The following is a 576,716-nucleotide window of genomic DNA, read 5'->3' as shown; positions in this document are numbered from 1 at the left end:
AGTGTTTGATACGACAAAAAAGAACCTTACATTAGTTAACGTGTTGAGAAAACGAACGCCACGATAAGAAATCGCCAGCATAATGTCAGGGGTGATTCTAGGTTCTCGAAAGGTCTTCTTCAGCTTCTGTATTGACTTTTTCGTCGACTCGGTGCCGCGTAATTCCTTGACGACGGTGGAGCCCAGATACTGTATTATTTATAAACAGAAAGAGCTTTTTTTCCCAAGAAAGACAACAAATGATTTGGGCGAAGTTTTTAGGGATCACGCGGTTTACAAGAGTGTTCTGCAATTACTATTTAAATATTCTGAATACAATTCTGCATATAAATGGATTCTCTCTTGGATTGGAATATTCCGATGGATTAATAGACAGGACAATTTTCTGCACGAAGCCTCTATTACCGCATCCTACGAATTAACTATAATCACGGTCGGCCTTGAAGCGATTTAACGAGTGTCATAATTCACTCGTCATACATAATTAACAGAATAAGACAATAGGCAAGTTCAAGAGAACCTTATAAAGACATAAAATTATAGAAACTTACAATATCTTACTTGTTTAAAAAAATGCTGATGGTAGTTTAATATAATATCTTTTAAATAAAACATTTTTCGTGCACAATCCACAGTTTCATACGTCAAACTATATCATAGCAAAAGACAAAAGATACGATATATACAAAAGTTTCTCGTATGCAATAGTTGCGGAAGAAAATTTGCCATTCAAATAGTTTTAACGATTGGTCGATCTGGCATATCGGAAGTGAATGCTACTCGTTACGTTTAGAAAATAAATAGCGAAATGTATTTCTTCTTTTCTTTTCAGCAATATACCGATGATAGAAAGGCAACGTATAAAAGCGGGAGGCAAAACTTACGTTAGCGACGTACGTGACGCAGCCGGTGACCAGAGCCTTCGCCTGATGCCTCCATTGTGTCTTGAGAGTGGAGGGCACCCCGAAGAGCAGCTCGGACGGAGCCCTGATCTCGAGCTGTTCCGGCGCCGAAATCGCCCCATTATGCGAACTGGGTCGCTGGGGTGGTTGAGGCGCCGGCCTGTTTTTGCGGTGCCTTAATGTGCCCGTGGCCGTCGAATTCGTGCCACTGGTTATCGACGTGCCTCCGTTACCCTCCGCCGTTGCTTCCGGCAATTTCTCCCGTATCTCCTCCTTCAGCTGCTGTATGTTCGTCTTCTACGGAAATAACATCGCGCAACCGGATTTGAGAGAGCCGATCCTCGCATCATCCGAACGGATCATCCGGCCGACGATCCTGAATTTGTTCGGGGGGTTGACGCGTGGTTTAGATCGTTTGTTCGCGAAATACGTAATCTTTTGTGCTTTAAATGTGAACTGCGACGCAATAACTATATATAAAACAGATAATAATAAATTTTCGTCTGTGTTATTTATAACAAGTGCAGATATGTATGTTTCGACAAATTTTTTATTATTGCAGAAAAATATTCAAATTGTTTGAATTTACCGTCTCTCTCGTGCAATCATTGCAAAAAATTGCATACCAAAGCAGAGTTTTTTACATTCCCTCTTACAGATAAATACCAATTTCCGTGCAATTCCGAATAGAGACTGCCATGTCTGCCCCGAGGTTGCAATTTCTCTGGCAGATATTTTTTTATAGCTTTATCATGACAAGAATCTGCTGGACCGACTGGCTTTAACGAAACGCTAGGCTATGTGCAATGTAAAAAAAAAAAGGAAAAAATATTGTGCCATCCAACTTTTACACGCGGCCATATTACCAAGTCCCGAAATTCGTCCCGAGTTTCCTTTGTGCAACGTGTAATTACCTTCGTAAACGCATTGTGTTGTAAACCATTACACCAGAAAGAAACCTTTTACCGGCTGTGCCAAAATACGCCGCATCATGTGGCATCGATAGTCGCGATATTTCAGCTATTGCAAACAAATTGGATTCGAGTCGGGCGGGTGCGACACTCGAATTCGGATTACAACCCGAATCGTTCGCTCCATCTGGCCCCTGCATATAATTCCGGGTATTGCTATTGCGACAAATTGCAGAAGACTCGAGCGAAAGGGAGGTGAAATGAAAACGCGAGAGTGATAGAGTGATAGAGAAAGAGAAAGAGTGGGAGAGAACATGTGAAATTCGAATGTTGGAGAGCGTATGGACTGCACGAAAATCCGCGGGCGTTACCAACGAGAGTGTCGGAGTCAAACTATGGTTCGTCGGGTTCGATAGCTGTGAAAAATCACGGGAGAGGAAGAGACCGGCAGAAAAGGCAGAGGAGAGACCAATTTGTCGGGATTATCGAGGATATGCGAGGATGACGCGAACGAATCCAGTTGCCGGACACGTTTACGAGATTTAATGAACTAATTAAGAGAATACTAGTGGGGGAGATGCGGGTGAACAGCGAGATGTGCTTATCGACGCCTGACACGGTGAAGGCACCCGAACAAAAAGCATTGAGAGGCGCTCGAACGATCGTCTCGGAGAAAATACACATGTATACGCATGCATCACAATACCGAGCCTCCAATTAGCCACGATATTTACATTATGACGCGATCGAGCTTGCCACATCACCGCCCGCTCTCGACTCCGCTGCGTCCTACCCTCGCCGGCGAAGTGTACGCTCTTGTCAGACACACCCGTTGAACGTATTATCTTCGTTCACCGATCCTGTCAATGTATCGATTCGCAAGACGACTAAACATTTTGCTACTTAATTTATCGATAGAAAAATTTATTTTCTGCGTTGTATATACGCTTTATGCTATTTCTCGATATTTTGTAATAAATAAGCGTACTTAACTTTTTGTAATTTTGATTTGTGCTGATCTCTATCGATTATTTGTATCAAAGGTGCGCAGATTGTTTTAAAGGAGCACGGAATATTTTTAAGAGCGTTTTATTGACAGAAAAAGGAATTAATTTTGCATCACGATAATATCAGAAGCAAATAAATCTGTCACTTACCAGGGTGTTGAGGTCCTTATTCAAGTCTTCCAAGTTCGCGCCCGTGCCGTTTCGTGTTTGCGCGCGTGCACTATTCGGACCACTCACGGATGCAAGGATGCGTTTGCGATGCGCCGGCTTCTGGATCTCGAGGACTGCCGCCAGCTCGACCTCCCAGATCCGTTTAACCCGATCCATATCGGTGTACAGGTGCTTCCTGAACGTCTCCGCATAATTTTCCATGCGAATGCTCTTTAGCCACTCCTCCACCGATTGGCCGTGACCGCCGCCGCTACGCTTTTCCACTCGTTTGTTCAGCAAACCGGCCGCGTCCATGATCAGAGCCCGTTCCTGATCACTGCTGATCCCCATGTCGCACAAATCCGACTCGTCCAACACCCCGTTCTGCAATCGCGCGCAATTAAACGATTTCCCGCATGTCTCTCGATCGCAATCGCACAATGCGTGACGCATTGTCTATACTCACTATGAACTCGAGATCGTCGTAGCCGTAGTTAATAAAGAGAGACTCGTAATCCGCGAAACCCAAGCTGGACAGCCACTGGCCCACAGTTGTGGAAACGATGGGACTGCTGCTGTCTGAACTTAAACCTAAGATACAGGAAATGAAGAAATATTTTTCTATAACTTCATCGTGACGCTAATCTGTCAGATCAATCGCTTTAAAGATATATTAAAATACGTTAAAATATGCGCGCTGTTAAAAGAAGTATATTTTAGTTACGTAAAAAATAAAGTAAAATAATTTTTCTAAAATAATAATTCCTCGAAAAAATATGCGAGTATACACTATACACGTTACATGAACTTGAGTTCGAGAAATCGTTCAAGATCAATGCCTTTGCTGGCGAAATCAAAAGCAGAGCGTGCATGGCGATAAGATTACCTAGCCTCGTTTGGAATTCTTTCTCGAGCTCGCTGACAAACACCGACTCTCGTACAAGACCAGTTCCGAATGACGCCATGATCTCCGAGATCTTAGCCCATTCCTCCTGCTCGTCGAACGGGCTCATTATGCTGAGAGACTTCTCGTCCCTGTCGCGATCCCGGTCACCGGTAAGCCGAAAGGCGACCTCGCCGTCCTCGAGACGATCTCCACCCCCGCCGTCGCCGCCGGTTCCCATCCCGCATGCGGTCTGACCGTAGACGTTCCGCAAGCGGCGCAAAGTACGCGGCCGTTCAGCCGTGACGGAGCCCTTTAACAAACCTATCAGCACGCCGATTACTACCTCGCAATCCCTCTTCTTTCCCATGCTCCGATATATCGTCCGTTCATACGTACGAACTTCATACAGTGTTTTTAAATACGAATTTTAAGTCGCACACTTGTGTTCGAAAAAAAAATGAATAAAATTAAAGTTGCTTAATTTCCATAATTGTATGAAACATTTGAATGTTGTGGCCAATCTTTTATTTGTCACAAGGAACACGGCATTAAAATACTTGAAAAATAGCGGCAGTAGGAGATTATCTTTGTACAAATGCAAATGTCCTATTCTCTAGCTACGATTTCTACGAAAATCTTGAATCGATTTAGCAAACTTCATACATTACGCCAATTGGTCGTTTTGCATTGTGCGATTTCAACAGCTTCCAAGTCCTCGCGGACATGTCAATTATTATTGTCTACCGAGTCTTGATAATGCATATGCAGCACAAACCAGTGAATTTACAGACACGTTGAATATTCATTGTATAGATGTATCATTGTCTCGACGAGAGAATTAGCCGGAGGCTAATCAAGACTGTCTTGTGCCATCACGATCGTTAAACAATTATGTCGACGAGAAGCTTTAGCGATTTCGCATTTGTGAAACGACCATATATACGTTGTCATTTATGTAAACAAAAAATTAAACGAATTATTTCAATTAAAAAGGCTCTAAGCGTAAAAAGACATTAAAAATTTAGACTTCATATGCTCATTCAAATGTAGTTTCTGATAAATCGCGTTACAGAGAGGAACTTCTCTGAATGGGAGAAAAATTATTTGCGTCCTTATACGGATACCACACATACTTTCTCTCCGCGCAGTGAAACGATATATTCAACGTGCGATCTCGCCTCATAATTTCCCCTCAAGCACTCAGGAACTTGCATTCCTTCACATCACACAGGTGCAAATAATTTCCCAATTTCCCTCTTCTCATTCCTTTCTACGGTCCTTCGCTCATTTATCACAGCACCCCACGCATCCCGCGCAAAAGAGGTGCTTGTTACAACAAGCTCGCTCGTTGTGGCGTTTCTACAAGGACGATTCGTTATTTGTCGTCGACAATCGACGACCTACAAAAGCGCGCGATAGAAATTCCTTCATACGAATTCCGTAAATGAGGATTCGCCAACCGGACGGGAGGAGGGAAGAAAAAGGACCCAATTTAAGCCACGGTTGCTCTTTCAAAGACATCCTCCGCTCCTCCCGAGAATACGCTGCGTACGACACAAGTGGCATGCTCAGGCACACGCGCACGCATACACGCGCGCCCTTAATGAAAAGCTCATAAAAATATAAAATAGAAGCGAGGAGAAGGCGAGAGAGTAACGTGTGCACGTTCCGAGAGGCAAACGTACGTAATTTTAATTAAAACTCCATCGCGGAGGGCGTCGTCCGCTTACCGCTGTCGCTCTCCCGTCTCAGCCACGTTATATTATGTAGGTAGTTATTCAAGTCATATACACAAATTATACTACATAAATTCTCGCCTTTTCCATCTCCTCCGTTGCTCCTCCCTGTTAACCACTATCTAAAGAACTGATTTGTTCATTTGGCTTTGCAGAAAAGATACAACGACCGAACATTCTTCGAATCTAGGCATCAAATTCTTTTGCAAATTTCCACGTCTTATGTAAAAATCTAAAAGTATTTAAGCTCGCAGTTTTCGTATTTTTGAAAATTTTCTAAATTTATCCTTGGGCTACTATTTAACAAATTACATAAAAGTAAATGTAAATTTAAATGTCATTATACAATTTTATGATGAGCAATTAGAAGTTTAACAATATCGTATAGACAACTAGCAGAATAATCAAGATAATCAGTTCTCTCATTTGTAACTTAATAACATTTTAATATGTATAAATTCTTAATTGTGTCTTAATTCCGATCATTAATCTCGCCCTTGTAACAGAAACTCGCCCTTCCGCTTGTCGTAATGCTCTTTTTTCGCCACGGAAATTTTCGTGCGGTCCATTAAAGCGAAGGAAAAATCTGCGGACAATTCTCATCGACTATAAACATTAAAGTAATTCTTGCGTAAATAAGTGCGCGTGTGCTGGGTCTTCAGAAGGAAAGAGAGGGATTTCAGGAGATATTAAAAATGTATGACTGTTAAAGAAACTCGTAAACATTATGCCATTATACTTTTTAAATCCGTACTCCTGCCCGCGCGCTATTAGATCGATCAGGAAAGTTATTAAAATCCGCAATAAACCCGTTCAATCTTATATTGCGAATCGCCGGATAGAGGATTATAAAAATCGAAGTTCTCTCGGTAGATAGATGCCAACAGGTCATGGACAGCATCCGCAAAGAACCGTGAAACGGCACAAATTAGTTTCAATGTTACAGCAATTTATCAAGAATCGATTTTAATTTCCCGCGGTATTATTCAGCTGCTTTAGTTAATAAAAATCATTCCTTTTATTTACTAAATTATCTGAACTTAATATATTATATATTTTAGTCTGTATTTTTCTGTAAATAACGCAGATGTGTTTTTGATATTTCTTTGTAGATGGAAACTAATTCATATTAAAGTAAACTTTGAATACGCAAGTTTCTCAACGTTGCTTGATCACGAACGAAATTCTGCGGATCATAGGCGCCGCGCGCGATCATCCATAAATTACTTCGGCCCTCATCCAATTCTCGGCAGCATTATTATCTCCCACCAGCTCATTTATCTTATTAAGTAACAAAGACTTCCTAATATTACTATTATTCCCTCGATTATGAGACCACATAGACGCCGAGAAACGATTAACGCATTAATATACGTGTTATTGCCATATACCACAGAGTATTATTACCATTTAGATGAATTAAATCCACGTACAATCAATTAAACTCAATTAGCCGTAGGTGCGATGTGAATTCTTGGATAAATTACAACTCCGGTGAAATCGCGGCTTGCAATGAAACCAACGATTTACGCCAGCGATAGCACGGTTGCAGCAGATAATTACTGACCTTGCGTATCGTCCGAGCGCAATGTAAGTTTCGTGTATATGAACTTGTAGCGGAAATTATTATTTCGGAATTCCGTGTACCTATTTTGCGACATTCTCTTACGCTTAATCAAAAGTGCATTTATCTAATATATTCAACTAATACTTTATATGTATAAGTAAATGGAAAAATATTTAATTATTAATTTTCTTAAAAAAAGAAGCCCCTCTTCAAAAATATTAAAAATTAAACGTTATCTCTCTCGCGCGAAATATATTTTCTCGTCCTATGGTTATTATTTATGAAGTAACCGTATACACGTCAGTAATCGTGAATCGTGAGATTCTTTGTCTGACCCGTTGCATGGATTATCTTTCGGAGATAATCGTTATCTACATCAAACAAGAGGCGTGCCGCAACGCAAGCGATTGCTGTATATCGCGGTTTTCTATGTGTTAACCGCCGATTACACGGTAATCGCTAATTAGTTACTCGAACTTTTCAGTCAACGTGTTGTCGTATTCGATCGCTATTGACAATGAGACGAACGTAGCGCGCAAAATCGTTTCGTGAAAGGCCGTCGTCGACTCGTCATAGGAAGCGCTAATGCTAAAGCGAACGAGAACCGAATGAGAATGATGCCCGCGATTGATGTGAATTCAACTGAAAACCTTCGACGGTTTCCGCCTTCATATCGCCTATACTCAATTATTCATGATGGAAATTTTGCGAGAATAGACGATCCAAACAAGCAATTTACTGCTTAAATGTATTTAGATATTCGATGCAAATTTCTGTTACACATTGGCGTTGAAAATAAAAATGAGCGAATGCCAGAACGCGTTGTCTATTTTTAATATAAAACACTGACTCGAAGCGTATTTATACACTCTCAGATATTTAAGTCAGTGATTTATCGGAGTTCGTTATTTCAATGTGCTGTGATTTCAGGTAGCGGACACGAGACTCACTTTTATTCATTGTCGCGGCGTATTCAACTTTTAATTTTACATGCATCCTTTATACGCAGCACGCGCAGCAGCATATTATTTTACATCATACTCATTAAGCAATGAAAGCAGATTTTTGAAACAATAACTCTTGCTACATATGCGACTGGCAAAATATTTTTCCACCAATGTGAAAACACGCAGAACGATATTGTTTCACCGAAATATCGCGAGCTGAAATTTTTACCAGTGACTACGTAATGAGTCACAGTTAGTGAAAAATAGGACGCCTTATATTTCTGCGGTGTGTGACATAATGGGTTTGTTCTTAATATCACGTTTATCTAGTACTCGTAAGTTGGGATTATAACGTAACACTTATGGCAAGACGTGTGCCAGAACTAAAGATAGAATGCCGCCCAAGAATAACAGAATCGCGAGTCTGAAATAAACGGGGCGAATAACACTCGGCGAGAAAGTCCCTTGTTGTACAGTGTTGATTGTTAAAGTTAAATCATTAATGGAAATACAACTTCTCTTTTAGCTTATATTTTATAGATATACATAAACTGTGTTAAAAGTTAAGAGCGATACGCAAATTGTTTGTGCAAAGAGCTAAATTTACTTAATTTCGCCAGTAAATTTAAATCAAGTCTTGATGTGTGTTTTTACTATAAATATTTTTCTGCATCATAAATAAGAACGAATTAAGAGAACCTGTTTCATTAACGGACATAAACGGATTTCTTTTTGTCTAGCTTTCTCTTTTTTTTTTATCTACCTGCGCTTTCCATATGCGGAGCACAAATGAGCGTGCTTAGATTTCTTAATAGAATTTATCGTAGTGAAATCGAATCGTACACACATGATTTGAAAGATTATTAAATTAAAAAAAAAACACCGATAAGATAAAACAGCTTTGTTACTCGTGTAAACTCCTCGTTTAAATTCCTCTTTTCGAGCCGGCCTTTTCCTGACGCACACAATCGCCGAGGACAAACTATTATAACATCAAGCAGCGTAACGAGCAACAAGTATCGTGCTTTTTGCGAGGCACGCCAGGAACTTTGAACACATAATGTTTCTGCGGAGTGCACGTGGCATGACAACAAACACACAGAGACACACGCATACTTCGCACAAACACACGGAGGAGGGGGCCACGTACCCACGGACGCAAAAGTCCACTATCCCCCCCTACTATCGATGCTCTTCGATGTGCGTTCTCCGTACCTCGTCTCTCAATGTCGTCTGTATCCTCCGTTCTCTTTCGCACCGAATGGACCTCGAATGCACGTCCCTTTCTCACGCGAGGGACACGTACGCCCCTCGGAAACGCGCTCTCGCTCCGATCAACGGACGAACGGACTACCGGCCGGCAACAGTTTTTCTGACCGATGGCGGCACGCCCCGCGCGCACGATCCACGATCCACCTCGATCCACCTGTCCGATCGATCGGCGCGACACTGAAGAAACCGATCGCGCCGCTCGATCGTCGATCGTGAGCAATCACGATAGTTCCCCACCACTACCTCGCGCGAACTCGTGCTCGTGAGCCAGAGCGTATCACTTCATCGGCGCGACGAATTCCAGCCGGGCTTCCTCAGGATTCCAACCGAAAACTCTTCATCAGTTCAAAATTCACGGTAACGAACGAGCCCGAAGTTAATTGCTCGGAGAGTCGTCGACGATATCTTCCACCTCGGAACGCATGTCAGAGATCTCGTTTCAGTTCGCTGTTCTCTTTAACCGCGGCATTTGCGATAAACGTGGGAATTCTGCTTCGGACTGACGCCCGGGATTGAAAGTGCCGGCGCAGGTATATGATTTAATTCACCAGAAGTCGACTACGATCGACACGACTGGACACGACTGACCTACTCAAGGCCGTTCCATGGTCGTTGCACCAGCATAGTTGGCAATTCATTACACATCGATGACATCGAGAGAAACAGTGAACTTTCTCGGTTGTCCCGCGCTATCGGAAAAAAACGTTGAAGACCAAACGCGCGCTCGGAACTGCACGATTTTCGGACGCTCGTGACTTCGTGTCGCTTGTAGCAAATCAGTCAGGCGATACGTACGCGCCGGGATCTTCGTTGCGCCACGAGTCTGGTTAACGAGACGACTAATTCGAACGTGTTAGGTCCACGAGGAGGAGGTGGTCGTGACGGCAAAGCGGCGGTGGTGGTGGCGGAGTAAAAGACGGCGGGGGGGAAAGGGGCGAGAACGGACCTCGGTCCTCTCTCGCCACCCGCACTCCCGATCGACAATAATACGCGAGAGAGAGACACCGCAGGAGGAACCCGGAAAGGAGAGAGAGAGAGAGAAAGAGAGCGAGGGCCGAGAGTGGGACCATCGTGCGACGGTCGTGTTGGTGCAGGGGCCCGGCGTGTTCGTAGCGTGGAAAGATGACCTCAGAGATGGGACTATCATTCTCCGGGACCCCGAGCCGAAATTACGGCTTGCTGCACTTGCTGGTGGTGGGAACGAGGATCTCTTGCCTTTCATCTCGCTACCACCGCACTCGATCATCCACCTTTCGCCTTTATTATTGATACTAACGCGCAACAAACGAAATTGCTTGGGGTATTCATTTTCGTGCGCTGATACACCAGGAGAAGTACGAACTCTCGAGAGGCATTTTTTTCATACGTCTGGTTATTCCGATGTTTATCGAGGTGTTTCAGAACCGTGCGGAGTACTTATTAATTAAAAATCACTAATTTTAATATTATATCGCTTCTATTATAGTGAACCGATAAATTCGTAATTTGTGATACCGAAACGCGGTCACTTATTTCCTCCAATCGGCATTTTTATACGTTCGTAGGGAGGTACGATAGAGTTCTGCCATAAATTCGCAAATAAAAATAGATCTCTTTGAGCAGCTTACGTAAAACTGGCTGCACGACTGTCACGGTTTGAAGCGTCGAAAAGGGTACCTCTCGGTCCTCGGTCGGGGGATTTCTATCGACCGTCGGCCCACGAACCGCCTTGCCGAAGTACATTTACTACGCGGACGTGACACGTCGAGTCGAACTCAATTGTGCAATTAATCGCGACTGTACCTTCGTTATTTTAAAAAAGAATTTGTGTTCATTTTGAGTAAAGGCGACCATTTCTTGCCGAGGTCACGTTGCGATTATAAAATCTCTTTGTATGCGTAACTGATACTGAACGTCAATAAAAATGACGGTCCACATCCGTTCGCGCTTTCACGCCGACGAATCGTTCGTCATCTAAATGTCTTAGGTAAAACCTGCGGAATAACATATATGTATACGTAAGTCGAAAATGCCTATTCGTATTCTACTTAGGTTCACATTCTCCGACCGGTGATATTCAGCAGACGTATGAATTTCGTTAAACGCGTTATTTCGGGCTTTAGGGGCCACGAAAACCTTGACACGAACCTGACAAGAGGATGACATAGACGGCGCAATGAATACTGACGCGCCGAGCATACACTTGCAGATGGAAGGAGTCGAGTCTCGCCGTATCTTGACTAGACTCGATCATTGTCATGTTAATAAACAGAAAATAGATATTGATCCAGGTGAGATAAGACTGTTAGATATAATTCCACGTTTCCACGCACGTAATTAATTCGTATCCACTGTCACACTGTCGGTGTGTAGCTTTATACGTTACCCGAAATTATAATATGCAAATTGAAATTACCCGAAATTATAATATGCATTTTATTTTCTATTTTAATGCTTGATTCACATTTTATAGAAGTAAAGGTACATAATTTTGATATCAAGGCGTGTTTTAAGTAATATGTGTCTCATAATGAAGCGTTATCTGACGTAGGCGACAAGCTGGTGCCGCGCAGTCGACAAATTCATTACTCCGCTTTTCTAGGAGACTTCTTGGAGGTCATGACTAATGCAGGCCTCGGTAATGCCTGAACTCGGTGAAACGGTATAACACGCATCAAAACGCTGCGCATTGCGCGCGCGCGCGCACACACACATGTACGGCGAAACTTTTCCCACCGCAATTGGGTTTCAGACGAATACTCATCTTGTCAACAACACCAATCACATGTCTCAGAAAGAGAGAGTCACACAAACCGGATAAGTAATTACCCCTAAGTTTACTTTTTATGCAACGAGACAAATGCGTACGTGCGCGCACATATGTACACAGCTACACATATACTTTTCAGAATTACAATTCAGAGGAAACTGTACGCGAATGACAGGAAATTTCACACAACGAGGAAGCTAATTACCGATTGACTAATCACTGATTAAGGCCACGAGATAACCTTTCCCGTGTCCCAACACTTCGTTCGTTGACTACGGCACGAATCGCTTATCACTGTATTATAAGTATTATAATTATGAGTACAGGATTAATCGAGTTCTTGACGCGACGAATGATCGTTTCGAACCGAAGCGTTGCCGCCAAAAGAACGAAGCGACTTGATATCGCGTGAGTCACATCCCACGGTCCACACATTCCTGCGTGATGTCATAATATGGCTCTCACGCACACATGGCTCTCTCGCGCAGTGGTCAAACGGCCGCCGAGAGAGAAGTAAACCGGCCAAAGTATTTCATTTTCCTGAATGCGAGTCACCGTTACTGCTAAACGTGCGATGTGGTTGACACGTTAACGATAGCCGCGAAACAGACCTTCGATTTTTGTTGGCGTTGCCTCTCAAAGTGGCTCTATTAACTCCAGAGATCGTGACGATAAGCCAATACATTTCTCGAAAAAAATACTGTTGACTCTTCAAATAAAAATCTACATATTTTTTATTAAATTTTCATGAATTTTAATAATAAGCAAAGAAAATATATGAGATGTTAATTGCATAAATTTATTTTTTACGTTTCAGTTTTATATGATTTTATTCCCCGAATCTTTTTTTCGGATTATATTTTTATCTCTATATCTTTTTTTTATAAATACGGAAATGTGTCTTTCAAAAATGAAAGGTTTTAAAGATATTTAATTATATTAATCTTAAAGAGTTAAAAATAATTCAATTAATTTATCTGGAAATATTATTATTACGTATAAGCTTCCTTTCAAAGTTAAATGCCTAATTGCCAAATTCTGTCCATCGCTTTGAAACACACAATTTAAATTAATTGTTAAGTATAGACGCACAATTTTGTACAGTCAATGCAAATCAATCATCGGTTCAGTGATCAAGACATTCATTGCCGAATGGAAAGCGTCGCTAATGGCAAAGTGCGCAGCGCTCATAATTTATGGAATTACCAATGACGAGCGAACATAACTAATGAAGAATGACCTTTCGTAACGTCCAGTGAAACGTAATTTGTTACGTACGCGTGATTCATTATACCGGCATAATTTTTCATCGCGGACAAAAAAAGATTTGACCCTAATAATCGCGTGTTCCTTCACGTCGCGACGAGAACTGCGAGAAGCGGGACAGACATAGAACGTTATCGAATGCATCGCGTACTATCGCCGCGGCAAACAGGGTCGCAAACGGGAGGTCAGTTATCCCAGAACAATGGTAGTTTATTTTCGCAGCGCTAAATCCATAATCGCGAAAGGGGGGAGGGGGGGTCTTATAATTTCGTCCATAGAGTTTACTGTTCTTCCTGACGACGACAAAGGCAGCCACATACTTTCCGTTACGGTCATAAACGGAGCACAATGAGCGGGGTTAACTAGCTGCCCGAAAGTGCATTCCGGTTATGTCTCTTCCGACGAGATTGTTAAAGCCACGAGCCGATTTTTGTACCGTAAGACAGAGTGCAATAACCATGCGTTGATATTCACTTCTATATACAAAGTAGAAGGTCCAGTTGCTTCATCTTCCAGTAGGATTGAAGTAGTTTAGATTGTTATTGAAGTAATTCAGACGTCTTAACACAGAACACACCGAATATATTTCAAGGTAGAAAGTTGCGAGATAGCGGTGATCAAAATTGAGCATCTTACTGATTTTCAATGAGTTTAAAACTAAAAAACAAAGAATTAGAAAGGCGTTTCTTTAAAATGCAACTTGTAAATCACGGATAAGTCATAAGAAGCGAAACATGAGTAATAGAAATTATTAATGTTAAATTAATTTCTCGCGACATTTATCGGTTAGAATTGCCATGCGAAACGATCGTATGCGTATGTCTATGTGCAATTGCCGTATCTTATTACGAGTTAACGCGGTTGGGAACGCACGGTCAACATGTATTCGCTTGTAACACGTATCCCACCGGATGTCATAATATCGTTCGTCTTACTGCAAGCAACATATTAATCGTCCACTTACCAGCTATCAAGTGTAATGCGATTCGTCTTAAAACACACTTAGTAATTGTTAATGAAATAGGATCATAGAGATTTCGGAGACGATATTATTAATCATTATAATTTCAATAAATTTCTTGATATGCATTTTGTCGTAATAATAAACTATTGTGATAATATAAATATTGTAATAATATGGCATAAGTAAATATATAGACAAAAAATAAAAACTGGATAAATAGTCTATCAATTAATCTCGCCATGTAACCTAGGGCAACTAATTTACTTGATAAAGTATGAATTTTGCCTTTATCTTGAGAAAAGTTGCATGGATAACACTTATGATATTGATAAAGAGTTCATTTAAAATCCGACAAAGCCTTGTCATTAAATATCATTGTCTTATCATTAAATATCCATTTTAAGTTTCTGCACACTCACCACGAAACGTGAGGGGCATACGTTGCGTAATCGTGTCATGTCGCTTTTATATAGATTTTGAAAAATGCACATTTCACGTACATTATATGAACAAAAAAATTGTTTTGCACTTGCGACGAGAAGAAAAGATATAACTTTGTAACGTAAGTTGCATAATTTGTCATTATGTATATACGGGTGACAAAGATAGACCAGCAAAGTGTGTCCGATAAAACAATGTGTTATTCATGGAGACTCACCTTGCTCCACTTTTATCTTTCGTTACAATACACACTGCAGTATCCTTTTTTGCATACGAGTTTTAATCGCACGCTTTATACTCACGCTGAACATAACAAATATACACGATATATATAAGACTATATCACGCAGTTGATCACTAAAAATCACGTATAATATTCAGAGTATGCAGCCACAGAAGTTAAACAAATTGCAAAACATGCACATATAAAATATAAACGCAGCGCGATTCCTTACAATATCGTAAATAAAGTTTTGCCAAACATTAAATACGTTTTTCCCTTAACTTATTTAGTTAAGTTGTTATTCCCATATTTACACATTTGGGGATTAATCCGAAAATATTATTGCAATCTGGATTAATTAGAAATATACCGAAAAATGATACTTAAAATATACTGCCATAAATTGTGCTAGGATTTATCATCAAAATGTGACATGTTTTTTATAATTGCGTAATTTGGAATATATACAAGATAGCAACAGGACAAATTCTCATTATCGAAGAAATAAAATACTCAAAATTCTTTCAAATAGACTTCACTAGAAATATAATTAGAAAAATTTATCTTGTTGAAAATCTTGTATATATCCTATCATATTTGGGACGGGATTTTTGGAAAAGAAATAAGTATTAAACTGTGATCACATGACCGGTCTATTATTACGGAATAACAAAGATTATAATAAAAAGGATGATGAATCTGCAAACTACAATGGCATTATAACGGATAAAAAAATTTTGCGAAAGCTCAGAGGAGAGACATAAGCGACAAAATGACTCAAGACATCGCATACAATAGCAGCATAACGTTTATTAGCACATGAAGGATATTATAATTGCTTAAATTTAAAATGTAAATATATCGCGCATATTTGTATAATTTTATATACGTATACACAGAGGTTGGCCATTATAATATTTGGACGAAGCATTTGACGCAAAATAAAATATTAAATCAGTCGTAAAATAAGGTATAATATTATCAGACCTAATTCAATGTATCAGATGACACCGTCTCTTATTTTAGCGTCTCATAAATGTTCTAAGTATATTTGAATCAAAAAATCACAGAATTGATCACAATTTAAGGTTTATTAATTCATAATTAATCCGCAATTATTACGCTTGGAGTGAATAAATATATAACCATGTATGCTGCATGCATATCAATTAATATGTATATAATAAAGATAAAAATTATGTAATTGTTGATATTTAGTATTAATGTTATTATCGTAAGATATGCCATTTAATTGTGTGGGAAGAAGACATTACTATTCAGTTCAGTATTATAGCAATGTATAGACATTAATACATTCTGGATATATTTAAATATCATATACTTAATATTTAAAAAAAAGAAATATCAAAATCAGATATATCTCTAATATCTATATGACTCAATAAAAATACATGGTAATCCGAACCTACAATATATATAAACAATTTACTATATATAAATATCTATAGAATATCTTTTTTTTAAATATATATTTATATAATTTTAATTAGAAAACATAACAAAAAACTCTCTTCTCTGCGATATAATTTCCAGTCTTTTGAATCCTTAATCTCAGTTTCTCTCTCAAGCATTTATAGCCTTTCTTACAATTACCTTGCTGCATTAAATTGCACATTCGACATGCAAATGTTGTATATCTCATATAAATATTAAATATCGTGAAATATCAACTACCAGGCGCATTATATACAAAATAAAACGTTATAAAATAATTTAATTTCATTAAATTCTAATAACGCGAGATAAATGTACAAGGTCGTACATAATGTTATTTTGTGCATGTAATTAATTATTGGAATTATATTAAATATTTCCAGAGAAAGATTTTATTTATGCGGACGATTCTCTAATAGACTAGCTATGTATTTACTACCTATATCAAGTAATATATAACGCAATCGAAATCTGATTTGTCCCGCATACATTATTGACATATTGAGGCGAAGATAAAAGTGAAGATATGTAATAAAGCGACTATCGATATGTATACATCGCAATGCTATTTGTAATAAGTATACAATCTAAGGAACTATTTATGTCTCTCTAATCGTAACATGCGTAAAATTCCTAATATTTCTAACATTTCTATACGATGAACACTCTGTTTTCGAGATTTCTATCATTCGCTACGAAGGACTTCGCCTAATCCATTAGATTAACCGGGAATAACTATCGATAACAGGGAGCACCGAGCTAGCCCGAATAACGAACTCGGATCGTTAGCTTTTTGTTACAACGATTGTGCTTGCGCGGCACGTCTTTCGCTTTGCGTCGGCAAAGATTGAAATCCAGAACCGACAGATTTTATTACCGTAGGAAAACCGGGGCCGCGTTTCGGGGAACATAGATGCGCCGATCCGTATTCCATATCGACGCCGCCCAAAATCAAAGAAAGATATAGGGCGAATTTCGATTAAAACGGACCACTACGTAGAACTACTTCCGAACTGCCGAAACACGACCGACGAAAATTCGGACTTCTTTTTCGGTGTTCCTGACGCTAAAGTACGTCCGGCTCGATCAAGCCAAAGAAGATCTACGTCGCACACTGTACAGAACGTTTTCTTTTGTGGGGGGAGAGGGGGGGGGAGAAAACCACCCCGTGTGATTTATCTGTTCTTTCGGGAGCAGACTCGGAAGGTTCGTTTTGTGGTACGGCATTACAAAAGGGCGAGTGTACGATAGAATACTCCTTAAAATGGGTAATGAAAATATAAATATCACTTGTATTGGATTAAATATCGCGTGTAGGTACACAAATCACTTTAATACTCTTTATAGTTTGTGCATAATATCCAAAGTACGTCTTTTACGAAGTCCTCTTTATCTCAATTTCTCCGACGATGCAAGACAATCTTATTTGCGAACTTTTAGGTAATCAGTTACATGTACCAAGTTATTATTGAAATAAATTTTAATTGCAAACAATGTGTATATACATATATACACACACACACAATTACTTTAAAATATATCTTCTAGATACTGTTACGCAGACCAGCTGCTCCTAACGTATATTTTATTAGTTTATTACACGAGTAAGAATAAGATCTGTGTTGCAATGCTCCAAAATCTCTCTCTCTCTCTTTTATATCTATGTACCGATAAGGAAATGGAAGCAAAAATAGTGAAAAGGATAAAAATAGTACCGATTTATGTCTTCATGCCGTTATTACATCCATTTGTCAAACCTTCCGGGTCGTGATATAAATATATACTGTGCTGTTACACGAACGCCACAAATATGTAAATATTAATGTCGATAACAGACGGGGGATGAAAGTAATTTAATACATGAAATTGAATACATAAAATTATTTCAGCATCAACACCATCACCTTTAGGTGACACTATACATATGTACAACTCGCCTCGTAGCTTCCTGCCCCGTTTTCACCAATGCAGTACGAGTTCAACAATACATTGCGTACTTAAACGGGAAAAGAGTCGAGAGACTTGCTTTTAGAGTGCATGTCCCAAGAAACGTCCCCAATCGTCGCGTTAGCGGTGTTTCAGACAGACGGTAAAAAGACAGAAACGTAACACAACGGTTATGCATGTACACGTGGGCAGAAAGAAGCGTCATGCGGTGCAGCCAAGCGTGCGTTGCTGTTTACCTGCAAACGGCACGTCGCCGAAGTATTCCTCGACATTGTCCGTGGACATGCTCTTGTCGGACAGCGATACGCTGGACAGCGAACCGCTTGACGCGTTGAGTGATCCACCGGTGGGAAATTGCAGCAGATCTTCGTCCGTTTCCGTTTCCATGTCGCGGGATCTTCGCTTGTACACCTATTGACAAATCAGCGCCATTTGAAGAAGAAGCGAGATTCCCTCCCGCCTAAAGTACACGCTACAAATATTGCAGGGAAATACTGCGGGAAAGGGCACATTTTCGACGCTTCGATTTCCAAGCCTTCAATATCTGCCGTGAAAAACTCGGATACTGATCATGTTGTTGGATTTATGGCAGTTGCGTTTTACAATTTGCCCGCGACCACTATTACTCTGGACATATATCGCCGTTATCACGAAATTGTCAACATTCGTATTTTATACACGGATATTTACAGTCGATATAAAAATTCCCCCGTGAGCCGCGTCGCGTTGCGTCGCGTCGCGTCGAGCCGCGGCAAATCACACGATGGAAAAATGAAGCCAATCCTATCGCGATGAAAATTTATTGAAACGAAACGTTTGCGTGCAGGCACGCGAGAAATATGCCATGTAAATCGGAGGGAAAATAAATACGCGTGGTCAACCTAAAGCATATTTATTTATTCGAATAAAAATCTATACCTTTTGACATTAATTCTTTCGATTCCGCTGACGGCGAGTCATAAATGACAAATATAATACGATTTTTCCAGCATTCTTGAATTTTATGATCCGCAAAGAATTATTGCTGCAAATATTGCGATGTAGTTCACATAGGAATTATTTTATATCTACATCAAAAATTATTTTTATTCTAAAAAATGAAAGATGAATAACTGAGGATGTGTGTGAATAACCTTAATACTGATAATAATTAAAGTTACAACTTAGTATAGTTTGTACAGATTTACGTTTAATTACATATGTGTATTTTTATATGTATTTTTACATATTACGTTATATTAATAATAAGCTATAACCAACGCGGTCAACGTAACGTCATTTATGTTTAACAGCGAGGCGTATTAAACCACCGAAAATTGCGTTACGCCACTCAAAGAGACCTCGCGTTTTGATTTACTAAGTGCAAACTGCACGAAACGGCGAGCTGCTATTTCATCGCGCGTTCTAGAAAGGCTCTAACGCAATTAAAATTTGACGTCAGAGGCCCGACAAACGCTCCGCGGTATCATCTGTAAAACGCCGAGAGCGTCTCGAGGAGACGGCCGGAAACCGTCGCTACAAATTCGTGAATTTCTCTCTCTCCTAACGGCAACGGAGAACGAGCGTTCGCGAGGCGAAGTCAGACAGGCATAGAAGCCGAGGGCTTCATTATTCAAAGGGTGTCGGCGTCTTGCATTCTGCCGCTCTACTGGATTCGCGGAAGTTGACGGGTGAGAAGCAACCATCCATAGAGGGTTCTCCCATCTCTTCGTCCTTCCTCCGACAGGTTCGCGGAGACCCTCTGCCTCCGTGTGCCGAGCACGCTGTCTTCGGCTGCCGTAACGGCGTTCGATCTCCATCATCGAATCATATCAGCTGCTCAACGAATTGAGAATACGCTACTCGGATACTATCGCGAGTCGACCGACGAACGTTGCGGTATTAGTCGTGTAAATTGTGCGATATTACCGATATCAAGTTAACCCTCAATAGCTTCCTCGAGATATCTCGTTGATTGGAATTTCCAATACGTATACTTGTTTGATCTCGTGACTCGGATCTTTGGATCTTATTTAAATTTCGAATCCGGAAATGTGTAGGAATCGCCTGATAGTCCAATGGGGAGTGAAGGGATTTATAACTCATCGAATACCAGAAAGGATATATGCAGCATGTTACGAGAAGAAGGTATCCATGTCTATCAAATAGACGATTTGCATGATGAAGACATCGATCATCTCCCAAGCAAGCGATGTTACACGGTACCACCGGCTGTACACATGAGTTCGCCGTCTTCGCCGCATTCACCGACTCCTTTCTGGATATATTCACTGTGTGATATTTCGTCAAGCGTGTATAGCCGACTGAAAGACACGGATTGCGAATGCATATAGGAAACGGTAGAGAGAAGCTGGGGTGGATGGCAGAGAGATACCGTGGAAAGAGCAAAGAGAGAGAGAGAGAGAGAGAGAGAGAGAGAGAGAGAGAGAGAGAGAGAGAGAGAGAGAGAGAAAGTGGAAGAGAGAAGAAGGGGGAGGGGGAGGCAGGAGTGCGCTGGAACCTGCGTCATGTGCTATGGATATCCATTCGCGGTGGATGGGAATTGAACGTAGTCGGTCTCACAGCAGAACGATCATAGGGCGACGCGCAAACGGCAGCAAACGAGCGAGGCAGGCCGAAAGCAGCGACGGCGGCTGCGAGCGAGGCAGAGGGACGAATCCTTGTAAATCGCATCACAGATCAAACACAGCTTGTATATTAAACGTAACCTGGTAAGACGTCGACTGCTTATCTACTGTCCAAGGCACCAGGTCAAGTGAGAGCGTTAATGGCAACCCTTAACGAGCGCACGTTGCCAAGTTCTTACGTCACGAGCGCGGCTTAAAGGATCGGTAGTTTCGCGTAAACCATCGGCGCGGCGGCGCTCTAAACTCCCCCGCGTTCTCCGCGCGGAGTCTCCACGATCTAACACGTCTTTAGCGGGACTATATCTCGGTATTCCTCGAGACGTATGAGACGGATGTACATACAACATACGTATAAACGTCTACTGATTGCCGTACTTCCAAGCAGCAGCCGAGGATGCAAAATTGAACCGCCGTTGCACGCTTCGCCGAGTGCCGCGCGACAAATCGCGGAAACGCTCCCATTTGAAATTGCTACTGCGTTTGAAACGAACCGCGGAATTCTCACGGGAAATCGAGAATCTTGCATGCACGCACGTACGAGTTAATGCGGGGATAGGAAATTATGTTAGTCGCTTTAAGAGAACCATCCGTTGATTCACAACTTGTCAATATGATTTTCTAAAGCAGCTTTATTTTACAAGAATGGTACCGATTTTTATATATGAAAAAGATAATCATCGCGTTTCTTTCGATAGTCTAATAAACACGCCTGAAACTTGCGTTGTTGCGGAAGCTCGTAATAAGATATTAAGGTAAATGTACCAATGTCTGGACACGTACCTATGTCTGGACATTTATCATTTTTATCATTTTAGTTCTTAAATAAGTTATAACGTGAATTAAAAATCAAAGAATTTAAAGATAAAAATATTTTTCTTGTATTATATTTTTATCTTTGATTTTAATTCGTGTTATACTTATTAAAAAAAAAACTAAAATGATAAAGATGTCTAGACATAGGTCTTAAGTGTCCCGGCATTGGTACATTTACCTTATCACGTATCATCAGCCACTAGCACGTTGCTAATGACCTTTTATTAACTGCCCGCTATCTTTTAGGCATTACACATCCGTCAACCCGGTGCCTCTGCGTGGAGTAATAGCCGCTGATAGCACTTACCTGGCTGAGCGGACGAATACGCTCGTGGATGGACTTTTCCGCTTGCATGGCGGACGGCGGCGGATGATCAGGGGTAGGCGGTTGAACGTAATGCGTAGGGCTGGTCGGCAGCATCATTTGCACGCGTTTGAGACGTTTGTCAGTGGCCTCGCGACTCTCGGACGCGGATTGCACGTCCGCTATCTCACGCCTCTCATCGAGGAGACTCTCCTGGGAAGACCTCAGGGTGAGAAACGCGCTCGATACGAACGTTTGCTCCTGGATCACCGCGTCGCCGTCGCTGCAGGGTGATTTGTCGGTGCACGAGCTGTTCTCCGGCTCGTAGTTCTCGTACGCGTGTCTACGTAATTTCCTACGCGGATTCAGCATCTTGACCGGCCGGTTCTCGTAGATGGACGTTATGGCTACCGGCTCCACCCCGGACTCGCGGCCTTTCTCATCGGCCCCGACCAGCCGCGATTTCATCTCCACGTACTGATCCACGCTTCGCGTAACGTGTCGCAGCTGATCGCGCCGTTTCTGCAGCTGCTCAAGATCGATGTGACTTCGCGCACCGCTGCGCGCCAAGAACAAGTACTCGTAATTGCTCGGCCCTACCGAACTGTCGGCTGATAAAGACATCTGCGTTTGCAGGTGCGTCGGGGATACCGAGAGATTTCGTCTAGGCGGCTTCTTGGGCGGTGTCGGCTGCGGAAGAAGAAGCGAATATTTCTTCACGTTCGCGGATTATCTCACGCGTCCGAATTGTCGTCACATTCACAAATATTCCCAAAAAATTTAATTCGCGATTAATTCGAGAAAGGGCGCAAGGCAATTTTATCTCTTTAATTTTAATCGAAAACATATATTCATGTCATCGAATATATCTTCATAACTTAGATAAACCGGGGACCTTACCGAGACTTTATTGTTGGAAGCGGGGCTGTGTAGCGAGCTGGACAGGGGTGCCATTGGCAAGTAAATCCCGGTGCTGGAATCGTTGGGCAAACAACGACGGTCCCGTGGGCTCGGTCCGCCGACGCTCGAGGATGACGATACGCTCAATTGGTCGGACTCTCTGCCCCCGTATCCCGTGGGCAATGTCAAGGACAGGTCCTCTGATACGAAGCTACCCTCCATTGTGCCGCGTGGCACGGGTGGAGTTTGGTACAGTCCGCTGTCGGAGCCCCTGTGCAACCAAAACTCGGGGTTTCAGCGGAACCAATCGGCTATCTATTATTGGTCGATGATAAATCGACTCGATAGATCGAGAATGTCGGAAACGTACGCTTCCGCTCGATTAATCAGCAAGAAATACAAATATTTCTCACGTCTACACGCCGTTACATTTTGCGCGCTAACAGCATATCTTGAAATTGTATTTGTCTCAAGTATTAGGCGGTATTCTTTAGCAGCAACATCAAAATACGCGTGAATAATTTTCAAAATGTTCTACAGCCGAGTACATGCATGTAAGCTACTCTAATCAAGACTACCTTCGAAAACGTTGATTCGATATTATGAAGTATTCATGTTGTTTCTAATGCAACTATGTGATGCAAAATGCTTGCGTGTCATTACCGTGTAGTGTCGAATGGTAATGGTGTTCTTTTGGTAGTGTTTTGTGGTATATCTTCAGGAGTTTGGTCGGAACTTTCGAGAGTATTTATAGAGTTGAGAGTGTCGGATAGGGACATAAAGACGCTGTCGAAGACGGAACTGGGGTCGGAGTCCTCTGTCTGCTGGAGGGCCCTCCGTACTCCGTTCACCGAGTCCCCGTACTGCTCGTCTTCACTGAAACGCGCACCCCGGTACGTCAACCGTTATCGATTACCAACAATTAACCGCACATCCAAAGCCAAGCAACATATAATCTCGTATATCGTTCAAGCTAGAATAACTGCTATATTCAGCTATGCTTTACTCAATGAAATTTAATTTAATGTTTAGACGGAGTTTTATTGTTCTATCTTATTACGCTAATGTTATTTAATATTTAAATCGTATCGCTCCGCGAATAACGGAAATGCTTAAATTAAAATATTCGCAAAAGCAAAGAGTAAGGATCGCATTATATGTATAAGGATGTAAATGTAAATCGTATGCGCGCTATAGAAAAGACAGCTGCTCCCATTGACAAAATATGGTTCAGTTAAAGACATTCACAGGCAAGTGCCGACTATTTAATGAGGCCACGTCGACGAGGACGGAACACGACGATCGCGGAAAATAGAAGCGAAAAAGGAGTTCGCGGCCCCGAGGGGGTCGGCGGAGGCCACGCGCTCGTACCACGAGGGAGAGAGCAATGGTTATTAGTTTTATGCTGAGACGGGCTAACATTTACATTGTTTAACGTGATAGATTCATTTCGAGGCGGCCAAGCCGGGGCTACCGACGTCAAACATTGATGGTAGAAGTGCGGGAACATCAACGGGAGCTCCCACGCGTTCTCTCGCTCCCTTCTCCCTCTTCCACACGTACATATTGCGTGTCCCTCTTTCTCCTTCGTTCGCTCCCTTACTCTCCGAGTTTTCCTTCATCGTCTCTCTATCACTCTATGTCTTCGTCTTTCTCTCTCTCGCTCGCTGTACCCCACGAGCCAACCAGTCGGGCTTAGCAGCTAGAGCGGTAGCACTGGCACAGAGTACCAATGGGGTGATGCAACGGGGGTGACCTAGGGGCGAACGAGGCGGTCGGACCCACCATCTCGCCTGCCTACATCAGGAAAATTAAACCAAGCCAAGCGGTGCTTAACGCGCTGGGGCTACACGCGGCCGTGCCACCTCCTCCAACCTCTTCCTCCACCTTCGCGTTTCACCCCCCCCTGGCGCCGCCCCATATCCAGGTTCCCTTTTCGGTTCGAGAACCTCTACCTACAACCTTCTCCACCTCCTACGGATACCAACGGTAGCAGCAGCGCCAGCACCAGCCGTCATCATCCCTGGTGCTTGGCCGGCACTCACTCATTCACTCCGCGCTCCGTCCACGTCTACGCTTTTGTTTGTCCAACATCTTCTATATTAAAGCACAGCCGCAGCCGCTGTGCGCGCACGAAGCCTTTTTGCAAAATATTACGAGCCTCCGCGCTTACCCGATCCAATCGCGCTTTCTATTTTTTTTCCGAGGGAGCTCTATAAAGATGGTTTGAGTGATAGAGGGATACGTTTTCACTATATTTTACGTGCAAAGTTTCAATCCTCTCGAATAATTATATGTGAGAATATATGTATGTGAACATTTGATATATATTAAAATTTGCGTTAAGTGTAATAAATGAATGTAATTTATTTGTTAATAGTTTTGATTATTACACGTACGTTGCTAGATATTATTGAATACGTTCTAATAAATATTTATACGTCGAAATATTTAAATAGTACGTTTTATGCTATCTTATCAATTATATATGTGTATAATTTTCTCATAATATTTCGCTGATGGTGTAAATTATTTGGTTACTGCCGAATTAATATCTTACTAATATCACACGAACACATATATTAGTTATACTAGATGTTCTGTACAAACATGTATCATTATCTATCACGACATCGTAGTAGGAAGAAATCAATGAGGGGAAATAGGGGAAAGATTTGATATATACGCTATAAAAAATTATTGCAACGCACAACATGCAATAAATGTGAAGAAAAATACTCACAAGGACATGACGGAAGTGCCGGAAACGCGACGATCGTCGTCCCGAGGCTTATGATAGAACTGCCATTGAGTAGGCGACGTTCCTTCCGCGGGGGAGAGATCATCCTCCGGACGAACATTTTCGTAGGGGCTGCCCAACGAGTCGCCACCCTGCACCGGAATTGGCGGCAAGTTCTCGCTATCGGCGTCGCTTTCCACACCGGAGGAAGACCGATGCCCTGTTTCAAAATCGAAATTCTAATTGTACACAATAATCATCCGTATAGAAATACTTATAAATATTTTCAGACAAAACTAACGAAATTGCAGCGTTGTAGCTGCAGAGCAGCGAATGAGAAGGAAATAAAATAGCGAAAATACGAAATTAATTTTTTAAATACTTCTAATATGTAGCAATTTAAAAAGTAAGAATTGTCATGATCATTGTTATTGTACGATGTAAGTTGTAACGATAAAAATTGTAAACGTGTTGTTTCATTATTCGCACGTAATGTGTGCAGAAACAGATTTCGGGATTAATCCCATGTGCTTAATATAACGTTATGCAAATACACGCAAATCTTTATATGTGGCTAAGAGCGATTTAATTAAACGCTGCAGTAAACTAGAAACGTACGTTCTCTCAACAGAAATTCCACTAATTACATATGTGTATATACACACACACACATATGTATATTCCGATACATAAGCATATATATATGTAAATCGATATATACACACATACATATATATATATATATATATATATATATATATATATATATATATATCGATCGTGATGCTACGAAAATAAATTGCATGCGAATGCAGCCGTACTTTTTATCACCGCTGTGATATCTTGAGTAACATGCGGCGGAAACTGTCCCAGAAGATCAAGCACCGTGTTTTGCCGAGAATCCCTAATGCCCAAATCCACTCCGCGATCTAAAAGCGCCCGTACCACTTCCATCTTGCCACAGAGCGCGGCCTCGTGCATCGCGGTCCCTGCTGATGTTCTCGTATTGACATCAACTCCAGCGGCAAGGAGGACCTCCACGACCGCTCTGCAACAAAATTAAACGAACATTTCATTGCATTTTATTTTACGTTTCAAATAACAAATGTAACGGGCTCGTAAAATTTGCAATTATTCAAAGTTGCTACGTGTACCACGTTTATGTAAAGAGAGATTGCGTTTTGAGTAGCTTCGCATTTTGTTATGCTTTTTACGCAAAAAATAAGAAAATAAAGTCCAGCTTAAAAAGTATTAGGAAAAAAATAACAAAAATCGTCGACTATAACATGTGGATTTCACAATAAATCTCGAGCGGGAAACCAGAGCTTCGGGGATTTAAGCGACCTGGAAGCTTCTCCCGCGACTGCCATCCATCGACAGGCCATTAAGACTATCAGAGATGCATTTGCCATCGGCGCCTAATCGAAACACAGATTTTACCTTCCTTCTATCGGATGGGCCGTGTACCGACTGCGGTGACCGCAGCCGTCCGTCGCATATAGGATTGGCGGCTGAAGATCGGATTCGCATGCACCTATGTTGTTATTACCGTAGCATAGGGGTATTTGTATACTGGCTTACCGAGAGCATCGATATTGAATCCGATAATAGACATTACTCTCCGCGTCCGCCTCCCCCAAGCTGATCCCTCTCTGCCATCACACAGTCCCTTCCCCCCCATCCCCCTCCTGTTCTAGCCCCATATAGCCACACTGGTAGATCCACTAAATATCATGGTGCGCGCGTGAAACGCGTGCGTGAGCTCGACCGTCGCAATGTACGCAACCCCTCTCCCGTGTACGTGCTCGCGTGCGCGCGTACATCTACCTCAGAGACTCTCAAACTTTGCGATATCGAAATCTTCTAACACATTCAACAGATTGATCCAAAGTGAACAGAGGGAATTTAAATAGTGAAAAAAAAGAACATATTAGTCGTGTAAAGTTACGCCGTGTAAAATATAGCAAGAATACGAGACATAAGAATATGACTTTATTATACACTACCTACTTTAACATTATTGATATTTGATGATTTCATAGATATACGTATATAAATTCAATATTCACGCAATCCGCGATCCATTGTGGACGTAAATAGATGTACATGGACTTTTATTGATGCATTGATACTTTTCTCATCCCTCGTGGCGTTTTTTTTTTGTAGCTGCAGTTTGAGAAACGCTGATCTAGCCCAAACGCCCAAACAGCTCGTGCGTACGCGTTCGCACTCGTATACAGGCGCAAACGTCTCGCGCGCCGTTATTTAACCAAAATTCGAGCGATAAAATGTCACGTTCCGCACGCTCTCTCTCTCACGCCCACCCCACACCAACAGCACCCCCCCGGCCAATTCTGCTGCACCCTCGCGCGCTGGCATCGACGGAAAATGCAGCCGCCGGACTGTATATCGCGATACGATCGCATTATAAGCGGCAAACGCCGGTTAAAGCGATTACCGGCTGCGAGGCTGCACAGAAAAACCGGCGTTATACCCGATTACAATGTGACTGCCGTTTCGCGGCGATTCACGATTCGATTCGACTGCCAACCGGACTGTTACGATCATGCATCTCCTCGCTGTCCACCGCTCTCGTCTCCGTGGCGTCGATTATACAAAAAGCTCACAGCGGGATTACGGACTAGCATCGCGCCCTGTTAAACGAGAACGTATATCGCTCGACACCAAAATTTAAATGCGAAACGACCAGGTAACGGAGATGTTACAGCGTGTGATACCGAAATGATATTTGCTGTCGCGATTCTAAGAGACCAAAGGATTTTTCACGATTATCGAAGAAATATAGCAGTTATAGTTTTTCGCCATCTGATCATGTGGGTTCGACGTAATCGATTATCCGCTCCTTTCTTTGTCACCCCATTACGCGGTTCAGTTAATTGAATAATATTACACAAGATACATGGTTATGATTATGACATTATTTATTCCACATAGAAGGTTTTTCCACTCCAATTTAATATCGATGACTTATTAGTCATTGTATCATTATGTATATGCAATGATATGATATCTCGATATAATAAACAGCGTAATGCGAGAAACCAACATATTTTTGAGACGCAAAGGAATAGTATTTTGCCGTTGCCGCCATCACGATTAATATAGGTCGATACGTTTCGGCGGCAGTGATTAATACGATTCTCGTAATCGGGAGGCGGTCAGCAATCCGCACGGATGGACAGAGCGGCTGCCGGTGTGATGCGATCGGACGCATTCGCGTGGCTCGAGGAGGGACGAGAGGGCAATCGACGGGACGGTAATATGGGACGTGTAACCAGTAGAGGGTTGGATCGGATCATGCCAGTCGTAGGACGCATATATCGCATTCGACGGGATTACGCAACGCGGTGCTCTCTGATTGGCTCTAATGGCCAGCACTGCAAATGGCTCGACATCGTTATGGTTAGCTCGAACGAATCCATTGTTGTACTCGAACACAATACACGTTGCGCATTATCCAATAATTAGCGTGACCATTTCGCGGGAAGAAGTGATATGCGGTCCTTAGATAAACAAAAATACCCGCACTTGTGATGGTAAATTGGCATTGTACGTGCTTCATCGGAATATAATTAAAACCGCTAAATCGATTCGTACGAGATAAAAAGGGAAAATAAGGCAACTACATTTTCAAAATACATGATATCTCAGTATCATTAAATAATTAATTTTTATCACTTTCTAGCGATTATGAATTACTTATGAATTACTCTAGCGATTATAAATTACTCTTTTTCATATACGCCAAGTAAATTAACTCTTACCTGTGGCCATTGCGTGAAGCTAAATGCAATGGTGTATGCGGGAAGATCAGAGATGAGGAAGAATTACGAAGCGATTCGATTAATTCAGGATGCGTTCGCACGAGTAACTCCACAGTTTCCAATCTGTAAGAAACGCCACGATTACTTTACATCGGTGATATATTATAGCCTGCTCCGAGATCGAAGCGACAATATCGATTGCAAAATTTAATATCCGCAAATATCATGAAGTGTGTACGAAAAAATATGTGGTTGAGTCGCTGAAAAAGATATATTCGTATGTGCGCGATTTACCTGCCATATTGCGCAGCGAGGTCGAGCGCGGATTCTCCGCGGCTGTTGCGGATACTAGGGTCGCATCCGTATTGCAACAGCTGTGCCACCACTTCCGTGTGCCCGTACTGCGCGGCACAATGCAATGCAGTCTCGTTATCCTTTGTCTGTAACCAAATGATATTTAGAGTTTTTTTTTTAAACTAAATATTGCATATTGATTTGCGACATTTATCGAAGCTATTTCCACTTAACGGAGTAACTATTACTTTTGACATTCGTAAAATAAATTTCTTACATTATTTCAATGAGAAGATACTTTAAAACATATTCTGAGTGCCACAAAATCTTGAAATGCATCCTAAAGTCATTTTACGCGTTTGTATTGTCACAGAATTTTCATAAAATCAACATTATGCTACTAACCGCAAGATTCACTTTTGGTACCGATGGGCCTTGATTGAGAATTAATCGTACAATTTCCGCGTCCCCAGCCCAAGCTGCCAAATGAAGCGGCGAGGAACCTTTAGCGTCGATGACATTGGTGGAAGCCTCATATTGGAGCAGCAATCTGACCACGTCTCTGCAAATAAATGTTTTAGGAAATGTTAGAGAAGATATGGTTATTTTTAAATTCGATAAAGGGAAGAACATGAAAATTTTAACAAAGTAAAAATACTAAAGCATTTTTAAAAAGTATTTAAACGCATATTTTACCTATGCCCATTCAGGGCTGCATGGTGAAGAGCTGAATATCCACTGGCGTCTTGCACATTAGCACCTGGCCCTCGACGTAAACTGTAAATAAAATAATCGTTCAATCGTACGACAGAACATCGATAAATTAAAATTTTTACAATAAATATAAATTGTGCTGGATTATTTAAATTTTGTTTTATAGGTGTTGAATGCTAAGTCACAAGAATTAACTTGAGCAAAGAAATGCCAGATAGGATCGAAAATAAAATACTTCAACTCTCTCTACGCGATAATCTTATAGGACAATTCGCTAAGTTTGATTTGCCAAGAATTAAATTTTTGTATCATTTTTAACTCAAAAGCTATTGATGACTCGATGTCGAATCAAACGCTGTATTTCTTGGTTCTATTTTTAATATTCGTGATTCGAAGAAAGTGCACGACTGGCGGCGTCGACTCGCGGCGTATCTCGGTACATCCGCGCATCGCAGACGGTTAGATGACATAATGCGCCGCGTGAAAAGGAACAGACTCGCTAATGAAGCTTCCTGCATCCAACACATGTTCTCATTATGTGCCTTTGTTGCGCTCGCGCGGAGATAAATGTCGCGCCCCCGCAAACACCGTGTAAACGACGGCACCCTCGGGGAAAAGCGAAAGAGAGGAGAGCGCGCTATATAGCGTTGCTCCTCTTCGGCGACTTATGACTCCCGCCCTCGCCACCTTTCTGCTTCCTTTTATTGAATCGGATATCCAGATATTCCTGCAACGCTTTGCCCCGATAGAGGAATTTCTCGTTATCCCGTCTCTCTCCAAGTGGATTTGATTGGAGGAACGAAGGGGGAGGAAAGCCGGCGGCTATTCAACCGTCCTCGAAGCGTCGAGTATCCGCGTTCAAAGGCGCTTGAATTGACTGGATTTCGAGAATATTCGAAAAAGGATTCGAATAAAGTTTGTATAAAAGTGAATTCTTTTTTTATTTTTTATTTTTGCGAAATGCACGAGGGCAGGCGAGACTAAGTCGCCGTGAAAAAAAAAATTAAGCGCATAATCGAGATCAAATTCTTTTGAAAGTCCGTAATGAGGAATCTATTGGCGACATGAACCCGAGCATTTACGCGCGGTAATGGATCAACATGAAAAGCCGCAATTAATGTTTTCATTTCACAGTAATAAAGTTCCGACAATTGTACGTGCTGTAAGTGCGATATTATTGCCTAACCGACATAGTCATCCCCGACGTAGTGTTGTTGTAATGCTGGACACGTAACAGTAAGTTTATTGCCAACACCTAATTAACCTAGTAAATACATTGCTCATTATATTCTCATCGCGTTCGTAGGTAACGATTAAAACATCATAAGCGTTAGAAGCGTCAGTTCAAGAAGTGATTGCGAGAAAAAGGGTAATACTTCGGTGATTGACATATGTATTTGATAATATTGCGACGTGGCATATCTTGAGAAAATAAAATAATTCACAATCTGTACAATGCATGATCGACTCTTTTTATAGTATACTATGCATGTATATTCGCATCGAAGTACATCTTAATGAGAAATGTTATTAGACAGCATAATATTGACATTAGGCGACTAATAAATGCCACAAACTCGAGCACGATATTTGCGCAGCTCTTATATATCTTCGATATGAGGATTGAAGCGCACAAATATATATGTACATTGCATCCTCTATCATCTAGAAGATAAATCGGATATCAGAATTTATGTGAATGACCTTTAATGCATAATAGATGCTATAATGCACATACATATAGCAAAATATATTCATTCGATTTACGTGAGACAATTAAGTTCCGCAGAGAACGAGCGAGCAACCGATTCGAGTGAGATATTTCGATTCAAAAGACAACTTATAATTAAATCACTGATTATATACGATCGTATTAGTTCCAAGCAATCTAAATCGCTTGGAATCCATTATCGATCACAAACTCGCGCGAGGAAATGCCAGGAACTTTTCCCTCGTTAAAAAAAAAAAGAGCGTATATACACACATTTTAATCCCACGCCCACGTGACGTTCCCGTCAAAGCATCGCGCTCAGTTTACAAAACAATTACGTAAGCGGGAGACTTTTTTCCAGTATACGAGCGGCACATCAAAGCACGCCGTCATTAACTAACGTCGTCATTAACCCCTCGGATACACGCACTCTAAATCGCTGACTTTCCGTAGGCGGCACGCGACGATCGGCGTAAAGCTCCGAGCACACTCCCCTTCGCCTCCTCGAGGAACTCTTATGCCATTGTAACAGAGATCAAAAAGAACATTGTATCGCATAAGAGCGATATTACAGGGGCATGGCAAAACGTATGCACCACTCAAACAAAAATGGAAATCGTGTGGTATGAAAACAAGTGTTAACGAGCATCGTCGGTGTTAAAAAAAGTGATAGCTTTCAAGCTTCTCGCAAAATAAATTTTTAATGGTCGATTTTACTAACGACGTATTTTTCTTTCTTTTATTTTTTTCTTTTTCTTGCGCTTACGGTGTAATTTGTAAGCTTTAGACTTCGTATGCTCGATCGCGCTCGACAACTTGTCTTCCTCTTTATCTTTCTCTCTCTCTTTCTGTCTTCCCATAACGACGTCTTTCTTTATTTTGCCTTCTCTTTCGATCGTCGAGCCAGGGATGGGTGTTTGTTTTCCACGTCCCGACTCCCGACTACAACGAGGGTGGTGCACACAATTCTTAAAGCCGTGTACACGAACGCGTTGTGCAGTCATGCGTGCGCGTTTCCGCACACGTGCACGCGCAAAGTGCACATATACCATGGAATGACCCAAGAGAAGCGTTCGCGTGCTACGATCCTGGTTAGTAAAGAACATTTTGACTCTCTTTTTCTACCCCTCCACCCCTCTCTGTTCTCCCAGCGTCGCCCTTTCACTTTTCGTCCGCCCCATTCATTGAGTTCATCCGCTCTTCCAAGTTCCTTAATTAAACCCTGAAGATTGTCTGCAAAAAGGACATCGTCCGGTACCCCCGTCGTCGCTGAACATTACGAATGAGATGAGGGGGCAAGAGAGAGATACAGAGGGGAGGACGATCATTGGTGGAAGGGCCGTCTGTTGGACACCGTATAATGGTAATTTCTTGTTGATTTTAATCAAGAAGTTGCGCGATCGAAATGGCCATCGTGGGTCAGCTTCCAGCAGCGTTAATAATCGTAGCTATTGTTCCTTTCCAATTCCGAAAAAAAAAGGAAAATATAGGCTTGGCTAAACAGGGTAACTATGATATTGATGAGCAACATCTTCAGCTAGTTAATCGTTCAGGATAAAGATTGAATAAATAATGAAAAATATTGAATAAGTTAAAAATTATAAACTTGAATAAGTAATGCAGATAAGTGAATAAGTAATTTTGAGTGCATTAAAAACACTTGATGCAAACATAAAATTACATAAACTATATATATATGAAAGAAATGTAATACTGTTTTAAAATAAATCAAAAAATGATTTCATGAATCTTAATGTTTTGTTATCGCTATAAATATTTAGAAAGGATCGGAAATAATATTTATGTAATGAATGAATGAATGATACGACGAGGGACATACTCGCGCTCTACCATAATATTAATGGAACTTCCGTAAACATCTTAAGGGTAGGATTAGAAATATAAAACGTGGATGGATAAACGGAGCTTGGTAGAGCTCTTTTCGACTGCATGAACGTGAGTGCCTAGCGCGCGAACGCACCCTTATGCCGGAGGCAAAGCGTAGAGGAAAACTAGGCTGAGAGGGAGAAGGAGCAAAAGAGAAAGCGATGAAGAGGAGAGAGGCAGAGAGGGCTGAAATGGGAAAGAGAGGGAGAGGGAGCGAGCGTGCGAGAGAGAGGAGCTGAAAGCTGTGAGGGTGTATACATGTGAGGGGTGCTGGGGCATCAATCGATAGTTTCCTCCGGCAAAGAAGAGAGGTACGATACACGCTGACCTAGCCAAATGTCCTTCTTCGGAAATATTTGACGACAGGTGCGGTGAAGAAAAAAAAGAAACACTTGCATTTAGTACAAATTATGCCAAGTGTCCTAAAAGTAGTAATAACAATAAACTTCGATCTTTAAGAAATATATATATTCTATATATATATATATATATATATATATATATAGACATAATTTTTCCTCGATAAATATAAATGAAAAAATAAATAAATTATATATTACGCGCACGTAATATATATTTATTTAACTTTAAACATATTTCAATTGTTCCAAATATTGCGAAACAAATTAGCACAAGCAAATCAACCGACTACAATTTATCGGATTCTGATTATTACGCATTTACAATTGGTCCACAAAATTACTTCCGACAAATTTCAACTTACTATATATCACGCGTGAAGTACGAATATTTTTACTCTATAGATATTACATAATTCACGTTACAGTATCGATTTTCTTACGTTCTGTGTGTGTCCCGTGAGATTATTTTCCTAGCTTTGTCTTTCAACGAAGCTGTGATTAAAATTATCACACCTACATACAAAGTAAAAAAAAAAGAAGACCGAACGACGAACAAAGGATAAACACGCATTCGCGGGCGCTCGTACACGAAAAGTGGTGCGTCCACTTCGCGATTAGCATCGCAAAATATTCTCAGCTCCCTCGCCGGGCTACAGTGTTGAGGAGCTCGGGGACGACGCTCTCTCAGGGCGGTCGCGTTTTATATTGCTTTTCTGTGATCTTTCGACGAGGAGGGCAAAAAGGCAAGCGCGTGTCGGGCGGTGAAGAGGTCGCGGAATAACGAGAGAAGAAGAAATCGCGCGGGCAAACTTGCCGCGGGCTGGCTTTGTAGTTACGGACAAGTTGCGCGTTGCCGTCGACAGGCACGAGAGAGACAATTCGTTGGAGAAGCGCGCGTTCGTTACGATACATTTAGGAATCACCGACGGCGAATCGTCGCCCTCTTCCAGCCCTTAGATAGAGGGAGAACGATATAGAGGAAAATTGCAAGGCTCTTCAGTTGCGACAGTTGCTTTTATCGTAAAATCTGCTTTTTACGTAAATGCGTATAATGAAAAACTTATACATTTTTTATGCCACTAATTGAGTTGTTAAAATTTGATAGCATTTTGTTTTCTACACGGAGATAATTTTCTCTTAAAATTTACCCTGAAATCATGGTAATTGTGGGATAACATGTACCACCAAGAATTTTATGTGAGCTATTCTGATATCTTAATATCCACCATAATAAAAAATATTAATATCTATTACATTAAAATATAAAATGTTTGATTAATTTTACTAAAATATATCTAGGAAATTTCAATAATTTTTCAAAATTTACCAATCTGCTTGGTAATTTTTATCACGTTGTTTGTAAAATGTCTTTTGTATATTTTAAAAATTCCTTGGTTGCCAAGTTGTCCCAAGTTTGTAGTGAATTTAAGAGTAAAATATAACAAAAAATTCTCTCCGTGTAATATTAAGTATTTTGTATCAAAATTTAATCTCAATATTTGATGCAGAATAACAGTCGAGCGATATTATAATCGAAAATTTTTTGCTCGTTATTTTTACTTATATAACTCATCATTCCTCCTATTTCGAATTTTGATTTCTATTATGGTCTAAGGGAAAAAAATAATCCAGAATAGTGTATATTTGCCAATAACGTGTATAATATTTATGTACACTTGTTCTGGCAGAGCTCATCCCTGAATAACAAACAGATTTTTCCCTCGCTCTCTCTCACTCTCGATGTCTTTTACCTCTTTGCACCGTCGCACGGTGCAGTCATTCTTAAAATGCGTGAATGCGCTCGTAGCACGTGCGCCCGCACTCACGCACGCACGCAAGCATGTACGCACGCATGCACGCACGAGTCCCTCGAAAAACAAACCGTGAGCTTCTTGCGCCGTCGTCGTAGCATGACTTAATTAATGGGAAGGAGCAAGTAGCGTCGACAAAGTCCGTCTCTGTCGAGGAGTTCGCGACACTGGGTCAATAAAGAGCGCTCGCCGAGTAGACGACGGTGTTTCACTAATTATGCGAGCGTCACTCGTTCGGAACGACACCATCGGCGATCACCGGTATAATTGAATGAGGCGAGAACGCGGCGCGATAATAAATTCATTCGCGTTCAATCGACTCGCTCTACACGTCCGGTAACTAATCGTCTGTTTGAATACGCTTGTACAAGGCATTAAAGCTCCTTTATACTACGTGACTTTTACGATGATCTCTCTTGAATGGACTCGTATTGACATTTGTCTGCTGCTCTTAATACAAAATAGCCTTAAGAATTCTGAAGACTATTTTTTTCTATTTTTAAATTAGAATAAAATTGATTTAAAAATTGTCTTTATTGATCAAGCGAAATGTACTCCTATCATAAAACGTGCAACGAGCATCTCGAATAAGAAATAAAGCGATTTATTTCTAGATGTTTTTCACGACGATCGGAAGAGGAATCTATGCTTTCTATCATGTCCAAAATAACTAGACACGCGATGATATCGTGTCAAAAATAGAGCAGTGTAGTTAGGGCTTTATCGTCGCGCGAATCGATGCGAGTATCGCATTGCTCGACGGGCGTACGACAGCTTGACAGATGAATGAACAATTGTTTTACTCTGATTTTGACCATAATGACGACACTGCGTACACACACCGGTCGTTAATTTATTTCCGCGTGGAACTTTTTCGTCGGGACGAAACACGCGCCCGGTCGCGCCTATCCGATTATTCGTCAGCGCGTTCTCGCGAATAAATGTGGAAAATTAACGGGACATTCCCACGGTAATGTATGTGTTCGCGAGATCGTTTGCAATTAGCGTTAATTCGTTCACGAAGGATTTAAATGTCTCCAACGTGTGGGAAGATAAAACTGGACTCTCTCTCGATCATGGACCTCCGTTCCTTCGCGGTGGCCTATTGCGTTCCCCGCGTTATCGATGACCCTTGAAAAATGTATATAGCCTGCACTCGCCAAATAGGTCCCTCTATCTATCGCCGCAAATAGAAAGTAGAGTGACTCGATAAGTGCGTTGCGGATGAAGCGCTCGAAAATAGAGGCAAAATATATCTTCATGTTTTAATGAGGCCTCATATTTTTTTGCCTTATACGTATTTCCGTGGCTCCGCTGCATATTCCTCGTAGCATGACAAAAGATATAAGTGCTAAACGATACTAATTGTTTCATGTTAACGAGCTTAGAAAAAGGCGTTACAGGAAACATTGCGTACGGCTCTAGATAATTGACAACAAAGTCCTTGCTCGGTATCGACACATCTGCATGCAACGTCATTGGGTGTACGTGTTCGATATGATTCATGGTCACGGTAAAATCATGAGTTGTTCGAATGGACAAAATTGTCGAATAGAACGCTGCTATCAGTGCACTGTAATAGCACGGTTATGCTATCTAAGAATAGGACAAAACTCAACCATTATATTGATTTTGTCTTTAATTAATAGAATAATTAGATACTAAGATAATTCAATTACACAATCATATAGAAAGATCTTGATGAAACAAAATTACTATGTCAAAGAGAGAGAAAGAGAGAGGGGGGGAGGAGAGAGATATTGAACTACTTATATTATATTAAATACCATTACGTCAAAACGTTATTTAATCGACCTGCGAAATTGAAATGGAAATCTCGATAACGCGAACGTGTTCGGCGGTCGGAATAAAGGTGGAAACGCGAGCAATGATTCGTATAATTAACGGTAGAACTAACGGCAGAAATCCTGGCGAGCGGTCAATCGGCGACAACCACCGGATTAATCGAATAACGACACGGCACGTTCGATCGAGCGTGAAGGAATTATCGTAAGAAGCGTCATCGTGACATAAAAAAAAAAGGGAAATGAAAAGAAAAGAACGTCGCTGTTCATTCATCGTGGGAGTTCATTTAACCCGGTTCGTGGTGAGTTTCCTCATCAGCCGCCGCGGGGGGAAAATTGCGAAATCGGACAAGCCCGTCGAAGAACTCCTCGGCGGCGACCCGGCAACCTTATCGGCGAGATCGCGAATCGGAGTATGCCGAAATGAGCACGGCGTGTGCGGTGGCGGTTCGATAATGGAATGCGCGAGAGACGACGTCGTGCCCCGGTGTCAACGGACTCGGGGGCGGGGGGGGGGAGGGGGACGGAGACGTCGTCGGTCGTTAAATCATCAAACGGAGGGTCGGCAACGGCGGGCCGGGAACTGGGAATGAGGAAATGACCTCGGCAACGAGGGAAGGCGACGGCGAGAGGCAGAAGTTGTGTCAAGTCTAGGCTAGGCACGGTGACACCCACCTTGCCAGTGGACCACTCCTCTTGGCACGCTGGCCGAGGATCTTCTCGACCACGGTGACGTTGCCGCTCCTTGCTGCCTCGAGCAGCTCCTGGTCCTTGCCCATGGTCCATTTACACCGCGATCAAGCCCGCAGTGTTCGCCCGCACACTTGTCAATTTGTGTTTTCACTACGATTACTCGCGTTTCATTGATCCAACGTGGCCATCTTGGGGCGAACTGACGCGCCGCCAGCCGGCGGCCTCGCGAGTCGCCGGAGACTGGGAAATACTCTGCTAAAATACGTAACTTAGGGCGAGCGAGACGGCGATGCGGCGAACCCCGGCTCATGAATGGAGCGAGCGAGACGGAGCGCGAGTCGTGCGTACCGCCACTACCGCCGCCGTATACGAGCGCCACGAACGAGCGCGAGCTCCGGTACATACACAGCCGAGTGTCAAATGACAGCTGTTGCTGGCGTCTGCGTCGCGACCCCGCCTCGCGCTTGGACAGCAATTTGGACGAGTAAATATACGTGGTGCGGGATGCACGCTAACGTGAAACGAGCTGTTATCCTTCTATTGGTTTTGTCGTTGTTCATTGGTAACGCGACGGCGATGTTAGAAAACACGAAACCCATATCTGGTAAGCATACATAACCTCAATGTTCAGCAAGCTTCTCACGAAATTGTAAGTAATATCTTCTGGGTGAATCTTAGAGCCTATTGGCTACGTTTACACCCTGAATTTAGGCCGCGGCCTATACCTCAAATTCAACCTAAATTATTTAGGCCGCCTGCTGTAAACACTTGATAGGCGACCGGACGACCTGGCTTCAGCTAGGTCGGTGACCCGACTTGAAATAGGCCGTTGTCATTTGCGATGTAAACGCGCGATCACGCGCGGACGCGTCCTAAAAGCTTTATTTGCTTGTTCGGATTCGCTGCAATTCAGGGCGATCCCAAATATGATCCCGTCAATTTTTAGGTCTCTTTCGGTGTAAACGAATGATGACTAGACCTACTTCGGGTCACAATATAGGTCAGGCCGCGATCAGGTCGCTGGGTGTAAACGTAGCCAATGATATTCAGGTATTCGAATACCTGCTCGCTATTCGAGATACTTGCTCATTGTTTAAATTGTTTAAAATGTGCGGATAATACCTGCGTATTTACCTCTGCTACTCAAAATATTTGAATATCAGAATATTCGGTCGTTATGAAAAATGAGCGAGTAATTGAAGAGTAGTTGAATACTCACACATTTTCTAAGAAATACAAGTAATACCTGGGACACTTGAACACTCGTTTACATTATTATAGTTAAGTTTTCGAGTAACAGCTGTTTAACACCTACTTGAAACGTGCGTGTCAAATGTGTATATTTATTACTCGCACGAATAATTGAATACTCATGTATTTCTTAAAAACAATGCCCGAATACCTGAATATTTATATTATTCAAAATGTATGATTAATATTCCGGTACTTGTTGTTAGTATTGAACACCTGATAACTACTTAAAATATACGAATATTAAATGTACATATTTAAGATTTACGCGAATAATTGAATTTTCACGCATTTTATTCACGAATATTTTACTCATATTGAATAATATGAATGAGTATTTAGGTGTCTATTGCTTGCATTTTTCAGGAAATACGTAAGTATTTAATTGTATATAAAATATAATTTAATACTCGCATATTTTTTCAAAACGTGCAAGAAATTCCCGGATATCTGTATACGCGTTTGCTGTTCACAATATATACGTAATATTCAAAGATAAATGATATCCGAATACTTGCTTGCTATCTCAACTATACGAGTAATATATACGGGCATTTGTATATGCATTTTTCGAAATGTGCGAGTAGTAACTAGACGAATATAAATAGCAAATCGACAATTGCAAATTTTTATTTTTCTTGTGTAAATATTAAAAAGTTCTTGATCCTTATACTTGGTTTATTATTTTATTTTTTCCCACCTGTGGCACGGAGGGTTAAATAAGCCTTCAAACCCGGTGCATTGAACACCAGCAAATTCCAATTATAAACATGTTTGTACCTCCGATGCACAAGCGCTCGAATGGGCCGTATCGCCAAGCGCACTATCAGACTTGACCATGAAGAACAACGGTATGGTTGAGCAAAAATCAACCATACCGTTGGAAAGAGCGTACTTCAACTAGTAAAATCGCATACTCGGTTTGGCTGCCTGATTTTTTTTCGAAAACACTTTCAATACGTGTAAGTAAATTATTATACCTATTTAGCGTACCTAATGATTAAATATTTCAAAACTTATTTTACGGATAAGCAAATCTTTATTATTTTTACAATACAAATAACGAATAGTAAATAATACAAATACCTTATAATAATATGGATAATACAAGTAATACCGTTTGGGTATTCGGATATTCGCTTATTATTTATGTTTCGAATAATGAGTATCTGGATCCTCGGGTAATTTATTCATTAGTTTAAATTATCAGCTCTAATATATTCCTACATTATATGTCAACGATTTCGGTCGATAAATGTGAATTAATCTATTGTTTTTCGAAAAATAGATCTGATGTTTCAAATTAGATTTAATACTAGTTAGTGATTTAAATGAGATTTATACTAGTTGATTAATTACTCTTCATTGAATTGCTTCCATTGTGGAATTCTTTATTTAAAACTTTATTGCAAAATATGATACAAATGTTCTGTCGTATATTTTTTTTGTATACTGATTTATATTTAGAACAGGGTTATCTATAATTAATTTGCTCGTGTCGTGTCGCAAATTAGATAAATAGTTCTAAAGATATAAAAATATAACAGAATCGTTTAATTTCTAATAATAAAGTAGCACGTAATTATCGTAATTATTTTCATTAATATCAACGTTTGATGTATTGTATTGCAGACAGCGTCGGGCTAGTCGCATCTTTGTCGAATCATAGTGAGAATGACACATTTCAACAACGAATAAATTTAGCCCCATTTAATCGCTTGAAAATCACTGTGACAGATGTTCCATCAGATATTTGGTTTATTATTTTACAAATTCATACATTCCAATATGATGCCACGTTATCTTACGACAAACAGCTACTTGATAAAGTGTCGAACGGAAGTTTATTCGGATCGAACATTGGTCTGTACTTAAAAACGCACAATGCAACAGCTCCAATACAAGTATTCTTAAAGCATGACAACGTGAACGATCTCGATGCGTTGCTCGTGATTGTCACATACGGTCAAAATGGTAAGTACAAATAATATTAATAATATATACCTCTGTCTTCGTCACACTTTCCTTTTCGAGAGTAACATTTATTTAATGGAATTAAATCTGGCGGCGGCGGCACAACGCTTGCCCATTAATGTAACATAAAATTAATGACCATATTATATGTGTATAAGGACAATCGCAAGAGTACAATATTTGCGTGATAAAGACCGAAAAATTATATGCTGTATTAAATTAAATGGCCGTGTTACGTTGATCGCGATAGCACAAATAAATCGCAAATCATACCAAGATGTGCATTCGATTAAATTGCGGCGCAATCTCTATTATCTGTCGCGCGTAAATGGGTTGAATAGCTAACCGTTTTCGACGGTGGGCGCGATGGTAAAATTGGTTGAGTATCGAGAGAATCCATCTGCGTCGTTCATTGGCCGATTGTTGTTCTCCGCAGCGCCGATACCGGGTGGATGTAACATGGAATTCGATATCGAGGTATCGCCGTATCAAAAGCTCCAGAATTATACAGAAAACGATATAGTAACAGTAGACGCGCAGCCAGCCTCGGTTCTCGCCCCTGACGGTTCACCGATTTCCTGCGAAAAAAGCGAGGTGCAATACAAGTTGTACCGTCTTTATCTGCGTGGGCAGAACTTTACTCCTGATACATATTTCGACGCGATCGCGAGTATGCTGACCACGCAAGACATTGCGCGGAACGGCGACGAGGTATCGCGTAATATTATACATACAGATAAAATGTCAATCTCGATAAAGTACCGATAAACCAGAGCTGATAGCGCCATCATTATTTTCACTGATTATTCTATTTATTCAATTATTCTGATACATGCATTCTGATATATATGTAATTCAGTAATTATAGCTATCTGCAAGGCTTCACTGACAGAAGTTGCTGATACTCGTTTACTCTTCAAAATATATTTGATAATTCATGATTAAAGAGAATTAACGTATGATTAAGAATATTTCTTGCTAGATACCATCATCTACACTGACGGGTGCTCCGGCACGTGCCGACGGCATCGGCACCGGCATAGGATCCATTTATGCCTTAGTTGCTATTTATGAAAATTACTCCTCAGCTTATGTCCCGATCTTTACGTACGCTTGCAACCCTCTGCTCTACTGGGAAAGTCATCAAGTTTTAAGTATGACTTACCTTTTTTTAAATCACTATTCTGTTGCAACATAATGATAACAAATAATCTTTGAATTATATTTGAAAAATTATATATTTTTTCACAACACCTCCACGGAAAGTCCGACTTTCCATGCCTGTAGAGAGGGGCGAAAGTGGCCAATTTCACGCTAGGGAGGAAAGTTGTTACTTTCCGCCCGCTAAACAGGGAGGAAAGTGGTTACTTTCCGCCCTAGGGAGGAAAATTGGTACTTTCTGCCCCGTATACCGGGCAGAAAGTAAAGTAACGGGCAAATCTTAGAACACATATAGGGAGCTTTCCAGCAAGTGACACACACACACACACACACACACACAAGTCGACACAAGTGTCGATTTTTGTTTTTGTTACTCATTGCTAAAAAAGAAAAATAAAACGACGTTTGTGTCGACTTGTGTCACTTGCTGGAAAGCTCCCATAAATGGAAGGGGAATTGAGCATCGAGTCCAACATCGTGCGAGAGAAAAATGTACATTGTGCGAGAGAGAAAGGTAGTGGATCTCAATCGCCCGCAATGCGCTTGCGCATATATCGTCGTGGTTACTTACTGTTTGGAAAGAGAACACAAGAGAAGTTACTTACCATTTGAAAAGAGAAAATAAGAGGATTTCGAGCAAAAAATGGTTTCGAGTGATAGCAGTGATAGCAGTAATGATGTGTTTCTTGTGTTTGGCACACCAGATGAAATCTCGGAAGCAGCCAAAAATGCAGAACAATGTTTATTACCGACAAAATCTAAAAACCGGTACGAAACCACGTACCTAATCTTCATGACCAATCAGATTTAGTGCAATAATTAAAATTATTTATATATATTTTTTTTAATTTTATTGTTATTTTAATTTTGTATTATGTGGGGAGCTTTGCCCCTGGACCCTGCATCACTCTCTTTTTCTCTTTCTATTTAACTACACGCGCGTACAAACTGTACGAATAGAACATCAAACGCATACACTCTACAGACATCCAAAAGTGGAACATTTCCGTAAAAAGGTGTTGTGAAAAATATTATGTGCGCCTCGGGTCGAAAGCTTTTTCAGACTCGTGTGATTTGCCGCCCTCGCCTTCGGCTCGGGCGACAAACTTCACACGCGTCTGAAAAACGCTACTCTCGCCCCTTGGTGCACAATATACTATTTTGCGAAATGTACTACGTTTCACGATAATAGAATTATGCCTTTGTTTTAATCAGATAGTATTGTGAGATGCAAATTATTTTTTATTTTTCTCTATCTTTCCAAACCCGGAAATATTTCTCAAACATTGCAACTTTGCAAAATTACTGTTACATTACATGTCTCATGTTTCTCTCATTATGTGTGTCACGTGTTCATATTATTCATCATTTTTTCAGATGACATACTCACAAAGTGTTTGGCACTGTTCCTGATCTTAATATGTCTGTCAATTATTATAGAGCATAAATACGGTCGCATAAGTCTTTTAACCCATTGTGTGCTATATGGTACCTGTGGGTACGCTTTAGCAAGAATCACTGATTTCAGCCATGGAAGTAATCATACTCAAGTTTTTTATCAAAATATTTTAATGAAACAATATATATTTAATACAACTTATCTCTTATAACTTACCTCTCGAGAAGACACGCGCGATCTCTAATGACATTTGTCTCTTTCAGTCAGCATCCTGATAGGTTTGATACTTATTGTATCTAATATGATTACCACGTCACGCTTAAGTGTTGGCACATTAAAGAAGGACTTATCGCGATGTACCCGATGTACTGTGATATGGTTACGCAATACGACAATGGCCTTGATGGCCGCATGCATCACATATATTTACGTTCCAGGTACGTATTATGTCTCAACCGCGTTTTAGATTACTGCATAGCTTGCAACGATATTGCAATGAGGAATATATTAACAGTTAATTCCTTTTTTCAAAAAAACACTTTTCGTACTTTTTTCCCCGCAAATAGTTAATTTACATTCTAACTATCACGTCCAGTGCCACAAGTGCTAAAACGCGTCGCGAAATGCAACACAGAATACACTCGACGCGTGAGGATAGGGAAACGAAGGCAGAAATCGTAGGTAGCCTTCAAAAAGTGTCCCGTAGAGTTGACCTCTACCTCGTTCCCTCTTTGTCTGTACGCACTGGATAGAAAAAGACAGCTTGACCTCTACCAGTCGCTATCTCTTTTCTTCCACCGGTGTGAGTCGCCGGTCATATTTTTCTATACCTGTGCGCAGTCCATACTATATGTCGATGGTAGCCTCTCCACGCCGCGGTGCTCGCGAAGGGCTGTTACGAATTATAGGAAAATAATGAAAGCCAGGCTTAAAAGCGGAGGGATAGAACCGTGCTGCGCCGCCACCCCGAAGTTAGTTCGAGTTTGGCGAAGGGATGAGAGGCGCACAGTCAGTTTCTCCCCGTAGCTTCTATCAATGCTGGCCGCTCATGTGGAAACCTCGCCCGCTGAATCCCCCATGCAGAAGCGGCATGGCGCGCATTCACGTTGCCTCCCACCTTACTCACCATAACGCCGCGACTACCGGCGTAGTCACTACCCTTCGTCTACCCTTGCCTGGGCACAAACGCAAAAATATGTGCCCGTCGCCGCCGCGCCGCGCGCGTGATACGCGCGTGCACTCACACGCGCGCGCGATGCTGATCTATCCTGTCGGCGCGACTCCCACGTTACGGTGTAACCAGCTTGGAAGATTCGCATTTACCTAATTGTGTCCCCGTTTATTTATTCTGCGCCAGGGCCTATTTAGATTACGCGATGCATGCATGCGCAACTGCACCGGAGCGACGAATCGGGGCCCAATTCTATCCCGTCGACAGATGATCGTGATCGCTGTTTACTCTAGGCCGACCGCTTTCACTCCGCACGCCAGCATAAAATGGATGATTATGTTGTATCTGAGCGTCTGTTAATTGGACTATCGAAATTTTCGTGCGCGATAGCGACATATGTTGAAATTACTAGACAAATGTGTGTGTACACTAATGCATAATTTATTATCACTTTCTTATAGCAAGTCATTATATGATCACATTCCTGGGAAATCGTTGGTTGTTCTGGGTTATGTGTATAAGCTTTATACTTTTAATAATAATCATAGTTCCGGTGGCACTGACCTATGTGGAACTATCTTATGACCATATCATATCTGATGCCCTTGAGAGTAATCTGGTTACATGGGTGCCCCTCGGATGTTATCTCTTAATGGCCGCGTACAATTACTGGCTCGAAAGTAGTAATACTACTATCATAATCAGGAGGGTAACCATACCTGGATATCATTTAGCCTGCATGTATCCATATCCAGTTTCACGTATGTCTTTGTTATTTTATTTCATGTAAATATAACTCGATATTACACTTTATTGACCAAATCTGTTTTCAGATGTAACTTTGATATTGCTCTGCTTTGGTCCGACAATAATGCAATTGACTAAACGGTGTGCTTCTTCTTTGCTGCCTACCAATCATAATGATGACCGTTTTTCACCTAAGAAGAACAAGCTCAAATGTCAAGTTATAAACAGCGTCAAGGTTACTTAAGTCTTTAAGATTCATTAGTTTACAGTTTCCAGAATAATTATATAATTCTGTTTGTTAAAGATTGATTCAAGTCGAAGAATTTCAGTTGATAACGTATTTGTATAAGTATCCCTTATATAAAGAAGCGGTGTTAAATCCATATTTATCCATCCATTCCATCCGTATCTAAAAACGGCATGTAAAGTCAATACTCGAATCTATCGAAGTTTATTGTTGTCGCTTTTCCGCGATGTCGATTGGTTCTCTCGCTACGCTTACTTCATAAGCAGCTGTCTGTCATCATATATTTTGATAGACAGCTTTTGTGTGTATCAAGAAATTAATAGTGTAATAGTAATAGTATAATGTTAAATCTAAATAGCGCGCGCAAAACGCGCGTGTGTAATGTCTAGTCTTTCTAAAAAAGGTATGGAAAGTTTATTGTTGTGTCTTCCGCGATGGCAAGTAAATCCATTTTGAATGTAATGTGCTATTTAATCAGAGTGCGCGCGGTAGCGCGCGCCTATAGAGTTCTAGTAGATATAAAAATATTATACAAACCTGTTTTCCTTGTCGTGTTGCTCTAAATATTAAAATAAAATGTGATATTTTCTTTAAACAAGATATAAACGCCTAATAATGACGCATAACATTTATATTATATCCTTAATATGTAATTTTTTTACATAAAAATTTTATTTTTGTTTAATAACCGCGATGTTCGTTTTCTAATTTTCTTTTTACGGAAATGAATTAAAGTATTATAATTAATAGTCGTGAATTACATAAAGTTGCGCAGCATTATTAAATATTTAATTATGTATTGTATGTGATTATATGTATGTTTTTCTAATATTTTTTTAGTATTGTGCAATGTAGTATGTATTATGATCTATTATATATAAGAGCTTACATAACGTTAGTGGAATATAATATTATAAATGTGGAATATAATATTATAAATGTGGAATATAATATTATAAATGTGGAATATAATATTATAAATGTGAAATATAATATTATAAATGTGGAATATAATATTATAAATGTGGAATATAATATTATAAATGTGGAATATAATATTATAAATAAAGAATTATGATTTGGCATTAAAATGAAATAACATTTATTGAATCGAGACAGTGACACCTAACAGTGGTTCTCTATTTCCTACTACTTACAATCTTAAAGTTAATCACAGCAACAATATTATCTCATTTATTCACAACACTTACATAGATTACTGTCGCAATAATATATTATTCTCATTAATAAATTTGTTAATACTCATATATTGTAGTTGTTATTAGTAGTATCATTACAGATAATAAGAAAGTCGCGTAACCACTTCCGCGTAATGTTGGTTGTAACGATTAAAGCATAATTTCGCCGAAACGCATTTTACATGCATAAAATTGCGGTAACGTTCAATTCGCAAAAGTTCTATTCAAACGCAGATTTACAAAGGTAACGTAATAAATGAGAAGTACTTTAATCTACTATTCGCGAAATGCACAGCCTGTTGCAAGTGCAGCGCCTGTTTGCGGAGGATCTTCGTGCAGACGTATATAATACGCAACCATTTAGTGGATGCGTATTCAATTCATCCTGGAATATTTCTTCGAGTAGAGCAGTAATAACAGCGATAAACGTAACAAATGTAATAATTTATTTTTTCGATTTTATGTCATTTTTGTTAAGTACTGAAGAATTGCATGTGCCACGTTCAGAATTTTGATAGATTAATTCGTTCTTTAATTAAAAAAAGAAGAATTAATTAATGTATAAACGCATAAATAGTGTAATAATTTGAAAAATTTAATTAACAAAATGTCCAAATTTATTCACAAAAAGATGTCAGATATTCCAGTCTACTTCGGATCCCTGTGAATTCTTTGAATTCTGGGCGCTTTATAGCTTTCTTGTGTGTTTATCTCTTCCTCTATTTTACTTTTGAAATTACATATATATGCGCATATGTATATATATATAAGATGGTAATATTTATACAGATAACAAAATTATAAAACATTTTATAAATCTAACACAAGGAAAGAGGGAAAGATTCTTTGTATATAAAAGAATTGTATATGTTTAATTTAACGTTGGAAGAAGTTCTTTAAGGATTCTTTTCACGCTGAATGAAATTTCTATAACAAGGAAGTGGTATTGGCTGATTCAAATAAAAGTTGTCTCGAACTGGAGTTTATCGTCGCGAGATCGATTTTACATCAGTGCTACGTTCAAATGGCACCGAAGAATTTCCAGCGTTTTTCAATTCACGCTGCTTTTATTTTCGTTTTCTTCCAAAAATATAAATTTACTAATGTACACAGTACACTCTCCATTAAGTGCTCTTCACGTATAAACGTTCAACAAGTTTACACGAGCTCTACGTGACCGTGTAAATGCCGACGAGAAACGAGCGACGCGCGACGCTGCTCCGACTGCGGCGTAATTTTACACATACTTCACACGTTACTGTTTAACACAATATATATCGTCCACGGTTATCTATTGGCTGCTGATTAATTGTAGAGAGTTCGTCACCTACATTTATTACGACACGCGTTGTCGATAAAACGATCGTTACGCGTTACGAGAAAAAAAAGGGGAAAAACGCATGCAAATATTCACATCGCGACAGAAAATATCGGCATACACACAATGCTGATGCCTCCTGAAAAAACCCGCCGTCGAGTTCTGGAACGATAAAATTCGAAAATATCGAGTCGCTGTTTTCACGCCGTTTTTTCCACACCTACGAATCAGTGACTAATTATTCGACGCGATCGTGCGGCGCGACTCAATTACTAAAAAAACGTGCTACTCTCCCGTTAGGTGGTGATCGAAATGCATCGATTAAATGGATCACACGTATACACGTCCATTGAAATCACACTAAGGCCGCCGCACAGGTGGTTGACATTTTCTCCTTGCAATTTTTTTTCAAGTTTTCAAGTTATACCATCTAGTTTTATGAATAATAGAATTGCCAAATTTTTATCTTTACGATTACTGAAATTGTTATTGTGGGAAACTCCACAATGCAAAGTAATAATATATCGCTCGTAAAAAGCTTTAAAATAGCAATAAACGCAACCGCTTTATTCGCAGGATTACTCTTTTAAATAATACGTATGAAATATTATGCGAAATTCCTGTGTTTTTTTCGCATTCTTGTCGGTGATTAATTTTACACTGTATCTTGTTTATTGGGATCCGTTCCAAAACTCGTCTTCGAACGAAAAGCTTATGCGTTCGATACGTCTCGCGAAATGAATAGGTGAATAAATGTAGGCTCAGATCATTTAATTTTATTCAAGTTCTGCTGCTGCACGGTGTAAGTAACGGAGTGTCATCATTTCGGTGAGGGAAAACATTGAATACACGGATAAGATGTTGCGTTAGTTTATAAGGTGTGATACGATTCGAACGTAACTGGAGAATTCGTCTAACTTATTTACGTATATATACAGTGATAATTATTTCTAATTTACAGTTTACTGGTTTAAAGAGAGTAACAAATGCTATCTTACAATTATCTTTATACAGCATAATCGACAAGAATGTGCTTCGATCGTGTGCGCGGTGACGATCAACGAGTTCGATGCCAATAAGATTTTCTCGTTTACTGCGAGCACCAATATTCGCGATTCGCTCGGAAGGACGAATCCGCCTCCTCGGTCCATTTAGCTCAGCGATACGTTTACATTAATAGCAATAAATACCGACGCAAACGTCCATGCTACTTGCCTCCTTCGGGCATTACTGTGACACTTACCGGAATCCTCCCTATGATTACGTCGGTTTATTCCTCACGACCTCACACGTCACTGTGCCTTCATTATGGTAATAACGATGGTACAAGCTACGGATTGGATTGTCTTAATCTAGAATCGTGTATCTTGGACCGGAATGAACATTGTGGGAGAGACGTGTAAATGAAAACTTTTTCAATCGAACATTTCGGCCTGCTATCATTGCTCGCAAATGTGTTGAGTGTAGTTTACGCGAAATTGAAAAAAGTGCTATTCGCGTTTATTACGTTAAAAGGGGATCTGAAACTGTAATATTGCTATTCTCGATAAATCTTGCACACTGATCTCGATGAGGTTTAAATCTAGCATAATTTGAAATACACGCGGCGATCTTTATTGCGTGCTCCGGTTGCATTTGCAAAGCGCGACGAACCCGCGCGTGAAGAACCACTCGCATTAATAATAATATAATAACAATATATTCTTATCAGATACAACAAGCAAAAAGAACGACAGAAAAAAAATATAAAAAATTGCAAGTTTTATCTCAGAAAAAATTTTTTTATTTAAAAACATAAATAAGAAATAAAAATATATATTATAAATAAATATAAATATATATTAACAAATTGTTTCCTTTATATATCTCTGGAATATTTTCCACGAATAAGTTGTCGATCGATAGACTCTGTTACACAAACGGACACAGACTGGGGCCGCAACATCCTTTCGAGAGAGCGGTGTCTTCCGACGCCATATCTGCCGACAGACACGATGGCCGGCCTCGCTGAAAAAAGCCGCCCTCCAGGCAGCTATCAACCCCCGCAACACCGTTCCCTCCCGCAACGAAATCAGCCTCATCGGGAGACCTACCACCCTAAACTCTCGCGAGAATATATTTCGGCGGGAGCCGCCTACGTGTCTGCGGCTCCCTTTCAATTTCCACGCGGTTCGCGGCCGCCCTTACACGAAGGAAAATATTTGCCGGAAACCGATACAACGTGCGGCAAACAATATGCGCCCGGCGCTATCCAATAAATCCGGTAATAAAGCTCCCCGATACCGAAAAACGAGAGCGCCGCTGTAAATTTAATGAATGCTCTTGACATCGATCGACTTCGGGAAACTAAAAGGGAGAATTCGCACACGTTGGACAAAGTGAAAAATAACTTTCCCGGCACATTATCATGCTTGTTAAAAAGATTCTTTTTCAGCAGCAAAGCTATCGGCAGATGCGTGCGAGAGATCATTTTTAAATTATGTAACAAATGTCTTAAGGAAATTCCGTTTTTATACAAACGTGATGATAATATGTGGTTCTTCACGCGAAAATCCTCGATGTAATGACAATGGTAGCGTAACGTAAATCATTTACACATACTATCGTGAATAGGTAATTACCCTGCGTGACCCGGGGTCATGCGTATACATCTACGAAATCTAGATCAGACATGAAGTGGAAGATGGGTAAAAGTCCATTTGTTCCAGCTCGAATTATAAAACTTATTGCGCTGCCTAGTTTCCGCTCTATGTAATCAGATCGCGTTGGTAAAAAATCTTTTCGTTCAATTTCAAAGAGGATTTAATTACGACGAGCTGCTGCTCCATTACGATCGCCGATGCGGGCGTTGGCAAATTTACAAATTGTTCAAGAAGGGAGGGGAAGCCTATCCTATCTCCTAATTCTAATCGAATAGTTTCGTAGATAGGTATTGCCATTCAGAAAATTGACGGTCGTAAACATTCGAGGACGCGAGTTATTAATCCGGCATGCGAGGAAATTACACGATTAATAATATTAACTCTACGAACAATTAAATAATTGTTCGATCAATCGGAACGTTATAAGATAATTGCAACTGCCATTTATCAAACATGCTCTCAGCTATGTTTCTTGATAAAAAGACTGCCTTTGTCAGCTTGCTCACTTATGGATAAAGAACGTCCGTTAATAAATAAATAATCGCGAAAATAAACTAACGAAATTCTTCAACTTACTAGACAACGGAGAAAATTTTCGGACACTCGCATCGTCATCATCAGAAATTGTGTTCGTTCCACGCACAACCGACACTAACTGCGCGTCTTCGATGCGATCGGCGTCACGCTGTCGCGCGAACTATCGAGAGGACGAGCTTTCCTCGTAACGTCTCTATCCTCGCATCTGCCAACGTGGCGTCGCGACAGCAATCGTCACCGTCGGCAGCCAAACGCGAGGAAACACCGCGAGCGGCCTCGGGGACGAGGGATCCACTCGCGACGGTGTCACGGGTCACCGGGAAATTCAGTCGTTTCACTCACTGGTGTCGGAGTTGTGCACGGGGGTGGTCGCCGGTGTGCTGGGGGCCTGATGCTGCGTCGACTGCGTCGGTATCCCGAGGGAAGCGAGGAGCGGTCGTGGCACCGCGCCCGGGGTGGCGCTCGGCGGCGGCGGGCTCTCCTGGCCTACGAGCAAGCTCGCGGGCGGGAACCCGAAGAGCTGGGATCACTGGAGCCTCGGCCAATAGTTGCCCGCCAGGTCCGGGGTCTGCGAGGGAATCTGCACCGGCACCGAGACGCCGGCTGATATCACGCCTGGAACAGTTCGAAGATGTCGGGGGGATTGAGCGCATTTGCGACGACGGCACGAGAGCTGTCGAAGCTCTGGAAAAACGGAACGAGAAGATAAAAAGTAATTCTGAACGGGTGAAGCGGTACGAATGGTACGAACGATGTGCTGAACTATAACGTACGAGAAACAGAAATCTCATTTTCTAGGAGTATTATTCGACGGTTTCAAAGCTCTGATGGGTTATATTCAGAACAAAAATGTAATTGTCTTTGTTGCTTAAAATATCACTCCTATTTCGTCCCATTATTATTTAATGATTTATTTCACCACTTTGTAAGCTTGTACGCTTCGTTCATTATCATCTTGATTAAGGAAATACAGAGTTCCAGCGACTCTCGACAGTCGTGGCGCGAGCACAGAACGCGTCATTAATCGCGTGAAACGCAGCGGGACTAACTCGCTAAAAACAACCGAGGACGTATTTACGTGAAACGACATGAAACGCACTCGCGAGTGTCGCCCGCGGCGACGGTTGCATAAATAGGATTCGGTTATGATAGCACGCGGCGGCTTCGCACACTTCTGCAATTTGAATTAAACACCTTAACGAGCTACGTCTAATCCAATATAAACTTCCGCGAAAACATTTACGCTCTATGGGGCCCCGCGTCGTAACTTCGTTCCTCGCATGAGCTATAATTATGGCATAAATGCAAGATGGGTAATTTGGCGAGCGTCACAACGAGGACGCGTGCCATAATTACGTTAACCGTGGAACCTACCTTTATTCGGCTGAAACTTAACGATATTTAGAATATCGATACGAGAATTGACGAACAGTACGAACGTATGAAAAAAAAGCGCGGAATTATCACATTTGCGCTTTTGAAATCTATAATTCAATCATATCGAATCATCTTTAATTCAAAGGCAATCGATGTCGTAAAACAATTTCTCGGCCACGCGACTTCTTAGATTCTGACATTCAATTGCATCTTGGTAATCTCCCGAACTCCATCTTCGACTTCATATCCGAGAAACGCTGTCACCTCGATGGCGAGGGGGATTAATCGAATATCCGTGACTTTCTCGCGTTTACCACGTCCGCCAACTGCGAGGCAAACTCGCGCGGTTACGCTCGTTTCCGCGGTCGAACCCCGCGCGCTAACTCCAGGGGGGGCGGCTACTTAACTATGAAAACGGCGCCGTTTGAGCCGGCAGGACAGGCGCGGCGTTAACGAGCGCGGTGAAAGTCCTTACGGCGCTCGTGCACGTAAAGCGATTATGATGGATAACCCGCGGCTCGTTCCGCACGTAAGGAGCAGGACCACGCGGAGAGAGAGAGAGCAGGAGGAGTGGCGGGAAAACGAGAAGGAGGAGGAGGAGGAGGAGGAGGGGGGGGGCGAAAGAGCGGAAAGGAAGAAAGACGATCGCGAGAAGAGTGTGCGGGACGGCGAGAGGAACAGCGGGGTGGGACACACAGTGCGCGCGTGTTCCGCAGTATTCCACCATTCCGGCTTGTGCTCCGCTCCGTTCCTGTAGGTACGCCGCGCACCCCCGTATTTCCTCCCCTTTGGGTTCGCACGTTATTGAGCGCTCGCCCAGCCGAGGCGAGACCCAACCCATCCACATCCTCTGTTCACCCCTGTATATCCTCAGGAGGGAGAGGAAGCGAGAGAGAGAGAGAGAGAGAGAGAGAAAGAGAAAGAGAGACGCGGAGAAAGAGGCGAAAGGGAGCCTGGCGCGGAGGGCGACGAGAGGGACGGATAGATGGATAGACACGAAGGAGCGAGCGCAACCCCCCGAGGGTGGAAGGGTATAGGAGGCGAAGGGGACGAGAGAAAGGGAGAGAAGAGGCGACGGAGACTGTGAGAGGAGGCGCAACCCTCCGTGGCTTTCGCTAAACGGAAGATGAGGGGGTGAGATGTGGAGATAGACGGAGAAAAGGGATAATAGAGGAAGAGAGTTGGGAGAGAAAAGAAAGAGCCGAACAGAGGAGCCAACCGGCACGTAAAAAGAGAGAGTGAGAGAGAAGTTGAGTCGAGAAAATGGAAAATTCACCAGCTACATCGGTGGGGTTGGAAAACCGCCGAACATCCCATTCTTCGATTCAGCCCAGCGGCGCCATGCGAGATTTGTTTTAAAATCCTTTTACAATTCCGTGGGCGAGCGTGGAGCCGCGACCGCGTCGTTGCCCGCTCGCTCTTTCTCTCCCCCCCCCCCTCTCTCTCTCTCTCTCTCGCTCTTTCACTCTCTCTGTTAGCAGGACTATGTAGATTGCGTGTGAAGAGGCTCCCAGGTAATTCTCGACGCTTTATTTCGCGCTTTGAGCCGGCTAGAACACGAGGAAGAAACGGCGATCGCACGCTGGGTGAAAATTGGAAACGAAAACCTCTACTGGTTTTTGGCGAGGATTCGTTCGTTTTATCATTACACTCTCGTATTTCTATATACGTGTGTATTTCTGTACATTTCGTATCGATGAATGCATGGAACTTTAAAAATATAATCTAAAGATCTCTAAACAATTGGAAAGTTAGGATATAATTTTATAGCTGCAGATATGAGGTACATGTGAGGTACATATATATTAGGTATAACGCTTATGATATTTTTGCTAGACAATAATTATAATATAAAATTTTTGCTCTTGAAATAATTAAGAACTATAATAACCGATTGCAATGTTAAATGCATTTAATCGGAGGAAAATTAAGAAAGAATCTTTCGAGAGAGAATATTTTGTTTTCAGTGAATGTGTTTCGGAAGACGCATGTACATTTCTTAAGCGACATCGTTGTTGATGATTGCTTCCGGCAAACATTAATTATTCCTAATACTACCTAAATTATTCTTGAGTGACCTTGAAAGCACGAGACGCAGGGAACACAGCAAATTAGTCGTGGCGAGAACTCACCGGTTGCGGTCGAGGTCGTCGGCTGGTAAGGTGCTCCACCTGGTCCGGTGGGCTGTCCCCCTGGCGTTGTGGGGGTGCCACCGTGAGACGTCGGGATGCCCCGATGCGGTTGCGAGTGCGCGGCCGCGGCCGCGCTGTGCGCGTGAGAGTAAGACTGCGTGAGCGAGTGGAGAGGCTCGTGAAACACGTACGCCGGGTATCCCTCGGCGCGTTGCTGAAGACAGCTTCCACCCATTGACCCGCCCAGGCTGCTTGACATCGAGCTGCGAATGAGAAAAGCATCCATATCGAAAAGCGACCAACAACTCCTCGACAAACGCATATGCATTAACATGCACGAAATGAACTCTAATTATGGTAATGTGTAATGACATTTGAAAACGCGGAATTTCAGGATTTAAAAGGGAAGTTATTAGAATATTTACATTGAAATGTTGAGATTTGTGTGAAAAGGATTTAACAAAATGTCAGCAGAATTATTTCAATTTTCACAACAATGAATATTGCCGTTATCAAACCGAGATTTATTCTTCTCGCACATAAATTTTGCGTTTGAGAGACAATGCGTATTGCTTTAACGTAAAAAAAAAAAATGTTTCTTACCTGTATGTGTCAGGCATAGTGGCAATCGGTTGCGGTATCGACGAGTACATGGCGTTGAATCCGGCGTTTAAGGGCAACCGTGGCGTGGCAGGGGTGGCCGCGGGAGGCGCGACGCCGCTGCTACCCCCGCTGCCACCGGCGACCACCTGATCGACGGCGGCCCTCCTCTGGTTCCGTAATTTCTCCTCTCGACGCCACTTCGCCCTGCGATTACTGAACCACACCTGCAACCGACACAATGACGGTGCCTTTGTCACGATAAGTGTGCGGCCGCACACTTGGCGCCGCCGCGCCGGCACGGTATTTCGCATCATCCGCACTCGTTCGCATTCGCACTCGTTCGCGCTCGACGACTCTCTTTTGCTTCCTCTCCGGAGAGAACGCCCTCACCCTCCCCGAACCACCCTGTTGTCTCGCTCTCTTTCTCTCTCTCTCTCTCTTTTCCTATCCCCCTTTTTTCTGCCTCTGATCCGATCCGAGGTAGCGCGAAATCTAGCGCCCAGACACTCTTTTCGCATCTCGTGCGAACAGACGCGCGAGTTTGCACGAGGCGCTCCAATTTGTTAATTACGATTGAGCAGTTGTCAGACGGGAAATTGAGTTACTCTTGCTCGCTTGGCCCTTCGCCCCGGTCCCTTGTGCATCCTCTTTACATGTTTTTACCTGCCGCCCCTTCGCACATTCATACGCGTCCCTTTTCAAGCTTCTGATAGTACTACAAATTGCATCGAGCCCGATATCCGAGAAAGAGCGTACCGGTAGGTAATTAATACATTGTTACAATCGCGTCAATCTCGCATTAATAGTATCGGGACGGGCCGAAGGTCTGCGATTATTTCTATCTGCGATGCTATTAGATTTTTAAAACGTCGATTAACTTTAACCTTTATACGCATATATTCAATCGATTCCTTGTTTCTTTGCAGAACTATAATTAGAAGAAGATAAAGAGTATACGTCAGAATTATATAAAACTGTGAGTGTAATGAAACAGTGGCAGTGTAAATGAAAATACTAAAGTATTAATAGCGGCTTCAATGTCCTTTCACTGTACCAAGGCGATATCCCAAATGGAGAGACTCGTATAATAAAAATCGGGACTTTATCGTTCCCTATGCTACGTCTGCACGGATTTCCTGATTTTTGTGATTCCTTTCGGCGATAAGAGGATTCGTCCCCTTCGATATATCGGTTTTCCCTCGCCGGCACTTAGAGCAATCCATGAACCGTGCATTTAGCTTTCACCTCTCTTTTCTATATGTTGTGATACTGTTCAGTAGCGTCAATTTTACATAGACATACAATTATATGAATTTTGTTGCATTCTTCAATTGTTTTCATGTATAAAAAAGTATTTTAATGCTATTCTATACGATTAAACTGTATTGTTATCGAACATTATGATTATAAATTTGTCCCATAATTCAAGATATTGCATGTAAATGTCAATTGACGAATGTCGCACGATTCTTATTGACGCAGTCAAACGAATCGATCGTTAATCGAGAGAGGAGATCCAAACCTAATAAATTATATTTAATACAGCTGATAATCGTGCGATTACAGCGCAAGCTTTGAAAGAGTAATCCGCACGTTTTCGCATACTAGTGCGCACAGAGATGAAAATAGAGAATAAAGCAATAACGACAATTTCCATTTCTGTCCGATTTCGGAGTAACGAATTATCGCGTGCGCGATATATACAGGAAAAAAAGAGGGATGTTTTTCGCAGCGGAAAGAAATGTCATCAACGTAGAAATACAAGCCTTCCGCAATCTCAACGTATAACGTCGCGCTACGAGTATGACGGGGGTCCTCGATTGAATCAAAAAATAAATTCTATCCTCCTGTCCTCCCATTGGCGCAGCAAATCGTGTTCGGCCACCCCACCGTCAAATATCTGCCATTCGCCCGCAGCGGGCTTCTTCCGCCCAATACTATCGTCCCTCGTAAACTCGTCCTCCCTCGTCCCAAAAACTCGTCCGAATCGATCCACGGGGAAGTCCGTGATCCGAACACGTTCGGTCCTTAGTGTTACCTACTCAAAGAACACAGTCCTCTCAGCCGTCGTCAACGGCCGAAACGCGCCGCGGAGACCGGTTTCCGACACTGGTTTCCGACCTTGAAACTTTCGACCTTCATTCACGATGTGCCGACTGGAAGAAGCGTAAGAAATTCGCTCGTTTACACGCTTCGCCGGTACTTTCTGGGACTAATGAAGCGTGCGAACGCTGTCACGCTGCGAAATCTCCCATTTTTACCGATGAAAAGAGATGTAAACGAGAGGAAAATAAACGTCTTTATTCGCAAAAATTGCCTGGCGATATTAATATTGATCACGGCAAATCTCGCGGATATCTAATATATCCAGCTTTATGATTTATTATTAGCACTCGTTTTATTCGGCGGTATTCCTGGGGGAGGGGGGGGGGGTAAAAATCCCGCTTTAATCCTCGTAGCGTATCAGCCATCGCGCTCGCACGAGTCGACTTAGGGAATGCCGCGGATGATAATCGGCCGGCGACGTGACGGTAGTACGGCGTGGCGAATCTCGTGGCCATGGCCGAGGTATATAGGTGGAAAAGCGAGGGATGGGCCAATCGGAGGGCGACCTCCCTGGGGACACGACCATGGTTGCCATGGTTGCGTCCGAGAACCCTCTTAGGCCTTTTGCACGATCCCTCGCGGTTCGGGCGGGCCGCGTTTACATGCCGCGCCATGCCGCGCCGCGCCGCGCCGCGCCGTTCCGTGCCGTGCCGTGCCGCGCTGCGGCGTGCCGCGTAATGTGTTCCGTGTTCCATTAGAATTCCCGGCACTTCATTCTTCGTCTTTCACATACTTCGCCGTTCAACGATCGTCCGGCAATCGGTCCAACTCGGCGATCTCCGCGATTCCCTCTTTCGTCCTCTCCAGCACAAGCTCTACTATCTTTTTCTCCTCCATTCTCTTTCGGTTTCGCCCCGTCTCGCTCGGTCTTCCTTTCTGTCTTTCTCTCCCTCTCCCTCTCTCTCTCTCTCTCTCTTCCTCGTCGAACTTCTCCTTTTCCCTCCCACGCCGGAACTCCCGGTTTCCTGCACTTAGCAAGATCAATACCAGCCAACGAGGCTTGAAAACATGCGTCAACATGGTCTTGCACTGTTTGTACGTCCACATAACGCTCAGCGCGCCCGGTACTACCACCACACCGAACCCCGCCGGCCACTTCGTCGACCCTTCCGTCTCTTCATACCGCGGCGATGCAGGTGAGAGGCGGTAGGAGGTGGAGAGTAAACACGGCCAAACAATGTTCGATAAGGCTACGTATTAGTGGTTCGACGTTGATATTAATTATAATTATACAACATGGCATTTTGCACCCCTTGTACGATTAAAAAGTAAGAGGGTATTATCGAAATAGGAGAGTTGCTAAACAACATCAACATGTATTATGGACGTGGTTACATACGTAACAAGAACTTAATCGTATTGAAAATAACATGTCCATGTTGCTAATAATTGTTAGAACAGATTACTATGGCAATGAGACGAAAATTTAATTGTAACTAGCATTGTAATGCAATTGTCGAGTTATTTATAATAAAATGCAGAATCCATTGATTCTAGATAGGATTTAAACAATACAAACATTTAGAGCATAAAAATAAAGAAATAAAAATAAAATAAATGCGTTATGACAATTTAGATATTCAGATGTTAAAAAGTTTTTAACTTTTTAAAAAGTTAAAAACTTTTAAGCTATTTAATTTTCTAATTATCGTGGAAGTTAATATCTACGTTTCTTTTACTTTGATTATCGTAATTTCTCTACCAGTTGCAGCCTTCATCATGTCACATGAAGAATATAAACTTGCTTTGCAGGAAAGCGATGGCGAGCAGAGAGTTCCCGGAAACTTTATAAGGAAACGAACAACGACATTACTCACTTTAAATGCGAGATTTTGTGAGTTTTCCTGATCTTATAATTTAAATGATTCTTGCTCCGTCGAGATTTCTGTCTCTCGTTTTCCATGATTCTTAGCTTTGTCGATGCAATCAAAGATTCTTCGAATTTGTAGAATTTCCAAGTCCTTCAGAAAGGATTCAGTCGGAATTCAATTATCGTTTCGCAATGTTCAATCTAATAAAACATTCAGACATTTGTATAACTGTGTTCTCTTCCTTCTGCATTCTTATTGTTTATCAAAATGTGTCTCATCTAATAAATCTTGGAATCTTGTACGATGAGAGTAAGATGTGACATATAAAATTTTCAATACGATTAATGCATTATTATCGGAGAAATGTAGTATGGTCTAGTGCGCGTTTTTAAATTCTAACAAATAAATAAATCATGGCATCTGCCCGTGTCGCAAACTGAACGGGAAAAGTCCCATGCGCGCACATAAGAATACGTAAATGGCGACGAAGCAGTCGGACGAAAGAGGTGACAAAATCTCATTGGAAGTCTCGCGGGCGGCATCAAGCTTTCAACCGGTCGGAGGTGTTTAATGTTCCCCACGTACGACCACGTGGCCGCACGTTAAAAGCGTTTAATGAAAGGGCGTCGTCGCACTTACGCCGTTCGACCCTCCCGGGAGGGACGGGCGGAATAAGAAGAGAGAAAGACGCGCCCGGGGAAAGCGCTGCGTGGGCGAGGGGGGCCGAAGAGAGGAGGACAAGTGGGTGGAGCGAATGTCGGTAGAGGAAGCGCACACACGCCGCATTCGCACATTCACACTCACCTGGATACGTGCCTCAGGTAATCCGATCTTCTCGGCGAGACGCTCCCGTGCAAACACGTCCGGGTAATGTGTCCGCTCGAATTCTGAAACGAAACCAGTTTGCAACAAGTGCTCGTTATTTAGCCGCGTCGTCGGCATTAATTATCGCGATATACACGAAGCTTGCCCGGCCATCGCGTATTTTCATTTTTCGCGACCGAGCGGATGCCGGAGACCAAATGGAGGAAGAATTTCGATATATCGGAATATGTACAAAGAGTTATATACCTATATAGCTTTTTTTTATATCACAAACGAGTATACAAAAAGTTTTAATTTGAAGCTCAAGTACCAATAAAAAAAAACTATAAACGAACAAGCATTATGTCCAATTAAATTTAAAAAAGGGGCCCACAATGAAAAAAGAATCCAGGTCGAAGGACGTAATTTCTGAAGTCGCAAATATCAGAATTGATTATCGAGATTGATAACTTTTTCGGATTTTCTACTGACCTTTCTCGAGGCTGTCTATCTGCTCGTTAGAGAAGGAAGTTCGGTTGCGCTGCAATTTCCTCTTCAGCCTCAGCCGCACTTGCGAGTCCTCGTCGCCGGAGGAGTTGTGCTCCGAATTACCGTCCGAAGTTGTCTCCTGCTGATGCGACAATAGAGATCCGGTGTCTGGAACAAGAATTAATTATCTTTCCTTCAAATGTATTGTTTCAGCCATCTTAAGCATATCTTTCATATTTACGATTACACAATGAGATTTCGTGTTTTAATTGAAGTACAATCATATATCTTATACATAGCAACTGTCATTCTGTTTTCTGAACTATGTCAAACGTTAATCATTTTTCCATCGCCTAAAACTTAAATAATAAAGATTAATTGTTCAAAAACTTGGGCAATCTTTCTCTCACGTTGTGAGAAGCGTCGCGATCTAATTAAAAAAAGCCTGCTGTTCCGCAGCACATCAATTGGTCGATCCCGTAACGCGATCCGCCGTTCTCGAGATTCCTAGACACCGCCGCGCGTTCAGGCGTGCGCGACCGGTCTTCGGGGTCGCGTCTCGTGTTGGTGCGTCGGTTCGTACGCGCGCAAGGGTAGCCCCTCGTCAAGCCCCGTGGGCCGCGATTACTTTCCGCCTCCGCGCACCACACCCTCGTCTCTTTCCATTCCTCCCGGTGCCTTCCCTGCGTCCCTCCGTGCCTCCGCTCTATCCGTGTCCGTCCCTCCATACGGCAGCGGAGAGATGTACATATATACGTTCACCCTTACGCTCGCGCGTACATAGGTATGTACATATGTATTACATGTCTGTGTAATATATATTGCATATATGTATATATGTAATACCTATATAATATATATGTATATATGTAATACATCTATATATATATATATATATATATATATATATATATATATATATATGTACACCGTTCGTTCGTCAGCTGCTCGCTTTCTCGTTCGCTCATCTCAACCCCCGCGCAACCCCCAATTGGACTCGACCCTGCGAAACCCCCTCGACTAGAAATACCGGCACCCCAAACACGCCTCTTTCTTTCCCTCCGGTTCTTCCCGCCTGCCTCATCGTTCTACCCATCAGCTCTCCCGTTCTTCTCCTTCCCGCGGAATCCACCCCCAAGCCTCCTCGCGTATACCCCTGCGCGTAACGACCAGACCGGGAAACGATCCTCAGCGGTCCGCTGCAGACGGATCGTTGGCTTTAATTTTCTAGGTGACGACGCACGCCCGGCCGAAGAAAAGAGAAGAGATTAGCCCGATGCTCTCTGCAATCCGGCCGCTTAATACGCCCGCTGTGGCCAAAGTGGCCGCGATCGACCGTTCGATGCATTCTTGTGCATCCAAGTGCACTATAAGCGGCACTTTGACGTATTCAGTAAGGCATATAAACCACTACCTTCTAAGTGGCGACGCGATTTAAGATACACCTGAACACAACTTTTTGAAAAATTGTTTACAGTCTTGTTTATATTTAACTTATTAGCGTTAGCGTTATTATCGTCATATGAAGTTATTTAGTACGCAAAGATATACTTTGAGATATTTTAATACAGATATATTAGAATATTTATTCCGTCAAGATAATCAGATTGACATATATAATTGAAAGACGGTCCGCGAAATAAATTCCAAGACTGCGGAAAAGCATCGACGATGATGTTTCGAAATCCGCGGAGAATACACTGCCAGTGAAAGCACTTTTCTACCTGTCACTTTATCACGATTCACGTAATCTGCCTATTGAGGGCGGCCGCATCTGGGTTCGTCATTCGTGGACTGTATCTAGTTAAGAACCGAGCCGTAGGCCCGATTTTCGTGATCCTATTAGACTTATAGCGCTGCAGGATGGACCCTTTTTCCCTACTCGACCGCGTATGTGCGCGTACATGCATTGTACAAGGCGTCGAGGATCCGGAATCGCACAATGCAACGTACATTTCTCGCGAATCGAGGGAGATGATACGAGACAGGGTGCAATCGTTCGAAGATATTTCTTCGAAAGCAAGATCGTATAAATTTTAGTCCGCAAAGACAAATATTCGTTCGTCGAAGTTTTAATCAATCTGAACTTTAATGTTAAAATTATAGGAATTATTTTTTTTTTTTTTGAAAGAAAGATCATTATAATCCGTATTCACGACATAAAATTATTTTCTGTTTTAATATAGATTTTATTTTTTGTTATTTAAGAGATAAACTTGATTTAGATTAAAAGATAAAGCACCAGGAAGGTAAATAAATATTGATCTGCATGATCTTTAAAATGTTAATTAAGATACGACATCAACCAACACCGAATCCACCTAATATTTCTACAAGTACTTACCGCTTCGCTTCAGCAAAGAATCGTCACGCCCGTGAAGCTGACTACTGGGCAGAAGAGTTTGACCGGATCCAGGAGTCGCCGCGGTTGGAATTCCCGTGGCCAGGGGATGATGGGGAGGTGTTGCCGAATACCACGCTGGCGGCCAGCCTGCTGCCTGCCCGTTAAACATTCTCAGCTTGTCGTAGACGCTCTCGGCACCCTGATGCGCTTGCACCGCAGCCGCCTGTTGCTCCTTCTGCGAGGCCAGGTTCCTGAGTACCCTGTTAATGGACGACACCTACGAAATTTTCAATTAGAATCAATTTGAATCGCCTATTAATTCAATCCTATTGAATATTAAAAAAGTGCTATAAAAGATATTGCTAATTATCTGTGTTTTTTTTTGTCCAAATTGCTGGCAACGATTTTTATAAAAATTATAAATACGTAACTATCATAAATTTGTTTCTAAGTGTCTTAAAAATGTAGTATACAAATTATTATTATGCAAATTATATCTGTCTTTGTTATAAATTCAAAATTATTTTAAGAAATGTAGCATTTTAATGGTCAGATAACAGAATTTTTAATTAATAATAAGTGAAACTTTGACCGATAAATGATTCTCCCAAATTCACACAAAAATATTAAGCTACAAAGATGCAGCTCGATCGAATATGACATCTCTACACTGTTGAAAACAGAGGTCCCGTGTGTTAAAAAAAGTCCTTGTTGAAATTTTTGTGTAAAATAATCAACACATACGTGTGTAGATTTAACATATGCCTGCTATGTTAATTGAATTTTACAAAATCAAATTGTAAAATAATTAAAATAACTTGAAAAATATGTTAAAGTAACACAATTTGAACGTATTTATTAAATGTGTTAAAATTTACAGAAAAAGAATGTTGATTTTACTCTATAAAAGAAGTAGGAATAAAAATTTACAGAAATAGAGTGTTGATTTTATCTTACAATCTCAACTTCAACATAAAAGTTATGTTAATTGTACACATAATTAACTTCAAATTACGATCAGAATTACATTTCCTTTCTGTTGAAATATTTTAACATAATATCAGTGTTACCACTTAACACATCCATATTATGTTAAATTAACACAAAAATTTGAGTGGACCGTTTTGGACATGTGATTTATGTTATATTTAACACAAATTTTCCAACAGTGTATTAAGAGAATCTTAAATATTGAACATCTCTAAATATAATTTAGTTAATAATCTGCGTTATTTGAAACTTGACTCTCTAATATTAATTAATCTTTAATAATTAATTTATATTAATTAATCTTTAATTAATCTTTAATAATAATTCATAATTCAAAAACTGTTGAAACAATTAACATTTTTTCTAATTTCGCTTCTAATATTCGTAGCTTAGAGAAAAAAAACCGAGTGATTCAGAGAAAATGTTGCGTCGCTTTTCGGCACTAATGATACGCGATGTATCCCTGTGGACAAGATACCTCCATCGTCCATTCCTGATCAAGGGAAAGGAAGATAGAGGCAAAAGAGACCGGCGCGACGGATCGGGGCGAGGCTCTTTGTAAAATTTCGCAACCGCAGCCACTCGTTGTCGCACAAGAATCATTTCCGTCGTCGTAGCCGCGCACTGATTGTCCGTCCCTTGCCGTCGCCCCTTGCGCGGGATCTTTCCTCCTCTTTTTCGTCCTCCCGCAGTCGCAGAATGCGAAGGGGGTCATACCCAGATGAAAGGACACCGCCATCCAATTATTATTACATAAAACGGTTCTCTACGGCTCTTCGTTCCCCCTCCAATCCGGGGGACGGTCGCCGCCGTCATCGTTGTCGTCTTCACCTTACGCCCGCAACCGAGCCACTGGCTAACTCCAAAGTTATAACGAGCCAGCCGTATAGCACAGGGATCCAAGCATCGCGCTCTCAACTTGTACATAATGGTCCTCGGCGCGCTCCATACACGCGCCAACCCCATCCCCCACACACCCTTCTGTAATCGACGCCGAGCTTGATGCAGCAGCCGGATATACATGGCCGTTAATGCAGCGCGGACGTCGGATATCGAGCGGAGCTTCTTAATTACGAGGTCGACAAGCTTCGACGAGAACGGCATGAGTGCGCAAAGCCGATCCTTCTCGCATAGTTTGAGTCAAAACCGACGGAATAATGGCCGGGTGACGCCGAGAGAACGTCGCTGTTAGAATAGCGCGCGTTGCACCAGTCGTCCATTAGAGCTGAATTAAAGACGAGGAACTCTGACTTCGATCATATTCGGGTACATTCGAGTGAATATTGATGCACTTCGCTGTAATACCGGAGCTTCATAAATAAACGATTTCTACGCAAAGACAGTCGCAGCATGATGAGAATAATTAGAAGATACGAAAAAAAAGTAGAATCTTGTTTAAGTCCAATCTTCCGCGATGGCATATTAGAATATAGGGAAATGTCGATTTTCATCGATCACATTCGCCACGTCCGGAGCTCATCGAGCGTACGTAACTTCCACCGTCTCGACTCGTTCCAACGCTATGAGACAGTAACAGGCGAATAGCGGAAGCGACGTTTCGAGACGAGTTAGCCCCGGCTAACCCGGACCAGGCTCTCCGTCATCAAACCGTCTATCCAGCCTGGATGCCGGGAGAGAGAGAGAGAGCGACCGCTCTACTCTCACCGCACAACAGCCGCAGCGTCGATGCAGGCCATTACACGCGCGACCGGACACGAATAATTGTGCAACACGCTTAACTGATCCCATTCACCCTGATTCTACCCGCTCCCGTCCGCTCTCGCCGCCGACTAACCCCGCGCGCACCCCCGACACCAACCCCCGACGCCATGTGTACCAGCCGCAATAGCCAACGTCACCGCCAATGCTACCAGCGATCCACCAGTAGCCGAGAAAAGATCGAAACGATCGAAACAACGATCTGTCGATCAAATAACGTCTCTTCTCTTGATTCCGACTTGAAATTATTCTCGAAAAGAATTCTAGATTGATTTTTGGTTCACTGATTTCAAGAAATTCGAATATTTACTCTCTTTCTCTCTATAGTTTCTATATTTTACTATTTCATTATTTTAAGGAAATTTTACAAATACGTTGTCGTTAATAGAACAATGCTTGTCACTTCAGAAAAAATGATAATTAGTAAATATATTGAAAAGAGTGAGATATATTTCCTTATCATTAATAGAGTGATGTTTGTCACTTGAGAAAAAATATATGATAAATATTAAATACATTAAGAGATGAGATATATATATTATAGAGCGATGCTCTCGAATGTAATCTCGCAACTGTTCGGCGCATTACACGCTTGATGACAAGAGCGCGTGCTAGACGTTCTGATTGATCATCCTGGAACCCCCAACATTTCCTATCAACCTTCTTCATTCGGTTCCTAGGAGCACACCGACAAGAGCGAGTTTGTTCCGCAAGCCGATGGATAACGACTTGTACGCGTGCCATCCCCCTCGGTATTCCTGACGAGCAGTCGATAGGGGGGGGGGGAGATGCTGCCAGGAGAGAGAGCGTCCTCAGAGGAGCCAGACGAGGACGATCGACCTTTGAGGATATTTCGCGCGGTTGAGAAGGGAGGTTGGGTGGGCAGGATGTTTGGTAGATGGACGGACGTACAACCGGAGAGGATTCTTCGGGTTTTCGGAGAAGGGCGATCAGCGCCCGGGAGAGGGTGGACAATGCCGAGGTCCGCGTAATGGACCGATTACCCCACCCAGCCGATCGTATTGACGAGACTTTGATTAGGGTCGAGTAGCCGGATCCGACGGGTAAGTACACTCGACCGGCTGCGCGCCACGATAAGTCGACGGCGGATTACGCGTAAACTTATACCGTATCCAATCAATGGTATGGCGCCAACGCAGCGGGAAATTTATTCGCACGTCGCGAATTTATGCGCGAGACAAGAGAGAATCGTGCGTGCAACCTTGAGGAATTTGCGTAATCTGCTCACCTAAACTCGCTTCATTCTAGTCTACAATATCTTGCGAAGTACAATCAATCAAAATGTTTGATTTCAAATATTAATCACCTGACAGTCGGCATGTTCCTAAATTAAATATACCTTACAACTGACTTGTTACTTACGCTGGGAATATTGTCGTTATTGCAAACGCCCTCTTGCAAAAGTCGATCGCGAATCTCCCAGGCGAAGATCGAGGGACATTCTCGTTTGTAGTCGGCGATTTTGTTGACCACAGGCGTCGTCGCCACTCGTGGCTTGCTACCGCCAATCGCCCGCGGCTTGATCGAGCCAGTCTCGTAATACCTGCGAAAAGGACAATTATTATTTTCGCTTAATGCGTATTACATCGTAGCGGGTCTTTTAAGCATAGTATAGTTATCGAAAAAAAAAATGCGAGTCTTTAAACGGGAAATCAGTGGATGAAAGCTAGCTTGATCAATACTCCGCAATTTGCAGGAACTATGTTATATTCACGAAGATATTGCTGTATGAAAAATGGAAATATAACGTAACATTCGTTTATTATTATATATCCAATTATTTTTAAATCTGTAACGTCAACGAATCGCTAAAAATAGGAGAAAATCCTGTGAATTCTGTCGCAAATTTATCGATTGGCCGCTAATTGCATCGAGGAGATACAAGCAGTTGTGTCTTGTGACCATTGAACCTGATTTATCGAATCAGCTAGTAGACAATAGCATATCAAATTCCGTTGCTGCTCAAGTATCGCAGAACGGTTTAATTTCCTGAACGCGTTCGTCCACGGTTTCGAAGGGAGATCGACATCCGCGGCGCGGTACTTACCTGCCGAGGATCTTGGAGACGCATCCATTGCTGACCTGCAGTATGCGCGATATGTCGCACGGTCTGGCCCCGCTGTGGGCCAGCTCGACGATCTTCTGCCTCGTGGAGTCAGGCAGCGGTCGGCCGTTGACGTAAACGCCGCCGAGCTGGTTAACCCCGCTGTGTCCTGCAGCCGAGCACCCAAATATTGAGTTCTGTCCGACCATAGAACCCCCGCCAATACCGCCACCCCCGTGCATCAGGTCCTCCTCTGTGAATCAAAACGCGCGCAAACGTATACGTCACCTCGCCAGAACATCTGATTGGTAAACAGCGGGATAGTACACCGCGCCGGTATACGCGTTCTTATTAGTCTAATTAGCGCTCGCGCCCGTCGCACGGATCCGGAAGCGTCAGATTGAACGCCAAGGGAGATGTTTGCGTCGCGATCACACGGTCCGCCGCCCTGCGGATGTCACGTAACGAAGATCAGTTTGACCCTTGCGCGCCGATTAATTCGCGCTGCCGTGTACCTTATTACGGTTAACATCTGCGTACGATCTGTGTAACGTGCGCGCGGAGGAGTCGCCGAAACGGAAATCTATCGCGTAGATATACGTGCGACGTGTTGACGACGACGGTAATTGCGACGCGAGTGGACAATGGCAGGTCTAACGAATAGATATACGGCACGGTATCGTGCAATTCGATCATTACGTGGGAGGCTTCAGAAATTGTACCGTTGCGATACAACTTACAATGCAGACGCATATATATGTACATGTATATCTATATATATGAACGAAAATGCATTCGATTTGCCCAGAGAGTACAGTGTCAATGACAAAAACAATTTAAAAGACCCTGGATCTCTCATGGTGAACAAAACGGCTTTTCACATACATGTCCTAATGTGGGCAAAAATTTCAGCTTGTCTCATCACTGTTAAATTCCCGCGGTGCGTCGTCGCCGACGCGAGGAAAAAGATGCAACGAGAGAGTGTCGTGACGGCGCGCGCGCGCGCGCGAATGACGGGAGACTCGAGAGGCGCCGGCGTTACTAAATGCATCTTGCAATTAACAAATTTAATTAATCCCCGCTTTTACGCCGCGCAAAACGACAAGAAATAGTTGGAATGTAATCTTGGATGGCTCGCTCCGCCTTTGTCGCTGTGCGAAATCCACTTCGTATAACGACACGAAGTGGTTTTCTCGCTCTCGCTGTGTCTCGCCGCCTGTCCCTTCCTCTCGTTTTACCTCCTTCTGTCCTTACGCCATTTCTGTCGTACCTCATTTTCACCGATGCGAAAGGATCGAAGATCGCCGCATCTTACGATCAATCGACGTTGTAAAAATGTGAAAGGACGGAAGGTCCTTCGACAGAAAATCATGACGACTTTTCAGAAGATAATAATTCTTCATGATTGCTATCATTGAATCAGACTGAGTTAATTCGAGAAGTTTTTATATTGTAATACATGTAAAATAATTGTGTTTTATATGTAAATGCGGTATAGGAGTAATACTTGTACAGTTTTTAAAATTCTAAAAATTAATACTAAATGTTTTAAAATTATTTTATGGGACTTTTATAATTGACAATCCGAATATTGTGTTTTATTAATTTCTATATTGATTCGCCTCTGGCGGATGGCTTTTTTTATCCGTAACTATCTCTGTTGGCAATAGATCCGTTCTACAATTCTCTACTTATTGCGGAAGGTTTCCTGGCTTCAGTCGTCCCTGCATTATAACCAGAGCTTTTTAAGCGAGCTTCAAGCATGCTGAAAGGAATGGAATATGGTGATGAAGAACGAGAAGCGAGAAATTGGAGTCGAGAGTCTTGTTACAAATAATTCCGCAGCGAGGCAACGCGGAAATTTTCGAGAGGATGCTTCTTACCCCTCCATTTTATCCTATCCCCTGCATCCGGATGCTGCGATTCGCAAATGTAAGAAGAGAGAAATAACGTCATCTTTTTTAGGACACGATATTATAACTGCATTTAATTTCGCGATCCCCTTACGCGACAAAATAATGGTAAAAGTTTTGAAATATATTGAGAAGTATTTTGCAAAGTTTTCAAGGAATCTAGGAAAAGCTCGAATGGATTGGATCGGTACACGACGACCGATTAAGAATGTCAGAATATAATATCAGTGATTTTGCAGAGATGGAATTGATCTTCGTTATCGACTTGTCGGTCGTAGTCGTCACCCCGCTTTCCGCGAACTTTGTGCCTCGGTGAGTTTTATAAAGTTCCTTTGATTACGCACACGGCGGAAAGTAGATGATAGCGATAAGAGCGAGACATTTTCCTCAAACCAATTAGAGCGACACTCTCCGCAATTTCTTTTACGATGAGCTAATGAATATTCATCCTTTGCTCGAATTAATAAAACCGTATAGATCCGCGGATACGTGCAGCTGTCACGTTTATAGAGCACTATACCATCGCGAATTAATATAATATTCCGTCATGATATAACATACCAAAGAGCCTCTTGCTAAATAATTCATTAATTTATTTCGTGTATTGCGATTTTCAGATTATAATTGGTAAAGTACTATTCAGATATAGACAAGTATTATCCGAAGACACTTGGTCTCGTACTCTTCTGAATCACTTCATCCTTTCGACAGAGTAATTTGTGTTAAAAATAAGCGACGGTGAAAGCGAGGACGCGTCGCGTCGGGTCGCGCCGCGTCTCGCCTTTGAAGGGACGGCGCACAAGTCTGTGCTGTTTTTCACAAGTTTAATTCGTTACAAAGGGGACAAGTGTGCGCGACTTAGCTGTAGCACGTATACGCGCGCGAGATTCACCCTTTCGCTCATCGTCTTTTGCCTCACGCTCTCCTCCCCAGAGCGGGGGGGGGAGGGAGGGGCGGCCACCCCCGACAGAGGGGGATGATGTCGGCGAGAGGGCTCGAATATCGCCCGAGCCCGACGCCGTCGACCCGTGCACACACCCGCCGCGCCGGCCGCACACATTCTTTATATATAATTTCGCGTTAATCTACGCGGCGGTGCGGCGCAAAAGCGAGTCGCGCCGCAAAGTGAGGCAAAAAGGTTCCGCTTGGCTGAGCGTGAAACGGGACACAGATTAAATCCCATCCTGTGCAACCCCGGCGCACGACGTCGCGGCACCCTCGTCCTCCCCGAACCACCCCGCGTAAGTTCGCTCGGTCGAGCCACCCCTTGCCACCCTCGCCAAACACATCCCCCTCCCCTCCTCGATCTCCGCGCCGGGCGAGAGGCGGTCTTTAAGCGCGAAAACGATCGCCGGGTATTTAAAATGCGCGAATAGACGCCGGCGAATCGATGTAACACCTCACGCGAGTCGATTTTGCAATTGGGTCCTCGATGGAATTTTCGCCAGGTCTGCTTGACAGCGGAAGTTAACTGAAAGATTTATTTGCCTGGAGATCTTGGATTTCCAAGTGCGTTTCTAAAAAGTCGCAAAAAGTCGCGAAAGTACGCACGGCACGGTCCGAAATTCTCGAAACACTTGATCAATTTCGTGAGTCATTGTGTACGTACTCGTAGACGAACAAACATTAAACCCGTTGGAAAGGAACGATTGATCGTTACCCGATAATAGAAACAAAACAGCTCAACGGAGCGGCTAATGCGCCACTCCAATTTCCAACGATGACGGAAAGTTTGCAGCGGAATAGTTGTTTAATGGGATGTAATAATAGTTTGCGGGTAATTAGTCCCGCGCTGCGACTCGAAACCGGCCGAACGTAATCAGTTACTAGAGTGTGCCGGTCCGAATTCATTTAACGAACTGCTGTTTATCCGTCGACATCCATAAAAAATATCGCTTTCGCGGCCAAATTGCTTTTGCCTCTCGTCGTTGCGTCGCGCATACGCTAAATAATATAATTATGCCCGCCGACCGCATTAATTAGACACATAAATCGTCCAACTCTCTGAGCTTGATATAATAGGAGCGATTACAAAACAGATATTTCGGTTGGCGGTAATACAAAACGTATTATTAGACTCTGCCAGTGAAAAATAAAAAGAGAACATGTGGAGTCTGCCGGTTTTGACGGCATTATAAAAGCGCGTACAATCGGGAATTAACGAACATTCACCGTGGCTCAATTATCCAATCATTTACATTGGAAATTAAGATAAACGTGTCGGCAAATAACTAATAATTTGATAAATAATTTATAACGGAAGTTATTTTAGTTCACTTTAAAAAATTTACTCCAAAGCTGTCATCGCGCGTTAACGTGCTCGCTGAAACATTTACAAGATCTAGGCGCGCTTATTTCCGGTGATAGCCCGGAGTCTGTTATGCGGCATAACGTCGGGGGCGGTCTGAAGTCGACGCGTTTGTCGAGTGTCGACCGGCTAAACGTTATTATCACGTCGGTAGAGATGAGCAAACCGGGGGGGGGGGGAGGGGACGCAGTCGGAGCACAGCCTCCGAGCGTTTCATGATAAACTCGCCGAGTACTACGGAGTGAGAGAACTTCATCTCATGCGTCTTTCAACGACATCAAAGATGGCGTGCCAGGCATACGCTCTCTAATGAGTTGAATCGCGGTAAGAGCGCCCGCGCCCGCTTCCCGAGCGACGACGAATTCATTACGGACGGTGTTAAGAGGCGACGGCGCAGTATTAGCAGCCGCCATCCCCCCGGTAGCGCATACTCATTACCGCGCCCGTTATTATTGACACCAAGTGTGTAAGGCAGTCACGCAAGTGTGTGTCGTCTTCCCCGTAGCTTTTCGCGGGTAAATACCGAACTCATGGCCGCGGGGTTAGTAATCGTACGTGCGCCTTCGTTACTATTCACAGATAACAAGATGCCTCACGCGGGAATACGTGAGATAACGCGATAATCTTGACGCCCGTTTGCGCAACGGTTAAATGAGTTTTGCGCCCGGTAAACGGGATAACGGACCATGAAATCCCAGCTCGATAAACGCGCACTGCGAAAGGAGCTATTGTCGTAACGAGCAAAGGCGACAGCAATCCTTAATATCATCGAAGTAATTGGCCTGTCGTTCGTTTGTAGTCCGTCACATATTACTTTTAAGCCTTTCACATTCGTGAACTAGTTGGCTTCATTGTTCTCCAATCGCGAATGAAAAATGTCGTGAATGTCTTGCAAAAGATTTAATAGCTTAATTAATGGCCTTTAATGAATCTTTAAGATTTAATGATTGATTAATAGCTTTTCGTACACAAAGTGTGTCCCAGAATTCGCGTGCAATCATTTTTAAATTAACGGAATGTCTCGTATACCGTATCTTCCGCTAGAATGTACCACGCAGATCAAAGAGCCAAACTGGCGTGTTCGAAGTTCCCCTACATATACCTATACGGGCTAAAAGTTATCGGCGTGCCTCGCGGACGTATTGCGGAGCCGTGGTCTCTATTGATTGGTCGCGGGGATAATCCCGCGCCGCCGACATTTATTACCCCCTTGGAAGCAGCGGAGGCAGGTAATCTCCGCAGCCTCTCGCTGTGCCCTGGCACGCGTGAGATCCGATCCCAGAGCCCGTAACCAACGCGCGGGGCCCATAACCATTAACAAATCTCGTGTAGCAACGAGAACGAAATAAAGCGCTCTTGAATCGGCCGTTTGATTCCAATAGCTACCGGGGTTTTTATGGAGAACCGAAGTAAGAGGAAACGCGCGCGTTTCTCTCTCTCTCTCTCTCTTTCTCTCTCTCTTTCCCTGATATATATATTACGTAGGAGAAAAAGAGAGAATGCGAGAGGAGGCAGACTGGTGGTTGGACGAATGAAAGAGGGGCGCGCTCGTGCCACGCGAGCATTGTCCGCCTCTGAAGCTATACACGAATGCGAGGAGGGGACATTATAGGAAGAGAAAGCGGGGGAAGGGGGGAAGCACTTACCCTCCTACAAGTCCCATTATGATCTCGCGTGGGCCATAGTCGCGTAACGCGATCCCGCGTCTCCGCGTTCTCGAGCGAAGTGTGGGTAACTCCTCGACCGGAGAAAGATTACGTTGCGTCGAGACAAATTGGCGGTGTAAGCGACCCCCCGCTTATTGTCGGGGGGTACGAAGGAAGGAAGGTTCGTGCCAGCCTAACCGATTGTTGCCGGGTGTGGTGCGCGCGTTTGGGGGTCGCGAGGACGAATCTCTCGAGGTGCAAGAGGGCCTCCACCCTTCGCCGCGCCGGAGTCGCTGGCGAAGGGGCCGCTGGCCCGACAGAAGCCGACCAAAGGCGTGTCAAGTTACCAACTAACCCCCGGGGGTAACCGCGAGCTCACCTAAGCTCATAAGCGGACGCGTATTTACTCGTCCCTTCTCGTCCGTATAACTCATCACGAGTTCGCTGGAAGGGCTGCGAACTTATCGAAACCATCTACCTTAAGAAAACTTTGATCCGCGTATGTTACGACTTCCTTGTCGCCATTAGATTAAGGGTAATGTGAAGGGTAATACGATGAACACACACGGAGCAACTCGCGTTCAAGTATCTACCTGGTCGAGTATCGTCCCGCGAATGATAGCACGACGCGGCAATAACACAATATGCGCTACCCGCCGCAAAAACAAACATCAAAGTCATGTACTAGTTGATTTGCTGTCGCCCCAAAATGTTACTTTAACATTAATTACTAAAATACTTTATTCTGATACTTGAGATCGTACGAAAACCATGAAGGACATCAAACTTAACATCATATTTAAGCGTGACATTAGTACCTTTAATATTTGTTAAATAATGTGTAATTCTTAAAACTTTCGGTAAGGTATATTTTTAGAGAAATCTTATATTATCTAAGTTCTCTCTTAGAGTTAGTGAGAGTTAATTCGATTGATTCTTAGCTACTTAATTAGGTCTGCAAGATGCGCATACTTGTGAGTTAATGAACTTAGATTGATTACTGCAATCGCTTCTTACTCTATTTAACTTGCCAAGTGACAGTCGGATTGCTTCGCAAGAAGCCGCTAGAATTGAAGATCTTGTGAAGACGCGCGACAATCTGGGAATTCTATTTCATAAAAAGAATCAAATTTTTCTTTGTCATGCGTCATTCAGCTCGACGCAATATTAAATGAGTGGATCAAATTTCATAAAAATTTGCTCATTTATCTGTTTATCTTATTTCTCATGCTTCACTGGGGGGTTATTACTTCTCTGATTAAGATTAAAAAATTATTCTTACATCACCCTTGTAATTCCTATAGTGCCATAAGTTTTCCATGTTTATCTGACTCACTTAAACAAAGTGTTCGGCAATTGATAATGTTTTCTCGCAGAACAAATCAACTATGGGTCTCACAAATGGACTCCACTGACAAGAGTTGCTGCCGGCAAAGCTCATTTGCTGACCGAATTTAGAAAATCGACTATTTGTTTGTCGATTATCGACTACCAGCCGTGTCAATACTATTCCCGGTCAATCGCCAAACACCTCGTTTTCTCGCGCTCATTCGCGAGCAAATTAAAGTAAATTGATTCGACCGACCTTTATGCGGCATCTTCCAAAAGGGCGGCTCGGGGGTGGGCGAGCAAGGGTTAGCCACCCCCGCGCCCAACAGGGTCCTTGCCGCGTGCAGCGCCGCCGCCGCCGCCTCCCTGCTCCGCGCTGCCGCAGCGCTCGGCTGGTATTCCGGAGCGCTGTCACTTTCGGCGATGCCGCCGCCACCGCTACCTCCGCAAGGACGAAGGTGCAGGCTCAGCCGACCGCCGCCACTGCCGCCTCCGCCGCCACTGCCGCCGCCGCCGCCGTCTCCACCGCCGCCACCTCCGGCCACGCTAACACAGTGCTAAAATCATTCGAAATGGCTCGGTTAGGTTTCTCCCGCTGCAATCGGCTCTTATTGTTAATTAGACGCTCTTGCGCCTAATCCGCTCGGAAAGAGAGAGGAAAAACATCGTACATGAAGTGAAAGAGTATTGATTAAATAATACCAACGTATTTGCTTTAGAATAAATGCACTTGTGCTACTTGATATGACAAAAATGAAGATACATCTGATAAGCGGTGTACTTATGTCAATAAACCTGTTCAATATGCACATTATGCTTTTTGTAGAATCTTTCTTACAAAGTTTTTGCTCTTTTAACTTTCTCAAAAGTAAACGCACTCTTATTCCTATTAGAATAATATCCTTATGATTGTACACACAGGTAATATCTTCTAAAAGATCGAATTTTAAGAGAAAAGAGGAAATACTAATAACTCGTTTTCTTCCCTCTCTCTCTCTCTCTCTCTCTCTCTCTCTCTCTCTCTCTCTGCGCTTTATTTAGAACAAAAAAAATATAAAAAATCCACCGTCGTTTTCCCAAAAACGACATGTTGATCGAAAACACGTTAAAATTCGTATAACATGTTATAACGCGGATACCATATTATCGGAGCCTGGATAATATCGCCGATAATGCCGTAACTCTCACGGGGAATATATCGCTGCGCGATGATTATTTAGTGCGGAGCGCGATCAAAAACCAATTTCGGGCATAACGATGTAACGTATCGGGAGCATGGATTATTAACAGACGCGAGCGCATTTCGATTTACAATTTCGCGTCGTTCTTAATCACATTGCGAAATTTTTACTTGGCGATACGCGAGAAAAAAGGCGTTACGCTAAAAAATAAAAAAAACTCAGCCAACGACGGCGGGTCGCGTAGCCGACGGCGAACGGCTAGCTGGTGTTAACGATTAATAACGAACGCTGGCGCGCAACGGCCGAAATAATTTTACATACGTTCACAATAATTTTATAAATTCACGGCAATTTACGAAAATTCAATTGATCCTTATACCTTTCCGCAGTGCTGATGCGACGCGGCGCGGCGCGTCGCGATGCGATGCGACGCGACACGATGCGCTGCACACGCGTAAATAACGCGGCTTCAAAGAACATAATTCGGGGGATTATCGCCCGCGAAGCGCGGCAAATATTGGCGCCGTCGAAACTGGTTCGCCAAAAGCAAATTTCAAAGTGCGCCAAAAAATAAATAACGCCCGGGCAAATAATAAACATTGCCGTGTCGGCGGTAAATTTCCGAATTTTTCCAAGGCTGATTACGTGCCGCATAAATTTGTTCGTATTACTTTGTGCGCCACAACAACGAATCGAAAATTATATGCATAACGCGAAAGAAATGCCGCGAGAAAAATTTGTGTTGCGTTATTATAAAATTGATGCAATTAAGATCGTTGTAATCTAAAAATTGTGAAATCGAAAATTGAATTTTAATCCGATTTCTTTCCGAAAACGCGTAGTTCGGATTTGCGATGTTGTTACAGAAGTGATTCAATAAGCGTGAATAAATTTTAGATATTGATACGTTGCATAATATTTCATATTCTGTAACAATAAATCACTGTATTCGTAAACGCAACAGTGTTATTACTTTCTGAGACTATACGTTGACTTTGAAATAAAGCATCCTTATCAGTGGTTATTCTATTTTTAAAACCGCACAAACCGCGGAAGATTATATATGTACATAAAAAATGAGCATCATTCCTAACGATATATCCCTATCTTCTATTTATCAAAGCTTCACGATAATTAACATGGAACGACATTCTTCATAAACAAAAATAATTAACGTGTGCGTGCAAATAAATCAATGATAGAGTTATTTTCAGAATGAAATCGTCGAAATCAGTATATGCAAGACGAGAAATCATCTAATCACCGTCGCACTATCGAACACCTGCCGTAACGCCTTTTCGATCCTGACGATCGAGAAATCCGACGTGTGCGCGCGAAGCTGCCGCGAGCGCAGCGCGTCTATGCGCATTCCGGCGTGCCCCTCATCTCATCACGGTTAATCATCGCACGCCGGCGCGCGTCGGGACGAGCGTTAATTGTCATTCGGCGAGACTCGTAGATCATTAGCTCCTTTCAAGCCCGGTCGCGGTAACGTCACGACGGCCGACGGCAAAGCGGGGGACATCAATACCCGCGCGCCCGGCCGGATCGAAAAGTGCAAGCTGTAAAGCGGCGAGCCAAGGGTCGTTAAACGTGGTCGACCGCGAGATCATTCCGCGTCTCGTCGCGACTCACTCCCGAGACTCTGCTTCTCCAAGCGATAGCATGAGGGAGAGTGAGAGGGAAAGAGAGAGCTCGTACTCTCCACCTATACCGAGATCTCGATTGGATCTACACTGTCAAAACGCGATTTCGCGCGACTGGCAGAGGGATAAATAATTTAGTCGTTGATACTTAATGTCCTGCAACTCTTGACATTACAGAAACGTTTCCCCGCGGTGGCGATCTACGTCACTTATTAGCGGTAGAATGAAAACAGATAGATTTGCATAAGTATTTCGCGGACGAATACGAATACGCCCTGCAAACTATATTTATTTTATACGATATTGAATAATTTATTTAAGTGGACTTCGCGCAAGCTTTGATTAATATTTATCGCACGAGCGTCGCGTTTAATGATACCGCGTGTAAACGTTGTAGTAACAAAATTATTTTAGTTCTTTTACATTGACGAAATTTTCTGCCGGCAACGACGATTGATTGCGATTATAATAATTGCGCGACTCAATGAATAAAAAGCTCGAGGAGACATGAAAATGGTAGACTACTTTACGCGAGCACTTGAGGATTTTCAGGTAGCAGAGCGTGGAATGAAATACCAACGAAATTTACTGCCTCAGAGCTATCCGGACAACCGAGGCGGCGCGGCGTGCAGAACGCGACGGGGATCTGAGGAACGAGCTGCGTTTAGTCTCGTTGAAACGATGCGACTCCGCGCGCTACCTTCTCGGCACACAAAAGCGGAATATCTCACAGGCGACCTGCATCCCGTCGAGCGCGAAAGGCGGAAGTTTAAGCACGATGCATTAATTTGCGCCAATTAGGACACCGGCAGTAAACTGCGAGCGCGTACTCGCTACGTCGCGCTAATTCGAATCGGATACGCGAGTTAATCGTTTTTAATTCCCCGACACACTCTGTCGTGCTCCGACGAGTAACACCGCTGAATCAGATTTCCATGCGCGTATTAAACAATATAATTTGATTTTTTTTCCGCGTAAATTTGAAACTTCAATTATTCTGTTGCCTCAGAGCGAGACTACTTATTGAAGCTAATTTATATTGAACGATATTTTATTGTTTCAAATTTAATTGATTAGACAAGGCTTGCGCAAAACACAAAACGTGAATCAATTTAACAGAATAGCCACAAGAGAAGGGACGCAGAATTAGTAAATAATTGAGGCTAAGATTTTCCTCCGCCCTGTCCTTTTTTTCCCGTTCACCGCCGACGCTTCAGGCACGACAAAGGGCTTTTCACGAAATCTCCGAGGTACGCTTTCTTTGTTAAGCACTCGAGGAGACATCTGTTATTTTCCGAGATTGTATCACTTTCAATGAGCGAAGCGCGTTCGTTTCTCCCTTCGTCTAAAAATAATGGCGACTATCTAGTATGCTTCTCGAATAAACATGCAAGCTGAAACGGTGCGGTGCAGAGAAGTTCAAACATTGTAAAATATGATTCCTGCAACTATATAAAAGCATTTTTGATGAAAAGTAATTTAGCGTGTCTTTCATAATGTCCTTTTAAAAGTTACTGCTCACGAACGAGACAATAAGAACGTTGCAATATACACATGCACTTCTTATTTCTCTTTATCTATCTCGTTGAAATTGGAATATTAATATTACGAGCGCACGAAACAGAAGAAATATTAAAACTATAATGTTGAAACTTAAGTAAAATAGTAACATCTATCTAACTGCGAATATTTAGTTATACAATAAAAATGTAGAATGTAATCACAATTATGGAAAAGAAGTTCACTGAGAGCCTCTCTCGTCTTTCACTTCATCTAAAATGTAGTCATCGCACAACTTTCATCATCAAGTTATACAAATCAAATAGAACGAGATTGAAACGTGAATAGGATATCTGTTGCGCATTAGAGAATCGAAGTTGCAATAAAAGGCGTCGCGGTAATGCTTCGCGCACTTTCGTTAAACAAGCCCGACGCATTCCGCTTGTGATCGACAGCTTTTTTCGCGATCATAATGAGGTACTCGGGCGTTAACAACGCCATTGTGCCACGCGCAATTTGTAGCTAACCTTCGCCCGCCGTGCTGCCTGTCCAAGTTATTACATCTATTTCGGTTTATTACAGTTTTCTATAGATAATAAAAGATGGTTCTCGCAGAGAAAATTCGCTTCTCTGTCAGTTCCAGATGAGATATTTCTGCTCTTATTAGATAAAAGGGAGGAGAATCTCGTAATCTGATAAATTAGAATGAAATGCTTAAATCGACGACAGAAGGCTTAAACTCACAAAATATATTGCATGAAAATTAATAATTCTTCATCAGAAGCGTATTCTAATTGCAAGAATACATAATTTATTAAATTCATTATGTTCTTAAATACTCTCAAAACATTATATATTATTTGAAATTAATGATAGTTTAATTCTTTTTCTTAAAAAAAAATATTGTTTTCATACTGATCAATTATTAAATATCAAGAATGAAAGGCTATTCGCATCATTTGTATTGTTCCGAAAATGAGAAAAGATACAATTCATTCATTAGAAACAGGAATACAATTTAGGCAAAAAATATTGTGAAAGTCAATTCTCCTCTCTACGGTAATAACACAAACACTACGGTATATTATGAAAATATCACAACAGGCAATATACTAATCCCTCGATTTTTCGGAGTAAACACGATGATTAGTTAACTAAAGATAAACTTAAGCTTTAAAGAGCCCTGTAAACTCTAGTAGTTCTAAACTCCAAACGAAACAGTGACTTAGCAGTAACGTAAGCTGTTGTAGCTTTATTCTTAATGCTTTACATGTGTTTAGAAAGGGCTCGTGTTTGTATAAGCAAGATTCTCGAACTCGTAGTGCCGAATAAATGTGTCAGACGTCCCGTTGGGCGAATCGTCTTTTCATCGCGAAACTGAATGCGAACGTACCGTGTCGAGAATGGCCGTGGTCAGGCCGGATCCAGCCACCAGCTGAAAGCACAATCCGCGACGGCGTTGCTCCGTTCACAGCACTTTCTTGGCGCGGCTTCCGTTGATCGGAGCCTCCACGCTCCTCAGTTCGCCGGTTGAGGAACCTCAAGAAATCAGCTGCCGACGAGGAGTGAGTACGCCGCGACTCAACTGCCGCGATCTCACTGACACACTGTATGATTAAATATAATCGCACAGTTTAACGAGAGTACATCGAACCTCGCCACTTCGGGGAATCCACACTATTTGGCAATTAATTTAACGCGGATTGATGCGCTGTCAACTTTCTTCGGTTTAGCGCGATATACCGCGTTGATGTCGACGGATCCGAGACCGGGACACGGATCCTCGGATGACGGAAGACCGGGTCAGCGTCAGGAATGCTCGCGAGATTATCTGTCAGGTTGCGACGAGGTTGCGCGAACGACGTTATCAATATGCCGTACACCGCGTTACAAAGGAGGCAAGAATATCCAGGAGGAGCTGTGCGGTGTCTCTCACAGCGGTGTCTCTCGGCACGAGCGTGGATGCGCGGCTTCTCGCGGTTTATCGGCGTTTATCGCGCCTGGCTGGCTGCGGATGAGCTCTGCCTGCGAGCAACCGGAATGCAGTTGAACGCGCGGCGTCGGTGGAGAGGAAAGAAGCACGTGCCCGACTCCCAAAACAGGGGTGCAGTGACGCGTCGCTGCTGCGGTGCGCGGCGCCCGATTGACCACCAGAGTCTGCCTTCCCGCATGCGGAGATCCCTGCCGCACGATTTTGGCGTGCCCCCACCCCTAAGCGCGTTCCCTACACATCGTATACACCATCTCCCTTCGGTTGGCGTTGCCCCCTGCTCTCCCCTGCCGCTCCTCTCACGCCGTCTCCGTTCCTCATTCTTTTCTCCCCCCGTTCTCGCTCTTGCTCACTCCTTCGGCCGGCGCGAGCGGAGTCGACCAGGCAGTTGCCTTGCCTCCGGGCAACGTTGCCCCTGACGAGGCTTCTCGGCCAGGACCAGTGCGGCATAGTGTGTATCTGGGTGGAGCCATGCCGGCGATGGCGTGGCGGTGGCCCGTCGCGCTCGCCGACCGTCGACGGTGGGGATAAACCGCAATTGTGCCGCGCGGAGCGGCATCGCGCAACTCCGCGCGGCGCCCCGAAGAAGGCTTCGCGGCCTCGCCACCTCGCCACCGATCGCTGTTGCCGGACGGGGGCGGCGCTTGCCGTGGGCGGTGTTCCGTGCCCCGTTCGGATCGGAGAACCCCGACGACGCCATTGTTTTCGGCGCGCGACGCGGAAGGCACGGCGCGCGTGCGAGATCCACGCCGACGCCCGGCGTCGCGACGCCACTCTCGCACGCAACACCGTCGCCGACGCCGTCGTCGTTCGCCCGTCGTCGTCCAACGAGACTCGTCTCTTTCCCTGTCTCTGGCCGCCGCCGAGCTGCTCCCCGCGGATCTTTTCACGTCGCCGAGGTAAGTTTGTCACTGTGTGCACGCGTGAGTGTGTGAAAAAAATGCAAAATTGCGACACTGGCTGAGTCTCGCGTGGATTTTCTCTCTTTCCGCGCCTTCGATTCAGTAGTCCTTCTCTACCCACTTTTCTTCCGTCAGAATAATTCTTCATAACGCGACAGTAACGTGAAGCAATTCCTCGAAGTCTTTTAATAAGAACTAGAGCCAATTAGACCCCAAAGGATCCTTGTAATTCATTAATCAGTCCTAATTAAAACATATTGATCGGCATAGTTTACTGTATCGTAGTTTACTCTAGTCCTTATTGAATGTCGTTTATTATATCTAATAAAAATTTATTTCTTTGCTGGTTCTCTAATTGTGCATCATTCTCTACCCACTCTACTGTTATTAAATCAATGATCAATTGTTACTGGCCTTTTTAGTAAAGATTTACGTGTGAAATCAGTTTTTCTATCTTCATAGTGTCAATCTTCGTCCCTTCACTTCTTTGGCATTATAAGATAATAGGATAGGTTTTAATTTATCGGTTACGCGTAATTTTCTTTACGAGCTTCCATGCGTATAGTATAGTTTGCACGGCGGACGAGAACGGTCCGACACGGATGGACGTAGAGTTTGACATCCCGACGTCGCTTTCACACACAGTGTCCATCACGACCGTCGTAATCCACCTTTCGATTTATCTGCCTTCGACAACCCATCAATTTTATTTTATTTGATTTTTTTCCTCGAGTCCGTCTGCATGCGCAATCGCATACATGCGCGAGCAGCGTGTCGGTACATTTTGTCCAACCCTTCTTTGTCGCACCCCTTTTCTCGAATCCCCCCCCCCTGCCTTTATTTTATCTTTCACGTTTTCTCGGCCCACACACATGAGCGCGGGTTGACATAAGAGGGACGCCACGGGATTCCGCTAAAAGAGCCCACTCTAATGAGAGATAATGGCGGCCGCGAGTAAAAACCGGCGTTTGCTCTTTCTTTGAGAATTAGCGAGCGTTTTAAGCGTTTTAAAGCGATTACTTCGCATACAAAGCAAGTCGCACGAAACGGCGTATTAACGTGGAATTAGAGCGAATGCATTTTCAAAATATGTATCTGACAAATGACGTTTGCTGATGGTTGCTGACGCTAAAAAAGATGGTGTTTCCTTTATAACTTATTTTGTGGTGTTTATTGTGCAATTTACAGTACTGTAAGAATTATAGTTTGCAGTTGAAACACATTTGTAAAAGATAAAGTTGCAGAAATTAAAAGGATTATATGGAAGAAATGCTTCGCTCAATGTAATCCTTTTTAACGGTCCAGTTTTGATAAATGGAATTTATCAAATTAAACGCATTTTTTGGCGCAGAACGATTTTTATAAAGGATTAAAAGAGAAACATCTTTATGAAATCCGTAATTCGTCGTTAAGGGAATTGACACAAGTGCTAAGTAATCGAGAGGCCAACCCCTTCGCTTAAAATAAATAGCGTAAGAGAGTCGAGATTCCTTTGCCCGGCCGGATGGAACAGGTGGGTCCAATTAAGCGCCAATTACCTGCGTACCTAGCCTCTTTCTCGCTGGTGCCGGCAATCGGCGCGATTAACGACGCGCTCGGGGGAAATAACGCAGCAAAAAAAAAACGCAACATAGATACAATGTGAGCCGTCGAGAAAGTTGCGCGGACGCATCCAGCCGACGCGGACGCGTAAATTATTTCGATCATTCGTCGCAGCGTATGAAGTCCGTCGCCCGCGAAAAACTCGTCGGCTACCAATTATTTTTATATTCGAAAAGCGCATATGCCTGTCAATTATTCGCACCAATCATAACTTCGCGTTAGCGGTATTGTACGATGAGAAATTGATTTTACAATACGATTTGTTCCACGCTGTTCCCTGCCATTAGTAATGTGCGAGTGAAAAATAGAAAACTGTGTCGGCTTGACATAATTGTCGTAATAACAGAATTAGAAATAATACAAAATATTTTTTCCTTTAATGCGCAATTGTTTTCTACTTAAAAAAAGACTCGAAATATAACTTCGTGGATTTCTTCTTTTTCCGCATAAATGACATGGCGAGAATAAAACTTGAAGTCAATTCATTTGTAAAACCAGCTAGACTTCAGTGTATTGTATCAAGTAATGAATGTTCGATTAAAGCGAACATTCGCGTGACTTCATCGCGAGTATGTACACAAGGAGTGTCAAGAGGCATCTAAGTATCCACAAAGTACAAATGATCTCTCGCTATCGACACTAAATATGTGCATCCGATCGATACGCAATTAATCGGCCAGACGTGCTTAGAAGACGAAAATCGACGAACACGCCGAACACGTCGACGCGCGCGGATTGTTTGACGAAAATTTGATGAGACTTGTGAATGGTCTTCGGAACATCCGAAAGGGAGAGGATTATAGTTAACAGAGGATAATAATAGAGTCGATTTGGCGAAAAGTTACGAAATGGAAGTGCAGGAATTGAAATAAGCGGACGATTGGCAGATTGTCAGATTAACGCGGAAGAAATGAGATCATTAGAGAAAAGAAAAATGATCAAACTCTCCGGCGAGGAAGATTCTCTTCTTATTGGTTGGTCAATCTTGCCTCCTCGCGCGTCTGTTTTTATTTTGAAACTGGCGCAAGCCAAATCCCGAAGACTCAAGTTGCGAAGATTCTTAGCTTTGCTACCGCCGAATTAGCTTATCCGCTTGTACCAATATTTTGCTTAAATTCGTTATACTTGAAAACTTGATTCGCACCGTTTACAAGATAAATACATTACGTTTCAGCGGGAAGCGGGATTTCTCGAGATATCTCTTCAACGCTGATACACACGCTCTCTTCCGAGCCGCCTCGCGGAGTTTCAGAAACGGTGCCGCATTCGGCGAGTGAATGCGGCGAGTGAACGAGAGCCGTCAGGATAATAACGTCTTTATGCGCTGCAGCCTCCGCGCTAATATTGCCCTCCAGCTAGGCAGCGCTCTCGGCTGATAGCCGTGAAACACGCGGCAGCAAGTTGCTGTCCAAGTTCGGTAGCGCGTCTTTCGACACGGCCTTCGTGTACCTTTCGGCTTTAGCCGACGCGTACAATTGGATTTATCAAGTCGGCGTCGAAACCCGACGAATCCCATATGCCGCGCTTGTCCGCGATACGTTGACATTTCGGATTAATTATCTCGGCGCAGAACTAAATTAATCAATAGCTACATAGGTTTTCTTATTGGAACATCGTACCGCTTACTCGCCATATCTCTTTCGCATTATCGATTTTTCGCAGTATCGTTCGCAAACTTGTACACTTCGCTTATAGTTCGACCTATTATTGTATCGAATATTCCGCAAAACAACCCGACGCTTAGTGGTATTTTTAATCGAACCGATTTCATGCGCAACGGTGTTATTCGAACGTTTAACACGAATAGAATACTATCGGGGCCGCATTGTTGGCAGCATTTTCATCCGAAGCATTTGCAATTCCTCTTTATTGCCTTTCGGCTTATCCGGATTGCGCCTCGCGCATTTACGAGTTGTATTTCATCCTGATAATCGCCATTAAGTTAACGAACTGCAATACGGGCATTTGAACGCATGGAACACGCGGATTAACGTACATTAATAAAATTATCCGTGTGAACAATGGATTATGCGCTCGCGGGCTTTAAATGTCTCGTTCCGCGACAAAAAGAGACCGGCGCAATGTGATTATCGGAACAAAAAAAAAATAACGCGGGACAAAGATACGCCGCGGAGAATAATAATTACAATTTGCGAGTAATTGATTTAGCCATGTACGTATAATAACAACGGGGAGGGTAGCAATCGAGCGATTTGCTATAAATGCGATATCGGCTTCTGCTGCACTCATCATTTCAAAAAAAAAAAATATATATATATTGGGGATATATAAACTACAATACATGTAAATTGCACATATTCAGCAACATTTCCTCTAAAACGGAAGCGAATAAGCAGGGCATTTGAATATCCCAGCAGTGTCCACTGGCTATTCGTGTCCCACATGTGCACGAGAAGGAGTATAAAGCGCGTCTCGATATATCGGCACTCTTTAAAGGGCCAACTTTGTCGAAACATAGTTACCCTCGCGAAACTTGCGCCGTAACGTATCGGATTACTCCTCGCATTTGCCCTTTTTCTGCGAGCTGCGCCTCGCTACGCGGAAGCGCGTCCGGGGGCGCCCGTATCCCGTAAACGGCGTTAGGTGAATTTTATTATTCTCTGATTTCAGGCTTCGGCGCCCGGCGACGAAGGACGACGCGGGCGCGGCAGCAAGTGCATCTCTTTTGCGGCGAATGCGTTGCCCGACATCGCGGTGTAATCAGACACCGGTACGAGGGGGATGGAGCGCGGGAGGGAGAGACGCAGAGACTGAGAGACGTAAACGTAATTGGAAACATCCGAGAGGGAGATTCGCCACACGCTTCTGATCCGCGCCGCGCGGTTCGCCTGTTTCCATTCTCCCTTCGGGCCGTTCGCCGCAACGCAACGCAAGCGCCATATCTCCGCTTTTTCTCGCGTCCTATCTGCTAACTTTCGCGTCTCTCGGCCGGACAACGGACAATTCACGGGAATGTATCATTTCCCTGGGAAAAATATTATCTCACGATGCTATCGACTATTTGAAAAAAAGATCCTTGATGATAAAAATCCTAAATGCTGGAAAATCGCGTTCGACATTATCGCCGGTTAAAAACGATCGCAATTAATCCTAAAAGCGGGACACGGAATACGCGCTATAATTACGCGGTTTTCCGGTTATAATTAATGTGTTTATCTTTTTTATGCGACTTCAAAGATATTTTATATTTACGCGAGAGACCATCTTACGAAACGTGGCTGCGGAGAGAAAAGCGCGCTTTCTTTGTGACGACGTTTACAATTACGTACGTGCGGCTTTGTAAATGGCAGGGCGCGCGCGCCACGCATGATTAAGCAGAGCCCGGCGATAATGCGCTGCGTGCGGCTCTCCGGCGTAAAGAAGGTGTAAATACCTCCCGATGATTCCTCGTAGGATCGAAGCGGATCGCGCAAAGGGAGCCGACACGGAGGCGGCTCCTTTCTCGTCGATAGTTTCAATGGAGAGTTTTTCTCATAGAGCCAGTCGCCCCCCTACTCTACCTCTCTCTTTCTCTCTCTTTCTCTCTCTCTCTCTCTCTTTTGCTCTCGCTCTTTTCTGCCGTTCCCCTTCATGCCGATGTACGCGTGTACACGGAGAACGATAAAAAAGACGAGATCTCAAAAGGTACGCGGAGCACCGCCTCTGATGAATGCCGCAACCAGTTGGCCACCATGTTTTCCCTCCGCCGGTGTGTGTACGCCCTACTCTCCGAAACATCCCCTGTGCCGCGTCCCTCCGTGTGCCGACTTTCCAACCCCTCGTAAAACCGCGATTGAACCCTTGTACATCCAGCGCGTATACTGCGTACTGCGGCGTCCAGAGGTGATTTTACGTGCGCTTTGTGAGCGGCGGGATGGGTAACTTTTACAGTTATCGAGCAACGCTACAGAAAATGTACACTGACAAATTGGATTGCCGTCAATGATTTTAAAGCGGGGACGAAAGATCAGCAGCGTGCATCGTGAAAAGCTGCATTTGTATATGTGATATAAGTATAACACGTGATTGATAAAAATTAAAATTTTCCAATAGAAGAAAGAAGATATAAATTGATCATCATCCGAAAAAAAGAGAAAAAGAAGAAAAATGAAAATCGAAAAGTAATATTTTAAATAAATGCTTTGAATGATAATACTTGAAATGAAAATGATCCGGACAATAAGATAACAGTCAGTATTCTTCAAGTGATGACTTCGATCACAAAATAACAATATTATATTATCGCGTCTAATTGAAACAAAAAATTCTGTCTGCAAAAAAAAGCGCTCTTCGATTCCATTGGTTCATAATACGTCGTGGTGAATCCGGCGCGTACACGTAGAAGAAGGCAAGGATGAAAGAAGAGAAGCCGAAGACGAAGGAAGAAAAAAAAAGGATAACGCGGGCAGAGCAAGAAAGAGAAAGCTGGCCGATAAACAAACTGCCAAGGATCGCGGCACTTTAATCTTCCTTTGAAGGCATCGGCCGCTCTTTGCGGCATTGAATGAAAAGAGAACAGGAGCGGGAGAGGGGACCCGAACCCACCCCATCTCTCCCTCTTCCGCGCATTCTACCCCGCGACTCATTATGGCAACATGCGGTAAGTATGCTCGTGCTTAAGTCTCCGGCGTACCCTTCGGGCGAGGGTTGCCCCAAACAGCATCGGTATTAGTTACATGTATATAGAGCGCGTATACAGAGCGCCGGTCGCAAAAAGCGGTGGTCGAGGGCCCCGGTACGCGACGGAGGTACCGCGTTACGGCACTGTCGAAAACCGTCGGTGGCCGGGGACAGGGTGGAGGAGAGAGAGCATCCCTTATTTCGCGGCGGCTCGTTGCACGGATCGGCGCATCCGAATAGTCTCTCCACTCCCTTGATCCGGGGGTTCCAGGTGGTTCCTTTGCCCCCCTCCCGCCTTCCGGACATACTCTTAAAAATTAGGTATCGTGGATACCAAAGCCGATGGTACGCGTTTCACAGCTGCAACGGGATAGAAACGGCCAGCAAGCCGCGCGTGTCTCCACCTTTGTTCTTCTTTTGCTTTAGTCGTTGTATTCATTGTATTTTCTTAATTCTGGCAGTTTAGCTATGAATCTAAAGCGTAGAAATGTATTTAAGATTATGTTCAACTCGATTCAATATATATCTAAATTGACTTTTTATAAAACACAATCTAAAGGAATTAATGAATAGTAAATTATTTACGTAATTATAGCTTATAGAAACTTTAAAAAGATTTTTAAAAAGTATCGCATAAAATACCACAAGCAGTTCATAAAAAGAATCGCATAAACCCGAAGTCGGATTATATTTTCGTTTATTACTGACTTTACAAAAACGAAACATAAACGAGAGAGCTTTCGCAAGCTCAGCCTTTTGCAGTTGGAATATGTTGACGAAAGCCCATAACTTTTTCTGCAGAACTTTCGTCGAACTTGCAGTTCCGCAACTCGAAATAAATCTTTGTACATCTCAATATCTTTATAACCGAATAATTCCTGCGGAAAAATACTTGTTCGTGAAACATTTCTACTAAACAAACTGAATTTTAAACCGAACGGGGTCGCATTTAGGCACAAAAATGTAGGATGCGTGTGAATTCCATTCTGTCGGTCTCGCTACTTCGAGTAACAATTTAGCGCTTAAGTTCTCAGAGAGTGCGATCAGGTAAGGGAAGAAGAAGAGCCGCAGAGCAGCGTGGTACCAGGACCCGAAGATAATCCCGACGGTGATGGCGACCGGTGCCGACGTGATGGGACTTACCCCACCCCTCGCGCGGAGTGCCAACCCCTCGAGTAAGAGGCAACGATACCGCCGAGGTCTGAAAGGCCGCTGCGAATAACGCGCTTACGCGCGATCATCCGACCGCGAGTCTCGATGCCCGTGACAGATCGTGCCGCGGCCGGCGTCCTTGTGAATATCGCGGGGACTAAAGCCCGTACTAAAGAGCGAAAAGGGGCGGAGGGAGGGCACTAAGTCTTTCGTGGATGGCCGGGCGCGCGCACACCGCCGGCGCGACAATACGGTGTAGATTACTTTTCAGAATGGGCGGCGTGACGTAAACACGCTCCGGCGGTTTTTTCTTCGCGAACAATGCCTGTGTTTGCCGACACAATTTGTCTCGGATTTAGGTGCATCGGCAGAAATGCGTGCGCCTAGATGCCTAGATGTTGAGCGATGCGCATCAAGCTTCGAAAATCTGCACTCACGGTCGCTTATATTGGCGAACGTTACACTTTTTCCTGACGCATTGTTGATTGAAATAAATAACGCGTAAAAATAATTAGCATTGTGTTGATTACCCATTGTTGTTGATTAAAGAATTCAACGACCTAGATAACATCCGCAATTATTTTTCGCTGTGGAATATATAAAAAATTATCTGGCTGTTGTGTATAATGTATATTTTTTAATTCTTTTTAGTTTCATCGTTTCTAGGTACTAAGCTATATTCTACTATAGCATAGCCTCTTAGAAATGCAGCCGTAGTTGAGCCGGTTTGGTAGCTAAGAGAGCTCATTATACTATGAGTAATATTACCTCACGCGGTATAATATTAACGGGGGCGTCTCAAGAACTTGGAAAAGGGTCGAGCAACGCGTCGCGATCGAGATTGATTTGATCTACCGCCGACAGGGTGGCAGGCGAAATGATACGCCCTGAATATTGGGGTCTGATGAAGGCTTCTCAAATGTCGTGTTGGACTTGGACAGCGAGCAACCAGAAAGGAAGAAAAAGAGGGAAAAAGAAACAAAGAAGGTAAAAAAGAGAGAGAGAGAGAGAGAGAGAGAGAGAGAGAGAGAGAGAGAGAGAGAGAGAAAGATAGAGACTTGATTGAAATAGAATAGGAGACTAAGCGAGAAGGACGCATTCCTAGACGGCTTACCGGGATAGACACACCGCGTCGGCCGTCGCACGTTTTCTCATACCCAAAGGTAGCGGATTTGTTTCTTCTTCTTATCCGATCTCTTGGAGCAAGAGTTCCTTGCTTGCAGATTGCGACCCTGCCGTACAAAGGCACTCCGAAGACGCAACGTCTCTAGTGTCATCTTCGAAGAACTCGGAATTACGTGATACTGTTGCTTCTTTCTTTCCAATGAACTTGCCAGGCAGCTAAAATATAACTATACAAAAAAATGAATCGATCAACAATTAATAATTCTTGTGTACTTTTTATATTCTTACGTTAAATACTCCTAGCATGATAAATATTTTATTGTTATTTGTAGAAATGTGCAATACCAATAAAAATCTCATTTTTGAGACACAGGTAATTCTTTATGATTTATGCGTAAGAAATAACGATCCCGAATGTTCATTGTCGAATAATTATCTCTTTTATTGTCCGTTAAAATGATCGGAGTGACGCGCCTATAAAACATAACACTTATCCGAATTCTTAACGTTAAGTGGGTGAGTACGCCGATATTTATGGAGTACTGATTACGTCGTATAATAGCAAGTCGAATCACTGGGCGCGCTCCCCCAATGCATAGATCCCTCTTCCATTATAGGGAGCCAGCCGAGTGTGAAGTATTATCATACAAATATAATCCTCCCTCGACTCCGTCCGGAGAGAAATAATATTTGTCTCGATCGTACGACCAATTATCTCAACTTGTGCGATATGCCAACGCGCATATATGCATACATAGGGTGTACCCGTATTCTTCCTCCTTCGTTACGATTCTCGATATGTACAGGCGAATAAACATCTTTGTTCCTTTATACGCACAGATGTATTCAGCCTCTATGCTCTTATTAAGGATCCTAATTTTATTACAGTGTATATGCGTGTTTTATACAAAATGTTAAGATCGAAGTGGATTATGCCTTTTCGAAATAAATAGTAGAGAATACTTTTGCAATATAAAGTTTGAAATTTTTATTAAAATTTCGAATATTATTTTTAAAGAAAGAGAGAGAGCATCAGTATGTATATTTTTTTACATATTTTATTTATAAAAAAAAGGTGTTAATTTGAATTCATAAAAGGAAAAAGATATTTTGTGATATTGGTCCGATTATAAAACTGTGCAAAATTCTATATTAGATTTTATTTATTCCCTATGATGAAATATTTTCCACATGATGAAGATAAACGATAACCAAATAAAGGGCGACTTGAAAGTAGAAAGAATCTCACAGAGCGCACACACTTGATCGCAGTGTATGACTGACGACAACAGTGCGGCCGTTTGTGCTTTCCCAACCCTCCGCGAAACAGTTGGACTTCTGATCGGTCATTACGGGATCGTGACGTTTGTAATACATGCTACGAAATTAATCCGACAACGATTCGCCTTTTCCGTAACTCCACGATTGATGAAGCCGCTCGTGAGAATCTTCCGTATCAATCTCTGTGCGGTCGTCCCGTTTATCGAGCCGCGTCCCTTAATCTCACTAGATTTTGGGTAGTAACGAATGTCCGAGGCAGAATCGATGACCCCGGGATTTCTTCCTTCGTAGACATCTGTCTCGGGATTTGTTTTCGTAACGGAATCTCAGCTTAATATCCCTCCCGTAATTTCCTCTATCAGCTATTGTTATCGTAAAATAATACTTCGAAGTAAAATTAAAATAATTGAACTGAAAGGTTTATAATGTTATTTTTTTTTATTTCAATTGGCAAAAATGTTGTAAAGTTTCTATCAAAATAAAATATACAATTTGATATTGTAATGTTGAGGAATAATTTATCTTTCAATTATTTTAGCTAAAAATTTTATTTTTTTCGCGATAAATACAAATCTGAATTTTATCTGAATTTTATTGAAATGACGCGATGTCAGGCTGTTATATTATATTATATAATATCTAAACACAAAGCATCCTCGTTCGATTTGCTCACAAACCGCCGCAGTAAGTTGGCGCAGTTTCATCCACATTATAATCATTGTGCGGCAGCGACTAATATAGTAGCATTCAAATTAGATGCCTCGTTTCCTCTTGCGGGGGCTTCTCTCCCGCCGTGACAGATATATCGAGAATTAACATCATCGAAAATGGAAAAAAGAGCGTGGGATATGGTAGCAGGAGGCAAGGACCTCGTTCCCGACTCTCGGCATCGGGCAAAGCATTCCTCATGTCAGAGCATCGCTGTGCATCTAATCCTCGGCGCGGAGGGAGTCGGACGTGGTCAGCGGGGCGCTTCGACGAGAGGCTACTGGTTTCTTGGCCCCGCGCTTCGTGCATCCTCTCTATCCGGACCGTTTGTCCGTGCCCTCGTCAAACTCGGGAGCTCGTGCGCTCGTCCACGGGACGACGTCTCAGCGTGAACTCCATGTCCGTCTTCAACGTCCGCACGAATTTCAGCGGTGACTTCGCGGGTCGTAGGGAGAGCGCGGAGAGCGACGGAGAGAAAGAGAGGATCTACTTTTTTTCTGACATCACGATAAAAGGTATTAGCTGGATGTGGAATGAGACAGGTCATTTTAAGACCTAAATTGGTATAAAGAAAACCGACCCACAGTTAGCCAATAGTTATCATTCGGTTCAAAGGTATTAAATTGTAATATAAAGTCAAGGAAAATTTAATCTTTGTTTTTTAATCACTTGTAATGCAAATTTTAGAAGGAAAAGAAGAGCTGAAGACGATCGAAATGCATGGATGTAAAGTTAAACTTTCAAACGACCTATCTCACTGAAACATTCGTAGGTATAGGTCTCGATTCCGCGAATGGTGGCGAGATCGATTCCTATCCACGAATGATATCGCGCGAGTCGACGCGGGCAAAGTCCGCGAAAACGTTACCTCGAAGGTCTCCCGACGAGATATCGGCAAGCGAGATCGTACGACTATAAAAAGCGAGTCCTTTTTATAGTCGCATTCACCGAACAACGAGATCGCTCAGTCCGGTGACAGGGGTGCGTCCGGCCGCGCTCCGGCGTATGACGCGACGTATGCGAGGGAATACGACGACGGAATGGACGAGGAAGCGGGCAGAGGGAGAGGAGGACACACGTTCGAGAGGCAGAAAGGGAAAAGACGGACACGGGAGTAGCGGTGGACAAACGGACCACCCCGCCTGCGAGCGATCATGTCCCGATCACGTAAACTAGCCGCCCCCTCATCCATCATGCCTTCGTCATGCGCTATCACGTGTTCGTTCACCGCCGGTCCCCGCCGGGGCTTCTCTTGTCTACTAGGTTTTTTTTTTCTGCCGCGTCTTCTTTCTCGCGACGTCGCAAATTGGTGCTGGAGAACGCGCGGAACTGGTTGCGCCAACCAGTCACTATTCTCAGACACACAACTTTTGTGGAATAAAGCGTATATTTATCACCTGCTCCTGGGCGCCTAGGAAGATTATACGCAAAATTATTTCTGGTTCTTCCAGTAAGTGAAGGAGCAAGTGCTTCGTTGGCTGTATTAAATATATTTAATAATCAGTTTATAATGTTTGAAAATATAAATAATCCATATAAATAATGTCTAGCTAAAGAATTGAAAAATATTCACAGGAAATCACCATTTTTTTAGTAGGAAAAAATTGATACGCTTTTCTGTATTCGTAATTTCGCAATCGGATTTTACAAATTAAGGCCGCGAGCACCGACGTTTGATTAGAAATTGTAATGATACGGTTAACGCGCCTTATTCAGATTGTACGATTCATAATTCTATGTTGTATGCCCGAAGCGGTCTTTCATGCCGCGGATAGCAGCGGTCCGGCGTCCTCTGCTGGACAGTGGATCGCTAATTGCTGATTGATCGTTTCTGAATAACGCAATTAACCGAGCGAGAAGCCTGTGCGATTGCACGAGAATATCAGGCGGATTGCGAAAAGGGTGCTTTAAGCCGACGACTCGAGACAGGAGGCTGCCGCAATAGCCGGCAATAATCAATTCCTATGCATAATCCTCATACGTATATGTCGATAGTTTCGTCACTTTCACACTTATGCAGGCTATCCGTAAATCCATCGTTGGAATTGCGTTACGAATAATCGATACCCATAAAAAAATATACGACGAAACCTTTGAAATCGATGCGGCGATATAAGGAGTAAACTTATCGAGTTTCCTACATGTTTAATAAATAAACAAATACATATATATATTATTTATATAAGAGATTATATTTAAAACTATTATATATTTAGATTAAATGCACATTATATGATATATATGAGAATTCAAGATCTCTAACGCCCGAATGTTGGAATATTCGGAAATGAATCGGGACTCGATAGAGCGCTCTCAGCTGGGGGCGTGAGAGGGTGAGAAACGAAGGGCAGAAAATGAATAAAAGAGGTTCCGGCGGCACGTGCGAGGGCTACCGACCGCAAAAGAGGCGGCTTATATTATTATAACGTGGGCAGGTGGGCGAGACCATCTATTGGTGGCGCTAACGAGGGATCGGTAATTATTACCCACGACTTAACTCCTAGCTGCTCGTGCAAAGACCTTTTATTGTGGCGACTCACCCTTCTTCGTACGAATTGATCTGGCACGCGGGGGTTTCGTAACACGCCCACGACTATATATTTAATAACCATTATGACAACCGACCACAAATTGCACTGCTTGATTGTCATGATTCTTACGCTTAAGATTCAAATTTTTAAAAATTATTCGAAAGAATTGAATAAATGTGACATATTTTTTTAAATACACATTTAAATTTTTTAATGAAATATTTTAATCATGTTTCATATTTTCATTTTTTGTTAGGTCTGCAACATGCCTTTTAGTTTTATTTTAACTATTTATTTTCACATTTATTGAGAAGAGTATGTACGTTATACAGTCGATATTCACTTTCTACGTTGTTTATATCGCTTACACACAATTATGATAGTATATTATACGACTCCGAGATTTGATGGAGTTGTTGACCCTTGTTAGTGTACCCGCGTGCTACAACGATTATACACTTTCAGTGCATTAGTGTGAAAGCACATTTATCCGTCCGGTCAAGGTAGACGATCCATCATCGTGTCAACGGACCATTATAATGTACGAAACATTTCGTATGTTCTCGTATCTCGAATTCCCTTAAATTCGGCTACAAAACGACGGATAATATCCATGAAACGTAGAAAAATACCTATGCATCAAATAAGAGAGTTCATAAAAATTAAATAAATGAATACGTGTAATGGACCATTTCTTCTTAACATGATAATATTAATTTTTTATAAGAGAAGAGATACTGAACTGGATATCATACTGAATATCACATCAGAACTATTTTAGAGCATGTGGAGCATATATAGACCAATAAGCATGTATAAATCAAAGAGATTGTTATTAATTCTATCGATTTTATTAAAATACTTTAGAAAGAGAAAACTCATAAACAATGCGACAGAATGACCTGATATAGAATTCGGTAAAAATCTTGAAATACTTATTATTTGTATGATATTAAAAGTATGATAGTCAATATGAAAGTTTAAGATGTGTTCTATATATACTTAATGATAAGTATCGCAAGATTTTTGCCGAATTGTATGTGTATATCAGGTCATTCTGTCGCATCGTTCTGTATTGTATATCAGGTTATGTTTTGTATACATATACAATGTACAAACGCCTAAAAGATTTTCATACTTTAGAAAGAACCGAGCCAAAAGCGAACAAGGTTATTTTTTCTTCAGACTTCTTTAGAACCTTTAAATTGAGGTGATAATCCTTTCTGTATAATGAATCCCTTTTCCGATAAACTTAATAGAGCGGTTCGTTTTATAGAACCATTTTAACCATAATTTTCGGAAGCGCTTTTCAGATATGTAGGTACCGACAGCGAACTGAAAGGGAACCGAAGCTAATATTACAATGCAGGTACACCCTTCAGTCTCGTTATTAGCCGAGATTTGGATATTTGGATACGCATAATCCTCTTTTTTTTCTACCTAAGTCTAATCCACCTGACTGAAAAATAATATTATGTGTCTTGTGGCTGTCGAGTCTTCCTCAAAGCTATTGCTATCTGATTTTGAAAAATTTCACCACGTCAGATGATCTACGACAACAAAAGCCGTTTGATTTCCTCTGTTCGGTGGGAAATGTCGGTCCGCTAAAATTACCACGATGCTACCTAGGGCTAAACTTAGGGCGAAACACAGTGTGTTTCTACCGCAACTTGTATATGCAATGTTCCGACAAAAGGATCCAGCAAACAAAGCTATATGTGAACAATTGTCTCGGTGTTGTGTTTTAAAGTTCTGTCCGAGATTTTCTGCTTCGCAGACTTTACATCGAAATAGAAAAGAGCTACTTGATCAAGAGGTATCGGTTTCTGAAAAGAGAAAAAGAGACACACGCGCAGAATATAAGTTAAAGCATAATCTCGTCGGAGTTTCTAGCGTAAGTTGTTACAAATCTTGAAATTACAGAAGATATGTGACGGATGTCGGTGAACGTTGTCGCCGTACGAGCATAATGCCGGTCTTTGACGCGATAAGAATCGCAAAGAGGGATCTCCGACGAACGTGGATTAAAGAATACGCGGGACACGAGAGTACGGGAAATCTAGAAATAAACGAAAGAGAGAGAAAGGGAGAGTGTGTGCCGGTATGCGCCGTGGCGGCCTATCGCGCACTTTCACGTTTCCCGCTCTCTCGTGCTTCGTTATTGAAATGAATGCCCGATACATACGCGGCGCGGTGGTGGGTTCCACCGAGACGTGCGTCGGTTGAGACGAGAAGCGAGATAAACGAGGGCGGACGCGGGGGAGACGCGAAGAAAGAGAGAGAACCAAGCTTCGCGGATCGGAGAATGAAAGAGAGAGAGAGAGAGAGAGAGAGAGAGAGAGAGAGAGAGAGAGAGAGAGAGAGAGAGGGTGGCGGTCTTCTGAAAGATGTCGGTCGCTTTGATGTTCGCCGACCGTCATCTTGCGCGTTACCTCACCGCGGCTGCGAGAACGAACGAATGGCAATGCACCCTCCCGACCTGCAGCGTATGTGGGAGCGCGCGCGTACGCAATCGAGACGCACACGTACACACATGTGCCATCGCACGAAGATCGTACGCGGAGGGTGGAGTTGCATGCCGCGGCACCCCTAGCTCTATCGTACTCGACTGCTCGCATCGATACTCGTCACGATAGCGCGGACCCCCCTTGAAAACACCCCCTCTAGCCCGCGCCCTTCGACCTCCCGCCGGCGATACAGTTTGCAAACAGCGTAAAAATGCCACTCGATTATTCTCCCCCGCGATACGAATCGCTGTCGGCCGGAGGCGGCAAAGTCGATTGGCAATAGAAAAGGTGATGAAGCGGGATGAACGTTCTTGGTTGATGCTTAGTCGATGAACGCCGGTGAGACGAGATAGAGCCTGTGTGCTCCGGAGACTTCTTTAACGAGCAGTAGAGATAGTTTGATTTAAATTTTTCACGATGAGATCATACACATAAGAAAGAAGAAAATAAGAAAAATGATATTGATCTAATAAAATACTGCACAAATCTATTGAAAGCATAGTGATACGATAAATTAAACGTTAAATTCTGTGAACGTGCCTAGGTGCAACCGACTGCAATATATATACTCATAACATGGAAGATATTAAAATCAAACGTATAATATTGTTTCCCTCGCGAGCGATATGGCACAGTTAATTGCACCGACTAGCCAGCGATCGAATCGGGCGAAGAAATCACTATGTCGCAAGAGATCCATCGGTCGCGATATCACGATGACCGGTCCGGATCGGCGCTCCAACATCAATACTCATTAATGTTTATCACATCGGCGATCGGATCGCGCGGTGGACAAAGATTTCACTGGGGCCGACCCACGAGCGGTAACCATAACGAATGACCCGCCGGTGAGCGTGCAGGTCTCTACTTACTGGATGTGTCCGGGCCGAAAAACCACCGGACTGGCGTCCACGAGCCGGCTATTGCCCCTGAAAGATCAACGGACATGACAATGATCTGGCTCAAGGTGGCTCGTTGCACCCGGCAGCTCTCGCAGGGAAACTCAGCAGGTTACCTTGCCTTAAGTCTTTTCAGAAGCTCCCTGATGGTTAGCTTCTCGTCCCTTAAGAAAAGAAACAAATAATTAGAGGCTTTAAGTTTTTGGTGAATTGCAAAAAGAAAGAAAAAAATATTTGAGGCTTAAAATTCGGTTATCGTGAACACTGCAGACATGCTTTATAAGCTTCGTAATCGATAATCTTTATTCTTGTTACACGATCAACGAGCGAACCGTTAAAAATTATTTGCGACAATGTTCTCTGATATTAATAAATTAATTAACAGTGAAATTACAAATAAATTTCAAATAAACAAACTTTTTCAGTGAAATTTCTTGCTTATCCCGAGTAAGACAAGTAAGTTTAATCCTAGCTCGCCACACTCCGGTCTAGTGGACCGCCGAACGTTTTTCTATAGTTTTCACATAATAACATAACTTTTTAGTTTCCTTATAATAAGTTCAGTTTAAATTCAAATAATTTTTTGACCTGATATTATCATAAACACCTTATTCAAAGTCTATATTTCCAATTTCTACAGTACAAGTTTTAAAATATTAATTAGAATGAAAATAATAATCCGACAAAGTTAAGCGGTCTCACGGACCGGAGTGTGGCGAATTAAGGACTCGAAAATAACTGTGGCTAGCTAGGGTTAAGATAATCTGTATAAGATATTTCCTCTTATATAAATATACAACAAGTGATTGACCTTTCGAAAGTTAAAACACGAATGTATCAAAATAAATAGACACATCGTGCAATTCTATGGAACCTAAGAGAGTATATCTTCTTTTGAGAAATGAAGTGCTCATCGATACAGACTTGACAAATGCTCTTTTTGTCAAGCGACAGTATAGGTTCGAGTTTACAATTATCGATTGTCGTCCATTGGGCACAAAATGAAAAGATCTATGCGGTCGTCCCACACAGGACTGCGTTCTCTCCGAACTGTCCGGCTGAATGCTATAAGGGTACTTTTTCAGAAACCTTACCTATTCGTCACCATCAAGAAATTGCCCCCAATAAAGAGGTACGACATCTCTATGAACTGATTCACCTGTAACACTCACGAAATTATTGTACTATATAATAATGTCGAATTCGGTCGGACGGTAGCGATTTCATTGAATCCCTTTTTCGTTGAATTTCGCCCGAAAATGTGAAAATCGCATAGTCAGGGTGAATCATCTCCGCACTTTTGAAAAGGTTTCCATGAATGAGCATACGGCGTTATAATACTTCTCGCAAGGATATTTTCCGACGGTTTCGTGATCTCCGGCATCTCCGCACAGAATTACGCACTCTCGAGACTCGAGACGACAATTCTTCCAGGTCCTTTCGCCAATGCTTACACGCACGCTTGCGACGAGCGAGTGAGCTATTTGCCGAACGAACACGTGAATATTTCGGTCATGGAAAGTGGCATCTGCGGAACGATTGATCATAGCAGACTGCAATTTATTGCAGCATGATCATCGAAATGGTTCTTTATGTTCTTACGAGAGTGGAAATATGTAATATCTTAAGTAGAAATTAATCACACAAGATATAATTTAATCTTCTCTTTCTTTTACAATTGTTATAACTATTTTAATATTGTTTAAGACGAAGAAATAGAGATAAGCACGAAAATCTTGCGTTGGCTCTCAGAGGTCCTTATTTGACATTTGAATTTGAATCTTCTGAGCCATTATATTCGGTTTGTATTTTAATATTGTTTGCCGATTTAATAATAATATTGCCGATGCTGGTCAGATAATATTCATAATTGTCAGTAACAATACGAAACGTTTCCTAAAACGTTGCGGAAAGTAACAAAGTTTATCCTTCAAAGCAGCTTACGCACGCCGATGCTAACAATGTACCGATTGTCCCCAAGCTTCGTACCGATGTAATCAGGGAATAGGGGAGGCTGCAACTAATTGTAATCGCGTAACGGACCCGCGCAGAATGGCGAGAGGCGTCACAAAGAATTGATTCTGCCAATTGTAATCTTGTAGGGAAATTCGGCGCGGTATCTCATCATCCGGATTGTGCCCCTCAAATACGAAATGTATGAAACGTATGTTTCTGTCTCACCAAACAAACTGAATAAACCAGAATATATATTTGTTGACGCAATACATTTTTTTAAATCTATTTTTCATCTATTTTTTCTTTTTCCCTTTCCCTCTCTTTCTCTCCCTCTCTCTTGTGCTAGCATTTCTTTCATGGAGAAAATGTTGCCATTTATTTTTGCAAGAGCGAGAAGAAATTTTTAGAAATGAATCTAAACAACGTTTGCGTGAAAAGTCAAGAATAATTAGATAATATAATTTTTTTTTCAAATACAGTGTTTAAAATGTATTTAGTGCTAAGATATTAATATTAGCTGTGCTGATCCCAAAATTTCGAAATTTTCGGCACGAAATTCCTCCACGTTGTATGTCTGCGCATAGCATTGCTGGATGAGCGGAATCAAAGGCAGCGATGAGTTCGTACAAGTGGCCAACATCGTCCGTATCAAAAGGCATCGGCTTCCCTTTCACCAGCGCACAAAACGAGCGGCCGCCACGCCGCGCCGCGCCGCCGTCGACGATGCGAGAGGAGAGGCTGCCGGGCGGTCGTCGCGTAATCAATCAGTATCGTGGGAGCACCAAAGCCCCGCGTTGATGCTCTCGCATGGCACCCGCAAAAAAAACTATAAGCGCCTATCATCGCGCGCGATTTACGAATATTCGTTAATGCCGTCTCCAGAGTCTGTAAATCTCGCGCAATATTTCTTTTGCGAGAAGAAATCCTCCCTATTGTGTCACCAACTATTCCTGTAGCATTTCATAGGAAGTATTTCAACTCCTGTAGTTTTTCAATAGAAAGTTTGTCTCGTTATTTCCACACTTTTGTACTGCTGCAGATTTTACATTTCTTTTTTATATTTTTATATTCATTTTAATTTTTCACACGATCATACTAAATATTGAAAAAGAGTTGAAGACAAGTAGCGATAATACGCGGATTTTGTTTTCGATATGAACGCATGCAGAAAGGTGAAACGGGCAAAGCAATATGTTTGTACATCGAAGTCGTTTTCTCCGCCTGATACCCATCATAGTTTTCAGAAGTATTTGCTACTGCTAAGTTTGCTCTCCTGGCGATCTAACGCAACAGCAGTACGCCCACACTCTCACCGTACAACGTAACGCAATGCAAGCCGGTTGCGCCACTGACGAGTGTATTGTGCAGCCGTGGTGAGTAAACGAGTCACGCTGCGTCACGCTTCGGCCCGCCGCGCTGCCGCCGCCGCCGCCGTCGCCGTACCGTCACCGTCACGCGGCGGCAGTAGCCCTTCTTCTCCTGTGCAAACACCCCCCGTCACGTCATGCGTACACGGGGTGAATTGCGTTACGTCGCCTCCGGTTTGCATCGCGGGGCCCGCACTTGCGCCGGCTAATAACGATCACCAGGGACGCGGTGAGCATAATGAGGTTGACAAGTCGTCGACGATGATGATGGACTGCGCCGCGATAAAAGCGAGGGGGTTGAAAACAGTCGTGGCCCGTCGTGGCCCTCGCCGCCAAGGAGATTCGACACGGCCAGCTGGAGCGGCGCGCTGTTCCGCCTTCGTTTTCTTTCGCTGTATTTCCGGGGGATAAGTCTTCCGATCATACATGGGCGTTCGCCACGGGGGGCAATAACACATTGCAACATTTTAAATGCATTAAGCATTTATTCCGTTCTATTCTACGTTTACGTATGGATTTAGATATCGGGACAAAAGCAAAATTTTTTTCTAATTTCTTATGAATTAAACAATTTTTTAAAAAACAATAACACGTTTGCAAGAATGAGCATATATATTAGCGTTCAAGAATAACTTTATTTACTTCTATACGTTATTAAATTTAGTATATTTTTATTGAATTACGCTTAATATTGTATCTGTCAATAAATATTTTGAATAATGCTAGATAGTTCAATTTTTACTTAACTGTTACGATTTTCTGTAACACTACGCGAAAGAAACACGTACAGACGCCTATGCTCGCGTTGCGTTGATGATGAGCGTATAGAGTCGATCATCGTGCATATACATGTTTTATATGGATGACTTTCGTGTTTCACATTGGGCACACCGTGAACCCTCCTCGTCGAACTCAAGTGGCCGAGCCGCGAGAATCTCTTTATTATGCGAAAGCTGAATTTTTATTCATGAGGGTTGGCCACGGTCGTACGGTTTTGGGGATGGAGACATTTCGGAGATTGATCTTCAAACACATTTTGCACACTTCATTTCTACCGCAATAAATATTAGTATAATTTAGAGTACACGCAAATCAATCTTATAAATTTTGAAACAAAAATTTATTTCAAAATCTTGGTTGATGTTACATTAGGATAAGCGATAATACATTTTCTGTAAATATCAAACGTGGACAACATGAATACTGATATTTACTGCATGTGGTGCATGGAGATGAAATATATGTACGACTCAGCAGATAACTGTTCGAGATGAGAACAGAGGTTCTCGGTATCTCCAGCTTTTAACCGCTCGCTGATAAAGAAAGAATCTCTAACTCCGAATATGTGGCAAGATCACACAAGAAGATGCAACTGGAGACTATAGATAGTTGCCGATAAATGAAATCTTTAATCATAATTAATATTTTCATAATTAAGTTTAAAAATATAAAAGTTTTTGAAATTTCTTAAGAAGAAAATTTTATTATTTTTACTTCAGCCTCTCTGAATTATAAATATTTCTATTGCTTAACACTCGAGATAAATTTGTTACACCGAAGAGAAAGCAAAATATGTTAGATAAATTTTTATGTAGCGCCACGCAAGTTCTTACACGGCATTGTGGAAAAGGAAGGAGCCATAGGCTAACATAGTGTAAGGATATACGAAACGTTACTTTATCTTGAAATTGATTACTCTGTTATTTGATGATATTTTGATATTTATTCGAGAACACCATTTAGACGTGATGTTGATACCATTATATACCTCGGAAACACGCCTAATCGAACACGGACTTTCGATTTATTACGAAATGGACTTCTGTTTGTAATAACAGCACGCCGTCATGAATATATCGAAGGAGCTATGGACTAGCACATAATGTGGTCAGATACTACACTTATGATAACGCCCGTTTTCAAGGCTGCATGTAATACTCACACAATCTCGACCGTGCAACCGGTTCCATTAGGTTCCTCCATAATCTGGTAAATTGGTGTGCACTTGGCTGCACACCATAATATTCTTATGGAATTAGCAATCTCCTAATCTAAATTATTAAATTTTATGAGGATTGATTAAATTAAATATTTAATATTTAAATTGGCTAATTTATCAATTATATCTTATATTGTCTTAATGAATTGCTTTATACCGTGTAGGCAATATATTAACAATTCTTGCTGCAATTATCTAAAAATTAAACATCTTAGCTTCAAGGAATTTATTTTCCCACTATAATGCGTGAGAAACAGATACTTAAATAGTTTGGTAATAGCCGCTAATTATGTTGAAAAGGTTTTCTGTGAAGGCAAAGTCTTCGAAAATTATTACCCGAGGGATACAATTACACAATTTTATCGGTCCCGTGCGCTTCTCAGGTTGCTTAGGATGTAAAGATACGCCGCGAAGAAAAGAATTTCACGCAGAATGCGCTCTTCCCGTCCAGTCCGTTATACACGACCTCTTCACGCTCATTTTCTCGCCATTGTGCCCGGTAATTACCGCATCATTTTGCAGCGGTCGCAGCTGCGAAATCTTGCGCGCACTTATCTCGCGCGGACGCAAGAAAGCCGAGTGGTAGTTTATTGCGGGTTTAACGCAGCATCCTTAAAAGTAAACAAAAAATAAAATCCGAAAAAGATTAAGATAGAACATCATAATTTAATCTACTAAAATCTTAATTATTCACCATCTTAATGTATTTTTAACATTTAATTTACAATATCTTTGCAACTAACATATAAATTTAAAAAATCGGGCAAATTGAAACTAACTTGGAATTAAATGTGTAATTAAACCTAATTGATTCGATCATCTATATTGATAAAAATGATTAAAAGTTTTTTAATTGCTTACAATTCTGTTTGCTATTAACGATAAATAAATCATTATAAAATCATTAATGAAATTATTTTCTTTGATAGAGAGAAGTCAGTTCAAATTTAGTACAAAATTCTAATGATATAAGATATTTTATAAGAAAAAAAGGATGATGAACTCTGCTCACGTTATTACAGAGCCTTACGTCTTGTCCAGGATCTTAAGTAAGGTACGGACGCACGTTCAGTAACGTGTACACGTTCACGTGTACACTTGATATCCGTGGCTGGCCTGACCTTCATCCTTGCCTGGTCATTTCTCTCCTAATGGCCACCGAACGTCTTGAGCTGGTAATCCAGCCGGTCTACGTGTCGAGAACCTCTCTCAGAGACGTAAGAAAGGTGTAAAGGACCGCTGGAACAAGGAACGACACGCTGCGGTAGACGCGGCTTTTGCGGTTCGGCTTGTGTGTAAGACAGAAAATAGCGGCGACCGCAATCTCGGTTGAAGATCATGCGGCATTAAGGACGGAGTTGCGTGTTAAATTATTAACTCCGGAGATACCAATTCCTTTCTTGTTGGTCACATATATTCTCTTCCTGGGATAGAAAATGCGGGTTCGTTTTTAAGGCGCAATACGTATGTCATATTTATCGCAACCGGTTCGTCCGCGCCTGGATGAGTTTAATCAAGTTCTTTTATATTAATGTGTGACACTTCCTGTAACCTGAAGTTATGTTAAGAAGACTGCTTAGATTAAACTACCATCGCAATATAATTATATATGATTACCTATGCTATCCGTTATTCGCGAGCGAAACGGACCTAGACTGAATTTGTAGAACGCTTTAGTGATATGCTTTAGTAAGAGCGTCCTTAAGACTGGATCATCCCGTGGTGGTACGAAATGAAACATTGACACAGTTGCGCGTCCTGCAAGGTACCTTGACGTGGGTTAAATTTAAATGCCTTTCACCGACGGCACTCGCGATCATGTAACACCTCACGTAACGCGTAATAACCGGACCCGGAATCGCTCCGGTGAAGACGGTCGTAAAAAATCATCTCGCTCTTTTGGCGAACAAACTTTTAAAATACCCTTCCGCCCGATCGCGCTAGCGAAGGTGCTAGGGAGAAAAGACAATTGAATCTATTTGCTGGCGAATGAACGTGAGAACGGAAATGGACGCTAGAGGTGGCGCAAATTAAGCTTTATTGTTAAGGAACGGCAGGAAGAGGCATTATCGTAAGAAGGAAGTTAGCGGGTAATGAAACGGCGCAAACCAGCCCGAAAATTACGAAACGGCTTACCATTATCGAGCCTTTTGCGAAATGTCCGTTGAATCCGAGCGAAACGATTATTATTACGCGCGCTATCTATTATAACTCATGCCGCGTTAAAGAATTAATTAGCTCAGGATTACAGATAACTGAATATTCGTGTGCAATTAGTGGAGCGGATAATCAATACGTCCTACTTATTGGTCTTATTTTGCTATAGGTTTTTCTATCTTTTCTTCGTTACATTTTTCCATCTTCTTTATATACAATTTTTTATTTTACGAGAAAATTATTATTTCATTGTAACACTGCTTCACATTCATGGACCGGCAAGCCGGGGCATTTAAGCGCAGTCTTTCCAGATGAAGATAACAGACACAGCCGAGTTATACTTAAGCGAAAATGGAAAATGACATGTAAATCAGATCCAAGAACGGCGCCTTCGCTCGCATACATGCACCGGGATATAATTGACATCGCTCTCCTACTTGCTCAGCGAAGGCCGTCCGAAATGGTCTACGCACAAAGAGATTGGAATAAGACATTATGAAACATATTCCAACGTATATTCTCGCATAGTGTTAGTGAATTATAGAATATTACTAATTCCTTTTGATGAAAGATATAGTAAAGATATACAAGTGATAAGACAATTGTCACATAAATGAATATTCAAAAAATGATACCCCGTATAATACTCCATTATCCTCTCCAGTAATTATATCAATTTCGCGTACAAATATACAAATTGTTAAAAATTATCAGTATCAACCAAATCTTGGAAGATAATCGCGGTCGGCGCGGGGAAGATGATCCGGGAGACTGCGGAGGTCCGCAGAAAGAGCGAGGTCCTTACCTGATTTGTCACCCACAGCGAAACAAAATATACCGCCCCTCTCTTGCCGATCGCGCGTGACTACACACGTGCACACATTTAACGTACACGCACGTATCCTACATGTGTATCCAGTGCAATAAGCCCTGCTTACACGGACGGGCTGTGCGCTCTCTCGCGGTCGCTCGTTCGCCAGCTCGTTCGCTCGCTCGCTCGTTCGCTCGCCGCGAGTGGATTCGAGATTTCAGTCGTAGACGTGAGGTGCCCACGGTCAGATCGGGGGCCCGGCGCGCGAGAGAGAGCCCGCGTCAAGATCGCGCTCGAGATCGATCGATCGCCTAGCATCGGCGAAATCGCCGAAGTGTCCCCCACCTCGTTTGGATCGGGAAAACCCCCTTCGACGAGGTGCGCGCACACGTGCCCGCACAAATCCGTGGACGGAGACACGGTTTCGTTATCCGCCGATCGATCGATCGATCGAATCGCGATCCAGCGCGTCGCCGCGATCAAACCCCCACAGCATCCCCCGCGAGAAGGGGAGAACAAGTATCGGACATCGAGACGGGTGACGGAGACGAGGACGTGGACGGAAACACGGTGCCCGGTTTATTATCGATCGTCCGAGAGCCGACAGGTTCTCGGGAGATGGATGCAGCCGCAAAAGATCGCCGACGAGATTTCGTTCCGGCATAGATCGATCGGTGTACGATCATACGCGATGATCGGCTGTGTGTGAACACTGCAACATGGTAGCCGGATGATCCAGAATTCATCATACAAAACGATCGAGGTTGCGTTGCGAGGTTTGGCCGATTTCGGAGTTCGGTGACCCTTTCGTTAGATGTTTGTAAGTGCCAAATCGTGACAAAGATCGTAAGAAGAAGCCACTTGACTTGAGGGTACTTGAAGAGCCAGTAGCGATGATCATTAATGCTCCGAATTATATCGTATGACGTTTGACTGCTGCAAAGGATAAAGTAACGAAGATGGGGAAACCTTAAAGTATTTAGGTAAGATTTTATCTCATGATTCGAATAATTATTGAGACTAATTAAGATTAAATGGAAAACGCTACCTTGTAATATCGCAATTGCACTTTTAATTTGTAGAGCACATTTATTCGGTTTTATCGTTAATATTGATAATAAATTTAATTACGATAACGATTATATCTAAAACCTCGAATCTAATAAGAATTAAGGAATGAGATAATCGATTAAAAATATGCAGTTACAGATGTTTTTTTTTATGAGACATTGATGCTGACATAATCATCAACAATGCCAACAATGTCAACGTGATACAACTATCTTTACATGATACATGTATCATGTAAAGATAGTCGAAAGATAACTTTCCTTATATACGTAAGAATGTTCTTTATCCTGTGTAAAGATTGGCTTTCATTTTCCTCTCACATTTTTCTCTCGATAATGCCGAATCTCAAGACCGTATCTGATCAATTTATGTCTGGTATTTCCGGTCCGATTGTTTCTTATGCGAGATTTCAGGTTTCTAATAGAAACAAATATCTGCAACAGATTAAAGTTAAAAGCATATCAGAACAATTTCTTTATTTTAATTGCTTCCAAATTTTTTTTATGCGAAAAAGCAAGGAACTTTTTCGGTTTTTTAAAAATATTTGTTTTTATTTCCATTGTGTAACTGAAACGTATTGGTAGAAGCCGACCGGATTTTATGACATTCGTTAAGCACCCACGAAAGGCATAGTAATTAGGACAAACGTTCTTTACGACGTTTCGTCAACATTGCGAAATGTCTCTAATTTGGCATTTATAGCGATCGGTCGCCAATACACAGTAAAAAATCGTGTGTACATAGCGGTCCATATGTTAAAATTTTCTTGTATTACCAAGATTTGATTATTTCAATGTAAAATTAACATACAGCAGCTAGGTATGTTATTATTTTCTTAACATTTTCATGTGTTACATTTATGTCAACGTGATAACTTAACACTTTATGTATGTCATTTAGAAATCAAATATTATTTTGATTTCTTTTAAGACAATTATTTTAAAAAATCAACACGTCTTAAAGTTATTTTAATACATAAACAAAAGTTAAAGTAAATTCTCAAATAATCGTAAACTTTGACATACAAAATAATTAAATTTACTAAAATTAAATATTTCTATTACACATAATTCAATTAAAATCTGTAAAATAATTAATATCATGTTTTAATATAACTTGAAAAATAAAGTCAAGAGAACAAATATAAATGTAAAGTATAGTGTCAATTAATTAACATTTCTAATTTGTCAAAAATTAACGCACGATGAATGAGTCATTTTAACTTAAAATTTAGAGTGGACTTTTTGCAGGGACATGTAAAAAATGTTAAAATTACGTTTTATTTTTGTGTAACCGGCAATTGAGAGACAGGCCTGATCTGTCGCTGTCGCGAACTGGTATGATAAACTAGGCCTCCTTTCAGGAAGAAAACTAATCGCGTCGAAAATAAATACGTGTGCATGTATGAACTCGCGCTGCTTCCAATATTGCATATTACCCAACGCCGTTATTTAACATCGTTCCCCGAACGCTGGCGTCGCGTTCCATTGCATGGAATCGATCGAAATTCTATCCGGATTAGTTGCGCTAATCGCGATTCAGTGTGCTTCGTTTATTTCACCGTTCGACGAATATAGGATATATTTGTAATTATGCAATCGCAAATCACCTAAATCTAATGAAAATCACAACGGATGACCTCTCTACCTAAAATTTATTTGTAATGTAAAATCTAGAAATCGAGGTAATATATTAAAAAATAAAAATGCAGAGGTATATATCACTTGCACAGTTATAGAAAAGAGGGTACAAGATAATGACAATGCAAATTATCGTATTTGAAAGATTCTACTTTGCTATATATTATGGCTTTCCGTTTTAGAATTAATGGGGATTTAATAAAGATAAATTGAGTGCGTTGCAATGTTTGAGGGACTTCACGATGCAGTAAATTACAATTTAAAATGATGATGATCGTCCATATATGTTTGGACTATCGTGTAGTAAGTGTCATATAGATTAAGGTCGACAAAACAAAAAGTATGCTTACCTCGCGTTAAATTTGTCTCATTAAATATATCTCATCGGGACACGTAACACGCAAATGATTGACAGTAAGAATCTTAATGATAATGACCGAATTATGTAACGTACTTTATTTATTTGTATTTTGAATGTATGACATTCAGATAAAATATCTACTGATACACCGGGCTTTTATGGACATCTTCATAAATAATATTATTTAATGGTGACAAGAGTGCATAAGATATTGCACCTATTTTATCGCGAGATATGGTACGTAGGAGGAGAAATAAAGCACAAAATATTTAGCAATCAGTGGTAGGCCGAAGAGGGCAGGCAGCTTCAACAGAAAGTTAGATTGCGGCATATCAGCCTTGGACTCATTGTACTTAGGGAGCCGAAGAAGTTTGTCCTAGTCATCCGCAATGACTTGCCGCGATCTCAAAAGAATTTTAATGCACGATATCCGCGCCGTGAAAACATTAACCTTCGGTCGCTATCGTCGAGTCGCTTATTTTTGCCGAATAATCTGAAATAACAGAGATACGTATTGTACTGGTATCGTTATGCGGTAGCCTTGTCAGACTCGTTCTGGGAAAGCTTATAGAGAGCCGAAGGATCAGACGCAGAAATTAAGGAGCGAATAGAAATGTTGTGAATACGCGCGCGTCTCCATCTAATTACGAATGCAACCTTCGACGGGTGAAAGCAGCATGCCGGCCGTCCGTCTACAACGTGCTAGCACGCATTTATGCGTCAGACTAATAAAACGGTCCAGACAGGATCACCGAGAGCGATTTATTTATAAACTCGCGCAAAAAGCTACGCGCCACAGATTTTTATTACGATCAATTACTACCGAAGGGATATCCCCTTCATCGCCCGGCGGTTGCACATGCCGAACACGTGAATGCTCGGATTCTGATTTCTGGCGCGGCGCATGCGAGCGCGTTCACTCGTACGTGGATTCGTTTCTCGCTTGCGCATCAGTGCGTATAATTAACCGCGTATGATTTAATAGCCTCTTCTTCTGAAAGAGTACTTAATATTTCGTTACATAAGCCATGGCATTTTGGCTCGTACTCTTACCACGTTTAAACGTTAACGCTAAACGCAGTTAACGTGAATTACGTACGTGATAGGTAAATTGAATTAGTTTCATATTATTACAGTTTGACATACGCGAATTGTGTTTCTATCAGTATTACGTGACAATCAAACAATCACTTTCAACGTTATGTCTATATTCTTGACGGTCGTCTCATTCCGCGATCTACGTAACGATACGAAAGAACTGTGTGAAAAAGATGCATTTGTTGCACCTGATTTGCTCCAGAAATTGCTGAACTACTTTCGAAGCGAGTGGTTCGTTTACCCGCGGCACAGTGAACGTCGGCGAGTGAATTGCGTATTAACAGCTGATTTGCCACGTGGTTTTCTACGTTACTTTATTATGTAAATTCGATAGGAGTGTCTACTTTATTCGAGCGATTCTCCTTGAATAATAAACGAGCATCGTTGATGTCGCTGGACCGCAAGTTCAATGCGATAGTTTACACTCTGTGGCAATCGGATCGGTGTTTCACCATCGCGTTGCTCGCACATGTTAAATTTGTGATAATATAATCAGTATTAATATTATATACTTGAATAATAATATTCTATCGTTGTACAAAATGTGAATACTTTTAAATATGTAATCCTCGAGTTATTTTTACGTTTTTTATTATTCTTCTATTTAGTTTCACTGAATTTGATTAAATTCGTAGAAATATTTATTGAAATGTTTTGTGTAATATTTTTCAGGAGATTTAACAAATATTAATTGCTTAAATATCTTCTTAATAGTTTGTGACACATAGTAGGACAATCGTTTTTATATTATGTAAGTGTTAAAGAAATATTTAGGTCATGGTATTGATGCTGCTCACCTGATTACAGTTAATTAACGACGGCCCGCCGCGTCCTTGATGAAAACCTTCAGACATAAGGATATATGTTGTTCACAAAAAGCACATGAATTATTACTAAATTATAGAGACGCTAGACTTACTTTGATCATTGTTTAACACAAGTATCTCTTTATGTGTTTTCTTCTACTTTTAAGTAGTAAAAGAATATTGCAAAACTATATGAGTAATGAATATTGCAATGTAGATTTAATAAATTTACTGATGTAACTAAAAATATGTTGAAACTTATATTTCTTAATATTTCTCTCAAAATATATATATTTTATCAAAATAAAAATTAACTTTTATTAATTAAATTAACGCCGATATATTGTACGTTTTATGTACCGACGTTTGCAATTATATGTGCGTTGCATTTTACTTGCAATCTCTCGTCGTCATAGTCCGCTGAATATAATGTGAAAACTATAGATCTATATCAGATTAATAGTGAGATAGTTAACGATAGGATGTGTACATTCGTACTCTTTTATTTCCCATTGGCTTTATCCTGTTTTTTTTTATTCCTGTTGCGAACTACGATTGCACGTCATTATTGAAATCATGTACTTGCGTTCACTTGTTAGAACCAGGATGTATTTTATTATTTGCGCGAGGATTTCGTCGATAACTTCTATCCGCGTGTACAATCGCGCTGTCGTACATGCTATGATCATCGTTAATAATAAACTCTACTCAATATTAACAGAGCTACAAACATATTTGACGAATTTATAATCGATGCAAATTAGGATGTTAAAGAAAAACGATTATCTCTACGCTTAGCTTCAAAGGTCATCAGTTAAGATTAGTCAGCCTTCTAAGTATTGTAGTAAGAGATCTAGCTTTCGAAACCCTTATTGTCCGTACGGATCTAATCTTCGGCTGCAACAAAGTGTCGGGTGACGAGACTGACTCAGCTTTTGCTATTCGCGAGTTCATTACGAGCAACTTATTACTCATAGATCTAATCGATTGTCTCGCAGGTGCGGGGAATGGTATTCCGCGCACGGGCACAAAGCGCCCCGACTATCGCCATTTAAGAGTTTACCCGTCGGTTTTCACCACATCTATCACCCGCATCATGCACGCACTTTCACACTCTACCGTGCGATACCGTGCCGCGCACGCGACACCATACCGCGCCGTGGATATCTCACGCCAGCCAGCACCCGGAATAAATGGCGAGAGACTCGCGGACTCGGTAGGTCCGTTCGCGTATATCATAACACACGTGCGCGCGAACGCGCTGCTGACCGTCCTTATGCCAGTTACCTACATTTTCAACCAGGAACAAGGCTTGTAGTACTATACGCGTTTACGCGGCTTCGCGACCAGGATACCTGGCCGCGTGTGCACTTTCGAGTTATTGAAGCAGATCATTCGATAGATTACACTTACTTCGCTGACCTCAGCGCGCGCGGCTCGCCTTCGTCTGTCCCCACGTTATCATTATTTTAATTATTCCGTGCGTACGTGGGCACGCGATTCCTCCGCATTGATAACGGTTATGGACCGTCAAGGCGTACGAGTCGCTGATTACATTAAAAAATATTAAAAAGCCCCGTCAAGGAAATAAATACGTTTGTTTTTACGCAATGTGGCATCAAAGGCAAATCTGCATGGAAATTATGATTAAGCTTTCAGATTATATCAAGCAGCCTGAGAAGGATAAAAAAATGATTCGTTTTAAGCACCGCTGAGACATAAGTATTATCGCATTTGTATGGCGTCGATGGTCACACGTTACTCCGCTATTATGTAAATGTTAACGCGACGGTAATGTGCCGTTGCATGGGAAACGCAAAATAGCGCCTATCGCGGCAAACACGCTACCTACTGTCCACCAGGAAATCACAAATCAGGTTGCAGGCTGTATATCTTATTCATTAATCACGAGCGCAACGGGGGATAACGCGAGAATTGTCGCGATGCTAAAGTTAAAGCCTCACGCTACGTGTGCATTACATTTTTGACACTGGTTGACCGCGAGATAACGAAATATTAATGAACGTGGTAATCATATTTATGACGTTTCTATTTGCGAGTTACTCAAGGTGGAAACTAATGCCACGAGGGAGACGGAAATAATATTATCTAAAAATATCTTGAAAGAGTTTTTAGCATTGAGATCTGTTTTACAAACAATTATGTTATCGTGTTTTCTTATCGTGCGGCTGCAGAGTCTCTTAGAATCGTGTCGGAACAAAACTCAAGCATAAATAGAGATATTGACTTTGACATGTTGCTTGTGATACGTGATTTATATTGATCATATTAATTATATGCCATCAACAACTTGTATTATAGTGAACTTTAACATGATGCGACGGGTTGGAACGATTTACAATTTTGATAAGAATTAGATCGATACGTGAGGACACGTGAAATCGAGCATTTCCCGTGAAACACGAGTCGTTACTTTCCGACAAAACTACTCGATTTTCTGTCAATATATCGTATATCGTATCGGAACGTCAAACCGCAGCGTTTCTTGCGCAAGCAGAATTTCGATCTATCTAAGCGAAATTCTGAGACTTGCCTCATCGAGAGTACTTGTCGGTTCATGCCCGAACGCTTCGCATTTTGCATCGTCAGCGATCACGGCTGGGGGAATCATGACCGAGTCGAAGAATTGTGCCTCGTGACTTACCTAGAGTTAATGCCTCAAAGATATTTTTGTTCTCGAGTTTTATATTAAAAAAGGAATTTATTCCCTACTAACACTGACAGTTTAATAAGTCTACGGACGTGACGAGATTGCATGCAAAAATATTTTTCTTTCAGTAAATTGTCAACTTGTCAACCATTTTTATGTATTTGCGCATAATTAGTGCGATAAATAATACTTTTATTTATATGAATCGATCCCCTTTCGAGGATTAAATACTATTTACGAAATTGTCTTACACATTCTTAACAAAAACGTGACTATCGACAAGATCTTCGCGAATATATAGGCTTCCTATGTTGCACAGGGTTTCTTCGTGTCGCAACCAGAACGACCAAGTCGAGAAGATGCATTCCACCGACTGGTAGAGCATCGCTTCGCGAAGATACGGTCGCCACTTCAGGCGTAAATGTCACGGGGAATTCTATGTAAGGTATATTGGCACGCCATAAAATCGTGATATTCTCCTTTTGAGTTAATAATAGACGGAGAGGATCCTTAGAGAAACATTTGTAATCAGCCATAATGTCGCGGACGTTATATTACCTAATAGACAATGTAAATGGACACGTAAAATGCAGTACGGTTAAGAAAAATAAGAAACAGAAAGACATAAAAAATGGACACTTGGATAAAAATAAAAAATATCCTACATTTATTTGTAATGTTTGATCAATTTTAGGCTTAAATTAATTTAAACCTAAATTTCGAAATACTTATTTTCTTGGTATAATAAAAAAAGATAAAAAATATTTAATTGAAGAAAAGGGATATAAATTGATTCGTAGAAATGCATGCAGGTGTAAAGAAATGTCAAAAGTGTTACTTTAGTTTGGTGGAAAATTAGGTGATACCAATTGCTCTGTAACATGCAATGACAACAGAACAGGAGGATAATAATAGTGCGACTAAGGGAGCAGACTTATATAAGAAATATGATCCAAATATACATATCAATCACTTTTACGTAATAACTGGAATGTCGCGTGTTTCGAACCTATTTATAGACTTTAATCTGCATATTCTCGATACGTGCCAAAAATTGATGGATTTTTATCGGAGCTATTAGCAGATTCAGTTTGTTATTTGCATTTATTGTTTGATACTCAAGTTCTGCATTCAAAGAGCGATGCAGTTTTATGCGATTAACAATAAGTGTATATTAAATAGAATTTTAGTTCATGCTTTGCATATCCTGCACAGCTATATATATATATATATATAATGTCGCATATGCATCTGCGGGAATATAATGCTCTTTATACATATATGTATATATAACATTCTAAGTGCAAACGGGCATTCCATTTAACATACTTATGCAAATGTCAGCAGGAACCTTCGCGGACATAAAAGAAAGGCTTTTTCGCGCATCCGATAGGATAATAACACTTTAGCGACGAGAAATAACAACCCTCGATCGCGCAATTTCGCAAAAATCTGGTTTTACTCGTTTGGCGAGACAAAGGGAATGCAGGTTGAATGGGGAGAAGAGCCTTGGCTGAATCCTTTAACGACATACGTTTTGTACGTAGGAATTTATTTAGGATTAAAAAATCTGTTCAGCTCCGGCTTCTCATGAATAATTTCGATGCCATACAATTCTTTTTTTTTAACGAACGAGACGTTTATAAAATTTAAAGTACTTTAACGTACTGCTCTTTTTTTTGCATATTCTCATATTCTCTATATTGTTGTTCTCAATAAATCCCAAGATACCAGAAATCACCAACAAATGTGCTCACATTTTTTTAAGAGCACGTCTTTATTAAATCATGTTGTTTAAACCGAGTCTGCTAATATCTCCTTCTCGGGGCAGATTGGTGAGATCACTTCGTATTGTATTTCTTAATGCACTTTTAAAAATAAACTCTTGCTTTGCAGGACCGTACGCGACAACGAGATTAATTTACATTCGTGCGTCAGTCGAGTGAATGACCTCGATCGCGACGCATACGGAATTGGTTTTACGCGAAAAAGAAGGCTAAGCGCTTGTCAGAAGTCTAACTCGCTCAAAAGTCGCAGATTGTCGTCCGTCAGATTGTAATCGACTGCATCCGCGATTCAATGATTACATTACGCAATACGCATCGATGATACAGCAACGATATATCGCTGATGTTACTTGTTACTACAGCGAGGCAATTTCCGATGCCTCTCCGGAAATTTTACTGTTTCTTAATCGTAAGAAGGCGTGTTAGTCAGTGATTATTCCTGATTACTTTTGATTGAAATTAAAATATCGTTGTTCTCGTGACATCATGTTTTAAACGTTAGCAAGATACGAGTTAAACCAGTTTACACATTCACACACTATCACGTATTATCCAAAATAGCCATCTCTCTAGATTTGTGATTTTTATATTGGTGTATTATCCAGTGTAATTAACCATGACACGTGCGGTTATTGTTTTTATTACTACATCCGGCGGTGTTACACAAGATAACATCTATTAATGCAAATTAACATGATCATACTAGTAGAACAACGTCGATAAACATTTACGACAATTTACCTGTATATTTTTTCTAGAAATACCAATAATCAGAAACGCAATTTAATTCAATCTTCCTCCGCGCGTTCCCAGAATATCCTCATCCAAATGAGTTGCAGATTACGAAATCAGCCACGACAGCTAAATTGTTTTTTGCGATATAGCCGCTCACGAAAAAATACTTATCGATATCACGCAGCGGCGAGAAATCGTACATCGAATTAAATTTACATTGTAAACATGGCAAAATTTTAGATTCGAAGAAATGTTGTATTTTGCTCGATAACGGAATATGTTATCGACAAGTTGCGGACTATGTATTCGCGTATTATCATACGCAAATACACGTTGTATTAAATACTGCATCCGTTTTTTGAAGTTTTTACACGAAGGTAATCCGAAAATCGTAAAAAATTATTGAGCTCAGTTTTAATTTATAACACACGATACAATTCACGAATGAAGAGAAGATGTGATTACGCGAGAAATTGGAATTAATTGAGACGGAAAAATTTAGTGCAACAAGTGCACAGTTGATTGGAACGGTAACGTTGGAAAGTCGAGTTATCTTTTAGTGTCTTGCAACAAGCGTACAGTCAGTGACCCATAACAATTAGCATCACGGGGAGGGAGGCATTGCTGTACGAAGGGGAAAGCCAATCAACGGAAATGGAGTAAACTTGTGTGATCCGGTAGGGTAAGCCGTTCGTATTTTTTTTTATTTTCCCAGAATAAGAACTTTTAAGAGCTCATTCTTCTGCTCTTTTAATCTTTACACATTTATATATTTTAATATGATCTCTGGACATATTTTGATAAATTTTTTACGCTTGATTTCTATATTGAGTGTATCAAATACACCAAATTGCAACCCAAATTAATTCTTAAATGTAGTACAAATTCTGAGAATAAATTCGAATTATTTACGTTAACAAGCAATTAATGAAAAATGTGAACGTCTTGCACATTGTGATTTAAAATTATTCCGATAATCTTCATACGGATTATTGATCATGATATGTTTTTATGTCACATTCCTATATGCAAATGATAGCGCTTAACAGACTTGACGACAACGGCTTGGCATTTGAAATATGATACGGAATGTATATATGAAACTGCAGCTAAATTACTCAAAAATATCCGAGTGCACGTGCAGTAAATCAAGACGCTGATGAGGCATCGCAGTCTTTCACTTTCCACGCACATGTTCTGCACATTGGACATAAATTTTATCTTAAACAGAATTAACGGCCTAGTTTAGTTTCCGCATTAAAAATTATGCGCGCGTTGTTTGTAATAAGCAATTAGTTAAAAGCGTTGATTCTGCTCAATGTATTTTAAACATTCCATTGTTTAATCAAGCAGATTTTGCACAAATAAATCTCCAATGTCCATATTCTTATAGAAATATACAAGGATATCTAAAAATATCTACAATAAAGAAATTTAAGAATATCTACAAAAAAAGATATCTAAGAATATGTAGAACAAAAGAGGAAAAAATTTTTTAAACATTTTTCAAAATTGTTATCTTGCTCAGAATAAAATATTCTATACGTCATTTAATATTTTATGTCAATCATTTTACGAGTAGCATGAAATTTCTGCAAGATCATAAATTGAAACTGTAAATAGAATGAGAACTTTCTTGATTTATTTAGCAAAGAAAGAGGGAGAAAGAGAGAAAGAGTCCGCTTCTGTCCGCTTATACCACACTTCGCAACCGCGTATCTCGATCTCGTTAGTATTTTATTTGAAAATATTGTTTCTACCTCAAAACAGCATAGAACTGGTTTTGCTAACGAGCGAAACGTACATACACCTACCTCGGTGCACCTGTAGTTTTCCGTAACCAGTGCCTATATTTTTTCCATGACAGCGGCACAAAATTAAATTCAACTGTCGAGTTTTACAATCAATTTCGATTGCTTCGAAATTTTCGCTGCGTTAACCGCGGGGCTGGTTAGTCCTGCTTAGTTGGACCTACCTCAATTAGATCTAAAGCGGTTGTTTGGATCATTCGACGCTGCGTGATCGCGTTTCCTGCGTCTAATGGGACAACGCAGTATGTGCCCCTTTCAATAGTTACAACCGCGAGGCTACTTAAATAATTCTTCTCCATTGGCTTCTGCGCCGCTGTATATCACCGCAACAAGCGAATCGCAACCGGCCATACGCTCAATTATTATCCTTCGACCGAGATTTTTTTTTCTTTTACGTCACGGCAATTCACTACGATCGTAATGGTAGAAATACGCTAATAGGAAGTTGAGGCAAGTGAACCTTCCAGTTCCCTATCGACTTATCGTATCCTTCAGCTTGCATCTTACGTTCTATCGATTTCTCAAAAAGGTACCGCAGCAGAAATCTTTTACAACAGCTTTTATTCTTTGCGAGGTTTATATAACCTCCTCGTTATATTACAGCTGAATTTATCTTTCCCTGTTTGCAATGTAAATGCGACGTATATTTTGTTATTCTCTCGATCGTTAGTAATGTTGATAGGTATACTGCTAAACACACAATTAGACGTACATATACATGTACGGACGCAAATAGACATGGATATTTAACATTTAAAAATACTCTCTGCTGCGTAAATTTTTCTTGACAGTTAGGAAATTATTCAACAGAAATCGCTGATAATATCAGTTTGATTTGTTGTTCATTGATGCAAATAAGAAGAATGCAAAATTTGCAATTTTTTGTATATCTTATTATGGATCTTATAACGTGTTGCTAAGCTCTTCAAATTACTTTATAATGATATTTTCGTATTGCGATTACCAACTTTATTTATACTAATTATTTCACGTCTTGCGATTTTTTATTTATTTTATTTCGAATAAATTTTATTTCAAATAAATCAAATCTTTTAAGAAATCGCTTGAGATTTGTTCAGTTTTTTTAAGAGACACGTGTGGGATATTATTCATCCGGTATCTTGCAGATGCTCATGCGTACATATTACACAATTTTATTTATCGTTCGATGCACCAGCAATCAGGCGTACAGAAACGTGCCGGTTTACGCTCGTGAACCAACGTTAAATTTCACGTAACTTTCTACTTTACACTCGGTAAGTGTTGGTCACTGCGAAAGTGTCTGTCATTTAAAAAATCTTGTGCATAAGCATTGAATAAACAATTATCATGTCGTAAAAAAAAGTTACGTCGTCGACTACTTATACTTTCAAGACTACCGTTTGGAATTTACAGATTAATTTATTAGATAAAATGATTTCGAACTGAAAGTAAGAACGCAATGTTAACACGTCACGTCGACGACAGGAATGTTCGTAAAATCCTAATCACGCAAGTTGGAAAACCACTCTCGCATGCTCGAAAGCAACGGCGAAAGCGGAACTCGTTCCTTCCGTTTTACTAATTTGGTGACTTAGCTTTTCTCAATGTCTCGCTATTACCGCCTTTTTCAAGTGCGCTAGTTGAAGGTTTAAAATACTATGTAGTATACAATACAAATGCATAGTATAAAGTCCGAATACGAATTCTAAACATAGTAGTACTGCAAGTGATTTTAATAAAATATGCTGAGAGTACTTATCAAAAAGGATTATTACGGAATTAATAAGTTGATAGAATAAAAATTGCATTTTGCGTTGTACATATGTTGCATCAAAATAACTAATCACAAGTAGATTCCATTTAAATAAGCGCTTTTGTAAAATATTTTGTTACATAGGCGGCAAACGCGAATAGTCGCTGTTGTTGAGATAGATCAGTCTTGAAAAACCAGCGTCTTTGACGCAATCATCGACGGGCGAAGCGATAGTAAGCGAAACAATCGAGACGTTCTCCGTCTCGACGCTCTTGTCGTAATCTCATGAATATGCATGGATACTTTCCTTCGTGGCTGGTAACGCCGAATCTGGGTATATGGAGCGATCTTTCTTTTGAGATAAATCGATAAACGACTTCCTATTACTCTGATGAATTACCGGAGATTCGTAGGTGTCGCCGGGCCAAACGACGACGGCGCGATGTCGTTTAGAGCCGAAGGCGAAACTTCGTCTATCGTTGCGGAAACAGCGCACAGACACAGCGATAATAAATTTCACATTCACCACATTGGGTATCGCGTCGCGCCAATAATGGAACACAAAACATATGCGCTAAATAACTCACACGTGTGACTCACCTTCACTGCGTTGACCCAGTGGTGAGGTTTAGTCATGTAGAAGGTAGTTATGAAAAAATGGTGCGGCTTAAGCTGACGGCTGATATATCGAGCGCTGTTAGATCTCGCACATAAACCGAGACTTACTCTCGGTTATTTTGAGTGAGAACGTAACGTATTTAAATTTCTACCTGTTGACATTCAACGAAACAATTTATTAACGCGTACGGTGCTAATACATCAAAATCAAGAAATATTAAAAAAAAAAAGAATATTCACCGAATGTCTTATAAAATTAACGAAGCAATTAATCTTACCATATCCGCGGAGCTATTCTTCTATGCGCGAAAATAAAAATCGACCGAGCCGTGTTACATAATTATAACTTGGCGCTAATCGCTTCGTGGTATTCTCATAGGCTGCAAAGGCCACTGGGGCAAAGAAGACAGGAGCGTACAGGAATGTCAAAGTTTACCCCAGAGTATCCGCGATTGAGCAGTCCGGCAAACTGTAAAGCGAACGCGCGACGGAAATGCGATCCGTTTGGCCGTTGGGGATATTAATTTAAATCGATTCGCCGAGAGAGCGGCGAAACGATGCAAGCCAGTTCAATTCTCTGGTAACAACGAGGAAGACGAATTGGGGCGTGTACGCGTCGTTCGAGAGATAAAAATCGCGGCCCGCGGTTCAATCGGGCTATCGCGCACTCGTTATGTCAGTTAAACGTCGATGCAATGCGCGTTCAATTGCACGTGCTCTCGTGTAACGCACGATAAACGTCATTTAACTTTCCGGTCTCTCCGTTAATTATTACCGATGGCCGATTTAATTATTATCCGCTCCCACGAAGCTTCATTAAACGTTAAATTAATTTCTATCACGATCATCTATTATATCTACTGTATGTACTGCGTTTCACGGTCCGTTACGAATGCATTATTCACAGATACGTATCTATAAATGAAACTCGTTGTCAGAAAGGTTGAATAATTCTCATCGCGAGTAAATTATTTATAAATATGTTATTTGTAAAGAAAAAATAGAAATATCGCGTGTTTACCCTTTGTCGTCTGAAAAGAAAAATACTCAAATGATACTTTAAACGATTGTTTGATAGATAGAAAGAATGGTCGGGCTGACTTCGTTGTTCTCGCCAAACTTAATTCATCGAATCTGTTCCCCCTTTGCGAGGACGAGTAATTTCATCTTTTCGATTGGACGACAGAAAACTTAATTACTACCTCGCTCGTCGGCGTACCTCTGCGGGCAAAGCAAGAGTTTTGTTACGAAAAGCTGATGGCCATTCTTGATGAAATTTCCAAAGCGGGTTACGCTCTTATCGAATCGCATCATTCTCTTCTTCCATTTCGTTGAACATCGATGCTGCCTCACGCAACGTACACGTATTTCCTCGTGTACTCCGCTTTTAACGTCGTCTTAATGACCTCTGCAAGCATCATGCGTCTGTCATAATCTTATAAGTCTCTTTTTCGCGGCTGTACATACACACGAGGGGGAAGTGGCAGTTTAATTTCACTTTCACTTCGGACTTGCACCTCGGACCTTTGGCGATTCTGGTGACAGAGAGTGCAGAGTGCGGGTACGCATCGATGTCTCTGATACGTTACATACGGGCGGATGTGCTTAATTGAGTGAAAACATTAAGAGACGTGGATTAATCATCTCTCGTGAGAGGCGCACAGGAGAAAACCGTTTCGCCGTTCTAACGGCCTCTTACCCTTTTATCTGGTGTAATCCAGCTCCTCTTATAATTGTAATATATTGCCCTGTCTTCTCGAAAAAGGCATTATAGTTGCGGAATCGCTGTACTTCGAAGCGTTGATACTTTATGAATTATGCACGTGGCTCGTGACTCTTTTTTGAACAGCGTGAAAAAGTGAAAGAAAAAAGAAGTGATATAATTTCTGATATTTTCTAAAACCCCATTATGTCTTTGTTTATATAACGACGGGGAGGGATAGCTCGTGCAGTTTTTTATATCGACTAAAAATTATTGCCTGAAAATGTAACTTTCTCTGCTCTGTTTCACGCAGACCCGAAGTTTCGCCAAATTGCATTCAAACTGGCTGAGATTCACCAGTGGGTAAAAGTGCGATCTTGCAAAATTCAAAGTGCTTCGCAATGCCGAGTTGCTAATTATTACCGTCAGCTCGTTTTTACATTCCTCGAGGAGTAGTCTAGGAAAAATTATGTACATTAATAAACCACTTGTAACTGCGCTCTCCGTTCAAATTCAAATTGTAGAGTAAGCAGTAACTCCTCACCCAAATTTCAATCGTGCCAAATGAACCACGTCATCAGTTATGATAAACATCATCTGGTATCCACAAGATGTGCACGCTGTCATACAGTTGTCCTTTTGACCGTCCTGTTTCTCTGCTCATTCCAAAAGCATAATTCGAGTTAATGATCGTCAAAGCAGCTTGGATAATTATGACAATCGTCTGCGTTATTATGATGTCCGTGCAAGGTGTCCGCCTCCGTATCGAGACGCGACGAAGCGAAACGTATGCGGGACGGCCAGGGCTGGTCGGTCGCCCACTCGCTGTCTGCTGTCTGGAGGAAGATGTGCGCTCGCCGTCCTTCCTGATCGGCGAGAAGGAGTGAATTATCGAATCGAGATGCACGTAGAGAGGGAGAGAAGGTTCAGAACACCGGTAGATCAAGGTGCTCGTCTGGTGCAAATCAGGTGGGGATGAAGGCCGCTGGCTTCGCTCGTGCAAACACCTCGACGGCCGCACACCTAGACCCACATAACGAGATACGTTACAACGCGGTAACGACGACTTCGTGCACGGAGATGTGCACGTGCGGTCGGAGACCGGTAGTTGCGACGACGACGACGAGCTTCCTCGCGCAAATCGAGATAGGCTTCTCAGTATCCCAACGTTCGCAAGATGCGAATGTTGTTTCACGGTGCGAAATTGAATGGGACAAAAGAAATATCTCTCTCGCATCTACTCTCGCGCGGTGAAATAACAGTGGATATTATCGCAAGAAAGCATTTTAATTTATGGAGATACCGGAGATACGCTTGCACAGGGTGAGCCTAGCAGGATTAATTCAGTCTTTAGATCTGGAACATTGCGTCAAGACTGTCAGATTATCTTAAATACTTTAGGAGATAAATGAGCTTCATAGTTCATTCATCGTTTGCTTATTTTTGTTTATATTTGATTTTCGTGTTTTGATTCGCGATTTGTGTTTCAGACATCACTGATCCAGGTAGCCGCCCAGAGATGTGGTCACGCACGCGGCTCTTCCTCCTGGCATCGATGCTCGCGTTGCTGATCGGCACCCGCGTTACCAGGTCGCAGCGTCCGCGACTCGGCGGCGCCGTGAACGTCTTCAGCCGTTACGGTTACCTGAGCATCAGCATGCGAGTGGTGCCGCGCAACGATACGGAGACCTGGATATTCCGCGAGCCCACCCTCGACGTCTTCAAGAATTCCACGCCGTTACCGCCCAAGCTACGCCAACCGGGCAAAAGCGGCATCGCCGTCTTCGACGGCGACTTCCACATGGAGTTTTGCGACAATATCAGGCATGTGACTATATACATACGCGATGTCTCTGTAAAAAACCAAATTCAATAGATTCTATATGGCCCAAACTGATTTTAAACTTTTCATGCCATCTATTGTCGCAATCTAAATGCGAGTTTGATGTAGAAAAATCATTCAGTTTATTATCTGTTAATTGTGAGTAAAAGCTTGAGAGAAGACGGTATATTCAGCGATGATAAATCATGACGTGATTTCTCTATATTCGCACAATTTATATTTACAGACAGCTGCTACAGGCCTATTTCCGTGACTTCACTTTCGAGAAGCTCGAGAGGCCATGGCGTGCCTTCACCGGCAGTTGGTCGAAGACGGCCATAGCCAGGCACCTCGGCATAAACTCGTCCTTCATCACGGGCGACCACTGTTACGTCCTAGTGCGCGTCGCTAGATTCCGCGATAATCAACGACTCGCCGGCACCGCCGAGACTCTCGTCCTCGACGATTCCGTGTTGCGACAAACCGAGAACGTCTCGGTCAACGATACCGCGAGCGTGGTGCGATTCATTAGGAACTTCGGTTCGCACTACATCGCTTCTTATGTCACGGGAAATTCGCTCTATCAAGTAAGCGATCGAAGTATTTAATTTTAAGATAACAGTCAGATTGTGAGAGCAAGGCATCGATATATTGCTAATGATAAAAACTAGAATAATTCTAATAAAAATAATCGTCAATTCGAGATATAGAATATGCGCCAATATTGCAATAATTCATTAATTAATGAGATTTATTCTAACAAAAAGAGAAAATGGGTTAATATTTTCATGGTTAGAAGATTGTTTCTTCTGATAGAAAAAGATTGCACCGTATGTTATGCACGCGCACTTACATAATATTGCGATCAACCAGTTCAATGCCGTAACGATGATAAAAATAGGCATGAAATTCATTTCTTTGCATCGGCGCATCCTCCTTAATTACGCGATTTGTTGATCGTTATCGCGATCGGCTCGCCGTGAAAAGAATACAGTCTCAATGTAGTCTCTCGGCTAGATAAAAGTGAAACAGAGCTCATTTATCATACACTTCCTCGCTTAACGAATGCGTGGCGTCTTTAGCTTCGTTTATAAACTGCACAGAAACTCTTTATTATACCGAATCTAGTTCTCGCTAATAGTTTACATCATCGCGCCAATGTCAGTAAAAGTGAAATCGCGTAACTGTCTGCTTGAAACACACGATGCCGCAATCTAGAGGTCTCAATCTCTGCTCTTCGTTAATTGGGCATGGTCATCTCAGCGAGCGTCTGGTCGTCCCAAACACACAGATCGGACGTCGTTTGATAAACGCGTGACGAAATATTCGGAATGTTTTTTTTTCTTTCCAGGTATTCGTGTACTCTCCTCAGGTATACTCGCGAATAAAGGAACGGTTGAAGACACAAGGAGTCTCGGAGCTGTCGGCCGTCGAGCTGAGCAATTACTTTTCGCCGTGGTACGCGGAGCATATGGGTTCCATACAATCGGCGAGCGGCAATCGTAGCGTGGAGGCATGGGCCGTGCAACGTCTTCGGGTGCAATACTACATCTTCACTTACGCCAGTTTGCTAAAGTTGCACGGCGACACGGCGTTGCTCAAGCAACTGGACAGCCTGTTGGGCGATGAAGCGTTACTGCAATTACAATTACGAACATTGGCGCCCGCTTTCAAGGATCCGAAAAGACGTCAGTGGTTTCTGGAAGTGATCGACAACTATTTCAAGCTCTGGGAGGTGAACATGTGATGGCGTAACGCGCGTTGGTTGCAGACGGACTGAAAGCATTTAAGAATATCGTTGCTCACGCGCTTGACGTCGTCGAACGACAAGTACGTACATATATCAGTGTGAGAATGTATAAGTGACACTGATAATTTTCGGCGTGGTGTGGAGATCCACGGGAATGTCCCTGGGAATGATCGCGACGATCCAGCGCCTGTCGTGACTCATCGACGCCTAACTATAAAGGTTCCTCGGACGGATATATCCTTCTGCCACATATATACAATAATGCACAAATGCTGTTATTGTTATAAATAAGTATTTATTATTGTAATCATTAGAGAACTTCTTTATACAAAATATTTTTAATATATCACAAGCATTATTCGTATGATCTGACTGAAGAACGTGGTATCGCAGTACCGTAAGTTCTTTACTCGAAATCGATCCATTGACGTACAAAAGAGATAGTGACATATATATTTTATATATGGAAAAAGATTTGTGCGCTTTGTTTATTTAACCCGATATGCATTGTACATGCAGATCGGGTCAATGGATCATTATTTCGCTTCAAATGCGAATTTATATGTAGGTAATGTAACTATAATAAGTCCTGTTGTTTTTTGTATAACCAGAGAATGTTTTCTCTTATACATTTCTTCATACAAATTGTTAAAAGATGATGTATTCATAGATGAATTTATATTGCAACTATGAATCAATATTATAAGAAATTTTATATTAAGTACTCAACAAATCGATTTTGGTATTGCAAAACAGTTTGACTGGGTACAAACAACTTTTTCTCTCTTTCTCTCCTTTGCCTCCTTCTTGCAAAATGATTATGATAGCGTCCGCGACAATCCTTGCCCTGTTTTAATATTTTGATTTGCAGGTGTTTGGAATAAACAGTATAACATCGTGATATAATACATAATAGAAGATACCGATATTATGACAAATATATAACATCATATGCAAACTGGATTTTCCAACATATTAATTAATATTGATGAAAATTATACACAACTATAAAGTAACAAAATTATTTTTGCATCCTATACTTTACTATTCTTTTAAAAATAATATGGTTTTGTAAGGTAAATACATATATCGCGTTCTCTATATTTTCCGAGTACCGGCTGTTTTTGCCATCGAAGTCTTTCGTGTATATACTTTATTTAGCTAATCTAGGCGAAATCAAGAGGCCTCAATGACCAAAGCTCATCATAATAGATTATTTTCACGATAATAAAACAAGAGTCCACAGGACTCGTTGATCTGCAAATCACAAATCGCGGTCCCTTTGTTTGTTTCTTAGTAACGAATCATACCTTTTTTGGTAGCTTCTAATTTTTTTGCCTTTTATTTTGAAGCTTCTTGTTTGCATCAAAACTCGCAGAAATGCTCGAGACCAATAAGAACATTGCAGAATGTTTTATATCTGATAATAGAGAATTAAAATTAAAATATGTTTTTACAATTTAAAACATAAATAAAATACTATATTTCTACTTTAGTCATAAATTTCAATAAAAGATACAATCAAAGTCTTGTGATTTTATAAATTGGCAGATATATTATTTGCTGCTTTTGCGAACCATGCGCATAATTACTATCGCACAATTAAAGAAAAATATATATTAACATCTTTTCTTTTACAAATTTTATAAAATGCGGCAGCTTAGATGTGCACGTTAATATTTTCTCATACATTATTATAAAATACGAAATTTACGTAACGTAGTATATATTTTAGCTTATTTTTTTGATTATTGCCAATATGTATTGGCGCATATAACGTTTTAAAATATATTTGTTTTAAATTCGTGTATCGCACAAAGCCTTAAATATACTGATGAGTATTATAAAAATAATACATACTGTTATTAAAAAATAAGGGTAAGATTGAAAATTATTTGCAACTGAGGATAACCGAGGACATGATCCAATGATTGATCAACGTATTACTCATCAGATTTAATCTGTCTTCTTAAAAGTATGCAAATTTGCGCTGGCTTGTTGTTCTCGACCTAACTTTCTTCCATTGACCACAAGTACAATTGGGGTTTCAACCCGAATAGATTTGTAATCAAAATCCTAAAAAAGAACGAAAGAGAAACGTATTATTATATGTTCGATAAAATTTAATTTATATTGTAACGTGCACACAACACTAACATTATTCATATAAGAGAATTTCTGATGTGTAACAAAAGGTTCTGGTATACCAACAGAATCCCCGACCGTAACTCCTCGGCCTTTAGCTAGATTATATACAGTGACAACAATACATGTCTTCTGTTCGTCCACGAGACAAAAAGCACTGAATAAGAAAAAAACGAGTAATTATACGGCTTTAAATAGATAAATGACGCAAAAAAATAATTTGTGCAATATAAAAAGTAAATACTTACAATGGGACGCAATCCGAATCTTGAATCCAACAAACTACTTTTCCAAATACAACTTTTTCTGTATTCAATCCAATAGCTAATTCCCGTAACGGAATTAAATCTAACTTTACAGACTTTCCTCCATATGTGTATGCTCCATCTTTGTATGGTCCTAAGTGTTTAACATCCAATGCCTACATTTAATCATAAACCTATAAGTATGTATATTGTGCCAAAATCACATGTTATATTATCACATACATTAAAATAACATGTATCAATGTATCTAGCTGTTAATTATTTATTATTATTAATTTCTATGATATAAATACCCGTATCAATTGATATAGTCGTTTTGGTTTCACATATCCGTTATTATTAATTGAATTTTGTATATCTTTAAGATATTTTAGTAATTCATCTCGTTTGCCGCGCGGCGTTTCCCATAATGGATCAAGCGCCATTGCACTTTTGAACGATTGTAACGCCAAGTTATATTCTTCTTGATATTTCAGAGCCTATAAATTTTCAGGTTAAAAGGAATTTCAAGCAGAAGTAGAAATATCAAAATAAAGATGACAGGTGTCTAAATAACTTACTATTGCTTTATTATAAAATAAATCAGGATTACTTCTTGCGATGATATCTTTTTCCTAAAAAAAAAATATGGTTTTATTTATATAAAATCTACTATAAATCTATGTAATACATGCGTAGGTATAATGTACACATAATGAACAAATATTTTTCATCCATCATCTTACCGCTTGCATGTATGCCGACATGCATAAACGTAACATACTCGGACTTTGCGCCACTGTAAAGAAGGAAGACAGGTAAGCAGTCCCTAATACGGCCCAGGAGTATCCATCAGTTGTGTCAAGGCTTACTGCCTCTTTAGCATATTCCACACCTTGCTGAATATTTTTTATCCGCTCTTCGTCGGATGAAGTTTGCTCCTGTCTAAATACCATCGACAAATTTCGCAAAGATGCTTTATTCCTATCCTATAAAAAAAAAAGATAAATATGTATACATAATACAATATAATAATTCATTGTTTTATCACAGCTGATCCTTAAATCCTAATGAAAACTGCATTGGGTGAGACAGGAAAGAAACGTACATGTTGCAGAGCGCCAACGAAACAATTTTTGGCTTGTTTTATGTCGTCATTCTTCCAATAATATTCTCCCAGCTCGTTCCAAGCTTCTATAAATTTAGGTTCCAATTTCACTGCTTTACTCAAAAGTTCTTCCGCCTGCGGAATGACGTGGTCCACCACGTTCAGAGCCTTTCCCTTTAAATAATAATACTTGGCACGTGAGCCATCAATCTCGTAACCTTTACACTCGTCGAACTTGCTCAGCGTGTCTTTCATCTCCTTCTCCACGTCGGTGCTTTTTTTTATCGCTTCATCAATAGAATGTGTCTCAAAATAGCGATCTCGGAAGAGATACAGAGCTTTCACTCTTTCCTAAAATTGATTGCTAATCGGTAAGTGAGAACGACAATACATACATCAATCAGCATTAAACGGAAATGTAATAAAAACCAAAAAATATAGGGCATAGAAAAAAAATCTCATCTATTTTACATACCGTTAACGCCACAATCGGGTCTTCCTTGACAGTATTTGAACTCTTCGCACCCGCGACAACCTTGTCATCGATAATCGCGGACATTCTTTACAAGTTATATTACAATGTGCAACAAATAAACATTTACTTTACTGTGCGTTACACGCCTTCCGGGGAGGGCAATCTCACTCATAATTCGATCGCGATCGTACAAGCTCGCTCGTAACGCGGGAGTGTCATTTGCGAGCTGTCAAAACAAAAGCGTATAGGTTATGGAATTTATGAATGGAGCTTGTAGTTTGGAGTAGTACTATACACAAGGACGTTTTCAAGGCCATTTCGAGATGGTGACGATGACGCCACTTGCGGCAAGTGGTCGCATTAAATCGTTATAAGCTCCTCGTAATGGCGGTTTGAAACGCACGTCAGAGATCTAGAGAAGGCTGCTCTCTGGCCGGGATGGCCTCTCTCAGGCTTCTCTCTGTTTATGCTAGTCGTATACAACATGGCGGAGTAATTTTCAAACATTTTAAACAATTTAAACGAACGCTCGCATGGAGCATATGACGCGTTTTAACCAGTCAGAGAAGCTTGGAGAATCAGCTGATTTCATTCTTGAATCACGTATGATGCAGGTACACGTCTTAATGTAAAATATATTAAATATATTAAATATATTAAAAGTATATTAAATAATATTTACTAATTTTTATATTAAATCATTTTTAACATAAAAATTATTTTATATAAAAATTAGTAGATATATATTATTTAAGTTGTTATACATTTAAGTTGTCATTATTAAAAATATAATAATAATAAATAATTATATTTATTATTATTATATTAAGTATAATACTTTTATTTTATCTTCAATTTTTTCTACCGAATTATATCCCCTTGTCCCTGCCTACCCGAATCCCTACCTACCTACCCGTATACCTATACCTACCCGTATTCCAATCTATAGTCCTACCTATCCATTTTCCTACCTATAATACCCATGTTATAATCTATTATACAAAGTTTTTTAATTAAGACCACGACACGATTTATAAGGGGTCTAATTTACTGGTTAATTCAGCGGGATATCTGAACGGGATGTCTCAAAGTGACACGATCACTTGAGATGTGGGAAATGTGGAATTGGGGGCTTTAACACGCGCGCGATTGAGATTTAATTGCGGTTTTTCCAATTTCGCACGTATGCGAGAAAATATAAAGAAAAAAGAAAATAGCCCTTTGGGACAAATAAAGAGATATATTAAACTATTTTATGTTACCTTATTTTACCATAGTGGTCAGTGTTGACCACTCACCTTTATCGGATCGTATCCAATCTTCTTTCTTCGGGCCAGATTGGACTTACCTCTGTCGCTCCTGGCCATATACAATCCGGTCGCATTTCGACCAGATTAAAGGGAAGGAGAAAAATTCCTTCCATTTTCAGATCATTATCATCGCCGAAAGATAATATTACGTTCGATTCGAATTACGCGCGAGCATCGATTGTATCAAAAAATGTACAACAAGAAGTTAATTTAAAAAAATATGTATATATATTAATTTATAAAAACTAACTGTAACAACATTGAAAAATGTTTCTATCACTAATTCCGTTATTTATTTAAGAATATTGAATAACCGTTTCTTTGTGACCCGTTCTTTCAATTTGGAATCGTAATCAAGCACAAACAAAATTTTACTTCGCGTTATATGAATATCTTAATTATAACCCGCGAAAAATTAAAATTTTGTAATGTAGACGAAATTAAAAAATTAATATAATTAAAAATTTCTTGATGCAAAAACCGACCGCGAAAATCGACCGCGAAAATATGAAGATGCGTGATTGTGCATGTTGTTCGTGCGGTACGCATCTTGAAAATGTATCAAGGCAAAATAAATGAGGTGAGATCCGGAAAAAAAATTCCCGCACAATTGACATTATAATTGGATATTAACTTAACAATTTTATTCAAAAGTTATTTATTAAAAAACGCGGCAGTTCGTCAACATAACTCGATGAACTCTTTGCGAGCTCCGTGCATGCGAAGTGTGCGAGTTTTCCTCAAGCACAATCGCACAATATATCGATAAATAAGTGATACCAAGATTAAATATATGCCATAATCAATTTTAACCCATCCATTTTAAGGCAACGGATCTACGAGATGTAATAATATTTTCATACTATAAATTATTGTAATTCGACATGTACCGAGATATATTTTTGCTCTATATTTAATTATTCGTAGATTCGTTACCTCAATAAAAAAATTTCTCATTGACTCACCAATTTGATGCGCAACGGGCGGAGTTATGCAGCCACGTAACTACGGTGATACTGTAACATACAAACATAAGATTTAAATTTAAAAAACGCTCAAAATTATTAACATTTGAAAAGTTAATTCTTACGCGTCTCTAATTCGTCTTTCAATAAAATATTTAGCAATACAATTATCTGTTTATCGAAAAAGATCTTTACAAGAATAAAATTTTAGATAACTTCTCTTTCTTTAATTACTTTTAACTTATCGAAATTAAAATTAAACAATTCGAATAAATAGAAACAAATTATTAATTTTATGTAGCTAAGAGATGATACTTACCCAAGGTTGCTCCGCCGGGGCCCGATGTCTCTCCCAGACCTTCTCCTCCTCTCAGGACATCAGGCCTCCTCCTTCTTCTCCTCGATCCTTTTCCTCCCACTGCACAGGACACTCGCGAGAAACACTCGCGAATAATGAACTACAATCGCGCGCGGACTAATTTCAGTAAAAGTCTTTCTCGCGCGATACTGTACGGCACTCCCGTTTAAAAAAGTCCTTTAGTCCGATTACTTGAACGGCACTCCCGAAGCAAACGCGACGAACCGGCTGCGGTTCGTTCATTCAATTAAATCGGCGGACGAGGGGTACGTTAGCTTCCCCGTCTTTGGATTTTTATCCAAGCAGAACAAGAGTTTTGCTTGGGTAACATCCTCGGGGTACTGGGCCTTCCCACCTCGCCAAGGTCGTACCCCAGGGGAAGGAAGTACTTTACTGTGAAATATAAAAGCTGGTAATATATAAAATCAAGTTATCGATTTTTTACCATAGATTTTTCGTACAAATTTGAAAGAGTTGCGACGCCGATTGCCTCGATTCGTTCCGCGTTTATCACTCGTGCGTTGCGTGTTGCGTTAATGACGACGAAATGTTCGAAGATCTTGAGTCTTGACGCGAGATACTACGCGAATCTAGTGGACGGTTAGTAACACGCAGTTGATTAAACAAAAACACAATTAAAATTAAATATCGCACGCACAGTACGGTATCGAGCACGTAAATCTCGCGAATGTAAAACTGTACTATTAATACTTTGCACAACGAGGAGTCGCGACTGTGGGCCGTCAACTCTTACGCTTACGCGGCACGAAATATACGAAAATATACGAAATATTAATGAACGATCGCGTTGTATCACAGCGTGCTATTACTTGAATCACTTACTTGAATCACGATACGATTTCACGCTGTCACTCGGCCTTCCTCCCGCTCTTCGAAAAGAATCGGAGATAATCGCACGACAATTCCGGCACAGCGTTCAAAGCACGACACGAGAATCACGAGATATGCCGCGTAAATGAACGCCACATTCGAGAGTCCAGAGTCCAGACATATGGCGGGCCGGGACGAGCGATTATCGCCCGCGAATATCACGACGAAACTGTAAATCACTGACAATTGCCGTACCTTCGCAATCTTCGCATCGACGTCTCCTTCTCGAGCGAGCGATTCACGCGACACATTCATTCACGACACTTGATACACTTGCGAAATTATTGAGCACGTCGTTGATATTATTCCCGCGGAACGAGGAGCAGGAGTGCCAATCGCACGAACGAGCGCGTTCCGAATAACAGCACCCAGTGCACCCACCAACACGCACAGCACGGAGCACGGCGACGCGCGCGGAGCACAAACACTTCACACCCGTTCGAAATTTATCGGGAGACTGACGTAGGTGACGGCACTCCGAGCGTCGACGAAAACAAGTATCAAGGCCGTCTCGCCGATAGAAACAACCGTCCGCGCCCCGACGTTGAACGTACGCTGCTCCGAAATTGACGGAGACGGGGATTTATTCAACGGGCGCGCGCCTAGGACGACTGGGTCGACTGGTAACGCCGCGGCGTCGCGGCTACTGCGCCGGCAGCGGCGGCGGCGGCGGCAGCGGCGAGAATGGCCGAACGTGATTGGCCGGATTCGGGGGCTCGACTCGCGAGCCAATCGCGTTGTATCAGCTCGACGGACGGCTCGGCGCTCGCCTGACTGTGCGGCGAAGTAATACGTTACTCGTTCAACGTCGGTGTGAGACGTTGTCGGTCGTGTAATTCCTTTCTCGTGAACGAAAAGAAATTCGGTTGCGGGGTGTTGCAAGCTGAACGTACGCCGAATATTCCGTTCCCTCTTCGTGCCTACCGAAACGAGTGAGATGCCGTCGCTAGACGAAATGAACGTCGAATGCCGTGCTGGACGCCGTACATATCACCCTGTCGGCTGTGATTTGGCGGGTCTCTTGCAGTGCGCCGTGATTGAATAGTGAGTGAATTGTATGTACATATAATATGTGAGAAATAAATGATTCGAAGCGCGATACATCCGAATCTTAATGGAATCGTTGTTCCGCGTGTCGCAGTGAAATGCGATAATCTCGAAATTCACGTCTCCTGTCTCCGTTTCGATTTTGTCGAATGAGTGAATCGCGCGGGAAGACGCTTCAATGAATAGCTTGAACCTCTCGTTAAGTGCGGGAATTAATAATTAATTAAATGATTGAAGAGAACGATCGCGCGTTTGACGTTTCGCACTTTGCTTGTCGCGATCGCAAACGATCGCGAACGAGGGAGCGAGTGTTATACATATAATACTATACATTTGCAGATGTAGCACGGACGCGCACCAAAATGATGTTTTATCGGCAGTGTCGGAAAATAAACGTGGCTACGTAGTACCAATTTCGAAAATGTACTGGCGGTAGTGTACAGAGGCTTTCGACGCCTTCGACGGTCCCACCGTCCCACGTCCCACGAAAAAGGCCGGGAACGGGATTGCCTCTCTCAGGCTTGTCTCTCAATGTCTCTCGTTCTCTCTGCGCACGTCGTGTCGAGAGTAGGGAATAAACACAAAAAATTAGAATCAGAAACGAGTCCTGCGCACTTATTAGGTACGTTTTGAACTACTTTTCTTTTTTTATTATTGCAGAAAGATGATGAGACTTCGATGAGAGATCGATTTTGTTGCGAGTCTCAAGGAATCGCGGATAAATTAATGTTAACCAACAAAATTCGCGAAACTATTGCGTTATAAAATGCATTATCGAGGAACGAACGATTTATTTATTATACAGTTTCTTAATATAAAACTAACTATTAATGTTTAATTTCTACATATAGTACATAAAACTAAATATTCACGAAGCGGTTTTGTTGTAAGTAGCAAGTAAGTTACAAATTATTTATTATAAGTTGGTTGTAGTTGTAAACACATTTATGTTCTTCCTTTTCTGAGAGAATGCAGGAAAGAGGAACTCTTTATTTTAAATGAATACAAAATAATTTGACATAAATTAGTGAAAGTTACAAATGTACAATGTGAGAGAAATAGTAGTTAATGCATGGATTTTATATTGTTACAAGGTAAAAATGGGCATATAAAAATATTATTTATAAATTTTGTATTAACATTTTTATATGTATAATGATATACGAATATGGAAGTTCTGTTTTTGAAATAATTATACATTCTACAATTTTTACATATTCGATAATTCTTTAATCACAAAATTATTGACTATTCTTTTATTGAGTGATATGACAATTAAATGCCTCTGTAGAAAAACGTTCTAAGTATTATAAAATGGCATTACTTGAAATTTGCAATAATTAGTACATTATTTGTTTAGCAAAACATTGACTGAAACAACAAACATATATATCAGGCAATTTTTAATATAAGAACCGATATTTTTATTATTATAGAAATTCTTTAATAATATTAGTTTCGTATTACTATTTTGATCATTTCTTTATTAAAAGATTGCATCTCGTAAATATATATTTGGCGTTTGCAATGTTTTGCAATTATTATTTTAACAAACATAAGATGAATTGATAAATGATGCACGCATATAAATGGTGCTATGGTTACATCTGATACAAAATATACATATTGTTTGGACATTTAAAAAAAAAAAAAAAATATATATATATATATATGTATATATATATATATATATATCTTAATGCACGGTAGTACAAAGTTACAAATATAATCTCGTAATATCACCTCTGTCATATATTTTTCTATCTTTTCGTTGTCACATATGAAACAAGCGTGAAATTTTTCCACTATACGCTTTTATCTTAATTCGGATAATATGGATAAAAGAGGACGGATGTGTTGTCCGTTACAAGGATTTATTTTCAAAATACTTTTGCACTCTTAGCTTTTCAGCCCTTTATTTTGTTATTCGGCAAAGATGTGTCGTCTGTTGTGACGGACGTGTCGCCGTCGTTTTGTGCACGTGACGCAACAGTTTTCTCGTACGACCGATGATACATCGCACATACGTCTGTAGTTTGCACACGATGGAACCATGCTATCCTTGCAATCTGAAAAAGATAAGATTATGTACGAAGATGTACTGATATGCGAATGTGGTCTCTAATTCGCGAATTTACGCAAATATATTCTTATGAATAAACCTTGAAGAAATTTGCATATCTGACTAATTAATTTTTTACTTACAATTTTATGCTACTTACAATATTTATGTTTTTCTTTATAATGTAGGAAATATGAAAAAAAATGTTTTCCAAACTTATTTATTTAACTTTGCAACACGACCAGAATTGATTTATTATACATACGTTTATAAAACGTAAAAAAAACTTTTCTCATACATTGCAAAAGGAAATACCTGTTACTATAAGTGAAAAAATTAATTGATCAGAATTTGATGTACAAATCGTTAAGGCTCATTTAAGCCGCATTGTAAATGCTAATGATACACGTTCTTACGGGTTAGAGCACTTTATAATAAGTATTTATACACGCGCGCGCGTATTAGGTGCATCGCATCATATGCGCATGCAAATCGAGCGACGTCGCGTGTGATCTCATAAAGCAAGTCGTTACGAACCCCGCGGTTTCCTCGTATAAATTCTAGTTTCCCGCCGCCTTTGGACAAGGGCATATTCCACAAGTTTGGACAAGCCAAACCATCTGTAACGTAACTAGCATAACTTAGCATTACATGCGGCTACGCGTTCTAATTCTCTCCGTTATAACTCTGTTAGATTACCCCGAACTTCCATTCAACATCAGTTATAATGGCGTGACAAATATGAAGAGAGAAGAAGAAAAAGAGCTCAACTTTTAAAATTATATATAAATTTCAAATGTCGCGTAGGAGGAACTGAATTATTAACGTTGTACGACAAAGTCTTTTCGCGAAGATGTCTGCAAATAACGTTGAAAATGTTTTTTAAGAGAGAAAGAGATTATATCTTTGTTTTTTAGATATACCTTTTGTCGAGGTCTCAGAAACGTTTCTTTATATATACTCTTTGTCTGTACTGCAGCTACTTGAAAACAGCTTGTCGCATTAAAAACGACATTTTATAGAAGAGGCGTAGAAGACTGTTCGAGAGTACGTTTTAATTATACGGATGAAATTACCATTTTTCTCGTTGGCGCATTGCCGTCGGTAATAACAACGCTTTACATCAAATGGTCTTCTGTCGAGATTGCACTCATTTGATAGCAAGTCCGTCGCGCGATCGCGACACTGTACTTCTCTATGTTTAACTCCAGACTTCACGAGGCAAGTCGCGTTGCAGCTTCCCCAATTTCCTGGAATTACAATTAATAAATAACTGTCACATAAGGATTTTAAATATCTAACAAAGATTGGCAGAAAAGATTGTCTGTAATATTCATAAATAGTCATATTTTTTGGTCTTATCCTACAATGTAATTGACTTTCATCTATTAAAATATTTTTTAACAAAAATTTTACGAATATACTTTACATATTTTATAACATTCTCATATAGGTAATAGAACTTTATAATTACACAGTTGGAAAATTTTGTAAATAATTTTAGTCAGAGAGAAAAGAGAGTTTCTGAAATTGACTTTCATCTATTAAAATATTTTTTAACAAAAATTTTACGAATATACTTTACATATTTTATAACATTCTCATATAGGTAATAGAACTTTATAATTACACAGTTGGAAAATTTTGTAAATAATTTTAGTCAGAGAGAAAAGAGAGTTTCTATAATTGTATAGGAAACAAAAATATTGTATTATAATAAAATCATACAAAGTGTCGATTAGTAAATTACGGTAATTACCGGTAATCCATTTTCCGCTGTAACAGTCCTCGACACTGGGCGGCTTGTTATTCGGATTACAATCGCCCGGGACGGAGCAGGTGACCTTTCTACTCCTCTTGCCATTCGAACAATGACTCCACTTCGATACTGTCCACTTTGACTTGGTGTTGTACATGGAATTGTCTGGGTTCTCGTCGACGACATTGTCGAATTCGAGGATCTCCGGCTCCTCGGTGGTGAGGCCGTCGACTATCGTAATACCGTCCTGCTCGTTCAGGCTGATGTTGTAGAACGACATGTCCTTGTTGTCGGCGTACACGATCAACGGTACCTCCGAGGTAGGCCCGCACGGCGGTAGATCGGGGCACGGCTCCATTTCTTCGGGCCGCATGTGCTTGTCGCAGTCGCGATCGGGCAAGGCCAAATCTGATCGATCGGTACCCGCGCCAGAGAACACACACATCACCGATCTCTTGCGCAGCGCACCGTCGCCGCATGTAACAGGGCACATTTGCCATGGGCCTACCCACCACCTAAAATGTTAAATAAATTTAAAAAAAGTGTAAACACTCGCTAAATAAGATGTCTTTGATATCTTTTCATTGTTTCATATTTCTTTTCGCAGTCTTTAATTATTTGTAACGTGAATGCGAAGCCAATATAGTTTCAATCGTAGAGTAAGAATGCATAAAAGATGGTAATCGAAAATCGAATAGAGTTTAGAATTCCGACCGTTTCGAATGTATTTTCGTTTACGTGGCAATGGTATTTCTCGAAGTTTGTTACAATCGCTTTATCGGATTCGAAGTTGGCTCACCTCGCCGGGCACGGATTCGAATTGCATTCGCGCGATTTCGGCTCCGGCTTCTCTATGCCGTCGCAGAAGTGGTCTTCGACGCTGCCGCTTTTTCTTTCGTGACAGACCGCGTGCGAAGTTTGAGTGCCGCCACCGCAGGTGACCGTGCAGAGAGTCCAGTCGGAGGACACCCACGAGTACTCCGGGGCCGGATCGGGCTCTTTTTTCGGCACGGTATATTCATAACGTAGCCCCCCGAAGTTGCGATAATGACCTCTGTAAATTAACTGAAACGATGAAGATACATTATTGACAATTATTGAAATAAAAAGTAACTGTTGTGAAGTTCACCGAAATTTACAAAACGCAAATTAGACTATGTACACGATGAAAATGCAATCATGGAAATTTACAAAATGAACATAAAATTGTTTTAATTTTTTACTATTAAATAATTATTGCATTTTGTATGCTATTTGTTCAAGAGAATGTACTCACATAAACCGCGATGTCTTCCTTAATAGGTCCTGGGATTCTGATCTTCTCTCTGTCTCGATCACGTTCATACAAAGCTGGTGTCCCGGCGACTTCGTACTCGCCCGCTAAAGTGATCTGCCTGTCCGATCAGAATCTCAGTTTAAGAGTTCAGCTATACTAATATCTCACAGAAATTTTTCTCGTCAAATGTAACAGCTTCAAATTGCGCGATATATAAATTTTTACACTGCTCCATAAAAATATACATGCAATTTGAGCGATCAAGTGGCGCGAAACTTTCTAGCATAGATTATGTAGCCATGTTAGTTTCAAAATTAAAAATTTCGCGATCAGTTATTCGCGTATTGTTGCATAATTCACAATTTTTGCGATCTGAGATATACGCACCGTTTTCCATTCAGGAAATACTTGTCAGAATTCGGAACGCCGATGCCGATGTAATTCTTGCTATTACCGACCTCCTCGATTTTTATGTTTCGGGAGCCGGATGGTATGATAATAACTTCCTTGTATCCGGGACCGTCGTTTTTGTCGTAAACGCCGCTAGTAGTCTCGCATTGAGTACCGTTACCGTGACAAATACCGCAGCTATCTTCCGTAGCATCGGAATCCACCATCCAATCACAACCAACTTTCTAAAAATTGGAGTTATTTAAACTTTAAAACTTTTTTTTTTTTTAATTAAAAATCGAAATTATATTTGAAGCTTCTAAAATTGTTACAGGTATAATGCTTTTGGAGGAGAACACTGACCCTGCATATACCAGCGATGCATAAGTCCCTGGTACCGACGTTGCATGGAGTACCATCGAGAGCAGCCTCTCCCCAAGGTACGATTACGCTTTCATCTGTATCGGTGCAATAAAGCTCGCAAGGTTCCGCTAAATAGGACGATGCAAATCAAATCTCGCGTCGTAATTAGTGTTTAAACCGCTGAATCAATAATAACATATGCAATTTTGGAAAATGGAGTTACGGAAATTACATACGCGATCGCGGAGAGGAATTTCACGTGGCGCACAGGCGCTTAAGATTTTACTTACTTTGATCGAAATACGGCAGCCAGGTGTAGTTCTTTCCCTTGTACTCCTTGTCGTCGTAGCTACTGCATTGCACGGCGCGGAAGCTCGGCGTGCCTTCCGGACAAGGTTGCGTGTTACAGATTTTGTAGCGTCGTCTCTCACCTATGCAGAACTTTCCGCCGTGTGCGGGCTCCGGATGGTCGCACTTCCTCTCGACAATCGAGACCCCGGCGCCGCAACTTCTCGAGCACTCGCTCCACGATCCCCACTCACCCCAACCGCCGTCGATTTGCCGCGGTCGGTCGACGATGGGCACGCATTCCTGATTTTGACACCACTACGCAAAGAGCGAACACGTTAAACCACTAGAGAATCTAATATCTTAGATTCTCTAATATCTAGTATTCGCTAAAATCACCCTCTTAGATAAATCAATTAATCTAACTAATAGCATATATCTTATAAAAAGAATTCATTATTTTGAGAGAAGTTTTCGTTGTACCATGTGTTTCCCACAATGTGTTCCTGGAGCTGCCGGATGCAGCATGGTAGTGCAAGAGCCGTCCACGATGCACCACAGTTTCGAGCAGATCTGTAATCATGAGTGCCGCGATCATTTAAGTCAGATTGATCCTGGTTGCATTCAGACCGGCCATTTACTATCTCTACGGTCTTTATTTACCTCCTGCAAAGGGGAGCAGACAAAGGCTTCTCTTACACCAAACTGCAGTCGGCATTGGTGCTCAGCGTTATACATCGCACCGGGTGGCAAATCCGGATACGCGTAATCGTTACCCGCCGGTTCGTCCTCCAAACAATCGCCTTTTCCTTGGCTGGAATTCGAGGATACATATACCGTATATTTGCTATACCTCTTATTTATGCTACATAGAAAATAAGGCTGAATCAGCTGAGATTATTAAACGTTTTTTTCATTTACTCTAAAAAATTCGTGATGTCTCTCCTGGAGCATCGAGACCACGCCACTCCAATAGCGTCTACTTCAAAGGTTGGCGTCATCACGTGCAGGGTGTCGCCCTCGCGTTTACTGCAGCCAATTTTTTCCGTGTCGTGGTACATTCCGAAACTGAACAGAATACGCGATAGAACAAAATTGACGCATGTATACATATCTCCATAAAATTTTAAATAATTTAATTATTTCATGTAAAAAACATCCGTCTTGATATTTCAGTTTTTGAAACGGAATCTTTTTCTTTCTTGGTTATTGATTTTGCTTACTTATGCCCCAATTCGTGCGTGATTGTATGCGCCAACGTGATTCCATTGTCCTCGTTGACGCTGCAGCTGTGATCCGGTTGACACATGCCGGCGACGTGCGCCACTCCCAGCGTGCTGCAAGGAGTATTCGCACGCGAACAAATGTCCTCTCTCGTCACCAGAATCGCCACGTCGTGGTGATTCGGGTGTGAATCGTTGCTGGGATTTAGCTTCTGCTGCCATTGGCAGAAATTGTATAGGGTCTTATCCGCGTTCACCGTGATGTCCAGTCCTTGCTGGGACAGAAATGGTTCAATCTCGAGTAATCGTTCTATCTGTTGTGCTGCGCGAACGTAACATGCCGTCGCACGTTTATCGCGTAATTGATCTGAAAGAGATATTCAACCGTAAATACCTCCGCGTCTTCCTCTTCGACGAGAATAATTCTGACCACCACGATGTTGATGAAATTGCCGATCGTCGGGTCGAGGTAGAGCGCGGACACCATGTTCATAATGGTCAGGAGATAGGTCTCCACGTCGCCGTCCTGGTGAAAAGCCATCATCGTCGTGTCAGCGACGACAAGAGCCTCGACATGCCGCGGCGTGCTGATCGATCTTTTGGAACGATGCCATCGTTTCGCTTGATGATGTTTCCTTCGCCCACGGCCTTGAACTTGGACGAGGCCTGGTTGAGTTTGCCATTCGAGCCGCGTCTCTGTCAATCGACGCGGTTCTGTCGGATATTTCATGTGCTGTCATGATCAATATAGTAGTAGCTAATATCTCTTTCTTAATGGCTGTGCTTTTACTATACTTGTGGCCCTAATAATTTTTTATGTTGCTAGAAATGTACGACTTGTAATACTTGTAATCCTTGTCAATTAATCGAAGCGAGAAAGTAGCCATACTATGTACTGCTACTATCGTACTGTGAAGCGTTTTAACGTCGCGGTTGATTTACGTAGATTGGCAGATCGTAAGTCTGCAATTAAGATTTTATTTGAGTCCGCCCGATAGCTCGGCCGACTTGCCGAAATGGATATTCATTGTAGTTAATTACGGGTTTGCGGCGAATCGGATTATTCCCTCACGGGTAGCGCGCTTCCTATATAGCGAAACGTATCAACCGTGCGATCTTACTTCTCTATATATCGACGCGCTCGTGCCTGTTTAATCCATCGAAATGTAGGATCATCAGAGAGGGTGGCTAGGTCGTAAAGCTGAAGTGCCAAAGACCACACAAAGCGGTAATTTCGGAATTTATACGGCGATCGAACTAGATTTGGTAAATCGACTCGATTCGCACTCTATCCTTTGAATCATCACGCGAATCGACGATGGATTGTCGAAACTCTCGCATGAATGTTTCGCCCATGTGGGAAACTTTACGTGTCGAGTTGCGAAGTCATTATCGCGGCCGAAAGACATATTAGAAACGTTTGTTAGAATCGATTCTAATACCGCTAGTGAGTTTCAATATTCTCGCGCGAGACCAAACGCTTTGCACACCCTTTCTCTCGCCCACCCTGCCTCCCTCCCCGCACACAGATATTATCGTCGGCGAAAAATAAAGGACAGACGAGGCGTCGATGACACGCCCACGTTCCATACCACGGCGCGTCCAATTACATTATACACGGCAGACACATAAATACATGCGATACATATTACAAGAGAGGGCGAGAGAGCACGAGTGGGGTGTGGGACGGCGCGGCGGCGCGGGAGACGCGCGCGGGCGAAAGGCGAAAGAAGAACAAGAAAAAGGTGTTGGGGTCTGTTCTCACCGCGGGTGCCACAGTTTCTCTCCTGCTTCTTCTTCTTTTTGCGCCGTCGCTTGCTACGGCCGCCGGCGCCGATCTCGAGCTGCCGCTGCTGCTGCTCGGCCGAGCGCCGGAAGACGAGATGAGGCCGGCCGGCCGTCGGGCCCTCGTAGACCGACGACGTGCGGGCACCGGCGCCTAAGTTGCCGCTCGTCGCTTCGTCGGTCGGCGACGTGCCGCGTTTTTCTTCCAGGGACACGGCGACTGGTTCCAGCCAGAACTCGCCGTGATCGCCGTGCAGCATACCTGCCTGAAACACAAAACCGGGTTCTCGTGTTATCCAAACACACAAGAGGCCGGCGATGCCTCTCTCGTTGTGACGTCTCCCGGCGATGCCGAATACGAATGGACCGTTTAGCTTGAAAGTGGCGCGTAAGTCATCTTGAAAGGCTTGTTAACCCTTTGCGGTGTAAGGGCGAGATCGTTGTCTCGATATTTTTAAGCTTCACGCGTGTTATCTTACGTTCTCCAATTAACTTCGGGTAATAAAGGATTACGTTTAATGTCAAGACTTATTCATATAAATTTTATATAAAGTTTTGACATTAAATGTACTCCTCTATTGGTAAAAAAAACTGTTCAAATATCATTTATATTATAAATGACACTTGAACAGTTTTTTAAATCAAGTATTATTTATAATACAAATGATATTTGAACAGTTTTTTTTACCAATCGTAGTGCTGCGATCGTTTAGAGCTCACAAAATTGATTATACAAGATATACGTACCGTATGTTTTAGAGAACATTTACGTCATTTGAAATGTCAACAGATCACTACGTCTAATTAAGCGTGGAAGTCACGTTTTACGTTAGAATGAAACAAATCATGATCTTCAACGTGGGAGGAACGGCGGGCGCGAGAAATGGTAGATCTGCGGGGGCGTATCTCTTCGCAATTTTGCGCGAACATCGCCGACGGCGACGATATGCGGAAATATTAATACGATATGTGAGATTATAACGAACTTATGAAAACGAAGCGCGACTGAATTGGCAGTGGCGCGGATTCGGTATGAGATATTTCTCTCTCCCTCCCTCCTTCTCTCTCTCTCTCATACCTGGGTATTAATATTATATAAGTATGTTCACCTTAAGTACTTGGAAATTGAGTTTCTACCGAGTTAGTTTATATCAGCGTACGCTGCCGAGTATTATGCTTAGTTCCCATGAAATGTAAGCTCTTCAGCGTGGAAAGGACACCGCTCGATATCGCGAAAGCAGAGGCGACGTTAATGCAAAGCTTATTGGAACTTGCCGTTCATTATTTCAACCATCAATCGCTATTCTGACAAGAAACGGCGAGACTTGTCAGTGACCATGGTTGATTAATGCCGAAGCATAGCTACGAGCGTGCTAATCTGTAGCATGATCAACATCGGTTCGCATTATTCTATTTCTTGTTACGAAGGTGTTAGAGTTCGGACCTCCGACGGCGCGTCAGGCGTCACGGAACAAGTATCCCGAAGGTCCATGCGATCGGCATAAAAAGAAGGCGGGCGGACGGTTTCGAAGGTAGAGAAGATGAAGGCTTTAGAAGCCGAGGCGGGATGACGTTTGCATATCCCGATTAGCTCTCGGAATGAAACAATGTAGAACTTTTACGTGGACCACAGAAAAGAAGACACATAAATAAATGCAAACTAGCAAATACATATTTTAGTTGTCTCAACGCTTATCTAAACATTGTAATCAAATAATTTTTAACAATCGGTTGTTAAGCGATACTGAATAACCAGTATTTTAATATTTATTAATATTTTAATATTAATTATTTTACATATATTTGTTACGTTACATTAATATTAATAATACAAAATAAAATATTTTTTATATTAGCAAGAATGACATCGAGATACCTAGGGGGAGTCCGGGAGACTTGACCATAGAGGAGAGTTGAACCACTTCAAATATCTCGTTCAAATTTTGAACAAAGAGCTCAATCCGAGCACGTGACAACATGACGCTTGGTAGTGCGTTTCGACTGTGAGTGAGACAAACGTGTTTTAACGCGCTCGGATTGAGCTCTTTGTTCAAAATTTGAACGAGATATTTGAAGTTCAACTCTCCTCTATGGTCAAGTCTCCCGGACTCCCCCTATATATAATTCTATAATTTGGTAATGTGGCGAAAACAGCATGACTGTACTTTTTTCGTTATTATTTTGATAGTATATAGTGATATAATGTCCATGTTAATACAAACGAAAATTATTAATAAAACGGTACACAGTATTTGGGGCAAACGTGAATAAACGGTAAAATTTCATAAACAATATGCTACTAGAAATTCTGTTTACGCTCGTATCACAAGTAGCATACATATTAAAATCTTATAATCCATAGATTATTTTACACTGTACTACCCCACCGAAACATCATATTATCGTTGTTGGTGGCACGAGACAGGTATTCTCGCGCTCTGGCAAAATAAAACGATTGACGATGTAGAGTGAGAGAGACGAGAAAGAAAGAGAGAGAGAGAGAGAGAGGCGGTAAAAGGGCTAAATATAGTCGAGCTGAGGTGGCGCTCACTATTTCGATTAGCCCTCGACGCAGACCGTGAAAAATCACGGCGCCAGACTTACAAAGGCAAGGAGAAGAGAAAGGGAAAGGCGGAGAAGAAGGAGAAGGAGGAGGAGAAAGAAGAAGAAGAAGAAGAAGACGCGGGGCCTCGCCGTCGAAGGATCTCAAAGCGAAAGAGATCCGGCCGTGACTTGGCTCGGCATGGGGCCTCGCGGCGTTTTCGCCTCCTCCATCTCTTTTTCCTCTTTCTCCTTTATTGTATCATCTTCGTTTTGTTGTATGTCTCTCTTTCTCTTTCTCTCTTTCTTTCCCTCCCTCGCTTCTCTTTTTTTCTCTTTCTCTATTACATGCCCACTTGATTGGCTATATATGGAGTGATTTGTTACCGCGATCCACTTTGATGACGACGACGGGCAGGACATCTCGTCATTGACCCTTCGTTAATCCTTCACGGTCCAAAAGAAGTTTAGAAAACGAATAGTCGTTAACTATCTTGTCTTTATTCGGATCGAGTAACATCTCGAGTAACATAGTCGTAATTGTTCACTGTTCCGAATATATTTGGAGAGAAATCTATCGTTTCAAGATTTATAAAGGGTTAATAATCATGATTTCCGTTGATTCTTTTCGGAGGATATATTCACCGATTATACAGAGTACGCTCGACAAAGACAAATATGACAGCCGTAGATCGACCCGTGCGTTCTCAGCCGAAATGAAATAATTGGGAGTTATGGTGCATATGTTACTTGCACTCGCGCGATATTTCATCTTTTAGTCGAGGAGATCTCCGATTCGCCGATATCCGCCGATCGGATTTAATTTAATAAATGCGACTGCGACTTCCATTCGCTATCGGATTCTGCATTTGGAATGTTTCATCATGTAGGTAAATCAACGTGCTAGTCTCGGGAAAAATTCAAGTTGTCGAAAAAAAAAAAAAAAAAATGTAATCCGTTATATAACATAAAAGTACAAATAAAAATTTTACTTTTGCAATAAGATTCGAAAGATTTTAGTAACATTAAAAAGCTCTCATCTTCGATGCGTGATTAAATTGATCAGTCACGCGGACCGTTATTGAAGACTCCAGATTGCATATGAGAATACACTATCGATTCTGCGATCTATTACAAGTTTATCGTCGTTACTAGCTCGAGAATTTGCTACCCCGGTTGAATGTGGCTAATTGGCAAGTAAATATATCTATATATTTCCACGACAGTTACCAGGAAGCTACTCGAGTATTTCTATCTTTTTTATTGGTCCGTATTGTATTGGCTAACGAAGAATATATGCGGTACATGCGTGTCGTATATTTGCGGGATTCGATTAATTCCGCATATCGATCGGTAATTTACGGGGGTTTACGTTACAAGCCACGTCCTCCTCGGCGAAGAAGGAATTTCTATCGCAACCGTGTATGTGTGTGCGGCACAAATTCGTATTTGTTGCACCACCTTTAATTGTCGCGAGCACACCGGTGATGGTCCAACGACTTCGTTTCACATAAAATCGTATAAAAGATTTTAGTTCGTACAAAGCACCGGTAAATTTGTAACGCGTCGTTATAATTACGTCGTTATAAACAAGTCCGCGCACGTTCCCCGCGCGCGCGACAGGATCGCGAGCGTTTGAATTATTAATTGGCGTGCAACTCGTTGCGAATGCGACCCGGTCGACATAAATTACCAGGTCGCTAATCGCGCGATGCACACCCGCACCGTCGACGCAATCGATCGTGACGATTGCATAAAAGCCGATCCGCGGGTAGGAGGAGCGCATGGTGGCCGCGCCGCGCCGCGCTCGCACGAAGAAAAATCTACCGCGCGAAAGTCCCGTCCACGCGCGTTTCCCGAGAGAGTCGCGGACGCGACAAGGCGAATTCGATTAGCATAAAATCGCCGGACACCGCGTCGATCGCGGCCGCGATCGCGCCGATCCTGGTCGGTCAACGGTGGTACCACGTCGTACACCTCGCCGCGTTTGCCCGGCTCGGCACGCCGCGGCGATCGTTAAAGGCGACTTTACCCTGCAAACGCGGACAATACGCCGCCGTTGTACGTATAAATTATTATTGAACGACCAACGGGGAATACCGATGGGCGGTCGCAACACCGAGACACGTCGACGCCCATGTTTAGCGGTCGACGAGGCCTACTGCCCAGGCTTTTACGACGCATATTTGCGCCGACGTCTAAGCCGCGTATTGGCTCCCCCCGGATGGCGATTGTTGTTGCGCGCACGCGAATATCCGCCGCGCTTGTCGCGCGGCTTGGTCACCGCGGCTGACAACCGTAAAAGACGATTAGGCTTGCCTTGGTCGGCGATGTCGATACGATCTGCCGCCGTTATGGGGTTCGTTGATTATCGCACCACCGCGCGCGCTAGCCGCGGTAATCGCCGAGGGAAATTAATTATCGGTATTCGTGGAAATGCTTGACCTCGGTGTCAAATGCGCGGCGTTAACTAGAATTCGCGGTGTTGCTGTTAATGATTTTATTGCTACGGTGCATAATCCTGATTGAATTTTTATATATTTCTCTCTGTCTCTGTCTCTGTCTCTCTCACTCATGCAACGTGACCTGATAAATATAAAACAGAACTCTCAGTAAATAATCTCTGAAAATAAATTTAGAAAATGTGAAGAAAATAAAGTATAATAAAAATTAAGTACTGTGAAAAAAAACAAAACGCACGCTACAGACTTGTTTTAGCCACTAAAGTGACTAAAGTAAATTATACAATTAAAAGTATCCGCCAATCGCGATCAATTAAATGGCAAATTTTGATTGCTTGCAAATTCCCTTTTCACGTTGCATTATCGCGAGTATCGCAGCGAGAATTTTGTTTTATTAATTTATGGAAATTAAAGTTTGTCCCGTTGTGTGTATGCGCTAAAGATTCGTCCGCTTTATAACACACTTTAATTACAATATAGATAATTGTTATTTATACTGTTATTCGAAAAAGTTTTGTTATTAGCGAAATGCAAAATTTGATTAAATATTTATATTAATACTAACACACATTTGAGTAAAATTTTCCACGCCACCAAATTTGTGAATGTTCCTTTTAAACGCCACGTTGCGTGTCTAATTCATGTAGATTGAATCACGTCCGAATATTATGACAGAAATTCCAATTCAATTATGCAGTATTCCGTTAATTTATTCGGTTGCAATGCGTCCCGAGTATTCGAGTTTGTTTTGTAAATAGCAATTAATTCGGGAAAGTGCATCGCGCTTCACAGGATCCAGGCTTTCGGTATCGGTTCCAGAAATTCAAATGATTCCGCATAAACGGCGCGCGGTTGTGCGCGGTGGCTTGCTCAATATGCGCCTTGTTAGTACCGGGATTATATGCTCTTCTGCCGCAAGCGGAGAATTTAATAATGCGCCAATAAATTATTGTAAATGTCAATCGCCGTCGCCGCGTTACGACCGTGTAACGAGTTATATGCGCACGATAATCGCGCGAGAGATCGCCAATGACATCAGACTTTGTATCCGGCGAGTTATCTCCGTACAATCGAATGGCGAGAGAGACGCATAAGCCCGTCATGGGTGTGTTGCGCTGTCACAGGCACCGTAATGGCGCGGGAGAGATGAGCGAGGATAAATCGAGGATACGAAGCCACGGAGATTATGTCCGGCCGGAGCGATTCTTCTTTTCAGGTCTCACAGGCCTTAGGCGATCGCTATTCTCATGCCGATGAACGCGAATCGCCTCGGCTCCGCCAGTATGCGTGGAATCTGTTCCAAGGTGGACATTCGCGAGATTAACGGGATCGGGGAAGCTCATAGATCTTCGTGGAATTGGATGAGTTTCGTCTTTGTTCCACTTTTTACGTCTTCGTCCGATACTTCCTGTTCTGGTTGCATTTCACGTCGTGAAAATTCCATTGCAGCATTGGACGACAACGGTAGCGACGACGACGAGAATATTTCCCGTGAGAATGTTTCAAGCAGGATACGCATAACAGTTTGCGTCAATTGATGTTTTATGAGGGATGGCGGTGTGAAGATGATGCGTGGATAACGCGCGATCGCTATGGACGTCGCGATTATTGCGGCACTTAGCGCTCAGCATCGCTCCTAGGATTAATCTTCTCGCGATGTGCTATTCTGATCGGCTTCTGGAATATTATTCCGCGTTACGTGCGAACTGGGTGGTGCCGAAGTAACGCCTCCCGTTATTACAATCCCGCGTAGATCCGACAGTTCATCGCGGTGAGCGAGATAACGGATTTTCTTCCAGACAACCGAGAGTCGGGACGGAATATCGTGTTCTTCGACACGTTGAGGATGAAACCGGATGTCCGTCCGGGAGATAAGAAAAAGAATTCGGCCGAGAGGGAGAAAGACTATGATCCCGATGACGATAAATGCTTCCTGCAGGGGGAAACGTGATTTATACCGTCATTAGAATAGTCGCCCCGGACTTTCCGTGTAGGTGGTGTATAATGATGACTACCGCGCGCGTGTGTGTTTGTGCGCCGGTTCTGGTTCGTTTTCCATGGCGGACAGGAGATGTCGGGCTACAAAAAAGGCGCCCGCGCCCGATGATTACAACGTCCATAAACACCCAGTTCCTAACGGTTATGGCGCATCTTGGCGAAACTTGGCTGAGTTTAAATGAGCTTACATATACTCGCCGTATCTCCGCGTTAATTGGAATAGGAAAATGAAATAGCCGATCGTCGGACATCGATTAAACAACCTTAATAATCGTAACGTTGATCGTAGAAGAAAATCGACCTAAATATTTCGCGTGATTTGGTGTATTAGGTATTTTCTTTATATCCGATTTTACATTTGAAAGATCGCTTGCGATCGACAGGCCGGTGATACTGGAGCGAAGTTGGAGTTCCATTATACCGGAAGTCCGTTCGGCTCTTCACGTGTATTCGGGAAAACAGGCTCTCGCGAAGTGATCGCATCATTTATCATGAGATCGAGCTTTCTTACCAGCCCTTTACACGGGAGACGCTTCTTGAGTCTACGGGATGTTATCCGCAGATATTGCGGAGTATATACTTATCCCGCTCGCGTAATAAAACGCCCGCGACCTTAATCGTTTTATCATTTTTTTTTCTTTCCCCCCACGTCTAAAAGACACAAAAACGAGTGGCCCATTAAACGCTAATTGTCGAAAGTAATAAGGGACCACCCATCGCCCCGCTTAGATCCGACGAAATAGATACGCATTAATTGGACGGAGGAGCAGAGCTCGCCGTTGATTACCTATTACCAGTAATTATATGTTAACTGTGTATACGTGCTCGTATACGCGGCGCTCATAGAGAGCCTGGAACCTGTTCCCCTACTGGACAGCACATTGATTCGAATCGCCCGCATATGCTTTGCGCGCGGTGCCGACCATATTCACGCCTCCTAGCCTTTCGCTACCGGGGGAGAGACGTGGTCGTAAATATTTGCCGCGGTTTATACGGTATTGCGCATTATGTCGGACTCTCACGCGGCCATGATTCTTTTACCGGAGCACCAATCGTATTTCAATTTTCCATTCTACAGGACGTATTCTCGCGCGGCGCGCGGGCGCGCGCGAGAAAACGGCCGGCGCGGCGGCCTCTCGGATTGTATTCATTCAACGGCGCGCGGGCCCCGTTTGTATATACTATATACATATAGTGAATAATGCCGCGCGAAAACCGATATCTCTCGCAGTCGCCTGTCATTGGCGCCGCAATAACGATCATTCTCATTTTTTTGCCCACGGTCCCCCACGGTGACAAATCGCTCTTTGTTGCGAAAGCGGAATTAATTGACCTATTGATTTATTACGGCCCCCTTTTGTGCCGGGTTTCACTTCTACGCACCGCGGACTAGCCGCGGCGATATTTCGCTTTTTCGTAGAACACTGACGCCTTCAGCTGACGGGGTTGATGATAAATCGACTAGGTGTGCTGATTGCTATCGGCCCAGGCGGCTCGGTACATATATGCATTAATTGCCGGTATTAATAACGATAGAATGACGAACGCGGTGAGAAAACTGTTTTGACCTGATGAGGCGATGATTCGATCTCACCGGAGTGTTTATCCGCTATACCTATATATACATATTTTCGGGACGCGCGCGGCGAGCCGTTAAATTAAAGCGCGATGCCGATAATGAGAAAGCCGCGTTGATCGTTTACTCACGGTGCACATGTTGCGTCTACGACGCGTCGGCTGTAAAGAAGATATATGACGGCGATATATTACCGCCGCACGAATTATTGACACGATAGCTGTTACTGTTCCTGATATAGTAACCGTCTTGCTAAATGCGGTAACGGATGGCAATCGGTTATTGCAAGGGTATATCTCTATGCGAGCGATAAAACATTATTTGTAAGCGAAATCGACTCAAATGTATCTTTTCGTAGCAATAACACGTCGATGGGAATAATCCGCAGCTTTCACGAAAATTGATATAACTTCTTCGTCGGGAGGGGGTACCATTTCAATTATATTTGATGCTGCTCCGTCAGTTGATAAATTCGAACGGAAAGCACCGCGTCGTTGAAGACCGAGTTTGTAATGTTTTCACGATACCGCTTGTATTTCAATTCCTCGTCCATTGGGACGCTTCTGGGTAACCGCGGAATAATTCATCGGGACAGTCTTCAAGGAGTTGTTTCAAACTCGGTCTCAACGGATCGTGAGTAATGTGCGGTAGGAGCCGATATTTCTTGCCGCCGGCTGTCGCGGTGCGCCTCGCAATAACAATTATTTTCAACGACTCTTTTTTTTTTATACAGCTATACGACTTGGGAATTGGCGGGAGTGGAAAGCGCGGAAAAGCGGAATTGATGGAGTGCCTGGGAATGCCAGCCGTGCGCGCCGCGATTTATTTTGTGCAACGAGCGGAAGATATTTGCTCATTACCCGAAAACGTTTCCGAATAGATAACATTGACATCACCAATCGATCACGAGATTCATGCGAGCACCTCGCGGAATATTTGCGTCAAAAGCACATCCCTGACAGAATTTTTAAATATACTTTATCCTATGAAAATCAACACTGCAGCATAATTATTTAAAATTGGAAATTCCATTTATTTATTTTCAAATTTAAACGTAATTGGGGAAATAAAAATTGAATTTTTTCTTATTTAATTGCAAAATGTCAGAGTACGAGTGAAGGTAAATTTCAAACTGGTTATTATAAGAAAATATGAGAATATAATCTGCTAAAGCATATTATAATAAAGTAATAATACGATAACGATCTAAAGCTGGCGATAACGATCTCGAGAGCTGGCGATACATTTAATTTTAATATCTGTTTACATAAAGATCAAATGGTGATGGCAATTACGAGTCTCGCGGGCAATCAATCGAGATGTAAAACGCGACGCCATTACGGCGTTCGTTTACGATATGGCGATTTGTGATGAAACTAATTGCGCAAGGAGCGAGACCGCTTCCTTCGCCCAAGTGGAATAATGACTTATACGTAAGTGCCATTCGTTGAAGAAGAGTCACGCGACAAGATGCATGTCTGCGGTGCATTTTGCAGTCGCCGTGACTGGAACCTATCGGTTCTCGCGATCGTTCTTGGAAATTTAATAGACACGTCCCGACATAGTATCCTTGATACTCGCGCCCGATGATACCGGCTCGCGTTCCCGCGCCTGTAGAGAGTTCGTGCGCCTGAACTAAAGATAAGCGGACTAAAAGGATCCGCTTCTTGAAGGGTAAAGCCCACCCGGTTTGTCCCGCAGGCCGGAAATCCTCGTCCGTCGTCGGGAAAGAAAGATCGACTGTGCCCGATAAAATTTCCGTGCGGAAAACGATTTGGACGGTTTAGTTCGCGAGCGTATGGCTAGCGAGGTTTATCAACAAGACCGCGGTGACATTCGCTCGCGATCGTGGTAAAAGACCGGAGCTGGCGGAAGATAAAATTAATTGCGATACACGTTTTGCTCCCTCCGGTGGAAACGGTAACATAGTAGGCGAGATATGGCGAGAGAGCGATTGCTCTGTAGATAGCGTGGGTGTTAGATGGTGAATTTTAAACTCACACCATGAACTTAAATAAAATTTCAATTCCGTTCGCGTTGGAAAGTCAGATATTAATAATAGCAGTATAAAATAACAAAACTGTATCACCCTGGAAAAGCTAGTTAATTGTCGTATAAAACTTTTTTAAACTATCGAATGGCATCAAATTTAAGAAGATTGTCAATTTTTAAATATTTTTAACAATTCTTTAATTATTATTACTGAGATAGAAATCCATTGTTTATCGAATTATATTACTCAAGATAAATAATACGGTGCGATTTGAAATCATTTGGCCTGACTTTAGTACGCAATCAGTGTTTGGGATGGCGAAAAGGATGATCATAGTTAGATTCAATTCTAATTCCACGTTACGTCGCCACAATGGTTGCACTAGAGGATTGACCCAGGGGGATAAGAGGCCATTACAGCGGGCAAGCCTGGAATTACCGAACATTATGTATCGATGCCAATTACATTTGGCTTCTCGTATACATATACGTGCGCGTGCAATCGTAACAATATACCGCGAGAGCCGAAGCGATTGCTTCGTTCGTACTGTGCACAAATTCGTGTGGAGATCCGTGAAGCAGGTGACACGGTATCCCGAGCAGATCATCGCCAATTACAGCGACTGCTTGCGGTATTGCAAGGATGAATATTACATGTTCTGCAATCAGAGCGACGAGAGAAATATCTATGCAACTATATCATTTACAGTATCATTTACCTCATAATAATTCATATCATTTACAGTAATCCGATAATCAAATAATCCTAATGGATGGGCGCGAGCGTGGGATTTACATTTTACATATTGTATCGAGAAATTTATCATAATCTATGTAATTTAAATCTTACTGATGCGTTTCTTAAAATATTATAGGATACACTTGATGTGTCGTATGTATAAAATATTATCCAGTCTTCCTCGCGATGCAATATGTTAATTCTACATTCTTACAGGAAAAGACATTCTCTCATAAGCTTGAAGCTGTTTATCTAAAGTTGGTGATTCATTCACTATGAAAATTTAAGGGACATTTAATCTCGGATTTAAGTCAATGCGGGTTATATGATCCGCCGCTAAATAGGGTCTTAAGCCCCGCGTAAAAGTCGAACGTGAGTGGCAGGAGTAGGCTCGAGTTTTATAGCGGTTACGCGTCGAAAACCTCCTCTCTTACGAGGGGGCATACTCGCGTGCCTCTGTAGATTTTATGGCCCAATAAAAACGGAGTATTACCCGTGAGAGTTGTAGGTCGTAGGTACACACTACGTAGGACCACGCGGTAAACAGAGTTGCGCGTGTAAAATATCAAGTAGCTTGTACATGTTGAAAACAACCGTTCCGTCAGTCGAGACGACAATCAGAGCGTTTGTTATTATACGGAGATTTGTTCGTTATTACGCGGAGAGAATTTCTTGTCTCGAGCATTCGTCATATTTAGTGTATTTAGTTACGAAGCAGTGCCTTGGCTGTAGAATGGCGGCTGTACTGCCGCGAATCTTTATCTTTTAAATGGAGAAAATCCGAGTTAATTTCCCTCAATGCGCGTACTTCCAGCGCTCTCTCAGCGTAGGAAAGCGGATTTGCCGTGCTACCCCCCCGGGCTGCAGAAATATCTTGTCTATACCGGCGCAGCCTAAGCCCACGCCGCCACGGCATTGTTGCGAGAGGCGCCACGGTTTCGCGAAATTTCGTGTCTCTATTATAATATACACGCCCGGTGGGGTCGATTACTGCGGCTGTTCGCTGCAGTTTAACGAGGCTCCCGGAGAAAATTGAGCAATTATACGGTATTGCGTGAGAACCGGGTGTCCATAAGGGCGAGCTCCGCCAATAGGTCCGCGCTGTTCGGTCGATGGGACACCCAGGACCGATGTCGGGGCAGCCTTACTTTACAAGTGTGTGCGTGCGGCTTGTCGTGCACGTATAATGCACTTGTGCATCCTGCATGTGCGCGTACGTGGACAACGACTAGGTTTGCCGTCATAAATCTGCCATGCCGTGGCAAATTAAATCATTATCTGGAAGCTATGAGCAAATTGCGCTGATGCATGCCCTCGCAGGCCCTTACACGTCTCCTCGTTCCTTCACGCATTGTGCTGACGCTTCTTTTTCCCCGTCTTCGCATTCCTGCGTTCGCTCTTTATACGCCGTTACCGCGCGATTTTACGCGCGTTCGCGCGCAGGAAACTCCGCGAGTGTTTTCTCTTCTTGCGGCTCGCACGGCGGTTTGCAGTTATAGCGCGTAGACTAATACGCATAAATTTCAGCGGAGGATGATGATAAAGAGGCTGCGGCGGCGGCGGCGGTCCGACGAGAGAGATCGCGCGTTATTCTGCGCCGAGCTTTTGCGCCGGAAAATTTTCAACTTTCCGCGGTGTAATCTTTGTTACATTTGGCGCCCTGCCTTCATTCCACCCCAAGTATTTTAGAAGCGTGCATTGCATATAATGAACGTATAATTTCGCTTAAAATGCGTCATAGAAGCGGAGGAGCTGCCAAATAAAGTAGAAATTTAATTTGAGCTTTAGATGAATTTTGAATTATCGTTCTACTTATAATATCCTAAATTATGGAATACTGATCTCTATCATGCGATACGTTCATTTGCATTTCATATTATACACACGGATGCCCCGTAATTAATCGATTCCCATCGAAATCGCATGCCAGTAATGTAAATGGTACCACTGGAAAACACTTTTTGAAAACACGTTTACCACGAGAGAGCGAGAGAGAGAGAGAGAGAGAGAGAGAGAGAGAGAGAGCTCTTGTCCAATTGAATTCTCATTCCGATAGTTCCAGTTCACTTCGTCGCGACATTGACAAAAGAAGTGCATTTCAGATACGCGATAAATCACCCTTGAAAAATTGGCTGGTACGCCACAGTCAAGCTATACCTACGACCCGATTTCGTTCAAATCGCGCGAGCTGTTGGCCGTGAGTTGTCGACCAGACCAATCAATTAATCGACTGATTTTTAGAAAGCAAAGAGAAATGATAATCTTATCATCAACCGCAGCGAATGCGGTAGTACATTTTGATTTTTTTTTCATATACTATCTTTGAGCCAACGCATAGCTCTCTGCAGCTCGTTGCAGATTTGCCGTTGTACGAAGAAGAAAAGAAGAGAGAGAGAGAAAGAGAAACAAACGCGAATAATATGATTGATTTAGAATCACCATGGAGAACGTAGTGAAAAGACCTAACGAGCCAAAACACGTTTCGTTGCCGCGGGATCTTAAGAGCGATATGTCGCAAATACTCGCGGTTGCTCGCAAGTGAAATAACGCGAGCTGATCATTTACTAGCTGTCGCTTACTTACGCTTCTGCGAGCGCGTGACGTTCTCTTTTAGAAACAAAAAAATGTTATCGAGTAGACTGAAACTTCGTGTCTGGTCATCGCGACGCGAACATAACGCGAGCAGATATACAATCTTGATTGCGACTCGCATGTCCAATAGTTTGTAATTTAACCGGCAGAAATCTCGCGTTCGATCCTCGTTTCTTACATGTCGAACTTGATCGACATGCATTGACAGTCGTTGACAGTATAGATTTGATCTCTCATTACGCTCGGATTCGCGACGAATAGTATATTAGCGCGTCGGGAGCAACAGGAAGCTTGATTTCTGTCTACAAATTGCAGCTGACAATTCAATCGCGTATGCCACGTTATGTCACGTTAGACTTTGCTTGCTTCGTTTAGCTTCTAATGCATTTGGACATCTTACATTAACGTGCAAATTAACGTGCAAATGATCCTCGCGAGATTTACGACATAATCGACCACTTGCAAATAAGAAGTTTAAAGGAAAAAAGAAGTTAAAAAATTTACATAATTTATGCTTTATATATAATTTGTAGTCATTCCTCCTTTTTCTGTATTAAATTATAATAAATTATAATTAATTATAATAAATCACAATTGTATCAGAAAAAGAAACAATTACGTCATTGTCAGAACAATCCGTCGTAAATTTTAGATTTTTTTTTTAACGATTCCGAACGCGACGCGAATATCGATTTGTGTAAACGCGACCTATCGGAAAATCGAAAGTGTAACTCACCAGACCGTCGCAGGCGGACAGGGCGACACGGGAATTCCGATGGCCCTTAATGAATCCTTGATAATGACATTTGCTGCCATGACTCTTTGCCGGGCTGCGGACGTGCAGGTCTCGCTTCTGTCTTTCCACGACCATCGCGCGGCCGATGAAGTTGTCGACCGCCGTCAGCTCGAGGTGGTACTCGTTACCGGCAACTGCCACTCGATAATGAACGACTGGCCCGTCTTCGTGATGATGATGCGTAACATTCTCCGAGATGAAATCGCCTCGGTGATTCACCTTTCGTGGTATCACGATCTCGTGATCGTGTAAGTGTTCCTGTAGGGTGTATACCCCTGAAAACGTAAAAGAGTCAATTAGAGAGAACCAGCGATCTGTCTTCCTGATTTTTCCTACGACGCTTTTAGTGGCTAAACGTTTAATTAGCGAACTGATTTTCTATGCGATGGTGCACAGAAAAGAGTATACCGAATACAGCTACCATAAGATCTCTTTTAACGCTATCCTTTACTTGTGTCTGTGCGCGAAGCTTTTCACTCGATTTATCAGATAATATACCGTATTTATTGAGTGTTTATCGCTCTGGATTTCGCTGGAGCAATAAAGTGTAATGTTTATTATATTACGCGCAAGTGGGCAGACTCATAAAAGCTCGATCGCACGCAGGCAGGTATATACGAGGTGATGAAATCCGGAGAGGGCTGGAAAATGAAAAGCGGCTGAACCCTCGCGCTGAAACATGCGACAGTTACGCACCATAAACCCGCTGCAATAATTTGCGATTGATTTAGCGTGCGCTGGCACGCTTAGAAAGGTGCCGCTTACTACGTTCGATTAATGCCCTCGTTAAGCGCCGCCATCGCTGACGAGATAGATGAATACGAGTCGGCCGATCAGGTTTCTTCGAACGTGCTTAATCTCTCATTGTGACGGTTCCGGGAGATCGTTTCGGAGGACGAATCCTTGAACTGAGGTAAGATCGCGTCTCTCGCTTGATGTCTCAGAACGAACGGTCTTAAGCCTCTCGCGTAAATTACGAGACATTCGAGAATGTGTATTGAGGGGAAGGGGGGAATTAACCGCTGTAAAGTGACAATGGCTATCATTGTAGATCGAACGTATCCGCTCTCGGCAATTTCATTTCGCAATAAAGTTTCCATTTTTTATCTTCCATTCTCGAGAAATTTACTCGCGAGGTCAAGTTGTGCTTTGAACGACGCGACAAATCATGGCACCAGCTTATCGATTCTATTCTTGACTATTGTTACTGATGATCTAACGCTTAATGGAATAATTGTAGTTAACCTCTGTCTATAGTGAATGGAAAGAAAAGCGCGCAGTCGAGAACGCAGACGCGGTTCAACTGCGGCAATATGTCTTAATATAAAAGCCGTCTCCGACAGCGTCGTTACGGTCCCGTCTGCATGTCAATGACAGACATTGACTACGGAAAATGCCTGTGGCTGCTCAGTTTTTTATTTACAATATTTTACCTGCTAGACGTCAGTTTATGCTAATTGAACTCAGTTTCCAAAGATTAAAGATGTAAAATCTGAATGAAATAATATAATTTGTTTTTAGGATTAGTATTAATTAATCACATACGCGTTTCTCTATATATAAAAAACAGAAATCGTAAAAAAGATAACTGTAAATTCAACATACAAATTGGTTCGATCAAGTGATTGCGTAAGTGGAATAAATTAAAATCCAATAAAGTATACGTTCTTCGACCTTAGATATATACGATTAACTTATTAAATATAACGAGGGGTAACGACTTCATCGGACGGTCGCAAACATTTCCACGCGTCTTACGTAATTACGTGAAACCTCGTGCGATATTACGGCTGACGGGCTGAAACGTAGGTGTACATCATTGGCATGCACTGTTCTCGGCAGTCTGCGCCTAATAGTTTCTGCGGTTAATGGTTTTCTCGTGATCGCTTTAGAGCCCCGGCTCTGTGTTCCGCGAAACGTCCACTGCGCCGCTGATGTTCCACGTGAATGCAATGCGATCGGAACGCGCGAGCTCCGGCAAAGCGCAGTGGGTGGTTCTCTACCTCGTGATGGCGATAGCTACCGCTGGGATGATTTACACCGTTTATCGGTTAATTTCATCTCGACATTAATATTAAATAGTAATCGACCTCGGTTAGCTCACTCCTCCCCGATGCAACGCCATCCGTTTGACACGCAGCCGCGAGAGAGCATCGTTCATCTAATCCGACTTATTACTGGCATGGTCTGAAATATCTCTGAAATTCCGACGTTCGTTGAAGCAATAGATGCGATATATATTCGCGTCTCGACGATGACACATTGCTTTGCGATATAGAGTCGTCAAGGCGAGCAAAAGCATTAACGTTGCGATGAAACGCGCGTGCGTCGTTTCATTGCATTGCAATGATGCACGTGAGTGAATGGTGCCCAAGCTATGTATACATTTCATTTTGGAGAAACAGATAATTACCGGTTATCTCATTAAAATACATAGCCGCTAATTACTGCCTATAATCGTGAATCTCCTATTTTATCTCGTTATATCGCGAAGTGTATCTCACGTTAAGACTGGCACACGAGGCTCTGAGTCGCCTTGACGAGATGCTGGGACCGATCTATCCGCTTTTCCACGGCTCGATGATAATCGCTAAGAGGCGGATAGATAAGTAGATAAACAGGACGAGAGAGAGAGAGACGGGGGAGGGAAGGAGAGAAAGAGAGAGACAGGTGCCGTCTAGTACAGGTAGTTGAATGGTGTAATCATCATTATCCCATTATCATTAAAGACGGAAAAATGGCGGGGCGACCAATAGGCGCGCACCTCCAGGGAGTCGGGGTTAACTATGCAGGTGGGGACCGTCGGATGGAGATACTCGGACCTCCCATACAGGCTGTACCTACTGTAAACGTCTCTACAGGCATGATCGCGGCCGTTCATACGCCGTACGTACGTACTATGCCGCCACTACCACGGCTCGTCTAATTGCGTATAATTGATGACGCGCGCTGTCCCGGGGTTAACGTAATTATACGCGACTTATGCACCGAGTTATTAATTGGCCTCTCTTACCTGCCGACAATTAACCTTCCGGCGGTCGCGTCCGTACAGAATGTACGGAATAATGAAAATGTACTTCTCGCTGGACCGTAGATAGTAATTTTATATCTCACTTAATAACGTAACTGTAACAAATGTCCTCAAAATGCACTTAGCATCTCTCAATGCGCGCGCTTTCACCGGAGGAAGAATATTTATTTGATACGTAAAATACTTGCGTTTTTAATGATAGGATACCGCGAGAACTCTGAGATCGTAAAAAAAATGGATCGTCGGATGATTAATTGACGTGCTATTTTTTACGGTTTTTTTTTAATTCTCGGAAAAGGAACCGCGTTTCGCCGCGCGTAAGAATTCTCGACAGATTTAGAGGTAGCCGAAAGATCGGCCCTCTCGCAGAATTTATGGATACCCGCGCATATGGAAATCCCGTATTGCAGATCGGCGCGATAATTCAGGAGCCGATCGTAAGGCCGATACCGCAAGGCATTTCGTACGTCTGATATAAACGTAATTTATCGTCGCACCGCTGTCCGCCTACCGTCGTCCGTCGATCGCGCCGCGGTGTTCTATACTTCGTCAGTGTCGTCGGCTTATTTCACGTGCACGCAAGGACTGACGTTGCTACGATCTAATCGATAAAACATTCGTCTTCCGCCGGTCTCCCTGTGGTCGCGATCAATAAGGAAGTATGATCGACGCACGCGCGTTTGGTCCTCGTAACGCATTCCAAAATTTGGTTTCCCCTCGCCGGGGAAAGTGGAGCACGCGGGACGCAATCAAACATCCTCTTATCTGGGCAAAATAATTATATCGCACGCTTGGGGGAAACTGTTTTCAAATTCTATCTACGTGGTACGGTCATACGAGTATTGTATCATTTTCAGCGGAGATTTATTGTTGCGCCTCGCCGCTTTCCCGTATATGCGGGGAGGGCGAGGGAGGACGACCGCAGGTTTCGATTCCGGTCTCACGGTTCCACGAGTTGTCACGGGCGAATCGCGGAGGCGCAGCAGCCAAAGTTATTAGGCGTCGGAATGATTCTTTATCGGCGATACCTGGGGTATTACGGTAGAAACCAGTTCCTCCAGATGACTCACTCCCCGGGCCCATCTCGCGCGCCCAGGCCATCGGCGGTCCCGCAAGAATGGGCCTCCTCCTCCCCTCTGTCGCCCCCTCTCGTCTGCCACCATTAGCATATACCTACTTATCGAATTCATTAAAGCCGTAACGATATACCCGCGGAAATATAATCGAACTACGCAGCGAGACGTGGTCGTCCCTAGAAGACGAGTTTCTCGCTAATCATCGTCGACCTGAATCATCAGTCGCCGACTGGCCTCTAGCTTTGCCGATGTAAACACTGATTTTACGACGCCGAAACTTGATACCGCTTTCGATTTACCTTGTGACCTTTATCTAAAATTCGGTGTAAGTGATGGCTGAGCAAATTTACTTGTACGTCGAGAATGGATCGTCTTGCGCGAGAGATGCGGTCCTCGAGCTTGTAAATTATGCGATCTGTCGATGCCGTCAGTTGAAGATCCTTTTTGCAAAATGCAGAGATAATTTTAGCTATTATTGGTTTTCGGTATAAGTCGAGGAAAAATCGAAAAACGCTCAACCATTTCACGAGTTAGTTAATTTATTGTTATTAGGTAACTTGAGACAGCCTCTTCCAGAATTACCGAAAAATAATTATAGTCTTATACGCTGTCACGTATCTATATAGAAAATATTTGGCGGAGCATGAAATTCCACGATGGGAATTTCAGATTCGGAAGATACGATTATAAATGTATGGAACCTCTGCCAACTGCTGCGACATCGCTTCGCGGAAATCGAGGCACGCAATTAGACACGTTCATCAGGCCTGCAAAGTTTAACGTCCAACGTATCTCAGAGCTCAGAGCTCAGAGCTCAGAGCTCGCTCGTCGGCGAATTATTCGAGGAGTTTGCGATACAGGCGTCTCACGCACGGCCAATCGAGATCGCTCGCGAACAATGGTGTATTCTCGAAAATCCGTTGGTGTACGTGTGTGTATAGTACACCGCTGTCCGATTTCATACAAACGTTGTACTGTGCGCCTCGAAACTCGCCGCGCGCGCCGTACTATCGAGCCACAACAGCTGGTCTCGCTTTTACGGCGAACGAGATAGCTTTGATTAAACAAGCCGCGCCCAAGGTTTCCCGCGGATGCGGTTAATGCGGCACTTGTGGTTTATCCTCGCGATCAAATGAGATCAATCATTGAGGAATTTACCTGAACCGACTGACAAATCGTCTGGATATTCTCTCTCATTCGATTTTCGTGGAAAACGCGATGAATGGACAGAATCTTTTTAAATTGGGATTGCCGGTGAAAGTTATACGATTAATAGTCGTGCAGCATTTCGAGTCGACGGCAACGAAAATGTGTGTGTGTGTGTGTGTGTGTATATGTGTTTGTTGGTGGATATATATTCTAATATCACCGCGATTAATTACTACAGGAAAAAAAAATACGTGAGTCGATATTTTACTTATCGAGAAACAATTGTAACGAATAGCCGATAAAACGAAATAACGAGCAATAGGTACGCGTTCGTGCCGCGCGTACCGAGTGTATCTTTGTAATAAATACACGCCCGATACTAATTCGCGTAAAGTGCATAAAAGCGCGCCCGCCGCGGCCTGTACCGATCGTTACCATCGTAACGCGAGGTATCGTTAGACGCAATATCCCGCAAAGCATATTTGCGGCGTAATCATTTGAAAAATGGCCACGTCGTTTGAGCGATGACCGCCCTCGTAGCGTTCGTGACGACGTTTAATTTCCCCGATTGCCACGTGATGAAACACTCGCTCGCACGTGTGTACACACGAGACATATTACATATCGCGCGCGATGCGTACTCGTCGCCGCGGCCTGGCTCGGGATGGAATGGAGTTAGGTCGACCGGAGACGGCGATTAATCACCAACGGGTACAACTTAATTATTGTTCGTACCCCCCTGCTAATCCGGCCGCGCGAGTTACGCTCGCAGCGCGCGATTCCCGGTCGCGCTCGAACAGACACGCCGATGAATCCTCGGCGTGTCGGCTAATCGTACCGACTCCTTAATTAATCGAATTTCATTTTTGCGAATCGGTAGACGCCAGCGAATACCGGACGGCGAGCAGCCTGTATTGGTGCGTGCGTGTATCGTCGATCGGGATTATTTCTCAATGTTGCCGTCACCACTGGACCGATTCTCCGCACGTGGGTGGATACAGATTAAGCGCGGCGCGATACTCTCGATGTGCAGCCTTTCGTTAATTAGCTATGTATGACACGCTTGCCAGATGATGTTTGAATCGGATAGAGACCGAGCTTTAACGAATGAATCTCATTCACACACATACTAAGTAATATGTTAATAATTATCAAACCGGATTTGACTAAAGGCAATAATTGAGATCTTATTTGATGCAATTCGAAATGAAAATGTAACAAATATATCTTCAAACGATCTTTAAACGATATATCGATAATGATACAAATCTAAATGATATATAATAATAATAATAATGATCTCTAACTGATACGTGCGATTATTCTAAAGTAATTGGCTGGCAATCGCATTTACGAGCAAATTCCAAGTTTTCGCAACGGCGCATAATTTACGAGCCGTAGTTTTTAGATTATTTTAATAGTTCAAGGCTTCGCTAAAAGAAGGCTGGCTTCCGGATGCCGGAGCTAGCATCTTGACGATATTCCACCCCGGTTTCTCGAACGATATTTCCTCGTGATTTACTGCGAAGCCGCGAACAGAAGACGACCTCCTCCTGCAGCCGCCGCTATTATTTCGCCACTTAACAGGAGTGGCGTGTACGTTGTACGAGAAGAGTGACTGATTCGCACCTGCGGGGGCAGACAGGACGAAGATGCTGTCGAGAGCGTGGGCCGTAGCCGATCAGTAATAACGAATAAAACCCACGCGGCCGCTGCGGAGCATGCTGCGGGAGTGATCCTTTTCGAGAGACACCCGAGCTCCTCACCCACGGGTTATTTCGCACGTATATCCGCACGGGTATTCCTTCGTAACGACGAAACTAAGCCGCTATTTTGATTCTCGTCTCGTGGCCAGCCGCCCATTCGCATTCACGCGAATAAATGCGACGACTTGTCCGCAATTCGTATATTCCCCGCGATATAATATATACAAAATGTATCGAGGCGCACGGCGCGTACGCTTTCGTCTTCGAGGAGCTCTCGTGGAGGGCTTCATCGTTTCCACCGTGAGAGATATCGTAACTCGGTGGCCCCAGGGAAATCGGTGAAGTCCGTTATTGCACTGTCCCGGCTGGAAGACACAGTGGCAGGTAGTTTACACGTTCGATAAGTGACGGCGACGTCGAGTGTCGAAACGGCGCGGCGTGGGGAAATTTCTCACGTGCCGATGGCACACTCGAGTTTGCTCGTCGACGACGATGTGTCCTCTTCCGCACACCTCGGGGAATAGACTGTACGGCGCGCGATTCCAGCTCGGCACCACTACAAACTGCCGGCGTCGTATTTCGCCCTCGCGCAAGATATGCAAGGAGATGAATTAACAGTCACGCCCGCAATTTTACGCATGGCGGATTTAATTTAAGACTTTAGACAGTGCGCGTACGTGACGCGAATGAATTTTCACCGGAAGCAAAGTGTTGATTGAGCTTAGCGTTCCTCGTCTTACTCTCTCTGTCTCTTCTTCTCCCTCTCTCTCTCCCTCTCTCTGAAGCGTGTTCGTTTCTATTTATGAGATCATCAAGTAGCGCGAGTGGATACTGCGCCCGGCGCGGAGTAAATCGTAAATCGATGCTTCCCGGCGGCCTTTAATCGGTCGTATAAAATTTTATTCCTTCGTAAACTAGATCTTTGTTATCGCGGAGCTGTCGCTCGCGGCTCGTGGATTTAGATAAAGGGCAACAAATACGGCAGATTACGGAAAATATCCGGATTCTTATACGATGCGCCATGCACTGTATCAACGAAGCACGGTGTGGCGGTTCTTGAGAGAAATATATATCTCCCCGGAGTTCTTGTTCCGCAGAAATGGTTACTGAGATAAGGCGGCACGTCCGTGTAACATGCGGCCAACGGTGAATAAGCGTACTCAGGTAAATGGCTGGTTATGTTTGCAATTTATTATCTCGCGGAGAGATAGATGCACCTAACGCATCTGGGCACAATATCGCGTTAAGTCGCAAGCGGAGTCGTCGCTGTACCTGTCACAATGGCCGGTTGGGAGGCAATGTTTGCGTTACGTATTGCCCATTGAATCTTTCTCTTGTTGGTATACATACACGATCCTTATGATTTATAACGCAAACGTTTAACGGAGCTAAAAGGGGGGCACGCGTGGGGTATTACGGCAAGGGATTCGACACGGCTGACCTTTTTCATATATTTACAACGGAGAATATCGTAGATAAGAAACTGGTAAGAAAAAAAAGAACTGGTCGCGAAATTTACACCTAAAAAAAACCAAGTCGTTGCGCTGACCTTTAAATTCGATGTTAATGAAGCGCAATGTTTTTAGACTATTTTTATACTTTTATATCAATTCGAAAAAAGATTTTTAGTTTTACAAGTTTTACTAGTTTCAAGTTTATATCTGCTGCGAGTTAAAAACATCATTATCATAAACGTGATAAAAGAAACAATATTTTCGTACTTCCACGTCTCTATTTGCGTGTTCTCTCTCGTTTCTCGTATTTATTTTTATTTAAAATTTATTTCATTGCATGTATTATTATATGCTTCTTCTTCGACGCAAATTATGCAAATCTACGAATCGGCTATTAAAGATATTCGGGACGTCCGAATAGCCAGATCGAACAACGCTGCAACATTCGAAACATCGAAGATAAATTGAAGGCGCGATATCGGGGATCGCCGTCATCGACATGCCTACGCGACGCGGCGCGGCGCGGCGCGGCGCGGCGTGGACTTACTTTGTAACGTTTTTTGGATTTTGCACATTTCTCGACGTGCCTACGCGGCTCGCCTTTCATTTCTCACGGTTGCGGCACTCCGGCGTCCGGTCCAGACTCAAAACCCGCCGAAGAGAGGACGAGGGAAAAAGAAATCTCGCGCGCGGGAGAGGTGCCGGGGTCCATTGACAGCGTTTGCCCACGCGATCGCCCGCGCCCGTATGCGTGCCTCTGTGCGTGTATCTTTATGCAGGTGCGTGCGGATGCGATGCCGCTGTGCACTCTCGCGTCCTCTTACGCGCGTATACTATGATATGCCGCGCCACGGATATACGCGCGGAACGCCTACGCTGTTCGGCCGGGCCGTCGCGTATTTATGCGGGGAACGAACGGGTGATTTTTCAGCGTGTTCGAGCCATGAATGGGCGACTCGTCGTGTTGGTTTTACGGACACAACAAGCGCGGCTCCGCCGCGCTCAGACGCTCCTCTCCGTCCCGTCATTGATTTTGCGGATGCTTGGCGCCATCGCAGATCCGTAATTGCCGCCGGAAGATAAAAAGGGTACGACGTTCTTGATTGCCACGCAAAATGTTTCGGGAACACGATATTTTCGCTTCGCTCTCCGAGAATTTTACTTTACGTACTGAAAATGGAAGATTTTTCCAATTGCCGCACGTTCATTTGTTTTCATTTTACTTATCAATTATCTATTTGATCAGGATATTATGTACCCGCATCCCGTTGGGTTATATTGCAATTTTTGATCTGGCAGAAATTTCTGTAGGTATCGTTCACCCAGTATAAAAAATGTTGGGCTGGGATTTGTAACGCGCGTAGCTGACATTTAAATTGGGTTATTCCGAACAATTATACATATTCCAATCGGTTTTGTCTAAACGATTTTGTGATGCCATTCAATCCCGAGGAAACCAATTTGAAACGGTAGCCCATACTGCTCTAAATTGGTGGATAGGGACGAGACCGATGTTTTCAATCGAAAAATTGATTGGCGATTGCATCCAGCGGCCACGACCTGACACAGGCAAAGACAGAAGCGGCGAGAAGACATACGTCATTTTCGTGAGTGATCTTTATAGGGTTGGCAAACACACTCGGGTATACTTTGGGGGAACGCTCTCAAGTTGATTACGGGCGGCTCTACGACTCGCCGTGAAACACACGGCTTTCCCGCTTTATTGCGGCAACGTTATGTCCGCCGCTTTACCTCGATTCGATAAATTTATCTCTCGCCGATTCCGGGACTCCTCGTTTCGTCGGAAACGATTACGGGCGAGATAATAATTTCTTTTGCGCCGGCCGTTAATTTCTCAAATTGAGAGAGAAAGATTGAGAGAAAGAGAACGGAAGAAAGGCAATCGGCGCGACGAGGCGCAAATCGCACTAATGTCTCGTCATTACGTTACCTCGGGCGAGTTAATAATTCCGCAATCACCAAAGAGAGACGCCGGTGGTTATCGCGAGCCGGATAAATTACCTGTGTCAGTTACCCAGGCTCGGGGGTTTCGGGCCACGGCGCGGCGTTCGGTAAACAGGTCCTCCCGCGAGAGCGCGCGGTATGTAATTTTCCCTGATCATAATAACTACCCCCTAACGAGAGGGTAATTTCGAAACGGCTCGTCCGTCACGTCTCTCCCTTTCTCTCAGTCGCCGATAATTTGACGTCTCGCGCATTGTTTTCCTCTCGCCCACGGAACAAATAAATATTTACCAGCGGCCAGGCTCATTAAGAGACGCTACCGACGACGGCGATCTACATTGAAAAGGACGTTCCATGCGCGTCCTCCGCCTGCGAAATTTTAATGCGACGACGCCAACCCGCTCGTCCTGACGTCGAGTCCCCGAGACCGTTTCTCTTTACTTACATTGTCTTCCGAAGCTCGCAGACGCTTTTTATATTTCGTTACTTCGTCCATGAAATTTATCTTCTTTTATTTCACCGCTCGTCGTTTGTGAAATTCGTCTTCGTGCGTCGCTATATCGGGAAGACTACTGTCTCCAACGTGAGCGTCCAATGTTAACGAAGTGACTCGCGATGAAAGGGTTTTCTCTGTCGGTCGAATGTACATTCGAGACGAAGAACCGAAACCGAGGAAGAAGGATGCATCCATCGCTCCGACTTGTCGTCCCTGGATGCACAGTTGACAAACGATTTGAAATAAGTACAATAGCGTAAATGGCGCTTAAAATATTCCAGACGAAGGCCATCGATTTCTATCTGCGTGATTTGAAGTTAAAATACGTTTGATCCTCGACGCCGCGCCGCGCCGCGGACACGAGAAGAGAAATTCATTTTGCGCCAATCATTACGTTACCACTGTTGCGAATAAATGTGTATTCATTCGCGTGTATTTACAATAAAATCCAAGTCTGAGGACTCATCGATAATAATACTAATTTCTTTATACGCTCAGCAGTATGTAGTTTCGAATTGCCCGAAGGGCGCTGACAAACTCCGCGAGCATCGCCGCGAGCATCCGACCGTGCGGTCTCGCGGGATCAGCATTTCTCGCCGCGGTACAGCACGTCAAAAGCAGCGCTAAAAGTTATGTCGATTGGCCGTACGCCAGCCGACGGATTCGCGCCGGCCGATATCCCCCGATAAGATCAGCGAAATCACTGCGGCGCGGCGACGTCGAAACCGGGTACAATATTCATGCCGTACCGCAGGCAGTAGCGGATGACGATCAATTACGATTCCGAGTAACAGTCCGAGTCACTCTACCGCGCGCAACACACTCGAAATATTTATCGACATAATTAAAAATCAGCATGAGAGCCTTTAACAGCCACTAAGGTGTCCCGATGTATAAATAAGTCGCGAATTAGCATTTTACGACACATCCTGCGACGGTCTCACCCGGAGGAATTACGCGCGCGATTCTTTCTGTGGATTCCTTTTGCCTCCTTCGCCGCTTGCAAAATCCGACGCCGCCGCGCCGCGCCTGCATTGTACCTACGACTCGTTCCTCTATTCGTGCTCTTAATAGGAGCGCGTCCCGCAATGGTAAGGCTTTTGCTCGAGAACCCACCGCTGCCAGTTTTCATGCGAGTCGAAGAAACTCGAGAAAGTGGACGCGAGGTTACGCGCGAATCAAGTATACTCGATTCCGCGGTTTTAGAGATCGCTCTTATCCGGACTAAACTCGCGGAAGGGATCGTCTCGATGATGGTGAGAAGAGGAGAATCTATATCGAGCTCAGCATTGTTTTTCTATTTCTATTTTTTTGTTTGCAATTAAATCAAAATGATCATATAATGTCATCCGTAAATTATATAATTAGTATGAGAAGTATTATACGTTATAGAAATAATATCAAATAACGTATTTGTATGAAACTTACCTCTGACGTTAGGCAGCCGTTGCCGAGCCTCGAAGTTGGGCTGCACCACGGCGATTAGAATCTGGAGCATGAATAGACACCGCATGATTGGCACTGAATCGAACGTGCTTCTCGCTAACGAAACGCGATCTCCTTGATGTCTGCCGATGTTCCCCCTTTATTCTGGAACACACACGTCGCGCAACCGCAACATGAGTTTCTCGTTAAATCCTCTCATCACGCAGCAATTGGGTCACTTCCGCGATTTAAGATTACGAATTAAGGCTTTGTTGAGCTCGAAGTATGTTTCGCCGGCGGCGCGAAGCGTAGAACGATAATTTATGAAAAGTACTTAAGCTCTCTCTTTTGACGGGTACGGGGGAAAAATTCTAAGGGTCGAAACGAGACTTTTCCCTCTCTCTCTCTCTCTTTCTGACAGAATGAAAGGGGTGAAATGTTTTCACCTGCGTCCGTTCCTCCGGATAAAAAATTCTGTCAACGAGAGAATGGGATAGAAAATCAGTTTCGTCCTATATATATATATATCTTTTTTACATGCCAAGCTCATGTTCGGATATAACGTGTCTCATACAATTTTCTCGTGCGCGTCGAGCTGTTTCAGGGCCGTTCCGTGGCGACGCGGCGACGGTCCGTAGTTACGATAATTGGAATTCGTTCAACCATATACCGTGCCGATGATCAAGCTCGACAAGCTACTGGATTCTTCTATCCAAGCTAAAGGCAGCGCTCGTCTCGGGAGATGACTCTTTCGCTGACAATAGACTCATAGCTCGCGGCGTCTCACGGTAAGACAAGCTGAACGATAACGCTATCGATGAGCGTTTATCAGAAATTTTAAAATTATGCTAAATCGCGATTGTAATCTCGACCACGTGCGGAGAACGTCATTTGCATCGTGCATCGCAGATTTATCCCTTTTTAAGAACTATAAACGTCGGCGCATTCTAATTTTCAATCGATATCGTTCACGCGAACATGACGCGTTCGGGAAGATTATTTCGCGGCAAAGGAATGGCTCATATATATATATATATATATATATATATATATAATAGTTTTTTCAATAACTGGTTAATTAATATCAACTACTCCGGGCTTCGTAATATATTCTCGGCGAGGTACACGAATGTTGTGATATCGCATAAGCTGCACGTCGGTTTAATCCGCACGAGTAGCTTGTGTTCTTCTCAAGTACTTCCACACAGAAACCAGACCCGATGCTCTATGAAAGCGCAGGAGAGGTTCGTAGCCGGGATGATAAGTCGGGTGGGAGAAAGTCAAAACGAGTTTATTAATGCGACGCGGAATTGGTAATTAGTTCCGCGCGTATCTGTCGTAGAACGCAAATAAGCTTTGCGTGTATACGAGCGTGGAAGTTGACGGAAATGTCGATAAATATTTGTCGATATCGTTTTTAATACATCGATATTGGATGGAATAAGGAAATCAAAATACATTTTAACAATTGAGTCGTTGAAGGGAGTAGTGATGAAAGTTACGTCAAATTTATTTTGAGAAGTGAGAGATATTCGTGAATGTGTTTAAATCCACATTTTCTATAATGATATTCTATCACATTATGAAAAATAAAAAAAATATATCGAGTTTTATAGTGTTATCTTAAAATTAGTATGCGCAACGAAATTGTTCCATCGCCGGTCCGTAAAAATACAAGAGAATTATGATGACAAACAGATATGACGCTGTATAAATAACATTACAACTCGTGTCTCGGAGTTACGAGCGCATATCATTTAAAGTGTTAATTGACGCCGTTTCGAATTCGCCCCTATTTTCGAAGTAAGCGCACACGTTTGCGATGTGCAAATTACAAGCATCCGCGTATAGCCGTATATTGCTCGACTCGATTGTATGCCGTGTCAGTAACAGATGTAACCACTTACGGTACCACCGCGGAATATTAATAAGCAGGGCGTAGGTTTTAAAGCGTCTCTCGCGTCATCTCGATTGAGTTGTCGCACCTGTAATACGCCGGGATGAGAACATCGGTGTAGATTAACGGCACGAGTGTCATTAGAGGACGATGTGAATCTATGACGAGTAAACACGCATTTCGCGTGCGGCCCTTACGTATGTCTCTAATTGATGCTCAGCCGGAAGTGGGCGGCTTCATTGCATCTTGGATAAACATTTATTTCCTCGTAGGAAAGAGGAAAAAACTCAACTACGAAAATAAACGAAGTAAGAGGCATCTCGGTAGCTGTTGGAACACATAGGTAATCGCACGTGAAGATATCGAAGCTCGCGAAAAGGCAATGAGAAAGCGAATAAATAAATTCTGAAGTTGCTCGAGCGGGATTAATTCCTACAGGCGTATCGACGTTTACTGCCGTCGAAATTTTAAACCTCGACATAATTAATATGACAACCCACGCTTAGTGAGCGACTTCGAATTACGTGAAGCCGAATAATCTCACGATTGTTATACGAGTTCGTGTAAATACTTTTTTTTTAAACATGAACAGTTTTCCAGTTCGTGCTGCAAAAAATGCCGCCGACTATGAGACTCATTAATCTTACGCTTTTCAAGTGCTTTGCGCTTGTCGGTTCTCGAATTATATGCGTTTACATTAACCGCTCTCTCGTTTATAACAATAAACGAAGAAAGCTTAATTAATATATCGATTAGCTGGAGGAAAGTTCTGTTACACAAAATCTTCGCCGTTACCATGGATAATATTAAAATCATCATAATGTTATCATGATCCATTTTTGTAATCCGATTATTTAAGAAAAATCTTCCTTGCTTATAGATACTATCATAATTATGCCTACGTATTCCGAGTTATCGAGTTATTAAATCCGCAATACATTTTTTTTTGTAAGCCTCAAGCTCGGGTAATAAATTAAGCGGCCACATAATAAATTTCTATCCGTGCGGCAGCTATCGCGTACGCTTCGTATTGCGATATTTTACTCGTATTTTACAGAATAAGAATGCGCGCGGAGATATTTATGCGTGTAATACCGCAATCCAGCGGTTTCGCGTGAATGTGCGATTTATGTCATTAAAGTTTTCTAACAATATATCGATCAACATAAATGGATTGTCAGTGAAGGTATCACCGGTATGTAAAATATTTATATATGACTTACTCGGCTTACTCGGAAAACAAAGCTGCGCTCGTAAAAAGATACGTTCCTTGTTTGCCGAGTAATGGATCGGAATAGGTACTGTAAGAAGATTGTATTTATTCCTCTAAATTAATCGTGTACATTCATTGGATTTCACATTACGCGGGCTTTCATAATATTACTAATATTAATTTTTTATAGGAAAAGTAGATCGTATTCAAAACTGAAAGAATTAAGAAATTTGGATTATTGGAGTATTACAGGTGCTTTTCAATGTATGATAATAATAACTGTCCATAATACGCTTTGCAATAATGGGACAATCTGAGAGTACTGTATATACATTTAATTTCTAAAGCACGGCAATTTATGAAAGAAAAATTGTTAAGTTAAATAAAGGAAATTAATTTTGAAGTCTTTCACAGAACGTAATCTTGTACTATTTACACAATGAAATTATGAAAAGATTTCTATGTTAGTTTATTTATAAAATAAAATCGGTCTATGTAAACTGCAAATATGCTCGAATAATACACGACAAAATTAATGCGCGTGTGACTCTTAATTAAGAGCGCAAATGCGACGATCGAGATAAAAAAGTAGGAAATACGAAAAATTCATGGTACTGTAACTTTACATTAGCTTATTTAAACGAGATGCTTTTACAGTAAGTACAGGAAGTTTTTACAGTAATGTCTTTCGCGTAAGTTAAGTAATTAAATAAAATGACATAATTATCACATATTATCACGCTGCATTTTTCAACGTTATGAGGTACTCTCTTTATTTATACAAAGGATGTGATTTAACTTTTTTATCCGTTATATTTTTATTCATACTTTCATTCACACGACAGCGATAAAAATATTTTCTGAATCTGTATTATCGCTTTGAAGCTCAAATAGCAAGTAAAGCCATGTAAAGAGTTTTTTGTTAGATATTCATATAAAATTGAATAAGATTATTTTGTAATCTCTCACAGAACATTTAAATTAATACCTTATATATATTTATAGAAATATTTTATCTGAAGAGTGCCATAAACAATGATCCATTAAATGTATAAATGTAAATGTAAGAATTATCTGTTAATTGAATTTTTTGAAAAATCTCGTTGTCTGCAAGTAATTTCTAAATAATTTTTTACGATTAAAAACTACGAAGTTTTAATAAAAAGCATTGCGAAACACGAGCTCGGCGCTAACGAAATAACTTAAAGCATCAGCGAATCATCCTCGTGCGATCGTGAGAAGCGATGTACCTGTCCGTGTATAGCCCTCCTTAACGATTTAATAATTACGTGGCTCTCTTCGGAGAGTCGAAACAAGTCTCTCATTAACTGCAGCGTAATTTGTTGACTTTCGATTTGATATGCAACTCTCCTCGAATGCGCTGACGTACCGCGCCGCCATCGGGTTATCATTATCGTGATACGTGTAACAACATAATGACGTAAGAGTGAGTCCATTTTTCTGCATCCGGCACTTTGTAAGAAAGGTATACGATGCGTAAATAGCGGGCTTTCATTCGGCAAATAATGCTGACCCATTTCGATTAATTAATACGCGTTCTCCGCGCCGGTTGGGGAGATTGAGAATTACGTATGCGCGCGGTTAATTGGATCATGAGTAGCTACGAGGTTTTTTAATTCGCGGGATCAGTTTATTTAAGAACAACGGGACGATTTTCAGAACGGTCGTTACGTGATAAAAATGCTCGTTGATTTATACGGTGATCACCGATTCAGTCTCGAAACTTATTCATTATGTGTCATTTGGAGCGCTGCTATATACGATTTGTAGCTACGATCGATTGAGAACGCGTGATTATCCGACGCGCGGGCGTGTCGATTGATGAATATACGGCGTTCGCTTCATTAAGCGTGCGTGTTAATGTAAAATCGCAGATGATCCATAAACGCGCGACACGTTTCCTCCGGCGACGCTTTCTGTCGCATAGAAAAACAAGTCGGGCAACTTTGCGGATAACCGTCAACGATATACACGTCGTTGTTATCATTCGCAGAAAATTATTAATTTGTCCGATGACAAATGGAAGTTGACAGACATGAGGCGTGCAAGTCGAATCGGATCGCAATGTATGGAAATTGTTTGCCCGGCAGCCTTTCCGACGATAACGTATTGCGCCTCGCGTATCTAATTATTAGCGATTTTTCTAATAACATTTGTGCGTTTCATTTTCTATGAAACACGGTCACGGAAAAAACTTGAAACGTTATCTTGAAAAAGCGTTACCAGCTGCGAAGATTAATCGGATGAATCGCAGACACAATATACGTCGGTATATTTTATGCTTCGTATAAAAATCTGAAAATGTTCACACGTATCGTAAGTGAATCAGCATTCGAGCTTGAAACGTCGTTCGATGAAAGTCCTATCGCCCGCGGATTCCCCCGTCGGCGTTGGAAAATTCGCAGCCGCTTATTACGGAGCGGACCGGCCGGGCCGCGGTTTTAAGACTGACGTCGTTTTACGTAATCCCGCGCCGAGATTTATGGACGGCATTATTTTTTCGCGCGGTACTTCGGCGCGCCGCGCCGCGATGAAATCCACGGCACGGAGAGGACCATCCGCCGACTACCGGCGCCGCGCAATTTTTATCCTCTCGTCTGACGCGAGATAAACGAGGCCGTTGACGGCGCCGCGCCGCGCCGGAGATTTTTCCGCGCGGCGAATCAGTCGCGTAAAAAGCCTGGCCTGGAACCTGTTAAGTTTCCGAGCGAATCCGCTCGATCATCCGCGTCGCGGTTAACCGTTACCGAACCTTTTAGTCGCGTTTACCTTGGAGAGGGAGAATCGATATTTCGCCACGAATTTTTCGCGATACCGTCACTGGCGCCGCGCATGACGACGCTAAATGTTAATTTCTCATTTAAAATCATCGCAAACGATATCATATCCCATGGTTCACGATATCATCAATTCGCGTTTTTCACGAGAGAAGGAATATCAGAATGAAACAAATATATTTCGAGAGCAAAAAATACTCTTCTCTCTTTGATAAATTTTTCAGTAAAATTCGGAGGACATACAAAAAACGTGTAGCATAAAGAAACAGCGAGATGCGATTTAACTGGAATCGAAGGCGTCAGTCTGACACCTCTATCGGCGGCTCATGTTTCCGCGCTGACGATCCGCGACAACGCGTTCTGGATGTGACACGAGTCGCGGTGATAAACTTAGGGATTCCGCACGCAAGGCGGATGCAGCGCGAGCACGTGGCTGTAACTCGACGCGTCACGGCGGCGGCGTCAGTCTCCGAAGTCGTAAGGTCTAGATAATGCGTCGTTCGCGGGCGAGATTTCGCATCGTAGGACGCGTTTAATCGCGAACAAGAGTCTGCCGGTCTCGTAAAGAGGCGAGAAATCTCGCTATACTGCGATGCAAATCGCATACGTACCTAGGCCGTTAACGATGACGTCGCCGTCGTCGTCGCGACAGCACGTGGCGCGCATTTCCGGAACACCTGTACTCGCACGCGCGTAGTTACCGGATCTGATCGCGCACACACTTTACCGACGACATCCCTCGGTAAATGTCAAAATGGTAAACTGGCTCGCCTCTGAGGCGACAACCCGTCACTTCAGGAATTCACTTTTCGCCCGGAAGTAAGGACGCTTATCGCACCGAAGGTAGGGAAGAGAAAGGAAGCGAGGCAAGAAACTTCAGGCAAAGAAGCAAAGAAGCAAGAGAGGCTCGGAGGCTCGGAGGAGGATAGGAGGGTAGGATAGTCCCCCCCGACGAGGAAGAAAACACCACAAAGGCTCCCGAGAATGAGGAGAGACGGAGGGAATCCGACACGACGCCAAAGACCAGGGCGGGGGGAGGGGCGCGACGGAAAGGAAGATAGACGGATAGAACGCGGATGCCGGCCCGCCGGAGAAGTCGTGGGCACGATCGCCGTCACAACACTAGTAGCCTGGTACACTCTTCTGGTGGTACATACACACGATCCGTCTCCCTGTCTCCCTCGCTTCCTCCTTTCTCTCTCCGTCTTTGTCTCTCTCTGTCCGAGGCTCTCTCGATTCCTTCTGCCGCACGTACGTGCGTTTCCTCCCGGTGCAAACACACCGTGCAACGCTCGCGTGAACGCATACACACACCCGCGGCCGCCACGCGCGCGTGTTTCTCGCGTACGTGTGCGTGCTCTCTCGCCTCTCTTTTTTATCCGCCTCCTCTCTCGGCGTAGAAGGGAACCTCCACGTTCTCTCCTCCTACTCTTGTTCGCGTCTCTCAACCGCCCGCGAAAGCACACACCGCGACAGGGCGATCTACTAGGTGAGACTAGTTCCTCCACCCAGCCGTGGACCCGTTTTCTGTACGCCTCTCTCCTTCAGTCGCCTTCCGTCTCCCTCGCCGTCTCCCTCTACTAGTCTCAATCGTTCTGGCGGCTACTTCTCCGTTTCGCGATTCTTCTCGCGTGCCTCCGAGAGGATTCTTCCCGATTTTACGAGCGCCTACGGAGCGATACGTTTTTGCTCCCCGCTCTCTCCGTGCTAGTCATGGGATAGACCGCGCGATGGGAATAAGCTAATCTCTTCGGCAAGCGAGAAAAGGGAATTGCAACATTATTGAACTAACGCCTTACGTTCCGCAGCGTTCACGAACGTGTCTTTTTTCATCGTTACTCAAATACAGAATTTGCATGAGCTTTAGTTCCTCGAGATTAATTAATCTCAAAGTAATGGTCTAACAGCGCGATTTCCCTCTCGTATCTCTTTTATTATTGCTTCGTTGTTGCGTGAGGGGACACGCGAAAGGATGCTTCCTGGGTTTATGAGCTCTTATGACACGCTCTGTCGATCCTTTCGGATTAATTGCGCGATATACCGTTTTATCCTCTCGACGGAACCATTAAGCCGATACAGCCGGTAATACCTTTCCCAGACGTCGACGATAAAAAAAAAGCGCAGCAACGGGAGCACGCATCTGTGGAAGATAAAGATCTCAGCGAAATTAATTTCACCATCGGCTCACAAATCCAACTTCACTGCAGTTTTCGTAAGAAAAATGTACGGATTAATTCTTTTTCCCCCAATGAAAATCGATCTAACAAAGGAATTAATGGACCAGAAAGATAGGAAATATGTAATATGGATAATCGATATATCAATAAGAAAATGTTCAACGTCTGCAAGAAGAGATTTTCCGTTTTCATCTCTTTTTTGATAATAACCGTTTGTCTAAATCCTTCTCAAATATCGCGGGAGTTTCTTTCCCATACCCTAATTTCATATTCTTACATTCTACGTATATATTTAATCTATCGAGATCGAAGCGCTAAGAAAAGGCACGAATGATATCGCGTCTATCTTATTTGACACGCCGTTTCCACTGCCAAGATCCGATACTCCAATATGTATGCAGCGTCGGCTACTTCTTTCTTCCTCAGACAGTGATAAATTTATCGTTACGTTCATTCTTAATCCTTTCGATCCACCATTCCCTCTTCGTACTCCCGTCTCGTTCTCGTCTCGTTTTCGCGGAGAGATTCACTCCGATTTCGCAAGCGGTCCCGAGATACTCCGGGCGGCGCTCACTCCGGCGGATTGTATCTCTCTCCTCCCTCATTGAGTTCGCTCGACCGAAATCGAGCCCATCGGCATCCCACGCGCAAAGGAGCTCCGGCGTGTAATGCCGAAATGGGAAGCGAGGTGGGATCCGCACGTGTACGGCATCGAAGAGAGGTCGGAGATGTCGGGATTATATACGAAAGCGATGCCAAAGAGCAATCTCCCGCTAAGGAAGCCAAAACGCGCAACAAACCGTATATACCTGCCTTCAAAAAGATAGTTCCTTTACATGTTACGTTAAATCCAGTTAAATGGATACGATAGACAGACACAATTGTTGCAACTGCAACTGTCGAAAAATAAAGTTTTCAGTTCGACAAAGCACATTTTATACATTTCAATGGATTGGAAAATATACAACATGAATTATTTTTTTAAACGTAGATATTTTATATCACTATTTGAACGTGTAATGCCGAGGATATCTTAAATAACCGACGTAGCAGAACACGCGTACCCCTTATAAAAGAAGAAGAAGAAGAAGAAGAAGAAGAAGAAGAAGAGGCGCATATAGGATATTGCGAAAATCGCTCTCGAGAAGCCTTATCTTTTCCTTTGAAGTCGTCTAATGTAGCCACGACGCGACGGTGGATGGAAAGTACTTTTACCACTTTTAACAGCGGTTTTATGCGCGCTTGGCACGATTATCAATTTACGCGCACAGATACCGCATTATCGGCGCACCGCTTAATCGTGCCCGGCAGTCGGCGGCGCGGCGCGGCGCGGCGGCTGCAGTCGAAGGTCGTATCGATTCTAAAATCCACGAATGACCGGCCCACGCGAGCGCGAGGTTCGTAGGACGTGCGAATAGCTACCAGGCTACCTGTTTATTATCAAGAAAGTCGTTGCCGAAGTCGTATATCTTCCGTGGACAATTAATTCTCCGCCTGGTCTCGAAAGCGAGGACGGGACGCGGGCTTGTGCTGGCTCGTTGTCGCCGTCGTCGCGTAATCGTGTCACGGATTTTCAGCGATACACCAACGGGTGGATTCGATGAAATTGCGGCGACCTTACGCTGTCGCGTCGAGACAGGCGATAAATCGAACGATCGAAACGGGATTGATCGATGGTGAAATATTATGCTAGTATAAAGAAAGAAGGAAAGAGAGAGAGAGAGAGAGAAAAAGGAACGACGTCTACGGCGCACTGCGTGCTATCTACGAAGCGCAACCTCGACGATAACGCCGGTCTAATAATGAATATGCGATCGCCGCGTCGAAATCGATCGACAATTCGCAAGCAAAGCGGTAATTCAACTCCGCGGATGAGCGATAAATCCGGCCACCGCCGCCGCCGCCGCCGCGCCCGATTAGTTAGCACCGTCGCTGTGTTTGCGACTTCTACGGCGCTTATACCCGGTGGCCCGATGGTATCGCGGCTTCATCGTATTATTCATGAGTTTATAGTCTCGAGAGGCAGGAGAGGGCTTGACAGGGTAGGGCGGTGCTCCGCCGCGGTACTGATTTTATTGCTCGTCGTAGGTGCTATCTCTGGCAAAGCGGCGGCGGTGTCTCGATATCGCTCGCGAGCACCGAGAGAGCCGTCGAGACGCGGGACCACCCACTCTACTCGCAGCGGACGTCGTTTTTGCGCCGCTCCGGGTAAAACTCAACCCCCCGCGCGCGCTCCGAGGACGAGGACTCTGTCCTTCGTGTATGACAAACGATCGGCCGTAGCGTTGAATTAACTCTTGGCCGGCCGGTGTACGTTTGATTAAGTCTACCGGAGCGTATCCGCGCCAAGATGCATTGAGTCTCTCCATTCATGTGCATGACAGGCCGGGATACTCGCCGGTATTCAGCAACGTGTAAAGCGGCTGCATGGGCGGTCGATAATACTAATTTGAATTTGACGGCTTTCGAGGAAGGTCGAAGACGTGAACGGCCATCGACAGTTTTCACGAGTTAAGTCAACCGTCGCCAGCACTGACGGAAACTCAATCGAGACCACGATTGAATAAGTAAACAGTAAGACACTTTTCGCACGGTGTTTTCTCCGCCGTGACCGTCATTTGTAATCCGACAAGATTGCAGAAACAACCAACGTCGATTTCCTTTCGCGCGAAATGTCATTTAAATCGCCCACAAAGAAAGCTAGATCGATTCTCCGACCTCCGACTCCCTTCCCGTGTCGCGCTCGGCCGCGCCCCGGCGTCATATAAACAGGAATTAGGCGGGATCTTGATGAAGGAAGCCCGCGTCGAGACACCCTAATCTCTCTTTCTCGCTCAACGAGCCGCTTATGCAAAATCCGCGAGTTACAACCGTAAATAACAGTGAGACAGCTTCGCCTTCCTTCCAGCGCGCGCTCGTCCGTTTGTCGTCGACCGTTTAACGTCGCTAATACGCTGTTTACGGCTCGCGAAAACGAATAACCGGTCATAGGCTCTCGACATGCTGACGCGCGTTTTCCGTCCTGCCACCATCGGTGACGACGTCGCGTCGCGTCGCGTCGCGTCGACGGGGCCCGTTTTGCACCGCCTCGGGGTGCCTTCGCTGTGTACGCGCAGCGTCATCCCTAGACCCCGGACCCCGGCAATTGAGCACGTTCTTTTTCCCTCGGCGGCGCGCTCGCAGGTAGATCCTTAATTATCCAACCGGCCAACGACCGGTTGTCATCGACAGCCGGAGTGACGAGCGCGAAAAAGACCACCCGTATAAGCCTTCCCATCCACGCCTTTCATCCGCGGATGGATATATCCGCAGGGTTGATACAGCGAAACGGTGGACGAGGCGGATGGAAGAAGGAGAGGGACACTATATATTTACATATCGGGACTTGGTGCATGGCTCTTAGAGCGTACGCGACGATAAGATACCCGTGCATTAACAGATAATAACGAAAAATAGAGAAAGAGTAAAGGGACATGGCCATAACGATTAGAAATGAACACACAAAAACCTGATATTATGATACTTCAATATAGCCGTGTGTACAATGTAAGCCTCAGATACATCGCGTCGAGAATCCCTAATGCAAAGAATAAATTATGGATCTAGATCCTAATGAGAGCTCATCGTGTGCTGTAGGTACTTTGGAACGAAAAGAAGCAATAAGCTGCTTTAGCGTGAGTAACGTGTTTATTTTGCAAGCGGCCGTTGTATACGGACCGGTTGGTCCAACGAATTTTTAGCGCCCTCGTTAATGGATCCTGCCGATTGTAGGATATCATCCCGTAATTTATTCATTGTCCTCAATGGAAAGCCGTTGCGATCGTTGATCGATGGCGCCGCTGATTCGTGCTGGCCGGCCGGCGTTGTTTAATTTATTCATCGAACTCTCTCTCTGTCTTTCTCTCTTTGGCCTGGAAATTTATAATGTTATTATTATGTTTTATATGCAAAGTCATCGATTACCTATGCACCATTCTTGCCGGCGTTCTCGCGCAGGTAAAGAAGCAGCGTCCGTGGAAGCGATTCTGATTTATACTGGCTTCGGGTTTTAACGGATAACAAAGCATCGATTGTTCTTGCTCGCTTGACGCGGCCAAAAAATAAACTAAGATTAAACTATCAGACCCGTTCCGGAGGCCGATTCGGCCCATATTTGGCCTGATTCGGACATAACCGTACGCAGACTTGCACACACGCATCCGTTATACGAGAAATAACATATATAGTTTTTATAGTATAAGTGTGCTTGTCCGTATTTTTGAAGCTATTGAAACCGCGCAAATTGGTTTTTTGTCGAAAAATTGTAATATTTATTTGTAATAATATTTTAATTCCGAAATAACAATTTTAAAATTACTCTATGAGGAAATATTAAAACTAATATACTAAGATAATATTAAATAATGTAATGTAATATTAGAAAATGTAATGTGTATCTTTTCTCGAGTAGGTATTTACATTAAATATGGTTTTTAATGTAAATTTTACGATAATATTTTTTATTTTTACTTTTGTAGAGCAAGAACGACCGCAGGTTTCGATCATTATCTTTACTTTTTGTTTTATATGATCCTTTGAAAGGATCATAAAGCCATTTCTCTTGACACCGGCATTTTTTTCTTTCTACCATTGGCATTAAACCAGGTGCAACAAGTGTATGCAAAATGCCGTTACTGCAAGCTAAGCGTAAAATTGGATGAAATTTTATCGCGTCGTAGTCGATAATGCGAATGATAATATTCACGTGCCGCACTACGTAGTTCCTAACTCTTAAACGCGGTTCATCCTTCCGTGAAATCTAAATGTCGTACCGAGTCGTTCGCACGACGGCACGAATTTTTAGTTTTCAATTCGTCTGTTGCTTTCCGTCGTTCCCCGTTTTCCGATAACGCGGTCATGTACGAGGGAGGTTCGCCGAATAAGACCCTGGATGGGCGACGTAACGAGCATGCAATATCGAATATCGTAATACCGTAAAATTGAGGATCGCTTTCACGATGCCCGATCGGAAAATAATTTCGTAACGAGTGAAATTTGCACGCTACTGAAAGTTTAATTTTTGTATTAGTCTTTTTCTATCTTTATCAATTCCGTGTCTGCGCAAAATGGGCAATATAAATACCAATATGATCGTGATATTCGTAAATTAGAAGATTCTCTTGATAAAGTATGTTACTCATAATGATAACGATGAGTTAATTGATATATGAAGATATTCTCAACAGGTAATAACCAGCGTTATTTTTATATAGACATCTTATACAGAAATTACAATCAATGGTTGGAAATTACAATGGATGGAAAATAAATTGGCATATGTACATATAATCATTTTTTATCTCGACAAAAGTCAATATAAATTCCAATAAAAGCATCTTAATAATTTCTGTAATTTAAAACAAGAATTTTGAATCTTTTATTTTGATGGGGTTGTTCTAATATGTTAACGATACTTTTTATTATTCTATATTTCTGATTCGTACAAATTTGTAATGTAAATTAAAATATGACATATATTTTTGGTTTATTTTGATAGATATCTCTCAAATGACTATCTACTTTATTTTAATTAATATTTTGTTTAATGTCTCTTTCTCTTTTGTTCTCTCTCTCACGCGCGCAGATTGCCTCATTGCAATAACAGCTATATACACGACAATATTCTGTCAAAATATGAAATGCTTATGGATATACATCAGTATACATATATATATCTCCACAGTTGTTGCATTTTAATTGGATTATCGATGTCATTAGTCAGATCGATGCATAAATAAAGCGCTTGTATTTCCGGTCATTGTAGACGCGATATAACCGGATATGCTCGCGCGAAACAACTTCGTTCCTTCGGCTGTTCACCGACATCCGGCAACTTCAGGCACGTATTCGGGCTGATTTAGCGCGAGCCCAGTCATAATGATCGTATTCCTGGCACTTCTAACGCTTTTCGCCGCGACTGTTGATGGCGGTCTACTCGAAAAATACGCCAACGCGCCCGGAAACGTATATCACGGTAGGTAAGTGCATTCGCATTTCGCAATCGCCGTTAATTTCTCGCCGTGACGGAATCTGTAACTGATGCTCGTCGGATTCTCATAAAATGACAATTATGACGAAGGGCGTGCAACACAAGTTGCGACTAAAAGCTGTTTAACAATCTTTTAAATTTGACGGGATACTTATGCAGTCACAGAGAATTAAAAAATTTATAAAGTGCCGTTGTATTCGCGACATCGTTGTCGACGTCATCGGTGATGTAATTGTGTCCCTTGCAAATGAATTGACCCAGGTATACCCGAGACATCCACGAGCCGGAGCTCTTGGTACCGAAGCGTGTGCTCGCGGACGGTAGCTTCAGCACGTATTCCCTGCCGAATTTCTATAACCGCCGAGAGATCAGCGAGCGCGGCAAGCGATCCCTCGGGTCGGCCAATAAACTGCACCTGGTGTTACCCTTCAACGGGATCGATCATCACGTGGAGCTCAGCCCGTATCATGAATTTATCTCGCCCGACATGGTGGTGGAGACACGAGGCGCCGGGATCAGCACTAATCTCAACGAGGGCCTGAGCTTCAGGAAGGCATCCGATCGACAGTGTCACTATCGCGGTACCGTTCGGGGACACGCCAATTCCAGGGCGGCTCTGTCTTTGTGCGATGGTGTGGTTAGTATAATATAATACACGTTGCACATTCTATATATAGCTCACCCCAAGGATCTCGGTGTTAACGAACCGAAAAAAGAATCTCAGGCATGTTTATACTTCGTCGCGACAAAGTACGCCTTTCACCCTAGATGGATATTCTTCGATAGAGGAATTAATTGTTAATTGATCTCCATGGATATTTGCCTACTTACTTATATAATATATTAATTATCTCGCAGAGATAATATTAATTGATCGTTCATGCATTTAAAGGTAAATTAATTAATATGATTGCGTGACTCGACGATCTTATTTGCTTCTTCGTGAGGAAAGTTAATTAATTCAGCCAGATTGAGATAAACATCGATTGATGTAACATTTCGGTAGCGTTCGCGAGCCGGATTTTAATCTTCGCTCGTATGGTTCGTATGGTTTGTTATTAATTTTGATGAGAGTTGCGAGCTGGAGAGATAGAACAGAATTTCGAAGTGGCTACGAGCGTGGTTGGTGCACATAATGCGTTCCACGGATTCCTTCGGGAGATTAACGTTAACGAAGCAAGAGGAGAATTGCAAGCGCAGTCGGACGGATATTGTAGAAAGGTTGTGCTGGAACATTCCCTAAATCCCGTCGAAATTCGATGCGAATGTTATGACATGTTTCGCGATACGATATATTCTCTTGCATTTTTATTACGTTTTATCTATCACCGAGCGCGACGCAATAATATTGGACAGAACGCAGTGCGAGATGTTCAAGAGCTTGTGATGTAATTGCAATTTATAACAAAGCAGCCCGGTAGACGATGCTAAAAGTTATTTCAGTAGCACACCACATTTTCAGGCGTCTATACAGACTCTAGACGTCTATACAGAGATAAACATCGATGCTATTTTGGCTGGTCTAGATTTGTATCATTATAAGATTTGTTATCGCTTGCTAATTTCATCTGTTTACACCATTTTCTCCGTCATGCGATTTTTGCGTCTGCGATCATCACGAAAATAGAAACGGATCGACAAACACGTACAATACAATCGATGACATTGCAGGACAATACGCATCGATCCACATGCAAATGCACCGTATTAACATGCACGTTTCTAAGTGCGTAATAAAAGCGTCGATCCTGGGTAAACTGGGAGCGCGCTGCGAAACACGTGTGTCACGCAGCGGCATTTAATCACGGCGTTATAGCGATGCAATATTCATTGTGGCACGCTGCACTTGCATATCGTCGGTTTGATTACGCGACAGCTTTTTCCGAAAAATAGAACGAACGATAGTAAGAATCGGGTCACAACACACCTACGAGAGCGCTGTCGATACTTTTATAAAGTATATACTTTTTTTATTCAACAACAGCTTGACTGCGACATTAGAGAAAATTGAGTTTTTTTCGATTACGTTGCGTACGAACTCGATATTTGCGTTTCGAATATACGAAGCGATAGTTGTATTACAGTGTGATACCCTCAATAGCCTCGAAAGTAGTTTTCCGCCGCGCGGCTCGTTATTTTCAGAGTACAAGGCGAACGATTACGCGCGCAGATAAACCTGCAAACTGCGCGAAACGGGTGGAATGCCTAGTTGATTCTATTAAACGTAAAGTCGCGACGCATGTCGAGAGCGCGATTACCATCTACGATTTTCCGCCGCGGTCACGCGAATTTGCGGCGAAACGAATCAACGAAACGACATTCGCGTCCGTAACAGGTGACCCGTTAAATGCAGGGTTTGTAAACGTTTCTAAATGACGGAGCGGCGCGAATCGACCGAAATGTCACGTGGAATGTGACGCGTTTGGCCTTTTCCACTCTGTGACGTCTACTCGATGAATATCATCGGCTCTATCAGTTTCTACACGGCTTTTTCGACGTATAATAATATATTTATATCACGCTAATTTTAAAGATATATCTCAGGCATGGACGCAGTCTGCCATAACTTATCTATATCGAAATGCCGAAACTAATAACCAGATAGAATCCTGGCAGAATTAATTCGACTGTTCATAAATCTTAATATATGTTATACGGCGAGAAAGAAATAGCGTTTACGATATTTAATATACGTAATTTCACACCCTAATTGTAACGCTGATCTTTAACGCGATCAAAATCTTGCAACACAGCGACTTTACGTCAGCTAACTAATGTGCCACGTCGTAAATATGAATGTCAATATTTTATTTCATATTATTATCGGGAACGTGACACACCTCTCGCGCGCAGGCTGGTTACGTGCAAACTAATCACGGACGGTACTTCATCGAGCCAGTGTATCAGGCGGAACCCGAGCCCGACGGGCAACACATTCACGTGGCTTACAAACGAGATGCGCCGCACGAGAAGAAAGGGCAAACCGATACCGTATCGAAAAGACACTGCGGGACCGACGGTTAGTTACCACCTCAGATATTTTAGCCTGTGTGTATTCCTATCCTTTTGTTTCCCTCCTTCCCAAAAGTAATTTTGAACGGGGCGTTGTCGGGCCATATTCCACCATTTATTACTTTAACATTTCACTTTAGCTCGAGACGATATAGTTCCCCGGTCCGTGTCGCGAACATTTATTATGTACCGTAACGCGAGAGGATTCCGCATAGTTACGAGCAAGTGACAAATAATGGCGCGTAGTTTGTGGAAGCTCATTCCCGCTTTAACAGACAACTGGGAGTCGGCGTGGGCGGAGCAGCTGACTAAAAGGCAGATGCAACTAATGGAAAATAATTCTCCCGGCGCGAGGCGCGATACCGCGGTATCTACGGGAACGCACAGTATACATCGTTACATTGAAATTGGACTGATCGCCGATCGGAGATTCCTCGACTTCCACAACAAGACGGATTACGAGCAGTACCTCTTGACGGTCATGAACATGGTGTCCGATTTTTATCACGACAATTCCGTGGGGAATCAGATAGACGTCGTCTTGGTGCGCGTGGTATATTTGGAGAAAGAGAAAGAGGAGGTAACGTGCGATCGCATATATAATATAAAAGATACATTCAACAAGAAAAAGAAAAAGGCCGCAATAAACGTTGTCGATACCTTATTTACCTGAAATAAATAAATTGGTTAAATTAATAAATGTTACAGACATCAAATGTAGTATTACCTCCAATTCTTTGAAAAAAAGAATAGTTTTTACTAATTAGATTAGAAAAGCAATATTTACGTGTGACGTTAATGTCCGATTTATTGGATCTTGATGTGCTCGTAGATAGATTTGCTCATCAGTCCGGCTGCCGAGAATACGTTGGAGAGTTTCGCGAAGTGGGCAGAGAAAATGAATCCGAAGGATGACACGCATCCAAATCATTACGATATCGCGGTATTGGTTACCAGGTAATTTTCCTGGGCAACCGAGACCTAATCGTCGTGTACATCGCATTGCTATTCGCATGTATCCTCAGGTATGACATTTGCTCGGAGGGAACCAATTGCGACCTAATGGGTCTGGCTCATGTCGCTGCGGCCTGCGACTCGGCGAAGGCTGCATGCATTAATGAAGACAACGGACTTCTGCTCGGCATCGTGATTGCTCACGAAGTTGGTCACGTGTACTGTCCATGTATCTCAATCGTAAACAAATTTGTTCGAAATTGTCTTTAAAAAAACGATACAAGTTTTGAATTCTTCGAAAGCAGAAATAATTTTTGGTGTAAAATTAACTATTTTTTTAAACGTTTATTACATCATCGATTTCTTATAACCACTTTATGCAATTATTGCAATAATACAATCAAAGATGCAAAATTCCAATGCTCCTTTCAATGTTGTGTTTTAACACGAGAAAGAAAAAACTTTTAAACAAAGGCCATTCTGCTTTCTTACAAAAATGCTATCTTATAGAATGGGTTGTTCTCATGACGAGCCCGAAGTCAGTGGATGTCCATCGAAGGACACGGACGATAGCTACTTTATTATGTCCCCTATCGTCTTCTTATATACCATCCGATGGTCGAGTTGCAGCAGGAAATTTATAACAGCGTTTCTCGAGTAAAACCGAGTTACATAAGTAATGACGGTGCATAAATAATGGCCGTTTTTAATTGCGCAATGATGCACGACTTTATGCGAATATATAACACACTTAACACACATAGTTCTGTGAAAATATTATTCCAGTAAAGATATTTAGGATTTTGTCTGATCGATCAATATCGTTCCTTTTACTAGATATTTGTACAATACATTTGTCACATAAATTTTATTTATTAATTATTTTGTAATATTATTATCAAACTCTAACAGAATTAATGGATTATAATCTGTTTGATAAATCTATAATGATATATTTTATTTTTAAAGCGAGAATTCCATGTCGTGCTGTTTACTGAAAATATCTATTAAAAACGGTCATTTTTTAATATTTAATAATTTGAAATATTTAATTGTTCAATTATAATTAATTTTATGATAACTTATCTGTGAATAAGGAGCGGATTGGGCGATTGTTTGAACGACAATCCAAGAAGTCCCCCGGAGAAACTGAGATATCCTAACATGTTGCCGGGTGCGATGTATGACGCTGCTTTCCAATGTGACATGCAGTTTCCTGGCTCGAAAGTGTGCCCGCAACCTCAAGTAAAGTTTCGATCGACTTTGCATGCGATTTTAATTGCATTTTAGTGTCTTTGGTCCGATTATCACGAATCGCAAATTACTATTTAGCGAAATTCAATGTTCTTCTCATTAATCGTCGATAAATTCTTCTATTATATATCAACTACCTGCATTTCGTTTACATTTTATCTATCATTTGCTCGTCGGAAATGAAATGGCTTTTATTCATCACTTGTTATATTTGCTCGGACAAGGTATATTCGATTATCCCGATCGCGCTGACGGAATATTCACTCTCTGAATAAATTATTCGAAGTTATATTTGCCGCGTAACGTCTGTTTCTGTGTCAGTATCGGATTTCAGGGTAGTGTTCACGAGGTGACAGTTCGGTATCGTACAAGATCACGTTCGAGTCGTGCTTTCTCTCTCTCTTTCTGTTCCTTTAAAACTAATCTGATTAGCCCGGGCTCTCTGCGACCGTGTGTATATTTCAGGCGAGTGGCTGCGAGAACCTGTGGTGCTTGACCAATACGAGCTGTTATTCCCTGGGGACGCCGAAGGCTGACGGTACCAAGTGCGGTGAGAATAAGGTGCGCGCGGCTTAGGTAGAGAACCTGTTTCCACCGGCAAAATATATTCCCGGCGCGGATTATTTAGCAGCCGCTTAGCGTCGTTGTTTATGCATCCGCAGATATTACCGGCGACGTAAATAATACGAGGTGACATCAATTATCAAACTAACGCGAGCGCAAATGGCTTTCGACGCGAATCGAAAGCCATTTACGAGGCGCGACCCGCGTGTCCCGGAACGCCGCCGGAAACGTAGCGGAATAAAAGGGCGTTCCTCCCTCTCCTCTCTCTTTCTCCGCGGAGCGGAGAGAGATTTATTAAACGACGCGCCTTCTCTCCCCGTGCGTCGGCTTCTCGCGCGGATGTAGATTTCGTCGCCTTCGGCGCGCTCGCGAGCGGCGGACGTAGATTTAATCGCGCCGGGGAAATAAATTGAAGTGTCAGGAAACTTCGCGCGCGACTCTCCGCGCGCTGGAAATTGGTATTCGCGTGAAGCACGGAGGCGCGGGGAGTAGCCCGCGAGACATATTGCATTCTCCTAACCCGCGGGACACACAAAGATAATATAAAAAAAAGCGTTGCGCGCGAATTTTTCTAGTGGTGCATCCACAAGAAGTGCGTGGACATGGGCACCCGACCGGCCGCGGTGCACGGCGGATGGGGCGATTGGGGTCCCATGGGTCCTTGCAGCAGGTCCTGCGGCGGTGGCCTTAAGTACTCCGAGAGAGAATGCGACCGGCCGGTGCCGGCGAATCGCGGCAGATACTGCATTGGCGAGAGAAGAAGGCTCTTCACTTGCAACACTACGGTAAATCGCACATCTTCCGTTGCTTCTCGCGTACCAGCGAGTCTCAGTAAGCGACTTTGGCCTTAATTTCTACCCTATCGCGTTAATTTCTCCTGACGATTTTCATGGTTTTCAAACTGCTAGCCAAATTACACATTCCAAGGTATATAGCGGCGATGGGCCGTGTCTCTGTCTTATTTTCATTACTACGGCGAAGAGGTAGTTGACAATATTGGTTCGTCACGCTTACGAGATTTTTACGTATTTCAACAGCGAGATACCGCGCGTTACCATTTCATATTGCTACATAGCGACGCGAGCGGTACAACACGCTGTAACAAATTTAGTTAGGGAGGGAAGAGACGGGAAGAGAGAGAGAGAGAGACTCTATCATTGCCGCGAGCATCGCCGTGACGGAGCTCGGCGAAACGTTTTAATTCTTTTTAGTCGTACGACGATTCTCTACGCTGTCACAATTCTCCTGTATACCATCCCGCATGGAATTCCGTTACACATTCGCTGTAACGTTCCGCGTTAAATTGCGCAGCCCTGCGACCCGACGAAACCGCCGTACCGTGCGGTACAGTGCTCGGAACACGACAACGAGGAGATCCTGACGGACGGGCTTCATCAATGGAAGCCATACATGGACCCGAAATTAGAGCCTTGCGCGCTCTACTGCATCAACGAGAAGCAAACCTACGTGAAGATCTCGCCGACGGCGAGCGATTCGACACCCTGCAAGGCCGGGACCAACTACATGTGCATCTCCGGAACGTGCAGGGTGTGAAATTGTAACTTTTTGGAATAGAATCACGTCTTGTCGAGAAATCTCTACTGTCCGCGCTAGGATTGTCATGCTGAACCAATGAAAATTCATTAGCTAAAACATCGAACTTTCCCAATATTTCTCATATCTACGTGAGAAATAAAACAGCAAACCGAATATACATACATATAAAAGATATAAAAAAGTTTTAAAAAATATCTATATTGATATATGCATAATTTGCAAGTGTTATAAATTTAAAAAATTCTCTATGATCGTTTTTCTGGACTTTCTACATCTTCGAATTTTATCGATTTTTTTTTAAAATGATTCAAAGGTTCAAAATTCTCTAACGGAAATTGTGCTCCGATATGTTCCAGGCACTTATTATGTGTTTGTAATAAAGCATAAATGCATGCACATAATTAAATAAATACATTCGAAATAATTAAAAGCGTTAAATACCAGCGCGTCTATGACACTTTTTGTGTTACTCTAGCGAGATAGCAAAATTAAATTTAGTAGCAGAGTTCTTATATACGGGTTTGTAATTACTTTGTTCGTAGCTGGCTTTAACTATCTATTATTAATTAACGGAAAATTTACAGTTGCACTAACATATTTTATTACAAAAAATGCTCTTTCTTTTTTCTTACAAATAAAATATCTTTTAAATTATTTTACTTTGTGAGAAATTTTTACTTTTGTGGCATTTATGATTTTTATCATGTTAAATATAGTGACACATGTTTCTCGCACTGTAGAAAGTTGGATGCGATTGGGTGATAGACTCGGACGCAATCGAAGATAAATGCGGCATATGTAAGGGCGATGGGACCAAATGCAGCCCGGTGGAGGGCAAGTTTACTGAAACAGTGTCGCAAAGCGGTAAAAATTCAGTAGATTGTGCTCACGACTTGTCAAATGAAATCGCACAGTTCCTTCCTCCGTGATACATCGTTCCTCTCTCTCTTCGCAGCGTATGTGAAGATCGTGACAATTCCGAGGGGAGCTCGAAATGTGCTGGTTTCCGAGAGAAAACCCAGCGAGAACATGCTGGCCGTGAAACTCGAAAAAGATAAAACATACTGCATCAATGGAGACAAGTGAGCTTCCGCAAACTCTTGCGCGACTCTCGCTCTCCTCTTTTCTGTTCTCTTTTCTGTCTTTAATTTATAACGCCCATAGCGCACATAAACGTCCCGAGAAAATTGATACGCGCAGATGCTTTTCGTAACGATGATAAAGCGTGCAACGTATTTTTTACGGTATATACTTTTATGACGTTGTCGTTCGCACAGCCGCGAGTTTAAGAGCGGAGATTACGAGTGTGCTGGAACGATGATTATCTACACGCATCCGGAGCCGGACAAGGAAGTAGTGGAAATGAAAGGTCCGATATCCGAAGATATCGAGATACAAGTAAACTATGTTCATTTTCCAACGATTATCTCGATGATATCGTACGACGTAATTATCGGTTTTGCGCGATATATATAAACTCTATCGTATAAAAATCTAATATCGCGAATGTATCTTTTATTCGTAGTAAATTTTTGTATGATTACAAATTTATTTATAGCAAATTATCTTTTCGCAAAATCGTTACGAATATTTTATTCTTTCAATTGCTGTGAATTGATGATAAAATATGTCTATATAATTTTCAAATTATAGATTAAAAATGTTAATCTGTTTTTGGATAATTTAATTAAAGTTTTATAATTTTTAGTGTATACTGCATTATTATATCTAAAAAATGCTAGAAAATGTTAAAAGTTTATCATATGATTTTTGTTTACCCTTTTAGTACGTGTTCTTCAATCCCCAAGACAACCCTGGAATAGATTATAAATACTACGTGAGATCGACGAATGCATCGTACACGCCCAAGTATATGTGGGACTTCGTCGAGTGGTCAGAATGCAACGCTAAGTGCGACGGTGGCACGATGGTAATTTATGTGACAACGTTACACGCGCACGCGGGTGCCTAATGCAACCGCGAATGCGACCGCTTTTATGCGAAGGACGTGTCATCGATTTGCGCAGGTATCCGAGCCGTCCTGCATCGAGGAACAGGGTGGACGAGTGACGCCCAACTTCTGCGACGGTATACCGCGCCCGGAAGCGAAGAGCCGCATTTGCAATCAGGCCCCTTGTCCCGCAAAGTAAGCCGCGTAGCTCCAGACAGTCCGTAAGTTCCGCGTAGATGTAGACAATGCGTCGTAATTTCACGTGGTAAGATAATTCATTGGGCGGTGCAAAGTAGCATTTTTAAACAGAAATTTAATAAAGTAAAACCTGTTTTATAGAGAAATAATATAAATACGCAATTCTTATAGCGTAATATAAAATTCGACATTTTTTTTGCATCGGTGCTTTTTTATTTCCAACAGCTAGATCGCGTAGCAATACGTAGTAACAAAAAAAATTTTCCTAGTAGAAGAAAATATAACTTATCACTGTTCCCGTCCAACAACAACAGTTCAAATAATACTTACGACGTTGAGATAAAAATCTCTGAGCGCTATTGGCTTCCGCTCCATCGATCTTAGTTCCTTCTTTAACGATGACGTAGTACTACGCACCTATGCCCGCATACGTTCGCCGATAAATAAGATGTTAACTCAGCATCGCATAAACATCGATCTAGCGTTTTGCGCGCACATTAGCGTCCGCTCGACGAATCTGATGTAAAGCAAATAAATCCATGTCCGTCGCCGGTCGCGCGTGTAGATGGAGAGTGAGTCAATGGAGTAAATGCAGTGCCTGCGACGGAAAGAAGGGTATGAGACACCGCAAGGTTCAATGCGTGAGGCCAGGTGCCAGACCCGGGGAGGACGATGTGCAGGCAAATCTAGACGCGTGTAAAGGTCGCGTGCCGAGGCAGAAAGAAGAGTGTATAGGTACAATCGTGGCCTTGCGCGTTTGTAGTATTTTTCAAGTAAAAATTCAAGATTTGCGATAATTCTGTCGCGAAAACGCTCATGTTGCATTCGTTCCAGGTACAAGACCTTGCAGAACGATGTGTCCTAAGAAAACTCGACGATCCGACGAGCAGGAGCGCATGAATGTGAGAGAGAGAGCGGACTTATCGCCAGACGATCGACGGAGAATGATCGACAGATTCGTCGACCTCGGTCTGGTCCGTTACTTGGAAAGGACCCGCGACAAGTTGCGCGACGGCGACGAGCTCGAAGGGACGAGCGCCGCCCGAGACTTCCGGCAGGTCCTTCGCGACTGGGCGATGACAAACGAGGACAAGCGTAAGCGCACCTGCGACGCGGAGGAGAGATTTACTACGCTGAAACCGGGCTCCATCATCAAGGATTCGATACCCATCGGGAATGTTGTGCTGATGCAGGCACCGTACATGGACGAGTCCCTTCAGTCGAATCTGTCGGACAAGGCGTTTCAGGAAGCCGGCGATCGCGTCGGCGTTGGCATCGATACGAGCCAGGAGAAGGTGTACAGGGGCGCTCAGGCGGTCAAACTTATCGAACAGTTGGCCCATCATAATCTGACAGCGGGTCCGCGCGCTGTTTCCATTGCCGAGAACGAGGCTCTCGATCCGTCTCAATCCATCGATACCGCGGAAAAAAGACGTTGAGCAAAAGAAAAAAAATTAAATGTTGCGATAAATGTACGTTAGCTCCGTATATAGTTATCGTCCGTGTATAAGTTTCAGAAATATATGAATATTCAGATATGGATCGAAAAGCTAGCTATTACATACTCCGTTACAAGACCTGCTCTTTGCTGATTCATGTCGCACGTGATTGATTAGCTTGACGGGATGAAGGCCGTCAAGTCAAATAAAACGTCTAGGTAATACGAAAAGTGCCGCGTGTGGCGGAACAGAAAATAACGTCCGTCGATATGACGCTTGTCCGCGATGCTCGCTAGACAGACAAACAGACGTTCGTGTTACGGAACCTTGTTACGTAGAACGAATACGAACTCAAGATTAATGACTCGCGCGCGTTTTTTTAGCATTTAATCTTTATTGGTACAAGAAAATGTCGCGCGCTAGGCATTTCCCTGTGGTACCCCCTCAAGACATTAAGGGGGAGGCAAACGTCTGCAATCTCGGATCATTACAAAGTATCGCTCCCGCCATAAATAACATAGCGAACGATGAATCTGAAAGATCAATGTTCAACGGCGGGACTCGTTAGTGGGTCGCGGGAAATCATCCTCCTCGCGTCGTTCAAGCGTAATTTATGTCGCCCGTTGCCGCATATATACCGCCGCATATTGAGAGATTATCTTCGGGCTCCGGCAGATCTATTGCCGCTTTATCGTCAATTATGGCCGTGTTAGCCGGACTTAAACAACGTCGCTGATTTAATCGGGCCGATTCATCTTGCGACTAACGGACTCCCGACAATCGAGCCGAGTTTTCTGCTCTGTCCGATCGTTAAAATTCGATACGCCTGTATAAAAACGCGCGCCATACGTATAATTCGGTCGTATAACGTAACGATTGTTTTTATCGCTTCGAAGCATCGGCGATCTGCACGCGCCGCGCGCGTTACACGCTCCGAGAGCAGCGCAGCATCGTGCAGCGTCGTTCTATTCAACGACTCGTAAAAGTCTCTTTGATAGATCGCATAATCCGTCTCCTCGAATCGACGCAGATTCGTCTTTCAGACGCGCGTCGTCTCCACTCGTTTGCGCCGCGGATTCGCCGTTCCGAAAGAGCATACACTTCGCGCGAGAATAATCGATGCGTTCACGTATGATAATAAATTCTTTTCTCTTTCATCGCGCCGAGGAGCGCTCGAATTTCTCCTCGCGCCATCATTTGCGCCATCGGTCTATTTCATCGCGTATTGCATGCACGTCGTTCGCGAAAAATCGAGACCTCGGAAGAGGCGCGCGCTTCTTCCTGAATTCTCTGTATGTATCTGAGAGCATCCATACCGACCAAGGTAAATTCCGTGCTATTCTCCGACGGTCGCGGCTCGAAATCCTTTGGAAAATTCGTTACGACGTTCTTTTCATCGCGCTCCAGAATAATCGTGAGCGTTAGGTTCTGAATGTCCTCTTTATCGATCACTATCTCCTTCTTAATTTTGTTCGCATTTATCTTCCCCGTATCGTTCGGTGCATTCCTCGATTTTTTATCTATCTGAGAACGATCTCGACGAGTCTTGGTCGAATTTCGAATCGCGTCCGCTGAAATTAAGCTCATTGTCTCGCTTGGAAGCGCATTAACGTACCCGGTGCCGATCGAACAAGAACGATTGGACGCTCGTGTAGAGAAATCACCTGGATGTCGGTCCTCCGCGACGGCGCCGCTTAAAGCCGTCTTAACGGTCGCTCGAGCAGCTCTAATGAAGTCGTTTTGTCGCGTTAGCGTGCTCGAGCGAACGGAGGAGAGCTCGCGTTTGTCGTCGGCGGCACCTCTGTCCTCTCGTCTTCGCCGGCTGGCTTCGCAAGGCGCCGACTCCCTTGGCTTCGGTCCTTGGCAGTAGCTGTCCTCGACCACATCGAGATCCTGCTCGCCACGGCCGACGGGTCGTACACATTTGACAGCGCGCCTTCGCTTGCAGCCTGGCGTGCATGGTGTGCAGCCTTGCCATTCGCCAATGATCCACCTGGAATCGCGCGCGAAGATAAGAGCGAGGCTTTTAATTAGTCAGCGACGGTGGGGCGACGGCGATTATCGCGCGGTGTCATGTCCATTCGTTTTCTCAAGATAAAAGTGACAATTCCGTCCGACGCGTGGACGTGATATGGACGAAATACAATCACGATATGAGGGCGATGTATATGTGCAAACGTGTTATTATTATATTGCCTATTAGAAATAATGAGGGCGGTGTAAATCCTTTGACACGTAATTGATTTTGTATCCACCATATCAAGCCTCGTTAAAGATCATTATAATTATTTTTTTCTTATATGTTCTGATAACTTTAAAATATTTCAAGTGTGAAAAATTGTAAATATAGCAGTAAACTTGCCGCGGTATGCAGGGAGCTTGATTGCATGGTCTGACTTTTGCGTCTGGTTTACTGATGTTCCTGCAAAATTTATCGTCCACCAATCCACCGATTTTCTCGATGCAACGGGGTTTCGATATCTGTTCTCCCGGACCGCAACCTGCCGAGCATTTCTCCCAGTCAATGAAGTCCCAGGAGAACTCAGGTTTGCGGGGAGTACGCTGCTTCAATCCTAATGAGTATTTCAATGTGACGTTCTCCTTTGCTAAAACCTGCCAGATTAATTAGCTGTCAAAGAGAATACTGCGATAGGATAAAATTAAATTTCTCTTTAATGCAGTTTCTAAAATAACACGGTATTTACTTCGATATAAAAGCGGGAAAATGTGCACTGTATTTACGTCTTCAGAAATAAAAATTTAATTTTTAGCCGTTTCGTAAAACGTTTAAATTTTATTCGCGTTGCGTCGGCAAGAGTTGGAAATTATATCTGAAAAAAGAACTCGATTTGAAACCGCTTTCTTTGAAGATTATAGCAACTGATTATTATAGCAGTACTACGATTTTAATTGAACATGAAATGTTCTGAAAAACGTTTCTTCTTGCGCGTTCTTGCCGATAGCACATGTCCAAGTTCGAACACCTTGTTTGAGATACGTTATCGATTTGCCGAGAGTAGCGACTAATTAGCGGAGTGCGTTCATTATGTTTACCAATATAATCAAGTCCTCAGTGACGGGTCCCGGTATGTTCAAAGCTTCCTGCCTCGGCCTTATCATTCCCAGCCACGCCTTGGAACCCGGCACATTGAACATTCCTAGACGGTTACTGAAATAATCACACCGCGTTGTTAATTATAGAGTAAGATTGGTATCGTTATTTGCGTGATATGTCATAAACGTGACAAGATTGATGAAGTGCAGGTTGAAGAAGAGCACCGAATTAGAGACGTTAACTCGCAACATTCGATCAGTTTTCTCGAGATTATTACGTGCATACGCGTTACAGAAATAGAAGAGAAAATTTCACTTACCCATCGATCAACACGGTTTTCGTACTTCTGGTGCGCACCACGATCCTGGATTTGGTCGGTTCTGCCTCCTCGACGCGAATATTTCTGGCACCGGCCGGCACATCTGTTATCTTCTTGAGTCCTTAACGCGAAAATTCGCGCGGAGGATTATTACAAAAAGCTACCACGCGCGATATTATTCATCAAATTTCAATTTCAGCCCAGGATCGCGTTGTGTTGCGTAGTGCGGATTTATTTGGCTGTCACAAGTTTCTCTCTCTCTCTCTCTCTCTCTCTCTCTCTCTCTTTCTCTTTCTTACACTTATACACACATAAATATTCTCAATGTGGCGCTCGGGATTCCTCTTAAAGAGCAAGACTGAACGCGCGCCTTATACTTCTGCTCCGGCGGAATTTTAATTCACGGAAGTTCTCGTTCGCGCACTTCCCATTCACCGTGCTGTAGCGACATTGAAGTTTATCGGCATTTTTGTCAAGTCGTGAAATTCGCTCGACGTGGAATAGTAAGCGAGAACGCCAAGAAAATTATTATGAGGAATTCATAAAGGAGGGGTTGACAGAAAGAGAGAGAGAGAGAGAGAGAGACTGAATGTCTGTTGAAGGCGCTAATACAATATTCAGCCATCATTTTTTAAATATTGTATAAGTATTTTTAATAATGTAGAAATTCACTTTAATGCTTGGCAAAGACTTTCACTTTGGCAATCTTGGCAAAAGTGGAATGGTATTATGTTTTCGAAAAACTAGGCAAAATAAAATCTTTATATTTGCATTTATATGTATATTTTTATTATAATATCAATACTACGTTCTTTCTTACGGGCTTGGGCCATAATCGACACTGTTCCTTGCTTCAAAGTACACGAGGTGCTGTCGCCTCGACAGACACCGCAGACGTCTTCGACGGCGGCGGATTCCATATCTAGGTCGCAAGGTATCTCCCTGCACACACCCCCGACGCAAATGTCTCGGATGCCTCTATAACACGTGGTACCGTCTACCACTTTCGGTCTCAATGAGGTCACCAGATTAGTTTCGCTCATGCAGTAAAGCGCGCAGGGGTTTTCGGACGCCTTCAAGTCTAGGGAAGATAAGTCACGAAGTCGACGCGGGGCCGAAGATCGCTTATCGCTTATCGCTTATTACCTTCGGGCAGATTATACGCCGTCCAACGATGAACCTTTCCGTCTTCCGGAAACACCCAGTCGTTGAATTCGGCGCACTGCACGTCACGAAACGACGGTGCGCCGATTTCACAGGGCTGTAAAGAACTCGAGCATTAATACCGTGCACGATAATTTTCCGTCTGCAACAGCTTTACAACAACACAGCGCGTTCAAGACTTTTCATTTTCATTTACCTGAACTTTATTGACATCATAAACCTTGTTATTTTATTTCTTTAATTTAACGCTCAAGTGTGTTGTACACTTTCGTGTGCGTCGCGTAAAACTCTCGATATAAAAAAGCGTTTTCAATGTCTATCTCGCAGAAAATGCGATCGTCGCATAAATCGGATGTTTACTCAAGTAAGTTCGCGCTGCGCTTACTGGAAAGCTGTTTACGAGCACTCGCGAAACTAACGTCCGTGGCGCAGATTTTATGGCGCTTCCTGTCACCCACGCAATAAGAGCCGCCTTTGGACGGGGACGGCCGGTTGCATTTTCTCACGGAGTACGCCACGCCGGAGCCGCATGTCCGCGAACATCTGCTCCAGGACGACCAGGCACCCCAACCGCCGTTAGTGATTCCAGGTCGTTCTCCCACCATCAGGCACTTCATTTGGTAGCACCACTGTAACATTCGTTACACTCCGACGTCGCGGCACCTAGACTGACTTATGTCACGGGGAACGAGAGAAGGCACGGAGGATGTCCCGGGGAGGTGCATTATGAACGAGGCTAAATGATGCACTACGTCCTTTAGAAGCGCGACGTGGAAATTTATTATGTCCTGCAAGAAGATATTCTTGCGCTTCGAGAGACCTTCGTCTTGTTCCATTAGAATCGCTAATGCTATTCCACGACGGGAATAATTATCGAGTCCCTTTATGACTTCTACCAGTTTTAAGCGTACTTAAAGCCGCTTAAATGTCTGCCAGGTGGAATAATATTTCCGCCTTTCACTTCGTCATCGCGCAACTATTTCAAAAATTAATTATTTATAACGATACGTGCTACTTTGCATAGTTGCAAAAATAATATATTAATCCGTAGATGCATCTCATTCGAGGAAATATACTGACATTTATATGGCACTTTATGCCTCCAATTTCGCTCGTCATTTTATAAAAATGTTCGGGACTATCTCACCATTTTGCTGGAACGGCTACTTGAATTTAGCTATCTCGCGTTTCCATTTAGAACGTCCGCATTAAAGTATACGCTCGATTCCGCGATAACACGCAAACGCATCGGATCTGCCCTCGGCCGGCGACGAGATAATTGCTCTCCGTTTCACTGCAATTGCGCATCTATTTGTCTATTTCATTCCACCGATGATTGCATCGGGCTGTTGTGAAGTGACATGACAAACAAACTGAATTTTTACGCACGTAGGCAGATCAATCTATTTTCGTAGTCGATGTTATCGTTTCCGTTTCCAATTTTTTAAACTTCGCAATCCCCTGCACATCGTCCAATTTTACTCACTAAATTTCATCGCTCGGGAATTTGTTTTTCTTTTTACGTCGAGTTATTTAAATGAAATATCAAGCGTTTCTCCTTTCCTATAAATATCTGAATGGATCATGATTGGAATCACGCGCTTTAAAAAAAGACATGTATTTTGACTGGTATTATTCACATCTCTTAAAAATATTTTACTATTTATGGCTGATATCCAATAAAATTTTCAATTTTCGTAAAAAAATATTTGTGCACGTTTCAAAGTGCATTCATTCATTTCGCATGTTCATAAGATCTGTAATTAAAAGTAAGAGTTATCGTCTGTTTCTGATGCCGGCCCGTTTATCACGCGCCAGTATCGACCATTCGACTTTGTTCAAGTTTGCTCGAGCAATTAGAGATTACTCGCCGGCCAGATTCACGAGCTTCAACGGTAATGTCCGACACCCCGAAGCGGTAGTCAGCCAACGCTAATGACTCTCGTCTACGCGCTTCAACGCGCTTCGGCACGCCCAGTTATTAACATTGTCACCCAAATCTGATATTTCGCTGATGTGTGATATTTGGACACCGCTCGTTTCCCGGCCATTACGGGTCTCGCGTGCGCCCACATTCTATCACGTTTTACCGAATCCCTTTTTGCAACGATCACGTAGCCGCGCATGCTTGGCCGACCGCAAAAAACATTTCAGCCGACTTTTGCCTCGTTTCGATTTCCGAAATATCCGTGACTCGACTTGAAACAAGTTTTATCTGACAAGATACGTGAATTTTTATGCGGGATATATATACGTTTGCCTGATTCTCCGTATATAGCTTCTTTTATATATCGAATTCGTTCAGCTTTGTAGCCGACCTTTACATTTCCTGGAACTACGAGCTTCTTGGATATATTCAAGATAAATTCTTTTATTCTCGAAACGGATTTTGTATTAACTGTCCGTAAACTGCTTTGTAAGTTTTTTAACTTGTTATTAAGTTTCAGATAAATAATCTTTTAACTTTCAAAGTATAATCAGCCTTCTAGGCTAATATAAATAAAATATAAAAGCTAAGAAGCTCCGCTTATTAAATCGGAGGAAAGTAAGAAACGATATAAAAATTGCAATTTTTTTTACAAACTCGCAAACGTATTATTATGAAAGAATTTACAATGTGTCTAGGCGCAATGTTGGCTTGACATACTTTGTAAGAATGCATCTGCGAATACCTGCTCCGCAATCTTTAATCGTGCCGTGCTTTGTTGCCTTAAGGGCCAATGAAACTCAACTGAAGCCTGAAACTGGTTTTAATTCTGAAAGGGCGCGTGACTCACGTCACGGTTGATGGCGGATCCAGATAGCTTTTTTAGCTTTCTGCTATATACTCTCGTCGTATCTCTTTCATGAGATACTTATACTGTTCCGACATAATGGCTTCTCGGTGAAAGGTCTTCGAGGACCTTGATTAATTGATCAATATGTAATTTTTCTTTGAATCTGCGCTCTGTTACGCTTTTAAGGCTCTCTCGAAGGCGAATACTTATTCATCAGTTATACTATCACGAACGAACATTTTGATGAACAATGTATCGACCAAGACTTGCATAATTAATTATTATAAATTCTTAATGGATCGATAAAATGTTAATTAACTTGGAAATGAAGGAAGAATTGAACTTGAGGATCTTGTTTTAAAAATTGTTATAAAATTGTCAAAGCTCGAGAAAAAACTATTTAAATTTAAAATTACAGTGTTGGGAACTAAATTGATGGATACTTCAATTAAAGAATTATTTAAGAAGAGAAGAAAGTTAAAAAATTTTTCAGAACAGTTTCTGTCATGAAAAATAGCCCCAAAATCAAAGAATCGTTACTTTTATAAATCGTTCTATCACAATTCTCGTAATCTACGGGTCTTAGATCATCCTTCGTGCCTTATTTTACGCTCTTTATTCGTAAGCGGTAATTTACTCTCTTTTCGCCACACGGGGTACCCTCCGCGGGTGGTTTCCTGTCAGTCACGCAACCTCTGCCCGGAATGGCACATCTAAGGGTCTCGCAGGTCTGAAAACGGGAGCGAAATCGTCTCGTTATTTTTTTTTTAACTTAAGGGATGTGAATATAGAATGAGCTCTTTAGCTTTCATTATTCTGCTTTATCTATATTAAACAAATATATAAGTCTTGTTTTTATTCTTCTTATTATTTTTAAATCGCATCTTGTTTCCACTTTTTCTTAAACGTTTATCGTCCATAAGTGTGTCTATATGGCTGTATGCGAGTGCCCGTAGTGCATTCAACTTGGATTCGCCAAGCCTAAATGACTATGAGGATCAGTCATCCCTGCGGGAGCCTCGTTTCACTTAGTTAAGTGCATGCCGATCGCGATATCGCGACTTCCCCGGCCTCTTATCTGACGCCGTGCACGGCTGGAGAACGTATTTTCCTAAACGGATAAGGTAGGCCGCAAAGGCATCGGTTTGTAGATGCGAACGGCAGATGGTGCCTGTTTACGGAGCGATGTGGATTCGAGCAAGCTACCGATGTGTTAACGAGCTATCAGAATCGCGTTAACAAACTGGCCGATTGCGCTTTACACTTTCACCGGCAGAAAGTGATCGCCGCGACGTTCTACTATGCCGCAATGTCGCGTCTCTGATCTACGCCCAACTTACGATTCCCATGTCACATTGCCGAGCATCTGATCGATACCGTAAACGGCATTGATCGTCACCGTTGTACATCACGCCCGGCAGCATTTCCGCAGCAGGAAAATGATGATCTTGCGGCTCGTCTTCTAAGCAGAACCCGAGACCTTGTCTGAAATCAATGACTATTCTATACTTCATATTTCTGAAATTCGAATGAATATTGCACATTATATGTTGCAATGTGTGTACAAAGCAAGCTATCACTCATCTACTCAAATAATATAGAAGTATTTCTAAGAAATTAATTTTATTTTTGTGATGGTTATCTTTTCTTTTTTCAGTCTTGTTTTGGAATTTTAGTATAATTTATAGAGCTCTAATTCTTCCTCAGAATTTTTGACATGTTTTAAAAAAAATTTTGCTGATAAAATATGAAAAGAAAAGCACATAGATTTGAATATTAACAGTAACCTATGGCGATCGTTCAGTGTTTCATATCGCGGATCACCGTCGAGTTCTCCATGAGACAACGGCCGGAAGCGCGGTTCTTAATTTAATTTGAAATTTACGGCCGTAGATCAGGCACTCCTGTATCTCTCCGCGTTTCTAGAAAACGCGCGGGAGCAGATGAGGAAAGCAGCTTTGTTGCCGGCAGACTTTAATAAAGCCGCCAGCGAAAGAGCAACAAGCATTAAGCTTACTCGATGTACGAGCGTAGGTAGCGCCGGGAGCACTCGGACCATTTTTTCGTGATGTACATGTCGCCGGGGTGCATAACGGTGGTTACCACGTATCCGTTCCCGTGATAAACTATACCGGGACAGCCGTTCTCCCGCTGCACGTCGTGGGACATACCCAGGCTGGCCGTAATGAGAAAAAGAAAATCGGCTTTTCGGAGTGGAATATTTATTGGGGCACGCGCGCGCGTCGCGTCGCGTCGCCCGGACTCGCTCTTAAAAGGTATCTCGGGGTACACGACAACAAGGAGCCCGCTTCATACATTAAACAACGCTCTCGGCCGTGACTTATTTACGACGACGCCACGGTATACCATTATTTCCACTCTCGGGCAAAGAAACGGTCTTTAGGAATTTATTTCGAGGTTTTTTTCACCGCCGGCGGCATGAAGGGGCCAGTCGATTTGCGCGAGCAACCGTGGGGGAGCGGCTATCGGGATGAGAGAAATATTCGTTCTAGAAATATTTCTCCAGTCTCTCCGAAATACGAGTATGCGAAATATATCGTGCCTACAGAGTGTTACGTTAATATTATGAAGTTAATTTTGTTGCTCGGCGCGATCACTTTGTACAAGATTGATGAGATTGACGTACATGTCCTGTGGAATATAGCCTGCGTTTATTCCATTTTTGCGGCGCGTAATTACACGAAATTTTTCCCGCGTCTAATTAGGTCGGAGCGGGATAAAATTAATTACGGGCTTACGTGTGGCCTATCTGATGAGCTATATGATAACCGGTTGGCAAACCAGCATCTCTCACAATGGCTGCGCCTCTCAAAGGATCGCACGTACCGGCAATCGTGGATGTACCGGTGAAGCCACAGAGGTTTGTCGAGACACAGATATCTAATCTGATAAGTTATCGTCAAAAGGGCGAGTACCTGCAATCTCAGGATTAAATTGAATTTCCGACAGAATTGCCTGCGTCGCGTACTTGCTAATGAGAATCGCGCAATCGTGGTGATTTGGGTGGGAATCACCGCCGGGATTCATGGTGTACTGCCACTTTTGAAAGCGCCTTAACGTCGCATCCGCGTCTCGATTTATCGACAGATTCATCTGCGTTGTATTCGAAAAAAATATCAGGTCGGCACGAATTCAAAACGCTTGAAAAAAGATATCGTCTGAATTATAAATTATAAATCCGAATATTTTCCATTCGCAAAGAAGAGATATGATATTAATACGAAAGTGGAAGAGATCCATCGCGTACCTTCGATAAAATAACAACATTTTATTTTGAGAGACGTTTCTGTCCCGTACTTTACCTCATCTTCCTCCACCTCTAATCTTATAATTCTCACTATGGTCAGTTGCATATGTACACCTAGACTGACGTCGTGAAACAATCCGGCAGCCTGAAAGAGAGAGGATATCTGAAGAATTCACAGAAGCAAATATGAAAAATTTTTGAGAGACTTTTAACTCGCCATATTGAAGAGTGTCAGTATGTAATTTTCGACATCGAACTCTCTGTGATAGTCCAGCAGAGACTTGTCCAACACGACCAGCAGTTCTAGCGTGTACGACCTACTCTCGATTGATCTTGCGGGCACTCTCTTCTGCGGGTTCAAAGCACGCTTGGCAATGATCCTGGACGTTTCACCGATGACGTTGCAGAGATCCCGCACGGCAGCGGTTTGATACTCATCTGGACTCCTTTTATACACGATATGCGGTTGCTCCATTTCTTTGGTAAAGTCATGTCCAGCAACTGGTTCGATCATGTACCACGCGTGCTTCGTTTTAATGTATCCAACCTGACGATTAAAATAATGAAATCTTGGATTTGGAGTCCTTAAAATTTGCGATTGATGTACTTCGATCGGAAAGAAACTAACGCGTTCTATCGAATTCTGTTTAAATTGTATCACTTTCATCCTGCATCTAAATATACAAAAAGTTATAATGCTAGAAATGCTGGAATAGATTTAACCAATTAAATCAGCGTACACGATTACGTAACAGTAATTGTACGCGATCAATCGAATGAACAAACATTCAACTAACAAGTCCGTAACAGGTAGATAGAGCGCTGTCTTCCGATTGGTTGCGCACACGGGCACGATAGTGGCATTGCATGTCTCGCAATCGTTTCAATTGCATGTTGTTCAAAAAATCCTGCGATCCCCGACGTTTCTCGATTATTGCACCTGGTCCAAGGAGTCGATGGTTTGGATAGAGCTCGACGTGGTGCTCCTCGTGATCAATACGCAGGCGATAGTGAACGGCATCGTCGCCTGTCGTCCGATTTCGATCGAAGGAGCGCTCGAAGTGATGAGGTATTCGATGAGATATAAAACTCCCATCCGATCTGACCTTTCGCGGTATTATTACTTCGTGTCCATCCGGTAAATCAACAGCGCGCGTATAACGGCCTTAAGAAAAAAAGCGAAATGCAATTTTTTTTCAATATAGACGATACTGATATTTTTATACACAAATTTTGTAATTACAGACATAATTGTATAATTTTAATTAAATTTTTAGCAATATCATAATTAATAATTGAAATTTTTGTTTATAGTAAATCGATTCTAAAAACTAGAATGCAATAATAAATCTATGTATAATTACTATTGTCTAAGTATTGTTAAACTAATTAAAAGTAAACTTGACGTTTGTTTCACCGCTACCACAATATTTAATATTTGCTTTTAGTACAATTTTATTAAGTTTCACATATATAATATATCTCTCTACCTGTTATTGGCAAATTTATCGCAACAATGCATTATTTGAATATTATGCTCGAAATTCCGAGTGTACGTTTCACTCATCAATGCATTATATGCGTTTTAGTTTATTATGATGTTACACACATTTCCATTTCCACGAGAAATTTGCGTGGAAATTTAATAAACCAGAGGAACCTTTCTAAATAATAATTATGTATGCTCGAATGTACATCACCGATGATATCTCGTCATTGACCACATCCCATTATTTAACCTTCAACATTGGATAATGGCATTAATGTCGCTGCATCACGGAACATCTATTCAAATTTTAGCCCCCTATACGCGCTGCAGTTAATGCATCAACACTATAGTAGCGACTGATAGATCTACATAATAGATCTGTGAATTAAATTCGCAAATTGCGACGAAAGCACAAAGAGTCGATTTTATTTTTCGAATTTGAACAAAATTTTACAAAAAAAAGGTCGATCTATGAAGTTACACGGGCGAAACCGACATGGGAGAAGCCGAATGAAATCGAATGGACGCCGATGTTATTGAGAGACGCGAATATTTTCACCAAGGGAATATTTCCGTTTCCGCCTTTCCGGACATCGCTCTGTTGCGAAAATACAAGAAGCTTTCTCGTGTAGGTGAAAATATTACAGAAGGTAAGGTCTCTCGATATCAGGTATCAATTTCGTCATTGTACGCCACGGGAGAACACGGTAAGAGACAGAAAAGATAGAGGGAGAAAGATAAAGAGAGAGGCAGAGGGAGAAAGAAAGGAATGAAGCTACGGCAAGCACGTACAATGGATCATCATTTCGTGGTATAAGCGCAGCAGTTTTCCCGCTTGGCAGTGCTATATCATAGAAAAATGTCACTCGCACACACAGCATTTTCTCTTAAAAAAAATTACTCGCCCCATTTCAGGCTATTGAACATTTAATTAATAATTGTTTAATTAATTTGTGATAAAACACGTTTGAAAGTGTAGATTTTTTTATTATTTCTAAAGCTGCGAGAATATTTAATATTTTACGATAAAAATATTTTTTTTAACATTTTCTCTCGTTTTACAAATATTTTTCCAAGATTCCGCGAGAGAAGCGTTATTACTTGGACAAGTGAAATGAGCGATAAGTTAAAAGATGCCATGTCATCATGCCACGGCAACTGGAAGGATCCTCTTAAATCGAGCTCGTATAACGAAAAGAAAGCTTGCTTTCGTTTTCGGCATCCGCGGCTACGACTGCAATGCAGACAAGGAGGGGGGTGGCATAGAGATGTGATGTACAATGGGTCATCTTCTCGTACCGCGACCTACTACTACTCTTCTCTCTGCTGCTCGCGAAACCGCGAAAAATAGCTCTCGCGTGCGCGCTGTGCTCGACAAGAGGAAAGCTCTGCTCTGATAGATGGCAATGACTTTCTCGAAATAGGACAGACTGATAGGGTGCGGAAAAGCTCTGAAAGGGATCGACGTGGAAAATTTTTTTTCCCGTAAGAAATTATGGAAACTGCCAACTATATACAATATTTCTCAGCTTATAGAACATCATAGAAACAGGTCCCTCATGGTTTATATTATATTCGTGTGCGTTATATCATGTTTTATATTTTTCGCATTTTTGATATTCATATCTCGATAGATGTACATATTTTTCTCTATAAATTATTTCTACAGTTTCTTTCCACGTAGAAATTCCCGTATGTAAATATTGCTGTTTTGAAAAAGAGAAAAAGGGAATAAAAATTCAGTTGAACGAAACAATTGAGTGCAGCGTTTTTTCTTTAAATCTCGATACTAAACTCTGGAACTTTAATTTTGATGTTGAGTATTAATGACAAAGCTGAATTAATTTCAGTCAAGATTTTTGTAAATTAAAAATTATGATAATTTAACAAGTGCAGAAAAAATTGATCGAGATTATATAGAAAATGTATGTATAATACATATGTACCTTGGTAACCAGTATAAGCATGCTGACTATGAAGCGTTACGAGCACGAATAAGCAAATAGACGGATAATGCGACAAGCGTTTCATCTTAATATCATACGATCCTATCGCGACGTGCATCAGGCTCTAACACAGACATTGGATCGGGAATGTCAATTCAGTTGATAAAATTAAGGAGGCTAACTTGTTTGACGTAGGGCGTGTTATACACACACGCTGCGAAGCGACATATCGATCTCGAAACAAAAGGGTCGACGACCACGTATTGCTTGTCAAACCAATCTATTTTCTCGTATATTTTTCTATGCAGTCTGAATGTTGTCGTATTTACGCTTCCTCTTGTAAAATTCCTCGATATCTCAACGGGTTATGACGTCAATACCACCATTTGGAAATTCTAGTTTTAGTTTTAGTTTGAAGTAGGACTTTGAAGTAGGACATACTCCTATTTGTTAAGTAAATCTATTTTATTTTTTTGCACAAAATTACGCAAACTTAAGATGCCCAGGAGAACGCGATATGATCATATTATTTTAATTAGGTAATATAAATTTAACACTAAACGAGCTGCTCAACGATGTATTTACTAAAAGATTTTAATTATATGTTTACCGGTAAAATTCCGTATTGATAGTCAGCGCGATACGAGCTCCCTATCGACATTTAATTCAATTTTCGTGTGCACATGTGCACTCACGAAAAGGGCGAGTGAAGAAGTCACCCCCTTAATCGTCTGCAGTAAAGGCCATTCTCGGCCGTAGCGGTGACATATAACGGGTCGTTCGATGCAATCTCCTTATCGTAAAGTTCGGATTAAAACGAACAAAAAACACGGCCACGTTTGACTTGGCCTTGCCGCGTAATTTCCAGGACGCGAAGTTTTTCCACGTGGGTTGCGAGCGATCTTGGAAAGGGACAGGATTACTCGAAGAAAAGTGTGCGATTAATTGAGCGAGCGAAAGCTCTCGATGGGAAGATTGCAGGTTGCTCGCGGTTTTGCGTCTTTGTAAAAAGAGCGTTCGTTAAAGTACCGCACGCACGATTTACCTCGACTGTATGATCCCTTGATTTTTATAAGTGACTTTATCATTTCCTTAATAAGTATTAAATTAATGAGAGACACATGAATCAAATGTAAGACGTAAATAAACTTATTACTGTTATTAATAAACAATTGCATATGCAATGTCCATATGCATTCGTATGAGCGTGTTCGATTATAATGAACGTACCATTGTACCAGACTATGCGCTTTGTTTCATCATATGAAGCTATTTTTTACATGAGATGTGAGCATTTTTGTTTACAAAAACTTTTTTGTCTTTTTTTAAATGTTACTTTTTCAACTATTGGATCGTTTTCCTATTTAACTTTTCGAAGAAGTATTTTTATATCAGTTTTTTATGTTGATTATTATACAAACGCATGTTGGACAAATGGTAAATTGGAATAAAAAGATAATAATTTTTAAGATGTATTTCTTATATTCTCAGAATAATTTAAGGGAATCGTCTGTTTTCTTAAGATAAACAGATATACCTAACTTAAAATAAACTTGGTAGTGACTGCGTAGTGAGATCCCAGATCGCGCGCAACAATTTCAAATAATATTTTCAAAACAACATTTCTAAAAATATGAATGATATCGTGCGCGACTATTTTGAAACCCGCTCGCTGCTGGTTTTATTATTTTTATCTGCGGTACGGAAATACGAGCTCGCGGACGCTGAGCGTGGGACGTGTGATCTTTTTCGATTTTTTGAAATCCAGCCAGAGGAAGTAATGACGAGCGGGCGAAGGTGAAAGAAGAGACTGCGCGAGAAGGGTTCGGTGTTTTGTGCGAAGACTCTTCTCGTTTCGCACAGACATATAATGATCTTTTCGTGGGAAACAACCGCGAATCGTTACGGACGGCACGGCGTAACCGTGTGGCGCCTTGTTACCTGCGATCGCATCGGGTATACAATTGGTTGTTATTTTACAACGCGTTCGCTCGGTGTTCCCTTGATGTTCCCGTATACGTATTGAAGGCACGGTTTCAAGGCGTGCGGCTGAAAGGGCGTCTAACGTCGATTTTCCGGATCTACTGGCAAGAAAATGAAGCCGGCGAAACGCGATGCACGTCTCTGCCGTTTTGTCCCGAACTTTTTAGCCGACCGGTGCTGACGACGCTTTAACGACCCCGTTTCTTCAAGAACGATTCTTCACGAACGAGGTGTATCCTCGATTAGGATACACCTCGATACGGTCACTTTCTTCCGAACACGGTGGTACTCGTAACACCGAGATGTCGGGGCGTACTGCAGGCATATTAAGCTATGTAAGCCAAATTGTCAGAACACAAAAAACTTTATATGGAATTAATTTGCTAATTATTTGCTATTTTTTGCTTTTAAAAGTAATTTTTTGCTCTAGCTATTAAAAAGTTACGAAGGGCTGGATAACTTAAAATTAAGCTATCCAGCCCTTCGTAACTTTTTAATAGCGGGAGCAAAAAAATTACTTTTAAAAGCAAAAAATAGCAAATAATTAGCAAATTAATTCCATACAAAATTTTTTGTGTTCTAATAATTTGGTTTAGATAGCTTAATATACCTGCGTACTGCGATGTCCGAGCTTTACGAGATCAGAGCTTTCGTAACATTTTTCAAAATAAGTTACCGCTGTGAGAAACAGAAGTACATCGCTCGCACTAAAGATTTATGAGATTGTACGGTGTCTATTATGGTTTATTTTGTTCGCGGAGAATTGCAGTTTCTATAACAATGGTTCTTCAGTTTCTTCAGCTTCCGCTATAAAAGTATCTTCTAGGTACTCCGCAAGATAACCGCGCGTAACTGTTACAATCGTTTCCCTGATATTATATTTGCTTTGTACGATAAATATGTCGTGTGTTAAATAAAATTTTATAAGATTTATTTTATCTGCAATAACATAAAATAATATCTACATCATTATTTTATATAATTATAGTAGCGTGTTAAAATAAATATGCGTCATTATTTTGTATAATTATAAAACTGTTTATAACAAGTTAGAGCTGCAATTTTGGTCATTATTTATCTTCAAAGGCTGTAAAAAATCGTAACGTTTGTCTTCGTAAGGAATTGCTTTCGTCTATAAAACTTCTGGGTAAAACGTTTGTTTAACGCTGTTTTTTTTTCTTCTTTTTAAAATATTTAGCGCGCATAAACTTTTGAACATAGCGCGAAGAAAAAGATTTGATTGCGCGCTCGAGTCATTCATGCAGCACCTTCTTTACTACTTTGTCGTGGAAAGGTACGTCCTCCCTCGTGGTGATATCGAGAAAAAAGGAGCGCTATAACCCGCTCGAGATATTGCCAGCAATTCGTACCAAGTGCGCGAAGGCGCTCTTCTGCTTCGCATACAACTGCCCACGTCTCGTAAAAACTTTTCATCAGCTAAAATTTGAGCGCTTTTAACCGTTGAGACCGGACGACTCTGACCCCCTCGGCTGTTACGAATTTTTATACGTTGATTCTTTGAAAGGAGTTTTGATAAACTGAGACATAAAAAGCAATGATTTTTCTGTGATCAACGTTGTTATTTTAAAATTAAATTATAGATATATAATGAAAAAATAAAAAAAATATCTACATATTATTGCAGTATTATATATTGATAAAATGGATGTAACAAATATAATCCATTGTTAATAAATTATTGTATACATTAATTTCGGTTATTTAATTTTAATTACACCGGGGAATAAAAATAGAATTAATTTTTCTTTACAGCTTTTGAGTAATGACCTCATTTTTATGTACAGATATTAAATTTCCCAGGTGTATACTCGTGCGTATTGTAATAAAAGAATAATAAGATAACGGATGACTTAATCAGAAGAATTTTCATAAAGTAATAATTACGGCAGTTTAAAAGAGGCAAGGCATTTAAGAAAGATACATTTGTCACGGAAGATAGGTACCATCCCCGAGTCACTCCCTTTATACTTTCGACGCTAGTAATTCCGGACCGCCGCCGCCGCCGTTGCGGAATCGCGCGAAAGTCGCACTGACGTTCGTTCGTTGTCCGCCGTCACTCGACTCGACGCGACTCCCGGAAATACGCCGTCGACTTTGTAACGTCGCATCGGAATTAGAGGCATATTTCGCCCGCGGGCGCTGGACCGGCTGACGGTGTTTTAATTAAGAAGGGGAGTCCGGGCGAGCTGCGCGCGAGAGAGAATATTTCTTCACGAGCCATTGCAGTCGCTCTTCTCCGCCCTCGAGACTCGTAGAGGAGAGGACACGCGCGAGGGACTCCCTCGGCGAGATAAAATTGTCAAGCGCGGCGGCGCGACTCCGGGAGAGGGAGAAAAAGCGAAAGGCACTTTAAACGCCCGTGGCGGTGTGCGGCAACGCGACTCGCCGTTGTATTTAGCGCACGTACAAACTCTTTGTTTCCTCGAGAGTTGGGTCATTCGTTTGTTCGTAACGCGCCTTGTAGCGCTCCGCCGTGCACCGGTACGCGGTGCACCGACGGAAGCAGGCGAAATACCGCAGCGAAACGATCCTTTAATTCCGCACGTTCGGGCGATACGTATGGCCGCGCTCTCTTCTTTTTCGTGCTATAAGCGCGCGCACGAACAAGAACTTGAGATGACCAGCGTGACGTGTGACCACTGCGGCTATTTAAATTCCATTATGACGTCAGACGTCATAAAGTGTGTCAGTTTTATCGTCTTCCCACGTAACAGTCTGATATACTGCTTTACGTTAGAGCAAATTTTTTTCAGCAGAAATATAACAAGAGACTATAATATCCGGAAATATTTTATGCTTAACATGGATCTTATATTTTTAGAATCTCTCTCCCGTTTTCCTTTTCTCTAATTTAAAACTATAATATTTCTGCGAAGTCAATTCTTGTCCTTGTTATTTTCTCTTTCTGTAAAATATTATTTAAAAAATTTGCGACGCATTGCACATGTGTGACGCAACAGAGAATTTAACTAAAGCTCGCGAAAATCCATTTTAAATGCTGAAGAATTTTCTTCGATAGCTGCCTTTCAAATGGCATAAAAAAGACGCGGAATGACGTTTGGATCGTATGCAAATACCGGCCAGAATCAGCGGCCGCGTATCAACAGCCGACTTATTATATTCCGAATAATAATAAGGTTGAGTTTCGTCCGCTTGACAACCGTCGCGCAAGTGCTTTTAGCAATTCAAACTATCGTTTAGATTTCGTGTTTTCCCCCGGTTGCGAGCGGACTGGGAGAAGCGTTGCGACGCGACGGGCTGGAGTTTCGGTGGCGATCCGCATTGCCGCGAGCTCTCCGGTGACGTTTCATATTTAAAACATATTCGGGGCAAACTCCGCGACTGCCGGATGAACGCGGTAGAAGGAGGCGCATCCGGAGGTATGGAGAATCGCGAGGGACACGGACGCGGAAAACATTTCTACAGCAGGAGTGAATTTAGGTTCCTCGCCGCTCTGGGGCATGCTGATTTTGCTGTTTTTCTCAATTTCACGTGCATACCGGCGATACTATAGCATAAAATACATAGGCTATCACATATTCAACATTTTTGTATTTTTGCGAAATTCGACTTCGAGACCTCAATGTTGCAAACTTTTCTTTTTAATATCGAGTGGTGATCAATATTCAATTTATTTTACTTTATCGATATTTAACGTTTCTATTTATTTACTTTGTTTCTGTAAATGATTGTCAATAAATGAATTTCTATTTAAGTTTTATTCTCATTATTGCTCCGTTCTCCGAAAATTTGTCCACTAGACTATAGCCGATAAGTAAATACGCCTCAGGCTTCTGGACGGAATATCTCGTTTTCTTCTTTTATTTCTTATTTCCCGCATTGCCGTTTCTTTGATGAGTCGTAGACGTTTGCACTTGCGTCGTTATACTTTTAAAAAAGCGCGTTCCGTAAGATGCTGGATCTACCTGCTCTCTATGTAAGTCGTACGTACGTTTTGAACTACATATACATCGAGTTTGTTTTACAAGAGGCATTAAAAAAAAAATAATTTATCAGTATATTTATGAGTTATACATTTCGTAACGTCAAAATTAATGTCTGTTTTAACATTTATGTAGGAATATGATCAACATAAAAAATTATCTTAGTTTTCACGAGTAAAGCTGCACCGACTGCACAGTCGCGAAGGACCGACGGATATCTTGATTTAAATTCGGGAGACTAGAGATAGCACATTTTCCCATTCGAAACAACCGCAGCGGATTTTCCGACGCGAAGACAGAGAAGAAATTTCGCTATGTCAGATACCCGTCCGCCAAGAAAAGAATCGTGAGACCGCTGTTATTATCATAAACCGCGATTTCAGCTTGGATTCAGATTTTATGAAAATTGAATTAAATCTCTCCCTCTAGAAAAAATGCGACAGGCGATAAGTTTCTTATTCTCTTTCGGAAGAAGAAATCACGGAGGATCTCCAGTTCTGCGGCTTTTTCCGTTCGACATTCGCGAGAGAATTTATTGAAAATTGCATCGCCGGAAAGCGCCGTTATCGACGATCCAATGAATTTTCGGCGTTCCTCGAGTCGCATTACGTCCGGTCGTTACGCGGAATTAAACAAAACTAAACGAAACCGACGCTTGATAATTTCGCCGGACTTGCACAAGTTCTGCCGTTGTCCCGCTTTTAATTTTATTTGTTGTTGTCCTCTAATTTTGTTTGTTCTGACGCGCGCAGAACCGTGAGGACAACGTTGTGGAAAATTTCAAGGCGTGACACGCGAAAGTCGGGAACTACTCACGATGGGATATCGAAGTCACAACGTCACATGTTAGAACTTATGAGCGTTGAGCTTGATTAATGACAGCGATATTTCACAGATCTTTCGAACAGATTATTAGGATACGTGCTCAATTGACGATTTTCCGTAATACCTACCGTTCCTTTGCATATTTATATATATATCATGAAATTGTACATGTGCATGATTTTTGTTATTGCAAAATGTTATTTAAAATTCCCTTATTTTTACACAATTACAAAGGCGACACATTTTATTAACATTTTTCTTGTAAAATTACTTGATACTGCTCTATCTTTATTATATTAAAAGATTTTCACTATGGTTTGTGCTGAAGGATCAAAATCTATATCAACCTTATAAAAAGGATTCTTCTTGAAATTATAATCAAATACTTTAAGGAGATTTATGCATACGCACACGAACGGTACATTCGGCGCTGCGGACGAAACAAAAGTGGCGTATAAAGAAGAAATAATTGCAGCAGCATCTGCCGCGAGATCAATTGGACTGGATCCAGTCGCTGGATCATCGACTCGCTCATGGATCATCGACGGGCAAGTGCACGCGCTCGTCCAACTGCCATATGCAACGGGAGTCCGTCAAAATGCGGGGACAATCGCGGCCGATTGTTCGCAATAGCAGAGCTGCAGCTATATCGTAACGAACGGTACTCGCAAAAATTTATTATGAGAGCAAACATCTCGCATGGGGACGCGACAAATGTAAATCTGTGCCGTCAGCTGCAGACGCAATCCACCCGGCTGCGCATCCAGCCATCCCGGCCAATCATCGCGCCGTGTCTATGTATCGGCTATAGAAGAGCTCGTATCAAATGGCGAAGTTCACCAACGGCGATGCGCAACAACGGGTACGATTTAATATTGCATGCCGCGTGAGCCCGTTCTCGATCGAGCGCACGTTTCATCTTGAATGCTTCTTTCATGCGGGGTCCGAATGCCGGCTTATGTTTCGTTATCCTCTCTGTAAGGCGATATTCGATATTAGAACAGTATATGAAGCTTTAAAAGCATATTTTAAAGCTTTAGAAGCATCTACAATACTGGTGGAAGTACTTGCAAGCAAACATCCATTTAACGCAATACCAAACGTACTGTAATTTTATATAAAAATAAACGGTATTCATATATTTATGAATACCGTATTAATATAAAATAATTTTATATAATTTTATATAATAATTTTATATAAAAATACATATATTTATGAATAACGTATTAATGTTTTTGTTTTCTGGACAGTATAAACATTGAGAAAAATTTACATCTATATTTTGAACAATGATTACTTTAGACATACGAAAAAAGAATGTATATCAATTCTACCCTAAAGCGTTGCTTTGAATAGCTTCCAATTAAATGATCCGAACACCGAGCTGTGTGTTATTGAAGTAAATATTCAGACTATTGGGGGCTCATTTGAAATCGTCGAGTTTGTCGGTATGTACGCGCCAATGATATTATAACATGCATGACGATGAACCCCGGCTCGATCCCATCGAGTCGCTTTACGCGCATTTGCATTATGCGGTGCTTGGTGCGAAGTAAAGCCGCGCGAATAATTCGGTCGGATGCGAAAGCTCGTGCATGTTCCTGGGCGAATTAATTCGAGAACGATCGCGAACCACTTGCTGCAAAACGTCAATGATGTAATGCGCCGGGCTATTACTCATATCGCGCTTATTCATTATTAATGACAGCATCGATAACAGTCCAATTATGCAAGCTAGATAATCAGGTGACACGCTGCCACGCTGTTTATCGCGCGGCATATTAATAAAATAAATTACCCTCGTTTTCGAGTATACGAAAAATGTATATTTAATCATGAGTCCATCTGAATATGTAGCTTACACTCAATTAATTCATAAATAAATATTTTTTTTTTATTAAAAAAGCTTCATGAAAACTGACCAAATTATATTTAATGTAACAATACATATCATTATATTAAATCAATGCTTAAATTGATTATCAAAGAAAGATGAGTATTGAATTAATATATAACGTATATTAATTAATGTTCTGTCGTATTGCGGCGAAGCTTAATAACTTGTTTGTATATAATAATTTATTATCATTTATTATATAAAAATATACATATAATTAAACTGAACTCTAAAATCTGTTTTAATCTGTATTGCGAATTATTATAATATCAAAGATAGTCTTACAGCTGATTTAGTTCACTAGCTGACGCATTTTTTTTCAGCACGGAAAAACTGTGACCGCCACCGATGGTGTATACTCGCGTGTATTTTTGACAGTTTATTTGGACGCAACTATGCGGAAGGCATCCGATCGACTCCGCATAGCTCGAAAATTTTTAAACTTTGCCTTTGTACAATTGTTCCACAATCGAAAACTCGTCGTTGCACAGCGCAGTTTCATTGTCCATCAAAGTGGACAATTAATTCCGTCATTCACTACCAGTTGAAAGCAGTTATTCTAGCGGAAAAAAACATAAATGCAAAAAGAAGAGCACCATTGTGTCCGCTGTCATCATCGTGTGATTGTTTCTAATACAGTCATCACTTCGGAGACGTGGCCGCGATTTATATTCCGCTAGGGTAAAACAGTTTTAATTAATTATAATTTTAAGATGGAGTAGACTGTCAGCTCGCGCAGGGAGAGATTGCGATCTTCCTACATAATTAGGACAATTAGTCGCCGAGTTTAAAAAATATGTTGCTATTTGCTCTTTTTGCTCGGAAGTTTCGAGCTAGAAGTTAGCCGTGGGTAATCCCGAACGAATTTCTAATGAACTGCGGCGACTCCGCTAATTATCGCGTGCCTCATTCGACTTCGTTACCAGAGCGGAATGCGCGTATGTTGCATCTGCAAAATTAGCAACGCGAAATGCGCGCCACGACCACAGCCTGCGTTTTTATTATTACGTTTTTTTTTTTACGTTGAACGGCGAAACGAGTCGTGCTCAACGCGCGCTTCATTAATTAGTCATTTTTCGCTAATTTCGCCCAAAACGAGTCTCTGACGTCGAAACGGTTGTTCGCGACCGAATATTTTTTTTTGCACTTATCTTTTACGAATGGCAAACTCTTCCGTTAGAGATGTACGTACAGCTTCTGTTTCGATTACGGAATTAACTAAAGCAAAAGCGTTGGGTTAATCAGTATAATTATAGTATTGGAATATATTTTTTCCTTAAAATCGTTGCAATATTACAGTCTCCAATTTGAAATATATTTAGCGCAAAGTGCTATGTGTACTGCCTGTTGACCTACATCGGTATATTATGCATGAAAATAGTACGTATTACGAACTGAGAAATAATAAATAGAGCAAAATTCCACGGCGTCGAATGACCCGAATTAGAAAGAACGAAAAATTACTAAGCGTAAAAAAAAAGAAAAAGAGAGACGTTTCGCGAACGTTCCGCGATATCGAGTTGAGATATCGGATTAATCGAAGCGGTGGAAATTTAATTAGGTAAGGATTCCGGCGTTTCATCGTATTACATGGAATTTCGAGAGCGGGACTGTTCAAGGGATCGGAGCGATTCGAGTGTCTCCGCCGTAATGGAGAGACTCTCTTCCATTAGGCAAACCGGACGTTGATTCAAGTTGTTCTTTTTCTACACGGAACACGGGGGTTCTATCGTGGGTCGCCAAGCGATGAGAGGGACGGTCGCTCTCGGTCGGTGACGTGTACATGAGGGTGGACGAGGGTGGGCGACACAATTTCGCAGGAAATAGCTCCATTTCACTGAGATTTGTACCGCCATTAAAGTTTGTCCAACTCTCCGTAAGAAGTTCGAGTAGTATTTCCGCGTCCACTTTTCGGCTAACCGAGAGTCAAGTTTTGTTCGCCACCGAGATCTAAACGGCATTCGATGTCATGGGATAAATTCCATTGTTGTTATTATATGATAACACGAATAGCTTGCCTACCTAGTAAATACGTTGAATTCATTGATCTGATGGTTTACGCCTCTATTATATGTCTCTGTAAAAAATTTTACAACTCTCATTAAAGCGAAAACATTATTACACTTTTGTGGAAAAAAAAATTATATGCTTAGATATACCGGAGCATTTATACTAATATATATCCTGTCGCGCATTGTATTGTAGTTGCCGTAGTATATTGTATCCTTGCGCGGCTTTTTTTTTATTTATCTGCAACGCGTGACACTGATGGATGACCACGAATATATATATATCTCCGTTCGTAAAGAATTAATGTTCCTCTATTCTCTACATCTTCGAATTATGGTGTACCCTACGTACTTATTATATATTCCCTAATGTTGCTCTTTACATTGTCTTATTTTCTATGTATATTTATATATAAACTAATCTTCCGGAAATGTTATAGGCGCTATCGAATTTAACGCAATCGGCAATACACGTAACATAGTTTTGGAAATAGCTCATTCACAATCGGGGGGGATATCGATTTCCTCAGTCAACCGAAACGAGCGCTCGGTAGGGATTACAAATACCGGTGGCGCATTAAATTCGTGTCGCAATGGTGCCGCAGTAAACTTGATTAGATTGTAATCCTGACGTTTCAACGCGCGATGCCCGCACGAGGCATTATTACAATTTGCTACGTTATACATGTATATACGGCACGCGGCATTAAAGCCATCATAAAAGAACGTAACGATCATCGATTAAACTTATTATCGCCCTCCGATATATCCATCGCGTTATGAAACCGGTCGTAATCCGAAAATGAGGATTCTCAAGTTTCCTGTAAACACATCGTTTCGATGCAAAAACTTTATCGGACGTAACGGAGTTACGGCCGTGTATTAATATTGTCATTCGTTCGTAGGTACTCGCGCGATCGTACGAGCGAAATTAAGATATTATGGCATTGCGACGTAATATCGTTGCTGAATATCCTCGTTATCTATCGAGCTTAATGAACTACAGCGGCGAATGGTCGAGATATTTTTTTTTTTTTTAACCAGCAGCTCTTTGAGCCATCGCTTTTCATGTATTTTGCATTGAAATATCTTTTTCCTGATTGGACCTGCATCCATCCGCAACCAGAGACGTACGCGTTCCAACACGTAAATGCGACATGCGCGAAATGACGCTTATAAATAAAAGAATCGCGTGTCATATCACTCGCCGTTTCTCCTCAAATTCAATTCGCCTTGTCGTCCTACGCCGCCACATCGGAACGCGAGCGAGGAAAGCTCTCGTGTCTACCTCGCGGGATTCCTTTATCCTACATTCTGCGGAATACCAGAGACGCATTCGGTAAATCATATGACACCTGTAGACGGCCTTCATGTCTGTGCGGAGGCGTCGCAACTTTTTTGCGTGTGCAATATCTTATCTTATCTCTTATCTGATGATACAATTAGTTAAATTTTTTGCGAAATTATTATGAGATTTCTAGTTGTCGTATTTCTAGCAATCAATTTCTCATTTTATCTTGAATTAACTAAATTTGTGCCGGGGACTAACTAATAATCCGAACGTAGAAGAAACGTAATTAATCACGAGTAAAAAATCGCGCGACTCTCAGTGTTATTATCGAAAATCTCTTATCACAAACGGGAGCATTATTTTCAAGTGGCCAGCGCGGCGTGAGATTCATCGGTGATTCAAACGATGATCTTGAAGCAGGGGTTTGCGTTTTTTCCATACGTTGCAGAAAAACTCACCCTCTGAATGACACGCGGGATAGGTGCGTGCGGTGGCGTGCGTCGCGCGTTCCGATTGTTGCGTCGTCCACTATTTCTTTTCATCGTGCGGGAGCTATTTGCGTGGCGGGCGACCGTAGAGTTCCGTATCGCAGTGGTAAATGATTAATGTTGAAGGCGTTTCGCACGGACTAGAAAGAGAGAGAAAGGGGGGGAGGAAAGAGAGCGAGACCACGAAGCATTGCGGGTAATTACCTGGTCGGTAAACGCTGTGTAAACACTGACCACCCTGTTTTCCCTCGCCTGTTTCGTGCTCTCCTCTTGCCCTCCTCTTCGCTCCCCAGTCCCCCTTTATCCATCTATCCATCTCCTTCACTGTCTCTATACGGTACATGTGCACGTTCCTTGTGTACCTCCTCGGAAACTCGACGAATTTTACCGCCTGCATTTCGTTTACCTTGTCTGTTTGTTGCATTATGTGTCGAGATGCACGACGGAGAAGGAAAGGCAATGGTTTCCTTCGACAAGAAGTGTAACTTGCAAGGTGCAGGATAACCATACTTACTCCTCCACTCTTTAACTTACGTTGTTTTTAAGAACGTGCCTTATACAATAGACGATTTTTCTCATTTTAAGATTCTTTAAGATTCCTGTTTCAAATATTTATTACATATTGCAAAAATGCTAGATTAACTTTTAATAATACCTTATATAATAATTGTGTGGACGATTTTTCTCATTTTGAGGTCCTACATTCCTATCTCAAGTATTTTCTATATTGCTACAATAAAAGCTACATAAATTTTTTTTGGCATTAGCATATCAATTAATCAGTTCTTATGATTTAATTATTATTTACGCGATCTTCGCGCATCTTTAATTTTACTGGTTGTCGAATAATTTTTTATCTATACTATTCGTATGGCTGTATGAAATATGAATACGTTGTAAAGCTCACGTGCTGACGATTGTTGTTGCGTTCGAGGTGCCAAATGACTCCGATAAAATCGAGTCGTGATGTTTTGTCGAGCTTTATACGTCCCGCCACTCGCTTCTTTCACAAGTTCGACGCGTGTCACGCGTTGGATGGTCGGGCACCAGCGTACCGTTGACGAGATACCCTGTTTCAAATAACTGACTTCAAAGTGATTCTCTTTTAGCACGCACCGAATCGCCGCCTCGCCCGCCGGTATTTCACAACGCCCTCCGTAACGCAAGTATCAACCGACGGGCGCATAATTGCGCCCCGAATGTCACTCGCCGGCTAACACGCAGCGTTCATTATAATGCCATAATGTCATCGATCGTATACGCGACGACGTGGAGTGTAGACTAGCTGAGCCGGGGACAGTCCCCGTATTTTAACCGGTCCCTTGTCGACACGTAACAACCGGGGCGCTTCGTAGGGCGGCTTTAAAGGGATTCGGTCGGCTTCCAGCGGGCGGTTAATCCTCGTACGGTGGTTGCGCGAATGCGAATTCAAATGCGTCCGTTAGTTATTACATATTAGCGATCGCTAGATTAACGGTCCGAATGACCAGCGGTGATCCATTCAATTAGCGCGTCCGTCGGCTCGTATGATTAATAGCGTCGCGAATGTGTTTATAAGCGATCGCATCGGATATATGCTATGCCGCAAGCATGCCCGACGTCGTTGAACCCGAGAAATATTGCGGCGCATGAGCGATGCGAGGGTGACACGATCGATCTACCGTTTTTTTTTCCTACCGATCCCTGCAATGAAAAAGGCAATGAACTGCTCGCTGTACTTAGCTAATTTGTGTGGCATCAATTAAGTGGAAAATGTCGGATATGTCGCCGTAATGACTAAGATCAAATATCACATAATAAAGTACCATGCAATTCACGAACATTAATTTTATCGTGTTCAAGTGTATAATCAGTAAATATCTTTTAATTATAATAATGGTAAAAGAGCTTAATGTCTTAGTAAACTTGTTAATAATTATGATTATATATTTTTCATGTTACGAAAGAATGTGAAAAGAAACGGAATGCAATAATTATCGAAAGATCCACGTCTTTACATTATTATCAATATTAGAAAAATAGCACAATTGCCAACGACATTTCGGAGGTGTAAATATAGAATCATTCTCACCTATCATATCATGTTAACGTGAGTGATATTTTGTTTTTCCCCCGCAAGATAAATTTGACACGTACCATCCTGCGAACAAACTTGCACGAGCACACGCGTATCCACACGTAAATATTGTGGCCACGCAGCACGAAGCGGCAATTAGTAAAACACATTTGTAAATCAGCTAAGTAAATCGCGACGCGGGCTGAATCGCAAACGTGAGCGGTGTATAATGCCAAGAGCGGCATTTATTGCGGTCCCACGAAGCGGTATACGCGACAACGCAAGAAGTTACGCACGAACAGGATTTTTAATTTGGTACCGGAAAGCGCTGAAAAAAAGAAAAAGATTAAAAAGTGTTACAGCCGGACGCGGGTCGGGCTACGATATTATTCCATTTGCCGCGATGAGAGCAAGAATACTCGAGAGGTTTAATTATGTTTCTCCCTCTGAGTTTTAAATCGAAATGAGCGTCGACACGTGCGCCTGGCGTCACGCGTAACAAGATCCCGACCTATTAATTAATAATCCGCCGAATCCGCGGAACGAGTTCTCGCTCGCGGAATTGACGCGAGAGGATGATAGGCGATTCTTTATCCGACGCGAACATACATACCCTCCGATACTACGATTCCTTTTATGATCCCTCGCATAATCGAATCGACGTGCCGCGCTGTTGAACATCGAAAACAATAAATACGGAAAAAGCGTAAAACTACCTGGATTCCGCCGCTTTTCTTGTTCCACCCCGTATCGTGTAACGTCTCGTTTGCCGTGCGGTTCACCGCGGTTTTCTTACCCTTTTATATATCCCACCCTCCCTTTTATTTTCTCTATCGATCCCGCCGACCTCGTAAAATTCCCGGTGTATTACGGCGTCCATTTTGGTCTTCCTCAAAACACACTGTCCGTGAAATCGAGCGGGATATCCGGTCGCGTTTTGCTTTACGTATAATAGCCCATTTGGCGCAGCGCTTTGCCAGAAAACAAGCCATCTCCGTAGTCGACATTAAAAATTTTAATTAAAACTTCAAAAAGTTTAATAACAATATTTTATCATATACAAGGCACTTATATAATATGTTTTAACTGAGGAAACGGGCACATCTAATTTTCAACTAATTCCAAAGTTTACAATGAGCAGGTACAGGATTGCGAACTAATTAATTATTAATCTAGAGCAGGCAATATCGAATAAAATGGAAGATATCGTCACCATTCTATGTCTATGTTACAATGCAACGGCAATACCCAGGCTCGATTGAAACGCAACGGAATATAACGGTAAAGAATAAAGATCAAATCGAATGTTTATTACGCCTGCGGTTACACACCGGCGTTGCAGGTATATCTGAGGGATTGCTTTGTATCGTTATCATACGGATTCGGTCACAGCGTAGTACACTGCTCTGAGCAGATTGCTCTGAGCGTCGATCTGAATTGAAGAATCATTTTATCCGAGTTTTTTCTTGCGAGCGATTTTTTTGCGCGAGCGTGTCTCTCGCGTTTTATTTTTGTTTCCGCAACTCCGCCGGCGATGAGGTTCGATCTTTCGTTCGCGTGAGCGCTCTTACGGCACGGAGGAATAATTAAATCCCCTTTGCATTTTCGGAGTGGCGCGTGTCCGGGCATACAGGTACTTGTACCAGGCACGATGCATCTACCGCATAACGATAGCGCTCGAATATATCATACGGCGCGACGGGAGTTTGCCCGAATTTACACGAAGATGCCGAATTTACATAAAGCACCAAGTTGGCCCTTCCGCCATCGCAGTCTCTAGCCGTTTCCGCAATTGCACCTAAATCACGATGCATTGTAACGACGAGTTAAAAGTAACGGCGCGGCGACTGCGTTAGCATTTTTATGCAGCTGTCCAAACATCTCTACGCATTATTATTCCTCCCGTATAATCCCGAAAGGATCGTCACACCCTCCCGTGTAGACGGGAGAAGAAAAAGGCACCGTCGTCGTTTGCATGTAAATGCACTTGCGCGGCACGTTACCTTCGTTCACGCTGCGTGACTTGACGTTCCGGCAGCGACGCTCGTTTACATCGTTCAAGCTCGATTCGAGCAAGCCGTTTCTGTCAACACACGCGGCATATCGCGCAACATCGGGCGCGTAACGATATTCACCTCGGTCGCGTGTCGACCGATCGAATTTTTGAGTTGCTACCGATCGTCGCGAAGCGGTCGTTTTCATTTGCGTGTGTGCCACACCGCCGTGCGCCGCGCCGCCGCCGCATCCGGAAAGGGAATAATTGAATCTCATGCACGCTATACGCCCGAAGCGTCGAATATTTGTCAAATTCGCGTAAAATGAATTACTTCGGCTGGACGATAGTGCAGTGTGTTTACATAATGCATTTCCACGGTCTATCCCACAGCACTATAATTATGACAATGACATCGATTCGGTACTCGACTCGACAGCTAATTATCACGTTACAAACCCTATCATATTTCTCTGTTTTGTCACGTGCATTGTGATAAACTATAATGTATAATCTTTCATTGCATGATCGAATTTTTTCCAGTGGAGAAGAATTGGAGCAGAGTAAGATTTTTTGATAAACTGATGTCATCGATGTAATTGGATGGTTGCATCAGATTCAAATCGTTGGCTCAAAGACCGCAATTACACTAGAATTACCGACAATTAATTTCTATTTAAGTATATCATATATGTATTTTTGAAAAAATGGAATAAAAGAGGAAAGTAAATTGATCAATTTAATCATTTGTATATTGCAACAAAAGTCATGGAGAGTGAAAATCTCAGGAAATGCACCATTTTAAATTTGAGTAATTTTTTAAAAAATTACGAACTAGTTATTTTGATTGTTTCGATAGTTCTAGTTTAGGAACATTTATATATATATATAGATGGTCTCTAGCCACCCTCTTCGTGCCGCGAAGCCGCTGCAATTTCCTATGGATTTTAAAATGCAGATAAAAATATTTTCGTTATTCGAAATTGCTATTCGTCTACTGGGAGCACCATACCGTCTACCGGCAGATCTCCTCGTGCGTTGTCAACAACGGATGCATCGAAGCAGCCTTCAACTGTGGACGCTGAGTTTCGCGTTACATTACTCGCTCGCGGCGGCGCGGCGTCCGCCGGGGCAGGGAGGGTGGATTCAGACGCTCCTTTGTACATCGGCTGGAAATACGGTCGTTATATCAAAGCGGGTTTGCATTGCGAGAGCGAGCGGCTACGTGAGCAGGATGAAATCGCTGCGATGCACCGCGCCAGTCGATGGCCGCACGGATTCAGATTCAACGGTCCAAATCCGACGCTGACGAGGTGTGTGAACTGTAACAGTGCTGCGCGTTTCCGTTGTCATCGAATGGAAAACGATAGACGGTTGATGGTCGTTGATCGATGAGCATCGTGATCGACGCAAGACATCCGAAGTGTGTGTTCGATCGGGTATAAATTCTTGATAGCTGATTATACCTCGGTCATTGACACGGTTATGACTTGCTGATCGTAATATTGGATCGTAAAAAATGTAGCTTTAATACGGTACGTGGGACAATACCGTTTTACGTTCAGAAAACTCGCAATAAAACTCGTATCGCGCATAAAAGCTTGATTCCAGGTTACTAATGTAAGCTCGAGTCATAGATATCTCATTAAAATTCTTTAAGTTGGAAGTATTGCATTGTATATTTTTTATTGTATCTATATTAATAAAAGACGTTTTTTTATTTCGAATTGTACCTTTTTATCCGATTTCTTTTCAATTTAAGACAAATTGATTAATCATAAAACGATGTTCACTTTTATATTACGATGGACTCGCTAAATCGTAAAAGATTACTGCAAGAATAATATCATTGTTGAATATTTCGTCCTAGCATTCAAACGATATCGTTGACATTTAATATCCGGCGATCATATGACACTTTCGCGAGATAGTTTGAACGACAGCTGATAGCCTTGGTCGCAATCTTTGATCTTTATAGGAAATAGAACAAATCGTAAAAAAAGAACTTTTATGATAGAGAGTGCATATTTAAAACTCAAGTGCCACATGTGCAAAGATGTTTGCGATATGACATAGTACAGGATATCCTTTTCAAGCTGGCGTAATGATACGGTCCTCGTTTCAATATGGAAGGAAAATGATATTTCATTTTGTTTAACCCCCATTACGTGGCTTCTGGGTGACCAGCTGATCTCCCTCTCTCGCGTCATCGTTCCCCTCGAGAAATAAATTTCACGTAGCTTCATGCGTGACAAAATTTATTTCGAGACAAGCGGAGGGTGAACCTCACGCTGATAGGCAACTGATTTAAGATAGATAGGTGGTACCGCGCGGCAACAAGTGCCGAGACAAAAATACGGGACGGCCGTATTTTTATGTCCTTCTCTTCCGGAACCGTCATCCCCCGGTGGCGATTACAAAAGAGACATTTCCGAAGTTGCAGCGAAAAAAAAAGAAGTCCACCAGAGTCTCGGCGCACTTTATTCCGCGTGGTTGACGAACGTGGCATGAAATATTCAGAATACAAATGGCACTCTGAACCCGATCACGAATGCTCCGGTTAATAAGAAAGTTCCTAAACTCTAATGCATTTAAATTGGCTCCGTCCCGCGACTTAAGCATTCAATTACGTACATCCCGCGCATCGACGATTGCGACGTTTTCCTTGCTCGCACTCCGAGCGCCGAATCGCCCCGCGCCGCGTCGCAACTGCCACGAGTCATTACTAAGAATTTCGTTCCGTTCAGATAAATTTAGACCGAAGAGAAATTGATCTCTTAAAGATTGGACATTTATTAAGACGATTCATTTATTTTAATCTTAATTTAAAATTACGAAAATGGATTTAACTATAAATAACATTCGCTTATATATTAAAATAAATTCTTTCTACGATAGTGAAGAAAAATATAGCAATTTGGCAGCGAGCAGCTATGCGATGCTAGAGGCATTAGATTTGACTTGGACTTCGGCGGCGTAAGACATCTGAATAACGGATAAGAACGGCACGGTAACCCGACATGCACGAATAATCGTGAAAATAGTTTCCCGACGAGAACGATTCCCTGGAACGGTGTCGTCGCTCATCCCAACTCGTTCCCAAGAGCTCCCCTCGGGTCTCGAAGAATCGCTCGGGATTTTAACGAGCGTCGACCTACCGTGTTCGTAACGACGCGGCGACGGGGTGAATGGATCGTATTTTCACAGGGGCACGGGACAAACGGATCGTCCGTAACATTTTGCATCCGCGGCAGTGCCGATCGCACCGCGAATGAGTTCTGTCGGGTGGGTGCAATTCGTTTCGCGAGTCCGGTCACGCGTCCGCGTTACGTGACGACTCCTCCTCTCTCGGTGCTCGCCTCGGTGCCGCCGCCGCCTCTCCTATTCTTTCACGGTTTTCAGCCGGCGCGCGGGTAATGAAGACATGCGACCGGGAAAAGAACCGACCCTGATCCGCGACTGATTGCCACTCGATGCTCGGCGAATAACACTAAGTAGCTCCGTTACCCGGTACTCTCCCACACGTCGATTGTTAATTCATCCCCACGCCCGCGCCTCGTTTTTATAGGAGATGTGCCAAGCCCGAGCGCCAACCTGATTTTTCTTCATCTCGCGCTCCAGTTTCCGCATTGTTCACGCGTCCTACAAAAAAAAAATCGCGAGCGATGTGTCGAGAAATTGATACGTCCTTTGAATGAACATTACAAGCGAACATTATTAGGAATACTTTGAAAGTCCTGCTAAATTCTTTATCATTTTGCTACCTTAGAGATTGTTATCCTTAAACTAAATAATTAAATAAATAAAAGATAAATATATTGTAAATTTTACTAATAATATACACGTATAAGCTAGTTGGAAAAATCTGTGGTTAATTACACATATATGGTTTGCTGAATAATGTTGACACTCCCCCAGTTTCGTGAACGGCATGAATGGTATTTTCGTCCACACCCTATGAAATTAGAACTATGCATTCAGCTAACCCACAAGAGCATGCATGAGATTATCATGGCATAAACATATACATGTATACGGGTCGGCTCTTATGTACTAGGGCGAGCGTATATACGAAAGGCGATAAGGATCCTTCGCTCAGACCATGCAGGTGATATACACGCGGTTAACGAACGATACGGCCAAGGTAAAGGTACCGACGCTGCATCGCGGTTGCATCCCGATCGTTCTCCTGATGATGACGGATCGCCTTTGATTACTCGGCGCGATCTATCTCATCGCCTTCCGCCCGCATACGTCGCGCGAGCATACAGCTAGGGTATCGAGACGGGCGCATCGCACCGACACGCGGGTAATTGCCTTTGGGCAAGTTAGTCGGCTTTAACTAGAATAACGCTTATCGCAGCCTATCGTGGGTGTCCAACGCCGAGATTTTCGCCCTTTTTGATCGCCGCTGCATCTCGCGGTGCACCCTCGTGTTCAGCTTGTACGCTTCAAGAGAGTTGCAACTCTCTTGAAGCGCATCTCGCGCCGTTTTCCTCATTTGTTTTTTATTTTCTAGCACTCATTGCCTTTGCGTCCTTTCCCGTTTTTTCTTACACGTAATAACTTCGGCGTGCCGTTCTTGCGCACCTTTCTACGACGCCGGCAATTTGGGGGTGTTTTAACACTTCAGTCCAACCGAGTTTTTTACGACCTGTTAAATGGCTTCGTCTCCGTGCGAGAAATCGTCGTCGTTTCGACAGGATCTACATTTATTTCTAAGTTTCACGTGCCACCAATCGCGGCGCAAATTTAACGGCGATTATTTAGCACTGCCTATTTACATACGTGGACATTATCGCGGTGAATTAAAATTCTGTCACTGCGTTTTGATACGACGGTGGTCATTTAAATATGGGGTTTAATAACGCACGCGAGGTGTTTCCGTCGCAAACTGATTTTCGTATCGACGACAGGATGAGGGGTGAAAGTTCCGGTATCTTGATGACATCGATTTCGTCTCGATCCCGCGTATGTAAGCCTAAGACTCGAGTTAAGTCCACGTCAGATATAGATTAATTCGTGAAGTCAGCGGCCGTCTGGACGCGGTCGAATTGCGAGGATTCCGCAAAAAACAACGAGGGTATATTTAAATGCTCCTCGTGCGCCGATAAGATCCGCCTGTCGTTGACTTTGATTGCACTATTATTCTCTCGGCATAAACGGCCACCCCCGGCGCGAGGGAAAATGGTAATGAGCGACCTTATAATCGTTCTTATCTGCAGCGTATGCACGCGCGCGAGTATGCCCACACTCGACTCGGTAGGTAGATAGAACGACGGGCAGGAGGGATCGCAGGAAGAAGGGAATTATATCAGGAACGCGGACGGATCGAGCAATTTTAAATGCGCCGTGTTACCAGATCCTGGGCATGAATGATTCATCGATTGGGAATCGACGTTCTACGTGTTCTCGTCTCGGAAGTTTCCCTTGCGTAACACGTGGCGACCGATGACGCGTGTAATTGCATATTTAATGTAATACTTCGATACACTCGCGAACAAGAGCAGCAAACCTCGACATTATGCTGTAACATGGAAATAAACGAAACGGAGTAATGCGATGTTTTAATTGTTACAAATTTTAGAAAGTTTTTTCGTCGGAAAAGTTATTGTCCGGATTTTGTTACGACGAAAGTGTGCATAACCTGGGACAGACATCGCTCTAAAAAGCACTCCGCTACGTGCCCGTCTTCGAGGAAACTACTTCCGAGGTTCGTCTTTTAAGATGATCTCACTGTCGCGACGTGAAGCCCCGAGAGGTCAACGATATACTCGCTGAGCTATCTGGGCTTTTGATTGATCAAGAACGTCGGAGGAGCAGTGCACGTCTACTTCCAGAAATGAATTATGGTTGAGCTATCTCTCGACTAATCTACTGAGTGCAAGACGATTTAATAATTATCACATTTATTATCAGAACAGTAATTTAGAGCTTAAGAATAGTGATATTGAAATTTAACAATTGTTCAAATTTCGAGCGCTATTTCAAAGTCGATTTGTCGATCGACGTTGGAATTTAAAAAAATCTATTGATTAAGAAGGTTTAGATTGCTTTAAATTCAATAATATTTGACTCTGTCATATATTATATATAAATACTTTTTAACAGAATACGTGACGTATGTTTTACAAATAGTAAATGCACGTTAATCTGATATATTATTAGAAAATACGTATACAAAGGTATTTCAAGAGAAGTTAATTTTGAAATGCTAGAAAATGTATAACAAACGTGTTGGCTGAAAAGAGAATTATGTCAGTCAACATTTGTACTCCTGATTCCGTTACGTCGCGCGATAGACGATCTCGTCTGATCAGCGACATTCTTATACTACTGCATAAAGCAAGAGCACAACACTGTCGGCATTCGATCTCGTTCGTTTTTATTTCTCCCATGTGAAATACGTTTATGGAATACGTACGGATAGCGTTCTGCCTTGAGTGCGCGGCTCATCCATCGTCGTAAGTAACTGTAAACGAGTTTTCAGAAATACATGGACGTGCGCCATGGAGGAGTCGGCCCGATAGTTGGCACGTAATGGAATATCGAACAAGTTCGCAATAACAGCATCTAACACTTCGTCGATGCGTCGAGACAGTCTCCGGCGGGTTGCCCCGGAAAACATTATCCTTACGTAACCGTTAACGAGCTCACGATGTAATAGCAAAATTGCAAATTAAATTTATTACGCGAGAATAACATGAAGTAGACGGGTGAGTCGCGCGGCAACAAATCGCTCGCTTCTGATTATTACTTTTATCACGGGCAGTAATGAAATTACCGCATAGAGTAATTTTTTAACGGTGTTTTAAAGTAACTAACTTTCGTCTCGTCTGTTATTCATAAGCAAGTCTTAATACATGATCAAAAAATGAGATAATAAAAATTTCAAGAACGAACTCCGAACAGAGATGTTAAGTGGAATTTCATTAAAAACATTAACCACGTTAATTTTCTAATTCGAGGAACACGCAAAATGATATGAGAATGCAGGACGATAAGAACATGAAGTGCCGACGAACCGCAATTTCAGTGTGGTTGTAATGATCTTTGGTGCACTAAAGCGTCATGAAGAATTCAGTGGAAACCAACGGATCCTGATGCAGCTGCTTAAATCCACACGGCAACGGCAACCGCTCGAGACAGTCTCATTCGAATCCGGGTACATCGTATGTTACTTAAATTTCAGGTCTTTCATGGAAATCCCTAACAACGCGAACGCTTTTACGATTTACGTCGTGTTTTTATTGCAGTAGTGTAAGTTTTACATCTTTTTTTGCGATCGTTATACTATTTATCAGTAATTAATTAATCAGGCAGCTCAAAACCGCAGACTCGTTACATTGGCTTGAATGCGTTATCGGCATTCGAGGTGTTTTAATGGGAAATGCTGATTACGAACTAGATCGCATTACTTTAAATTACAGCTGGACGCGTGTAGGTCAACATGATTGCAGCGGCCAGGCCAATTACGCGAATCTCCAGATAATTATGACCTATTGGTCGCTAGCTCGATTCGAATTGGTTTGCTGATCAATCATTGCAATGGTCTCGGTTCGTAACAATGTCTCTGAATTTTTATCACACACACAATAATTTGTATCATGGCACAGACATTTATAAAATACTAATTACAAGTTTTATTCAAAATAATTTCAAATTCCTAAATTTTTATTTTTATTTTATATGTGATACGTGACACCCCCCCCCCCTCAGAAATGTGCACGATGAGAAATTGATAGTTCTTTTTTAGTAAGTCTTACGGGCGTTTTATTTTTACTTATGAATATTGTTTCTATTTCGCGAAAAATATACGCTCTCGAACAACACAAAATGATCTATATTTGAAAGTGTACGATCGATTTAATAGTCGCGACCATCGAATAACGCGCCATTTATCAAATTGCTTCTTGCGAGTGATGTTAGCATTTCAAAATGATAAAAAGAAACTGAATCGAAAAATGCTATGTGTATCAAATAAAAATATTGATTCGGTCAAAGAACCTGAATCGCGCGCGTATTGAATTGAAGAAAAGCTATTGTACTCATTCAGTAGAAAGAAGTTTTAGTGTAGAGAGTATAGTACATTATACGTATGAAAGTATACTTAGTATTATACTCGAAATGTATTTCTTATTATTTGATATTTAATATCTTTGATTTTTGCGTTTAAATACCTTCACCGATAATTTAATATTGAGCACCATTTTTGTATATCCTGTAATATAATATTATATAATTGAATGCATTATTCGAACAATTACTGTGAACATTAATTGCCATTAGAACAACGAATGGCGATGAGTACAAGTTGCAAACTACTCGACGCGACCTTACGAACGTATTCCTCTTTATATAAAGTTTATTATAGCCATAATCAAGTTGCAGAAATGACCAATTAAACGTAGTCTTTCAGTTTATCGACGCGTCGCGTCGTTAAGGCTGTTATGAAAGAAAACGTAGCCGGGACTGCGTAATGACTCTTAACGACGACTTTAATTAGTGCCGCGGCAAATACCTAGCGGGTGCAGAGCTCGCCACGTGTAACTTAAAACCTAAAACAGTGGATGTTAAACGTCTCCACAGAGTTTTATGGTTGACTTCAACCTAATGCACCACACTTCGCCACGGCGTATGCCGCGCGTTAATGGAACCGCGGATTAAGAGGGTCGTAAATGTTGCCAGAGCAAGCTGCTGGTGCTGATAAATAGCTGGGAGAATGCTTCTTCTCCGCGGAACAACCACAGTTCAAACAGCATCGAGGAGTGCAAACACTCGTATCGATAATTCGCACATAATTTATGAGGCATTGCGGGCGGAATAAACAAGTAACGAAATAAAATTAATTTGAGCTTAGTTAAAACATCTAATAATTATTATATTACGCAGATAATAACAGAAAAATGATAGCGACTCTATTAGACTTCTATATATGTATACATATATATCTTCAGTTCTTTTTTATTTACTGTATTAATATACTTATGTATAATAATGCTCTAATTTATTGATTTATATTTACTTGATAATAAATTAAAGATTTATCATGGTATATTAAAAAGATACTATTATATAAATCGATTTTATCCGTTTGATCTATCATTATGCAGCGTCTTAGCTATGCCGAGATCTTTATTATGCCGAAAATTTTATTATATGTACAATGTCGATTTGATATATTCACAAGATACATACATAATACAATACATAACATTACTAAATGTCGTGAAAAGCTTACGGTGATATAGTGCGAATGTCGGGGACAGACAGCTATGTCTCCGAGTTTTCTAGGATTCCCGGACAGGACGAGAGTGGGGTTCACCCGCAAATGCGATTAGCCGCGTCGGAAAGGAGCTTTAATGAAAGTTACCCGCGCTCGTTCTCTCGTAGCGGCCCCGATACTTGCGTGAATTTAATCTACGCCGGAACGTCTGATGAGTTCCCACCGGAAGTAACTCGACGAGGTGGGGAAAAAGAGCGCGGGGATGAGATATCGAGTAGCAAATAATTCACGGGACGCTTGAAAAAGTGCCTTGATACTCGAATGGGCAAAGTCGAAGTGGCGCTCCGGAGAGTAAAATCCGGATCGAGGGTGAAGCGGATACATGTTCGGGATAAATGGACGGGTAAGAGTGAGGCACATTGCTGGAATGAAGATAACTCGGATATGCGCTGTACTTTCGAAGGACCGATGTCACCGAGTATAGCTATATGTTGCTTTATGGGTTTCTTCCTTAACGGAGCGTCTTCCGATTCTTTCCTTGTGCAGGAAAGATATCGTGACTTTTTCAAGAGTTATTTTCTGAAGGAAATATATATATTTTTTATACATATAAAAGAATAATGAAGCAGGTAGATAAAGATGAAAAGTCCATTTCAGTCTCTTCGATATTTGATCGTCTTCGGATAAAGTTAGATTTGGAAAAAAAAAGTATCGCGAGAACATAAATTTTAACGGGAAAACGTATCCGGTATTAATAAGTAATGCCCGCAGTGATTACTAGAGAAATATGTATTTATAGAAGCAATCGTAAAGAAAATTAATGAACGACGAACATACCTCTGTAATAAATGATGATTTATTATCATCCACGTACAAAATATATTACGTTGCAATAAATTGTAACATTTTAATAACTCGGCCATGTGCGCGCATGTTTAATAATTTATTTGGAAGGATTCTAAAAACGAATGCACGCTGATATTAATGAATATTCGAGTTCAATTTTTCTTTTAATTTGCCCGTCGCAACATCGTTTCGCACGCGATGGCGGAAACTGAAAGCTCGCCCAGAGATTTCATTGTTAATCCGTGGCCGTGCGCAAGCGTGTAATGCGATTGCGTGTAATGGATTTAATTTTATACGCTATCAAACCACCTCTCTATCTCCGCTATATTTTTTACTAAATTTTTCATTCTCCGCACACCGGCTGAGAACGCGTTCACAGGCGTTAAATTACACGTACATGTGCTACGATTATTTCTCACGGATATGTCTATACCGAAGAGAGACTAAAGGTATATTAAACCCCTTGCACAACAGGCGATAGCGATAGCGATAGCGACAGCGACAAGGTTCCCGACAAAGCTATACCTTTGTCGGCAACTTTGTCGCTGTCGCTATCGCTATCGCTATCGCCTATTGTGCAAGAGGCTTTACTGTTGTGTGAAAAATAAGATGCAACGGAAGTAAGATCAGCTGCAATAGCCATTAACGAACGGCGGAACAAGTAGGTCGTGAGCGCTACGAAGAAAAACTAACGAAGAAATGTAACGCATCGTCCTTCTCCACGAGAGGACGACTGCAATACGACGATTCAGAGTTAAGTGGATTAAGAAGAAGACATCAAGCTTTGACGATTATTTCCATCTAACTTTTTCGAGAATAAACGTACGTCTTTACTTAAATGACGGTCGGAACGGGTGCAACTCGATAAAACATTCTACACGAACAGTGATGTTTATTAGCTTCAACCGATGAAGATTAGTCGTTCATTTTTCATTCTTTTTTACCACTGACGATAACGCCTGGGAGGGCTGGGAGAAAAATTCGTTCCGTTGTTACTGCCGCGCGAACGCGTAATGACGCCTACCGAAGGAACACAACGGGAGATCATTCCCTCGAGAGTCATTCAGCAAGCACATCCCGCAGATTTATTTCGGTGCGTTAGAAGCATGCCCCTCCGCTTCGATCGAATTGCCGATTAGTACAATCCTTTTTCTCCGACAACCGCTGACGGCGCAGTAATTAAACCTCGTTCAGATTACGGTGACATCGTCGAGGACTTGACGTCGGGATATCAGTTAATCTACAGCTTTTATAATGGGTATTTAATGTATCTTCTTGGAGGTCGTAGCTAATGGAAGCGATAAGCACTGTGCGCTGTGCGCTGTTAATATTAATTTGATGTCGTTCTATTTCTTATAAAGATGCATCAGATATTACCGTTCATCATTTACTAATTAACTGTTTCAACTATTTTGCTAACGTTTTTATGACGAAATTACGAACACGATGTATCATGATTACGGTAATTATAAAAGCGTATTTTTAATAAAAATGTGTCGTATTATTAATGTATCTGCATAAAAAAGAATGGAATTTTTTACATGATTGACGAAGGTATCTTTCTGATCGTGATCGCATAAAAAGCAAAAGTTTCTACTTCTGTACGTATCGCTCGTTAATTTAAAGTTTAAACTGCTGCAAAAAAGAATCGCTCGAGCTTTAGTATCCGCTCTTTTCGATGCGCTCCGACGACTTAAGCGTTAAAGTAGAAAAAGAAAAAAATGTTTGGGAATGATAGGATTGAGAACTATTCGATCGTAATTAAACATTAATCGGAGCTTGCTTCGGGACCGTATTTGAGTTTTTGTTGCTTGATCGCCGCAACAGAGTGTGTCTCGTGAGAAAATAAATAACGTAGAGAACCGCGGGCGCGCGACTCCTCGCAGGAGCCATATAAAATTAAACGTCTTAACGAACGGCGGTGTAGTTTCCTCCCCTTTCTCCCTCTCTGCCTCCATCTACCGCCCACCTCTTGTTTCTCGGCAGTATATTTTCACTTGGAATCTTACGAGGCTCTTGATAAATGCGAATCGTAAAACGGCAAGAGCAGATCTGGAGACGTAATTAAGAAACGAGGAACAGTTTCGGCGTAAGAAGAGCACGGCGTGGCACATAAATCTGCTTTTCAAATTAAATTTAGCTTTACAAATCCGCCGTGTCCGACGGTAAAAGTTACTCCGTGAAACGACGGATGTAAGGTAAGCCCTTTTTCTATGCTAATCATGGCTGTATGAGAGTGGTTTTCGTGTCGTCGGCGAGAATATGAAATATGTAATTTCAGTCGGGATTTTCATAATTTATTTCGCATAAATCCATATTATTAGATCTAGTTTCGACACGCGGAGTTTAAACTTCCGCGAATATATATCTAAAACGGAATATAAAAAATAGAAAAAACACTAAAGTTCCCTTGAAAATATTAGGATGTCCCGTAACCACCATATTATACTTTAATGCGGTATATATATTCTAAGGATTAATTAGAATAAAAAATCCTATTTAAATAATATATATTCTCTTATTGAGAATATTAAGAAATAATTGAATAAATTGATTATATTATTATCTCTTTTGTTAAATAAAAAATAAATTATCTAAAAAATATGTATATCAAAAATTATAAAAAAACCAGCGATATATGATATAATATAAATAATTTGCATATATTTTGTATCTTCCATTATTTTGGAGAATTAATTATTATTACGCTTTGTTTTTGTTAACAAAAATAATGCCTAAAATAATTTCCGTTTAGTTGGAAATTTTCATATTTTGAGAAAAATAGAATTTAATAATTTGCATATTGCACTTAAAATTCATTGTTAATAATTAACTTGTTAATATCAACTGATTATTATGCATATATTCCGCGCGAGCGAAAGATATATTCTAGTAATTCTGCCACCATCGTGTTAGAAAAAACCATGCTAGCTATGCTTTCTCTTGATTTTTAGTCGACGTTCTAAGCGACTCTAATGTTTCATCAACGCTGATTACATCGTCCGAGTGCGGCGTCAAAGGACCGTCCGTTTTGACAAACTGCTATACGCGAGTGCTTTTCGCCCGAAAAGTAATTCAACCGCGGTGCCTAATTTCGCAGTTAAATGAAATTTCGCTAAAGTGCTTTGTCCGTGAAGCTTGTGGCGAGATGAAACACTGTAGCTCAGAATGCACCGGTGAATGAGGAAGATTGTTAATACTGATTTCAATGTCGGCATATACTCCAGCGTAGTAAAAGCATTATACTTGTAAGTCATATGATTCGCTGATAATTACCAAAAGCATTTCTCATTGGTCCAGATTGATCGCATCATAAAGTATAATACGCGTTGAACTGAGTGACGGAGCGGAGATTGAATCATTTAACATATAAGTACTTACCAAAGTCTGCTCGTTACCTTCGTTGAAGGTGGCAAATTAAATTTGACGTTGCATTTAAGTATGTCAGACGATTAAACATAATTTGCATGCGCAGTTTGCATACTAAATTTTTATACAGCTTCGCAGTTTTATCGTATTAATACGAAAATATTGTTAACTCTGTTATCGTAATAATAATGTTAATAAATTTCACGTATTTTATTTTCCGCGTTTATTCCCATGTTTAACTTAATTATCAATTTCCAATTCAACAATTACATTCATAATATAACGTTTACTAACATAATGTGATATTTTGTGACGGAAAGCTCAAGCTTTTATTCCTTTTTTCACGACCAACAAATGTTGAAACACCACGAGAAGAACAAACATATTCCCTATTCAATTACTTCAGTGTTGATCTTTCTACCGTGTTTACGAGGGTAATTACTTTTGCTACGGTAGCCAAGCTAAAATTCGAAATGAATATGTAAGATGACAAGAGAGCGCTAATTGTTTGCTAGCCGCGTCTTGCGCATTATTTACATTTATATCGATTTTCCTTCTGGCGTTTGTCACGGTTTTCGTGGCTCGGATTAGGCGCCGCTACTAACTCCCGGACAAACATTTGCTTATCGTTATCCGCGGATGAGTTTCTCGAAATAACACGAAGTGAAACGACCATTGAGAGAGAGAGAGACCTTCGAAATACTGCTCTCTCTACCCCCCTTCCCCCTCCTCGCCGAAAGCTCCGCTGCTACGCATAGAATTCGAATGTCGGGTGAGCGAGGCCGTGAGTTATCTGCCGCTTTAGATATTAATTGGAGCAGTACAATTTCAACGGTCCTCTTCATTCCGGCTGATGCATTAGTCTGCTCGCTCGTACGGATACTTATGACAATGCGATATACGTGATTACTTCGACAATGCAACACACGTGCGTAGTTATGGCCTGTCAACGTCAGTTACGCGTATATATAGATATAGGAATTTCGATATGTTTCGACTGGATTCAATATGTGTATGTGTATACGATTGACCTATTGTATTAATCAAGTACTGACGGAATTACCGTGCTGTTTGTACGAGTATCTATTCCAGATTCATATACGTTTCGCCGATAGCGGCACCGCTAATCGAACCTGTGTTAGCCCATCAAAATTATGGCGGAAGATTATATCGGCACGTCGCAGTGAAAGAGTTAAAATTGCAGCGAATTTCTAAATCGATTTATTTTTAGCGATATAATTTTTAAATTTTGCTTTCAGTTTTTACGTCATTGTTAAGTCTCTCTATCGCGGTTTCCGCGTTTACATAGTTTCTATTTTATCGTAATTTCAGTTACGGTATTAATCCGGATTGTGACAGAATAGTATACAAATTACGTTGAAAATATGATCTCCGCTAAAGTAAAAAAATTTAAATCTGGCGCGACCTTATTTTACGGATAAATTGTTACGTTTATTAATCCATTGATTGAATGGTGATATCGGTATCAACTATCATGCATACACGTACACACATTCAGATTTAATACTCACTTTGATATATTTTTGATACTTTGATATTCGATCCACTGAACCGCCACTGCGTTACGTTGCACCACTGAACGTTTCTATTGTCGCTGAAATTTATGCTCAGTCATAAAAAATACGCATCGTGACTCAGAAATAAAATATGAAAAAACCCCCGCATTGTATCTGGAGCTTGTGAAACGGAATGTACGATCGCGTGTCACGTAACAGAGTCTATCGACTTTCCAATTGGATGCGTGCCTCGTTGATGGAGCTACTATACTAATGCGTTGCTACTGGCTGCACCGCGATATGACGCACGCTGTGCGGAACTGTCATTAAATTTATTAATTCCCATATAATGAACTGCACCATATATGTATAATGGCCGACAGCGTTAATAATTACATTTGCGATGGAAATTATTGCCTGGTAACGGAAAGTTTCCTCCTAGCTGCGCTTTGTGTTATACGAAGATAATAATTATGGAAATAATTACACAGAACTGAACTTTATATATATATATATATATCGATTATCGAATACACTGCGAATGTATACTGTATGCGTAATAAGAATAACAACTTTAGATACTTTAAAGATACTTACACTTTTGCAGATCGTTGATTCTCCGATGTGCTGTGGAAGTTATTTTATTTTAAATTGTTTTCTCTGTGATTTTTATTTTAAATATTAATTCTTAATAATTATAATGTTTATTGAACCTGTTAATTATTTTTTAATTTAATCGTAGTCCTGCTTTAAAATAAACACAACAATATTATTAAATTATTAAATCATAAAGAGAGAGAGAGAGAAAGAGAGAACGTTAGATCATTACGTACATTTCTGATTTCGTGGACAGAAACGCGAGAGGTAAACTCTTGGGGTTTGGAAAGTAAAAGAGATGCGGTCGGGACAGGTGAAATTTAAGTAAGAGGTAACCGGCTCGTGTAACAAAGAAGCGAACAAAAAGGCGTGAAAGAGCCCTTTCTGCTAAAGGAGGGTAATTAACGTCCATTAACTCAAGTATTAATTAAAATTGTTTCTTTAAAATGTGACGAAGTATTCAGAAAAATCGTGATTAACGAGTTATTGGGACAATATCCCAGATTCATACATTCGGTGTAAGAATGCATTTAACCAAAAAAAGTATGATTAATGCAGGTCGTTTATGCACGATCCGTCACTCGCTTCTGAGTGTCTTTTGTTCTTTTATTAATGCGTACAATGTGGCAAATAAAATTTTTCGACACAATTCGCAACACTAATTCGGCGAAAATGTACAGACTTATGAAAAAGATATCTATAGAGAATGACAAATAACACTTAATCTAGTCCCTTTCAATCATTTTCTTTGTCTGCTTAGCCGCGTACATATATATTAACATCTATAAAAACGTATCCCGCGTATGCATTATACGTGACATCCTCGAAGTATAATGAATTTCGGCGTCGTTACAAGCTAATTGAAAGACTGGCACCGAAATATTCTTAGAATCACGTTTTTATATAGTATATACAGCAACCATAGGACCGTTTTCTTAAACGTACACGCCGGGAATGAATTGCTAATGCGAATTATTCGCGATTGGACCAACGCGCTCCGATTATATGGTCCCATTGATAGAAGAAACATTCGGTCTTGGGCGCTAACAGCGACAAGGATATCACCGAGGTTATCGAAGCCATTTTACGTTTTCGTGAATGGTCCTGAAAAAGCGAGGTACATGTCCGACGCAACAATACTGCCAAGTTGCACTGCAGAGGCACAATGCCAGTCCTCTTTTACGGCGGAGAACGTAACAATCTTGGGATCGTCCCGGCGCAACGTGTTCGAATCCCCGAGAGCTAATGCACTTTCGAACAATACGTTTTTACTGGTAACCGTAACGAGGATAAAATCCGCTTCGAAGTCGGGCCATTATAAGTTCGGCGAATAAACCTGCTTTCTTCCTGTAGATACGTCGCCCCAGCCGCGAAGCCCGGAAGAGCTCCGTTATATTTACGTATCTGCATGAAAGTCATTGCTTTCTCGCGCGCGCAAAGTTTCCAAGTTTCAGATTCTATGCGTTTCGCAGGCCGTCAGCGCGTCTATCCTTACTTCCGAAGTTGAACGAGTTTTATCGTCCGATATGTAGAGAGACGCATGCTCATTCAAACATATTTATCATATAATCCGATACACGTGTCCTCAAAACATTTCTTCTCGTATTAATTCTATTATCCGAGATTTATTTTTTCCTGATTTCTGAAGTATAACACGCTTTAATATAGCACAATTTTTTTTTGTTTTAACGTTGTTGTGTTTTAATGTTTAAGATCATAAAATTATAGTTTTTGATAATTTATTTTAGAAATTTTATAGAAATAGAATACTAGCTAGATCTTGTTAGAGAAGATCAAAGCAAATAAAAGCAATTAATTCAATTTTCCAATAAATATTCTCGACATCTGTTATTTACGTTAGAGTCAATTTATATAATTTTTTAATTTATTCGTTCTTACATTGACGCGTTGCAGTTTTCACATCTAATTGAAAAGAATTTCATAAAATTTCGCTATATCATAACGCCTATCATCGTAACTTCTTTCTTTACGTATTTACAATTATTGAAATTCTGTTTTTTTTAGAGCTTTCAATTTGTTTCCTGCGCGACAATCAATAATTCGATAACAAGATTACGTCGGAATATACCCGAAATTCGTCACAGCCGAGACATTGTTGATAGTTGCAACGAGAATAGAGCGAACATTCGGGTTTATCGAACGCAATCAATAATTGAATGACTGCAATAATGAAAGAACACAGTAGTGTTCATGTTCAAGCTTTTCTGCTGCAAACGATAGACGTCAGTTAATTTTACTAAAAATAAGGCCCTAATGTATCGAGAGTATGTGTTTCTTCTATTTGATGTTTTGACAAATTTTGCATCTTATCTATACATAATTTTACGCAGCGTTGCGCTCGTCTAACTCTGCGAATCAATCTACTTTTTCGATTTTCGAAATTCTTCGAACATTATGCGAGGAAATGTTTTCTTTAAATTTACTTAATATCGGCCAATATTCAAAGCGATTCTTTCGATTCTTACAATATATTCTTTATATTGCTGTATCTTCTTTCGTAAATACCTGAATAAATATAGAAATGTGTTTGTTGGATCGTTTTTAGGTCACGCGTTATATTAGTATGGCATTTGCGAAAATCTTCTTTCTTCGCAGACGATTCTTATTTCGGAAAGTGAGGAAAGATTCCAGACGACGGAAACGGACTCACGAGTTCTTTACCGGAACAGAAAAAGACTTCGTACTTGTTTCCGCAGTGGGGCAAGAACCCAGACGTTGTTCTTTTTCGCAAAATGACAACGACCTTGAAAGTGCCGTGAAAGTTCAGCGAGTTCACTCGACTAATCGTGTTAAAAATTATTATAGACAAGTTCTCTCACTTGTCCACATTACGGCAGCAAGAATCGGTGATTAAATATCTTTGGATAATTTAACATTTCCTAATAAAAAATATTTTTTATTTGTATCAAATCTTTTGGCCATTAAGCTAAATTTTTGCTCTCTCTTTTTTTTTTTGACCATATATTCACACAGAACTAAATATATATTCAATAGTTGTTATCCGCAACTCATCTCTGTGGATACATCTAGCCTAATAAATATTTATTTTAACTCACGTTCTCCAGGCGGTGGCGACGGGACAATTGGATTTTCCGTAACGCGGATGCGTTCCAATCAGTCTAATGCTCTAACGACGTAATAGGAGACACGCGACGTCGCGGAGCAAACCCTTACGATGAGATTCCGTTACTTTCCGCGAGGCGAATGCGTCGAATGCGCGTCGCGTCGCAGCGAGTTGAATCCCCGAAGACAAAACCGCGAAACAGAATCTCCGCCCGATGGTTTCGTGGGAGTTAAGGCGACCGTGCTTAAGTTCGCGCGCATTCAACCCGGAGTGCATAACGTCGGCTAGAATATCATCCGAAGAAGTAGGACGACCGGAAGCAGCGTCGCGGCCATTCTGTCGCCTCTACCGTGATGCATTGCCGCTGGGTGTTCTTCTGAAACAAATGCCACGCTATAATGCCGTTTCGCTCGGTCGGCTCTCAGCAGGTGGTATATTTAGAGCGACATTTCCGCGGGGCTGAGAACGCGGGCTCTCGCTTTGAGCGAAGAGGCCCCCCCCCCCCCACTTGACGTTTACAAGCTAAGCACTTTTGGCGAGACACCTTTTCCTATAGCTCAAGAAAGTATTTGGTACTCTAAAGACCGCTTTCGTTGAATAAGTTTATTATTTTCAAAAAGAGGAACTCCGATTGATTTTCTTAGACGCCCATAATTATTAATTAACTGAATGATATAATTTAACGTGATAAATTTAATTTTACGTTTTTTTTTGCGTAAAACGATGTATTTTTATATTACCTAGCAATAAAATAAAAATTATTACGAATTGTTATTAGATTTTCGAAATATCTATTTGTTCAACGTGCATCGCCGATTTTTTAGCGAGTCCGTTTTTTAAAAACACAACGTCTCACTCAAATCCAAACGAGTAACGTGCAGATGCTTGCACGTAAAACCCATTTTAAGCGAAATTGACATTTTTCTTTTACCATTGACTATGTGGACCCGTACGCTGTTAGGATGAGTGTTATTTGGCGAGCACGTGTAAAGGCCGGAGTCTCTCTCGATCGCCTTCTGAATGAGTAAACGGCTCGAAGTCACGGGTCCCTTTTCCGTTACCAGACTGATGCCACCCCTCGGCGAGTCGAAGTTAATCGCCTGCGGAAAAAGGATATAAAAAACACGTCGGGTTACTCGCCTCTGACGTGACCAAGTACGGATGGGGCCACTCTGCGGGAAAGGAAGAAGCAGGAAGTGTCGACAGAATATGTTCCCTGCAATGACAGAAATCCTTTTTCCTAGGATTTTTTCTAGGCGCTACTTTCATTTCCTGACCTCGCCGTTCCGACGTAAAACGCGTCTTTTTATCACGCGATCGTAATTATGAAAATATCAAAAACACTAATTAAGATTTATACAGTATACTTTAAATTGCGTATCTTTCTGAACATGTAAACGTTTAACAAACTTAAACATTTGTAACAATTATTCAAACAATAAGAAAACGATTCATGCTGATTACAATGAATAGATCTCGTTTAAGCCTAAGAGACTGAGAGAGAAAACATAACTTTTCAGGAATGAATCGCTGCTTTTTATATTTTCTATGTTCTCCAAAGAACAATGCATTATTGTAACAATTCTATTTTCAAATTTCATTTGTAATTTCATTATAACCACAAATGCTAAATTTTGCAATAATTGATAATTAATGATCCAAACGGCTACACAACATATTGTATATGTTTGTTTGATAAGTTTTATTAGGACAGAATTTATTGCACCTTTAAATTAATCATAATTGATCATATTTAATTGACACCGGCAGAAATTGCGGTCACGATTGTTCGATTTATGAATGCGCCTGCATATGTTGGTGAAAGAAAAATTAATAATAATTTTGGCTAAAAAGAACTACAATATAAAGTTTAGAAATAAATATTAATAACGATTATTATATAACGAAAATTCAATTAAGAGAGACAAATTCAAATAAATGGAGAATTTTAATTAATGCTACGATATCACACTCATTTATCACAAGTATTTTATATACATATTTATTTAATTGATAAGATAATTGCCGTGGATAATAGCGATATAAGCATCAGTAATTAACCGATCCAGAAGTAAATTGCTTTCCCGCGGAAGAAGACAGATGTCATATCGTTTGTCTGTGACGTGACTAGACGGGACTCAAGGCACTTTGTGGGAAGTGGAAGAGGTAAAAGTGTCGACTGTAGGTGTCTTCTTTGAATGGCTGAAAGCATTTCCGGACAAGTTTCCCGAAACTACAACTTAAAGCGACGTCTGTACAACCATCTTGGTTACTCCTGTTGTATGCGCGTTCATATTATAGAAATAAGTGTGCAATCGTGAAATTCTTAAACTCAAATGAAACTGACGTAACGTAACGAGAGCATTTGTCTGCTTATTATTAATAACGCGGCCGTCTGCCTATGTTACACTCCCCGAGAAACTTTCACAATGTTCTTAAACAACTGAATCGTCTCGCGGTATTGAGAAAGAAACTTTGATATATTTAACGGAGATGACAACTTGTATCATCACTGTAAATCTAAGTGTAAATCTACTTTAGCTGAAGCTCTTCTTACACATTTCTTGCCATTTTAAATCACGTCATTTAACACGATTGAACGTATTAACTTTTAATTTAATACGATTAAACGTTAAATAATGTAACTTACACATGAAGAAACATGTATAAAAAAGAGTTTCAGTCAAATGTGTCATTTTAAGACGTTTATGTGTATAAAAATAGCATACTCGGATTTGCAGTGTTCGTAGTATAATGAGAATAGTTGCGTTATACCACGGAGATAAAAAAAGGTGTAAACATGAGAATCTTTTAATTGTGGATTCTACGGCGCTCGAACGGAAATACATCATTTTGTCGAGAAAACAAGTCGCTGTTGGCGTCTTCCATAAATATCGCACGCTCGAAGGAACGAAAGCAAGCTACCAGCGATAATCGATATACGCGCTACGCTGATAGAAACACGTACACAGCTGCAGGCTTTTTTTTTAACAGCCACGAGAAACATGAAAAATGTTTCTGTTTGTATCGGTATCTGCGGTGACGGTCCGTCCACAAAACCACCGTCGGTTATGAAATTCAAATGGGTCTCGCGGGTTGAAAGCACCTTTCATGACTTGATGACAGCTGATTTTCAGCTGGTGGTAAGAAACCTCATTCGCGGATTGTAAGACCGGCTTACCTGGTGGTTGTGACTCCAAATTATCGTCGACGGCGGTTCTGGCGCGTGTCTCACGTAGCATGTTAAATTTATCGTGCTGTCCTTGTTGATGAACAGATCGGGACCGCCGGCTATTTCCGTCACGGGCTCTGCAATGAGGGAGAGAATTGCATGCACAATATTTTCAATTTACGTCGATTTTTTTACTTTTAAAACACCCTTCATTTATGCTGCTTTATACCTACGTCGCGAACGTAATTGTTTTAATCGCAAACAAAATCTGCAATGGAGATTTGTTAGTGTTTCTTTTCTCTCTCGCAATTATAATAAGAAAGCCACAATAATTCCTCTATAATTTTCGTCGTTGTCTTCAATACGATTGTTCCCTATTCTTCGCCTCGTATTTTTCCGAACGATCGTTCAAAGGAGAGCAAAAAGTCGGCAGCCGAAATGAAATGCAATAACCGCGCGCACAAGAAGGGTCGCTCGGCATTATACTCACATTATTTCGCGGAAAACAGGTTCGCCCGGAGGAAGTACCGACGGAATCAATTCCGGATGACTGGGAGTTTCCGTTCGAAAGATTCGCTTTGTATGCGATTGAGGAGAAATCATTGAACCACAAGATATACGGAATTCTTTTGAAGTACCCCACGCTAGAATCGAGAACTGCACACATATCGATATCTCCGCCCATATCGTGAGACGCTAAAAACCCGCTTAATTTTGTGAGGGCATTACCGCGCGACATGACGTGCCCGGAATTTTTGTCTCGCGCTCCGTGCTCGTAGGAATCAATGACCACGTAGAAAACGTATAGAACACGGGGCGGGAGGATGTTTCTTCTCTCTCCTCCTTCTCGCCTTTCCATTAAATCTTGTTGCTGGAAATACCACCTCGGCAAATCTCCGAGTCCGCGGTACACAGGATCGTTACAGTCCGTCGGCCGGGATTCTCCAAGTTTCTCGGATTCCCATTGGTGGATCTCAATTATCTGACAAACCAGTTTCGAGACTTCCACCGTCGTTTGCTGACCGACTTGCGAGCGGGCGGTCTGCGGCAACACGGAGAGGATCTTCATTTCCACGCCAGGAATACCAAAAGCGAGCACGGCTATCGCAGAGCGGCAACAGCTTATTACTGTTTCATGAGGCTCGAGACCCTTTTGTGTTGTTCATTGCCAACGTTTATTCCCATCCCCGCGGCGCGACCGAGTCTCCAACTTCGCAATAGAGTAAAATATGAGCGGATTTAACGGTCGTATCGTGAAAAGACTCGGAATCTTCTTTTATCGTTATCGTGACGCGTTATTCCGCATAATAACGTTTTACAGCACGCATGCAATTTGATGGCTTACCGCGTTGCGCGCAATTTGTAAGCTTACGATCCAGGACGTCGTTAAATGAAATCGCTCGTACGACACCTATTTCGAAACCTTACGCGTTCGACAGACTACTTTCGTCCTTTCCGTTCATCCGTGTTACTTCTGAGGAAAATCTTAATTTCGTTATAGTTTAGAGCAAATTACCGCGTATATTTTTCGGTGTTACCGAGATAGGATTTCAGTGGAGAGACTAGTTTTCTCATAAAACAAGATCATTTTTTGCGTACCTTGATTTAAACGAATGTACTAAGTTTACTAACGATGATTTCGGGGCGAAATTCTCTTCAGCACATTGCTTGTGCAGGCCTTGGAAAAATATCACTGAACAAAATTGCGGGTCATAGAGAGCGCGTACTCTCCCCGGTTTCACCGCTTGGAAGTCAGGGAGAGCGCGAACATCGTTAAGATACGATGTTAATGAGAACACGAGGAGTTTGTCGTTAACTGCAAGTGAGGACGTTTTTGCAACGTTAACGATGTCACGCCGAAATTAAGATCCGACGATGTTCCGGAGTCCCCATCGACGCGTTGCTCAACTGTGCTGCAACTGGGACTTCGGTCAGTGGGCACTGCCCACTCTGGTCAACCTTCTAAAGCGAGGGAGCTTCATTTCCTACTCGGAGATCCCTGAACGACTGGATGAATACCCGCTCGCAGGCATCCCGCGAAGAGAGACGTAAGACATCGTTCGTTTTACGACGTGCTGCAGGTATCTCGAGAATTCAATGACGTTCTCCGCGAACGGTAGTACCTATTAAGAGCAACGATCAATTATTTCGACAATTCGCGATCGTCTAATTGAATAGGCGCGGCGAGCCCACCGGGAATTCGTTCATCTTCATTCTTTGTCGATTATCATCGAAATATTTCTGCGCGATGAAAAACTAGGGAATGCGAATTATTTTTATTGGTATTTATTTATTTAGTTGTCAATTTTTTTAATTTGTGACCGCAAATAACCGAGATGTTTTAATTGCGATGAAAATACTGTGAATGTAACGAATATTTTGTAATATTTAATTACTATATAATATCAAATTAATATGTTATGATGAATTAATATGATAATTACATTAATTCACAGCACAATTATCGGATGTTACTTTTCATCAACTTCAGTTTCTAGCCAGATGCAAGCAGTGTGCAGTTCAGCGCCGCGTCGATTTATCGACCCAAATATATTCATAAACAGTTATGTAATAGAGATACAGGTATCTTGTACTTGATGCTGAGAGTGCTCTCAATCTTTATTCTTTCTGACCATGAGGCAAAGTATTCCTAAATTTCAGAAGAGAGTGAGAATCGAACCGGCTGGTACGCCTTTAACCGAGCCATCGATCCCCTATCTTTGATCGATCACCGTGTTACCGCACCCCTGGGTGAAGGGCCGGTGAAATAAATCGAAGGAAGGTGGACCGCGTACGTAGCCCGACCGCGACTTCGTTCGCAATTGAATCACCACTTCGCTGTGTTGCCCGCAAAAAAGTCTAACAAGTACGGAGGATAGTAAATCGACGCTACCTCTGCGAAATACGTTCGGGTGGAAGACGCGAACTTTCCCTCCCGAAAGAAAATTGCGTCGTTCGATAAAAAAAGGATCGTACAATACTACCGTCGCTTTTGTATCGTTACCAGACTTGTTACTCTTTGACATCCGTTCGAAGAAGAAGCTCCTCCAAACAGTCTGTTTCGTGACTTGAAAATCAACATGCGACTCTGCAAACCTTTCGATTCGATGTATGATATCTTAATTCAATTACTTAATATTCACTTTAACTGCATATTAAACATACGATCGTGTATCGCTTCAAGTAAATATCGTTTAGTACACACGGACAATGTAATCATACTCACGTCCATTTCCCTCAATATTAATCTTCTTGGCCAACGTAAAACAGGACCGCTCGATAAATCACGTTGTTACATCGAGGCGACTGCATTTCAGGAACGCAGTCGCGGCCCATTTTTCGTAACACCATTCGAAACCGGTGTCCATACGTTCGTAGTGATCAGGGACATTAACTTGACAGACATACGCAGCTGACGGTATCGGGGATAAGTTAGCGGCGGGACAAGTCCAGTACGGTTGTGTGCAACCACTAAATGTATTACGCCCGGGGGCGTGACGGAGGGGAGGGGGGAGGAGAGAGAGAGAGAGAGAGAGAGAGAATAGTAAGCGAGAGAAAGCCTGGTAGCGGACAATCGTAGTAACACGAACTATGGGCCCCATACGTTACGCGCCATATCGTCAGAAGCGAGAGTTACCATTGGGCCAGCCCGTGGACGGGAATTCCTGCGCCGATAATGATCTTCCATTCGCGCCATTGCCGATAGAAATTGATTGCGCCCGAATGCGTCGATCGATGGGGTCGTCTGCACGGACACCGAATTACTGTGTTGGGTACGCGCGTCACGCGTCTAGGATATACAGTATACTCTGGTGCGTGTATAGACGACATGCGTGCATATCCGACGTCGTGTCATACTGATTGCGCATCACTCGCCAGTACGCCAGCGACGGAATGTCGCATAGAGCATCACGGCTGATAGACGCGTCATTCACGGAAGGGTGAAACGACGATAAGGGAATAATATATCGCGGTTCGAACGCGGTGAAGTGAATAATCGCTCGGGAGATTATGCTACAGTAACGTTTTGTACAACTCCGTTGCATTTCCTTTATGCGTATGTATTACCTTTATATCATATCAATATTTTTAGTAGAACGGAATGTAATTTTCTATTTTTTTCTTTTCTTTCCTCTCAAAAAAATAGAATGTCGAGTATGTTAGCTTTATGCAGATTCCATGACATACATATGTAATCGAGCCATTCGATACGTACATATCGTTACACGGGTATGCATCCTTATTCAATATTCGTAACGGTCGACGTCTCGGCCGTTATCCTAAACACGTACATATTTTACGGATTAATGTCTTATCGGCGATGAGATAGCTCGGCACTTCCGCCTTAGCCGTTGGATACTAACGCGATCAGAACGCGTTCTCGAGCATGAACCAGACCAGGATGCCCACCTGCATTACGATACTCCTCGTGGCAAGCGATTCCGCCACGCCCATAAGGGAACTACGGCTGAACTACCGAACAAGAGCCATTTACACAAAAGGCGACGGTAATGGCGAGATTCTTAGCTAGAGTACCTACCCCAAGTTTCGGCCCCCGGAGAAAAGCTGCTCGAGTATCTATACTCTAATAATGCGTTGTTACTGGCACTTACTTAAGCGTACTTGCGACAATTAGGAATTCTAATTACTTTCGTAGCTGCCAATTCGACTCGAGAACGATCGTGTTATCTCGTGGCGAGAATGGAGCAATTCTAGTGGATCATTGCACTCTTTGAGAAAAAAATATATCGTTTCAAAATAAGGTCTTAGTAATGATTTTCCTTCAACGAACTATTTTATTCGGTTTAAAGTTGCTAAAAAAAATTTACAATTTGATTTCGTTTTATCCTTCAGTTCCATTAGTTTACTTGCCGATACTAATACAGTTTGTTAAGACAGAGTTTAAAATCACGATCCTAATTTTTATTTTTAGTGCAACAACTCAATTTTACGAAGAAAAACTTCTATTGGACACATATTCGCTGAATAAAGAGACACGCGGCTTCAGAAATCGCATTTGTGCGGCGTAGTGTCCATAAACGAGTCTTTTTACGGATGTCTTTATCGGCAATTTGCTCGAGCAAAACCAAACGAGCAGTGGAACTGAATCGAGCGATATGTTTCGCGGTACTTCGTCCCCTTCAACCGCGAAAACAATCCCGACGGAAATGTTCGATAAAAGCTCGCGGTTATTTTGAAACCGCGATCAGCTAACAAACCCGGGAAGCGTTATACCCCACCGCGAACGTACCGGTTTTATCGTCCGCGATAATCCTGCAAAATAGCATTTTCCAGGCCGCGGGCAGAAAGAGAGAGACAGAGACTCCGGCAATCCGCGCGCGGCTTACAATGGTGTCCGGCATGGCCGGCCGGGCATTACTTTCTTCAAATTCTCAATATGACATCCTTTATTTCAGCTAAACCGACCGGAAGGAGCTTGGCCACCGGCCAGGATCGGAAATCATTCGGCGCCATATTGAGCTAACGAAACTTTATTCCGGCCGTACGGCACCATCTCCGTCCGCAACTGTTAATCCTGCTCGATTTTCTAGGAAACGTCTACCCGTCGACGGTACGAGCGACGATGAGAGGATTATCGAAACTGGATTAAGCAATGCTTTCCTAGGAATCGCCTCGTTATACGCGTAAAGATAACCGACACGACCTGTTAAAAGCTCGTTATTGGAGATTGTGTCGAATTTATTTTATCGGTCCTCAAGAAACTGTAATCAGAATTGATTTAACCGCTAGATGAATTAAACAATCTTCTAACTCTTAAACGTTTAATTGACTAGATGTTTCTATTTTAAAAGATACTTAAATCTTTCTAAATATATATAAATAATGATAATTGTTTTTTAAATGTATATAATCAAAGTTAACTGAATTGTCTTATTAAATTCGTCTCAGTATTAAATAAGATTCTTCTAGCTCCTTCGATAAAGAAATGATCCAGTAGTTTTTCCAGCGAAATCAAGTAACGGATATCGGAGTAAAAAATAACCATTGTCAGAGTATAGAGATTACGTTGCCGTTAGAATAGAAGTGTTATGGGCACTATCATAGCGCGGTCACACATCGCTGCGAAATAGTTTTCGGGCTATATGATATATTTCCCTCCTCGGGATATTCGAAATAGTTCAACGCCGTTATTACGTGGAGATGAATTTTCCCCCGCACGGATGCGATTTACGATTTATAGATTCAACCGCGCTTATTTTATCATAATATATAAAGGTTCTTGAGAAATTGATATCGAATTGTATCGTTTCGCTTGCAGCTATACAGCGAGTATATTTAAAGTTTTAATACAGAAAAAATTAACATATTCTTAGAATATTATTTTCGACTTTTTTTATGTGAAGATTGGACGTACTTTGCAAAGATTTGGTTAAGTTTGTCTTTTTTTAAGACGCAAAACTGTATGCATTAACGTAACGAATATATGGAAGAATTATCGAAGATTAGATTAAACTGTTCCAGAAAACTGTGCTCCGGTTTTATACCGATATAAAGGTAACATATATCTTCGATTCTTCTCGCTCATCGTAAGCTTGTATTGTTCCAGTGGTACGACATCTCGAGAGTTAAAAATCCGATATTTCATAAAAATGTCGAATAGAAATTTATTTTGCAATAAAGACATTTCGATAATTTTTAAACGACTTCACACTTAAAATATTAAAGTCTGTAAATTAGGTCATATATACAGTTTTACGTTTTAAAAAAAGAAAATCTCTGCAAAGTACGACAAAGCGTATTGTAGCAAATAAAAACTTGGCATAAGAAAAATCGAAAATAATATTCTAAGAATATGTTAATTTTTTCTGTATTAAGACTTTATATGAAAAGTGCAACCCATTTCTATGAACTAACCAGTTACTTTCGTTACCTGCAGTTTCAGAAATAAATTTTGCTTTTTCGTAAGTGTATCACTCATTCGTGTCTATTGTCTTATAGATAGTTAACTATTTTTATTGCGAATATTCACCTCCGTTTTCCCGGCCCCGCGTATAACATTCTCTTGCTGTATCCGTATCTGAATATACGCACAGGTACGGTTTGAGACATAGAAATACCGGAAACAAGATTAAACAATGTTTCCTGGAAATTGGTCTCTATCTATACATGTATACATACGTAACGACTAGAGAATTTCCCTATCTCACCCCACTGTGTTGTTAAAAGCTGTCATTATCGGCAATTCTGGCTGTGGCCTCTAAAGAGTCTGGAAGTGAACATCGTGAGAACTTACGAGAACTAACTCGGTGATTGAATCTAACTGTCTGATAAAGGCGAAATCTGAGTTAACAAAATTGACTCGGGGAAACAAGCTGGGCCATGATTACGTTGCGTAATGATGAGGAAAAAAATGCAGGATTGTCAAGAAAGTAAGTGCAAATCGGCGTGAAAAATTACTACGGTCGACGGAATCACTAGCAGTCAACTTTTAATTAGTTTCGAACTTGCGGATCGGAAAAAAAAGAGTGATATTCAGGCGGTCGGCGACGCGAATGCCGATACCGCGATGCACGAGCAATTAAATCGCGGCTGATTCTTCCCCAACCCCGTGCCCACCTTTATTTCGCAATCACACATGTCGCCGTTGTCGATTCGACTTCGCGAAAGCGCGACCTGCGCGACGTGTAGCCCCGCGCCGGGCGATTTATTAGTAATATACGGCACGAAACCGTCATCGTGACGAATTAACGAGGCGCCGCTGAAAATGCGAAACCTTTAATTTCAATGACTATAGGCCGGCCGCATTCTCGGCCGGCGAGCTCGTGCCGAGGGGCGTGTAATTACAAAGTACACGCCGACCCCGGATCATCGTGATAACAATACTTGGGCCTCGGCTCTTACCAGCATGGCGTTGTAATTACGGCCCGCTGTTTAAGTGCACTGTGCTATTTTTGCGGGAGCGAAATACGACCGACATCGTGTTCGATGTGTGCGCGATACGACCCGGCGCGGCGCGCGGCGGTTCATAACGATTCTTTTAACCCCGTAAAACCACGGTGAATATTTTATAACGTTATACAGCGTAGGAAGGAGCGTATTTTTCATTGCGCATTAATTACCGCTTAAACATGCATTAACGCGACAAGCTGCCGCTCATTTGAAATTCTAACCGGAACAAAATATTTATTGACGTTAATCACGCTCTAACGCGGGTTTAATCGATAATGAAACGTAACACTATGACGTTTTGCATTATAACGTCCTTTTCTGTAACGTATATTTAACTACGCGGGTATTCCATCGCAAAATGTGTGCCTGGCAACCTGTCAAGCCCCTTATTAATATTTATGAGAAAGTATAGCGAAATCGCGGCTCCCAGCAAAACGCTAAAGCGCTTTCAATCGCGCGGCATGGAGTGTCCGCGTGCGAAGCGCTGCAGCATCCAGGATTAAAGCGTTAAAGTTTGACACCGATGGAAGTAACGTAAACCGCAAAAATTCAATAAACATGACTTTACTGTCGTGACAAAAATTACGTTACGCGCGCCAATCGATGCGCTCGCGTTTCCCAACGGCGAAATTGAGATAAATCGTACGCGCATCTCGCGGTAAGCCGTATACGAAGACAATATTCCGAGCGAAATTTATATCTTTTATCGGGGATAAACCGCGAAAACGCTGGCAAACAAGCAAAGTAGTACAAACGAGCACAAAGCTGACGACTATCCCGTTGAAAGGAAAACGGAGCGACTATTCTTACAGAATGTTTCGAAAAATATGAATTCTGTCTCATCTCAAATAACGTAGGCCCTACATAATAACGCATTGTACAGAACTAATTAAGATGCAACAACATCGATCCAGAAATTCAACATAAAGTATTGTATTTCCGCGCTGCACTAGCGTTCGTGTATTACTCAATGCTGTCTATTAAATTTTGGAAACGTCTGCTGTCCGCAATTTCAAGGCATACGTCTTTCAAAACATATAGACAATTGATACACTCGCGATCGCCATCCATTCTCCGCGCAATGTCCGAATATAGATCTCCGTAGGATTATCTTGATCCAGTTTTCCCTAGGAACCATCCACTCATGTATTTCACTTCCTAATCCCGTCGTATGATTTGCACAAGGTTCTACCTTGGGCCTGTGTGCACGAAGGATTTCTAGCAGTAGTTTGACCCACGAGCGGCGCTACGCGAACACTGCCAGAACGTCCCCAAAACTCTGACAAATTGAATACACTACGTCACGGGCAAGGTACCGGCCATATTTGCATTGCCAAGCGGCGTGGATGGCATTAATTCGCTAGTGGGTAGCGGAACAAAGTTTCTTAGACGCACTAAACTAAACCGAGTGCTCGCTTATCAAATTGAATACTTGACAAGATGTTAGAGCGTTCGTTTAAGCCGCGGGTAAACTGCTCGCGTTTATTACTAGCGTGAGTGATACCAATTAATGGATCTTACTCAGTTTGCCCAACGCGGTTGGCCGTTTGATCGTCTTTTTCGTTAACGAGTTTTCTTCGTCCGAGGCGCGTACCGCTCGTCAGAAATATGAACGCGCTACGGCACGGTGCGAGGGTATAACTGCATTTATTTCTGTACCAAGTTTCACGCGACAGCGCTTCATGATAATCTTGGTAATCGCGTCTCTTAATGGACGTGGTGGATAAATTTGCGTTTAATGGATTCGCGGGTGCCTCTTTAATTTTCAAAGAGCCCACGCGCAATTTCTAGCACTTACCTCGCGATAAATGCACGAACGAGCGACGACGGTCTCTCGCCGTCCGAGAATCCGGTGGTTGTACGGGCGGGAACTTAGTAGAGAAATATACTCGATTATTATTACGCGTTACAGTTATTAATACCACTTGCTGGAATTACGACGATAATGAGTTTAATACGCTTAATTTTTCATCCCACCAACGTGAGCGTACTCGGCGAATGTTCCAAATTCCGCGTAACAAAGTATCGCTATCCTTGATTAATTTAAGCGCTGCACATTTGTTATCCTGAATATATTCAATATTTTTTGTCATAAATTTACAATGCGATAGATACCATATTATATTTTTATCGGTTGACTTATACTATATACATATATGCAGCCATTTAACGATAATATAATATTTTCTTTCTATTTTTGCGATGTTATCGCGTCGCGATAGTGCGCGGCTTCGGCCGAAGGGACATTAGTTTGGGCATCCGTGCGAAAACTAATTAGTGAACGCTAATTAGCTGCCTAATGTCCCGGCTAGCCGGGCCACTCGGTAATGGTTAAGGAACTTCCGCACGCTGGAGGTAACGTAAATTCGTTATGCTGCATGTGCACGGTTTAACTTTCCACACACGTTTGCGACAAACGAAACTACGAACTGCCCATCCGTCTCGCGATGCCCCTCCCTTCACTTCCGCCGACTCTCCTCTTTCGAGATTTCTTTTTCTCTTACTACCGCTAACGTCAATGAGAAACGACTTGACCGAGTACGTGACGGCCGCGAAATTGATTCACGGGTGAAAAGGCTATATTGCTTTACCGGTGCCGAGGGAGAAAGGACACAACATCGAAACTTGGATAACAGTCGAAATCGGGGACGGCGCTCGATATATCCGTTCGTGGAGAATTGTTTCGTGAAATTTTCGAAATTTCGCTATTGCGGAAATTTTGAAGGAGTATCGTATCTCTCAATGTTATTTCGATTCCGCTCTCGACAGCAATTGATTCCGCTTCGCGTTTCTTCTCACGTCTATGTATCTTCGTCTATTCATTTGAGTTATTTTCCTTTCTAGAGTAACGAGAGCTCAAAAATGTGCAGCAGTGGGTTGAGCTCATTGCAAAAAAACGGTGTCTTTAATTAAATTCAGACTCCGCAACGGGAGAAATAATTAAATGCAGACTTTACGATGTGGTGTGTGACTTTTGTGAGAATGGCTGTGGCTGCGGCTGGGAAAATGCTTCTGTAGAATAAATTAAATTATGAAAGAGGAAACGTAGTACATATTTCGTTTTATAAATCATTGATTAATACGTTAATGATAATTCGCTCGTTGTTCAAACTCAAATTATCGTACGATACGGTTTTTCCAATCGAGTAAGAGCGATTGAGAACACTTGCCAATGCGAAAGAGGATGGAAACGATCGCGTTCCGGACCCAAATGTGTCGACGGTAGACAAACGTCGCGGTGGTTTTCGATGCAAATGATTCATTCGACTGCCGACGGCACTCGCCGTAAGTTGACGACCGTTCAATCGAGGTAATGAGAGCAAATTGCGAACAGTGCGATACCCGTTTCTCTTCTTTCGTGAAATGAACATCGCGATCCGTTTGAGCCGATACTTGACAACGGCTTAATGAGAACTGACCGGATCCAGTTGTAAATAACTCATTTATGGATCCAATGAATTATTTAAGCTGTTTTAACGAGAGCCTCCGGTAGCCTACTTCGTGTCGGGCGTCTGTGTTTGGTTATCAAACGCCGGCGAATCTGGAAGAAAAAAGGGAGAGAAAAAGGAGAAAGAAGCAAATGAGAAGATAAAACTTTCATGTGCTTTATTGCTCTCCTAGATGGTAATGAAATGAAGTGGAAGATGGAGAAGAAGATAAAGAGGAGTGGCGAACGAACTCGAGATAAAAGGAATATTACCGCGAAAAAAGGTGGCTGGTAACAAAGACAACTTTTTGGTCATAACATCAGCAAATCGCACGATGCGCGCATTTGTAACGAATCATTTTCTGCCGCTATACAGATAGATGACAGAGCTTTTCCAGCGTACCGATCGAGGATAACAAAAATGACGGGAGCGAATGAGCGTTGGATTAAAGAGATCATCAAAGTGAATAAGTGCATGCCGTTTGCTCCTCGTACAATTAAGAAGAATTCCAATTAAAAACTGAATTGTTTCAATTTTTAAGTGTCGATTTTTCAATATATTTTTAAAAACAATTTTAAAGAATAATACAAACAGAATAACAAAATATTATCTTTTATTTTTTTTTAATATTAAAGCAAAGAAAGATTTTTGTTATAACGGAAGAATAATATGCAAACTGATGAAAGAAATTCGCGAGACCATGATTCTATTGTTTTACGAGAAAATAACAGACACGATTTCGACCGCGTAATATCGATGTAAGCACTGCTCTGGAATTTCCTTGAATTTTCCGTAAGGTATTCGCAGATTTCGACGATCTTTACACATCGCTTCTCACAGTAAACGACGAATCGTTAAAAAATCGAGTCTTCAAGTCAGATGTAAGCGACGGCATCAATCGCGACAGCGAGAAGTAGAGACGAGGTCCGGAAGCGAAGAGGGAAAAGAAAGACGAAGAAGCGCTTAAAAGAAGTCTACGAAAATGGAGGCGAGATCGTTCCCTTTTCAGGCAGCCGATGCGGATCGCGATGGAAGGTGAAACGACGAAAGGGCGCAACATTGGGGAAGAATCTTTCGTTCCTGAGAAGGCTCAATTTGTCGTCACAATTTCACGGGCATCGCGTGCCAAGAATGCCGCTGAAAGGTCGACTATTGTTTTTCGATCCGCTTCGCGTCGTCTCCGTTCAGCGTCTTTATTAAATGGACGAAGATGGAGAGGAAGTTCTATCACGTCGATCAATTGCTCGGACGCAATTTATCCCCCGCTTCGAAATATCCTGTCGCTATATACATATATTGCATGCCTATTCTGTAGGTACCTAACACCTATGCATTCACGCGAGCGAGAACAAGTGTGAATAATTGGACATTCACCTCTGTCTATTCTGAAATTATCTTTAGACATCTTTCTCTCGAACCTAATGGAACGAAAATTGCAGGATTGACACCTCTCTGAAGGAGGAAACTCAGAGAGATTTTCTTTTTACTAAGAAGAGATTTAACAGAATGTTTTCAGTTTTCGGGAATTTTAAGTCAATATTAATATTATAATTTTATTCCTATTTAATGTTAGTTTCTGACCTTTTGTAGATAGAATATACAACAGTTTTTTTGCAAGGAATTAAATTTAATATATACAATAGCTTCTTCCAGGGATTTGAAGTAGACAATAATTTTGTCCAATTATTTTTTATGTATGACAGTATTTTACATATGCAACAATGTTCCGACAGGCGCGTGTACTTAATACCTTTTTTGTACCTTTTAAAAAAAATGAGTTTTAAAAAGATATGATTTTATTTGACGTGAGTTCTTAATTTCCTGGAGAACAAAGTTCTTGGGAATCCCCACTTGATACCTACCGTGAAGTATATAAACTTGCTCAGATATCACCGCACCACATTGTACATTAAAACGACAGTGCTGAAGTGGGGAAAATCAAAGATGGGAAGTCCAAAAGGCTACATGACATCTGACGAAGTACGAAAGTGTAATATATTGTCTATAATCGATGAGTTTAGTGAAAATTTGAAGGATGTACGTGGAAAGTGTATGGACGTTGGTTGTGGTCCTGGAGATATAACAAAAGATTTTTTGTTACCAAGTCTTGGCTCAAATGCACAAATAATTGGTAAGAGAATAATAAATTATAGAAATGTAATAACAAATCAACATTATAAGTAATTATTTAATTCTCTGATTTCGCGTTTCGTGAAGGTACGGATATTTCGGAGAGCCTGATCAAATATGCGAATAAAACATTTAACGACGAAAACCGGCTCTACTTCGAAGTATTGGATATTCAAACTAAAAATCTGCCTGAGAAATATATTTCTGAATTTAATCATATATTTTCCTTACATGCTTTGCAATGGTGCAATGACATTCGGTAAGCAAGATATTATATAAAATATAATTAAAACTAAAATGTATTTCAACCCTTATTGATAAATAAGCCTTATCACTAAACTTTTTAAACAGTGTAAATTAATTTTTTCTTGCAAACATATTGTGCATGTGTGCTTCACTTTTTGAATAGAACAAATGTTTTAAATTTATGCACACAATATTATTTTACATTTTGACGTCTTTATTGTTCATAATATTTCTTCACACACATATTTCTATAATATATGATAATATAATAGCATAATTTGAAAAACAAGCAATACACATAAGAGTGCAAAATATATGAATATATCACATGTTTTATATAAAAATGCATTTAAAAAATATGCTATTGACAAATATTTTAATAAAAGTATGTGTTTTAAAAAAATTAATTACATTTATTTGTTTTATTTAACAGACAAGCCTTTAAAAATATATATCAAATGCTACGACCCAATGGAACTATACTTTTGTATATAGTAGCATCTCAGGATGTGTTTGAAGTTCTCAGAATTTTGGAGAAGGACATCCGCTTTGCACAATATATACCGGTATATATATTATTAAATTTTAATTAATATTTGATTTGCTTTCTCATTATTCATTTTTATTACATGTTTTATTACTTTGTAATTTTTGCACTGTAAATTGTTAATTATTATTTTTATGTTTATATAGGATACGATGAAAAACATTTTCCCATTTTATGATTCAAATAATGCTTGCAAAGACTTAAAAGAATTACTTCAAAGTGTCGGATTTACAATTCACCATTGCAGTCTTCGGGAGGCGAGCTATTCTGAAGAAAAATCGAGAAAGTTTTTGAGTAAGTTATATTAAAAATATGCAAGAAGTAATAATTTTACGTTATAAGATTATTAATACTTTAAATAATTTCCTTTTCGCTATTTTGTTTATTAAAATTATAATGTAACATTAATATTATTATAAATTATATATACGTTAATTTGATAATCATACGTATATTTTTTTAACAGACTTGATAATATCCCTCTTAACATTTCTTGAAGACATGCCACAAGATCTGGTAAAAGAATTCAAGAATACACTTACATGTGAATTTCTAAGAAGAAAAATTCACTATAAATCAGTACATAATAATCAGGAACTTACATTAGATTTATATAAAATGTTACTAGTTTATGCACAAAAGATATAGTAGTCTATAACAATTGTATAAACATATATGCAGTCATAGAATGAAAAATCTATAGAAGACATTAGCATTTTTGTAGCACTAATTGTTATTAACAGATACTTATGATTAATAAATAATTATTAATTAATAAATAGTTAATAATTTATTCCAAATCTTTTATCTAGATTGATATATGCATTTGAAATTAAATTTTAAAATATAAAATTTTTTATACACGATAATCACAATGTGTATTTGTATGTGTGTGAATTTCTTACATATTGTTTGATAAAGAAATTTATAATAAGATTTATACAAATGTAAAATTTAATTTATGTGTTTATATATTTCTTAAGTATTGGGTCAATTTATAAATAAGGTCTGTGTTACTTAGCAAACTGGATTTTTATATTTAAAAAACGTTAAAACAATATAAGTACTGATTCATAAATGATACACGTAATTACTTGCAGCAGATAAAATAATTACATACCGTGGGTAATATTGGTTTCTTATAAAGGACATATTTTGTATTCAGTAATTATGTACAACAGAACTCTTATTTATGAATAAAAAATTATAATAATTGCGCACATAGCAAAATATATCACCAAGATATCTGGAAGACATCTAAATAATAAAATATCTGATTGTGCAACACTTGTCGAGATATCATGAGAATATCTCAGAGACATCTCCGAGATTATAAAAAGCCATGATAATTTTATCTCAAATATGATATCTGATTCTGCATATATATCGGATATCTGTATCTGATTTAAAAGCAGATATGTTATATACAACCCAAATAACAAGAAGAAAAGAAGAATTCTTTTTAAATTCTCGATTTCTGAAATTAATTCTCTTTCTCAGATATATTTTGCTGTGTGGGATATTTTGACAGTTGTGTGTATCAAGAAGTTAATAGTGTAATAGCATAATGTTAAAGCTAAATAACGCGCGCGAAGCGCGCGTCTGTGGTGTCTAGTTATATAAAATATAATATAAACATATTATATTAAGGAGGTTCAGTGGCTACAAAAAAATGCAGCCAGTTTCATGAAATTTTAATATGTTGTTCTGGAATGCAAAATAGAATTATGTGAATTTATTGGGAATTTTTCACCGTCCCGTTTTGAAAAAAATCTACTCCAAAAATTGTACTTTTTAGCATAGGTTCTTATGGGAAATGACATATTGCACACCTTCAGAATGAAATAAGTGCAAGAAAAAATGCAAATAATAAGGAAAAAAAATATGCACATGTAACTTAATAATTTACAAATAAATGAGTGAAAGAAAGGGGAAGGTTACCGCACATTTCGTAGAAAAATTAATTATTAAAGCATAAATTGCTTGATTTTTCGTCTGCTAGACTGCCACGGTCGTGAGCAGCAGCATGCACTATACACGCGGCGACCAATCAGAGCAATCCCCTTCACTCCCACTACTTCAAACGCTAGTGCGTTGTTGCCAGAACCCCCGCGTCCCACTACTTCCCCCGATGAAGCCATCGAACCTCCTTAATTATATAAATCATATTATATAACATTATATAAATTAAAATGAAACATTTATCTGTTCTCGTTTAATTCTTAATTTCGATATTCTGTATGACACGTTATCATTACCGCTACATTAAATCACAAGATATCATCGAAGAAAAATCAGAGAAAGTTGGAAATATATACTTCTTTCAGAAAGAAATTGGGAGACATATGGAATTTGATGAAACAAAAAAATGGCAGGGTTGAACTGGCAGAAGAAGAGAGAAGAAACTAGAAGTAAGATTGTAAGATGAAGAATGAGACACCGTGATGGATGACATAGAAACAAGAAGAGAGGAGATTGGCAGAGTAGCTGTCGATTCTTCTTTCTTTTCTTGGCTTCATTAACTTCGCGATAATTGGCCATGCTCGTAATTCGTGTTCGCAGAATGCCCGCTTGTTTCTAACAAAATTATCCCTTAAAGACCAATTGCGATAAACTTTCTCTAACTCGGGATTTAATAAATTGAAGAAGGGATATTCTGTTGATCGAAAATTTCAAAAGATTTGATCGATATCCATCGAGAAAATCTATGTATACAAATGTCAGAGGAAACATCTATGGTTGATTTGCTCGTGCGAGACGCATCTTGATTATTTCTTCATTGGTTCGAATCGATGGTACTTATTTATGTTATAGATCGTATATATAGATCGCATTTTAACCGTAGGATATAAACTTTGGTATTTCTAATTTTTTTTTTAAATAAAGATTTTGTTCAAGAAATTATTTCGCGTAACTACTTTTCTGATTTGCGTACCTTAATAGAAAAATGTTTCTCTCAAAATTTATGTGTATCTTTAAACGTACATCCATTCCGTTGTAAATTGCGGAAGTTTCGCTTTTCCCGTATGTCACATAGAGTATTTCTCGATCTTATAGACTTGAGGACAATGTTCACATTCGCTTGCTACAACGCGTATAATTTTTTCTCGAAGTAACTTTCTCGCATTGATTCATAACTCTTTCGATTGTCTGGCGATTCCCACGAGGCCTACTAGGTTATAACTTTCGCAAAAGGTCTTTTACCCCTACTCAATACTTAAAATGACCAAGCAAAGTTTTAAGGGAAAAGTTACGAGAATATTCTGCGTTTCCTCCATCTCCCAACTTACACGCATCTTGAATTATTCAAGCGTAGTTGAGAATCTCGTTAAAAACTCGTAGCGATCGTGACGATGTGTTGGATGAATCGCGATAAATTTTAAGACTATATGCGTAAAATTAAACGTGGATTTCCGATTAAATTGTGACATTTAGATGACTATTTGTGGTTAAATAAATCTTTATCAATAATATATAAGTTAAATAATTTAATTTCTTTAACTCGATTCCAGATCTTTATAAGGACATTTCTAATCGTATAATCAGATCTTCTAAATCATTTTATTTAAGGAAATTTTGGCCGTTCAACGAAAACAAGAATATCAATCTCACAAATTATTTAAAGCAAATTAAATCGAATTTTCTCCGCGAATAAAGGAGAAATATCAGAGATAAGTTAATAATCTTTCTTTATCCATGGAATTTTTTACTGTTGCAATTGTCTGATATGGTCAATATTTAATCAACGTTCATCACGAGAAATATTTAATATGACTAGCAATTTCATGTAAACGAAACATCATTTAAAATTTATTTTGGCAATAAATGAATCGCTGTATTCACCGTGATAGAACGGATAACCGCTGAATTACGATGCAAATTCTCATGCATCTCTATTAAAGCTAAAATTATCGTTCGTCCTGACGTTTTCTATGCAACAATTACGACTTACCAACTATAGTGAGACGAACAGGATGACCGATGGGTGGAGTCGTGGATATTTGGCACTCGTAGATACCAGAATCCTTTCGCTGCGGATATCGTATTCTCAGAATCCATTCTTCTGTATTATGTTTGTGCATCGCCTCGAAACGTTGATCGCTCGTGTAAGTGTAACTGCCGACTGTCAGCAAGTGAATGTCACGATGCCTCACCCATGAAACCTAAGAGAGAAACAAACAACCAAATATCGACTTATTTACGTATAAATAACAAGGAAAATCATTTATTTTTAAAATCAAATATTGTATCTCATATTCTTTTATAGCACTAATTGCAAACTAAATAAAAGAAGAATTGCAGTAGCTATAAGTGTTTTCACTATAAATCCGTGGTTAACAACAGGCTGACAAAAATATGTCGGTTTCTGCAATCTGAATGCAGAAATCTTGAGTTACCGCGAGCTGCGCGTATTGCTAACTATCACCGCTCCTCGCGCCCTGTTGCTCGTAAGATTGGACGATAAAACTTTATACTCTCCCTTTTCCTAGCCCCGAGAAATTTACGAGTGCAGTAGATTCGCCGCAGCTGGAATACTTCATGTCTTTGTTTAATGCTGTATAACTCCGTGATGTATGACTACAATCTCGGTGCAACGACGACTCCCGTAATACTCTGCAATTATTTATAGGGCGAATAGACGCGGCAAATTTGTTCGTTTAACTTCTATTAGAAATTATAAAAGCGAAAATGTAAACGAATAGGCCCGCATGACGCGAAATATATTAATCAAATAATTTTAATATAATTTAATAAAATATTGTTTAATTGTGTTAAACTACCTTAGTAAATTGTGTTAAAATATCTGAGTGTTGTGAACAAAGTATATTAAAATTATGTCGTTACATCAATATGATAATAGCATGGTTGAATTTTGTATATAAAGTGACATTCACCAAGTTTGAATGATGCTGAGAAGTTCTTGAAGCTATTAATTAGAGCAGAATCCAACCGATAATTCGGAACTATTATAACATTCGTAACCTGTGCAATTTCCCCACGTGTCGGAAATTACGTCGTAACGACGAACCTGGCGCTTTAATAACTTCAATGATTTTTGCTACTTTATTAGATTACTTTAACAGATTACATTAAAGTCTGCAAACTGTGCGAAAAACGTGTTTGTTGATGATTCATATGCAATTTCACAAGAATTGTATTCATTAAATCGTACCTTACTATAACATATCTACCAATGGCTAAACTGAAAACAATATCACTAACTGATTCTCATTTCACCGAATACCCAAGCATTTCTTTATGTAAAAATAACAATGGAAGAAGATAATTTCAGTTAATTACCTTTATGTCTGTAAACTCAGATATTGTATACCGATTCAGCAGTGATTCATTTAATAATCCGTCTACCTTTATTTTAATGACTGCATTCAAAGCGAAAATCTTGTATTTCATAGGATTGTTCTCATAAAAGTTAATTAATGTAAGCTGTGGTGCAAGTGAATCCCTTTATTCCCTTTCTAAATGTAGAATAGAGATGGGGAATTAGCTTTGTTATTTTATGAAAACGGTGGCACGATATTATTTTCCGCATTGCGCTGCAATATGTTGCACATGTGTGCATAATACATTGCACAAATCATCGCGGTGTTGATCGACTGCGGGGCAAAATTCACGATGCGCACTTGTACGCTTGAGTATTATCGGAAATATAAACTGCGAGAGAGAGAGAGAGAGAGAGAGAGCTCCCCATTGTCGATCTAATGCGATTGCCGCTCGAATATGCCGGCGTCGCCGGTTAATATACTTTTCGCAAAAAGAAGGCATCGCCTATACCCCGGTATACTCCGGGGGAAACTTTTTCCGCGTAATAAAATTCACGATATGTGCGCGCGAGAGAAAAAGAACACGGTCGTGCACAGCTTCGGCAGAAATATGCGAGATAAAACCCAAGAACGCACTGTGACTGCCATAACGGCGATTGCTGCACTTCCTTTCTCGAATCTTTTTGCATACGCGGGACCGACTTTCAGAGTTAATATCATCTCGAGAGTGACGCTTATTCTTATCCGCCGGGAGGCGCAACTTTTTCACGTAACTTCATCGTTTTCGGCTTCTTCATATCCCAGCGCTCGCTCGCGAGTCAGAGACTGTGCGTAATTTCGTCCAACCGCGAGCAATTCCATTGGCATTCTCTCGCAACACTGATGCGTACTCGTGTATACCCCCATATATAGTGACGAGATATTATGATATCGCATTGTCATTAGTGTCCGTTTTAATAGAGTGTTAATTACCGTGGCTGAAGCTTATATTATACTTTTCTATCGCATGTACTATAGGTAAATGCACGATGTCAACGGCAACATATTAGACGGTACATACGTAGCTGCGGCTGACATAAATGCGAAGACCAAGCTTTGCATAGAGATGAGACTCTGGGATTAAAACTGTGACCTCCCGACCGGAGTCTGCATGAAGACATAGTCTGACAAAGATCGTCCTTTTCTACTTAACCGCTACGATAATCCCCGAGTAGTGCCGTGAACCGTTAATACTAGAGATCGAGGACGCCCGGAGGTCCCAGAGTGGAAGATAAATTCCCTGAGGGCCGTGTCCGCCTTCGAGTTAATTTACCGACCTACTCGAAACACTGATTTAACTACGGAGGCGAAAAAATTCGTCTTACGGCCCGGTACAAGCGGAACCGATTTAACTTAATCAATGATGGAAGTCTGAGTCGAGATTGAGATCTCGGGGTGGTCGCGGTATTGCAACAGTGGCGACGATATTTACATAATTGGAATAATAGCATGATATTTTCGTTCCTAGCTAATCTACGAGAGATATTCCGCTATTCCCTCTTCCTGCTTTTCGCCCCGACAAATTACGACGTAAACATTGCCGTTTGCGACATTCGTTACATTTTCATTCTATATAATTCACCAATCCCCGCAAACAAGAGAGTTACAGTTTCACGCAACATTTCGAAAATGTTGTCGACGCCGCGTGTCTCGGCTCCGTCGTTCCTGAATCTCGTGCATTATTCGGGCAAGCCTATCTCGCATGTTTGCGGCTTGTCGGTGGTTGTGTTCTCCTGCCAATACCCCGTGTGAAAATTTGAATTGCTACTTGTAAGGCTTAAGATTTGCTCGTAATTCTGCGATAAGCGAACCAGTAATTCTAACGTGACATACAATTTATCGAATCAACTTTGCGATTATTGGCGAGCGATAAAATTTAATTTTATTTTTTCATATTATTTGCGTTTATAATATATACAATATATAAGTGTTATAAAAATTTTAACGCCCGTAAAATATAACTATTTTAAACTCACCGTTCTGTTTCCGAGATTCTTCACCCTGCACGCCAGTTGAACAGTTTCTCCTGCCAAACCAATGATATTGGATGGCACTGTGGTGTCGAAATGTGGATCAATTTCCGGTGTTGTGTGTTCTTGAAAGGTATCCGCCGTGAGAACACGCGATTCATACGCGGTGCTCTCTGGAAAAACTATTTCAATTTTCTCTGTTAATAAAGACATTCTCACAAACATAGAAAAATTATCATATTTTATATAAAAGATGAACACAGGAATAATTATCACGCGATTATATTCCTCAATTAGCTAAAACAATTAGTTAATAGTAGCATGTCGTATTTATTGCGTAGTCGAATATTATAAATAAGACTATTAAAAATATTTTATCTAAATTTTTCCCACAACACATCGATCGTTATTTCGCGGAATACATGACCTGCCAAACGATAAAGAAGAAAACTGATTACTATTGAGCACTGCAAGGAGTGCGTGCACCCGACCGTTTATCTCGGTAATTTTAAATGGAGAAACACGACGAGACGTAGCCATCGGCACATCAGATCTATGCGAACGGCCTCGTGCAGGCTTCGAAAGTACGTGTATCGTCGAATAGGTCGTACGTATCCTGCCCCGCACTGCGGCAAATGCAATTTCGTCCGGGTGGCTATATCTCCCGTGTTCGCGGATCGTGAGAGCGCGATGTGCCGCGGAGACTCATACGTGCGTGGCGGAAAAGCGAAGTCATGTCTATTTGCATGGAAGACTTTAGTGACTTGCTGCGTCGGGTGATTACCATTCAAACCACAATCTTCCCCGATGGAAATAGTTCGATAGTATTGCGAACTGCTGCTCGTACCGATCGAAAACGTCTGGATTTGTGCCTTAAAGTGGATTCTAGCTGACTTCAGCTCGATAAGAATCATACATGGCATATTCTTTCGACCTGCCCGGCTTCAAACTTCACACCCGAGATTTCGCGCTCCGATAAACTATGATATGCAAATTATCGAGAAACTACCGACGTTGTATTGTCTGATGTTAGTTTTTATTATTGAGATCTCAAAATATCTCGGGTACTCGCAACTCGTGCGTTCGCGTAAAAGAGTCACGGTGCGGTCTCGCTTCGCGTGTACTTGGCGCGAGACACTACCGTGTCTCTTGATTATATTGGCTCAATTTTCTTTCTTTGATTGTATCACAATTTATATTGTACTAAAATATAAAGCGATCTAATTGAGGATATGTTAAGCCGATCAACTATATTTAACTGGACTTTTATCTTTCTATATAGTTATATGTAGAAACTTACAATTGTGCAATTGGACATAAGTAAGATGTCAAATTAAGAAACTATGTGAAGATAGTCTTTGTCCAACGAATTTATTGGAAGGAGAGAGAACGACGTTATAGGATTATTTCCAAGATTTTATTTCCAAACCATTTTTCGTCGTGTCCCTATCCCATTACCGCGATACGCTTTAAATATGCCGTAGAAACAAGCATTTTTCGTTCGCGTGCGACGGAACGATCTTTTTTCGTCGGCACAGCAACAGTTTAATCGGCGCGGTGTCTCGTACTTTAATGCAATATACGTTGCGCGAAGCTGTTAAACCGTTAATAAACGATACGGTCGGTCGAAAGCACGGTCTTTCTCCTGTCGGCGCGAGCACCGCGCCCGACTTTGATAAAGTGATAACGATTCCAACGGTCTGTATCCTTCAGGTCGTAGACTAAAAGGGAGAGAGAGAATGAGATGAGTTTTGCGAGATGAAAGGCCCAACTGAACAAGAGAGGCCGAACGGGGCACCCTCACCTAAGCTATTTACTGTAATAAGCTTGGCGAACCCTCAAGAGAGAGAGGGTCCTATGAAACTCGCAAATTAACCTCTTCCATCCCTAAGTTGCCTGGCAAAAGCCGAGGTTTAGCAACCAGTTAAATTATAATTATTAGTACTCCTCTTGCCATTTCGGGATGCTATAGAAGTATTTTCACTTGTATATCACTCTTTTGAAGTAAAATGGCTTTTCTGTACCCCTGTCAGCTAGCAAAAGTCTTTTAAACAGAAAATTGTTTACTCAGAATAAGTTAAAATTTTTTTAATAGAAAAAAATTAATTCTACTTTATATATATATATAATATATTCTTCGCCTATATTTATAATGATCACACTTTATACTTTTAAAAATAGATAATTACAGTATCAAAATTTAAATGTTAAAAGAAACATTAAAGTTTCAGCAAGAGAAGCACCCTGACGTTATTTAGAGAACTATATTCTTGTAAATCGCTATTGATCTGCATTCTGTGCATTTCCATGAAACGTGACTCTTCGCGTTGCCAAGTCTTTCGCGCTATTGCGACAGAAGAAAATTTTGATCATATAGTTCATTGGAAAAAGCTGAAGAGTACTGTCGAATGAAAACGTCGGCACTCGAGAGCACCTCGCCCTGAAAAGTTTGGAAACGTCGTTCGTCGTTATACATGTATATATCTATATCTGCAGAAGAAATATCGCCGGTAGGTGAACTGCCGCCTGTGCGGCGAAAATCGCAGAGAGACTTTTCTAGCCGGAAAAGTCGCGCGTAATCGGCGGAATAATATTCGCGCCGTTGTTCAAACAACCGGGACTCCGGAACGGTTGAGGCGCGGGAGAAGGAGAATGAAGGAGAAAAATCGTCATGTGAGAAAATAAAGCGAAGTCGGGAAAGCCGAACGGTGTTCCGCGTGTACCTCAAAGGAGGGAGGGAAAGGGAGAAAGGGGGAAATCGTCGGAAGACATATGTCGCGAGAATTCCTGCGCGAACCGGTATGCGGTTGAAAATTCAGCGGAAATGGATGTATCGGTGCCGGGCTGCCGGTCGCGACGTTGACGATCGGGGTCGACAGATGCGCGCGCGGCGCTCTCGTTTCTCTCGGATTTTCGATGCATGCGGAATGCACCGGAGGCGAAACATTATTTACATCTTATGCGAGCGTTGGCAACTCCACGGATTGGAACCCCCTCGATGCGCTTTGGCTGCAACGCTTCGTGAGAAACGCCTGCCGCCAGAAAGAGAGATCTACACGATCTCGCCGCCGAATGTGGAGAACGTCTTCTATATGATGGCTCTTCGTCGTGAAACGTATTCGCGCGGCCTCGTTATTCGAGCGAGGGAAGTCATGTCCGCCCGAAACCGAATCGACCGACACAAGTCGAGAAATTTTTAAATTGAATTATACATGCGTATATATAATATAAAGTATAACGCGTATAAATATAAACCATATGTCGCAATCAATGCATTCCGATCACAATAATCGAGTCGGGATGAAATGATGGCGTTTAACATTGCATAATTTCCATATTGTAAAGCAAAGTTAGTAAAATTTTGTTGCAGCGAACTACTTCCGCTTTCTATGCATTATCTCAAATGTGAAGTAATGTTTCGCAAAAAGGGAAATAGCTTCCTTAGCAATATTCTCATAATGGCTAACACAGCGCTGAAATAATATTCGCTTCGTCTTTAAAGCATGCTTGGCACGTTCGACTGGAAAATGTAATAAGGTAAAAAATTGAGCGATACAGCAAAGAGAGGCAAGAGAAATGTAAGTGTAAATAGGATGAAATATTTACTAATTACATATTTTTACTCATAGCTGTTTCTTGAATCTGTTTTAGATGCGTTATTTGTATAAGCAAATGTATGGTTTAAAGCTTATTTTTTCCAATATATTATAAACAGTTGCTGCTTTGATAATTAACGTTTATGTTATAACAGCAACTTACTTAAACATAAAATATGCACGTCGTTTATAAATATAAATACGTGAAAATTTAACGTTCAAATTTAAAATTTTTTATACGAATAAACCGGGCTAACTAAGAACCAGCGCGGTAAATGATGCGCGAAAGTTTTTTAATTTATATATTTTTATTTTACATATTTTACAAATTTTTAATTTTATTTTTAAAAAAGTTTTTAATGCGTCGTTTAAATTCTTGGTGAATATAATTTTCAGTATTAAATATCGCAGAAAAGATTTCGCAAAAGGTATATCTCGTACGCGCTTCGTTCTTGAAAAAGAGACTACCCTCGGAGGAAGTCGTAAGACGACTGGAAAGATCCCGTGGGAATAATATCCACCTCTCGTTGTTCAAACAACTGGGACGAGAGGTTGAGGCGAGGATAGAGGTGGTTGGAAAAAAGAGCAAGAAACGGAAGGCAAAATGGAGAAGTCAGAGACGTACAGCTTCGGGTACAATAGAACGTCATCTACGAAGATGTTAGCAAAACATACATCGAATGTTCTGCGATGAAGCATGACATTCTGGGAGAAAAGAGAACTTCTTTCAAGACGTTTACGATCGAAAAGATTATTAAGCTTATGGTAATTATAGGAGGGATGATATAATAACATCTTACGTCATGGATTTACTATTTTCAATAACAATTAACATAAATGAAATTAATAAAGTTATTGCAGCATATATCATGTTGTTATATCAGCTTTGTAAGACCTTTTAACGTAATATGCCAAAGACTAAGACTAGAATATTCAAAAAATTGGTTAAAAAATAATATGACGAAGATTTCGTTATTATAACGTATACGGTATTTAAGATACACATTTTAGAAACCGTTCTAACTAAAGCACCAGTATTACTTTAGTATTGTTTGAAACTTAAACGGATTGCATTACAGTCGGCTAGCGAGGATCTGTGAACTACTTGGTGGGCTATATCATGAAAGATTATCGAGAAAGAAGAAACTGTCGTTGAAAGAAGTCGTTGAACGACTTGGCGGGCCGCTCGGGAATAACGTTCTCTCTTCTCCTGCGTCGGCAGGGAAAAGCGCGGCTAGACAGAAAAGTCGTGGAAGGTCTCGAGGTACGGATACGAGGGAATGTCCGGGATGTATGTACGTACATACGTCGAAAACCTCGAAAAGTACAGCAGAAATTCTGTGAAAACAGACGTCGACGATCGAGGTTGATGGATGCACCGCTCCGCCCGCCCCGTGCATTTTAGGGCTCGCCGCGAGCCCGAAAGTCTGGCTGCGCGAGAAGAATGCATCGCAAGCGAATGCCACTTGCGAGTCTCGCGCGTTTCTGCCTCAGTGACATGGTGAATATCGGCTCTTTTCCTCCGTAAAATACGCCCGAGTTACTCTCGCGATGGCGCAGTGCCGCACACGTGACAAACATAATAGAATTTTTGATTTCCGAAACGAGAGGAGGGATTTTTGTTAGAGTGCTCTGTCAGGGATTTCCAAGTTTTTTTTTCAAGTTAACGTTATGCATAGAATTCGCGAAGAATGGCTCGACGTAAAATAATATGCAATGTTGTACAGGTATTATACTCGCATTTCAAGCGATATAATTATCTTGCTCTACGTGCGAACTTGCAATAGCTCCCGACGCGTTCTTTTATTCATTTAATTCGTAAGTAATGTTTGTACGGTAACACGAATATCTTCGAGTGATGGATGAGGGGTGACATTATTGCGAAGAGACCGGTCTGTTGTCAATTAATGTGCGAAATTGCACTATGCCATTCCGCCATGGAATTTCATTAGACTTCCAGCAAGCTGAAGCTATGCGTAATATTGGCGCGAAAGACATATCGGAGAAATCATTTAGATATCTTCTGATTCTAAAGCGCTAAGACGCTTCACGCTTCTTCAAATAAAAATTACTTTTCGTTGATTAATTTATAAACATTCGTTGTTTGACGAAAATCACGTAAAAATATACGAAACTCTATTTTCTCAAAGTTGTTTTTTATCGACATACTGTGGATACCTTGTTTCAATAGCAAGAAAAAAAAACCCTAAGAAAAAGTAGCGAAGCTATTTCAACCATTTTTCCCACGATTTCTCAAAATACAGTAGAGTTTCGATAAAGTTCCTCCAGAGCAACATCGAGAATCGATATGTTCTTTTCAGCGTCGAGCGCCAGTGGTGATCTAATTTCGTCCTCGTGCTACGACCGTTTTCGAATTCGAGCCTCGCGGATATTATCGTAATCCTTGCATCGGGATATCGTCCGGTGTTTGGTCGCAGAGCATTGGAACACATCTAGACGTTTCTATTCGCATGTCCTTTGCATGGTTGCTACAGTATCTACAAATAAGCACTGCGATATTGAGATCGACCAAGCACCGGTAATGCACCGTCATCGTCGCCCGCCCTTCTCGTCGTTGTCGTCTTCGTCATTGTCGTCTTCGTTGTCGTCCTCGCTCGCAACAACGTCCGAAGCAACCAACATCGTCCGCAGCTTCTCGCTATTTCCTGCAGTCCGCTACTGTAGTACTAACAGTAAAATGCAAATAGTCTCGTGTAAATGTGCCGGAATAGGTTGCAGCGCGCGTCGGCTGTTTACGAAACCGCGCACTTACCGTTCGGTTTTCTCTGGCTAAAAATAACACCGACGGCACAGGCTGATGGCCCGCGTTTTACACCGCGCGAACTTTTCTACATGGCCCGGCGAATTTTATCCAGCTGTTAAGGACACCCGAAATCGCGAGAGACGTAAGTGGTGCTTGGCGAAATTTCAAGCAGCAGTTCCGTTGCTCCCGCGACTTCTCGAACGCGATCAAGAAGGAACGTCGCAAAGTAAATAACTTCCGTCTATCAGACTATGTAGATTAATATCATATAGCGTCGTATTCCTGCTATCTCGCAGTTTTCTCAAACGTGTCGCAAAACTTTATGCGCGAACCTAGTCACCTAATATATTGATACAACTTATGCACTTCGTTATGCACAAAATAACGATAGCGTTATCCACAATATTGCAATGTTTTCTCGTTCGTTTACAACGAACAAGATAACTGTCGAAATATTATCCTCCGCGCGTTTTTTTGCGGAGGAGGAAATAATACGCCGTGCAGAACAGATAAAAAGCAATGACCTGATAGAGCATGCAGATGCGCCGATTGCGTTGCGTTTTTACTCGGCCTCTTTGTTTTTTTATTCCAGCCAAACGCGGCATGGCCGTTTGGATTTAACCTAGTTCCTACGAGGAAAAGGGCAGTGCCCAGAGTCACTAGGGAATACTCGGCGAGATAGGATATAGTTATGATAAAAGACACCCGGAAGAACGGGGTGGTTATAAAATAATTTCATTTCTCTCGCGTAACTTCGAACATTTACAGCAAGAATGTACACATAAGATGCCCTAGTTAAATGCGATTCTTCGATCAATTTGAGATGACTTTTCTCGAATAAAAAAAATTTGTGAACAGTTATTCTTATTTCTCACAACTTTTTTCCATCATTAAAAACAATATCATATGCAAACATTATATCATTAAATACCTTATGATAATATTAGTTTGAAATTAATTTACTACTTAGACAAAATTTAATTAAAATTAATTAAAGAAAAATTGATTATATATTCATGTGTCATTAATATGTCGTATTAAAGTGACGATAATAAGAAGACACTATCCTCTTGTTATTATATCCGCGCAGTAAATGCGCTTCTATCTGTTATTAAACATGACATAATTAATCTGAGGTACCTTGTATATTCTATCAAGCAAAATGAGAAACTTTATGAGAACAGCGAGAGAAAATTTGACGCATTTCCAGAGACACAAGGCGATACAGTTTTAACGACAGAACTTTATAACTTCATCATGGCAGTAACATACGTAGATACAGGAAATTGTGTAACGTAGAAATCGCAAAAGTTTTATCCCGCACATTTTTTTGAGCTCACGACAAACATAAAAAAAAGTAACCTAATATCTTGCAGAGCGCAATGCCGCTGGGTAGACTGTCTCGAAAGAGTTAACTCGCGGTTTTGAAAGTTTCGCTCACGTCGCGGTCGGGCGTAATGCGGAACGAGCACGGACAAAAGGAAAAAGAAAGCGTCGATATCGATGGAAAAGCGATGAAGTACGCGAAGACATAAGAAAGAGAATATACGGTGTCGGGCGTGTGGAAAATCGTCGGGTGTTCTTGCGCGCTGATCGATATTTGCTTCACGTTTCGCTCCTTGGTACATGGTCTTTATCGGTGCCATTATCCATTGCATATATACGTATATGACCATTCTGCTCTCAGAATGTATATTGCTACATTGATTACATTTGTCACGAATTTATGATATTAAGTATAATCAATAAAAGTCGATTAAGATATAATTTCAAATTACAGTTTCCATTTAACTCTTATAATATAAATGCGAAATAACAATGAGAAATTTTTTTTCTCGAATCGACTTTTATTGTTACTGAAATTTTCACTAGCGATGACAAATTTATTCGTGCATACGTTATTATTATTCCGCTAGAGTTAAATTCTATGAAATATTTTTTGAGTTATTTCAAATTTTGTTTTTTACATTTATACAATCGCGTGATCCGCATGAAGCGCTTTAAAATGGTCGAAAAATTATTTTTCAAAAAAAATGTCAGCGACATGCTAATGTTGTTTGTGTTGATTATGTCGTTGTTAATACACCGCGTTTCCGCACACAATTCACGTAGCCGTATTGGCGTTACGTTATTTTTGCAGGACAAAAAGGCGCGTGATGGATGAAGTGCGCGAAACGTCCTTACGCTGCAAAATTCATTTTATCCCCGCGTCTCGACTCGGCACGTGGGTGAGCCGCAATGGTGTAAAACATTATTCTACATTACACTTCACGAGGTGGAGAGCGCTTGGTGAATTATTCCGGTGACTTCTTCTTGCCGAGTCGGAGGCGGCGCGGCGGTAGCGAAAGGGCGCTCCAACACGCGTGGAATTGCAGTCGGCGGTATTGCCGCGCGAGTGCATTATCCGCTTGAATTATCACGTGTTTAATGACCGGAGTTTTGGATAAAACAAGATTTCAGACAATTTCTCACGGCGCAAACAGCTTGTCGTGTTTCCGAACTAACATTGCAATCTGTCGCGCGGTTGACTTTTACTGTCAACGCAATGAGATGAATTTCTAAACGGCACGATTTGTCAAACGACAGCGCAAACGAAACATTTGCATATCTAATAAAACTCTTTTATATCTCGTCTACATTTTAATAATATCGCACTAAAGCATGAAATTCATTATTGCTTAGCTTACACAAAGCTTTGCGTAAAATTTTTAGCTCGTCACACCGAACAATATTATACTGATATTTCTCTATTTTTCAAGTCTACCGTCACGTGTTATTCAACGTAAAGCTCTGTAACGCGATGTTAGATCGAAAACTCTTTGAGCCAGATAAACACGTTAAAGGTAGACAAGACTTTACGAAAAATATGAACGACGTTTCTGAAATGCCGAAACGTCGTGTTGAGGTAGCCTAAAGCCGAGGGTTTCAACGAGGTAGAAGGAGGTGTAGCTTCCTATGAGAGAGAAAGAGAGAGCTTGTTGGTCGAAGATTATTGACCCAGAGCTCGTTCAGTGTGTCTGAAACGAGGGAGGTACGGCTTTTTGTACGGCATAAAGCGCCGAGTAATCTAGAAAAGGGCCGCACCTGATTGAATCAAACCGACAGTGAAAGTGACATTGCCCGCCGAGACAGCCTCCGAAGACAGAGGGTTTGATATTAATATGAAATTGCTCCCGGTCCCTCCTTTGCGTCTTGGGGATACCTTACGCTCAAAATTACCTAGAGTCAGGAGTCAGGGTGGCAATCAGGTATTTTCTCAGCCGCTGATTCAGTTAGATCAGAAACAAATTTATGGGATGTGATGACGCGATTAAATTCACTTCATAGAATTTGAATGAACATCTGCTGTCTAGTATAAGCAGTGCGTGTTTCTTACAAATTTTATCATGCGTTTGCTTTATTGTCAATTAAGCGTATATCATTTCGTAAAAATGATTGCGCGTGTACACGTTATTTTTATTTAAATAAAATATTTAGATATTCAGATATATTCTCCATTATTTAAACATAAACTTTTCATAATAATTAATGCTCAAGGCACAAAAAATGATAGAAAAAAGAAAACGTTTGATTTTTATAAGCAATTTATGTTTTACGTGTGAATTAAGATCATGAATTATTTTTACAAAAGTGGATCTTTTAAATAAACGTACGATGCTCAATAATTAAGCTCGCTTTTTATTACGATTATTATATTATTGTTCGACTTTTGCATTTATAAACGCGTCAAAGAGCCGCGATCAAGTTCCGGAGTTTTTCAAGACATCAAATAAAACTATTTCTAAGAAATAAAATGGGCACCCACTCATTAAGAAAACTCTTTTCCCACTTTTTCCATTCTTGAACAAAGAGACGCCTGGCGATCTTTATAATACCTCTTTGATACTTATAGATCGATTGACCAGACTTGGCATATTCTCTTTCTTTCTACAGAATTTTTAAAGATCTCTTGCGTCACGGCGATGTGTCTTGTTCTTTTCATGCCCACAGTCATATTCAAATCTCATCTACTCTCGCGTACTTTTTTTCTTTAAAATATTTGCCTTCAATGATACACGAGACATGAATAATTACAATTTTAGACGCAATTATTATAAACAATTATTATTAACAATTATTATTAAAATATTAGTCGCTTAAAAATACAGTAAACGAATTTTATCTCTTCTACGTTACAAATTAATTAAAAGTTCAATTCTATATATCATACGTATTAATTCGTTTCTTTATACTGTATCTATTCATACTAAATAAATTATCGTATCAGACTTTCTTAACGAATATTATTTCAGCATCGTTGATTTATTGCATATATCACATGCGCTAAGTGAAAATTAACAATTCTGCCGTTGTTGTTTTTTTTTTATTTTATGTATACGATGATTTACGATTTACGCTAAAAAACTGGGAACCGCCTCTGAGTCAAACGTAAAGCATTTCGAGACGTTTGCGAAATGTAGCCGTTCTATCCTCCGTGGAGGGATGATTTTCTATATCGTTACATCGTTCACCGCTTCCGCCGTTACGAATGTCGATGGTTAATTCGACAGAAAGATCGAGGATGAGGGGTGAAGTGAAACTGCACCAATCGTTTCGCGGGGATATACGTTTCTACTCTCGTAAAGGGGGAATATGAGATGGAGTAGCGTCCTCGTGATCTCTTTATCGCGCCACGGTGACGTTACCACAACATTCTCGGAGAATAGCTGCAACATACACGATTCCCATACTATACTTCTTTCATCTCACGGAAGAAAATTTAATTTTGTTCGCTGATATTATCGCAAGCGGTTTTTACGTGATCAAAACAACGGATTATTCATCCTTAACAAAAATATATCACGAAAAATACCTCACTGTATCGCATGCATATTAAAAATTGTAATGTGTGCAGACTCGATCCGTGCGTGAATATCGTTTATTGAAACATATTGTAATATATATATATATATATATATATATATATTAATACATGTAGGTATATATAATATTTGTAATATATTGTAATATATATTAATATATGTATGTATGATATTTGTATATTTGTATGTATAAAGAAGGATAAGGTAGTTTAATGTATAATGTTATCCTTCCTTCAAGACCCGTATTTTATAAAAGTTTTAGTAAAGCGTTCCTAGGAGTTGCATATTCATAGAAAAGATTGGATCGCAGTTCTGAGATTTTGTCTGCACTCGTTGGCACAGCTCCAATATTAATCTTACAAAAGCCGAGGGAACATGATGGAAAATTAATGTCTTTTCCGAAATATGTATTATATGAGGATAGGGGTTCTTCTTAAAACTGAACTTTTCTAAAAAGTAAAACACACGTCAAGGGAATTTCATTTTCCATTTTTATGATTTATTCACACCAATATTATCAAAATATATTTCGAAGGATATTGTTTATGCGCGATATTCGCTGTTAGAAAGTCTCCATAAATTGCATATTACACAGACAATTATGTAACATATTTGAAAATCATATGCATATTGTACGTCGCATATTGCTGTTTTCCCAACTATCCAGTTAATGATCGTAATTAACAGCGGTACTACAAAAGCGAGAATATTCTGTATCGATCAGAATAAAACAGCGACATATGAAGATGACAACGAAAAAAACCCTAGAGAGAGGGGATTTTTTCGTTGTATTCTGAGAGCGATATGCGGTAGTAGTATTTTTGTCATCCCGATGACCGGCGTCGATCTATACATGGCATGGTAGCCGTTATAACGAGCTCGGTCCGAAGCGAGGCTCTCGTGCACTTGTCCAATGAATTCGTTTAATGGAAGCATTAGAGCATACCTTTCAGAACACGTTTTCCGGAGGAACGCCACGCCGCGCCGTTACCACCGCGCCAGTTTTATGCCGCGCCGCAACAATGCACCTGCACGGAGAGGAACTCATCTATGCTAACGACATTTTATGTACATGGAAACGGAATTGCCTTAACGTGAAAATCCCGTCGAGTTTCCGAAACCGATGTTGCTTTTAATCACGATCTTCCCTTTGTACATTCGAAGTAAGAGCTTTTCTTTCCCTCTTCCAGTTTTTTCTTTCTGTATTGTTTAGTTTAGAATCCTGAGAAATTTCTGAGGAGATAGTATTATCATGGATGTTCCGCATTCACGCGAACAGATCATTGAAACTTCGCCTCTAATAAAAAGTATTAGTCTTGTGTTACATACGTACGATACATAAATAATTCGTATAACAGCGCACTCTCGTTATATATAGATTCGACTTAAACTTTGGTATATATGGAATACATACATTTCTCAGTAAAAATATAATTTCGAAGGGCACAGAATACAAGATTATTAAACGCTATAGTTAAAAACCTCGATATTTTTCGTATTATAAATCTCACGTATGCATCACATATCGATAATTTGGAGTGCATTCAAAAGAAGAATTGTTAATAAATGCAAGGCGTTATAATTATTACTCATATTCCCTTTAACCCCATTGTTCTTCTTTTTATACCCGACAAGATGAACAATTGCAGTAGATGCTGTATAGATGTAGTCGATTTTTATTTTCTTTCTATTTCGAGAAAATCAACAAGAATAAGAGTGAAATTATTATAATATGTATCGGAGAGTAAGAATGATTACCGATCTTCGTATCTATGAAACAGTGCACGCCCTTTTTCTGTTAAGTTAAAAAATAAATCTACTTCCACTGAAAGAGTGTTTCTCGCGATAGTAGCGTTCGACGAAAATGACCCTCTCTAACGGAATCCTCCCGTTTTTTTTTCTTCGAGATATCCGCCATGTACCTTGAAATACCCAACTCATCATTGTCAGCGCGTGGTGCATGTTAGTCGGCGAACTCATCGATAAAACGAAGCATATTCGTCTTGCTCATCGATCTATTTTCATTTCGAACACCACCCCTTCGAATCAACGGAATAGCTTACCTTGTGCCAAAAAAAGAAGGCGCAATCCATTTTCATTTTCCCCGCAACTTCCAACTCTCGCGGCACAACGACGATGCAGCCGGAAGAGATAAAAAAAAAAGTAATAATTGTGACGCTGCTTTTTCGCACACGCGTGCACGAATGAGATATGTCTTATGTGTCGTGTCGATTAATAAAGTTTTCAAAAACTGAGTTTCGTTACGGGTTACCATTGTCGTCGTTCCTTTAATTAAGACTACGCGTATATTGAAATTTCAACTTTCTATTGATTCATGAAAAGAAACGTCTCTTTTTCTAAATCTTACTTAATTGTATATAAAATATTTAAATAAATGGACGTTTAATATCGCATAAACAAATACATAATATATAAATAATATTGCTCACCCTATGGTTGCTCCGCTGTCGTTTGATCCCTCTCAGGCCTCCTCTTCCTCTCATTAGATTCCTTGGTTGCAATCACACAATATAACACTCGCGAAAATACGATCAATTATAATCGCACGATACTTTGGACGGCACTTCCGATGTTAACCGTATACGCGCAATCCCGCGATATTTTGATAGCACTCTCAACATTAATCGTACGCGATGCCCACGAAGCACGCACAATTTAATAAACGAATATTATTAATAAGCCATATCGATATACTATAACTTGCTATTATTTGATCCAACGATATGTGTGTTACTCTAACAAACAATTCGGAAATAATAGTAGACCAATTATACATAAATTGGAAAATTCTGAGCGCAATATTTTATTCGAATCGTAGCAATAATAAAGAAGTAATTAATGTAATTATCGGAGCATCGGCTACACGGAGCGACACGTGACACATCCTGGTCGAGCCTCGGCATGCGAATGGTAACACAGCGATCTTTCTTGTATAAACAATAGCACGCTGTATGCAGCGCGCTATTGTTTAATAACAAATATTGAAGCCGCGTAAATATCCAACCAAATTCTTATTTCCTGAAAAAACACCTAGCGCGCGCGTGCTTTAGAATAAATTTGTGTTCACGAATCGTCACTTTTATGCGATCTATTGCAGCATTCCATTACTTGAATTATACAATCCGATGAATTCTATTCCGCGCTCTTAAATATGAAAAGATTAGGCAAATTACAATGGAAAATTTGAAGCGCGATATGAGAAATAGTACAATAGAAGCATCGCTAAAGAGATAATCGTAGCGGAACTATAATTTATAATTTCCGGCTTCTTTCTCTACGATTATTATTTGAAACGGATAAATCATGCAAAGTACTTGGATAAACGCGTGATAATTATTCACAGGATTCATGTTTTATAAGATAATAATGCTACGATACATGAAATAGCTCTCTCCACATATGATTAGTAGCCGAGATAGCATGCCTATAGGGACTTTGTACAAATAATAGCGCGCTGTCCACCGAAATAACAGATTCCAAGACCACGCATCAACCGAATTGTTGTTTCCTCGAAATATTGAACGCACTGCAAAGTAACTGACAATTTCTATTTCATGACCTTTAAATTAATTATTAACAACCGATATAATATATCACGGCTTTCCGTTACTTAAATTGATCCAAAAATATTATCCATAATAAAATTGTATAGATTTAAATGTCTCGTTTAATAGAGCGCGATATATTGAAATCATTAATCGACGTAAATATCGACCGATCCGCGCATGTATAGGTACTGTAAGTAATGAGAGAATTGTCGAAAGAAGAAAGGACATAAGTGTTTTCGAGCAAAGTCATCGTCCACAATAAAAACGATCGACAAATCGCAAGTGAACAACGTATAACGATTATTCATTAGATGACTTTAATAAAATGACAATACAGGTACGACGGCTAGTATTCATTCAATCATAACAAGAGTAATAATAATTATCACGAATCAGAGTATATAAGTGACGTTTTCCTCATCATCTTTTATATCTATCTTTATATCAAAATATAATAATATAAAACGCAAAAAGATAGTAATATAAAACGTAAAAAAATATAAGATCATAAAAATCGTAATTCTTATAGTCTTTAAATTGTCAATTATTCAAATATTATGCACTTTATTTTCTCATCTTCGACGATAATCACAAAAAAAAAACAGATTTTTAATCGACGGAGTTTGATTATGGCCTACTGTTTTTAGGCTGCAAATTATATATAATTATGTCATTTTAATATGCCATTAATGGTATTCGTTTTTAAAATAGTGAGGGCTGTAATCTGGTTCGTACAGTGAACCTGGCGTCGTCAAAGAACTAGGACACTAAATAACAGAGAAGCAAATGGTTCGAGGTAAAACTGGAAACGTTGTGCTTAAGACTCTCAAAGGAGCCCCGATTTAATTAGACGGAATAGCATGCAGGGACAGAGGCCGGGAGGAATGGCGAGAGGAAAGGGTCGGGAGGGAGAGGAGGAAGGGAGGAAGTTCCTTCGCGATCCTTTCCTCATCAGAAAGGTAAATGAATGGAGTGGTTCTTCGTCGGACGCAACAATGTGCACCTACATTTCCCTTTTAGCGTCTCTAATAGATATTGTCAGCATTTCTGCACCATAACACAGTACAAAGTACTAATTAAGAACGTCAGTACTCATCTACCGTACGCTGCATAGCATCCTGGATAATTATTTGATTAGCTTTTTTATTCGAGATTCGATTTTCATCAGAATTAATGCGACTCGATACGAGATATCCGATCGACTGCTCGTTTACAGTTACACACGTCAAAAATATGCGACAGTAGAACTCATTTATATTCTCAACAAAATTATTTTTATACGTAATATACTGTAATTATTGTATAATATTTTAATGCAAATTCCGCAAATTAAATAAAATCGAAAATCATAACACGATAATATGATAATATCGAAACCACAATAATTTTTGCATTACAAAAACAGTATTGCACGTCTTGTTATCTGTTATTGATTAAAAAAAAAAACGTGGTGATAATGATTTTTCACTATTCGGCTAATTCTGTCTTCTAAGTTCTTATCGTTCTTATTCACCAAATTTTAGCAAACACCTAATATTATAGCAAAAAGCTTTAGAAGCCGATTAACAACATATTTGAACTATTACGGGCAAATTCATGTTTTTAAAGAAAATCCACACTCGAACGGAATTAATTGTAATCTTAGACGACGCTAACGAGTCGATAAAACAAGGTGCGATAGCTCATTCGACAAAGTCAATTATAACCTCGATGTTAATTACAACCTCGTATTACGATTTTCAATTTTAATTAATTTAGTAGATTACGCTATTAAAATAATCGCGGGATATTACGTATGGAAATATCCATTGTGGTCGCAGGGAAACTCGAATAACAGTATCGTATATTTTATCGTGCGCATGTGTGCGAAAATACATATGGAATACGTTACACGTAACGCATTTATTCCGTAATACATACTTTTTACATACCATAGAGGGGACGGCATTTCGTTTTTGTGCCGTATACAGCGTTCCGTTTGACGGCGATCCCCTTGTTATTATTCGCGCGGCGAGACTCGAGCAGACCAGTTTATTTCACAGCACATAAAATATTTTGAAGAAGCAAGAACTCGGCCACCGCGCGTCCCGATGTTTCTCGTCGTTTCTTGCACGGTCAACACAGCGCGTTGTAGCGCGAGCCGCGCGAGGTCACAATATTTTGTCATTCGCACGTCGACGCTCTGCTCCTCGATCGGACCAGTCGCGACGCGAGCCGCTCCGTATATCGTCTCTTTGTCTCTTTTGCGTGTAAATAATCTCTCGAAACGCCATTGTGACAAGCTACCACGACGGGCACGACGTCCAACGCGGGGGTCGCGGGGGTCGCGGGGGTCGCGGGGATTAAGTAGGTAAGTATCGCAACGCAAGATGTTTCCTGCCGCGCGTTGATTGGCTGAGAACGGAACGGCCGATTTCAATATATTCGTTTCGCTTCGGTTGGCAATAGTGCCCCACACCCCAGTCCCCACACCCCTCCCGCTAATCGCTCCGACTTGTCGCGCTTCGGCACTCTCGGCGTCTATCGCGTAATGGCGATCAGGCGATGTGTTTCGAAGCTGTTATCAGGTATTTGCGCTTTGGAATCGATCGTTGATCAAGGCACCTTGCCTTTTCGCGAACACTTATTGTTAGTTAGTGGCACCGGTATATCCGTCACGTCAATCTGATTAAGACGGCGGTATTCGGAGTAATCATTCTTGAAAGAGAAGCTTGTCGCGAATCGTGATATTGCGAGTTACCGTGGCCGATGCGAAACGCCATAAAGAATTTTTTCTTCGAACGGAAGAACGTCTTGCCGATTCGGATTGCATCTCATCATTTTCTCGTTCTACAATCAAGTATTACACATTGAATTTCGTAAGAAGAATTCTTTTAAGGAATCCTCCGCCACCGAGATTCACAATTCTTTATTTAATTGGACATCTTACGATATTATTAGCCTACGCGATCGATCATCTCGCATGTTCATTAATTCGCAAATGTATCGAAGCGATAACTACACATCTACAGGTATCTTGCGCGATTTAAAATAAGAATTGTTAGGTAACAATAGATAGAGAAAGAAAACGAGAATTGCAAATTATAATTTCGCTACGATCTTCTCGAACAGTAATTATCTCTTTAGCGACGCTTCTATTGTACTATTTCTCATATATCGCGCTTCAAATTCTCCATTGTAATTTGCCTAATCCGTTCATATTACGAGCGCGTAATAATATAGAATTCATCGGATTGAATAATTCAATATAGAATGCTGTGATGTATATTATAGATCGTTTAAAAGTAACGGTTAAAAATAACAATTCGTGAAAATGATTCACACAAAATCTTAAAGCACGCGCTAGATACTTTCAGGAAGTAAAAATTGGATTTTCGCGGCTCTGATATTTGTTACTGCGTACAGGCACCCTATTGTTTATACAAGATCGCTGTATCACGATTCGCATGCCGATGGGAAATGAATAAATGGAGCCGCCGCGCTGCGCCGCGCCGCGCGGCCGGCGCGGCTTCTCGGCGCGACTCGCGCAGGTGGGGATAGGGTAGAGTGGGGGTAGGGTGATTAGGACGCTGTGCCTCGTCACCCCTACCCCCACTCGTGACGTGTTTCGGAATTTCGGAAACGTTGCTTCGGTGCTCGCGTTTTGGAGTCGAATCGATCGTTGATAAAGGCACTTTGCCTTTTCGCGGACACTTGTTGTGTCAGTAAGACGCGATATCCGTCGATTCGTTTGAGACGGCGATGTTCGGAGTAATCATTCTGCGAAGAGAAGTTTGTCGCGAGTCGTGAAATCGCGAGTTAACGTAACCGTCGTAACCGGTACGAAACGCCATAAAGAATTTTGCCTCCGGAACGAACGGGAGAACGTCGCGTGCGAGCCGATCAGACTGTGTATCTCGTTTTCTCTCGATCTACAATTAAATATTACACATTGAATTTCGTGAGAAGAATTCTTTTAGGGAATCCTCCGCCACCGACTTTCCTGACATTCGAATCAATCTTTTATTAAAGTGGATCTTATACGATGTTATTTGTTCACGCAATCGATCATCTCGTTAATTCGCAAACGTATCGCAGCGATACTACTCGTCTGCACAGGTATATGTTGCGCGATTTATTTAAAATAAGAATCGTTAGGTAAATAGAGAAAGAAAACGGAAGTTACAAATGATATAAGTTTCGCTACGAAAGTTATTCTCGAGAAATAGTTTATCTCTTTGTCGACGCTTCTATTTTACTTCTCGTATCGCGCTTCGAATTTTACATATTGTAATATTTGTCTAAAATGTTTTCATATTAAGAGCGCGGAATAATATAGAATTTATCGGATTGTATAATTCGAGTGATGGAATGCTGTGACGCATAGATCGTTTAAAAGTAACGATTCGTGAAAATTTCCACAAATTTATTTTAAAGCACGCGCTAGATATTTTCAGGAAGTAAAAGAATTCGGTTGGATACTCGCGCGGCTCTATTTGTTATTGCGTGTGGCGCGCTATTGTTTGTGTAAGCTCGCCGTGTTCCCATTCGCATGTTGACGCTCGATCAAACACGTACCGCGAGCCGTTCCCGCGTATTCGATGCTCCGATAACTATTTCCTTATCCTCGTTAGGAATCGGATGTATATCGCGCTCGGAAATTTCCAATTTAAGTATAATTTGTCTATTAGCATTCTCGAATCGATAGTGCGGAGTGCGGAGTGATACCCGTATCGCCGGATCAAATAATAGAAAGCCACGATTTATCGAGGCGCGGGTTTATTTAACGGTGTCGTTTATTTAATTTCGCGTAGTTGGCAGGATTGCGCGCCGCGTACGATTAACGTCGGGAGTGCCGTTCGAAGTATCACGCGATTGTGGCTGCTGCGGTCCATTTGACGCTACAAATGCTTCGAAGCGTTCTTCTTCTCCTTCTTTCTTCATTGAAAGAAAGGAGAAAAGGAATGCTTCGAAGCATTTGTAGCGTCAAGTGGACCGCAGCCTGTAATTGATCATACTCTTGTTTGAAAAGTAACGTTTAAAAGTGACGATTCGTGAAAATTTGCGCACATTTATTTTAAAGCGCGCGCTAGGTATTTCGAGGAAATGGGAATTCGGTTGGACGTTTGCGCGGCCTTGATATTTGTTATTGCGTACAGCGCGCTATTGTTTATACATGATCGCTGTGTAACCATTCGCATGCCGACGCTCGACCAGACAAGATGTGCCGCGTGTCGCTCCATTATTTCCTTATCATTGCTACTACGATTTGAATAAAATATCGCGCTCGGAATTTTCCAGTTTAGGTATAAGTGGTCTACTGCTATTTCCGCGCGATTCGATAGTTCAGAGTAACCCACATATCGTTGAATCAAATAATAGAAAGTCATGATATATTGATATGGTTTATTAATAATATCGTTTATTAAATTGTGCGTGCGTCGCCGGATTGCGCATCGCGTACGGTTAATGTCGGAAGTGCCGTTAAAATATCGCGGGATTGCGCGTCGCATATACAGTTAATGTCGGAAGTGCCGTCCAAAGTATCGATTATAATTGATCGTATTTTCGCTGTGTTGTGTTGTGTAACTGCAACTGAGGCACTTAATCTGAGAGGAGGAGGAGGTCTGGGAGGCATCGGGCGACGGCGGAGCAACCATGGGGTGAGTAATTTTATTTACATAATAATATTATATTACATTACTTATTTCCGCGTACTTAAATTGTCTATTTACATAATTTACAGATAAGAATTAGAGAAAAAAAAACTGTATTTATAAAATTTTATGAAAGATTTATACTTATGAAAATTTTGGAACTCTTAACTTTTTTAAATGATATATAATCTTTTTGAAGGAAATATTTTTTAAAGAATGAATAAAAAGTTTAGTTTGCGTAGTAATAATTATTTGTTCAAATATTAATGCTTTGAGATATAATAATTTGAATATATATTTCTGTTGCAGTTCAACGTAGTTTACAACTCCGCTGTTGCGTACTGCGAGTCGGTGAGTCAAATAATCTTTTATATTATTGAGGTAATGAATCTGTGAAAACTTTATCAGATTTGACAGATATTATATGTATGGCATATGTAAAGCTACGTATACATATATTAAAATTAAATTAATAACAATATAAAGATAACAGCATAAAGATATTGCAGATAAATATGATAAATCACAGATTTGTTATTATGAAATGGATGGGCTAGAACAGATTAAGACCAATGTACGTTTAATCCTGAAATACTTTGTACACAGAATTTTCAGGAAATGCATTTGAGAAATAATGATCTGACATGTTAAGAATGTTGTTAAAAAATTATAATATCAAGTTTATTATAATTAATTAAATTTTTTAGTAAAAAGTTTAAAAAAATAGCGAGAAATGAGAAAAAAGGAACGAAGTAAAATGAAAGTATAACAATTATGACAATTATAAAATATATTGATATTATTATGATATATAAGGCTTATAATTTTTGTTAATAGTATTGTCACATTTTATGAAATATAAAGATCAGAACAAAGTTTTTTTATATGCATTTAAGTATAAGAAATAAAAATATAGATATTATTACATATGTATAAACATGATAGGGAAAAATTGTTAATACTTAGATGTTTTATATTATTTTTCTTTCTTTTTTTAATATTCTTCCAAAATAAAATATTATATAAGCTTATGTAAAAAATTTGTAGATACATTTAATATATTATAAGTATAAATATAATATAAGGACAAAAGATATTTTACTGTTACGTTACATATTACAATTAATTTATATATTATACTATGCACTAACGATTATTGTATCTATTCTATTACTGATTTGGTTTTAATTTATCATAGCTTATCCATTTATATTTATTAACTTGAAACATTGTTTATTTTATTATTGATCAATTTCATATCAGCTATTCAAGTGCTCGATTTTGAAATAATATTGAAAAACGTTTGAAATAATTTTGGTATGTTTTTTGAAAAATCGTGCGTATTCTCAACGCGAATTTCCACTGGAATGTTCGTGCTTTTTTAACCGAGAGATAGGGGCTTATTTTACCGACAATTCGATTGTCTGTTATATTTGCCATTTACCAAATTGCAAATATCGAGGTGACTCGAACGAAATTTCGCGAGACGTGTTCGTGTTGGTGACTTATCGTAGAATTTTCGTAATAATAGCTATCTCGTACCATGCGATGCGGCACGAATAAATTATTCCTTTGACTTAGAAAGTTGAAAAAAGTTTTTATTATGGCGAAGCGGTTACGTACTCTGGATAGTAAGTGCCGATGAAAATTGCTGACAACCGTGGACGTGTCGTCGTGATAGGGTGACGACAATCTTAACTTATAAGCCTCTTAAAAGCTTTGCCGTTTAATTAAATGGGCTTAGCGCACAGATATATAAGAAGATTCTTTTCCATTATTTTATACATTCAACGTATTGCGGGACGAACTTCGAGAAGTCGCCGTTGAAATGTAATTTGGCTCACCCACGGCTTTCCGCTTCTCTAACTCGGGAGCTCTTATTTTCGAGAATGGTTTCATAAAGGGATCGCGTATAGTTAGCGCTAAATGCGGTTTTATATCGGTCCCACTTCTCAGCAGAATTTCTAAGGAGTCGGGCTCGTTTCTGAATAACCATCCGTATATATGCTCGTCGTCGATTTTCGTCGAACGACGGCGCGATCGACGGCACAGAACGTTTTCCCCGGAAAATATTGCACCGGGCGGGCGCGGCGTTCGTATTCCCAATGTAAACTCTTTGGGATGCAAATTTTCCTTTCCTACGTCTGCTCGTATCAGCTCCACGGCGTAATAAAGAAACGCATATCGAGATGAACCACCTTCTTCTCCTTCTACCCATCGATCGATTCGATTTACTTTCCACGTCGCCTGTTTCTTCGCCATCAAAAAATTCCTACGGAATAAGGCATATGGCAAAATAAAACCTGTTCGCACAGTTAATATTAGTAAATGCATCGGTAAATTTACTTTATGCAAAATAGTGAATGTTAGAAAGAACTTTCCAGACATTTGCTAATATTCCACTAAATTGTTCCTTTCCTCTCTCATGCGTCTGTTGAGTTTTTTTTGCTCTCATATCATGTTATCTTTCTCGATCGATCATATATTATTTCATGAATACTATTCGCTGTCAGTTCTTCAGGGTTTGTGCGAAGCATACTTATGAAAATAATTTTTATTCATTAATGCCTCGCTATTAGTTTTTCAAGAAGATAAAAAATATTTTTCAACTTATTTTATTTTATATCTTTATGTATAAAAAAGAAAGATAAGGCATGGATAGCGCACGTATTAAATTACGTTCCGCTCAAGAAACGCCGTCTGCGTGTAAATTATAAGAATATCGCGTTTCAGAGGAATAAAAGAGAGATTTCTTATAAGCCGGATGACTCTACGATGTTCTGAGGCAACGGAAAATATTGATAGCGAAAGGAAGGGAACGATCGAGTCGAGAGAATCGACTTTCTTTCCTTCCTTCTATAGAAGCGCGGTCTTATTATAGAGACTAATGGCACAGTATAGTTCGTATACCTCATGAACGATGGGATCCCTTCCTTCCCTCGATATTTTTCATTCGCTACTTTGAAGCTAGTCAATTACCCGAAGTGCGAAACACGCTTTTGCTAAAGTACGTCAAAGTGACATTTTTTTTTACAACTGCTAATATCCCATGTTTCCCACTTATCCGCTTGTATGAAATATTCGTACTGCGAGATTAACTTGTTAAATCATGTCTGTACATTCGTCTATATTGCAATGCCCCACCTGGAACAAATTTTCTCAGGCTGAGTCAGTTACAATTATCGAAGCAATTTTTTCAAAAGTACGTAGAAATGCTTTATCACTTCACGGCACAGCGTTCTTTCACTTGTTGAGCGCGAAAAGCTCCGTACGATTGTAGACGTGAATTATTCACTTTTCTCTTAGCGAGAGCGTACACACATACACATACATTCTTGTTCGCCGGCGATCCTACCGCCTTTATATGCCCTCGATGAAGGATGTTACGATCAGAGACCGTCATCGGTTTGCACGGCTGATCCTGTTATAAATTTCGGATTCGTTGGCGGAGCGCAACCATATTTCCCAGTCCCCCGGCCGGAGAAGAGAGGAGAAAAAGCTCGTTTGTGATATTGGCGATATAGCAGCGCCGTAAATTGCGCTTTGATATATCATGACGCGATCGGTGGATATTGCGCGTGCAAAGGTATTCTCGGTCTGATCTATGTGAGCGCTCTCGCCCGCGCCGCCCGCGCCGCCCGCGCCGGTGGGACTTTTTGAAAAACGCCTGACAAGGTGGAAACAAAAATATTTGCTCGGCGGATTGGTTAGTGATATCGCGTAACGGATATCGATCCGCGTTAACCGCGGCTATTGCGAATTGATGAATTTTCACTCTGACGGAAAATCTATTAGCCGTTCCATAAATCAAAGAACGTTTACTCGCTCGCGGGGTCTAGGAATTCCCTTTACCTTCGGTTAACCGCTGTAAGCGGACTTATTACGTTGTAGTTATCCCTAGCTGCCGAGAGTTACTCACTGCAAACGTAAACCGTGCAAACGTGCCAAGTGCCCTCATCACGCTCCACAGTTTGCGAAATGATTAATGTAGCGCAACGCGGTCGGTTTTCTGCGTGTGATCGAAGAAATTTAATTAATTCAGGCGTGAACGCGTGGGAGTCCAACTTCGTCTCAATAACGAACAATATAAGATGAGCCGCGAATTTTTATTCAATCGCAAGATCCATTTGAACATTCAGAATCGATAATTAAATATCTGCTCTATTTGAATATGGCGATTTAATTATTTGCAACTGGCAACTTTGATTCCCGTGAGATGATTAATTAGCGCATCGCCTTCGAGGTGATGTCCATGGGTTGGGTCATTTGCGGAAGGCGCGTGGCGGAACCAAGTTGGTACATTTAATTAACGAGCGGCACCAATTAATTAGGCACTTGAAAGCATAATCCGTCTTCCTAGCAGCGAACCAGTCTCGTCCCTTTGCGCAATGCCGCAAAAATCTTATTAACGCGAAAATTTATAATTCTTTTATTCGCATCGTGGCCTCTCCGATTTCATAAACAATAGAATTTATTGTTAAAGCAATATAAATCTTGATTCCAATCTCGTAAAGTCTTCTTTATTTAGGAAAATCTCGTAAACTCTTCTTTATTTAGGAAATTTATACGTACACGTGCTTGTGCTTGAATTAAAAGTCGTCGAACAGCGAATTTTTAATGGACAACATTGCGGTTCGTCGATGAAAGTGGGTCGGCGAGATCGTACACGAGCTAAATTACGGCATCGCATTTAAGGTGGCGTTCCTAATTAATTAAGTATCTCGGGAGAAAATTCGTCTTCCAACGCTTTGTAATGGGGTGCTTTGCGGGAACACTTAGAAAACTTAATAGCATGGGAAAAAGAGCTCTTTGTCCGCCCGACTCGTTTAGCATACAATGCGGCGAGTTTCCCTCGAGTTTATTCGCCATTAATCGCCAAATTAGATTCCCACTGTTTGTATCGGTTGTAAAATCGCGATATCCCCTGTTCGGTGTGTAGCATCGAAACGCATACCGAATACTCGCGGACTTCACGAATACCTCGCGGATAAAAGTTTGCATTTCTGAATACCAATACCGTCAGCGAAAGTTTTCTTCTTTCCTTCTCTTTCCGTTGCTCCTTTCTTACCGGAGCACCTACTTGTAAGAATCTTATCGAAGGCGTTACTTCGAAATGAACTACCGATTGGATCGAGATTTCGGGAGAAAAAAAAAGCACATCGAGCGGTTGTGGCGTCGGCCAACGAATCCCGGGGATTTCGTTCTTTTGCGATAAGGGCGACGATGTCCGATAATCTCTTAGAGTAATGACTTCTTTTAGGATCAATGATGACGATGGCTGATCGATGAGTGATAATCTCTTTGCGAGCTGTGGAAAATAATAGGATTATTAATATTGGATTATTAATAATGATAATTCTAGACAGACTTATATACGTACATTTATTTATATACTTCTTTATAAATGTATTAAACTTTATTTGTTAGATTATTACTAGAAATGTTAGTCACGCCAGTTGTTAAAATGTCAATACTGTGCACTCGAAGTCGATTTGCTAGTTGGAAACTCGAGATTAACTTTATGATATATAGTTAATCCAATATTAACTTAGAAATTACTAGACAATATAAAGTTATAGCCGCTTCTTGTAAGAGGCACGATTCAATTGGCAGTTAATGTTGATTTATCTTCAATAGGATACTCGAGCACAGGTGTTTCAAGTAGAAGTTTCTTCCTTGATGGATACTTATTTAGAGATTGTAACGATTATTTTTTATTGCTCTATTATTTCTTCGTGATATAAAATGTCGCGTCGTTGTAGAAGAAGTTTTGATGTATTTACCCGGCTGAAATTCAAGCTATGAGCCAATCTACTTTTCTCTATTTTCTTTCATGCTATTGACGCTCCTAAACATCGCGCGTGCTTATCAACCCTTCAATTTCGATGCCATTACGGATAACATTGACTCGCGAATGCATGTATGCAATTCCAAATCGGTTAGACGCGTTCGAACGTAACCGCGTGTCTCGTGGAGTAAGCTCAAGCCCGTGCATCTGTGTGTCGCGTCGCGTATAGCGTTTCTAAACTCGTATCAAAGAGAAATCGGAACGTTGCAAACTTGTTCGAGCGAGCATTTTATACACAGTGACGGAAATGCCGCGTCGTTAGCTAAACTTAATCCTGCGACGCAAATATTGAAGCCGAATACAAAATTACGGGCCACGACGAAGCGAGGCGGCTGTCGATCTTAAGCGACATCGTTTGAATAAAATATCAATCCCGAGTAAAACGTGAGGGGTCGCGAGGTATCGAATTTTACAATTTATGTCCCGCATACTTAAACGCGGTCTCATGTATAAATTATGGGCTAATCGTATTAAGCGGCAGCCGAGTCAGCTCCTCGGAAGGAGCATCTCCGATCGTAATTAACGCCCGTAACTTCGACGATACGATGACGCGATAGACGCAAATCTCCTAGCCAAGTCGGAACGTGAATCATCTCACAATCAGTCTTGAAAGAGATGACTTTATCATTCTAGATGCGTCGGGAATCGATTTATGGAATCGGAAATAACAGAGGGAGATACCGACGCTTTCGAACATCGACGCAATAGTCAGAAAATTGCCATTTGATGTAGAAAATATTCTCAATACAATATATGAACTATTTTCATGGTATATAGTATTGTACACGCGACTCACGCATGCGTGCGTGTGTATGTTCGCGTGCACGTCAATTTGCTCCGTCGCGTCGGTCCTTTTTCTCATTTCGAGACGCGTGCCATCGGACTATGATGTGGAACGTCTACGTTTTTCAATTTCCTAATGGATACGTGCGGTAGCTATACGTTACTCAGCCACGATCATTCAGCCGGGCTGATTGAAAATTGCGGGTGCAAGGCGTATCAAGGAATCGATAGGACCGATACGTTGACTGAGCCACTCGGTAACACATATATCCCCTTTTGTAGGCATTACTTCTTATATCGTAGCTTATGACAATATTACAATACGGTACATATGATTACATCTCGAGAATTTATGAATTGGATTTGATGTTGCTACGTGATAAGAGCCAATTTTTTTTTACAATGATTAAATTTTTGAAATGTTATATAGAGAAAACTAGATCTGCAAAATGGAAGAGAAATATTAAAGACGTGTATGTTCATTTTATAAAACCGATACTAGCTAAAAGAGTCAATTTATCTGTAGGAATATTTAGATTCGTTTTTGGCTGCCTATAAAACGTCACTTTATTTGCATAAAATAAGGATATGGTGTTAGGAACGTCACATTATTGCACCCTCGTGTCATATCTGCGGAGCGAATATACGTGTCAGGCTACGCAAAGTATAATGTTATAGTAGATGATGCATGATAAAGCGTATAAACGCGAACAAAACGCAAAAGAATGTTGCGGGAGATGTGAATAGTGGCAATCGGAGTGATGGATGTAATACGCTGGTGTATTATATTTAGTGAGAAACGTTACAATCCGTTTTACAGAGGAGGCTTACAACTTCGAAATACACAAATACATTACGTATAATACCTGTGCAAGAAGATTGCAATTATTATATAACTATTTGCGCAACATTATTCCTTGCACGTTATTAAATTAATATTCATTAGCGAAGAAAAAATATGTAAAATCAGAATAACAATAATTCTCCAGCTGTATATTAATATGGATATAGTGAAATTGTTTCTGAGACTCTATCTTAGTTTCTAAATGCTTCTCTGCATTTATGATGTAGTTGATAGCCTACTAAAAAGCAAATAATGCACCACGATAATTCTCTGCGCTGTACGCGATAATGAAATCGAATGCAATCGAAACGAGCTTAACTACACTCAATTGTGATTTAAACGACTTTCCAGATTCGTTTTAATAAAAGTAGCTTTGCTGCAAATGACGCGCCTTATAGTATAAGTAAAATCAGTTGCGCGAGACTTTATGGGACTCGGGGAGAAACCATGCTGTGATGCGAGTAGTTGCGGTCTGATGACAGTCAGACCGGAGAGCGCGGGTTGTAAAGGCGTCCTTTCGAACAGGTTGTCTCCGGCATGATATTACGTCGACGACACCGCTGCATCCGTGTTTATGGCTTACGACTAAATAACACAGCTTGCACCTTAAAGCTGGGTTTGAAGATCTTGCGCTCGCGGCGCAAGATCTTCACTCTTTTTCGCGAGATATGACGATGCAGTATTTTTCTCAATTCGTGAAGTCGCGCTCGTAAAATTCACGGTTTCGTACACATCGTGTCGTAATCTTCAAAGCATTTATGAAATATTTGATGTAATTAGTACATACACTGAGAAAAAATCCAAAAAAATATTTATTAGGTGGCTCCTAATAGCATGCATATTTACTTATTTTTTACACATATTTATTTAGAATTAGATATTTTTATTTCAATTAAATAAAAATATCTAATTCTAAATAAATATGTGTAAAAAGTAAGTAAATAATGCTATTAGGAGTCACCTAATAAATAATTTTTTGGATTAAAATATTTCTTTCTCAGTGTATAATAGCAATGAATTGTATCAATAATAATGGAACACATCAGTAGTTTGCAAATTCGTATGAAAAACTGATTTGTGTACATTAATTGAGATTATTGAGAATATTGCATATAATTAATAATTAACTATTATTAACCTATCTAATTAGATTAGTCGAATTTATATAAATCAAAATATTGAATACCCTGTAAACTTGTTTGCTATCGGAAATCCAGTTTGTTATTACAAATCATCATGTTTTGAATAAATACAAAACGTCGAGCGGAAAATTTATGATAGGTACTGCATAGAACGTACATACGCATCGATCCGATCTCGCGCATCACCTTAACGTACAAAAATTTCTCCCAGTGTTATCGTAGCACCGCAACAACGTTCGCTGTGTTTGCCCAGCGGTGTTTATCGAATGGAAAAATATGCTCATGGCAATTCCGGTAATGGTCGCGGGCGGAATCGCGCGCGGCGCTGCATCGTAAAAGCTACTCCATGCGAACGAGCATGCCTGTCGAATGTACACTTTTTAAAGCGCTGTGCACATTTCACCCGACGTTCTTGTATCCCGCCGCAACAACATTCGCCAGGTCATTCTTTGCGTACATACTCCGCAGATTCGTATGTACGACCATCGTTTGTCGATGGATGAATACATATGCACTCGTTACCTTTCAACTCTTACTTCGCACTTTGATTTTTTTACGATCCGTATTTTTTTTGTTTATGTAACACGCGGATATACCTATTTACTCTTTGACAGACAGAATTTTTATTGAAATTATATATAATGGTGCATCTGCGTGATATATGTTACGTCAGACAGATTATTTATTCAGACTAGATTTTTCTGTTGCGGCAAAATATCATAATTGGATGTAGTAAAAGTTTAGTATTAATATATAATTTTTTTTATTTTATCGATGCTTATCTGATTTCTCAAGGAAAGAATTTAATTAATAATATAAATAATTTTTCGTTTGAGTATTCGATAATATCCTTACCGTGCAGCAGCATGAAGAGGGTGAAAATGCAGATCATTTTGAAAGGTTTGCATCGACCGGTCCCATTGCCGCTATGATGTAAATCCATTCCTAGTGCTTTCACAGTCCATTGTTTCTGATACATTTCACGTCAACCGCTTCTTCAAAGCTGCCAGCAATCGGCCGAGGGCGACGTGTTTTCCTGGTTGGCAATAAAAAGGAATTCACTTCGCTCACTGACAGTTGCAACACTTGGCCGCGTTATTTCCATCAGTCATTGATAATATCTTGCACTTTTGTATATTTAGCAAACCAAGAAGAAGATATTGCTTATATAAGTCGAATAAAGTGTCTGCTCTTTTCTCGAGTTCTCGCAGAAATATCGATAACGATAAAATAACTGTATCGTAAAATTGAGGATAAAATAAAAATCGTATATTTTACATTTCCTCACTAGAGTAATTAAACCTATATATGTAAAAAAGATCTTTTTAAATATTATATATGACTAGCACGAGCGTAGAAATTAATACGAGAAAACCATCATCGCTGTAATCAAGTTAATCTCATATCATATACAATGGTACACTTAATATTTTCCCGAATTATGCAACGGACCATCATGAACGAGCGCGCGTGCGCGTGTGTGTGTACGCAATTATTCAGGAAAGTAATTACTTCTGCCGCGATTACGATTTCAAGCACTGACGGAGCAAAAAGAGGGACAAGAGTGTTTAATCGCGTTGCGCGTGATGTCGTTTCTATTCGCTGTTAAAAAAGTGTACGTGTTATTTGCTCTCGTGTGAACCACGCGAGCAGCGAGATCAACAATATGTGGACCAAATGCGCGACATATGTTACCGGTCCTCGGGTAAGTTTACATTAAGTGACGCGCTGCGGAATGGTCGATTGAAAACGAACGTGATACGGTTTCAATTGCATTCACGCATCTATTACCCGATCGGGTGTTACTGGCCGGCAAATCATAATCGACAGAACTAATTCGGTATGCACACAACACGGCTAGGGATATTAATTTCACTTGTCATTGGATTTCAGTGAATGCGTCCGTATATCCGCGCGTGCGAGGTAGATTCTGCTATAAACTGATCTTGCTACAATGAGGATGGATATATAGTTTAATCGAAAACTATTGAGCCATATTGCCGAGCATTGAAGAATTGATCGTTTTAATCATAATATGACAATACGATTATGCATTGATATTGATAATAATATTAAATATATACTTTTTTATTTTTAACGCTACATCGCAGACAATCAGAAGCTGAATATTGGATTTTAATATGAACGTACTTCATGGTAAAGAATAAAGATATTTATTCAAACTACGTAACATTTTGCTTTCAAACTTGTAATTGCTTATATATTGCATAAAATGTATGATATTAATAAATTTCAAAAACTCACACATGCGAAGGATTCTCTCGAAGGACGATCAAATTATTTGAGAGCAAAAATACGCTTCACGGAAAATGTTGAATGGGACTTTTAAAATAGCGATTTATATGTACGCGCAGCATATATCCCACGAAATATTCATGAGACATCGACTACGCCGAAGCGGTCACGTGTTCGCTTTTTTGACGATTCATGTTTTCGTTCTTCCTGCGCGTGGAGAATTTATGCGTGCGTCCAGTAAAACACAGAAAACACTCATGATTAATATATATCGCAATTTAACGACCGGTCTCACACGTTAATTTAATTTATATACGACCACGTTTTCGCGTCTAATTTTCAAAATCGCTCGACATACTTGTTCGTCATTGTACCATCGAATGCACTGTCCGTTACCGAGAGGAAACGTTTCACAAATCTGTCTTCACGTGCAGCGGGCACACACCTTTTCGCCCTTATCACCTGTCATGAATGAACGACCGAGCGACAAGACCCGCGCAATCACGGAGAGAGAACCGGGGCGTCACTAAATCCTTCCAGCGCAGCTGGTCCGTACTTCCACGTGGGCGACTGCAGCTCTCGCGCGAGGTGCATCTTCGCGGGGATCCTGTGTCGCCGGTGGGTGACGTACGATCGTTGCGAAAGAGCTAGGTGGGACCGCGCGCCACTTCCGTCCTTCTAAAATGCCGTTCATTCATCATGCCGCACTCACACTAACGCGCCGCGTTACATCGCGCCACACTGCGCCGCAAACACCTTCACTCACAGACAGCGGAGGGACGCAGAGGGTGTTATGCACCCGGTGTCGTATATGCACCCCGTTCGCGAAAGGGGGCGATAGGTGGGGGGAGGAGGAGGGGTACAACGAGAGGTCATGCGAAGAGGTCGCGGGGTAGACAGGGGACGATAAGGGGGTAGGGAGCGAGAGGGAGAGATAGGTGCGTAAAGAGACCGGTGGGCGAAATGCTGCCGTGGTGGAGACCGCGACCCAACTGCGCCAGCGCTTAGCTAGATATCAGCCCCCGACCACCGACGTCAACTCTTACCACCACCCCCCGCTGCGATACCCAACCATGCCGGCTTTCACCCACCCGCGTGCCACCCGTTGTGCGCGCCGTCATAGTCCCACCGTCGCGTCGTCGGCTGGTTCAGGCTGGTTGATTGTGAGGACGGTTGGCGTTCGCGCGATGGCATTTCCATTACTGCCGCGGACATTGTCATCGATGACTTTTGTGTCGCGCTGGCCGTCGCCACGCGCCCGCTATTCTTGTGCCGCAAGGTTATTAAGGTTGTTAGCTGGGTAAAAGCGCGTGTAGGGCTACAAACTGCTGTTATTGCCTGTCTCGAGCTTGCCAATGGCTGTCCGCGATATTTAACGCCGGCGCTAGAAAACGGTATGGTATCGACGGTGAAATAAAATTTATTGGCTTGGCTCGGAAATACTTCGGGCATCGCAATTTTTGGTGAACGTAACGCTTTTTCAGTGGTTTGTCATTTTGACAGGTCTGGCAGTTGCACTTAATCTACACCGATCGGTCATTTTGTCATTTATATGCATTGGTAATTTTTACTTTCAAAATCTTCGGATTGAGACATTCGATTTTTATTATTATATATTTCAATATAATCCCATTGTTGCGGTTGTAAAATATGACAGTAGTTTTTACAAAACGTTATAAATTTCGATCTAGTGATATTAAACCTAAAAAAATATAAGATTACACATACGATAAATTTTTTAAATTAATATCTGTATATATTTATTACATTTTTTTATTTATGAATATTTATTATTGTAAAAGGTATCGTCGAAATTTTTATGATTCAAATATTGTTGGCAATTTCCTCTATTATCGGAAATTTTTTAAACTCTGTATTACACAAAGTTTAAGCTTAAATCTCGGCTTAAATTCTATTCTGAATATTAATACAGTATTACTATCAATTAGTAAAGTTACATCAAAATTAGAATTAGAATTAAATCTCATTTACATGAAAAAGTGATAATACTTAGGCAATTCTGTAAATTTATGGCAGATCAACTGTTAATTTTTTCGGAATATATAATTTTATTATTGATATAATTACTACTAAATCATAGGGAATCTTGCTTGTCATTGTTTTTTAGCTTGCTTATACATATATAACAGCGGATAAAGTATCATTATAGTAAAGTTCTTTTTGGTGCTACAATTGCGATGAATATACACATATTTTACCTTTCGAATAATGAAGCGAATTATTGTCTTTTTTTCTTACATACCGTATTCGCAATTTATATTGCTGGAAAATCGCAAACTCTTGCAAAGCCAGCGACTTAAAAGTTTTTCTCCGTAATTTTCTGAATACCAAATTCTTTCTCATCGATTATCCGAGTTTTATTCAACTTTATTTCCTTGTTGTTTTCACTGGATTTTCCTACAGTTGGACATTTGAAGATGTTCTTCGCGTAAAATGCGGAACGTTTCTCGCTTGAATACTTCGAGGAAAGTAGCGTGTTAAAAAAGCATGTCTCTCCCTTAGTATCGTATCGATCATCGATGTCTTAGGAGGGTCTCGAGATCCAGCCGCCCTCGATTCGCGTTCACGGCGCAGTGCACAAGCCGTAAACTCGTAAATACCGAGATGTGGGTGAAGGCGTTCGAGCGAGGGCACGGAGCAATTTTCGCCGTATCTTGCAATTTTCATGCAGTTGCAAATGGTTGTGTACGGCCCGCCGAGAAGGCGAAGCACGCTTCGCAGGTGTTTGCAACTTGGGCGTGCCGCACGATGATGACCTCGTTAAAACGCCTTTTAATCCCGTATCAAAACCTTCAGCTAGCTCTCGCGTAAAACAGTTTTTCGACATATATTTTCCCTCTCTTTAATAGACGCAATGAAGTAGAACGCGGATTTTTGGATTTCTCAACAAACAAAACCAAGAGATTTCTGCATGAAAAATTTAATCATTTAGTGTTCCATTAAGTGAATTTTTAATTATTCAGTTTCCTGTAGGATTTGCGTGCTTTTCAAAAAGATTTTCTTTTAATTATACTGAAAATACGTATGTGACTTCCTATTTTAAAACAACCGAGACGGTTTCGATACACAAACATGATACTCTACTGACTTTCCCAAGAAATCTGATACCCGTCCTATCTGCATGCAGTAACAATTAAGCGCATTAGTGTGGTCGCTGCAAATGTTATGGCGAAACTTCGCGGAAGGTATGTTGCCGTCGGAGTGGCCGTCGCGTCGTCGCGGCGTTAGTTGGTAGTCTTTGTGGCAGTAACTATTTCTAGTTTACGCCGACATTCCACTTACGGCTTCAATCTGTGAGCGAGGATCAGAAGGCGGACTGCGCGTTAATGTTTGCGGCTGAAAGGGATACGGATCGTAGATTGCAGAACTCTCTATGACTCGGCACTACACTATCGGCAAGCATTGGACGGTGCGATATCGTGCGATGCAAATTTGCCATCGCATCCCGTAACGCTATCGTTTCTACGGCTGCGAGCTTCGACATAATTTGTCTGTAATTTGCGAGAGTGCGATTATTTCGAGCCACGCTTATTCTTATTTGCATTCGTGGCGATTGTTTAATGTAGATTTTGACCGCGTGATTTCGAGTAAATTATATCCGAGCAGGGATAATTACAGTTGACATTTGTTTATTATTGTAATGTAAGTTGGAATTTAAATTGGAATTTTTTTCTCCGTCTTTTGGGGCTACCTTGAGAAAATGTTGAATATTAAATTTAGAAGAAACATCTATAATTTTTTCTATATATAAAGCACATGCAAATACACCATCATCACTCTAAGTAATTAATTAATATTCTCACCGATACTGCGTGCAGCAAATTGAAACTAATCACTCAGTCACGTACTCGCGGATTGATTAAGATCCCAGAGAATTATGTAGGTAGTGAATGGCTTGTAATCTCCCAAGATTATGCCGATATCCCTATCGAGAAACTACGATAGCGGCGCGGCGGCTCGCGTAAAGCGCAGACTTGTTTAAGATTCGATTTTGACAAACCGATGATTTGCTCCGAATATAATAAGCTTAACATTGTTATGCAAATGTTACGCTGCACGAGTTCGCAAACAATTAAGTATTTTCGCGCGGTGCGTGAGACGCCTGTGTACCTGCCAATTACGATGCGATGTAATAAGTTTTACATAGTTCCCGCGTGTCGCCGACGTTTCTGACAAACAAGAACGGCGGTAGCGCGAGACTCGGATCAATATTAAATAATATACACGAAGATATTATGCGTACACTGTTGTGTCCTGAAAGAAATTAGAGCAAGCTGTACAAAATGTTCTCACACAACAAAATTCCAATTAGTCTTCACGCTTTATTTCTAAAATACTATTGATAATTCATTCATTTTATGACGCAACAGTCCGAGTCGGACCTAGGCCTCCCCCAAAGTCATGTGCTTGTGGTGCGCACGCAGGTTGTACACAAGCACATGGGACCTACAGTTTATAACGCCGAATCCGAACGGCAAGGCTATTGATAATATCGATGCAAATTTAATTTCAAATTTAATCGTCAAACTTTCTGTATATCTCTGTAATCCATATTAATTGTCGTATTCATAAACGTTATGATTAATATAGATTACGGAAAGATGATCTGTCGCAACAGTAAATTACGACCTTATATAAACAAAGAGTGGGCTTTATTTAAGCTTCATATTTCATGATTATCATTGCTTGAACCATATGCGTTGTCATACTTTAGAGAGAAAAATGATTTTGGCCAGAGTGAATTATCTTTTGTCGCTCAATATTTGCTCGGAAAACGCCTTTTATATGATAGCGAAGAATATAATGCATTGCAGTTGCTATCCCGTCTCATCGGTTTACCCCAAAACGATGTAAAAATATCGCTCACGCGAGGCTCATTAGCATTTAGAGTGGAGAGAGATTTATTCTCTGACTGTGACTGCTGGATCACGACACGGCATGCATAGGATTATCTTCGAGGACCTGGACAATAGTGACCTAATCCATTTACAAAGGAAACGAGGTACTTTCAAGGGGGCGATTCTGAGTAGTAGTGTCGTTTCTCTCGCGTCGCGCCGCTACGGGATTTTACGTTTCAGCGATCGTTTCCGTGCCTTCGGAGTCACGTAAGGACAATGAGATAACGACAATCTTTTATCTCCGCGATCGGAACCCGATATAATTCCTGCGCGTTTATTTTCCGCATGGACACGCGGTGGAATCACGTTTCGCAATTGAATCGCGCGTTGTTAAAAACTGATAATTGGAAACACGTACAAATTACTGTCGTTAAGCTTCACGATACATTAAGCAATTCGCGGTAACTGAGCCGATTTATTGTCGAATAAAATTGCAGAGTCTTCTTTGACATTTCAGTTTCGAACATTATTATCGCGCGCATTCGCAGTTTAGAGCTGCCAAATGCAACCCGATTTGAGCTAATTACTTTCAACATGCGAAAATGATTGCGTAAATAACCACGAGCGAACATTTATTACGTTTATTGCGGATACCAAAGTCAATATTAACAATAAAAGCATTTAATTTAGCCAGCATGATGATTGGCAATATCGTGTAATGTTACAACACATATCTAAATTATGAACTATCATATAATTCATATTTTGATTTATATTTTATCTTGAAAGGACGAAATATATTCAACTGTAGTCTAAAAAATAAAAACGTAACATGTCTCATCAGCAAAATAAAAACAAATTATGAGATATTCCGGAACATTTAAAAGCATGAAAAGCAGTATCTAAAACCATCGATAAAACTCGAGCGCCTTATATAAGAATTGACATCTGCTTGCCAATTTTTACTTCAGAGCTCTCCGTGGCAAAAGCACGACTCACAATAAACGATGTCGCCATAAACGGACGCGCGCGCATTACGACGTCGAAGTTATTCACACCAATGTAACTGCTTTGTATTTGCAACGCGTAGTCGAGCGGGGGCGATTATATCACACAGGTCGTGGAAATCCAGGCATTCTTGGTGAACGCCATATGTCGCCAGACTAGCAATCTCGGAGGGCGTGCTTTGCGCACGGTACGCGAGAAGTTACAGCTCGCCGTTCAAAGCAGATTGTCGTTAGTAGTCGGTGTACATATGCGCTACTTGGCACCAGGTACTGGACCTGCAAAGCCCTTTCCTTTCCTCCTCTGTGGCCACATCGCTAACCCTCTGTCGAAGATTCGCCAACTACGAATCCGTGTTCGTGAAAGAAGAGTAATGTATTTGAGCGACGTTTCTCTTTTGTGATGGAAATTTAATTATCGTCTTGTTAACCGTTCTCTCTTCTCTCTAAAGTCTGGCTGAATGCCAATGATACGCTTTCTTTGTTACGTATTCTGGTACAAGCATATAATAAAAGTTGCCTTATACGGCGCACACACGCATATTCATTAAAATTATATATTCTGTACGCTATTATGCATTTATGAAATTATAAAAATTGATATATATATATGATGTTGACAGCATAATTGGAAGTACTTCTTTAATCTAAAAAATACAGAATTATTTTTAATTTTGATTAGCTTTAAGTGATCTTTCATGAAATAAAGTATAAAAAAACAGAAACAGAATATTTAATGCTTAAAATTTGAAGTTAAAAAAAAGATGAAAAGATTGCTTCTGAAGAAAAATTAGCTTCAAATTTCTTTGCTTCTTTTTCTCTCGATATTCGTATAAACACACATATACAGACACATACACATTTTATGAAATGTAATTAACATAAAATTATTCTCTTTTTACTTTTTACTATCTCATTATTTTATACCGATATAATTTTTTTGAAATTTATGTGAAAATGTTTCCTTTTTACTTTGATCGATACGATTTAATAAAAAGCGAACGAATGGCGACCGAACACATTTCTCGTTACTCTTGATAATGACATCGCCACAATCCGCGTGCAAAAGTCGTTCACATTCGAATGCTGGGGAAAAAATCCATCGATCCGAGATATAGACAAGTCGAACGGTGCGACGTTACACAGTCACGTTTTCTGTGGGAAACTCTCTTATAGTGATTGTATTCGACAGAACGGCTCGTTAATCGTCGTTCACCGGGTTGAGCTTTCGGTTTTTTTTTCACGGGTCTTTGAAACGCGGTGCCATTCACGTTCCCGATATCGACATACGCCCGCTGGCTAAAAAAAAGAAGGAAAATGTGGAACGTACATCCTGTACGGTCGACAGTCGGAGAAAGAAAAAAAAAGAGAACGGAAAGAGAATTAAAAGGGAGATTTTTGCGTGGAGTGCGAAGAGCGTTTGATTTCGAGGGAAGAAATCAATCGTTCCTGAAAGCGCGATAGATTTTCAGCGTGAACTCCAAGCCTTACTATGCCGCGATTGCTGACGGTAATTTTTTTTCAACATCGGTGTATCTTTATTTTTATCCGAGGCGAGTTTGATTGGTTGCATTGCAGCGTTCATACAGAAGGGGCAGAAGTTCATATGTCATACAGAAGTAACGCTACAGTTACAGAAATTGTTACTTTTCTATATTTCTCTCGATTTGAATAACACGTTTCAGTTTACATATGCAGGAATTGCAGTTTCAAATTTATAAAGTCGGTGTGTTACGAGATTTATTATTCTTACCCGTCTCGCGATTAATTTTCTATCTTTTATTGGCACAGACTCTCCTGATGTTTATAAATTTTATGAACTAGATGGATGTTTTCGTCGTTAAAATAATTGATGACTTAGAAAATTGCTTCCGCACGTTAAACGCGTGGCAAAGCGTGCTCGATAAGCCGGCATATAGTTTCATAACTGTTTCCTGATGTTCCGAATGTATCGCGAGTCAGGAAATTGGTGGACACTGGAGGATTTGGCGACTGTCCCGAAACGCGGTCAGGAACCGAGAGAATCGAAAATATCGCCACGCTCTTAACGAGCTGTACGTGCTTCGTGCTATCGCGTTCGTCCGCACTGAAAATAAATTTGCGAAATCGAATCAAACGCCGAAAGAGACGCGTAATGGAATCTATTAGAGCGAATTTTGCCGTTCGATTCTGTCCGCGCTCGCGGATGCCCTATAAGCGTAACACGCATCGTCGTAAAACTTTAACGGTCCGACCATGAGATTTAGTGGAACGACATAAATCCCTTCGTCGTCATGAAAAATATAATTATAACTTATTCGGTAATGAACGAGAATTTGTACATATTAAATTATAATTATTACATTTAGTATTTGATATAAATTCTTTTCTAGACACTCTCTGTTGTTTATGATTCACACATACAGTGACATGATTTATTCAATAACAATAATTTTGTTGTTCAACGAAATGCAATTGAAAGCTTCGATTTCATTCTTGAATTTTTATCTCCGCGCACATATAATCTTTGCTTATTGCAGTCAAATGCAATATTAAAAATCCTAATTTTACTTTGCTCGAGCATTCGTCAATTTTTAACCGTAAGCCGTACTTTAAATTGTTAAGAGACGAAGAAATCGGGCAACTGAGAACAACTGAGTATGTTTTTTGGAAAAACGGCGGAAGTGACTCGCGGAACAGGACGTAAGAGATGGAGGAAAGAGCGGAGAAAGATGAAGAGTTACGAGATACAAGGACATGTTCGTCCGACGTCTTACTTTACTTTTCGGCCGCGCGTATTTATAAAAGAGAGAGAAAGAGAGAAAAGGTGAAGCCATTGCGTAGCTTTGATGCAATTCGGAAGACTCGTAACTGACATTCAAAAGGGCAGCTAACGTCCGTATGATACCCACTTGGCTATCGTCCAACGTTCTCATCCGGTTAAACGAAGCGCGTCTTCTATCATGTCTATTTCTCTCCTTTTCATGTTATATGGTCGTCGTCCCATCGTCCGCCGCTTCCTAGCACGGATACCACCTTGTTTTACTATCGTTATTCCTCGTCCTCGAACCGAAACGTCGCGGACGTGATCCACGTATACACACGTGCGCGCCCTGGTAGCTCTATTTCCCCCTACATGTGCGCCGGGGCTGATTCGAAAGCAAATACTTTGAAAGTACGCGAGACGGTCGCCGTTTCTCGACATCGTCGATCTCTCGCAGCCCTGTTCTCTACCCTGTTTAGGAGGGTAGCCCCGGAGTAATTCTGTGTCGTCCATCCGTTTGTACCGGAAGCCCGGGGAATCTCCGACCGCCGGGGTCGGGCCACCGATAGAACAACCTTCTTCCACGTTCTATCGGCGTTTCCGTCCGGCGCTATTATAGATAAAAGCGGCCGCTGGTAAATTGTTGTTTCGATTGGACCGCGAGCGCCTTCTGTTCCATTATTTTCGACGCTCCTCCACCGTCGGACCCGACGGACTTTAAGGCATTTTATCTCGAATTTTTCTATTCTGCCCGCTCGTCGACTTTTCGCTGGGCATTTTTCTTCTCGCGCGTCGTCGTTATTCGTTCTCACGGACGGACGGGAACGTGGAGAGCGTGATAAATTGCGCGGGGAATTGAGATAAATATTGCACGAATTAATTTGTTGCGCACGTCGGATTTCGCGTATCGAGAAATCGTTAGTGTTATTTCAAATCACCGTGATCCGATTTTTTCGCACTTTGGATTAACTTCCTCCTCTGGACGCTTACGTCTTCTTTAAAAAGTCATTAATGCCATTCTCTTTTAACTTGTTGAGATAATTTAGAATTACTGCCATTCGCAAGTTGCGCTGCCGAAGTCATTTTCCTGGCGGAGAAGATATCAATGCGACCGATAAATCATCGCGTCGCATTGTCGACGTTGCAAGCTGGCGCGAAATCGATGCTCGATCATTAACGAGATTTATACAGAAATCGACGCGTTTCTTTGCGCCCAGTCGAGCCCCACTCGGCCACTGTATTCAGCGCAATCCGGTCCTCCCTCGTGAAAAATTAAAGATCCCGGCGCGTCGCCCTTTTTTCCCGAGCATTTATCAAGCCCACGGAGCCGTAGAAACTGCACGAGCTGCAGAACGTAATCTTGAACAATTCGAAGAATACCGGACGATTTCCTCGCCCCATTTCTGCCGCTTCAACGTTTTCGCCCGCCCGCCGCTCGCCGCTCTGAGGCCCCAGCCGTCATTATTATCTTTTTAAAACGTCCCGGTCCAATCTCATTTCCAATCCTCAATGTTATCGCTTGAAATTTTTGTCTCTGTCGCGTGCAACGCGACAAAAAATAAATAAAATATATTTTCACCACTGGAAAAACAGCAAAAACAAAGTATCTTGTCGGTACAAATGGTTTTTTCAAGGTAGATATTTTGTTCTTATTTTGAAAGTTTTGTTTTCCAATTACCTATATTTTATCTTAAAATGATGTGTGAAAAGACATAAAATATACAAATCTACTGTGCGAGAAAACTTTCACAGTCAGAGTTAATAGAATATAAACTAAGATAAAGTAATCCCAGAATACAGGTGTTCCGTTAAAATAATAAAATTGATCATAATGCGCCGCTTAATTATACAAGCATGTTTAAAACTCTAGTTAGATAACAAATTACTGTCGCTATACTGAATTTACGGAATAGAATTAAGAATAAAGTAACTTTAACAAAACAATTTTACATAGTCGACACGCAAGTAAGCAAGTTGTACTTTACCGGAGAAAATACGCAAAGAGATTAAGAGTCAAAAGTACGCAACTTTAACGTAGTTACACCTATAAAAACACATAACACACACCGTTTTATCCTCATTTGGACTTTAATAAACACTAGTTTTAATTACCTGGATTACGTGTGCTTAACAGTGCCGTTAAGACCGTACGCGGTGATTTTTTATCCGGCTTTGTTTTCGTTTGCTTTTACGTGAATGTCAAGATAATTAATCACATTTAATACCGTTGATGTTTAAAGAGGATTAGGGAAATCCTGGTAGCGCGGCTTGTTACGACAGAAATAATGGAGCGTCGTGCGCCTCGATCGAGTGTCGGCTGTGTGATAAGCAACTTTCCTTCACCTGGGAATATAGTTCGCAGGAAGTTGCGATAACCTTGGTTCCACTGGGATATCGAGCTAATTTGCTTAGGCAAGGTGTTTAAATATCTCCGGATATCAGAGTGATTTTCAATCAAAAACAGGATCGTCACGGGAGATGATAATTTCACATTACGTCTCGTTATGTCAAGAGTGTTAACTAAACGCGATAATTGCTCTATACTGAAACTGAAACAGTACATTAAATTACCCGCACATTAATCCATTCTCAAAAGTGATGTAAACCGATATACGTTTTCGTTATTGTGCGACAGCATCGATTAGCAGCTGACATTCGCAAAACGTATTCGTAAATATTTAATCGTATAGTACATATATGTAACAGTTTAACAGTTTTAATACTTGGCCATCTAGAAAAGCGGATTACCGTATTATGCTTTTGCACGCTTATTAGGACATATATTTTTTGAGAAATTCTCGCTCTGTCGTCCGGATCGGAAGTTGTTAAGAATGTTAAGATAAAAGCCGTTATTATACCAGTAATTACAGAATTGTACGAAAAATTATGGGGAGCGCTCGGCAGAAACTTGGCACACGGTTGACAGGTTTACGATGACTATCGGGAAACATGAAAACGATAAATTACAGCCAGGCATTGCGGCGTACCACGTATTTTCCGCCACGAGCGAACTCAATAATCCGCTTGTATCGGACGCGATGACTCCGTCGAGCGATCATTTGCGACGATTGTTGTAACTGATTGACTGCACGTGTAATTTTCAATAGACGGACTCTCTTCGCAAGATTGCGTCTGCACTTTCAATTAACCTTTAAAAAAAAACAAGGGAAAAGGAAACAATATACCTTTTTAATTTTTTCCATCAAAACATCATTAAGACGTTCAATTTTGCGGAAAATGTTTGCTTTTTAATATCGGACTTTTCTTGTACTTTAGCTTCTAGGATAATTTAGATTTAATGGACGTCATATATCAAAAGTGGCTTGTTACTCCGCTCAATTAATTTTCCACGTTTGCCTTGTCAAACGATTTCTGCACATTTGATTTTTGAATAATAGTTTGTAAAATATGTTCTTTTCGCTCGTTATTTCGTGGCATGTTGTATTAAAGGGTCTCAGTATAGATAGGTACACGAGAGAGACGAAGCAACCGCGAATCGTAGTCTTGAGTTATACCGACGCAACGTTAACACTCCAAAGTTCGTGCATGCCGACTGTCACAATTACTCGCGCACGGAACAAACACGAGACAGACATTGAGTTGTGTGGTTCACCATTGATTGCATAGCTCTACCGATTGTGTGTATATATTCTAATACGGAGGAACGTACACGCATCTGTCGGTCGTAGCTACAGCAGTCCGGTGAAACCGTCGGTTTGTTTCATGTTCCAAATTGACATATATATCTTCTCTCCCTCCCGATACCAGCAGCAGCAACAGCAGCAGCAGCAGCAGCAGCAGCGGTAGCAGCAGCAGCGGAAGCAGAAGCAGCAGCTGCAGTTCAACCGCGAGTCCGAGTCGAGCACCTACTTACTTGAAACTATCAGCTCAACTGTCAAACTGGAGTTGATAATGTAGTCGACCACAATAGTAGCCCGCCTCGAGCAACTCCCGCGCGCGGCACGGAACAGAGAAGAGATCAGTAACTACCCGTAACTTCGCGAGAAGCTTAAGAATCGAAGAACTCGCGCGGGAGGAGCTTACACCCCCACGAGCTTATAAGAGCGTCCCGAAGTATGTACACCATATGAATTATGGACCAGGCGACGAGGGAGACGTATCTTCGAGTTATGCAAAACCTGGTTCTCGATGCACCCCACCTTCGATGACATGCTCGTGCATATACTGTCTCGGCGCATCCATAAAGTCAACACCAATCTTTTTAGACTTATGCCGCCGTAGGATAAAATTACGCCTACTTCTTTATCCAGCTCGCAGACGCTTACGCAATTTTAGGAATGGCAAATTTAGAAAATTACACTATAAAGACAATAAATAAATTTTATATAAATTTTATTATATATTTGTTATAATAACTATTTAATAACAAAATTATATTTATTATCTTCATAGCATAATTTTCTAAATTTGCCATATATAGATATAATGTGAGATATATATTTTTACTATCATATGACAGCTTTTAATTCTGCATATTTATACTTTTGTTGACAAAATTTATATGTGGTAAATCCACGACGTGATAAATTTACGACGTGAAGCAGCGAGATAAGCAAAAATTCAAATTCCATAGGAATTTGCATAATTGCGCTCCTAAGATGGCATAAGTTTGTCGCACATGCTAAATCCACTAAAGCATCGAGCTCGTACAGCATCGATAAGAAATTTAGGTCGTGCCCGGAACGAAATCAGTCTGGGTATCAAACTAGAGTCGATAATATAGTCAGTCGATGGAGCGCGATGGCATAACTTTCGTTCGAGGAGAGATCAGTAACAACTCGCAACTCCCCGGGAAAGCTTAAGAATTCGAGAAAGCCTCGGGCTTATAAGAGCCGCCTCTGCTTCGAAGTATGTACTTCGATGCATGAATTATGCACCAGAAGACGTACGAGAGACATATCTTTGGGTTATGCAAAATTTGCTGTAGTCGGCTCAGTCTTTCTCGTTTCCTCTCTTTCTTTCTCTCTTTATCTTTTTCTCCGCGTTTCCGCTTATTCTCGATGATATACATTCTTCGCATTTTGATAAAGATGCGCGTTTTTATTCGGCGGGCTATTCGATATTGACGACTGAAATTTGAATCCTCTCATCAAAAGATTATGCTAGGAACCAACATTATAATATTTTCTTTTGATCATTCTTTTGAGCTCAGGATAAAAACCTTAAAAAGATAGTCTTGACCGTTATGATATAAAACGCAAAAAAATATAGGTATTCCATATTTATGTTTTGTGAAATGTGTAGAAACAATGCATAAATCTCTATCTCATATCTTCGATTCGTAGTAAAAAACTTGAATAAAGATTAGATCTGTGCACTCGATGTAGTATAATAAAAGAAAATCTTTATACACACTTTTTGTGATACTTATAAAATATTATAAAATATATACATGAAAATAAATAATATAATATATAGTGTAACCTAAAATCATTAAATTTTAACATTTTGTTGACATTTAAATATAATACATGTAATTGCTCGAAACGTGATCATTTCCTATCTTATAATTAATATTTATTAACCAGTATGATCAAGTAAGTTTTACAATTAATTATTTGTAAATGTTTTGTTGCACCTCTCTTTATCGAAGGAAATATCTCATATGTATATTTTAACAAGGAAGCGGTAAAAAACATTATAATTTATTGATTTACGTTTTTCTTCGGACGATAATTCTTTCTGTAAAGGCACATTTTTCCCGCGCTTTGAATTTCTCATCAATATAAAAGTAATTTGTTTATCATTTTTATATTTATAATAATGAATATTTATAATAATGAAATAATATGGAATAATAAAACGAAGTAAGCAAACGCCGAGTCGAATAATATAACTAAGTTGGGAGGTGGAATTATAATACGTATATATATTTCACCTATTAATAACGTGGAAAGGAAGAGGATTGTAACGATTCTCATCACAGAGAGTTATTTTTTATCAGTTCCGCGGATCTATCTATGATGCCTAATTCGGGCCTCGTTAAAAATTTTGTTGTTTTCTTTGCAGGGAATTATGGATTTTCTTGATGATTCCTGAAAACTTTTGTAATAAGTTAACGACAACAATTATATATGTTTTAAAATCGAATTATGAGATTAGTACATTATGAGAGAAAATTTTATTCTTTTTCCATTATATATTCTCCTCTCGGTATTAATAATAGCATTAAATAGTGTTATCTTAATTACAAAAGATGATAATAAAGTGAACATGGATATAGCAATTTATAGATAAATCTCAATTATGAAGAAAACAAATTTAAATCATAATAAGTTTGATAAGGGTTATGGTTACGAACGAAAATATTTAATTCTTTAATTTTTGGTTTCTTTTAAGATACCATTTTCAGACAATGGACATCCCGCCACTTCTGCTTGTTAAAATATATTTCTAATATGTTTTTTTAGATTTTCTTGTAATAAAATACATACGCAAATTATAACATGTTATTTAACATATTTTTATCTCTTAATTAAAGTTTAGTACACATACTTATGTAATAGATTATACTTTTTCTTTTAGTAATTGTATGAATGCAGTTAAAAATGTGCGGGTATATTTAAAAAATTCGAGACAAGTCGAATGGGTACCTCGATACCAGTGGGATATTTATTACCTTTGTTATCTTACATGTAACGTTTAAATAATACTATGCAAATATCAATTTATGTTACAGAAACATTGATAAATTTTTGTTAAATATCTTTATATTCAACTTTCTAAAATTATACTGTTATCGGTCTCGATTTGTTTCGAACAATTAGTACCCAAGAATTATTTGTACCCGCACATACAATAAATTAAAAGAAAAGCGCATGTATCTTATAATTTTTAAATATATTCTTTTGTAACCACATTTTTATAAGAGCCGTTCTATCCATGTATTTTTTAATAAAAGAAGATATTTCGCAACATATCGTGGGAGAATATATTTTTGTCTAAATTTTACTCTCATTCATTAAAACACAATGATGAACATTGATTAAATTATCGCAGAAATATTCAGAAGTTATATAATATTTATATTATGCAAAAATTTGAAAAAAGTAACTATTGTTAATTCTCTGCCAAAATTATTAAGAGCTGTCCCTTCTGCGATAGGAACAAATTATGTTCGCTGGATCGCTTAATTTTCCTTTGCGAATTGATTCCGTGGAACTATTATCTTCTATAAAACGTGGTAATAATGTAGTCTCGCGATTTTTAAACATTTGAAAAATGTATCTTTAATTTAACATAAATAAATTTTATATATACTTATAAATTTTTTATTACTTTATTTACTTTAATTAAAAGTAAAATTTATTCTTGATTTGCTAATGTTGTATTAATTTTATTCTATTCAGAACGTAAAAATTTGATACAAAGTGATAATAGATTAAGTGATAAGTAGCCTTTCTTAATATATTAACATCTAATCTTAGATTTAATTTTAAATCATTTCATAGTCTAGAACATTGAGATTCCGATGAAACATTTAAAAAAAATATGATGGGATATACATACCAAAGCAATTATGCTCGATCGTTAACGAGATCGTCGAGTAGTAGATAGAAGCAGCCGCGTACAAGACATTTCCGTATATGTATATACATATAATTTACATATATTTTACATATCATATAGGATCTTTTCATATAATTAATACACACGATCTCTGATGGCGTAACCTTTCATGTACAGAATAGTTCTAGCTAGACACTTTGATCGATATATGTCGTTGATATTATAGACGCTGCAAACGTCACGGACACCAGAGACGTCATAGACGTCGGGTCACGTATCTAATGAGCAATCGTGGCGGCTAAGCGTTGCGATATCGATACCACCATTATCTAACTTGGGGCCAGGTTGTAACTTGCAGTATCGTCGTAAATCCAGTCGCGTAGTCGCGAGCAGAATTGACCGGTCTTCCCTCGGGAGAGAGAGAAGTACCCATTCTATTTCGTAATTGTCTCGAGTCAAACAAGACCTACTTACGTCTTCAGCCGCGGACATGATTGAATCCCTAATGAACCAATAATTTCGCTAATGATGCACGATCAGGAACTGTTTGTTCACCACATGCGTCTATTAGTACCACTGTTTGGAAAATCAGTATAATTAATTGGCAATAGATCATGATTGTTATTGAAATATTTAAAAAATGCATGATACCTGAAATATATTATGATGGATATTAAAGAATAATTGTTATCTATTAATATTGAGTAAATGAAAAAATTATAATTTAGAATTTCCATTCACGTTTCAATTCTCATATTGAAAAAATAAGTTGCACAAAATGTCTGCTTTGATGAATACCCTACTTTCATATGGTTGTGAATCATTAGTCAAGAGTTATTTAATTACGAGGACTTGTAATTTTTATTACTACTTTTCAAATATCTGATATTATTTACAAACAATTATCTTTTGGATAACTATTTTTAATGATGAGAAAAACAGCTCCGTTTTTTATATTACAAATGTATTTTTAATATATTTATTATAATGGCTCCTCTTTAGATCTTGTAATTTAGTATTTTTTTTCTTAACTCTTATATACACGTAAATGTCATGATAACAATTAACATATGTATCAAGATAGGCACGCGAAACGCAGAAGATTAGTTTTAGTCGCATGTCGATACGTCGATTTTTCGTCGAGTTGTAATATTTTAAAAATCCAGCGCGCGTGTATCATTTATGAATGAATGTAACGCAGAAATGTGTGCATATACATGTGACAAGTATCTCTATTTTTAGACATCATCTAAAGTATTTGTATCGAGATTGCAGATTGATATAATTTTTGAACATAAAAATTGTAGCGGAATGATCTTAGTTTTGTTCGAAAGACTTTATCGCTTCCAATTAGCGTGAGATCATTTACCTCAGATTAATTTACGAAATATAATTGGTTAATTAAAAAAATAAAATTGCATTGCTCTGAAAATAAATCTTACTTAAAATTGAAAATCACATTCATGTATTCGAATTAATTTATTATTATCATTCTCTATATTAGTTTTTCTATCCCAAAAGGATTAAAATTATGTGTTTTTAATCAATTATTAAAATAGAATTATCAATGAATCATGTGCATATTAATCTCTTAATACGATGATTGCCCGGCTCATTGTTTTCAATATTAATCGTATGTTAAACGCGTAATCCCACAAAAAATAAATAAAATCTTATTAATAAGTTATCAATAAGATTTTATTTATATTATAATATATCCTACTCGGCGTTTCAATACTTTAATTACTTGATTTGATTATTTGTTTAATTTTTCACATTTTCTATCCAGAAATGTAGTAATGTATAAATGCATTTAAATCGACGAAAAGTTTAACGTGCAATGCGAAATATACATTCAAATTTAAATATTGTTAATAAATACACGTGTGATATTAGATTATATCCATTTAAATTAATTAAATTACTGTTTCAGAGACTTAAATTACTGGTTCAAAGACCAAGACAACTCTGAAAATTCATTAGATTCTTCATTCTTAGAACTACGTTTTAAATGAATTTATTGTTATAGAATAGAAAAAAACCATTAATAACTGTTAAAGAAATTACTTAAAATGTACATCTTAGATTTAACACCACATTCCTCTTTTTATCGCGAAGTGCGCAGTAGAATCTATCGAAAATTTTTGACGATGCTGCCTAACCGATATCACGGGAAATGGGCGCATCCCTCCACTGTTCAGAAATCTATCCACGCAAAGGGGTATGCGGGGTATGCCCTGTGTGGTGTACGGTTACTGCGCCCATTCTTGCTCCACTCGATGCAGAGACGAGTTTCTGCAAAGTTGGACAGGAGCGGCTAGTTGCACGTACGGGCACGCGATCGAGCGGGAGATTTTTGCACGCAATCGCGCGCCTCGCTGGCTGAATTCCCGAACGACGACGGCCCTCCCAAGCCCGAGGGAGCTGGTACGTGCGTTAACGTGACCGTAACCATCGGCCGTCGCGAATAAAAGTGTATTAAACGTAATGAAATCGTATCTGCGAGAATCGTAGGAATATCGCGGCAACTGATAGCTGATATCGTTAACGTTGAACCGTAACGAGATGAGGTTTGTTTCGGGGAAAAAAATGATGAGAAAAAACTGGCTGGAAAATTCAGAATTCCAGACAAAATCGATTTGTAGCGAATATTAATTTGTCAGCATTTAAAGCTAATAATTTTTCAATGATCAATTATACTTTTTATTCACTTTATTCTCTTTATATTTTATCCACGATATGTAACTTAACAATTAATAGAGATTTTTGTACAAAATAATTTATATTGAGCTCTTTTAAAAGTAAAATGCCTGAAGCTAAAATTTTTTATTAATTTCCGTATTGATCTGGTCTTGAATTCTACTTTTCTAAATTTTACATAGAATGTTGCTAAAAGCCGTCGATCGGAAATACCTTGTTTGACCGCGAGGCTTAATTATCTGGCTATTTACTGTACGAAATTGAACGGCTATAAGCAATTAGAGCGGACGTGATACACGCGGATGAACGCAACGTCGCAGAGCCGATATTTCGTAAGTGTATACTGAAGAGAGATGTGTTTGCTATATGCTTTATTTACCGTGTTTTAGGCCTAATCGCCTTGCATTAGGCCTAATTGCATTTTGCTCGTTCATTTTCCACGCTAAACCGGGTTTTAATTAGATCACAAATTGAATTTCCGCTGCGAGAAGTCATTTGCAAATTATACGCGAGATAAAGTCATCGCATCGTATCGGCACTTTTTCAAAGTACAGTTCCTATGTCATATAAATCAAGTATCCATGTTAACGTTAAAGCCAGATAATTTCAAATAACGATAAAATACGGAATGAGTAATTGGAAGGTAAATTATTACGTCTGCCTTTCGAAAGGTGCGGAGTTTTTTTTTCTCCTGACCGGACAAGTCGATCGTTGAAAGTGGTCGTCGCTGACCAGATATGCGCGGTTATATACGAGCCAGTGATCGATAAGAGGGTGCTTCAACGATGATAAGAACGAACCAGTCCTGTGCTACCAATTGCTCTTTCGCCTTTAAATTGCAACCAACGAAAGGGATCAAAGGCTCTGCTCCCGTTCGCCCAGCCGAGCAACTTTACTGGCCGGTTTTTGCCCCAGATATCTTATTTCGCATGGTTCATTCTCTTTCTTTCTCTCTTTCTCTCTCTAATTTCAAAGGACGTTTATAAGATTTGAACGGAAGTCATAAATAAGAATATAGAATCTACCTGCATTTTAACAAACACATATTTAATATGCCTGAGCGTGCAATAACCAATTTGTTAGATATAATACTTCGCTTCGTGTTACTTATTCATTCGCAGTGAGCCGTGCGTTTAATCGCGTGTCGTATCGGTAGCGCAGAACGAAATACCGCATTAATTAAAGTGTGCCGTAGTAATTAGCCGGTAGTAATTACCTGTCGGTGTGTCTCGCAACCCGAAACTGCCGATCCTTTCTCGAGTTTTCGTACGAAATAGGAACACGCGTGCAACGAGGGGGTGTCGAACAAACAGGCGAACGACACTGTCGTAATTAACTACATTTTCACGTTCGTATCAATGCGAGTCTCTGCAGTGAAAATCTACGAATACCTGGAAAGAAAATTTAGATGACACGATGATATCAGAGTTAGTGAGTACATTTATAAATTCCTGATGTGTAATTATTTTTGCAGCCTGATAATAATAGCCAATGAATTTTAATCGTGAAATAAAAAACGGTATATTCCTCGAATATCATTAAAATAATATTGCATTCGTTCAAAAGACAGATCAAACGGGTGAGTCTTTATTCTAGAAAGATAATAGGTCTCAATGACGCTTATGTCTCTCATAATAGTTGCGTCTATAACATTTTTTCACTGTTTCCCTATCTTGTCGTAGGACCAACTTCCTCTCGAACGCGCGACAAATCGCGAGTCGGTGATTTATCGGTACTGCCGGACCACTCGAACGTTCAGGATCGCACCGGCGATAAATTAAGCGTTTCCACAGGGCTGCAGCCCGTAAATGGGTGACACTCGATTTGCTCGCGTGGCTTTTAGAACACAGCCGGAGGTACGATCGAAGATATGACCCAAGATTCGGTTGAGAGTGTGTGCCGTTGTATCTATCGAAGGAGCGTGGTACTTTACGTGGGAGAATAAATGGTATAATGATGGGGTCCCTTTAGGCTAGCTCGAATAGATTATTGATCAGAAAATCGATAATATCGTAAACCATTTCCTTGTAACACCTAGAAACATTTATCTTGAAGAAACAGACGTTAAATACCCATGCAATACATTTTCACAAATTTTGTAAATAGATAACATAAAATCACAAAATTGATTTGCAAATATAATTTTAATTATTTCAAATTATATAAATATACTAATTAATTATGTCTTGCGATATGCAAACGGTAGCAAAACATCAGTTTTCAGTTAGTTTTAAATGGACTTTAATACAATCTTACAATTGTGAAGATTTAATTAGAAAAGTTAATATTGATAATTAACGACAAATGATAATATCCAGCTACGTTTTTGTTTGCGGAAGTATCTATCGCGAAATTCATCAGAGAATATGATCTTAAGTTTTGAAGGCAAACCTCACGGAACATGCTGCACCGTGACTTTATATCGTTCAACTTATCTTTTATTATGAAACAAGGATAAATAACTTCTTTCAAGGCAGTTTCCTACGATATTTCTTCTACCGCCGTGCAATTTATCCTGCAGGCAGACGGCTATAGAGAATCGCTTGTACAAATCTGAGACGTGGTTTACCGCATGAGTTTACTCGGTGGGCTCTAGTCGTTGTTGCAAGAATACGTAACGAGTGTGGCGCCCTAGCATTAAACCGACCACGCGCATAACATTAATCCGCATTACGCTGTTTTACGCGATCCCCGACGCTTGCTGGGAATAATGCGGGATTACGTTGTAAATAATTCCGCACGCTGTTACGCGAATCACGGGCGCGCGAGTAAAAGATCGCTTTCAACGCATTTTTATCGATATAGTCTAAATCACCGCAAATATTTTAAATTCATTATATTTCTTTGGTCCATTTAAATGAGGTAATACGCTTACAAAGAACGCATGCGTAATGCAAAAACTTTTTCGGTTAAAAACTGCAAGTATGTTATAGAAGAGAGAAATGTAAAACTTCATACATCAAACATTTGCATAATATCTTAAACACACTTTTATATTTCATGTTGAAATCTTATTAAAATACTTTTCTATATTTTTCTTTTTCTTCTGTAAATCGTATTTTAATTAAACTAACTGATTTCAATGGACGAGCGACTATTGTCTGTTTTGTATAAACTCAATGCCAAATAATTTTCTATAAATTTTCTTCTTTCTGATCCTCTCTTTCAAAGCCTTTCAAACTCTCTTGATGAAGTGAGAGCAATGATGATAATTGTTATTATTTCTCTTGGATTGCAATAAACATAACGTGAGACCTAAATATGTATACAAGTCTTAATACCTGAATGAGTCTTTCTACATGGCGGTACGATCGTTAACCATTTAAACGGATTCCCACGATGGCTTTAGAAACGAGACAAGGTATAGCGAGTGGCGCAGGAAGACGGTGTAACCTGGGGGTGGAAATGGTTAGAGTTTCCCTAGTTTCGATATCTGCCTTCGCGAATGCTGTAGCGGGCCGCGCGTAGCGCTCAAATATTTATCGGACACGCCTTACATACCCAAACTAAAACTCCGGATTCCGGCAATTACGACGTTATTAATGGCCCGCTACGAAATGCTCGTAAATTTCCTGGGAATTTAACGCCAATTCTCCTTTACACGATGCCGGAGGTCGATCCTTGCTGGAGTCGGCAGCAAATTGTTTACCATACCGATTGTCCCACTTTCCCTAGGTGTATAATTGGTCATTCTCTGTGTATTGAAAAATATATATATCAATCCCATTTTGTCTAATTGCAAATTAGGGATCTAAGTATAAGAGCAGTACAGGCCGGTACTTTTCTACGAGCGCGCGCATAATTAATAAATCATGCGCTGCTCGTAATACCTGCTAGTATCCTGCGCTTTCGCCGTTTCCTTCATCGATCCCACTACGTCGAGAACGATATACGAGCCTCTTATAAAGGGTCGAAGACACTGGTCCTATCTACGTATAATGTAACGTACAAGATTTACGAAGCAGCTTGCTAGGCTTGCTTCGTAAAACTTTTAACGTTCCTGTAATGTGTAATAAAAAATTCATGGAGCAAGCGAATCCTACAAGTTTTCAAATTTGTATCGCGAAAAAGTACATAATTTATAATAATTACACGTGATTTAAGATACACAACTAATTTATATGATATAATAATCACAATGTACAATCTTCCGTTTATTATTTTATCTCGTTTAAGCGTACTAAATCTTTGTTTCAAATGTAGTTTTATTTTTCTCATAGATGCATATGAAAAGATATAAGAAAGCGGTAGCACAACCAACGGAGAATAATCGGCTTTCTTCTACATTTAATACGGCTATCTTTACTTAGCGAGCGATAATACGCGTTTTCATTATTTATGTACGTTGAAGGATATTAAACGTGGTACAAAAGTCTCGCAGTCAGGATTTTTTTGTATCAAGCGCACTTTTCGTAACGGTATATTTCACGACGCGCTTTAAACCGAAGTGTCTTAAAGGTCCTGGATAGTATGGTCCGCTGCAAACGTACGGGGCTTTACGCTTCGCCTGCATATTCTGGAGTGTTCCCGAGTATACGCCGATGTAAAAGCATCGAAGACGAGACGACGCGGGTTAAGCTCGTCTTTTCCTCTTGCAAATGAAAAGTCGCTCTTCCGAAAGACGAACGAGGTTGTAACCGCGAATCTACGGGTTCTCTCCCGGCGGTTTGCAGTGACGAATCGAAAGGGGAATCCTTGAAAGCCTTGGCTTGCCCTTTGAGAGAACGGTTAATTTGCGAATGCTTTACTGGTATATCCTTCGTATTTATTCCAAGGAGTATGAAGATCGTTTGATACAAAAAGAGCAGGTACATCATCGTGAAATAGTGTTAATCCGAGCGAAACTAATCCTTTCGCATTTATTTCCTATATGCTTTCTTATTTGATTTTTTATTCGCATTGTATAATATTATCGAGACTACGATAAACTGAGTTATTAATCTCGATTAACATCTTAATGGAAATTTTTCCGATGCACAAACGCTTTGCGCCCGCGAATGACTCTTGCGAACCGTATACACATGTATAAGAATCGCGAAGACGCTCGACACTCTTTCTCGAGAGGAAACACTCGAGAGCTGAACCATTGACGTTTACCGCCGTTTTTCCCGTCTCTACTTCTCCTCTCCTGACGCTCTACCAAAAAATCCATTAATAAAATGGAGCAAGTGAGGCAGAATACGTTCGTATGCATTCGTATTCTCGTGTTCTCGTGTTCTCGTGTTTGCGCACGAGACTAGAGGTAGAGGGTAGGAAACTAGGAGGACAGAGGGAATATGGAAGAGAAGAGGATGTGTAGGTAGACGCGGCGAGCCGCGTAGCACGAAATGGAGTACATAGTGGATTGTGTAGCTGCTCCCCACGTAGAGGATATGAGCGCATGGCACGTCGTATATACGCACGTTACGTGCGTATGTGCATTATACGCGCGGTGCAGGGTGCGATTCGCGCTATCGTGTTCTCGGCTCGGCGCGCGCGCCTCGCTCCTCCTCGTACTCCAATATCGAAAACAATGCGATTTTACTGCCGCGAGCGCACAAGCGAAATGCACACCGCGCGCGGCTCTCCTCAGCGCGAGTACACTCCGGAAAGCTACTAAAAAGCGTGCCTGAAACGCGGCCTTCATATTATCGTTACACGCGTATTCGCAAAGCACGGTCGAAGGAATTTTTGGCGGGGAATAATAGCGCGCGATACGCCGTGAGTGCGTCGTTAAGCTTAAGCGTTTCGCCCAGCAGTTTGCGTGCTCTTGCAGTCAAAAGCGCGGCCGCTTGCATCGCAATATTAGATACCGTAGGTGCTTGCCTGTGTGTATTGCCTGTGCGTTAAATTTCTGCCGAAATTAGATGTAATTAGGCGGGCGAGAGCGGTTTAAAAGGACGCCGTCCCTTTAATATTTTATCCGCTTTAATATTCGATATATATATATATGTCTGCGTATAATGGTTCCCGAGCTTATTATCCGAACGCATTACCCGAAATGGGGGAAGAAAATAATTATGGAAAAATGTGAGAAGATAAAAACTATATATTTATTTTTGCGAGATATTTTCTATCGATAGACCTGCCGACCTCTTTTTGATTTCCACTCGTTATATATCAACCTGAATTACAAATCATAGGGTTGCATGCTTGCTGATTCGTTGGATATCGCCGAGAGCGATGCAGAAATGGCATTACATGCAGAAACGCGCGTACACACGGAGCAATCTTGTCTGATTTTACGGAATTATATCTGATTATATCTGATCTGATTGCATGGAACAATATCGTTGATCGAAGACGATTGATATATTATTCTTAACGTGACGTGCATCTACAAACCGTCGCCGAGCACACAGTTACTCCATATATCAGTTTCATGGAAAAAGACTGAACCCGCTAAAATTACGTTGGTTAAATCTTGAAGCAGATTCTATAAACGATCTGTCCGCAGTCTGTCTATAGTCGCGGTATCTGCCACGGCCCACGGCGACGATCGACCCCATAAATTCTTCAAAGTATTCAACGATGCTTGAAATCTCGGTAAACGACGTCCGCTCGCTCGGGCCAAGCAACACGGTCTTTGTCTGCCCGATTTGGTTTAACCTCGATCGAGTAGATAAGATTGAAATATATGACATCGATAATACCGATATCGCGTTATATGCTTCGGCGCTACAGTTGGGTATATCGAATAATTCCGAAACCAGCGATGGATGCAAGCCATTAGACTAAAGACGTACTACCTCCGCGAAATTAGAGAGACATGGAACAGATCATTTTACGATTCGCGATTCGAATTTGGTGAGAATTAATGCTGAAATGTATGTTTCATAATATAGATAATTTTCTATACATGATTACGTATGGAGCATTAATGAGATGAAAATTCTAATAACTTAAAGAGAGACTTTGGAACGTCTTTTATATCAATTAGAAGAATTCAGGCAACTTACTCACTAATTTAGTCTTTTACGTTCGTTTCGTACCTTTAGTTGTTTGCTCCATCGCGGAAATTTAACACGCGTACTTGAAACAAAGAGCGCGCCGTCGCCGTTCTTCTGTCGGGTACAAAAAGGCACACTGCAAGTTTTTTCGACCCGACGCTCGCTATGCGAAACAAAAGCATCCGTTACACGGACTGCACTGATGACCGCGCGTGGTAATTTTTCTTCCACCGATCGCGGCGGACGCTTAATGATTAAAAGACCATTTCGTATGGCACGAGGAGTTTTCCTAATGGAAAGTGCATGAGGTGACTCGCAATATCGGTTACTGCTGCCGTCCGCCGTTGCGATCTCCTCTATACCGAGAATGTAATTATTTCATCGACATTAATAATATCGAGCAAGGAATAATGAAAGCATCATCGATTTGCTCGCGTTTATAATACTCGCTCACGGTAATTATCATGTCAGAGGGAGTAGTATCGCGTATTATTAAAAGCGATGCGATAGAGGTGTAAAAATCTATCGCGGATTGTGCGGGTTCGTGTTAAATATCATCGTGAATTGCAGTGTATGAATTTACAGTGAGAACGCTAAACGCCCTGAATTTATGTGAAATCGAGCTTTCAATGTACGGATGAAATTGTCAGATTTGTTATTAAATTTTATCTGCTATCGGATTACGAGAAATCGGTAATCTAACCGGGTATTATAGAGTTAATAACGGCATACATGGTACATATATATATATATATATATGTATTGATTTAGGTCGTCCCGGTTGCAATAGGTAGTTTGTTTAGCTTGCACTTATCTACCTTACGCGTCATTAAACCCAAACTTTTATGTCTGCTGACACCAGTTGAAAAGCACTATCAGTATACAGGGAGAAGAAATGAATCTAGGAAACTTAATATCTTGAAATCTTTATTTTATACATTTTGTGCGCTATATATTTTTTACTCGAGACTCTCTTATACCTATCGTACATTTTATGACTTAAAAAGTCCTAAAGTAACAAAATACGTTTCAACTCGTATTTCTATCAAGTTTTATCATTTTTTTCTTCTTTAGTTTCTTATGTTTCTGTAGTTTCAAGAAGAGATGAGACGATTCGCGACGATAATGTGCATCCAGCATGCGCGGTATTTAGGTGCAAGGAAATCCGGCTCGTCAATAACCACCGCGTAATCGTGATAACGCGCAGTAGCAAATGGTGATGACACTCCCCGTGGCCGTTAATTCGTCGAGTGTGACTGTAAAGCGTTTTCGCTTTAGCGTTCTCGTTAAAATGCGCTCTATCTGCGCTCTCTCGTCGGACCGACGGTGGACGGCGGTGACGGCGCCGGCACGTACCGAGATGGGCGAAACTAATTTCCGCTCGGAGATGAAACAGCCACCGTCGTTTAATTCGTGCCTTAGTGTCAATGGGGCCATTAACGCTTCATCGGGGTGTGGATATTTTGCGCGTCGTTCATCCGAGGAAAGTACCGCGCGGCTCTGAGGAGAGAGATCCGTTTTTAACGGATTCATTTCGTTTCATAACGCGCGGTAGCACCGGTCGCATCGCGAGCTTTGCATTTTGATACCGTGATGCGCGTCGAATGCGCCTCGTTATTCCGCCGGTTAATGATTCACGGCGTAAAACACGGCTTCGAAATTCGAACACGTCCGCAGCGTCGGCTTTGTGCAGTCTCTGCCAGCCTGGCAGTTAAATTACTCGATGCGTAATCACGAAATCACCTAATTTAAATTAATTTTTATGCGAAACTTTTGACTGAATTTGCTGACTACTAAATCTACCGACTATTCACAATTTGTGCAACGGCCAACGTATTGATTGTTAACTGATTGTCAACTGATTAGCCTAATTTTTTATTTGCTATTGTTGTTATATATTATCTATCCGCGTGATTTACGTATTTTTGGAGTTGATACGAAACGGGAATTGCTACAGAATATGTTTTTATTTTTAAATATGTATATCACGTAAAAAATTTGAATTTAGTATCATGATTTTAACAATTATTAGTAAACAATATATATATATCGATTTATTTCGATAAGAAGTCCCCCTCATATTTTGAGATACGTCGAAGATATCATGTTCTAGTTAAAGCAAACAAAAGCATCACTCGTGCCATGCGAGAAAGTGCACGACAACGCTTTCGTCGACCGAAAGCGCAGCTTTTCTCGGCTGGCGCACCGCATAAATGATACATAAACACTGGCATCGCGTAAGAGTGTACATAAGCGGCGCGAAGCGTGAAGGCAGTCTTCGCCATCTACGTATAACGAAGAAGCCGGTCCCCTCCGGTGCTGCGCAAACAAATGCAGAAATTGGAGCCTGGTACTTTGCCGTCGTCGCCATCGCCGCCGACGCTATCCCTCCGAGTGTTGCACAAGCCCCACGGTCAATAAACACCAACGCCTCTTCCCTTTCTTTCCTTGTATCATTCTCCTCTTTCGGAAGTTGCTGCTGCGAATGATGAATCGCCCTGAAATACGCGCGCGCGCGCGCGAGCTTTGCGTACTCGCTGTAAATTCGCTGTAAGCGGATTTAACTCGTAATTACGTTCGTTGCGTATATTTATTCCCGAGAGATGTTCCGCTACGGTGCGTCTTGCAATGCACTTTATTTATCGGGTTATTTGCAGCGGGTTATTTTCTGACACAGAGATGCAAATGCGTTTTACATATTATACACTATCTGCACAACACACAGAACTATCGTCACAACTTTGTTTTATAATCTCCTGGATTTCGGTCTAAGCTGCAGCGGTATTTTGTTTGTCCATTAAAGTCATTGCTTTTGTTATACAACGCGCTTTCATATTTGTACAAGATATCGCATAACTTTTCGAGAGAATTGCAATCGGTGCTTTTAATTTATGATGCCAGTACTCATTTATCTTAACATGTCACTACATTTAAATATCGTCGAGTGCTAATTAAAAGAACTAATTAAAAATGTTTTTCTGCCGCGTTATCGCGATGTTATCCGAGTTTCTCTAAATGAAAACTTTCTCAATGAACCAATATTTTTCACATTTTTTTCATTTGTTCCTGTTGAATCTCGACGATGCGTTGAAGATAGAATCGATGAGATAGCGATATGCGTATAAATATAAAAAAAGATACGCACTTTTTATTTTTATGCACACATGAGATGAAGATATGAATGCTATCTGCCGACGTTTTTATATTTCTTGCCACAGAGAAAAGCGATACCGTGATGACTTTAATGTTTGAATTCGTATTGGCTTTCCGTAGTTGTTGCGATCGCAAAAAGGAGAGCGCGCCGCGCGCGCCGCGTTTTCTCATTAAAATAGTATAATAAAATATACATATATAGGCCTTATTAAAAAATTTTGCAATTTATTTGTTTTAAATACTTTCTCTGACGCTACAAATAGGTTAATGTAAAGGTTCGTAAAATTTACCGCGAGCTTGTGCCCGATGATAGCAAAGTTTTTGATTTGCAGTGTTCGAATTCCCCTTGAGCATCGACGACAGTTTCTACGACATTGCTCAAATGAGTTTCCAACTGTCTTTCGCGGTTACCGTATGACAGCGAGATCGTTTCTAAAATAAAGCGGATATTGGGAAATGTCACAGAGAGATCGAATCATACTTCGCTCCGTCGATAGTTCTTCGGAATGTTCCGTTGTACTACTTTGCAACAGCACCCGAGTACTACTTCCTTACAAAGAAATCACTAACATCTGCCGTTCTTGCGGTCCTTTTTATCAAGACATTCCACAATGTTCCGCTGTTATACTTTTGTAATTACTTGTTCAGTATAAAGCTTTTGCTATTATATTTGTAACAATAATAAAAAGTATTCTATTAGAGGTTTTGTAAGAGAGACATCTCAAAGAAGTTTAGCAAGTGAATTTGAATAATTAATGTAATTATTGGATAATAATTAGCAGCTAGAATATTTTGAATATTTGGAATATTCAAGTAAAAATTAGCACAGCGGATTTGTTTCTCTATTATCGTGAAATAAGCTCGTTTGTTTCGATTTCAAGTTTCAGGATTTAGCTGTTGCGATTGTCCGCGCATCGCGTTCATTAAGATTCCTAGCGCATCAACGGTGCGTTTCTCTCGTGACTTTCTTAAGAACTACTCGTGGCGTTCGTCGCTCCTGCGGTTTCTACGTCTCCCGGCAAGGATAACACTGGATACAATAATGGCAATTATACGGCTCGGAGTGCCGTTAATTGCCAGACGTAACTCACGACTGCCGCGACGTTCGCCGCACGCACGAAGTTCGTGAGTGGGTTGCGGAAACTTGCCTCATAATGCGCTTACATAAGATCGTCCCGAGTCATGGGGGGAGAATGAGATAGAAATAAATTAATTCCTGTCAAATGAGGAACGGGGGCGCGCATCGCGGAAACGGCCGAAACAATGTTGAAAGGGGCCGCCGCGCCGTACTGCAGTACAGCTATAGCAGTCGGCTGTTAACCGAACGATAATACGGAAATGTACGATCTGTTTGTTTGACTTTTTTCGCAAACATTTGCGCGCAGACGTAATGGAAAGCAAAGAAACTTCAACTGATGCCTTGCATCATTATTGCACCACTCCTATTGCACTACCATTAAGGTCCATAATTCTCGACGAGTTTTTTTGCGAAACCTCGTTTCTGAATCGCGGAGCACACTAATTGTAAGAGATATATGGTCGTAGTACATTGTTCGTAGTAATGCTCAGTCATTTTTAGCATATTAAGCATGCATTATTGCAATTTGCTTGCGACTAAATAATGCAATCTTTAGCATCTTAACAATCGCGATAGAATGGACAAGCAAATCTATTGCATTATTTCCTGCAATTTTATGATTCCTCGAACAAGAACCGCATTTTACGTAGTAGGTCTCCAAGGCGTATCGGAGGAAGGTTTTCACTTCCTTGATAATTTCATCGCCGTTTGTGGAACTTTCGTTCTTGGATAGTACTTTCCATCGAGAATGTCTTTGCAAATGTTCGCGAATATTCTAGGTTACTTTCTTTGTAGTCGTTATCGCAGGAAGGTCTCTGTGTTTACAACTGTGTTTACAAGTTCATTGAAATATTAATAAAAATTTATCACGTTGATGATGTACGGCGGTGCTCACTATGACTTTATTTTGTTGAATTTTATACGCTTTGAAAAACACTTTCACATTCTTTAATAATATAATAATTGGACCGATAAAAGACAAATTTATTTTATTAACACGTATCTCATATACATTGTTCAAATTTTATTTTTTATTTTATATACTAAGTGATAGATTCCGGTTCATTTCTAGCTGATAATTTTGTGCCCTAAATTGTTGGAAATTGTTCTGGTCCAGCTAGATGTCAGCGAATCTCAGATTATTCGACGTATGTACACAGTATATCAACTGCTACTTAGAAAGTTCCGTCGAGGAGCTTGCGTCCCGCGTTTACTCTGCTAAGATCGCGTATCCATCTATCGACACGGATATCCAACTGTTGTCGCCGTGCGAGGAAGTCACGCGAATCGAGCGAATCTTAGAAGTTCTCATCAGTGATCGCAGTGTGTGTGTATTTACTTAGGAAACGTCGATAGATCAGTTTTCACTTCGTTTGAGAAAAACTAAGGAAAGTACTTTCGATTCATCAAATTTTGTCAAAGATCCATCAAAGAGGATCTGTTAGAATAAAAATACATCTCGCAGGAGCAAGCTCGGGGTCCGCCCATCGGGTGAAAAAGAATTTTCAATTAACACTCGGTAGGTTCCCAGGTTACTCGAGCGCCTGTCGAGAAACTGTCAGATGTTGCGTAACGAAAGAGGAAAAGAACGCTGAAAAGCTTAGCTTAACGTAGATGAAGCGTGGTACGTTATCGCAAACACACTCATTCGTGAAAAGCTTCTTCAGTTAAAGAGTTATTCGCGAAGTTTACGTTGGTTCGATGAAATGTAACACTGCTTGAATTCGGACAATCTACTCTGCACTGTGATTATTAGATTAAATTGAAATTTATACGATTGATATTACAATAGCATCTGCGTTGCAATAACAGACATTAAGATTTTTGATTTTACAAACGTTTCCGACAATATAAGAATCTGTAATATTATTAATAAAATTATTACATGGATTTTCATATTTTTGTCGTAATTGCAATTTATTCTTTAATAACAATCATCTGTAATGAACGTTTCAATTGCTCTACACTATGGCCGATTATTACGTTTTTACAAGCAACCCGCAATTGTACCAAGTTCAAGCGATAGAAATAACTTCGTACACAAGAAAACACTCTTGCCGTTTATAATTTTCATCTTTTTTTTATCGCGCTTGCGCTATCTCGTTCACGCCTAGGTATGGATGGTGGTTGCTGCTTGTACGTAAATCATTTCTCCGTCCTTCTTTTTCGCTGTTGTTACGAGAGTAAAACCATTTTCTTCCGTGTTCTTTTTACTGAATTCCCCGTATACTCGGCTATACCTCCACATTTTTCTCTCCCTCGCGTACGCGCTTCTTTGTTTGTGGCTTCGAGACGTGCGTTTTCTTCGATATTCTTCCTCGTCGGTCGCGCTAACAGTAAGTCCTATGTATGATTCATGCCTAAGACCTTTTCCGCGAGTTATAGCTTGATTAAACAAAATCACGAGGAATTTACGGTCTCCCATAAAAATTTCGGGCTTGTTGAAATTCACGTGAGAGACACTATTCAAGGAGCAGGAAGTCGTAGTCTGAAAACGGCAATGAAATTACCGTGCTCCGGATTATATCTACGTTCTTTAATCTGCTAGATTGGAAGATACTGAGAATGGTTGGGAGTGTACACTCATAAAGGAAAAGCTGTGCAACAACAACGGAGTTGTATCGCAACCTGTTCGTATCCTTATTCCAATTAACCGCCACATAAATTCTACAACCTCTTAACAATGTTGCGCTGCTGCAGCGAACAAAGAAGATAACCAGATCGCTTTCCAGCAATAGGAAATGTTACTTGAACTGTTCAGTGTAATCTTCTAACTCCTTTTATGTAATCTTTTGAAGTCACAAAATAATTTTCTACCGAATTACTTCAATCCCATACTTAATTATTAGCTTATTAATTGGTTTTCTTATATTTGATATAAATCAAGAGTTTGTACTCTGACTCTTATTTCTTACCAAGAATTCAGCTGTTCAGTGTTAATATAGAAATTTTCAAAACAGTGTGTTAGTAACCTAAGGACCTGTTCACACTGGAGAGAAGATATTTTCTTTCATCACAGTATCAAAGCGAACAAAGATTTCGAGAAAATCTTTTTTGATTCTTATATTCTTCGTGCTGCGAAAGTGGTCAGATCGTCATGGAACGTTGCATTAGTTGCGAGTTTCGCAACTGCAACTATACACAAAACGTACGCGACTTTCGTTTCGACCGCGTATTATACACTTCCGCAATAAAACTCCTTGAAGAGCTACCGGATAGTCGTCATTATTGTCAAGGTTTTAAGAAGTACAATGGTCGAGGGATAGTTTCGTGGTGAGGAAGACGTGCCAAGGACTAAAGTGACCAACGCAAGGAACGTAAGGTTAAGGAACAACTCTCGATGGCACATGGTTTCCGTCGTGGCCGCGACCACGCGACAAGTCTTTTCCATCCCCGCGAGAGTCTTATTTTGTCATGGACGGTTAAATCACGTCCGTGCATGCGAGAGCTATAAATACTATTAATTGAAGCCATTAATTGAACGAAAAGGAGAAAATAATGCGCCGTGACGGGAACCTCTGAAACTACGTTTTCCTTATATTTCACTTGATTCTGGAACCATACACGACCATTGTATCTATCCGGCTGCTGTGGTCGAGCTTGCGAGTCCCGACGTTACCAAGGAAATAGAATGGCTGCAATTAATCTCGCCCGGTACAATCGGACCAAGAAGGTGCGCCCTACGTTTATTACTGCAATATCTCTCGCGCTGATGACGTTCGCCGCTCGAGTGCACGTTCGTCACGTAACGTATCCGCCGTATAACGTCGTTACACACTCGTTGTACAGCTTGTTTGTAATATATTGCTGACGATTTCTTGGTCTAATTTTGATTAGCCGATAGCAACGTGAATCTAATAGAGATGACTACAAATGTCAATGTATATTTATATCGTAAAACGTTTTTAAAATAATAGAGAAAGAACTTATAATTTTTTACAAGTATTTCTTAATCTTTTTATGTTTACAAATAACTATATTTATTGCCAGAAATATTGCATAAGTTAGTATATAACATGTAAGAAGAAGATGAGGATCATACTAGTATATATATGTATATTAATAATATTATATTATATATTGTTAAAATTATTACTATATATACATATATATTAGCACGGCTCCTGTATCATTGAAGAAGAATAGTCGTTGAATCCGGAACTTCCGTTTATTTCAATCTCGCTTCATTACACGTGTACGCGTAAGAAATACGGCTTTTCAGTTTTCGGTGAAATTTCCGGCGGAATTCGAGCGTGCGGACGGTGCAGAAACACATCGGGTAACTGCCGCTTGAGAGTTTCAAGTACTTCTGCAAGCAAGAAAGATATCTGTTCTAGCTCGCGTAGCAGGTGAAGGCGAAATAAGATCGAGGAAGGGGGTGGGGTGCGCCCAGCAACAGCTGTTAGAAAACTTTACAGACCTTTGGGGTAAATAATCTCGAAATGGCGAGGCACTCGCTGGAAAGAGAGAGAGAGAGAGAGAGAGAGAGAGAGAGAGAGAGAGAGAGAGAGAGAGAGAGAGAGAGAGAGAGAGAGAGAGAGAGAGAGAGAGAGAGAGAGAGAGAGAGAGAGAGAGAGAGAGAGAGAGAGGAGAGAGAGAGAGAGAGAGAGAGAGAGAGAGAGAGAGAGAGAGAGGAGAGAGAGAGAGAGAGAGAGAGAGAGAGAGAGAGGAGAGAGAGAGAGAGAGAGAGAGAGAGAGAGAGAGAGAGAGGAGAGAGAGAGAGAGAGAGAGAGAGAGAGAGAGAGAGAGAGAGAGAGAGAGAGAGAGAGAGAGAGACTCTCGTTTCTCAGGACTGTCGAGTTATGATAATTCTTGCAGTTCGCTTGGTCGCGCGAATACAAGGAGACACGATGACAGAACCATTAGGAAATTTAGAAGTAGGTACTAGCAAATTTCACACTTTAATAGAGGGTGATATTTATAAAACCATCAAGAACGCTCCAATTTCCCTATAAAGTATTGATAGAAATTGTCTATTGAAATATGAGATAAATAATACCTACACATATGTAATTGCTATTAATTCCTATAATTAATAATTATTTTGATATGCAAGGATAAGTAACAGACTTTTGTTGCTATAGATGAAGGAATGTTATCAATTTATTATAACATTTTTCGCGTACATTATCAACGTTGTCGCGAAAAAGCTATTTTCATCTACACTTAATAGTTGCAGAGATTTTTGCGAAACGGTTCTATAGAAATAAGAAACGTTGGAGGAATTTACAAAGGGATCTTTGATGTTTTCTCCCTTGAATGTGCTATTCTATCGTTCCAGGCACGCCGGCATAACTCACTTTTGCAGAGAAGCAATCACATACATATTTACTCGGATATATACATCTTATTCATACCTGTTAGAGTTAAATTGAATATGTACACCCACCACGTTCTCTTTTCGCTTTACGATTTCTCATTCTTTCCTGTGCTATTTTTTCCCGTTATTTCATTCTTTTCATCCACTATCCTACTACCTACGACTTCTTTTTTAACTTCTCAACCTTTCACCGCCGGGCCTCTCACCGACAGCGAGAAACTTCGTCTCACGGAATAGACGTTGCCTATTATTATTATGAAAGCACAATTCCACCCTCCACATCCAATTATATCTCGTGAAACTAATCCGCAACTTTCTTTGCTAAATTTCACGTAATAAAATTTTGAAAGCATAATTTGACTCAAACTTCCACGCTGCTGGTCACGCGAACGAAATTTTGCTGACAAGGAGGAGCGGAAAAAATGGGATGACGTACGTTACGTAGTGATGAGAATATCTCACCGTGAGATAGACGTTACTGTCCTGATTGTATTACTACGGAAATGATAAAGGAATTTAATTTGCATGAGTTTAAAAATAACTGAAAGCTCTCAAGCAAATTATGCGGCAGCTTTTAATGTATAGTGGATAATATAAATTTTACAACATCATGTCTGATGGTTTAATACATGGTTTAATACGGATGAAATACAATGATGGAAGAAGAGAAAATAGTTATGACACGAAAGAAATCTCTTTTATTATTTACAAAATACAATTTCATTTTTGTGCATGTGTCTAACAGTAATAATTTATTACACATAAAATATATATCTTTTTCGCTGAAAGTGCTAACGACTATCACAAATTAAAAATAATTGTGCATAAGTAGCAAAAAATAGATTTTTATACGCATTTTATTGTTGTTCTAAACTATCGTTACTTGAAGTATTATCGCATCTTATCTTCGCATTCGGCCTTGAAGCAAGGCGATTCCCATATACCGTGTTATTGCATATACCGAGCAGCTTTCGCGAGAATTTTGCGCATTCCTATTCTCAAGAGGGAACATACGAAATCTGCAAATAATATTCCCTGTTTTTCCTGTATCCCTTTCGATAGGTGGAATGAGTGCAAGTCAGCACGGCGATATTGCATAGAGAGAACGTGCTGGAAATATATCTTCGTTGATACTGCCGTGCCTAGAAACTTTCACCCAAACGGCATTTCCTCATGTAGGCGTCTCGTGCAACTCTCACGAATATTTGCAAAGCGTTACGTACGGTTCCAGCCGAGTATGCCTCCAGAATCGACCTCGTGAATGGTCGAGGTATTTTCCTTACACCAGAAAAGAATTCGCGCTAGAATGACTTATAATAGAGTAAATATTGTGTTATTAATATTATTAACGTATACATATACAATATGTATATACTACCAATATAAAATCTAATATACTTTAATCTTATGTACTATTCGATTGAATAAGGCTACACCTGACAAAAATGTAAGAAATAAAATTAAAATTTGGAGTATAAATTTAATTTAATGTAATTCTATATATAATGTAATTACGTAAACGTGTGATTATATTAATTATAAAAGTATCTGCTCAGAGTATAGATATTTCAAAGATACAATATGTTGTTCCTTTTATATAAATTTTTGCAAAAGAACGCCTTTTTGTGTACAAAAAAACATCATAATTGTTATTTAACTTTATACGCGTGACAACAATGTACGTGACGCAATATACGCGACGACAAGTATCACGGGCATGGATAAGAAGAACAGATAAATCATTCTTATGCTTTTAATATTGTCTTCGTTCACGCAGTACTTCCGGGTGGCAGCTGCGGCGCAGAGGACATAACTTTCAATGTCGATCTCCGGAACGATCGGAAATACATCCTGCTCCTCCTTCGTGAGACGTTCCTGCAGCAGGTACACGCGATTCCTTTCCGCTGGCCACGGCCTCGTTGAAATTGACTTCAAAGGTTGAAGTGCATTACGAACTCTGTCGTACTCCGCGAGAATCCTGGGGAGCAGTAAAGGTTTTACCTTCAGGACCGATCATTTCTTTTTACCTCCTTTCCTGCCATTAATGCCGTCTTGCCCGATCTTTTTGGCACTCGAACTCTTAACGATTTCGACTATTCGCATCTTTCTTTTTATTCTTTCTGTAGTATAGAAATCTTTTTCCAAATATTTAGACGAAATCGTAGTTTTTCTCGAATATGTATGGACGCGTATATGCGATAGAACGAATGAAACGTTCTTGAGATTGATTTTTAAATAGCCATTTCAATCATAGTTGAGAAAAAAGATTGCAAAGTACCATTAAGTGTGCGAGCAGGGTAATAAAAAAACTTTCTCCGTCCGTCGCAAACTATATAATTTCCAATCCAACTTATTACGAAGGAATCGCGGAAAACTTGACGGGGGAGTTTTCTTTCAAGAAGGAAGAAAGCTCGAGCTAAGTTAGTGCGCAAGATTTACTCTGCACGCGTCTGAGAGCAAACGAAAAAATCTGAAAAGTATTTGACAGGACGAATGCCGAAAGCGAAAATATTTTCGTTCACAACTTGATCCGTGAAACAAATCGGTTTCTATAATCTTATTTTTCTTGTCCTTCCCTTTCCTTCTTATCGCGCATGGAAATGTATAAATAATATCAATTATTTATTTGATATTCTAATACTCTGCTAAAAAAAAATGTTTTTTGAGAAAGGTTTGTTAAAAAGTTAATAGTCATTCGAATGAGAAATTCGTCGAATCGCTGGTTTCTTGTTGTAATAAGTCGCTACACCCTCTAAGAATATAAAAACGAATTACGATAGCCCGTCAAGATTTCCCGAAAGTTTTTTTTGTTGCGATCACGGAAGACCTCACTTCTCAAGGCAATCTGCAGATATCGGTGGCTCAACTTCTGCAACCGCGGAAACGAGTTTTTCCGTTCGAAGACGCAATTTTCCTTCTCGCAATATTCACGCACGTAAGCGAAAGTCTGTTTACATCACTCTTGCGCCTAAATCGCAGTTCCAGATAACTTTTACTTTTACGATTTGCGGCGCGCGTTAACCGAGTGCGCTGCTGCAGGCCTTTCACGACGCCGCGCCGGAAAGTTGAAGAGGCCGAGTGTAAGCGTTCGCGATCAGGCGATCACGATCAAACTTTCGCGTGAAGTCTCGTCGAAACTTGCTCGCGAGAGTAGTTATCGGTAAAATTCGAAGCTTTATATATGAACGGTTTTAATCGTTTCTTAATGCTCGCGTATGCAACGAAGGATTATCTTTGAGGTGCATCGAAGTTTAATACTATAAACGATCACATCCCGCGATCCTTGGAATTTATAATCATCGTGTCATATTATTTAAGCGATAAATCGTACAGAAATTACAGACACTATGTACATGAATTTTGCTATTGTTGAATTTTAAATTGTTAAATAATAACCTCGTGCCTCGTGTAATATTTTACGCAAACGGAAATAATTGCGTTAAAGAAAATTGACGGTTTCATAATTTAGTTAGAAAGTTACGTAGAATTTCTATCTTAATTTTTAAGCTGCATATTTTAACGCAACGTATAAACTATTTATAACTTATAAATTGAACCGTAATATCAACTAGTAAAGCGTTACGCTCTTAGAAAATGACTTAGTACCTTTAATAGTGTTGCGTTCTCTGAACAAGTTAATATCGCGAGCAAATTTAATATTGCCAGCTGTTGCAGAAGAGCGTTGCGAAACCAACTTTAAACTTAGACAATACTCCGATACAAGCAGCTTATCCGTGACCTCTCGATCAAGTATCTAATATAAAGAGTACGTAATACGAGTAAGAGTAAAGTGTAACATCTATTTAAGCGATAGCTCCCCTAGCAATTTAAATGTGTCCTATTTACATAAAATATCAATAAATTATGAAATGGTGATTAAAAGTTAACGGAAAGGAACAACCTCGACACTTTCTAAAGGTATTAAATCATTTTTAAAGCAAAGTTAGGGACGGCGAAAAATGGCTGCGCTGAATTTTCCGTGAGACTAGGAAAGGGCCACGCCAACGAAGACGTTGACGAAGTTGTGACGATAAATTCGTGACTCATGAAATTTCACGATAAATTTCGTGTCCGTATCGTACCTCTGTTTTCTGCCGATTAGACCGAAGACGATGTCGCAGAGTAAGGATGGCAGCCATTCGAGGAGCAGCACCAAAATCCAGTACAGCGGCTCAAAGGACGTCATTCCGCGGATACCAAAGGTTGGATAGGGAAATGTGCAGCCAGCCCGTTGACTCTTTTTAATCAGATTGTCCCACGTGCAGCCCAGCAGTGCCGCATTATAGACTACCGGTTTCGTAGCGTTGGTTCTGCGCGAAAAAACGAGAAAATGCATGAGAGAAAAAGAGAACACATCCATTCACCGCACATTTGATGATTATTTATTTAGCATCATGCGATAATTAATTAACTGTTCTATGACATATTTTGAGTACTTCGTTTCATTTAAAATCATGTTTTATTTAATAATTTGTGCGAATATGTACGTATATACATCTGCATTAACACTTGTATATAAATTTTACAAGTTTTGAATGTTATTATGATTTTATTATTATTATTTTATTTTTTAATTATAACTTATATTTAATTATAATTCATATAATTATCATATACACTCATCTCTCGATTTACGCGTTCAGATAATATATCTTTCTATGATATTTATTGAAAAATTATTATGTATCAGTGAATCAAAAGGTCTTACTTGATTGTACTATTACTTACATTATTTTGACTTTTTTGGTTGACTCGTAGAGAGCACATTAAGCTTATCCGCAAGAGTGATAACAAATTTACTTTTTTGCACTTCGTGCAAATAAAGCAAAATGAATGTAAAATAAATATTTTTACAATATACACGGGCTTTTCTTTTACGTATTTTTTTTTCTTTATAGGTACTAGCAGACTCCATTTACGCCATTCTCAACCGCGTGAAAATAAGCACGTGGAACGAATATTCAGCGAGAGACGAATGTAATTATGATTTTATTTTTTTTTATTATAATTTATTTTATTATAATCAGATGACGAAAGATTGTATCACATTACAAAATTCGCTTAAATGTTAATTTTTTTGCACATGTAAAGGAAAGATAACTCAAACATTGTTAGACAGTTTATCCAGGTAATAGCTTAAGATTATAACGTACACCTAATTTCTTTGTTAAAACTTACGTAAAGTTACTTTTAACAATTATCAATAATTAATCGTATTTCTAATTAGTAATTCCTCTCAAATATGAGAATAATCGGTAAAAGCGAAAGGAGATATGAAGGCACAAGAAACAGATATAGCGCGCTTTGCTTCTTGCAAGGCGAATGCAATCAACTTATTCGCAGTTCAGTCGTTCGGAAATACTTCAGAGCGAAGCGAAGAGATGCTTCTGGTTGAAACTAGAATCAAACGTAAGCTCTCCGGGTTTTCTAGGAAAAGCCCGGAAAAGCCTAGCTATAAGTTTCATTCGATTGGCCCGTTGTTGGCTGACTTAAATAAAGCTTGCGATTTAAAAAGTCCGACTTGATTCTCGTTGTGCGTATCGTCTAATTAAAACCTTAAAGCGGATAGAGACGGAAGTTTCGTAAAGGGTATTATTAACTGGGGATTTAAATTAGTTTTCTTATGATCTGATACGCGCGTCGATGTTCTCATTACAATATTATTTTAGATCTCAGATCTTTTTTACGCTCTGCGTGACATGCACTTTCGTCAATGCATCTTACACGTGAAAATTAGAATGCACCACCTGTATTTTCGACTTTTTCATTTGATAAACTGATTTAATACAACTTAACTAACTGTTCCTGTTAAGAGCATGGGATACAATAATTTAACAATTTAACTATCGATTTCAATTATCGTCTCATACACAATATCCGATAATCGCTTTCTTTGTTGGACACAAATTGCACAGCCGTTATACTCCCTATAAGAATCGAAATTATACTCACATCGAAAAGATATCTTTTTTTTTTAATTAACGAGAAATTCAAAAGTTCTTAGCCGATACTGCCTAAAACTCAATAGCAAGTTTGTCGCGGTCCTTGATTTAAATTAATACTTAAATTAATACTTTTTTAGGAGTGTATTGTGCATGATTTTAATATAATGCCACACCACAATCATGTACGTCTAAAATTTTAAAAGTATTAGCAACAGCAAGAATTAATGAAAAGTTAGCCAGTTGGAAATTGAAACGAGTAATTTTACATATTTAGATAACGTTACAAGTCATGAACTGATATTAAAACGATGAATAATAAAAATTTGATAGATATCTCCAATAAGAATATTATATATTTTTTATATAGACAATATATTGTTGAATGCAAGAATTACTCTTTCAAATTTTGGTTATTCAAGAGGACTAGCAGTTTTGTTCTGTCGATACAGTGAATGCCAATTTACAATACTGACAGTCTGTACTGATTGACAGTCATATTTACACATAGGTAACTACGTTAGAGAAGTTGTCGAAATATTTGTTAGCTTTTTCAACCCAAAGAATTTATGATTTCGTCAAGAAGGGAGTAATCATGCTTTCAGCGAATTGAGGGGTGAATCTCGAACAAAAATCGAAAAGAACAAAATTCCGCTTTAGACAATTGGAGCGGAAGCGTAGAATGCGAGCAAACAGTAACAACCACGGAAACCGCGCGCACATGTAAAACGTGTTTGTCCGTATCCAATATTTCGCATTGGAAAACTAGATAAGCCGCGTCTGCAACGAATTCCGATTGCGATATGTTAAAACCTGCAACGGATAGAGAGAAAGATTTTGTCCTTTTTTTAAATTAATGATTTAATTTTTTTTTTATCAAACAAATTTTGTTTTTCACAGATCCGTTAATCGATAAGTAATTAAATTTACGTACGTGGGATTTTCCACGGATTTTCACGCTTTTTACCCCTCCCCTCGAATGAATTGCCACCTTGGAGTGGTAGAGGGGTTTACGGTCGCACTTCAGTTACACTCGCTCAAGAGTGTAACTGAATGCGATCTATCAAGAGGAACCTTTCCGCAAGCCAAGGTGTAAGCTACCGTGTCGACGGCTGCGTGGCGCAGAGGGAGCTACGTCGCGAACGGTGCCTCCCGGATATCGTTTGCTTTCCGGGAGTACGGACCAAGCCCCGGGCATTCGCGGTTCTGCATTCGGGTGACATCGCGCGTTCGTGGTACTCGTGGGACCAAAAATGTAACCAGATAATAATAATATAAATAATGTAGACACAAAGTCCTCCAGGGCAGAAAGATCCCTGGGAAGCGAACAATCGGAGAAGTTCTCAATTGCGGAGTCGGGTCCGACTAAGACCCGAGCTCATTATAACAGTGCTGCCAGACGCCGTTATAAAACGCAGCTGCAGAGAGAGGGAAAAAGTTCAAAGTCCTATCTCTGTGACTGCTTCGAATTCAAAGAATAAGGGAGGGGGAGAGGAGAGAGAGGTGTGATGTGGTCGGCATGCAAAAGCATGTCAGACCGGATCATAGTACTCCCAGTCTGTCGAACAGTTGCCTGAATAAGAGGCCCAAAGTTATTAATCAAGGGTCACGCCCAAATGATTAGAGGCATAATCAGGCCTTTGTTCCAGAGAGCTACCCTGATAAGAAGCTACGTGTTAGTGAGGTAGGAAACTGATCAGGGTGCGTATCATTGAACTTCCCGAGGATATGTTGACTTCTATTTTCATGGGCAGGAGGGATAACACAGTTATCTTTATAACTGCTCCAATGAACAATCTACAATTAGCGGATTGGCTAATTAAAAAGCCAATTTGCCGAGATCAAAATCGGGGATACTCCTCTCTATGCGCTGCGGGCTCAGAGTTACTCAAACGTCATCGAGTCGTAGTACACGTGGAAGAACCAGATTTGTCGAGAAGACTATTAAGTTTCTCGACAGACAGGTCTGGCGGCTAGAGTGAGTCATTGTAAGGGAAAATCAAAGCAGAGATGCCAAATGTACTCATTTTGCCCTGATCGGCGGCCCTTCGTAGAAAGCTCTGAAGAATTGTGGTTTCAAGTCCTGCGGACTCAGGCAATTGTGAAGTTGCTTAAAAAGAACGTGGAAGATATATGAAGGAGAACATTTGGGATAACAGAGACTCCACGCTCTTTAATTTCTCTGGATTTTGCACTTTATGCTTTTGAAAAGCAGACCGGCAGGATTATCATGCTGACATTAAATATAGTAATATTATTTGTCAGAGAGAGTATAATAGTTTTTTATTTACGCTTGAAATCACTTTAATATTTACCTGTAAAAAGATATTGAGCAATTCTCTCTCAGCACTTCTCAGAGCTTTATTGAAACACAATAACGATAATTATTTTTCTGAACTGAGTAAAAACTGCTACATGCTTTGAGAAAAAACAACGAGTTGCGCAATATGTATTTCTGAGAAGAGATAGCTATCATCACTTTGTGATTCATATCTCGTAATTAGATTACCGTTCCGTAACGTTGCATAACACCGTTGCATACACGTGAGCGCCTTTAGCACCGGGTTTGACTTTCTCTCACTCTAATTAAACATTAAACGAACGTAATATTTAAGAGCAACTTGATATTCCTTACGTAAATATATTGTAAAGGTATATTGATAAATGGCTTTCTGTGTAGAAGGTTAATTATTACAATGAGATGAGTTACGGCGTGTTAAGTTTGATTAATGCGAATACAGCCATAAAATTTCACAGCAACAAGAATTAAAAGCGCTTTAAATTCGAGCTGCTGGATTAATTTTTCCCTGGACCATTAAATATCCTTGTTATTCTTATTAATGAATAAAAACCTTTATAAATATAATACAAAGTAAATAATATAAATTTTGCGTTTTATACGTACATGCCAATTTCCCACGCGGCCGCGATCATCGTGTTTGCCGCTATGTCTAGCGGGATGACTTCGGCCTGCAATTCCGAATTGCCGAGCGCGAAGCCCGCGCCGATCATGAGGGCGGTGGGTGCTTTGAGGGTCTCAACGAAACCGGGCATAGGTTCCTTGTAAGCCGGGCCGATGCAAGGAAAACGCACCAGAGCGACAGGTAACTCGGGAATCTTTTCATTCTGTAGACACTCTTCTATCTTGCCGCGATGCTTGAAAATGGTGGACGCCACAGCGACGCTCTTGAGCTTCGGCAAATCCTGACAATATTCCAGGAAGAAGTCGTGCGGCCCGGCGGCATGGAAGGCCACGGTGACCTCTCTCAACGCGGCTTTGTCTTCGGTGCTTAGGGCAAGATCCTCGTAAAGCAGATTCCCCTCGAACGTTTTCACGCGCGAGATCGCGCCTGGCATCTCCTGCCTCAGTCGTTCGTACCTGCCGGGTGATAATAACGTTGGTGACGTAAATCGGCTTTGGAATTTACTCTCAGGAGGTTTCATCAAAATGGAGATGCGCCGCGGCAGGAAAAGATTGCGCGAAACGGACGTCGTTAAAAAAATGTCAAAGAATCGCCGAATAATGCACAGATTTAAATTACGCGACGCAAAGTCCCATCCCTGAGCTCATCGCCAGAATGCGGAATGACTATCAAAGACACCCAGAAGTTAAGATACACAGTGAAAAACTAACGAAAGTAATTAATATTAATCACTGCGAAAAGAGAGTAACACGAATTTTATTCTATTACAGAGATGTACGTACGTAACAATTATTAAAATCTTTTCCGATTCTATATGCACTTGCTGTGCTTTAGAAAAATAAAAATAAGAGCACAGCGCGCACATTTTGTCATTTTGAGTCTTGCCTAGAGATTTAGACAATTAACACCATGACTATCCTAAGCGGAACAATTTAGAGGAGGGGTCGCAAATAGAGCGAGGAAAATTGGACAAGCCGCCACAGTCGAGAGCGATTTCGCCGAACGTAATAGCGTTGAAGCGGTTGCACCTTGAACGCTCGAGCTGCTCATCCATTTGCATTTTCTCATTTACGCGCGGGGCGATCCTCTTTTTCAAGCGGAAAAACGCAGCGATCCGGCGGTAACTACGATTTCCCGGGGGAAGACAATCCTTTCGCGGATTTTAATTTCGCGAAATTCAAAACGCGCGGACGAATTTTCCGCGCGGTCGCGGATTTTGCGAGGACGAGAAAGAGAGAGTGAGAGAGAGAGAGAGAGAGAGAGAGAGAGAGAGAGAGAGAGAGAGAGAGAGAGAGAGAGAGGAAGAAAAAGCACCCCGGGCCGCGTATACTTCATAATCTTTCTAAAGGGGGCACGGAGGCGTGTGCTAATGAAAATAAATCTCTCTCTACGAGCTTTAGCCGTACTCTCTCCAAAAAGGAAAAGGACCATCGCGCGATGCAACGGCGCTGAGTTTCATCTCGCGAGCATCTTTGCTATTCGGGCGATCGTTGAGACGAGCACGGGGTTTAACGAGGCAATCGGGTTTGCGCGACTAAATACGTGCCTAAACACGTGCGTTCGATCGTATCTAGCTTTCTCACTCTGAATTCCCTCGTTATTACCGTGCGATTTCGGACGGGCGATCGCCGAGCGTATCGAGTGCTGCTATCATTTCAATCGACATCGTTCGCGGTAAGTTTCCAATTGTCGAAATTGCAAAACTGTATAAATTTTAAGGAAAGATTCGACAAATTGTAAATGAGATCGAATCAAAAGGTTCTAAATTACTTTATTTTTATTTTCGGATATTAACTTACATGTCAAATGTTGGATGGAGAAAAGTAAGATGTTACAAACAATAATTAACATAATATTGATGTAGAATTAAATTCATATTGAGTAATACATGGAATCAATAAATCAAGAGAAAAATTTCTCCGTGTTGTGCAATATCACAGTTTTTTATGACTATATGAAAGAGTAATAAAAGTAATAACAACTTTATTTCGAAAAAATTTTTGGAATGTGTCGTTCTTCCTGTCACTGCACGTGACTGCTCGCGAAACGAAAATCTAATTTCGCAATCGATTCCCAACGTAAGATGGGGATCCTTCCACGTTCTCGGAATTCCCGCGGAAAGCCACTAGGCGTGAAGAGAGAAAGAGAGAGAGAGAGAGAGAGAGAGAGAGAGAGAGAGAGAGAGAGAGAGAGAGAGAGAGAGAGAGAGAAAGGTGTCTTTTTCAGTTCGATGTCCTCTGGAATAAATTCGGCGCACGCGAGCACCCCGACCGGAATCGCGATCACAATTTAACGCTCACAAAGACGATATCGAGCGACCGGCGCGATTTACAGGCACAAGATAAACGCGAGGAAGATACCGCTCGTACCCAGGCGACGCGAATATCTTCTTTAGCCGTTCCTCGGCGTTGAGACCATTTTGGGATCTGAGAACGACATACACTCTGACGCCCGGTAAGCACCGTAGGATCTTCTCCAACAGAACGCGTCCCAATTCGCTGGTGACTCCCGTGAGGAGCACCACGCGGTTCGCGTACCACTCGCACAGAGACATTCTCGATGACTGGGGCCTGCTTGAAAAGTGAGCCGCAGTGAACGGCGCGAGGTGTCCGTTTCCACTTGGTGATAGTACCTGGTGGAATATTACTTACGAGAAAGGAAAAGAGACATTTGCATTCTGGCTTAATGCAACGATCAACGTGCAAAATTTCGAGATTATGATAAACATTATTAGCTTTACAAACAATATAAAAGAAAGATGTCTAATAAATGTAAAAGAAATATATGTAAATAAAAATTTAGAATGTTTTTTTAAAACGCGTTTAAATGCTTTTCAAATATTTGCGAAATTATTCGGTTTTTTCACGCAATAATACATATGCTAAAATGAAGTTTGTGTACACACATGTGGACTACTTTCTAAATGCATTTTTGTTACCGTAAGCATTTTTTTAGCATTATAAGTGGTTTCGATTAAACGTTCTTGGCTAACGTGTGCATATTGTTTCGTAAGACTAATATTAAAGATTGTACGTTTTGTTAAATTATTATTTTATATAATTTAGATTATTTTCTGTAGACTCATACAAATTGCTTCTTTTGAAATTACTCGCAAATTACAGTAATATACAAACATCAAGTTTCAATTAAATAAATATTTAAAATTATGCATTAGGAAATAAATTTGGAAATAGTATGGCAATTAGACTGGACCACATAATCGATCCGTTTTGATGAGACCTTGTCTCCATTGTTGCAAGTGTCGAATGATCAACCGGGACAAAGGAATTGAATTGGCAAGGAATTGGTAGTGCAAGGAGCCCCATCGATGTCACTGGTATTTCGATGTAAATGAGAGCGACGTTTATGGTAGCTACATTTACCAAGATTGCCAGTTACGTGGGCTTTACATTACCATAAAATCCGTAGCTTCGACTACGGTCGAGTACTTCATTGCGTTTAGATCAAGCATCACGTGTACCTCTGATTTACGAGCAAATAAATTAATGAATAAAAACGCCCGTAATTTTTTATCACATTGTTGATTTATAATTTAGGTTTGTAGCGAAAACTGGTATCATATTTGTCTGATATGCAAAGGAAGTTAATATATCTCCATTAGTGATTTAATGAGATCTGTTATTTTTTATAAATGGGTATTTTTAGAACGCATGCATCACATTTAAATATTTGTGTATTATGACTTTTCGTTATGACTAATTTAAAACGAAAATTACAACTGTGCTAAAGAATATAGACAGATTTAGATTTAGATTCTAGATATTAATATGTTTGTTCTGTAGATGCCTATCTAAACAAAGGTGTTCTCACGACGTCGATAGCGAAATGACGCGCTACCCCACAGATGCAATTCCAGGCCTGAAATTGATGTTAGGACGGTCAATTGGCACAAATAGATATGGCGCGGGAAATATTCGGATTTTGGATGTGTCCGGCTATTCGGCGCGCAATTTCCCTGTAACACCGCGCCGCGCCCGGCCTCGTTTTTCCCCGCCGCGGTATTTCCATGTATGAATATGTGCATTTTTTTTGTTCCGGTGCATGTTTCGTTTCATACATGCCCGTCCACGCGCGCCTGTTGTTTTCAATGCCCAGGCCCGACAAATCGCGCCCGATGGTTCGCTGTTTACGAATAAAAAATCAAGCCAATTTGAAGCAAACCGTGGTTTTACACACGGATGAAAATCCGCGAGCTTTCCAGCGATGGCCGAGCGTCATAAAGGCCGGTCAATAACGATAATATGTGTAATGATACCATGCATGCAAAGCGCACCAGCGGCCTCACACTTTAATTACTTTTTCTGATGAGCCTTGCTGGTCATCCGATGTATTATTTGTACTAGAATTTTTTTCGGTATCATATATACATCTCGTTAGTATACGTAATAATAATATGTGCTAATAACCAATGAAATATATATCTACATCGATATATAATATTTTGACATGATGTTAATTGATTTAATGAAAGAAATTGATAACATATCTTTATCCGTATTATTTTTCTCTCATCTATCTTTAATGTGGAGGTTTACATTGATTTTTTTTTAATTTTAAGATAAGATACATAAGCCGACAGATTTTAATAATGCATACACACAAAGCGAGAACAATGCTGAGAGCATTTCGGCAATCTTTCGAAAGTCTAATTTAGATTTATGTAATTACGTTTAAATTAGAAACTGCATAAGTGCTGTATGTGCGCATAGTTGTAAAGTGTGGCTGAAAGTATACGACCATAATATCAGTCGCGTGAGTGCATGAAGATAGAACCGGTTTGGCGTGGCGTTGCATAACAAGGATTGAGATCGCATGAAAGTACGATATCGCGATTCTTAGAATCAGTGGCCGAGTTACGTAGCCTCGACGATTGTTTGTTTGTTTTTATTTCGTGTCGGCGTATTTTGCCTCGCGAGATAAGCAACAGAAAGAAAAGGAAAACCACAATTGATAGCACCGTTAACTGCTTCCCTTCCACCTATTTCTCTGCTACATTTCAATTTCTTATTTATTTAGTCTGCAGGGATGACTGAATCCGCACAGTCATTTGGGCTTAGCGAACCCACGGACCCAAGCTCATTGCACTGCGGACACTCACATACATTTACACATCATATATATTCATGCACACGCGTTTTTATGAGTGATACAGTAAACATTTGAGGAAAAGTAAAAACAATTTAATGTAAAATAAGAAATATAAAAATAACAATTAGATTCAAATAAGAAAACGTATTTAATATCGAATAGAATAGCAAAAGTTTATTTTTTATTTACATACTTTAATTAAGTAAAAATAAATAATAATGCAATCCATTGTATAAAAGTGCTCTTCAAGATGCGCGGTCATCAATCTTCCCCGCCCAATAAATCGAGATAAACGATTACCAGGCGATCATACCTTGACGAATGATATTATACGTCAGAAATAAGGAAAACTGCCGTACTTTATGCATTTATGTATTACGTAGAGCGCGCCGGGGAGTTCTTTTGGCGGAAAGACGCTGCGGTTCTGCCATTCGAACGCGTCGATGAATAAAACAGCATCGCCGACCTCGCCAGACTCTTCGTTCGATCCACCTATATTTTTTATTGTCCGACTCGGACGCGTTCCACGCATATATTCTGCATATGTACAGATTTCTCTCCGCGTCGACGGTATTTTTTCATGTGAAATTTTACAATATAGCGGAAACAATGAAGTAGCGCATAACGCATGTCACTCGGTTCATTCTGGATGCGTGTATCGCGAAAATTATATTGTTCATGTCGCAAACACAATAAAGCACGCTTAAGGGATACTTTGTTTAACTGTTAAATTAATCCGATATAAATTCACGAGGTGCGTTTAATAAATCAATAGTTTCATTTTCATCGAGATTGACGATGACATAATTTCTACGTACGATAAAATTCGAGAAAATAAAGCAATATTAATATATGTATGTGCCACGTACAGTATGCATTCGTTTTTATTACTTGGCTCTGAAAAAATTTGAAACATTTATATATCGTGTTCGTGCATGGATGTTCGGTAATTCCTCCAAACATAGTGGTGATCTTGTTAAGTTCTTTAATGCTTCGTAGAAAACCGTAATACAATTTTAGAAAAGATTTTATCAGTAAAATTAGCAAAGGTGACGCATCATTGGTCGTGTTAATGTAAAAGATAATTGGCTGTTTTGCGAGTTTTAACGTCTTTAAGAGTTCACGCCGGATGTTTCTTCCGAGCACTCAGCTCCGCGTCTGGACTTATTTTACCGTTATGCTAAATATAGGATATGGCATACTCGAGAGCATTGTTTTTCCCTTAGCCAGACAAATAACAGTTAAGAGAGGAGTCGTTGTGTGATAGTGTACGAAACACACGGAATCGCGCTATTATGCGGGAAAGATTAAAATTTGAATTGTTACGGGTACAAATTTCTACGTTTGCGACGCATCCTAAGTGGCCGGATATTTCTAAACGGTAATAACGCAGTTTATATTGCTGATACAGATTATGGTGCATGTGTACTGTTATTAAACGATTCGTATTCGTATATAGCGTCCGTGTTAATCCGGTAATAGAAACTACAGTAATGTTGTCGACGAGCTTTTCGCAATTTATGCACTAATTTCATTAAATAAGACAACGATCGTAATATTGTTGCAAATTGTTTCCACCGACGAAAATGCATTATCGTGTAAATTACCACACTATTGTAGCGTTATATTAATTCGCTACGAACTTCTTAATTGGCACAAAAATAATATTCTGCATAAAACCACACAAGAGATTCAATTAGATGAAACTTTCACCCAGTATATATTTGGCAATCATTCATTAATTACATTTATTAATGTGTTGACAAAAGAGATAAAAATTTATTACAATATGTATCTGTATTGATTATTATATTTTATCTATACAACCAACATATCATACATATAATATTTTATATCACACAATTAAAAGATCATCTTGTCAACAAAGCATATAAGAAACGTACTATTTATCTCTAGTAATCGTAAATTATCTCTAATTTACATATTTTTATGATATATCGTTCTTTGGACATAGGTCATTTATGAATGCATATGTATATAAGAAAAGTTGTTTTCTACGTATCGTGAGGAATTATATAATGATTATCTATCTAGATTACTCGCGTTTTTATATATTTAACAATATTTTATTAATACAATTAATAAGAGTTATATGCCATAATTATATCTATGTCTTGCGTTTACAAAAAATTCTAGATTATCATACGCGCGTCACGAATATAATTCAACAAATGAAACGATAAGTTTATATGACTCTGTAGATCGATGCAATTAAAATTAATGGAAAATTGACTCCGTGACCACGTACGTAGTCACTTGCGGAAGATCTAGTAATGGTTCGGACGATCTTAGCAAACAGACCTTTCGTTTTCGCGGCCTTCGATTTTTTCACGTAACCCTTTAATACCCTATCAATGTCCGGGCTGTGAATGCACTGTCTCGTTTCCGGATTGTAGATGTAACCAAGTCGGCAGATGCAGGCATAATGACCGGGCAGATTTAGGCAACTCTCGCTGTTCCGCGTGCAATTGTGCGTACCTCGGACGCACTCGTTCACGTCGACGCACAGCCCGAATCTGGAAGACCACTCGTAGCCGTGCTGATGACATTCGCAGCTCACGTTAATCTGATTCGTCCTGAGCGCCTGAAAGTCGCGATTCTCGTCCCGGTTCAGCGTGCATTTTCGATGCGCTATGAACACGACCAACGGTGGTTAGCTCGCTTAAGGGTGGAAAGACTTCAAGGGTGGTTAATTGCGCGCGCGGCGTACATGGAATGCAAACGAGCATGCAAAGCTCGACCGTAGTAAAGTGCCGGACTCGTTGTGTTTGTCGTAAGACAAAACGAGAATCCCATCTGTGGAATTACACGTTTTTGAAGCTTGCGATAATACGGCTCTGATTTATTTACACAAATTTCAATTGTGTATGATGATTATAGCAAGTCATGAAATTAAAATACTACTATTTCTTACAAGAAATTATTTTTGCACTAATTATATATTTTTTACAAGAATCGGCTGTATAAAAATAATATTAAAAAAAAACGGGGGGAGAGAGAGGCTACATTTCCTAGTATCATCAATTAAGAATGACATATCCATTACACTGTGGCAGCGTTTTTTATCGATATGATTATACCGCGCGTTACGTAGAGTTAGTTCAATCATTATGTTGGAAAATATAAATAAACCTTTCGCGCGATGTAGATATTTGTAACGGGTGTCTAGTCACCTGGTTGATTCTCAGCGTAGCAAGGGTTGCTCTGCGACTGGTAACAGTCTTTCATGTACCGGATGTGTTTCATAGGACAACAATGGTCCGGGCAGAAACTGTATAGGGCGCAGGCGTACGGTTTCGTGTCGTCCGCTCGTGGATCCTTGTTATAAACACCGTATTCATCAAGACAGTTGGCGTGATTGTCACAGGGCTCGCCGAAGGTAGCTAAGTCTGGGACGCCCAGCATCGTGTACCAGCACATATAATAGCTGACAGTGGTACGCCATTGGAAGCGTTCTGAAAATAGTATTTAACGATCTACGTCTGCGACTGAAATAATATCTGATATTATCTCTGTTGTCTTTGTTAACTCATCGATTTACGTCACAGAATTGAACGATTTGGTTTTTATGTATTATTGTAGCCTGAAGACTCTTTGCGTGAAGGAATTATTCATAATTGTTGAACCGTGCTCGTTTCTATCATTACTATCTCAAACGATGACTAATACAGTTAGCCAATTTATCTCTCTGACCTATCTTTAAGAATTAATAATTTTATGTGAACCTAAAGAATTATTTATATATCATAATCATATTTGTAGCAGTAATCTTTTTAAGCAGAATCACTTTATAATTAAATCATTTTTTAACTGTTTATGAGAACTTATGTATACTGGATTATTGTGAAAACATTCGAGATTTATGTTTTTTCAGTTTATATAGCTCGCAGCGTTAAAAGTCGGATTATATTAGCACTTGGTTCTAATTTTGAGGGAGTAAATGATACACAATCAAGTCTATAATGTATCAGTATGTGAATCTAATTTTGAGAGAGTAAACGATACAATGAAGTCTATCGCTTAGTTCGGTTAGAAACATTTTCAATCAGACAACGATTTAGCCGTTAGCATGTGCAAATCGAGCTTAATGTTCCGGTGTGATTAGATTGCTCGCGACGAATCGATGCACTTGCCGATTGGACCCTGAAACGGAACTGCGGCAAGATTGTCCCGCCTTTGGGCTATCTGGCAGTCCCTTTGAGCGGCCAAAATCTGTTCAGTATTGTTCACCGGATCCCACTTCTGTTCTCTCATGACCGTGACGGTGTCGTCCTCGCGCCTGAGGGCCGTAAGCCTAATGATCCTCTCGAGATACTTGAGGCACTCGACAAAACTCGCCTCGCAGTGCTTACGCACCTCCCAGTGCAGGGATCTCAGACCGGGTTTCGGGAACTCTTCATACAGTCTGCCCGTAGCCTCCTCCGCACTCTTGTAGTACCGACGATCGTAGTCGTGGAATTTGTGGGCGCGAATAAAATACGCCGCGTCGCGGATCACCCGGTTCCTGTCCAAGCTAGAATCTGGCACGTTCGTCGCCTCCGGGTCCACGTCGGGCACGTCGCTCACCCGTATGTTGTGGTCCATAACCTGCTCGGTCAGCGGCACCTTTGGCATTTCCACCTTGTCCTCGTCCTCTCGCGTACTCAAGTCGGTGACAGTGGACTCGACAGTAAATTCGATTATTGGCGGTAATGGCGTTGTGACGGCCGTTATTAGCGGCACGCGGAATATAATAAGAATAAGAAAAATGTAAATAAGACATGATGTACATTTGGTGAACTCCATCTTGAATGTGCAGCTTTTTGTGAAAAAAAATTTTTTTTTTTTTTAAGACAAGGATGTATAAAATTTTTATTGATGACAATTTAATTTATGTTTTACTGATATGTGTGTGCAATATTTATTTTCTTTTCGGATACAATTATTCTCCCTGAAATTTCTATTTCGAGAATTTTAAGAAGAATAGAAACGTCACACATGTGTGCCGGATTTGAAATAAAGATATTTTTTCCTCCTCGCGAATGAATGTGTCTCGGGTGAATTGACAATTCCTTTTCTGGTCGCGTTGCTCAAAGTATCGGGGGTGAGCTCTGGGAAGCGCGATGCATTCTATTATCTGGCACGCAGATGCACGTTCAAATTACTTGAATTGCGAGGGAGACCCCGCCGCTGCTTATCCGTCTCCTTGCTCGCGATGCTGAAAAGACGAGATGAGAAGAAGCGGAAGTGCGAGGAAAAAGAACGGGGTACACGGGAAAAAGTTATATTAAGCCGTATGCCACTGTGCTCGAGAGTTATTTACCTCCCGCAACATCCGCCGACTTACGATTTTACCATCACTGGCGAGCGTCTCACCAGCGAGGATAAGTACCCTGTTATATCTCATTCAGTCGCGGCTTTATTCGGCCGGGTGACTTCGCGTGAAAGGCGACCTCGCCCTCGTCTGTGTCTTAGCGCGGGTTTACAGACAGAAACTTCGTATAGCAACGCGTAATAAGAGGCACCTTCGCGAAACGAGGTGAATCAACTTCGCCGGTTCCCTCGAGAGTGACTACTTTAACCCTTTAAGAGTACTATCGACTTTACTTAAAGTGTATTCATAGCACTCATCTAAATGAAGTTAATCAGAAAATCAGGTTACTTCATATATAAATTACATAGGGTATAAAAAGAAGAACTTAATCTCTTCTGTTTTCACTTATGAATAAAAACCAAAGTTATTTTAATATAGCTCGACTGGCATTCAGCTTAAAGTATATTTGAAAATTTAATTATAATTAAGTATATTTACTCACAATTTCAATGTTCAAGTAAATTTGTACGCTTTGTAAAGATAGATGTTAGTGCCGCGCTGTTGAGCTTTATATCAATGAAGCTTGCCGTTCGTAAATATAAGACCCCGTGCGAACAGCCGCGAGCGGATATCTCATCGAATTTCGGACTTGGTCCAGCGATCCCGAGAGTTTCTGCCCGGCGTGGAAGAAAGAAGGGCCGCAGCTCTCCGAACTTCTCGCTCATCGCGTATTCCAGTCAGCACTTTCGAAAGACAGAGTAACGTCCAATCCGACGGTGAAACTGGGTCAACATTTGCTCGGTGATCTGAGAAAACGGCGAAATACACGCGCGCGGCCCCGTCAGGCGAGCAAGAAGCATCCGCCTCCGCAGAATTTCATCCGACGCAAGAGCGATTCGAAAGTTTTCCCTCCCCCGTACCTATTCGCCGAGTGCCCCATCGCGTCGAGAGGCAATCGTTTGTCTTGGATAATGGCGAGCAAAAAGGTTCGGGGGCTTCGCAATGGTGCTTATTAATTCCTTGGCCAAGCTGACTGCAGAACTAGTTGGCGAATCACGAGCTGGCTTCTCGATTGTGATCCGTTTGAGTTCCGATTATTATCGGGACGTGAAAATTAGAGGAAAAACTTTGGAGATTCGCGAAAACATCTTCTCCGTTATATCAAAAAGATAAATGCGAATTTTATGGACGGTCTCGCAGTTCATTTTATGAAAATCAGAATCGATTTGCAAACTTAATTTTGCTAATTTGCTAGTAGAATGTAAATCGTGGTGGTAGCTGCCGTATATGTCTGGCATAACTTCGATTAACGTATGTTACTGTTCCGTGAGAGGTATGTTTGTGTAAAACGTACTTGCAAAATTCGCTAGAAGTAACGTGTATTTCAAACGGAACGTGCAACGGCGCGAGTAGAGGGCATTGGGAAAAATCAAGTGGATCATATCTGTATTCAGTATTCGGGGAAATGGTAAAATCCGACGTGTACAATTTAGTTCAACAATGGCTAGTGCCATTGATCGATATAGCACGCGACCAATATCGTACCGTAAACTGCAATTCCGTCAGTATACTGAAATGATAAACCATAATGGAGCGATGCGATTTCATCTGCCCGTAACGAAAGCTGCTGTGTGCACGCTAAAATTGAAAACACGATCTGAAAAGATGAATTTAATTGAAATCTTAAGGGCTTAAAGAAACGTCGATTGTAATGTATTTCTTTCAAAAATCCTTCCTTTATCGATCATAAATAAGGAGCTTTACAGCGAAAACTATAAAACGCAGCATTTTTAGAATAGAATTTCTTACTGATCAACAATGGATATCTTATGGTCAGAATATAAAAAATATCGGAATATCTGTCGATCGGTAAATCGACTATTTTACACATGCATTCTCGAATGTGCAGAAATCAATTAATAATAAAAATGACAGAATAAAATACATATCGTAAACCATGGTAGCTTACCAACGATCGCGTGTAAACTTCTCTTTTCGTTTAAACAATATTAAAACTCTGCTCGATTGAGACTGTGCGCAAGGAGATGCGGAAGAAACGTAACTCAAAACAAGCGCGCGAGTCAACATTTGCTCTGCGGTGCTGTAGAAGTAGAAAAATACATGTCCGCGATTCCAACTCGTCGCGGTATCGATCAATCGGGAAATTGTGCTGTACCGCGTTTCGATCTGTGAAACGATAAACCATAATGGAGAAGCTCCGTTTGTCGCGCACATGCTTGAGATTATGTATCTACGCTTTACTGCGGAATATTCCGAAGGCTTTCGTACATCTCTACGGATAATAGAAACTGGTTTTTTTTTATACCAGCTTTTGTAGCTCTTGACTCCGCGGTGTGCGAATCTTTCCTCTCGTCCAGCATCCCTCCGTCGAAATAAATTTATGAAAAGCTAAAATGACTGTGTGCCACAAAATTATTTGCAAAAAATAAAAGCAAATATCATAATTAAATATTAAGTAGCGAGACTTAACATTATTTTTTAATTTTTGCTTTTGTAGCAGCTATTTTAACTTAGAAAATATCAAATATGATATGTATTATAGAAAACAAAAATTAATTACTAGTGCTTTGAGAATTTAATTTAAAATTTTTTTGGATCTTATATAAAAATTTAATTACATTGTACTTTTTTATAATTATTACAAACGATTCTCAAAATGTATGATTATTTTAAAAAGATTTTCACGTTATTCCACTCTTGGAAACTTTTTCAGGCTGCTTTTATATAGGCATGTTGAGAAATTTTAATACAGTTTTCATGCGAATCTTATAGAAACTTAGAAACACAAGTTAGAAGGAATTTTCATTAAGGGAATGAGATATTCATTTTTATATACCACGTTATATAATGACACAATAAGTTTCATTAATAACACATGGAATTTGTTAAAAAATTTGTTTTGGAATTACCATTTTCTGCTTAAATTTAATTCATTTTGGGGAAATGCCATATAGCCAGCATTCTCTTCGTCGTCTTTTAAAACAGCGAGGAAGAACACGAGTAAACACATTTACTTTAACGTTCAAGCATTTACGTCGAAAGTTTTAAACATGCAAATAATTGGACCGTAAGGAACATACTATGGAATATTACAGTATGAACAAACAAAGTGCAGTAGAGAGATCGCGGCGTACGTCAATATGTGCGCGCACATGTGTATCTCTCGTACATACTATCTCAATTTAAAACTTGGTTGCGTTACATTTAAAATCAACTATTATATAATCCCTTTATTTTGATAGAAAATCTATTTGCACATGATTTCTTTCTCGTTTATGATACGAAAATTATCAACGCCGTGCCGTTGAAACAACAGATTTCTCTTAAATTGATCTCCGATCACGAGAAAGTGTACGAGTTCCAGGATACTATATGTACACAATTATCCAGAAGATGCCTGTTCCACGGCTACAGAGAGTCGCGCATAACGTGTTCTCGGCATAGCCTCATTTCTCCATATCGGATGGCGTTCACCCATTCTCTTTCTCCCTCTCTCTCTCTCTCTCTCTCTCTCTCTCTCTCTCTCTGGCGCGCGCCTGCTGCGGTTACGTGACAGTGCGTTGCAGTTTCCTGATAAGATCGACTAGCTATGCCGGATACATTGATTAACAGTACAATCACCAGCAATGAAGACGATACTTGTCTTGCTTACTGCCACTTGTAATTTTTTTCCGGAGCTATCCGCGTGGAAGTTTGTAGACTTTACTTTATGTTAGACGTTGGAGAAGGAAACCGCGAGCTTCCTAAACTTCGCTAGATAATACAACGTTAATTAACTTCTCGTTTACCTACCCGACCGCTTAATGAAGCTGAACGTTCCTTATTGTTATCGTATATCTTCGATGTTTGTTGTTTGCTCGCTGTCACATATTAAGTTAGGTATTTTATCTAGAATTTTTTATACCTATAAATCTCACGCAAATAATACTTCCCGTAATATAAATAGATAACAAAGCGCTTGAGAAATTTCTGATATTAATATTAATAACTACCGCGATGTAACAGTAACGATGGTGAAAGTATCGAAATGCCTGAAGAGCTTAATAGGGTGTAATGGTATTGAATTTCAACTTTATATAAGAGGGATACTTGACAAATTCATAAGAGCTATTTAGGCTGGCATTAACGTTAGCGTATGCATATGGAGATTTTTTTCTAACTCAAAAAATCCTTCCGTGAGAGAGAATGAAGTGATTACGCGAAACCTGGCTTATCGGCTACGCTTCTTTACTTTCGTGCGAAAGTGGCTAGAATTAAGTATCCTAAGGGGACCGTAGCTTAAACGAGATCTTCCTCTCAAAGGATGGCTGACATTCTCGCGGAAAGAGAGAAGAACTTAAGGCATAACTAAGGGATGGACGGCGAAGGATAAGGGCGAACGGTTAAGTAAAAAAGTGGAATCCGCAGAAAGTTTAATTGCTTTCGAATATCGATGAGTGTTGTGAGGCGTCGTCTAATTTGGAAGTCAATTGATAGACGGGTTCCCATTGCGCGCCTCTCGTTCTGTCTCGTCTCACGCGCGATCTTATTTACTTCTCTTTCCTAAGCGAGGGAAACTCGCGGTAGTCGGGCATTAGCGTGATCGAATATCCGCAGACTGCCACCCAAGCGCATCGCCGCGATTGAACGGTAGGTAGAAGTAGAACGACGACGACGACGACGACGACGACGACGACGACGACGACGATCGAAGCCATTATCGGGAAAAGTTATCGCTCGTCGAACAATCCTTGGGCCATGCATTCGCGTCGCACTTATCGTTTTACGAACAGGACCTCGGCGTTATGTACCAGCATTACGCTCACGTTCTTTCAAGATTGCTTAACGATGTCACTGAGCTGACGATGCTTCCGGGACAATCAGCGCGTAATTGTCACTATTTTGATAAATATTTTTAACCGTTTCACACAGTGGAAACGTGTCGAATTAAACTTTTCTGACTTTAATCACAGGAGGAAACAACCTTTAGCCTGAAAAATCGATAGTATAAAAAAAAACAGATTGCAGTTTATAGGACGACATGTAACGAAAAGCATAGGGATAGGAATAGATCCGTTGTGGAATGCTAATGTGAAGTGTAAGATTATAAATAATAAAAAGTCTACATAAACGACTTCGTAAGAATCTCAATTATTAGAGTATGTAAGAATTTCAATATATTTTTGATTGCAAATTTAAATTGCACTCCGATATTCACTGCCAGTACTGAAGATCTATATTTTATGTTGCGTACAGATTTTCAGTACTGACAGTGAATATCGGAACGCTTTAGTTTAAATTTAACAAATCTTATAAATATTATTGATTATAAAAAAAACTATCGTAAAAATGAATTAAAAGACTAATGAATCAATTCTTGCGAACGATATTACAGCCACAGGCTATAAATACACTTCTCAACAAAATTAGAGAACTATTTTGAATCGGAATTATAAAAACAATTAAATATACAAATTCATAATCTCGCGGAAAATAGAGAGCTATTTTTAAAAAAGCATTAAGATGTAAAGTCTCAGCTTTCAAATCTCGTTGAGTTTTTCATCAACGATGCTTGTGGTTCTCAAATAGCGTCATTTTTAAGTTAAATTGATAAAAACATTAATTTTGAAATTACGCACAGAGTTGAAAAAAGATTGTTTCCAACTTTAGACTTTCCGAAAACTTAGGTCTCCTCTTCAAAATACTTTTCTAGATATTCAGCTATGATGTTTTTTCGCCGAGTTATCGCGAGTTGAAAATATACTGATCGAATAATCAACTTGGAAATGACACTATTTTGAACAGAAGCATTATCAAAGAAAAAGCTTGATGAAATTAGAAAGCATGGTTTTTTAAGATTTAAACCGGTTACTTGAAAATCAGTTTGCAGTTATTTTTTTCGCAAATCTTTGTCACTGATTTGAAGTGACTCTTTAATGCGCGTGTGAAGTTGACATGACATACTACAATTTTTCAATTTCGATTTTTATAAAGAATGTGAAACTCTTTTTAAAGTTTATCAAGAGCTGTAGAACTATGGAAAGTGCTACTAGAACTCTTAGTATTTTTTGAAATTCGTAGAATGTCGTGCCAACTTCATAGACGCCTCTTTAATTTTGTCGTTGAATAGCATATTAAATTCATGCGAGTTGCGGGATTATACCTACCAGCAAAATGCTTATCATTACGATCATTCTTTCACCAGTTATCGGTTATCATAAACGTGCATTTCATGTAATTATTTTCAACGACGCATGAAAACCACTCTCAGGTGTTCTCGTTTATACGTAATAATTCATCCTTTATTACAAAGCGTAATATCGCGCAATAAATCATAATATTAAGTAAAGTATTTCCGCTTGAATATTAATCGTAATGTCTGAAACGGTGCCGTATTTTCAGAGGGTGTTCAGAGCATCAAAATGTCGACCCGCTTTCGCACGAGTATCACGACGTTCGAGGGTAATCGCGTCAGCTCGATAAAATACGATTAATGCATGCAACAAAGGCGAGCTGAATCTTCCGATGGAAATCACGTCGCAAATATCCGGCATATCGCGCGTTCGCACGTGGTACGCGCGCGAACCCGCGAGCGTCGGTGCGCGGCGTACGTGCGCGGCCGCGCGTGGAATTCTTTATCCTCGCTTCGTACGGACGTTCATGACTTCTATGGGATGTCGCGTCGCCGTGCTATTTTGTCGGATATTAATGGAAGCCGGGTTGATAAATGAGCCGGTCGTGGGGGGAGAACACGCGAAAAGACAGGGAAGACACTCTCCGGACTCTCTCTTCGTTCGGCGAATGACGCCTCCGGGCTTTAAAGAGAAAAGCCAGACTCAGACTACCGCGTGTATGGGATGATCAACGGCGTCTACCTAACGATAGATGGATGATATTTTCAGCGCGCGTCTAACATTGAATACGGCGTTTGAATACGCCATAGAAGTTACTTGAAATTCTATGAGCATTATTAGCGATTTTATTTATATATATATGTTATTTATTTATTACTTTGTTATTAAAAATTACGATACATATTTGTAGAACGTACTGTCTCGTGTATTCGCATATGTATTCATTTTTCATAAAAGTTCTGATACAATGAGAGACACGTACGTGTGTGTAACTCGACGTTCTCCATTTTTGAAAATTTCTCGAACATGATTGGATTTTTTAAAAGCGCGGTGCGTCCCGCAGTATCGGGCAGTGCCAATGCGACGTCCACTTAAAAAAAGGTCACAAGGTTTACGCGTTTGACATTGCGATTACGTAACGAAGTTTTCGCATACGTGGTACGACGAGCTCTTAATGCCAGGCACGTTGTGAGCTGTGTGCGCAAAAAGGATTAAGCTCGACTACTGCAAGGCTTTATTAGCCTCGCGCATGTGAAACGTTCATCTGTAAGTGCAATAGACGCATATACGATGGGTCAGGGTTTGCAATACCGAGACCACGTGTTCTCATTGGTCTCAGCCGCAATTACAACCTGCCAATCAGCCGGACAAATGTATTCGCCGGCCTAACCGCGTTTAGAGACCATGCTGCGATCATGAGTATTGCTGTACCTTATAGCCTGTCACACACGCTTAACTAACGACGTATAGTTCTGTTCTCTGTCTCCCGAATAGCGTATGGTTAAAGTATTTATGAGGAAGATATTGATGGTAGTGACAGTCGTGATGAAATTTTATCTTAATATCTGTCCACATAATAATCTGTTTGCAGCGCAGTTCCTTATATAATTTCGACTTGAGTAAAATTATCGTACCAGCTTAATTCCGATTTAGATAGACGCGGAATATTCGATTAAAGACATCTTCGAGTGAATTATTAGAAACTGAATGAATCGTTAATAATGCGGCCAGCAAATAGAATCGGCGACTTTAATTATCGGAAATTACTTCGCCATTGCTAACGTTATAGCATTAATACAGTCCGCAGCATATCGTAATTGCAATACGCTTATACAAAAGCTCGATGTAAACTGCCTCGAATTCACGGGTAAAGCACAGCCGTCAGATTTTGTGCAATTTGCACAAAATCAGTATGTCCAACTATTATATAAATTTTTCAATAGTTGCAGCACGTAATCCAATTATGTAAACATTGCAGTATCCATAAATTTACATGAATTTCAATTGCATCGGTCATATTTTATAGTCTCGTTAAATCACACAGTTACGAGCATCGTTTTCAACATCGCGTTATTAAAAAAAAAAAAATGGATGAAATAATTCAATATTCCGTTATTATCCACTCTCGTTGTTATCCGGCTGTCGTATTAATCAAAGGATACGTATGCATTCGATTGCTCATGGTAATGTCGAATTGCTCGCTATTTCTAACAGATTATTGGCATTAATTATTAGTTCATGACATTTCAAACAATCTACTGGAGAAACTATTAATCACGATGTCGATTTTCAATTAATGGATTAAAATAAACCGCTAAAGTAATAAAACGTGAATTTTTTTTAAATTCTATTGGCAATCAGAGGATTAATGTGATGAATAAAGACTGTGCTCGTTTTCCACGGATGTTTGTCAGTAAACGTCTAATAAGCATCGTGGAATATACGACAAAAGGTGCAAATAATGAACACTGATACGATATCATTGTTGTCCAAACAACGGATACGCCCGTCGTATCGGGGGATCGAGAATGTTAGGCATACAGTATTCCGTGGATATTAATTGGAGTTGGAATTAATTTCTGCCCTATTACGAACCGTCGGAAAACTTGATTAGTATTCCCCAGGAACGGCGCCGACACGCTGACGGCGGGTTTCTGCGAATAGTTGGGAATCGAAGTAGATATAGGGTCGCATTCGCCATGCTATCTACCAAGTCGTTCATCGGCCCACGTGAATTCCTTTTCAACCTCCATTTGTTACGGGTCGCGAGTAAATGACACGAATAATTTCGCAAAACTGCTTCTATACATTCAGACAAGCAGGAAATTATATCTGAAATGGCGTGTTTAATAGCTAAGCTTATTTATTGTCCTTATAATTAAACACGATAAGGTAGAATCTCAATCATTTTCGGGTTTTGAGCATCGTCATCGTTTTGCGAGGAAAGTTCAAATTTGCTGATCGAGACATATAATTGTAACGTCGTTTACATTATAAAGAGATGTATAAAGGTTTATTAAAATATACGTTGAACGTGTCGTACGTCAATTAATATTTTTATTTAAAAACAAAAATGCAAAATAAAGTGCACATACACACACATCAGATTATTTAAACTTTACACACTCGAGATGCGATAGGATATTCCCTTCTTAACTTCATCGACGAGTTCGCGAAATTCTTGAATAACGGCGAGCAGTGAACCGGTCGAGTTCGAGCATCGGTCGAACGAAGAAAGCTCTTTCCCCTTGATCGAGGATCGCGACGTGAATCTACCGCCAATAATTCCAACACCATACGTTTTTCTTTTTCTAGACGAAAGCATCAATCGCAACGAAATAAATCGCGAAAAGTTGTGGGCTGCCTTGGCTACGTGGGGCACGAACGGTCCGGCGCTGGTCCGAGTTGAAGTTTTCCGCGGCTATCAGTCCGAAAGAATTTTCGCAGTCGCGTCGTGTCTTGCGCCCCAGGGACTGCCTTCTTCGAATCAAACTTCGACACCCGAGACGCCATTAGTACCCAACGAGTCTGCAAGTTTTCTCGCTCTGTCGACGTGGTCGAGGTTAAAGGAACGAGGAGAAGGGCCGCTGTGTGGCCTTCTCTCCCATTCTTTCCGAGGCTTTTCGGGAGTTAAAGAGGTGATCCCGCGCTACGCGCCCTCCCATTCCTTGCTGCCGGGCTTCCGAAGACCGCGCTACATACATTCGAGCAGTATTTCACGTGTTAACACAGAACCGAGAATTTTCTCCAATAATCCAGGATAATTGGACCTCTTAAAAAGAAGTCGACGTTGAATTCAATTTAAAAAAATTCACGCAATACTGTTAGGAACATTGCTTGGAGTCAGAAAACATTTCACTCGATTTAATTTTGAATTACGTCATATACTTGAATAGGCGCGACACACGCGATTTAAAAATCTAACGAGCTATTCTTTCAATTAAATGCATTTCTTCAAATGCGTTAAATATAGTTGGAAGCTCTATAAGATACAATGTTACTTCTCAGTATACAAGCATCTTTCAACGTATCAGCAGTCGATCGACAGACCACTCTCGAACGTTTCTCGACGCGAACATCGCTGCGGTATCCACCAGCGCGCTATCAATCAATCGACGGACATCCTCATACCAGTCCCGAATTTGCGGGCCGGCATTCAAGGATCATCGGGGCGTCTGTGATCCCTTAGAGTGCGCGCCGTCCTCTCGTCAAATCCTGTCAGCGTACAGGATTCTGTACACGCTCACCTCAGTCTCTTCCACTCGAGCATCACGAATGGGTGTAACTGCGGAGCCGATCGTCCTGAATAGGCTTCCTCGCCAATCGAATCCATACCTCGACTGGCGACCGCCGGGTTCTTGACGCCAATGAAGGAAGGAAGGAAGGATGGAAGAGAAGTAGCTTGTGAGCCGGCTGATGAAATTGAACACGGAAGGCACCGAAGACGTTTCCCTCGGAACGGCTGATGCCGAGCGAACCGGGGAGAATGTACGAGGATGAGGTAGGCGAGGTGTCATCCGTGGAACAGATCGAAATACGCAGAGAGAAGCTGGGGCGACGCAGACGGAGGAGATGTAAATGGCACGCTTCATTAACGTGAGTTACCGTCGCATCCATTATTCGCGGTAACCAGACTGACAAGCGCGATTCCGCCCTGTCCAGAGTATTACCGTGCGGAAGGAGAGGACGGGATTCTCGTGCGCGTTACTTCTCGGGCAGGAAGAGGACCGACGGCGGCCAAATTGGAGTGAATTCCGTCACCGTTTTACCGAAACCGCCGTCACCGTCGCCGTCGCCGTACGCTGCGGTCGTCGTCTTGGAAAAACGTTTCGCGTGGAAGCGGCGCGTAGTCGCGCGATATCAGAATAATGATCGCTTAGATCAGAATTCGAAAGGGTTCTGCATGGCAAAGTGAGAGAGGACGATAGATCACGCGATCGAGAGCGCGAGGGTGCGCGCGACCGTTTCGCATACCCGGTCGGATTCCACGTTTCGGTGATTAAGATTTTCATTAGTCTTATTACCCGACGAGTGCGTCGTATGGCACCGGCAGCCGGCAGTTAAGGTATTATAGTGTCGCATTTTATTCCGCGTATCTGCTACTGAATGGGGATATGATCGAGAGGCAGTCACGATACGCAAGCGGAATGATCGATCGACTGCAATGAAATCAGGAGTGATGGGGGTTCAGTAAAAGTTTTTCCGTGGTGATAAAAAATATAATGGAAGAGCTCGTGAACAATTGAATTAGCTCATACAATCATTACGAAAACATGTAAAAACCGTTTATTATTATGTATTATTCTATTCGGTGTATATTTCCCTTGTTTGCGATTCTTTTATCTATTACAATATTTCTCAATATTCCGCTGTATCCTATGGGAAGAATGAAGCTCACAGAAATAACGATGCATAAAATATTTCGTTTATTCTATTATCTCCGCATCTATTATCTATTATACAGTCTGCAACGCTTGCGATTTGTATCGATGCGGAAAACGCAACGGCATAGCACGGCATGGGTATTAACCAGCCCGGTTGAATTTACAGCTCCAGCTCGGCAATACAACGTTACGCGGCTATATTTAATAAAGACTCGCGCGCGCGTGAGCGCGCCGTTGTATTCCCTACTCCAAAGTTCCTATGATTAAGATTTTCATTAATCTTCTTATTCATCGGCGTGACACGTATCGTGCTTCGCGTGCATTAGCTTGATACAATGCCTGTGACATCAAACAGACGCGATCTTTCATACCGTGCATAGTTCTCGCGAGCCGTAATGTCATATTACTTCGTCATAACGTCAACTTAGGCCAGGCATGCCGGCGTAATATCTATTTAAAATAAAAAGTATTAATTAAGCGAATACCAACGTGGAAAATAATATACTGTAGACGACGAAATGTGTTCCCGCGTCAAAAGCTTCGTAAGTGCACTTATTAAATTTAACGGAGAATATACCGCTGTCGAGAGACATCCTAATCTCGATATTTGAAATATCTTCCGTCATTTCGTGGCATCCGAATGACAAAGTTCTGCCTACATGCGTATGCGAATTTGTCCGATATCTCAAAAGTCTTACAGAAATATTATAGATAGGACATTGTTATTCCGGCGCCACGATTTGTCACCACCGTCGCCACCGCCGTACTTTCGATAAGAATACGTGATATGTACTGTAGCTCGTAAATAAGTGAACCGCGGCTGACGCGTGAGAACTCGTGGGAAAAAGCCACATGAAGACATAAATTGAGGAGTTATTACCTGATTTCCCGTACGACGAAATTCCTTACGGATTGCTATTATAACATTGATCACCGTAAGATTTTTCTCCGATCCTATCGCGCTTTAGAGTGTTATACAGGTCCGGACTTTTTCTTGCCCGAAACTATCTACCGAGATAAGAGGCTGGGGACGAAGTTCGAGATCGTAAATCAGAAAACGGGTTGGTCAGTCGTGGTGCAGAGCTTCATTTCGTGTATGAGCGTGATTTATGCGGTCACCATATACATACACACATACATGCATCAAATATACATACATATATCTGTGTGTATATATATAAATATATGACAGGTGTGTGTATGTGTATATAGGCACCACGGTCTCGAGCCGCCTTAGAAGCGATTTCTACCTGCCATTACATTATATATACTTATTTCGCGAATCAGACTACCGGAATTAACAACAATTCTTTACTACGCAAGGATAAAAATTTCTATCGCAAGAAAATTAAAGAAAAAAAATCAATGTTGCGACAATCGCGCGACGAGATTAAACTTTTACTAAGCTGCAAAGTAGCTCTGATATCGATTTATCCCGCTCTCTTTAGATTTAAAAATTTAGAACGGCAACTACGTTCAACGCGGGATAGCTTCGGAGTTAAATTTCCGCGAGCGTTTGCGCGAAATGTGGAAAGTGTCACGAACGCAACAATCACGCCGAAATGTCGACTCTCGGGCAAACTGGGTTCAAGCATTGAAGTGAATTTTTGTATTTTTTATTTTTTTTTTTTTCACGACGAATCCATTAAACAACCACGGACAGCCATTTCTGGATGGACTCGAATCGACAGCGCCGGGAGGGAAGGGCACGAAATGAAATTCTGATGCAATCGGGAGTGTGGAAAATCATAATGGAATTACATTACGGAACTATTAAACCGAAAGAGCGCCGTCACTATCGGACGAAACGAAAAATGGACGTTCTCCATCAAATATTCCATATTTTAATCTCGACCGATTTACTTATTTCCATTAGCGCGATGGGTGGCCAGGATCGTAGTCACATTTTTTCGTAATTTCTTACACCCGAAGGTCTATATTTAATTATTCAACAATTTAATTACGATCGTAGCAGTGTTTTGGCGACATACTAGTTCGTTGACGCCAATATTTTGTTAGATGTACGCATTTTATGCAAATATTTATGTAAATATTTATGCAAATATATGCCGTATTGTGTATTTTCTATATTATTCTGACGCTCGCTAGAGAGATTAAATTATGCACGATTGAATGAGTTTCGTGACAGAGAGATTATTGTTGAGCATGGATTTTATTAAATAACGTCCATATAACATTTTGAAATGCTGATAACTCATGAATCGACCATGCGCATCGTTATCGTTGTCCTACGTTTCTTCGTTCGTGAGAACGTTACTTTTGAATTCACATTTTATCACGCAATGTGCACTTAATAAACTCGTAAACCGAATTACCATATTGTTCAAAGACGACCTTGTTATTTCGAAGATTAATAACAGCCGCCTCTCGCGAGAACGCGCCCCATCATCGTTGTAATTAAACGAAACTGCGTCGCGCATCAACTGTGTCGGCTATGAATGCGTGAAATAAGAGCTACGCTTGCCTGCAGTACTCGCCCTTCTCGGTGGTATCGAGCCAGCCCTTTTCTCATGGCGCGCACCCCGGTCTAATAGAATTCATTGGATTATGCATCGGAGGGCACTTAAATATAAGTGGTTAAACGAATTACTGCGCGGTACCCTTGGCCCACTCGAGCCCCTCTCCCCTTCTGTCCTTCACAATTCTGCACGAATATTATTATGCTAATCCATAAAGCTAAAACTTTTATGGCAGCCATGGTCGCGTAAACACTGCCAGCCGTTATTGCCCTCTGCGGCGTCAAGAGTGCTGAAACTTTAATTAGATCACGAATTAGCATGCACGCTTTATTCGACTTTTCGCAAATACACTCCCCTCGTCTTGAAGTATTATATATCGTTGAGATATATCGTCAGACAGATGCTAACAATAAGATACATCATCAACGAGTAGCCAACGTATGTCATAAGCTGATTAAACCAACTTATATATTTTAATTTTATAAAAAATAATTAATTTTTCTTTGTCCATTGAATATGAATTTCTGTTCAACATTTAAAGCTGTTGCAAAATTTCAAACATTACGTGTTTTGCTCGCGGACGTGTAATTATTCGGGGACGGTTAAGAGGACGGGATGAAAAGGTCGGTGATTAGAAGCACGACACCGAGAGATGCATTCTTTTTACAACGAACTTTTCTGTCTTTGTCATCTCGCTTTTCTACTGAGGATGAATTTTGTAGTACGTTTAATAATTCTGGCATCATGCTATAAATTCGTTGCCTCGTATAATCCACGTTTTCTGCGACATATCCATTAATTATCTCGGCATTCCGCTGCGAGCCATCAGTCGATAAATGACTGGGGTTTGAATTTTTCAATATGCATTTTTGCCACAGGGATGACTGATCCGCATAATCATCTGGGTTTAGCGTTCGGACTCACGGACCTGAGTTCAAACGAACATTCACATACATTTATAGATGTATATACATACGTTTTTGTGAGCGATAGTGCAATAAACATTTGTCGAAAAAAGCAAGATACAATCTAGTTTAAAAATCATAAGAAGAATCAAAATAAGAATAAACTCCATATATGTATTTATACAGCCAAAGCTATTTTATATTTATGTTCCTTAATTTAAAAAAGAGGATTTAATCAAATTGCAAGTAAACTCTTCCAAAATAAGTTTTATCTTACTCACAAACGAATTATATTAATTATGCAAAGATAACGTTAATTTATTGACAGTGATGAAATAACTATATTAATATATTTATATTTATATTATTATTTAATACAATAATATATTATAGCATCACATTTTAGTGTCTTTACCATTTTAATGTTTTTTTCTTTATATATGTGAGAAACTTTATATTGTTTCACTTATTCGAGGTAATAAATAGTAATAATTTGCGCGAGTTATTAATCTGCAACTATATAATTATCATTTCCAACGTACGTACAATTTCGTGCGTGGTGCGTTTCAATAAATCCCGAGATTGCAAGCGAGTCCATTTTAAGCGGAATTACATCCGCACGTTGTTTGACACGCTCGAAACGTGAGAAAAATGCCCGTTTGCGAATCCATTCATGGTTTGGCCGATACCTTCATTAAACGGAAAAGCGAGAGCGCCGTAGAAGAAAAGAATTCACGGTAATGTTCGCAATTGCATTCACCCGATTAATCCGGGATATGCATATCGCTTAAATTTATTGGACGCGCGACAAATTTTGGCGAACAGATTTACGGATACTTCGAGAGTAAAAGGATCGGAGAAAGAGAAACGGAAAGGAGAGAAAATAGGGTCGCTGGACGAGCGAGACGCGACGCGACGCGATGAAGAAGAAGCGTTAAAATAAAAGAAAATAAAGAATGCGCATGACGGCGGGATAGTGGGGCACGGTGTGACGAAGTCTGTCGCAATATCCTGCAACGAAAGCCAATAAATAAAGGACGGCTTGGCCGCGGAATTAAAACACATACATCACGATACTGGGGCTATGCGTCTCCGCGCGTGCCCGCACTTTCTAGTCTCGGCTGGCGCCTCGCCCATCTTTATCTCCCTTTCCTTTTTTTATTCGATACTTGCACCTCGACGGGCCGATCTACGTGAGAGTTGAAATTAATCCCGGGCCCCGCGGATTCTGATTGCGAAATAATTTCGCGATTGAGCCGCGGCCACACGGCGATTTCCGGTCGTTACGATCGCTGAAAGGCGCGAGCATGTTAGTGGAAACTTGGTTTTATTCTAGCTTTAAAAAACGCTGCCCCCGATAACTCACGGCTGTGTTCGAATGTCTCGACGCTCGCTCATCGCTTAGACGTAAAACGAAAGGTGACGGCTTGATCCGCGACACGGACTATCCGTCATTCGATGCGCATTATACGTATTGAGATTTAAGCGCTTCGATGAGATGCAACCGAGCAGAGGTATGGAAATTAGTTGGTGCGCGATTGCGAATGCAAAAACGTTAAACGCCCGCCGGCTCGGTGATAAATTTATCGAGCGGAATTTAATTGGCGCCGTTTCGTTAAACACCAGTATCCACGAATATATTTTTCTTGCGGACTACTATTTACGTAGCATTTATTTCATGTCTTCGCAAAACATCGTGAAGATTTTCTTTATTTATGTATATATCGTACTCATATTTAATATTTATATTAGAATGATAAAGATGGCTTTTTTTAATTTGATTGCGAGGTATTACGCGCGAGAAAAACTCATCGGAAGTTCTTTCAAGGCGGGAGGAAGAAGGTTGTTACATAAATAGAAAATTGCATCTCTAGAGTCGAGATGAAGCAACTCGTTATGCTGCCGATGGAATTACGAGGAATGGAAAGAAGTAACCGCGAAAAAGTAAATGCACTATAGAAAGTACACTAAAATAAAAAACCAGGAACTACGCAAGTTCAAAATTCCCATGCGTCTTACACGAGTAGCTTGCTGCTTCCGGCTTCAACTTGTAGCATCGCGTTTTGAAATGCTCTCGGAAGGGATCCCGCGCAGAGATATTCGACAGAGCTCGCATGTGCTCGCGTGTGTCGCGTCGTGAGAGACTGAAAAATCTTCTCTCGTATATTATGTCAGTAATTTCCGTGTATGTATCGTTAGAATATTGATTACGTCATTTTCCTTTGCGAGTGCAAAAGAATCAATTTCCGTATGAATTTTCTTTGATGCGAAACGACGTGATTCGATCGGACGACGAGATTGACGCGAGATCGAAAGCGATGCAAGAGTTTGCTTGACAATTACGCGATATAGCTGAGCAGATACTGATGCGCCACCGAATACATAATAAAACGCGAAAGTTCCGGTTTCTTGAAGGAGAACGGCAAAGTTCAACACAGCGCGACTCCGTTGCATTCGTCTCTGGATTCCGATTCGAAGCGTAACGCTCGAAAGTGTTTCGCAGGCCGGGCCAAGGCAATAAAACTTTCGAAATCTCTTGAGGGTTTCGAGGACGATGCAGCGTTCCGCGCAGCGCCGCGCTGTGTAGAGAGCTCATGAATATTTAATTCCCGGTAGTGGCGAATCGAATGTTAACAGTGTGCGAAAATCGACGGCAGAGACTAGGAATAGAGAAATGCAGGGGAATACAGGAAGGGACGAGGATCATTGCTTGCACAGCGTTCTATAGTCGATACGTAAATAGTCGCTACAGCGATCGACAGTTAAATGGCGGTGGTCTCACCCTGACGACCCGTATAACGAAATTCGCGATATCGCTGTCTCGACAAAGCGCAAATTATTTCTATATCTCTTTTTCCCCGCCTCGAATCGCCAGGAAAGAAATTACAGAGAGAAACTCTCAACTCGATTTTCTACTCAGAGTTTGTATTAAGCAACACACAAATGTGAAAGAAAAGTTTAAAGAATTGAATTCTTACTCGATGTTTCACGTTTTTATAGAAGATAAAAAATCAGGAATTCCAAGTAGTTTAAAGAAAAGATTAGATTTTTTTATCGTTTAGTTCTTTGTATTATTGTTGCATTTTATGTTAATCTCAGTAATGTAATAAACTCTTTAGGAATTTGCGTGTGAAAATCTACACTGATCTGATTAATGAAAATTTGACTCGATATAGTCCAGAATCATGTTAGATCACGTGCAATTGGCAATAGTCTGATTAAGACGCTACTCCTGCTTACATCGCATATATTCCATCACCAATCGCAAATCCGCGTTGTAATCACTAGTTGGTGGTCAACAAAATTAATCAGTGGTACCAAACATTTGTTCTGATAACGTAATCATATCCATGCTGTATTTGCAAGCGGCTTCGTCATTATAGTGAACATACAGTTGAGCCCACTGGAGGCTATCTATTTTTTTCTTAAAACTTAATTCGCATTAACTTTTATAATTTAGATTATTTATAATTCACACTCTAATTCACATACTACTTTTGATTAGCTTTAAATAATGTGTTTAATAAATCGTTAAGTCTTTATATGACAACAGATATGACTTAATATGTCTTAATTAAGACTTAATATGACAGCAGTTGCAATATGTAAGAAGATTTTTATAATTGGCTGCGCGATAAAACCTGTCACCGAGTGAAATTTGGTTTCGACCTTGTAATGTCGATTCCTCCCTTTGACCTGATCTCTGTATCTCTGTCGAGATTGACCCGAATTGCACCAACAAACTTCTGCAGAGAACTTGCGACACGTTAGAGAAAGCAGCAGTAGATGATATAATCGACTACGATGACACACACACACACACACACAGGTCTTAACTTTTGGGCATGCTATGCTCTTAGATTATTAGATTGCAATGAAAGTCCACAATCGCCTCAGTGAGAACTTTTCTGAATTTGAATAATGGCCAATTGCGCTTAAATCTCTTGGTGCTAACTTAAATTATCTTTCTTTGCTACATTAATGTAATTTATTCTTCTTTTTATTTTATAAAATATTCTAAAGTAACGTAAAAGTTTAATGAACACCTGTTACGCGGTGGGCCGTAATTTAGAAAGGGATAGCAAATTGTTAAACCAAATTTGCTTAACTCATAATCATACCCTTTACCCGGAGCTTATGTCACGCGCATACGCAAGTACACTAATTAGATCTCTCTATATTATTGTATTACATAATCAGCCAAGGCGAAGGCTGTCACGTACGTCGCCTTGCTTCTGTCAGTCATGTGGATTTGCAGACACTTAATGCCATTACGTGTGTACGGAAGGAAGGAGACGAACGCGAAACGGTAAATTAATGTTTCGGTTTGCCGACAAGGTGACGGAATCGCGGCACAGCGGGCTTCCGAATGCAACGCATAGTTCCTCTAAGAACTAATTAACGAACAATTAAAATTAATTTCACGCCCGGGTGAACTGGAGTTATTCGCGCGATTGGCGGTCGCCTTGGCGTAACGTTTCCTACAAGTCAGAGGAAACCGGACGGTTACGAAGGGATAATTCCGAGCATAAATCAAACGGAAATGTGAAAGTTCCAGATACGTGGTTACTCTGCGAATGACCCAGTAGAGAGCTTCGCGTCACGTGTAGTACGTTTCAAAATTCGTTCCGCAAGATGTTATATTTTTATTACTTTCGCGTATTCCTAAAATATGGCTCTTCTTTAAATATTCTACCATCTGTGCGTCTAAATATTTAAATAGAAATGAAATATTTTTATTGAAGAAAAATTTTCTTTAAAATAAAAGTTGTATAAGATATAATCAAGAGAAGATGTGTGATTGCAGTATTCGTAGAGTCTTAAAAAAATTTTTGTCATTTATCTTAGTATCACTGGTTTTTCTTTAAAAAATGAAATAATGCGTACAAAAAGGTATCAATTGCCCTCGGAAGAAGAATTGCGCATAAAAATATCATTCATTTGTGTTAGCAAGATTCTATGTCTGGTAAAATATTAATCTACTTTCGCATGACGATGGCAGAGCGTTTCTTTTGCATGCGACTGCTTGACGTTGGAAAGAAGAGGACGAGCTGGAAATTGGTATATTTTGAGAAATTGTCGGGATTACGAATGCGACGTCAGCTTCTTCGGCATTGTCTTAGGAACGAGGTGGAAAAAAAGGTCGCCCAGTGTTCGACCATTTCTGGAGCGCTCCGAGCGGCAATGTCCCCGGGTTATGTTCTGTGGTACACGGAAAGAAGCTTATCCCGAAGATGCATATCCTGAGATGCAGCACGTCCCGGACACTTAACATATAAAATGGTATCTGTTTTTCAACTTTCTCGCGATAAACTCTGAATTATGGGCGCGAATACGAAACAGCTGGTCGATTATAATGTGTCTTCTCTTCAAAGACCCCAAGAACGTTACCGCTTCTTCCTTCATCATCCTCATTATTTTCTCTCATCTTTTTGCGGAGCGAGATGCCGAACGTTTGCCAAAAAGCTAGAACAAACAAATCGCGTATATTTACGTGAAAAAATCTATATTATCAGGAAATTTTTAGTCGACGCGGAGAGCCCGTAGATAAAATAAATTCCTAAAATTCGTCGAGTGGAGGAAACGACTTTGATGACGAGGATTATCGAGCGGCGCATTCGAGATGATCCGCCTCGTTTCCTGAAAGTATATACGCGGCACCGTATCGGCAGCTGCCTTAATCCGTAGTCCTAATGGCTATCCGCGTTGTAACTCTGCCACATGATCGTGTTGCTCTGCTATTAGCTTGAAGCCAGCATTAATTATCTCTCGTGAAATAGCACGATCTGGTAACCGGGCTGACCTTTACTAACGCTACATCGTCGGGTAATACATCCAGGTATTTGGCCATTTCGAATAATTTAGTGAGTTTCTATGCCGGCCACATACTGCTGGGTTTATCTAATTATGCGACTCATTTGTATAGCGAAATACTAAATATATGACAGGTCGCGAATGTCATTCGCAGATCGTTGGGAGCGTCTAGTATACAGCGGTTCCTCGTCACGGAATTAATCTTGCCGGGCATCAACTATCAAACAACATCCGAGTATATTTCAACGAACCTAGAAGCGAACAATTATACCTCGTCATTAACATTATTATTAATCCTCTATGACGCCATGTGGCTTAGAAGTTATATATATTTTAATTTCAATAATTTAATGTTTTCCTTTTACTGTGATATTGTGTAATTTCTTTTTCATAAACAAAAAGAGTCCGTTTATAGAGGTTTAAGAATAATCTCTGAAATTTTGTTGCAAATTTTTATTAATAATTCATGTACTAAAAATTAATTGAAAACCACTAGAATTTCGATAATTAAATATAAAATTATACTGTAGATACAGAGGGATACCGTTAGTAAAACAATTATCGTTATAACAAGGTAATATTTCTTTTAGCGTTAAATAATACACATTAAATTTTGCAAAAATATATTAATCGAAAGGAAATTTATTGTTTTTACCGTTACTCTCAAGCAGCTAGAGACAAATCATTCATATTGCGATAAAACAAGTAACAATGAAATAACATACAAAATAAGCAGTTTTTATACCTTGCTTTATATTTCTAAATACATGAAATGCAAACACTCGATAGAATTTATGTGTCAATATTAACACGAGCAGCCGTGAAAATAGCGATGTCCTCTCGAGATAAAAAAACGAATAAATGCCAATTTGCAAAAAAAAAGCTGTCTGATAATTTTATTGTACGATTCAATAACTAATACCAATTTTGCATTCCAATCATGCATTCGGGGAAAAAATTTACACCATCAGCAAAATCTCATTGTATGCGAAACTAGTGTGACTACTACCGCGCGATCAAAATTCCACTCGCCTGAATTTTATTTAGCAGTCGCAGTAGATGTTGATTCGATTACATAATAATAACTGTTACGAGGAAACTGGATTGAATTTCGTATACAGCCCGACACTTGCCCGAATGCCGTTTAACAACCATTTCGATTTTATGCAATAACAAACGCGATTACGAAAATATATGTTGTGATAATTAAATTTGTCGTACTTTATACGCCACGATGGCTTCGTAGTGTGCACGCTAATACCGGATTAATTTATTGGCCGACTATAAATTATTATCGATATCAGGGAGTCAGAAGATGTTAATAGAATCCATTGGAATTTACTCACGTCGCAGAAATACGTGACGACGGTATTGCAAATAATTTTTGCACACAGCAATTATGTCAAAAATGGCATTAAACGTTAAAACGTTATTGCTTTAAAATAACATTACACGAAACAATGACTCCCAGCGAGATGTACTGCAACGCAGTTCATAACGGGATTCCATTAGTTGTTGAATGTTTTTGCCTATTTGACCTACTGTCATCCGAGCTTTCAAATAATTACAAATTGTAATTACACGTACAAATCTGCGCAAAATACGTGAATTTGATTGCTGCATAATAATCCCCTCATATCGCTATCAATTAACTCTTTAAACATTAGATATGTACGATATTTACACAGCAAGTCATTAACATCCATTCGGCGTGATACTTTTTAACATCTGTTTAAAGCCAAAGCTTTACATTTACATAAAAAGAAATTTGTTTGTGCGAGTACAAATATTTGCATTATTTCGCTAATAGATTATTTCTATTATAAGTCGTAACAAATATTTTTTACGAATTCGAGTATGCTGCATTTTGTATATTTAATAAATTGCATGCATTTATTTGGATATTTTATATGCCATCGAGATGTAACTGTCAGTATCGTAGATGGAATCGATCGAGAAAACACTATATCGAAACCGACAGATAGACTAGCGCTGTAGAAGGGTACTTTCGCTATAGCCAGAAACTTTCGCCATAAGTTAGCCCTTAAAACTGCTTCTCTGCCGGGAAACTCAACACAAGAAATCGCGGGCCACGTCGTTCTATCGATTACCCCAGCGGAAGTGATTACGCATGAATACTCAATATATCACATTCTTGAACATGAGACGATGATGTCAAATTATTACTAATCGGTATTATTATTGTTGTTTAAAGATTCTAGCAGCAGGATACTTTTGTGTGTGGCAGGATCAAGTTTATTGCCATCTTGGGCAATTTGAGTCAGAGATACTCCAATTCTCATTGTATTTTCTATTTTCTCTCTTGCACGTGATCCCTTTAGGACTTCGGTGATAGTTGTTTCCTTGATACCTACACCTCGCGCATTTTTGAGATAGCGCACGGGATACTCGTAAGTGAATCTAGAAAAGCCTTTATATACCGAATGTCATTGTCATCCGTAATCCCCATTTGACATTCGAGATACATGAGTCTTCTTCGGGTAACTTCCGATAAACAGGGATTGACCGAGAAACGATGGTGGAAGATTCCATGGAGAACACCGATCCGCCTACCTCAGCATGTGCGAGCATGGCGTATTTTCTTCCACATTTAAGTCACGCCACGCGGCTATATCGGTCTCGTAGGAATCGGAACTCGTCGGAACGGAGGATTTCCAATCCTTGACAGACGCTGAACTGGCTTGCGCCCGATGCTATCGACGCGCATAGTCGGGAATTAAAGAGGAAAAAGGAAAGAACACGCGAAGAGTATATAGGTCGCGAATCATAAAATGAAAATTCAATTCGCACCTCGACAGATTAAATTCAACGGTCAAAATATCGTTAAGATGACAAGACTTTAATTGAATATCGATAAGTTGTTTGTTAAAAATAACTTGACCACATTAACCTTTATAATTTCTACGTATCTACATCATGTTATATTATAAAATTTAAAATTGTTTAATAGAATCTATAATCTCGTCAATATATTACAAATTTATTAAATCTATAATTTTCCGTAACAATCTCATCAAATATTGATCAAATCTGATCTTCATCTTCAGCCAGTATCGAGAGACATTCATATCTTTAGTTCTTTCATTATTTAAGTTTTATTCTCTAATTTTTAAATTTAAGTTTTTCGCGTTAAGCACATTTATTTGCTGCAATTGTTAGTTTTGATATCTGGCTCACTGTAGCAGCGGCTTTAATATTTTACCGATACATCGACGTGGATATATCCTCTCTTTTGCTTTTACGAACTGAACTAATGCGTAATCACGGATACACGTCGGATATCTCCGCACGCCTTCTGACTCGACGATACGAAAAGCATCTCGAAATACGTCAGTAGCCAACGAGATTTCCCGTTCGTTCCTTCCTGTAATGTTAAGATTCCATATTGCGCGATATCGACGATATCATGAAAACTGTCAGAATACAGAAAAATCGACATTTTATCGATACATCGACGTACTTGGATTTTTCCTTAGATAAATTTACGCGATCACTGCATGATCAACTGATGTAATACCTAATATAAATATTTATGGAAATTTGAATGCTGTATATTGTGGAACATGTAAACATGTTGCGTATCGAAGATTACAAGATAGCTTCTATCAATAAGGTTTCTGTATTTATATCCGTCAATATCGTGATCGCGCAATCGGCACTATTTGCTGGACTACCAAGATCTTTCCGCGCGAAATGCAGCAACGCGCATAACGCAGTAATAAATCCGTCGAAAACAAAGTCAAAAGTTCTCTTTTGGCGTAAGATGTAAGGTAACGTGAATCATCGTTTAGACTTCGTTAACGGGTAGATACGTAATTCTTTCACGGGTCGAGAGGAAATAAAGCCCTGCGCGGCGTTCGCAGTCGTTGATAAATTGAAGCGGTGCGAAGCATCCGGCAGACTGGTCTTGCCGGCAACTTCTATTTATGCAACCTTCAGCATCCGAGATATATTATTTCGCGACAACGTTAACCATCGCCCCCCCCCCCGTCTCTCTCTCTCTCTCTCTCTCTCTCTGTTTCTTTTTTCCTTTCTCGTTCCGCTTACCGTCTTCCTCGCCGCGCGATTTATTTCACCGTCAGCGTTAAGAAGCTTGCGACGCGCGCGACATCGCTGGCGGATTCTTCGCGGCGCGAGAATTCCGCTTTATTGTAAAACGCCCGAAGATTTCGGCGGAAACGAGAAACCAGCAGACATACACGTCGCAGTTCCCGGCAGTTCCCTAGCTGACGGAAAAATCTAGGTATCGGGAAATTATCCAGGTTTTTCTCAGGATATTGTAACAACATCGCGCGTTTATCACCTCGCATTTTTTCACTCGGGAATTTTGCACTCGCTGCTTCCATTTCAGATTATAATTTCCTGTTGCGCATGGTTTTCAAATCGGAATTTGATAAAAAAATTTCAGACGAATTTTGTTTATCCTGAGGAAAATACACATATTGCGCCAAATAATTCAGTTATATATAAATGTCGTACAACAGTGTTTATAAAATTGAGAGATGAATATTTGAGTTTCTGCATGATATGATTCATATATGACAAAAGGTACATTGTAATTGTGTAATTATTGTAGAATATATGTATATTCTGAAAAAGGTCAACATTCAATTGCCGAAATGTTTAAGGTTTGTTATTCTCTCTTCCTCGGCTTTTGTAAGTCGTGAAAGATTTCTCCAAGTCAAATATCGTCATTGTAATTATCGAAAATGTCAGAGTGCAGTTTTAGATTGCGAATGACTGCAATGTCTCGCCGTTAAAAATTTCAGGTTGGCCTTAAATTTAGATTTCGATCCATCGTTGTTTTCGATCCTACACTAGGTTACGCGTTAGACCCCACTTAAACTTTAAGCAAGGAAACTTTGGTCCTGTCTCGGACGTGTGATAAATGTTGTATAACATCTACTCAGAAGATTGAGGAGATGAATGAAGACAAGAAATCTTAATGTTGCCTGTTACGATTTATTTGCTTCTAACAAGATAATAAAGAAAAATACAGAATGTTATTCAAAACTTGGAATTTTTGCGTTCAATATTTTTGTTATTTTTCATGGTTTTAAATAAACAACCGAGAAAATTTTTTTGTTACGGTAGGAATCTCCTGTCGGAATTCATCACTCCAGACTCCAGAATAATTGTTCTCTTTGTCGGGTTGTACAAATAAATAGCCACAACGAAATTGGGAGATTGGATCTGTGAAGTTCTAAGAGTTAAGCACATATGGAAACGTTTTCATCGTATTTAAAACCTTAAAAGGTTTTTCCAATAAAAAAATACATTTAAAAATCGGATTTTTGAAATAGCAGAAATGCCCCATTCTCAATTCTCTAATGTTAATCAAAAACAGACACGGAACCTATGTAACCCTTGCGGCAGCAAGAGGCGAACCCGAGTCGACGTTCATCCTGCAGCGTATTGACAGCTTCCCGCTCGGGATTGTGATCCTCTTCGATTCCGCGTCTGGAGTTATTCAGCCTTTAAATTGGAATCAGTAGACGCGCGACCGCGAAATCAGCGAAGCGCCGCCCGATTCGAACAGGAACAAAAGGACGCGACAAGATATTCTATGTAAGAAGCAAAGAGGAATGCTTTTCTCTCTCGTTATTGCCAGTGCGAGAGCATCATCCGCGCGCGGATCGACGATAAATCTCGGTCCGAAAGTAATTTATACCCAGCAATGCGATATCCCGCGCTCGTTTGACGCGCCGAGCTGAGCCGAAAGAACGTTTCTTTTCCGCCCATTGTGGGTACCCTTATTCTTCCCGCTCGAGCGATCATGCTCTGAGTAAGCAAGCCATTAATAACGCATCGCATTAATTTACGAAGCGGACCGTACCGCGCAGCGTGGAGCGCCGGTATTTTTCTTGGCAATTAATTCGCTCGTTACCCTCCATCCTCGCCTCGCCCGCATTACGTTTCTCGAAACAATCGATCGCGTCTTCGGACGATTAATCCTGGACGTGGATTCGTGCGAAAATAAATAGCTTTTTTCGCGCGTCATTATGCAAACGAAAATATAGCTTGCGAGGCGGCGCGGCGGACGTTATTCGGCACGGACCCAGTCCGATGAACAGTTTGCTCTTATTTTTATATCGATCGTAGTATATCGCGGTTGTGGTGTAAACCAACGACTCCCTATCATGTGGTGCGGCAATAAAGGTGTTTCGATAAAGCGTAATCATTTTAGGAGCACACATTTTTCTTAATAATAAATTTGCGCCTTATGAATTTATGCATTCGTTTAAGAAAAGAAATTGCGATGAAAAAGAGAGGCCGAAATCACAGGATTGTTAATAATTGCGTCTGACGAGCGGCCGCCGGGGTTAAAGAGCGTGCAATGTCAATTTCCCAGAACTCCTCCAATTAAACACCCCGTTGAGAAAGCATTAATCTATTCTCTGGTGAAAAATTCGAGGTCAGGGGCGCCGTAATAAATGTAAAAAAAAAAAAATAAAGGAAGGACGGCAAACGGACACGGTCAATTACACGGCCGTCGCCGAGCGGGGTAATGACGAATCCGTCGTAAGGGAACATTAATCTTGCGGCCAGGCTCGACGACGTCGACGAATGAAAAATAACGTTTGCGATTACGGGTCCGCGAGCATAATGAATTTTCCGTTACGCGGCGACAGAAGTGGGGACAGTGTGAAATCGTGATTTCAGACGTTGATTTTCATCGTTACGCGGCGGTTAAATCGCGGCTGCGTACAAGCGTTTTCCATTAATAAATCAGTCGCTAATGACGTGACCCACTGGACATCCTCATTTAACGGCACGATCGATCGCACGGTGACCGTCTATAGCGGTTATAATCAAGCAGCGCTACGCAACGCTGCGGCTAACGTAATGCAATCATTAGGATCTGACGCTGATTTCTTACTACTCAGACAAACGGTGTGCAAGTAATACGAGTATTTATCCCAACGCCAACGTGCCGTAAACGTCAACGTATAGTCGTTCAATTTAATTTAACAAAAATAATCGCGAGAATAATTATAATAATACTCGTAATAACCAGGTGACCGTAATTACTGCGAAGTAGAACACCGTGGCGGAAGCGCTTTCGATGACGCGCATTTGCCGCACTCCAGAGTGCGAGAACCGCAAATTTGCGAATGCACGTTCAGCGCACTTGAGCTTGCACAAGGACTTGCGCCAACACCGCCGCTCGCGGATGCAGAAACAGCGGATTGGCCAGTGAGTGACTATTGGAAAAACGAAAAAAAAGCTCAAACCGCGCTCACCGCCGTAGTGTATATACCGCGACGATAACGCACTAATCGTCCCGAAATTACGCAGCGCTGTGAAATTTCTGCAAAGTGTGGTGCACTGTGTCATTGCACTTTAGCGCGATTAAACAGTCTTCTCGCTCAAAAACTGCACACTCACCATCCCCGATAAATTGAAACGAACGCGACGCACCTTCGACTTACGCGTTTTCACATAAAAGTGGAAAGAAATTTATTTAACAAATTATATTTTTCTCAAAAAGGTTTTATGAAGTCATCTACCGATATATAAAATTAAATGAAAATATTATATATGTAATCAATATATATGGACATTTTGAAATCCATTCTTTTTATCAAATAATATTCTCTTGGGATTTATTCTTGATCTCTGTCACTGAAATATTTATTTAGGAATAATCAAAACAAAGTCTTCTAATTTTTAGTAGACTCCTAAGAGAAATCATGCCAACGTTCGTGCAGTCGGCTAAGAAAAATACTGTCTCCGCGCCCGTGGGAATAAAGCGAGTCGTGATGTTTATCCTTCGCTTTTAGGAAAAGCTCGAATTGCGTCCGCTGTGCTTTTCATAGTGCCGTGTGGAAGCAAGATAAGAACGTTATTTCGTAAAATGCACTTTTAAGCTGCGTCTTATACTTTAGTATGTAAATGTCTGCGAGTAGCAGACGTGTGTCATATCAAACATACCGCTCGATAAATCTTTTAGAGGATCTACTACCTGTTAATAAAATATTTTGATCTTGCTTCGAAATTCAAAAACTCTTTCAATGAAACGACAAAAAAGAAATGTAAAATATTCCGTTGGCGTTGGCGGATCGCCAGATTGATTACTGATACACGTTTCCTGAATTTGCGTAACTTTTTTGAAGAGTCAAGCTATTTCGCCCAATACATATACCAATTCTGTCAGACAAATATAAATAAATATTTCACCGTGCCAAAATGCACGTTGGCAAAATGCAAAAAATTTTTAACATCGTGTCTTGTTCGTTTTGCCTTTGTTTATATGAATATATATTTATATAAAATAACCAACGTTATTGAGGATCTGTTTTACAATATTTTTTAATTTGAAAAAATGTATTTATACAACATATCAAGCAAAAAATTATATATATGTGCTGTCAATATATCCTGGCGATTCAGTAGAGGTTGTTTACGAATGAAAAATGAAACGCATTACTTTTATACGTTTTCAATGTACAATTATTCTACTTTCTAGACAGCTCTTTCTCTGAACGTTTACCCGTTATTCATGAAAACTATTAATTAATACAGGGGTGCACAAACAATTTATCTAATTCTTCAATTATTGAGCAAATGTGATGCACATTTAAATTTTAATAAAAATATATTACTAAAGAAAATTATACACATATACGATGAAAATTTTAATGAACATTAATCAATCACTATTATTATTTATTAATATTATTAATCGCATACTTATATATGATAAGTATAATATAAACAGTATAATTAGTGTACTGACCAAGTGTATTTAAATAAGCTCTTTTCGCTGAAATACATTGCAAATAACGATAAACTAGGTTGTATCTAATATCAGCGCGAACTTTTGAATACCCCCGAGAGAAGAGAAATCTGCGCAGTGTTCGTTCTAGTTTGCCGAAATGTATGCGGCGAATGTACCGACGGCACATCACGAATCACGGCGTACACATAAGTTAGCTAAGCTATTGTCCTGAGAGAGTCGATAGACAATATCCACCGGCGGTATGTATTCAACGAAGTTATAACAAAATTGAATAAACCCGAATTAAATATCCAAGTCTTCATCACTCTTTGCTCACACAATTTCTCCATCTCGGTGTATCAAAGATAAGGTATTTATAAGAAAGTCCTCGTCAATGTTACATACAATTTTGCGTTATTGAACCCGCACGTTATCGTAATATGAATTCAAGCGAATTTTTGGCTGATTTTTTGGGCATAGTACGTTGTCGAGCGAATAATTCGCAACAATCGGAATAGGACACTATGCGATGTCTGATAACATAACCCGAGGCTATTGCACGCGTGGGGAACGGATTAGCTCTATTCCGCCAAATAATATATACCACATGAAAAATATCGGAGATATGGAAAATGTTGTTTTGCATTTTCCATATGCGTGAGCAATACCTGTTTACCATGCAGCATCCACCGGGAGACAAAAGTAGAGATGCGTTATAGCAGTTACATGCATACTTTTGATATGAAGCTATTGATTTAAAAAAAATGATTCGTTAATACACGGAAAAAACAACTCGGTTGTAGCAACCAGAAATATTCAGTTGGTACAGATTCAGTTGCAGTAACATCAAGCCTTTTTGCACAAACTGAAAGGCTGTTTACATCAACAAATGCTTTTGATTCGAGGAATCGAAAATTTCTGTTACTAATGTGCTGTTACCACAACAGAATATTCAGCTATACGGAAAAGAAAACTCAGTTGTAGCAACCGAAAATTCTGTTAATTCAGTTTCAGTTGCAGTAACATAAAGTTTTGTTACACTAACTGAAAGACTGTTCACATTAACAAATGCTTTCAGAGACTCTTATCAGATAGCAGCATTAAAACTCGGTTGAGATAACCGAGTACAATTGTCTCAGCAACGGAAATCTTCCAGAAGAATTTTTCTGTTGCTACAACCGAGTTTTCGTCTGGTTCCCAGGGAACAGAAAATTTCGGTTGCCACAACCGAAATTTGGTTGCACGAACGGAATATTTTTATAATCCTATAGGATTATATCTGAATGTTTACGCTGTATAAAGTTACTCGTTAATTTTTCAATATTTAAAAAAAACCGATAATTTTTTTAGATATGAGAAATACCTTATTTCAGATATCCAACAACTTTTTTAGATCAAAACTTTCTGATCTATATTGCACAAAGTTATCGAACATTCGAAAAGTGACATGTAAAACTTACATGTAAAACTCGTTCACGTACTCGTTCGCGCGTGCTATAATTTTCGTCGACGATTGTCCTATTTCCGGCACGCGCCTACCAACTTAATTATTATTATCGTCCGGGGCTGATTCGATAGAAACAATTTTGATAATGGCAGTTCGTTACCAGGAATGCTCTGAAATTTCGCGCCGCAAGAAATTCCATAGCTCCGGGCGACCGGCGTGCTCGTCAACCTGATCACGTGCCGCTCCACGAGACGGCCGCTTTGTTGTCTGAAAATCCGACTAATGAAGTCTCGTTAAATCGGCAGGATCGATATCACGGTTCGCGCGGACACGGACGCGCCCGCGAATTCAGTCGACGCGCCCCACCGAACAATAATGGTAATATTAATAATAGTTATGTTAGTGAAATATTGGCGCGCAACAGCCGTGTTCCCATTAGCGGCGATATTGTCAACGAAATTCACTGCAAGGCTTCGCGCTGCAAGTAAAGTGCCAATAATTAATGACATTTGCATGGCTACGCAATGGGAACTTGTCATCACTGTCAGCTCTCGCGGTCGTTAAATCAATTATGAGAACATAATAATCAGAGATTATTTGTGGAACAACGCGGAATAACTGCAGTTAAAAAATAGTTCGGTTATTGGGTACATTTGGTACGTTGTGTACGACTGATATTTTCGAGAGGTAACTACCGTTGAGGGCGACATAGATTCGAGTGACGATTTCAATCTTCTAACAGGCGGCGATATTGCAATCATTAACATTGAATACGTGTATGTTTCTATTCATTAAAACCTTTATATTGAAATTCTATGGAGCAAATGTAACGCAGAGTAAATAGACGATAGATTAACATATAATCGCTGATGGGCGATACATGTAATAGCCAACAAGCTGATACGTTATCATTCACGTAACAGCTCCACAAAGAATAAGCATCTGAATAGCATCCTTTAGATATCTGTGCGCTACATTTCCCAGTTGCTATGACACGACATCTCTCTCTCTTTCTCCCTCTCTGTCCCTCTTTTTCTCTCTCTCTCTCTCTCTCTCTCTCTCTCTCTCTCTCTCTCTCTCTCTCTCTCTCTCTCTCTCTCTTTTGATTATGTCTCCCTTTGAATGCAAATAGCTCCGTCCAGGAGATATTAATTACCGTGCATTTAATTTTCCAATCGCAATCCGATACTATCGTACGGCGACGAATCCGGCATCGCCCCGGCCAATTTGCTACTCTCGAAATAAAAAGCTCGTACCTCGAAGCATACCAAATTGAAAGATACGAGATTACGCTCGCTCTACTATCAATTATGCCATATTCCCGCGCGCTGCGCCCAGATTTAATCTGGAACGTTAGCCAATGGGCATCGCCGTTACGTGACCGGGCAAAATTAGCCCGTGTTGGAAATTATAAATATCACGAGCGCGCGCTACGGGGCCCCCTGCGACTCCCCAATATCGCAGAAGGCAACGGCAGAAGGCGATGGGCCGCAGATGTCGTTTGTAGAATCAGGTATATACGCATTGTCTCCAACCGTGCACACTTTCATTTAATCGTCTCTACGTAGATAGCCAAGAAAAGCTGCGCCCGGAGATACACGATATAATTTTGAAAGAGGAAGAGTCAGAATTGACCGTTCAAAATTGCGATCGCGTCACATTCTGAAATATAATGCCACATTCGTGCATGATCGTCCGATACGTGCTACATATACGATTATTGAATCAGCGATATCTATTTCGCACCGCGATGAACCGCGTCCGAAATGAACATATGTCGTCAGCGGTTAATTTTATAATCGTTTCCATTCAAACGGTGAACTTGTGACATTCTTTCGAATACAGTCTTTCTTGGCTACTCTTATAATAGAGCCATTGTTGAGAGGAAATGTGACGTTCGGAGAGATTATTGTGCGCGAGAAACGTAAAGTAAAACCAGAGATAAAACCAGAGGTAATGCTGGATTAGATCAAATATGCTGCCGTACATTTTAAGCGCGTTAATTCTTAACGATACACCGCAGTACCTTCCGCGAGAATAATCGTAATCAGTTACGTAATGTTATCTTATCTTTCTCAATTTATCGGCTAGTGCAGAAGACACGTGAACGTACGCGGTACCGTACGTCGTGGCCTTTTCGTCCTCGATTTTTCAGAGGCTACATCATTCGGTGACACCGCCAAGACGATACGGAAGTATCATTTGTCACGTATCTCCTGATGAGCGCGTGTACCGGGATAACGCGACTCCAATCGGTCCTCGCGGCACAGCTGGCACGTTTCCTCGAGATGCGTGTTACATCGTTTCGGTCGTTACGTCGTATCATCGTGGTTACGGGGACTCAGTCATCTCGCGTAAAGTACTCGCACGTGCTACTATTACGCAATTATCTCGTTTTTGGTATTTCGGTGAAAGCAACGGCTGAATTATGAGTAATGAAATTATGAGTAATTAAATGAGTAATTAAATCGCGTTAAATTCGTAATCGTGAAGTCGTCCAGCTCTTTCTTCCCTTTTCTCTCTTTCTTCTTTGCGCAAATTAGATTTAAGAAATCTGTATTCACATCTGTGTCTTTGAGTCGCCATGTAACACTTCTATAATGACTGACTGGCACGCTCGACAGCGTTAATTTGTCGTGGATTACGAATTTATCGCTGTGAGAATTTAATTGCGCGACAACTGTAATGCAGCTCACCTCTCTGGTCGACGAAATCTCGGTAACGATCCCGTAATAACTCGGTCATGTTGAATTGTAGATCACGGACGGTAGATTTACGAAGAAAAAGAGGGTAAATCGCATCGTAATGTAGCTCGCGTACAATAACATTCGGTTGACGCGAGACATTCGACGACAGCTAGAAGCTCCCGAGCTTTCTTTTCCTCTCTCTCTCTCTCTCTCTCTCTCTCTCTCTCTCTCTCTCTCTCTGCCTCTTTTTCTTACTGCAAAAATTGTGATTTATGAACCGCGATTACGCCAATTAATTTCCTGAAAAATTACTGCACCGGGCGCGAACAGCCCAAAGCACTTTAGCAACGAGCAACGGGTCATGTCGTGGGTAATTTTATGTTGAAATTTGCTTCCCTTACGGGTACAAAGTCTAACCTGTGCGAGCGTGGCTTGCGCGGTTCTTTCTCAAAGCATCGCGCATAAATGAGCGTTCTTTTAAATTGCACGTTTGCACGGGAGAAAGATGGCCATCCTGACACAAAACCGCGCGACAGCTCGCTTGATTCTATCCTTTGAAGTTAATCGCTGCTTACATTTAATAAGAATGATAAAAAAACTGCTACGACGCAATACTCTCTACAAAATCCTACCATTTACTCGTGTATAATACATTTATAATGACTCCAAACTAAAATTACATCAACATCTTCTTGCATAAAAAATATAGTACGCTTCTTATATCGTCACTCTTTATTTCTGAAAAACAAATTACTTTTAACACATACATATTAAAATTCTTAACTTTTTATTGGTTTATCGTTTCTTAAATCCTAATTGCTTGAAAAATTAAAAATAAACCTAAGCGCGAAGAAGCAAGATTACTTGCGAGAAAGCGATTGCGATCGCCGCGCAGGAGGTGCTTCCGCGGCACCTCAATTAAAGATAGCATCGAGCATATGTCGCGACTAGACGCGCATTGGAATTGCCGGGGCAGATTTACGCGGTTTTCAGGACGTGGTGCACGTAGCGCACGAAAGATGCAATTATACGCGGATATCCGCCGGTGGTGGAACTCCGACGGTGAGCGACCATCTCCGCGCCCGCACCGACGCGGCGTGTTCGTGTGTGCAAACGATGCGCACTCGCGTGAGCACGGCGCACGCCGCGCGGCTGCATGTAAACCCCGGAAGCCCTGCGCCGTGCATGCACCCGAGAAATATATGCAAATATACATACATATACGTGTACTTCAAGTACATAGGTCCAGTTCACGTATGTATGCATACAGAGTTGGCATACGCGCGTATACACACACACACACACACACACACACACACACACATCCCGTGTACGCATATTGAATATACAGCAAACCCTGCAATACACGTATACAGCCAGGCACGTAAATGTGTATAATATACGCGGTTATTGTCGTGCGTGCACGCACTCTAACTGCATTTCCGCGCACATACATGTGCATTCACGATTTGCTCTCACAGAGACCAATTATGCGACTACTTGAACCATTTCGCGTATATAGTAACCGCTTTCTCAAACCGGCAATCGTTCCATAATTTCAATCATAGATATACTTTTGCGCTAATTTTTGCATGCTAATTGATCTTGATATAAAAGATATATTTATCGCACCTGAAAGGAGATTTTTATACTGTCACGTTTCATCATGTTTATAGCGTTAGATTTTACGTAGTGAGATATATTACTTGGTAACGCAGAAAGTTAATTAGACAGAGAAAAATGGATCAATGCGTTTGAAATTCATGTGTCTCACTTATCGTTTGGCGTTGCGACAATAAATATAATTCAATAGTGACGCATGCACTTGGTTGAACTGTAAATAATCGCCAAAACTCACCGCGATTTACGATCCGTATCGGGTATATTTTTCTCGCATGATACGAATATATTTGCGTCTGTGATAGCATCGTAAAACGACGTATGATAAAGCGCGGTTAAAAACAAATTTATAAACGGCTTTTTTAGATTTTATGCGATAAATATGGAGCAGTAAGAATTAATTACGCGTCAGGTTATTTATTCAAATTATATATATAATATATATATATAATGTGCATTAAAAGCCGTCAAAAGTCTTTTGCAGAATTCGCAATTGACCTTTTTTTTCGCCAATATTTAATTGACACGCTATCACCACTTATCCGACTCTCTTAATTATCCCATTTGAATATCAATACGTCAGCTCGCGTCGTTCAAAATTTCGAATTGCATCGGGATTCCGCCGAGCCGATATACGACGCGACACTATTCGTATGTCAAGAGACTTCGCAGGCTGGAAACGCAGACAGAGCGGAGCACACGAAACTTCCACCCTGTGCGTTGTGTTTCGCATCCTCACGTGAATTACCCATACACAGTGAACGCGCGCGACGTTACCCTCTCCGTCCGAATGGAATTACCGATATTATCGTTCGCGGAGGAAGAGAGAAGCACGCCCGCCTCGCGAGAGTGCGGAAGGACGCGCCGCTTCATATTCATGGTAATTGCCAGGGCTGGGCCGCGAGATGCGTCGGGCATAGTTTATAATTAATTCATTGGATTAAATTTTACGTCGTGTACCTAGTATGCATTACTCGCATCCCCGGTCACCGGTTGCACTGCCGACGGTGCAACGGCGAGCTTCCCTCTCTTGCACACACACACACACACACACGTGACCTCTACCTCTTATATATATCCCCGGCTACCGCACATCCCTAAACCGCCGACGGTAGTATTACCACGATACCTTCGATGTGTTACCTTTTTCTCACTTTTTTTATGCATGCTTAGTCCTTTCTCGCCTAATACGGAATTCCTTGCAATATCATTTCGTCGCTCTCCTCTACAGTGAAATAATTAATAAATCTTATTTCGCGGTGAAACGTGAACATAAAAACGAAAGTGTTATAAGCAGAGGTGATGGGAAAAGATATATAAACAGGCAAACAAGAGAAAATGCTATTCAGACAGAAAATGTAGTATAAAATAAATGGTAATAAAATTTATTAAAAGCACGAATTAAATTAATTTATTAAAATCGAAAATAAAATTGATACAAAGCGTGTTTTGTTATAAAATAATTATTAATATTTTATAAGGTATTTTATTATATGAATATTTACGTATGTGTGTATAAATTATTACTGCTTATTAATAAGGTATTAATAAATACTTAAAAATAAAAAAACAGAGTGCAGAAAGAAGAGTTTTTTTTTTATACGCGTATATTTACATTTTATAATCGTATCTTCGTCTCGAAAGCTTTAGGCGTCGGTATGCTTAAATTAAATCATGGATACCGACAGCATCGCACTCGTAGCTTCCCGTCTCTTTCTGACAAGCCACCCACTCCCATTCTCGACACGGTGCGTTCTCAAGAGGAATACGGCAAGAGAGCGAATTACAGAAGTTCGCCGCACGAGGTTGAAGTTTCACTTCGAAACGACGCGACGGTCGCTCGTTCGTATGGAGAGACACGATGGGGAACCTAAAGGTAGAGAGAGGCTTAGGCGAGAGCGTGCGAGAGAGCTTAGACGCGAATGGTTCCGAGAATTGACACACGCAGCGGAGCGAGGAGAACAGCAGGAATGTGAGCACTTCGGCTTTCGGTGCGTTTAAAATGATTGCGGCGCTCGTAAAAATCCCTATCTCTATTGATGACACTGCCAGACGTAAAAGAGCCAGCCCGATCGCCGAGCGAGACGTTCGGAAAGTGCGATTCAAATCGATCGGTTGTCAGAGACGGGCTACGAAATCTTCGATATTGTGAGGACTGCATTTGCCGAATGTCGGATGCATTGCACCTCCGAGCCACCGTCACGATGTACCAGCATTGAACGCTATTTTATTCTTCGAATTACGGAAATTTTCTGTCCTTCCCTCCCCTCTCTCTCTCTCTCTCTCTCTCTCTCTCTCTCTCTCTCCTCTCTCTCTCTCTCTCTCTCTCTCCTGTCTCTCTCTCTCTCTCTTTCTCTTTAATATTATAAACGTGTGTTATTTTTTGACACGCTGATTATTTATATTTGGAGAATGTAGATAATCTTCATTAATTCTCTCTAATCTCGAGGCGAGCTATTTGCATAATATAGTGTCTTTATACAACAAATTATGCCTTATAAATATTAAAATATCTATAAAAGAACATTTGCAAGAGTATAAATTGTACTGTAGAAGTTAGTATAGAGAGAAATTCCCACGTCAATGATAAATAATTCGAATGTACAATCGAGAAACTATATCAGTGTACGACGCAACTTTGTTGCAACACTGCAATCTGCTCATATTACTGTCAGAACGAAGGAAATGTCCGACACAAGGATTGCGTTTTGGACATTCTTACGTGGCGAGAGAAATGCCACCGGCGTTCTGTTCGCCTTAATAAAGTCGGAACAGCCGCGAAAAAGGTCGGAAGTTCGGACGACTCGTAAACTTAGGCGCTATAAAATTCAACCTGTTTGCTCGCAGGAGAGACATAAATAAATCATGCGTTCATGCAAATCAGTCGGAACAGTTGCGAACTCGAGAAGTTAGATACATATGATTCTAAACTTCGAAGTGTCAATTCATATATGCTGCATGATCTCCTTTCGTTCGTAGAAAATTCAGTATCGCAACAACAGTGATATACCGCTGAAATCAATCTTCAGTGAAGAAATTGTTTTAACAGGAAGTTTGAAAGAATTATTGCCAAACAAAAATTTCATTAAAAAATATTTATTTGTAAGCTTTATTGGCTTAAAAAGGATATTGAGTTCTTAAGTAAAACAGTAGGATATAAATTATCTTTTTCATTTTTAGAGATATGTATAAAAAAAGTTTATAGAAGCAGTTTAATTATTTTATCGTTGCTTGTTTGATTCTATACAGAAAAAAAGTCTAGAATTTTGTTTTATGCCGAAAAATGTGTGTGCATAAATACGGCGCACATGTGCAGTACATTTATTGTATTGCGGTATCACGACTAAAACACGTTACACTGGACAAAATCATTTTGCCGGTACGAACGATTTATCACACATGCAAAGGGTGAAGAAAACAACACGACATGCGGTATCGGATATAGCGTATCTGAAGCGTTCGTCCTTTTTGTTGCAGATGCTATTTTGGGGAATGATTTATGTGACATTAAGGTACACATCACTGCGGAAATTGAGAACCCGAAAAACCGTTCGCCGTTATCACTGTAAACCGCGTGAGGCTGAGGATCGCGTTCCTTATTCATCGTTCTCTTGTACAACGTCAGCTAACGATATCAGACTACCGATAGGAGAATTAAAAAGTAGATAAACCGACGCGGTACATTTTTAATATAAAATCGCTTATTAAAAAATTACTATGCTCGCGAACTCGATATTTCAAGAAAATACAACTGCGTGTTTTATTTCGATACGGACAATCTGTTTTTGTAAAGAAATTCAAGATCATAAAAAATGAAATATCAGTTTACTGTCAGCGGAAAATAATTGTCCTAATTTTACTCTAGTCTTACACGTAATTATAAAATTAGATTCTAATAATTATGAACATTTTATAGTTACTAATTCAAGATCGTACATGTGTGATGAGTCATATAATAGCGAAATGAAGAGAAAACGTCGTACGTGTCAAATCTTTACATTTATTGCCGGACAAAGAATAAACGATAGTAAATGTCGCTTCACTTCAACCATGCAAATACCGTTGAAACAGGTTCCTGGTAGAAACGGAGAAAAGCTAGTAGAAGCCTCCTCGACAAAGCGCTGCACTCGTCTCGGAGCGCGTTATGGAAGTTACTTGGCAAGCTGGTTTCGCGACGTCCCTTTTCAACTTCATTCAGTCTTCCCCGGAGCATTTTCTCCAAAGATCCCCTGTAAGTTTGTAATGCAAATAGATTCCCAGCGATCCGATTCGTCCTGCTCGTCGGGAAAAACTTATCCGGCGTATTCTTTTATTATTATACCTTCGGCTTATCCGGGCTTACTTTATGTTTCGCAATGACACAAATTGTTGCACTGTAAAATCTGAATCATATAAAATCTGATTAGACGTCGTTGTGGAATTAGTCCTAGTGGAATTTGCGATTCTTCACTACAGTGTGTTTAGAAATAACAATTTTAAAACCGATTATTTTGGGACACTACGTATACGTATCTATATACGAAGTCTATACTTCGAGTTCGAAACTCTTTGGACAATAACGTCTTCTCGAGATAAAGAAAAAATAATCTTTAGTTACAAAGTTATCTCCAGCTCTCCTGCAAGTTTATCATCGAGACTTGGTAGAGAACAAGATTAGCAATGTCAGTTTCTCTGTCGTCTTCTCTGAATTTGAACACGATGGTCGACACATAGCACAATGGAAAAATTTTCTAAAATATGGCTTGAAGTTATCTTTCCTTATTCCATCTCACATACGCAACTATCACAAATTCCTTTTTGTTTGCATTACATAAACGTGCACAGAGAAACTTAATCCTGTAATAATGATATTTTACTTCCGCACAAAGAGAAACACGCGACATTATGCGATCCACGTACAAAAACGCATATTCTTGTGCATAATTCTTCCAGTAGAAAGACGAGGCAAAGCCGACAGTAAAATATCCCTGCATTAAATGAATAATTTAATTTTATTTAAATGAATAAATTAATTTTATTTAATGTGAAAGTTTCTCTCTCTTTCAATATTATTTACAATTAACCAGGTACTCTGAAGTTAAAAATTTAGTGTACTCACGTACTTATGTACGAAGAAACATCTTCCACGTTTTCCTTTCGGAATTAAGCGGTTTCGCGCGCTTTACTTTATCTCCTGCGTCTTCCCTCACGAACGAGATAAAAATGAAATGATATTACTCCCCCGCAAGCGAGTAATATCAACTTTCTAAAGCACTCTCAACTACTGCTTCGGTTCTCGATGTCATTCACCTCCGTCAAGTTCTCAGAGCTGGTAACTTGTAGATGCTTGTACGGTTTTACTACGAGAACGCATGTAAATGTCGAGATGGTGGAGGAGGAGGAGGGGGAGGAGCAGGAGGAAAAGGAGAAATACGAGGCAGACGAGCGCGTTTAACCACAAAGGCAAACGCCGAAATCCAATATCGCGGAGATCGCGAATTTATCGTGAAGGTAAAGTCGCGAGTGGAGAAATCGAATTCTCGTAAACCGAGCGCGATTGCATCGTAAGCAGCGTAACGATCGCAGCAAAAAAAATGCATCGAGCGATTTCCGAAGACCGGAAGCGGGACCGTCCGGTAAGAGGTTCACTGATAGAACGCTCGTCCCCGTACGTTATGGAAGGTAAAGTGACTTGTCGTGCTAGTTCGATGCTTTCGAACTTATTTCGAATCATGAAGAGGGAAGTTACGACGTATTCAACCCGGGACGTTAAAGAAAAAACACAGCGGACAGTTTTATCGAGCTTCGTTTATCAAACTCGGTACGTAAAACTTTAACGAGCCGGTCGAGCAAAGAGCTTTTGATACAGCTGAAAGAGATTCATTTTGAGCGCTTTGAGAGGAGAGGGGGAGAGAGAGAGAGAGAGAGAGAGAGAGAGAGAGAGAGAGAATATTTGATGATAATAATCGTAAAATATGATAATACTCGTTTTCTTATTTAGTAATAGCATAAATCATTTTATTATGCAATTCATCGGAATGTAAGATTTACAATGTTTGCCTATAATTATGATATATCTATTGACAATAAAATTTTTGTAATAAAAATAGAAATTTTATTAAAGATTTTTAATATACTTCCGATTATCACAATACATGTATCACAATACAAATGATGTACAGATTCGTATAATGAATAAATAAAAAAAATAGTACACGCGATAAATCGATTGCGGCAATTCATGTTATAATACCAGTCATGAAAATACTTTACCGCTCCTAAGAGAAATGACTATAATCCGATGTTTTTTTGTGCAAACAGCGGTACAGTTTTGCGAGATGAAAGTTGAACTAATGCAATCGGAACGATCGTTAGTCATAATCACGTTCGAAGTTATCACTTTTTTGCAAATGCGAGCTGATTAAGCGCGATCGCTAAAGCGATCGAGATTCTCACGATGATTATACGGTATAGGGAGATCGTGTAATTCGAACGGCATATTGAGCGATCCGAACAAAGGCAGTAATAGCGGATTGTCGAGTAGATAGCAGTCATATGTGTTCATCGAATGATAATGGAATATAATCGGAATACGGTGCTTATCATACCAATGATAGGAGGATAACGACCATTTCTCCGAGCCGACGATTGTGTCATTTTGTTAATTCCTCTTACGCGAGTTAGTATAGCCTCTCAAATTCTTTAAGACACGATTATATTATTATATTATTATATTATTATTATATTATTCGACCCAAGATTATATTCGCGACAACGATGATAATTCTTCTCCGCTTCGCGAAATATACTCGAATATATCCCTAATATATAGTTTCTTCCACTTTATTTCTCTATTTTTCTCTTGATTTTTTAACCACTATGCGCGACGGTTGAATATTGTACGATTATATCATAGATACAGCTTTAACAGAAAATTTGGAGCAAACTGTAATTTTACATCTGCCAAGTGCACTGTGTTTATCCGCTTTTTGGCAAGCCGCAAACCTTTCAGATGGAAGCTGAACGATGGCCAAACGATTATCGTGACGCAACGCGTAATGAAGTGTCCGGCATGCTTTGAACAGTTTGAACGAAAAAGAGGAGAGACGATTGCATCGCTGAAAAGTGGTGCAGACAACAACGCCCGATTGTCGCCCATCAAGCGCGGCTCGATTGTCTGTTTGTTTCCCGATCGTCCAATTCGACGTCGCTTTTTCCTCACGAAAGACTCGTCCCACAGGCAAAAGCGGAATTTACCGCAGTTTATTCTACAGCCAATTTCTCTGTGCGATTGTGAAATCGACGATAAATCGGTTCTAGCCGCGTACCAGACACTATATCGTAATAATATTAACTCAGATATCATGCGGCAGCAATGGATTCTACGTCGAAATATAAAATTTAATCTGAGAATTATTCTTTCCAATATTCAACGTTCTCTGCTCGATATTCCGTATTAATGATATCGATACTTTAGTGTTATCGCCGAGAATCGGATTTTGACTGTTGTTTCATTGATTCTATAACGATATGAAGAAATACCAATGGATCCAAAAGATATCAGTATTGATAGCTCAATTACGTTATCAGTTTGGTTATAAAAATATGCGAGCAAAGCGAGGAATTAAATTTAGGGAGATACGCGTATTAATTTTTCCTGACTATAGTTTCTCGATTCTTGCGTATAAGCTCTGTAAAGCTACCGCTATGCGGGAACGACAGCCGCGAAACGATTGTTTTACCTCGATTAAATTTTCGATTTAGCGGGAAAAGAATTTACCGGGAAAAGGCGATTGAAAAACTTTAATCTACAGCCCGCGAATCTATACACAGCGTGTGAACGATGAAGTGCCATGCCGCCGTGTATAGATGTATATCGTCCCGAGCGCGCGAGTTGCACTGAGAGAATTTATTTGATATCATTCTTGCGTTTCAGCTGCACTCGCAACGTAATTCTCTCGTGCTGCAAAGTGCAGACCAGCAGTTACACGGTAAGGATTCTTCCGCATGGTGTGCCATCGCGCCGCCGCGCCGCTCGCGCTGCTTTCCTTCCTTAGGGGGAAATCTCCCTGTAAGAATCAAATCACTTTTATATCGCAATGAATTCTAAAGCAAATAAAGCTTTTACTGCCGACATAAACTGTCTCTTGACGCACCATACGGCGAAAATTGCTATAAATTGCTGGTATCAAGTTAAGTTTTAGATATTAATTTATAATTCGCGTATCAATCACAGTAAACGTAGGTAAATTGTATGCGCGACAGTAAACTGTGTCGCAGTTTTACGACACATGATTCTCCGACACTGTTTTACGCGCGGAGAGAAATAAATATAAAGTCTAACAAGGAAAAGTGGGCTTTGAGAATCAAACGCGGTTAGTTGTGCGTGAGTTAACGATATGTAATATTTAATTAATAATTTAATACAAATTATAAATCGTTTCGGCTCTACTTCGAGCCATCTTCAGCCATGTGGTGATAGATAAATAATCTCAAGTTCTCCGACGAGCATACAGTATTTAAAAGTTGAATGTTTAAAGAAGTGTAATTTTTTAGAGATATCAGAAAAATTCTGTAAATATTTATAGTCTACTACAAAATGTTCAGACTAAGCATGAAAATTGGGAGTAATCGAGAGTCTTTTTAATTAATTAATCATTTACGTATTTAAATATAACATTATCAATAATTATATGGAAGTTTTATACGTGTCTTTGTTTCGGTTCCAACTAAGGAACAATAGTCGTCCTCAGAAAAATGCTATTGTATATAAATATGAGGTAAAGAAAGAGTCAATACGTAATTCAGTTATATTTAATACACAGTTACCGCATTTTTTCGCTATATATTTTCTTAAGTCTGAAATATTTCGCCAAATCGCCGGAAGATATCTAGCAGGAGAAACGACCGGGCAGAAATATCTCATTCCCCGAATCTTAAGATTCGCGCTGTGACGGTCTTAATTCCATGGCAGATTTCGAAACTTTCTCTTAAGCCTTTATCGCCTGGAAATCGTGGAAAATAAACTGGTAAGTCCTGAAAGGATATCATAAAACTTAAAGCGTAAAGAATATAAGCTTTGCTATTACTTTCCCGCAAATTACGATTCGTTACTCCGAATGTTCAGCACTGCGGACAATCATTCGAATGATAGAATTCAATAATTATCTGATAAATTAAGTATTGAACGGGGTAATTAAAATGAAGTTCTTGCAATAACATTATGAAATAATGTCCAATATCCAATGTTGATCTTCTGGGACAGAAGCTCTATTGATTAATTATTTAAATCGGTTAATATATAATACATATCTTACAATAAACACATTGTACCTTGTAGCGTATTATATTTGCGTGCGTGATTTGATCGATAATAATCATCATTATTCCACACCATCGACATCACTTTTCCGCTGAACAATATTTTATAATGTAAGATGCCATCTTCGGTCGAATTGGATCTTAGCTTAATAATAATATTTCTGTGTGAATTTTGTATACTTTTTCAATATTTGTCAATATTTTGCTCTTTATTTACTTTATTTATATTTGAAAATGCATGAGAAGTTCCCATTAATGAAACATCCATTACCAACATAACGGTCTGTCATTTACGTCATATATATTTTATATAATTTATACTACATTACGTTATTGTGCGTTACATTAAAAAAAATGATTTATTTTCCCATTTGAATAAAATCGTGCTCTATGCAGATGTCGCACAATCACTGTATAATATTTTAACATTGTATTCTGGAGATTAATTAGAATTGAAAATTCTAATTTCAATAAGTCACAATAATTTTCAAGCAATAAGTAAATAAAATTTGATGTTGCATGGAATTTACGCGTTCAGATATGCAGGTGTGTCGATCGTTATTAACGCGCAACCCTGAGTTAACTCGGGCAGCACTTTATTTTATATTACAATGAGGCACGTGCCCGTGTTAACTCGAGCATACGTATCTGAAGAGTATAAACCAGACAAGCGGTTCGTTAGGGATGTTTAGTTTTGTTTACTCTGTTATGAACAATATAACTAAAAAGTACAATATTTGATGAGTGCATTATTATAAAGTTAAGTTTTAAAATATTGTCCTTGATTTAATATTTGTGCTTTTTTGTTCCTAAAAGTAAAATTATTATGCGTAATTATATTAAATTATTAATTTCAAAGCATTAAAAAATGATTTTTTGCCATTTTGTTGTAAAAAAACTGTGTCCTAAGGGGTTAACTTTCATAGCTCATAGCTATTTACGCATCAAAGACCTGAAATGTAAAAGAGAAATCTGATAAGGGCCAATAGAATTTTAAATTACTCTTTACGTAAATAAAATTCAACTCAAAAAATGGAGAGCCATTATGCTGAATGGATAATTTGCATTTGCATAATGGAAATTTTGCTGTGTTTAATCGTTTACGCATTTTTAATTGACCGAAGAGAGGAAAGAACGAGGATTAAATCCATCGTGAATCGAAGACGGGCATAATCCGATTTGAACACAAACGCAATAAAATCTACCTCGGTTGAAACTCAAGTGCTGCGGATTTTCTACGTTCTCTGGGAACTAGGTTAGACTAGGTTCAGTCCGAGGGTATCACCGGGCTTCCAGGGGGAGTTGGGGATTCGGTGAATCGCGGGCAGCGGTGGCCAGAGATGGATTTTCCCGGGATCGCACAAAGAGTTTTTTTAACCCGCTCTCTTAAGTTTCGATGAACTTGAGCTTCTCTTGCCCTTCGACATTACGCCGTATTTCGGCAACAGTAGATTTTTTCAACCCCCACAGCGCCATAATCGTCCGGCGAGATTACAGAAACCGGTGGTAACGGCAAATTGGTAGAATGCACGAGGAGCGAGCTAATGAATGTAACGTGTACCCCGTTACAATCCGGATAGCTCGTACAGCACGCTGCTCAATGGGAAATTGATCAATAATTGATCTACTCAAGAAGTGCTCTTCGTAATTCCACTTGTCGATGAAGCCTATTCTCGGTATGTTCTCATCGAAGCTTGAGGTCACTCGAGGAAATTCCAGAAATAGCCAGTACCATCGAACTGTAACTCAAATAAACTGCCTACCAGATCATCGAAATCTGCGTGGCAGGGAAATTTGAAATATTCGTTATCTCATTGTTTAACCAAGCGTAATTATTAATAATAAGGTTCGCGTATATCTCTTGCAAATTTAAAAACTGCCCATGTAAATATTATATATTTTAATTATATTAATTTATATTGTCCTTTTTTTAAATACAATTTTTCAATCAAATGCATTTAATACCTAAAATAAATTTATTTAATATTATCGAATCCTCCGTTTTGCGATGGTATGTACGTTAATTAATACGATCTGAATTAATCAATAGTCATAATCTCTCTTTTGTGAGAAGGGAATATAAATACTTATTGTTATTATTATATTAATCTATATTTTTATATTTACCTATATGCAAAGAAAAAAAGAAAAATTAATGCAGATCACTTCATCGGGAAATATTTCGTCGAAGCATTCATCCAGAAATTTTTCGATGGAAAATTTCTAATGGCTCAAGTCGTTAATTGTCCTGACTTGGGAAAAACAATCGATATCGAGCAGGCTAATAGAATGAGTCGCGTCTAGTCACAAAAAGAAAGCGCTCTACCGCGAAATCACATTACGCGCAATATCGGAAAGTCTTGGGATGATCGTGACATTTGCATGAATGCCGTCTATATCAGACAAACAACAATTTTATGGCGGCAATCGTCGCAATCGTGCGACTAACGACGACGCTCGTTTCCAGACGCGATTAATACGGATGCCTTAATCGATTCCGTGAACAAAATGCCATAAAGCATTAGCGGCAGATCAAAGGTGAATTTAGTAATATTGGTAATAACAACAATTAGTATAATAATATCGATTTGTAAACGAAAATACAGACATGATATATAATATTCGTCTGGCGTCTAATATCTTTTTATACACGAATTTATAGACGATGAGTATAAGATAAATAGATTATGTACGATGTAATTGAAAGTATATAAAGAAAGTATAAAGATTAATTAAAAATATATTTACATAAATATAGGTTTTTTATTTTAAATTTTTTACGTTTCCAAATGAATGAATTTATTGCTTACGAAAATTGTCGATTTGTACCACGAAAATAATTTTAATATATTTAATTCGTTTTTTTCATCAGCATTGGCAATTGGCTCCGATTTACACACTGCAATGATTTGTCGATTAAGCATCAATGGATATATAATTGTCATCTTTACTTTCAAATCAGTTATATCGATTATTTTATATTTCGCGATGCAATATTAATTTTATTATCGCGATTGTGCAGTCAATACATATCAAGGAGTTTATTGGGAAACGCGTCTTGCATCCGGTTTGTATGAGATAAAAAACAGTCAAACACACACAGAGAGAGAGAGAGAGAGAGAGAGAGAGAGAGAGAGAGAGAGAGAGAGAGAGAGAGAGAGAGAGAGAGAGAGAGAGAGAGAGAGAGAGAGAGAGATCATCGGTGGTCCATATATGGCCTGCATGCGCACCCAGAGATCTCACATTCCGACGGCATAATAATGCAACCGCATAATCGCGTGTTTAACGTCTCGTCATGAGGTCCGGTCCCGTAGGAACGGCGCGACTGCGGTACCGCACCACATCACGACCCACTATTTCAGAATGATAAATTGACAGCGGACGCGTACACGCACCAATGGGAGCGATTGCGCGCGTAAAATGAAATGCCTCTATTCCCAATTCGCATCGGTATCTCGCTATTTGTCGGACGTGAAAAAAAAAAGGAATATCTGCATTAATGTCACAATTTTGATGGACGAGAGAATTTTTTATTTTTTCCTAATTGTTTACATGTCAATTGCAAAGAAAGGTCAATTATTGTGAATAAATGCTCCTGTTAATATTAATTCGAGTATAATTATTTTGTACACGCTTACAAATAAATATCCTAACCAATCAAGAAAAAAATCTGATAATGTCATAAAATTAAGCCATTCCGCCTCGGATCGGGGAAATATTAACTTTGCATGTGGAACGCTACTCTTGACATATTTAAATTGTTGCGCTCCAAAGTTGATGCGCAAAGCTCGATCGATGAATGGCAATGCGATTTAGTTTTGCTCGCGCGTATGTACGTGCGTCACAAGAGTGTAAATACACGAATATTCCGCATGCGTTTACACGACGCGATAAATTCACGAGCAAGCAAGCGCAACGGACGCAAAAAAAAAAAAAAGGTTGAACGCGAAAGCGACACGGCAAATTAGTTCAATAGACAAAAAACGCGGGATCTCGCGCTGGAATCAATTAGTTACGCACGAATGACAGCGCGTTTTCTCCCTCGCTCGCAGCTCGGCGCACAAACCGACGCGCTGCGCCTCGTTCGTCCCTGGCGTGCACGTACGTACACGCGTGCAGTTTCTGCACGCAGATGTTTGTCTTTGGCAAACGCACGGCGGATGGAAAACAGTGGCGCGTGGACGAGGTCAAGTACGTCGGAGAGGGCCGCCGGCCGAAGAATATGGACTAACATCGGCACGTTAAGGAGGGTCCACATTATCGAGCCGAACCGCGAACCGAAATTATCGAGCCGACAAAGTTCGGCTCGATAATGTGGACGCATGATCGATTCGCGGCGAAGTTCGGCTCGCGGTTCTGCTCGATAATGTGGACCCTCCTTTACAGTTCGCGTCATTTTGTCGCAAATTGTAACGCACGACGACGCACCCGCCGGCTACGCTCGTAGCTCCCTTCGAAGCGATTTGTTTATGAATGCTCCTTGACCACGCTCATACATATTTATCCCGCGGCGTTATCGACGCGCTCGCGTGCCCGAACGCTCGTCCGTCTGTAATTAATTTGATGAATCGACGATATCGCGCCGCTAGCGAGGTTTTAATGCGAAGTGACACGACGAGAAATTAACAGCCTTTCGGCGCGGGAAAATGCGCTCGCGTCCGCCTCGCGCGGGTAGCAATCGATCGATCGATCGGCTTTTTTCCGTGAAAAATTGATGAAATAGCGAGCGCAATTCGAAGCGATTAAGTCCGCCGAGACTTGATTGCCGTCGCTCTTCGATCGCACGCACCCTCGCGCGACTAGATATAGTATACTTTGTGTGCTGCGGGGTTCGGTTAGTTGCCTTAACACCCTCGGTGTAGAAAAATCCGTGATGAATGACTTCCGTCCTGACAATATTTGGAGCTTTAAATAACCCCGTCGAAATGTACGCGCGTCGTTAGAGTACATTATTTGCTCAAATTTCGTTAAGAATTTATATTCTATTATTTGCACACTTTATTAATAATAAACAATAGTATATAATTTATATATTATTTATAAGAAGATTAAATAATCGGGAAAGTACGTTGTTTAATATTAATATATATGTATATATTAAAATACTCCATATATAATGAGTTTAGCAATCGAGTTGTAGCTACTAAAAAATCAAAATTCCACTAGAGTAATTAATTTAAAAATTCGTATTTTAGAAGTTGCTTTTGAGATTAAGTTTATTAAATTTGTATCGGCGTTTACTTAATCCGGGGAACGGGCGCCTGGGGTGATTTTTACACCCCAGTATCGAAAAAATTAAGCTACAATAATTTTAATGTGTGCTTCTTTCATTCTTTAAATATTTTTTTGGTCTCTTCTTACTTTTTTCAGAAAATGTTGAGTAAATGTATGTACATATTGTTTTCAAATACTAATAAATTACAGAACAATCAAAAATATCCAATATTTAATTAATAACAATGACTTTTAATTGGGATGTAAAAATTACCCCAGATGATTATTTATGCAAAAGAAATTATTGTTCATTCCCGGGTTCAGCAAGAAATACGAAAATTAATTATTGCCTATCCCTACGAATGCATCGCAGTATACGGCATCCACTAATTTACTACATATTCGACTGACAATTGTCTTTGCGACACCATTCTACTAAAATTAGCTTTGATTACGCACCTTTATCGCAGGAACTGCGATTACGAGGATATCTCTGCCGTTAATACAGACAAGTGTTGGTTGGCGTAACAGCTCGTGTCTCCTCTTTGAGAAGTGCACCCCTTGATCTCCGATGCGGTCAAGTCGACTAAGTTGCAGCCGCGTTCTCATTTAAATATCTGCTGCGAGCTCAAACTGTCTGCAATCTCCCAGCACGGGATTTCACGATCGAGTAATCGGAGTCGGGAAACTTCAGCGTGAGAACCGCGACCGCTATAGAATTCGCGTGCGATCGAATCTCCGTGTCTGTGAGTTGCCGGAACTGAGAACCGATATCAGCCGTGTGAGTAGAAGTGAACCGTAAGAGTATCGGAGCTCTTTCAGACATCGCGCATGTAATTACAAATAGCGAAATAGCAAAGTTTGAAACTAACAATAAGACCAAGAAACTTAAATTAATTTGATTGAAACCGTAGAATAATTTAAATTAATTTTAAATTGATCGCCGAGAAACTTAACATCGAAAAATCACCCAGAAACGTGATATACGATTTCATTTTCGCTGAGGCAAGATAGGCTTGGGTTTTTATGAAACTCCTATTTTTTATAATTAATAGAATTTTTATACGGTATCTTACACCTTATAGGGTACGCGTAGACTAATAAAACTTTAAGATATATGTTTCAGCATAGCTCGGCATGTTGCTATTCAATCATATTAAAAATATGTACAAAAGGTGCGTTTTTTCTTCTCGTTCTTGTATAAAAAAGCTAATATATAAAACGCTCTTACAAATAGAATGACGTCCGAACTTGTAAGGTCCGCGCGGAAAGAGACAAGCACATTAATTATCGTATGCGCGTACAAAAGTACGTGTGTATCCACGGCGGATTTGGTGTAATCTCTTGTAATCGCGCGTATATACGCGCGAGATAACGCGCCAGCCAACGCCAGTTTCTAGGCCGACATTAGAGTTTACTTGGCGTCCATAGCGGCGGCGTGTTACCTGTCGGGAGTTAATTAACTTAATTAATGGATCGGGCACCCCGTCAGAGTTTGCTTGGTGCTGCCCGCTCTGAGTATGCGACCGAGGCCCGGCAACAAACATCAAAGATAAATCGTCTAAGTTTCGACGGGGATTATTGGGAAGCACACACCTAGTGTGTATGAATTCAGAAGAGTGTCATCAGCCCAAGTTTCAACCTGTTTCTAAACTGACAGATTTCGTCATGGGTTTTTTCTCAATTCGCCGCAGGGATCTCGCAGGGCTTCAATACCGCGAGCTACTTTACTCTACGAGGCAATATTTATTTTGAACCTCGCGCAAGAGAGAGCCTCAAGGCGTTACTGTAATTCCACGAGCAAATAGGAAAAAGTTGAGCGTGCGGATCGGGAGTCATCCGTGATCTTATTTTTACCGTAATTGCCGGCACAAAAAGCTAAGAACTACCTCGGCTTCGCAACCTTATTCTTCTTACGGAAATTGCATTCCCACTCATCCCCCGCAGGATACATCTCGCGCGGATGGGAGAGGGAACGAGGAGGAGAAAATGCGCGGTTAGTGGATTCGGAGAATTTTGTCCTAAGCGTGTCATAAATCGAAAGTTTTCTGCTTCCCGCAATCGTACGCCAAATCGGATTATGAAATTGAATAGTTCCCGACCCTGAAGGGATAGATGGGAGCGGCGGAAGAGAGAGAGAGAGAGAGAGAGAGAGAGGGGGGGGGTGGTCTACCCACCCGATTTCTTCGCTTGAAATTTGCGTCTTTCGTAAGTTTATTCGGTCTTTTAAGCCGAACGTGGCGCGCATAGATCGTGATAAGGAAATAAATCGGCCGAAATCGACGTTGGTCGACGTTTCTCCGCGAAATTATTACGTCGTTTTACGGAACGGGAAAAAAATTACGGCCCCGCAATAATTTCCCTTCATGTAAATTCAACGTTAAACACGACTCGTTGATTCTGAACTTTGTTTATCCACTATGAAATTCGCATTTCGTTAAACTGACATGAGGACCGAGCGCTCGCATTTAACATCGTAATCCATGAAAGCGACGTAACTTCGCATCATCTTTGCACAAAATGAATAGTTACATTCGCCAGATGTATTTATCATGAAACATGCATGTGACATTTATGGCGTCCATATGCAAATTAATTCAGCCGCGTAGAAAACGGACAGGGGACGTCAAAGAAACTGACTTGACGTCCGCGCGCGGGTACGTCGCGGATAACAATGTTAATTACGGAAACGTAGAAATATTTGGAGAGGCAAGATCGAGTGAGGAAAATGCGGCGCGACGCGGCGCGGCGCCCGCGGCGCGTCGCACGTCTCTTGGGCGTAATTTCCGTCGAGAATCATTTGCCGTCGGATGCGAATCGATAGCCGGTCTCTAACGGGTCTCCACACATCGCGAATATTATGTTCGCGACGCTATTACTCTTGCTTGACAGCCGACGCGGAAGTGTTTACCGCGCTCGTGAATTATTTTGTTGTAATATCGCGGTTGCGTAACTGCTAAAGGAACACAATTAAACTTCAGAAATAAACGGCGAGAGAGAGGAGCGCGGGCGTACGCTCAGCGATTATGCAAATATTAGTTTAGTGCCGAAATTTCCGTCATAGAGTCGGCACGAAGAGCGGCGCGGCGCGAGCGCGACGCTCGCGCTCGAATACGCAACGAGCAACTCTTATCGGTGGAAAAACGCGGCGGCCGCGCGATAATCGCTATTAAAACTTCGCGATAAAAGTGCCAGAAGAGAGGGAGAATTGTAATCATCTCTGTTATGTTTATCGCAACAGACTATATACTTACAAACTGCGCAATCTCATTACGTATAAATATCCTCCGGTGCATTATTTCCTTGGTCTCGCGAGAATGCAATTGATGGCGCGGATGCGAGAGGCAGAGATATCCGATTCTTTCAAGAAGCGAGAAGCGAGAGGCGAGTTTGTTATTTCGTGATATTACTCCGCGATGGTAGATTAGTAAATTGCATAACTTTTAACGTGACGTTTAATTAGTTAATGATGCGCTGCGGGAAAAAGTAATTTTGATTATAATCTGATCGTTGGAAATGATTACTTTCTCTCTTCTCTTCTTCTCTACAATAAGTAAAATGTGCTGTCCAACCACGAGAAAGCACACTTGTATTATTCATTTCTTTAGTAAAATGAGAGATAACGAGTTTGTCGCAATACCTTGGGTAATTTTAGATTCTTTTCCGTAACGCTTGAGAAGGTAAATTGCTCCAGGTTCTTGCACTCGGACCTTCAATTATATTCTACTATCCGTTCAGGAGGATCTCCCATTCGCGAGGTCTATTACGACGCCAAAGTAAAGTGATGAATGTTCACGCCGGAAGGAGGTCCGGAATAGGTCGATGCGTGAGGCTCGTTTCAATATTGATTTCTATTTGGAATCGGATGCAGAGCAGCGGTGCTTATCGGATACTGCTGTCTCCAGTATCTTGGCACGACTCGGTTATATGGGGGCATATTTACATAGATTGCATCGAATCGAAATAAGATGAACAACCGGCGCGAGGATGTTAAATATTTCCCCTCGGAAATCAGCTCCCCGTAATTATGTCGAATACGTGTACTCGATATGAAGAATTGGCATATGGAAGTAAATGTAACATTGTTTAGTTATCTAAACGTAATTTCTTTTTTAAATTTTATAACAATATTGACTAATAATAATATTATTGACACTTTTCATTTATTTCTAAATCTTTCTTATTTATTATAGGTAGTTTATTTAAAAAAAAAGTAATATAAGCAATTTATTTAATTAATACGTTACGATCATCTAAATATATTTTGTACTATACAAGTATACAAGTATAAAATTGCAAACTATTATTTTTTAATAAAAGAATAAAAAATAGTACTTATTTCATCTTGATATCATTATAAAATCGAGTATTTTTCAATGCAATTTGATTTAAACCATTACGATCTCTACCGAGATGTTATAATTTAAACATATCGTGATTTCTGCTTTAAGGCCGATAATCGAAAATTTATTTTATTTTTGTAATTTAATCAACGATATTTCACAACTTAATTATCGAGATAGAAACTTTGCACTCATTCGAAGAGATAGAATTTTAGCTTTCGAACGAAATTAAAATCATCGCCTTTCAATTTTTTATACAAAGATATGACTGTTATATTAACTCGCTATCTGAATAGAAAGAATAAGGAGATCTTTAGGAGAAACCAATTTTATTTTTATAATTAATCAATGATATATTGGAAACTCATAGACCGAAACACGTGATCTTATGCTTGTTAGAAGCGTGAAGACCGGAACATAATACAAAGGTACAGGTAAATAGGAACAGGGAATAGCAACAGAATGTAGATTTTCAACCTATCGGAAGCCGTGTATCAATTATCAATGCATTCTGTTCCTATTCCCTGTTCCTATTGCCTGTACCTTTGTATTGTGTTCCGGCCCTTAGAGTCTTGGCTTTCCAACAGAACATGATTATTTCGCTGCGATTTTTCTGTACGAGGATATATTGGTGATCTTATCGACTCGTGATCTCGATCTAGACCTGGAGTGTCAATGCGCACACGTGTTTGTCGACGGCGTATCCTGTTTCAAAGCATTTGTATTACACATGTTTTTGCACCTATTTTTTTAACGTATTAGCACATCTGTCAAAACACGTGCAAAAAAAATATACGTGGCGTTTTTTCACGTGCGTGCGCTCGCCGGATTTTTGGAACGCTATCACTCCATGAAAAATCGACGTATAAGGAACATGCGACAAAAACTGATCTCTGTTTTGCGTTTCTGCAGATGTTTATGCACGATCGTGAAACGCAGAATATGTATAATGAGGTAGATAATAAAACGTCGATAAAATTTATATGAAGAAGAATTATTAACATCAAAAATTGTTTAAAAGAGATACATCAAAAATATAAAAGAAAACAGCGCCAATTCTCGTCATTAGAAATAATGTCGTTACTCATGAGATACTAATTGTTTATAAATTCTATTTAATAAAAACATTAGATATTTTAGAATGTATTAAGGAATAATTCTTGATTTATTAAAATCACAATTTTATTTCTCACAGGATACAAAAATTTGCCATTAAATAATAGTAATAACAATAATAAATTTGAATATATGACGTTTTTTTATTTTAAGCAACGGAGTTTGATTTTCGGAGCAAAAGCAGTTTTACTTTCATAATCAGTTATCAGGATTCATGAACAGTTAACGCTAATCACCCAAGCGAAATACCTCTTAGCAAAACGGCATCCATTGTTTTCTAATTGCCTATGTTTGAATCTTGAGCGGAATTGGAACATAAAGCGACAAAGGGGATAGCGAAGCGTCTTCCAGAAGTCTCTAAGTACTATTTCTCCGAGCGATCCTTACGCAAATATTACTACGTGCCCGGCATTCCGTACGTCTACGATCGCTTAATTGGTCGTTAACTCAACAGTCCCGTGATGATGAATGGGCAGGATTGTTAGGGAGAGTGAGGAAAGTTTCGTGGCAAGGTTGAAAGCTCCGCAGGATATTTTGATGGAAGAACCGAAATTCATCCAAGTACACCAGAAGAAACGCCTCGCCCGACAATTTCGCCTGCGAACGAAGTTCGAAGCCGCTTATCGTTCTCTCGCGAACGATCTAAATGCGTCGAGCAATTCGAAGAACGAAGAACGCGCAACGCTCGCGGCATTCTTTTGCGTCGCATTCTAATGCGAGCGCATCTACGACCGTTTTATGACGGTCTCGGCACCGCGCGATAAGGCCTCACTAAGACCGCACTAGCGGAATGTAAGCAGTATGGAACGTGGGGAAAAGCTCTGATTAAATAAATAGCGTTGGATAACGCGCCAGCGAAGTTGACCGTACGAGGAGGACGCGAAACTCGGTAATACCCGAATTTCCATCCCACACACACACACACACGGAGTAATGCGTCTGGTTGTGTAACCGAGAGGCACTGGTTTCAACTTAAACACGCGCTTGTAGCTCCAGATCAATGGCCGTAAAGCCGAGAGCGTGTTGGAGATTGAGGCAATTTTCGACCCCTCGCCAGACTAGCACGACGAAAATTGCGGTACCGACTACTCCTGTAACAGAGAAATCAGATACAGTCAGAGATAATTGTAATTGTGTTATCTATAAAATATATATATAAATAGTGTACATATAAACGTCACAACGGTAATGGCATTAGGAAAATTATAAGAAGTTATAAAAAAGTCAAATTATATAGGCTTTTAGTTTTTCTTAAGATTTAAATTTCTAATTATGGTACACGGAGAATTCCCGTTATCGCTTCAATGTAAACTAGAGAGAACTCCGGAGATTATAGTTTCGCCAATCGTGTACGACACTCTGTACGTTCCTGTTTTCCACGAGAAAGGTAGGTCGCGTTGTTAGGAGTTTCTCCGACTTGCTCTTGCGACACAATTCGTGTTTGCATACCACTTTCGCGGGCTACGTCAAAACGAGAAACGATCCGCCTGTCTCCGTGACGCAGCGAAAACGTCGGAGGAACAAGAGGCGGGATCGTCGCGGATGAAAACCGGCATCGGCCAACGCCGGGATGAAGGGCCAGAAAACGAGGTATAACGCCGCGGAGGAATTCTCTGATTGTTATTTATGGTGAACGGATTCGCGTCTAGTCATGGCGATATTTCAAGCAAAGTGGCGTCCGGGCGGTTCACGGCATGCGCGTGAAAAGTGGCGGCATTCGCGTCCTCTCTCCTCACCTCCGTTCCTCCGTCGTTTCTATCGAATCCTTACGTTCTCTGCCTTTCCTCTCCTTCCGGCGAAAGGTGGCTGCGCCTAACGCCTTCCACCTCCCCCGTGGGGCCGATTACATCGATCGCTTTATGATAGCAGCCTTGTTACAGGGTCTCGAGGGAATAACTCGGGGGCCCGTATAAAACAGCTCCCCTCATTCGCTTCCTCGACCGCCGCGGCCGCGCCGGATGTAGGTATATCCTCGTCGAGGAGTATCTCGCGAGTGCCTCTCCCGGGGCCGATATACAGGGTGCCCCGTAAATCGCGGGAACAACGAGGGCGTATTTTTCTCTGGCCGCGGGCCGGCATCGGCCAGATTTTCGCGCCTATAGTAACGAAATCGTTCCCGTTCGGCTCTCGATTCCGCGCAGAGCCAGTTTACATCTAACTGCCGGCTCATCGATCACAGTTTGAGTGATACAGTGGTAATCCGTCAATCAGATACAGCTCTAAATAAGTGAATACATTTCAAGTCGAGTAGAATGGGGAGAATCTCGAATATTTTTAATATCGGAGCAGATTTGATATAGTATATCGAACAATTTGTTTCGAGAACGTTTTGAACATCAATTTTTCCCGAACACACGTACTCTGCTTGATGCGCAATAAGCGGTACAAGCCACGTCCAACGCGATTTGCTCGATACGCCGTACGCGCGGGCTCTGCAGGATCGAGACCGATATCAAGGGGCATTAAGCAAGTTTCGAAATTGGTTATGTAGTTACTGATCACCGAGTAGCGGTTATTCGAGCATCTCCGAGTTCTCTCTATGGTTATATGAAATATTGTTAGCGCGTTGTTTCATCGATCGCGCGCGAGGCGCTTTATTCGGTTGGGCGAGCGCGCTCTCCAGAATTTTCGCCGCGGATATTTTCCTCGCGCGCGCGCGCGCGCGCGAGAACGAAAAGAGCCGACGTAACGCAAGAATGATTAAGCAATTTCATTCTACTTGTTCAAGCCCCCATAGAGACCGTGCTCTCTCGTGTCGATGTACCATTCACCATGAGTTTTCTTACTTCATGGACTACAACTAATATCTCCCAGCGGTCTTGTTCCAGCTTGGAGCACATAAACCTCGACGTTTCGCTCGATGCGGCCGATTGTTGCCCGCAAATGCGGTGTTATAGGCTGTCGATATAATTTAAGCTTCTCTCGAACGCATTGTCTGAATAATCTTAACGCATTATTGTCGAAGTCTTAAAAGATAGCGAATTGAAATATTTACATAAATCCATTAAAATTTATTGGACAGATTGCACGAATAGAGATAGATACTGTCTATTTCTTTCGCATCTCTTCTCGTCACGTCTAATTATTGTAATATTGATATCTATTACAGTGGTTGCCTAGCGGGACGCATTACATCCATCATTCTGCGGAACTTAGCTTGTTATGCGGTCCCCGAGGAGCCCTTAATGCACATCACGATACACGTTTCGTTGTGCATCGAATGCATGCGCCATATACATCGCAGTTAATTAGTTACCCTTTGACCTCTTTCGCGCAAACATATATAGGCAGACACCTTAACGATCATTTACATATCCATTTACATATATATCCTACTGTTACAGCAATTTCGCGCATCTCGCCGACTGAATAATTCCACTTTAGACGGATCTATATACAATTCCGCGCGTCCTTGTATAATTACTGTCTTAGGAAGATATCGAAGGCTGAGCACGGATCCTTCTCCGCATAATCACACACCGTTTAGTGCAATTACACTCTTTCGTATGCAAAATTAATTCTCGCTAACCAGCCGGTCGATAAAGCGACGCTTAGCATTCTAGAGTTTACTCACACGCTTGGAATTCCGATTTTGTGTTAAGAAATTTTTTTGCCAAAGTTATTTCTATTCATTGTAGTTTTTTTATCAATACAAAATCGTAGACAAATCGATCTCATGAACACCTAGGTATTCCATCGAGTACACGTGTTGCATGGGATCGCAAATCGCATTTTCCTGTGAGGAATTTTTATTTTATTCAGTAGCTTGTCTCTCCGTATCGACCAAGTTTATTACTTCACATATCCGGGACAACAAATAAAATTCAAGTTTAACAAATTCTTATAGACGAATATTCCTCTTCACACGTCGACCTAAAGCCTCTATCGCGAATGCTTTACAGTTTACACGCTCCAGATTTATGGACGCCGACCTGTCGAATAGAAAAAAAATCTCTACAATGCACGCGCGTATTCTTTTTTTTTACCGAAATAAAAATACGCGATGCTTTCGAACTTTCGGTATTACAAGCAATGTATCGAAATATAATACTTGACAAGTCGTAAATTTATAAATCTTATTAACCGTGAAAAAATCTCTTAGTATTAAATTTTTTCTTTATTTCCTACTTCTGGTCTTTTCAAGCGCGATGCGATAAAAACGAACCTCTACAGCAATACTATAGTTATTAATTTTTAACGCGTATATTCTGACCAGTTTCTCGATGGTTCTCGTCCGAATCTTGTTCGCTGCGAACAGAAAACGTAAGCTTCTTTCGCAATTTCTTTCCTTCCTACATTAGTTGTTGAAAAACCTGCCGCGAGCAGGCACCGAGGTATTATTATTCTGAATCGATTAAGGGCGACGCATTAATCATACCAGCGAAGCGGTTCGTAAAGTGCGTGCCTCACGAATGATATATAACTACTTTTCGCCCGCGTCGCGAACGCACGCACCAATAAGAACGCAGAATTACCCCCCAACTGATACCGAAAAAAATTTCCTTGATTTAAATACTCGAAGATGTAGCTGAATACGTTTCCTCGCGCATTTTCACCTGACTCGTTATTCTTTTCCTACGGGGGAAAAGTGCGTGAAGTCGCGCGTTTTTTACACCGTGAGTAATGTATTACGCTATTAAACAGATATACAACAGGTACTCTGAAAGGTAAATCTGCTGGTTTTTTGGTGCGAAAAAAGCCAAGCGAGCGCTGACTCATTCTTTTCTACGTAGTTAAAAATTATTAATCTCCTCAATTTAATCCTTTCACGTCACGTAAGATTTGTAACTCTTTACACTTTTACACAAAACGCGCGAGAAATGACACGCGAATTTTTAAACGCGACGATGAAATCGCGTTTATACGCTCGATAGTCGTGATGCTTTTAACAGACGCGAAATAAAAATAACAATTGCCGGCGGGGCAAAATAATAATAATAAACATCGACGCGCAACGCTATGATATGTTGCGTCGCGCAGCAACGTCACGTCGCGAAACGAAGACAAGCGACGCGGCGGGATTTTCAGGATCATTGCATGAGTACGCGGGATTATATTGCCGGCTTTCTGATATCCGAGTAACACCAAGTAACACCTGAGAAGAAATCGCTGCGCTCCGACGACGACGACGACGACGACGACGACGACGAACGTGAATTGGTCGGGCAAAGTGGGAATGAAGAGGCCGTTATAGATCATGTTTAAACAGGACTTAGTATTCAAGGTATCAACATTTTTTCCCGTCATCCCTCAGGATAATGTTTTTCTTAGGAAGCTCTGGGATAATACCTCCTTCCTAGGAATTCCCAAGACAGCGGCCATTCATCTTACCCGTCGAGGTCGCCGCTTCTTTCTCGTCGATTCTTACTTCTAGACAGGCAATCGGAAAATAATCCTTTTGAGGGATACAAAAGACGAGACGCGCGCAATAAATTTGTCCGGCAGATTCAGTTTTAAAATTAATACAGCAATATTAAACGCGCATAGAACATCGTTTAAAGGTCCTTCTTTAATACTTATCTTATTCAATAATATCAGTTGCATCACGAGTTGCATTCATACGTTCATCCAAAAAACGCTTGGCGATTAAATCGATCGTCTATAATAGTGCACTCGTAGTTTCAACAGTCGGTGAAACGATAGTTGGGTCAAATTTCACTCGTGATCCAGCAGACGCAAAAATGTACTATTCAGCCGATCTATGAGGCGCGTTTTTGTTGCGACTGAAAAACAACACTAAATATTTGCCGGCGCGCAAAATCGGCGCTGTAACTTTTAATCGTTTACCTCAAGCGACACTGATTGGCTCGACAGCGTTGTTCGCGTGTCAATCGTAACGCGTGTAACACGGGAGATTTTTAGATTGTAGCCCCCGTTTGAACGTAAATCGGTTGGAGTTGGCGATTTTTGAGGCGCGCTCTTTGCCCGGGTAAATTGCCATTCCGATAAATTTGCGAGACAAATATCGAATTTGTATATTTTGCAAGCTGCCGCGCTGAAAAGGCGGTCATCATCGCTGTTAATTCATCCAAAAACTGATTACGATCAATGCGATTACAGTTAATCGACATTAAATTATCGCCATTCATGCAACTGCACGCACAGCGGCATTTATTTGCTTATTACATTAATTTCCATTTTAATTTATTATTTATCTAACTTCGATATATCGGTGTATTAATCTCGAATATTAACGAGGAATATACTACCGCATGGGCGTTGGCCGCATCTTCGACGTGTGCGCCCTATCAAGCCGATAACGTCCACCCTTTCCGCGTGGAAATTACAGGATGCATACCCCAGGAAATCGAATGACCTCGCGCTCTGCAGCTCAGCTTTGAGTGAACATCGAGGCGAAGCGAGGAAATTACGGGCGCGTTCACGGGTCACGGTGCGAACTTAAGGGTGATACCGCCATATACCGCTCGCCCTCGTATCGTCCTTTTTTACTAGACACGATGCAGGAGCATAAAAAGGAACTTGGTCTCGTCGATGATCGAGAGCGCGGAAAATGTCGTGCCTCGTAACGATATTTTAATTCAGGAAAGCGGGACAGCGGGTTAATTTAAATTTGATTGCGCTGGCGATTATGAATTAACAAATCCTACAAGGGGATTAGCGGTATTTGATAGCTCTCTCTCTCTCTCTCTCTCTCTCTCTCTCTCTCTCTCTCTCTCTCTCTCTGAATATGCGATACAAATATGACTATGAAACATTAGTATAAAGAATTTCAAGTTAACTTGGATTAGTATCAATCCATCCACGTCAGCGCAACCGTACCCTCTCGCTTACTTCCAGCCTGAGTTTCAACAGTTGTACGGAAAAAATCTGGCGAATAAAATTAAAACTCCGCGAATGTCAGAAGTTCTTTTGTTCTTCTGCGAAACAGCAGTTCCGATAAAGTTAGCTGTGTGAGAACCGCGCGGTTGCGAGGAAAATCGCGCGCAATCTAGTGTATAGTGCCCATATGTCGTGCAATATGTTCGCCAGAATGTCTCGATGTGTGCGAGGAAACTAAGAAACACAATATATCTCTGACCGGTAAGGAAACGCGAGAAATGTTGATTTAGAAAGGCAGACACACAGAGAGAGGGAGAGCGAGAGCGAGAGAAAGAGGGGCAGTAGTTTAACTTACCTCCTAATTCAATTTGCGAAAAGACTCCGTCGCCCCGTTTTCGAGTTTGCGACCCGTTCTCGTGCGATAGTCACCTAATCGCAAATTCCGAAAATGTGTCGGTGCTGCTGTCGCCGTGGGCAAGTCGCAAATCTCACAGCTCATACGTGAAACAACCATCGGGAGTTCCACGGCGGGAGTAGAGCCCGAGTGCGAAATTTCGCTCGTCGCGGCGCGGCGCGGCGCAACTTGCTCAAGTCAACCGTAGGGTTATGACTGGCGTCGATACGGCCGCGGTGGCACATAACGGAGTCATTTCCTTGTTTGCTTTACACCGTAGAATCTGCAAGATTTACACGCATACGTTTGTGCTGGGTTTACGCGCTTTATCTACAGCGAGCGAATAATATGTGCCCAACTTGAGCGTAATTAACGGGTCTCGATGATATCTACGTTAAATGCGATTAAATGAAACGTCGGTAGAGTTTATAATGAATCCTTAGCACAACTATAATATCAGAACTAAAGTAAATTTATTCTCGACGTTCCTACCTTACAATGTCCTAATTTTATTTAATTAAATTATTTCCATCTATGATGAAATATTTACATAAAGATGAAGCTGAAAGTTAGACGAATATTTCAATGAATATTTTATATGATGTATCACCGTTATAAGAAAATTCTTGATTTTTTACTTTTTCCCGAAGCGAAGAAAAACCATTTCTTTTTTCGAGAAAGTCATACGATAAAAGAAGTTATTCTTTAACAAAACTAACAAAGATATTTAAAAAACTAGAAAATTAAATTATTTTAATACATTTAAAAAAGAGAAAGTTGAGCCAATTACTTTGTAATTCGATTAATTATCTGCTTAAGAGTCAAGTCAAATATAACAATGATAGCTTGCATCTTAATATGCTATTACAAATATTGCCAAATCGTAAGTGCATCTCTTTCGACTCTTCTGTCTTTATTAATTAATATTCATAATCATTACTGGAGTTAACAGAGTGTTCAGGTGTTCAAAATTCCATTTATCCAACCAAAGCGCGTTTGCAGAAACGCACAGCGCGCAGACATGATCGTTGGGAAAATCCTAAGAACGGAGTCGTGGCCGAGATCGCTTACGCGAACCTCAACATCAGTAAATCTCACTGCTCTCGCACGGCACGGAACAACAGTTTCCAGAATCCTAGCTGACGACGGGCTGAGCCCGGGAGTGCGAAATTTCGGTCACCGCGACGTGACGCGCATAAAAAGGATCGTCGCGAAACCATCAGCATCGTCCTAGCACCCGGGGACGTTCGAGGGAGTGAGCGCGAGGAGCAACAACCGAGGCTCGTCGGGGTCTGGTTGCACGGTGAATATTTGTTTCGCTGCGGCTGAAACGCGAACGACGTGGGAAAACACCGCGTAAATTACAAAGTCAACGGGCGCGAGATCTGTCTTTCTCGCCTCTTTCCTTCGAGGAATGGCGTTGCTGAAAGCCGTCACCGTAACTAGGGTGCGCGGTGAAAACTTTAACATACAAGAAACTGCCTGCAGATTGCTAATGTGACTATTAATGTAATTTTATTATATTGCGTGAATCTTATCAGTGAATTGATCAGTTCGTACATAACGTATATAGACATAAAAATATAAAAAAAGAGATCTTTGGTTAAAACGATATTTCGTTCTCCAGTAATAAGTGAAAAGTTCACGTATGTATATTATGCATATACATAGTGCATAATTTATGGAAAATTAAGAATTAAGATAAGAAATTAATGAGATATGTTTGAAGAACCAACGGACAGATTCGGTTTCTTGTCTTTTTCTCTCTGGCTGAATTTTTACAACGAAAACTTCGATGAAGTTTCAGATTTCATACCACATTATTATTTCGATGTCTTCAAATGAAATGAAACTGGCTGTAATAATGAATGATAAGACATTTACGAAAACCTAACTCAAATGAGCGTATCGAGCGCGCGAGTATTATCGATCACGTTCGCGTTGAATTCAAGCTCTACGGGGACGTGTGCGTAGGATATTGAACAAACCGAGCTTCGCGAATAATTCGAGCAAATTCTAGTAATTTCATCTTCTCGAAACATTCCAATGAGTTTAATTAAGTTGAATTTAACGTCGTTTATGCCTTACCTCTATTTAGAAACTTCGCTTGTTCTAAATTATTCTACCGTTGACATTTCTCCGTGCGATAAGTCACTTCATTTCGCGCGCGTTCGATTCGCGCGCGAATGTCAATTTTAAAGCAAACATTTAATCAACAAGTTATTAAAGGCCACGAGCTTCACCAAGTCGTGATAAAAACATCCGTCTACACGCAAATATTTGAGTTTTGCGCAATAAATATCTGTTATTGTACATACATTTATTGTCGTACACCGTATTTAACGCGATCGCTTTCACATTTGAACTATCATGTAGCAGGCATACATATATCGCCTTTATACTGCCGTCCACCTCTGCGTTATAAAACGTCGATATTTGAAATAAAACCGTGTCGGCCTATTTATCGGTTGGCAGTCGATAAACCGATGCGATTCGAAACGGAAAAACCATATGGGATGCCTTTTTAACTCGGCGCGCGATGCGAGAGAAGGCACACGACCGGAAGAAGAGAGAGCTGGGTTCATCATGCAACATCATATCCAAAAATATGACACACCGAATCGAAATTCCAGCTAGCACATGTTCGCTCTCGCGAAATATTTCCGGGCTCTCGCCTGGGAACGAGCTGAACTTTTTGATTTAACATCGCATCGCCTCGCGCGCAGTTACTGATGAGCTGGCGAGGATCCAGTCGCTTGAATGCTTTCTGGAGCATCTTGTCGCTATTGTACTAGCCTGGAAGAGCAATCTCAATAGTTTTATATCATTTTTCTCAGTAACTCTCGCAGCGCTCTCGAAAGATCGTCGGAATTCTGTCGAGATTAGTCGCGCGTTACTGGACGAACGTGCTATTGTTTTAGCTAAAGACCTTAATCCTCTTTGGAGGAAACAATGTTAGTTTTGTATAGCGGAAAGAAAAGCGTGGAGAAGTATGTCAAATGTCCCCGATGAAAACAAAATTAGCACGTGGCTTTGTATTTGTCGTTCTTATACGAGGGAATCAAACGCGCTCGATTTAACGCACACGCGGGGAAATAGTATCTTGTATCGATTTCAGATTATATCTCGATGGAAGGTTCTTTAATTGGAGGATTATTTACTTACACTCGGCAGTTTTATCCTGAACCCTGGGATTCCCGGGGTACCATGGAAAAAGTTCTGTGAAGGAAGAAAAACATATTTTATATTCTTCTTCACGAATAGATGTGTCATAGAAGTATTGATCATTAGTATTAATTTATATTATATTAAAATATTAATTAATGATGCAATTAACTCATTATGTGAGTAATGACAAATTATAAAACACTTAAAAATATAAGAAATAATATTTTATCTCGAGTGTCGCTAAACTTGTAACATAAAATCGATTAGAAATTAGTTAAGGAATATATATGTATAGTGAAGTATTTTATAATTTATTGTATCTAAATAATCCAATAAAACACAGCGCATTAAAACAATCCATCGGAAGTATCCATTGTCGGAGCTCGTTCTACGCTGCAGCCTGAGGCTGTCGAAAAGTTTCAAGCTCGAAATCCCTTCGCGCAAGAAGCGTAATGTAACGGTTTTTTGCCGTCTCGCCACATTTACGTTTAAAAGGTCCGAGCGTTTCCAATTTCCATGCGGGCGCTTTTTGCCCGTCTGACCCGCCCGTCTATAACGCCATCGGCCGATGTATCCCAGGCGATCCGACTTCAAGCGATCCATCCGAGGCGATCGGTCTGGTACGTACGCGGATTCCGATTGTAGGACGACGGATGATAAACGACGCCGTAATGTTGCGGGCAGGCCAGGTCGCAGCCACTGTTCTCTCGACGTTTCGCTACGTTCTTTAATTTAATCCGACGTCGACGCTATTATTACGCTTACAATATATCGTGTCTTATTATCAAGAGCTCCCTGCCCCACACACATACGCTGTGCTGGCGGTCAGGCGAATTTCCGTGGTAGTTTCTGACAAAACCGAATATATGGGATCATGCCCGTGTAAACTCCACGTCACTCCTTCTTGATAAAGTGCCGAAAAGTACTTTTTCTTCTTATAATTGTCAAAGGGATGTCCTAACCATTTCTGAATTCTATAATCATTGATCTCTTGGCTTCTTGAGAAACGTTTTTATAAATGTTAATATTAGTTAATTGGGGGATTCTCTTACGTAATTAATATTTACGAAAGTAGCTTCGAGGAAGCCAATATTGGAATGATAGGCAATTATTTAGTGTACCTGTGATACCGATTATAAAAATTACCGATAATAGGTACTAATAATAATTATAAGAGATGTAGACAAAATTAGTACGCATTTGTAATCAATGAACATGTGCTTATAATTAAAAAGCGAACTAGGACAAGATTCTTCACAGGAATCAGAATAGACCTTACATAGCAAAAACTTAATGTTGGGAAGAATATCTTTTACATGCGAATATCTTTTATACATGAATATGCAGAAATTTGCTAGCACAGCGAGCTTGCATTCTCAGTTCTTGCAGTTTCGCGTAATTATAAGATAGTGTTTATCGATGTCAATTATTTCTGAATGCCAGTTCGCCAAGTGGTATCCCGGGTCGGTTGCAATTTCGGTGAGTTTCAGGAACGTAAAATGTATACGATGCCCTAAAAGTACAACGTATTGTCGTAACACGCGAAGCTCATTGTCCAAATGGCCAATAAACGTCAACGTCGCAAGGGCGCGTCACGCGCTCTGTTGTCAATTGATAAAACAATTAGGGGGACGCGTAGCCGAATTAGTTCTCATATTTCTAACGGGCCATTAAATACCGAACTCATTCTCGACATGTCTAATTAACGTACGGAACTTCGTCGTTGTTTATGGAGGCTCTCCTCGGTTCTCTTGCCGGAGGAAACTAAGCAACGCTTCTTTATTTCGCCGCCGCCGTTTCCTCCGCGGAAGATAAGAACGCCGCGAAATAACGGCCCTTTATTATATACGGTAATAGGCGAAGTTCAAGCTCGGAACTTAACCGCGGCGTACATTTTCCCGGGGATAAGATGTTTCCTTTTGCTCTCAACCCTCGCCGAAGAATGGATAGTGACCTTCCGGGGCTCAATTTCAGAGAGTCCTTAGCGGCGATATAATCGAGGAATTGTATCGAGGAATTATAGTTCAAAAATGAAGAAAAGATAATCGTATTCTGCAAATATATTAAACCAAATCAGAAACTTTTACTTCGCTAGTAAATAATTAACAATAAATATTTTTTTATTTGACATCTAACGGGCCATCTTTATTAATTATAATCATCGCGACGTTTTAACCGTGGGTTTTGGTCCTTCCCTATCGATGTAACTTTTGATGCTAGTAAACATCCTTTTTCAAAATCACTGTAAAGAATTTATTGCGTGAAATATCATTTCAACCAGGGTTTCAACCTGGACCTCTCTACAACCCGTGACAATCATCTGAAGCATGTCGAATTGGTAAAGATGCTCGTCACGAATTGTAGGGAGGTCCAGGTTTGAGAGAAAAATATCACCCTGGTTGGAGTGATATTTTTCGCGATAAATTCTTTACAGTGATTTAAAAAAAGGATGTTTACTAGCATCAAAAGTTACATCGATAGGGAAGGACCAAAACCCACGGTCGAAATGTCGCAGCCTAACGCTTATAATTGACCAAAATTAATGGTCGAAACGTCGTGACGATTATAATTAATAAATATGGCCAGTTAGGTCGAATAAAAATTCTTTATTACAAATATATTACTTGAAAAAATGTCAAAAATGCAAAATTATTCTAACAACTAAGAGGGCTTAAAATTTAAATTTTATTAATATCCATACTGATCCATTCCTGCGCAATATCGTCGTCATTTCAATTCCCTCCCACCGAAATATTTCTGTGACGCGTGTGTTACTTTACTTGAATTCGACGAACGCGTTTACGAACAACTGCTAGCTGAACACGGACACGATCCAGATACAAGTCCGGTCTGGTTTAAGGTTTAAAGGTAGGATTTACGTAGATTACTGTCTCCCGCGCCGAATGGGCGGGATCAAATCAAAAAAAGGTCCGAAAGGATAGCCTTGATCCATTCAGAGAAGTAAGTGCCTCTGCATGCTGATATATAGAATAACTAAAGGGCGGAACGTCAACCGGGATAGCGAACGCGAATGGATATTGTTGCGTATCCCATACGAATAGGATTCCATAATGATAGGCAGATACGGCCTCTCTGTTCCCTTATCAGTGTCAGTAACCTGGGAAATGCTATTGGATTTCTATAGCTATACCTTGCGTAACAAAATAAGCCGCACCTAATTTTTTGTTGAAATATCTATAATGAATAAAAAAAAAATGTTTTAAACGCAATGTATTTTGCCAGTGTAGTGCTAATACTGTAAAAATTGGACGCACTCAATGAAATACATAAGGAGAAAGAAATCACAATTATCATTTAATATCTTAAAATATAAGTTTTTTTATTGTAGGTGAGATATTAAGGGTCTTAATATGTTCTTTATTGTACTAGATATCACTTGTGATACAGTTGGCAGCGACACTTATATTGAAATACATTTTAGTAGTGATAATTCTTAGAGAAACGTAATACACACAAAATGGTTACAAATTCTTTTACCATCGTCACAAGTTATTTTCTCATTCTTATTCGCGCGGTGTCGCGAGAGGACTGATGTATCCTAGAACACGTAGCAAACCCTATTTCACTCTGGTGTCTTCTGTGTCCCTGCGACTGTCTCTCGGTTCTCGTTCTCGTCCAGTGTCGCGCAGCTTCGTCGCGAGCGTGTGTCTTGCCCGTGGATTCTGCATGGTAAACGCGGAATAAAATTTCGAGGAAAACTGCCTCGAAAAGCGGTGTCGGCGTGTCTCGCCGCGCGACACATTCTTTAAATAGAATCAACATGGATAGACGACACCGCGGCTCTCACCACGAGCACGAGCCTCGGCCAGCTTTGCGGTTTCTACTGACAGCAGGCGGTATCGGTTACGCGGCACGAGCTCTTACGTCTCCTAAACGATGGCTCGATCGATCGATCGTAAGCCTATTATAAACTGCCGACGTACCACTTGTACAGCGATGTAACTAGGTAGCCGCCTATTCGAGACATAATGACCGTGTGGTATGTAGATTTGTGTATTACGTGCCGTTGACTCGTACATAGTTAGCTGGAGATTTAATAGTTCTTTATATCAGGGCGTTCTCCGTCAATCATCCGAGTTGAATAGACGATGACATAGTTCTTATCGAAGCGACGACGTAGAATGTCCATAGAAATCATTACTATGAACGGGCATCTTGAGCTGATAAAGCTATAACATGGCGCTTAATTATTATTAATGAATCCCTTAGATTGAAGAGTGAATAAGATTGCGCTAGTAAAGATGATAAGCAATATAACGCCGTTATACAAAGTTTCGTAGCAAGACGTGTATGCGATCGCGAGCGATAAGTTTTAAAAGTACTATAATATTAAGTAAAGCTTGATCGGATACTCAATCGGTCAATAAGCGGTCGCTATAAAAACTAACACTTGATCCGTGTGTAATTGTAGCGATCGGAAAAATAGGTCGCCAATAGCAAATCCTGCATCGGAAAATTAAGTGATACGCCATTTCTCGGCGTGTTTAATCCTTCACTGATATGATAATACCATTTTGCATATGTGGGACATGCAAAAAACGGATAGTTTTTAACTTTTTTACCTGTTCTTCCCAATGTACATAAGAATTTATCAACTAGTATTTTATATTATTGAGTGATTGTGTGTGTTTTTTCGTAATTCTCTCATTTCGGAGTCAGATTTGCATGACGATAAAGTCGAAACTCTCACGTTTTTCTCACCTTTCCACAAATGTTATATTAATGAAGATTATGTTTTCGTAGTTGCCTTATTTTAGAGTCAGATTCGCATTTTGTGACGATGAAGTCGAAACTCTCACGCTTATCTTCACCTTTCTACAAATAGAAAAGATTGACGAAGGCACAGGCTTCTTAATGCGCGTTTCACATCGCAATTATGCAGCGTTAATTAGCCGGCAAAGACCGCAGTTTAACTTACAGTTACCCCGGACGATTTCCGCGCCGAATTTCAGCCGGTTCTGCCGACGACCGGCCGCGGCGTGCGAGCCGTGAGCCTAATTATCCGACGAGAGACGCTTTCATCCCCCCCCCCTCCCCCAGACCTCTCTAGGTCTCCGGAGTCTTCGCGCCCCGATGGAAAGCGTGGCCCCGGCAAGTTTGTTAGCTACGCCGTTACGGCGAACTATCTCGCACGAACTTCTTCAAAGGACCTTACGGCGTTACCGCGAACGCCGCAAAATTACCGCGCGCGGATCTCTAGCGCGCGCTCGTTGCGCCTGTGTCGCCCAGGACGATACGTGTCGGTGTCTTGAATTTAAATTGAACGCGTCACGTACACGCTGCTGCTCCTGCATATCTACGCGTGTGGACTGTGCCGCATCGCGTGCACGGACTCTCGATATATGCGGCACCCTTGTCCTCGTCGTCGTCATCTCCGGAGCAAAGGGTGCTGCCCGCGTTTGCCGGCGTATTCCAACTTTTTTCTTGTTTTTTTCAATTTTTTTTTTTTTTACGTGGCTCACTGTGCCATTTCGTTCGTTGCAGAGCACGATCGATGATGGCTTTCGCCCGCGGCTTTTCCCCGTACCTCGGCGTTTTGGTCCACGCGTCTCGTCACAATGGATGGAGACTGCGGATTACGTTTGCGCGACGTTCGGCGGAAGCGGGTGTATCAGCTTGTGCGCGACGCTGATAAGAAAAATGAATGATCTATAGTATCGGGGTCGCGGGCAATGTACCGCAACTTTCGTGAAACGATTCGCGCGAGATTTCGTTTCACTCCTAACAGTCTGAACCGGATCGGGTCACTTACGAACTTTTGGCAATGTAAATATAATACTCAATGATGCGAACGGTATGATGGATGCACCTATTACATAAGGGAAATGGGACAGCTTTTGTTTCCACGCGATGCCGCGATGACAGTGGAATGTAACGATGTTACAGCGCGCGTTATCGAGGAAAGATGCTATTGCGGGAAGCATAAAACTGGCGTATTAAAAACTGCGCGAAAGAGAATACGAATATTTTTCATCGATTTTTTTCAGTTCGCCGTTCTTTATTTGCAGTCAATTTCTAGTCTCGACAGCCAAATACCAAGGATACGCAGCGAAACATATTTCCTACCTCTATCTGCATGTAATTTTTCTTTCTTCGCAAAAACGCTGAATGTCGTCTTGTAAAACTTGTTCTCGCCTAACTCGAAAGCACCTTTGGAACTGCCATCGTATATTTACTTTACTTAAACTCCATTTTTCCTTTAGACGAATCGTCTCCAATTCACTTTTGTTGCGCATCACTTTATATGCCTGGGACACTTTAGAAATATCGCGTTTCGCAGTAGACATATTTATCGGTAATTAGTATAGAACGATTTTAAATTAATCATGAATGAAACGAAACATTACTTGATTATTTTGTAAAATAAATTAGGTACTTACATAAATGTTATTTTATAAACGTTCAAATTCCTTGAGAGAGAAACTTGCGGTCGAGTATGCCATGCGGTTTTCGTATACGCTCTATATCTAGTCTTGGTTTACCTACCGGCACGTGCAGAGACATACCAACGAGATATTTCGTTCTAGACAAAAATTTTCGGATCTCCGTTCAATGTACACGTCGCTCCGTTTTGTGCGCATTATTTCGGAAAGAATAGAAAGAATCTCAAGTGTAGTCTCTCAAGGTAGAAAGACACGGGACATTTCGTACATCCCTAGAGCGCGCAAAATCTGTCCAAGATTAACCGAGAGCACATTGCGCTGCACGATATGTAGACATCTCTCTGAGATATTCCATTAACATTCCCCAGAGCGACCAAGATCATCCTTAAATGTCCCAGATGGCCCGATGTGATAGCTACGAATACAACTGACACACGACGGTGCGAGAGATTCGCACTACGTTCACGTGCAGGATCCATTCTCGTATTTCATAGCAGTTAAGGACCTGAAAGGAGAAATGATTATTGTTTTAATTTTAATGTGGCTCGATTTATAAAATAAGAATTCTATTAATTTTTATTAAAAGATGTAGCCACATAAAATAAATGCATTTTATGCTTTGCCAAACAAAATGAAAAAATATTTAAGGTAACATGGTAGAATTAATTAATAATTAGTAACAATAAAACGTAATGATGTATCTTCACCGACCAATTGTGCCCAGATCACAAGTGCGCGTCGATCGAGGAACAACTTGAAAATCTTGAAATCCTGCAAAGCGCACTAATAGCCTCAACAACGAAGAGGCAGCGGAAGCATTAGTGTTCGCATTAGGGGTCGCATTAGAATCGACGATAATAGTTTGGAATCGGCGGCAAGAGGCTTCGCCTGCGTCTCGTAGCCGGCAGACGCTGTTCCCTTGACGGAGAAGGGCCCACTTCACTCGGGCGCTGTAACCATAAGGTGAAGGATCGAGAGTTGGAGGAAAGCGCAGGGGCGCAGGCTGTTCGGAACATTCGTGGAATCTGGAACGTACAGACGCGCTGCCTATTGATCTCTCTTCATAGCCCGCGCCGCGTCGTGACTCGCCAGCCGATCACCAGGTTCTTGACCACACAAGTCTGAAGTATGAAAGTCCAGGGAAGGGACGTTCGTACATCGCGTCGTTGAACAGCCCGGTCCTTGGAATTATATCCTTGGAATTCGGAAATGTGAGGCAAATGCCTATTGAACCGGACGGATAGCACGACTCCCGACGTGAATTCCAACCTGATTGGCATCCTGTATCGGTGGTCCTTTGGCAAGGGACGCGAAAATTGCATCTCAAAGTCACGATGCATTGCCCCTTCTCGTGGGGGGAGGGGGGAGGGGGTGGCCGACAAAGGTTTGTTTGCGAATTGAAATTTACACTGCGGTCTCGAATTTTCATTCTTGCTGGGAATATCGGTTTTTACGGTATAACGCGCATGAATGATGTAATGACATGCGTCCGTAGATTTAAATATCGCAAATATTCGCGGGGTTTGGACGAGTTGGTTTGGTTACCGCGTGTCAGATGATAAATCGTGACGGACGTTTTCGAAATTCACGTGCGTGGAAATATAACCATCGATCTGTCTGTATGGGTCGTGCCTTTGTCAACGATAAGCTCGCCATTGACAACAATCGAGCCGTGTGAGCTGTAAAAGCCGTACACAAAATCCACGAGAGAATCTCTCTCTCATGGAGCTATCAGCGATATTTTTTTGTTTAAGGTTGCCTATACATCTCTATGATCACAAAATTTATAACTAACGATGCATTTTTATGTAAACGATGCGCACAGAAATACGCTGCAATTTAAAAACGCATAAATTTATTAAATTGCGATACGCAATTTAATATCAGATTTGCAATATCAGAATGTATGATTGAAAATAAAGTGATATATTGTTACGTCATAACAGGAAGCGAATGTTTCAAAATACAATTTTTTTTAATTATCTACCTGCAAAAATAAGAGAGTATCTAATGTCTGAAACTAAATTAGATCGCTTAAATTTAACATAAATTAATGATTTTGATACGCTTAATTTGATTTATCTCTTTAATAGACGTGAAATATGATTTAATCGATCAATCTAAGAGTAATTAAAGCAATGACTCGACGCGGAACAAAGCGGAGAAATTATTCGCGAGACGCGAGAGGAAGTAGTTGAAGTAGAAAGGTACATCCACTTGAAGTCGACGACAATATTCACAACACGTCGCGGGAAGCGCTGTAATGTGCTCTTACCTCTGACAAAGCGAATGCTAATCAAGTAGTACTACTCCGCGGAGTTCCGCGCGCATTAAAATTCATGGCAGATCGATATAACAATTAATCTTAGCACGCGCGGTGCATCGAATCGTCGTACGTCGGTAATCGATACCCGATGGAGAACAATTAAGATACAAGACCCGGCGCAAGATGAGGATACGTGCGTTTCTGATGCTCTGCGACAAGGATCGCTGCGGCGATCGCGTTCATAAAATCCCATACCTGACGGCGTCCCGCCAGATCGTTTCATTTCTTATAGATTCTTACGAGGATCCATAATCCACAGGAGAGTGTTCGCCTTCTCGCGCCGTTAGGCGAGAGCCCTTGACGGAATGCAAAATTCATCCTGAGACGGAGGAATCCTCAGGACCGATCGCTTCCGGTAATCGCTAGTCAATATCATAAAGAGACGGGAAGATCACGGGTCAGTCGGTTAATTTTCCTCAGGCGGTATGGGAATATTCTCGGAATTCTTGGCGTATTCTCGGAATGCCGAAGACGCGTGGGATATGCCTATTGATCTTTCCGCGGTGGCTTTCCGATGTGGTCGGTATAGTTGGGTGACACGTGACTGCGGCACAACCGAACTGAGCGGATCCTGTCGAGTCCTTAGCACGTAGTCCTGAAACATGATAATTCCGTCCCGCCTTCTGCACATGTTTCACCATTCTGAGGAGGAACGTGACAAACTGTTTATTTCTTTATCTAGAATAATTGAAATCGCTCAGCGAATGCATAGGAAAAATCAGAGAGACCAAGAAAAATTATAAAAGAAAATGAAAGCAAAAGTGAGACGAAATGTAAGTATAAAATTAAGTACTTTACATTTATCCGCCGTTATCTACGCGAGTTAGCGGCTTTTTCGTCAAGTGTTCACGATGACAGAATGTCTTCGGGATCGCATCAGCGAGAAGAGTCAGGAAGTTGGGCGATGAGAGACTTTGCCGACCTGACCCGAGAAATGGGTGATCCTCAGCGACCGCCAGTCAGCGCGGATAGACGACGATCAGCTCTCACTGGTGCACGGAGGTCGCGCAAGAAGATGACAGGGGTGGCACTCCATTATCGTTCTGTAACTCCTTTTAATTATCTCGGCCATAAGTTATAACCGGATTCGCGCTTTTTCGCGTCCTTATCGGACCGGGGCCGCGATTTTCCCCGGCACCGACGGGGAAGAAGACGAAAAAAGGAGAACGAAGAAAGAGAGCGGAGATGAGGGAAAGAGGTCGACGGGGGAACAAGGAGAGGAGGAAACAAGAAGAAGAATAAGGCAAACAAGAAGAAGTGGAAGAAGATGAGGGAGAAGAAGAAGAAGAAGAAGGAGGAGGAGGAGGAGGAAAGGGGGGGATGCGCGCGAGATAGGCAACGGGGGTAAAAGGGTGGCGGCTCGCTCGCGGGGGTGGGGAACCGGTCTGATATACAACCGAGCTATGGGGAGGAAGTCGCGCGCGCACACATGCAGGGCACACATACGCACGTACAGGCACCCACACGGGTGGGTGCAGGTGCACACAGGCGCAGTTCCGCGGGCTGAACGGGGCGGCTGCGTGCTCGACGTCCGAGTGGCGCTCGCGCAATGTAGTCCCTCGGCTATCGTCGACGCGGGAGCATCGCCGTTTCGAAAGAGCCGCGACCTTCTCCCCGTCGCGTCGCGCGCGTCGCGTTCCCCGGTGGTGTTAGGGGGCCGAAGTACGCGCGAGAGGGGCCCGTTCGCGCTCCCGAGGACCTCCGTCGCGGACCCTTTCGTGGAATTGCCAGTAGCAATGACATGAAAACGCCGCCCCGCCGACTCCGTCCCCGTGCGATTCTCTGGAATTGACGGAGACGTACGTGCGCATTATCACCTCGCCTCCGGTTCTCGCCCACGTCCGCTCCCGTAGACGATTTTCCGGCCGTTTTCGCGTGCATATCCCGAAACGGCGTAACGCGAGACAGTGACTCGGCGCGTAAATACTCCTGAATCCTTGTGCGGTCCACGATTCCACGATGACGAAGTGATGGTGACGGTACAGTGAAGCAGTGTCTGAAAACAGTATTGGCGCCGCGCCGAGTGGATGATCGTGCCGGAAGATTTCGATTATTCGATCGTAATTGCTGTGAAATCAAAGCGGAGAACGCAGAAGTACATCGGAGCGTCGCTGGACATTCTGGAACTCTGAAAAATTTTGACAACCGTGCGAATATTCCGTTGTCGCGGGAGTGGCTAAGTAACCCGTTCAGCAATAAGTCTTTCACTGCCCGCTCGAAAAATTATAATAATATTTGAGAAGAAAGAAAAAGAAACGCTGCCAATCTAAATAAGAAGATCATTGATCACAGATACGTATGCGAATTCCGTCCTGCAGTGCTTTGCCGAACACAAATCTTGCGTGAAACAGATTCCAGCTCCGTGATAGAAGCGTTACCCCTGAAGGACGTCATCGACGGTCTCTCGAGGGTCTGCGTTTAATTGCCGGTGGCGTTAGACAGAAGGGTCGAAACAGACGGCGAGAGAAAAGCGCGGTGGAAAAAAAAAGTCACATCTACGGGGAATCGGGCGGCTGATGGGGAGATGTTAAAGTTAAAAGCTGCTCGTGAAGCGCGTCGTCTCGTGGGTGCCACAACACTGCCATTGTTCGAGCGAGGCTTGTTTACCTAGGCCGCAACACCGACATCGATAGACAATTGGAAGGTTGGAAAAAGAATCTGCAACCTGTCTCTCGCCAACGCGCTCAATCGAACGAGGAACATTTTGCGCGGCGGACAGAGAGCGTGAAAGCGAGCAGATTTGTATAGACCAATCGTCGAACGACAGCTATAAAGGAATAAAGGGAAGAGGAAGCGCGCGAGGAAGCGCCTTTCTCGTTTGTGTCCGCCGCTATCGGAGCACGTTCGAAGTCGATCCCCTGAGGAAGAGAAATTGCGAGCCCGGAAAAATGCGGCGAAGCCGCGCGCGCGGGGCAAATAACCGCGGTGGAATATGATCGATGGAACGTCCAGCGCATCGTGTGGATTGCATTAATAACGACGACCACCGGCCTAATGCATCCTCAGCGACCTTATGGTCGTCGACGTAACGAGAGATACGAAGACGCCGCTTAGTGTCGGATGGAAATGGCATTGATCAATATGGATCGCAGGGGAATAATCTCCGTCGGAAGAGCCGAGTGATAACGGCGATGCGGAGATCGGCCTAAGTAGAGGGGCCGACAACGCGCGGCCAATAACCAGGTCGAAGTTTATCGCTATCGCGACTGACGTCAACGCGCCGCAATGTAAAGAAACAAGTTTGTTGTTCGCACAATGTAAAAAAAACAAAAACAAGTTTGTTGTTCGCAGATCGCCAGTGATTCGACAACATTTCTCGATCGATGTGTACGTGAATAATAAATTACAGATATCGGATAAATTGTTGAAGCATCGGTTTTTCGGCGTAGCAGATGCGGCGGTTCGCACGAGATACGCGACTCGCGAAACCACGATACGGTTTCCGCGCTACGCAATTAACGACGTCGCTCCGTAATTGGGAGAATGTGGTATCGTCGTAGAATTGTTTCGTGATAGTGAGCGAATTATTAAGCGGTGGGCTCGTTCCGTTTAGCGCGATTTTATCGACGAGGGAAAACTAATTGAGACGCCCCCCCGCGTTCTCTAATTTGTGCGACGTTAAAGCGAGAGATTACGACATCCCCATTTCGCGGGCGAGTGGTTGTGCATGGATGTACGGTGGTACGAAGTGATTCTGTCTCCGAAACGAGAGTGCGTGGAATGTCGCGATCGTCGATGCGCGGTGTATGTTAGTGCATCCACCCCTGTCGCCATTTAGCGCCTCCTGAAAACGACTGCGATGCGTCTGAGATAGTATATCAATATGTGAATGAGCCACGCCGGGGAAAAGCGATGTCTACTTCTCTTCCCACACTTGTCTGTTTTATAATTTGTTTTGGTGAGTACCCTGTGCACATCTATGTCGACTACGACAGACGCATATATCGAAGTATTTTTCTGCATCGCGAAAAAGATCTTACATAATTACACTACGGAAACACGCGTTTTAATAATATACGTGGGTAGTCTGAAAAGTTTTGAGCCTCAAACATTATTTTTTCGGTCAAATTTTTCAACATCGACACATTTCAAGTCGATGTTAGGCTCAAAACTTTTTAGACTACCCTCGTAATTATATTAGGCAAAAGCTTCGATTTGGACGTGATTTATCTTAGGGTTCTTGTTCGCGTATTCTAAATATTAGCATAACGTTCCCATTATAATATGTACGTATATTGCGACTATGCTAATCTAATAGCTTAATGTTTCAAATATTGGGAAAATCCAAGTTTGTAACGGCCGGTAAATCAAACAGATCACGATTCTCGAGCTATCGATGCGTTAATATTCGACGTATTCACGTTAATTGCACGCGCAATTATTGAGGAGCCTAATAACGGCGGTATATTACGTGGCTTTAACTACCGTATATGCTGTTACGTTCAAGCCCCAAGCACGTACGTCCCCCCGATTAATATTTCGTGACTCGAAGCAGTCAAGTCACCTGCGCAAAAATAAGAGCTCGTCGACGTGTCTACGTACAACAATCTGCGTATATGTGCGCGATGATCGTAGAGGCTGCCGCCGCGCCGACGAGAATTTTTATGGAAAATTATGTTGGAAGAATATATAACATACATGTTATATCAAAATATATTTTGCACCTTTTTAAAAGCACTGCCACACGTAACGAACCCCGCTGAATATTTACAAAATTAGAGAATAGGACAACATATAAAACCGTCATGCAATATGCAACATTCTAATGAGTTTTATGTATTGTAGTCGGTTTCAGCAGCCTAGTGCTTTATGTAGAAATTATAACAGATTTTGTACTTAGGATAAAGGGCAAAAGCCGAATCAATTTGCATAATTGCGTATACCATAAAATTATCGAAACCGGCATTATTCCGTCTACTTTTTTGAACATGAGGATTGTACTGATGTTTTAATGAATTGCAAACACATTTATTAATTGCTGCGAGTCATAAGCGTCTTCACTATTTAGTATTTTATATAATTTTTTATTTTTTTATACCGCGTTTTTCATTTTTACTATCTCCTCAAATGTTTAATGAGTTTTTAATGATATTAATCACATATATCTTGTCTTAGAAAATTCGTATAGTATGCCCTATTTATTAACGCATCTTGAGCACATGTGTCCCTACTAGAAACAGACAGATAAAGGTCGAGAATTTTCTCGGAAATACGCCAATATTTGACACTCGGCGCAAACGACAAATTTCTCAAACTTTCTCGTGAAAATGTACAAGGCATGGCCTCGGAAAGTTCGCTGATCAGTATACCGGCTATAAAAAAGTAGTTTAAAAAACGGAGTCTGCGAACTAGGCGCTATTCATTCGTGAACTTTAAATCAAATATCGTCGAGATGAGCGAACAAAAACGTTCGGACAGGCACGTTCGATCAGCATTCGCGTTTGTATTAATTCCTAGCTAAAATAGCTGAATGAACAGCTGCAGATAAAAGTTTCAATAAAATGTATATTAATCACCGGCACGACGTACAATCGCTTTGAGCAGTTAAACTGCAGTTTTCGATTTTATGAAATTCGCGCTCGTTGAAATTTCATCTAGTGAAATTTCCCATTTTACTCGTTTTGCGCGTATAAAATAGCGTTTCGCGGGGGTTGTGCGTCGAAACGAAAAAAAAGGAGCATCGACTCTGCAATGACAGCGCGTGCATATTTTAACCGACCTACATGTAGCATGTAGCTTCAATTATAGTGTATGGCGCTTCGCGGCCGTACGTGTATACATGTATACGTATGCGATAAGTTACTCTTGCCAACACTTAAATAATAGTTGAAGTAAGATGATACTTTGAGTAAACTTAAATTATTGCTGCAACGTCCTGTCTAACGTTTTAACGCTTTGCATCAACGCTGTTAAAGATAAAAAATGCATCTATAAACGTAGTGACGATTATACGAATTAATTTCAAAGGAAAGTATCATCAGAGTAAAGGTGCGTTGAGTGCGATTTATCGGATTGCATAAGGATCGTCGGTAAAGTTTCGGGAAGACGGAATTACACGCGGATTAGCGTAGGTAGTAATTTTCGTCTTTATCCGCGCGCGTCGCAGAATTCGCTCTGGAAGTTTCTTCGATGAAATCAACGTCGCTGCGAAAACTCTCGCGCGATTTTCCCACGTGTCGCGGGCGTGTATGCGTTTCGCCGAATATGAAATGTGTCACGACAACTCTGTTACACAGCTCGACTAAGGCGTCCGGAGAAGAGAAGAAAGAGACGGGAGGGTATAACTGTGTTTTAATGCCATCGCATTCCATATACTTCCCATCGCGAAGCAATGTCATTTTTTTTCATCCTCGGCCGTGCACTCGTTCACTCGTTTGTTTTCACACGTAACGGCATAATTAAAAACAACGACGGCGATAAACCATGCATCGTAGTTCGTCGTTAAAATTCAAATTTCAGTTAATTACTGTCGCGCATCGGCCGCGAAAGACGTAACTTTTATTCAACCACGTTGGAATGTAACACGGTATATAATGTATATTATCACGCTAAAAAAATAGACGATATTGTTACGAGAAACGTGCGCTTCTAATTTTATCGCAAAATATAATGACAGAGACCAAAATATCTCGATTGCGATGACGCATCAACAACTCGCGAGTAACGTAAATTAATTGAATAATTCTTTTTCAATTACATTCGTTCATATATATAACGTGCGCGCGACTAATCAAAAATAAATGATTGCGTTTATATTTGTGCTATAATTGATTCGCCGCTCCGACGATTCCTGTCGTCGCGAGAAAGTCGTAACCACGCGCCCGCCGTTCATCACGCCTCAGACGTTTATTATCTAACGACTCATTAACAGCCTCTCGCAGCGCTCTCGGCCCATCATGATTCGCACCGTCGCGCGACCGACGTGTCATTATTAACACTATCAGGGACAGAGAATTATGCGACGCAGACGTATCGACTGTGTTAAAATTTAACGAGCCGTGCTACCGGGACGTCGCGGATTATCGCAACGGCGAAGTCGAGACTCGTAGATATGTGTCGACATGTGTTGATCCTCGCTTCACCATCCGCGAGAAGACGACGCTACGTGTCAACGTATGTCTTTACGCAATTCACCAACCTCGCGCAATTTACAGCGGACTTTTATGGAGTCGGGGAATTATGCGCTTTTCCTACATCCGCCGATATGTCTCTTCATTAGCGGCGATACTAACGAGACGATATTGGCAGCGAGATTCGTTAACGATCGAGGAGAGCAAGTACGTTCGACAAAAATAGGAACGACGTGTGACATCGCTTATTCGCGTTACTTATTCGCAAGGTAAATAGCGCGACGGGAGATTAATGGAAGAATTAAGAGCTTCCTCGGCTGTTTTCGTATGACTGATCGGAAATTAGCGACACTGACAGCCGCCGGATGGCAGAGAGCTTCGCGCGAGGTCACATAGCCGTGCCGAACGCTATTTCCATCTTGCGAAGCATATTGTAGCCGGGAGTAAAAGCAGCATGAAAAGTTTTCGCGATAGTTACTTACTTACGCCCCATCTTCTCCCTATCGAGGGAGTCCCGGGTGTGCGGCGTACGCCCGATGGAAGACGGAAAGTCTACTAACTTCGAGACGCGCAAGTAGTACATTAGGTAGATGGGTAAACAGGTAGATAGGTATACATGGACCGGGACGTTAGCTATATGGGTAGATAAATGAATGGATATACGAATCGTTCGTTATGGCTCGGAGATTCCCTCCCGTAAGATCGATATACGAAATCTAGGTGCGCGTTGAAGCACAATGGATCTTTATAACGAAGTCAGAAGTACAAATAAGAATGGAGGTCCCAGGACGGGGGACTCATCAAAAATGTAATGAATTCAAACACGAAATTACTCGACTATTTATGAAACTTCTCTTGCAGCCACGAACTGTTTAGCGAATATTTTCTAATTGTTCCGCAAAAGTTTGTTGAAATATGGTCGCGCTTCGAGCTCTGCAAAATTAAATAGAGTTAACAATTATTGTTAACTTTATGATGCGACGTTTCACTGTAGAACATTTGTGTGAAAGGGTTTCTACTTTATTAAATTGTTCTTTTATGTAAATTTCCAATACTTTTGTATAATTGAAACGTTGCACAATAAAACACAATAAATAACAAAATAAAAACATTGATATTTAGTATGTGTATTTTTAGATTTATGAAATTGGATTGTTAACAGAAATCTTTTTAATTATATTTTTTTATTGTTTTCAAATCATATCTGCAATTTAAAATATGATTCCGGCGTGCCCATTATTATTCCTATTATAACATTTAATAATTTACTCCTTTACTCTAACATTAATTGTTATGAAATGACTATAAACACTAGCGCATGCGTGCTTAGATAGCTAACAGTGACTTGATTAATCTACTCAAATCTTTAAATAAATGAGCTCGCTGCAGCGAATCGATAATCAAATTAATCTTTTGGATCTTCCAAACATTTCCGACGGTCTCGACCGATATACCAATGACACAGACACACTCGAAATCAAGCTTTTTGTAATTGCAGTTTGCCTCTTTCGCTCTCTTCTTCCTCTTCTTTCAACCGTCGAAACGTAACCGCTGCCCGCAGAAGCTCGCGCTAGCTGTCCATCGAAAGAAAAAGAAATAAAAAGGGAAATACGAGGTACTCGAGTGCTAGGAAACAAAGTTGGTTTATCCGACTGCGGGGAGGAAGCCGGATTGCAATGGAGGAACAAGGAACAACGGGAAATAGGATTTTGCGGCCGGCTGGCCAAGCCAACCGTTGTCCTTCAATGTCCGAAAGAATCCACCTCTGAGTTGACGGATGAGTCGCGATAGCGTTGCCCGGGACTTTCTCACGGGACGTTAGAGTATGAAATAATTATAACGGTCGTGTGTAAAACCGACCGACATACTTTACACTATCCTCTTTGGATTGAAGCGACTTTCTACAATTTACGAACAAGCTTCAGCCGACATCGATCTGATGTACCGCAGTGAAGAAAAGATGGAAGGTTACTAATAGATTTATCGGTTACACTGGTACCCACATTCCTATCCAGATAGGGATATCTCTCTCTATTAGTTCACGACTTGAAGTGGTTCCAATTTCGATCAGTTTGCAGTGATATCCTTTTCTCGGTAGTACCGAAACGATTTTGTTGAAATTCCATCAAGGAAGATCGGAAAGACAACGATGATGCGCGCGATGGGCGGATGATCGAACTCGCGCAAAAATCGTTCCTGTGGATTCGAGCGCGAAATTAATTTCCGGCGAAGGATTATGGATAATCCATCGCCTATGATAAACTTGCTTCGCAAACGCGTCTTTATCTTTAGCTATCTCCTACCTTCAGTATATCTCGAGGGCCGATCAGAGAGAAAGAGAGAGAGAAAGAGTGTGTGTGTGTGTGTGTGTGTGTGTGTGTGTGTGTGTGTCTAAGTTTACACACAGTATATTTGCGACAGACAGACAGACAGACACAAGCGATTTTGAAGAAATAAAGTTGATTATAGATGAAAAATAATATTTGACAGACTGATCACGAAAATTGGAAAACATATGCAAAGATTTGAAGATTAACAAAAGATCGCAAGATTGGATTAAACAAAAATTTCAGTAATTTATTAATAGAGAAGTTCGGATAAAAAAAAAAGAAATATTAATAAAGTATTCTCTCAGCGAAAACAGGAGCCGGTAAATTGCTACGTAAAATTAAACTGTTCTTTCGAATTTTAATAAAGAAAAGCTATAAAGTGACATCCGAAACTGTCGATACGTAACGAAGTGAAAGTCCATGTTCGCGCAGCTTCCAGAACAAAATTAATTTCTGGCATAACAGAACGCCTCTCGGTCGATCCGATAATCAGCAGGGGTGAACTTGTTTCAACTCCCTTCCGTTTAAAAGGACCATAAAACCCAATCCACCGACACGGTCGTTCAAATCAGTAGCAAGCCCATTGCGTCAACAACGTAACTCCCTACTAAGGAGATTTTAATCGGATCGCTTTTCACGTGTCGGCGGAAAGTGCACTTAAATCATCTGCATACCTGTGTTCGCTCGCATTAACAATCATAACAATTATCGACAAGATATGCGGAAACGCAGGTGTTTTGTCACACGAAAAATTGTTATTGCATTGGAATGAAATATAAAACGTGAAATGTCGTGACTACTTATTATCAGCTATTTCCACATCCGTATAATTTAATTTGCATATGGAACGAAAAATGATTAATAACTTGATATTTCCCTTTCGCGTCCGGCTAATACACGCATTAAATATGCGTATACATATTTAAACATTCTATTTTGAACGCAAAGCGTAATAGCAATCGCGTAAGATTAATTCATATCAACAGTCATTTGTAGTAGTATAAAGGTAATTTATTTCTCTCATCACACACACAAAATAAATTAGTTTTTTGGAACGGACTGAATACAGGTAAATAATTTGAAAACGGAAAGATTTAATTAAGTATATATAGAATAGACAGTTGCTAGAAATATCTTATGGGTACAGCTACAGGTATTCAAAAATATAGACGAGCATAAAAAGAAGGTACTACAGTTAAGTAGTTTACGTCTCAATTGAACCAGTCCTAATTGAATACGTCGGCACGGAAATAAATGTCGTCGCTCCAATTGGCGGGCATTCCTCGCTCGGAAATTTCGATGAGAGGCTTTAGCACAGGCTGAACTTTTCTCGCGTGGAACGCGGCGAAAGTTTCTGCGGAAGAATTCGGGTAGGAAAATTAATTTCGCGAGCGGAAAACGAACGACGTGAGGCTCGCGCGAGTGTAGCTTGCTTGCATCGAGCCAGGGGGCCTGTTCGAAGGAACCGAACGCCTTCAACGGCGAGAGGCCTCGGAAACGGACTCAATGAGTGGTGGCCTCACGAACCCTATGGTCTAGAACCCGGCTCTCCCGTCACGGAAGTGCTTCTACTAGCGAAAGGTTTTGAAAGGCAATTACGAGGGTTATTTTATGACAATACGCGCGCGCGCGACGTTACGCTACGCGGAAAATCCATTCGTTTCGAAGTTTCGTATTATCCGCAGCGGCACGTCGCGGCACGTTGGCCAGTATTTCGAAAAGTTCGACGAAATTGGAGGTACGAAGAGAAATAGAGTGTGCCGGGGGCGATTATGCTTAATCCCGTCATCGATGAAGTTTGATATTACGCGCACGTCTACGTCGCCTTTAAACTTCATGGCGCTTACGGGCCCGAAAGCTATTCTCTCGTTAAAGTCTCGGAGATTAACCGTTGTTTTGCGGCGGTGTTAAAAACGTGAAGAATGCGTCAGTTTTATCGCGCGAATGTAATTTTAAAAGAAGAGCAGAAAAAAGAATTCACATTGATTGTGAAATAAAAAACAAAAAAAATAAGCAAATATAATTATAAGTTTTATTCTATTTTTTATATATATTTATCTATTCTTTATACAAATATGTTCAAGATTTGAGTGTCTTTAAATATTTCTCAATTGTTACAAGTTCATAAAAGATTAAAATTAATCTCGGTATGCATTTTTTACTCTTGAATAATACATTTCTGCAACTTGAATCGCGCCTAAAACCAGCCTAATTAAATTATGATAATTCCAAGGATCTCTTCTGTGGTTAAATATTCGCTGACAATATGTGGTGAGGAAGTAGAGCAAGTATCTCCATCCCGGTTGAAATCAACTCCGAGCAACGAGCGAGAGTACATGCAATTCCGCACTAATCGCGAACTCGCCCTAAACATCGCGCAGTCGGAAATTCGCGGCATACGGCTGTCTGGCTTTGTGAAGCACTTGACGAAATATAATTCGCAACTGAGAAAGTGCTTGCCCGTACACAGCTGATCCGGAAGTGCAATTCCGGAGTTGGCGATAGTTCGTGCGTACGCTCCAGGTATTTGCGCCGCCAGTTGCCTCGTGTATTTCCTTCGTCTTAATCAAGAATCGCGAATTCGAGTGTAAGAATGCGGATTACGTGCGAAACGGATGAATTATTGTCAACGCCGGAGAGAACAGTTGCATTAGTTATCTCGAAATGGCGCGCAACAGCACCGGTACTTGCAATTTAAGTTGTGCCAAAGATTTATGTCTATTCCTTCTTTCATATTTTTCTCCAGAAAAATATACTTTTGCATATAACGTAACGCATAAATTAATATGTAAATGTTTGTTTATTTAAAAAACATGCGGCACGAGTATTTCACTGGGACGCATTTGGGGTACATTTATCAAAGAGGTAGAAAGATGTTTAATTAAATTGTATTTTTAATTACAATTGCACATTTCATACAAAAGGTATAACACTGCATTGTTTTAAAATTATAGAATATGAAGCTAATAAAAACTTAATAAGACAAATTATATGAATATTTGGCTCGAAACACTGGCTGTAATTTAATGATAATATATAATATGAAGAGTGATCTCCAACTAAATATTTACATTGCGCTGGCTAAATTGCGCTATACATATTATTAATGATAATATTCGTTTGTAACCGAAAATTAGAGCGAAACAGTCACACGGACCAGATGTGTGCCATTTCCGCGTTCATTATTTTGCAAATAATGTTTGTCGATTTTTGTGTCACAACAAAGCCAGCTGTGTGTTGAAAAGTGAATTCAATCAAAGACTGCCGTTACTAGTTAACGAAATCCAACGTGAAAACGAAAACTGTGGAAACTAGGACTACTTTTGAAATATGTTACGAGTTTTTTATTTTTTTTCCAACGAAAATTTTGCAATCCGTATTTTGTTCAAGATTTATTTTTTCGGAACGAAAGTTTTCAATGCAGAAAAATAAAGCTCAGTTAGAAAAGAGATACATTGAATTAATATGAAAAAAAAAAAAAAAAAAAAAAAAAAAACAAGTCGCACGTTTCAAAAGAAACTGTGTCGCGCTGCAGCGAAATATTTTTTAAATATCGAGAATTTTGGATACGTCCGCAATGACGGTTTAACAAAAAAGACGGTTTAAAAAAGTTTCAGCGTACGATCGATATTGCAGTTAATATCTTAATCTGATGCTTAAAGCGCGTGCTTCGCGTACAACTATTAATAAATCCGCCACTGTGTTTCCCACCTCGCGCGCGCGGCGGTCTCCTCCGTAGAATTAATTTATTTCAATAGGATAATCTTTCCGTACATTCTGTGTAACGTTCACGAGATACGCGAGGAAAAATATCTCTCGAATAGCACGCGCGATAAGCTTAGCAGCTAGTAAATGCACAGTATGCGTGTATGCACGGTAACGCGCAGATTTCAGGGGAAATCCGGCCGTAACGTCGCGCTGCCGTCACGAAAAGGAACGTTACCGTCACGTCAAGATATAATGTGATGTATTTAAATAGGTCCGTTCGCGAACGTACTGCCACGCGAACTTTCACGTGCGCGAACTGACGTGACGCGACAATCCGTGACGTTGATGCTACGTACGATCTCCGATGTGACGCGAACGGGTTAACGGGCTGATGCCCCGGAGTTTCTCGGCCTATAACGCCGTTTCGAGAGATTCAAGTGGCCTCGCGAAAATGCAATACATCGTAAATCCGCCGGGCGCCGGGAGTTGGCGGACGCTCAAAACATTCCATAGACGCCGAGTTCGAGCGTACGGAACATTTCGAGCGCGCGGACGTGCCGTAAAAAATTATGGGACATTTATTCCGTTGCTAGTTTGGCAATCTGGGGGTGACCGCGTTAAAAATGGGATAGAAAATTTGTGGCAGCACGTTATTCTTGTCATTCAACCATTAATCAAGAACGAGAAGTAACGCTGTGCAAGATTGATCTCATAATCTCGTCATCAGGGAATCTTATTTTTAACTGCAAATCACATCAGATGAATCTGTTCTCCGCGCAATCTTAAATTTTCTGTCGATAATGGTTTCCTCCCGAGGGATCGGCATTAATCGTACGGGCACGTTTGCTTTCAGGTGGTATAGCGTCATGTCTACGAAACTTTCGGACCGATTTCCTGGAGGAATGGCCGACGCCGGGCACCGGGCCTCACTTCGACATCTCTATGCAATCAAACTTCACCGGTCTGGTGGGGAAAACGGTGCATCTCGTGTGCAAGGTGAAGAACTTGGGGAATCGAACGGTGAGCCATCGGAAAATCCATCGTCTGGTTCGTGACCAGAGGCGCTATATCTTAAGCGGACAGCGCACTGGTCAGCTACCCCACGTCGCTGTTGAATAATTTAAGGGTAGGGCCGCACGAACGACCTTGCGACCCTTCCTCGCGATCGTAGCGGATACTTTAACGGCGCGTCACGTCGCCAGATTCGCCCGCTCGCTCGCCACCAAAGAGACCCGTTAAACGACTTTCTAATCGATCGATGGTCCACGAATGGAAAGTTGGAAGTGTCATCCGAGTCGTACGAAAAGTGTCAGTAAAAAAGTAACAAGCGCGAATTACTGAGATAAAATACAAGGAGCTAATTATTCTTAAAGGGTACTTTGGCGAGAGAATCACGATATACCTCGTGCCATTGCGTTTTATTAAGATTTTAGAGCATTTAACTGGTCGACATCGATCGTGAATATTAATTTAATCCACGTGTAAAATTTATATTATCGAGTTTTTTTCTTTCACAATTTTTATTCTTTATTGTTATAATTACAACTTGGTATAATTACAACGATGGCGATCATGCGCGCAACGCGAACAAGTGCAGCTCTATGGGGACACGCTTCGCTTATGAAATATAAAATCGCTGTTCTTACACGGTGAAGTCCGTGGCGCGGTTCGTCCAACGTAAATGGGGCTATTAAATAAACATTACTGTTCCTTCATCGTGCACGGAGCCGGCGTCTCATGAAAAAGGCAGGCGATGTTAGCGTTTATGTTCCTGCATTATTAACCGCTCTTCTTATACAGTGAGTGGAAGCATTCTTTTTGTGTATCGAGCGTCGATGAATTATGTCGCTTTGAAAATTCCTCTCCTGCAATTATAGAACCACCGGTTCTATAGACTGTTCTATAACTGAAAATATCTTAACATTTGATCGTATCGTCACGTCACTTTTAATTGCGACATTACTTCTTTAGCACATTGTTTCTCCACATTTGCATTTAAACTTGCCGAATAAATGTATTGAGAATGAAGAATGAAGAATTAGCGATTGATCGCATAAGTACGAGATAGCATGACTACACACGATCAACCGATCGTAACTTCTTTAAGAACGCCGCTCTGCCACGAAACTGGTTTCGCATATATCGATAGTCTTTGCGCTTCTGTAACCACATATTTATTATTTACGTTTAAATTTTAGGTTTGCGTGTACTCGTGATAAAACTTGGGTAATTTCCAAAGAACTACCCCGTTGCATTTTCTTCTTCCTGGAAATCAAATGTCCCGCTGATAGCTTTCGTTTGAGAGCTGAACGTTTGGTATCGCGATTGTAACAGATATGACGCTTAATTTCATTGAACCGCCGAATCAAACACTTCTGTTTTCATTACTCGCCGCGGTGTATCGAAGCCGAAGTGTTTATTCTCATTTCAAACGAAGCAGGATACAAGTGCGTCGGAACATTCGTCATTCGAGTTTGCAAGAGCCCCGTTGCAACGCCCTTTTAATCCGTTCTTTCGAGCTTACTCCGTTGACATGATATCATCGGATCCGCCGATGATATATGACGCTGCTATCATAAGCGCGCTGGAAGATCAATCGACGCAGCTTGTTAACGCGAAGGTGCATCATTACCGGCTGTTTGCTCGGACCAACTAAGAAGTTACTGCAAATACATGTTAGATGATAATGGTCGTCTTCATTAGCAGACATCGTAATCCGTTCAGGTTAGCTTGAAATCGGCTTTTTTTCGCGAAAGATAGATCATGCACAGTCCATCTTGACTACAATCTCCGCTGTTTCGATGGAATATAATGGAATTTAAAACTTTAATAGTAAGGACTTAATAGTTTAACATGAAGTAGTAAGGATTTATTTTATATTAATACTATAATTAATAATATGATAAAATTAATAATATAATATAGTTTAATAATTAATATTAAATATTAATTTTATATTAATCTGGAGTACTATTGTGTTCTTCTTTTTTCACTCTAATATTTAAATTCAAATCGCCTTCAATAATACATTTCGGCAGTAATTTCGACATAAAAATATTTATTTGATATCTCAATATTTTTGGATTATTCGATGTTCTATCGCGATATTTTATTTTACTTGAATAAAAATGGAATATTAAATATCCTGACGAATTCTCATTCAATTATTATTGCTGCGTATCGTATGCTGCAATTTATGGTTCGTACACTTGTAGATAAACTCGTTGCCTCTGAACCGATATCCCAGCGACATCATAACAGCATAGCGAATCATTGACCGCGTGATTATCTTTTGCATTTCCAGATATCCATTTTGCGGCCTTCCGATAATAATTGGTGATCGCGCAGTTTATTCATTGCGCAAACATGAGAACGGTTCGTAAACGCACCGGCTTAAATGTCCACAATGGATCGTTGATTAACGGCAGATTCGACGAATGATATAAAAACTTGATAAACGAAGTGTAATCGTAAACACGGACTACGGGCTTCGCGTTTATGCATGCCGTTCGATGGTACCACGATATTCCCGTAATAATTTATGAATATTAATGATTTATGAATGAAGTCTCTCCTCTGATTCCCTCGTCACGGATTTTTGAATCGTGCACAATTACTTACGTGCTGTCAACGCGTGGCTCTGATTGCGAAATTAAATCGAATGAACGAAATGTGTTTTGGATGCCCAATTTGTTCCAATGGCAATGGGTGTCGACGACATCGATATGCTATAGGTATACAATCTTGGATAAATATTTGGAAATACTACTCCAACAAGAACCGCGGTTGTAGTAATTAACAAAACAAGCTATAAAAAGATATATACATATGTTTTTAAGGGAGAGTTTAAAGTTTTTGTAGGAAAAAACTAGAAAATATTTGCTTTACATCGACCGGTAAAATGTACGCTTTAAACGAATAATAAAAACGCTTTGTTTGCTGTTCACTTATTTGACTGTTGGTGATGGAAGTGAGTGATAACTGCGCTCTAATTTTAATTTTAATTTAAAAAAAGGTATGAGTTAAGTTAGTTTTTTCGAGATGGGGTTGCAGGGGGAGGAGCATTCACTTTAATATACAAAGATCTTTCTCATCGTCCGATTAATAAAAAAGAACTATGTAAAAATTAATATGTCAAAGAAAAGTTTCACAATTTATTCATCAGTTGATACGGGATTAACTAACGGATACAAAAAAGCCATGTTATTCTAGGCCATATAATCCTCTCTCTTTATTATATTTATAAATATATTTTTTCTACTTTTTTTCTACAAAAACCTTAAGCCCCCTCCCCCTAAAAAATTTGTGCATGTTTCTTCTTATAGCTTGTTTTGTTAATTACTACAAAAACTGCGGTTCTTGGTGGAATTGTATTTTCAAACATTTACCAAATCGTGAAATATAGACGCAACTTTTCGGGGCGTTAAGTTAATAATTATAATTATTATAAATAGAAACTCACACTCTGGCACAATAATAACAAGCAAACGAAGAGCTTTTAAAAAGACACAGGTGCCCTTTATACTTATTCAACGCAATATAAGCAGCTTTGAAAAATTGACATTATTTCTGAACAAGATTATTCCGCACGATCCCTTGACAGTTAAGTCCCCTGAGCTTTATGCGTTGCCGTATGGCTCCCAACCCTGGAATTTTATCGCTCAAGATGCGCGTCGTTGCGCGCTTTTACTTCGTTTCAGTCGCGCTAAGCTAAATTACTGCTGTCAGTACGTTCTGGATGAAGTTTTTGCTTGTTTCCTGAAATAAAAGCTACGCTGCGCTACAAAGCACTCAAGATTATTAGAAAGCGCGCCTTGTTGCTCTTCTTGTTGCTCTGTACGAAGATCGACGTATACCTTATATCGTAAACGTTTCGGTCAATCATAGTCTTCTCTTTTATTTCAAAAGAACCCGTGATTGGTGAGAGGTATCCGATTAAACAAAGAGAGCACATTTGCACAGTATTTTGTGTGATTATCTGCTTTAAAGTTTACTGCACGTTAATATTGTAAATACGTAAACCATTTATTCTGGGCCAATTTCAAGCGTTATCACATTATTAAATTATTATTGTCATATATTAAAATATTAAATTAATGTAACGTGTATACGCTACAACGGATAATAACCATTTATTAGTAACGATACAGTTGATATATGTATGAATGATTGGAAAACTGGTGTATCCGATATATTCGGTGAAAACACACGAAGACATTTCCCCAAATACGCAAAGGCGGGATCTTACAAAATACACATAATTCTTATACTGCAATATTGAGCATTCGAGCCGCATAATGCACGGTCGTATTTTCGCTCTCCGTTATCGTAAAGTCCTATAAGCATGCAGCGCGGTGAATAGTATCGTGCCACCATTGCCAAGCGGAGGCTTCGGTTGAATTTCGCCAAACAATGCAGCGATTAATGCCAATGACACATACGCGTCATCTGGAGTACGCGGGGGGCTCGCGCAAGTGTCGGGGATTCGGTGCTGAGATAGGACAATGCGAAATCTCCATCGTGACATCATATCTGCATCCCGATGCAATCCCGTATAGGCGAATCCAGAAACGTGATTCAACCACGTTCTCGTGGCTTTTAAATCCTTTATCACCTCGATGCGAAACTTATGTGAGTTATAAATGTGATATCGCATGTGATAATAATATGTATATACACATAAATGTGATATGTATACACAGACGAGATATTCTCGACGAGATAAATTATGTACTATCTACTGAGAATTATATTTGTACTTTTATGCTGCAGTATACTACACAGTTTTAATTTGTAATTCCAATTAAATATTTTATTTTATAATTTTTGTTAGTATGAAAAAAGCTTTTGTTTTGCCGTAAAATATTCATAGCTTTCAATTTTGTATAAAGCGTTTGACTCTATTGCGTCGCTCGAGTTAGAAAATGTAATCCTTCAATTTTGCAAAAGCCACGCTTTAAAGCTGCAGACGGAGAATTCAGCTGAATCCATGCAGGTACAGCGAAACGATCGCGAAAACCGAAAACCCTCGCAGCGCCCGAATCTGTAGGATCGATTTCAATAGCCGGCTACCAAAAGCCGATTTTGCATTCGCACGGCGTGTTAGAAGTGCGCGCGGCGCACGACAGTTGCGACGCCTCTGTTTTCCACCCGTTCTTCAGCGCCAGCAACCCCATCGCTTCGTCAGGATGGATAGATTTTGTTTGGCTTTCAGCCGGCAACGCTAATGCCAATAACACGGCCGTGTCATCTCGAGAGCTCCAGCTGGCGCAGGTGCCGGATGCAGGACGAACCAGGACAAAACGAATCTCTCCATGGCAACGTCACTCCCGTCGAGAGGACGTCAACCCGCGCGCGTTCGGTTAATACATCGAAGTTTCCGGAAAATGATCCGAAAAGCGCGGTGTACGCTCAGCCTGTTCGATCACGCCAAATACTTTCTCTTCTACCGCAATAGAAAAGAATTCACTTTTCCAAACTTTATCATGTAATACATATGAAACTAGAGAAAGGTTTTCAATTACGTGTACATTTTTGGATTTATTTTACCTAACAATGCATCGGAAATATGTCGTTTTTTGATAGCTTGATGAAATTTTCATCCGTTTCGATGAATTATTCGTACGGTTCTTGAAATGCCCATCGTTCAAGTGACGAAAAATTTTCGCGCAAAATTTAATATCACCAATATATATGTAAGCATTATCCCCTCAATCATAAGAGATAAAATAAGAAAAAAAAATACGAAAAAAGATGAGATTTCGTTGCATGGCTTTCATCGCTTTTAGCTTGATCAATTTCACCGGTATGGAGGAAATTTCATATCCGGAATTAAAAAGACAGAAGTTAATTATTTTGCTAGTGTTTATTTGATATATATTTTATGAGCCACGGTGGAGCGACAAATTTCAATCATTTATTAATCTTTTCACTGATACGTAACATTATTACGCCTATGCATTTTCGAAAACTTCGTCAAATTAAAAATTAATGAGCGATAATAAAAGATATCCAAGCACTCGTTTGTTCAATAATTACTTTATGTATACAATGAGCAGAATTATTTATGTTTTTAATTTCATAAAACTGCGATACCTCTCGTTGGATCAATTCGTGTTTGAGTCGGTGAAAACTTTCTGACTGTTTGAACCGTTGGATGGAATATCAATAACGAATAAAACAAATTATTTCGCGAGTATCGGTCATTACGCGGTTTTCGCCAATTTCCAGAGTTAATTAGGGTCAATCGAATGTAAATGTTACTCCGGAGAATGCAATCGATGAAACTGCATCAACGATCTAATAGGTTCGTCTGCGTTTTTTTGCGTGCCGACGCGATAAAATTAGTAAATATTATTGAGTGCGCTGAAACTTCGGTGAGACTTATGTGCATTTAACTTGAAATCTCTGCAGGTTCGGTCAAATCGTTTAAATGAGTAAAAATTTAACAGCAGTTGAGCGACGGTATTAAACAAACAAATAAGCTTTCGATTTATTTATTAAACGATATATTATGCAAACCGCAGGCAACGCCATAGGATAGATAAATATATCGTAGGGCAGTAACGCGCCTGATATTGACAGTCCAGCTATGCATATGTAGGTATATAATATTATTTCCTCACATGGCCGTGACCTATATACATACACGTGCTTTGATCGCTGATAACGTGAAATCCGTGCATCTTGAAGCGCTTTTATATTTAGAGTAATCAGTTTTATTTCTCTAATTTTATATTATATTTTTGTGAATGTACATGTATCTTAAATATCTTAATTGAACTGTTTATAAGGCAATGCATTTTATATAGCTGTCTTATCATTAATAACAAGTGTCACGGGAATTAATTATTATTAATTATTATTATTAATTTAAGTATGGGATAACGTGTCAATCGCACATGGAAAATGATGTATTAGTATTAGATGTATTAGTCAAATTTAAAATATCCTTGTTAATTCAATAGCATGAAACACAAATACGTCATGCTCTTGTTTTAATAAAATGTTATTTGTTTCACTAATACTCTTATTGAATTAACAAAATTATTCTCAATTAGACTTAATCTGTTAATGTGACATCAATAACTTTTTCCGTGCATAGAAAAAGAGTAGTGGTATACTGAGAATGACGGATAATGTCTTTTCTTTTAGGTTTCCTGGGTGAGGCACCGAGACATACATCTGTTAACGGTTGGTCGTTACACTTATACCAGCGATCAACGTTTCGAGGCACTACACTCTCCTCATACGGAGGACTGGACCTTGAGGATACGATATCCTCAGCGTAAGGATTCCGGGATTTACGAGTGCCAAATATCTACGACCCCGCCCATCGGCCACCCCGTGTATCTAACGATAGTCGGTGAGTAAATATTTAATTCCATGTAACATTAATTTTTTACTTCCCTGAAAGTGGAGAAAGAAGTGGAAATCTGGAAGAGTGACTTGTACGTCCAATATCCAATGGATATCGTATGAATATTACACTAGCTAATCTATCTTATTTGCAAAACTCTCGAATTTCTAATTTCCTTCAAGTTTTCACTTCAGCGACAAAACTTCAAAGTCGTACTTCATTGAGAGACGTATTTATTTGGAGCGATATAAATTTCCTAGTAACATCACGAGTTTGACTCAAACGTTCCGCTGGATGCAATATAACTTCAAAAGTTTTCTGCTAGTTTGAAGAAAGTGCAGAACTGTCAACTGAACCTCCTGTAGTTGGTTTGCGTATAATATAAACATCGTTTAATTAACTGCTACAGAGAAGAGCAGTCTCTATTCATAATTAGTCCTGGAAAGCATTAGTTTAGAAAGCATATATGTATATGGAATTTCTAATCTTTCCTTTATATCCTTTTCATAGAGGCTAAATAAATGGAATAGAAATCCTTGCTCTCCAATTTTTCCTACGTGAAAATTTAATCGGAAAGCAATACGCTTTATGTCTTATATCTTAAAATTTGCTGATTAATTTCTGAATCTTAAATTAACATTTAAAAAATTTATTTTGTTAAATTGCGATATAATAGCGTGATAAGAAATATCTACTAGATAAACGTAAAAGAACGGTGATGCGCTTCACACATTTATATTCAAGTAAAGAACGTGTGTGAGATCGTAATATATCTTTGAAGATATCTCGTTAATGACCGCCTTGGTACTTTAAGCAGGCCGTCCAGGCAAAGAGAGGATCTTATCGACACGACTTGACCCAAAAGCTCGCTCTACGATGGGCTCGATTCAGGGTTGAGTGCCGAGCGATAAAAATATTGAACATAATAAAAATATACGACGAAAATTATATCACCGTATTATTTAATCGATCTACTCAATCACGACCGTCGGGTAATTACAACAGACTCAAATTGATGGTTCTTTGTTTTAGAGCCGGTAACCATTATAATCGGAGCGCCAGACCTCTTCGTCAATAAAGGCAGCACCATCAATCTGACGTGTGTCGTTAAATACGCCCCCGAACCACCCCCGGCGATGACCTGGAGTCACAATTCGGAGGTGAGTGTTTGCACCCGCAAATAAATCACTGAGAGATAACAGATTTCTACGCGTAAAAGCGAGAAATCTTTAAACTTTTTAACGATTCTGAGTTTTAAGTTCGGTCGTAGCAAAACTTTTAATACGATTTTATTACAATTTCGATTTAAAAAATTGAGACTCTAATGTTACAATTCGATTCTAATTATTCTTTTGCACATCTCGTTTATACAAAATAGATAAATTATAGCAAGTTCTATAGAATCTGTTTCTGTAATTGTGTATTAGTTTTATAATTTTCGCGCAGTGTGATCCTCCAGACCGGAATTCCCGACTGTGTGGCTCGATGTTCCATCTCCGATTTTCCGAGACCGTAATTTATCTACGCGACGAGTCGCATATAACGACGCTCTTTGCCGCGTCAGGCAACAACAGGCACGCATGATTAATACGGTCTGTCGACGCGTATTTTCTTTGCGATGGGAAAATGCATTTTGTGCTTTTAATGCCATTTTGCGCAACAAAAGTTATTGTAAACGCGCATTTCACGGGTCACAAAGAGGGGCACTACACCGCGGAACCCATTAATATTGACGAACTCGTTAGAATAATTTTGCGACGTAACGTTCGCGCGGCGTCGCGCCGCGTTTTATTCGCGATGACGAGATAATTTTAAATTCCCCTCTGCGGGCCGATATTTGTAATTCCGCGTTTGGTATCGGCCGAGCGGAAATTATTCCGCGCGCGTTAATGAGACGCCCGTACGTGTACGCGCGGTTCGTAGTAAAAACTGTAGCGAGCGATCGATAGAAAAAAAAAATAGGAGAGGGACATTAATTTCTCGACTGATTGCCGATACATCGGCATGCCATCGGTCCGCCGGAGATACGCGCCACACTCGCCCCGGCTACGTGCTTTTTACTAGAATAAAACAGCAGGTAACGCAATTTTCGCAAGATACTATCACGCACATTGATCAAAGTGAAATACGAAATGAAAGACTGGCCGCTCGCGCGGCAGCCAAGGAACGAAATTATTTTCCGATTAATTCTTCGCGGCGCTTTCAATTCGCGGACAATTATTTATCCCCGCAACGCGAGATACACACGCGGCGAAACGAATTCTACTATAGTATGGGACGAGTTAAGTCTTTTTTTTTTTTATGGAAAAGAGAGAAATGGAAAGCACTGGAAGAAAAGCGAAAAAGGAAAGACGAAGGATATTTTTCCATTCTATCGGGAGTGCCGTACGGGGCGTGCCGTTACGCGTGTCTATCCTCAAAGAGAATACGAAAGAAATGTATGTACCTTTCTTGCTATTCTTTACCTCGTACCGCGCAGGGAGTTCTGCCTTTTATCTTCCGCCAAAGGGGCGTCATTGCGTTGTCGGGAAAAGCGGGGATTCCAGGGAAAAGTAAGGAAACAGGCGCGCGCGGGCGTCTTTGAAAGGGGACGATTGCGGGTGAGACGCATACGGCGCGGGCGGGCGCCTACATGTTCGATATTAGGCGACGCGAATCAAAAGAGGAGTTAGCTTTTATTTTCGGTATTACCAGACTTCCCCGAAGCTATCATCTCGCGGAGCTTATTGTTAGTTCCTGAGAAACTTACAATAGTGTAGTTGAGACAGGTACCATCTCATTCTCAGCACCTAATCATGACACAGAGAAAGCTTCAGCTATCAATTTAATTTCTTAGACAGTTATTTATCAGTAATTTTTGAAGTAAACTTTTATTTCTAGAAAGAATTTAGTTTTGAGAAAAATAGAGAGAAAGAGAGGTGAAATATATGTATAATATATGTAAGTAAACTGTAACTCCTAATTAATAGATTCTTTATTAATAATTTAATTGCAAAATCATTTTGTATTGAATAATGTTATTATTGCCGGGCATTTTCGATTATATTACATATGTAAATTTAATGTCCTTCCGTTATTAGCGTTCGTAGATACGTATATCTGCGTTCTGTTTTCAAATTAATCGTGAATATATCATGCATGTAATTTCATCGTTTGAAAAAATATACGGGTTGTAATTCTGTCCAGGTTATCAATTTCGATTCGCCACGTGGCGGTATCAGTCTGGTCACTGAAAAGGGGCCCGAGACAACGAGTCGTTTGATGATCCAGAAAGCTGTACCGAGCGACTCCGGGATCTATCGGTGCGAGCCGAGCAACGCGAATCCCAGCAGCATAAAGGTGCACGTTGTTAACGGTAAGCTGAAATTTTCTACGTGTGTACACCCTGTACACATTTGTAAAACAATTGTTTCAATGAATCTTTATTTTCACTCTGCGACCCGTTTTCTTTTTCAATTTTTTCATGATCCGCCGATGCGAAACTTATTTTTTTTTTAAGCTTTTTGATCAACATTTTGCGGTTTACCGATAAATTGGAAAAAATTCGAGCTCCAATCGGCTTTACCGCAATTGCAATGAAATGAGAGAAATGACGTCCGCGCTACATCTCGCGACGAGAGAACTCGTGAAGAGAACTGCGCGAAAGTAACGTTGATTGACTTTTCTGTAAATATTGCAAGCTCCGAATCTATCCGGCAAGTCGCGCGTTAAACCTGAAATCGATGGTTACGACCAGTCGATTGCTCGGACGCGAAACATCGCGAATAGATCTCCACGTGCAGTCGCGAATTTTGAAATCTTGTTTTTTTTCTCGTTTCTCTCTCTCTCCTCTCTCGTCGAACGCGACGCACTCGATGCGTCGCCATCGCATTCGCGATGACAAAGCAATGACAGAATCTGATTTTCGCGCGGAATCTCACGCAATTTCCGAATGCGTCCGGTTACGAGCGAAATAAAATCAAACGAAAGCGGATTGTTTCGTCCGCTCTGAAAGAAGATGCTCTTTTTCGTTTTGTTCGTAACTCGATATATTTTTGAAGCCGGCGGAATTTACGAGTTTTGCCTCTCACGCTGCAAGCAATCAAGTCGCGCGATGCGACTTTACGTAAAGCTTACAAGTTGATTGCGCGAATTGTTTCATCATCTCTAAATATTACACCTTTATCTTGGCGATTCTAATTCATCAGTTCGTTAAAAAAAATTTAAGATACAAAAAATGCTTAAAAAACAAAAATTTACGATGAACTGAAGAGTTAAGCATCATTTTTTAGACTTTAAAAACAGTGATAATTACAGACAAATGATGAAATTTTGCAGTATTTACCAATTATGAAGATTCGTCCGTAATTGTCTCTCCTAATCCATAATGCATGATGAAAGGATCAATGCACACGTAATCAAATAGCCGATATATATTAATTATAAATTTGAAGCGTGTTGTTTAGAACAACAGCTGACAGTTTGGTCAGGATGAAACGGTCCATCCATGTGCACCGATACATAAACAAAGGATGATATGTTATCGTCATCATGTGTGTGTCAGCATCATTTATCTGCGATATTGCTCTTGCATCCGCCACGCATACTCTTTTTTTTCCCCAAAATTTCAGCACAACGCATATTCCTATCTGAATATTTCTGCTTGTAACAATATTTACTTGTTCCTGGGCAAAAAGCAGAACAAACCGTGTACACGATGTACATACATACACTGTAAAGTTTCGCGTTAATGTTCATTTGTTACCACCTTGTCCTCCCTTGCCGTCCGCGTAATTCACCAGAAAGCGTTTAAACTCGTTTTGCATCGGCAACTTCAATTTAGCCTGTCGTCTAAACTGATTAAACGTTCGGTGCATTATTAGTTTCCGACTTGCGAGGAATCTGTATCGGTTTTCGATTGAGTTGGTATTTGCTAATTTCTGGGATACACGAAGGGACAGGGAGGGATAATTACTTAAAGTTTTATATAACAATGGTACAAGATTAGCGGTACGTGCGGAGTCCGCGTTCACAAAACTCCGAGATGACATGCAAATAAAATTCTGGGGTAAAAAATAATAACTCTAGTATACGAGTCGTATACTCTTTTTATTTTTTACATTTTATAATTATTTTCCATCCGCTTAATTTATCTCAATTTAAAAACTGCAGAACGCCGAGAGACATGAATAATATAATAGGTCTTGAATACCTTTTAGCACGCATGATAAAATCATACATAATCGTGTAATCCGTCCGTAATCCATTCGTAGATAGCCGTGTCGAATCGATGAACATTTCTGTTGCAGAGGAACATCCAGCCGCGATGCATCATGGGGACGGTAGCTCGTCGTACACCGAGACACGGCCGATTTGTTTTATAATTTTAGTAATAGCTAATATAATGTTTATATAAGGCGAGAAGTACGGAAAATACACTTTACCCCGACACACACGATGAAACGAGAAGCGCGATCGCCGAGAATCGCGGGCTGCCTATTTAACGTCGTTAAACGTTTCTTGGATAAAATATTTGTGCAGGGTAAAACCGAACATTACCATTTACATTTTAAAAGAAAAGAAAAAAAAACGAAACTTCCGTGACCAAAAGAATTTTCAGATATCAGCACGGCACAATAATCGGTAAGAGCGTAGTATTTTGTTAACATATATCATCAAGAACAAATAACTTACGACGTCAAAATTTATTGTATTATTTGTAAATAAATTTATTGTATGTACATATCAATAAAACGATTGTCTTTATCTGGATCGTCTGGTTATTGCAGGCGTTATTGAGACTTGCGTCGAGCCGTCCGCGTCGTAAGCTTCTGCCAAGGTGAGGTCTGATTCAGAATCGATGCTGAAACAAGTAATGACTTTACATTAATTTAGAGATTTCCGATAATAATTTTTAAATTTTCTATTTTCTCGCATTACAATATATGTAGATACGCTGGGTAAGTAGATCTTTCCTGGTGTTCTCTTGGAAAACATAGATGAAAACTGTCGCCGACAAGATTATGCATCGCGTCGCAAAATTCTCGCAAGAGTATTCCGTCAATCACGCGACCGGAGGAAGTTTGCCTCGTTATATTTCGAGGTAACTTTACATCGCTATATTCAATAGCGCGCAGCTAGCGCATCTTCAAGGCACGCGATTTTCCTCAGGGACGCGGAAAGAAGTGGGTTGCCGACGCGCACGGACACCGCCTCGCTAATGACAACATTAATTACACCGCGCTATCTCACGCTCGTTAATTACGGCGCGGCGCTAAATTTACCGTGAAAAAATACGGTTGCGTAAATTTCGCGTTCAATCGCGCGGCGGTGCCCTCGATTAATCTGAAAACGAAGGTCTCCTGCAGCTTCTTCGCGTACACCACCTTGAACGTCTCATTTTCATCAATATCGTCACGGTCGTTTAAATTTTAACGTGCATCCTGCATCTAAAGCTTAACATGCCGAACAAAAATTCCGCGCACCACAATTATCTGTATTAAATGCTGTTCTAAAACTATCGCAACTGAATACGCATCTTCAAAAGACGAAGAAGTCGCTTGGCACTCACCGATCGCTTTCATGTTTACCCTATATATAGCGTCAACTAAAAGGTCGTTTCACGTCAATTGGCCGCAGTGCATCGACCGGCGTTCAAATGGTCAATAAGATCCGCCACGTTCGGTTCTCTCGAGCGTAGGATCATGGGCGGGACGGTCCTTGCACGTTGCTGCTTGCTCCAGGGACCGCAAATGTTTGCCCTCCTTTCTTTCCTCGGCGTCGTCGGTTCCGGCGACCGCTCGTGCAGTGTCATTGACTTGCCAGCTACGAAAAGGTAGGGACCGAGGTAAGGCTGGAAGTCGGGTATGTCTTGCTTGTAGACCAGACTGAAGCCACCCGTGTCGGCGCAAGCGTTCACCGGCACGTCCATTATCACTGTAAGCAACGGCGAAGCGATCGAAGGATTTTTATCGTGCACCATACCACCAAAATTAACTACTCTTAACTTATACGGTGATGGAGTTTGCAGAAAACAGATTAGCAGATTAGGAGAAACCGTGTGCACTGCCGCATACTCGGCATAGTTTTCTTAGACCCTCTCATGTCACTTTGCATAAGAGAGTCTTTTACGTAATGCTTATCATTATGTAAAAGAGATCAATAACTCTTGTTTACATTTTATTAGTGTTATTTAAGTTTAATTTGAAATATATAATATTTTATATCTGTCTTTATATCCTCAATTCTCATTTTAACTGCATTGTACTAAATCATTGTCATACTGATAAATTCTCGGCATTTAAATCTCAGTGTGAGAGCAAAAAAGATTTCTGATTTATTCCGAATATTGAAATTGAACGCAAACTAACAGCCGGTATTTTTAAATATATGATCCTTCTATTTATCTTTAATTATTAAAGAATTTATTTAAAATTAGCCATTTTTGCGATACACGCGCTGTTATTACAGAAATTAATATAGCGATCTATTTATAAATGTTGAATATTTTTATTTAATATATTTGCGTTTGACAGATTCAGAAAATTAAATATTCAAAAATGAATTAAAAGGAAGGCCAGAAAGCGATTTTATAAATTAATACAAACGGCATATATCAGCTCTGAAGAGATAGGATATTGAATTTAATAATAAAAAGCCATGCATATGAGGGACAAAGAATGAGGAGAATGGAATTCTTTTCAACTTGAATGTTGGAGAATTTGAAAAGACTGATTATGTGTGCGTGTATGGAACCATAACTCATAAAGCTCTATTGTTTAAATTTATTGGTAGTCATAATAAAAGAATTTCATTATTGCAAATTCAATATTTGAATCTTTTTTTTCTGTGTGTATATGTGTGTGTGTGTGTGTGTGTGTGTGTGTGTGTGTGTGTGTGTGTGTGTGTGTTAACCTAATATATATATTATTATAAAATCAGGTTGTATATTACAAAAATCCTGATACGCGCGTTCCGAAAATAAATATGCTTTAATATCTATTATATACACACACAGGATTTTTATAATTTTACGACTGCATGTATAAACCTTTTGTTATAGAATATTATAATATAAGCAATACAATAAATATCGAAACGGTTAACAAATTTAAACTTAATTGAAAGAACATTTTACAAATATATTTATTGAAAAATAATCGATATTTATTTTAAAAGGCGGTAAAATTATTTCTATCAATTCAACTATATATATTTGAATGCATAACTAATGCAATGATTTTAAATTTATAAAATGTTCTTTCTCCATCAAAGATCGTACGATCATGAAGATGTATTAAAGATATAACCGATGCAATCAGGTGTTTGGCCATTTCGGGCTCGATAATTGCGCCCGGGAAATCTCGCTAACGCGGTTAATTCCTCGCGTAAATCCATCACGTAGGGCACGTGGCGCTTATCGGCGTTACGTCGCCGCGAATTATGGTCACCGTTATCATCCTGGGAGAGCCAAACCGAGAGGGAGCCGTCTCGGACGACGCGTAACTCGTCTAATCGCTCGGCCGCGGTTAGCGATACTCGCGATTTCTAAAACTCGTACGAAACGAGGTGTTAAATAGCACGCGGTTCGTCCATCCCATCGTCGCCACCTCGGAAAAACTTTCTTTCGAACACGATACTTGATAACTTTTTCATACCCGTTTCCCCGCTCACCTTTCACCAGGCTCTCCAGCACGTTAGAGTAAAGACGTCTTGTCACTCTAGAGCTAGGCGGATGCATACGGGGATTAGTATTGATCTCGATCAGCCAGACCGACATATCCTCGGCCAGCATGAAATCGGCGCCGTACAATTCGAAGCTGCAACGACGTCTCTCCATGTGATTCTGCGCCGCCAGCATCATCAAAACGATGGCCTCCGTCATTTTTGGGTAAATCAGATCGTAATACGGTTCTCCTTCATGGCCTATGGATCTAAGAAAGTAAGCGCGATTAACGATTTATTTATTTATTTCTTATCTGAATTATATATATTATATATAGTATAAGTCCCTGACTTAAAAATAAAAGTATAAATATTGAATATATATGAATGAGAGTCTCTGTTTCCTCTATTTATAGATTACTGTTGTTTCAGTTTCAAAATTTACTCTTTATTTATTTCTACATCGAATTGATTAATAAAGTAACGTTACATGTTTTGAGACCTCTGATTAATTTTTTATAAAAGGTGACAACGAAAAAATAAATAAGTTATAAATCAATAAAGCTGTCATAAATTATGACAGCAAGGTCCACATTGCAATATGAAATTGGGGAACGTTCTGTTTTATCTTTAAAAATAAATTCAGTCACTCAGTGTCATAGTGGAAACGGATACCATTGCACAATTTAGAACTTGTATAACTAAAAGCATGAGATACGCATTGTATGTAGACACAAATGATTTAAGCGCATTTTTAATTTAGATGAAACCAGTTGAATAAAATATATTTTTGTATGTATCGGACAAATTTTAGCGAAAAAACTTTGCGGCAAATTGAAACATTTGTAGCGATGGAGAAGTCCACTCAGCGTCAATAATCAAAATAAAAGCTCGTATTTCATTGAAAAGTGCAATTATTGTAAATAAACTATGGCTTCGCAAACAATCATATCTTTTTCCACAGGTATTGGTTCCCCAAAATAAATAATAAACTAACAAATATTGTAAGTTTTTATATTTTACACCGTGTCGGAAATATCTTTCTTTATCGGCGATCTGTTTAAAATTGTTTGTAGGGTCAATATTTGTTTTAAAAACCAGTCTCTCTCTTCTTCAAACGATCAGAATATATGGATAAAAATATGATGACATAATATTGGTGTAAGAATTACAATTTCTAATAAAATCGGGTAGTATAAAATTAACAATTTAACAAGTTAAACAAATTAAGTTTTTCAAGAATTAAAAATCGCAAAGTATGCAAAATTAACATACAAAGATAGAATAATGCAAACTATTAAATTTCGATTTGCATATTCGCAGAAATAATAAAATATTTTTTTTCTTTTATTAGCCTCTCTCTCTCTCTCTCCTTGGATATTTCAATTTTCGATATCCGATTGTCATTAAGACGCCATCTGCTTCAGCCGCCGTGACAAAAATAACCGATGGCGAAGTCATTACCATTAAAATGGAACAGCAGCGAAATCTTTGACGGAAAGCATTCCCCAGGTGCATGTCTCGAGAACAATCTCTTTCACGTGATAGTGGCACGCACGAATACATCGACACCGGGCCCATTCACGAGCGTAACGGCGGATAAGATATATCCGTTTTATTCACAATTACTTGGGCGTCGAATATAGGTACATCGTGTCATCGAGAAATCTTATTCGATTTATCATTTGAGAAAGGAACGGCGGGGAAGGCGCGGCGAGGCCATTATCATCGGCGAAACGGGTTCCTTGCCCGAACGTTCTCGGACGAAAACGCGCTCCTCGAAGAAAGCGTATTTGCACACGGGCCCTATCAATTTCCTCGGAATGCCTCCGGGGGCCGGACGGCCGCCGACCGGCGTGACGAATGGATAATCGAAACGTCTTCGCCTACGGACGAGAGATTACTTCAAATATTCGTTCAGCTTCTCGCAGTCCCATCCTTGATCGCGCACCGATCTGCTGCTGGCGGGTTCCTCGGGGTCCCCCTGCCTGCGTCGCTGCCTGCGTCTCTTCTCGTCGTCGTACTTCTCCTGGATGGCGGTATTGCAAATGTGGATCGCTTCGTGATAGGTCGAGAAAGTGTACGGCTTGGAGCTGAATCGAAGAAACGCTTCTCTGGGGAGAGCAGGAGCGTAGATTGTAACAAAGAGGTGTTGAAGTACGTATTCAAACAAATCTTTCTTTTTTTAATCAAGCGAAATTAACATAAAGTTAGAACATGAAAAAACGTGACATGTTAAGAACAATATCCAATAATATTATAATGTTTATTATATTTTCTTATTATGTTATATTATGCTCGAACTCTCTCTTAAACAACGTTTGTTTTTCGCACCGGAAAAAATTTATTATTCCTAAGGATAATAGAAAGGAATATTTTTCATATTATGCAGAATGATTTAATTGCGATGCGATTTACTTGAAAAGCCATATTGTGAGAGGGAAGGTACTCGTTACCAAGTACCACAGTCGTATGTCGAACTTGGTCTCTTTGATCAGCAGGGGACGTTCTGAAATATAAATGACGCGACTAACAAGTTGAATGCGATCCTTGAAGCGCGTTTGTACAAAAACATCCGTACCGATGTACTTCTGCGCGATATAATAATCTTTGGGCTTCTGCTCGGCTCTGCGCAAGATGTCCTTGAGATCGTGGGATATAACGATGCCATTGCCGCAGCACAAATGGCTGGGCTTCAAGATCCAAATGCCTCTCATGTCGCTCATCTCATACTGCGGATCGACGGTCTTTAATTTCTCCAAAATCGCGACGGCGGCCAGGAAACATCTCTACGAAACGAGCGATATTGATATCGATTTATGCGGGGAGGGTCTCAGCTTTCGTTGCGGGGCACGTGGATCTCTCGACTTTAATTCCGGAAAGTTCGAATAAATTCATCCGCGGCGAATTGGATCCCCCTCCGTCAGCGGAGGCCACATTTCGACGGTCGGCGAAGCGAAATTAATTTAATGAAATCGCGGAATGTCTCAATCCGGGGAATCGTGAGAGATTGTCAGGTGACGTCGAATTTCCAAGAAGCCACCCTCCTCCGTATCTCCTCTCCAATCGAAGGAGGGTGGCTCGCGTGAGAAATTCGTCTGCTACGTGAACAAAATATCGTCCACCGCAAATACGTGTCAATTACGCACTTCCTTTGACGGAAGTACTTTCGACGACAACCTAAATAGAAACTAGTGTTAAGCACATATTTGACTCTCTTTCTAATTTACGCGCGCGCACGACACGGAACTTCTTGAGACTTTATCGCTGTAACACATCTGTGTGATAAATCAAGGATCTCTCTCTCTCGTGGCGCTTTTTTACGAGGTCACTTAATTGAAGCGAGGTCTGACAACCCGTAATAAAATTTTATTATGAGAAATGGAATGGTGGATAAGGAATTCCCGGCACACAAGAATAAAATGGGCTTTTGCGGAATCAATAAATAAACATCAGAGTTAAGAATCTCGTGCGTCTTTCCCTCACTCGTACGGCTTAGCGTTTCGTTATCACAAGCCCTTTAATTTTGTTTCATCAGTTAAGAGTTAATGGTATCACGTGGCAGCATCTCGGAACATGTTTAATGCAAGGATGTTTTCGTGCGCCTTGAATAATTAACACAGTTTGGTTTTGTTGCCTACGCTACCTCGTAACCGCGTCTATTATTAGCGCGAATCAGGGGGAGCGCGAAATAAACACGCCATTTTAATGCAATCGATTGTTCAACACGTGATACGATTCCGCCGAAAGTGCAGCGTCTTCTTCTTCTTCAGAAGCCTGGACTTCATATATAAGACACGAGCGATGTTTGAGGCAAATAAAAATACATAAAAACTGAAATCAATCCGAGAGGGTCTGCAGGCTGCTGATTTAATTGAAATTTATGTGTAAAGCGAAATTACCTCATCACTATTTCATCGCTGTAATAAAATATTGAAGAACTGGTAACAGGTTCTTACAAGGCCAAAATTCAACTCGCCGATATTAATATATGGATTCATGTTTCTCCCTTTATTATATTCTGTACATTAATTAATTTAATACCGGATGGTATTACGAGGAACCACCGAGTGAGGCATGCTAGTGAATATTATTATGAATCAGTCGCGATTTCTCGCGATAATCCGACATTAAATTAATTAACGTGCAGAGTGTGCTAAGGGGAGAAACCTGAGCTGGTTAATTTCAGTTGAATTTTCTATATGTTACGGATATAGGAGAATCAAGAATTATTTTTGCGAATCTATTAGCCAACTGCGGTTTACCGCGTAATAAATTTGATACCTGAAGGAGCTCGCGACTTTCTTCCGACGAGCTATCAACGCCAGCTCCTTGGTGAAGCGCCGCCGCGTAATCGTCCAAGAAACGATCCCATTCATCGTCGGACGGCTGCTCGCCTTTTTCCACATCGATATCCTCGTGCGTCGCGGTAGCGACGAACTCCTCGCAACGTTTCATCGCAAATTCCAACCCGGCAATCGGAATCGCTCGTCGTCCTTCCGAATTGACCACAAGAATGTCCTCGGCCGCGGTCATACCGCGAACGAACCACTTGAGAAGACCCGCGGCAGCGGTCAGTCGGAAGTCCTCCACGAAGGATCGTTGATCCGTGCTGGGACTGTAGGTACGCGGGAACAGGGCGCCGGACACGTTCTCCTCGTACAACCAATATGCGTCTTCCAGTAAGCGCGCCATTCCGAGCTACACACGTGCGGCAATTCGGGAACGTTTAACTTATCGCGCGCGTTACGCGACGACGATGACGATACCACTTTTATCGCGGAACGGTGGCAATTCCGACCGAGAATGCGAAGAAGCCGCGACCCAGCTCAAGCAATTTTCATAAAACAGCTAAATAACAGGTGTTTGGGAATAACACTAGGCGGTAACGTTTAGAGCGGAATATACTAGCAATATCTGGGCTCAAGGAAATGTTCCTGGAACATTCGCGTTTCCCATTCAGCGAAGTCGGCTAGTTAGCTCTTACAGAAATTTAATACCGTAAGTGATTATTTGGCTAGTAATTAATTACTTGTTTTGAGTATTAAAAGCATTAAAAACAGTGCCTTTAATACTCAAAATAAGTAATTAATCACTAGCCAAGTAATCACTTACAGTATCGAATTTCTGTAAGGGAGGGTAAGTACCTTCGAAGTATAAACGAAGGATCTCTGATATCTGTTGAGCAGAACGTTGCAGCTGAGTCCGCGATGCCACTCGACGAAGTCGTTCCTGCAGTCCCATATGAAGTCAGGCGGCTTGTGCCGCAGGAGGGCAAAAATCACAGCCCTCTCGTTCAGCGTTCCATCCGCTTGCGTGACATCGCCGAGGGAGTGAGCTTCTAAGTTAGCCGCGCTACCTAATCGTCGAAGAACACAGAAAATGGTAGACATTAGAGACGATATTTCATCCTCCGGTGCGGTGTGGCGTTCGGCACCGTATTCCGCCGGCGGTGCGCATTAACTTTATCGTCCGCAATCTACAATCTAACCGTATGGCAGCATTCTCGTTCTAGTTGACTCGTACTTCTGCACCCACCCTCGGGCCTCCAGCGCTTCCTTCAGCTTTGGCAGCTCGCCTCGCAGGAGAAATATTTTGTGCATCTGCGAATGTTTTGACGTTAATGGTAAAAATGCGTTGAATTGTGCGTGAATAACTTGACGCAGTTTTTCTATCAATCGATTTAATTCCACATTTAAAGTCACATCGAGAAAGGGAGAAAGAAAAACGGACAATTTAATTTTCCAAGAGTACAGTGAAATAATGTAGCTTAAATAGTCTTGCTATTTCTTGTGTATTTTATGTAAATAGTCTTGCGCTATTTGTATAACTAAGTCCAGGAAAATTACCTTGACAGCGTTTTCCACTTTCGCCTTGATTTTCCCGTAAGCCTCTCTCCTCGACCGTTCTTTTTTACAGCGACGTTGTGCGACGGTCATCTCCCCGGAAAAAGTACAGCAGGAACAAGCGTCCACGTAGAAATTTTCGTATGCGCCGCACTCGAATTCCGGTAAGCCGCTAATTCCAGCCTCGCTCTGGTCGTCCGCGTCCGGAAGCGTCCACCTCGGGTGCGTCATTCTCGCGCGGACGGATCGATGGTATGGATTCACGGGGCTGTCCCTCCTATCCAGATCGATCGAGGAAGGAGACAATTTCCAACTGGATTGAAACTTCTTATCCCGGCACGTGGACTCCATTGTGATTACGCCCGGGGAAACGCCTGGCTCCCTCCTAATATCTCCGAACGAGCAAATGTTAAATTGCCGCGATTTGTCGTAATTTGTCAACGTAACTCGTCATTTATAGTTATCAGACGGCTGACGTGGCCCGGCGTGAATTAACGCGAAGGGGGGGGTCCGTTTCCCACGGTGCCGGCAGTAATGCGACTTCGACTTCGGGATTAAACCGGAGGACTCGGAGCGATATCTCAGTCACTCGATTAACGGCTAATTGCGTTCATTTAGTGCAACGGTCGCGCGAATAGCGGCGCGACCGCGCGTCCTACCATCGTCTATTCCGACGAAATGCCTCGTCGAATAATTAATCCGAGAGGTCCACCCCCGTCCTGCACGCGAGGTAATACGTTTAATGAACTATGCAAACAATTTTAGGATCCGTTATGTGGATCCGAGGATCGACGCGCGTGGTATTGTTATTAGAGGGATCTGATGTATGTGTGCCAGGTGAGTTTACAGTTATGTGGAGGGCGCGTGGTTTAGACGCGTCACCGGACAAATGTTGACCAGTGTTCTTAAAGCTGCGGGCTTAGTGGAAAATCGATTATCGCGTCAGCTTAATTCTTTATACGTCGTACGGAGATTCTTCTATATTTCCGAATACATTTTGTATATCAATCTTTATTAACTTCAGCTTATACCAAGAAGCGAACTTGGTCTACAAAATAATTTAACTCACTTATACCTTCCATTCAACTTTAGTATTTAATCTTATCTACTCTTCTTTACTCTAGCCTCTTTTTCTTTCCATAATTGTTTCAACACTTTTCCTTTAGCCCTATCTAATTCGTCATTCTATATTTTATCTATTATTTCTTCTTTATTTCTTCCTAATTTTATAATAAACCAATCTTTGCTAAACTCCAGTGTCTAATAGAATACATTTTATATAATAAAATATAAAAAAAATAGAATCTCTTGTAACTTGACGTGCCGTAAATGTTTTCGCGTTGTGTGTATGTAATTGGAATTTCTCCCAAAATTCTGACAACGACACGAGGACGGGCCGCGACCGATCACGCGACGGAGGGCAAGTTTGCCCAGATGACATTGTCACCAGCAAAATCCGAATGTCCGTAACGCATGTGCGACAGGATGGGAACGGCCTCGCGTGCGTAACTGCGCGATAAATCCCTCGGAGCGAGCGGCAAATCGTTGGATTAAATCACCATCTATCGCGCGCTAATACAATTAAACATTGAAATAAATGTTACGAGCATTCTGCCACGAGTACGTGATCGCTTTATGAGCGTTAATAGCGCAGTGTCCGCGATGTTACTTTCTCCAGCGCGTATTTTTGCCCCTCTGAGTCTCGCCTATCGAAAAACAGCTCGAGGTCCGCGCGAAATTCCAATAATCATTTCGCGGATATCTCTAGCAAAAGAAACACCTAATTTTCTCGTTCCAAATCCGTCACAATGATCCACCCTGACTTGAGGTTAAGGCATCGACATCGACATCTGAAAACGACGACGAATCGTACCGAAGATTTTTACGACGGCTCTGACAGCTTCGACGGACCGCGGGATTTAGCTCATGACTCTTGTGTGCCGGGAAGCGTGTGTGCTGGTTGCGGCCCAGTTGGGTACCCTATTCGCCGATCACGGGCATGTTCCTTCCTATTTCCCCGTGCACGTATCCGCCGCCGATGAGCGGCTAGATTCAAGCGATCCCTGCTTTGCTGAATATTTTATTAATTCCTTCCGAGTGTGCAAACCGGTGGTGCACTTTCCAGGGACTTTTTCAAAGCGAAAGTCGTTAGCGTACAGCATCGGGGAAAAAATCATGCGTTTCTGCGAAGGGAAACGAGCTCCGTGTAGCCCAAAAATTCCATAATGCGCCAAATTACTCTTTTACATATTTTCTTGTATATATTTAGATAAGCTGTGTTTAATAAAATAGAGAAAATGTGTAACATATACAAGGGTATGTAACTAAACAGTTATATTCGTATTCTAAACATGCCATGTAAATATCAAATTAAATTATATTTTTCTAATGTCCATTTCTGCCAATCTCGATTTAACTTTTTTTTTATCTTTTTCTATAAGTTCTATATAAGAATTAGAATAGGATAAAAAGTAAGTTAGACCAAGATTAAAATTAATATACATGCATTGATATATAGAAATGGACTTAAGTTTGACATACACATATGAAAATTTAACACACGAGACACATGTGTAAAGTAACAAAAAGGATTTGTATGTGGAATTTTATAGTAAATTCCAAATCGGAAACTAACCATTAGAAAGTTATCGCTAAAGTGGGTCGTGCGCTCTGCATTATTTCCAAAGTGAGCCAGAATTCGCGTCGGTACGGAACGGAACGTCAGAATGAAAATCAGGGTTTCGGAGCCATCGTTGCGTTCAAATTGGATTTCATAATCGAATTCCAGAAATCTTCGACGATTCGAGCGCGGTGCCGCGCGCGCTCTAAATACGGGGGCGCGAAAATTCGCGGAAATAAACGTTCAAAGTGTTGTTTTACCGCGCGTGGATTTATGACACCGTTCCGCGTGCCGCATTTATTTTCACCCCCCGAGCCCATATACACATATCCACTGTGCCGCACATAAATTCCATATCTTGCTTCAATATTTTATCGCTGTCGGATTAAAACAGCGCGAGATCCAATATGAAACGTTTTTCGCGCGCCGCACACGTTACACCGATTCGACGAAACGCGAAATAATAAAACAAATCCATTGAGCGCACCCCGTACCTTTTAACGACGCTCGTCACCGAAAATCGTCCTTTCGTCCCCAACCGCGAACCGTATTACGAGGGGATGAATCTATTAAAGAGCGTGGCGGCCACGAGTTCTCGAACTTTTTCGCCGCGAAGCAATTATTATCGATAAGTCGGGATTATAACGGCGAAAGCATCCCCGCCGCCGGGGTTTTCAGAGGGTGAAAGGGGTAAGAGGATGTGCTTAACCTTATTTTAAATAATATATTTCACGAGGTTCTTCCGCCGCTCCGTTCTCTTTCGCGATATAATCAGAATAATGGAAGGTCTAATAGAGGCCTCCATATGAATAAGGATGTAACTGCGGAAGGAGGCTGGGAGGTTTAAAAGCACTCTCGGTGCCTTTGGTGATTAGAGAGTGCGCCGAGCGTGGTTACTTAGCCGGTTAACTCGTTCGCGTACTTACTCTTGTATATTCCCGCATCTTGTTTCCCGACGCAGTGCGTCGCGACGCGGGGGTTACGCGTTTCGAAGCGCAATGCGGCGCGATGAAATTAGCGAGACAGCGTTGCACGCGGCTGTTGCTGTTGCACGTCGGGTCATTACCGTAATGCATCGTTTCAGGACAAAAACGAGACACGGTTGAGCCTGGTGGCTAGACGAGAACTTTAACTCTGTTGTGAGCCATCGAAGAAGCGGACGATGGGTTTTACTCCATCTCGTCGACGAATTCGGGTTCGCGAGGCGGAGCGTGGGCCTCTTAATACGATTTACGGATCGATAATAATTTTTAGCTAATTACCAATTCCCGCGAAGAGCATCGAGGAGCGTCAAACTCGACTAACTAATTTTTTACCGCTCCATCAGCCGCGATAACATCAGCGGGGATAATGCGCTTAAACTTCGACCCGATGCATTATATACTTTTTCAATTACTCGTTTTACCTTATCACCCGCTTTTGGAAAACGCCGGGTAATAATCACTGCTATCGCACGCCAGCGGCGGTGTCGATAATTAGTAAACGAATTACGTAGTTAACTTACAATTTCGTTGTGCATGCACGACACCCGCGGGCTGTGCGAGCGCCGCGGCGACGTGCCGTGCAAGCAAAGTAGCTGTAAATTACCGAAACACAACTTCGCGGTCTATGGACACTGCCACGTTTATTAAGCTAATGCGAGTTTTCGGCCGAAAAACTTAATCCAACGCAGGCGCTGCGACGGCCCCTTTTCCGCTTAACGCTTAACGAACGTAGTAACTGGCATAAGTCGCGCCGTTTCACCTAATTACGTGCGCCCCGTAGCTCCTCCGTTTAGCGATGCAATTTCGCGCAGGTAACGGATGTTCGGATCTTCTCCGTCAGGATATTATAAATAGTGATAATGCTCGAAAGAGTACGGAAGATGAGGATATGGATAATTCAGGGGGACGTGAATATTGCAGAGGAACAAAGAAATCCGCGGATGAAACGAGGCACGGGTAATCCGGGAAAAACGTATATCCCTGTTCCTTATACATACATCATCTCGTTGACCCTTTTCTCACGCAATCCGCGCATAATGAACGTAATATCCCTGATTCGCAAAGAGTAAGGCGAATAATCGGTCTTCCACGCATGAGAATTGCATCTCTCTCGGCACGGCGCGGCGGAGAAGCAATTCCATCCATGTAAGAGCGTGTTACACGAACGGTAACCGGCGTGGCGCGGCGATCGACGCCGGCCACGCCGGATGCCGGAATGGCAAAGCTGTAACGCCCGCCCTTAGCCGCGATATGTCATTCGCGATGAAATAGCGGCGTAATGACGTTCGTTCTCGCGTTACGTGCCGCTGCCACAGCGTGGGCTTACTACAACGAAACGTAATTCCGCGTGGCTGCGAGAACGCGATCGATATAAGCGTCGCAGGTAAACACCGCAGTCCACCCAGAGCGGTAACGTGAGACCGACACGGATTTAAATCGATTTTGATAAAAATCGGAATTTTTATAAAAATTCAATTCAATTTATCGAAACTACGCAAACACGGAAAGTTTTTCTTTCTTGTTTTCTTCTCGTTTTATTAATTTATTATTTATTTTTATATACAGTTATTCTTTACAATTGCGAAAAAGCACAAGACAATTGTCTTGCAAATTATATAGATTCGTTTGATCTTTGAGATAAAAAATTCTTATTTTTTTTCATGATTTAAGGTGTGATCGATTGGATCACATAATATATCTCTCTCCTTTTCTCTCTGTCAAACTCCTTTAGTAACAAAGACGCTTTTCGCGAAATTCGAGTCCGGCTTTTTCGTCGAATTTCTGCTAGCTAACAAGGAAGAAATTGTGACGCTCGCGACAAAGCGAAAGCAGGATCGCCGGGAACGAATTACCGAGTTGGCCGGATTGAATTCGCTCGGAGAAGCCGAAGCTTGATCTCGAACTAGCGCAGCACGCGAATACAGATCTCCCGGATATACTCTCCGACACTCACAGAGTTCGCTATCGAAGATATGCCTTCGACGAAGCGAACGAGGAATAAACAGGAAAAGTATACCGGGGCGAAGAATCAGTTCCCGATGTCGGTTTCGATGAAATCATCATTTTATCGGAGACGATACTCTCGGAAAAAGATCATGTGCAATGGCGCCGACTTAATCGTAAATTAGGTCGGGAGGCTTCAGCCAAGTCCACCAGGAGTTAGTTTTGGTCATAAATCACGATTGTTCACTCGTGACCCGTAAATTTATCGTCGATCGACTCCTTCTCGTTCTGATATTTTTCGCATTGGTCATTTCGAATTGATCACTCGCATTGAAGTAACATTGCAAAGCGATTGCGTGCTTCAAACAAGTATAAAGTACCTAAAAGTATGTTTATATTAACGAAACAATATTATATAAGATGCTATTGCATTAATACCATATCATTATTTATAAAAATATTTTCTCTTGTTTCGATGCACTACATGTCGGCTCATTTGTGGTATGTAACATTTATTGTAAAGAAAAGACGAATACAGTAGAGGAAATTCTTCATATTGCAACAAGCTTATATCTTACTTATTGTTAATTAGAATAGATAATATCAGGATATTGATTCATAAAAATATTTTGCTAAGAATTAAAAAAACGCAAACAATAATACAAATGTTTATTAAACTCAAAAAATTCAAAATACGAAAAAAAATTACAGACAATATCAATTTAAGAGAACGTTAGAATATATCTGCGCCATTACAAACACTACATGCCGTCTCCTCGCGCATTCATTCTATTACGTTATTATTAACATACTAATCGATTCGCCATAGCTCCTAGCGCCTAGCTAATTATAACGTGAAATAATGAAGAACGAGGCGCGGGTAACGAGGGAGATACTAACATGGCTAATCTTCGTGATGCTCGACGCGGTGCAGCGCAGCGCAGCGGCGCGGGCGGTGCGGTTCACGGCGCGACGGAACGTAATTTTCGGCGGAACAAGCGGCGCGACGGCCGCGGCCGCCGAGGTTGCCGCAGATGACGGTGGCGGTCGCGTGGCGGTTTAAGGCGAAACTTTATGGCATTACAATGCGGGTTAATGGAATTATCAGATTATCCTATCCGTCTAGCTCTCTCTCGGTCCCGCGCCACGATAACAGAAGTCGACTAATCGCGACCGGATATCGTCGCGGGCTGGCGAACAGGCGCATCGCCGTTCGTCGACGGCGCTCGTTTAACGGAGAAACTGGATAAGGGCAATTTGCAACTCGGTTAATAGTTACGCAGTCTAAACCCGGGCCAGGCGCGGGATTTCTAATCCTATCGAGGGGCCAAAGATACCGTAATCGTTTCAGTAATGTGCCCCGTATGCTTCACATTGACAACGAGATCAACCGATGCATTTCCAATGTGGACATCACTTCGGGATCCTTCGTTCAGCGAATAATGTAATTAATCCGAAATTTTAATCAGTAAACCGTAAAATCTTACTTTGCTTTTTCCGAGGTTAATACTAAAAAAATATTAATTAAAACACAACGTTCTCGCGTGGATATTGATTTTTAAAATGACAATTACTTTTACTTTTCCGTTATGTTTCCATTTACATCTCAACTAAGGTAACATTAATTCTTGCAAAATCGCATAAAGTCGTCAGCTACTTGGTTGAATATGCCTTTAATTTAAAACAATGCGTCGTAGGTAATGAATTTCTCTAGTTCTTGATTTGCTTCTTGGAATTACGAAATACTGCTGAAAGTAATACGGAAATAACCCAAATAAAGTTAAGAACTCGGGTAGCGTCTGGTGGATGGCCTACATTTTATCTTCGAGAAGTTTTGCGAAACATTCTGTTTCTCCATAAATCACATATCTTATAAATCTCACGTTTTCCTTAAAACAAATTTAAAAAATAAATACGATCCCCGTTATAGTGCTGGGCCGATATTTACGTTAACTTCTCTTTCTGCGAACATCTGCGATCCTTATCATCGCGGCAATATATATTTTGTCCGCGTAACGCATGTTACGCCGTAACGCCGCAAAGGAAGATCAGAGCCTACACATATCTCCTACCCAAGAAATCATTTTGTACCACTATAGCAATAACTCGCGCGTCGTAGAGGGACTTAGCAGCTGATCCTAGTAACTCCCGGAGTGCCCGCCCCCTCGATGGATAATATCACGTCAGCTTTAGGGAGACGCGAAAATCCAATTCTCGCCTTTCCCTCCGTCTTCTTCCCCCCCCCCCCTCTTATTCTTACCCTCCTCGGTTCCTCTCTTTCTCACCGTTCTTCCGCTTTCATACGACACGGCCTTACCCCAGCCACGAAAGATATTGAATCACCGTCCGGAAAGAATACGGAGTTCCTCTGTCTCCGGGGTTTCATAACTCCAGAATGCTTTCGTTGGAAATCAGAGACAAAGCGCGGCGTGACCGGTGAAGTCGGAGGTAGTCGATGCCCGGGTTTCGACTTGAAATACCCGCTTTAACTCTGCGACACACTGCGCTCTGCAGAACCCTGGTCACGCGCCGATCTCTTACGTGGACCCGACCCTTTCTTACTTGCTACGGCTGCCACAATCCGGAAAAAGAAACACACGAGAGCGCACTCCCAGCATGATTGCGTCGTGAGAGACGATGAGGTTTCTAATTACGAGCTTTAACGGCAATCCCCGGCGTTGACATTCCATCGAAGTGGAAGTAAGATGAATGTCGCGTTAAAAAGAAGAACGCTGGAATTGTATACTACATCGTGAAATAGTTATCTTTTACTGATAAGCTGATAAATAGTCGCAATTCAAGCGCTCGCTGTGTAATTTTATTTTTTAATATTTAAAACGCAACGTAAAAAATAATAATGGGAATAATAATCAATAATGACAATTAAAATAAATCAAGCTTCAAGATACATAAGATTCTTATGAATTCAATGAATAATGTTGAACGTGAACGTGTCGGTTGAATTAATGATGTTGACGTTATAAAGCAATATCGTTTAAGGGCTTTCACAGTGTCTTCTCCTATATAAATGGAAAGAAAATCCAAGTCGATGAGGCTTTTGTATGTATTTGTCAATACCGCATCGCTAAAGGCACTTTTGTGCGATCCGCGACAAAGTTGTACGTTACACGCAATTCTCTTTGAGACTCTTCTTCCGTACGAAATGCTCCACTTTGACTTTCGTCGCGCTCCGCTCGCTCCTACTCACGTATATAAACTCGAAACTGGTCGCTAAACTTGCCAACTGCGCGCGCCGCGCGCGCTGCTGTTTGGTGAATAGTCATGAATTAAATATCACTCCCGCATGTCTATCCAAGGGACCGCAATGCTAACCCAGAAATTATTTTAAAGTCAAATTCGAGGTATAGTAGTTTACGTTGGAACCAAATAATGGTCCGATATCATTATTTTCCTCTGTCTCATGAATTTTACACGTTTTGTTGTGTGATATCGGTATACGGTATAACGTATCAGTCAAACGTAATCAAATTTATAAATACAATTTAATGTTAACGACACAATTATGTAAATAAATCGCTTCAAACTGCTCTTCTTTTAAGGGCCGTTATCTTGATTTCCATACTTTACGTTAATCGACAATTAAATTTATATATATTATCTTTTTCCCTCGGTCCGATCTACTAATCTTCCTGAAGCACGCAAGAAAGAAATAATTTCACAACAGTTAGTATTCATAATTCATTCGCATTTATATTTCCTGTCTCCTCGTTTCGCCGTATATTACTCCTTAAAAATGTACTCGGAGAAAATCGTCCGGCGACTCGGATTCCTCGGGGTCGGTATGCGTGGCTGTTTTGTCGAATTAAATTCCACTTGAGCGCTCCTCCAACGCTTCTCGTACGTCCTCTCGTAGAAAGAGAGAAAAAAAAAGGGAGGAAGCGCCGTCTCTCGTTTCGCGGGACGATAGCGCGCGCGTCCCGTTTCTTTTATTACCAGCCTTTAAACGCCGACGCGAGAATCGCGTAAGACCAGGGGCACTTTCGTTCGCAATAGAAAAACGGTAAGGTTAATTATTTTCTCTGCCTATCTCGGAGGAATCGTCCCGTTCCCATCTCTCCGACGCCGCGACGCGTTTATCCGAAGAGTTCCTCTCACGGCTAATTACGTGAGAAAAACATAGTCCCGCTCTTTCCGCCGTTTTCCCCATCCCCGCATTCCTCCCCTTCCTTCCCACCCTGGTCCCGCGCCCCGAAATAAGCGTTATTTGTAATCCTATTTTAAGGATCCAAGAGGAGACAAACAACCGTGCTGTTATTCTTGTAATTGTACATTCCGCATTCCGACCCGAATCGGTGTAACGCGCGGCGTCGCGCGCGCGTTGTCTCGGAGAGACAAACGTTTTCTCAAGGAACAACTCGTCACGAGATTTCTTCGTGGCGCACGGCGGAGACAAGAAGCCGGCAAACACCCGAGCGCCCGGTAAAAGCGCCCAGTGTAATCGTTCGCCTCATTAGCAGCCGCAGTCGGCCAAGGATGAAGAGCGTCTCTCTCTCGCGCGCGCGCGCGCGAAGAAGTATTCATCGTCGACGGGCAATTAGCTACTTACGCATTTTTCAGAGCCGTCACATTAATCTCCGCGGTAACAAATGCCTGACAGGCTCCGGTTTAACCACAAAGCAAATAATAGCTGTCTGCTCCGATCTAACGATCCGCACCGGTCCGTATTGTGCTCCGAAAAGTGTAAAGAGAGTATTCGTCAAGGATTAAATTGACAAATTTTATTATACGTTGTTACTAAATATTGGAGTTTCGGAGAGTCGATTTAAAATTCGATAGAGATAATCATCTTATCATTTTTCCGGGATGTCCTCTTCGCCGAGCATATCCGGGGTGGTTTTCACCCCGCGATAATTCCACGTCAGGTCGCTTTAATCCCCCGCCCCGAGGGGGGTACCACGAAACCGTGTAGGAAGTTCGGGAGACGCGGTAGTTTCGCCGATCATAAAGATTTATATCAAAGATATAGAGACGACACCGTGTGTGTGCACCTATATTTTAGCTCATAATAATGCCGTTAACTCCGCTGTCTCAAAGATTATCGTGACGTGATTTCGCGGAGCTTTAAGCCCGGGGCAGTATAAATATACTTATTTCACGGAAAAGCAGACGCGTCGCAAAGAAATATGGGGCACTTGCCTCGAATAGGTTTGATGAGATACTAAGCGAGTGAGATCGATCCGTTTTGGTGCGCGTGAAGACAAAGGAGGACAAGCCAGGCAATTGGGAAGTATCGTCTACGCTTATCATCACCGTTCATTTTACTGACGTTACAAGAAAATTATTACCAATTTCCTCTATTACTGGGCATACGCCCACTCCCTGCCGTCGGCGTAATAAAACCTAATCACCGTGCAACTACCGTCGTAACTACCGCCTTACATGTTGCACTCGTAAAGCATCTTCAGTTGTTTCGCGCGACGTTGAAGACCAAATGGTTGATTACCGTGCACGATCTTCATAAAAGTCTTCTAAATAAAGATTGTATATTTCAATTATATTACAAAAGTAATCGTTATGGCATTTATAACGTATCGAATTTGAAGATAAAATCGCGAAATAATATTCGGAAAAATTTCAGGAAAAAATGAAAATTTTTATTTTATCTAAAATTAAAATACAACGACAAAAATGTGAGAACAGTCTCGGGAGAATTTTATTTAAAATACCAGATTATAATTTTTAGCATTTATAAATATAAATCGACTTGAATATTTTGAAGCATGGAATGCCAATGTCTAGTACACTCTTTAAAGATAAAAAGACTTTTTACGCACTGTCATTCCGCATATTCGGAGGTATTTGACAGAAATTTGACGGAGTATAAACATGTATATGAATAAGCCGACGCGAACTTGGACATCAATGTCAGTTCCGTCGGTGCATCGAGAGAAAAGTTTATGGAGATCGATACGGATTGTTGGCATTTACGGCTGGCGTAACCGAAATATTACTCCATCTCCATGCATTTATGCGGCGTGACGACTAGCATGTCACGTATGGCGAAGTAGGTTATTTATGCTATAAAAGCGCGCTTAGAAAAGCATTAACGGGTTAACGACCGTGCGAGGACTCGGGCCCGCTCATTTTTTAAGATATCAACGGGTGGCTGTCGCGATGCGATTACGGATAATCGCCAACGAATAATGAGTACCGTGGGATACTCGAATGACTTGTAAGATTGTTATCCAAAACTTTTCTCGAATCGTGCTTTTTTTGATTCACGCTATTAAATTAGCATTACCATATTTCTCACTTTGTATATGCGTAAATTTATATTCTATAAAAACGGTACTATTGTCGCGACCATCACGCGCCCAAAAATTGCAGATAAGATTACAAACGACGCCGTTGATAAAGACTCCGCGGGATTCTGATCTCCTTGCGGCATTCAACGAAGATATGAAACTAACATCCCGCTGTGAGCGAAATGTCGCGCCAAGCGGCGATATGTCGAGTCGCGGGCGTTAAAAATCGCGGCGCATTAGTTACAATGTAACGCCTCGCGCAGACGGAGTTGCGCTGCGCAACGCCGCGATATATTACCGCGGGAAAAATAGCCGGGCATCAATTACCGTATGTAATACCACGCACTGCTGCTCTATATCGCGCGGTGGTAAGCTCGAGGGATGGCATATCAGGCACATAGAGCGGACGTCCACCGCGCCGCGCCGCGCCGCTTCCATTTGCCCGTCATTCATCCGCGCTTCAGTATGGAAATCTATCCTGGGAGCTGTGATAACTTTTTTTCCCCCCCGGCCCCGGTGACGTGGAAGTTCAACCGCGACGATCTCTTAACTTCGCGCGATGAGAAACGCCGGCGCCGTGCCCGGCAGGACATGTTACAAATTAACTCTCCGCTCGAAGCGAAAGAGCTACGGAAAAAAAAATGTTTTCTGTCACTTTTCAGAAAAAATGTAATTACGCGAACTTTATGAAACGCGATTAAATTTTTTCAAACGGAAATTTTTTCACGAGGAACGCCATTTCTCACCGTCGAGATTTCAATGCCGCCCATATTCGGTCCGTTCTGTACGGTGAACACGGGAGAGACTTCGAACAGTTAATTACTCTAGGTATATACTTGCGATATCTTTACAATGGCTTAACGCAACGTATTGTGTGAGCAAGCGTGTCAAGACTTGTTTTGTACGCGGTTTCCTTCCGCAAACACAAACGCACCCTTTACATGCCCTCTGGCAATGGCGTCTGGCATGATAAATGTATCACCGCGTGAAAAAGCCACTGCAGTTTGCCGCATAATAACTGGCGAACGGAGGGGGGGGGGAAGGGACATTTAGTGCACTTAGACCGGTGATCTATCGGCCGCGAGGCGGCCGGAGGCATCGACGCTGGATGTACTTTTTCGGCGCTCTAACCCATTTCCCCCTGATCTATTGGCTTCCTTCGAATAGACTATCTGTGTAATGGCTTCCGTGGCATCGAACGCGGCCCGGCTTTTTTCCGTCGCGCGCCATCGGATAAATGCCGAATTCGCGGCACGCCAGGTAATCCACAGGCGTGATTCGTGATGCGCGCTCGCGAAGAAAATCGATATACACAGAATAACGAGTAAAATCTATAGAGTATGCTTGCATAGTTGTTCGTACCCGCATACGTTTAGAACTGATCCTTCCAATTCTCGACGGACAGTTGCAGCTAACAACTTCCCAAAGTTGACACATAAATATATGACTTGAAAATATGTATATTTCAGCCAAATTTCGCGGGAGTAAACAGTTTCCACCAAAAGCGGATAGTAAAAGAGAATAATAAAACCAGCGAAAGTAAGCATTCACCACAATGCACAAACTATCAAGCACAAAACATCTGTAGTATAAAAATGCTCCACGTGTTTACTAACTCAAGGAAGAATGGCAAATTACGCTAATAAATAAATTTTATCGTCAATAAAATGCCGGATATCAAGGAGAATTTTAAAGACTTAAAAGAACTTTAAGTACTTGAATGGACTTTCTTGGAAGTTAGCCATTAGAGAGAAATCTATAATCAATCGTGAGAACATACTAACCAGCAAATTCTTGGTCTCTCCCCCCCCTCTCTCTCTCTCTCTCTCTCTCTCTTCTCTCATATTTTCGTGATGGTACACAGAGAATATAGATGTTGCTAAAGCATAAATAGATATTTAACATTTCTTTTCAAACGCTATAGTATCATCTATCATAATTTGAATAACGGGAATACATATATAACTCCCTCTTGAAGAGATATATTTATTAGATAATAAAACCAGTCAAACACGAATATTCTTAAGCGCATGTATAATAATAGACGCGATTGTTGTCGGTGCCATAATTATTTTTATCTGATTAATAAATACACTTTGGTGCAATGTTAAAATGCCAAATATTAACATGTCTTAAAGACGTCTTAACGGCGCGAAATCGATCATTCGGCCCGCTGGACGTGCTCCTTATCTCGCGATCTACATTGCGTGTGCTCGCAAAATACTATTATGTACACGCACATTCTCAGAAATTGCGGGAAACGCAGCAAGATTGTTCCTAGAAATAACGACGGTGCATTCGCGATCAGCCGGGCACGCTCTTGTTTCGCTGTTTGCCACATCTACATTCATCATTCTTCAAATGATGCTGATTAATTCTTCTACTACCAAACATAGATGTCACATTATAATTTAGTAGCAAGAATACTTTTATATCAGTGTAATTTTATTTTACCTTCTTATACAGACTAGAATTTTAGAATATTATATTTATTTAATCCCATAAGTATAATACTTTAATAGAAAGTTCAGAAATAAGTTAAAATTAAAAATTCTAATATAAAATATGACTGTATATGATGAATGTATATGAATTATAAATTTGTCAGGTATTACTAACGCAAATACTTGCTCAGCTAATTTTGTCTTTTAGTTTAGTGTGTTCAGATATTACATACATTATCAGATGATACTAACGAGTTTATATTTAATATTAAATTTTAATTACCATAAGCATTTTAATAATATTATTTAATTATTCGTTTTCATAAAAATTTTTATATTTAATTATATTTTTACATTTAATCATTCCACATAAAAATAATTAAAGTAAAGAATATTATTCAAAATAAACATTTATTTTATAGCACATATCTTGTAGCGATGACGTATTTGTTTACGCTCGGCGCTCGGCCTTCGCGGTGGTCAGCTCTTAATTTTTAACACGATATATAGCACACTGTGCACTGGTGCGTAGTCGTTGTGTCATTCGGGTAGTGAGATGTGAGTAGTGCGAATCGCTCTCCGTATGTCATGTTGGTATTTTTTCGAAATGCGATCGTTCCAAATGAAAGATTAACGTATCTCAACCCGTGATTGATTAACTCTCGAGGAGGGATTCGTGTGTGCGACTGAAGCGACGACCATTTAAGCAGATATTTTGCACGTGACATTCATTTAGCTACAGTTATCGAAGCATCAAAGGACGGAAGTTGTAAATTACCGTTTTCATTGAAGTGTATATTTACGGGTAATAATAATTTTTTTTTATTTTGGGATTGAGAGCATATATACAGTGATATAGAAATCGTTAGATCGAGAGACTCATAACGGAATATCATAATTATATAGATTTATTAATAATAGATGTGCATGTTTTGCGGGATTTGCATTCAAAATGTAGGTATGTATTACACGTAATACTGCATTCCGATGATATATTTTCAAATGGTCTATCGAGTCTTAATTAACTATCAACTCGGTGTAATTAATTGCACCATACCGCATGATACTAGAGTGAAGTATTCGAATGGTTAATACCGCGCGCGATCGTAATTAACCGTGTTTTTGCGAATGAGTGATGTACAAATGCAACGAAGGAACAAAAGAGAAATGCAAGCTTATGAGGCATTGGGCTATAACGAGGTTCAATTACGAGGTAAAATCAATCATTGTTTACTATTTTAATTGTTATTTGTATATTCAATTTGCTTGAATGATTTAAATAAGAGTTAAATAAGATAAAAAGAGAAAGAAAAATTTTACTTATAAAATTTAATAGAAATTTATACTTAAGCAGAACATTTTTTTTTTAAACGGAAAAGAAATACAATTATTTTGCTGAATGTTTATTTGAAAACTGAATAACTATATGAGCATATCATAAAATTAAAAATTTTAATATTTTAGTTTTTAATAAATATCTTTAATAAAAGAAGATAGAATAGTAGTTGGTTTTAATATTGTTGCAAACACGATATAGCGTGCTTTTTTCAATGCAATTTGTTTTAAGCTGTTACAACTATTCTGAGCCGAGATGATACAATTCAAAACTAATATAATTAAAATTTTCTACTGTAAGGCCAGAGATCGATTTTCGGGAAATCAATTTCCTACTTTCGTAAATAATCGACAATATCTCAGGAATCAATCATTTGAGACAAGTGATCTTGTATTCATTGAAAGCGTTATAGTCTTAGCTTTTCAACGAGACCAAGATCATTTCGCTACGATTTTTCTGTACGAAGATATTGACGATTTTATTGACCAGTAATCTCGATATAAAGGCAAAATCGGACAGCGCGTTTGGCGTATCGTATTTTAAAACACTTGTACTACATGTGTTTTCACACTGTTTTTCAGCAGCGTATTAGCGCATCTGTCAAAATACACGCAAAAAATTGACGCGACGTTCTTTTATGAATGCCGCGCGCGTGCCGGATTTTCAAAACGTCATAACTAGACGAAAAATTGACGTAGCGACATGTAACAAAAACTAATCTTCTGTATCTCGCGTCCCGCAGATGTCTACTTGAATACATAATGCTCTTGTCATATCTATAGACGTATATAATAGGCTGAAGATAAAGCAATGAATTATAAGACAAGAAGAACCGCTAATACAAATATTAAACATTGTTTTAAAAAGTATATTGTGGATGTAAAAATAGCGTCACTTACCTTTCGCTTTCTCTTATTGGAAGTAATATTCAAAATGTGCTATCAAAAATAATTGGAAACAACGAATCGATGAGAACTATTAAAGATTTCGGCACGATTGAATTTAAGAAAGGCAATTTTTTTATATCTATAATAAAAATGTTCCATATTGTTTTGAACTAAGAAAAATGTTGCGAGTATAGATATTATATGCAAATAGTTATAAAGAATTAATTATAAGTTATCGAAGTTGTGCTATGTTGTAACAAACTCACTTTCTCGAGGAGTGGATTATTCTCTGGCCATTAATCACCCCCGCGAAGATTTTTTTCACGAAAAGCTGCCCAAGGATGTCTCGAAGTGTACATGATTGATACGCTGGACCGAAGCTCGGAGGGAAAAAGAACGTGCATTCCGAAAAAGCGCGCGAAAAAGGCTGGAAACTATCGAATCTCTCGTCGAAAGCGGCCAAACACATTTGCAATTGTATTAACGTATCCATAATATACTTTTTAATGTTTCGAGTAATTGGAAAAAAAAACAGAATGATTGCTGTTACATCTCTACTGCTGTTGTCGCAAGTATTGGTATTATTAATTGGCATTTTTAGATAATTAAAGAAATATTGATGGCAGGAAATACTGCTATTTTGGTACATTTCTGGATTTCAGATTTCGCCTGTCTTGAGATAGAGACGGGAATGTCCGATTAACATATTCGTCAAACATCTCTCAGTTTCGAAGTTTTGGAACGCCGATTACCCGCTTCTAAAGTAGCGAACGTTAAAGTAGATAAACGAGGTCGTCACTAAACGAATCGCTCGTATGTCTGTTTCCGCAGATTTCGCATATTTCTGCATATCTCGAAAAATTGAGATGCGCGATGTCTTATTTAGCTGCAGAAAACGAAATGGATGTTATAGGCTGGTATTCATAGTCAGATTTTACTTCAAGACCGTCTTACAATTAATAATATCTTAAGATGCTAATACAGCTCTGTGATTGGTTCATAATATCTTAAGATCGTACTTAAGATGGTCTTGCTCCAACATGAATAGTCTTTATATTTCGCATTATCATGCGCTTGCATATAGTAATACATGAAACTACTTATAGGCTCAATGATTTGTTGCTAGATAAATTAACTTGTGATTAGTTTTTAATTCTTAGGAATATTCGCATAAAACAAAACTGTATCGTATTACAGAATAATTTCGGTCATCCTGGAAAGTTAAAACTTTTATACACTCAACTCTCTTTTTACGCAGTTTTTTTGCGCGTTTTTTAACGCGGTTTTTCGAAAAAATTTTGTAATCTCTCGTGTATGCGTACAGACTTTAATTCTAATTTCTAATAATGAATTAATGAAAACTTTCAACTGGACGTATGTTTCCCCCACATTATCAAAATTATAAAAATACGAGTAATTTTTTAGACAGATTATATTTTTCAAACATCTTTGTAGCTCCAACCATATTTTAGCAGCTTGGTTGTCATTGTCAATCATAATTCGATTATCATTTATAGGTTGTTCGTTCACCCTTATTCTCTTCAAATTCAGTCATGTGAACAGCTTTCAATACAAAATAGCGTCAACCGAAGAGTGTGCGTGTTAAGCTAGAAGCTTAAAATTCAGCGCAATTATTTCAGTTCAGTCTCCCTGTTCTTCTTACAATTAGTTGCTCACTATATACAGTGACCAGCAAAAGTGGAAGTAAAAATGTTAAGCAGAAAAATTGGAATTGTTTTTTTTTTATATTAACAGTTGGAATAACAATGTTACTGCTTTCATAATTTCTATGCAGTGAATAAAGCTATTGTTTGCCTAACAAGTTCGATGGAAAATCATCTACAAATAGAAAAAAATTATATTTTGAACACTTGTATAATTAAGCAAATAATTTAAAGAAAAAATTATTTTTTGTTACTCATCTTAAAAAATTACGGTTTTTTAAATTACGTGAAAATTAGTCTTTTCTTTTATCTAGATAACAGTTCTTTTGCTTATTAAATTAACATGCAATTTACAATCAAAAAATATATATATTTGGCAGTTTTATGATAGGTAAATAATTGTTTTATTTTTATACTGTGTACGCATAGATACACTGTGGAAAATAAGAGATAAAATTTCTGTTTTTCGATTTCCGTCAAATTCGTTAGGCAGGAGCGGGAATTCGCACAACACGCTCGCCATGCGAGAACGATCTTCGTTACATTGTGTGTTGTTTGCGCAAAAGGAACAGTTTGCACAGCACAACGATCCACTTGTGCAGGCGCGCGAGAGATGGATCCGATTAAACTTCTCTCGCTCTCCTCCTCTTTTCTCCATCCTCCTTCGTGTTTTGTTAACGTTGAGAGCGAAAAAACATTTCAGCATAGCAGCGACGAGATGCGAGAGAGCGCAGAGCGGGCGTTGATGTGACGCGGTGAACCTGGAAGCCTAAGAGGATTGAGAATCAGCCTTTCACAACTTAATACCCCGTCGCGGTTGCCAATCGGCGATCGATCGCCGTAACGAAACGCGTCGACGTTGTCGATTAAGAGCGCCGTTCCCGTCGTCATCGTCGCGGCGTCGACAAAGACGACAACGATCTTCAGGGTTTCATGCGCGCGATGAATGCGCGGCCCCCTCGCACAAGAGAGATTGGATTTAAGCGAGGTAACTTTCTTTCAATAAGCTCCCTTTAGCGACCATTAAAGGGCTCTTAAGGCATGCGAAAGCACCGGCGGACGAACTTTTCCGCGGCCTGTTTTATCAAGATGCTGCCCCGTGAAAGGTGAGCTGCGATCGACGCAACTTGACGTGGAGTCCCGTCGCGTCTCGTCTCGTTCATGGGGGGTTGAAGGAAACGTAATTATGCCCGGAGTAAAAGGAACTCGATTAATGCCGCGAGAGAGAGAGAGAGAGAGAGAGAGAGAGAGAGAGAGAGAGAGAGAGAGAGAGAGAGAGAGAGAGAAATGAGCACGGTTGCTTTATTAAAGCTCAATCGACGTGAGCGATGACGCATTTTTTCCTCTTTTCTGTCGTGTTCATCGAATATGCACATTCGCGCATTAATCTTTGAACATTCCTCTTATTTAAAGAGAAATTACGCTCTCAGAACTAATGCTGGCAAATTCGCTGATTAGAGTAAGAGTTAAAGTAATCTAATTATTTATAGTCGATAAAAAAAGAAACAGTGATAACTAGTGAAAAAGAGAAATTGTATATGAAGGAAAGGTAAAGCTTTTCGGTCTGAAAGATCAATATTGCTCTGGATGCATGATTTTTTTGCGTCAAGGATTAAGGACTAAACGAACATGGAGTTACTTCGCGAAGAAGGAGGAGCGCTGAAAGTAAACAAGAGTGACGTCGAGTCGCCCTCGATTCGATTGCGCGCAAGGCTTTTATATCGGCACCGAGACCGCGGGCAAGGCATACCTAGGTTTAAAATGGCTTTTAGCGAGTGGCATAACGCGCGAGCCGAACCAACCGCGAGATCGCGAAGCCCTCGGAAATCTCCCACGAGCGCGCGAGAGCGGGCTGCAATTTTCATAAAGTACTTCGGTGGTGTACGTGGCAACTGGAAAAATTCCAGGAATCGGACTGGCTACAAAAATACTGAAAATTCAACGGCGCGGCGGCAATGGCAACTGCGTTGAGTGTATAAAGCCGCGGCCGAAACGACCGAGGGGAACTCCGCGAGTTACAGGCATTTGCATATTATCACCAATTCCGCTAGTCGAGCAGTGTCAGTCGTCGAAAACGGCAGTTCGCCAAATTCGAGGGGAAAATTGCAAGAAACGCGGAGCACGGTGTGTAATTGAGCTTGATATCAAGTCTAACTAGGAATAATTGTAACGCTCGCGATAATATTCCTTTAAATCTTTTTGTAATAACGCGAAGTAAATTTTCCCTAGAAAAGGAAACGAAAATCAATAGTTTGCCACCGGGTGCTTAAAAATTTTACCATTGACTTTGGACGTGAAATGAATCCAGCCACTTACTAACTATAAATCGATGCGATCCTTCGGGCGAGACTCCGCCACGGTTCGCGAAACTTTCAAGGCAGTTTTTTTGCGAAGCTTCAAGATGGTACGGACGCGGTTAATAAGACGACCAGACGAAGGTAGGGAAGGTGACGAAGGCGAGGGTCGAGATGTCGGAGGGTGAGTGCTTTGAATAGGAGGGTACCAACGGCATAACAACGTCCCGGGGCTTATGTGCCTCTCGTCCGATATATTATACATGTGTACGTGTATATAAATGTATATACATATATGCATGCACGTCGTCTCTCCCTTGTCGCTGCAGTTCGACATAACGATCCCGAGGAACAGGGAGTAACTGGCGGGCGGGGCGGGCCTCGGCTTTATCTACAGGCTACGGTCGAGATTAACGAAACAAAGGCCAGGGTCTCGCGACGGAATGCGTTGCCTCTTGTCGAGAGGTCGGTCCCAGAACGGCCGTATCAGGCTTTACGTGCGCGCCCATCAGGATACGGAAGCCGTGCCGACAACGTCGTCGCTCGCTAAATCGTGTCGCGTCGTTTAGGGTTCCTCGGCGCGGTTAAACGCCGGTCCGTATGGCCGGTGAGGCGTATATCGTCTTGCCCTCGCGTTGTTTCCCGCACGTTCCTGAATTGAAAAGGAAATGTCGCGAGGGACTGCGACACGGACGCTGCGACGTGGACAGAAGTTGGAGGAAATTGGAGATTTACATGGGTTGATAAAGACGTGCATTAGACTTCCGGGAGAAGCAGCTATAATTATAAAGAATCAGACACATTTAGCATGTCATTAAAAAGAAATTTATTTTCAAGACTTGCGTACAGATGATTTGAAGCAATATATATCTAATGGCAAAGAAACATATTGAAATTTAGATGCTAAAAAAGCGCATGTATTTAAACACTTTCTATCAGTGCGCGTAATGCTGGGGCTACACTATGCGCGTTTTCGCGAATCAGATTCGCGAATCGTGCATTTGTATGCCATTCGTGCTAAGCACACATGGTATACAAATGCACGATTCGCGAATCCGATTCGCGAAAACGCGCATAGTGTAGCCCCAGCCTAACGCATCGAATTAAAAGCCGATTTATTCGCCGTGTAAATCTTAGTTAGATCCTCAGCTGCTGTAATATTTCTCGGCAAACTTGCCGCCCAATCTAATTTCACCGGTGGTGATTTATAGCCCGCGGCATCAGCCAACTGTTCGCCGAGCGGTTTCTCGCTCCATAAGATGATTCGACTCTTAACCGGACACTATGGGGCGGTTCGCGAGGGCGGTCCGCAGTTGCATCCGATTACACCGTATAGTCCCTACAGACACCGGCTTGTAATTTTCGAACAGATGCGCGCTATTATGACCGGTCTACCGACTTGCAATGCGATGCGAAACAGAATATATACAGCGAGCGCGAAGTGCACGGGATGGCGGGAGGGTAGATACCGCCCCTATTCTCCCATTCACCCTCGTCGTCCACGTCCATTGTCCTCTCTTTGACGTCGGAGAGAAGACGATGCTGGGAACTTCATTAAGGGTACTTTGTAGATTTTCAAACGACTTAAAGTACCGGGTTCTGGCGAATCGTGCCGAGCGTCTCACGGAACTGCGTACTAATTACGAACGCTTCGGACAGAGTAATCATTTTTCAAAGAGGCAGCTCTCGAGAGAAGCTCTCGCTTCGCCGAGGAATCGTGATACACTTTTACGCGCGTGCTTAATTGAACGCGTTATATCTCGCTTCGTCCTTAAAAGCGGAAAGAATAAGCACTCTTGACGTAATAGCGAGGAAAAAAAGCAACCGTGAAATTTATTCTGTAAAGAAAATTTTTCTAAGAGCGCGATATTGGCACGATATTGAGATCGATCTTGTACTACATAGAATGATTTAAAAAGAAGTCAAGATAAAAGGATTGAATACTTTATATCATTAAATTCCTCGACTTTTTTTAGTTAATATGTAGGGGAGACCGGGGCTAAAACGTCTACGGGGTAAATCCGTCTAATCAAATATCTCGGAACCTGTATATTGTGCGAACTCGCTATTAACATTGTAAACGCTGCTTATGGTACCCATGTGACCAACGGAGTTTCGGCAGGTTGCCTGCCGTGTTATGATTTTTACGAGGGCAAACGTGTTTTCGTGGTGAAAATTGAAATTTTCTGCGCGTGGAAATTTTGTAATATCTGCAATAATATTTGCTCTCCAAATCTCGAGGTACGTGATTATAAATGCATGTTGATTATAAAGAGTAATGCATGCTGAACACGAATCCAGTGTAGATGTCTAATATTTCATGGGCGATCAAACCTGAAACTGATTTACCCCGGGGGGTAGACGGTTTAACCCCGGCATTTTTGAGATTTCAATTTTTCCACCGTTGTCGTTTTTGCTCTATACCGGTTAAACAAAGCGACGTAGACAAAAATTTCCTATATAAATTTTGTAGCTAAAGGTTCACTCTTTACAGTGGTATACCACATTTAACTACAATTATTTATTTTGTTGTTAAAAATCGGCACCGAAAAAAACGGACGGTTTAGCCCCGGTCTCCCCTATATAACAAATTGATTCAACTTATCAATTAAAATTAAACTAAAGTTTACCCGCTCATTATAAGCAAAGCTATATAAAAAATAAAATCGACCAAAAACGAACAACAGTAGAATGTAAAGATTAAAATTACTATAAATAATATTTCGCCATGAATAAACAATTTCTAATTTTTTATTCTAAAAATTAAATTACCATGAATATTTTACCATGAATAAATGGGATTTTTAATCTTTACGCCCTATTGTTACTCGTTTTTGATTGATTTCCTTTTTCATTATTCAAATAATATTATTTTCCTAATTAAAATCGATAATTAGTACTGATTAGTCTTCTTTCCTTTGTCGTGCTTCTTGAAATTACAACCGCAAGAAAGTTGGAAGATATAGGGTAAGATCATCGCGCTTATCTGTTATGTTTGGAATTAGCATGCAATCAGTTTTGGCACAATCGCCATTGTATGTTCGTGGTTCTATGTCTTGATCAACTTCCCGCGTTCGCATTCGCAGAATGTATCTCGGCTTTCGTAGCTGAATTTTAGTCTGACGCATCGCGTATCGATGACAAAGACTACTGAGCAACGAGCTCGTACAAGGCTTTCCGCTGGTACAGCAACGTAGAAATCCTCAATTTCACGGTTCACTTGCCGGGAACCGGTAGGAGTTCTCCTAGCCGTGCATTTTGCGGCGCATCCATTCTAGAAAGAAGTGGTTCTTCCTCTTGTTTCCCTTCGAGAGCGTACGTCTACGCGAGTTCATCGCCGCGCGTCATCCTCGTCAAGACGAGTCGCGTAGTTCAAACTCAACAGCGTGCGCAGCGTCGGCATGCCTTTCATGAGCCAATTTGTGCAATTGCAATTCAAAGCGTAAGTAGAATCGAGGAAAATGAGGAGGATGGCGCAACTGCAAACGTCTCGCATCCGCAATCTGCGCGAGATTATAGAAACGTCTCGATTATCTCAACCGGTGCGATGGATAATCGAGAGATCTCACAATAGCGATACCAAGATTCAGTTGTAGTATACGAACTCCAGGTTGGAAAAATCTGCATAAATAAGATCCATCAAGTGCAAATATTAGCAGAAATAAATGTAAATAATTCTGATTCTTATACACGTTACACCTATTTCACACAATTACAGCCGTTAATAGAAAAGATCCGAGAAAGAAGAGAACGAGCTTCTTGTACTTTTTTCCTTTGCACTTACGTAAATCTCCTCGTCATCGTTGAAATGTTCTCTTTAAATAAAATACATCCCGGTCGTGCAGTCGTGCGGCTGTTTTCCCCACTGCGAAGTTATTAACTTTCCGAACTGTTGCCGCGCGCGTTTAAAGCTTTCTTTCGTCGGGCAAACGAGCCCTCACTCCACATAAATAATCGAGCCGCTGCCACCGGGAGCCACGTAGTTACGAAGTTTACAACTACCGGCGCCGTTTGGTGCCTCGCGTACGCTTTTATATCGCGCCGGATAAACAAGCTCCGACGTTCTCGCTCGCAGGCTCATTCGAGTTCATGATGCCTTTCAGGTACCAAGCCGCGCGCATGTATACATATCCGCGGGATATATATGCAAGACAATGTGCCGCGCGCGCATTTTCTTACCACCGAGACGACGACGTCTCGAGGAATCGGGGAAAATTGGTCGGCAACGACGCGAAACTCCGCGCGCCGAGGAGAGACGAAAAAACCTCGGTTCCCACCGCCCTCAAACCGCCAACGACAATTCGCCGAGCTAACGAAGCGAGCGCGGGTCAAAGCACTGGTTAATTAAACGTTCCTCCGACGTCGCATTCAATCTCCGACGATCTCGGGGAAACGAGACGTGAGGCTTCCCGAATTTCTCGCAGAGGAAGTCGCGCAGTCGCGACTCTTCTCTTCGATCCTCGGAGGATCGTCAATTTTCGGATGGCGAGTCTTCGGAGCTAAACATTTTTCGAGCCCTTTCGAGGCCGAACGCGGTTTTTCTTCTATTTTACACGCGCGATAGGCGATATATGTGGCTCTAAGAAAAAATATCTCTGAATAGAATTGATAGATGAAACTTGACTTTCGTTAGTTAGATCCGCTTTTGCCCCGTATTTTCATCGCTCACGCTCTTCACGGTCCTTGCGGAGGACCATTGTGCGAGAGCAGACCCTCTCGGAATAACGCTAATAACGCAAAACGGAGACTGCTACGTCATGATGTAGCTTTTTTGTGAATGGAAAGGGCTCGCCATTGTTCGACAAGTGAGGGACGCATTCTATCTACGACTCCTCGTTCGTTTCCCGGTGACGATCGCACTTCCTGACAACTCGTCATTTCCTGAAATAGGGATAGTTTTATTTCTCCTTTTCGTTCTATATGATATATTAATATTTATATATTAATCGCTTAAGTAGAATTTTCCATGCATCTTAATTTATTATACGCTTCTTCCTCTTCTTTGTGCAAGTTTCGTAATTCTGAGAGCATCATTTATCACTGAGCGACGATCAAACAAAATTACGCGAGACGGTGAAGAAATCGCTTTGGCAAGTGTCGCCTCGTTAACGGGACGGAACGGGCGTAAAGACACGCGGGCGCGGCCGTCAGCCACAAGGGCGCCCGGGAAATCAGTGTCCGGCCGCAATTAATGTCTTAATTGCCATTGGGAAGATCAAAGGAGTAATTAACGCAATACGTGTAATCCTAACGGCTGTAAAAATACGAGCCGCGAGCGTAGATTTCATTGAGAAGTAACTCAACACTCTGTTTTCCAACTCTGACTCCTCTCTCTCTCTTTCTCTCTCTCTCTCTCTCTCTCTCTCTCTCTCTCTCTCTCTCTCTCTCTCTTCCTCTCGTAAAGCTCCGTGTTAAATTATGCAATCGACCTTGTTTGCAGCATCTAAAGTTATTTTAACATGTGTTTTTCCCATTATCAGTATTTTTACGAAATTAATTTCATTTACTTTTCCAGCTATCGTTATTTGCCGTACGTGTTTCTCACATTTTTACGATCACAGATAATTTCACGTCCAGCTTGCTGTTCCTGTGCTCATGGATATTTACGTTCGTTGTATATAGGAATTTACGTACTCGTCTGATTGTCTCGCAAACGTGATACGCAAACGTCGCTGAATAATGAGTATAATTTCGCACAAGGGCCGGGAAATCGATTTTACTCATTCGTCGGGAATGAGCGCGACTCGTAAATTCACCGATACATCGATACGCGAAATGAAATTTATACTACAGATACGCGTCTTCGACGTAACGAAAGCGCGCAATATATATTGATTCCTTGGAAATGAGGCTTGGAAAAGGCTGCATTGCACGCGAATGCAGAACGAGCGAAATAAAATTTTATAGCTCACAGTCCATAGACACTGAGCCTGTATCGAGAATACAGTTACCGGAACTAACACCTTTCAAACCGGATATCGCATTCTCGCGATCGCTTCAGAACGCCGGCTGTAAAAACAATGCGTTGCTTGAATTATTCGAGCGGTATATACATACCTGACTCAAAATATCTCTCTCCTCTGGCCCAGAAATATATTTCCCGTTACTCTTCATATCTTGTCCGTAGATACGCTTCTCTACATCTCGCACAGAGCAATTTCGAAATATTTCAAATCAAGGAGATCATCCCCCATTCATAATACATATAACGAGATATATAAAAATCCGTTTTCGCTTTAGTTTTCAAAACTCTCCCGTTTATTTATCACGCGCGATGTTTATACGATCGAAAAATTCGCGTATAATATGGAGAAATTTTGCTTTTCCGCGCTGCGGCGTGTGCGAAACGCGGCGAATTATTCGTATAACGTGCGCCGTATTATTCTAAAGTTGGGACTCGTTATCGGGGCGAGAACAGTGAGGCTTGTTATTTTACGCAAACGGCGGCACGGCGGTTTAACAATAGCGAGAATGTTACGCCGCCCCCAAACAAACACACCGCGCCGTGCGAGCGGCGTGACGGTTGCTGTGGCCGGGATCGCAGTGCGGAGACGTAATCTTGAGATCCCATACGGTCTTGTGTCGAGGGTGTAATTGCCGCTCGGGGGCAATCACGAGATTATCACGACAGCAGCGTTCCCGTGTCCGTCGACTCTTAGGGTCGCCCTAGTGAGCCATTGCCTTGCGGTAGAAACAAAGGTATCAGCGCGGCGGCTTTATTAAGCTTGGCCGGGACCTGCCGACAAAGCACCGATAGTTTCGGCTAAATGAAATATGGGTCGGCTATAAATACCGACCTATCGATAGAGGGGCGGGGGGAGGGGGACCTGACATCGCCCATGGCGCTACGACTTCGGACAAAGGATAACTGTATTCGCTTCAGTTGACTTGGGAAGCAATCAAAGCTGCATCGCGTCGCCATATCGCAGCTCATTCGTGCGGCAGGAACCCGCGAGACAGAACGAAACTGGATAATTCGAGTATCTTTCCGTGGACATTATTAGCGTGGTTCATTCCAGACACCTCTATGCCGAGACGGTCTTTATAATGTTTTTAATGAATTTTTAGGAGCGGCTATTTAAAACGTGAAGTATGTTATTCCATTTTATATATTAATATCGCTTATAAACGGTATTAAGGTAAATGTACTAATAGATACTTAAGACCTATGTCTGGACACTTTTATCATTTTAGTTTTTAAATAAGTGTAACGCGAATTAAAATCAAAGATAAAAATGTAATACAAAAAAATATTTTTATCTTTGATTCTTTAATTTTAATTCGCGTCTTATTTAAGAACTAAAATGATAAAAATGTCCAGACATAGGTACGTGTCCAGGCATTGATACATTTACCTTATTATCAAATCGTTAAAATTAATTCTTGCCGGAGCGGAACAAAAAACGCGAACAAAATTAAGGGCAAGGATCTCTCTTGAATGTAATGCCGAACAATGTTAAACGGCTTGATACAGCCTTCTTATTCGCAAATGCGATTTGTCGTTCCTCATAATAAAGCGGCATCGACAGAGAGAGAGAGAGGTAGATAATAAAAGTGACTGGCGCTACTGAAGGGTATTCGCAACAGAGTTTCAAAGAGCCTCAGCGTTTCTTCCATTATCTTTGGACACAGTCGCGAAATAACGGCCGCGTAATTTTGCTTTGATATAATTTCAAAGTGCATTACGCTTTCAAGGTTTAAAGAAGCGGCGTCGTATGCAGTATTTGTAGTTCGAGTATCGGCATACGCGAATGAGAGACACGCTTTCGACAAGATCTAAATTCGGTATTGTGCCCGCTTTAAATTTTAATCCCCGTGTGATGCGGTACTGAAATTATCTCGGCTAAAATACACGTATTTCTAATTATTCATATCGTCTGTTTTCAACCTTGTAGATTCGCAATCTGCACGTTTGCGGAAACTTCGCTGCAATGTATTATTTCGGTCGCGATTCAATTTTTAATTAAGCTCCCTACCATCTGCATCGTAAGCGGCACTCAGCCACGTTAAATTGAAACCTGTTTGTCGTATTCGGCGTATCAGACTTCCGGTCAAACTGGTAAATGACCGGGGTAGAACTTTCAGTTTGCCGTACGCGCAGCCTCAAGGCAATGAAGATCCCAATAACGTGGGTGTTGTCCGAACGACTATATTGAATCCTTATTTGAAAAACAAACGTTTTGCAATCCAGCTGGACAACGGACACCTTGAACAATTACAGAGAGATGAACAAAGTAACGAAAGTAAAATGTATCAATTATTTTCCCAACCGCCTTCGCGCGTATATCTGGCGCGTTAATCAAAGCGAATTTCCGTTGCGCCGGACCCTCGCGCGATTCACTTTGCCAATACTCGCCTCAGTCGCCGCGTCGACAGTCGACACACTACTGATGCTTTCCCGTTGAAAGCCCCGAGAGCAAACGCGCGTCAGAAAGCTCCCGGTGTAGTTGCTCGCTAACGTCTAATAGCGTTCTCGTGATAATCGCTAAAGCGTAAAGCTCAGAGAGGCGACGACGAGTGCTTCCGCTCGAGATTCTCCGGACAAGACTCCGCGCGCGACTGTCATTTTCTTAAAGCGACTCCGTGTATAACTCCACTCTTGTACTTAATACATGAACGAGGGAACGACGACGGGGTCGGGAGAGAGAGAGGGAGGGAGAGGGAGAGAGAGAGAGAGAGAGAGAGAGAGAGAGAGAGAGAGAGAGAGAGAGAGAGAGAGAGAGAGAGAGAGAGAGAGAGAGAGAGAGAGAGAGAGAGAGAGAGAGAGAGAGAGAGAGAGAGAGAGAGAGAGAGAGAGAGAGAGAGAGAGAGAGAGAGCTTCCCTTTCTCGGTATTCCAGGTCGGGGGTGCTCTCGAAACGACGAAAGCCAAACAGCGACAGTCCTAGGTCCCTCGTTCCTGGGGAAAAGCTCGTGGCTTTCGATCGAGACGCGACTCTCAAAGCGTCGTGCTTTTCGCTCGAAGGGAAAAAAGGAGAAGGAAGGGAAAACGGTCGTCTCTCCTCGGCGACGTTCTCGAGAAAACGGCGGCGAATAGCTCGGGATCCATTTAACTTGAATAGCGTTCGTCGACTCCCAGCTCGCAGCTCGCAAAAGTCGCAGAAGCAGTCGAATAAGAAGAAATATATATCGCGTTCCATTTACCATGATCGCGTTCTCCGTCTACTCCTGTTGTCGGTAATGCCTGATACTTCTCTCGTGACGCGACAACGCGCGTTAACATTATCAGAGTTTAGCGTGTATTAGCACGTAAACGCGAATATTTATATTTCTTTTTCTTTTTCTTCAACGTGCTGTGGCGAAAACTTTATGACCTTACATTCTATTCTAGTAATTAAAGATACAATTAAAAAGCCAAAATTAAGATATATATAATATACATGTATAGGAATTTTTAATTATAAAATTTTCTGGACGTTATAGAGATGGAACGAAACGTTGAAATGTTTGGTCGTTCAGTGTACTCTCGAAACACGGCACGCGGAAACGTCGTCAGACACAAGCAAGCGCGCGTGCTGATAGTCACTGCGAGGAAACCGAATCATTTCCGGCGTATTTGCAGCGTCAAAGGCAGCCTCGTCGCGCCGGTGGTTTCCTCCGTCCCGTGTCGCGGAAAGAGAAAATCGACTCTTAGCATTATGACAAGGTAATACGATGCGACGTACCAAAGGGCGCTCTTGAGGACGATAGATCTCGCCGATCTGCCGAGGCAGTCGATCGAGAGCGCCATTGCCAGAATCGCTCGGCTCGAGGAAGGGGATGGAAGCGACGCGATGAAAAGAGCAGAAATTGCGATTTTCAGGTCGGCTGTTTCCAACCCCAACCTATCGCCATCTTTTTCTTTACATCCTCTCTCCCTCCTCTTCCTCCCCGTTCTCTCTCTCTCTCTCTCTCTCTCTCTCTCTCTCTCTCTCTCTCTCTCTCTCTCTCTCTCTCTCTCTCTCCCTCTCTCTCGCTCTCTCTCCCGGAAATCCCGAGGGATTTGACGCTCCGGCTGTATTTTACGTTTGGCAAACCGCGGAAGGAGCGGGAGGTAAAAGGAATCGGCACAATCGCCGATGATCGCGCGAACGTGCTTACCGAATTCTCGGCTTCTTATTCGAGCGCAATTTGATTACCGGACGTCGCGTCCTCGGTATTTCACGCTATTTCCAACCGCGCGCGCGCCCGCACGATTTCCCCCGCATTTGACTCGGAATGAATTGCCCGTTAGTCGTATTGTAAAGATAGTACGCGCGCACACCCGCACCGGATGCTCGCGCGATCCACTTTTCATCCCGTTTATAATTCATCGCATCTCATCCGTATCTCTTCTCGGGGCATAGGCAACCCGGTAACGGATCTCTTCCCTTCTACTACCCCGTTGTTTTATCGAGTATGCATCCCGTCTCACATTTAGTTGAAAGTATGCGAAAGAAACGGCACTCCGTTTCTACAAAACGCCAGAGAGAAATGGCGTGGATCTCTTGAAAAATAAAAGCAATATTGTTCCTCGGAGAGAAACGCTTCTTGCGAAACAATTTTATTGTTTTATTTAACTTCTTGCACTCGCGCACCTTTTCTAGTGCTTTCATTAAACGCGTGCTTCGGATATTTCATTCAGCAACGAAATTCTTTTACGAGTGAAATTGATTGTTATCCAAATCACGACTTATGTAGCAACGAGCATGCAGGTCTTCGCTGTTTTCAGGTCTTTCCTTTTTCTTATCTCGGTGCAATTTGGACCATCATTTTTGGAAACGCCTAAGCGTTTGACTTCCGCTCTTCAAGACTTTTTCTTATCTAGCTCGCAATTTGGACTATCATTTCTGGCCTAGGCGTTTGACGTCCGCTCAGTTAAGACCATTCCTTTGCACTGCACGACGCGATCGATGCGACGCGAAGAAATCAACCGTATAACGAAAAATGCATGGCCAGCATAGTGAATTGCTATCGATCAGAGGAAAAAAGAGGACAACATTTGTTTTTACGAGGATAAAGAAGTCAGGGAGAGACATAAAAGCGGCCTTCCATTGCAGCGGTTTGTGGTGCTCCAAAGTCGGCAACCATCAACGTCGCGGACGCGATGCGATGCGACGTCGACGTTTCGACATGATATCGATTCGAAGGATTACCGCCGAAGTCTGATCTGTTTGGACAGAAGAGTAACTGCGGCATAGGACGTGAAATGGCGGAATGACGACTACATCGCCCTTAACGCGAATGGCTCGTAAATGCATATCTGCCGTCACAAGCACTGTGCCGACTAATTGCGATAATAAATATAATTATTACTGCTACAGTTCATTGCACTTTGTTCAATTTACTTTCGCGTTACGAGATGACATCGCTCGGTTATTAATAATGCTATTAATTGCTTTAATGTAACAAATTCCGTTTGCATCTTTCTCGATATAGCAGTAGTAAAATAAAAAAGCAGCAGAGCGGGCATAACAGAATGCAATTTTTGCGGATAGCGCTATTCTTTTCGGCTTATCATCCGTCATTCAGTTGGTTTTACAAATTGCATATATCCGCGTTTTGAATATCTAATGCGCTGTTTCGACATCCAAACGTCGAATCGACCGTATATCGACATATGCGGGGGTTCAGTCATACGCTTCCCAAACCGCCTTACACGTCTTTCACTCTTCCCCAAGCGCCGCGAGGGGTGCGGATGAACGCACGGAGGGTCGGCGCATCCGCGTAACCAGGTCATGCTGCGCGATGTTGGCGGGTCAGGATCAGGTCCTGACAAATATCGAAACACATCGTCCTAACTCGTGTCAACCGCCGACTATAGAAGGGTAGTTCACTGCTAACATGTATATATATAGGGTGATTCGGAATTACTAATCGTTCTCTTTAACATTTAAACATTTACAAATGAACGAGAATCTATTTCTTTTACGAAGTTTAGTCGTATTGCCGTTAATTTTGCTTTGTGCCATTTCTTTTAATTACTGGCAAAACAAGAATACTTGCTTAATTCCGAAAAGGGAAAGATTTACGTATTTAAAATGCAACTAATCTATCTCGTACTCCTTTTTATGATTCTATAAATAATTTTATTTTATATCTCGTCGAAAATAATTGCACGTAAAAACTCGTATATGCAAAAATGTTACTTTTATTCGATTTTTTACTCGTACTACCTCGACCTCCCACGCATCATTTATCTTCTATATTGCGTGCAGAAGTTATATGAATAAATGGCGACTCTGAATCATCCGATGTACGCCTGTGCGTGTAACTACGTGGCCGATCGTACGTGTACGCGCCGGCATACGTATGTTTATCAGCCCGCGTCGTGTGTACGCTCGCTCAAAGTCCCAGCCGTGGTTACCCGACCGGCCGTGTTTAACGAGACACGAGCACGGCTCACGTCAGATCGACGGCACCGACGGCCACCGACGGCCACCGACACACGAACGAATGCATCACGGCCGAGTAACTAGCGTGCTTTTTAAATGAAAAATCTCGCCGGCCGCGTTCGACGCTTTTCCCAGCACGTCCGCCGCTCGTTTGTTCTCGCCCGTTTAAATACCCGTTGACAATCCGAGCGTTGCGATTCGATTCATCGCGCCCGGAGCGCGTTTGACGTCCGTCAAGTCCCGTTAAAATCACTCTTTAGTAATAAATTCTAATAATCATTCTGTAAGTAACACGGCAATATGTTTGGTATACATTTTGTTGTCCCACGTATAATCTCTCGCGAGCCAGTCTCTCTCCTTTAATAAATGAGAAATCGTCAAAGCAATGTACCCAACGAACTGGCATCGTAACTCTGTGACGAAACGAGGATTCACTCCACGTCACATTTCGTACGATGTTATTGTGACTGACGACATTCGTAAAGTGAAGTAGGGGGTGAATATTATTTATTCACGTCAAAATGCGATACCGTCGTCACGCTCGTCATCTCGAGTGGGATTCAACGAGCGACGAAAGGGAAGGCGAGTCGTTAACTTAGCCGGCTCGTCGACGACGGCTGAGGTACGTAACGAAGAGTGAATACAAGAGAGACGCGCAATCTCCGTAATAGGGGGAGACCGCAAAAATGGAACGGATGGGGTAAGTTCATGGAGGGTAACGTTTCTCGAGCGCGACGAACAATGTTCTCCGGCGAACGCACCGGTGGCCGAGCGACTGTGTAATTAAAAAGTGGAAACGCAGACGGAAATTGTTGACGCTGCGAAGGCTCAGAAATCCCCGTCACCTCCAGGTTTCGTTCGCGAGCGACGCTCCGTGCCGTTGCGCAACATTCTCGGAATCTATCCAGATGGAACTGAGGCAAGGGAGATTTATTTTTCTTCCTCTATTTGCCGTGGAAAGTGAATTCCGGACGATTAAAAACGTCGTAAAACGTAAAAAACCATATCACTTCGGAGAACGTTTTTTCCAAGAGCCAACCATGGTCTCTCTTTTTCTTTCCCTCCCCCCTCTCTCTCTCTCTCTCTCTCTCTTTTTCTGAGTGCAAGTACGTTTGGTTGCATGACGTGATCCCCCTAAAGTGACCCAACGTGATCAACGGTTTAAATCTCGGAAAGCAAGCTTCACACTTTAAGGACAAAATGTAGAAAGAGTTAAAATGCAACAGTTTTATGAATTAAAATGTAAAACATCGTAACGCGTTTTATTCGCACTCAAAGGTGGTGCACAGATTGGACCTTCAGAAACGTGACTTTTGGGAAAATATGACCCGAGATTCGACATTTCTACACGAACATCGCGATAAATTCGAACATCCGGAACGATTGCAAAAGAGCATGAAAATGCGCGCCGCATAAGAAACGAGTAGTTCCCGATAGCGTTTGAAAAGGATCGCGCGATGCGACGGTCTGCCGCGCCGCGTTCGCTTAAATTTCCTACGATTATCGTGGCCGGTGTTCTATAAACGAACGAATAAACTTACGGACTCGAATGTGGGCGCTCCTTTAACGGCGACGACGTTTCTTACGTCGTCGGTGCTTTTATCGAAAACTTAGTGCGCTATGCAACGATGACGGCCCGCTTTCCGTCCTCACGGATGAGAACGGGGAAAAAGCTTCGGACTCTCGAGCAATTCCACTCGTGATAATATATTAAGTTCGCGATAAGGTCCGCGGACGGAGAAAGAGGGAGACAAAGAGAGAACGTCGCATAATAAATAGCCGTCCGGAGTTCGCGTGAGGCGGACGAGTCGCTAACGATGACATTCGTTTATCACGTGCAGCCGCGGCTTTAACCCTTCATATGCCTAGCAGCCTGCGCAAATTCCTCGCTTTTTCCATAGCCCCAGATAATATAAGGCAGAGAGAAAGAGAGAGAGAGAGAGAGAGCAATAATTTCGCTCGTACAAACCGTAATTTGATATTCCCGATGCTACACGGGAGGCCATTACACAGCCCCGGACGAGATTTTTTCTTTTCTTTTTTTGAGAATTAGAACAATTAAGCACTGAAAAAGATATGAAATTAATGAAACTCTCCGTAGAAAAATAGTATATAGAAGAAAGTACAATTAAAAATTATGAGCCATTTATATCAAAATTATATCAAAAGAATGTTGAAAATCGTATGCCATTCATGCGAAAAAAATTATACAGCGGTATATATAAAGCGTAATGTTGGATATAATTAAATTAAATTTCACGGAACTGTAAAGTGCTAATTTTCGGAAGGCGAGCGAGGCGAGCGTAGCAAAGTGCGGAGCTTTCAATACATTTACAACGCCCGCAACACTGCTGACAACAGGAAGATTTCCCATTTCGACGCCAAAGTTGCATCGTCGCTAAAGTTGCGATAGATTGGGCTCTTGTTAGCACTCAATTTCACAACATAATGCGCGTGCAGCTGCAGCTCGCTCTTGTTAATCGCAACTGTGGCAAGGGAAAGAGGCGGAGGAGTGAAATTCCAGCATAGGATTTTTGACATAGACACGGAATCTCAAATAGCTTCCTTCAAGCTTCAAGCCGTATAATTTTATCGAAAAGCGAGATCCATTGATATTGCGATTATATGAGTGAGCTGCACAAGAGCCACTTAACTAATATGCTAATTAGAGATTTTTATCTCTCTTTAGATCGTAATCCCAGTAATTCTAGATAAAAGAGAAATAGTTTATATTAAATTAATGTCGAGAAATTATAATAATTAACGTTGCCCATGTCAATAGCTAAGCAAAAAATGTAGTCTCATTATCTTTTGTTTAAAAAATTTTTTTAAATTAAAAAGAATTTTTTTCACAGTCATGTTGTATGCCACACATTTTATCCTAATGTATGAGGTAATGTTACTTTAGTGGCGTAAAAAGCTGTTGCAGTCTAAACTGCGACTAATCACGGTTAATGTACATAATCGGCCATAAGCCCGATGCAACAAGGTAGAAAATGACGGCCGGCTGCGCGGCGGCCGGTCTGACTGCTCGCGTCTTTTCTACTGCAACGGCCGTAACGAGGAGTCGTTTATCACCGGCGATAGTAAAGCCGGAGACCGGACGCTGTTCGATTCATTTAGTTATGTTAACGAAGTATTAACGCGCGCGATAAGCCGCCATCTTCGTGCAAACACGATGAGTTAAGCGCCGATGAAAAGAGAAAAAGGGAGATGTAAGTTTCGCGCGGCGTTTTACACAGCGGCGGACCGGAAGCCGTGTAATTTTTCTTCCGAGTGGCACGTTCAAGAGGCAAACGAACCGTCCGGCGAGTTAATTTATTCCGCAAGCATCGTGACGGCGATCCCCTATTAACTCGTTCTCCGCAACTCCGCTTGGCGGTTTAAAGAATTATCGTATGCTAATGCTCGCGATATGCCAGCGATTAAGCCCGGGGAAACGAGATTAAACGACTGATAGTTCTTCATTATTAGTCCGTAATCAGACGAGAAAAATGACGGTGCTATAAGGGTCAGCTAAATCCGCATTACGCTTTTTTCATAACGTTCGCACTCCATATTTCCATGGTCCAAGGGTAATTCCGGACGACTGCTCCCCGGGTTTTTAGTAAATTACCGCGACAGATGTTACGATCGGAAGAATTTCCACCAGCTGCCTGGGGACGCCGTTTGCGGTGTGGACGGTCGTTCGTCGTTTTAATCGCGTTCGATCAACGCGGAATAGTTTGGGACCAGAAATGCTTTAAAGCGAGAGCGGGGACACGATTCCGGACAACGTCGCGGATAATACACCTCGATTTAACGACCGTAAAAAAAAATTTATAATGTCGAAGCAGACCTCGAGGCAACGCCCGACTCGTCAATCGGGTGCTCCTCCCGGAAAGGAACCCGTCCGCAATTTCCGCGCGCTGCATTTACGAGCCTTTTTTGTCGCTCTTAACCCGCCGAACTTTATACGACATAAACGCGTGCATGAAAGCTAGGGAAGGAAAAACGTCAACCACCCGCAAAGCGCGTTAAGATCGAGATCAGTGTAAAAGCGTCGGCCGGTAATGGCTGACGTCGAGGCGTCGTCGTTTACTTAATTTTACTCCGCGCATATTTTTGCGCATAAACATCATGCAGTTTATGCGACCATTCGATGCAATGCGTTAACGTTGGCTCGCAATGCTATCTAAACGAAAAGAAAGACCATAAAAGGTGTACATAAAAGGTGTACATAAAAGGTGTACATATTTTTTTTATGTCATATTGTTATTTGGTCATTCGCATATTCTTAAAAAAAAGTATTAAGAAGCCAAATTATTTTTTCAAAGCTATATTACGGAAAGATAGAGAGGAGAAAGAACAGGAAGATATATCAAAACGCGTATTGTCTCGTCCCTTTGTCTGACGTCACTCGAGAATCATCTTAATTGGCAAGCGTATGCATTAGACAGCAGTCGTTGCGTCGCCCTTCATCAACATGGGGTTTTAATTAAGCGCCACGCATGAGAGTAGAAACTCTTCAGCCACAACGAAACGTGCTCAACGGGGATTACTGTGCATACGAGTCTTCGTAAAATTAGGCTTTTCATTTTCATCCCGGATAGATATATGTTACGTAGTAGACATAAAGATTTACGATTTTATAAAACTGCGCTAATTAAATTGCGAAATTCCGCAAGGACTATCGTAAAAGTCGTAAAATTGAATTTCGAAACCGCGCGATGATGCCTTAAAAGAAAAAGAAATCGGTAGTTATACTTTACTTGCTGAAATGTACGAAAAGCCTGATTTGCGACGTCGTAATTCCATCGAAGTTAGCAGCGCCCGTTAACGTCCATAATTCAGGTAACACGCATGCATTGCAGCGAGCTAAACGTCCGCATTCGCGTCCAAGTTTACCTACAAAACAGAAACTTCGTGACGTATTTGAAGAGCACTTCGGATCTTAACGCGCGCCGTCCCGAATCTTAAGATACATCGGTCTGATTTATTGTGTTTTTCGCGCGATTTAAGAACGTGGACGCTCCGCGTTATCTGTTGTCGCTCGGCTGAACTCCTGACGCGGCGGCCATTCGTGAGAAATTTTTCCAGACGCCGGTATTTCCTGGCTTTATCTGAAAACGACCCCGACAGAGCTAACCTCATTGTACTTCGGTCTTAGCCGCTTAATTTAAGTTATCATTGCCCGCATTACGACAACTGTTCCTCCTCGTGCTTGATATTTAACCCTAGCCCGGCCACATAGTGGATCGCTGAACGTTTTTTGATTTTCTAGTTTTTACATAATAACATACTTTTCTAGTTTTTTTTATAATAAATTCAGTTTAACTCAAATAATTTTCTTGGCCTGATATTATCATAAACATCTCATTCAGATTCTGTATTTCCAATTCCTGCATTACAAGTTTAAAAATATTAATTAGAGTGAAAATGACAATGCGATAAAGTCGAGCGGTCTCACGGACCGAAGTGTGGCGAATTAAGGACTCGGAACTAATTGTAAGTGTGGCTAGCTAGGATTAACTCTGACTTGATCATACGTACATACGTAATTTTCGCTTACAAAATATATGCTAGGACTGAAAAACGCCCGTCTTTATTTGCAAGCGTGTAATTATGCAGGCAAGCCCAACACCGCTCGCGATATGAACGCGCAATTATTCTTCTCACAAAGAGAAAGAGCAGCAGCCAGCCCATTAGCCTGATCGACCAGGCTGTGCGACATCAAACGCGACAACAGGCACTCCTTGCTTATTCCGCGCGTACATCACGTGTCGGGCATCAAAGTGGCAGACATCATGCAAATATCGTGATGGTAAATCGGGCTGCGTAGCGTGCCTAGAAGCCCGGGGTCCTTAAACCGTGACACGACGAACGATGAGCTCCGGGTAGGATAACGCCTCGTCCCTCGTCCTCGTCGGATTATCCCTTCGCTGATATTTCTCGAATGAACGTTGGGATAATTCGGAATACGATCCTCGCCGCTCTCATCTATCCATGGGCGGCTGAATGGATTTTTTTGGTTAATCTACGTGTCCGCTCAGCGTCATCATAACTGTCGGCGACGAAACGATGTGGAATGCAACCTCGCAGATAAGCTTGAGCGCTCTCTCTCTCTTTCTCTTTCTCACACACCCCTTTCTCCTATCCTCTCCTCTCCTTTCGTCGACACCGAAGCTGTCGTACTCGATTATTTGTTTGCCTAATCCTCCGACCGTGACGTCTTACACACGCCGACGATTTCGAGGATTCCGCGCCAGCTTCGCCACTAATCGCCGTATTAATCTTTTATGCTAGACGCAAGTCTTCTCTCCCGCTGTCTAACGTTGATAATCCGCGCGAAGCTGGTACATTGCGCGTTTAGCGTTAAATGTAATCAGGTCCGCTTGGATTTCATTCGTCTGTCACAAAAAACATCTGTAAAATAGGAAAAGATTAGCATTTGTAACGTAGAAAATATTATAAAAAAGTAAACGTATATGCGGTTTTCATAACTTTTCATCTAACAATTTGCTTTTTTCATTAAAATTGGCTAAAACATTTTATACCGGAAAAGTATTTGCGCATGCAGAGAAAATATTAAGCCAAGGTATTAATGCGCGCCTGCGGTTTCGTCGAGAATTTACGAATTGCATCGGTGAAACGTCAGAGCCGGAGATGTACTGGGTACGCATAGTAATTACCGCGGTGAAACCAGGTCAACTCCCTTACGCCCTCGAAAGTTCTCCTTTTTTTTTCAGTTCGCTTCTCCGGCGTAACGGCCGAACTTCCGGTTCCGCGGTACCCATCCCGGATACGTAATGAAAATGGGTGGCTTGCCAGGCCACCGCCGTCACTTAAAGTGCGAATATCAAAGTCTGTTCTATCTGTACCGCGCGTAGCCTATTTACTTACTCGTCGCGTGGCTACAGAATTTCGTTCGCCTGCTCCATCAAGGAAAGTTTTTTCATTAGACCTGATGACGAGATGGACACGCGCATAATTGCTACGTGGTACGTTCCACCGAGCCATAACCATTGCGTCCCTGAAAAAAGTCGTCTGATGGATGGACACGGTTAGAAATGTTGGTATATCGCCCATCCGAGCCCTACGTACACAGATTAGCGCAGACGCTGAAAGGGACTGGGTCAGAGAACATCTGGGATCCCGTAACCCTGAACCTTTCGTAGCCGCAATCAAAATTCGCTGGACCGATAATATACAGGGGTTTTCCCCCACGTGTTCTTGTACTTGAAGATTCTTTGATCGATTAGGAACTGATTTTTCACAAATTAAATCTATTCACTTTTATCTATTCTTTACTTAACACCTGGCATCGATATTTCTTCCCTCGCGCGTTGAGAGAAACGCTAAGAAAGTTCGGACGTACTTTCTTAGAGCGTTAGAATTCTCGTTTTTACGGGGAACTTCTCCTGGAGATTCGATCGCGTGACTAGTTTCGCAAGACGGTCGCGATGCTCGAAAGTTTTCAGGCAAGTACGACTTGTAGAAAACGCACATACATATTGTTACGTTTTGTCGATATCGATTCGCGCGCCGCGGTCCGGAGAGAAACTCTTTCAATCGAGATCGCGAATTGCTTTCGAGAGGCAACGAAAATAAATATCCGGAGTCCTATATTTGTTAACCGGACGCTCGCCGGCAGCCGGGCATAAAGATTTCCTTCCGAGTGAGATAAGAGGTTCTGAGAGCTAATTAAAGTTTTCGGGAGAATGTAGACCACCTAGTGAAGAGAGTTTCCGACGGAGTGAAAACTTGGTCGCTATCGGGGCATGCTTCGACTTTGAGGTATGACAGGCTAGATATCCATCAGTTGTACGTCACGAACTCCCAATCGACATTACCCTCTATCGACGATACGTTTTATAACGATGATATTAACGAGTAACATTTTCACGAAATATTTTGTGATATAAAAAAATCGTTGTCGATTAAATTAAATCACAATTAAATTATGCCACTGAGGTAAATATACTAACTGTGTACTGAAATTATCGATGATGTATCTAAAAGTTCTCAGAAATATATATTATATTCCGCAAGAAAAAAGAATAGATATTTTTTTATAATAAATTTTATTAACAAATCTTCTTCGATATCTCTGCATATCATCATATATTATTCGTTGGATCGTATTGTAGCCATCGATACAACGTTACGTTAGCGAGAAACGTGATGCGGTATAAGAGGCGATATATACGCTCTTCGATAATTTTCATCATACATATCGTGCACTTCTTTCATGAGCGCGCGCGTTAAATCCCGCATTCTCATCACGGAAGGAGGATAGGTTGTAATAACTATAAATATCAGTAGGTGTGGTCAATTTAATTTTGATTACACGGCACTACGGCGAGTCGACGTAATGAATAGGTGTTCAAGCTGATAACGTTGAATCCCGGCATTCTACCTGCCGGAAAGCCCCGCGCTAGCTTATTGTTCGGCTCGCACGGCTCGCATAAATCTTCGGCTCCCTGTGGACAACTAAAGGTACTCCTTGCGAACTGAGAACCAGGTAACTTTTGTCGAAAACTTTCGAACGAAATTGCAAGCATCGTTCCGTACGAGGAGAACGGGGAGATGACTCTCCCCCCCTTTTATAACTAAGCCCAACTCGACGCTTCGACAATAAAAGAGAGAAATAAACGCAAAGTTTCGCACGTGCGAGAGAAAACAAACGGGAGTTTGATGTTCAGCGGTGATGTAACATGTTCGGAAAGCATCTCAATTGATATTATCATTTATCACCGAGTTGAAAAAGATGAATCCTTTAAATTATTGAAAATAGTTTCTCTAAATCACTATCGATTAATGTCGACAATATTTTATCTTTATTTAGATATTCATTCAATGGTGACGTAAAATGTTTAAAAAACATCTCAATTGGCATTATTATCATTTATTATCGAGCTAAAAAGATGAATCTTTTAAAGAATTAAAAATAGTTTCCGTAAATATTACTATCGATTAATGTTGACAATATTTTATATTTTTATTTCTTTAAATCTATCCTCATTACACGTACGATTAATGATGCGGATGAAAGATGTTACGTCATTGTCACAACTGTCAACTGAATCGCGCGCATAGAGCCGTCGCGGCATCCCGTTGGACGCGCGCCAACGTGCGAACCTCCGATAACGGCATTCCGCTTTTCGCAATTAGACACGTTGTTACGGACAGCAAAATCGAGACACTCGTCTGCTACGGAAATAGAGATCTCTTTTTTGCGATCGCGGCGCTACGCGCTACGCGCCATTGCGCCGGACGTTAAGTATGGTAATGAGTTTCAACGCATACGCTGGCCAATAGTCATCAATTATTCTGAATAATGGCATGCAAATAGGGCACAGCGTAGGCAATTAATGTCACTATTTGCGGAGGCTTATCCCTGGTGTATAGGACGCAGCAAAGCCGCAGCCGACGGTCCTATATTTGTCGATCGTACGCGGGTATAACGCGCGACGCTCATTGGGAACTCGACAAACACGCGATACTGATCATTCCGTTGTGCGCAGCGTACCCCACAGCTCGTAGATCGGTATAATAACCTCGTCCCTCAAAACGCTTGTACACGTACGCGGCTTAATTGAGCCACGGTATCCGGCGCGACGCGAGTCTCGCGCGAAATGACGCGATGGTGTGCATATCCGATGCGAATGCGCTTAGCTCTTCGCTTATATTGGTTTCGTCTGTACATGAAATTTGCAAAAAGCGTCCCAAACTGCGAACAACCTTAATTTTCAGATCTACAAAATTATGCAGCGATATCCTGATTAAATTAGATTGGTCTACAAACTGGTAGAAGAACCACCAAGGTAATAAGTCATTCTGTGGATAAAAATAAATGTCTATTTGCAAATTGGAAATTTCTTAAATAAAATAAAATTTTATTATTCATCTAAGTTCAAATAAACATAAAACAGTTTGGGCAAGATCATCGCAAATTGATGTAAGTAAATTAATTGTAAGTGTAAATTATGCACACAAAAGGTCCGTATAAAAGAGAGAGAAAAGAGAGAAAGAAAGAGAGAGAGAGAGAGAGAGAGAGAGAGAGAGAGAGAGAGAGAGAGAGAGAGAGAGAGAGAGAGAGAGAGAGAGAGACGTCTGCAAGTTTTAAAATATTTAAGAAGAAGAAAGAGAGATTCATACCATATGTATGTTCTATTCCAGCATCGGTCTGCTCGCTCCATTTGACATGATGCATTTACCGCAAGCGGCATCATTAACACATTGCGCCCCGCCGCGGTGCGAATCGCCGTTGACGGCCGCGCCCGAGGTGTACACGCGTTCTGCCAATTAACGGGCCGGAAACGGTCGCATAAGCGTATCTTTCGCTCGAAATAATTAGCTGCAACGTCCTATAAATATCGGCCCCGGCGATATCGCCGCGTCGCGTCGGCGTCGCACGGAAAAGGTGATTACAAAGCGATGAAGTGCGCGCGGTCGGCCGGTGAATAACCGATGTCGGAAACGGTTTAATCTCCGCCTGTCATTTCGCGCTCGCTCGTCGCTGCCCGCGAAATTTTATCAGCCCTCATTACGGCGTTGCTTTAACGAACGATCCATACATTTAGCGGTCCCCGTCCGGCCCCCGCACACCCTCCGTCCCTTCCTCGCTCTCCTCTCTCACTTCCGCGCGAAATAATCAACGGGTCGGAATGTATATTAATTATGAGTACGATGTATAACTTTAGCGGAATAATATCCGTTGAGTACCGTCATCGCGGGACCGGGTCACAGTCGCCCCGATGATCGATGGCTTTTCGCTCATAAATTGATACCGGAGACGCGTTTATCTCGCACGCATGACCCGGTGGCCCGAACAACAGGGCAAAACACCCTCAGTGCACCCTCAGTACGTCGAATTATGATAAACGCGCGTATATGGTTCATTATCGTTAACAATTATCAGTAATAATAACCTGTACGAAAATTCGCTTCTATTTATTACGATTCTTCGGAAAGACCGAAAGATCGAAGCTCTGCCTTGACAAGGAACATGATGGATACAATTTTAGAATTTTATACAAATGTCGAAAGAGTCTCTGTAGATGACACCGTAATCAACAGATTTTGTAAGCAATTGTGTCCCCCGCAGAGATGACTGATCCGCACAGTTATTTGGGTTTAGCGAAACCCACGGATCCGAGCTCAGTACACTGCGGACACTCACATACATTTAGACATTACACTCACATACACATTTTTTTTATGACGTCAGCGCATTAAACTCAATTTGATAAAAAGTGGGGAATAAAATCTAATTAAGGAATATGAAAGAGTAAGAACAAGATCCATATACATGTTTGATGTAGCTTGAACTGGAATAGGGAAAATTTATTGAATTTATTCTTTATTTATATGCTATTTTTATTTATGTGCCATTTATATTTATACACTTATTTTTTATTTATATATGTAATGATTATTTTTTTACGCTTGACGCAATGCACGAACGAGTCGTGAATGATTTGCGGATCTCGCGAACGATTTCTTGACATTAATTCCACATTGCTTTTCAACGCCCGGCGTCTCCTTATTCCTTCTTCGGGCCACTGTCTCCCTTTCTCTCGTTTACTTAAATCTCGCTCGTGAGACTAAAAAGTGTGCATTAGCGTAATTTACGGCCCGATAAATCAACCAGCTCGCCATCGCGGGAACAATTCCGCGGCAGGAAAAAAGGAACGAGGTTTGGCCCGGGCGTGCGAAAATAGAGGTACGGCGGGGGCCCGGGGCGCGGAGGAGGAAGTCTTCTTTTCCCCGGACCGTAATTTTATACACGCTCGCGCGTTTGTTTCTCGCGTCCCACGCCCGCATTCCGAGAGCACGATGTATGATAACCGAATATACTGGCTGCTTTTATTGTTATCGCGCGAACGTCACTTCGCGCCCGACGTATACGCGCGCGTAAAACAATCGCCGTCCGTCTCTCTCTCTCTCTCTTTCTTTTTTTCTGCTGTCAAAAAATCCGCACTTATTTTTCCGGCTCATCAACCACCGTGACATATTCATACACGCTGACAGGAGGGTGGCCTATTTAACGACATAACAGCAACCGCGACGCATTAGATTCGATGCGCATTTTTTTTTTCATCACCGCTCTACTTGGTGCTAGGCGATTTCACGTTAGGATGCGAATCTCTTCTTCGCAAGTTTTAAAATTAATTTATCGGTTTGCGCTATTTTACAACCCAAATATAATTTTTTTTTACATTTATCTTAAAATATACAATATATATTGTTTTTCTCTAAAGAAAGTAAAAAGAAAAGAATTATTTAATTTTGAATGAGAGACTGGTGCAGGTACTATTTCTAATATAGAAGCGAGTTAGATGCCGTCGGTATTTAAACGCCTAGCAACACTGCTGTGGCCGCACATCGAGCGGGCAATTAGCGCAACAGCGGTGACAGAGCTGAACGGCAATTTTTTGTCCGATCGACGATCAAGCCAGGCCAGGTCCAGCTGAATCCCTGAATTGAAGGGGTATTTGAAAGGGTTGAATGATTGCGCGCGGGATACGGCGGATGCGACGGGTGCGACGGCGACGGGTGCGGCGGCGACGGGGCTCGCGGTGCGACCCAATTTTCGTGAGATTGTGATCAGGCGACCGGAAAACCCCTATAGCTATAGGAGGGAACGGGCAAAGAGAACCTTGCCTGGGATTCGAGCGGCTGTCCAAGCGGCCGCGGGAATCGTATTTACGATATTGCCGGCCCGTTCCCGCAACTGCTTTACCGTACGACGCCGTCCGCAGGAAATAACGGCGGCTGGTAGCTCTCGACGTCATCGAGGGCGAGAGCGAAACTTGATTTGTGTTGTCGGTATATCGATTTGAACGGGGAACTCCCGCGGACGATGCGATGGCACGTGCAATATCGGCTCATCGCGATTCTGCCGCAAACCCTGATTCCCCGATCGCGAGTTATACGACGTAAATATCGCGACAAGAAATATCGCGGACGCATCCGCGCTTCGCGCGCGAACGTAAATGAAATTCGAAGATATCGTTAATCCGCGATCATCGAAATGTCGCAGTTTTGTTCTTGTTGCGATGGAATATTAATATTTACGTTCAATGCGACATTGTAAACCACGAATTAATAGCTAAACTGTTCATTGGAATGTGTCCGAAAGCAGGAAAAGCAGATTTGAAATAATATACTTATGAATGTGAACCAGAATAATTATATTTCTATAAAAAATACTCTGCTTCAATCTATTTTCACAAAACACGAACCGTTATCCTATTGCTCTTTATTAATCCGGCAATATAGATATATATAGATCAGACTGCGTAGAGCGAGTCTCTATATTGACAAGTTCAATTTAAGCGGAGAAATAAGAAGACTCGTGCGATTCCCTTTAATAATACGCTATAACACCGGCTGATTCGTGTTCAAGCAGCTGGATATCGACTGGATATTGAGTTCAATGGAGAGACCCGTAGTGCAAAATGCCGCGTTAACATCAAATTCAAACGTGATAGATTATTCAATGCGCTATAAAATGTAATATCTATATCCGGCGGCGTAATCGAATTTTATTAAATATTGTCGGTATTTTATTCTCGGCACGTTCATATGCATGCCCAAAACGATTTTCACGCTTTTTCAGGCTGATTTGCTCACCGTCATTTTAACGATATGAACTATTTTTCGAGAGGCGATTGAAAAATTAATTATGTATTCAAAAACAGATGACGCGCGCCGTGATTTGTTTTCGTGTGGAAGGCATTTGGGGTGAAGAAAATATTTAAAAAAGACGTGTCATTTCTGATTAGATAAAAACCTTCTATTTTTATGCAATAAAAGGAACTAAATAATATCAATTGTTAGATATTGAATCAGGAAAGTGTTTGGGATGAAGGAAATATTTAAAAAAAGATGTGTGTCATTTCTGATAAAATAAAAATTACCTTATATTTTTATGCGATAAAAGGGACTGTAAATAATATCGATTATTGGACATTAATTCAATATCTAATATTGAAATAAAATTACGGTATTTGAATATAATAATATATTTGACTGTTTATGGAAATTAATGCGGGTCACAAAGGGTTAAGGGACATTGTCCGAAGTATTCAGGAAACATGCACAATGAATTTACGTTAGCTGTCCGGTAACATGAGCACGCGTGTTCTCGGCAAGTCCACAACTAGTTGCGCTATCGATTGCGTTCAACTTCCGTGGAAATTGCGGACAGTATTTAATCGGCCGCGGAGCAGAGTTTAACGATACTCGGATGATAGATTGTCGGTTGGTGCGTCCAAAGAACGTGGCTGAAATGGGGATCCGATAATAATGTATTGTCATCAGTTAAGAATTTTAACAATTACTTTAATTGCTTTATTATTTCATTACACATATTAAAAAGTAAAAAATTAAATATTCATACATTAGCTTTTATATTTCATATCTTTATTATGTTCTTTCGTGTATACTTTAATAATGATTAAAAATAATTTCCTACGTTCTGTAAAGTTGAAATTCTCATTTTTGTTGCCCATTGTAGGGCAAAACTGCGAAGACAGGAGAATTTGTAAGAGTCAACGCTCCGCTCGAAAAACAAAAACGTTAATGTCGAATTTCAAACGTGTGTCGCGAAGAAAAGTTCAACCGTAGAAGTGTGGTTGCGCACACGAATGTACGGAGCGGGAAATTAGACCGAGTTTCACCGACCGCAACTTATTGAAATCTTAATGCATTCGTTTTTCACGAAAGAGGTGTCAGGGAGCTTCGCGGTTTCTCGCCACGCCAAGAAGTTTACGGACGCGCGCAAGTGCATTTCCCACAGGCATCCTCGCCAAGCACTCCCACAGGAGAGACCGAGTTATTACCGCTATCAAAGGTGGCGGATAAGCTTGGTGGGTGTCCCTTCCGGATTTCGCGAGGCGCTCCTGGATTCGCGCGAGCCATTACTAGGTAGATCCTTCTCCCTTGAAGGTGCTCCCTGTAGAACGTTTAACACGATTTTTATCGCTGTAAGAGCAAGCAAAAATGCACATTATACTAACGGACACGAGAGAGAGAGAGAGAGAGAGAGAGAGAGAGAGAGAAATTTCTTTCTTTATTTTTATTCATGTTAAATACCCTTACATTTATAATTATATATCTTCATTATAACGTATGTTGAAAACAATATTGAAACAGTTAAAGTACGAAAACTTTCGTAAACCGCTATGCTTACTATATTCCTAGCACTCCGTATATTTTCGTGTAATCTTTCGCGAACATTAATGCGCGGAAATCACACGGAAAGAACAAATTGGCTTTCCAATATCGCGAGGTTTAACCGGGCGAGCCGTTTTAAAAAATACCGAAAAGCAGTTTGCTTTTGCGCGAAATATGTGTGATGGCCGCGTGTGCCTCTATCAAAATGGCACCACACTAATTAGCCGCGCGGAGACAAACGTGCTTTCTCGCGAGCGCTTGGCCGCGTGACTAAAAATATATAAACTAATTCGGCAACAAGACTTATTGCCCTAGCTTATCGGCTGATCGCTCTCATCAGTCGATTTGGGCACATCGTGAAGTCACTTCCGACTCACAGAAAGTCGCGGATGGTGGCAGATGGTATTTGAGAAACCCATCCACCATACTTCTCTCCATCTCACATAGAAAAGAGAGCGTGAATGAATAAAAAGGAATATGGAAGCATAGGGAGATTAACAAGTGAAAAGCATATTTTAAGTTATTTGTGGTTTCTTGGTCATGAAAATGTGGGATATTGTGATGTAGCGGATTGGTTACAATAAGCATATTGCAAAGAGTTCTAGCGGACCGAGCGAGAAACGCATGATACGACAGTATATACGTTCGTTGCAGGTTGTAAGAACAAAGGTAAGAACGAATTAGTTCTTTCTTTCTTTATTTGGAACTACTCTCTTAATATGATTCTTATTTTCTACGTAAGCTCTTTTACTCTTGTGATCTTGGGTAATCGGCGAATAGGGACGGCGGGGGCCGAGGGTGCAAGCGACGACACGGACGCGTTATTGGACGGATGTTCTTTTGGTTCCGGCACATTTATATGGGTGGCCTCGACTTGACCCTGACTCTTCTTAAGCGGGCATTTGAGCATCGAATTCACTACTCGCGTATAAGAGGCGTCTCAACCTCTTAATTTAGTGTGCGCGCAACCGGAGCGGCGACCACGGCGTCGACCCATTGATTGCGTCTGGCAATACGCAAGAAAAAGTAAAGAGAGATCATTTTTCTGATTTTAAATTTCTTTAGAATAAACTCACTTACCTGTGTTAAAATCTCAGTCTCACTAGATATAGTTAAGTCGACCGCTATTTCAACGACTGTTATCGTGTTCGCGACCTTCTGCAACGCACCAGTAAACGCGATTTTAATTTTAATCCTATGATTCTCTTTTGTTGTTAGATTATTATTATTAGTTCTGTCAATTAACGGCGCATGGATCGGGGTAAGGAAGCTCTTTTCTTTTGTGGGCGTAGATGATGTAATAAGGATCGCAGCGACGGGGATTTACAATCAGGTACTTTATGACTATTAGATACCTATCGCCCTGAGGGAGGTGCGTAACTAACGTTTTCGGTTTTTATTCTAGGCAAGGAGGCGGAGTTCGCGCTGACGGAGGCGCGCAATTAGCGGTTCGCGACGCTCGCAAAGGGAGAGAAGATTCGGCTAACTAACTCTGTCAATTCATAAACTGATATAATTCGGCTAAATCCTCGCACTGATTGACTGGTAATGATTATCTTCCCGTGCAAACCACGCGAACCGTGAACTCTAGTGAAATGCTTGTGTGTAAAATAAAATATCACTGTATAAGATAAAATATCATTATATTGGTAGCATTTTTTAATGTTTTTTTTACACTTTTCTCTGCGGCGGCATAAGGTTACATGTTCGGATATTCAAAAATTGATAACTTTTTATCTAAACTGTGAATCGATTATTGTTATATTTGTAATTGTTTTTATAGTAACTGAAAGGTTCATTGTTGCAATTGTAACGGTTGTTGCAGCAACCGCTGTTGCTGCCGCTGTTGCTGCCGCTGTTGCTGCCGCTGTTGCTGCCGCTGTTGCTGCCGTTGTTGCTGCCGCTGTTGCTGGTAGGCCTGTAGTATGGTGGGTATCGTGGGTCCGGGTTCTTAGGAAAAAGTTCATAATATTTTTTATCCTTATCTTGTCCTGGCTCATCTGAAAACCGACAAATTTATAAGTTATAATATAAATGCTTTTATTATATAAAGTTGCGTAAGAAGAAAGAAAGAGAGAGATAGAGGGACGCGTTCCTTTTTATTCTAGAGTAAGGGAGACCAGGGACAAAAATAACGCGGAATGAACGTAACAAACGCAATTATTTAAAACCTATCATTCTTGTACGAGTCTATTCGCTGCTGTATATCGTCTTTTGAATGCCCCTTCCACTTCAGTAGCGCTCGAAACTCAGTGTTGAAAGATTATGCGTTTATTGCGTCGACGCCATAAAAACACGGCCGAAGTAAGTTTATTTAAACAATAATGTATAATGTTCGCTTGAAATAATAACAAGACAAAAGGGCTTGCGAACTAGCAGGTTGTTAATGCTGACATGTATTTAAAATCATAACAATGACTTGACAATAACAAACGTTTCGGCCATAACTGTGGCCTTCTTCAGTGTAGTCGTTAAATTAAAACAATATACCCCCTTATACAATAAAGAATCATTCGCTTACAAATTAGATGGCCTGCTACATTACATCGATTAAAACGCACTCGCTTACATACGCTCACACCCTACGCACATCGCCTCGGTCAGATCGCAGCTCGTAGACATATCGCGTCTGGTAATACTTCGAGCCTTCGTAAAGTCAGTTTGCCGCTCGCAGATATATCGCGTCTGGTAATCCTTCGAGCCTTCGCAGAATCATAATGAGAAGGAATCCGTCCCTACCCCGTCTTCACAATACGATAAGAATGGATGCCCTTCGCTCGCGGAAACGCTTCTCGAACGACACATGTTCGTCAGTGGTCGGTCAGGTGTCATTCGGTCAAATAAATAAATAAAAAAAAAATTTGCATTTGACACCTGACCGACCACTGACGAACATGTGTCGTTCGAGAAGCGTTTCCGCGAGCGAAGGGCATCCATTCTTATCGTATTGTGAAGACGGGGTAGGGACGGATTCCTTCTCATCATGATTCTGCGAAGGCTCGAAGGATTACCAGACGCGATATATCTGCGAGCGGCAAACTGACTTTACGAAGGCTCGAAGTATTACCAGACGCGATATGTCTACGAGCTGCGATCTGACCGAGGCGATGTGCGTAGGGTGTGAGCGTATGTAAGCGAGTGCGTTTTAATCGATGTAATGTAGCAGGCCATCTAATTTGTAAGCGAATGATTCTTTATTGTATAAGGGGGTATATTGTTTTAATTTAACGACTACACTGAAGAAGGCCACAGTTATGGCCGAAACGTTTGTTATTGTCAAGTCATTGTTATGATTTTAAATACATGTCAGCATTAACAACCTGCTAGTTCGTAAGTTTATTTAGTTCCTCAATATTTTATTGGAAATTTGGTTTACTCCCTTATTTATTGTTTATTATAAATTAATAACTATCCTGTTTAAGCATAAAAACAATAGGAAGTTAGTTTTTTAAAAATAACAATCAATGTTTGACCAATTCTAGCAGTCGGGATGAAAGTAACAGTCTGTTACTTTTGTCTCAAAAGTAATCATTGTTATTGATGTTGATTTCCATTCATTTATATATGGAGAAGTAAAAGCCATAGCGGTGTAAGTCAAATTTTTTAAGATATTGACTCGTGTGCATAGATGCAATCTATACAATATATAAATTGCATTTATACACACGAGTCAATATTTAAAAAAATTTGATTTACACCACTATGGCGTTTACCCCTCTACAAATGATTTTTTTAATAAAAATACTCTTATTATTAATTTAGAATGCCGGATATACGAAAGAGGAAAACTAACAAAGGTCTAGCAACGCCTGAAATATATGAATTGCGACAAAAGAAGTCCATGAAGCTTGCACTATTAACAAATTTTATTATATTTGTCACAATTATCTCTCTGAGTAGTGACTTCTTTCTTAATTTTCTAGCAAATACTAAAGTATTCCATACTTTTCTTTTATTAATTTCTTATTTTTTTAGTTTATATTAATATCGATCTCAAGACTGAGGGTAGGAACAATTATAACAAATCTCGATCTTTATTTTACACAATTTACACTATAAACTTGAATAAAATAAATTAGAAAATATACTTGTAAAAAAAAGTTATACAAAATACACACTGGAGTTCGAGAGACCCCTGGCTTATTTTAAGTGTTAATTATTGCCAAACCAACAATTAATTGATTGATTTGGCAGTTGCTATTTATTGAAGACTCCAAACTTTTTTTACAAGGCGGTCGTATCCTTCCTATTTATTTATTCTACCAATGATAGAATTTCAAATTTTATCTGGAGTTTTGGAGACTTCAGTGTGTATACCTTAATATACTTATTAACATATTTGTTAATATATTTATATGTTAATATATTTATAAATATATTAACATTATATTAATAATGATATTATTCTGAGTACTTTATATACTATTTATTTAATCTTGAGAAATCTAAAAATGTTAATCAGAAGTGAAAACATTTCTTGATATCAGCAGCAAATAAATTCCTGTCTTTCTGTGTTAAATGTTTTGAGTTTAGGCGATAAATTTGTATCACTCAATCAATCAATTTAACAAAAAAGATCGCATATGTTCTGTTTTAGAAACAATAAAAAAATAGGTTTGTTTTTGTTTCTTTCTGCACTTATGTTCTGGTGAGTTTTTTAGTATGTCTAGAGAGTGTAGTGATCCCGTGAGTTACTTAAAATAACTCAAACGATGTGCAGAATTGTCGAATGGCAGATTCAGGTGAAATATTAGAATTACTTGATATTTCAGATGATGTGAAGATAAATTACACCTTTACTAATATTCCTCTTGTTTTATCTATCATATATTCACATAAAAAACGACATGATAAGCGTAAAAATTATTTACTTTTACTGTAAAACAGGACATATCTGATATAGAAATTATTGAAGAATTAATTTATATGTATAATTACAACTAATAAAATACTACATTGATCGAACTTGTGATAAATGATATGGAACGTATAAGTCATATTAAAATTAATAATTATACAGAAGACATTGTCACAGAGGCTTTATTCATATAAAAGATTTTGCATGCATTTTTTGCAAGTTTTTATTACAAGCAATTCTCATTAATAGTACAGATATTTTGGATTTTTTGCTTATTATATTGAATTTGCCATTTTTAATTCTTAAGGATGTTCTGGAAGTATCGATCCAATAAAAAATATCATGGAAAAATTAAAACACCGATAAATTCTCTAGAGATCCAAAGACAAAAAAATGTATATAAATAGTTATGGCAAATTTAATAGAACATAAAGGACATAAATTTAGTGATTATAAATAACCGTTATTAGTATTTTTTTCTTAAAAAAAAATCTCGGCAAAATAATTTTTAAGAGTTGTCCTAAATTCAGCTTAATAAAGTGAAATCTGTGAAAAATTATAAAATAACGTAATTGCTCTGAGCTCATAAACCACTGGTTTTGTTTGCAATTTCTTTAAAAGTATATGTTGTAAATTGTTTCAAATTTTGTTGCCATATCTTTGTTAATAATCTACTTACTTGTGTGTAAAATATCACTATTGGTAGCATTTATTAATGTCTTTTTTTTACACTTTTCTCTGCAATGCCATAAGGTTACGTGTTAAAACTCGGATATTCAAATATTCAAAAATTGATAACTTTTTATTTAATCTTTTATCTAAAAAATTGATCTGAAATTTGGCCCCAAACTTTGAAAGAAAATACAGAATATATTAAATTTTCATCAACTTCGTAACATTTTGACGAACTGTCTAGAACATCCTTAATTAAAAGTATCTTTCTTCAATTTTTCCATTGTCATGAACAGTCCCAGGCAGTTTTTCTTTTTTGCGGATATTTTTATTGATAATCAAGGGGTTTGTTACTATCAAATGAGAGATATCTGTAAGATATCTTCTGTATGAAAAAAAGAATAACATTTAATGTAAGAATAATTTTATTCTTTAATCAAATTTAATATTATAAATATGTTAATTTAACATAAACTGTGCTTTCAGATAGCGTCCATGTGTTACAATTTGGTGTTAATTTTTCACATATTACTTGTGTTATTTATTTGCATATTTTCCTTCTATTATGTAAATCAACATAAAAATTAGAGTGTAGAGGAAAGTCCCCTATTATGAGATAGGCTCCTAATATGCGACAGCAAGGTTTCTGCTAAACTAATAGGCCCTATCTGTTGGTTTCACCATGAACTTATTACCCTTGGGATAAAACCTATTTAGTGGAAAATTCATTGTTTGATCGTGCGTGTAGTCGTTGCAGAGAAAGAAATTGTAAAATTGGATGTTGTCAAGTGCCATGGATATGAGTCCTTAAACCTTGTTTATTATATAATTAATAAATATTTGGCAATAAGTTCTGCATGCAGCGATAGAGTAAGGTCGTATTAATAGGAAAATACGGGATATGTTGAGTTGCTCAATTGTAGAGATTAGATTTGGTGATCGCGAAACCGCAAGGCGTGGTGCTCGTAACATGAGATACTCGGGTACTCCTGGGTTGCTGGAGTATGAAAGTTATTGTATAGTAATAAAAGAAGAGAAAATACTATATTAACGTTAAGGGAAGGTTTATACGAATTTATAAGACTGTGCTGACCTTGATTTGAGGGGGAAGGGTGGAGGGGGAAGATTAGGTACAATATTGAGTATAAGTGGGTTTACGATTGTTGCAAATATGCTTCTCCATTACATTTGTCTTTCAAAAACTTTAAATAAAGTTTTTTAATTGCAATATGATGTATTTTGCATTTTATTAGCGATTTCCCGGGGTCTCTCATATTAGGAGCACACTTTTTCGATTTTTTTGAAAGCTTATTTTTTACATTTTTCTAATTTTCAGAAAAATCAATATTTAAATTAAATTTTACATTTCAGCATCTTAAAGCTTATTAAATTCCCTTCATAATGACCTACTATATTTTTCAATTCTGCCCATAGACTTCCGGCAATCACACAAAATAGATGTGGTATCTCATAATCGGGGTCTTTCCTCTATAAATTGGGACATGTAAAATGTGTTAAATTTAAAATTGTTTACTTTGTACGAAAACATATACAGCTTACCTTTCTTTCTGCCTTTATTTCTTTTTGGTTTTCCATTTTGTTAGTGCAATTATGTAAGATTGTTATTTTTATCCTTTTTCTCTGGATCTAGAATAGATGAATGCCTTTAGGAAAGAGCACATAAGGCTTAAATTGCTCTGATTTGTCCTTTAAATTCGACAAATTTTTAAGTAATAATATAAATGCTTTTATTATATAAAGTTGCATAAGAAGAAAGAAAGAAAGAAAGAAAGAGAGGGACGCGTTTATTTTTATTCTAGAGTAGGGGAGACCAGGGACAAAAGTAACGCGAGATGAACGTAACAAACGCGATTATTTAAAAACATTAAAAATATCACATTGTGCGACATCCTATTACTATCCCGTACATTAAGGATTGTAGCGAGAACATTTGTAAGGCCCTGAGAAACAAAGGGTTCGACGTGGTTTATACGGTTCCTAAAAAACTCGACCGTATTATTAAAAGAGGAAAAGATAGGTTGGAAGACGTTAAACGTGTGGAGCTTATATACGAAATTGATTGCCTTAATTGCGAGGCATGTTACATCGGACAGACCAAAAGAAATTTGGAGACTAGAATCAAAGAACATCGTGCTGATATTAAAAAGCATCCCAGCAACCATGAGGACGAGCGTGGCCTAGTAGACAGCGCACTGGTCTATTGAGCCAAAGGTCCCGCGGGTTCGATTCCCGGTAGAGCTTAAAAATTTCTATTTGTGCATATTTTCTCATACTAATAAGATAAATACGTTTATTGACTCCCCTCAGGGTTGCAAGGCGTTTTGTAGGAACGTTCCCAACCCTTTATTCAATTCTCATCCAATACTACCCTTCTCCTCTCACTTAACCCTTTGGACCAACGGCTTAACGTCTCTTTCCGAAAGACGGAGCCCAGTTTGCTGTAACAAATCTCGATCTTCGTAAAATTTGATTTCTCTACTTAATTATAAAATGTGATTAGATTTTATTCATCCTATAATGTAGGCAAAGAATATGTTTACCACGTAAAGGAGAAAAAGTTTATATACAAACAAGTAAATGAAAAATATCGATTCAAATAAGCAAAATGTTACTCACCTTTCGGTTTAGTGGGTTTCGCTGGTTTCGGTGGTTTCGGATTCATTTTTGAAGTGTACTGTAAACATGGATATCTTATTAGTTAATGTATGCAATATATATCTGTACGGTTCAACGACTAGTAATAAACAAAAAAAATGGACAAGTATACGCGAACGATAAATATTTAACAATGCATTTAACATTTAATGTCTGCCATAGAAATTGTGTTTCGCATACATCTACTGGTATTTTTAACCGAGTGGAAAATCAGAGTCGCGACCAAAACCATTCGCGCGATCATGGAGAAAATTTAAAAGAGCACAATGTCCGCCCGTCGTTGAGCGTCGCAATTGAAATTTCGTTTTGTTACTACGAAAAATAAAACCGCACGCACGGACGATGCAGTATGCATGGATACATAGAGCGCGAATGTGTATACACAATAGATTGATATTTAACATTAGATTCAAGAACAGAAATGTTTAGCATTGTATTTTGTAATTTTACAAGTTTCTGAGTCGTATAAAAAAATTTATCGTACAATATTTATAAAAGAGTTATATTATTTTTAAAGTAACAATTTTATTAATATCTCGCCCGCGAATTAATTCATGTGTATCGTCAAAGAGACACGAGACTCCTCGCTGAATTCACGCGTGGGTTCGCTTTTCGCGAGAAATGATACGCCTCGACGAGCCACCGCTTTGAATCGCCCTGCGCGCACACACACGGAAGGAGGGTATACCCGTGTGGCGAAGAATACGCCGGCACAACCATCATCGCCGTCCCCTTATCCAGTATAGAACGCGTTAACGAGCATTACACGTGAAGTGACACCGACCATTCCGGAACGCCGCGTTTTGCATTCGTTTGCGAGAGGAGCGTTCCCGGGGCGAGAATATGTTTCAGGTATTCATAAAGGCGGCTCGTTAATTACGCCCCGACGTCTTAAAGTAATTAACTCCAATGGGCCCCCGGATCTGCCCGGGTCGCGACGGGTTCCCATGGTCGGTTAATGTAATTCCAGTTCGTCCTCTGATTTCCCCCCCCCCCTGCCCCTTGCGCAATTACGAGAGAGCGCTCCTCCTGGCGATTTTCTACCTCTCATGGATTCAACGCGATATTCCTGTTAGCCGAACCCGAACGAGCGGATTGGTTCGAATATAATAGGGATAAGTAAGAGTAATTTCGCCACTGGGATAAATGTGGCACATTTGAACAAATGTTGGACTTTTTGATGATAAATTGAGACAAAATTGCGAAGGACAGGAAGCATTTAATAAAGAAATTTATATTCTTGGTAGATTTAAACAGGACAATGTTAGATTTAAAATTTAAAATACAAAATTTCTTTTAACATTAAAGTATGTTTATAAGTTTTTCAAGAGTCTCGATATTGAATAAGGAAACTGTTCTACATGTCCCCGCATTTCTTCGGGTTTAAACCTAAATTTAGCCGGCCTAAATTTAGAATCACAGTATATTGTTAATTGCATTCGTGTCATTTTATGTAAATCGACGCGGGATGCTTATAAACATTCCAACACTCGCTCAGACGAGCAAAGATTTGTTACAAAGTTGCGCGCGCAGTGATTTTGACCGAGTTAGGGGGTGAAGTGCGCGGAATATCCCGGGGTGAAAGAAGGACCCGGTCGCGACCCGTTTTTCCACTCGTAACTCTCCGGTGTTACGGCGTTCTCTCCCCGGTGTAGCAACGTCCATTCGCGGCAACGCGCGATGTCGAATACACGGCGAGTGGCACTTTTTTGCCACGGTCTCTCCGGGTCGCGTTCTGCAGAGGAGCGCGCGACGGTAGGTGTGAGAGCGCAGAAAAGATTTATGCCTCCGCGGAGCAACGCGCATACCCGGTGAAATATTCATGCGGATAGGCGCGAAGGTTCAACACTTGACCGCCGACAGGGGGGGGAAAAAGAGCAAACGCGAAGTCCGGATTGCGTGTCTCTGTGTGCTGTACAATGAACGAAAATATACTCGGTGTCCCACGGCGGCCAGCGCGTCCTCCAAAAGGATGAAACCGCGGAGAGATATGCGGTGCGCTGGAAATTCCAACGTGAAGAAACGGACCGCGTGATGGAGAATGATAAAATGTTTGCGGAATGTTCTGTAGTTCCCGTGATATCGCGGAATTGAAAATGTATTCAATGAATTGAGATTATCTTGACCCCGAGCTTGGATTTAAGGAAATAATATGACGACAGTCGAACAATTCTTAAATTAAAATTGTTTCAAATTCAACAGATGATTATTTCTCGTCTTACAATTTTTAATTTAAATTTAAATTTATTTCTACTTTATTAAATTATTCTTTATTAATGTTATTCGTAAAATTCACGTTGCGAAAGTTATGTTACTTCGTTATTAAATAATCTTTTATCGTTCGCGTAAAACTTCCAGCCGTGAGAAATTTGCGCAAAATGCAGTAGCACACATATTTTCGCAAACATACACGGTATTAAATCTCCTGTCTTGAAAGATTCGCCACGTTTGCGTTATTTAGCACATCCTTCGGCCCTTAAGGCGTTCACGTGCATCCGCGTTCTCAGACGGTACGAGAGCCGAGGTAAGACAACTGTGAATTTCAGCAGTAAATAAGAGAACATTCTTCACTCGAACATTTCACGGAGGAAGGATTCCGCTTCGGGAAGGGCTAACGAGTAGAGTGCGACACTTAGGAGAATGTAAATTTCGACTAACTTAATGAAACAATCTTGATATGAAAACGAACCTATCACAATTAAACGCTGAGAGCGTAAAGATATTTGTAAAAAATGTTTTAAATAAATACGAACATACGCGGAATATGTGCATTTTAATTAAAATTGGAGCAAAACAAAACATTTTTTTCTAAATGCCACTTCTACATGCTGCATTGATGAAGTCGCTACCTGAATTGAATATATGAATTATTATCGGATTCGTAATAGTCGCTATGACTTTTCTTTTCAGCCTTAATGATCAGCAATTTTTACGCAATTATATTCGAATTAAATGAAGCAAATATAAACGCATTATATATATATATATATATATATATATATATGACAGAGTCAGTTTTATCCCAAAATTTTCCGTGAAAGGAGAAGTGGACGCTAGCAAAAGACGAATGTCTCGGTTCGCCGCTCGACAAAAGTGTGGTCGAGTATCCCAAAGAAAGAGAGCCGTGGTCCACCTAGCAGATTGGCACGATTCTTCTTTCCGTCGTCTACGGCCGCCCGCGACGATTTCAATCGGAAGATCACGACCCGTTTTCGCGACGATTGCTCCTGACCGGTGATGCCGGTGACGGCGCGAATGGATACCGTGGCATTCAGTTAACTCCCGAGCTTCATCGGAGAACGGAGTTGGAGCGTGATGAGAATTGTTAATGGTGATGAACTTGGCGACGAATACGCAATTACGGGGGACAGTCAGAAAATAAAGGAGATCCCTGTAAAAGGGGCGTCTAATAGAAACGTCGAGATGACAAAGTTCTCTTGCACAATTTAACAAAAAGAAAAAAACTGGGTTGTTAAAATTTTAATTACGATACCAGTTGTCATCAAAAATACAAAATGCTAAGATTTCTATTGAAGTTTCACGTGACATTTCGCTGTTCCGTTTGCTCGTCGTTTCGCAGTTCCAATGACGAACGAATGCGCGGATGCGCGAGGATGCGCGAGGATGCGCGAACACGATCAAAGCGAAATCAGAGAGCCCACCAAGTCAAGCTTCACGCCGTAATTTTCCGGCAAAGAGAAACGAGCGACGGTGCGAAGACTGATGCGGCAAACTACGAAAGCAGCCGCGAGTATACCCTTGGGAAAGGACATCGCGTAGGATTCGACAGGACCGATTCGCGGCGGCCGATCTCGTCCGGATCTCGATTCTTCGGTCGTCCGCGTTCTTCTTTCTCGGCTCGTCGCCGGTAACGATTTCAATCCCGGGATCGTGACCCGATTCCATGTTAACTCGACCTGCGACCGCGACCGCGGAGACGTGGACCCGAACTGGCAGCGTAATCAATGGCTGCATTTCGTCTTTCCCCACGACAGCCGAAACACCGATAACGGCGGTCATTCACGGTGCCGCGCCGGCATGGCATCTCGAAGCTGCTGTTGATTTAAATTTACGGAGCTACGAACTTTCGGCTTCCACGAAAATTTAATATAAAGATTATCCAAATATCCTTAATATTTTATAAGTATAACATTATTTTATTACAAAAGAAAGTGTAGAATTGAAGATTTTCGAATACTTTAAATAATATTCTTCAAATTATTTCACTCTTTTAAGATAAACATTTTTGCGAAAATTGAAAACCAATAGAACCGCTTTCCATATGGTCGGCGCTGCAAATCAATTAGTTGAGTTTAAGCGATAACATCGTTAAAAGGATTAAAATCAACATTATAAGAATTACATTTCTGCCTGTATAATTACATTTATGTCTGAAGAATATCGAACACTCGTACGGTCCCTAGTTTGTCCAAACACATGCTCGTTTAAAATTAGTTTTTGCTACACACACCCCGACGCGAAGCAATAATTTAACTCGGGGAAATATTTATATTGCGCGGCAGCGCGCACGAATATTGGAATTACGCGACGAGCAAAATAAAGCGTTAAAATTCGGCGGTACATTCGTGACTTGCAGTACAGAATATTATCCAGACTTTTATCATGCTTGCTCTATGAACTAGCGAGATTCTATATATCGACCGTGATATAAGCACGAACTCGTCGCGCAAGAACGTTTCGGTTGATAGCATAGCAGATAAGTATCGCACTGTGTGCCATTCCGCTACGAAGTGCTTGTCGTGTACATGTATGTGTGTATATGCGCGCGTGTGTGTGTGTGTGTGTCGACTCGCACATGGACGTACCAAAGTAGATTAATATTTCAACTGCCACCTGGAAAATCCTATCAGCAATGGTTCAACGACGCACTGAGCTGCCGAGATCGTCATATCTGTTAGAACGCGTAACTTTATTACACTGTCGAAATTCCGATATTTGTGAAATTTGCGACGTATTACCTATTAAGTATTATGAAAGCTTTTCGCAAGCCCTCCAAATTTAGCCGGTTCAACAGCACCTCTTCTACAAATTTGGAATCGAAACTAGTTCACCTAGCAGAGGTATTTCAAGCGCTCCGCAAAAATAAATGTTTCTCTATGAAATGTTATACTTCGCGAAGCGAGATATTTTATTTAGAACTCGAAAAGGCGCATAATTAAGTTAAATAATATCTGTAACATTTAAAATTATAAATAATATGTAAATTTTGTTCCGTCGCGACGGAAATTATTTTTATCTTTAGCAAAAATTTCGTAAATATTCAAGCGATGCGAAATGCTTCTTCGATGCGTGCATTTTTCACGTTTGTATAATAGCATGTGAACTGCGACTTTGTTGGGATTAACGTCGACCAGCATTTTTGTTGAGCGTACAATTTACCTCATCATTTCGGCTCTTATAGTTCCGGCTCGCGTTTCGTTGTTGCGCGAAAATCTCGGATCGTAAAATCGACGGCAGACAAAATCACAGGATAAAGCCCGGTCGTGTTCGTTAAAAATTCGCCCGATGTTCGCGAAGGGGACGGTAACGTAAAGACTCTCGACCCTGCGACGAGCACCGAGAAAAAAAGTTGCGCGGACAAAAACGAACGAACATAACATCGAGCCGGTCGACGATAATAACGAGAGACGATCCTCGAAGCCGCGTAATTACAAAATTAAATCCGCGGCAGGAGAGAAAAAATGCGGGATAAGGAGTCCAGCGCGCGGGAGAATAATGAAACTTTCGTTATGAAACGGCGAGTTTCGCAAAGGGCAAAGGAGCATTAAGTGAGCGCGCGCGCGCGGTGAACGTATTCCAACTTAAATTGAACGAGTAAGTGAAAAGAAACTTCTTATCGAGCTGAAACGACAAGAGAAAACGTCGTCGGCGGTATTTCCAGCTTTCTGTCTTACACGAAGATGGACACTCGCGGATGCCGCCAGGGATGCAGGTCAATGTATGTACGACCTTATGGATTCTCGCGAGGAAGAAGACGGCACACCCGTTATTAAAAGCATTAATTAGTTAATTAGTTATTTTGTAAAGTCGATGAATTTATGATATAATGCTTATTATTAATATCAAATAATATTATTAAGGATTTTATAATAAATGTTATAATGCGTTTATATACTGTATAATACTATTCTGCAAACAAATTTTTTTGCAAAGAAGTTTTTTATAGGAAAAATATAAATAAATTAGACTGAAGTGATTCTAGATTCTATAAGTAATAAATGTTACAAATGACATATGTAACAGTTTTATAATGAATAATACAAATTTCTATTTAATTATCTACAAGTTGCAAATTAAGACAAAATCTGAGAAGACATTTACATAACTCATGTATGAAGACAGATAATTTGTTATTGTAATATAATTTAGTTGTTTGTCACAAAATGTACATACGTTGGGTAATATAATTAACGTAAAACAAGGGAATAGCTTAAAATAACAAAGCTTATTTTAATCTGCTCATTACTTTACTCGTGACTTTGCTAACGCGTATTCTCGTAGCCACGCGCGATACCGACAACGCTAAACAACCTGAATTGCTTCTGTGCGTAGGATTAATATCGAGCACAAAGCGTGTCGCATTATCCGCCTCGCGGCTTTCTGGGACGCGCGGCAGCATCCGCTTCAAGTACCGTCCGATTTGCGAACTCGGGATATAGGCACGTGTATTCGCACGTTTTCCCTTCACCATTCAATTCAGCTAATACAAAGCTTTATTATATTTTCACCATTTCCACGTGTTGAGACCTCCAACAACTGGCTCCCCAACACACTTTTGACGTACTCATTGTTTGCCAACAAGCGGGATTGTCCGCTCGCCATGTCCCCAAGGGCGATAGTTCGAAAATGACCTGAATTTACGTGAACTTTCGTTCGAAACTACTCTCGACATGGAAATATATTATCGGCAAAATGAAAATATGGATATATTAGACGTTATTGGACGGTTTTCTATTTAGGAGATGTAATTAAAAGTATGATATTATGCAGTAATATACGACGCTAATAAATTAAATCTCGATGTATATTGCACTCTCAGAACTTTTATATACGTTTTCCTAATTAAATTGTAAAATACGTGCTCGCGAATAATTATTCGTCAAACAATTTTACAATTTTTTTTAAATATATTATTTTCAAACTTATTCGCGCGAAGAAGAATAATACTGAGAAAAAGCTAGATTGGAAATTCTATTTTAATATATTAATAATTATTTAGTAACATTTTTATATTTTAACTTGTTCACTTTGAATTTAAACGGACATAAGCCACTAATTTTAATTATACGCTGGGGAAAATAATTTTAAGGTAATAAAGCCACCACGTCGTGATGCGCGTTAATTTATTTGTCAACGCGGATCAGTGGATTTATTGTGAAATATCGCCCGCATAATTAATATTACCATCAATACCATAATCTTCCTATCAATAAAGCAGCTTATCGAGCACAACGCCTATCAATATTTTTAACTGAGAGCTGCTTTAACAGGATAATATTATACTTTGTATAATATAGTATGCTTATAATGTAGTAGGAAGTTAAAAAAATAGGAAAATAAATGCGAGATACAGACTGTAATACAGACACGAAACAACGCCCAACGCGACTATTCACATTTCAGTATTAATCTATTCAGTATTAATCCAATTTTATATCCTAGGAAAGAAAAAGATCGAATTATTTTTTTTTTACTAAATAAAAGCTCGACAGTAAAAGGTCCAACGTCAACAACCTAGTTACACGCGAGCCGACAAAAAATTGCAAGAACCTCCAACGAACCGCGAGAAGTGGCAAGTTGGACGGATTAATGAGTCCGTATATCCCAAGATACTTTTGGGGCGGTTTTAGCGAGTGCGCCGGGTAACGCCGGCGACGTCATAAATTATATAAACGCGGGATGGATTACTCTTTTTTTTTCTTGTATGCCCCTGGCGAAATCTGTGGTGCAGATATCCGGTAACGAATCGCGCCGGAATTACGTACACGCGCGTAATTACTGCTTCCACCGTCGCTGTTTTTCTTTTCCGTTAACGAATATACGCTCATTATGCTGAACATGCATTCATGAAAATGTGTCAAGAAAGTCTTACATATGTACCGCATGTATACATTGCAAGAGGCGGCGAGGGAAGGGAGGAAAAAGTGATACATTTTCGATGCAAGCGTAATTCTTATAATCCAAAAATTCACGTTAATTTGTAAATACGCGCAGGCACATTGCACTTCTGATAGCTAAAAGTCGCAATTGAATAATAAGCAAATAATAAGCTTATAAAATATATAAACAAGTAAATATAAGAATTAAATAAATTAAATAAATATTTTAGTAAATATGCATAAAAAGTCAGATCTCACAGATTTTATCGCCACTTAAATACGTTGTAGAAGAGGTCTTTCTGAATAATTCTACGCAAGAAAAAAGTAATCGTGGACGACATTGGTTTAGAAGATATAGCAAATTTAAGTTTTACAATTTTAATACTTTTTTTTGCCGAAGGCTTCACGCTTAATGTTGATTTTAAATCCTTGGGTCTGTACGGCTGGTTTAATTTCGCGCGTGTTATCGAGCGCCGTTGAGTTTTCGAACACGCATGCGTGAAAAGATCGATAGTATCGATCTTTATCGAGTAGGAAACTCAGCGAGAAGGAAAAATCAGGGGCACGCAAAAATCAGAAAGAAGGGAAAAGACATTTCCCTTCCGTCTGTTGAAGCGCGTACACGGAGAAAAAGGACTAACTAGTCAGTCGACGGACTCGGCCGCGGCAGATGTGGATTTACAAATCCTGTCTCTTTTCTCAATACAAGAATTAAATGGAATAGATATCTTTTTGTAAAAGCGATAAAGATTTATTAGTTTTATCTTATTTCATGAAAGCAAATAGAATACGTTAATAATGTACTTATATTTTGATCTAATTTTGATAGTTATAATAAATAATTAAACTAATGTGGCTACGTTGCCACATTTTTTATAAATTTTCTAAATAAACAGAAATATTACAAAATCGTCTAGTTTGTTTCATAATCTCGTTCGTATAAAAAACATTTCTAACGTAACACTGTAATCTCCGAAAAAAGAGAAAAGAGAGTGTATATACGCCTGTGATTATAAATAGTCACGAAACGTATTTGCAAATATACAAAATAGGATATAATGACGTCGCTTTTTTCTGTCGCCAGGCTCTTTTCCAATCGGCCTTTACGCTACGCGCGCGTGTGGATTTTGCAAATTGAACTCGCGGAAACCGACATATCGCACAAAGAACAGATCGCGTACGCGACATGCATTCGTGTACATATATCGCACTTGGATACTGTCGTGTTGCGACACAGCGGCCACCGTGGAATTAAAAAGCGAGCATAAAAGAGATGCTCGCGGGTTTTAATTGACGAGTCCGAAACGCTTAAAATACTTTCACCGATTCGCTCTCGCGTGCCCGCCGCGCAATTATTTCCGAACCTTTTAATCGTGTTTCCATTAACAGCATCGCCCTTAGGAATCGTCTCGGTCGTAGTGTCACAATTGTTAGTAGATTAATATTATATATTATTACACGTTATTTATATCTAGCCAGACATAATTAATGTTGCACGCATGTAAGATATGCAATAAGTCATGAAAATGTACGTGTCCAAACAACGTTAAAAAAGTAAAAAATTAAGATTATCTATGGTGGATCTAGCAGACGTCTAAATATAAGACAGATATAAGATATAAAAAAAGAGAAAATAGATGTAAGATACAATTGTACATAGGACAGGGTTGTGAAATTTTGTAATTAAAAAAATGTAAGTAATAATTACTCTTTGGAATTGTAATGAGAAAAATTCGAATTTAATTACAATTTCAAAAAGTATTTGTAATTAAACTAAACGTTAAACATACATACTATTTCTAATTATGGTTACACTCGACTTTAATTACAATTCTGAAAAGTATTTGTATTTAATCTCGACTGCATTAATTACAATTTCATAAAATATTTGTATTTTATCTCGATTTCAATTACAATTCCAAAAAGTATTTGTAAAAGTTTTACTCTCGGCATTAATTACAATTCCATAAAATGTTTATATTTAAACTCGACATCAATTATAATGCTATGAAGTAATTGTATTTAAACTAAATTTCAATTACAATTCCAAGAAATATCTATATTTTAATTTAACTTCAATTACAATTTCGAAAAGTATTTATATTTTAACTCAATTTTAATTGGAATTCCGAAAAGTATTTGTATTTAAACTCAACTTTAAATAAAATTGTAAACGGTAATTAGCAATTAGATAGGGATTTAATTACAAAAATATTTAATTATTTACAACCCTACTGATGTAGAATAAATATGAGATAGATATGAGATAGATATAAGACAGATATAAGATAAATATAAGATAGATATTAAGACGATTTGTTAGCGCTATAGAAAATCAGAAATGACATACCAATTATCCCTTTTTTCCGTGGAAAATCAGAATTCACACACCGCTGTAAGATAAGAGAGTCGGGGACCTCTTCTGTTTTCTGGAACATAGAAAACCAACATAAAACAATTATTCCTTATAGAATTAGATTAATTACTATTATAAATAACGAACATACAAATTATTTTATACGAGCCTACGCTCAAAAAGTGTTCATAGCGGCGCGAGTAAATAACCGTGCCGCTCATCATTGTAAAAAATAAAATAATCAATAGTGTGTTTTTGATTTATTTTGTACCCTATAATATTATTTCTATATATACAACTTGGTCCTATAAATAAACGTCATACACATCCAAATAATATTTAAGTGCAACATTAAAACAGTGCGGAATTTTTTGAATTTAATTATATATATTATGACTTTAAATTTCCTAAAAATTCTCCAGTGTTATCAATGTATTCATTAAAAGCAATCTGTGCAGTTTTTTTTTTTTTTACTATCAATCGTTAGTATAATACGATTACAATATATCGATTATAGTATAATCATAAATTAGCCGCTAAGCGCCATCAAATAAATAGAACAAAGGGCGAAATCCAAAAAGTGTCATTGTTTTAGTTACGATAGTATCCTGATTAAGCGTCATTCAAATGCCTCTCTCGCATATCGATAAGCACACAACAAAATGTATTTCAATAGAATATTACCAGAAGCAGTTTTGTCGCCCTTATGAAAAGTGCATAATTCCCGTTGTGCATTCCAGCCCGCGATATAGCAAACTCAAATGAGCGTTATAGTATTTGCAGAAACACATACGCATTATTCTGCGCGAATAACGTTTGGAGCAATAAGCTCGTTGACGAGCACTTTTCAATGGCACTCTCCGACGTTAATCCCGAGGAATATAATTAAAAGGCGATTTTATTTGCGGTGGAAAAGAGGGAGGGGAACTGCTCCAATGTAACTCATACAAACCAGCGTAATATTTGCAGCACGCAGCAATAAATGAGAATTCCATTGATTGCAAAGCCAATAGAATTCGTAAATAAGACAAACGCTTTCACAATAACTATTCGTTGAAAATAAGACAAATAGTATAAGAGCGGAACTCTGTTGTTATAGTGAGTATATGTATATAATATATAAAAATTTTAATACATATAAGTTATACATACGTCATACGTTTTGGTCTATCTTTCAGACCCTCTTCAGTGCAAATATTTAATACAACGGATGTTGGTCTATAGAACCGTTATAAATCATTATGAGAGATTTTCTCTTTTTTTATTGCAGTATTTGTTTGATTTAAATAAAACTTGGGGAAAGTACCTGCGTCATAAAAGAGATATTTTGTGATAACTTTTCCATTGTTTCTTTCGCCATAAATACATAAACGGTAGTAGAGTCAGACATTCCATTCTTCTCTGGACACAACACACAATAGAATTCTTTCGAACAAAAATTAACTACGACACCGATACCGAAAGACACTGCCATATAATACAAACGGAAAACCCCAATTAAGAAAGTTTGTTTTCGAAAAAGAAATTCTCTCATCGGCTGCATTCCGATGTCTGACTCCGACATACGGCTGATTCGGCCGTAGAGCGCAGCGTCGCGTCCTCGAAAAGGCGCAGTGCATAAAATATTCAATAATCCCTTTTATTGAAACCGAATAAAAACAATTTTAGATTCCGCGAGTTTAATTATAAATAGAATCAGTGATGACCATTAAGATATTCTACGTCCATTCTATGACACGTATCTTCCAAAAATACGTTTGCTTCAAAAATATGAAAATTTATACGTCTAAATATCAATGCGACCCGCACTAATTACTATTATTAACATAGCTCGAATCCGACGCAGTAGAGTAGAAAATGACGCTGGAAAATGATGACAATTAGAATGGCCGTTTTCTACCCTGCTGACTGTAACGAGAACCTTTATCAATGGAATTTTCGTTTGTTGCTGCGTGCTGCAAATATTACGCCGGTTTCGTTTTGTATATGAGTTGTATTGAAGCATTTCCGCGCCTTTCCATCACACAAATAAAATCGCCTTTTAATTATATTTCTCGAGATTAATACCGGAGAGTGCTATTGAAAAATTATGATAACAATAATGACGCGAATAGTTTATAATGTCGTCAATAGTTTAAACTGTCCACGTAACAATTTTATCGTAGCAAACTCGATCCCGGAAAATCTCTTTTTCTTCTGCCTTGTTCACGATCTTCATGCAAACAACGAACATCCGCGCATCCTAAATTGTAATGATCCGACAAACAGCTCCACATTAATATACATACCTTCGTATTGCGAATCGAACAAGTCTTCTAAACGATATCTCTTCTACTAGACGATATCTCTTCTACTAGACGAAGCCTCTTCTACTAGACGGAGTCGAAGAACTTAATAAAATATTAATCGCTTTAAGGCGCCTTATATATTTCGTGGCGCAAAGAATAGTAGACTGTCGTTGAACTCTGCTAAGCTTTCGAAATCACTGTGATTGGTCACTATCTTACGCCTTTTTGTAAACCCCGCCCGCCAAGCAGCCAATATAGGTGTACTTTTCACATTTTGCCCTTTACCACTACTCCCTCTATACCCCTTAGATCTTTAGCACCAAAATGGGGTGTGGCCATTGAATAACGAGAACTTCTTTTTAATATACTACCGAGCAACACGCTTGTGCTACTATCTGATGGAGATACTCCGCAGTTTTTGCATATGTCTCCGAAGTTTCAACGCGTGAAGTTGAACCAACTATTTTCTGCTTTAACAAAAAACATAAATTATTAATTTTCTTTGGAAAATATGCAGTTTTTTATTGTACTGAATATGCCATAATATATTAAATTAAATGGTTAAAAAAGATAATAAAAATAGAGTTATTATGCTTTTTTTTAAAGCAGAAAATAATTGGCATATTGAAAAGTCTATAAATACGAATAAGTATAATAAATGACACGCAAGTGTCAATTTTAGTACTTAATAACTTTTTTCCTAATTGAGAGCGACAATTTTAACTTATCGACTCATGTTTTACGCACCAAAATACACAAAATTGTAAAATCAGCTAAATTAGTGAGAAAGCCCTCTCCTTCATAATTACTGTTGATTATTCTACACAAAAATTTTAACAAGGACCTTTTTTAACAAAACTACAAAAATTTTCCAACAGTGTAGCAATGTTATTCTACGTATTCGAATTAAATGATTCAAGGGAAGGGGGACTGCTCTAATATAGAATATCTCTAATTTCTTTGTGAAGCCACAGAGTGACGTCGGATATTATAACGTCAAGATAAGAGAACTTCCTGAATTAAAGCAAAATTGTTATTTTTAATGTCGGGTAAACTTGGATAAGTTGGCTATACAGGAAATATGTCAACTCATATTTATTCGATGTTTCATGGCAAGCTAAATTGAAAGAACATAGGTTCAAAGTTAGTCATCTTTCCTCTATTGTTATCTTGTCATCCTATTGTTACCCTACCCCTACCCAGATAGCAGGACGACGTTTCATTAACGTTAGAGACGTCATTAAGATTTAAGACGTTATTAATATGTCATTTGACGTCACTTTGCTACCTGAGTATTAATGGATTTAGCAAAACGTGGAGTAAAACCGCTTTGGAGCAAAATCTCCTCTGTCGTTGGTTCGCAGTCACCATATTTCGATGGACTCAACGGTGAGTCCCGAGCAGCAGTTTCCCCTCCCCTCTCCTTCGTTACTCTCTCACCCGCTGAGAAAAGCGCGGTGTATGCGGGCCTCCTCGGCGCCGCGCCGGTGCCGGCGGCACGTTTGCCACCCGCCCCCGCGGTGCAATAAATAAAGCTGACCGATAGCGATAATATAACGGGAGGCATTTCGGGGCGCCTTATCGCGCCCCCGGTATACACGCCGGCTCGTACCTTTTCGTTCCAAGACAAATTGGCGAACGAGTACACGCGCCTTAAGTGTTACTAAATCTCTCCCGTGGATTTATTCGGGGGAGGGACGTCGGCGGGCCCTTCTCTCTCTCTCTCTCTCTCTCTCTCTCTCTCTCTCTCTCTCACTCCACGCTTGCGAGGATGTTATGGCTTTCACGAGCGAAGGGATGCGAGGTAAAGCAAGCAAATTCTCTTTTGTGTTACTTCGTTTCACATATATATTCACGATATATTCACGATATATTCACGATATATTCATATATACAGTCTGTTAAGTAAGAACGTGTACAGCATAACTGGCAAGTTGGTTTTCAAATATCGCCCTAATGTTTGCGTGAGTCGATAGATAGAACCTTTGTCCTGGATGCTTTGTCACTAAAGATGTTTTGTCACGAAAGATTCAGTTGGCGTTGAATTCTTGCTTGAAAAATACGTAAACCGCCATGAGTGCCGCATACGCGTCGCGCTACGAGTTCAAAGTGTGCTGTACACGCTCTTACTTAACAGACTGTATATTCACTTTTGAAAAATTTTTCACGGAGCAATGTTTCACACTTTTCTTTGTCTTCATCGTGACTTTGCATTTTTACCTTTTGCTTTAATACTGGATAGGGATATTTGCACTAGCGGAACCGTAGAATATGTCGCGATTGCTTGCGGTTTGGAGGGTGAAATAATCGGAGCGTAAAGGAACCACGTCAAATGCCAGGAGTAATTTTCGGCGGAAGCCATTAGCGCGCAAAAGGCGCACCTCCGAGGGAACACCCTTTGCGGCTTGCCGCGCTATATGTTTTCTCTCTAGCCTCCTTCCGTTTTTTTTTCTCTTCTCGCCTTTTCTTATTTCTTCCCTTTTTTTACTTACGATTCATAACTAGTCGCGATGAGATACGTTTGAGAAAATCTTGCGAAATAAAGACGCGATCCTTGATCTATCATCTGTCTACAACGCTGGGCGGTCAAAGTAATTTGCAGACTTCAGAGAGAAAACTTTCTCTTTTCTCTCTCCCAAAGTAAACGAAAAAACGCGCATAACGCGTGGCATAACGCAATTTTGTCTACGACACTATGCAAATCGTGCTAGGCGGAAAAAAGTTAAACTTCAAAATCAAATAATACAGCACACGTCTGTAAAGTTACATTCTATCTATAAAATTATATTACAATTATTCACAAGTTATCTGATATTGTTAAATTCGAACGTTATATGCAGTGAAAAAAAAACAAAATTTTTTCGATACGTTTCGATACTTGATTTTGCTCCTGTCTCCAAAAAATCGCTGGCTTTCAACCACGAAGAGTTACCGTCTAGCGCCGATCGCGTTGTTCGTTTACTCGCTTCCGCGACGCTCCCGTGACGTTTGTACAACGAAATAGGCGAAGCCGTGAGCGCAAACAGATTTGCCCGGATAACGAAAGCGACATGGGAATAGCTGAAACTGATATTACTCGGAAATTCCGCCAACTGATCCCGCGAGAGATAGAGACATTCACGAATATCTTGTAAGTAGTCCTGGATAGAATTAAGTTAAGATAGTGAAGCGACTTAACTTAAAGATGTTTTATTTCTTAAATTACAAAATGACTCGATAACAGTTTACATATCGTATATTTGTGACGATCAAGGTAACGAGCTCCAGATAATAACGGAGCATGATGATAAAAAATCAGTTCGAAAAAATGCAACAAATCTTTTTCTAGACAAAATGAAATATTATTCTTCATTTTTTACGATAGAATAGCACGCGGTTGATCAATTTAACATTATATTTACATTTACTTTGTATATAATAATATACAAAGGGTTTTTGAAAGCGTTTCTGTGTTACAAAAAATCTATAAAAATTCATGTATTATCTTTAAGGTTTCAAAAGTAATTTCTATACTTACAATAGGCCGGAACTGTAGGAAAGGGGGCCGAGCGTTGAAGCCATTCCCGGTGGAATTATAAATGAAAAATCGACTGTGCCTTAAAAGACGTCCGCGCAGTGTTAAAACACTAACTGTGGCATAGTGATCATCCATGACCGCGACCTGACTTTTTAGTAGTTATTGGAATTTTTGAAACGCACTTGTATAAGATATAAATTTAATATAAATTTTAAACAATATAAATAGTGAGATGACATAAAATAAAAAAAATACGCAATTTAACACATTTGCCATAAGAATATAGTCTCATTTAATCATATTATTATACACATTATTTTATCATGTGCTTATGATAATAAAAATTCTACTGTGGCATACGTGATAAGACATATGCATAAAACGCGCTGAACATACAATGAATTAAGTATACATTAAAAAAAAGATATTGACTAAAACAATCGTATTTGTTGATAAAAGATCGATTATCGAATACAATTTCACAAAGAAGTTTAAAGCAAGAATGTGAAAAATAGACTCGCAAGTCGTTACAAGAAAGATTGTTAAGATGTTTAAATTAAATTTATTTATAATAATATTTATAATAATGTACATTTTTCATATTTTTAAAACATGAAGAGAACCAGATGTTTTCTTTCTATCTTTGCAGGTAAAAGATTAGAGAAAAGAAAGTGAATAGAAACATAAATAGCCATAAATCAACAAGAGAAAAATGATAAACAAAGGATGGACCGTTTGGAATGGTAGGTTAAAATTTGAAGGTAGAAATAAAAGAAAAAGAAACTTTCTCCTCTGTCAGCACTAATGATACGCCCAAGTACGAATCAAATTTTTTGTAGTAAATTGAAACAATGGCTATTGAATCTACAATAGCCCTAACGGTCCTGTCTACAGAAACAATTGTATAGAATAGGATCGATAGTTTTTCCACCGATACTAGAGTGAAAAATCGGTGCTCCTGCACCGGCAAGTTACGAAATTCAAAAGGAATTCGTTTGGCAAACACGCCGCGGTCAATCAAGCACCATTCAACAGCCGTAATGAAATAATACGCGATCGACAAGGGGGCGGGAGCGATTTCGAGCGACTCGCCGACGTGTTATACGCTTGCACGATTTAGTAATTTAGTAATTGATTGTCAACAATGAACGAAATGACATAAAAATGTTATTAAGTCTTAAGCAGTTATACCCCGATCTGGCAATACTTTAGACCCCCCACCTACAGGACTAGCAACACTTGCAAGTACTTTACAATATTATATAGTACGATAAAAATTTTCAGCCTGCTATGACGTTTTTTAACCTCGATTTTTTTACAGCTAAGGGCGTACGTCCCCGCTAAACGCACCAGCAGCCAGATTTGCGCTTTCTTAATTTGCAACACTGCCAGAATCGTTTGAGGTCTGAAATTTCTTTACTGAAATGACGTTGATTTCTTCGTAGCTAGTTCTCGGTCAACTCTAATGTGACAGTTCTATAGGGTAAACTCGGGTAAGATGGCCATACAGGAAAGATGGCCAACCCATGTTCATTCGATGTTTCATGGCGAGCTAGATTGAAAGAACATAGGTTGGCCATCTTTCCTGTATGGCCATCTTTTACTCGAGTTTACCCTACTTGAGCGGCACGCTAAGTCACTTGTAGGGCCGAGCGGAGAGGCAAGGGGAAAAAATAGCTATCGAAAATCGCCTCGAATATGCAACAATTCCAACCATTGTTAATAATATAGAATATAGATGACAAAATCACACCCGTCTATACTTTACTGTCACGCAACAAAAGCCGCTGTCTTTTGTTGCGTGTCTAATCTATCCCGGAGATCTTAGAGATTACTGTCAATTCCCTTAAGGCTCCTGTTCACTCACTGCAGCCATCTTGGATTGATGACGTCAGAAGCGAGAAAATCATGAAAATATATCATGAAAATTCTTGCGATTTACACTAAAATAAAAATGCTTTTTATGTTTCTTTTCTGTAAACGATAAAATAGATTTGTAAAATACACCGAAAATTCCCCTTTTATATGAGTAATCCACATTTGTCGAAGTGAATGTTGCCTAATCAAGAACGAAAACAAGCCGTTTGACAGCTGCCGAATTGAAATAGTATATTGTGCAGTTTGTGCACCAAAGGGCGAAAGTAGCGTTTTTCAGACGAGTGTTGCCGCCCGAGCCGAAGGCGAGAGCGGCAAATCACACGAGTCTGAAAAAACTTTCACCCCGAGGTGCACACGATATTTTTCACAATACCTTTACGGAAAGTTCGACTTCCATGCCTAGAGAGAGGCGAGAGTGGTTAATTTCACGCCAGGGCGGCATAGCGGGCGGAAAGTAACCACTTTCCTCCCTAGAACTATGATGGGTTTCTTTCCTGGAATGTTGAGAGATCACCCCAGGTTGTCTGAGAGATGTCGTCCCAGAAGACTGTGTCTTAAGGCTCCTGCTGGCTCGCGAGCCAACTCCGCGTTGACAGTGGCGACCTGGCGACTTGGCAAAACTGTGAACTATAAGACGTGAAAAATGACACGTCAAGAAGCAAAATTATCCTTGAGCGGGCGGAAAGTAACCACTTTCCTCCCGCTATGCCGCCCTGGCGTGAAATTGGCCGCTTTCGCCCCTCTCTACAGGCATGGAAAGTCAAACTTTCCGTGGAGGTGTTGTGAAATAAGTATTTGCTTGCACATATTAAATCACAATAAAGTGGATATCTTCGGTATATTTTAACACTATCACAATAATTTTAAATGTAAAAACACTGCACTAAAATGAAGAATAACACTGTAAATCGCAAGGATAATTTTGCTTCTTGACGTGTCATTTTTCACGTCTTATAGTTCACAGTTTTGCCAAGTCGCCAGGTCGCCACTGTCAACGCGGAGTTGGCTCGCGAGCCAGCAGGAGCCTTAAGACACAGTCTTCTGGGACGACATCTCTCAGACGACCTGGGGTGATCTCTCAACATTCCAGGAAAGAAACCCATCATAGTTCTTTTTACTAAAGAATGCTAATTTTTCTCAAGAATTCTAAATTTTCTTTTATTTGAAGGTTCAAACGTTCAAAGATCTGCATAATAGAAAGAGTTTATTATTTGCATGAATCTAAACAAAATCCAAACGTTTCAAACTTAGTCCGCCTTCATCGGGCTAACAATAAGTTTTGGACAGCTCTACGCCTACTTCTCTTCCCTTGCCACACCACTCGGATCAACGGCGTGATGGCCATATCATTATGGGTCGCTAGCTCCTGAGGACATGTAACGATGTAACAGTCCCGTGCTTGAGCGGCGCGCTCGTCACTTGTAGGCATAATTACCAGATGTCCGGTATTAGAATGTCTTCTCCGAGTAAAAAGTATAAAGAGACCCGGACTATGAAGCATCCGGTATTTGTAAAATCGTAATATATTAAATATGTATTCACGTTCGCAGAATCGCACTTCTCGTATTTCTGCGGCGCGGTGTGTGCTCTCCCCCATCCCGGCCGCCGCTTTCCCTCCACGCTTTCCAGATCGACGCTCGATCATCATTCACTTAGAAATCCTAGAGTGTCCGGGTGAGTGCTCCAAAAACACGGTGTCCGTGTAATGTTAAAAAGCAAACGCCGACTTCAGTACGGGGATTCTCTAACTCCTTAACGACAGTTTCGGTATCGTTGCGCAGGTATTATATATGGTAAAAAAGCTGCGCAACACGATACCGAAACTGTCGTTAAGGAGTTAGAGAATCCCCGTACAGATCACATATTTTCATTCATTGCTTGGGGTATTGAACCAGGCATGACATCACCATTTACAGCTTGCACTCATTAAAGCATAATGACGTATTTCGCAGAAAGGTTGGTAAACCGATGCGAAGTCCATTATTAATGACTCGTCGCGCCGGGGACGAATATGTAACTTTATACCGTGAATGGCGGTAGGGGGGAAAGGGCAAAGAGGGGCAGGGGTGGTAATGAGAATTTAATTAACGACGCGTGCAACGATAAAGCGAACTCGCACAACACAAACGGGCGTCACACGCGCTCGGCTCCGCAATAAAGCTCGCAATATCATGAAGAGCCAACGTTTATGGCGTGCGTAATTTTTATGTAAATCTGTGTAATTTGCCGGCGGTCATATACGCGCTGTAAACTGTACTGCTTGATGTTTACGGTGATCTTTCAATACGCGCGGTCACGTTTTATCGGCTCCTCCTCGAGTTCATCAAGTCTTCCTGATTCCGCGCATAAATTCTACGATTAATTAAATTAATTGTAGCTGTTACTATAATATCGGTAATATTATGAACATGCTGAAGCTTGTCGTCTCAAGTAATTGTTATGAAATCATCTTATAAATTTTCTCTTAAATTCTTAAACTATTCAAGTTAAATATGCTTCTGTATCTATTTTTATTATTCTTATTATTTATGAAATATCTGCCATCTGTTAACTATAATTAGAGAATAAAAGATCCGGAATAAGCACTCGATTTGATTTCGTGAAACAGATCCGAGAGACTCCGGTTGAAATTCACTGCGATAAATAATAGACGTTCCCGAGGGTTTTCTCTCTCACTTAGCATATCATTCATACATAAATACATCTTTAAGAACGTACTTGGATATGAATACAGTTTTCCGACCGATCGTATTCACGGCAAGTATCGTTATATCCAAATATAAATATAATATATCGCCTCACGATCTGTAAAATCTAACGCTGCGAAACTTTTTAAATCAGGGTAATAGATATTTACTGCAGTAAATATTTTCTTGAACGCACTTGAGCGATCATTGATACTGATAATATCACGCTTTCATATAATTTGATAGTTAAAAATTGCTTTCGCAACCATCACTTTTTAATTTTAAATTCTAAATCATATCTGTTTTGAAGTTTATCAGTAAATAAAGAAATAAATAAATTAGTTTTCAATAAATAAATAATTTAGGTATAAGTTATTCCAAAGGCGGCAAACACTTAGGCTCGATTTCAAAAACGTCATTTAATTTTTAACCTTAGCTTAACTCAGTCTTCGACTTTTTCTAACTGTCCCCCTTAGAAAGAGACGAAGAGTGAGTTAAGCTAAGATTAAAGCTAAACAATATTTGTAGAATCGGGCCTTAGAGAAATCTTTAGAAATCGTACTTAAAGCCACTCACTTACACGAACGGTCAGCTTTAGGCTTAACAACCAAAATATTTGAAGTCGAAAATTAAGAAGTTATGAATAACGACCTGTTATGTTAAACTTCTATAAAAAAAGCATAGCATTCTTTGGTGCCATAAATCCTCTCCATTTAATTCTTATGTTTATGCGAGAACAAAAGTCGGAAAATCTTTTAAAAATCCATAAAAAGTATTATTCGGTGCGACCTGTGAAAAGGGTTAGCAATGACTGTCGAGAAAGAATACCGCACGCGCAAACATTTTTGTATTCAAATATTTTCTATAAAGAATTATTCCTATATACTTCCCAAAAAGTTACATTTTAAATAGCACCTTTCTCAGACAGCACGCATATTCAAAAGGAGATAAGATGTCTTAAAGACATTTAAAAGACGTCTTATGTCCTGATTTTGGTACTGTCTGGGTCGAGAGCATTACCAAAAATTTCGGTTTGCATGGGGCCTTTAGGTATTTTTATTTTTCGATCCTTAACTGTTCCGGTTCGCCTTATCACGTCAGGAACTCCTGACTATCTGAGCGGCGAATACATAATTAAATCTCTCGCGCTCGATGAAGTTGGACGCGTGCGACGATGGGGCGCGATAAAGAGCGTAATTAATTCGGTATACAATTTAATATTTCAGTTGAGTCGGACGCAAATCATTTTTCACGCGCTTCGCGCGCGGAATAATGCCGCTTGACTTTATTTATTGCGCAACCGAGCATGCATCGCTGCGCGATCTAAACTCGAGCGTCCGTCTCTGCGCGTCTGGTTATAAATCATAGCCGTCTCGCTTTTTCGTCCGCTTTCTTGCCGCCTGATTAATAGCGCGGATAGAGGGTACCGCGAAGTCGCGGCCGTGCGAACTCTAAGATCCGGAGATACCGGACGGGCCGTATTTCGATAGTAACACAATGCAACGCATATAAATATTTGTAATTAATAATAACGTTCCTCTCGCGTATTGTCTCGTGTATTGCCTGGTGCAAGTCTGTGCAAGTTTGACGATAGATAATATAATTAACGATCAGCTTTTTTCTAATGAATCTTTCTTGTTGCAAGCATGTTATATATGTTTCACGTTTGGATATAAAAGATATGAGAATTAATGAGAAAATAAAGTAAACATGTAATAAGTTTCGAAATTATTAATGTCGGTAGTACGACTTATTCTTATAATATTTGAGGATTCCATGATACTTATTAACAAACATTTCAAGACTTTTGCCGGCGACAAAATAAAGATTCGAGATTAATTTAAATTTCCAAAAATAACATGATATAATTTTATATTAATGATATTCAGGAACCCTTCTGTAAGTCACAACATCTCGTTGGCGTGGCTAACGGGTTATTCTCGCCACTTAATAGCTTTAGCGAACAAGTTTGCCGAGGTAATTAGAAAAGAGCCCCAGTACTATTTTAATTTCTTATTGAAGACAATTGCTCGGACAAGCCGCACGTTTAATCGAGAGAAGTGTCAAATCGGTCCTCACCTCTCCAGTCCCAAATTCCAAATAATTTCCGTCGAATGCGCGGATTTTCTAGCCAATCCACTTATCCACTGCAATTTGCCGAACTATGTGACGCTTCATGTGCTTGCGGTACGTACACACATAAAAAGACAGAGACCACATGAGCTTTCATCGGCATCGGTAATAAGGAACGTTTATACAACGGCCCTTGTGCTCGAAAACAGAATAGTCGTAATGACTAAAGTTAGTCACAAAAACCGGTCTCTCCCATAATTGCTGACCGTGTCGAAAGCTAAAGCGGGATTAAGTCAAGATCAGAAGGATAGGTATTATAGAAAGCGAACAAAGACATCGGCAACCTTAAGTATCTGTTGGAAGTTAACAAAATTAAACACAAGAAACCAACAAATATATTCTATATCCAACGATCCAATGGGAGAGAGAATTGTCCAATAAATTCCCATGTGTAATATAGGAATGTAGAGTAGAGAAAAGAATGAATCGATATTCAGAAAAAAGAAATTTATTTTAATGAACTTAAGAACACATAATCTAAAGATAATCTAGATCTTTTCGCTTCACAAAACGATCTACATAGAACTGCCTCTCAGAAAGCTAAATATATTGTATATCGTCCAATGAATTGTTCTAATTCCCATGTGTAATATAGGAATGTAGAGTAATCGAAGCCGGTGCACTGGAAGGAATAAATCGGTGTTTAGGAAAAGAAGGATTTATTTTAACGAACTTAAGAAAACTCAGCTCGAGTCAACAAATCGAAAACGCTAACACACTCGATCAATTGACCGCTTATTGTCTTTCTTATTGTTAGATCTTATTTTAATGCCATCATAGATTATAATTATTAGATCGAATCCCACAGTAATATTTATAAGTTTGTTTATAATTTTTTGAATAGATGTGACGGGGTTATATATTTTTCTTTTAATAGTTGCATAATACATAACAATTCGGTGTTAGTTCTTTAGCTTGCAGAATACGGGTCGATGAGAGTTTGTATTTTTAGACCAATTTTTCATCTGTCCCGTTCATCCGTTCTGCCACAATGGTCCGCGGTTTTTCCAGTGCTCTGTGAAATCGGTCGGCGCGAAGGACAGAGCGTGAAAAGTTACCGGGAACTTGCGGGAAACAAATTCAGGACGACGCGCATCCCCGCAACGTTCGCGGAATGGAAACGGTTATCGCGCGGAGTCGAAACTGCTAATGCAAGCGAAACGTAATAAAGCATAACTTCCGGTCGAGTTAGATTTCTCCCCTTCGCACGCTCGCGCACAACAAGTTCCAGAAGTGCGTCATTAAGGAAATTCCAACTTCTCGCGACCGCAGTTGCGAGGCCGTATATTTCGCTGCGAAACTTCACCGCGGGACGACTCCTCTCGCGAAAGTCGTATCGAGCACGTGAAAATTCCGAATTGAAAAGCTCGGCAAAGTTCGATGTGTAACTGCGGCTGAGAGTACGGCGTTACTTGAGAAATACAAAGCAAAGTAAGATGTGAAACGAATCTTTTCTTCTCGTAAATATTGACTCCAATGCTCTCTGAGGAAATAATTGACATTATTATTTGTATAACAATAATTTACAATTGTTAAATGTTGAAATATGTTAAAATGTTAAAATGTTAAAATAAACTATTGATATATTATATTTACTATAAAACTGTGTAAAAAAATTATTAAAAAATTATCTTTTCAAAAAAAGTAAAAGAAAGGCGCCAACTGCACGCATAAAAACTATTGAGTATAAAACGTTTTTATCTTAATACGTCAGCAAGTTTAAAAATAGCTAGATAACTTAAAAATGTTGTAGGTGTATTTCGCAATACAAAGCATATTTAAAAATATTAAAAAGCGGAACGCGGAAAAGCCAACGCAATTATTATTTCCTACAAAATAATTAGCTTAACTAATAACATATACGATGAATTAACTCCCGCAATTGACGATTGTAAATTTTGTGACTATCCTAATGAAACAAATATTTCGCGCAATTTATTCGTTCCGTTAAGAATCACAACAGTACGGAACGGGAATTGTAAAATATTGCTTTATTATACTATTTATACGCGCGCGATATTTTCGCTTATTGAAATGTAAATTGTCACTTTCAGATCGACAGCGAAATAACACGCAAATCGCCGGATTATTAAATTCTTCGAAATATATTAGGCGTGCAAAATTGAATTTTAATTATATGTATATTATCGGATGTTCGCGTTTTCATTAATTCAATTTTCTTAATAGTACTGTGTCGCACTGCACGGTATTGAAATTTTTAATGTTTTCAACGTTTTTTAAATGTTTCAAGCATAAACGGAACATCGCAGATACGAAACAGATTGACTTTCAATATCATCGCGTTTAATTAATAAGTACGTTTATACAACCGTAATTAAACTCGTACTTCAGTATTTGTCAATTGCATAGCGCATTTGGCATTCGTATAACCATAACGTTTGCAATTTAGATTTTTCGTTGTTTCAGATTTCTTTTGTTGTGCTAATTTACGAGATTTGCGAATATCGAGCAGATCAGCTTCGCATTTTCTTCTTCTTTTTATGTTATTTTTACGATCACGTTTCAATAGGATTTCATCGTAAAGTAGTAATGCGTGCGTCGCGTGCAATCAATATCGAGAGTGCCATGCAAAGTGTGGTCAATTATTTTATTGTAATGCGTACGATCATAATTATCCACGTTTTCACGAGTATTGCATAATATGAGTGCAACAAACAGATCTGACAAAAAGATGAGAATAACGGGATGAAGGAAAAAATAATGGAGAAGAAGGAGAAGAGGAGGAAACTTTCAATAACGACAAAGTAACTATAGAATGAATCAATTATTTTTCATTTCATTTGCATAAAATGAGATCCAATAACTATTTCATCGTATACGTAATATTGCTTCTTCTACAACAGTCGTGCAATGTTTTACTCAAGTTTCATAGGAGTAATCATTTGCTTCTCACATTCAGCTGAATATATCCTCAGTTTCCATAAATTACATTGATACTACTGCAAATCCAAGTGTGTTATTTTTACACGCATAAACGTCTAAAAACAACACATTTGACTGAAGCTCGTTTTACATGTTTTATTGCTTGTTAAATTAACACGTTTAATCGTATTAAATTAAAAGTTAATACGTTCAACCGCGTTAAATGACGTGATTTAAAACGGCAAAAAATGTGTAAAAAAAGCTTTAATTAAAATAACACACTTGGATTTGCGTGTACTGAACCATCTGTGTCTCATTGAAAAAAACTATGCCCAGTTTGAAATTAGACGCGGTTTGCAAGAATTGGACACACGACCGGGATCAAGGCCGGGATTGTAATAAGGCGTTAAAGGAGAATTAAGTCCCAATAGTCCCATGAACATTATTTTGTACGCTCATCAGGACTGCGTTCAAAAACTTTACTCAGGTGGACAGCGTGTCGTTCTATCTTTGTTACTTACTAAAAATTGAACAGTTTTCGAACGCAACCCAGTCTTCTAAGTGCTAGATCCACTAGGCCCAGTCCTCTAAGGGGTGTCCATAATTTTCTATGACCATTGTACATGTTGACATGACCATTGTGCACAGTCTGCATTCTTTTCAATCCCTAAAGCACCCCCGCGATGATAACAAATTGTACCAAAAGACATTGAAAAATGTCTTGTTTGAAATATATTTGGTTAGGTTAACCTCGATACAGTTCGTTAACCTCAGTACAGTTCGTTAACCTCCTTGGACACGATGCGCCGTTATATCAGAATGTTATTGCTGTTTCGAAAATGGGTGTATGGTTGCTGCAGCGCATATGATGACAGTCATATGGTATCTGACCATATGGGATATGACCAGTACCTCTATCAAAGCCCAAAGGTGACAAAGACATCCACATGCCAGCAATTAGGCAATTAAAATTTTTTGTTTCGTACTTCGGAGAAACACCTCTCTCCCTATCGATTAATATATAACTCATGACTATTCACATGACTATTTACCACAAACTGGAAATAATCCTTTATTTTGAATATTTCACTTAATATTTTTTTTTATTTATGTAACGATAATAAATGCGGAACTAGTATAATGCATAAAATACGTGTACGATGGTCTCTTAAAAAACTTAGCAACATGCGAGAAAGATATGTCGTAGTTGTAATTTAGACGTGAGACACGTATGGAAAACTTTATGTCTAACGAGAGAATAATGCATTATGAGGAAAGCAGCGCGCCGTACATAGCGCCGCAATAAAAATGCAATTAAAAGGGTTCGCGCGCGATAAAAAAGAGAGGCCAAAAGCCTTCATGGCCACGTCGAAAAAGCGCGCTGACTTTGCGACGGTGAAATTTTGCAGTCGGACGATGACGGTGCTCGCGAATTATTTTCCGCGCGTCTTCCCTCGAGCGCACCCGAAATCGTAGCGTATTTTCCCCGCGATGCTTTCAGCAGTACGGGCAAAATTATCCTTCTCTCGGGAACAATATTGACTTTATTCATGAAACCTGCATTTAACAGTGAAAGATAATAGTGTTTTACCACATTTCTCTAGCTCTCTCTTGTATTTTCGAAGATGAACCGTAACCGTGAAAATTGACGTTAATTAATAGCGAAGGCAATTAAAATACGGATATAAAATAAACTTAAAAAATTATACTCTCTACAGTATATGTTATCATAATAAACTTATAATTGTAACGCTTGTGAAATATCCACTCGTATATTAAAAATTTTGTTCAGAGAGAGAACATGGAATAAATTTCAACAACGATAATTGAGTCAGTAAATGTGTTAGTAAACGCAGATGTCCGTACGTTATAAATATTCATAGTTTCTCATTAAAACTAAGATTCGACATTCATAATAGAGATTAGTATTAGTTTCGATCTTTACTCGGATTTTTTTCAACTAAATGTACCTATAAATGTTGCATCTAGCTAGATAAATGATTACTATAAATATTGTATTGACAACTGTACTTACCAATTCATGTTGGCCTGAATATTTTTGTTTAAATTTGCTTACAAATAGCCACGCATTCCTTGTATTATTTAATTTTCAAGTAAATATTGAAATAGGTATTTTACTCCGCACGCGATCTCTCTTCTCTCCCTCAACTCTGTCTCTTTCTGTCTCGACTCACTCTTTTCCTCTCTTTTTCTCTTTCCATTTTTCTTCTCGTAAGAATTAAGCGTGACGACATGCATCTACGACTCCGCCGCGCGCCGTCGTAAAACTGCTTGCAAATATTTCGCGCAAAAAAAAAAAACCGAACGCCTTTGCATATGAAGGACGCGCGATTATGTTAAGTTGCACTATAAAGAACGACCGAGAGTTTTCATGCTCCTGTTGATAAGACGGCAACAAAGCGATATCATGAGGGCTGGCCTATAATCACGGGACATTATTCTTATTATCTTCCGTCGCCGACACCGCCGACGAACACGAATTAAGCCGTAGATCGTTGTGAAGTATAGTTCGGCGACATTGTACTAGGAGCGTACACGAGCGTACCCTGCGGGATTGTTATTGATCTAATTAATTATTCACGCTGCCGCTCGCCGCCGGAGAAACAATGCCGTTCTTTGAAACTCGCGAGGAGCGTCTTCTGTTACAACAATCCGCCACGCTCTCGCGAGACGAAAATTAATCAGCCTCCGCAACGACCGTGAAGAATAGAATACGTCGCGAAATGCAAACGCGACGCTTTCAATGCATATTTTGCTGATCACCCGTTCAGCCAAGATGAAGGAGTTTTAAAGAATAGATCGCACAGTTACAAGCCTCGATTAATCTCGCATAGACTTTACTGAATTTTGACGTAATGCATAATTCTAAAGTTCTTCCTAAATTAATTATAAAATTCTAAATTCTTAGCTTTAGTTGAACTCATTCTTTAAAATTTATATTAAAACAGAAAGAAACAAAAAATATAAAAAGTCAACTAGTAATTAAAATAAATTATAAGTGTTGTAAATTGTGAATTCAGATAATGGATTTAGCAATATATGTCAAAGAACCGCAGTTGCAAAAATAATCATCTCGCATATCTGATGCATTTTTATCAAGTCACGCTGTAATTGTGAACCATTTCCATCGCACAAAAGCGCAAAAATTCGCTGCTTTATATTCTGTGACCTGTCGTGTAGTAAGATAGCCGCTGTCGACGTTTGACGGGCGGTAACTAGCATTCCCTGAAAAATTCAAGCCATCATAAAATCTTACAGCGTTTAATTCATCCTGCAACGCGCGGCTGCAGCTTTTTTTCACAACACGCAGGGCGGTTTTGATAACTGCGAGGAGCAACGGGACCGTATACATCGGGGGAGCTTTCAAAACGCTCCTCGTGTCATTTTTACCAAGAGCCGTACGTGCTGTCAGACCCATCGCGAGAGCACACACATCCATGGCTTTAAATTACAATCGACGTTTGCGCGCGACGCTTTTCGCATGCATTTCGCCAATTGCATTCGACAACTCGCGAGAAATTGCGCGACAGGTAAAAGTACCTTCGTACTACGCTTCAAAATAATTCGCAAGGCGATCCTCAATGATGTTAAGTAGGACATTTTACTACCTATAATAAACGCGTTCCGAAAAAGCGGAGGCATATAAATGTGAACATTAATTATTCGAAAATTACGTTAGTGAAAATTTTATTAGCGATTTAATAATTTTTTTTTATATTTTTCGTTAAAGATGTAGGTTAAATGCATAGAAGATGCATTACTGGACTAACGATGCTGGCAGTTTCTTTTTATCTCTCGTATAGGGCTGACGAACATATCCTTGTACGATAGTCCGATGGTTTCACAGGGAATACACCCGTCCATTCATCACACTCCGTCCGGAATTAATACAGATTAATCTCTCGCTAAATATCGCTGGTAAAAGAATTTAATAGCTATCATAAAATTATTAGAAAATACTGTAAGTAAATATAAAAAGAGATATAAATTGCTGCCGATAATACCATATATTTGCCATTAATCTTCTTTCGCGTAAAACAAAATAATCCCATAATGCTTTATTCTTGTTTATTGAAAAATGACGGCTATCAGTTTCGCGATCGGGAATTATTGTGTCGTTGCGTTAGTAGCGGTGTTAAGGATTAATCTGATCGATCTAGCTAGTTGGCCGACGCGCATACAGTGACGCCGCGGGAATCCCTGTAGCAAACAGGAACAATATTGCGAATGGAAAAAGACGGAATCCTGGGCAATAAGCGAGTAACGAGGAGAATCTAAAAAGGACATCTTCCCGACGTTGTACAAATGACGGTGGGATGTATACAAGGTGTCTAATAATTCATTGTGCAACTGGCGAGAAAAGTGACTTTTCACGAAAAAATAAGATAAATGGAAAATATAGAATAAATTTTTTCGCAACATTTTTAAAACGCAATTTTAATTACGGAGGTACGTCTATCTGACTATTGAATTTTTATATTGATTGGAGTACAATTTTGTTACAACAATTAATGACACCTATTATATTTTGCAAATGGAATATTAGTCTTTTACAGAAGTAAACTATATGCATCCAATAATAAACATTATTTTCGTATATTTTCTCTTGCTCTTTTTCCACGAGGTAGGTATCTCCTTGTTACTGGTTGTGCTACAATTTACTGGATACCCTGTATGTACATCGCGCGCAGTACAGATGCAATCTTACCAGCGAGAAAAATCTCACCTCCACCGGTCTAAATTGCTCAACCGCACGGCGCGAGCAAGATGCATGACCTTAGTAATTCGGAATACTTCTTAGCGTACAAACAGAGACTTTCTGGCATCATGAATACGAATGACGAACGTGTTCTCAGCAGTTTCTTCCGCGCGATAATTGCATAGTATAAAGCATTGAGCGAATCTTGATTTTCAGTGCACATGCACAAATACAAATATTTGTTGCAAAAAGTACCTACATACAAGTACAGGCACAAAAATGAAAAAGAGATAGTTGTGTGTAAATAGCGGACACTCTATACATACTCTATATAGTGTAGTAGCTATACTCTACATCGTATAATCTTTCGACGTGGTCTTTTTTTTGTTGCCATGTCCTAGAACATATGTGGGACATATCGCTATGTATCACAACCACCTCGCATTTCTTCCAGTAAATCCATGGCTCTATCGATATAACTTCACCACGTAGGCACCTCTTACAATCATCGGACAGAAGGAAACGGCGAGAGCTCTGCCAAAGTGAGTTTGTGTGTAAACTCGGCGCTGAAAGAAGCACTCAAACTGTCCGAAGCCTTCTAATGCACCGTGACAGTAAGAAATAAGGTGGAGCGCGCACATTAGTCACATGCTGACGATCGGTTTTGTTATACGGCGAATTAAAAAGGGTTACATTTTTTATTTTTATTATTAATTATAGAAAATATCAGCGTGAGACGCAAAGCTTTGAGATGCAAAACTCTTTTAATGAATACCGTATATTTTTATAGAGTGTGAAAACTTTCAATATTATAACAATATTGTTATAACGCGAAATTGTAGAGGAAAGTCCCCTATTATGAGATAGGCTCCTAATATGCGACAGCAAGGTTTCTACTAAACTAATAGGCCCTATCTGTTGGTTCCACCATGAACTTATTACCCTTGAGATAAAACCTATTTAGTGGAAAATTCATTGTTTGATCGTGTGTGTAGTCGTCGAGTAAGGTCGTATTAATAGGAAAATACGTAGAGATTAGATTTGGTGATTTGGTGGCACTGGGTGCCTGTAATCCCAGGTAAAATTCTTTAGTTTGCTTCGAGAATTTACCTTTTCTTTACAAGCGACTATTTTCCAAACTACTGTCTTTTTCATATTTTCTTATTCATAGGCATATTCCTTGATGTCTTGCGTATCGATGGAAAAAAGGGACTCAAAATCAGTTGATTTCTTCATATAGTTTTAGCTAAATATACGACGTGGGGTAGCCTGTACCCCAGTGTGGGAAATCCGTAAAAATTTGGAAGTGTGGGAAGCTAGGGTTATTATTCACCTTTTTACATATTTTTATTTCTTTGTGTATTTAGAATTTGGCAGGAAGAGCAATGGCGATATTTGATAAAATTATATTCAGAAATTGATCGGAGTTCCAAAAGTTCCCCACGATCCCTCTGCGGCTACCCTCTTTAATACATCAATGTGATATATGTCCCAGGACACGCAACACATGCGTGGAACATTATGCGCAGTTTATGTCCTTGTGGTCGCGTGAACGTGCACTCGGGACTCGGGCGCTTTCTCCGCGTGACATGTCCGCGGAAGGATAACGATATTTCTGAATAAGAGCGGCATTACGCCGACGTGCGGACGTATATCCGAGGCGAAGCGATAATTTTAACGAGTGCGGCGAGAGAAACGGAGACGGAGGGTACCGGGACAGGCGGCAAGAAGAAATGCGTTATTACGTGCCTACAGTATCTAGTCCCCGGTAAATATGAATGGCTTTAATATTCCGTAAGCACGAAGGCGCCACTTTTAAAGTTCATGCATATCCCGAACGTGACCGGGAAACATTACACGTAAACCAAGAAGGGCCCGGGGCTTACGTCTCGAGCGGCGTGAGACGAGGATGCACGTGCTGAAATGAACCCCGCGCGGTTACACCTAGTATTTCTTGCGACCATTGTATTTTGCGCTCGTAAGGTTTACCGTTCTTTGCGCGCGGCCGCGACAGTTCCGATGAATTATTACTATTTTTACGAACTGTTCCGCGTAATCGACTCTTCTACGTCAATAGTAAAAAATTGTTAAACTACGAAATCTTCATTTTTCTAAACAAGACTGACGGAAATACTCCCTTGATATATCTGACTTTAAGAAAATCTCACGCTCGGCGTTCCGTAAAGTTTAGATGGAATGATAAGACAATGAAATTAACGTAAAATCTATTCATTTTAGATGTTTGTCAATTTTATTTTTCGGATAATGTTTTAAATAAGATACTGGCTTATACAAATATATGTATTGAGAAAGAAAATGAACCTTTTAAAGAAGAACATTCTATCTGCTAATCTAATATATCAATAATTAATGCACATGATGAATAAGATGTTTTGAATAATTATAGAGAAGGGAGCCATCAATTTTCCATAATCTTACGGTTAATCTTACGGAGTGTCGATGAAGTTCAATATTTAAAAAAAGCAATAAATAGTCACTGACTATTTTTTATTCGATGTAGATGTAGATCAATGCTCAAATAGTGCATCAAATTAACAACAAATGTATAATAATACGACGTTTGTTTTTTAAGCTGGTCGAGACGTGAAAAAGCTGATGAAAAAGCATTTAGAAAATCGACTAGAAATATGCACTTTATACAGGACATTGAGACAATGAGACTCCGTCGATCTCGTGCCCGACTGCGCATCGTTTGATTAACATTTTCATCGCAACGGCCCGAAAACTTCGTGCCAGCTTTCGCGGAATATCCAAGATTACAAATTTTCATTAAAAACTTTCACGAGCAATTCCCGTATAAGTCTGTGCTGTCGTCCGTGGGATGTGTAATATATAATATATGTATACGTATAAGTTTTCTCAGATCTGCGCCCACCGCGGCGTATTCGTACTCGCGATTAATTTAAATATACGGTATCGTCGACCACAAGCTGCGCACGTTAGCGGACTGTTTAAAATTCTTGCGATGTATACAGTGAATAGAACAATGTGTGTGAGGAAAAATAATAGTATCTACTATTTAAAAAATTAAAAATGTAAACGTTCGCATATCGATTTGCATGGCTAAAATGTTGCGAATTCAAAGACAGATATATGTCTATTCTTTTTTCCGACGATAATGTTGTTTCTTAAAAATTTCTTGTAACAGGTAACAGATATACGCGAATATCCGGAAGCGAGATCGTGAATTTGCGTTAGAAATCTATTTCGCGCGTATTAACGTCGCGTCTAGCGAAAGCACCGTTGATACCCTCCAATCATGATTTATTGACCACAAACAGAATTTCGGAGGCCAATGATACGGCACGGTACCTTATCGCGGCGCGATACTGCGGGAGCTGGGTACCCTACGAGCAGCGAAATTGGGCGTGGATTATTGTCTTACGATACAATAAACGGGTTGATACGCGTTTACACGAGGAGGCACTCGCAGATGCGGGAATCCGAAACGAGGTCGTGTCGAATAGATAATTACCGTGAATTCAGTGCGTCCCGGCGGGACTAACTAATCGCAACACTCGCGGCAACCGCAAACTTTCCGCACGCCGCTAATGTATCACCGGCATACCTATATACGCAAATCTCGAGAGCGCGCGAGTGTACGTTGAATATACGTATATACACGGCAACACGACAAGATCGCTTTTAATCTATCCACGAGGAATATTTAATAACTCATTAACAGCAGCGAGAGAAATGCCGGCTCCTTTGTGCCCTCGCAAGCCGGATTTAATCTCTAGTCCGGGCTTGTCCAAGCTTTTACTCACTTTCTTCTCCCTGTCGTCTCGTTGAACGAGATAAAGAGAAATTAATAGAGACTGGACGACCCGCTCAATCCTCACACATAGATCATGCATAAACTGACGCAAGATGTCTCGATGTATGTATATTAACATCAATTGTGATTTATCAGCACTGTTCTAATTGCAGGTAGAGCTTTCCTTAAATATGAATTTGGTCATTATTAAGTAATATTTTGTTAATCCACCATATCAGCTAACCAAAGAAATTTATATAATTGTATTTCGTTATTATTTATATTTACTTACAGGTTTACTAATTATTATAGTAATATTTATATTTAAATATATATACTATTAAATTATTTAATTAATTTTTTGTTAAAAACTGCATAGATACTAAATTGATTCAAACGTTTTTGAAAGGCGTATCATAATTAGCTTCAAAATAATGAACAGTACACTTTAAGTATGTTATTTTAACTGAAGCTCTTCTTACAAAACAAGCTTCAGTCAAATGTGTTATTTTTAGATGTTTATGCGTGTAGAAATAACACACTTGGATTTACAGTATCCCCAACTCTTATTTGAAAAACCTTATACTGATGCTGGTAAGAGGAACCCTCTGGGGCTGGGCGGGTCTGCTATAGTCATTGAGACCGTATTTATTCCCCAAACGTCAAAACCAGAGAACAGCAATTTAATAAAATTGAAAAATGATGAAAGTCGATTATAAACTAAGTGTTTATCAAGAATATAAATGTAAAGATAAATGTTCCTTAATGAATAATGAGTTTTCTATTAAGTCCGACTCGTTGTTTTCATCTTCAGATACATAGTACATATCACGAGTCAGATTCATTATGCAGTCTTAATGAGTTAATAATGACCGGTAGAGTTCTAGATCGTATCTCAGTAATTGCAGCCAATTATTGAGAGATAAAAAATTTATCGAACGATTTTTCGAATTAAGCGTTACAATTGAATAAGCAATTACTTGAACTAAATATCATTAATGACTGAAATAGCTTTTATTTTTATCCTATGTCCACGTCAAAGAACATTATTTAAAAATTTATTTTCAACATTTAAAAAAAAACGTCTCTTAAAAATAATATTCGATTATTTTTCAGTTGACGAGAGCAACTCAGGCATGCAGGTAACTTAATTTATGAAAATTTTAAAACATTCTATTGCAGAAACAAAAAATGTTTTTTAAGTAATGCGATAAAAATCGTGATTGTTTGTTACAAAAAATTTCTCTATTTCCCTCAAAAAAGTTAACAATAAATATATATTTTTACTTTTATTGTCATTTAAGTGTTTAACTTGACCAGTAATTGTACCGTAAAGGTGCCCGGTCGATTTGCGTTCCAAGAATATCCCGTTACAAAGAGACGTTTGTAGTTTAGTACATGACTTCGTACTAAGACGTGTTTGGAACGTCTTTTATTAGACATGTGTATTGTGTAGCTTTTCACCGCTAATTGAATCATTTTGTGGCCTATAATTATGTCATTGCGTCATTGCCGACTGCATCACGCGAACAGACAGACTGACAATGACATATGTATTATTTCGTTATCTTTGATGAATTTCTTCGTATTTTTTTTTCTTTCAAGGGTGACACAAAGAGATAATGCATGAAATTAAAAAGGAAGCAATTCATTCAAATGTCTCTTGTTAAATGACTTTTAAAAACTTCCGGACCCTTGAAATAAGCAATAATAAATGCTTCTATTCATTCTGGGATTTTCTTGGTCCCTGGAGATAATGTTATCGTCACTTTACATTCTTCTCGGATCAATGTTCCCCTCTTTTCAGCAAATTTGGCATTTTTACGAATCATATCATTTTCGCATATACCAACTCCAATCTTATACATGTTTGCACCCTCAATGAGAGGGTATTTATATTAAATTCTCTTTCGTCAAATAATAATTATCGCTTCTCTCCATTCCTCACTCCTTTATATTGAATAAAACGTTTTTCAGCCAAACTGAAGGCAATAGGATCTCTCATACAAATCTAAAGGCAATTAAGATAAATTTTCACCTTAAATATAGTTTCTAATTTTCGACGTCCCGGAAATTTATCTCGATATAAACATAGCGCCCGACTTTATAAAACATAAAAATTTATAATGTAATTCACTAGTACTTAATTTGTATTCACGTTTGTGCCTATGTATATCTACATTATAAATTTTTATTTTTTATAAAATCGTGAGCCACGTTTACATCGGTTCGATCCGTTACTGTTGTATTTCAACGTGACCGCCGAATCTCGCCGTGATTTGTATAAAGCAAGGCGAGCCGCGGGGATTCCTCATTCGTATCGTAGCTACTTATCGCGCTGTCCGCCTGCCGGAACGAGCGTGTTCAGTACGCCGTTACAAAAGGCGGGACGTATAGTATCCAGCCGGGAAGCAATTTCAAGAGGATTCAGTATTCGCGCACGCCGCCGCGCTGACGAGAAAACGAATCACCTGCGGCGGCATTACGCGATCGCGGTCTCTTCGACTTATCTGGAAGAACGGCTTCTCGAGCTGTATCATCTGATACGAAGGAAATTTTTTTCTCCGAGATATCAGGTACGATGTTTTCTCCGTCACATAAGCCGAGAGGTGTCATCGTATTTACATACAGATAGATTTATTAATCATAAATTGAATTACTTCGTGAAAATTTAATAAGAACACTGTAGATTCAAGTGTCATTTCTACACGCATAAACGTCTAAAAATGACACGTTTGACTGAAGTTCGTTTTACATGTTTTGTTGCGTGTTAAATTAACACGATTAATCGTACTAATTTAAAATTTAATACGTTCAACCGTGTTAAATGACGTGATTTAAAACGGCAAGAAATGTGTAAGAAGAGCTTCAGTTAAAATAACACACTTGGATTTGCAGTGAATGCTCCGAAGAGAAAGCAACAAAGTGTTGTAGATATTAACAAGAATTTAAAAAATGCTTAACATCGCTCAATGACATTAGTATTGAAACTGTCAGTGCTTGATATTCGATTATTGAAATGGAAATTTCTCCCAAGAGTGTCAATTTTCGAGCTCTACTTAATTCGCGGAGTAACAGCGTGAATAAAGTGGCATTTAATGAACAAAACACTTCTGGTTTTATGTATGCAGAATTTAATAACAGCAAATAAATAATAATTTACCAGTTGAAATTGTAAATGAAACGTTGTCTCTCGTAGATCCAATTATGCAAAATTACGTTAAACAACGAGCCTGAAAATCGAGTTAATTTTTATAGGAGCGTCGAGTACGTCTACCCGTATAAAATCGCGAGCATCGATCGAGTCCTTTGCGATGCACCGATTTTAGAGTAGTGTAGAACTGTTAAGGTATCCATGGATATTCCGAGCGTTAAGGGAGCACGTTACGAAGAAGTCGCTCTTTCGAGAGGACGAATAATCGGGGAATAGCGTGAGAGAGCAATTTTAAGCTTGATTTATCGTCGATCTCCAAAGGAAATCGCGGTCCGCCTGACGCCCGCAGGATTCTGCACGATATAAAAAGAACCCTTAATCCTATAAGGAAAGGAGGTGCGACGACGAGACTCGAATTTTATTTTCGGCGAGGAAGAGATAACGATTCATCTCGCGGGGAGCTGGACGCGCGGAATATCAGCTTTCGATTTGCTGCCAGTAATTTCAAGAGGGGTGTTCTTTCGCGCAGCGTTAAATCTTACACTCGAATTGCTGTGGCAACGCATCGCGCTATCCGATTGTGTCAGTAATCCGAGATGCGGCCAGAAACCGAGAGGTTTATACCTCACAATATCGTATAAAAGTAACGTAAATAAAAAATGCAAACGGTACGTAGATTGTTGTCCAAATAAATTCTACACTATTTAAGTAAATTCTGTGACACGTATGCAAATTGTCATATTGTATTCGGAAGTCAGTTTAGAAAGTCTATAAGTTGTGACGCTGCTCGATAACGTTAATCATTTGTTTAAAATGCAAAATGCGCCTTGCGCATTAAGTGCAATGTGCAATGCGTTAACAAAGCGATTTCCTTTCTTTTCTTCTTCGCAAATACAAGCGCCATTTATTACTTCGAAGTAAGCTTCCATTACTGTTAGCATGAACTTTGCAAGTAAAAATCATATTCCACAAACGGGGGGAGAGGAATTTTATTTCGACTGCGTGGCATTCGGGACAAAATTCAACGTCGAATATCGCCGGTGGAAGCGCGGCATCGTTCTATGGTTAATCGAAATACGAAATCGGTACAATCTGAAACGACTGTGCAAAGCCGTTGTCGATAGGCAGTAGAGCGCGATTATTATGACGCCCGTCTGTTCTCTCGTTTACCTTTGTGTTTTATACAGCCAATAATGCGGATTTGTAGTTGACATTTGTCGAAACGAGTCGCCGGATGAATGGCCGGATTTAAGCGTGCGATGCGTGACATATTGTTTTAATGAAGAAGCACGCGTGTAAAATGTAACTTTTGAACACTACTTGAGTGGCTACATTCCTTAACCTTCGACAGGTAACGTGGGTAAAAGTTACACAGCGGGTCATGTGGGGTTTGTCGGACTCCGTAAAATAATTATCGCCAAAAAAATATCACACTCAATTTTATTGGAGAATATAACTTTAAATATATTAAATAGCTCATATATTAATAGAATGAATGAAATTAATAATATTTCTTATTTCTCCGAATTAAATAATAATTAGGAAAGACCGGGGCTGGTTGCCACACTTTTCAAATACTGATTTTAAAAAAATGTTAGCAGTATTTTATAATATCGTATACTACTTTATAATGTAGCTACATCTTTTAGGTATAAGAAAAAAAAATTAGACTTATATATATTTATACACAAAAAAGTTATTTATTCTAAGCAAAATCGTGCAATATGACAACTTACCCCATACCCAGGGTTGGGTGTCACGTATCTTAAATATAGAGGAAACATACGACAAATAGTTCCTGTTTTAATATTTTATTAAAGTTAATGACAGTTTTTTGTATAGATTTAACTTAATAATATAGTGCAGCATGAATAATGAAATATTAATAATTTTCACATAAACTTTGTACTATAATTCTCATAAACTTAGAGTAAATAAAAGCATAATAATTCTCATAAACTTTGAATCCTATCTCATTTGAGACAACTTACCCCGAACGATCATTTTGAACAAAGAAGATTATATTTATAAACTATGTTGCAATGACGATCAACTAAATACAGGAAAAATGATCTAAAACTATAATATTTCTTATGACTAGAGAGAAATTACTGGATATATCCAAAAACCAATGGAACAATAAAAATAGAGGTAAGAAAAATTTACTTACCACGTCCAATTTAAAAAAAAATGCTCGTAAATATCACATGCGATGTTTTTGAAACGAGCTATTTCGTACACCAGCCTAACATGATTAGGCGCAATCTACACTATAGAGAAGAATATGTCACTCAATCTATTAAGCGAGATCTACAAAACGAGAAGCTTTATAACAACTTACCCGTGTGACTTCTAGACCCGGCTGCCCCGATCTCCCGTTAAGGATGTATAGGTCGTACAGTCCTTGCTAAAAGTTAAACTTTCAATAAAAGAAGACTTTGCATGTATGTCAAACAACTCAAAATTTTTTATATGTTAGAAGGGATTACCGTTAACAGTTTGAGTGTGATTTTTTGTTATTTAAATAATTAGTATTGTTTAAACAATTAAAAAAATTGTTTTGTTGCAAAGAATTTTGAAACTTAAAATACAATATCAATGATGTATGTTTTACACATAAAAAAAGTTTAAGAAATATCTTAATGGTTTATTTATATTTTATTTATATTTACAGCAAAAATGTCGATTCTCTATAAGGGATAATGTTAATTTTATCAACTTTAAACTTAAATAACTCTTAAATAACTTCAAAATTTTACAGAGTATTTTTAATTTAATTTACAAACAATTTACAGCACTTTCTGAATATATTTGAAATACCTCCAATACATCCTTAATTACAATAACTTTTAAACCAGTAAGAGAATTGTGCTAAAATTTTACACAGATACTTAGACGTAATAATAGAACAATCTATGAAATTTTTAGACTTTTGGTAATGCTTTGAGATGTCACCCATACATCCATCCCGCCGTAGGGGGGCCGTTACCTCTCAAAAGATGCGTTTGCAGCGTTTTCCGAATTCTAAGTGCGTTTTATTTTACCTGCATGTTTTGTCTCACTTTCATACAGAATGGGAACGTCCTCTGAATTACGCTATTGCCCTTGTGAAGATTGTTTTCCTAGCAGTCATTGCCAGACAATATATAAAGGTGGAAGAATACGATTCGCGCGCGTGCGCCAAGTTTTACTCCTGACTGCTGTCCGAAGGTTATTGGCGAAAACGAAGGGAGTATGCGTTTCACCGGAAGTATGCGAGGTCGAATCGTTGTTACCTTATTTTTCGGTAATTATCCTTTTAAATACGCATACAGCCCCTTTGTACTAAGAAATCCCTTGAAGCTGTAAAAACTTTCTCATCCACTTATCCACATATTGAATATCATGTAATAATACACGAAAGTTGATAGTATAGTTATTAAATTTTTCATCAGTTTGATAAAGTAGCTCGTAACTTTGCTATTTTCGTATACTTTCCTGGACGACAGCTAATCGTAGACAGTTTGTAAATATTCAATAGTTATGCGTCATTACCGCGCGGTTACGTAAACGATAAACAGTCATCGTTTACTAATCAGTCTCCGTGCGCATCACCGCCTAAATGAAACCTTTGCGCTCTAAATGAATTTTCGCAAGGTTTTCAACTTTGGCACTCCTTGAACAAATTACTTAAATGCAACATGTATAAATTAAGTCCTTATATCCGCGTCTGTCTTCATGTGTAAAAATCCCGTCTCGGCTGTCGAATATTATTAATTTACAACAGACACGCTTTGTGTCTGAATCGAAGCGATTATTGGAAAGATACTCGGTCGATCTGAAATATAAAAGCATTTACGTGTCAATGCTGATTTGGGCATTATAAAACGATGAACTGCCGGATGCAGTCGATAAAGTGAAGTGAACACGACAGATAGGGGCCGATACCGGATTGAAATAAAATGATAAAATGCATCCGCACTCCCGAAAAGCGCTTTGCCTTTTTCCTCTCTTTCTCTCGCTTTCTCTCTCTCTTTCTCTCTCTTTCTCTCTGGGTGTCTTTTTTTTCTTTCATAATGTATCGGCCGCATGTGCAACCAATGACACTCTGCATACAGCTCCCAGCTGCGGTTAACGGTTCAATCTACTGATTTCAATAATAACGTGAAATTTACATCTCCCGGGCGCAGCCCGGAAACGAATCACGCGCAATGCGAGCGGGAATTCTCGACGAAGAGGCTGCAACGATATTTCGCGACGCGCCCTCAATTATTTGCGACGCGGCGTCGTTACTACTTCCGCGAATGGCATCCATAAGTTTATCTCTCGCGTCTCCGTATTTTCCATATTTTGCAACGAGCGGTAAAACGGTTCGCGCCGAATTATCCGGTCCACAATACACAATACGTCCTGTTAAATAACGCGCGAATCGAACGAATTTCGCCGAAAATTTCCGACGATAAGTGGAGGCAACCGAATTTTCGCATTCGAATCAACGCGTTCTCGCACGATGCATATTCCATTAATGTAATTCGCGCCTTTTCACGCATCGTTATTAATTCTAGCATTCCCCGCAATGAGTGCGAATTTGCATACCGATCGATTTGTACCCGCTATCAGCAACACCGTTTGCCTCATAATAAAAATCAGTTAATTAAACCAACAAAAGAAGTATTACGAGTTTACAAATTCTTTTCGCGGATTACAAGATATTATCCAGATATCACTGAGATCATTTGTCATCTTTAAAGGTCTGTGATACCAATATTTATGGTACCAACAGAGTGCGGATTGGATAAACGTGATGAGATAAGAGAGAACAATGCGTTTGTCGATTTTATTCGTCACGATGTTATCGTTCCTATTTGCACAATCGTATCGGCATATTGGAAGAGCGACGTTTGCAGGCCCACGTACACGCGCGTACGGATTCGCCGATATCGCGACAACATTCGCAGGGGGCTTGTCCCGCATCCGCCTATTTCTAATTGCGGCGAACAGTTTGTCATATATGGCACGGATTTCCGTGTCGATCGTGCCAAACCCCTCCGGCGGTTATATTAAAATATATATACCGTTTTGCGGATCGAGAATTATACCAATCGTCAATTGCGCTCGCTGTTATATACCACCGATGTATAACAAAATCGTGCAAATATACGCAATAGTGCGCGACGCCGCGCCATATATTAAAACCCGGTCGAACAAATGTCTATTGGCATTAGTTTTAATTAAACGTTTGTCACCACATTTGTTTTAAAATAAATTATGAATAATGCTCTATTTCATTTTGATGCACATTGCACATCTATTTTTAATCGAGTCAAGTATCAATTAAGTTTTCTTCTATGGATTATAATCAATATTTGTCTATTTTTTCCTCCTTTTTTTGTCGAGTATCGCTTGATTTTTCTTCACATTTATCGGTACTTTTTACAAGTTTAAGCGTTATATCTCGTCGAGATTGAAGTTTAACATAGACTACCATTTTCCAAACGACCTATTTTACGATCCCGCATACTCTGCAGCGAACCGTGAAAACACATCATTTCCAATTTCCCTCTTTATCGCACCGCGAAAAGTTTGTTTAACGAATATAAATTGTTTAACGAATGTAAATCTATCAAATAAGCGTTTCAGAATTTCTCAAATTGTAAAATGAAGTAGTGTGTAAATGTATAAATGTGTAAACGATGAGTTTTACACAGCGAAAGCCCCACTCTCAATTAAGAGATGTAATCATTGAGAGAGAGAGAGAGAGATGTACACGCTTCACAAATTCACCAAGGGTTTAACAGGTACGAACAGAATTGCGGCGCCGCGTTCCGCGAGATCCGTGTTGGTACACGGCGAAACGCACGCGTGAATCTGCATTCGTGCGTGCGTTGTATCAGGTGAAGGAGAAGAGGAGAGAGGCGGGGGGGGGGCGGTGTGCCTTAGTGTTTTCAATTTCCTGCGTTTCGGGGGGGGGGGGGACGAGACGACAATGATGACGCCGAGCAGAGGCGTAGCGGCACGTCCCGTTCATCGCCGTGCGGCTACGTGACGAAAATGACAATATCGCCTCGTAAATTTCGTTACGTGTCGCAAAAAGCCGGAGGATCTCTCTCCCGGCCGCGGATAAGCGTCTTCGCCGGGCGTCCGCGCGCGCGAAGGACCGCGCGACACTCAGCGGGAGAGACGTATCGCTTCGCTGCAAAATTGAATATGTCACACTTCTCAAATCCTTATCCTTTATCTCGCCGATGTCCTGACTCCCGCCCTCGTTTCCACCGCCAACGACGGCGGCGACGACAGCGACGACGACGACGACGTTCTTCTCTCGTCGACTTGTTCTGATCAAAATTGCGTCTTCCATGCGAAAGTTCAACGAAAATATATGAAGCGAATAAGATTGAATGCATTTTTGAAGCGTTAAATATTAGATTGATCAAAAAATTTAATTTAGATTTTTTTTCAATTAATACTTTTGTTTAGGCTGGAATTGACTAAATATTACTTCCAAGGGTATAAGGAAGTGATTCCAGTCATTTTGGTCCAATTTTGAAGGGTGCCGAAAACAGGCCTTAGGGACCCTCCTCCTTTACTATTATTAAAAGATGTCACGATATGATAAATGAGTTATAATGTTTTATAATAACGTTACATATAGTAACGAAAATATCAAACGACCTGAACGAAAAGTTCATCGTGGAGCGTGTACGTTTCATGCAATGTGTGAAAAAAGTACAAAAGAGATATAACCATTATTATTAAAACTGTGAAAATAATGGTCCACATGCGGCGCAGATATCTTGAAACTGTCATTCAGTTTCTTTTTTCCATTACCCTGAACAATGGAACAAACAAACTTTCCCTCTTTATATAATAGTAAGGATGTACAAGGTTTCAGAACTCATGGGATAGATCTCATTGATCGCATAACAGCATTGCGGGTAACGTCTGACAATACTAGTCCACACGTTCTTTAAAAACTTTCAAGGTTTTAAGAACCTACACATTTTTCAAGATCTCTATTCATAAATTTTATACCTTTACGTCACCTTATAGATGTGTAACCTTCTAATGCAGTTGCAGTGTCATTCTGTGAGGAACAACAGTCCAGTCTACAGAATCTTACACTTATATACCTTTTGTCTTTTTAGTATCTTTTTCTAAAAGATGTAATCCGCTTGAAGACATATGGCAATAATGACAAGGAAGTCATAGCCAAAGTAAGGAAATGACTTAAGTAATCTGAAAGACGAACTAGCAGGACAAGGCGGATCGGTCACAAGGACATACATGCGTGACTAATGGCTAAAGCAATATTATCTTTTTTTTTATTAAAATGAATATATATATTATGAAGGGAAAAACCGAAGGTTCTATTCTTTGATTTTGGTGGAGCGGATGCGGACCACGGTCGTCGCGAAGGAGTCTGAGAGCGAAACGTTCCAGAGTCCGAGCGGCGAGAGCGAGCCCTCGGAGAGTGCTTTGGCACAGGCCGAAGGTAACGACCGGCAATTGTTTGCCTTAACTAGCACCCGCAGAAATCACATTGCGTCAACACCCGCGAGGGCCATCGCAATGCTTTGTTTTAATTAGACAGTCGGATTCCCCTAGTCCGCGCCAGTTCTGAGCTGAGCGTTGAATGGCGGCCGAAGAGGACGACCACGACGGCTCGCGCCGCCACGGAAGCCTCGCAGCAAGGAAGATCCGCGGGAGGCCAAGGCACGGGACCGAGCTCGGATCCCCGGGACCGGCGCGAGAACGCCGATTCGCGTTTCCGCAGAAACTTTACTCCCTTCGTCTAATACTCCGTCCTTCCGGTCCGTGATATATCTCCGTCCTTCAGATTCGTCTACTTGTCACCATAGACATCTATAGACTTGTCTATAGATCACCATATGTATGAGTATATAATAGACTGAACATTGCCATTGGAGAGCTGTACGGAAGATCTAAAGTCTAAAGGACAGAGATATGCAAAAAACAAACAGAATATATAACGGCTGAGAAGATCTAAATTCAAATGTTAAATAAGGAGCTATGAGAGCCAACGCAAGATTTTTGTGCTTTCTCTTTTCTCTATTTCTTCGCCTTAAAATTTACAAAACATTACAAACGTTTCGATCCTGCCATTGGATTATCTTCAGTGTTAGTCAGCATGCTACGTCATCTTGCATTTCTTTCCCTCTTATTGTCAGTATTGATTTAAAGTGTCGCCATTAATTGAAATGTCACATCGTAGTCTGAAATTCATGGGTTGATTAATACGGTATTGTGCCTAGGCATAAGGCATTGTGCCTCTTGCTCGTGCCAATCGGTATCAACCAACCCATGAATTTCAAACCACGATGTAACATCTCAAATAATGGCAGCCTAACTTTAAAGAAAATAGAGATAGAAAATACAAGTCTACCATCTTTTAGGCAATTGTCAAACTCCGTCGCGACAGACAGTTTTGGAATGAAAAATTCGTCGATACATTACTGGACTTCTTCCAATGTCGTTATGTCGTTCAAATAATTGGTAGCGAAACGTTTGATATTCCACAGGGAGTTGAGAATATAAAGCCGCATGAAAATCCCAGCTTAACTGAAGCTACTCTAAAGAATAATCTGTTTATTCTCATTCGGCGATAGGCTTGGCTCCGATATGGCAAAATCATATTGCTTTTCCATTCATCAATTCCTTACAAATTTTAATCCGATTTTATCTGAACCTATTTTACTCGAACTGATTTCATCCATTTTAAATCTGATTTGTCATTTAAATTAATGAGTTGTTGGCTGCTAATATCCACAGCGACCGTTTCTTTGAATTCCCATAGTACAATGTGTCTTTTATATTTCATTAAATGTACAATAGTACACAGTAAAAAATTTTGTGTCAATGGAAGTCCACTCTCAATTTTGTGTTAAAATAACTCATTCATCGTGTTATTTTTGACATTTAGAAATGTTATAAATGTCGATATAACATTTCTAAATGTTAAAAATAACACGATAAATGAGTTATTTTAACACAAAATTGAGAGTGGACTTCCATTGACACAAAATTTTTTACTGTGTATAGGCTTCCTGTTGCCGCCAATTGCCGACCAGGATCCATTCGAAATTTTCTTTCCTTAATTAGGATTACATGCAAAATCCACTTTCGTTACTTATAATGATTTGATGTAAAAGAATTTTTTTTTCTTTCCACTATTTTTCTTCTAAATTTTTTCTATTTGAGAATCTAACAGAAATGATTTATCATACACCTGTCCAGAAAAAAGGAGACTGATTTTCTGTACGTTGTATATACAAGTGACGCTAAGTGTCTGACTACTATGAAAACCTTATACTATAACCTCTTAGAAGCACACCTATTTTTTTTCAGCCGTTAGTATCCGGTTTGAAGTCGATTATTGTGCAGTTGAAATTTGTCACTTTCTTTATCGTGTCAATGGAACAACGAGCAATTAATTAAATTTCACGCCAAATTTGGCAAAACGCCTACATTTAAAATTATGAAAAGTATTTACGGTAACTCATCGTGTTTAGATCGTGCAAAGGTGTTTTTAACGGTATAAACAATTTCGATGGAGGCCGAGAATCACTCGGAGACAAAGAGAGACCGAGAGAGCCGCTCCGCCATAAGTTTCACACAAAGAATTCGTTTCTTTGGGCATCACTGCGACTTCCCGCTTCTATGTGAGTGTTATGGAATGCCTCTGTAACACCGAATTCGGCGAGTTCGACCAGAACGATGGATTGCCAAAGATTTTTTCCTGCTGCACGTCGCGCCTGCTTATTCGACTGGAATTGTAACGCAATTTTTGACGAAAAAAAGAAATGTGCTTCAACACTTTATTCATCTGATTATCCCCATATATGTGACTTTTTCTTATTTCCACGATTGAAGATGCACATGAAGGGGCAGCGATACGAAGATATAGAAGACATTCAAGTCAATGCGACACGCGAACTAAAAGCGATTTTGCAAGAAGATTTTTATAGCAGCTTCCAGTGGCTATACGAACGATTTAAACGTTGTATTGAGATGGGAGGGGATTATGTAGAACATATTTGTCATTAAAATTTCTTGAAATTAATATTTTCTATTTTTTAGAGCACCAGTCTCCTTTTTTTCCGGACAGACGGTATTTATAGCAGCTGCTGTAGTTCATTTTCATATTTTTAAGATCGAAATGTAGTTTGAAGTTTCGGTCACTCAAATCAAAGTCTCTTTAAAAATCTTTTGTACTTTTTACACGTCGTATGAATTACATTTTCACCAAGAGCGAAATAGATCATCTCGGCTGCTTTCAGATACGTTTGCAAAAGAAATGCACTAATATGCACTTATCGTGATTGCTACTGTTTTTAGAGATTATATGGTAGCAATAAGATAATTATGGAACGATGTAGGTTAGCAGTGTCGTGGGTATTTAATATGATCAGACGTAACACGAGTAAATAGTTAACTCCGTCCGATTAGTACTGACGCTAATTGCCATCTAATTGAACTGAAACCTTAGTCCGTGAATCTATGTAGAGCAAATCTTTAGATGATACAGTTAGTTATTAAGCTAATGTACCAGGAAGATATTAAATTATACTATACAAGTGCAGCATATCCATTAGGAAACTGCATTGCAGGAAGTTACGAGAAGAAAAGACTGAGATTATTCAATATAGTAACTTCGCGAATTACGCGATTACGAATTACGTGTGAATATTACGATTGAATTTTAAATGCTAATTTTTTACGTATTGTTTACCATCGTAATCAAAATTATATAACATAATAAGAAATAGATAACGAGAGGAAGAGAGAGAGATATTTATTTGTTATGATTAAAACCGAGTATTTTTATCGACTTATCTGATGATTGATGCGTATCTTATTATTATTATCGTATTATTCATGAAATATAATTCTTACATAACTTAGAATACTTATATACGAAAGACGACTACCTTATCCTCTGCTCACTTTTTTTTACCTTTTATATTTCCTTTTCTTTCTTCTCTATCTCCATTTGATTTCAATGCATTCCGGCACGCACGCACACACACACACACACACACACACACAACACTCCTCTGCCTACCACCTCCTCTTCCCTCTCTCCCTACATTATTTTAATTCTATTTTTCTTCCCACTTCGACAAATCCTTTGTGTTTTTTTAGCTTTCTAACTTTCTCAGCATGCCCTCAGCCTTGTTAGTTCACTCCCCATTAGACCTTCTTCTAATTTCTCTTCATATATATCTCCATCTATCATGCTTTTTTCAAGTTTCGTAAATCTTAAATCTTCTTTCTTGAATTCTTTTTTTATATATTATTTTAAAAATTTTTCCTACATACTTTCTATTTTCTCTCAGTTGTTTCAGCCCTATGTCTTCACACAATAGTGTAGATAATAATCCTTTAAATCAGAGTGCCGAACATATTCTTTTCTTCCAGTCTCTTGCAAGTTTTCTCTTACCGATTCCCCAAATATACACCTACAAATAATTTTATCTATAGAAGAGTACACTTGAAAAGTATTCTCTTGAAAATATCTGCAAGAAATATGCTGAATAATATATAAAACTGTTGAACAGCAAAAGCATACTTCTCTCATCACCATGCTTGCTTGTTCAACAGTTTCATATATTATTCAGCATATTTCTTGTAGATATTTTTAAGAGTATACTTTTTAAGTGTACTCTTCTATAGATAAAATTATTTGTAGGTGTATATTTGTGTACTTTTATATGCTTGTTCAAAAATTACCATTGTATTGAAAAAATCAAATGCAATCTCAAAAATTGTAAATAAAAAGAGCGTTACAACTAAAATTTATATCTCAGTATAGTGCAATTCTAAATTATGATTTTTGCGTTTTGAATCCCTTGTACTTAAATATAGATTTTAATATTTTACTTTTCAGCAACTCAGAAAAATCGTTTTTCGAAAATAAATTATAATGTTATGATATGGAGCAGAACTCGACATCGATTACAAATATACTTGTTTTACGCTTATTTGCTTGCACATCCCTTTCTTTTTCTCTCTCTCTTTCTCGCTTTCTTTATCTTTCTATAAGGCAGGTCGCATATGCAGCAATATGCAATATATGATGGACATTATCTTTCGCATTGATCCGTCATATTTTTTCATTTATAACTAATTTAAGTCATTTATAACACATATTAGTCTTTAAAGGACTTAAAAGTCTATTTTTAGGCTTCAAACTGTTTATGCGCTAAAATATTATATATGTATTATGGTTTTTCACGTCGTTGAGTTCTTTAGTTCTGGAAATCTATAAGAAAGAGAATTCCGAGAATTGAAGCTAATCTTAGGGGAAAAAAAAGAAAAAGAGAAAAAACAAATTTATATAATTAATTATCTATATATAAAGAAAATCTTAGAAATTAAGATGTTTTAAAAAGAAGTAATAATTATAAAAAGATGTCAAACAAATCATTTTGATCTCCTTGACAGTTCTAGTGTAATAACAAATCTATTTTTAAAATCTAAACGAATATCTGTATTTACTTACGATATTCTCAAATTTGTTAAAATTAAATATTATTTTAAGTATGTTATATATATCTCAAGCGCAGCTGTTCTCGAAGCAGAGCTGTAAATAAGATCATGATCATAAGCAAGCTTAATCGAATCAATTTGTCTCATTACTTAATTACAGATAAACGTATCTAACAACCCTAAATTAAAATATAAGAGAAACGGACTAATTAAGAGCCAGACGCGGTAAATGATACGCGAAAGTTATTTTTATTATTATTATTTTTTATTTAAAATAACTTTCGCCCATCATTTACCGCGTCTGGCTCTTAATTAGCTTGTTTCTTTTATATTCGTGGATTTCCAACGTGGAGTCTATACATAAAATCCTAAATTAAAAATAATCTCTTGAACTTCGAACGCATCGTTGCAAGTATATAACTTTTGTTTCCACGAAAGAGATATTGTTTCCTAAGTTAATAGAATGCGCATTAATTAAAATCTTATTACTGATAAATAAGTCGTCGACTTATCGGAAAGATCGCGGTGTGTTCCGATAGGAACACGTGACTGAATGTCGCACTGTTCTTCAGTCATCATCGTACCGTTCCAAAACGAACAACAGTAATGTTTCTGTACTACGGACAATAAAATTTTCAACAGTGCTCAGGTACGAAAAATAGGCGCACAAAAGAATAAAAAGAGAGGACAACCGTTAACAATTTGTAATGTCGACAATCCTTTTCTTTAGAGTTTAGTTCAATTCATCTTCAAATGTGTAGTTCAACAATAGGCATTATACTTTTAATGATTGTGTAGTAATCAGAGCCTATTCTTAACTCTTCAAAGGTTTTTTTAAGGTTTGAATAACTTGGGGTTTTATAACTCTTTTGTGTATAATGCAATTAACATAAATAATAAAAAAAAACAATTAATCACAGCTACAGGAAAATGCGAGTAAAATGAAAGCAAGAATAAAAAAGGATGTAAAACATACCGATTATATATCATCAGTACACATTTCTCGATTTTATATAATAATTGAAATAAATTAATTTACTAATAACGACATTCAATATAATATAAGAATAGTAACACTGGGAATCAAAATTATCGGAAAATTATGTATATATCGGTACTATAACAGTTTTGAATATTTGACGTCTCCAATATCGGTAAAATTAGAAATTTTTAACATGTTTTATAGCGTATATAGTACGTGTACGCGATATCGGTACAAATACGATTACTAGTAAAATTATTTTGTTATTATTTCTTGAATAGATATGAAAATAATAAAATAGATATAGAAATAGCTAAAAGGCAATACTCTTTTATAAATAACATGAATGGGCATTAGAAACATGTAACAAATTATCAATAATTGAAAAACGATATACTAACAATGAATCACAGATAAATTAATTCTAATTATATCTGTTTACGAACTTTACGCACTGATGATTGTTATTGCAAATGTTAGCTTTATCAATTAAACTACATATATAACATATAATATAGCATATAGCACATATACACTAATCTGACTATAATATTTTTATATATCACGAACGTTCCGTTTAACCGATATACATAAGTGATACACTTTATTACACGTTTGCAGACTAAAAAGTATTCCTCGCCATAACTCAAGATGCTACGCGCAGTAATTCTAATCGTTGCCTTGGTCACAGTGAAAGGTAAGCGCAATTAAAGACGAATGTTTGATAACGTTTGGAATTCCTTTTAAACACGGAAAGTCTTCGAAATCTCTCGTGACTAGTGAAAAAATTTCCAAGTAAACGAAAGACATTATATTATATTCTTAGTTAAATTATTTATACTTAGTATATGGCTGCATTCGGGGAGCGCGCTATTAGCGCTATTACATCATTCTATCTTTATCGCTCATCAGATGTAAAACAAAGATGGAAAGAGCAAATAGCGCTAATAGCGCGCTCCCCGAACGCAGCCTATGTATTACAACTCTCATTATTCTTATGTTTTTTTAAAATGTAAATAAATATTATAAATAATTTACTAATTACAATGTAATTAAGTTTTAGCTATTTAAAAAGATACCTATGTTATTGTTTATAAAAAAGGAAAACGAAGAGAAGACTTATTTATTGTAAAAATGTTTTCATATTTAAGTTATTTTATACGTATTACATATTAATTCTGCATTAATTACGATTATTATCACTTTACATAACTAGTAGGCCTATCTCTATTACTTTGCTGCGCCTCTATTTTGAAAGTAATATAAACCTCGTTTTGCAACGTCATGAATTTCGATGAAATGTCACCGGCGAATGCAAATCGCGCTGATATCGATTTCAGCAAAATTTTCAGCAAAAGTACACTTAAGTAAAGATAAACGACTTCCTTAAGCCTGCGACTTTTGCATACAATCAGCGCAGGTCGGACTTACTAAAACGGGAGAATTTAATTTCACGACACAGTTTAACAAGCAAAGTTTCTGACTCTTCCCGATGTACATACAGAGAACGAGAAGGGAAAGAGAGACATTCAATATTTCTTCTGTGGAATCTCTGATATTTTTAAAAAGATTTTTGTGTAACAGCGTGTCAATTAAAAAAGTATGCATGACAACTTAAGTGTCGGAACGTGCAATTGAATGTTCTTTCCGTTGCAGGAGACAACTGTATACCACGTTCATTCGGCGAAGGTCGTATAGTATGCGTCTGTAACTCAACGTATTGCGATACGATAAGCGAGCCGAACTTGCAACAGAACCAGGTTTTATGGTACACATCTACTCGGGATGGCAAAAGGATGCAGCTAAACGTCGATAACTTCGTCGGCAAAAATGAGCCCGACAACGACGTGGTTCTCACGGTGGACAGTAGTCAGAAGTATCAAAGGATACAAGGATTTGGCGGAGCAATGACTGACGCCGCCGCTCTCAACATTAGAACTCTCAGCAATAAGACTCAAGGCGTATTACTTGAGTACGTGGTCGGCATTATTTTTAAGCGAGCGATAACAGTGACAGAAAAAAAAGATTGGGAGAACGACATAAATTTTCGTGCGGTATAATAAAATTTTAATAATGTTCAATATTCACCTGCAATGTCGTTTTTATGAAAACCAAGTGATTACGACACTGTAGTG

At 40.6% G+C, this 576,716-nt stretch overlaps 15 protein-coding genes, 5 long non-coding RNA genes and 1 pseudogene across 47 annotated transcripts in view; 9 read left to right on the top strand and 12 right to left on the bottom strand.

Moving 5' to 3' along the window:
- The window catches only part of LOC139773851 (ankyrin repeat and SAM domain-containing protein 1A), a 47,331-nt gene extending 8,221 nt beyond the window's left edge, over positions 1 to 39,110 (bottom strand). The window contains exons 1-16 of one of the 2 annotated variants that reach the window (XM_071708626.1): positions 38,852 to 39,110; positions 30,583 to 30,663; positions 30,292 to 30,448; positions 29,887 to 30,032; positions 29,593 to 29,715; positions 26,629 to 26,855; positions 25,811 to 26,027; positions 23,731 to 23,943; positions 23,068 to 23,338; positions 22,171 to 22,857; positions 18,660 to 18,834; positions 3,857 to 4,177; positions 3,437 to 3,561; positions 2,971 to 3,354; positions 885 to 1,199; positions 31 to 189 (exon numbers count right to left, since the gene is read on the bottom strand). In XM_071708626.1, coding sequence (XP_071564727.1) covers positions 31 to 189; positions 885 to 1,199; positions 2,971 to 3,354; positions 3,437 to 3,561; positions 3,857 to 4,177; positions 18,660 to 18,834; positions 22,171 to 22,857; positions 23,068 to 23,338; positions 23,731 to 23,943; positions 25,811 to 26,027; positions 26,629 to 26,855; positions 29,593 to 29,715; positions 29,887 to 30,032; positions 30,292 to 30,448; positions 30,583 to 30,663; positions 38,852 to 38,955 — 3,705 coding nt within the window. In that variant the 5' untranslated portion in view covers positions 38,956 to 39,110. The remainder of the gene's footprint in view (positions 1 to 30; positions 190 to 884; positions 1,200 to 2,970; positions 3,355 to 3,436; positions 3,562 to 3,856; positions 4,178 to 18,659; positions 18,835 to 22,170; positions 22,858 to 23,067; positions 23,339 to 23,730; positions 23,944 to 25,810; positions 26,028 to 26,628; positions 26,856 to 29,592; positions 29,716 to 29,886; positions 30,033 to 30,291; positions 30,449 to 30,582; positions 30,664 to 38,851) is intronic. The other variant, XM_071708627.1, reaches the window with a different exon arrangement.
- LOC139773854 (uncharacterized) lies at positions 9,577 to 12,929 on the top strand. The gene is made up of 3 exons (XR_011718440.1): positions 9,577 to 11,648; positions 11,960 to 12,178; positions 12,267 to 12,929. It is a non-coding gene; the product is annotated as an uncharacterized lncRNA (long non-coding RNA).
- Positions 39,111 to 39,250: 140 nt separating the features above from the next.
- Positions 39,251 to 46,955, top strand: LOC139773852 (uncharacterized). The gene is made up of 8 exons (XM_071708628.1): positions 39,251 to 39,473; positions 41,753 to 42,094; positions 42,531 to 42,805; positions 43,077 to 43,248; positions 44,633 to 44,791; positions 44,918 to 45,091; positions 46,287 to 46,586; positions 46,659 to 46,955. The coding sequence occupies exons 1-8, from the start codon at positions 39,290 to 39,292 to the stop codon at positions 46,814 to 46,816; spliced, it is 1,764 nt and encodes a 587-aa protein (XP_071564729.1). The 5' UTR covers positions 39,251 to 39,289; the 3' UTR covers positions 46,817 to 46,955.
- Positions 46,956 to 47,904: 949 nt separating this feature from the next.
- Positions 47,905 to 82,688, bottom strand: Toy (twin of eyeless). Of its 2 annotated transcripts, none has more exons than XM_071708630.1 (10): positions 81,872 to 82,688; positions 76,408 to 76,708; positions 68,959 to 69,208; positions 68,274 to 68,454; positions 64,182 to 64,458; positions 61,841 to 62,005; positions 61,361 to 61,431; positions 56,628 to 56,851; positions 56,025 to 56,287; positions 47,905 to 53,130 (listed from the first exon to the last, which is right to left on the bottom strand). In XM_071708630.1, exons 2-10 carry the CDS (start codon positions 76,418 to 76,420, stop codon positions 53,042 to 53,044), a joined length of 1,533 nt encoding a protein of 510 aa, XP_071564731.1. In that variant the 5' UTR covers positions 76,421 to 76,708; positions 81,872 to 82,688; the 3' UTR covers positions 47,905 to 53,041. The 2 variants fall into 2 exon arrangements, with proteins under 2 accessions (XP_071564731.1, XP_071564730.1); XM_071708629.1 differs by having other exon boundaries at positions 61,349 to 61,431; positions 81,872 to 82,685.
- Positions 82,689 to 83,141: 453 nt separating this feature from the next.
- LOC139773850 (uncharacterized) lies at positions 83,142 to 92,241 on the top strand. Its single transcript, XR_011718439.1, has 2 exons — positions 83,142 to 83,367; positions 87,604 to 92,241. It is a non-coding gene; the product is annotated as an uncharacterized lncRNA (long non-coding RNA).
- A 6,224-nt stretch (positions 92,242 to 98,465) lies between these two features.
- On the bottom strand, positions 98,466 to 134,658 carry LOC139773849 (uncharacterized). The gene is made up of 3 exons (XR_011718438.1): positions 134,260 to 134,658; positions 133,941 to 133,991; positions 98,466 to 99,959 (listed from the first exon to the last, which is right to left on the bottom strand). It is a non-coding gene; the product is annotated as an uncharacterized lncRNA (long non-coding RNA).
- On the bottom strand, positions 104,812 to 108,198 carry LOC139773848 (uncharacterized). Of its 2 annotated transcripts, none has more exons than XR_011718436.1 (3): positions 108,080 to 108,198; positions 106,130 to 106,356; positions 104,812 to 105,728 (listed from the first exon to the last, which is right to left on the bottom strand). It is a non-coding gene; the product is annotated as an uncharacterized lncRNA (long non-coding RNA). The 2 variants fall into 2 exon arrangements; XR_011718437.1 differs by lacking the exon at positions 108,080 to 108,198 and adding an exon at positions 107,910 to 108,065 and having other exon boundaries at positions 106,130 to 107,739.
- On the top strand, positions 108,119 to 130,409 carry Tsl (membrane-attack complex domain containing protein torso-like). Of its 5 annotated transcripts, none has more exons than XM_071708621.1 (5): positions 108,119 to 109,068; positions 116,052 to 116,172; positions 125,611 to 125,948; positions 126,194 to 126,529; positions 127,294 to 130,409. In XM_071708621.1, the coding sequence occupies exons 2-5, from the start codon at positions 116,154 to 116,156 to the stop codon at positions 127,687 to 127,689; spliced, it is 1,089 nt and encodes a 362-aa protein (XP_071564722.1). In that variant the 5' UTR covers positions 108,119 to 109,068; positions 116,052 to 116,153; the 3' UTR covers positions 127,690 to 130,409. The 5 variants fall into 5 exon arrangements, with proteins under 5 accessions (XP_071564722.1, XP_071564721.1, XP_071564723.1 ...); XM_071708620.1 differs by having other exon boundaries at positions 108,120 to 109,068; positions 125,611 to 125,944; positions 126,190 to 126,529; XM_071708622.1 differs by lacking the exon at positions 116,052 to 116,172 and having other exon boundaries at positions 108,121 to 109,068; positions 125,611 to 125,944; positions 126,190 to 126,529.
- Positions 127,968 to 132,113, bottom strand: LOC139773846 (tetratricopeptide repeat protein 5). 2 transcript variants are annotated; one of them, XR_011718435.1, is made up of 9 exons: positions 131,666 to 132,113; positions 131,191 to 131,541; positions 130,829 to 131,071; positions 130,664 to 130,717; positions 130,397 to 130,582; positions 130,086 to 130,258; positions 129,850 to 129,994; positions 129,553 to 129,768; positions 127,968 to 129,112 (listed from the first exon to the last, which is right to left on the bottom strand). XR_011718435.1 is itself a non-coding variant. In XM_071708618.1 (8 exons), the coding sequence occupies exons 1-8, from the start codon at positions 131,747 to 131,749 to the stop codon at positions 129,649 to 129,651; spliced, it is 1,356 nt and encodes a 451-aa protein (XP_071564719.1). In that variant the 5' UTR covers positions 131,750 to 132,112; the 3' UTR covers positions 127,968 to 129,648. The 2 variants fall into 2 exon arrangements, 1 of the variants encoding a protein (XP_071564719.1); XM_071708618.1 differs by having other exon boundaries at positions 127,968 to 129,768; positions 131,666 to 132,112.
- Positions 134,659 to 137,007: 2,349 nt separating the features above from the next.
- Positions 137,008 to 199,216, bottom strand: LOC139773837 (A disintegrin and metalloproteinase with thrombospondin motifs 7). Of its 3 annotated transcripts, none has more exons than XM_071708592.1 (17): positions 199,087 to 199,216; positions 172,384 to 172,545; positions 160,019 to 160,353; positions 145,363 to 145,648; positions 143,992 to 144,311; positions 143,598 to 143,872; positions 143,296 to 143,442; positions 143,038 to 143,188; positions 142,858 to 142,947; positions 142,377 to 142,692; positions 142,087 to 142,214; positions 141,721 to 141,968; positions 141,334 to 141,451; positions 140,857 to 141,122; positions 140,058 to 140,572; positions 139,375 to 139,548; positions 137,008 to 138,305 (listed from the first exon to the last, which is right to left on the bottom strand). In XM_071708592.1, exons 2-17 carry the CDS (start codon positions 172,466 to 172,468, stop codon positions 138,160 to 138,162), a joined length of 3,600 nt encoding a protein of 1,199 aa, XP_071564693.1. In that variant the 5' UTR covers positions 172,469 to 172,545; positions 199,087 to 199,216; the 3' UTR covers positions 137,008 to 138,159. The 3 variants fall into 3 exon arrangements, with proteins under 3 accessions (XP_071564693.1, XP_071564694.1, XP_071564692.1); XM_071708593.1 differs by lacking the exon at positions 199,087 to 199,216 and adding an exon at positions 178,900 to 179,787 and having other exon boundaries at positions 143,992 to 144,293; XM_071708591.1 differs by lacking the exon at positions 199,087 to 199,216 and adding an exon at positions 178,900 to 179,786.
- On the top strand, positions 186,021 to 197,525 carry LOC139773844 (A disintegrin and metalloproteinase with thrombospondin motifs 7). Its single transcript, XM_071708616.1, has 18 exons — positions 186,021 to 186,482; positions 186,755 to 187,130; positions 189,347 to 189,512; positions 189,781 to 190,085; positions 190,338 to 190,462; positions 190,531 to 190,677; positions 190,970 to 191,116; positions 191,557 to 191,704; positions 192,179 to 192,274; positions 192,853 to 193,062; positions 193,589 to 193,825; positions 194,575 to 194,698; positions 194,790 to 194,916; positions 195,112 to 195,232; positions 195,621 to 195,764; positions 195,862 to 195,980; positions 196,549 to 196,718; positions 196,818 to 197,525. Exons 1-18 carry the CDS (start codon positions 186,382 to 186,384, stop codon positions 197,420 to 197,422), a joined length of 3,468 nt encoding a protein of 1,155 aa, XP_071564717.1. The 5' UTR covers positions 186,021 to 186,381; the 3' UTR covers positions 197,423 to 197,525.
- On the bottom strand, positions 197,459 to 208,111 carry LOC139773838 (A disintegrin and metalloproteinase with thrombospondin motifs 6). Of its 3 annotated transcripts, XM_071708594.1 has the most exons (11): positions 207,497 to 207,620; positions 206,755 to 206,913; positions 206,078 to 206,222; positions 205,375 to 205,467; positions 202,380 to 202,589; positions 201,943 to 202,057; positions 201,617 to 201,877; positions 200,797 to 200,917; positions 200,477 to 200,591; positions 199,785 to 200,035; positions 197,459 to 199,415 (listed from the first exon to the last, which is right to left on the bottom strand). In XM_071708594.1, exons 2-11 carry the CDS (start codon positions 206,904 to 206,906, stop codon positions 198,638 to 198,640), a joined length of 2,241 nt encoding a protein of 746 aa, XP_071564695.1. In that variant the 5' UTR covers positions 206,907 to 206,913; positions 207,497 to 207,620; the 3' UTR covers positions 197,459 to 198,637. The 3 variants fall into 3 exon arrangements, with proteins under 3 accessions (XP_071564695.1, XP_071564696.1, XP_071564697.1); XM_071708595.1 differs by lacking the exons at positions 205,375 to 205,467; positions 207,497 to 207,620 and adding an exon at positions 208,061 to 208,111; XM_071708596.1 differs by lacking the exon at positions 206,755 to 206,913 and having other exon boundaries at positions 207,497 to 207,602.
- LOC139773843 (A disintegrin and metalloproteinase with thrombospondin motifs 12-like) lies at positions 207,847 to 224,010 on the bottom strand. Its single transcript, XM_071708615.1, has 4 exons — positions 223,872 to 224,010; positions 208,803 to 209,170; positions 208,223 to 208,552; positions 207,847 to 208,150 (listed from the first exon to the last, which is right to left on the bottom strand). The coding sequence occupies exons 2-4, from the start codon at positions 208,896 to 208,898 to the stop codon at positions 207,929 to 207,931; spliced, it is 648 nt and encodes a 215-aa protein (XP_071564716.1). The 5' UTR covers positions 208,899 to 209,170; positions 223,872 to 224,010; the 3' UTR covers positions 207,847 to 207,928.
- Positions 224,011 to 244,090: 20,080 nt separating this feature from the next.
- Positions 244,091 to 303,696, bottom strand: LOC139773840 (zwei Ig domain protein zig-8). 11 transcript variants are annotated; one of them, XM_071708604.1, is made up of 8 exons: positions 302,974 to 303,696; positions 302,625 to 302,822; positions 301,215 to 301,593; positions 271,322 to 271,497; positions 267,977 to 268,187; positions 249,772 to 249,899; positions 247,522 to 247,690; positions 244,091 to 246,966 (listed from the first exon to the last, which is right to left on the bottom strand). In XM_071708604.1, the coding sequence occupies exons 3-8, from the start codon at positions 301,336 to 301,338 to the stop codon at positions 246,875 to 246,877; spliced, it is 900 nt and encodes a 299-aa protein (XP_071564705.1). In that variant the 5' UTR covers positions 301,339 to 301,593; positions 302,625 to 302,822; positions 302,974 to 303,696; the 3' UTR covers positions 244,091 to 246,874. The 11 variants fall into 11 exon arrangements, with proteins under 11 accessions (XP_071564705.1, XP_071564707.1, XP_071564703.1 ...); XM_071708606.1 differs by having other exon boundaries at positions 303,061 to 303,696; XM_071708602.1 differs by having other exon boundaries at positions 302,625 to 303,293; positions 303,382 to 303,696.
- On the top strand, positions 262,899 to 264,672 carry LOC139773842 (juvenile hormone acid O-methyltransferase-like). Its single transcript, XM_071708614.1, has 5 exons — positions 262,899 to 263,232; positions 263,319 to 263,490; positions 263,911 to 264,043; positions 264,171 to 264,318; positions 264,491 to 264,672. Exons 1-5 carry the CDS (start codon positions 263,046 to 263,048, stop codon positions 264,670 to 264,672), a joined length of 822 nt encoding a protein of 273 aa, XP_071564715.1. The 5' UTR covers positions 262,899 to 263,045.
- On the top strand, positions 292,075 to 458,691 carry LOC139773841 (zwei Ig domain protein zig-8). 3 transcript variants are annotated; one of them, XM_071708612.1, is made up of 7 exons: positions 433,036 to 435,377; positions 440,048 to 440,516; positions 445,441 to 445,607; positions 452,742 to 452,952; positions 453,979 to 454,106; positions 456,133 to 456,301; positions 458,235 to 458,691. In XM_071708612.1, exons 2-7 carry the CDS (start codon positions 440,489 to 440,491, stop codon positions 458,339 to 458,341), a joined length of 810 nt encoding a protein of 269 aa, XP_071564713.1. In that variant the 5' UTR covers positions 433,036 to 435,377; positions 440,048 to 440,488; the 3' UTR covers positions 458,342 to 458,691. The 3 variants fall into 3 exon arrangements, with proteins under 3 accessions (XP_071564714.1, XP_071564713.1, XP_071564712.1); XM_071708613.1 differs by lacking the exons at positions 433,036 to 435,377; positions 440,048 to 440,516 and adding an exon at positions 292,075 to 292,093; XM_071708611.1 differs by lacking the exon at positions 440,048 to 440,516 and having other exon boundaries at positions 433,037 to 435,377.
- LOC139773845 (fatty acyl-CoA reductase 1-like) lies at positions 338,607 to 356,971 on the bottom strand. Its single transcript, XM_071708617.1, has 6 exons — positions 356,061 to 356,971; positions 355,101 to 355,382; positions 349,167 to 349,443; positions 346,779 to 347,252; positions 342,014 to 342,241; positions 338,607 to 339,909 (listed from the first exon to the last, which is right to left on the bottom strand). Exons 1-6 carry the CDS (start codon positions 356,710 to 356,712, stop codon positions 339,591 to 339,593), a joined length of 2,232 nt encoding a protein of 743 aa, XP_071564718.1. The 5' UTR covers positions 356,713 to 356,971; the 3' UTR covers positions 338,607 to 339,590.
- An 840-nt stretch (positions 458,692 to 459,531) lies between the features above and the next one.
- On the bottom strand, positions 459,532 to 467,302 carry LOC139773839 (tubulin glycylase 3A). Its single transcript, XM_071708597.1, has 8 exons — positions 467,081 to 467,302; positions 466,737 to 466,948; positions 465,874 to 466,290; positions 464,171 to 464,378; positions 464,008 to 464,098; positions 463,494 to 463,703; positions 461,599 to 461,858; positions 459,532 to 459,861 (listed from the first exon to the last, which is right to left on the bottom strand). Exons 1-8 carry the CDS (start codon positions 467,190 to 467,192, stop codon positions 459,551 to 459,553), a joined length of 1,821 nt encoding a protein of 606 aa, XP_071564698.1. The 5' UTR covers positions 467,193 to 467,302; the 3' UTR covers positions 459,532 to 459,550.
- A 5,015-nt stretch (positions 467,303 to 472,317) lies between these two features.
- LOC139773830 (uncharacterized) lies at positions 472,318 to 472,934 on the top strand (annotated as a pseudogene).
- A 9,309-nt stretch (positions 472,935 to 482,243) lies between these two features.
- Positions 482,244 to 576,668, top strand: LOC139773836 (uncharacterized). Of its 4 annotated transcripts, XR_011718433.1 has the most exons (7): positions 509,269 to 516,059; positions 516,171 to 516,416; positions 516,609 to 516,723; positions 516,796 to 516,935; positions 517,216 to 517,318; positions 575,203 to 575,278; positions 576,238 to 576,668. It is a non-coding gene; the product is annotated as an uncharacterized lncRNA (long non-coding RNA). The 4 variants fall into 4 exon arrangements; XR_011718432.1 differs by having other exon boundaries at positions 509,269 to 516,416; XR_011718434.1 differs by lacking the exons at positions 509,269 to 516,059; positions 516,171 to 516,416; positions 516,609 to 516,723; positions 516,796 to 516,935 and adding an exon at positions 482,244 to 482,905.
- On the bottom strand, positions 517,017 to 534,146 carry LOC139773835 (uncharacterized). Its single transcript, XM_071708589.1, has 3 exons — positions 534,067 to 534,146; positions 523,558 to 523,615; positions 517,017 to 517,390 (listed from the first exon to the last, which is right to left on the bottom strand). The coding sequence occupies exons 2-3, from the start codon at positions 523,601 to 523,603 to the stop codon at positions 517,128 to 517,130; spliced, it is 309 nt and encodes a 102-aa protein (XP_071564690.1). The 5' UTR covers positions 523,604 to 523,615; positions 534,067 to 534,146; the 3' UTR covers positions 517,017 to 517,127.
- Positions 576,669 to 576,716: the final 48 nt, after the last annotated feature.

The sequence above is a fragment of the Temnothorax nylanderi genome, unplaced genomic scaffold (genome assembly GCF_030848795.1).
Source record: "Temnothorax nylanderi isolate EJ_2023f unplaced genomic scaffold, tnyl_v1.0 TNYL_tig0070_pilon, whole genome shotgun sequence".
Lineage (NCBI taxonomy): Eukaryota > Metazoa > Arthropoda > Insecta > Hymenoptera > Formicidae > Temnothorax > Temnothorax nylanderi.
The sequence above is the reverse complement of the archived record's forward strand: the minus strand, read 5'-3'. Positions and strand labels throughout refer to the sequence as shown.

Coding starts and splice junctions, on each gene's coding strand:
- LOC139773835 (XM_071708589.1), bottom strand. CDS start 523,603: ATGAATCCGAAACCACCGAAACCAGCGAAACCCACTAAACCGAAAG. Junction 517,391..523,557: donor GAAACCCACTAAACCGAAAG/GTGAGTAACATT, acceptor GTCGGTTTTCAG/ATGAGCCAGGACAAGATAAG.
- LOC139773839 (XM_071708597.1), bottom strand. CDS start 467,192: ATGCACAAAATATTTCTCCTGCGAGGCGAGCTGCCAAAGCTGAAGGAA. Junction 464,379..465,873: donor AAAGTCGCGAGCTCCTTCAG/GTATCAAATTTA, acceptor CTCGTTTCGTAG/AGATGTTTCCTGGCCGCCGT. Junction 463,704..464,007: donor CTCACAATATGGCTTTTCAA/GTAAATCGCATC, acceptor TGCTCTCCCCAG/AGAAGCGTTTCTTCGATTCA.
- Tsl (XM_071708621.1), top strand. Junction 125,949..126,193: donor TTTGCGACAATATCAGGCAT/GTGACTATATAC, acceptor ATTTACAGACAG/CTGCTACAGGCCTATTTCCG. Junction 126,530..127,293: donor CGGGAAATTCGCTCTATCAA/GTAAGCGATCGA, acceptor TTTTCTTTCCAG/GTATTCGTGTACTCTCCTCA.
- LOC139773852 (XM_071708628.1), top strand. CDS start 39,290: ATGACAGCTGTTGCTGGCGTCTGCGTCGCGACCCCGCCTCGCGCTTGG. Junction 42,806..43,076: donor TTGCGCGGAACGGCGACGAG/GTATCGCGTAAT, acceptor ATTTCTTGCTAG/ATACCATCATCTACACTGAC. Junction 44,792..44,917: donor CACTGATTTCAGCCATGGAA/GTAATCATACTC, acceptor TGTCTCTTTCAG/TCAGCATCCTGATAGGTTTG.
- LOC139773842 (XM_071708614.1), top strand. CDS start 263,046: ATGGGAAGTCCAAAAGGCTACATGACATCTGACGAAGTACGAAAGTGT. Junction 263,491..263,910: donor CAATGGTGCAATGACATTCG/GTAAGCAAGATA, acceptor TTTATTTAACAG/ACAAGCCTTTAAAAATATAT. Junction 264,044..264,170: donor GCTTTGCACAATATATACCG/GTATATATATTA, acceptor ATGTTTATATAG/GATACGATGAAAAACATTTT.
- LOC139773837 (XM_071708592.1), bottom strand. CDS start 172,468: ATGCGGTGTCTATTCATGCTCCAGATTCTAATCGCCGTGGTGCAGCCC. Junction 141,452..141,720: donor TATTTCCTGAATGGAAAACG/GTGCGTATATCT, acceptor CTGATCGGACAG/GCAGATCACTTTAGCGGGCG. Junction 141,123..141,333: donor AGGAAGACATCGCGGTTTAT/GTGAGTACATTC, acceptor TCATCGTTTCAG/TTAATTTACAGAGGTCATTA.
- LOC139773838 (XM_071708594.1), bottom strand. CDS start 206,906: ATGTCCCACGACGTGCAGCGGGAGAACGGCTGTCCCGGTATAGTTTAT. Junction 205,468..206,077: donor GGCAATGTGACATGGGAATC/GTAAGTTGGGCG, acceptor TCCCGTTTTCAG/ACCTGCGAGACCCTTAGATG. Junction 201,878..201,942: donor GGCGTATAATCTGCCCGAAG/GTAATAAGCGAT, acceptor TATCTTCCCTAG/ACTTGAAGGCGTCCGAAAAC.
- LOC139773845 (XM_071708617.1), bottom strand. CDS start 356,712: ATGGAGTTCACCAAATGTACATCATGTCTTATTTACATTTTTCTTATT. Junction 349,444..355,100: donor CTACGCTGAGAATCAACCAG/GTGACTAGACAC, acceptor CTTTCTCGTAAG/TAATATTCCACCAGGTACTA. Junction 347,253..349,166: donor AAGATATTCGCGTCGCCTGG/GTACGAGCGGTA, acceptor ATCACCCGGCAG/GTACGAACGACTGAGGCAGG.
- LOC139773846 (XM_071708618.1), bottom strand. CDS start 131,749: ATGTCCGCGATTATCGATGACAAGGTTGTCGCGGGTGCGAAGAGTTCA. Junction 131,542..131,665: donor ACCCGATTGTGGCGTTAACG/GTATGTAAAATA, acceptor AATCAATTTTAG/GAAAGAGTGAAAGCTCTGTA. Junction 130,718..130,828: donor TGTCGGCATACATGCAAGCG/GTAAGATGATGG, acceptor TTTTTTTTTTAG/GAAAAAGATATCATCGCAAG.
- LOC139773841 (XM_071708611.1), top strand. CDS start 435,332: ATGTCTACTTCTCTTCCCACACTTGTCTGTTTTATAATTTGTTTTG. Junction 445,608..452,741: donor AGAACTTGGGGAATCGAACG/GTGAGCCATCGG, acceptor CTTTTCTTTTAG/GTTTCCTGGGTGAGGCACCG. Junction 456,302..458,234: donor AAAGGTGCACGTTGTTAACG/GTAAGCTGAAAT, acceptor TTTCTGTTGCAG/AGGAACATCCAGCCGCGATG.
- Toy (XM_071708629.1), bottom strand. Junction 68,455..68,958: donor GTCTCCAAGATCCTCGGCAG/GTAAGTACCGCG, acceptor TCCTTTTCGCAG/GTATTACGAGACTGGCTCGA. Junction 61,432..61,840: donor GATAGACAGCCTCGAGAAAG/GTCAGTAGAAAA, acceptor GTTTCGTTTCAG/AATTCGAGCGGACACATTAC.
- LOC139773840 (XM_071708599.1), bottom strand. CDS start 301,338: ATGTATCAGAAACAATGGACTGTGAAAGCACTAGGAATGGATTTACAT. Junction 271,498..301,214: donor CCTCTTCATGCTGCTGCACG/GTAAGGATATTA, acceptor AAATTGAAATAG/TTTTTCCAGAGAGCACCGCG. Junction 249,900..267,976: donor TGTTCGTCTCACTATAGTTG/GTAAGTCGTAAT, acceptor CCCTCATTGCAG/AGCCCGTGACGGAAATAGCC.
- LOC139773844 (XM_071708616.1), top strand. CDS start 186,382: ATGATCGTATTCCTGGCACTTCTAACGCTTTTCGCCGCGACTGTTGAT. Junction 192,275..192,852: donor CCAAGTGCGGTGAGAATAAG/GTGCGCGCGGCT, acceptor GAATTTTTCTAG/TGGTGCATCCACAAGAAGTG. Junction 193,063..193,588: donor TCTTCACTTGCAACACTACG/GTAAATCGCACA, acceptor TAAATTGCGCAG/CCCTGCGACCCGACGAAACC.
- LOC139773843 (XM_071708615.1), bottom strand. CDS start 208,898: ATGCAATTGAAACGATTGCGAGACATGCAATGCCACTATCGTGCCCGT. Junction 208,553..208,802: donor TATCTACCTGTTACGGACTT/GTTAGTTGAATG, acceptor TTTAATCGTCAG/GTTGGATACATTAAAACGAA. Junction 208,151..208,222: donor TACTGACACTCTTCAATATG/GCGAGTTAAAAG, acceptor TCTCTCTTTCAG/GCTGCCGGATTGTTTCACGA.